The sequence below is a fragment of the Camelus dromedarius genome, chromosome 27 (genome assembly GCF_036321535.1).
Source record: "Camelus dromedarius isolate mCamDro1 chromosome 27, mCamDro1.pat, whole genome shotgun sequence".
Classification (NCBI taxonomy): domain Eukaryota; kingdom Metazoa; phylum Chordata; class Mammalia; order Artiodactyla; family Camelidae; genus Camelus; species Camelus dromedarius.
Window position 1 is genome coordinate 10881880 of NC_087462.1, and position 554274 is coordinate 11436153.

Consider the following 554274-nt stretch of genomic DNA (forward strand, 5'->3'; position numbering starts at 1 on the left):
AAATGTCCCCCCAAAGCTCTACATTTACTGAATACTCACTATATGCCAGTCACTGAGCTGGGTGCCAGAATAGAGCCCAGAGATGGAGACAGAGTCATAAACAGATGACCATAGTACTGGAGGAGTCTTCTCTTAACAGCACAGAGAGAGGAAAGATGTAGCACTTGTGTGGACATATGAGGGGTGGAGGAAGGAGTATGTGTGTTGGGTTTTGAAGGCTGAATAGGAGTTTGCCAAGTTGAAGTTGGGGGCTGAGGGTGAATTCAACTTCATAAACTCTAATAAACAGAATAAAATAAACATTATTTTAAAAATGAAAATGAGTACATCCTTATTTGTCTACATGAACTGAAGGAGTGTTTATATTCAGAGACTTTAGAACTCACCTTGAACCATACTTATCTCACCCAGGTCAATTTCTGAGTGACATTGTTCATGTCCATTGTCAACACAGTGCTGTAAATGGCATGTCAATCTCTTCATTCATCAGGAATGTGGAGGAATTGGTAAATTTGGCCGCCAGCTCTCCTCGTTGCTGTCTATGAGGATAAACAAAAGATCAAGGGCCAGGCCTGACTGAGACCCTCCCCCTAGGACCCGCCTTCTCTCAGCTAGGCTGGATTTTCTCTGGCCTCCCGTCTCCCAGTGTGGCCAGCGCATGGCTCTGGCAGGTGGCCACGAGAATGAGGAGGACCAGCATTCTCATCCAAAAATAAATTGTGGCCCTGAATGGGTAAACAAGAAACTAGGGCGGAGGAGGAGGCTGGGGAGGGGCTGAGGGGAAGGAGAGAATTGTGACTTTCCTGGGAAGATGAATGCAGCCTTCAGAGGCTGGCCTCCTAGTGCTGGGCTAGCAGCCATGTGATCTGCCTCTGCTGTGCCCCCAGCTGCTCCCAAGCACCTGACATGGTCCCTGCTGGGTCTTGACCGTTGAGCCTGATATCTCTCCCAATGTGGACCCCATCGTCCCACAAAAGAATCCTTTCCTTGCACTCTTAATGTGGATCTCACTTTCTATAAACCCAGTGTGACCTTTGACATTTCACAGAGTGCAATACACTCCCTCCCTATGGCCCATTTTACAGAGGAGGAAACTGAGGCTCAGAGAAGGGGAGAGATCAGGCATTGGGATTCGGTGGTGAGGGGCCTTAGGGGTCCTCCTCAGGCCTGATTGATGGTGATTTTGAAGTGGGAAGCACCTGAAGGGGTGAATGTGCTTGGTCAAAAGCAGCTGAGATTGGTACAGCTCAGGAAGAAGGCTTGGGTTTCGACCCTGGTTCTGCCCACCTGTGGGCTACCTTCCTGCTGCTTCTGGGAACAGCATCTTGTGTGTATAGGGCTGATCCTCGCCCTTCTAAGTGAAGTCTCCCAGGCCTTGCCAAGCAGTGTATTTTGGCCCTTTAGCCACTGTGATTGGTTTGGAGAGAGGCGTATGCCCTCTGGCTAGGTCAGTAAAATGCAATCTTGGTGCTTCTGCTATAGATATCAGATCATAGAGCTCCTTCATATTGCTCAAGTGGATACCTGTCAGCTCAGAGTTGCTTAACCTGAAGCTATCATTTTCAATCTCATTAATCAATCAGTTCCCTTTTGGCCTTATACAGTCAAGAGTTCTGATGGATACGGTCCTTATTAGTAGTGTGATATGGATTGTTAAACAACCTCTCTGAGCCTCAGTTTCCTCATCTGTAAAATGGATTGTGCTTCTCTAGGTTGAAAAAAGCATGTCTGGTGAGTGCCCTGTGCTGTCTGGTGTTATAAAAACAACTTGTTCATCGTGGGCTCCTCCTGACTCAGATATGGGAATGTTATTATTATTATTTTTATTTTGTTGTTGGTGGTGGTAGTGGGGTAGTAATTAGCTTTATTCATTTATTTTTTAATGGAGGTACTGGAGATCAAACCCAGGACCTCATGCATGCTAGGCATGCACTCTACTGCTGAGCTATTCCCTCCCCCATTATGGGAAGGTTTTTTGAGGGATTCAGTTGAGCTTGGCTATCCCTGCCCTCTGCAACAATTCATCAAGAACACTGAAGGCCATAAGGAGGGAGAGAGTAGACATCTTAGGCTGGGCGCTGGAGTCAGAGGTTCCAGGGTGGGCAGTGGGAGAGACGAGCCATTCCCAGAAGGGGCAGGCTGGCTTTGGATTCCTCAGAAGTGACTTCCCCCAGTCACATTGTCTGCAGCCCTGTTTCAGGTCATGGCCTGAGACTGAGGCTTAGTGAGACAGTAGCATCAATGCACTGATGGAACTGCTTGAAAAATCCTTCCTGGTGAAGCCATTGGGTTGTTTTGCCAAACAACTGTCCAGCACACTGGGTCTTTGGCTCTGTGTCTCTTGGCCCACTTCCAGGCAGGAGTGGTATGCACATTGGCATGGAGGACATGATACCCTCGGCCCTGGCCTCTTGTATCGGTGGCTGGCCCCTGGAGCAGAGCCTGAGACGAAGATTTGTGGCCAGTAATTTTTTAAAAAATTCCATGAGGACAGGGGAGAAAAGATGTGAAGCAGGTGGAGAGAGAGGTGGGGGGGGGGAGAGCAAGTAAGGGTGTGCATCCAGCAGAGTCCCTGGAGGGCAGCTTTGGCTCTGTCCTGCTGGGAGATCTGGAAATGCCTTATGCCATTGGTCAGGGCTGCCTTGGGGGATGTCAACTCAAGGCACTTCTGGCCCTCTGGTAGGCATGCAGGCAAAGGGTGTTCCAGCAGCCCAGGGCAATCACACAGGTGACTTTTGTTAAACAGAGAGAAGGATGGAGGGGTGTGGATGGAGCAACACAGTGCCTACTGCCCTTCCTGCCCTTCCAAGTTGCTCTTTTAAAAGTATACATTGGAGGTTACCGGGGAAAAGGGAGTGGGAAGAGATAAATTTGGGAGTTCAAAATTTGCAGATATTAACTACTAACTATAAAAATAGATTTTAAAAATTTCCTCTGTATAGTACAGAGAACTGTATTTGGTATCTTATAATAACTTTTAATGAAAAAGAATATAAAAACTAATATATATATATATATATATATATATATATATATATATATATATATATATATATATATATATATATGACTGGGACATTATTTTGTACACCAGAAATTGACACATTGTAACTGACTATACTTCAATTAAAAAAATATATCCATTGGAGAAGTCAGATATAAAAGGTCACATGTTATATGATCCCATTTATATGAAATGTCCAGGACTAGCAAATCCAGAGACAGAAAGCAGACTGGTGGCTGCCAGGGGCTGAGGGATGGGGAATGGGGAGCGATTGCTGATGGGTATGGGGTTTCCTTTTGGGATGATGAAAATATTCTGGCACTACATAGAGGTGATGGTTGTCCAACACTAAATGCCATGGAATTAAACACTTTAAAATGGTAACTTCTACCTCATGTAACTTTTACCACAATAAAAAAAAGTATAAATAGGGCTATGCACCTGCTGTGCTATGAAGCCTCCCATGGTTGCCTACTGCCTTGGGATAAAATCTGTACTGTCGCCCACTCCAGAAACTCCAACCCTCATCGCTTTCTCCTCTCTTCCTCTCCCTCCTCATCCTGCAGCTGAGATCATTTGTACCTCAGGGCCTTTGCACATGCCACTCCCTTTGCCTGGCATGCTCTTCATCCTTCAGGTCTCTAGCGAAATATTATCTCACAGACCAGACCATATGGCCCTTTATTTGTGCCTTGGATGTTTCCTTCAAACCACTGACTGCAGTTTGTAATTTCACTGTGAAGGAGCAGTTAGGTGTTTATCAAATATGTAGTAAATGAATGAGTGAGTGAGTGAGTGAACCAACAAGTAGATGGACAGAGGCTACTGAGAGACTGTCAGAGAGATGCTGGAGGGATTTTCATGACAGCCTACGAACAGCAATCCTGGAGGAAGCAATGTTTAATCACCCATTTGACACAGGAAGAGACTGTCTAGATTCACACCTGGTGCTTTTTTCTCCTAAGACCACAGCTGCCTCTGAAACAAAGACCGACGATTGCTGCCAGCACATGCTTCGTCATTTGTTACTTCCTTTGAATGTTCTTCAATGAGTTTTCTTTTCAAACTGCATGGGTGTGCACTCTTGGTGTGCCCGGGCACACGGCTGGGGACAGGGAGGGAAGAGCTTCCGCCCTACTCCCACCACTTTCCCAGATACTCAGTTTGGAGCAGACCCTTCTCTGTACATGGGGTATCTGCTTACATTTTACAAAATTTCTACAAAAATCACATCACACTTTTGCAATTTTATCCTTTCGGATTCTACAAAAATCACATCGCGCTTTGGATTTTGTCTTCTGGGATCGAACTCCTTTGTGAAAAGGTTCATCATATTTCACATTCAAAGGTTCCTTAACATCTTCCTACCTTCCCTCTATTTGCTTTGTTCCCAGGATTCCGCCTCACATCTGTGGACATCGAGAGTCATGCCCTGGGTTGACCTCAGTGGGTTTGCCCCATGAGGGAGAGGATCATGGCTTTTAAAGACACTGGAGTGTGGCACAACGCCCTGGAAAACAGCTTGGCAGTTCCTAACAAGATTTAATAGAGAGTTGCTATATGATCCAGTAATTCTACTCTTAGGTATAGACCCAAAAGAATTGAAAACAGATGTTCAAACCAAAACTTGTACATGAGTGTTCTGAGCAGCACTATTCACAATTGCCAAAAGGCAGAAACAATCAAATGTCCATCAACAGATGAATGGATGAACAAAACATGGTCCAGCCAGGGGTGGGGTAGAGGGTATATAGCTCAGTGGTAGAGTGCATGCTTGACATGCATGAGATCCTGGGTTCAATCCCAGTGCCTCTGTTAGTGGGAAATAAATAAAGATTTTTTTAAAATATGGTCCAGCTGTACAATAGACTATTACTCAGCCATTAAAAGGAATGAAGCACTGATACACACTACAATATGAATGGATCCTGAAAATATCATGCTGAGTGAAAGAAGCCAGACACAAAAGGCTGCATAGTATATGATCAATTTCTATGAAATGTCCAGAACAGGCAAATCCAGAGACAGAAAGCAGATTAGAGATTCCTAGGGGCCGAGGAAGGGAAATGGGGAAAAACTACTCTAATGGGCATGAGGTTTCCTTTTGGGGTGATGGGAATGTTCTGGAACCAGACAGAGATGGTGCTTGCACAACACTGAATGTATTACATGTCACTGAATTGTTCACTTTAAAATCGTAAGTTTTATGTTATGCGAATTTTACATCAATAAGAAACAAGACAATTGCAGTGATCCTCATGGAAGCCAGCAAGGAGGAAAGTGCTGTTCCCACCAACACAGGCAAGCACTGGGTACGAGCAATTCTAACATGTACTTGGGCTTGTAGTCAGCGAGAGGATGCTTCTTAGGTAATTATCGGCTGCCTGCATCGATCTCCTCCAAATCCTTTGCTCACACACACTCTTTTCAGCTGATGATCCAGGATGGGGTAATATCCATATTCTACAAATGAGGAAACTGATGTTCTAAGGCGTGAAGTGAATTTTCCAAGATCACCCATTGTGGCCCTTCCATCACATCATAGGGTTCAGGCAAGTACTTGGAAACTTTATTTTTAGAAGGAACAGGCCAACAGGAAGCCTCAATGATAGGATCCCAGTGACACAGAATGACAGAAACAGTACAGTGAACATTTGTGATCTTCGCAGCATGTTGGCGCTGACTCTCAGAAGCCTGGCACTAGATACTGCCATTGTCCCATTCTATAAATGAAGCAACTAAGGCTCAGAAATGTGGATCACTCGTTCCAGGTCACACAGCACAGGGAGGACATGTTAGGACCGAAGATTCAGACCCTTGGGTTCTGCTTTGCTCTGAGCTACCTCTGGGCAAAAGCAACTCATCAAGATGTGGACACTGAAATCTCGCAGCTGAAACCTCGTTTCTCAGACCTGGACCAGGAACTTGAGGAACTGGGAGGTGGCGAACCCACGAGTCCAAATTGCACAGCCTCTGGAGGAAAATCAAGAGAAGCTCAGCTCGTGAGGTCCCCCTCCTGGGTCTTGAAGGAAGCAGCTGGTGCCAGATTCATCTTGGAGCTGCAATTCCTGAGTGTTCAAGTCCTCAGGGCCGCATGGGCTTGGTGTGAAATAGAAATGGTATGTATGTATGTATGTATGTATGTGTGTGCAGGTGTGTCTGTGTATATATGCATGTGTCTTTTGAGTCTGCACATGCATGTCTTTGTGTGTACATGCACACATGTGTAAACAGGGAGCTTCCAAACCAGATGAGACCAACTGGAAATCCAGGCATTTAGTGTGAGTCTGGAGTCAGACTGTCCCAGGCCTCAGTTTCTCCACTGGGGAATGGGCCAGCTTCTGCTGGATGTGAGGATTAGAGTCCAGAGAGGCCACTGATTATTGAAGATCTGTCACAGTCTATAGCCTGGGTTACAGGCTATGAGGTCTTTATTTTTTATGTTATTTTTACATAGGAGTGGGAAGGAGGGAAAACTTCTGTGCTTTGTTCTGCAACTGAGTTTTGCATTAAAAAAATCTTTTACGGAGAAAAGATACTTGTGTTGCTTGAACGTGCATGTTTGCACGTGTTACATGTGCACAGGTCACATACGTCCGTGTGCAGGCAGGCATAGCAAAGGCCTGCTTTAACACTGGAGCTTGCAGCTTCTCAGGCAGCACCCTCTGCCTCTCAGGGTCCTGGGGTGTCCAGAAGGCTTCTGCGGGGGGGGGGGGGTGAAGGGGAAAGATGAAGGGAGGGGCCCTCCAGGTTGAGACTGGCATGTTCAGGTTGCAGGTAGCCATAAATGACAAGGGAGCAGAAATTTACCTTCCAAACTGGAAGAAATTCTTCCCAGACTGCGAGGGGAAACTGAGGCCTGAGGTGGAGAGACCTGCTTGAGGTCAAAGCCTGAATGGTATCCCAGGCTGGAGAACCCCACTCCACGTGTCCTCATCTAAGTGACCTTCCCCAGCCCCACGCAGGAATAAAGAGGAGCTGGGCAGGGGGGCTGCTGGAAGCTATTCCCCACTGCTGTTCACATCATCTGTGGTCTCCCAAGAGGGAGGGGGGATGGGGTTGGTCCCTGTAGGTTCTGAGTGACTTTCTCAGGGAGTGGCACTAAAGCCCATGGTCAGACACCCATGTCCAGGGCTCTCATAAAGATGAAGGCAAATGTGTGGGAGGATCTTGGCTGACAATAGCTCCCATCATGGTCATGTGGGTCCCTGTCACTCCTCTGCGTGTCCTCTGGGACACAGTGGGGAGAAGGCAGGTTCAGGGGTCCTACATCAGATTCCTAAGGGGCCCTGCCTCCTCTGTCCTCCTCTAACCTGACAAAGCCCCCAAAACCTCTCCTGGGCTCCTTTCTGCCCTGGGTACAACCACACTCTGGGCTCCTGCCCATCATGCCGTGCTCAGGTGGAGGCCCCACAGGTCCTGTAGGTGCCAGGCTTGCCAGCTGTGTGCTCTTTACCCTCCCTCCTCCTAGGGAAGGTCAAGGAGCTGCTGATGGAGGAATCAGACACAGGCAGGGCAGCACTGGGGATAGCACGGAGCTTTGAAGACGTCCCATGCGCTGCTTATTCAGTCAGGGGGAAGCCCAAGTGGGCCTTGGTCTAACTCTGGCAGCTGGAACCCTGACCTGCAGATCAGTAAGGTCTTGAGGTGGGCAAGTGAATCACGGGTGGCTCAGGTAAGGCTCCTACGTCCCGATACCCTCTCAAAGGCAGATTTCTGTGCCCAGCAATAAACTCTCCTCCCCACAGAACAGGGTGCACCCATCCACTGTGCTTGGCCCTGATCACTACCCAGTCTCTGGCACCTCCTGGGCTTTCCCGGTGACCTACCAGGCCCTCCAGCTGTGGCAGGCCAGTCGGAGAGGCCCTGGTAGGCAGAAGGCGTGCCTGGGAGGCCGCAGGGTTTACGGTCGTGTTCCATGTGGGCACTACAACACCTACCACGCATTCCCCAACCAGTCTGATTTAAAAACACATCAATGGAGACCATGGAAAATTGGGTTTCCTCTACATTTATTTCAACCGCTAAATGATTAACAACATTCACAACTTCTTAGATTAAAAAAAAAGAAAAAAAAACTTCCACTTTGTAACATCACAAACATCTTCTAGGTTTTACCAAGGACCAAAAATGCTAAAATTCTCTATATATGATTTCCAGTGATGGAAACAAGGCAGAGACAGTAAGCACCCAAAGTGGCGAGTTAACACTTTCCGGATGCCTGTCGTCCTCACGGAAGAGACCCTGGAACTAGAATGACAGAAAAGACACTGTGACTTTGACAAGGCTATGCAACTGCACATCGCGCTCGCTTGCACGCCCGCTTCCTGCAGAATGGCCTCTGCTGGAGAGAGCGAGGGCAGGTGCAGAGAGCCAGCGCACTGGTCTCCCTGAGGACGCACCACCATGCTCCACCCCGGCTCCCGCAATGCCTGCACTGCCTCAAAGTCAACTCCATAGAAGCATCACCTGAGTGCTCACAGGACTTTCCAGGCTCAAGAAGTAGGTATTCCCTTTGACATCTGCCAAAGGCTCACAGTGTCAGCTCAAAGCAAGACATCCCCAGGGGGAGGAGTGGCTGGAGGCTGTGGGAACAGGGCTCAAACCCTGGGAATTCCTAAAGTATTTTACTCATAAATAAAAGCAGAGAAAGCCAAGAATAAGCCCACTAAGACAAAGGGAATATGATAGTCAGAGCTATGCTTGAAAGGGCCAGAACCCACGCTGGGCAGGGTGCATGCATCACTTAGGGCCAACAGGTGCTCTGTGAAAGGCCACAGGGGACCAAGGCCCTGTTCTCAAGGTTCTACCACTGACCCACAGCCAACATGGAAGGCTACAGGAAGGATTAGCAGAGAGGAAAAAATGAACCTCGAAACCACACCACGCCTGCCGGCTGTTTCAATTCTGCTAAGGCACCTCCAGCGTGTTGTTGGCCATTAAGATCTGCCAGTTGCCAAAGCAACAAAAGTGACCAGAAACAAGCAGAACCCTAGGGACTACACCTGACATGAAGAAAGGCAGCATCAGGTGGGCACATGAGATGCTGACAGGCCTGTGACACTGTGCCGATGAGCGCAGGCCAGACAGACAAGACAGAACCAGAGGAGCCTGGGACTTCAGCCCAGGAGATCCGCGGCTTTGAGAAAGCAAGGATTTCTTAACAGCCAATAAAAGTGGCCAACAGGGTAACTCACTGCTGTGTTCCCCAAGCTTGCAGTATCAGCAGGATCCCAAGTTTTCCAGATTTTGGCACATATTTAAAACTTCAACACTGCTGCTTTACGAGGAAGGGTTGAGAGATTCCCACAGCCTGAGAATTTCGCATGTAGCTGCAAGAAGCAGAGTGCGGGAAGCTGGAAGGGGCGGCCATCGTATGCCTTCAAATAGCAAACAGCTGCAGAGCCCACCCCAAGAGGATCCTTTCTGCTCTGTACAAAGGCCCTAATAAAACAACTCTTTACACTGCCACATATGCAAAAAATGAAGTGTCTCGAAGAGTTTACACCTCCCACCCCTTTGTAGGAGACTCCATATGTGGTTTAGGGAAAAAAAAGAAAAACAAGTTTGCTTTGTGGATTCTAAAGAGACATGTAAATTTGGGGAAAGTTTCATCAGTGTAATGATTACTCCCCACTGAATATAGCTGCTGAATACGTTGCTGAAATTTCATTAAGTCTCTTGGGATGCATTTAAGAGATGAGACTCCATAAATAACACATTCATTGAACCAAGTATCTCCACTCGTTCAAAGGGCTCCAGCACTCCAACTGACAGGCTGTGGGACCAGAGTATGGACTTCATTATTACTGATTTACGTTCCCTATTTAAATTTGAGAAGATATGATCTGTGATTGTCTGTTTCAGCATCAAGTTTGCTAACAGATCACTTTTAGAGAGCAACATGTCCTGGGACAGGAAAACCGACAGGAGGTCCTGAGCACTTAAAAGGCACTGGTGCTTTCAAGGGCAGCCCCACCTTCTGAGGGGAACCAGGGAAAACTTGGAGAGGACCTGCTGCCAGAAGCATTTGGAAGAGGGGGGAAAAGGCCAAAGCAGACTGAAAATGGTGCATTCTCTTTTTTTAAGAAAAAGAAAAGCCAGCAGGTGGACCCTCTGCACCAGAAACTGCAGTTTGTTTTCCACGTACACACCAAACCTACTTGGGCACTGGTTCCAGGGCAGATCCGGGACAGATGTGGCGTTATAAGAGTAATTGCTGCTTCAAGCTTATCTTTTTTCACCAAAGGTTTTCATCTATTTAGGGAGAGAATGATTTTGTTCAAAACTGAGTTGGAAATTAAGGGTGGAGAGGGCAACTAAAAAGAGGAGAAAGATGAAGATACTTATAGGCCAAGAGCCCTTCAGAAGGAAAAGGATTTGAAGACCCTCAGAAAGGCATGAGGCAAAGTGGCATCCTCTGCTGTGCCAGCTTCCAGGTCACCCTTACACTTGCAGGACACAAGGCCACTCCCGTGGCAGCTTGTTTCCACAAGATGGCCACGTGCAGTCGAGCCTGGGAGCCCTGAGCTGAGGCCCCGCCATGGGTTGCACGCAGCTGCGCTTGGCGAGCATGGGGCTCGCTCCTTCAGGCAAACCTGGAAGGTGAGAGGTGGAACACATCTGCATCCAAACACTCCTTTTTTTTCCCTCATGGAATTTTTTCATTTTTTGGGGGGGTGATATTTTGATGTTTGGTTTTTGAGGAGTGGGGCACACCAACTCTTCTGGAGGAAGCTTCTCTGCGAACCAGAACGTCAGCTTAGGCAGTCTGCCCCACACACTAGCTCACACACATACCTATTTGTTGGCCCGTTTGTGTCTGTACATCTGCATCATCCTCTGACGGAACACATCAAACGTGTCTTCTTTGTGCTCCTGCCCGTCGGCACCCAACCCCTCCCCTTCTGAGGCAGTTCCCCTAAGGAGCAAAATGGAGAGTTAGCCACACCTGAGCCCAGAGTTGGCCACCAGGAGACCGAAAACAGCCCGAGTAGTCAGAGTGGGACAGAGGTATGAGGGACACATAACAGTGACAGCAAGGGAAAGGGAAAGTAAAGACACGATTCACTGTGGGGAACAAGGGGTACTCACCTGTGCAGGTGTGTAAAACTTCTGAGGGGCGTGCTCAGAAACCAGCCCCCGATTATAGCAGAAAGCCTCCCCAGCAGGTGATAAGCTCAGTTTTAACTGAAATGCTTGTTGGATGTTAATGGGGCTTTAACTCTGGGCCATGTTCTACCCTGGACCCAGTCTGCGTATGGGTTCTCGGAAAAGGGAAGCAAGCGGTTCTTAGTGTAACTACCCAGTATTACTACTCCGCTTTTAGGACAATAATGAACGTGGCCAAATGCCAGGGACCAAGTCTACTCAAGTGCAAGGAGCTGTGTGAACACCTGCATGTGTCAATGATCTGCTTCAAGCCATGTTCAACATGAGAGAAACCAAGAATCAGGATGACCAAAGGACTGAGGACAAGAATCCCACAGAAAGCCTCATCTCCCCAGGCACGCTGCCCATCCCCACCCTTGGCCCCCAGCACCCGCTGCATACACGCTGACGGGCTCCCTGATGCCCTTCCCACAGGAGCCCAGGCCGTGGCCCTCCTTCCAGCCCATCTTCTGTAGCATCTGGAACCCCAGGTTCTTGTCGGTCAGCTTCTGCTGGGTGAAATCAAAGTCCTTGGGTTTCTGAGGAGAGAGAAGAGTGGCACGTAGGGTGGAGTGAAGAACGAGGGTCTGCCCCGGGTTGCACCTGGACATGCCCCAGTACTAATACCCCTAATGCCTCCCTGACTCCCCAGACGCTCAAGATCAAGCCATGGTCACCTCCCCAGTTCCTGGCAACATTCCCTGGGTAGGTTGAGGCTGCTAAAGATTGGAGGTCACCCGCCTGAGGTGCCCCTACAGAACTGAGCTGGATCAGCCTCTTAAGGCTTCACCGTGACCACTCTTACTGCCGTGGTAAGACGGTGAGTTCAACTTCATGAGGGGATGTGGGTCCTGGCGCCAAGGAGTCAGTAGGAAGAACCCAGAGTGGAGACCTGGATAAATAGGGTGGCCCTGTGATAACCAGAGGGCACATCCCAGGCTGGGAAAACAGGGCACAGGCCTTGAGGCAAGAAGGCCCTGGAGTGCAGGAGTCAGAGTGGAGGCAGGACTGAGGCAGGAGGGGCCAGATAGGTGGTGGAGAGAGGCTGTGCAGAAAATTGGCTCAAAGGGTCCTTCCGACTTGACCCCCTGCCCCGTCACCCCATTGCTTCATTCATTCCTATGGGCTTCCAGAACTATGAACAGTGTGACTCCAGCCTGGAAGCTTCCCTGGATGCCTTTGGGCACTGCTCAGCAAACCTGATTGACTCATGTGTGTGTGTCTGTCTGTTCCTTCCCAGGTCTGGAGCTCTGAGAGCTTCCTAAGGACAAGGACTGGGTTTTACTTGGACTTGGGAGTCCATGTCTACCACAGAGCAGACCCCACTGGGAGCCAGTGCAGCTGGGCAGGACCTTACAGGTGCAGCGGTAAGGAGACCTGGAGGAGATCTGGGCTCCAGAGCTGGCTGTGGGAAGATAAGTTAAGAGGCCTGGAGGCCTCTAGAGGAGGAGCCTGCCTAGGATGAGCAGAGGGGACTTCCATTCAATCATGAATATTCATCAGCATCCACAGTGTGCTGGAACTGCTGGGCAGCTGGGGGCTCAGTTCCTGCTGCCTGAGCCCGTGTTTCTCTTACCGATTTACTTAACACTCAGCACAGCCTGAGGAGACCAAGAGGGTCTTACACACTCCTGGGAGAGAGCCCCTCTGTCCTGATCAAGGCAGCTGGAGTAGCAGAGGGGGTCTGAGTAGGGAACAAATGTGGGAGGGGAAGAGGGTGGGGGAGGCAGAGGAAAGGCTGGCCACGGGTTTCCCAAATGTCAGGAAAGCCACTCAGGTGGGAGCAATGGGAGGGACAGGGATCAGCTCAGCCTGGACAGATCTCTGTGAGTTTTCAATTTGTGTCTAAGAATCACCCTGCCTGGTCTCCTGGGGCTGGAGAAAAGCCGTGCACCACGGGCCAGGCTGAGGTGCACACAGAGAGCTGCAGGGGAGGTCTCCTACCTGCCTGCAGTCACCCCCCCAAAAAAACACCCACTTTGCAGGACAGCGGCTACACACCAATTAACATGCATTTTGTTTAATCCTCAAGGTATCTCCTACCTGCATGGTAGGTATAGCTGCCCCACTTTACAGATGTACAAATGGAACTTCAGGATTCAAATGCCAAGATTAGGTGAGCCTGAAATAGCTGTCCCCTCACCAGGCTGCGCCTTCACCCAGGCCACCAGAAGGGTACCTGGGTGCTATCTCAGCTTAAAAGCCAGCACACCATTTAGGACCACAAGCTTCGGGCACAGGAAGGTCCCTGCTCCCAAATGTAACTGGGGTCACACTGATACTTCCTCTGGCCATTGAGACTGACACAATGCACTTGGGTCTGAGCCACTACACGGGCTTTCCTCCCAATCTGACACCAGTAGAGACCTCACCAGCTACCTTACTTACCTTCCTGATCTCTAATGATCTGTGGGATCCTTAGATGTCCCCACATATATCCCTGGTTACCTTGCTCAGCTTCACCTGCTCTGACAGACGTCCAATCAGCTGTTTGGAGTGTTCCCCCATCTCCTTCCAATGACATGCCCCCCAGAGGGACTCCCCATTTCAGTCAATGGCAGCTGCATCCTCCTAACTGCCCAGGCTGACAACCCTGGAGTCACCCTGGACTCGTGACTTTATCTGTTCCACATCCAACCCATCAGCACGTCCCACCAACTTCACTTGGTCTCCCGAGTCTGCCTGGCCCCCGATCCCACAGGTTGCTCTCAACACAGCAGCCAAAGTGGCCATGCCTTCCACTCAAATCTCCACCATGGTTCCCTGAGAGTGTCTCCCAGAAAAGGGGCCACAGTGCTGACATCCATCTACAGACCTTAAAGTGACCTGAGTGCTTGCACCTCTACTTCCTCACCTCACCACCCCCATCACTCCACTCTAGGCATAAAGGGCCCCTGCTGAAATATGACTGCCCTGAGGCTTCTCCTAGGCCCCCCTGGTTAAAGAGTACCCCTCAACCCACATTATACCCCATTTCCCTTTGACCTGCTTCTCTGCACCCACAGCACCCCGATGACTGGGTCTTGTACATTTCTGTTGCTGCCAGCCCTGCTCACTGCTGCCTCTAGGTGGGTAGATGGGCTGGGCACATAGGAAGTGCTGATCAGTTAATGAACACACACGAGCGCGTGCTCCACTTACTAGCAAAGTAGTGCACTCTTTTAATCACAACTGTAGTTCACTAAATCTGAACTTCTCAATGGTTGAGACATCTTGTTCATCTCTTCAGACTCACCCATCCATTAAATGGACTAATTACTCCCTCCTTGGACAAAGCAAAACAGTTTTAAGAAGCCCCTGGAGAGAAAAGGGTGTGTGTTGTGCTTTGTACATTGACACCTGGCCTGAAGTATGAGTATAGCTTAGTCACAGCCACAGTATCCTTTGAAACGCTGGCAAACTCTGACTACGTCACACGGGAGGACTCACAGTCATGCTCACCTTCTTCTTGGACACGGGACGACCCCGAGGCCTGTCATAGGCGATTCGAACTGGTTCATGAACTAGAAGACAAAAGAAATATACACACACACATATATATGTGCTTTCCCCAAGTTACTAAGAAAGAAAATGAGGGTGCTGCAGTTTTGGCTAAGAGCCCCTCTGCCGACAGAAGGTGGCTCAGAGCTGCACCACAACACCAGCCGTTTGGCCCTGGCTCCTCTCAGGAATCGTGTGACCCACAGAGCAGCACACAGGCAGAACACCGCCTCAACTGAGGGCTGCCTCACTGTGGTAGAGTCTACCTAAGTGTGACTCCCACATTTATGATGAAGGACTGGAAGCGGGGATCATTTTCCATGTGTAGGAATATATTTTGTTTCAACAAATGAACTATTTGCAACACTGTGCCCTCCTTGTGTCTCTGGGACTGTTCCATAGGTAATTAAAGTCCACGTATAACTTTCCAGTAAAACAACCATGCTTTTCCTACAGAGCGCCAAATCACATTATTATTATAGTTATTATCATATTTACACATGTTATCACAGGGGAGATCAGCAGGTCTGGTATTGTCTCATCAATCACCCTATCAAGCAACTGAGAACTTCTAAAACAGAAAGAACTCCACGTTTCCCCCATGGAGACCATCTTAGCAGTCATTCTGATGTGCTACCACCCTTTGTGCTAAGTTCTGAAGGACAAGATTTTGGCAGAACAGTCAGCAATCCATTGCAATGCCAAGGTTTCTAAACACAAACCACGAGAACTGTTCCATCAGCAGGAGAAACTGACACTAGTGGGGGTGAATGTGATGGCCTCAATAACGTGAAACACACAGGTTCCACACACACGACGGGGCGCTGTTCACCAAAACTGCCTCACACACAAGTACTGAAGCATCAGCCCTATACATGAAACATGGCCCAGGCCTGGCTGTGTGGAGACACCTGGGTGGGCAGCGGGCAGCCTAACGAAAGGCAGCACATGATGATGCACCAACTGACATTCTAGAAAAAGCAAAACCACAAAGCCAGAAAGTGGCTGCCAGGGCTGGGTAGAGGAGGAGACCCAAGAGGAACACAGAGACATCTCTGGGATGGGCTCCACCTCTGCCGTACTGGGGGCGGTTCATGCCTATGTACCTTTGTCAAAACTCCTTGCACTGTCCACTTTTTGAAAAGGATGCATTTTGTTGCTAGTAAACTGTATCTCAAGAAGCTTGACCCTCCCAACACATGAGCAGGAGATGGCCTTCCATGGCCAAGGCAGGCAGAGCAGGGAGTGCACAGCTCCCACTAACGACTACCCGAGACTAGTCCTGGTCCACATCCTCCTGTCTCATCGTCACTACCCTGGGGCCTTTGCGGGGTTCAGAAAGCTGGGCACCCCTCAAGATCACAGACAGCAAATAGCCACAAGGTGACCCAGGCCCATTCCTTCCACTGCCAGGATTCCTCTGCTGGAATCTGAGCAATTATGTAAAATAACAAGCAGCATGTGGGGCGCCAAAAGCCAAATGCAGTGTCCCCCTAGAGTGCTGACTTTAGACCAACTAGAAATGTCAGTTTCTCATGACATTTTGGACTGGTGCACAAAACTAGTAGCACTATTTTAGGTTAAAAATTCAAGACCAAAGAACCCCATGTTGTGTTGGCCCAGGGGGGATTCTGAAAGGTAACGTCCACATTAGCCAAAGCAATCAGAGGCAGGAAGGGTGACAGGGGCCAGCTGGTCATCTCACAGCTGAACCTGGGCTGAAGGCCAGTAAATTCTTCAAAGCAGTCAGGCAACGTCTCCACGATTTTCCATGGCCCACAATCAAGCACCATGACTCCTCCTCAGGTGTTAAACAGAAGACCCTTCTGAGGGCGCTGTGCTGATGGCTGTGTACTCACCTTTTGGCTCCTGGATGAGACATAGTCTCTTGGGAGCCGGAATCATGCCGACCTTCAACGACTTGCTGCTGACCCTCTTCCGGGGAAAGCAGGCCCCTGAGGAAGCATGTGACAGGGCGGGCGCACCAGCAGGGCCATCCTCGGCCACTTCACTCAGGAGGCCATCAGCAGGGGGGCTGCCCTCAGAGCACTCGGACTTGGTAGACCCGCCCACCGGCCTGGAGGCCTCTCCAGGAGTGGGGACCTCCTCACCCCCCTCCTCATCCTCCTCCTCTTCGTCCTCCTCGTCCTCGTCCTCCTCAGGCATCACTGGGCTCTCCAGCTCGGCCTCATGCTGAGGGGGTTCATCCTCAAACTCTCCTTCCCCTTCCATGGGTTCTAGGGGGCTCTCCTGAGAATCAGCGCTCTCGTTGGCTTGGAGGGTCAGTGGAGATGATGTAAAGCAAATCGATGGGCACAGTTCAAATACTTTCTTTCGATAGAATTTGAAAGCTGAACTATTTTGGTCATGTAGAAACCTGGGATAAAGATGAAATACACTGGTTATGGTTAATCAGACGGTTCTCTGAACACTCCCATTCGCTGAAACTTCCAAATGGACTCAACAAAGCTGGAGGTGGGACAAAGAAGCAAATAACATGACCTCTTTCTGCCAGCTACAGTTGATGGTCAGCTGTGCAATGAGATAGTTTGAGGAGTATTAGTAATTTAACAAAGGAGCCAGAACGTAAGAGGCCTAACTGCTTTTCAGGGGAGGGAGGTGGAGGAACAAGGTATGCAGGGACGACCAGGGAACATGCTAGTATGAGCTCTAACACTACAGCCAGAAGATCCGACTTGGGCCTTACCTCATCTTTCTAATTACATCACCGGCCACTCTGGGCCTGCGTTTGCTCACTGTTCCTCCCACACTCCAGCTATGAGATGGAAAAAGGTCTGCCACTTGCAGCACCTCCTGCCTCACGTCCTGCAGCAAAGCTGCGTGAATGTCATGGTAATATGGCCTCTTTGCACTGCAGAGTCCAACGGCCTGAGCCACTGGAGCTGCGGCTGGTGTGAGAAACTGAAAACACACAAAATATACTTGGGCCAAAGGAAAGACAGCCTTTGTCCTTAGATAGGACAACTCAGCTTTGTAATGATGTCAATTTCCCCTAATTAACATATTAAAGTATAAAAGTATCCCAGTAAAAGCATCATTTTTTTTCTGGATCTAAACATGATTCTTAATTCATATAGAAACACGGTGTGATTCTTAAGTTCATACAGAAACATAAATATGCAAGAATATCTGGGAAAACCCTGGACAAGATCAACAAGGGGTCCAGCTCCAATGGATATTACAAGGTGTATGAAGCCTCTATAGTCAAAATAGCAAAAAACCGAAACAAAACAAAGTGAAAAAAACAGCATGGTACTGGTCCGTGGACAGACAGACCAAGAGAAAGGCCAGAAACACAGTATTTGATGAAGGTGGCCTCTCAAGCCACTGTGAAAAAGAATCTTTTAAATGAATAGTGTTGGGACAACTGGGCAGCTTTTTTAGAAAAATATTTAAGTTGGATCTATGCTGTACTTTTTGCTCCTAAATAACCACACAAAGATTGGAAATCTAAATGCAAAAACCAAGCCATACAAGTAGTGGGAGAAAAAGTATAAATGTCTTTATAATCTGAGTGTTGGGAGATTCTTCCTAACTGTAACTTAGTATCCAGGTGCAATAAAAGAAAAAAATTGATAAATTTGACTACATAAAACATTTCTGCATTGCAGAACATACCATAAGCAAAATGAAAGTTAAATATCCAATTAAGAAGGAAATAAATGCAATTACATTACAGGTAAACACTCGTAGAAACTAAGAATAAATCCAAAAAGCCCAATCGAGAAAAGGGCAAAGATTAAGAACTTCTGCCCTCCAAAAGACTGCTAGAATGAGAAAACAAGTCGCAGACTGGGAGAAAATATCTACAAATCACATATCTGATAAAGGACTTGTATTAAGAATATATAACAAGCTCTCAAAATTCATTAATAAGTAAACAAACAACCCAATTAAAAAATAGCCCAAAGATCCAAAAAGACATTTCACTAAAGAAATAAATGAGCACATGCAAAGATGCTCAACACAGTTATCTTCAGGGAAACACAAATGAGAACCACAGTGCGAAACCCCCTCCTCCACACTGGGAGGGCTAATGTGAAAAAGACTGACACTATCAAGTGCTGGTGGGGATGAGGAAGAACCAGAACTCTAATCCAGGCTGCTAGACATGTAGAACTGTGCCACCACTTAGAAAGGCAGTTTGGCAGCCAGCCTTTCCCTGACTCAGTATTTCACTGGAGAGAAATAAAAGCAGACCTTGTAAATAACTGCTCACAGCAGCTTTATTTGTAATCATCCCAGACCAGGAACAACTCAATGCCATCAACAGCTGAAGGAGTAAATAACTGGTCCAGCCACACAATGTGATACACAGCATTCAAGAGTGAACTATGGATACACACAACATGGCTGAATCCAAGTAATTATGTGGAGTAAGAAGTTAGACAAAAGGAGAGAACAAACTGCATTTACATATAATTATAGAAAATGCCAACTATTTACAGTAAGAGAGCACGGATCAGCAGCTGCCTGCAGGAAGGGATGACAAAGGGGATAAGGGAACTTTTGGGTCATGAATGTGTTCATCATCTTGATGGTGGTGATGGTTGCACAGGTGTAAATACGCATTAAAACTAATTAGACAAATATGTGAAGTTTATGGCATGTCAATTATACCTCAACAAAACTTTTTTCTAAGAGGATGAAACTTTTTTCAAAATAACAAAGAGCAAATGATATGAACAGTTTACATAAAGATATAAAAATGACACTTAAGTTTATGAAAAGGGGTTCAAAATTTTACTTAAGAAAAATGCAAACTAAAACTTCATTGAGAAAATGAGGAATGTCTCATAATCCCACTGGTTCAAAGGCACATCAAAAGGTGGGGGGAGTGCGGACAGGCACTCATGATACTGCTGGGAGAGTGGACCCAGGGAGGAAAACCTGCACTACCTATCAAAACTTAGTTTGCATTAATCCCCCTTCTGGAAGATACCCAATGGCCACAAACACAAAGCAACTGTGCACGAGGCTAAACAAGCTACAAGAGCGTGCTGAGTCACTACTGGGTCCCAGAAACGCTCCAGGAAATGTCAAGTTTTAAACTGTATTCTTTTTTTTTTTCCCTTGGGATGGAGGTTTAAATTTATTTATTTATTTTTAATTGAAGTACAGTCAGTTACAATGTGTCAATTTCTGGTATACAGCACAATGTCCCAGTCATACATATACACACATATATTTGTTTTCGTATTCTTTTTCATTAAAGGTTATTACAAGAAATTGAACATAGTTCCCTGCGCTATACAGAAAAACTTTTTAAAAAAAAAAATCTATCTTAAACTAAGGCATGCCTCTCTAGCACACTGGGAGCAGGTGTGGCTGCATGTGGAGGATGACACAATGGAACAGAGATGAGGGTATAGGTGGGACAGGCAGAGGGGAACTTCTAGATATGCTGTAAAGGGAAAAAATCAAGGTGCAGAAGAGTCTATTACACATAGACGACTACTTACTGGTGTAAGAACTATGAGGGAACATACATACACACACACACACACAAAAATGAATGAAAATGGTATCCCATTGATGGGTAGAGGGCATGAGACTTCTCTGAACTTACCTCTTCTAATTTTTACTTTAGAGCCACACAAATGCTGTACTTATTTTAAAAACTGTTTAAAAGGATGTGGAAAAAAAAGCACCCAAACTGAATTTCAGCAGAAACAAAGGAACCTGAGTGTGTATCAAATTGATGACAACCACAAACACAAAATGAATTAACTCAAGCAGCTAAGGAGCACCTTAGAGATAAAAATTTTCTAAAGGAAAAGAAAACACAAAATCATTTGGCCTTTACTAAACAGGTGTGCTGTTCGGTGAAGTCTTCTTCAAACTATTCTACAAGCACTGGGGGACAGAGTAAATCACCTTATCTGATGCTACTGTAGTTTCCTGGGGTCTCCATGTGGGAAAGGAGGAGAAAGTGCTATCTGAGGAACACTGCTCAGAAAAGGCTGTCAGAGGGTAAGGAATAACCCCAATCCCTGGCAGTGCCAAGTGCCCAGGATAATGCAGAGTTCTCTTCCAAACTGTAGTTTTCACTGGGGAAAAAAAGAGAACTGATGAAATGCTCCTGGTTGCCCTTCACTGAGCTGTCCCCTTCGCCTGGTCCTGCCAGTGTAAGGTCCCTCATATGTGGGCAGCCCAACTTTGAGGTCTGTAAGGCCCAGCAGCCCCCAGGTCTGTAAAAGGCAGAAGCAGGCTGAAGTCCAGCAAGGCCATCAGTGCTCCATGTAGCTGGTCTGAGTCCCACAGGAAGGAGGCAACCCCAGTGCATGACTCACTCAAGGTCCCAAACAAGCTAGAACTGCACGCTTAGTTACCGCTGGGCCCCAGAAATGCTCCAGGAAACGTAAAATTTTTACCTGTATTCTTAATTAAACTAAGGCACAAGTGTCTAGCATGTTGGAGCAGGGCAAGGGTCTAGATTCCCTAGCCAGCTATAGGATACAATCCACAGAGCACGGGAACCCCACTCACTTCAAGGGGAGCCCAGCAGGGTTATGGCTCAGTACCAGGAACACATGGCCCTAGGGGGCCTTCCCCTGAAGGAGAACCTGCACCCCACAGGCAGAGTGGGCTCCAGCCCTGGTTCTGTCACCTTTGGGCTGCGTAGCGTTGAATGGCCACCCTATCTGAGGAATGGAAAGGACAATGGTGCCCCCTCTTGGCACAAGGGTGCCAGGCCTCCACACGTGGAGATGCTTGTTGCTCACACCCAGACCAGGACCCATCCATCATAGTACATGAGCAGAACATTCTCATCCTGCCCAGAGCTGCCAGCAAGACCAGGGACAGTGTCCACCCTCCTCCTCAGACTCACAGGCAAGGACACACCCTCCTCTTTGCCTCCACACAGGTTCTAGGGAACATACTAGTCCCTCTGCTGAGGTGTTCTCTCCCCCTTGCCCTGGCAAACATCCATTGAGTCTTTGGATCTAGCTCCAACTCCCCTCCAGGGAGGCTTTCCTGATGCCCCAGATGAGGGCCAATCTCCCAATAACCCAAACAGATGCTTCTCCCTAACAGCCCTGAGCTCAGTGGAAGTGAAGTCATGATTTATCCTGGGCTGATCTGTGGGGCAGGAGTGCATCTGCCAGGCTGTCCTGTGGGCTTTCAGGACACACATGGGGTGAACACACTCAAGTCAAAGGGGCATGATGGGTACGTACCACAGGTCAGGGTTATCGGTGCTGTTTTCTATGCTGAATTGTTCAATCTCTGGTCCCACCTGAGCAACAAATTTAGCAAGTTTCTCCGCAGTCTCCATTGTTTTCACATCAACTACAAAACAAAGCAATTGTCATGTATCAGTTCTGAGCTGTCAATTCCCATGTGAACATTATGGGGCTGTGGAGACCGACTACAAAGACGGCCCCTCATTGCAGCCTTGCCCTTTGCCACGTGACTGTGCAGCTCTGTCCAGAAGAGGTGAACTCTCTTTTCTCTCCTTGAACTGGGGCTGGCCCGGGGACTCTTGCTGGCTGAGAATGGGACAGAAATGTGGAGACCAGGCTTCAGAGGCCTCAAGCACCCCACTGCCTCTCCAGGATGCTGAATCCTGACTGTCAGGTGAACAAACACAATCTGGCTGCTAGAGGGTGACAGGCATGTAGCCCAGTCATCCCCATCACCTCAGCTGGCAGTCCCAGGCAACTACTCTCTGCCTGCAAATGCATTTGCAGGCCCAGCCCAGCTGACTCGGAGCAACACCGGATGTCTCCTCTTTGAAGCCACAGTTTGGAGTGGCTCGTTACATAGCAACAGCTAGAGAATGAAGCTGTTGGGTAGATTTTTTCCCTCTACATTCCCACTTAGTGCTGAATGGAAAGCACAGGCCAGGGGGCAGGCCTGTTGTGGAAGGAGAAGTTAACGGCTGGGAGAAACATAAGAAACTGTGGGTCAGATAACCCTGAGAAGGGAAATAGAGGGACCCTGGCAGGGAAGAAGAAGCAGAATGAGAACAAGGGCAGCCTTACAGAACATACATGGGCAAGAATAGAGAGAAATGGATCAAGGAGCTCAAAGGCCCAAGCATGGGCAGATGGCACACCCTGCTGGCCAACAGGATGACCTTGAACAGAATCACTGGGCAGCACCTCATGTCAGCTCCACACTCAGGACAGGAGGAAACATGCAGTGGGATTCTAGGGCTGGCCCCTCAAGAAAGCAAGGAGAGTGCCTCTGTGAGCACCACCCTGGCCAGATTCCTTTCACTACTGCCTGCTGCCCAGCCCAGTGCAGCCCAGCCCACTGAAGCCATCCACCTCAGCAGAGACCCCTGGACGTTGATCAGTGTTGGGGCTGGGGCTCAGAGAAGGGGAAAGGAGTGAGAACTCACTGTCAGTAGACGGGCAGGGAGAGGAAGTCTGAGGGGCTTCAGAGACATCCACGCCTACTGGCTTCGGGGATGGATCTGAGGCTTCTGGGCTGGGGTCCCGAGGAGAGGGTCTGGCAGGATCTGGTGGACAATCCTTGGCAGCATCATTTCCATCTGGCTGAGGCAGCTTTCCCTGCAAGAAGCCTGGAGCCTGCCGGCCATGGTGTTTCAACCTGGTGCCTGAGGAGAGGAGGGTCTGGGTCCCGGTGGTTGCTCTCCTCACCTTCCAGCCCCGGAGTCCTTGAGCTCGAAGCAGCCCCCGCCGCCGACCCGGGAGGAGTCTCTTCTTGAGGCTCCGAACTGCCCGGGCATACAGCATGGCCCGGACTGCACACTCGGCCGCCATCGGCTTCTGATCTGATCCTGGCAAGGTCTGGCTCATTCGCTGCATTTCTGCCAGCTTCAGCTTGTAATATTTATACTCCAGACTATTGTCATCAGACAAAAACCTATATAACAAAACACGCACAGCAGGACATTTGTGAATACACCAGCACGACCAAATTGTTGCTGTAAACATATTTCCGTAAACCTTTTGTACTTGGTGACCTCCCTGCTTTTGGAGAGTCCCTGCCTGGCTCCAACAAGTACCCAGAGCTGGGCCCTGGCCATCCATCCTGCTCAGAGTGACTATGGGGGAACCAGGAGATATGATGGAGCACTGGTCGATTCCTCCTCAATTCCTGTCATCAGCAGCCATGAAGGAGTTTGCAGCTCCTGGTGGCCTCACGAACCAGTCACCCTGGAACCATGGAAGCACTGTCCTACTAGGGAGTGGCAAGCATTGTTCTTGGACACTGTTTCTGGGAGGTGATGTCCTTCAGATGGTGGACACTCAGTGATCTTTTAACTGAATCGAGGCCAGTGTGGCACTGCTGTGAAATCATGTGCCAGAGTCATAATGAGAACAGTATAGAAAAAAGGAGTTTGAGTTACAAGTACTGACATAGAGAGAGATCCACAGCATGGAGAGCAAGCTATAGAAGAATATCAACATCAATACAGACCATGTGAAACTGCACTGTGTACATACACATATATTTGCCTTTTTCACATACGCTGAAAGAACACAAAACAAACTTAAGAATTAGCTCTGAGGAATGGGTTAGAAAGGAGCATGGAGAGGGACTTTCACTTTATTTACTTTGCTGACCATTTCACTAGCACCTTCTTTCATCTCTATTAACTCTTCGCTTCTAGTCTCTGGCCTTTTTTCACCATTTCTTTCTAGCTTCATGAGTTGAATGCTTATCTTCGGTCTATTTCTGATAAACACACCCAAGGTCGCACTCTTCCCCCAGCTGTTGTTGGCGGCTGCATTCCATATGCAGTGCTCTCCTTGCTACTTCCTTCTGAAGAGCTTTTAACTTCAATTCTAATTCTCTTTCATTCAAAAGTTATTTACAAGCCTGTTTTATTTTGGCTGTTGCTGGTTGCAACTTTTATGCATTGCATAAAGTGGCCCACGTAATTCCTTTCCTGGGATGTGCTGTATGTAACTTTCTCCATGTCCTCATTCATAACAAGTCTTTTGTGAATGTTCGTTTTCAGTCTGTGTTAAAGAATGAGTATTGTTTGGTGAATACAGCAATACTTCATGTGGCTTTCAGACTGCCTGATGTTGAGATCACATTAGATGAGGTTCCCAATTACCAATAACAGAAGCTGACTGGAAGCGAGGTGGCAGTGCACAGCAGGATGCTGGCAGCACCATGTGATGCAGCATGTCCCTGGTGAGCAGCTCCATATGAAGCTCCTGTTGATGCTCTCTGCACAATTAAGGTCTGGGTGGATGTGAGGAAACAGGCTGTGTGCTGGCTCCTCCACTGCCCTGGACACTCTGTTGGCCAACAGCAGCATCCTGCAAGATTGAACCCTAACAAGCAAGTGTTCCCACATAAGGGAAAGCTGATCAACACATGGTTCTCAAGTCAAACGCAGCCCCAGCAAGGCCACTCCTCATCCAGGGCAGAAAGCACAGTCAGTGCCCAGGTGACCTGGATCCCACAATGTAAGTCCCTTTCCCCTGGATGGTTCTGATGCCAAGTGCAGTCTGAGAACATGAGTCACAAATCCATCTCCCCCAGTTCTAATGGAGCACATCAAGAGCACAGAATACTCCCAAGCTAGTCTGCCAGGTTCAAATCCCAGTGTAGCCACTTATTAGCTGTGAGATTTATGAATTTTTCTATGCCTCAGTTTCTTCACCTGTAAGGGACAGGTAATAATAATAACCTACTTATGAGGCTTGAGTTATATACCTTTCATTTTAAGGAAAATGCTTTGAATACTGCCTGTTCAACAATTATTAGTACATCATCTCTATTCATTTATGACCATTCTCTGTATTCTAAATTTTCCACACCTTTATTTGGATGACATCTACCCATCTCAGGGAAGTATATTCAAGTCTCCTACCACAGTAAGGATTTCCAGTTCCTCTTATACTTCCAAATGTTTACATAGCTCATAGCCACGTGTGGTTCCAGCAGTGAGATTCCCAACCATTGAAGCTCATGATGACTTTCCCTTGTCAGTAACCTCTTTTTGCCCCTTTGAATGTCCTTCTGTTTTGTCTGAAGTAACATTTCCATATCTCCTTTCTCTTCAGTAGCATTTGCTTGGTATATGTGTTCCATCTTTGTGTTTCACTCCCTATGTTTTAAGTGACTCTGATGAGGAACCAAGAGCTGCTGCTCTTATTGATTGATTGATCTACAATGTTGTGTTTATTTCTGGTGTACTGCATAGTGATTCAGTTACAGATACATACATATATTCCTTTTTGTATTTTTTTCATTATAGCTATTACAAGGCATTGAATATAGTTCCCTATGCTGTACAGTAGAACCTTGTTATCTGTTTTGTATATAGTAGTTAGTATCTGCAAATCCCAAACTCTCAATTTATCCCCCCCATCCCCTTTTCCCCCAGTAACCATAAGTTTGTTTTCTATGTCTGTGAGTCTGTCTCTGTTTTGTAAAAAGTTCATTTATGTCCTTTTTTTAGAGTCCACATATAAGTGATACCACATGGTATTTCTGTTTCTCTTTCTGGCTTACTTCACTTAGTGTAATAATCTCTAGGTCCATTCATGTTGTTGTAAATGGCATTATTTTATTCTTTTTAAGGGCTGAGTAGGAGTCCATTGTATAAACATACCATAACTTCTTTATCTGTCAATAGACTTTTAAGTTGTTTCCATGCTTTGGCTTTTGTACATGGTGATGCTATGAACAGTGGGGTGCACGTATCTTTTTGAATTAGAGTTTCCTCTGGATATAGGCCCAGGAGTGGTACTGCTGGATCATAGGATACATCTATTTTCAATTTTTTAAGGAATGCCCATACTGTTTTCCATAGTGGCTCCACCAAACTACATTCCCACCAACAGTGTAAGAGGGTTCCCTTTCCCCACACCCTCTCCAACAGCTGCTGCTTTCAAACTTGAGTCTCTGGCTAATAAAGGCAGCATCAACCTGCAGAAACTTGTGTATTCCTAGTAAGGCTGAATAAATTCAAACTCTTGTTTCCTATCTGCTGCTCTTTTCTCTTCATTTTTTTTTCTTTTTTGACTTTTCATTAGACTGAGTACCTTTTGCTTTCCTCACCCTTTTATACTAGTATGGAAGTTCTAAATCCCATTTCTATGCCTTTAATGGGAATAAACATTTAAGCTCTTATTTTCTGTTACTGTCCAGAGTTACTCACTAGCTGTATCCTTATTCTAAACAAGCCAAGAGCCCTAGCATCCACTTCCCTTCTTCCCCTTGCATATTTAATATTTAGATAATGTGGGATTTTAGGGTTTTTCTCCCCAAGCATCAATTATTTAGATTTTTGTGTTCCCTTTGGGGCCCTTGGACAACCTTGCTGAGGCTAAACAAGATTCTTGGCCACCTATTTCTTTCTGAGTCTATAAACACGTGGACCTAGTGGGCTGTCCCTGGAGTGCATAGTCCAGGAAAGGTAAGGGTCATTCCAATCCCAGGGACAATCTAGAAGATGCGAGAAAACAAAGCATAACATGTTCCTTCAGCTCTACTCTTGCACTGTTGGGACCATTCTAGAGGCTTGTTGCTCCACAATGTCTCTCACAGAAAGCGGAGGATGTCTACTTCTTGGTGCTCCAGATGAGGAAGCAAAGTTTGTGTGGTATCTGTCTGTACTACGGACATGCTAGTGCACCAGAGAGGCAGGCCTCTTTGGCAAGAGGCAGCAGTCAGTTCTGCTCACAAGGCTTGGCTGTGAGGCTGTGAACAAACCTAAGTTCGCCCCTCCTCGTGGGGAGAGGGAGTCACAAATTCCTGCTGGACCTCGGAGGGTGGAAATAATAGAAACCCTTCTTACATCTGCTTCCTAAGGTCTGTCCTAACTAATAAAAAGAAACTATTATTAAAAAAAAAAACAAACCCTATTTTCGAGTTGGGAATCTCCTGATCGATGATAGAATTCCTCAAACACTGGGGAGGAAAGTAAGCTAAATCCCCATCTATCTTCATAGGGTGTCAACACTAGTGCATAAAACTGGTAGATCAGCAACCTAAACATCTACTGACAGATGACTGTGTGTTTATACACACATGTGCACACAAGTGTAATGGAATATTAATCAGCCATAAAAAAGAATGAAACTGCCATCTGGAGCAACATGGATGGACCTAGAGATTATCATACTAAGTGAAGTAAGCCAGAGAAAGACAAATATCATATGTTATCATTTACACGTGGAATCTTAAAAAATGATGCAAATGAACTTATTTACGAAACAGAAAGAAACTCACAGACATAGAAAATAAACATAGGGTTACCAAGGAGGGAAGAGGGGTAGGTGGTATAAACTAGGAGTCTGGGACTGGCAGATACAAACTACTATATATAAAACAGATAAACAACAAGGTCTTAATGTATAACAGAGAACTAAATTCAGTATCTTAAAATAACCCATAATGAAAAAGAATATACACATGTATATATTTGTATAACTGAATCACTACATGAGAAATTAACACAACATTGTAAATCAACTATACTTCAATCAAAAAAAAACTCAGACTATACATTTAAAAAAAAAAACCTGATAGATCAAGAAAAGGTAACAGGCTTATCATTTCTAGAGATACAGAGGTAACTATTAAAAGCAGCTTAAGGAATTAACAGTGACCGCCTCCAAGGAGTGGAATTGGCATGGGAATGGATTATGGTATAAATATTTGCCGTTTGTGATTAGTTTAATTGATTTGGCAGGGGGGGGATCACAAACAAGTACTACTTTGACTTAAGAGTTCAAACATACACACCAAAAACCTAAGTTTACTAGTTTCTTAACATTGGTTTTTTTTTGCATCACATTCTTTCTCCTTATGGTCTCGGGGTAATTTCTCCTGAAGGAGTTCACAAGTGATCAATGCTCAAAGTTTAGCCCCCTAATTTATTCTTCAACCAGGTCTATTCTACTAGCTAACAACTGAGATTTTTAATTCAACAATGAGATTTTTTTTTGGCAGGGAGGGTGTAACTCAAGTGGTATAGTGCATGCTTAGCATACATGAGGTCCTGGGTTCAATCCCCAGTACCTCCTCTAAAAAAATAAATAAGCTTAATTACCACCCCCCACCAAAAAAAATAATTAAATAAAACAATAAATAAATAAAATATTAACAAATAAAATGTATTTAAAAATGAGATTTTTCATTTCCAAGATCCTTAATTGGTTCTTTTCCATAACAAGCAGTTCCTGTTTCATGGATACAATATATTATTTTCCATTTAAAACTATTAGTTACATATATGCATTTTTAGACAATCTTCTTTTTCTTATAGTAACTCTGTCTTCTTAGGTGTCAGCTCTATTGAGTTTGATGATACTCCTTCATAATGCTGATTTTCCTCAAATACTTGGTTTTTAGCTCAATGCTTATTCTGATTTGTACACCCCTCCTACCACCACCACCACCACCACACACACACACCTGACTCTGGCTATGGTTCTGTTTGCCATCCCAGGCTGTCAGTGATCATAAGCCTGCTGGCTAGTGTGCAGTGGTCATGCCCCCAGTCCTCTCTGGATCTGCTTCCCCTTTAGCCCAATCATCTCAGCAATCACCTGGAAATTGCCCCTGAGTCTTCCAAGTCTAGATGACATCATACCCAGAGGATTTGGTTTCTGCTTTCATCTGTCAGTCTGAGGCTATCTAGCTTCCTTTCTTCAGCATGAGCACTGGTTAAGCCCACAGAGCCTGAATGTGAATCTCAGCTCTGTCCTTTACTAGCTGTGCATCCTTGAGGCAAGAGACCTCTTTTGAGCAAGTTTTGTCTGTAAAATAAGGATGACAACATATCTACCCCAAAAGGTTGTTTATGAGGGTTCAGGCAGCTTCAATCAGTAAACTGCTTAAAATGGTACTACATGCACAGAAAACAAGTGTTTGCTAAATAAAAGTATTCAATAAAAATGAATACACATATGTTCATGTATGACTGAAGCATTATGCTGTACACCAGAAACTGACACAACATTGTAAACTGCCTATACTTCAATAAAAAAATACATATACAAAGACAAAAAAAAGTATTCAATAAATGATACTGGAGCAATTAGGTTATTGGTGTTTTTTTAAAAAAAAAAACTTCTAAGTTACATGCTTATCTTATTCAATACATGAACATAATCTAGATGAATTCCAGAATTCTGCAAAAATAAAACCATAACAAGTTCCAACTCTTCTGGTAAATCATGCTGGTTAGGACCAAAGCCCTGGTACCATTACACAGAAATTTATACCTTTCAAGCACCTTTAGTAATTACAACAGCAAGAATAGTTTGGTATGGATACAATGTTGACTACATCAGACCTAACAGACCACTCAAAAAGAGGAACTACAACTACAAGTTCTATGAGTAAACACATAATCTCTTTAATTAACAAAAGAACATAAGGTCAAACATCACACTATGAAACTATTTTTAAGTCAAAACACTCCTGTGAGGGCACGGAACATGTATGGAGCGGCAGTGAGAGTGTCAACTGGGACAAATAACGCATGGAAAGGAACCTGATGATAAAGACCAGTGGTCTCCACCAGGAGCAACTCAAGTCCCCCAGGGGACACTGGGCAATGTCTGAGGTATTTTTGACTGTCACAGCTGGGATGGAGGGTTCTACTGGCATCCAGTGGGTGGAAGCCAAGGATGCCCACGACAGTTCCCACCACAGAGAATTATCCAGCCTCAAATGTCAATAAAGCTGCAGCTGAGAAACAGACAGATCAAATGCCTCTAAAACGAGCTTTGCTTTTAAACCAACAATTTCATTCCCAGATATTACTGTAATAAACTGACAGAAATAAAAGCAAAACTTTGTTCATCATGTTATTAGAATGTAAAAATCCACCAATCAGCAGTGGTTTAAGTGTAGGGTACTGTGTATGAAGGAATAGTACACACTCGGCAATAATAAGGACAATTATGTTAAGTTTAAAATAGGACACAACAACTGAGCACACACTATAGGGAAAAAAATGGGAGAGCTCTGAGTAACTCCATCTTTGCCTTTTTACTATTCTCTATTTTTACAAATGGCATATGCCCCTTTGATCTTTTTTTTTAAGTTAACAAAGCATAAAACTTTTCCACTTCCATCAATATAATCTAGAGATAATCCTAAACACACATGAAAGTGTGACACATTAAGCTTTTCTAAGAAAAAAAATTTTAAATAGTGTACAATCAAAAACATTCCCAAAGACCAACAAGAGAGGAATGGCTAAATAAACTGATCACCTATTCTATGGATCAGTAAACGCAGCCACCTGAAATGTTTACAAAGAATAAAGAATATGAGCATTTTCCTATTATCTAAAAGAAGCAGGGTATATTGTATCACAGCTATGTTACACATGTAACACAACTATGTTAAAAACCAAACAGTCCCTAATGAGCAGAATGACTAGAAACAGACACCCAAAAATGTCAATGGACGTTACTAGGCACATGGGTGGCTTCCCCCAACTTTCTGTTCTTCTTTACTTTCTCTAATAAGCAAGTACTATATTTATGGTGAAAACTTTAATTTTAAAAAGTTGTTCTGTTCAGGTGAAGAGACAATAAGGCAAAAGGAAAAGACAGTTTAGCCAACAGTAGCAAGAAATCACAACTGCTGTGACATATTCCTCATCTTACACTTGCTCTTTGCGTGCACCTCTCATGTCATCCTCAAACCAGCACAGCAGGGACAAGGAGCTCCACACCCACACAAGAAGCCACAGGGCAGGTCAGCAGCAGGGCTGGAGGTTGAACCCATGTGAATCTGACCCATCCTCATGCACTCCCCACTGACTGACACCACCACTCAAAATAAGCATTCTCACCCTCGGCTCTGGACATCATCACAGCAACACAAAACATTGCTGTGCACTTTATGGGAGGGATTGAGAAGAGCAACATCAACTATCAGAAGTGCTCAGGAGTCCTTGGGAAAAAGGAACAGTGTCAACTGAAAAACTGTATCAATCAGTGAGGAATGGAGGTATAAAACTATATGGAGAGCCCCAGTATTTAACGTACAAGGAAAAACTGTCTTTTCAATGGATGTCTGAAGGGCTGTACCAAACCAGGAGTCTAAGTTACACATCAGAAGAAATTGATACACTTGGGGGTGTTACTGTTTATACAACCTACATAAACATGCAAATTTATTCTCAAAAAAATAATAAACAAACAAAAAAACAAATAAATAAATAAATACCAGTAAGCAGGGTCCTCCTTAAGAAGAGCTCTCTCTTTGGGAGACAGGCTGCCTCCGACGATTCGTGTGACCAGCTGGTCAATGGTGTCCACCACCTTGTGATCTGCTCGCTGGGGGACCGCTGGAACATACAGAAGAGCTTTTCTGAGAAACGCACTTAACCACACAGGGCCTGGGAAAACCAGGACAGAATCAGGGGCTTAGGACAGAACCTAAGCAGGCACCAGCAGCTGAAATCCTCGTTCCCAAGAGACAAGCATTCAAAGGAGGAAAGGGGCCTGTTATTCCAGAAACCAATATGCAAACTATCCTCTCAAAAGCTGTAACAGCATAATCACTAGGAGAGAAACAGTCACAAAGTTACAATGACTGAACAGAGCAATATATACACAGTCTAGTCTATAGAAGGAAATGATGTGTAGCAACTCCGTACCACCTTTTGCATATAGTTCAACTTGAATGTTCACAATATTAAGGGGAAAATAGAAAGATAAAATGTATCTAGGTAAAATAGATAAATAGCAAGGTCCTACTATGTAGCACAGGGAAATATATTCAATACCTGTGGTGACCTCTAGTGAAAAAGAATATGAAGGAGAATGTACATATATGTAGCTGAATCACTGTGCTGTGTTCCAGAAACTAACACAGCATTTTAAGTCAACTATACTTTAATTAAAAAAAGGTATCTAGGTATAAAATATGTAAAAAGTATACTAGGTTGCGATTTCCAATACGAAAGAAGAAAGAAAAGATACATAAATATAGACACATAGAAAAAAGATTAGAAGGAAATATACTAGAAAGTTAACAGAGATTATCTATGGGTGGTAGATTTATCAGGGATTTCATTTTTTTTGTGTGCTTTATCTATAAAAAATAAACACACATGTGTTTTGTAATCAGAAAACACACATAAATTTACAAAAAAAAAAAAACCTTCCCAATTAAAAAAGTCAATGGTCCCAAGGTAAGCATTGACAGAAAATACCTGCTGAACGTATGAAAACATTTTTTAAAGTGTGTATTTCCTCCAATATGACTTGTAATTTACAATGCCACCAGCCAACACAGAAGTGCATTATATTCTCAAATACTAAGATTGTTTAGGTTTTCTGATATTTGCTAGTTTTACTAGCACAGATGGTCTATTTATTCATTCATTCAATAAAAATCACCCTTGAACTGGAGAGGTTTCCCAGTTTGTTCTGTGGAATGGTATTTTAAACATCAGTATGAGTTCTTAACACAGGATGAGTCAGTCCTTCAACTGTAATGTTATCTCCCCTCTGAAACTGCTTTCCTTTTTTTGTTACTGGATCTCATTTTATAGAACTGCTATTTTTACATGATTCTACAAAAGAATAAGAGGTTCAAAGTCAGAAGCTTTCAAAGACAATGAAATTTTGTGGATCACTGCAACCATCTCTAGAGATGACCATAGTCAGAAAGTAGGTCCTAGCTTTGACGCAGCAATTATTCTGAGAATACCTCCTTTAAAAGAGGATTTTTTTTTTAATTTTAGTGAAAATAATAGTAATAATAAATTCAACCAAAGAAGCATCTCTAACAGAAATGTAAGTAGTGGTAGGGCAGTGCCCCATAAAAGATGGACACTGGTGCCATCTACCTGCTGACCAAAGAGTCAAGGCTTGCAGACACCAATTACATGAGAACCCAGCTCTGCTCAGCCTCAGAAGCCTCTAGTAAAAAGCAGCATGAAGCCAACATCAAGGGAGAGGCGAGGTAAATTTACATTAAGTCAAATCATGACGCAGCAAATGCTGTAGAAATACAGAAAAGTATGACAAGACTGCAGCTACAGGCAGGCCTGCATAGCAGCACAACCAGGGGATGGTGGTGGGAAACTTCAGGTTATGGGGGACTTTTCTGTCCTTCCTACAAAGTTCTTCAGTATCATTGTTATACTGACTTTCCACCACACTACTTTGGGGGTGTGGGGAAGACGGTCCTGCTTCAGCCCTGAGCCCCCTTCTGGAAAGCTCCCTGTCTGGGAGTAGGTGTGGCTGCCTATCCATGGCAGGACCTACTCAGTGCCTGCTACAGTCAGGGCTCCACTAGGGTGGAGAGGATTGAAGAGATTCAAGGAAAAATGAGACTCCCCCACTTGGCTGGGGCAGTGGAAGCTGAAAACTCTATCGGGGGAAAAGGCACTTCCTCACTGGCCACATGGCCACTATGTATACACTTAACCTCTAGGATGTCTGGGCTGTGAGAACATCCAGGGACCTAAGAGGGAGAGAAAAGGGACACCAAACAGCCAGTTGTTTCTATTTCTATTACCTTCTTCTTGGCCTTTCCCCTTCCCAGTAAGCCAACTGGTTAACTGCAGGTTACCAGGTATACCTAAGTATCTCTCAATCTCCAGCCAGTCTAGAAAAGTGAGTGAATGAAAATGTGCCTCCACAACCTGGATCAATCTAGCTGATTTCTGCCTGTCCCTCAAAACAGCTCAAACATGGCCTCCTTGACTCCCCAGGCCGGGCTGGACTGGGTTTTGTGATTTCCTTCCCTCACAAGCCTAGGGAATCATTAGGGACAGTGTCCAGCATTTACTCTCCTTTCAGTAAAACCTTGGCGGGGGTGGGGGGAAGGGAGGGAAAGGGTGCTATTAGAATAAGCTTCTTAACCTTGGCTGCACGATGGTACAAACACCCCAGAAAGTGCAAGCAAAATTGTGCACAAACACATGTGCATCTTCTCTGGCAAGGACCATAGCTTTTCATCAGATTCCCAGCCACAGTCTGTGACCCAGAAAGCCTATGGACTTCTGTGGCAGACAGAAGATTCCTAATACATGCTTATAGAATGAATGGCAGATGGGTATACTGGTCACTGTGAGTTTTCTACTAAAATTCTGATTTGTTTCAGCTGGCTAAAGAACTTCAATGTACAAATCTCAAAGCGAATGAGAGACATTATAAAACATGAAAAACAATCACAACAAATAGAAACTTCTGTTACTTTCCTTACCATCACTCAGACCACCCAGAGCCTTGGCCTGAATTTCGGGTTTGGCAGGAGGAACCGTTTTCTCCTCATCTCGAGTTGGCTCGGTTTCGGCTTTCTTAACCTGGAGTGGACACCCACTGCTGACCAGCCAGGCCTTCAGGTGATCAATGTACTCTCTTCCAAACAGAGTAGAGTCCTCGAAGTTTGGAAATGAGGCAGGAGAGGGAGCTACATCTTGGAGGCCGACAGCTTCTAAGATTTTCTCTTGCCGGAAAGAAGAGGCCAAGGAGAATGTCTGTCCCAAAAGGGCTAAAGACTTCCGGCAGAGAGAATTGGTGGTCTCCAGGGCAACAGCCAAGTCCAGAGGGTTACTGAGGGTCTTCATCTTGACACTCAGCTCGTAGGCATTGCAGGCCATGAGCAGTGGTGTGACACTCTTCAGAAGCCGGTCTTGAAGCCTCATTATGTATTTATCAAAGGGCTTTATGATTTCAAAAAAGCAATTTTTGGTCTTCACAGCACCTTTGTCTAAAAGCATGTTTAAAAACTCATTATCAACTCTGGGTGTTTTCAAAGCAGAGTGCTTTAAAAATTTGATAGTAAAAAAGCAAAAATCTCTGTGCTCTGGTTTTAAAGAACATTTGAATGAGGCAAGCATTTTAGCACAGGTTTCGGTTTCAAGTTCAAAGAGAGTCTGGAAAAGCTGGGAAAATTTAACATCATCTTTTATGGTGTGGAATCCTGCCCATTTGATTATTTCTATCCCAAATCTCGAAAAAACATCAGACTTATCTATGAGGTCAAAGCTCATCTTTCTTCTGGGGAGCCGAATATCCTTCAGATTAAGCCCCAAAGGGATTTTCTGAGTGGGGAATTGGATATCTCCTGTCGCTGGGTTTGTCCCCAGGGTCACATCAGGACTTGGGGTGGTTTTCTGGATTTGGTTAGTGCCCTGAGTTTTGGGAGTGATACGACTTAGAGTGGGTACCTTTTTGGTGCTCACATTTCTCAGTGTGACAAGTTTCCCGACTCCCGCTTTAGGCGTGAGCAGCCCTTGGGTCTCCCCCTTTCCTAGGAGGGCACCTTCCTGGTCAACAATGTTTAGACCTCGGCCTCTGCCCTGGACTTGGCCACCGGCCCTGAGCACAGAGTCTGCCTCCCCTGGACGGTCCACGTCATAATCCCGACTCTCTTTCTCCAAACACTCTTTCTCAATCAGCCTGGAGGAACCAAAGTCCCCCAGTAATGCAGAAGGGCCAAAACTATACTCCTGTGACCAAGAGGATTCTTGAGAAACTGCGTGGCCAAAGTCTTGTTCCCAAGAGCCACGGAGTGCAAACTTCCAGTCCTGAGAACGGAAATGTCCCAATTTCCGGTGGCCAAAGACCTGGTCTCGGGAATCAGGGTGGGAAAATTCCAGCTCCCGGCCACATTCTTTGCGAAAATAGCTGTCGTCACTTACTGAAGAGTTGCTTGATCTGAAGGAAGGTCCTGGAAATACATCACCTCTCAGGCCTTCTCTCCCAGTGTCTCGAGGATGAGCTACAGATCCCCCCAGAGTGTATCTGCTGTCACTGTGAATGTCATCATACATATCTGCTCTGGCTCTTGGGACTGTCCTTAGAAGCTCTGAAATAAACAATCCAAAAAGAAATACAAAGGTACTTTAGACCAGAAGTTGCAAACAGATGGTCCACAGTCCAACAGCCAGGAGTACTTTATCAGCCAGAGTGCATTTTAGAAATGCATATTTGATGCCAACATTTAAAATGTGTGTGGTTTCACTTAAAAATCTAGATTTACTACTTATAAAAACAGAAGACCTACAAGCCTGCATTTGCCCTGACAAGTCCATGGAGGCTGGGCAGCAGTGCCCCTCACTCACTCAGATCTCCTGCCCTGGCTCTGTTTCACGAGCCCTCTTTTGGACTCAGGGAAGGACGTGTGGTCCCCCCAAAAACCTGGACTTTATCGTGACCAGACCACTTGTGTATTTCTATTTCTATCAGCAGACAGGTTTTCTAGAGGCTGCCTGCCTTCCCCACTTCCTAGGAGGAACTCTCAGCCCACAGTGCCACTGAGGCAAGAGCCACATCTGACACTGCACCCACTACAGCTGGCTAGGCCATGGCCGAGCACCTGACCCAAAGTTGGCTGACAGGCTCCCTCAGAAAGGTCCAACACTCTGAAAGAACAGAGACTGAGGCAGATAAGAGGGAAGGCAGAAGCTAAACAAGCCACAACAACAGAGGCCATAATGGAAACTGAACAGTGTGTGCTTTTGTCCTCTTCTGTGTGGAAATGAGGAAAATAGGAAACTATATTTGCATTTTCTCATTCATGCATAAACTGTACGAAGCTAGGAACAGAAGTGAACTATGGGCATATGGCAACAGTGGGTCTCAGGGAGACTTTGCACAGAGTGCCTTTCTTATTCTCTGGCTTTTGAATCAGAATCTACTACCTCATCAAAGTCAAATGAAAAGAAAAGTGAGCGAGAGAGAGAGATGCTAAGAAGTAGTGATGGGCCGAGAGGCCACAGGAAGCCAGGGCTTTGTATAAATCTAAGTCTTTTTGTCCAACAAGTACTTACTAAGCACCTACAGTGTATGGGCACTGAAGTTACAGCAGGGAAAGGAGACAACAAAGTCCCAACCTTCCTAGACCTGTTAGTTGAGTAAGCCAAACAATAAACAAAAAATTCTTCAGGTGCAAGAAAGCACCTATAAGAAATATCAAGCAGGCGGGAACATGAAGAAGTAAAGCCACTTTCAGACAGGCTGGTCAGGTGGGCAGCTCTGACAACAATGTACCTAAGCAGCAGAGGCCTGGTGTGAGAGGCTAGAAAGTGCAGTTATGGGGAAAGCCTTCCAGGTAAAGGGAATGTGAGGACAAAGCCCTGAGGTAAGAAGAGGAGGGGACAAATGTGGCCAGAATGGAACAGAAGGAAGGAGAGGCAAAGTGGTAAGAAGGCAGCACCTAACTCTGCTGCACACTGAAGTCCCTGTGGACCACCCCTCTCAACCAGGCATTCTGATTTAATTAACTAGGATGAGGTGTGACTTGGGCATTAGGGTTTTTAAAAGGTAGAGATGTTTCCAAAACCATCTAGCATCCTATTGGGTTCATAGCCTCCCCTTCCCTCAATCTTTCTTGAAGTAACTAAGGTATGTATTGGTATATGAGTCTCTAGGAAAAGATAAATCAAAATTTTAAAATATATATGTATATACACAAACGTGTACACATACATATACATATGTATATGCATATACACAGATATTTGGATGTATATGTATGAAAACATGTAAGTGTTTAGGATTATATACATAGGGCTAAAAGAATTGAAGGATGCACAAAATACCACTGACACGGTTACTTCTGAAGAGTAAAAGCAAAAAGGCTTTTTATATCCTACTCTTAACTACTTAATTTTTCTAGTCTTTTGAAATAGGAATGTTTTTGTGTACCATTATATAATTTTTGAAAACTCAGAATCTGGAGACAGTCTCTGAGCTTCAGTTTCTCCAGGTCCAAAGCACTTAGACTCATTCAACCAATAAGGAGGAAGCCTCCTCCACAGCTATACTAGCACAACAGCAAGCAGCACAGGCCCAAAGCCTGGATGAGGCCAGCCCAAGGCAGAGGAGCAAGTACACAGTGTAAAATCAATGCCAAGGCTTACTAAGGTCTCCTAGGGGGAGGCACCTGTGAGCTGGGTCTTAGTGCCTGAGGGAATTAACCACACAGAGCTGGGATGAGGGATTCAAAACACAGTTAGGCACACTATATCACAGAAACATGAGGCCCAAGGCAGGGGATGAGGGCTAGGAGCCTCGTGTGCCATGGTGAGGGACCTTCACACTGTCCTGCAATCTTTGCAGGCACCATTTTTGATTCTGCTGGTATGATGTTTCAAAACTTTGCAAAGGAAATGTTTTCAGGCAGAGCCTACACTCAGCAGCTCCACAGCCCCTCTGCACCCCACGCTCTCCTGTCTTGTATACACCAGTTACCTGGCTGCTCCTGTACTTGTCTGAGGCTCTAAGCCCAAAATGGGGAGCCCCAAGAGTCCAAGCAGATCTGTGGGGAGGGCAGATTCAAGGAGAATGAAGCCAGAAGCTGAAAGACCTTTCAGGAGGAGATTCTGCAATAATTCAGGTAAGAACTAGTAAGAGCTCAAACCTGGGTAGTGATGGTGAGCCAGGAGATTTAAGAACCCTTCTTTAGGTGGGGGCGGGTGCCTAGGGAAAAGCAGCTCTGGATAATGACAATACCTCCTTCTATATAATGATTTGACAGGTGGACCAAGAGAAAATTTTATCTCCCCTTAACAAATAAGAAGGTAGGATCAGAGGAGTTGCAATTTGCTTACAGCATTGAAATCCTCCTGCCCTGACCCTAAACACATGCCTCAATCCCTCTACCCCCAAAAAATTTACCTTGAGCTTTAAACTGAAGAGCTTCACCTACAGCCTCACCACTGGGGTCCATATGATATCGGTTAGCCTTTTCTTGCAATACAGCATCAAAAGTCTCCTGTGTGATTCTCCTTGCTGCCATGTTTCTCTGACCTGTAGTGAGAAGGGGGAAAAAAAGACACTAAGAGTGACAACTAATGCTCACAGAGCCTGCTCTGTTTCACCTAATCCTCAAAGTAACAAGGCAGTAATCCATAATCTGGCACGGTACTTCAGAGGGAGGCAGAATTAATTTGAGGGGAGCTCTGCCCTCATGAACCTCAAAGGTGTGTGTTGGCTGAGGAGCAAGGCAAGCATGTTGAACCTGGACAATTTATTCTGCTTCTCGGAGCCTATTTCCTCAGCCTCTTAAAAGTAGCTCTATAAAAGCAGTTTTGTCTCCTGGGGTTGCTGGAGGACTGCATGAAGCAATACACGTAACTGAACACAACAGTGTAGGGGAGTAGGAGCACAACCCCTGCAAATGGTGGTTAGGAAAGATGTGATCTTTCCCATTGCTATTTTCCCGTTTCACAGAAGAGGCTCTGAGAGCTGACTTCCCTCTGAGAGAGGCCTCTCAGTGAGTGGGTGGAAAAATCCCTGACCAGTGACCAGCTTACTCTGTGTCAGGTCTTGCTGCAGGGGAGGGACTCCCACGATCCCATTCACTTCTTGGAAACAACCCAGTAAAGAAGTGGGTCCTATTATGAATGAAATGATACAAAACTGGAAAAGGGAGATTCAGGCTAAGTGACCCACCCAAGGTCATCCAGCCCAGACTGTAACCTGGCAAATAGGGCACTGGTAGTGGGGACAAAGCCCTGAGGGCTGAGAAGAAAGAGACTGAAAAGCAACATTGAGAAAGCCAGTGGCGGTGTCCTTAACCACCAAGATATCCCTTTCATCTTGAAATCCCAGCTTCAAAACCCAAACCTATCCCAGCCATATAGCTATTTCTTACAACCATCACCCTCTTTTCCTATCCTTCCGTCCTTTTCGTGGGGCGCCCCTTGTTCTCTGCTGTCGAAGGTCAGGGTCTCCCAGCCAGGTGGCCTGGGATCAATTCAAGCGACCTAATCTTTCTGTGCCTCCGCTTCCCCATCTACAGAATGGGCAGCTAATGGTGGGGGTTGCTGTGGGGATGGAGCCAGTTTAAAAAATGGCAAAAAGCCAGATACAGCGCCCGGCCGCCGTTATCGCCCCACCAGAGGGGCTGCTCCGGGCTCAGGTGGAATGAATGAATGAACGAATGAACGAATGAACCCCTCTGGGCGCGGCCCGCCTCCTCTTGGTCTCCGAGAACGAAGAAAAGGGGACGTCGGGCCCGGGAGGCCTAAGACCGCCCCCCAAGCCGACCCGGCGGGACGCGGCCACAGCGCAGCTCAAGGGCCGAGCCCGCTGCGCCATAGCGGGGACCTGGGATTCCTGGGATCAAGCCCAAGCCCCCCACTCCGGGGCCCACCGTCGACGACGCCCGGGCCCGGGCCTCACCCCGAGCCCACCGCGCGCGGAGCCGCCCCCGCCGCCGCCGCCTCCTCAGGTTCCTCACCCGCCGCCGCCACCGCGCGAGGCGGGGACATGCAAATGAGTCAACGGTCTCCGCAGCGCCGCGCCGCGCAGGCGCAGGCCGCCGCCGAGCTCTGATACACAGGCGCAGACAACCGCCGCCAAGCCCTACTTGCGCAGGCGCACTGCCCCGTCTTGCGGGAGGACACTCCCGAGGCAAAAAACTTCTCTGCCGGGGGCGGCGGCAACGGGAAGCGGCCCAGAAAAGGAGGCTAAGACGCGGCCGTCGCAAATCTGTTGGCTCTCTCAGCTTTACCTGCACTCGCGGTCACCGTTGGTCACGTCAGGAGCGGTTCACGGGACTAAGGGAGGCCGAGGCGACGCGGCGCCAACGCGCCTGCGCGCGTACGGCGGCCGAAAGGGACCGAGGCGGCGCAGCCGGTGACAGCCGCGAACCCCACCCTTTCCCCACGTGGCCACGAAGACCGGGTGAGAAATGACGGCTGCCGAGCCCCGTCTCGCGCAGGGCAGGGAGTGGACGCCGCGGGGTTTGTCTAGTAGCTGTGGAGCGACGCTCGGGGACTTGGTTTTGGGTAATGAAAGACTATTACGGAAGCCGCCCGGGGACAAAATCGCCCACCATCCCTGGCCTTCGCTTTCTTTTCATTTATTCATTCATTCATCACCTATGTATGTACTGAGTGCCTGCTGCATGTCCAGCCCCACCCTAGGCCGTGGTGGGGGTGGGGAAGGTGTTTAACAAAACGGCCCCAGCTCTCATGCAGGATAAATTTCTTTGGGGAGGAGGCTAGATAGTAAAAGCAAATAGATGAACCCTTTCTCTCCATGTTGAGATAATGTTAAAATAATAAAAGAATGTGATGCGATAGGAGAGCGGGGGCTGCTTTAACCAGAGTGGTTATGATGACCCTTGGATAGCTGGGAAGAATGAAAAAGAAGTGGAGAAGCACAAGTGAAAGGGTCTAGGTAGGGAAAGTCCTGGTAAGACTTGAGTTTCGTTCTGAGAGCATTGGGAAGCCACTGCAGGATTTTGAATAGGTGAGTGAGGTGGTCTCTGTGCTTTCAAGTCCCCCTCTGGCTGTCTTGCAGAGAATAGAGGCACAGGGTATGGCAGGGAGAAAGCAGATGAGGCCCCCTAAACCAGGGTGGGTGTGGCAGATGGAGGAAGATGAATCATTGAGAGTCCTTTGAGTCAGGGCACCGTTTTCTTGATAAGCAAAACCATGGCTTAGAGAGGGAAGCTAGCTATCAGCTGGGGACCTTGATAACTCCCTTCCCTACAGCATGCCTTGGATGCAGTTTGGGGGCTGGTAATACTGTTTCTCTCCTCTCCTGGCCTAGGCCGTTCCCCAGGTGGCTCCCAGATGTCCATTCCCAGGCACCATCTTTCTCATGAACTCCAGATCTTTACTTTCATCCCTGCCCCCACCCCCTAGGCCTATGTTGGACCTAAGGGACTGGCCTAAGGGGTTGTTCCAAAGCCAGACACTGGCCTCTCCAGCTCAGGGATCTTAGGGCTGGACAGAGGGAGGTTCTTGTAGGGGTGGGGAGAGCTGAGAATACACAGATTCTGAGTGGCCAGGGAAGGTGTCCAGGAGGAGGTGGCTTGGAAGGGCTGGCCGAAGCTCTGCAGAGGACCAAGGTGGAGGGAAGAGGTTAATAAGACAGGCTAGCATGATAGGGTCCCTGGAGAAAAGGGGTTAATGAGACGGGATAATATGATAGGGTCCTGGCCAGGCCTCTTATTGTTTCTCTGAGCTTCAGATTCCTCATCCTTAAAGTAGGCACAATGACATTCCCCTTTTAGGACTGTACTTCTGTGATAAGGGTAGCCAGTCACCATTGGCCCACTTGGGTCTGAAGCACGACCAGGGTGGTAAAAGCAATGTCTGGTGGCAGAGCCAGGAGCAGAGTCCCTCCAGCAGCACCCAGACCAGAAGTTCCTGCCCCTCAGGTCTGGCTAGGACCACTCCATCACTACCAGCCCAGGCTCCCTGCTGAGAAGCTCTTTAGCTTGAAACAGAAACCCTTATTCTTTTCCTCTAATTTTGGTCTTGGAAATTCTTAACTATTCCTAAACAGACTCCCTGTTCTTCTGGGGAATAAAAGGCAGGGGTATCTGCAAGGGAGTGAGGTGAGGTGTTTGATGCCTTAGTCCTCCACCCCGACAATAAACTGGCCGAATTACCTCTCAAACAGCAAGAAGAACAACTAGGTGATATTCATTGAGCTCTGTGCCATTCCTGTTCCAAGTGCTTTGTAGGAATTGATGGGTTGAATTTTCACTCCAGCCCTATGATTACATTCTGTATTTGTTCCTGTGTCACACATGAGAGAGTTGACCAACAGTGAGGTTAAGTGGAGGGCCTGGGATTTGAGTCCCCCTGGCTGGCCCTGGAGCCTGTCCTCCCACCTTTCCCACCCCAGGCATCTGCACAAACACAGATGGAATATTCGCATTCAATGCTACGTCCACAGAGAGAAGCGAGGGCTTGAGTGGCTCATTTCCCACACAGCCCAATGTAGCACATTCCCATACCACTGCCCTAGCTCCCCCTGCGCCTTTGTCCCTGTAACACACTTTCTGTGATTTCTGTGATTCTGGAATGGATCCAGGACCAGAAAAAAAAAACCAACAAATTGTTTTAAAAGACAATATTGTGACAATCAAGAAAGTCCATCATGTTATGGACTTTCTAACATCATATGTTCTAACATCATATGTTAGAAAATAGTATTGCATCATTGTTAGATTTCTTGTGTTAAATTTCATTTGCGCTGTGAATGTATAAGAGAGTGTCCTTTTCTTGGAAGAGTCATGCTGACATCTGTAGGAGGGAAGGGATCCCATGCCTGAAGCATGCTCTCCAACGATGTACGTGTCACACACTCACATAGGCACACACTCACACTCACACTCACATAGAGGTTATCATGCAAAATGTTAACCATTGGTGAAGCTACAAGACCCTTTTGTATAGCCCCTAGATAGTGCTCCTTGTACTATTCTTGCAACTCTATTATAAGATTAAAAAATGACGGGGGAAAGATAGCTCAGTGGTAGAGCACATGCTTAGCATACGCAGGTCCTGAGTTCAATCCCCAGTAACTCCATTAAAAATAATTAATTAATTAATTAAAAGTGATGTATTTTAAGTAGAAACTTGATATAATTCCAAAATGGAAACATGGTATTGCTACAATAAACAAGGTAGATACAGTAAAACAAGTAAGATTTTAAAAGTTGTTAACCTCTGTTAGGCTCTGGTCCTGAGGCCTGTTTGCCCTCTTGTTAAAAAGAGAGTATGGCAAATATTAGATGTTAAACTGCTTGCACCCTGGGGACCTTCTTGTCAAGACCATTGGCTAGTTTACTGAGGGTTTTGCATTATTTAATTCTATGATGTGCCCCCAAACCCCCAAAGGAGAAGTGACTGCCCAAGGTGCTGGGTAATCTAACTACTGATCCTGTTCCCTGGCTTCCAGTGTGTGCCTGTGCTGGGTTTCATTTGGGGTTTGTTTTTTACTGGAAGAGTATTTTTTAAATTGAACTGTAACTTACATACCATAATATTCGCCCACTTAAAGTGTGCAATTTAGTGATTTTAAGTATATTCATAAAGTTGTATAATCATCACCACTAATTCCAGAACATTTTCACCACCCCAAAAGGAAGCCTTATCCCCATTAGCAGTCACTCCCCATTCCCCCTCTTTTTCACCTCCCCCAGCTCCTGGTAAGCCCTCATCTACTTTTCGTCTGTATGGATTTGCCTGTTCTAGACATTTCATATGAATGGGTTCATACAACATGTGGCTTTTTGTGTCTGACTTCTTTCACTTAGCAAGATGTTTTTGAAGCGCATCCACCTCATAGCATGTGTGTCAGGGCTTCGTTTTTTATGGCTGAATAATATTCCATTATATGGACTTCACATTTTGTTTATCTTTTCATCTGTTGATGGACCCCCAGTCCTTTTCACTGTTCTTGCGATTTATTTGTTGAAAACGCTAGCTGTTTGTCCTGTAGCTGAGGTTCCCCTCCCCAGCCCCTTCCATGGGGATTTTGCAGATCACATCCCTGTGGTATTGTCTGTCTGTCCTCAATTTCCTATAAACTAGTCATTAGCTCTACAGCCTCTCTATCCAGTATGACAGCCACTTACCACATGCAGCTATTTACATTAAAATGAATTAAAATTAAATAAAGGTACATATTCAGTTCCTCAGTTGTATTAGCTCCATTTCACCTGCTCAATCCCATATGGGACTGGCAGCTGCCACATTGGACAGCACAGAGGTAGAACACTCCTTCATCGTAGAAAGTTCCATTGGACTCACAGTCAGATTCAGGTCTGAGTTTTCAGCAAGATGACTTCACAGGTGCCTTTTATTCTTGTTGGGAGGTAGATGGCATCCAGTTTCTCTTTTGATGACATGGAATCACACAGTGGATGCAGGTACTGTCCATCTGTTATCAGGTTCCCCATCAGTTTTGCACCTCACGGTTTTGCAGCCCGTGGAGATCGTCATCTAGATCTGTCCTGTCTTGGTTGGTTAGCTGGATTTGTGGCAAAGAATAACTTTCCCTTGTCCTGTCTTTATAACCTGGTGTCCACTTGCATGAGGGAGGCAGGATTAATGCTGGATTCTTTATATGCCCACTTTCAGAAGAATGAGCTGTTTCTTTTAGTACTATTGTGAATACACAGATTTTGATTTTGGTATCTATTGGTTTTGTTTTGTTTTGTTTTAATGCTCACTTATCCCATCTTCCTTAGCTAGTAGGTGCCCTTTAGGGTAGTCTGAGTCCTTTGATGTGACCCCAGTGGCCTTTAGAAGCTTCTTTGCTTTCTGGCCTCACATGATGCTCCTGGCTCATTTGGCCCATTTCCTACCCAGACATAGACTCAACCATTATTCCAGGACCCCTGGCTTCTTTGGTGGAAAATGGTATATAGAGACCACAGCTGGTATTCAGGGTGCTCATTACTGCTGTGGTATCATTTCCTCCAGGCATTCTCAGTTCATATTAATAGAAAATTGGTTCTTTGTTTGCTCAAATGAAAATGCGTAATGATTCATCTTGTATTTCCAGTTCGAATTTAGGAGTTTTGAGTTTTTACTTCTTTGATTTTATATTAGAATCTTTTTTCTTTTATACTGGTTCCTAATGATACAAACACTACTACTTACTTGCTACATCTATAATAGTAGTTTCTGATAACATGATTACTGAAAATTGTTGAAGATTTTCTTTTGCAATTCTATCCTTAGAGTAGATCCCAATAAGAATATACCGTTATAAAAAAAAAAAAAAGAATATACAGTCATATCACTGTTTTAAAATTGCATTAAGTGATCCATGAAGATAAAATGTTAGATTCATTAGTTTCATTTTGCCCTTGAGTTTTAGGGATTGCTTTTATTTTTATTTTGGTTATTTTGGCATATTTATTTTCCTAATCACACAAAGCATTTATCTGAGTTCCAAATTCAAACCTGTAAAATGAAGTACTTTAAGACAGAATAATTCAACTTCTGTTCCTGCTCTCATCACCCTTTCTCTACCTCCTGTTACAGGTGACTATTTCTGTTAGCTTTTAATTTACTTTCATTTTTATTATTATTATTATTAAATTTTATTTTAAATCTTTATTGGTATAACTATATGCTATTGTAACGTTTTATTTCATTATGTAATTACATGTAAAGTCTATAACTGTATAACAGAGTAATATGTGAATAAATATGAGTAATACATATAATATTACAATCATGTAACATACAACATAATATTATTAAGATATTATTTTATCTTTTTTATTACTACTTTTTACTGTAAGGACATATGTTATATTAACATTCCTCATTTCTTAGATAAAATGTGGTAAACTACCTGCCCTCTTCTGTACTTTAGATGTTCTGTGGATGTTCGGATATCACCCTTTCCTGTGACTCAGGCTGTAAGAATTTTTCCAGGGTGGTTGTAGGCTGTGGCCCCTTGGTAGATGGTCCCTAAATGGTGGCCAGGTTCTCGGTTGCCTCTCCCTCTTGATGAAGCTTTCTTCTTACCTTCTTAGCTTGGGAGCAACTAGTGGATGTCCTTGGCCCCACGAGGAGAAGATGACGATGGCCTCCAAGCGTATCACCCAGGAAACCTTCGATGCAGCCGTTCGCGAGAACATCGAGGAATTGGAGATGGAGCCGGAGGAGGCAGTGAAAGAGGCTGTGGAGCAGTTTGAGTCACAGGGTAAGGCGGTGTGGCCCGGTCTCAGCGCTGCTGTGGCTCTTTGCCCGACAGTCACCTCCAGTCCATGGCTCTTAACGTGCAAGAATGGTGTCCTGCCACGACCCCATCCCTCCTGGCATGGCAGCTCTGGGCTCTGCCCCAAGCAGGCTGGCCACACACTCCCACCTTGCTTGACACCCACCTTCTACTTGCCTGGACCTTACCCTGACATCTGAAGGGCTGGGTCCTTCAAGTTGGGTCTCATTTTAATTGTTGCTTTCTTGAAGAGACTTCTCTTGACCACCTCCCAAGAAACAGGGCCACCTGCCTCCCTGCCCCACCTGCACCCCAGCTTGAGTTCATGGAGGCAGAAGAGGTGTTGATGACCGGCCCGTGGAAATAGGTGGCGTGCTCAAGCCAGGCCATGGAGGAGAGTGGTAAAGAGGGAGCTCTTTGCAATAGCATGAGCAAGGTTAGGAGACTCTGCCAGGCACAGTAGGGACCTCCCCTGCCCCATGACAGGCCATCGCAGGGGATGAGGGTTACCTGACAAAGACAGAGGCAGGAAGCTGGGAATGAACACCCCACCTTCCCACTCCTCCTGCCCCTGATCTCAAGTCCAGCTTCCCATTGGCCAAATCCAGTCAGATGCCAGGGAGCAAGGGAGGCCGGGGATCCAGCCTTAGAGTTCAGAAGCTGGCATCCCGGGCACAGAGTAGGGTATAGACACTGGACAGGGGCTGGAGGACCATCTAGAAGTGTTCTGCACAGTAGGGGCTTCCTTTGGGGGTACCAGAGAGGGCAGAGATGCACCCAGGGTGAAGAACAGTGGGAGCCCCAAGGAAAGAGGTCATGGGTTCCCTTCCCCTCAAAGCCCACCAAACAGAATGTGTCCCTCACTGCAGCAATGGTGTATAGCCTCACTGCTCCTCTGTTCCCACTAGCTGGATGGGGCCAAAGCATTTGGGTGTGGCTGCTGGGCCCTGCCTGGGCAGGGAGCGGGGCAGGATGGGGAGCTGGGCAGATCTCTGAAGGCCCCCGAAGTAGGCTGGTCCCAGCAGAAGGGACTTGAGGTGTGACTCTGGCAGGCCCATGGGGGTGATGGCTGTCACTTGTTTCCTGACTCCCCCACCACCCACAGGAGTTGATCTGAGCAACATTGTAAAGATGACGCCGAAAGTCTCTGCAGATGGACTCCAGGAGCCCACACATGACGTCCTGCAGGTATGAGGGGGCAGCCCATGTTGGCCTTACATGCTGAGTCCCACATCACCTCTTAATTCTGTCAGGGGCATCTTTTCCCTGATTCCCACTGATTCCCAGTGGCAGATACAGACTCAGAAGGTCAGAGCCTGCCTGGCAAGCACAGGCAAGCCTGAGTTTGCAGCCAGGGCTCCCAGAGTCAACGTCTGAGGGCATCTCAGGGGTCGCCATGCTCTGCCCACCCACCCACATGCCACAGTCTGAGTTTGGAGCAGACGGCGTAGACAGGAGTGGATAGCACTCCAAGCCTAAGGGGTAGACAGTGTTCATTTTTGTTCTAGTGTTGGGAGCCTTGGGGTGGAGGGCGCCTTGGAGGAGCCTCTCTCCTACCTCCCAGTCACTGAGTTTGCTCAGAAAAATGGACAGGAATCCCAGGAAAAGAGAGTGGGATCATAGTAAGGCTGTCATTTACTGAGCACTGACTATTTACTGGCAGGTTACAGCCTATCCCCTTAGCACTTAAACTGGCCTGTGAGGGTGGTGATGTCATCCCTGGCTTTCTGGTGGGGAAGCGAAGGCCCAGAGCCTGCCCTTGCTCTCCAGTGATCCAAACAGGGAAAGCACAGCTCACAGAGGTTAAGTCCTTTCCTTAAGTTCATCCATCAAACTGGTAAGCTGTTGGTAAAACGTAGAAAGTTCTAGTGTTTATTGAGAACCAGCTGTGAACTTAGTTCTATGCCAGGCACTTTCCTCATGCTGTCTCAGTTATTTTCCCAAAGATACCTGCAAGGTTGGGCTTATTACCCCCATTTAACAGATGGTAAAATTGAGATCCAAAGAAAAAATATGATGCACTTTGCAGCAAAGAGCATAGGGGTAAAAGAGGAAGTTGGAGGAGACAGTCCTGGGTGTGAACCTAATTCTACTTCAGGGCAGTTGCTTACTTCTCCCTGTCCTCAACTTCCTCACTATCTCCTACCTTGCAGAGGTTTTGTGAAAATTATCTTGTTGTCTTTTGACTTTCTTTGCTACTGAGGATGAATATGTTTTAAATTGAGCCTCTCTCCTGGCAGTTTTTCTATTGGGTTGCTCATGTTATTGATTTGTAGATGTCCTTTATATATGAAGGCTCTCAACAAAAATAGTCTCTAAGAATCAAAGTACTTCTTAAGTACTTGACATTGTGCTAAATTCTTAAAACATGTTATCTCAATCTATGATTAGTCCATTTTGCTGATCAGGAATCTGAGGCTTCCCAAAGATAAATGATTTACCTCTGGTGAGGGATAGAGATGTGTCCAGACCCAGGTCCCTCTCCCAGTGTAGCTAAGCTCAGAGAATGGCCCTGCTGCCTTCTACCAGCAGTACAGGAAACTCCTTGTTTGTTTACAATCTTTGCCCTTTTATTCTTTTTAATTTGACTTTTGAAATTTTATTTTATTTTTTAATTGAAGTATAGTTGATTTACAATGTTGTGTTAGTTTCAGGTGTAGAGCAAAATGATCCAGTTGTACATATGTATACATATTATATATATATATTCTTTTTTATAAAATTTTATTTTTCATTGCAGAAGAACATGAACACATTCTTGGCATAAAAGATTCAAACAATATTCAAGCATTTGTAGTAAAATCTGAAAGTCCCTGTCCTGTCCCTCCTACCAATCCCATTCTCACCTTCCAGAGGGGTGGCACCATGAGCATTGAAGTTCACATCCAACCAGAGAGAAATTAGAGAATTAGAAAACTCTAGTTCAAAAAGATACATCCACCCCAGTGTTCATAGCAGCGCTCTTTACAATAGCCAAGACATGGAAGCAACCTAAGTGTCTATTGACAGATGACTAGATAAAGAAGATATAGTGTGTGTACACACACACACACACACACACACACACACACACACACACACACACACAGTGGAATACTACTCAACCATAAAAAAGAATGAAATAATGCCATTTGCAGCAATATGGATGGACGTAGGGATTATCATATCAAGTGAAGTAAGTCAGACAGAGAAGGACAAATATATCACTGATACGTAGAATCTAAAGAATGATACAAATCAACTTATTCACAAATAGAAATAGATTCACAGACATAGAAAACAAAAGGGGTTACTAAAGGGGAAAAGGATAGGGAATAAATTAGGAGTTTGGGATTACCAGATACAAACTACTATATATAAAATAGATGAACAACAAGGACCTACTATATAAAACAGGGACAACTATATTCAATATCGTATAGTAACCTATAGTGGAAAAGAACCTGAAAAAGAATAGCTATATATATATATATATATATATATATATATATATATATTTAAAAATTTTTTAGGGGGAAAGCAAATAGTTTATTTATTTATTTGTTTGTTTGTTTAATGGAGGTACTGGGGATTGAACCCAGGACCTCATGTGTACTAAGCACACACTCTACCACTTGAGTTGTATCCTCCCCCTGTATATTTATATATATACACAACTGAATCACTTTGCTGCATATATGAAACTAACACAATATTGTAAGTTAACCATACTTCAGTGAAAAAAATGGTTGCCAGTAAAACTGGGATGAAGTCTGCAACTCTTTGAATAGAAACTAGTCCAGTTTTATACGTGAAAGTTCCAGAATAAAAGCCATCAGTCACAGAGACACAGAAAATGACCCCCAGGGTTGGTGGCCCAAGTCCCTGTCACCATGCTGACTTGTCACAGATGGAGCACAGCTGGCCCTACCACCTCTGCTTTAGCAACTGTGCTCTCCTCATCCAGTAGTGGGGTCTGGGGGAGTGACAGGCAGCACCTAGAGACTGTGGAGATGATGACCATAGCCAGCCAACTCAAGGACTGGGCTTTCTAATAAGATCCAAGACAAGAAGAGATTTCCTGAAATTTGACAGGTACTAGTGTGCAAATTTTGCTCATTTTCTTTGCCTTTCTTATCTGACTGAACATACAGTGGTTGTAACTCCAGTATTGTGTGTTCTCAGTGGCACTTGTATCACAAGCTTTTCAAGTTTCTTGCAGTATTTCTGCCAAAAGGCCACATCCTCTTTTTGGTTTTGGTTTTGTGGTTAAATATTCATAACATAAAATCTACCATCTTAACCATTTCTAAGTGCACAGTTCAGTGGCATTAAGTATATTCACATTATTGTGCAACCATCATGCCAGACTGAAACTCTGTCCCTGTTAACTAACTGCCCATCCCCCTCCTCCCAGCCCTGGCATCCACCATTCTACTTTCTGTCTCTGAATGCGACTACTCTACGGACCTCATACAAGGAGAATCATACAGTATTTGACCTTTTGTGACTGGCTCATTTCACTTAGCATAATGTCCTCAAGGTTCATCCATGTTGTAATATTTGTCAGAATTTCCTCCCTTTTTAAGGCTGAATAATATTCCATTGTATGGATATACCCTATTTTGTTTATCCATTCATCCATTAATGGACAGTGGGGTTGCTTCTGCCTTTTGACTCCTGTGAATGATGCTGCTGTGAACATGGGTGTACAGACATCTGAAACCCTGCTTTCAGTTCTTTGGGATGTATACTCAGAAGTGGAATTGCTGGATCTCCTTGTTTAATTTTTTGAGGAACTACCATACTGTTTTCCACAGCAGCTGCACCATTTTATATTCTCAGCGACAGTGCACAGGGTTCGAATTTCTCCATATTCTCACCAACACTTGTTATTTTCAGGTCTTTTGTGGGTTTTTGTGTTTTGTTTTGTTTTTTCTTAGTAGTAGTCACCATAATGAGTGTGATGGTGTCTCATTGTGGTTTTGATGTGCATTTCCCTAGTAATGTTGAGCATCTTTTCATATCCTTAGTGGCCATTTGCATATCTTTTTTTTTATTTGTTTGTTTTCCCTTTTGAGGGGAGGGGGTAATTAGGTTTTATTTATTTATGTTTTTAATGGAGATACTGGGGACTGAACCCAGGACCTCATGCATGCTAAGCACGCACTCTACCACTGAGCTGTACCCTTCCCTCTATGTATCTTCTTTAAAAAAAACATGTATTCAAGTCACACACTCTGGGGTTAACCTATTTCTTAATATTCTGTTTCATCATAACGTATGCTCAGTAAAGTCCACTAGTCTGAGCTCAGCGAGGGTTGACCGAGAAGCATTCTTGTCTTTCATGGTAGTCGAGGCCAAATCAAAGCCCTTTGGACTGATGATGTCTGTAGACCCACCCTCACCAGAGCTGGATGCAAATGATACCTTAAGCTCCAGAGGTGCAGGCTCCTCTTGAGCTTGTGACTTTCATTATAAGTTTTTCCCCCAAGGGCTTAGAGTTGACTGTGGGTGAACCAAGTGTGTGTATAGTGTGGTTTCATTTGGCAGATGCTTGGTAAATATTTGTGGAGTGAATGAGAGAGACAAACAGGAGACATCTGATAATGTGCAAGGCCGGTGAAGGTGGCTTTCGCCTCCCTGGGAGAGCTGGCTGTTGGCAGGTGTATCACTTCGTTATGGCTGCATAACAAACAACCCAAAACAATAGCCATTTGGTTGTTTCTTGTGATTTGGTTGGGTTGACTGAACTCAGCTGGACAGTTCTTCTGCAGGTCTCACTTGGGTCCTCTCATGCCACAGCACCCGGGGCTAGAATATTTAATACGCCTGCACTCATGTGTGTGGCTCCTTGGCAGGGACACAGAGGGTGGGGCCTCTCTCTCTACGTGGCCTCTCAAGCTCAGGGCTCCTAAAAGCACAGGTGCGGAAGCTGCCACAGCTGGAACTGACCCCACCAAACTGCCACCACAGGCCCAGATCCCAGGGGAGGGAATCCCACAGGGATGCCACACTGTCCCCGTGGCCCTCTTTGGACTGAGCTGACATGGAGGATTCTCCCATGTCCTGTAGGCCCTGGATGACCTGCAGGAGTCTGTGGCCCGCTCTGACCTGCAGGAGGCGTCAGCACACCTCACCCGCTTTTGCGAGCAGTGCAAGCAGCACAAGGCCTGCCGCTTTCTTGCAGCTGAGAAGGGGGCCTACCCCATCCTCCTTGCCACCTGGAAGTTGGCCGCCACAGGTGACCAAGGCCTCCTGCTCCAGGCCCTCAATGCCCTGTCAGCCCTGACTGATGGCCAGCCCGACCTCCTAGACTCCCAGGGCCTGCAGTTGCTGGTGGCCACACTGGCCGGGAATACCGACTCGACCAGCGTAACCTGTTCTGGGATCCGCTGTGTGCGCCATGCCTGCCTGAAGCACGAGCAGAATCGGCAGAGCCTGGTGAAGGCTGGTGTGCTGCCCCTGCTGACTGGCGCTATCACCCAGCACAGCCACTGTGCCGACGTGGTCAGGGAGGCTTGCTGGGCCCTACGTGTTATGACCTTTGATGATGACATCCGTGTACCCTTTGGCCATGCCCATGACCATGCCAAGATGATCGTGAAGGAGAATGGAGGCTTGAAGGTGCTCATTGAGGCTGCCAAAGGTAGGAGCAGATGTGGCAAGAGTGGGAATCAGGGCTTAGGACTGCTTCAGGCATGGCTGGCTCCAGGCTCCACTTGTCTGTCAGCTTGATCCCACTTGTGTGCCAGCCCTAGCAGAACAGTGTCCTTACTCCTGGTTGCTCCAGGAAAGTTCCAAGCCAGTACTCAATGGCCAGGACCAGGTCCCATGCTCATCTCTAGTGCCATTTGGGGAGGGGGCATGGCTCTGTCTAACAACACAGACTGAGGGAAGGGAGGACTCACCAAAGGGAAAAAAGAAGGGTACTGTTTCCTGAAGATGGGAAGTGTTGCTGGCACTCACCGTGGCTGCTCCCAGGTGGAGGTTTACACTTGAGTTCATACTTGGCCACAAATTCTTGTGCATGTCCATGTGCCTGACTCTGGGGTGACCCTGATGAGACAGCCACGGGAGGTCACAACACTGACATTTGGGCACCAGAACCCCTGCCCCCTGCCCACTGCATCCACTGGAAAAGGCCTGACTGGGGTCTGCTGCACAGAAGGTGCTAGAAGAATGAGTTCCCCTTCTCAGCCTGCCCTGTGGCTCTGGCTCTGTGGCCAGGCCTATGTGCATGACTCTGGCCTTGTATATGGGGGAGATGGGCCTGCCTTGGTCTCCTCTCCACACCTCCGGAGAGGGTAGAAATGAGGCCTGACCATCTGCAAAATCAGGCTGCTTTTCCAAGGGAAAGTTTCCATCTTCCCTGTTTACGTATAGGAGCTCGTATCAGTCAGGATGCTATGAGAGAGACAGAACCTTTAGGATGTGTATGTGTGTATACGAATGTGTATTTTTGTATATATGTGTATGTATATGTGTGTATATATGGGGGGAGCAGAGAGAGAGGAGAGAGATTTATTGCAAGGAGTTGGCTCACGTGGTTGTGGGGCTTTCGAGTCTGAAATCCATGAAGCGGGCCAGAGGCTCAGGCTGGAGCCAACACCTCAGTCCACTGGCAAGTTTCTTCCTCTTCAGGGAGACCTCTGTTTCCCTCTTGAGGCCTGCAGCTGATTGGATGCAGCCCACTCAGACCATCAAGGATCATCTCTTTTACTTACAGTCAGCTGGTCATGGATGTCACCACATCTAGAGAATACCTCCATGGCTCACCCAGATAGTGTTCATGGAGTCACTGGGGGCTACAGCCTGGCCAGGGGGACATATGAACTGATCATTACTGAGCTCTGTGTCACTGTGGCTCTCTGCATCCCCCCTGCCCCACACTCCCAACCCCCTAACTACCCCCTCATCAGCCTCAGTCGGGCCTCTCCTTGGTGCCTCTGAGCTCTGTCTTCAGCATCTGTGTTCAATTTTGCCCCAGTCAACTCTACCCATATGTCCCTCTGCAACTTCTAGGTGTCCTGTTGCACTTGGAAAGGTCATTCCCAACCCAAGATCACAAAAATAGTCCCGGATGTTTTATTATAGCACTATTATGGATTTCTTTTTTTAGTCAAGATCATCAGTCTGTCTGGAATTTATCTGGGACACTGTGGAGGGGAAGGCACATTCCTGTGTCTCCCCAAGGAGCCAGCAGGGGGCACCACAGGCCCAGGCAGCCTCTGGTGTTTCCTGGGGCCCTCCCGGTACAAGTGGCCACATGGCCAGGCAGAGGGGCCAGGCTTCCCGGGCAGAGCGGGATTCGAACCATGGCTGGTTCTCCCTCTCCTCACCCCGGTGGCTTCTCCTCCCCACTCCCTGCAGCATTTCCTGACAACCCCAGCATCCTGAGTGAGCTCTGCAGCACCCTGTCCCGCCTGGCTGTCCGCAACGAGTTCTGCCAGGAGGTTGTCAACCTCGGGGGCCTCAGCATCCTAGTGGCCCTGCTGGCCGACTGCAACGACCACCAGGTGGGCATCTGGAGCAGTATGAGGGAGCAAAGCACCTGAGTTTCAATTTGTCATTTCTCTCAGTCCCTGGGGAAGGCTCTGGGCCTCCCAGTGAACTCTGCCCCTTTGGGCCCCGGCCAGCCAGAAAGGCTTGAGTCAGAACACGCTGGCCCTGTTCACTGACCCCAGAACCAAAGTTCGATTTTCACTTCTCATGACCCATGAGAAGGAACTAAAGTCTGCAGGGAAAACAAACCCACCCACCCTCTCTCATTGTCCTTTAGCATCTTTGGATTTTTCAACCAAAGTGGGTGGGAGGACGGAGTAGATGTGATCAGGGGCTGGCCCAGACCCCAGCTCAGGTGTGTGATGCTTGAGTGAGGCCCACCTGTGCTCTAGTTGCTGGCCTGAGCCACATGTCCCTTTCTGTATGTTGAAGGGGTGGTGTCAAAGTCATCCAAAAGCAGGTGGCCTGAACTCCAGGGTCCACCTCCCCAAGCCTCCCCTGCCTTCTCTACACAGAAAGTGATAAATAACCTTGCTGTTATATGCTACCTGCATGCCCCAGGGTGACCCCACATGTTGTCCAGGCAGCAGACATTGAAACAGCTCCAGACCCTCCCTTTAGACCCACCCTCAACAATCCAGCAACCAAACAGTTAGTGTCTGGGGCTGGCTAGGGGTGACCTATGTGTCACCTCCCTTCAGGACCTTGTGAAACAAGTGCTAAGTGCCCTGAGGGCCATCGCAGGCAATGATGACGTGAAGGATGCCATCGTCCGCGCCGGCGGGACTGAGTCCATTGTGGCCGCCATGACCCGGCACCTGGCCAGCCCCCAGGTACCCACCTTGGGGTTGGTGGGGGGCCACACAAGGTAGGGCAGCATGGCTGGAGTCCCATATCAGTATCTGTATCTACATAATGGCCTTTCCCATCTCCTGAAGCGGGGCGAGGCCTAGGATGAGGCCAGCCAGCAAGAGGCTGGGGGCAGGGTGACGGTGAGTGAGGGCTAGGGTGGGGTGAGCAGGGGGCCTGGGGTGAGACTATCACCCCTAAGAACTTGGTTGATGCACCCTGGCATCCTTTCTGGGTCCAGTACACAGCAGTCTGTCCAGGTGAGGTCACAGGGCACTCACCTGGGGAGCTGGTGATGATGGGGGGGTCTGTTTGCCTCCTCTCAGCCATCCTCGTGACCCATCCCACAGGTGTGTGAGCAGAGCTGTGCTGCCCTGTGCGTCCTGGCCCTGCGCAAGCCAGAGAACAGCCGGGTCATTGTGGAGGGTGGCGGGGCCCTGGCCGCACTTCAGGCCATGAAGGCACACCCGCAGGAGGCTGGTGTGCAGGTAAGCATGAGGGACAGGAGGAGGGGATGGGAGCCTGCTGGGCAGGTGGGGCAACAGGCTGGCATGCTGGTGGGGTAGGGGGCAAGGAGGCAGGCCCTCTTTGTCCCTGTCCCATCTCCATTGTGACCCAAGCCCCAGGGTTTACTTCCTCCTCAGCACCTGAGGTCCTCTATCTACTTTCCCATCCTCCTAAAATGTGCTGAATTCTGCCTGCTGTTGTCTCCTTTCCTGTCCCTTTGCTCTATTTGTGTTTGTTCTTTCTCTTTCCTAACAGTCTCTTTAGAGGGATCTGGGGAGGAGGAGGAGTTGGAGGTACCAGCCGATGGAGATCTGCTGGCGTTTGGGGAAGGTTCCCTGCCCCACCTTGGGCTACTGCTTTGTGTTTTGCATGGTGGACCACTGTCCACACGTTGCTGAGGTGTCAGCAGAGCTGAAGTGTAGACAAGCAACGCACATGCCTGCCTGATACCCACACTCCTCCCTGCAGCAGCCCCCAGGGCATTCCCTGCCTCCCACCCTTCATCCCTTCCCAACCCAGGGGCCTCCTTGTGGGTCCTTAGACACACCAGGCTCAGTCCCACTGGGGGCCTTTGCTCTTGCTGGTCCCTCCTCCAGGACACTGTGCCCTTGGCTAGCCCATCCCCTTATCCATCCCTGACCACACTGGCCAGGCAAGCCCTCACACCTCACGTGCTTCTCACCCACTCTCTGACTGCCATGTTAGGATGCTTCTCAGCACCCATGCCCGGCAGATACACAGAGCACAAATGTTGGCTGAGTAACAGTATAATGGACAGATGGACCCTGGGCACAAGCCCGCTCTTCCCACTGTCTCCCTGCCCTTCTCCCCTGCAGTCCCTGCCAGGCTCTTGCCAGCCTCAGGGGATATTGCTCTGAGACTTAGGGTCCCATACCTGAGGGATCAGTCCCACCTGGCTACACCCTTGGCTATCCTGAGCTTCAGTCCCCTCACCTGGGAGATGGGGGGATTAGCCCTGCTCCCCAGGGCTGACAAGAGGATGAAGTGGGGACATGAGTCTAACCTGATGAGTCATAGCCTAGGCACCCGCTGAATATTGGCTGCTCTCAGGTTGTGTTATGAGGACTTTGAGGTCAGAGTGGACTCCACCCCTGGGCCCCACCCGTCAGCTCACAGCCACTCACCTTCTACTCTCCCTTCTAGAAACAGGCCTGCATGCTGATCCGAAACCTGGTGGCCCGCAGCCAAGCCTTCTCACGGCCCATCCTGGAGCTGGGGGCCGAGGCACTCATCTCTCAGGCCCGTGCTGCCCACCGTGACTGTGAGGATGTGGCTAAAGCTGCCCTGCGTGACCTGGGCTGCCACGTCGAGCTCCAAGAGCTGTGGACTGGCCAGAAGGGTAACCTGGCACAGTGACCCCAGGCTCAGCCTGGGCCATGACTCTGGGTGAGTCATGTGACTCAGGAACGGTCAGGAGTGGAGGGCTGGGGTGCAGATGGGAATCCAAGTCCTGCCACTCTGCCCCTAGATTCCTCCCCCACCAAGGAGAGGTGTTTTCTGATGGGGACCAGGTATAAGCTAGGGGGTGGGAAGGGAGCATTAGTGAGGTGCCTCTACAGCAGAAAGCAGCCCCTGGGTCCCAGCCTCCCTTCACCCTGTTCCCCTCACCAGCTGACAGCATTGGCATCATTTGTCTTGCACTACCCAACCCTGCCGCCCTTTCCCAGTAGAAGAGCCCCCTCAGCATTGCTTGGGGCCAGATGTCTGTCTGAAATAGGGGAACCATTGCTGGCCAGTCTCAAAGCAGGGTAGGGATCCCACTTCTGTTCCTACAAGTCTGTTCTCATCCCTGCTACTGTTTTTCTCACCTGTAAAATGAATCAGAAATGCCTTGCTCTGCTGAACGGAGGTCAGGGACCAGGGCTCATTTGTCTCCAGGGGTCCCAGGCCAGCCAGTGGTGCCTGGTAATAAACGACTGTTGGTTGAACAATTGGGAGGTCTCTTCCATAGCATTGTGGGGCATGGGGGCTGCAGCCAGTGGCCTCAAAGAACAGAGGAGGGGTGGATGCTTGGGGAGGCCACACATTCACTGAAGAAAGCAAAGGGTTTTGAGAATAGCTTGGGATATATGATTTGCTGTTACCCTCAGAAGGGTGGGCTTCCAGGGCAATGGTCAGACCTGGGATCTGTGGGCGCCAAGGTCGCTGTTTCTGAATGTGCATTGCCTTGGGAGGGCTAGAGCGCTCAACATGTAGCCCCCACTCAGCTCTGTGGCCTTGAGCTAGTGACATAACCTCTCGGAGCCTTGGATTTGATCCTCTGTAAAATGGAGAGTAGGGAGGGGATAGAGTCCCCTCTGAGGGGTGTTGGAGCAGAGCTAGGCACATGGGAGACACCCAATTGTCTAGCTTCAGCACCTGAGTCACCCCAGGAGAACCGTCCTGTGCTCTCCCACCTGGCCACGTCGAGGTCCTTGCTCACTGGATGGCTTGGGCAGCCCGCGTTCCCTCTCCGAGCCTCAGCTTCCCCATCTACAGGATGTGTATTGCTGTTGCTGCCCTCAGTGCCCACCCTCACATGTGTCCTGGGGGTTCTCAGGCAGTGGTTCCTGGCAGACTGCTTCCCTGCATTCACACTTGGGGTCATATTGTGGTCGCCTGGCAGCTCCTGTGGCCCACGTGGCCCAGTCAGTCAGGATAGCCTCATGCCCCCTGGCACCATGCCTGACACCTCTAGCCCACACACTGGGAGCCCCTCTCATCTCCTCTAGTCCCCACCCCCCTGCTTGTCATTAGTCTCCTCTAGACTGAAGAGTGTCTGAATTTGGTCCTTGACATCAGCTCAAACCCTTTCACAGAAGGCACCAGTTTCTATGGAAATAGCTGAGGGTGGGTAGGCATCACCCTGGAACCACCCCTCTGTGGTGTCCAAACCTCCCCCACCGCCAGCTGAGTGGGCCCTGCCAGCTCAGTGAGGCTGATGAGAACCTCTGACCCAGTCACTCAGCCCTGACTCCCATCATTGGGGACTCAGCCCACGTGTAGAAGGATCTCACATCTGCTCCAGGCTGCCCTAACTTGACTCCTGGCGTGGCCACCGGTGTGGCCTTGGGTCAGTCCTATGACCTTGGAGCAGTCCTCAGCCCTGTGAGCCTCCTGTTTCTTCAGCTGTCTCACAGGGATGGGTGCTGGTAGTCCACTTCGAAGGAAGCCTGTGGTGCCAGCCCCAGGTAATTCCTGCCTAAGCTCTGCTCTCAATCCGCCATTGCCCTCCCCATAAAACCCAACTGTCCTCCAGGCCCTGCCCACCTCCCACCCTCATCTTCTCCATGCTCCCCTTTGATCATGGTTCCAGTCAAACCAGCCTCCCCACGGCCCATGAGCTCCATCGGGGCAGGCTCCTGTCTTCCTGCTGTGCACCAGCTTCCCATAAATATTTTTGAATGTACACCTGAATAAATTAATAAGTACACAGGGCAGTTGGAGGGAAAGCCTCTGCCCAGCAGAGCCAGTCCCCTCCCAGTTCCCAGGCTCCTTCCTGGAGGGGTGGCTCCTGCTTATCAGTCCTTCCCAACTTGCCTGAGGGTGATTTAAGTGGGTGTGGGTCCAGGCCTGTTCAGACATCCCCAGTCTGGGTGGGGCCCCACCTCCAGCTGAAGACCCCACGTTTCACTGAGGTTGGCCATGCCTACATTCCAGTCCCTCCTCTGCTACCTCAGGTGAGCCTCCCCCTCCTCAACTGAAATTGGGCTAAGTGTGTTGCTGCACAGGGCCACAGCCTCCAGTAAGCCTGTCTCAGTGCCCCTCTAAAGAGTGCTTGGCACCCTGTCCTTGTTGATGACAGAAATGTGCGGAGGAGGAGACTGCTACAAGGGAGGGGCCAGCACATCCAGTTCTACCTCTACTGCTGTGTGCTTTTAGAGTGGTCAGACCTCTCTGAGCCTCTAGGAGGCTGAGTGAGGCTGCCTGAGTGAGGCAGATTGCCACAATTAGAAGGCTTGATGTCATCTCTGTTGTGTCCAGGATGTCAAGGATCTGTCCCTCCAGCCAGGGAAAGGCCCAGGGTCCTGGGAAAGGAACACTGTTGCTTTTTCACTGCAAACACATCTCTGAAAGGCATGGCCTGTGAGCACCATTTTCCAGATGAGAAACAGACTCACCGGCTTTTGAGGGCCTGGAGTGGGATGAGAACCCAGCTCGGCCTGCCTCCATGCCCCTCCTCTGTTGCCAGTGTTGCTAACCTGACCTTGGGCAAATGGCTCTGTAGCCTCTGTTGATTAAACCCTGTCACTGTGCCCAGGCCTGGCTCACAGCCGTCGTGTCAGATGATTCCTGGGATTCCCAAGAAATAGAGGAAACTTGGTGGGAGGTGGGTACAGAGAGTCAGTGTCCTCCCCAGGGAAAGCCAGGCAGATGGGGAAGAGCTGGGATCCCCCAGACACCCTCGCCAGGTACTGCAAGGTGCCCATGGTGGGGGGTATCAGTTGCTGATGCCAAGAGATACTGCCTGCCATTGTTGGAAGGTGGCAGAGAGGTTGGCTGGTGCCAGCTTACTGACAAGAGAACAGAAGCCAGGGCCCAGCCAGCGCCTCTGGCACCATCAGGAGAGGCAACCCAGTGCTGGGCCACTGCCTGACCCCTGCCTCAGTTGGCACTGTCCCTGGGGGTACTGTGGAGCTTCCTGCCTCCCTCCCAAGGCCTGGCAGGTAGGCACTGCGGGTGGGGACTCCTCCAGTAGAAACATCTCCCTCTTTGGGTGGCAAACCACACCCATGGTTAGTCTATGTCCACAATCCATCAGATGCTATTTACAGAGAGGGAGACAGAGGCCCAGAAAAGGACAGTTTATCCAACACTCAGTGAGCACTCAATGGAGACCAACACAGTTGTCTTTTGCTTCCATTCATTTTGTTAATGCTCCCATCAACCCTGGGGACTAGTTGGAGAAACCAAGGCAGGGAGTTTGAGTCACCTGCTGAAGATTCTGTGGCTAGCAAGTCAAGAAGAGCAGGGATTCAAACCCAGCCCTGGGCCCTTCCAACAAGGAACACTTGTTGCATGAAGCTCAGTTTTCTCACCTTTAAAGTGGGCACCATCACCCCTATCTGGAAGTCAGGTCATGAGATGGCCTTTGAGAAGTGCCTGGCCCGGTGCGGTCCTAACACTCAGTAGGTATTCAGCAGACACAGCTTCTTCTTCTCCAGAGGGCAGACCACAGGTGGGAAATATTTGAGAGGAGACTCAAATATCAAGCGGGAATATCAGCAGTCGGATGGTAGCCTCAGGTTCCTGACTTCCACTTGTGAGCCCCAGGCATTTCCTCAACAGGGGCCCTTTGAAAAGTTATGGATTAAGCATTTAGCAGGGGTCTTGCACAGCCCTGAAACTGGAGACCTTATTACGTCCTAGCTCAGTCTTGCTCCCTCCTAGGATTTCCTGGTTCTGTACTTGATCTCCACCAGCCCCAGCCCACACCTAGAGGAAATAAGAGCCAGTATCTGGGAACATTTGTAATCCTTTCTGCTGGAGAGGTTAATGGAGTGCACTTGGTGAATCAGAGAACAGGGTGGCCAATGACACAATGAGACACTGAGGTGTCTCCTTATCGGCAAAGAATCCCATGACCCCACATCTTACAGAAAAGCTGGGGCTCACAGGCAAAATGTGACTTGCTGACAGTTAAATGCTTCCACCAGGTTAAAGCAAGTTCTGGAATATAAATTCTCTCAGGCGAGCAGCCCCAGAGAGGAAAAATCAAAGTGTAGGATTCATTGTCCCGTGAGGAAATCGAGGATCATAAGTGCCTTGCTTAAGGTTATGAGGTTGGACCTCATGGCACTGTGGTTAGGATTCAGTTAATTCATCAAAGTCTTAGCAGGGAGGTCCAGCTACAGGGATGTGGAAATTTTGATCCTGAGGAGAAGCTTGAACTCGCAGAAGTCAAACATTTCCAGAAAATCATAAAGCGCATTAGTAGGATTCCATCTATTTCCACGTCTTCGCACTACCCGGAGCTGCAGATGGCAGCTGAGTGACCTCCAGCGAGACTCTACCCTCTCCGTATCATTTGCAGGGGAATACAAGATAGAAAGAAGATGAAGAATTATCTACGAGTCCTTCGACTGTAGTCCTTCACGGCCCAGCTTGGAGGTCCTGCTTCTGCGCTTGGTGGCCAGAGAGCCTGACTTCGCCACAGTCTCAGGGGACCCTGTGCGGGACGTCCGAGGCCACCTCCGGCCACTGCGCTCAGGGCCAAACTCTGCACCTCCTACGCTCCAAATCTTGGCCAGGGCGCACCGCCCATGGCCCCTGCGACTGGCCGCGAGGCTTGCCCATCTTTGGTTTTGCAGCCAATCTCCGTCACCCTCCAGGCTACGCCCTCCGTTCCTCTTGTGCCAGTCGCGCCAGCTTCCTCGGAGCCCCGCCCTTGCTCCCCGGCGATTGGTCATTATGGCTGCCCGTTTTCTCCCAGGGCTCCAATCTTCACCTGCCCCCAGGCCCTCGCCTCCCAGCTCCTCTCATCCATCGGGACCACCCCCGGCACCCACAGTCTCTCCCAGTAGCCCCGCCTCTGCCCGTGATTGATTGGCTTCAGGGGCTGTCCTTCTGTTTCATGCCCACCAATCTCTGCTGTCTCCAGAGATGATTGGCTAGAATCAGAGTCCGGCGAGGACCCCTCCCGCGGCGCGCGCCGAGGGTGCGCGAGGCGGGGCTGTGGTGGCTGGAGGTGGCGGCGGCGGCGGCGGCGGCGACGCGTCCCAGCCGGTGAGCGGGCGCGAGGGGCGCGGGGAGCGCGGGGTGGCGCAAGCGTCGGTGGGGCTTGCGCCCCTTGGGCCGACCTGGGGCGAGGCACAGTCTTGTCACGGCCCCGGGGCGGGGGCGAACTAGGCGGGGCGTGACAGCAGCATCGCGGGGACTGGGAGGTTAAAGCCCACCCCCCGAACCCTCATACCGCGCGTGTGGGGGTCCCCCACAGCCGAATCTGAGCCCTTCACCGTCAGCTCGCACACACCTAACACCACATCCCTTCTCGTTGACAGCTCCCCTCACACATCTGAGACTGTCCGCCTCGCTGACATTCCCCACACCCCTGGAGCCGTGCCCCTAGGCACCCCGCACAGTTGAGTCTACGCTCCCACACGCACCTGAGTCTGTGCCCCCATTTATATTACCCTTCACACACCTGACACCGCGCCTCGGCTCATGAACACGCCCACATCATCCTTCGATGATACCCTCACACCACAGAGCGATACACCACCAACCCCCCCGCCCCGTCCGCCGCGCCACCACACCTTGGCCTGCATCTCCACACCCACACCTGAGCCTGTGACCCCAAACTCATCTGGACCAGTTCATATCTCCTCACTGACTTTTCTCACATCCAGTCCTGTGCCCCTCTCACTGCCCCCTCCCTTAAATAATCTGGGTCAGTGCCCTCAGGTACCCCCCAACACTTGCACACACTTGCCCTGTGCCCCTGACATCCCCCTCTCACTTGCACGCCCCTAGTCTGTGCTCCCATTCTTCCACAAGCGTCTATTTGTGACCCCTCCCCTCACCCTTTGCAACGCCCCTTCCCCCTCCCGGCTTCCAGCGTTTCACCCAAGCCTTGCTGTTTCAGGATCACTGCACCCTCCACCCTCTTCCAATTAGAGCCCACCCAGATGTTATGTTTTCATTTATGAAGGTCTATAAGATGATTTCTGAGCTAAGAATAATCCCATCGGCCAGACAAAACCGGAATTATCTCCATTTTACCAGCGACAAACCTAAAGCGACTTGAATTGGGGAGACTTTGCCCACCCCTTCCTGAGCATTGCCGACCGTTCTCTGCGAACCTCCCCCATTTTTGCCCATCTGTTATGTTTATCTCTGAGGGGTTGGCAGGGGAAGGGACCCCCACCCTCCCTGCAGCTGTTCCTCGGGAGTCATGACTTTGACTGGGTCCGGAAAGACTGAGCTGGAAGGGGCGGCCCCTGGTCGCTCTCTGAGCACATGTCTCAGAGCCCTGGGTCTGGTGGGGGCGGGGGCGCTGTTGGATCTGGGTTTCAACACCTAATATGCTGCGGCCCAGCTGATCGGGTTGCCTGGGGGAAGTTGACTGGCTTCAGGCCTCTGGCTTCAACTCTTGCCAGTGGGCGGGGGTCCCTGGCTGAACCGAGAGAGCTCCTTGGGCCCTTGAAGCCAATAAACCACCGAGAGAATAAGGAAACACTCTTCAGAGTGAGAAAGCTAATGCTTCAGCCACTTAGAGATAAACTGCAAAACTGGAGTTTGGCATAATGCTGGGGATAAAGATTTTTCTGGAACTTTTCAAGTTCCCTGGAGTGTAATTTGCAAGTGTGCAGCATGGAAGGAGGCTGGTGGCCTTGTTGTTTTTTTAAAAAAAAAGCAATAATATGTTGTTTCCTGTAAGGCTTATATAGTACTTCTTGCGCCCACGCTTGTCTGTCCCTGCAAAGATGGTGCTGGAATCTTCTGGAGGGTCACATCACCGTCAGCTTTTTCTGTGGAAACTGAAGCCATTGGAGTTTTCTGTCCAAATTCAAAAGGAGTCATTTAAAATGTGTGTGTGTGTATATGCATATGTGTAGATGTATATATGTATACACATACACACATTTTATATATACATATGTACATACATGTATGAATATATAAATAAACTTTGACAAGGTTATTGATGTGCATGGTAAAAAATAAATATCAAATAGTACAAGAGAGCATAACAGTAAAAACCAGACAGGTGTCTCTGTAACCTGTCCCCCACTGGAGGCCCCCATTGTTAATAATTTCTCCTGTCTTATAATGTTGCCTTCTAGAGATAGTCTATGGCTCTGTGGGAGGGGTGTATAGCCCCCCTCACCACCCCTTTTAAACCACTGGTAAATTTATCAGATTTTATCAGAAGGGTGGGTGATTTTATAACCAGTCCCTTACTGATGGCTTTTTAAGTTGTCGCTCATATTTTGCTTTCACAAACTAAGTTGCAATAAATAGATAGAAACTTGCATGAGCAAGTATGTAGTGAGCGTGTGCGGGGCTTCCAACAGTGCACAGACACTTCAAAAACCTCTCTGTCTTCATGGAGTTTAACATCCAACTGCAGCAACTTCCTAGGAGTGGCCAGGCCAGAGGGCATGTCCATGTAAAAGGCTACTGTTCCTCCAATGGAGGCTGTCATCAGTATTCTCTCAGTTGGGAAGTTGGAATGCTTGTTTCCTCCCCCAGAGGGCAAGACGGTTATTATCAAGTGTTCTGGTCTCTCCAACCTTCCTATCCATCTCTTGGGTGTTCTGGCCCGTGTGGTGGTGATTAAACATTACATTTCTGTTTCTCTTCCACAGTCTAAAGTTCAGTCCAAGAAATATTTGAGTCCCTCCTCTGGAAAGCTCTGAAGGAAACCTTGGGGTGGGGGGTGGAGGAGGCGGTCCTTTTAAGTGAAAGAGATATCTGCATTGCCTGGAGTCCCAGGAAGGGATATCTGAGATATTGGCTGTTGATTTTTTTTTCTTTTCACTTGGATCCAGCAAAAGAATGAGGGTGTCATGAGACTGAGACAAGTCAGATGTTAAATCTATTTGGGAAGCTCTCTGAAGATTTTCTTGAGTTGTCAGCGATTTCCCACTGTTGGTCCAGGTTGGGGGCGTCACCAGACTGAGGTCGAGCCTTTTCCCATGTGTCTTCCCATTTTTCTTCTTCCCTTCTATTTTGGTAATTTGACATTAGACGACTATTGAGATGATCAGAGCTGTTACTTTGTTTGGGTTTTGCAAGCCAGCTCTTTTAAAAAAATGCATTGTATTTTTTCATCTTAAGTATGAAATACTTCATGAAAGTATGTAATGTGCACATGAAAAGAGAGTAGAAAGAATAATGAAACCGACACCCAGTGTAAGAAGTAGAATGTTGCCCCCACGGCCTCTCCCGGTCACTGTGCTATTTTTAAAATATGCTTGTCAACATTTGTTTTCTTCACTGAATACCTTTTGCTGCAGCAAAGTGCTTGGGTTCTAGGGTCTCAACCAAGATCGGGAAAAGCCAAGTTTTCTGTTGAAGCTCTGCCAGCAGGGCAGCCTGTGAGGTCCAGAGAAGAGTGCAGTGGCTTCAGGGCATGAGCAGGTCACTAGCAAAGGGGCAGGACAGCACTGGGTAGTGTGGTCTCAGAGTCCTGCTGTATTAGTGTTCTGGGGCTACCATAACACATTACCACAAACTGGGTGGCTTAAAACAACAAAAGTTTATTCTGTTGCTGCTGTAGAGTTCCGAAGTCCAAAATCAAGGTTTTGGCAGGTGCTGTATAGACTGAATGCTTTTATCTCCCTTAAAATTCACCTGAGACTTAATCCCCAATGTGATGGTACTAAGAGGTGGGGTTTGGGGGGGGTTATTAGGTTGTAAGGGGGGAGCCCTCATGAATGGGATTAATACCCTTATGAAAGAGACCCAAGGGAACTCCCTTGCGCCTTCTGCTACATGTGGACACAGAGGAGTGGCCATCTGTGAACCAGGAAGAGCATTCTGAACAGATACTAGATATGCTGCCATCTCGATCTTAGACTTCTCAGCCCCCAGAACTGTGAGAAATATATTTCTGTTGTTTGTAAGCCACCCAGCCTGTGGTATCTTTTTTTAAAAATTAATTAATTAATTAATTAATTAATTTCTTTTTTTGGTGGGAGGTCATTAGGTCTATTTATTATTAATTTTTTTAATGGAGGTACTGGGGATTGAACCCAGGACCTCGTGCATGCTAAGCATGCACTCTTACCACTTGAGCTATACCCTCCCCACCCCCGGCCTGTGGTATCTTGTCACAGCAGCCAGAGCTGACTAGGACAACAGGGTTGGTTCCTACTGGGGCTCTTTCCATGCCTCTGGTGGCTGCTAGCAGTCCATGAGTTCCTTGGCTTGTGGCCACATCACCCAAATCTCTGCTTTCATCTTCACACAGCCTTCTTCCATGTGTGGCCTCTTATAAGGACACTCATCATTGGATTTAAGGTCCACTCTTAATCTAAGATGATCTCATCTTGATAGCCTTACCTATACCTGTGAAGATCCTGTTTCCAAATAAGGCCACTTTCTGAGGGTCTGGGTGGAGATGAACTTTTGGAGACCTCTTTTAATCCCTACAGCTGTGAGGCCAGCATTCCTGTCAGGGCTTATCCAGCTGTCACTGCTGTTTCAGACAAGATGAGGCTGGCAGGGTTGTAGCACACTTCCCAGCCCCTCTGAAGGCCCACTGTGGGCTCCCTCACTCACCTGCCTCCCTGCTGGAAGATGGGGACATCTGCTCAGAGCTAGCAAGGTCCTAGACGAGTGAATGTTCTATCTTAATTTTGCCCTTTGCCACCCTTTGGCATGTGCTTACCGGACTATGAGCTTGGTCTTAGGTCATACCAGTTTTACAGAAGGCTGACAAGGCTTCAGGGGGCCTTTGCCCAAAGACACATAGGGAGAATGTGGGGGCGCTGCGACAGACCTCAGTTGTCCTGCATCCAGATCCCTGTCCTCCTTCAACTATGTCACCCTTAGCACCATGCTTTCCGCCCACTATTAGACACAGACATTTATAAACCATCCTGGAATGCCACCACCAACCTCCAGGAGTGGCACTTGAAACTTTGCAACACAATTGTTCTATAATCCATAAATTTCTGTGTGCCACGGTCAGGGACAGGTGTGGAGGAGGCAGAAACACGGCTCAGAAGGTTAGGGGACACGGATGTGGATCAGATCTTCACCAAGTAGTTGGGGTGCTATAATTGATTGATCCTGAATAGAGGCTAGAGGTGCTCATTCAGGGGGCCAGGAAGACTCCCAAAGACTTGAAAGCCAGCAAGGAGTCAGCTAGGTGGCAAAGTGTTGTGAGCAGAGGGAACAAGTGAGCCTGGATGTTGTGGAACCCAAGTGAAGGCCGAGTGGCTGGGGAGCATGAGAGGGTCCTGAGAGGGAATTGGGTTGAAGGACCTGGTCCATGGTGCTGGTAAGAGAGGCAGGGACGGGCTCACATCAAGGCCAGGTTGCTATGACCAAGCCATGGTTAGTAGAGCCAGGTTCAAAGCCTCTGACCGCTTGTGCCTCCCCAACTGAGATGAGGACCAGAATGGGGGAACTACCCCGTGAGTGGCTTTGAGGCTTCCCTGATGAAATGTGCCAGCAGAGCTCCTGACAAATGTCAGAGCCTCTAGGCTGTATACCTTTGCCGTGGCATGAGTTGGAAAAGTGAATATGTATGTTTCAATTAAGTATTAATTAGCCATGCTGACCCAAGACCTGCCCAGTCTACAGTATTTGTCAGCACAGCTAATCTTGCCGTTATCCTGTCTGAGAGTCTGATACCTGGGTCTCACTCTATGGTGGCTCTGATTTGTCTGGGGGCGGGGGAGGGGTGGTGGCAGGAGTCTTGCACAAATGTCCCCAGAAATTCTGGGACAGGTGCTCCTGGAAATACCTGGCAGAGTGGCACAGAGCTGGGGGTTTTAGACCCTGCCCCTCCCCTGCTTTGGGCAGATTCCTGCAACCCTGAGAGGGGAGGGGATGGGGTAGAGCATGTGACTTGCAGCTTTGCTGGTCACACCTTAGCCAGTGGCTGATCTAACCTCTGTTAGTGATGGGATGCATAAGAGCCAGGCTTTGAAGAACCAGCAGGTTTGGGGCCTGTGAGCAGCCCCTCTAGTCTGGAGTACATTGGTCAGAGCCGTGTGTTGACCAGCCGGAATGTCAGAGTTGGAAATGCACTGCTGGCTGTAATGGGCAGTGGTGGCCACATGGCAGAGTGCTTGGTAGAGCTCAGGCATCTGGCGGAAAGACCGTCATTTGATGGGCAGTGGGATGCCGCTATCCAGATTTTGTTTAGCACTTTGGGGAGATGAACCTGGAGGAGGCAGAACTGGGGGCTGGACCCCATTGGCCAGTGCTCAGCCTTAGAGGCCCCAGCATGGGGGCATGTGGGCTACATGGTGAGATGTGGGAGCTGGGGAGGCCTGCTCCGTAGGGCCAGGTTTTGGCTTCACCTGACTCATTAGGGAGAATGATACTTACCAACACCAGTGACCCACTTGAGCAGCACCAGCCTCAGAAGATAGTGACAGATGAGGAAACTGAGGCCCAGGGAGGTTTAGTAACACATCCAGGGTCACATGCTGGGCTCCACCTTGCCACAACACCAGCTTGGCATGGCAAGGAGCCTCAGCTTGCTCCAGCTTGGGGAACGAAGCAGACTGATAGAAGAGGCACTTTCCAGCTGTTGGGTGCATGATGCCTAAAGGATAGAAGGACAGACAGCAAAAGCACCTGTCTTCAGGTGTATGCCTCTGGCTCTTTGCTAGGCATGGACACTAAGCTTGACCCTGGCCCTTGCCTTCCAGGGGTCCCAGGTTAGCAGGGAAGGTGGGTGGAAAGCAGCCCCTCACAACACAACAGAGAACTACAGAGTGCTCAATACAAGGCAGAGCACCTAAAATTGGGGAGGTGAGGCCAGGACATTTAGGATGGGCTTTGAAGGATGCAGAGGAGTTTGCCAGGCACAGGGTAGGGGCAGGGGGAGGGGGAGTACAACAAAAGCAGAGTTAATTCAAATAATTGAGTAAGTGGGAGTGCATGCTGCAAGTGTCAAGAACCAAAGGCTTTGGGGTAAGGATATTACACACATGTACCCCATTAGCAGAGAAGCATGAGTACCTTTGAGTGCCTCAGTTTGTTTTAGATCATTTCATGTGCAGTTGGCCACAGAATTGGCAGCACTGTCTGCAAGGACCAAGGACGGTGATTACCCATAGAATGTTCTGGATCTTTACAGACATGGATATTTGACCCATTGCAGCACCAGGTTGCAATGATTGGGACTTGTCTGAAAGGCAGACACAGAAGAAAATGCAGCAGCGAGAGACATGCAGCAGCCAGTTGGGTCGGGGTTAACAGGGAAGACCGTTATGTAAGATGCTTCCCCTTTCTTAGGCAGAAGTTAATGCCCATTAACTGGAAAAGAAAACAGCCTTTATCAACAGGCCGATAGGATGTTAATTGGTTTCCCTTTAATTTACTGAGAGATTACGGGATCTGTTCCATGGCTGCTTATAGACCCCGTCTCCTGAGAAACTGCCCCTTGTTTGTGCAAACATTTACCTTGTCCTCCAGGGTAAAACACACAGCTCTTCGGTGTCCCCAGCACACGCTGGCATGACCAGTGGCCCTGGTCAGGGAGTTGCCTCTGTGTATATTTGTGTGTGTATGTGTGTGTGTGTGTGTTAGGATGGCTGTGGACACGGAGTGGCTGCACTGGGAGACTCACAGGCTGCGCTACCTGAGATCCTGTGACCCCAGGTTCACATTAACCAGTGCTGGTCAGTAAGTTACAGTGCTGCATTGCCCCCCATCCCCACCCTACTTCACTTGATTTTTTGTTTGCCGAGTGGAACAGAAGTAGCCTGTGAAAAGATGAACGTTTGTTATTTGGGGCTGGCCCCTCTGCACCTGGCCCCGGGTTCTCAGCCCACCCCTGGGGAAGACTCTGGCACCCACATCCCAGTCTATGGGTACTCATTAAAGGTACCTCGAGAGCCCACGATGAGACCGGGCCCACTGGGGCCACAGGATGCCATCATCTGTGGTTGGAAACACAGCACAAGGCTGGAGGAATGTCAGGGAAATACACAGTTCTGGGCTCTGGGAGGAGCAAGGGACAGAAACCCATCCCAAACCGGCTGAACTGAAAGAGGGCTTTGTGGGCTCCGGGATGGAAAAGTCCACGTGCTTCCAGCATCTTCCAGGTTCTTTCGGCACCATTGGGTTCCAGGACACCCCAAGTCTGCACACATCTGCCTCCCCCTTCTGTCCTTGGCTCTGTGTCGACTGCCCTTAGGCCTACCCATTCTCCTCCCTGGAGAAGAAGGACTTCTCTAGCACCAGGGGCTCCCTTGAAAGTCCCAGTCTTTGAATCCAGCACCCTGGACCCAAGAGTGTGAGCTCTTATGACCCAAGTAAGGTCACCCAAGTCACCCCAGAGTCAAGGAGAGGGTCAGCACCCCCTTCTCCAAGGTGACAAAGAGTGGAGTGGGTGGCTGCCCAGGGTGCTGTCTCCAGAAGGGGGCTGGATGTCCATTGCACGTGTGGCCCACCTTCCAGAAGCCTAAGCATCTCTGGACTTTTAGTCATTGCCCAAGTCATCAGCAAGTGTTCTCTCAGGTGGAGAGGAAGGTGAGTAGTAGCGAGCAGTACATGTCGTCCCCCAGGTGCTGTCAGAGTCCCCAGGGAATTAGGAACATGGTGCTTAGGCTCCAGGTCAGCTGGCCTGGGTGGGTGGGCAGGAAGGTTTGTTTCTGTTTTGTTTTACTGCTTAAAATTTTTTACTGCAATATAACTTACGTCCAGTAAAGTGCATTATATAGCTCAAGGAATTTTTACGTTTGTTCACACACAAAGCCTGATCAAGATACAGAGCAGTTCAAGTCCCTGGCTGGCTTCTCCACACCCCTTTCTTGTCATACCCCTCGAAGGTAACCCCATTCTGATCTTTATCACCACAAATGAGTTGTCTGTGCTTGAATTTCATTTTCAATTGTGATAAGACACATGCAACAAAATATGCCATCTTAACCTGTTCTGGGCGTACAGCTCAGTGGCATTAAGTACTTTCACACTGTTGTGTACCCATCACCAACATCCACCTCCAGAACTTTTCCATTTCCCTAAACCGAAACTCTGCCCCCTTTAAACACTGTAACTCCCCATCCCCTTCCCTCAGTCCCTGGCACCCCTCTACTTTTTATCTCTACGGATCTGACTGCTCTGGGGACCTCATGTAAGTGGAATCAGACAGCATTTGTCCTTTTGTGACTGGCCCATTTCACTTAGCACAGTGTCCTCAAAGTTCATCCATGTTGTGGCGTGTGTCAGGATGTCTTTCCTCTGTGTAGATGGACCACACTATGTTACCGTGCTTGGATTTTATTTTTGGTACACAGTCTTTTGTGTTGGCTTCTCTCTCTCCACCATTATGTCTCTGAGATCTGTCCCTGTCATTGCAAGTGGCAGCAGCTTGTCCTGTGTTGTCACATGGTCCCCACTGGGTGACTGTACCACCTGTGCAAACTCATTCTCCTGTGGATGGCTGTTGGTGTTTTGTCCATGAGGCATGCTCATCGGCTGTGAGAGCAGGGTTCAGAGCTCCCACGTGACCCAGATTCAGCCCCAGGGTCAGTGAGGAGAGGCCCTGGGAGCAGTGTGCAGGGAGGGATTCTGGCTGGGAAGGGGCAGAAGCTGAGGTCCAGAGGTGCGAGGTCCGGCAGCAGTGCCGGGAGCAGGTGGGGGTGGGGAGTTCTGTGCTTTCCCACAGCAGAGCCTTCAGTGGTCCACGCCTGCCTTTATTTCCCTGGTCAGCCTGAGTTCACTCCCCGGGGGACGTGCTGGGAAGCGGGGGCCTCCTCCTTGCTGTCCTGGCATCAGATCCCAGGACAGCCCCCTGCCTTGCCCTCCTCATCTCTCCATCCACACAGAGCTCCACTCAGTGTCCTCCCCGTGGGGGTCATCTGCCCACACTCCCTACCCTCTTGATGGTGCCACCTCCCCAGAGTGTGTACAGAGCAGGCACCCAGTCAACCTGACCTGGGGGGGGGGGGGCGGGTGTAGCTCAGTGGTAGAGTGCATGCTTCTAATGCATGGGGTCCTGGGTTCAATCCCCAGTTTCTCTATTAAAATATATATATAAATAAATAAACCTAATTACCTACCTCACCCCTCCCCCCAAAAACAGCTAACCTGACTCAGTTAACCTAGTAAGGAGGGTAGGGTCGATGAGGAAAGGGAGGCCCGAAGTGTGACCAGCCTCCTACCACCCTGGGATCCTGATGGATCAGAGAATAGCCTCCCAGGGTAGTTGGAGGGCCAGGGCTGTTTTTTCATGTAAGATACCCATCACTTAAAATTTACCATTTTACCCATTTTAAAGTATACAATTCAGTGGCACATGCAGCCACCACTTCAAAAGGAACGTTTTCGTCACCCTAAAAGGAAGCCTTGTCCTTATTAGTACTCACTCCCGTTTCCCCCTCCCCCAGCCTCTGGCAGCCGTCAGTCTGCCCTCTGTTTCAGTGGCTCTGCCTCTTGTGGATGTTTCATGTCCAAGGGACCGCACTACACCTGGCCTTTTGTGTCTGGCTTCTTTCACTTGGCATGAGGTTTTCAAGGTTCATCCATAGTGGAGCACATGTCAGTGCTTCATCACTTTTTCGGGCTGAATAATGGACCACATTTTATCTGTTCATTTATTGATGGACATGTGGGTTGTTTTCACCTTTTGGTGATTGTAGCTAGTGCTGCTCTGAGCATGGTGTGCAAGGATTTGTTTAAATATCTGTTTTCAGTTCACTTGGTACAGGCCTAGGAGTGGAATTGCTGGGTTACAGGGTAATTCTATGTTCAACTAGTTGAGGGGCCTCCAGACTGATGTCTGCAGCCACAGCAGCTCCGTCGCACGTTCCTAGTATATGAGGGCTCCAGGTTTTTTGGACAAGTTTAGGCAGACTTTGGCAGAATGAAGTCGAGATAACATGATTCTTCGTTTGGGCTCACTCACCCCAGGTGGGTGCTGCCACCAAGCGCAGCTCACAGGTCAGGAAGCCCAGGTCCCCAGGTGCTGGGGCACCTGCCCAAGGGCACTCACCTGGCAGCCAGCCTTGACCCCATGACTCTGCCTTCTGGATTACACAAGGAGATACTTCCCTGACAGGTGACAGCAGGGAGGCCAGGGTGTGGCTTTCCACTGCTGGATCCATGAGGAACCCCGGGGATAACCATTACGACCAGCCTTGGGGGGTGGAGGTGGGCAATGAGGCAGAGCATGGGCGGAGTGGGTAAGGGGAAACATCACCCCCAGACGAGACCTACACTGAGTGGTTTCCAGTGTGAATACACTGGATCTGTTTTTTGTTTTTGTTTTGGGGGGGTGGAGAACAATCGTTTATTAGTTTAAATGAGTCTTTACATCTTAATTGCAGCCAAACATATGTAAAATGTTGAGAGACTGAAAAGGCCAAAAATATAAGACATATTGATGTAGGTTTGAAGTTCCAAGCACAACTAAGTTCTCAGTTTAATGAAATGCCCCAAAGACCAGAGATTTAAAAGGCTGAATGAAAACAGGAAATGATTGTGCTTACAATTTGAGAGAAAACATCACTCCATTAATAAATTTACTAATTATTTCTTTTTTATCAACCTCACCTTCCAAAGTAGGTAATTCTTTTTTTTTAACATTTTTTTAATTAAGTTATAGTTATTTTACAATGTTGTGTCAAATTCCAGTGTAGAGCACAATTTTTCAGTTATACGTGAACATACGTACATTCATTGTCACATTCTCTTTCGCTGTGAGCCACCACAAGATCCTGTATATATTTCCTTGTGCTACACAGTACAGTCTTGTTTATCTATTCTACATTTTGAAATCCCAGTCTGTCCCTTCCCACCCCTTGACCCCCTGGCAACCACAAGTTTGTATTCTATGTCTATGAGTCTGTTTCTGTTTTGTATTTATGTTTGTCTGTTTGTTTGTTTTAGATTCCACATATGAGTGAGCTCATATAGTATTTTTCTTTCTCCTTCTGGCTTACTTCGCTTAGAATGACATTCTCCAGGAGCATCCATGTTGCTGCAAATGGCGTTATGTTGTTGGTTTTTATGGCTGAGTAGTATTCCATTGTATAAATATAGCACATCTTCTTTATCCAGTCATCTGTCGATGGACATTTAGGCTGTTTCCATGTCTTGGCTATTTTAAATAGTGCTGCTATGAACATTGAGGTGCAGGAGTCATTTTGAAGTAGGGTTCCTTCTGGATATATGCCCAGGAGCAGGATTCCTCGGTCATATGGTAAGTCTATTCCTAGTCTTTTGAGGAATCTCCATACGGTTTTCCTCAGTGGCTGTACCAAACTGCATTCCCACCAGCCCACTAGATCTGTTTTTAATTAAACTTAGGTGCCTTTTCTGTTTTGCCCTCACATCCTTCCTGGTGATGTAATAGGACCACAAGGTGGGACCAGAAGGCTTGATAACCTCTTCTCATTTGAGTAGCTCAGACTAGGGCATGGGCAAGAATCTGCCAGGGGTGCAGCCCTAGGAATAGGGGCCACCTGCCCTACTGGCCTCCTTCCCCTCACATTGGCCCCACCCAAGCCACTTCAGCCCAGAAAACAACCCCACCACTCCAGGGCCTCAGGCAGGCTCCTGAGTCTCCCTCAACCTCCCTGCATCAGACCCCATCATCTTACCTGAGTGACCCCGCGGGCCTCCCTGCCCTGCTCGCTCCCCCTCACTCCACCTTCCCAGTTCGCAATCTTTGCTCTCACTGGCTGACTCATTCTCCCCTGGGGCCTTTTGCACTCCTCACATCTCACTGCCTGGAATGCAGCACTTGCCAACCACTCCAGCCTCAGCTCCAGCACCCTTAGGGAGGCCAGCTTGGCCACCCAGTCTCGAATCTGGGCCCCCACCACTCGGTCCATCTCCCTGTTCGCTTCCTTCATGGCCTTTGACAGTTCAGCTCCCTGAATTGTCTCACTCGTTGCATGAGTGCAGGTGTGGTGCCTGTTCACTGCCACGCCTCCTCTGTAGGATGCTCTGAGCACCTATCATTATGTGAATGACCGTCCTCCCTGGGGGCAGCGGTTGGGCTGCCGTCAGTACTGGCAGTCCTGGCATTTTCATCATCTCATGTTGACCTGAAATCGGCCTCCTTGTGACTACCCTGAGCTGTCGCACAGGGCCACCGCCCCAGCTTCCTCCTGACAGCCTGTATCGGTTTACCTTGGCTGCTGTAACAAACGTCCACACACCTGGAGGCTAAAAGCCACACAGGTTTGTTACCCTTCAGTTCTGGAGGTCAGAAGTCTAACACAGGTCTGCAGGGATGTGTTCTTAATGGAGATTCCTGAAAATCTGTTTTTCTTCTCTTTTCTGGCTTGTAGAGGCCACCTGCGCGCAGCCACCAGAGTTCCCTTCTACTGCCTTCAAAACCAGCAGTACAGCATCTTCAGATCTCTCTGAAATCTGCCTCCATCACCACATGCCTTCTCTGACCTTCCTGCCTCCCTTTTAAGGACTTGTGATGACGTGGGGGCAATCCTGAGACTCCAGGACAGTTTCCCCATCTCAAGATCCTTAACTTGATCACATTTGCAAAGTCCCTTTTGCCACATACAGTAATATCCACGGGTCTCCTCGGCAAAGTGGGGAGATAAACCAGAGATTGTGACACCTCAGTCATTAGCTGGAGTGATTACCACCATAGCAGTCTCCGGCAAGGACGCATGCTTCCCCATCTGTAAAGCAGCCCCCATGCTCGTTGGTTAAAGCTGGCCGGATTAGAGAACACAGGGGCAAAGGGATTCAATAAACAATAGATGCTATCGTGCCATTGTGTCGAGCACCTGCCTTCACCCCATCCTCACCCCAACATGCAGAGGCAGAGGGTGAAGGCCTTGGCCCAGGACCCCACAGCTGCTGACCCCCAACGCCCTGCTCTGAGAAGGGGCCAAGGTCAGGGTGCACCTGCCAAGAAGGGTGCTGGTCTCCCCTCCAACTAGGCAGCATTAATCCCTCACACAGGGCTCCCATGACTGCTGGCATAGTTCCCCAGCTCCAGCCCAGGATGCAGAGACCCTGGCTCAGAGGCCCCAACAGGACAGGGAGGAGCCAGGTCCCCGGGCCAACCCTCCATAGCCACAGACATCTGAAATGTCTGGGATGTGCCAAAGGTTTCTCTGAAGCTCCTGGTTTTCTCAAAGCTTTAAAAAAATTTTTTTATTTTGAAATAATTTTAGACTTATGGAAAAATGACAAAAATAACTGAGAGTTCCTGATACCCTTCGCCCAGCTGCCCCCATTGTTAGCATCTTACACAATACAGTTATCTGAACCAGAACATTAACACTGATGCAGCAGTAAGAATTCATCTCCAGACTGAATTCTGGTTTCACCAGCTTTCCCTGTAATGTTCTCATTCTGGTCCAGGTGCCTATGTTGTACTTAGACCTTGTGTCTCCTTAGTCACCTCCGATCTGTGATGGTGCCTCGGTCTTTTCTTATTGTCCTTGACCTTCACACACTTGCTGAGAACTGCTCAGTCGCTTGAAGAGTCTGCCTCCTTGTGGTTTGTCAGGTGTTTCCTCATGATCATACTGGGGTTGTACATCTTTGGCAAGAATCCCGCAGAAGTGATGTTGTGTCCTTCCCACTGCATTGTCAGAGGTACAGTCTGTCACTATGTCCCATCACCAGTGGTGCTGACCTTGATCATTTGCTCAAGGTGGGGTCTGTTAGGTTTCTCTGCCCAAAGAAATTACTAAGTGTCTTGTGGACAGATGTTTAGAGACCACCTAAGTACCCCATTTCTCATCGTATTATCACTCCCCCATTTTAGCATCTGTCCGCCTGTGGCTCTTGATGGCAATAGGGAATACTGACATTTGCCTATTGGTGATTTTCTGTGTCCGTCACTCCTCGTACATTTCTTAAGTGAAATTCTACTATAAGAAAGAGCTATCTCTTCTCCCCTATTCATGCAGTTACCTGTGGGAATAAACTAAGGCAACCGAAATGAGAACAACAGAGGCTTGCTAGAGCCAAGGTGTCCGCTGCGTTTGGCTGAGACTCAAAGGCCGGCAGGAGAGAGGGAGACCGTTATGGTGGAGCATAGGCCCAGGTGCGCCTGTTGGAGGCTGTTGGTATAAGAAGCTGGGGGCAGCTGCCAAGAAGCAGTTGCCTTATGTGATTGGTTGTGAAGGGTATATTTTTTTCCTTCTGGTTGTCCTGAGTTGGAAACAGGAACAAAAATTAGGGAAAATTAGGGAAGCTGCAGTCACTGACCAAGTCCCAGCTTTTGGGGCCCATTGCTAGAGGAGTTGTGATTTACTTCCCTGGCTGGGTGCTACAGAGGTGGTGGGTCAGAGTTCCACTGTCACACATAGCCTGGCCATTGTCCCTCTGTATATTCTGTCTCTCTTATCTGAAGGTTTTTGGGGCTTTATTTTGTTTTGTTTTGCATTTTTTAATTGAGGTATGATTGACACGTAACATTACCATCATCCCTCAGTATCTCCAGGGCATTGGTTCCGGATTTACCCCTGGATACCAAAATTCAAGGGTGCTCAAGTCCCGTATTATAAAATGGCGTAGCATTTGCATATAACCTACGCACATTCTCCTGTATACTTTAAATCATCTCTAGGTCACTTATAATACCTAATACAATGTAAATGCTTTATAAATAGTTGCCAGTGTATAGCAAATTCAAGTTTTGCTTTTTGGAACTTTATGGGATTTTTTTGTTTTTTTCCCAATCCTCAGTTAGTTGAATCCATGGATGTGGAACCTGCAGATACAGAGGGCCAACTGTATATTAGTGTCAGGTTTACAATGTAATGGTTTAATATTTGTGTATATTGTGTACTGATCACCACAATAAGTCTAGTTAACATACATCATTGTACACAGTTACAAATTTTTATTTTTTGTGTGCTGAAAATATTTTTAAGGAACAATCCCAGTACCCTCCCTTCCCCTAAAAAACCCTCACATAAATCCTAAGCCCCGCAAAAAAGAAAACAACCCTTACTTAAATCCTGTCCCCCCTACATTATTCTTCATGGACGCCTGTTCTCTCTGCACCACCTGAAACCAAGCCGGTGGCTCACTTTAGAGGTCCCTCAGCTTCTACTCTGGATTGAGGAATGTGCACTTGAACTTAAAAAACAGATTCTCTTTTGGAAGTAAAGCCACAGGGCAGCGGGTTCGGCAGAGTGATGGCCAGGGCGTCATTTGGGGTAAATATTAACAGACATAACCTCTAGCCACAGAGCCACCACGGGGCATGGGATGTTCAGGAGCTGTGGGAGGAGAGCAAGCGCGGGTCTCCCAGGTGAACGGGCACCCAGAATGTGGGACTGAGAGGTGGGCTCCCAGCCTGAACGCGGAGACCCTCAGTGTGACAGTGTCACCAGCACGAGGAACAAGAATGCGTGTGTCCATCTAGTCCATGAGATCTAGGCAGTTGTGCACCAGACATACAGTGTCACAAGAGGTCAGAGATGCCAACAAAGGAGCTGAGAGAGGGCAGCAGGATGTCCCTACTGCTGGGGGTCCTGGAGGGACACTGAGGGCCAGAGCTCTGAGCTGTCCTCTGTCTTCTTCAAAAGATTGATTTTTTAGGGGAAAACATTTACAACTGGCCTAATTTAATGTTCCATCCCCTCTCCCTACCCTATGTACTATTTTATATAAATACATCTTTGAACTTGGGAGTGACTTACATTTTGAGAAGGCCGAGTGTGGGTTTTGAAGCAAAACCAAAGATCTGTGTTCCCCGCCCAAATGATGCCTACGAGGTGCTGTCTGGGTTTCACCTTTTTCCAAAAGTCCTGGCCAGGTGTGCATTTGCTTGTCAAGGAGCAAAACTTGAGCAAGTGGCTGCCCCGATCTTACCCTCACCCTCGTCCCCAGCACCAGGCAGTGACTTGGCTTCTCCCCTTGAGCTCCTGACCCCAGAGAACACACAGCATCCTCTGCTGTGATGAGAGGCCCAAAGGCGACTCCTGGGCCAGGTTCCTCTGAGATTCCCCAGGGACCTCCTCCCCCAGTTCTGCCGGCTGCACCTCCTGTTCTAGGATTCACTTCTCAGTGTTCTGACTTATTCATCTAAAGGATATTATGTAAATAGCAGAGACTGCAGGGGAAGAAGTCAAGAGGGAGGAGGCTCCAGGTTCCCAGCACCAGCTGAGGCCACCTGCCATACCCTGGGCCTCACCCTCAGCCACATAGGCCATTGGTCACTATGTGACCAGTGAGGATCTCCAGATAACACCCGAAGGAGCCCATGTTCTTGGGCACAGACATGGGGGCCCAACCTGGGGCTGTGTGTAGAGAAGTTCTGACTACGTTGTCCCTACTGGTGGAGGCCACTGGTGGCCGAGGAAACCTGGTGACTGTCCTGAGCATGGATGCTGTGTGGAGCAGTGGGAGCCCCAATTCAGGGAGGTGGGGGCCTTTTTTTGGGGGGGGTGAATTCAGAATCATGTGACAGTTTCAGGGAAAGGGGCCAGGAGGGAGCATGGAGGGGATGCCTTAGGGCAGTGGGAGGGGTTCTGACCAAGGAAGGGCCACGCGTGGGTTCGGTCCTCTCTCTGTTGTTAATGGATAGGTAAGTGGGGGGCAGGGAAATGCCAACTGCAAGAGAGTCTGTACATCCACAGTTAGGCTCCCGCCTATTCTTGTCTCCTCCCATGTCCAGTAAGTCCCCATCACTGTTGACAGCTCTCTATAAACAACTGGACTGTTTCCAGGTCTTTGCATCTGGACAGCATCCCAGCTGGGTCCAGGTAGGTCCCACTCATTAGTGACAGGCTGGGTGGTGTTCTCCCTTGAGGGCTGCTGTCACGTGTTCTCCCTGTCCCCCACCCCCTCCCCCACCCCCGTGGCTTCCCATCCAGACCTTCATACTTTCACTGGGACCAGCACCTGGCCATGGCCTCACTGGCCCACGAGGCTTCATGCTTACCTGTTGGGGGCACAGCAAGGCATTTGCCAAGTCACCTGCAGAGAGGCGCACCCAGTGGCCGCTCCCTTGCCCACTCGCCTCATCCACCAGTTGCGTTACTGTCCCTACACAGTAACAGATCAGCCCTGTCCTTGTGCACTGTCCCCACATGTGCCAACGCCCCCCACTGACAGTTAAACCCAACTTTCTCCTTATGAGTGCAGTCAAGTACCTGTCATATTTTTAAGTTGTTGCCTTCCTGGTAACTTGGCTGTTTCTTTGCCTTTTTTGTCTTGAATTGTTTTTGTTTTTGTTTTGTTTTTAACTGATTTGAAATAGCTCTTTATTTCCTAGGAAATTAGCCTTTGACCTGAGAGACAAAATCTTGAGCCCTTCCCCCAGGGCAGAAATCCCCTCTTGACCCTGCAATCCTGGAGAGCTGCCTGGAGGCTCCAGGCCCTGGTGGGAACAGCTTGTGGGCTGTGGCTGCCCCTTCTGCTCAGGGTTGAGGGGGCACAGGGCAACCCAGATTCTCCTCAAAGAAGGGCGTTTAGTCTTAGTTTCCTGTTGCCGCTGTGACAGATCACGACAAACTGGCTTAAGACAACAAAACTCTGGAAGTTCTGGCACTCAGAGTCCCCAGTTAAGGTGTGTGGCCATGCCCTCCGGGAAAGCTCTAGAGGAGGATCCTTCCTTGTCTCCTCCAGATTTTCTGCTCCAGGCGTTCCTTGGCTTGTGTTATCACTCCAACCTCTGTCTCTGTCTTCACAAGGCCTTCCCATTTGTGTCTCTTTTTTTGTCTCTTATCAGATTACTTGTCATTGATTTTAGAGCCCATTTTAGGTAGGAAACAGTCATTGGGTAATTTTAAAGCATGGAAACGGAGACCTCCAAGCATACTGGTGCCCAGCGGCATCTCAATGACACCAGGCCTTCACCCTTTTTTCCTTCTGGTCCCCTCCCTGCAGTTGGCTGAGCTTTACCTGTGCTTCTTCTGGGAGGTTCCGTGTGGGTTTCCAGGGAGGAATCCTCAAGTATTAGGACTCTTTACTGTAAGCTTGGCTGCAAAGAGCAAGCAGCCACACAGTAGGAAAAAGATTAATTTTCTTAAAGTATTTCTGTGGACAAAATCTCAGATCCAAGATGGCATAAGCCCAGAAGGCATTGGGCTCCAGGCAGGTGGGGCCCCTCCACACCCCACAGCCCTGCCTCCTACTGTGACCTTGCTGGCTGCTTAACCTGTCTGAGCCAATTTAGACTGTTGGTACTAGGTGAAAAAAACAGACGACACAGAGGCCTGTGTGTGAGAATCAAAGAGCCAATGAGAAAAGCTTTTGTAAACAATTAAGCTATCAGCGTGATCAGCACAGGGGACTGGCATCAGGATGCAGGCTTGGATGTCTTTCTCCTGCAGGGAGACAGAAGCCAGGTTAGGAGGAGTGTGCCACTGGTTGGCGCGTTGCTGGCATCACGGGATTTGAGGATGAGTCACAGGCCCCAGGCCGGTGGGGGAGGCCACCTTTTTACTTTGCTCCCTCTTGCTCCCCAGGACCGAGTCCCCACCGTCCTGAGCAGGCCTGGAATGGGTAATGGTGTGAAGGAAGGCGTGGTGCGTTTGCGTGAGGATGCTGAGTCCGTCCTGCCCTCATCTGTCTCTTCAAAGGCAAGTACCCCAGCCTCCCCATGGGCGTTCTCACCACGTCCCTCTTCTGTGCTCGCACCATATTACAGATCCCCCTACACACACTGAGGGCGAGGCCGTGGGGGATGACACAGGCTGCTTTTGATTCCATTTTTATAGCCCCATTTGTGCTGTGGATCCGGGTGGCCCACCACCTGGCCAAAAAGCCAAAACCTCACCCACATTTGGCTGGGATGTCAAAGGTATCCTTGTGCCCCTTTTCTGTCTCAGGTTTGCCAACACAAAAGAATTAGCCAGAGGTGGGGTGGGCCTCGGGGGAGGGGGCTGCGGTGAGGAGTTTGCTCTTAGCTCTGAGGTTCATCTGCGATTATGCCCTTCAGTTGAAGAAGAAAAGGTTTATTCCCTCATAAAGAAATTGGATCAGCCCTGTCCTTGTGCACCAGAGAAGCTGTTAGACGTTCTCCCAGCTGAACCTCGAACACAGGCTGACCTAGCCCCACAGAGAAACCCACTTTCACTGCCAGGCTGGCTCAGGTGCCTGCAAGCAGTGTTCAAAGTCCGTGGGCTCAAAGGCCAAAGCAGCATCATCCCCGAATTCCACGTCACCCTGTGGAGTGCCAGGTGGGCAGAACTGATTCTCAGGGCCAGTGTCTGGGTCCACCATCACCACACTGGGCGGTGGGGGGCGAGCTCCAGAATGGTCACCTCCATCCCTCACAGTTTAGTGAACTTCCCAGCAGAGTATAAGGGAGACGTAGCCTTCCCTCCATCGGCCGCTGGATGTGGATCTCACCAAGCAGATGTGCCCAGCAAGGGCCCCCATGCTGGGCATGTGCTGGGACGCACACAGCACTGGTTTTCCCCCGTGCTGGCTGGCATGACCCACATCAATCTTGGTCTACTTGGCCAGCCCAGTGCAGGGAGCTCACTGTGCCAAGTCCCATTTCTTTGGTTAAGGAGCCGGGCATCTTCTTGTGGTGTTCACATGGATCTGGTTTGTGGATCATCCGTTTCCTCTCCATCGGACTGCCTGCCTCATTCTTCACCTGCAGGATCTCTTCATATGATGGATATAGAGACACTGACTGTTTGGTGATGCCGATGCCAAGCTCGTTAAAGAATAAGCGGGGGTGTGGTCGTTTACAAATCCCTGGAAGGGCATCCAGAGGCGGCAGTGGTGGCCTCCTCCACTGAGCGTGTGTTGTGGGCTTACAGTGGGTCCCCGGAGCTCCACATCCAGAGTTTGGGTTTAAGGACATGTGTGTTCCCGATGTGCAGAGCTGGCCTGTGATTGTAAGAACCCAGACTGCACAGGAAGTAACCTGGTGAAGGAGATGGAAGGGACACATTGGCCCTCCTTCTAGTGCCCACAGGGTGCACAGAGGGAATCCTCTGCTCACAGTGGCTCGAGGTGAGCAGTCACCACACTGATTCACAGACAGGAGATTAAGGCAGAGGGCCTGTTGGGCCTCGGAGCTGGTGCCAGGAACACCACCGAGCCTTCTGGCATCTGATGTCCACACCCCTCAAAGCCAAAGGGACCAGACACCCAGAACCTTCCTGTGTGACCCAGAAAAGGCAGGGGTCCCCAATAACAGGCCTGTGTGAAGCAAGAAGATGGACCCCCATGGTGAAGCTCAACCTCAGAAGCTGTGGGAAGTTGTTTGTTGTTTATAGGGACAGGTGGGCTGGGCTGGTGGAGGGGACACCGGGGGCATTAAGGGAAAAGGGCCAGGTTGTGGGGCACATGGCCACTGCGAGCATCTGGGACACTTGGGATAAAATCTGGGACCTGGGCCAGGAGACAGCACCTCACTGTATCAAAGATGAGGAACAGGAGACCAGAGGGGCCATCCCGTCACTGTGGTTAGTCAGGACAGAGCCCAGACTCAGGCCAGGATTGTGGACAGACCCAGCCCTTCCCCCTGAGCCTCCTGCTGAGCTGAGCAAACGTGGAGGCCCAGTCTGGACGCCGGCGTTGCCAGCTGTACCCACCCAAACCTCCTCATCCCTCCCCGCTCTCAGCCGCCCTGGTCCCAGCCTCTGCTGCCTCCATCCTGGGCTTTGCTGGAGCTGCCTTTTCTCTGGTTACAGTTAAAACAGCCTGTTCCCCTTCACACTTCTCCATTTCTCTTTAGGCAAAGACCAGCCTCCTTGCCCGGCCCCCCATGCTCTGTGGGGTCCAGCCCCACCCAGATTTCATCTCTTTTCCCTGTCAGCCACCCTGCCCACTTTGTGGTCCCCCAGGGCCCCCTACCCCTTCTCACCACTGCCTCTGAGTGTTCCATTCCTCCCCGTCTCTCACACACACACCGCAGTTAGCTGCACCTCATCCTTCAACCTCAGCCCCTTACCCACTACCCTGCATTCTCCCGGAACCCTGAGCCCCCTCCTCATAGCCCCTCCGAGACCGGTGACTGCACGCATTTGTCTGAAGAATTAGTTCATGTCTGGCTTCCCCTGTGGACTGGCAGCCTGGTGGCGGGGGGAGGGGGGCTCGTACATACCCCTGCCCCTCACTGTGTGTCCCCAGGCCCTGAGGGCACCTGGTCCTCATGGACTTCGCAGATTCCTGGGATCACTGAGCTCTCTGCTCCTCACCACCCCTGCTCGCTGCCGAGTGAGGACAGGTGGGGACAGGTTCTGTGGCTGAGTCAGCAGTGGAATGGAGACACCAACTGGATGAGCCAGTGGCTTCCTGTGCAACGACTCAGGGCTCCATGGGCCTCAAAGGAAGAAGGGCTGTTTGAGCCAGGGCTCAAGGAGCCTCAGGAAGACCTGGGAAGGCACTGGCTCTGAGGCTGGCCGCAGATTCACACAGTGCCAGTCAGCCACGTCACTGTCACCATCACCCTCGCCTTGGTTGGATGAAGAGCCACAGACATCCACCCTAGAAGTCTTGATAGAAAACTGTGGAAAGAGGACACGCTGAACAGAGTCAGGATCTGCTTGCCTGATACCCCCTGCCCAACCCCCTGACCACAAGGATCCTTTGCCCTGAAACGCTGCAGCGTGAGAGTCCCTCACAGACAGGCAGTGGGTGGAATCAAAGCTTCCAAGTGGGACAGGCCAGGGGTGACTCTTGCGTTTGTAGTCGGTCCCATTTTAGGCTGTCTCTGAGGACTTGGAACCTCACAGAGCAGCCCAGCCAGTGCATTACCTCTTGTGTGGATGGTCCCTGTGGCTCAGGAGGCTTTCCCTGTGGCACACCAGGCTCCGTGGCCACTGGACCCACCACAGCTCACCCTGTGCCCCAGCATGCCCAGGGCCCAGCAGAGCTGTGTCACTCCAGCCACAATGTATCTGGCAACCCTGGACCAGGGGGAGAAGGAAAATGTTCCTCCTGGAAATTGTCCTCAGCAGAGCAGACACCTCTGCTCCCTCTCCAACAACAGACCGCATGTCCGTGTGTTTTCTTGCAGAGTGATCACAGGCAAGTTCTCCGCTCCCTCTTGTCCGGGGCCCTGGCTGGAGCTCTTGCCAAAACAGCAGTAGCTCCTCTGGACCGAACCAAAATCATTTTCCAAGGTAAATGCTGCCTGTCATCTATGCCATGCAATAGAGAAGCTACCAGGCAGTCACCCTCCTCCATGGGCCCCCAAACTGCACTGCAAATTGGTTTTTAAGATGCCTCTTTAGAATCCACTTAGATACATCTGAAATATGTGTGGTTTACTGTACAGGAATTATACCACAATAAAGGTGTTTTTTAAAAAACAAAAATCAACTTAGAAAGTCTATTAATGTTTAGGACTGGAGTCACAATGTACCACAAATCAGGCAGCTTAGAGCAATAGGAATTTATTCTCTCACTTTCTGGGGGCCAGAATTCCAAATTCAAGGTGTCTCTAGGGTTGATTCCTTCTGGGGCCCTGAGAAAGTATCCTTCCTCACCTCTTCCAGCTTCTGGTGGCTCCAGGCATCCTTGGCTTATGGCCGCATCCCTCCAACCTCTGCCTTACCCTCTGTGTCTGGACCCTCTCCTCTTCTTATAAGCACACTGTCATTAGATTAGGGCCCACCCTACTCTAGTATGACCTCAGTTTAATTTAATTACATCTGCAAAGACCCTGTTTCCACTTAAGGTCACGTTCATGGGTGCTGGGGATGAGGACATGGACGTATCTTTTGGGGGGTCAGAGTTCACGAAACCATCTCCCTCCTTCCTTAGGGTTAAGCAAGCACAGGGTCCCCTGAAGATGAGGCCTTTTTGTCCCACAGATGGTGACCAGTGCCTGCACAGCGTCAGGCAGAAGGACAGTCACAACCTGGGACCCTTGCCCCCTCAGCTGTTTGGGAGGAGAGAACTGCAGGCTCGAGCCAGTCCCTCCCCACTTCCTCAAGCTGGTCCCCTAGCCTCTCTGGGCCTGTTTCCTCACCATAAAACAGAAACATTGCTGTCAACCCTGTCCCCACAGAGGAGTAAGCTGCCATGGGAAAGGGCCGGCGTGCAGCTGAGCACGCACGCCCTCCATCGGCTGTTTTGTTACTGGAACAACCGCTCAGTGTAGCACCCCTCAGGGAGCTGTGTTTAACTTCGAAGACAGGAGGTGTGCACATGTCCACGCAGATGGGAGTACAGGGGTGTCCTGGGAATATGGCAGACACTGGGGAAGTGAGATGGGGGCATTGCAAGACAGAGACCCCTCATGGCTTGTGTTTCTGGGTCCTTGTGGCCATTGTGGCTCCAGCCCCTGGTGACAGAGCTCACCATGGAGTGGGGGCCGTAAGCCAGGCAGCCATAGAGGGTAGGATATGGGGATTAGGGCAACCTGTCCCAAGCCTTGGAGAAGACGGGGCAGACCCCAGATGTTCTGAGGGAGCCGGAGGCCCTCGGCTGACCCCGGCGTGGTTAATGGCTGGGACACCTCCCCCAGAGGGGTTTGGTAGAATTGGAGTCCAGTCAGGTTGGGGGCTGCTGGATGTCCACCCCCAAGAGATGCATCCTTGCAGCTCCTGCAGAGAACCTCACTATCCTGGAGGGTCAGGTGGCAGCTGGACTCCCCTTCCTGGGGAGAAGTTGGTGTGCAGAGGGGCCTGGCCGTGAAGAGGGGAGAAGGTTCCTGGGAGGAGGGTGACTTTGCAAGGTTGCCCCCACCTCAGCCCTTGTGGGGGTGGGGGGCATCCCCAGGGGTTGCTCTCACTCCCCATGCTCAGACCAGAACCCTGCGGTGGGGGTCAGGCAGCCTGGGGTGTCCCATCCTTATATCTCACACTCTGTTGTGTTTTTGGTTTTTTTCCAGTGTCCTCAAAAAGATTTTCTGCCAAGGTGAGCCGCTAGGTCATGGACCCCGGCTCTGGGGCCTTCACCTTCCGCCCTGCTGGGCTGGCGCAGGCAGAGAAGGAAAGTGGTGGGGGTTGGGGAAATGCTTTTTAAGGTGCTTTTTCCCATTGGTTCCCCCTAGGCCCGGGCCAGCTCCAGGGCTGCTGCTGGGTGACCAGGCCTCTCCTGCCAGGCACCAGGGCCACGGCCACCTGTCTCACACCCTGAGCTCTGCCTGGACACAGCCCACCCTGGGAATTGACAGGAGACCCACCTATCCTGGGGGCAGTGGCAAGAGGACTTGACAGTCTAAACTCAGTTTTCATATCTGATTTATTTTTAAGCACAGAGCAGGTGTCATCTTCTTAGTAAAGGAAAAGAAAGTAGTTTTAAAAGCTAGACTACCAAACACCAACAACGTCCTCTGGGCAGGGCTGTCAGTCTACTTTGCAAATGTGGTTCCAGGCTCACTTTACCATTCCCAAGGCCAGAGGATTGGCTGGGGCGGAGGGGGTTGCTGTCCCATGCTGGGCCCAGAGAATGCGGGGGAGGGGATTAAGGCGAGGTGGGCAGGGGAGGTCCGGGCTCTGCGCTCTGCTAGCATGGGCGATGCTCGGGAGAGGCAGGTGGAGGCTGAGGGCGTTGACCTTGACCCTCTCCCCTGTTCTCCCCCCAGGAGGCCTTCCGGCTCATCTACTTCACCTACCTCAACGAAGGCTTCCTCAGCCTGTGGCGCGGAAACTCGGCCACCATGGTGCGCGTGGTGCCCTACGCAGCCATCCAGTTCAGCGCGCACGAGGAGTACAAGCGCATCCTGGGCCGTTACTACGGCTTCCGCGGAGAGTGAGCCACCCCCCACCCCCCAGCTCTGCCGCATCTCCCTGGTCTCCGGTCTTCCGCATGGTCACCATGTCGGAACTTCTCTGGTATCCGCGTCTCCCCGCAGAACCTAAGTCCCAGGAGGGCCAGCGATCCCAACTGCCCCAGAGCGGGTGGGAAGGGTGCACGTCATCCATTAACTCATACACGGAAGGGACAGGAAAGGCAGCCAGGGGAATTTAGAAATGAAGTCCATAGAGACCCCCGCCCACCCCGCCCCCGGCAGCTCAGCAGCCAGGAAGCCGGGCCACGCCTGTTCTCCCATCCCTCCCCACCCAACCCTGTGGGCACCGGCCTCAGGTCTCACCTTCTCCCCACCTCTTTCAGAGCCCTGCCTCCCTGGCCCCGCCTCCTCGCCGGTGCACTGGCTGGAACCACAGCCGCTTCACTGACGTACCCCCTGGACCTGGTCAGAGCACGGATGGCCGTGACCCCAAAGGAAATGTAAGCCCTACCACGGTGACACTAACACTGGCACCAGGAGCTCTGTCTAGTGGGGCTCCCAGGTTGGCTGTCTCCATCAAGAACCCTGGGGTTTGGCTCCAGGCCTCCACATCCGACAGCAGATGAAGCGGTGCCGAGACTGCCGCCCGGACCTTGCCGGGTACCATGGGGCAGGCCAGGTGTACAGCTCTGCAGCAGTTCCAGAAAGACAGTAATTGGATCTCTTAGCTTGGGGGTCAGTTTCTGCTTCCATCAAACCCAAAGTCTTCATGTTGAGTTGGGCACAGACATGTTAAAAATGCATCCGACCAAAAGACAAGGGCTGAGCACAGCAGAGTGATGCTGATGTTGAAGGTGGAGTATGGCCTTAGGCCGCACGGCCCCCTCCAGTGGCAAAACTTCTACCAGGGGGTTCTGTCAACTTCCGGCCCCCCTGAAGTGGGAGGAGCCGAGAATTAGAGAGTCTCAATCCCAGTTGAGTCTCAGTGTCTTGCAGGTACAGCAACATCTTTCATGTCTTCATCCGCATCTCCCGAGAAGAGGGGCTGAAGACTCTATACCACGGCTTCGTTCCCACGGTCCTGGGGGTCATTCCCTACGCCGGCCTGAGCTTCTTCACCTACGAGACGCTCAAGAGCCTACACAGAGGTGAGGGGCGGGGAGCCAGGGCAGCACCTCCCTGGTCACACAGACCTGGAGGCGGGTGGAGGCGGGTGGGGGTGAGGGGCACTAAGGCTTCTCTGGGAGGGGCAGGCTGGGGGCCCAGGGGCTGGATCAGGAGAAGATGTATCCAGCCAGCCCTGAGGAAGCTGGACTCAAGACCTTTAATGCCTCATTTTGAGAGCAGCCTTGTGAAGTCCAGTGTCACTCAGAGTGCTAGCAGCCACTGGTGCACCCAAACACAAACCGGGAAAAACCTACATGGAGAGGAAGTGTCCTCCGTTTCTTTTGATAATTTTGAGAAACTGGAAAAGTACAAACACCATAACCCTGCTTGTACCTGTCGCTTGGTATGATCAGGCATTAATATTCTGCCTTATTTGCTCCAACATGTTTTCTGTTAAAATGTTTCACGTAAAGCTGAGGTTCCCTGTAACAGATCCCCAGCCCCCTCCGCATTGAGGCCTCCTTATTAGGGGTTGGGCTGCTATTTCGGGTTTCTGGTGATCAGCTGACATCCCAGGCGCTCCTCTCTGTGTGGGTGTGAGACCCTGTTTTTGGTTTTCCTCTCCACCCTCTCCTCTTCCAAGGGCTGCGCTTGCCCTGGGGTCCTCCCCCTGACCCACGTCATGCCCCTCGTGGTGCTGGCAGGTCCCTTCATGTTTTGCCCGTCTGCTGAGGGAATAAGTAGTCTCCCTGGTTTTTAAATCCTAGTTTCAAATTTACAACACATTTTTAAAGGACCCCTGTTGATCTGTTGCTGCTCCTTCGTCCTTCCTGCCCACATGTCCTCACAGCGCCTGTTTGGATGGCTCCCCTAGGGCTGGCCAGGTGGTGGAGAGGGTTATGGACACAAGTAACGCTTTCCTTCTTTGCTAGACCCAAAACAAGAATGACTGAGTATGAGCTCGTTCTGGGTCTCAGGACTTGGTTATATAATTCTCTGTGCTCTTCTGTCTTAAAATCTTTTACTTCTCAAATTTGATTACAAACAAGTGACCTGGAGGTGTGGGAGTAGTGAGGCCATGGCCCAGGTGGGAGGACCCAGGCAAGCTGGTTGGGTCTTGAAACGCACTGTGAGTGCGGGGTGCAGGGGTGCGTGTGGGTGCCAGCACCTGTGGGTGCCAGTGCGCCTTTGGGTGCGTGCCCCCTCCTGCCGCCCTCACCGCCCCTCCCGCCCCTCCCCCTGCAGAGTACAGCGGCCGCCAGCAGCCCTACCCCTTTGAGCGCATGATCTTCGGGGCCTGCGCCGGCCTTATTGGGCAGTCAGCTTCTTACCCACTGGATGTGGTGCGGCGGCGCATGCAGACAGCCGGCGTCACAGGCCACCAGCGCACCTCCATCGTGCGCACCATGCACACCATTGTGCGGGAGGAGGGTGTGGTGCGCGGCCTCTACAAGGGCCTGAGCATGAACTGGCTCAAGGGTCCCATCGCGGTGGGCATCAGCTTCACCACCTTCGACCTCATGCAGATCCTGCTGCGGCATCTGCAGAGCTAGGGGCCAGTGGGGTCGGCTGCTTTCAAGCTTCAGTTGGTGGTGGACCGCTGACCCCTTCGTTTCTGAGCCCCGGGAGCGAGGATACGCTGGGTTCCATCCCCGGCCGCACAGATGCACCTTGTGGAACAGGCAGGGGTTGGGGGGACCTGGGCTCAGTGTGGACAGGTCTGACGGAAAAGCCAGTGGCCCTTGAAGTGCATTGTTGGGACTGGGGGGCCAGGGCTCCCATGCTTTGCTCTTCCAGCCTCAGCAGGGCTGGGGCTGCCCCCGGAGGTATTACCCTAAACGCCCTGAGTCATGAGTTGCCAGCACTGCCTCCTGGTGCCCTTTGTGCCCTTGGACAGGCTCCTGATTCTAGTGACCCGGTCCCCACTGGGCTCAGGGCCAGACCTCGCCCGCCCCTTGCTGTTCTGAGTCTCTGCTCAGGGGTGGGGGAAGCTCCAGAGGGTGTAGGGGAGAGGCCTGGCCTCCTGCCCTGTCCCCAGTGAGACCAGCCTCCTGCTGAGCTATGGCTGCAAATGCAGCCTCTCCCTCCCCTGTCCTGCCCACCCCGCCTTTGCTGTCTTCACCATTACTTCCCAGATGACATGATTCTGTCCCCAGAGCCTCCCACTGGGGAACAGCCTTCTCCCAAGAGTGTTATCCCTATCCCAGACTCAACCTAGGATTAGGTCTTCCCCTCTGTTCCCCCACACGCCCCCCACCCTGGTTTGTAATGTTCCCAGGAGGGTCACGCCTCCTCCAGTCAACAGGGTTTGAGGAATCGCAATAGGTTTAGGTCTGAGCCCCAAGCTAGGGGCATCTGCCTGGGTTGCCTGCTCTGGGCCCAGAACTTCCTGTCTGCACCCCACGGGCTGCACTAATGGAGGCCAGGGCTTGGGCCCTGACCCTCTGCCCTTAGGCACAGTGGCTCCTGAGGGAGGCTCATGGCACCTGGCATATCCCTGGCTCCCCACCTGAGCGGTTACTTGGCTGGGACATGGGACGGTTTGAGGCCCAATGGCGTTGTCTGGCTTCCCGTGAATGGAATACACAGAGGCAGCTGGCAGCCTCGATTCTCCCAAAGTGACAGCCGCTGAGACAGCGCCTGGCCTGGGGGCAGGAAGCTCGAAGAGTCAGAGTGCCCCAAGGAGCTGGTCTCACAGAGGAGCCCCCTGGGGCCTGCTGGGGACTCCGAGACACCTGGTTCCTAATGATGTTTAGAGTTTGATTTTGGAGGGGTTTGTTTTTAAATTTGACTGGCCCTGGGTCTAGACACAATAAACCTTGATCAGGTCAGTCTGGGTCCAGGACCAGGGCTACCAGAGGGTCCATTTTCACAGTTGGCTTAGCAGCTATGATGTGTGAAAGGGTCCGAGACGGTGTGTTTGTAGCCACACACGAATTTCCAATTGTGATTTTCATTTCCTCCCTTCATTCTGCCCCATTTCTGTTTTTCATGCCTTAGTCCTGTGGGCGTGAGGACCGCTCTTTCTGTGCTGCCTGCACTTTTCCACCAGCCAGCCCCATCTTTGTTCCCAGGGGCCTGGGCAGCCTGTGATGGCTGTCCTGTGGGGTGAGCGTTCAACCACCTCCTCCCAGCCTTGCCCAGTGCTCAGGGGAGGCAGAGGTGCCCTTCACAGAGAGATGGGATGGGGACTCGAGGGCATCCAGGCGAGAGCAGCAGTGATGGAGTCCACCCCAGGCGGGTGAGACCAAATGGATGGTTAAGCAGCGCCCCCTGTTGAACTGCAGGCTGGGCCGGAGCAGGGAGGGTCCCTCAGGATGACTGGCCCTGGCGTGCCTCCCCTAGGTGGCTCCCAGCCAAATGGGCCAGTGTAGCGCTGCCCCTCCCCCCAGCCCTGCACACAGCCGGGCAGGGGGCCCCCCAGTAGTCACACTGCTCTCCATTGGTTGCCTGTCCTGATTTGCAGTTACATTTTGATGCCATGAAGACACTTTGTTTATATATAATGTTTATATATTTTAAAGATTTGTGCCAAGAGAGTATATTTAATAAAAATTAAAATGACTTTTTCTCCTGCCCATGTCTCTTCTGCTCTTACCCTCACCCTCCCCAAACCAAAAACAGGTTTGAAGTTATTTTGGCAGATTTTTGAACAGAGGCTTCAATAAACCTTTTTTTTTTTTTAATGTAACTGTTGTATGGATTGTTAAACCAGTTTATGATTTGCTACAAAGTGCAAACTGCACAGTTTACTATGAAAAGTAGGTCTGCCTCCCAGTTCCCTTCACAGGGGCTGTTACCAGTTTCTCCTGTCTCCTGGAGAGATCCTGCGTACACACACTTGTCGCTTTGGATGTCATTCTGGATGGGCTGTGTCCTGCTTCAGTGAGCCCTGCCCAGAAGTCCTATGATTTCTCTCTTCTGAGCCCCTTGTCGGTGACCTGCTGGGGGCTCTGCTCCACAACTGGCTGAGGCTTCGGGCCTCAGTGTCACGTCCTACCCCAGGGTGGCTGGCCTGGATGAGGCCACCAGAGAGCTCCCAGGGGCCACTGAGACTCGGTTCCTCTACAGCCCATTGTCCAGGACCACTTACAGGGGTCACCCAGCCAGAGGCGGACAATGGGAACCTCCCTGTGCTCGCGGGCAGGCAGGGCAGCCAGGTGAGCACTAGTGTCTGCGTGTGCGCATGCGTTTGGGGGGCTGTGTGTGTGTGCGCTCGCATGGTGGTACGGGGTGCTGGGTGGCTCCACTGAGCTTCCCCCTTGCTGCTCTGCTCTGGTGCTTTCATCCAGTTTATTTCTTGCACATTGGTCCCTGACGTGTACAGGTCTCACTGTTTAGTGACAGTTTAGTGTTTTCCTGGAGGATGGCCTGTGATGAGATCCACCAATCCCTGATTGACAGGCAGCTCGGTTGTTAGTAAGTTGTTGCCATGACAACATGGTAGTGGCTCCTGGGGGCTGCTGAGCTCGCCCCCAACATCCACCCCGATTTCTGGTCAGCCCCACTTCTTGCACCAGCTCCTGAGCCTGGGGGGGGGGGTCAACACCTCCCCATTTCCCACCACCACTGTGGCATACCCTAATATGCAGAGGTGGGCACTTGACCCCAGCTGGGCCTGTGACAATAAAGATGTTTGCTAGCCTCTTCCAAGGAGAGCTATGGGATGCAAACATCCTCTCCCACTGGTCCCAGGGGAAGAAACCCCAACTCCAGGTGGTTGTTGGCACTATCTTGTGGCTGCAAAGTAAGAACAAATCCCAGCACGAAGCTGCTCTACTGCAGAAAGTAGAGCAGAGATGAGCAGAGAAATTGGATTCTTGGTGACATTGTCAGGGCTGCTGGATTCAGCTTTACCTGAAGCTGAGCTGCCTCTCAACTTCCAGCAACATGTCACTTTATCCTCTATTTAAAACAGGGTTGAGTTTCCTGGCACTTTCAATAAATTTCCTTGTATGTGAAAATTTGGCATTTAGTTCATAAGCTAGTGTGCCTGTGGGGTAAGCTTCTAGGAACAAAATTGCTCAGTAAAGATCAAGGATATATTAATAGTGTAGCTTATGTTGCCAGTGCCAGTCCCAGCATTTATAGTTCCCACCAACTGCTCTTCCCTGGAAGCCACTTTGACTCAGCCTGGGGGCTTCCCCACAGGAGCTAATGACTGTAGACAGCTGGAGGGTACGTGGTGCAGCCCCTTGCCACTGGGGTGGAACGACTCTCAGGCCGTGTGCTATGCTTGTGCCCCTCAGGTCTCCAGCAGGACCCAGTCTAGATTGCCTAGAGTCACCTGCTCATTGACGCCCCCTGCAGGGCTCCTTCCCTCCCTGTCTCACATCCTCACCCTCATCGCTGCTTCCTGGAGTCACCTCTCAGGTGAGCCAAGGGCCCTGAATCCTCAAGATAGGGTCATCTTTGGGGGGAATCTATCCAAAGAGAAATAGAAATGCCAGATACTCCTGCAAGGAGATGGTATCCATTTATATCACATGCCTTCGCTGTCCGAGTTTCCTGTGGCCACCGTGACAAAGTACCTGGGTGGCTTAAAACAACAGAAATGTATTTTTTCACAGTCCTGGAAGGCAGAGGTCTAAAATCTTCCTTCTGAGGCCACAAGGGAAGGATGTGTTCTAGGTCTGTCCTTGACTTCTAGCTAGAAGTCTGTCTTCTCTGTGTCTTCTCCTTGTCTTTCTTCTGTGCAGGTTCATGTCCAAATTTCCTCTTATAAAAGAAAATTTTAGTGGGGAGTTATAGCTCTGTGGTAGAGTGTGTACTTAGCATGCCTAGGTTCCTGGGTTCAATTCCACAGTACCTGCACTAAATTAATAAGTACACAAACAAATCTAATTTCCTCCCCCTCCAAAAAAAAGATAAATAAAATAAATTTAAATTAAAAAAATTTTATAGTAACCTATAATGAAAGAGAATATGAAAACGAATATATGTATGTATATGTATGACTGAAACATTATGCTGTACACCAGAAATTGATACAACATTGTAAACTGACTAGACTTCAATAAAAAAAGAATGTCAGGGGGAGTTTATAGCTCAGTGTAGAGCACCTGCTTAGCATGCAAGAGGTCCTGGGTTCAATCCTTAGTACCTCCATTAAAAAAATAACAACAACAACAACAACAACAATAATAATAATAAAATAATAAATAAATCTAATTACCTCCTACCCAAAAAAGAATGCCCTCCCACAAAATAGTGGAAACCAGAAAAGAAGTTTGCATTAAAAACAAAAACAAAAAAATGTTTTTTTCCTCTTCTAAGGACACCAGTCTTATTATAGGATCAGGGCCCAACCTAACGCCCTCATTTTAACTTAATCGCATCTATAAAGACCCTACCTCCAAATAGTCACATTCTGAGGTCCTGGAGGTTTCGGACTTCAACACAGGAATTTGGGGGAGAACGCAATTCAGCCCATAAGCACCCATGGCTGGTCACCAGTCTTTTTGGTCTGCCATAATCTGACAGGGAAAAAATGGCATCTCATGACTTTACAGTGCTTTTTTACTTGTTTCTCCCCTGAGTCCATCTGGGAGATCTGTCCTCATAAGCGGCACTCAATCTTTTGTGTTCCTACCACCTACATAGTTTCTCCCAGGTGACCTACTCATTCCCAGGTCAGCTTTTTGCCCTCAGATGTAATGCAGTGAGGGTTGGGGTATAGCTCAGTGGTAGAGCGTGTGCTTGGCGTGCGCAAGGTCCTGGATTCAATCCCCAGTGCCTCCAGTAAGGGAAAAAAAATACAAAAATAAGTAAAACCCAAGAAAGTAAGAAAGAAAGAAAGAGAGAAAGGGAAAAAGGGAGGAGGGGAGGAAGGGAGAACTCAGTGCCTGCCGCCTTTGCACGATTCACCCATGGGCAGGAATCTCCCCAGGATGCGTCCCTAAGGAACCCGCTGGCCATGGGGTCACCATTTCCAAATGCTGCCAAAACACACCCCAGCGAGACTGTGCAGCGCAGGCACTGACCAGCCACATGCAGAAGTCATGGGTGTGCGCCGCGCCATGTGGCGTCTCCTTGCTGCTTTGCGTTGCATCCTTCCATGATCTCTTGTAAGGCTGGGTGTCACTCCGTGATTGCTGGCCATTTATTCTTTCTTCCCCCTTCTCTTAGTCGTTCTGTCTGTTGCAGCCCCAAATACCAGGCCTGGTAGGAGAGGCAAGAAATGTCCTCAAAGAATATGAACAGGAATTTTGTGAGTGTGTTGTGTTGCGCCCTAGAGGACAGGAACTGGTGTGATATGGTGGGCCTTGTGCCCCTCTGGGAAGGGGCAAATCAGGGTTCCCAGACTTGAGTCTACCCTGAGAGACTTTCTCCACGATGGGCAATGCAGGTGGGTGATGCTACTCAGGCTCTTGCTGCAAAAAAAATTTTTTTTTTTGCAGAAAAATTTTAATATGAAGGGAGGCAGGTGGGAATCCTGGAGGGCAGCTGAACTCGTGCATGCTAAGCACGTGCCCTGCCACTTGAGGTATACCCTCCCCCCAACAAAAGGATCTTGCCCACCCCCTTTCATCTTCCATATTTCCCTCTGATGGTGGCTGCACCTTATTTTTCTCATTCTTACATTCTTTTTTAAATTATGAAATGAGTCTATAAAGAGCCTATGTGGTTTAAAGCACGGCAGTGAGAGCCTGGGACCCATCACCGGTGATCCCTGCCTTGGCCATCCCATGTGTGCCCCTCCCCCATCGTGCCTACTATGCTGGTGTCAGTCACCCTCTTGCTTTTTTTCGTTTTTTTAATTGGAGGTACTGGGAGTTGAACCCAGGACCTCATGCATGCTAAGCATGCACTCTACCACTTAGCTATACCCTCCACCTTGCTTTGTTTTTAAATTGTAGTATAGTTGGTTTTCAATGCTTCAGGTGTACAGCAAAGTGATTCAGTTATACATGTTATCTAGATAGAGGTATATTCTTTTTCAGATTCTTTTCCATTCTAGGTTATTACAAGATATTGAATATAGTTCCTTGTGCTCTACAGTAGGTCATTGTTGTTTACCTATTTTATATATAGTGGTGTGTATCTGTTAATCCCAAATTCCTAATTTATCCCTTCCCCTCCTTTCCCCTTTGGTAACTATAAGTTTGTTTTCTATGTCTGTGAGTCTGTTGCTGTTTTGTGAATAAGTTCATTTGTATCATTTTTTTAGATTCCACATATAAGTGATATCATGTGGTATTTGCCTTTCTCTGTCTGACTGACTTCACTTAGTGTGATAATCTCTAGGCCCATCCATGTTGCTGCAAATAGCATTGGTTTATTCTTTTTTATGGCTAAGCAGTATTCCATTGTATAAATATACCACATCTTCTTTATCCAGTCATCTGTCGGTGGACATTTAGGTTGCTTCCATGTCTTGACTATTGTAAATAGTGCTGCTGTGAACATTGGGGTGCATGCATCTTTTCGAATTAGAGTTTTCGTCTTTTCTGGATACATACACCGGAGTGGGATTGCTGGATCATATGGTAACTCTATTTTTAGTTTTGTAAGGAATCCTCTTGCTTTTCTTTATGGTGTTTCTACCTTCCTATGTGCCCCTAAATTACATGGTGTTGAGCTCAGAGAGCGGAGAACATGCACAGCCCTGGCTAAGCAAGCGAAGGGCCAGGTGGCCTGAGGCACCACTGCAGGAGGGGCTGTGCCCTGTGGGGTCAGCACTGTCAGAAAGTCCCTGGTGACTCCTGAGGTGCTGGGGAGATAGAGCAAGGAGACAACACACCATCATCTCTGGTTCCTGAGCCACTAGATGTCACTGTTGTGTCCTTGTTGGGAGCTGGTCTTCATTCTGAAACTTCCCAGAGGTGTGCCTTGGGATGGGGCTTTTGTCACCCAGCCTCAGGCACCTGGAAACTTCTGGTCCCAGGAATTCCCTTATTTGGCATCCCTGGACCAGGCGGTCAGTTGTGGCCCTCTCCCCCTTAATTCCTTACTTCCAGAATGTTCTGCAGCCTCTGTACTTGTACTAGGGTTTTGGACTGGATGCAGCCTGATTCATGAATCATTGAATAAGCCAGTAAGACCTTTAAAATTTACTCAGTTGAATTTTGTTAAACATGTACAGGAGGCTACACACATGTGCACACACACCAGTTTCCCACAGCTGCAGGAAAATGCTGGAGTCAGTAATGACCCCTTATCCTCCCTCCCCTGGGTCACCATGGCCTCAACAGTGTGCCCATTTGCTGTGTGTGACCTTGATATGAAAGCAGTCCCCCTTGACCTGTGGCAGAGAGTGGCAGCCACGGTGGCCCCCTGCCCAGCACCATGGGCTCAACGCCTCCCTCTCCCCTCATTTCTCTTAGTTCTTGCCATTGGTACATTTCATCTCTTCTCCTTTCCTTCTCTCACTTCTTTCTCCCAGGCCTTTGCTTAGGGTCACCCTATGCTCTCCCTCCATTGTTCCCTTCACTCAGCACTGAAGCCCCCGATGACCTCCCATGGCCCCCACCCATTCTGCACCCTTGTGGCGGGACAGCATGCAGGAAGCTGCCTCCCATACCACTTGGATCCAGTTTGTAAAAAGCGGCTTGCTCCTTTATTTGTTCGGAAGAGTCTCCTACCCCCACCCCCCATTCCTGCACTGCAGTCTAACGGGCACGTGCAATCTAGGAACGATGGCTGGCCCTGGGACCTCTGCGGCTGGGCCTGGGGAGTCAGTTTCTCGAGGCAGAAGCTCGGTGTCCAAGGAGGGCCACGGCTCAGGCACTGTGGTGAAGGAGACGGGCCAGCCGGTGCAGCAGAGACTCCCAGGACCGCCTTGCACCTGGGGACACTGAGGGGTGGCCTGCTCCCGCTGGTCCAGGACCAGACCTTGGGGCCGCAGGAGTGTCTGCAGGTAGCTAGGAGCCCACCAAGTGCTGGTGGAAGTACAGGCCGAAGAGGCTGGAGAGCAGTTGGCAGGCGGCGATCCACCAGATGAGGAAGGAGAAGACACCTCGGAGGAAGAGGGGTGTGAGCAGGCTGCCCAGGGCCCCGGCGATCAGGGCCGCCGTCTGCTGGGCCTCGTCCTCTTCGGGGCTGACCAGGCCATCGCTGATTGAGGACGGGGTGGGGGACAGCGAGGGGACCGGGCCCAAGCCCCAGGAGTAGCCGCCTGCGAGAGGAGGGTAGAGGCAGGGATGAGTGGAGGCACTGGCAGAGGCACATACGGGGTTTAGGGACTCCTCCTCCACCGTTTCAGACACTCACCCGCCCTGCCCCAGGCTCCGCCTCCCGCTACCACCCCCACCCCCACCCCAGCGCCCCAGGCTCTGCCCCCACCCCAGGCTCCGCCTCCGACCTCGCCCCATCACCCCACCTCCACACCCCCAACAGCCGGGCTCCCCCGTCACCCATCTATCTCCTGCCCTCCCCTCCATGCACCCACCCAACTCCAACTCCAGACCCCGCCTCAGGCCCCGCCCCACCCCGCCCCGGCCAGTTCTCACCCAGCGTCTTGAGCAGTAGCGTGCAGTTGAGGGTGAGGATGAGCGGCGTTAGGTACTGCAGGCTCACAACCGTCACGTAGCAGTACACCCGCACCACCTAGGAGGCAACAGCCGTGGCTGCAGCCGGGGGCCTTCTGGGCTCCAGGTAACCCCACGCCCGAGGGACCGGGAGCCCCAGCCTCAGCCCCCGGTTTCCTCCCGGGCCCGGGCGCCAGTACCCGCCGCTGGATCTCGCGGGCCTCAATGCGGCCCGCCTCCCTCCTCAGCTGCTCCACGCGGGCCTTGGCCAGGCACAGGTAGGCCTGCAGGTGGGGCCGGGTCACCCCCAGCCGTAGCAGGCACAGCGCCACCAGCACCCAGAGGCGCAGCGAGTCGAAGGCCGAGTCCGACAGCCTGCACGAAAAGGGGTGACAGGACTAGTGAGACCGGTCTCCGCCCCAGGCTCCTCCCCCACGACCACGGCTCCTCCCGTAGTCTAAGACTGCAGTACCAGAGGGGCCCCAGCTGCCCTCTCCTCCCAGATCACTCCCATACGCACAGACAGAAGGACGTGCTCCCAAGGGGCGCCTGGTGCAGAAAGTCCCGTGCAATGGGCTTGGTCCAGAGCCACAGTACAAACAGCGGGGACAGGAAGCTGGTGTGCAGGAGGAACCTGGTGGCAAGGGTGCAGAGGGAGTAGGCTTGGGCATCCACCATTCCCACAGCCCCTCCCCTAGGCTCTCTGAACCCCCACCCACCCGGCCCTCCACCTAACTGCAGCATGGGCCGGTCTTCTGACATGGTCAGCGCATCATGGTGCGTCTGAGCCAGCCGCAGGCCTGGGAAGGTGAGGAAGGCGCCCAGCATGGAGCCCACCACTGCCAGCCCCACGCGGATGGCCAGCTTGGCCAGAGGAAGACTGGGGAAAAGAGAAAGGTCATGGAGCTCGCTGAGGCAGGTCAGCACCCTCCTTGCAGGTCACAGCCAGCTGCTGCTCCCCCTCCCTTCCCAGGACTCACGTCCAGTCCCAGCCCTGTGTCTTCAGAAGTGGATCCAAGTTCTGGGTCATACTGGCCAGGCCTGGGGAAGACACAGAGAAGGCAGTGTCCAGTAGAGCCCTGGGGCCTCAGAGCCTACTCTGTCCCCACTCCCAGACATCCTTTTGCTCCCTAGGTAGGAACATATTAGTGGCAGCCAGGCCCTGTAACAAGCATAAGGACAATTTTGTTCTCCAGTGATGTGCACCTCAGGAGAATGTGCCAGGCAGACACCCTTGACCGGACTGGGGGGACATGGGGGCAGAAGGCACTGAGCCTGAGCTTCCTGTATTATACCAGGAAGCTGGAGGGTCATGAAGGGCTCCAAGGAAGAAAACCAAAGTTCTGGAGAGAATTCTCAGTTCAGGCCCCCAGATTTTCCATAGAGTAAAAGCAAATAAACAAGAGCTCACAACCAAAATCACCAAACACACAAGTAAAGAAATCACCATGAAGGTGGGTCTGTAGGGAAAAAACAAGACAAGTTTAGACCCAAGGACCTCAGAAATTGGCATTATCAGTTCTATGTGAAATGACTGAGGGAAATAAAAGCTGGAATCACAAACGGGCGACATGAGACCACCTCAGGTGACCAGGAGGGTTTGCAAAGAAACCAGTTAAGCTCTTTCAAAGGGAAAATATAACTACTGAAATGATAGGTTGTTAAACAGCATATTAGAAACAGCCAAACCAGATTCCAACCCAGAAAGACAAGAAGATGGGAAAAATGAAGAGAGATTAAGAGATAAGGAGGACAGAATAGAAAGTCCAGTATAAGTCAAGTCAGGGCCCCAAAGGGAGAGAGGAGAGAAAATGAAGGAGAAGAGATATTGGAAGAGAATGATTGAAGAGTCTGCAGAATGGATGATACAGACAAAGTATATCAAGTCAGATAAATACAAAGAAATCCATACCTACACACACTGTGGTTAAACCGCGGAATACCCAAAATAAAGAGATCACAAAGCAGCCAGAAGTTATGACAAATCACCTACAAAGGAAGGACAATTAAGCTGGCAGCCATTGTCAACAACAATAACAGAAGAGAAACAAATAGAAAGGGGAAAGTAAGATGGTAGAAACAAGGCCAAATATGTCAGTGATCACAGTAAATGTAAGCAGATTAAACTTTGAAGTTAAATGACACAGACTGTCAGACCTGATTGAAAATATCTAGATATACATATATTTTAAAGTAGATACACCTGAATATGAGATCACTGTAAGGTTGAAAGTAAAGGGATGTAAAGAAGATATAATAAATACTATTTAAAAGAAAGGTGGTATTTTATATTTGAAAGTTGCTAAGAGAGTAGATCTTGAAAGTTCTCATCACAAGGAAAAAAAAGGAACTATGCGTGATGATGGATATTAACTCAACTTAGTGTGGTGATCATTTTTCAAAATACACAAATATTGAATCATTATGAGGTATATCTGAAACTGATATAATGTTTTATGTCAATTATGTCTCACTTTAAAAAGGAAGGAAGGAAGGAAGCTGAAGAGGCTATATTAATATAAGATAAACTAGACTAAGATGGAAGTATTATGAGAATCAGAAGGGGTCAATATATCAAGAAAAAATGGCTAATTTGCCAGGAAGGTTTAGCAATTTTAAACTTGTAAATACCTTGTCAATTATCCTCAAAATACATAAAGAAAACACTGACAGAACTACCAAGAGAAAGTGAGAGCTCCACCATCCCAGAGGGGAGGTCAACCTTTAAAGACTGATATGTCAGAAATAAAAGTTAGGAAAGACGGAGATTTGAATTTATTGGACACTTAGAGGCAAGGAATATATGTTAATGAAGAACATGTGGAGTACACTTACATGGTCAATTAAGCTATAACAAAGGAGGCAAGATTATACAATGGGGAAAAAACAGCTTCTTCAATAAATGGTGCTGGGAAAACTGCACAACTACATGCAAAACTCAGAGTGGACTACTTTCTCACACCATATACAAAAAATAAACTCAAAATGCATTAAAGACTCAAATGTAACAGGTGAAACCATAAAACTCCTAGAAGAAAACATAGGTGGTATGCTATTCGATACTGGTCTTGGTAGTATTTTTTTGAACATGTATTCTCAGGCAAGGCAAACAAAAGCAAAAATAAACAAATGGGACTACAGCAAACTAAAAAGCTTCTGCACAGCAAAGGAAACTATCAACAAAACAAAAAGGCAGCCTATTGAATGGTAGACGTGGGTAATGAGTGTTTACATTATCTGGTTTTGTAATTTTTATGTGTTTGTGTGTGTGTGTATTCATTACATAATTTAAAAATTGAAAGGTGGGAAGAATTGGTGATGATAAAGCTCAAGTAGTCAGCAGGGCCATGTTGGCCATGGTGAGGATTTTTATCTTTACCCAAAGACCATCAGAGTCTGGTGTCAGGCAGAGAAGTGATGTAATCCAAATTGTTTTTTAAAAGATCATTCAAGAAATAGAGAAAGTCCAAAGAAAAAATATTTACAATTCCTATCACACGCAAAGGCTAAGTACCTTAATATATAAAGGGCTCCTACAAATCAATAAAGGATCAAAAGCCCAGTAGAAAACTGGGCAAAAGAACAAAACTTTTCTGGAAGGGAAATATAAATGGCTCTTCAACATATGAAAAGATGCTCAACCTCACATATTCTCACTCATCAGATCACTCAAGACAAAAATGTCTGAGGAACACATTGGAGACAATGTGGGGAAATAGGCATGTTCATTGATCTCTTCCTAAAAGGCAATTTTGCAGCATTATTAAAATTATAAATGCACTTTCTTGCACAGGGTCACATGCACGGGGCTGTTCTTGTAGCAACATGATTTCTGTGCAACAGCATTTAATAGTGGAAAGACTTAAATAAGTCCATAACTCAAGGCCTGGTTAAATAATCACAGAAAATCTATAAAGTGACATATTGTGTAGCTGTTACAAAATGTAGTATCAAGTTACTGTTACTATGCTACTGTAACATACAAGGGACATAGCATCAAGGGACAGTAATATTTATTGTTTTTAAGGGAAAAAAAACAAGGTGTAAAGCCAGATACACTACTGTTTGATGAGAGTATGGGAATGTGGTGCCCTAGGTTTCCTCTGGGGAGAACCAGTGTGGAAGGGTGATTTTCATTCTGTACCTTCTTGTATTTTACCAATTTTATACCATTTACCTATTTCCTCCCCCACATTAAATTAGAATAGGTAAATATTAAATCACTCTGGCTGCTGGGTAGAAGACAGACTGGAGGGGAACAGAAGTGCCTGTGTGAATTTACAGCTGCAGGCATTCATCAGGGACAGTGAGATGGGGTGTCTCCTGTCCTCAAAGCCCAAGGGGGTTCCCAGGGTGGCAAGCACCCATGGAGACCTCTTGGGCCCCAGGAGTCGCCTTCTCACCTACTGTGTGCAGGTGGAAAAGCCACCTAAACTCCACTCTCACCAGCTTACACGAGAGAGTGAGGGAGGTGATTCCAGGACCCAGACTGCACATACCTGGCTCCAGACCGAGCTCGAGGGTCTCCTCCTGTACCACCTGCACCAGCATGGCCAGGAGTAGGAAGAGGAAGGCAAATGTCAAGCAGACGGAGCGCTCACCCCCCTCCTCCGCACTGAAGTACAGTCGGGTGACCGTCAGGAACACCTTGCTGGGGGCAGCGCTAAGGAGGCCTCCAGTGCCAGTGGTGACCCCTCCCCCATCCACCACCCCACTGCCAGTGATCCCCCAACCCCAGAGCACAAACACTGAAGTTCAGGTTTAGAATCCCAGGGAGCAGGGGAGGGAGCCAGAAGAGTGAGGCTCTGGGCAAGCCCAGGACACAAGGCTCACTGCTTTTGGGGCCTGAGCGAGGCCTCCAGCTGGGCCTCACCACACTGCCTGTGTTCAGTTGGACATGGCCACCAACTCTGTCTCTTCAGGGGGTCAAGCTTCCCTGACCCACTCAGCCTCCTTCACAGCTTGTGAGTTTCCCATTCCTCTGAGAAGCTAAAGATACAAGGCTCTATCTGCAATCCGCCCTGAGAGACCCCTGGGGCAGTGTGGGCTGCAAGGTGGGCTTCCCTTCTTTGCGAGCCCATCCCACAAGGGCGTTTTTCTCTGACTTGGGTCCTCAAATTCACAGTTTTGCCTCTGCTCTCTATGCAACTTAAAAAAATTGCAGAGGGGACCTCTCTTTGCCAGCCCCTACATCTGGGCTGAACTGGTGACTTGCTTTGACCAAGAGAATGGTTAGAGATGGGATGTCACGACTTCAGGCAAAGCCTCAGGAGGCCTGCAGTGCCCCCTCTTTCTTACTGGCCGCTGTGGTGAGGAAACTTGGTCCAGCCTCCTGGAAGGTGGGCCCACCTAAAGCACAGGGAAGGCAAACTCGCTGAGTCCGGCCCAGAAAAACAAATAAAATAGCGACTACTTTACCCCACCGAGTTTTGGGGAGGCTGCGACACAGCAGTCGATCACTGATACACCGATTTAGCGGGGCACAAGAAACCTTGGCTCCAGCCTCCGCACGCTCCCGCCTCCCCAGGCTCCCAGGAGGAAGGATACATAGAGAAGGCGATGGTGAGCAGACACCAGAACACCGCGATGTTGGTCTCCTTGGCCGGGCCCAGCGCATAGTAGTAGGCCTCTGTGAAGAGGTACACGCCGCCCGAGTACACGGCGAAGTCCACAAACCACTGGTACTCCAGGAAGAAGCGCAGGACTGCGGAGAGCACGCAGTCAGCCCTCAATAGCCCGCCCAGGACACCCCCCCCAACCAGCCTCACCAGGGCATGGGCCAACGGAGGCGAGTTGGGGACCCAGTTGAGCTATTACCCAGGGCATCAACGGCTGTGAGGGGGCAGGTCTCCAGCTGGAAGGGGGTGTCCCGGGGCACAGACAACGGCTTCTCCTCACTATAGCCATTGGCCCACCTGGGGGGAGCGGGGTCTATGTCAGAACAGCATCCTCCATTCTCCATTCTCAGCCTGGGGTGTCCCTGATTCTCCAGTGCCCAGAGCAGTACCTGGAAGAGGGCAGGGCAGGCCCTGTGCCCTCGAGACCACTCCTGGAAGGGAGCCGCTCACCTAAGGCTGCAGGTTCACTCACCGCTCCTTCTTGCCTCTGGGCTTCTGCTTCCCCGCCAGGGCCCGAAGCTCTTCCTCGGAAGGGTGCTTGTACCGGAAGAGACTGAGGGGAAAGAAAGACAGGCAGTCAGGAAAGCTAGGGCACAGGGGAATCAAGGCAGTGAACCTCGAAACTTGGGACTGTAGTCAGAGGGAAGGCTGGCCCTGAAAAGCCTGAGGACAGGATGTGTAGGGGCCATCCAAGGCCAGGGTGAAGCCTGGGAGGTGGGCTGGGGGTGGGTTAGGGGAGTGCAGCAGGGGTCCTAGACACCCCTGAATCTGCTGGCTAGCTCTCTCGGTGGAACTGGCACATGCATTGTCCTGGAGAGAGAGTTCACAATTTCCACCAGACTCTCAGAAAGGGCCTGCGACCCGCACCAGGACAAAAAGAGTTTCAGAAACAGATCTACAGCTAGAGTAGGGAGGAAGGGGAGCAGGAGTGGGGGAAGCAGCCACTCTTCTGAGTGTGGAGATGGTCTCACCGGTGTGTACAATCTGTCAAAATAGATCCAACAGGGTAATTCAGATATTGCAGTTTACTGTACATCAGTCATATCTCAATAAAGTTGTTAAAGAAAAAACTCAGCATGCAGGGCGTGAGGTGGGGCCTGGGGGAAGCCAGGGAGCGGGGCACTTGGGGTTCCTCCTACCGCCCAGGGAGGGGGCGTGGCTCACCTCCCATTGCAGAGCAGCCAGCGTGCAAAGGAGCAGTGAGGCGCCAGTCTGTGCATGAGGGTGGCAGTGAGCAGCGTCACTACCAGCTGCACTCCAAGGACAGCCTGGGGGAAGAGATGTGAAGGGCAGTGCCTGCCAGAGGGTCAGAAGCTCATTTCCTCGGAACCCGGGCTATTTATAGAGATGCTGGGGCCAGGTGGGGGAGGGAGGGCCTCCCTGGCTCCAGCTGAGTGTTAGAGAAAGGTCCTGAGGTCAGACCCAGCTGGGAGCCCCAGCAAAGTGCAGGTCCCATCCCACCACCTGGCTGGGGTGTGGGCTAGAGGAGAGCACGTGCTGGAACAGAGACTGGGGTTCACTTTCAGCCTCTGCTAAGGATTTAACATATTAATCTCTTACGAGCCTCAGTTTCCTCATCTGGAAATGGGATGAAAGTGGTCTATTTCTGGCCACTACCTGTTTCAGAATCCTTACACATTTGAGGGGGATGACTTTTTTTAATTAGGAATTTTCTTACCAGTTTCTACTGACAACCTTTGAAACAACAATTCATAACACATTTTCATACACTCATTTTAAAACGTTTTAGAGGAAATGTTTTTGGTAGTCAGTCTGAAGCTGAAAAGTGGGTTTTTCTGCTTGAATGCAGTACATACAGATTTGCTGTCAGTAATTATGTAAAATTACATGCTCCGGAGAGCTGTCTGCTAGTATTACGGTATTATAATTAACAACTAAAATGAAATTTAAAAAAAAAGAACAACTAAAATGAAACTAAGATTACATTAATATAAAAACCAATTATTAAAATTATCCTTTAATCAGGCAAAAATAAGCTAACTTTAATGGGAAAAGCTCTAGTGTGATGGATATTGGGCTAGCACTGTACTTCAGAATGACTGCTGAGAAATCATCATTAAAATCACTAACAGGATATTTTCTCTATGCCTGTGACTTGTAAACTGAGACCAGGAATATTTTTTCAGAAGTGAGTTTGGGGTGCCATCTTTCTGGTCTCTAAATCTCACTAGTCTCCTAGTCCCACTCCTTACCCTCCCCTCCACCCAAGTGCAGACTGGTTAGCAGACATTAAAGACCCTGAGTTGGGTCAGGGTTGGGCCCCTCCAAGCCCAGTGGGCGGGCCCTCTAAGCAGCCCCGCCCTTCCTCCTAGGACCCCCTAGTCTACTTCTCCCCACAGTTCCCAGCACCTCCCATCAACTGCTCTCCAGAGTCTCCCTTGTTTTCCAGACGCCTCTCCCTTGTGACCTATCCCCTGGCAGGGTTTTAACCACCCACCCAGCCCAGCACAACTCCAGCTCAGCGGTACCTGCAACCTGGACCTCTCTGCCAAGCTTGAGAACCATGCCTCCTCCAGGCCCTTCCCAGGAGGCCCGAGCACCTACTCATTACTCCCATGGACACAGCTCTTGGCTCCTCTAGGCAGCCCAGACCTTTCCAGTCTCATAGTAAACGTCCAACTCCACTCCTCAGCCCGCAAGACCCTGCAGGCCTAGCTCAAGACAACCATGCCTCACTGCCCAGCTCTCTCCCACCGCTCCCGTGTCCAGCCATTCAGGTCTCAGAGGCCCTCCCAGACCACCAAGCTCTCCATCACTGACCCTATTACCCTTGGACACCTCCCAGGGAGGAGACTTGTAGTTCAAACTGCAGTGCTAGCACCTAGGAGCGGAAGGACAGAAGGAAGAAGAGGGAAAGAAGAAGGGGGAGAAATAAAGGAAGAAAGAGGGAAGGATGGAAGAAAGGATGAAGGAGGAGGGAAGAAGAGAAGGGAAGGAGGGAAGAAAGGCATGCATCCCTCCACTTAAGTCTCCAGAGGTCTGTCCAGGGATGCTTCTCATGTCCCTGCTCCCAGCAGCTTCTCGTCTTGGGGTCCACGGTATGCAGATCTCCAAAGATCTCTGGAGCCTCCTATCAGCCTATGTCCTTCCTCTGCTCAAAACCCTTCCCTGGATCTATAATCCCAGAATCCAGAATTTTACGCAGTAGGATCAATGCGACCTTCCTCCATCCTGTTCTCGAGATCCCTTCCCCTCACCTCCCACAGGATCTTGCGCCCGGGCCTGGAACGATGTTCTTTCCATTAATGCTCTTACTTCAGGCCCACCTCCAACGCCCTCCTTGGTGATCCCCCACCCCCCGACCCCAGGCAAGGTGAGGCCCCCTTCCCGGCCCCCTCCAGCCTGTCCCTCCCTCTATCCAGTCCGAACCCCTAAGGGCTGGGGACGGGGGTGGGGAGGGTCTCCGCCCTCGCCTCGCACCAGCCAGGCTGAGCTTTAAGAATAAACTCAATGGGTTGGACCCAGAACCGCGTGAGACCTGAGGATTCCAACTGTGCTGTTTCCAGTTCTGGAACCCTCGCCTGCCCTGAAGCCACCCAGATCCCCTCGGCATGGCCCCCCTCCTCTCAAGATTCTCCCTGGTCCTTCGGCACAGCCCAATACCCGTAGGGACACCCAAAGGATCCTGTCAGCTCGGCCCCCGCGTTCCCGCTGGAAGCCATCCCCAGAGTAGGCCGCAGGGGGCCCTAGATCTCCCTCGCGGGGCTCCGAATGTGTTCAGATCCCCAGTCCCCTCCACGGAACGACCCCTCGGCAGGGCCCCAGGCCCCTAGAGGGTCCCCCAGGGACTTGTCAGAAGCCCAGAACGCTCAGAATCTTCCAGTCCCCTTGTACAACGCCGAACCCCCTTATAGATCCCGCAGCGAGACTCTGACCCCAGAGAGGGACACATAGCCCTCAGACCGACCCCGAGACCCTCAGAGCGCTCAGTCCCCATAATGGGACCCTCGTCTCCTCAGTGTCTCCCTGGACCCCCTCCGCGGAACCCCCTGCCCCTCAGGGCTGCGAGTTGCAGGCTCACCATGTTGCTGGAGGGAGCGCTGTGCCCGGACCCAGGGGCATGGAGCGAGGAGCACCTCGCGGAACTAGACCAATCAGAACCCGACTTTGGTCTGACAAGCAGCCGGTCCAACCAATCATCAGGATTGGACCCGGGGCAAATCACGAGGCACAAGGAGCTGCTCACGTTGCATGCCGGAAGTTGTAGTTCGAAGACTCTTGACGAGCTCAGTCCGCGGTTGAGGCGGGACCGTCTCTGGGACTCCTGTGTGGCCACTGTCTCTGAGATTGTCTCCTCTCCTGCGCCTATTTCGCAGGTCTGCGGTGAACACACTAATTCATCCACTCACTGTCTCCCGCTGGAGAGGTCTGAGCGTGGAACTCCCCTGATAAATAACTTTCGGTGGCTCCTACTGACTAGACTTTCAGTTGCTCAGACTGAATTCAGACCCCTTTGCCTAATTTCAGTCTGTCTCCAACACTGTTGTACGCAGTATAGTACAGCTAGCCACCGACCATGGTTTCTAATATCTCCAGGCCTCTGTAACGCCATCTTACATCTTGGAATGCCCCCTTTCCCCCTCCTTCTCTCTCTCTCTCTCTTTCTTTTTCACCTGGCAAAAGTCTTATTCATCTCTATCAGCCAGAACTCTGGTTGCAAGACCCCCCCCCCAAAAAAAAGTCCAACTCAAATAGGCACCAGCAGTAAAGGGAAATTTTTGGCTCATGTAACAGGAAACTGTAAAATCAGTATCAGCTTCAGGCATGGCTGGATCAAGGACAAAAATGTCAACCTCAGGAATCTGATGTTTTCTGTCTTAAGGCTTAGAGGAAAGGGCTTCAAACCTAAGTTTTGCCAGCTATGTTTCTATGGATAATTACGTTTGCTTGATTGTGGACGTATCATGTGGATGCGACTAAAAGTCTGAGAGTCTTTATGGGGCCTGTGAGTGGATCCTGTATAGTTGACTGCCTTGTCTCTGTGGATGTTTTTTTCTTTGTTTATGAGCACATGTAGATGTCTGTTTGCAAGGGATTCACTATTTGTTGACTTTGGTCCTGTGGATTCAGTGTGTCCACTTGAGAGACCGTGGGTCATGAAGGCAGTGAGGATCACTGAGATTTCCCAGGACCTACGCGGCAGTCATGAGATGCCCCTCAGGGCGGTAGCATCCAGATAGGATCCAGGAAAACTGGGATTTGTCAGAGAAGAGGGACCAAGAAAAGGCGGGGGGGGGGGGGGCGTTTGCTGCAGGCCCACTGCATGCCAGGATGGGGGTGCTAATCAAAGTGCTCCCTTCAGCATATCAGGATGCTAGGACAATTTTCACCATTAAATTGATAAAGATACTGAGGCTCTGAGTGGGCCAGATCTCTCCTTCACACCCAGACTTCTACCCTGGGCATAGGATTATGAGTACAGGTGTCACAGCACCCGGGCCACAGGCAGCTCACACACATCCTGGCCCCAGGAGCTCGGCAACTTCCCTCTGCAGCCTCCTTACTGCAAAGAAGGCATCTCCGTCCTCCAGGTGCTTATCCCCAAACTCTGAAGTTGACCTTGAATTCTCTCTCTCATTCCATAACTAATCTGTCAGCCCCTCCTGATGGCTCCATCTTCCAAGTATAACCGTTGTCTCATCCAACCTCACTCCCTTCACAGCCTCTACCCAGTTCAGCCTCCATCATCTCTTACCTGCAGTCCTCTTCTCCCTGGTCTTCTGTGGCTTCCATCCCCTCTTCCCCACCCCACCTCCCACAGTCTGTTTTCCCCTGAACAGCTTGAGGGCAACTGTTAACACTTAAGCCAGACCATGTCCCTCCTCTGCTCCCACCATCCATGGCTCCCACCTCATACAGAGCAAATGCCAAAGTCTCCTCCTGGTCCATGTACTCCATCTTTCATTGTTTGCTCAACATCTCTGTTCTACATTGACTGTTCCTCACTCCCTGTTCTACGTTGCACGTGCTATGTTGTCTGTTCTCCACTGGCCATTCTTCACTGTCTAGTCTCCCTTGGGTGAATTCACATTCTCTGTCCTACACTGGGTATCCCATTTTCCCTGACCCTCATTGGACACTCTATGTCTGTCTACGCTAATGTCCCACATTCTCTGACTACACTGAGGTCCACACTCTGATTTCTCATTGGCTGTTTCACCATCTCTATTTATGGTGCCTAAAAAATGCATCTCTCAGATCTCTGACTTCCATCATCATGTTTGCACCCAGTCCATGCTTCCCATGGTGCTTTCAAACAGTGTCCAAGAGCTCCCGGGACAGAGTACCGCCTCTGATGGTTACGTTGGCCCTGGCCAACATCACCAGGGTGTCCTTAGAAAGACTGGTGGTAGAACACTTCCACAAAGCCTCCTTCTTCCTCTTCCACAGAGGCAGCAGGGCAGAGCTAGAGTCTACACCTAGAGGCATTTCCTGAACCCGGTAGCATGCCCACTGTCCCTAATGGCCCAGGACACCCCAAGCTGTCCACGTATAACAACACACACCACATGTGATACAGCCCTTTTTGGTGTCTCCAGGCTCATAGAGAGACTTAAAACATGGGGTGAACTCCCTGGAATCCAAGAGAGATTTTATTTATTTATATTATTTCCACTTTATTTTCAAATTTTCAGTGGGGAATTCAGAATCCAAAGCACTCTATTGGGTGCCACCTAGTGGCAAATGCTGGAAGTGCAGCCTCCCAGGGATGAAGATGCAGAACCACACCCAATGGCCCTGGGGCCCACCCCAGCCTTTGAAAGCAACCCACGTTTTTATGAACTCCACTCTGGGCACTTAGCCTGTGGGCACTGACTTCAGGGACTGACCCACCTTCTTACCCATCGTTGGAGTGAGATTCAGAGGCTGAAAAGGGGCCCACTCTGGTCATGCCTCTGTTTTCCCCAGAAGACCAGCTGGCTTGGCTTCTCTCTTCCTCTTAAGCCCCTCCCTGGTCCTGTGTCTGGTTGTATGGGGAGCTGTGACTGCAACACTGTGGAAGGCCACCAGGTGGGCAGTTTATCCACCCCATGTGGATGGCCAGGGTCCTTGAGACCTGAGGAAGGGGATCCCCAGAAAGGTAACTGAGATGGAGAAATTTGCACCTGCATGGTGACCATGGTGCATGTGGTGATGGTGCTGCTGTGGCAGGGGCTGCGTGCTTGGCTGGATCCCCAGAGTCCACTGTCATGGGTTGGGGTGGAGATAGTGGCTCACCCCTCCTCTGAGGGTAGGCAGGGACAGAAGAGAGCAGGTGGGGATGATTTAGGACCTGAATCTGAATTGGGTGAGAGAATATTCCAGCCTAACTCAGACACTCCACAGATTTCACCCCACACCCTCTGCATTCTCTGCTGCCTTCCCTGTGCAAGAGGGGTAGCAAGATGCCAATGACACCTTCTCCCCTTCACCCCACATCCCAGCCATCTGCGGGTCTGGTGCCTCTCCCTCCAAACACACCATGGGGTGTCCCTCCATCACCCCTCAGCCTCCTGCCTCTTTTTCCTCTGGACCTCAGTTCCACCCCACTGCCATAGAAGTCCCAGGGAGGGTGGCTTTTACAAACTTTCATCATGCCATGTCCCTCCCCTGAAAACTGGAGCTCCAGAACCCCAACTTCACTGGGGATGAAAGTGTCGAAGACTGGGAAGCTCAGAGGACAAACCCCAGCCTGGGTCTGGCATGTGAATGGTGCTATGTATATGGCCACTCAAGCAAATGCTCTCACTTCACCAAAAAGTCCTATCACTTTACACATGTTCCCTTCTCTCCTTGCCCCTCTAGGGAGTCCATCCAAATTCCTGGCTAGGGAGGGGGAGTACAGGAGAAAGGGAGGTGACTGATTTTGAAGCCTCTTATGCACATGTTTGCCTCTGTATCCACATCTAGGTCTGTGTGCCCTAAGGGTAAAATCCAAGGCATTGGAAAAAATCCAATTCCTTGCAAAAAGCCTTGGAAAAAGCCCCTCTGAGGAGCGCTGGGGTGACAATAGGGGACAAGTCTTGAAATTATTGGTCAAGCTGACTTATTCACCCCAAGCCAAACTGGACCAATCAGCTTTGGATCTTGGTAGAATGATGGGGAGAAGGGAGGGGACACACAAACCTTAGAAACACTGATACTAACACCGTATTTTTTTTTTTCACATTCCTGTCCAAATCAGTGATCTCCACTAAGCAAACCCTTTGAGAATTGTCAGAGCTGTTTCTCAGTGTGGGGCAGTGCAGAGGGCTTCCTGGAGGAGGGAACATGGAGCTGGGCCTTGGAGGGTAGGAAGCAGTCTAAAAAGGAGGCCAGTTGGGAGTTGTGGGAGGTGGCCCAGGAGGAAGGACCAGCACAGCCCTAGCTTGGAACAGTAAGTATTTCTAGGGGCCTCAGGGCAGAGGACAGAGTGGGTGGGGGCAGCCAAGGAGTTCCAGAAGGTCAGGGGTCAGATCCAAGCGCTATAAAGATTCCACTGAGACCTGGGAGGTAGCTGGAGGGGAGGAACAGATGGAGCAACATTTGGCACCTGGACCCCCAAGTCTGCCCTCACACAGGACAGGCCAAAGTGGAGGGAGTTTGCATCACGTGGAAGTGGGTGGATAAATGTCTGGGTCTCTCTTCCCTCCAGTGGAATGAAATTGTTAGGTCCAGAGATCAAGGGATCTGCCCATTTTAAGGATGAACAGTGTAGTGGCTGTTCCTTCACGCATACTGCTCAACTGTTTTTCCCTTGTTCACGTTTCTTAACTGCTTCTTGCTACAAGCAATTGTGACCTAGCCTGGGGCTTCCCCCGAGTCCTCCACTGGACACCTCCAGGAGTCGGAGGGTAAATAGTCCAGCTTCTTGCCCCTGTGGTGGAACCACTCTAGGTGCACACTCTCAGTGGTCCCCTAGGGCCCCCAGCGGGCTGAGCACCCACTGTCCACGGTGTCACCTGCTTGGTGTCACCTGCTCCTTGGGCTCCCTGCAGGGTTCCTCCCCTTAAGTCCCGGCCCCCACACCCCTACCAGCACTCCCAAGTCTTCTCAGGGTCAGATTCTGGAGGAGGTACCCCAAACCAAAAAAAGGCAAGATTGAGGCTCCTGGGGAAGAGATGAGAAGACCCAGGCAGGAGCGTGGCTCTGAGCCCCGACAGTTTCATCCACGGACGCCACGTGTGTTTTATTGATGGATACACACACAGGAAGGGGGAAGGAGCCCAGAATTGCGAATCTGAACCCAGCCTTCCCCTCTTACAACCACGGAGAGGGTCGCAACTGTTGGGTCTTCTCCAAGGACACAGGGAGAGAGGTTGAGACCCCACATGCCCTCGCTCCGCCTGGCCTGGGGGGCAGGATCGGTGCCACCCCCCGGGCCTACTACCGGGGCCAGCCTTCTGCAGTGGGCAGCCGGCGTAGCGGGGGGCCGGGCCGTAGGGGCTCTGCCAGCGGCCGGGCCAGGAGCAAGGGGTAGGGGAAGGTCTTTGGAAAGTCGCTGGGGCCTCCGGGCACCGGCGAGAGGCGCTCGGACTTGATGCTGACTGGGGGGGTGGGCGGGGAGGCGCCGCGGGCCGGGGGGCCTTCCTCGCCCAGGCTGCGGCCCCCACTGCAAGGAGAGAGAGAGAGAAGGGGGCCCATGAGCTCAGTGAGGAAAAGAAGGAAGTCAAGGAGGTGGCATGGCTTGGGCAAAGATTGGGCAGGAGGACCTTGGGAAAGGAGGGGGCGGCGATCCCTCTTGGGGCCTCCAAAATAGCCGCCCGTCCCCACCAGGACCAGTCGGGAGGGGCAAAGTGCAGAACCAGGAGAAGCCACCAGGGGTCAGCAGTGGCTACGGGCTTCATAAGGTTAGAGGGGCCCCACCCATGAACTCGAACTGGGGGCGGGGCTGGGAGGCAGTCCGGGCACTTACCTGGGCTGGGCGGGGGCGGCCGGGGGACCATCCCCCCTGGAGGGCTGCCAGGGGGCCAGGGTAGGGGGCTGCAGCAAGCCCGGGGGCGGAGGGGGGTCTCCAAGGCCATATTCTGAGGGATAGAAGGAGTAAATTGAGGCCCTGACCTCAGGGATCCCCTTAGTCAAGCCTGACCTACCCCACCTAGTTCTGGTGGTGGGGGGGGAGTATGGACCTCACCTCCCTTCCCAGGCAGGTGTGTGGATGCCTCCCACGGCAGGGCAGGTAGGGGGGGTGCATACCTGGGGGGCCTGCAGGGAGAAAGGGGAAGCTCCCCAGTGGAGGTCCTGGGGTGGCAGTGGAACATGGACTCTGCAGGCTACCATACAGGCCTCTCTGTGGGAAGACAGGGTGAGGGGGAAACTGAGGCACACACCCAGCTCGCCTGCCCCCACAGCTCTCCATACCTTCCCCTGACTCACCGAGGTGCTCAGTCCCCCTCGGGCCCCAGTTAGGCCACCAGGGAGGTCTGGCCTCCGCCCATCTGCTGCCAGGTACAGTGGGGGTGGTGTCTTGCTGGCGAGGTGGCTTGGTGAGAAGAGAGGGTGTGCCAGGCCTGGGGAGCAGGAGAGCCCCAAAGAGAGGGCAGGCGGCCACATCATCTAATGAAGTCTGAGGTCCAGAGTGATGCCCACAGCCAGGCAGTACCAGAGCCAATGTTCCTGCCCTGCAGAGACCCCCTGGGACCTCCACCTCCTCCTCCCCCAGGGCCTATGCCCCATGCTCACCTGGGGGCCCAGCTTTGGGTGCTGCTGGCCGGAATGGGGATGGGCGGCTCTGGGCAGGCACGGCCTCCCCAAGCCCACTGGGGTCACAGCTTGGTGGGGGCAGAGCCCCATATACCATGTCGGGGCTGGGCATAGTGGGGGCTGCTGGCTGAAGGCAGAGAGGATGGGATTGGTTGGAGGAATGTAAGGATGAGGGCATCAAGTCCAAGACAGAAAATCCCAGTGAGTTCAGGGGCCAGCCTCTACCTTCTGGAAGCTCTCACTACTGCTCCAGCTCACCTAATCCCACATGGCTTGAGGAGCCTACATCTGGCTCTGTCGTTCCTTGATAACTCAGCCCAGAATTGAGGCTTCTGACTCATCATAGGGTTCGCCCTAAAGGTGCTTCCCAGGGTGTTTGATGAATCAAATAAATAAAGAAGGAAGGACCTGTCTGCCTGTTGAACTCTTTTCCATCCTTCAAAGTCTCTGCTATAATGCCCAGCCATCCAGAAAGCCTTCCCTGCCCACCCAAGCAAAGATCTGCCCCCAAACTCTAGGCTTTCTGGCCCTAGGTCCCTCTCTCAGTCTTAGCCTCAACCACATAGGCCTAGGAGATGTGGGGAGGGCCCCATTCATGGAAGGGCAGGGAGTCACTTACATAGAGCCGGGGTCGCGGCAAGGCTGGGTCACCCCCGTCACCTGCCAGCCTCCGTAGCTTCTCTCCTGGCCCCTCAAGCCCCTCATCTGGCTCCAGCTCTGGCCCATCGAGGCCCACACCCCTCCGCTTCAGTGTCTGTGGGAAAAAGAGACATCAGGGTGACTCTTCCCTGATCCTAGCCAAGGAACCTGGCTCTACGGGAGAGGGGAGGACCCATCCCTTCCAGTTCTGTGGGCAGGCAGAGCGCGAGGAGAACAGCCTGCTCCAGCCAAATCCCATTGATGAAAAACCCCAGTGAGTTACCACCTAGTAAGTTCCAACTGTGTGTGAGAGAGGGACTGTCCTGCCCTGGGACCAGAGAGGCCCAGGTCACACAGGAGGGACGGAGATCCACCCAGCTCTGCTGGAGTTATCCAAACACTCCTCCTGAATGGGATTCGGTACCTCCACTCTGCACCCATGTGCAGCCTCACAGCCTGGTGTGCAGTCAGTGCTTAATGAATGATGGCACTCAGCACAACTTTGTAGGCTCTCCTAAGCTCCCACCCACCTGGGACCAGTGACCTGCACCCTCCTGGACCTCTGCTTCTCCTTTGCCAGTTTCTCCAAACCCTGTGCCACATTGGGCATCCCAGGTGCAGTCCTAGCCCGCTGCTCTCTTGAGCCCTGTAGCTTTAGCTTCCTGTCTGGAGTAGAGATTTCCACATTCAAATCGACAGTGATCTCACTCCTCCTGGGTAGTGGGTGTGAGGGCTGAACCAGCCAGTGCAGAGGTTCTTTCTCCTGAAGGTACAGCAGCTCAGACAAAAACATTCCTGGACCTCAGTGAGGTCTGTTTGCTTTGCGGTATCTTTTCTTCTCTGTTTCTGTACTCACCAAACGGGGAAGAGGAGCAAATGAGGTGATGTGTGCGAGGGGTGCACAGTGCAGCCCTCAATGCACAATGGTTGATTGTTTTTACTTCTGCTCTCGAGCCAGCTGCCCCTAGACAGGATCCTCCATTACCCCAAACCTGCTTTTATTGGCGGTAAAGCTGAAATGCAACACTCATCTTTCGTGCAAACCAAGAATCCCTAGGCTCTGAGCAAGCAGAGTGTGCTGGGCTTCGTGGGGCCGGGGAGGAGTGTCCCAGGGGTACCTCGAGGATGTCGGTGTTGGTGCGGCTCTCGTGGGGCTCACTGTACTCCGTGTATTTCAGGAGCACACGGTCCATGTCCGTGCTGGCGTACTGGAAGAGGCGGTTGGCGCTGTTGAAGATGATGAGGGCGATCTCACAGTCGCAGAGCACACTCAGTTCATAGGCCTTCTTCATCAGCCCGAACTTCCGCTTGGTAAATGTCACCTGGACCCAGGACCCACAGTTAGGGTGGGAGAAGAAAAGGATGTGGGTTTGTGTGGGGAGACCTGAGGGTGCCTGACTGTTCCCTGAACATACCTCACGATTCCACGCCTTTGCATGTGCTGTTCTTTCTGGCTGTTCTACTCCTTGCATCTCAACCTGGCAAACTCCCATTGATACTTCAAAACCCAGTCCAAATGTCCTCTCCTTTGGGAAGTTTTCCTTGGCCTCCAGGCAGAGCCCACACTCTCACTCTGAGCTTCCCCATTTCTGGGCCTCCCTCTGGTCCAGTGCTTTGAGTTGGGTGTGTTTGTGTTGAGTTCCATCTCCCCTGTGACTGGGGCTCCCATCAACAGGGAGAGTAGGTGAATAAATCATCATGAGAATGAGTAAATGCTACATCTCAACTCCCGATCCTGTATCAAGCCTCCTCATTACCTTGTAGTTCCCCTCAGTGAGGCCTTTGCCCAGGCCATGTCCTCTGCCAAGAATGCCCTTCCCCCAACCATTCTTCTACCCAGGAAACTCACCTGCCGGTTCCTTTGGTCCAGAATGCGGGAGATCTGGATTTTTTTCCTCCCCATTGTCCCTGGCTGGGTGGAGTGACCTTGGTCTAGAGGTTGGGGAGAAGGAGGAGAGAAGAGTGGGGAGGTGGAGAGTGGGGACAGGCACACCAGCCTACCTTCTGGCTGCCCCTGCCCAGTGCTGAGAGGGAGATGAAGGGGTCCCCACCCTTGACCAGCCCAGGATGCAGTAGATGCTCATTGAACACCTTTGGCCCAGGCCTTATAAGGAGAAGGCTGACCAAAGGGAAAAGATTGAGAGGTGCAGATGCTCTCACCTGAGGCTCTAAAGCGAGACAAGCTGGTAATTGTGGGGCCCCCTAGGGCTTCCCTATTTGTGCAGTGGTGATAACAGTGTTGTGCATTGCCAACAATGAATGCTAGAGAGGGTGTGGAGAAAAGGTAACCTTCTTACACTGCTGGTGGGAATGTAAATTGGTGCAGCCACTATGGAAAACAGTATGGAGATTCCTTTAAAAACTAAAAATAGAGTTACTGTATGAAGTTATCGTATGATCTTACAATCCCACTCCTGGGCACATATCCAGATAAAACTCTAATTTGAAAAGATACGTGCACCCCAGTGTTCATAGCAGCACTATTTACATCAGCCAAGACATGGAAACAACCTAAATGACTATCGACAGATGACAGGATAAAGACGATATGATATATATATATACATACATATACATACACACACACATACATATACATACACACACACAATGGAATACCACTCAGCCATTAAAAATGAATTAATGCCATTTGCAACAACATGGAATGCACCTTGAGATTATCATTCTCAGCGAAGTCAGTTAGACAGAGACAGACAAATATCATGTGATATCACTTATATGTGGAATATAAAAAAAATGATACAAGTGAACTTATTTACAAAACAAAGACAGACTCACAGACGTAGATAAAAAACTTATGGTTACCAAAGGGGAAAGGGAGGGGAAGGGATAAATTAGGAGTGAGATTAGCAGATACAAACTACTATATATAAAATAGATAAACAAGGTCCAAGTGTAGAGCACAGAGAACTATATTCAATAGCTTGTAATAACCTATAATGAAAAAGAATATGAAAAAGGATATATATATATATATATGGATATATATATATATATATATATATATATATATATATATATATATATAACTGAATCACTTTGCTGTACACCAGAAACTAACACAACATTGTAAATCAACTATACTTCAATTTAAAAACATAGTGTTGTGCACTGCCCAATGCTCTTGGCGGGTAAAACGAGCTAACCCACATAGGGCATCCAGGTCTGCCCAGAACACAGCAGGTGCCACTTATGCGCTGCTGTTACGAACATAGACAACAGCCTAAAAGCCCTTCACAGGCCGGGCTGGAGGCTGAGCTAATGCCGGCACCCAGCGGTGCTCAGTGATCCTGAGACACTGAAAGTGAGCCTGGTCCACACACCGAACACCTTTTAACTTGTGCAATCCCACAATAGCCCTCCAATGAACAAGGCTGAGGGCTGTGGTTACCAGAAAACACACGTTAAAAATATATAAAACATATATTTAAAAAATTGCATTGAGAGTGGAAAAAAGACTCGAAGGAAATGCTCATGCTGGGAGTCACCGCTGGGTGGAAATTTACGGGTGAGTTTTTTCCCCGTTTTTAAAAATTGAGATGCCAGTCACATAACATTCACCATTTTAAAGTGTGTGATTGAGTGGCATTTAGAGCATTCACGACATTGTGCAGCCATCACCTCTGCCTAGTTCTGGAAACTTTCATCCTCCCAAAAGTAACCCCCAGACCCAGGAGCAGTCACTCCCCATCTCTCTCCTTCAGCCCCTGGCAACCATAATCTGCTTTCTGTCTCTGTGGGATTTGCCTATTCTCGATGCTTCTTGTAAATGGAATCATATAATGTGTGGCCTTTTTGTCTTTTTTCTTTCTTTCTGATAATTGAAATTTTCTAACTTTTCTCCCTCAGTGATTATAGATTTCTTTTTTAAAAATTTGGAGGGGAGAACATAACAGAAACCCCAACCCCTGCCCCACTTTCCAGCAGGAGGAGGGGGAATGCCTTGGAAAGACTTTAGGCTTGGAGCCTTCAGACTGGGGGGCTTTGGGCCCAGGGCAACTGGGGAGAAACCCTGGACCCTCCTCATGGGGATCTCGAATCTCCCTGGCGGGGGCCCCATGGGTAAAAATGAACAGCTCAGTGAGGACAGCATATCCCCAAGACAGGGTCCAGGCCTTTCCCCATGGCCCCCATGCAGGGCTCCTCGGAACCAAGGAATCATATTGCCAGTCCTGCAGCACCCACCTCGCCATACAGATGGCCACCTCGTGGCCCCCAGGACCTGAGACCCACCTCTGCCAACTCTACGACCACACTCCACCTCTCAGCCCTCCCCTGTCACAGGTGACTGGGATCACGCCACAGGCTTGCCCAGGGTGAAGTGGGTCTGAACTCAGGTCCCAGCCAGCCTCTGACCAGATGGACAGTCCTCAGCAAGGGAAGCCTCTCCCTTGGCCTCACTTTGCTGTTCTGTGAATGGGGTGGGCATGAAATGCCCAGTACCCAGAACAAGGCCTGGGGATGAGTTCTTGGGAAGCGTAGGGAAATGCAGGCCTGGCTGGAAGTAGCCATGCCTGCTTCCCAGACCCCAGCCCATCATTTGCAGCCCGCTATGTGACCGCAGGCACACCCTCCACCTTCTCGGGCTGGATCTCTGAGCGGTCACGATGAGGCAGCGCCCAGGCTGATGGAAGCCCCCACCTTAGCCCCACAGCTCCAGCTTGACTTGCTAAATTTAACCTCTGGGGCTAATTTTAATCCCCGGCCGGAATCAGGCTAGTTCCCACGGCTGGGATGCATTAGCCCCTCCCCGACGGGTCCCTGGGGACAGGAGGAGGGCACTGGCCCGGAGGTCTCCATGCCAAGATGACTCCGGAAATGCCCCCCACGCCTGGGGTCCCATGGGAACATGGGACTAGGACATGAGTCTCTGGGCCTGGAAGATCCAACCCTTGCCCCTTCTCCATCTGTCCCCATATCAGAAAAGGACATCCTGGCCAGGGCAGGGTTCACATAATGGGGGAGCACCAAGAGCTAGAAGGTCAGAGGAGGGTCTCTCTGAACTGAGACCCAAGAGTCAAGACAGGAAGTAAGTTCCAGGCAGAAGGAACGGCAGGTACAAAGGCCCTGAGGAGGGAGGGGACTCATCAACAAGGCTGGAGTGAGGAGGATGGGGAGAGGATGCTGATGCAGGGACAATCTGGGTCCTCTGAGCTGCTGGGAGAGCTGTGGGTTTTGGTCTAAGAGCAATGGAGAGCCATGAAGGGTGGGGTTTGGGTAAGAAGGGATGGGGTTTGATTCATCATTGTAAAACTTGGCCATGGCCATGGCTGCCACGGGGAGCAAGACTGCTGGAGGCAGGGATAGAGATAACAGGAGACTGGAGGGAGGCCAAGGCTGTGTCCGTCTGGGCAGAGTTGGGGGTGAGGCCCCTCTGTACTTGGCCTGCACCATGCACCTTAAGTCACTGTTCTCCAGGGCTCCTTGGGTCCTCCAGCAGCTACCAGAGCCTCTGCCACCCCTGGAGCCAGGCCTGAAAGGCGCAGATGGGCTCATGCAGGGGTTTGACTCTTCTGACCCTTGGTGACCTTGGAATTCCCAATCCTCACCCAGGAACCAAAGTCATTCCCAGCGCTGGCCTTTGAGGGATTTACCCACCACACGGTTCTGATCATGCCCCTCCTGTTCACAACTCTTCATGGCTCCTCACTGTCCTCAGGAAAAAAAGGAAGTCTCAGCCCCCAACCTGGCATTCGGGGTCGTGCCCCAATCAGCCCTTGCCTACCTTTCTTTACCTTTAACAAAATGTCTCTGCCTAAAAAGTCCCTTTGCCTCTTCTGTACCTGGCCAACTCCTATTCACACTTCAAAGCCCAGCTCAAAAAATCAATTCTTCCAGGAAGCCTCCTCTGCCCTCACTCTGGACTCCCACAGCCCCTGTCCTGCCCTTCCAGCTCTGACCCTGCGGGCCTGGGGGTGCTGTATATCCAGCTCTCCCTCTCCCCCAGACTGGAAGTCCCTCAGGACCAGACACAGGGGTGACAGGGAAGACCTGGTAAATGGAGCAGGTCAAGAGGGACACGTCTGAACTCCCCCCAGCTTCCCTCAACAACTTCCTCTCAGACTCCCCCAGCTGACTCCTTACCCAGAAATACACGCGCATGCAAATCCAGCCACGCAGCGTTGCCCTGCCTCAGGCCCAGGTGTAAAGGGTCAGCCAAGGAATGCGGAGGCGGAAGGCCCAGGGTGTGCATATATATTTGTACTCACATGCAAATCCCCACCCTGAGCCGCAGACAGACCTGGCGGCCCGTTCTCCAGATGTTGGCGTGATCGGAACTGCTGGGGGGAGGTGGCAGTGCGTGCTAAATGTGCAGGGCACGAGGGAGAGGCTGGGGTTGGGGGAGGCTGAGGTTGGGGGAGGCTTCTTCTGTGCACATATTTCCCCTACCCCCACCAATGTCCAGGTAGAAAGCAGAGAGCTTGTGGCATTGGCTCAGCAGAGAGGCAGAGAGATGGACCCAATGATCTGGGAACAGAGCAGGGAAGAACAGTCAGGAGAAATCCAAGAGGGCATCTCCAAAGAGGAAGCACATAGTTGGGCCTCAGTGGAAAGACTTGACAGGGGTCTGAGCAGATGGGGCCAAGAGTCCAGTATCTCCTCACCCCTTTCTTTGCACCTCCTACTTAGCATTTATCAAGCATCAACCACGTACCAAACATTGCGAGAAACTCACCTGAAAAGACATAGAAAGCTTAAATAGACCAATGACCATAGAAAATTAGAAAAGTGATTCGAGACCTACTATTAAAAGGGCAACATTCTTTGAATGGCCTCAGACCTTTGAAAACAATGGGAACTGCCTAAGTCATGATCTCTCTGAAGAGGTGACATTTGAACCGAGACTTGAAGCACAAGAGGGACATAGCCAAGCAAAGGAAGAGTCAGTCTGAGGACTATCTGAGGAAAGAGTGTTCCTGGCAGGGGGAATTGCATGGGTAAAGGCCCAGAGTGATCATCAGTTTGGCATCTTGAAAAAAGCAAAGATGTCTGTGTGGCTGGATAGCGTGAGCAAGGGGGAGACGGAAGGGGGATGGTGGTGGAGACAGTTGTGGGGTTTGGACCATGTAGGTCGTCGTGGGCCACAGTGAAGAGTGTGGGCTTTTTCTGAGGGCAAGAGGGATCCATGGAGAGTTTGGGGGCAGGGGAGGGTCAGAATGGGATTTAACAGTTTGCAAATCCCCTTGTACTTTCACGCATTGCTGGTGGGAGGGGAAACAGGTAGAGCCCCTCTGGAAAACTCTCCAGCATCTACTAAAGCGGAACACACATCTGCCCTCTGACCCAGCAACCCTCCCCTCAGTATTCACCTAAATGGGTCCATGTTTTACCAAAGGACACAGACAAGAATGTTCTCAGCAGCTTCGTTTGTCATAGCCCTGAACTGGAAATGACCCAAATGCTCTCCATTCAAGAATTGGTAAATACTTTCTGGTAGGTTCCATGGCAGACGGACTATATACAGCACAGGAAAAGGATGCATTCCAGCTCCACGCAACTACACAGGTGAATCTCCCAGACCTTGTGCCGATTCAACAACATTGGGCTTCATAAAGGGGACACAACATGTGATTCCATCTGTGTGAAGTTCCAGAACAGACAAAGCTCACGTACAGTGACTATCAGCACAGTGGCCCCGACAAGCAGACACTATAACAGCACAGCGGGAGTCTCAGGGCTGGGGTGTTCCGGTCCCTGATCCAGGGCCTGGGTACACAAGTGTATTTAGCTTGTGCAAACTTTTTAGCCCTACTCCAATCATCTTTGCATTTTTCTCTGAGATTTATCTCAACCAAAAGATTTTTTTTAAAAACTCCCCTCTGTTCCTGGCTGCCGTGAGGAGCAGCGCCTGTCTGGGCAGGAGTGAGGTGACAGGGAGAGGCTGGGGCAGGTGTCCTGGTGGGAGATGTGGGGCCTGAACTGGGATGGGGGCCGCAGGCAGGCTGAAACAGATGGACTGTTTGGTGACGAAGGGGACAGGACATGCTAGTGGCATATGCCTGGGGTTTGGAAGGTGCTTGGGGTTTTAGACCTGAGCACTGTTCAGGGGAAAAGTGGGGGGATGAAGGAAGATTTCTTGAATGCCTGGAGCATTATAAACTCTCTTAGGTGATACCTGTGGTCAGTAAATTCATCAACAAACACCCCTGGGGTTCTTCAGGCCATGACTGTCTCCTCTCTCTAAGATGCCTTTCTTGGAATTGGAGGTGGGGGGCTGGAAGGAATCCCACCCTCTCCTTGACCCTTCACTGCTGGCCTCTCTCCATGGAAGGACTCCATTTTCTTGCCTGTAAATGGAAGTGAGAATTCTCCCACCAGCTGGGGAGGAGGGGGCAGTGGAGGGGGTTCTATGGACCTTGTCTTCTGGCCTCCCATTAGCCAGAAGGAAGAGGGGCCTTGGAACTGGGGATGCTGAGTCAACATGCCATGTTGCAAGACCCCGGTGACAGTCACTGCGACATGCTGGACGACAGCAAACCCCCATTTCCTCCTCTATAAAATGGGTCACAGCATCCTGATCTCAAAGGTTTTGCCATGAGGCTGTGAGAGAAAAGACCAGGAACAGTCAAGTTCCTCTTCTAGGCTCCCAGTGGGGCTTTAATGGAGGGCCAAGTGGCAGAGTCACGCTGCCAGACCCTTGAGCCCAGAGGCCTCAGCTTGGTGGGGGACCCAGGCCGGGAAAGGAGAGGGGGAAAGGAGAAGTGAGAGGCAGGTGGGTGGTGGGGGGGAGGTGAGGGCCTGCGGGACGCGGCGAAGCGGGGAGGGGGCGCTGCTCCTGGGCGCTGCAGCAAATCAGGCCTGAGGCCCCGCCTCACGCAACCCAGGCGGTGGTTTCATCACCTGCTCCCCAAGTACCTCATTACAGGCGACAGGAAGAGCCCCTTGGAAAGTCGGGACCCCCCCTCCCCTCTCTTGAGGGCTCAAGCAGCTCCGACCCCAGCTGCTGGCGACCCTCCCCCACCCCAGCCGGGGCCCCTGAGCCGCCTCTTCCCCTGGGGGCCTAGGGAGATGGTGGCCCAGGTGGGGGGGCACTGTAGGTGACCTAGGGGCTGGCTCAGCCCACAGCAGCCCCTCACCTGCCCTAGGGAGAGGGCGGGCTCTGGCAGTGACTCCTGTGTGGCCAAATTTCTCCAGGCCTGTTTCTTACCCCAGAATATGAGGAGTGGGGGGCACATCCCTGAGCTGGGGAGTGCTCTACAGTAGGTGCTCTGGAAGTGGCATATCTCTCCTTCCCTATGCGGGTGGCTTTTGTAATCACTGGGCCCTGACCTGTCCCAGAAGGTCTTGGGGTCACTTCTCCCCAGCCCTGAGTGCCCAGCTCAGAGGGCCCCCTGCAGATCCAGGAAGGGTGCTGGGGCAGGGGGGCCAGGGAGAAGCCCTTTCCTCATATGTACAGTTGGGGGTGAGTTTGGGAGATTCTGCTCACAGGGAGATCCTCAAACACATGCATCACCCCAAACACACATGGATCCCTGCATACATGAGTCCCCAAAACACATGTAGTGCATGATACATGTAGACCCCTCCCAGACTCACACGGCTCTCCAAACACACATATCCCAAAACACACTCAGGTCCCCCTGCACACGCGGATGCCCAATTACCTGCAGACCCCCCGAGACACACACAGAGCCCCCAACACGCCAATCCCCCAAATGCCCACAGACCTCCCAACACATGCAGATGCCCCCAAACAGACCAGCTCCCCCACAACATGCAAACCCCCTAGACACAAGCAGATCTCCCCAAATCTGTGCTGGTCCTCCCATTACATGCAGGCCCCCAGACACAGGTAGGGCCTCCCTCCCCTGCAGTGGTTTTGCCCATCCTCTGGCTTCCTGAGGCAGGATGGGAGCACCCCCTGGGGGAGAGATGTGGGCTGGGGGGTGGGGGTCCTGAGGGTGAGGTGCCAGGGTGATGATCTCAGGGACCCCCATATATGGACCGTGCATGGGGACCACAGGCTACGTTGGTACAGGTGGCAGGGGATCATGGGGATCTGTGGGGTATTTCTGGAGACCGTGGGGGTCTGCGGGTGGGGTGTGTTACCCTCATGTGGCTCTGAATCCTAAAAACCCAGAATGTTCCAGCTGGAGAAGGTCCTTGGGGGGTCCCTTTGTGCATAGGTCTCTCTGGCATCCATGGGGAAACTGAGGCCCAGTGGGGGACCTTCAGACCTTCCTCCACAGACCCCTCCTTGGAGGGACCTGCCATGTGTGGCCATGTGCTGAGAGGTACGTGGGCCTGGCTGTGACTGTGGGTCTGGCTAGACCAGTATTCATATACTGGCTCCACTCTACACTCAGTGCCTGACACATTCCGAGTCTCAGTCTCCCTACTTGTACCATGGCCCCCTGGGGCTCCTCAGGCATCCATTCACCCGCCCCTCCTCTTTAGGGAGGCTTCATCTACTGGCAAATTTCCAGCTCACCTTCTGCCCCTTTCCAGACACCTGAAACACCCCCCAGACAGACCTGCCGCTTTCCCATCGCCAGGCCTTTGCCTGTGCTGCGCCCTCTCCCTGAAACACCCTTCTCAGACTCACCCAGGTCTGAGAAGCTGCTACACATCCTTCGAGGCTGGGCAAAAATCTCTCTCCCCAGAGGTGCGTATTTCCCCAGATCAGACTTCTCTCTCCCTGTGGCACTTAGTTCTACCAGATATTTTCTGTGCTTCTATGCTACTTTCTTTGATGATCATGTCGCCCTACTAGGATGTCGGCTCTATGAGGCCAGGGATGGAGGCTTCCCTACACCCGGCACACAGTAGGCTGGCAACCACCTTTCCTTGAATGAATGAGCAAACAACTGCTTAACAAACGGAAGAAACATTGGCAACTGGTTTAGTTTTCCTTTTAACACTTCATGGCTCACAAAACAAATATGAGGCCCTGTCTGGTCACCAGTTTGAGACCCCTGCTCTCAACAGTCAAAAGCACACCAGCCAACTGGATGGTGCTCACACTTCTCTCAGGCCAAGGGGCTGACCCTGTGAAGGTTCCAGCGCCCATCTCAGAAGGAAACTGTCATAAGGACATGCAGTACCCGGCTGCCCTCCCTGTCCACTGCCAACAGAGGCTCACCGCCCCATCCCACCTCCCATACGGCCTGGGACCCCTACCCCTGGGGCTGGGGGAGACTCCCCAATCTGCCATCTCACACAGATCAGAGCCCTGGGCCACCCAAGACCCTCAGTGATGTCCCCTAAGCTGCAGTGGCAGCTGCAGGAACAGCCCAAAGTTTATCTCTCTTTGTTCCAGAGAAAGATCTCCCTGTAGGGCCCCAGAAATTCATCCCCAGAGGTCCAGGCCTCCCTGCTTGGGAAATTAGCACATCTGTCAGCACTGGGCAGAAAGGACTCGGCCCATAGCCCAGCAGACCCAAGACATGGCCAGTGGGGAACCTAAGATGGGGCCTTTGGGGCATCCCTGGTCCCCACTTTCTTCTCCCAGAAATGTCTGGGAGCTTAGCAAGGTGCCAGGGATACAAGGACAGGGAGTGGAGAGATCCAGCCTGGACTTCCCCATTGCCCAGTCTGGTTGGGGAGACAGACACATAACTGTGTCAGGGACAGAGGCCTCTGATGAAGAAATTCAATAGGGGGAGGCAGTGGGGAGGGGTGGCAGGGAGGGAGCTGCTTTGGACAAAGAGGCCAGAAGGGGCTTTCTGAAAAGGGAACCTCAAGGATGAAAGGAGACCAGCCACAAAGGGATGTGGGTGAGAGATTGCCTGGTGGAAGGTATGGCAGATGCAAAGTCTCTGAGGTGGAAACATGCTCAGTGGGTTCCAGGTATGGGGGTGGCTGGTATGGCTGGGTATGGATGGGTGAGCAGGGGGCATCTGGAGACAGAAGAGGGCAGGGAGACCACAAGGGGCCTAAGAGATCAGGTAAGAGAGTGGGCTATAGAGCAGTGGGGAGCCATGGAGGGTGTATGAGCAGGGGAGGGAGGGCTGTGGCATGATTCAGGGTTTTCAGAAGACCCTGTGGCTGCTGTGGGGAGAAGTCCTATGGGAGCAGGAGGCCAGGACGGCATCCAGCGGGAGATGGCAGAGTCTTTGGTTGTGGAAACTGAATAGAGGCAGACCTGTGCCCACAGCAGTGACTCGTTATGACAACCTGCTTGGATTGTTCCCTTCCAAGGACTCTACTTCAACCTCCAGTGAACGTGAACCTGGAGGAGATCAGGACAGAGAAGCTGAAAGGCCTGAGACTGCTTGGCCCCATGGGGAGCGGGCGGTGAGGGTGGGCCTGGATGGGGCTCAGAGGCACGTCCACTCGATCATAGTTCAGATGGCACCTCTTGTTGTTGAGTGCCTACTGTCTGCCCGGGCCCACGCTCCACCTCATTTACACACAGGACCAGCCTGACTCAGATAGCCCAGTGAAGCGGAGACAGCTGACCCGGTTCTACTACACAGGAGGAAGCGGGCTTCTCCCCAGAGCCACTCGGCAGGACCCCAGATCCTCACTCAAGCGTGGGCGTGTACCCCAGGGTTGTCCGGCTGCACCCCTAACTCACCCTCCCCGCTGCCCAGTCTAGAAAGTAGGCCTGGGCATCAATGGGGTCCAAGACACTCATTCTTGGGTCACCTGGGGGCAACAGGCCGCCTCACAAGCCCCTAAGATGCAGGCCTAGGGAAGCCCTTGTGGGGGCTGAGAAATGGGACCCAACCTCTGTGTACACCCCATGCGGATTCATGGGCCAGGGCTGGGGTGACCTCTCTGACCCCAAATGGGATCCCAGGCATATGATAAATCCTCTCCGACAAATGACATCTGTCTCCATGTGCATATGTGCCTCGAATCTTCCGGAAGGTCAGACCCCCAACATGTCTACACTCATTGCATCTAAGTTGAGGTGACAAATTATTTTCATTCCCTTTCTCCTCTAATTTGCATTCTCCAGATGTCTTCCTGGTTGGGTAATGATTTAATGAAATAAATCATTAGTTGGAGATGGGAAGTAAGATTGGGCTCTACTTGCTTTCAGGTCACAGGAGCAGCCAGAGAGCTCAGAAAGGGGCAGGGATCTGTCTGAGGGGAGAGAGGAAGTTGGGGCTCCTCATTCCTGGCTTTTGTTCTCTTAGGAACTGAGGGGCAGCCGTGTCTCCACCTGGCCTCAGTTTTCCCTCCTGCCAAGTGGCAGCTTCAGACCAGATAACCAGTTTCCAGCTCTTGCAGGTGAGACCCCAGGACCCTAAATGTCCCCAAATTCCATTCCCTGGAGGCCAAGATTCACTCCTTGACTCAGACAGGTGGTGGAAGGCAGGTATGGGGACAGGAGGGAGCGAGGCTGACTTCTCCCAAAGCCCCTTTGACCTTTGGAATCAAACCCCACACATTTGTCCTTTCAAGTCTAAATACCTTTTTGAACCCCATTTTCTTCACCCCAAGAGCCTGAGAGTTCTCATCCCTGGATGCCAAATCCAGAGGTCCTGACCATCCCCAGTGAGGATTCTCAGCAAAGCCAGGCATGAGGCCTCAGCTATTCCTGACTTCCTGGGTATGAAGCTTGGGGACAGGGAATAGCCAGGGACCCCAGTTGGTGACATCTGCTGCCCTGGACTCTGAGAGGCAGAGGGTGGAGACCATGACCATGAAAGTTAAGCAGCCACCAGCTTGTCATGTGCTGACTCTCAGAGGGCTATGACTATTGTTCCCATACCCATGTCCCAGATGGGGACACTGAGTCATGGGGAGGGGGTGGCCCAGGCAGCTGTGGTCTCCCACTCAGGGCTCCGTGCCCACTGCCCTGCCCCCAGCTACACAGGTACCCTGAGTGCCCAGCTGAGGCCCCACATTTGCTGTATGAAGTGCAGGCCCCATGGGTGGGTGAAGGTCATGGTGGTCACAGGCACATGTGGATGTCATGCCACATGCAGGCCTGGGGCCTTGACACACGAGGGCATACCCACAGCAGGAAGGCATGCGGTTGTGCACAGGGGCCTCTAGGATGTGCAAAGAAGTGTGCCCCAGGAAATGGAGACACTGGAGCTTACTGACATGCAGCTCACAGACGCATACCAGGGGCTCATGGCAACACAACTTTATACACACAACTCCCGAACTGACATGAAAACCCTCAGACACATTCCCCTTGGACACACAAGCCCTCAGACATGATACATTCTCCTTCAGACATAACTCCTGGACATGAAACTCCTTGGACACTCATCCTTTGGTACACACAACCTCTCAGAAACACAACCCTTGGACACACACCCTTTGGACACACACCCTTTGGACACACAACCCCTGGGACACACAGCCTCTCAAATTCCCAATTCTAGGACGCACACTACTTAGACAACTCTCCGATGCATAGCAAGACATTCGGACCTTCAAACTCAACCCAGCCCACAGAAGCTATTCAAAGGACACGGCACAGGCCTCGGCCCGACGCGACACGCACCTGCTCCACCTGGACCCTCGGACGCTCGCGCACCGACCCGGCGGCAGCGGCACAGAGCTCCGAGCACCCCGGCGGCCACAGGTGCCTTCAGAGTGGGAGGCCCCGCCCCCAGGAGCTGATTGGCCGGGGCGGTGGTTTGCATGGAGGGCGTGTCTACAGGCGGTGATGGGCGGGAACTTGGGCGTGGCCCGGCATCGCGAGTTCTGGGGCCCGGTACTTAGACGCGGGAAGACGCAGAGGTTAGGGGAGGAGAGTACAGTGAGGGAAGAGGACCCGGGAGAGGGCTGGATCAGACGTGCCAGGCTTCCTACCCTGTCACTGGTCACTCCTGACCTTACTGCTGACCCTGACCCTAATTCGGACCCTGACTCTAACCACTGCTAGCTCCTGGACTTACTCCAACCTGACTTACTCCAACCTGAATGAACTATATCTCCGACCCCGGACCCTGAGGCCCCAGGGACCGAGGGCTTCTCGAAGCCATCCCTAACCCTTGCTCTTTCAAATAGAAGGACTGCAGAAAGGGGCTCTGGGGTCGCTGTGTGGACTATTCCAGCTGTGCCTCCTGCAGCTGGGCCAGAGGGGGTCAGGGAGGGCTGCCCCCAAACAGGGGGCATTTGTACTGGGCCTTGAAGCATGAGTAGGAGTTTGCTACTGGTTGAAGGGTTTTCTAAGAGGGAACAGGACTTGCAAAGATGCAGAGAAAGACTGCAGAATAGTCTTTGGTGGAGGAGGATGAGGGAGATGAAGCCAGAGTAGTGAGTGGAAGCAGACTGAGCTGGGCATCCACGGAGAGGCTTGGAGATGAAGCCATGAGGTGGGATGGGGAAGTCCATTTGGGGCAGATGAAAAGGGGAGAGCAGGTGGGTTGCAGTGGCTGCCTGATGTCCACCTTCTCAGAAGACAACAGGAGATGGCTGGGCCTCTGGACTTGGTGGGGAGCATGTGGAGATATCAGTTTGTAGGGGACACTGGGGAAGGAAACCGAGACCTTAAGAAGATTTTGCCTCTCCCCACACCTCAGTTCCCCCACTGTGACATGGGCACTGTGGACCTCTAGCCTGGGCATGGATTTCTCTTTGGATATAAAAACTAGAGTTTGCACTGTGTCATAAAAAGGTGGGATTAGGGGTCTGTCTTGCCTCCCCCACCCCACCCTTGCTGTCCCTCAGTGCCCAACACCAGACACTCAAGTGTCCCAAGGCCACACCAGGGCCCAGGCCAGGTTGGGGGCTTCTGCCTGGGCTCCAAGGCACAGAACAAGGCTTGGGGATATTGAGGTGGCTGGGGAGGCCCCAGGCCCCTCGAGGGCTGCTCTGTTTACCCAAGGCCGCCCGCCTGCCTCTGATGCAATAGGCAGGCTCTGGTTACGTGAGGGCGGCAGCTGGAGCAGCTCTGGGAGCAGCCCTGGGAGCGGCCTGAGCTGAGCCGGCTGGGGCTGCCCACTATGGGCCACACCTCTTGCCTCCCATCACTGGGGCTCCTTCCCGTGTTCTTGCCCCTGCCATGTTGCCTCCTTCCACCACTCATGTTCCCAAACTCCCTTCCCATTTCTATCATTCTATCAATTCCATTTCTATCATTCACACTATGATTCCTATAACATCCCCTCCTTTTTGCCTTTGCCCCTCTTCCTGTACTGTATTCTCCATCACTGGCTATGTTACCCCATGTGGACCTCCATCCCCCACTGGGGCAATCAAGAGGTTCAACCTCAGTCTTCTCAGATGAGGGGATACCCTTAGTTGCTGGAATAAGAGGTTGGAGTGTTGAAAGGGAGATTTAAGGGGAGAAGGGAATGGAAAAGGCCATAGAGGGAGATCTGGGAAGGGGGCCTGGAAGATAAGGAAGGTAGGGGCAGGTGGAGGCAGGGGTGAGGAGGTGAGGAGATACAAAAGCTGCTCCCTCCCAAGTCTCCCTCCTCCAAATCCTCTCCAAGAATGTCAGCAGGGGAAGGCTTTGAATGACCCTTCAAGGTAAGGATAGTGTGGTCCACCAGGTAGGGCTTCAGGGCTCCAGAACCCTGGGTCCCCATCCCAGCTCCGACTCCCACTTGCTGTGCAACCTCTGGCCAGTCACTTCACCCCTCTGAGCCTGTTTGCTCAGAGGGCAGGATCCTCTGAGAGTGCAGAGCAGGCCTGAAATAAAAACCAGGATTTGGATCTAAGGGGCTAAGAACAAAAAGCCAAAACTCTTCAATTAAAAAAAAAAAAAACGGCCAAAACTCAAGTCTGATTCCCATTCTGACCACCGTGGACCAACCAGGGGCAAGTCGCAGCCCTCTTGGGCCTCCTTTTACTCCATCCACAGATGTGAAGGAGCCCAGGTGGGGCATCCAACACGTTACCCAGGGATCCTTTCCAGGCGGCCCCCACCCTCATGGGTGCTAGACTCCCTGCTTGAGTGCTCTGTGCCACGGGGAGCTACCTGCCTCTCTCCTGGCCATCTACCTATTTCTGGGAGTTTTAGTGAGCAGGATCTGGGAATGCCCACTCCCTCCACTCTGGGGAGGTAAGGCTGCCAGCGCATGGGAGCTGGTGCGAGGTCTTGCTGGGTAACCTGGCCTCGCGGAGCCTTGGTTCACTTTCTGAAGCAAGGACGTATGAGGTGAAAAAGGGCAGAGGGTTACGATCCACCCTCCAGTATCAGCCAAGACTGAGGACAACGACCGCTTGGAGGCAGAGTGCTGGGCCAAGGCTTTGCCTCTTGCGTCCCCTGGCGGCCAGCAGGGGCAGGACACTCGCCAGGCACGAAGGGCAAGGCGGCATAAATGAAACGCAAATTAACCATTACCTCTGTAAGCCCTAGGACTTGGGGTGGTGGAGAATTTGACAACCTAGAGTCCTCCACAGACCTCTTTGAGAGGACATATTAGGCGTGGGCTGAAGTCGCGTTCAGGGCTGTGCGTGACAGGGAGCCCTAGGAAAGTCTAGGATACCTCATGACTGCCCCCCACTAGGCTCACAGCACCTGACCTGTCCAGGGCTGCCCCTGGGTAGTTACCTCACTGAGCTGCCCCTATGTCCCTTGGGTCTGTGCCCTGGGGCCATGGTTGGCCTGTCTGGCTCATCAGGACATCCGCTGGAGAGGCAGGACCCAGCTCAGAGAGGGTGGCCAGTGTTTGCTGGATAAATGGCTGCATGGTAGAAGGACAGATGGACAATGAGAGATGCCTTCGGAGAGGGTAAAGAGAGGGAGTGACTCTATGGGGGTCACACACCAGTCAGGGCCTAAAATAGGGTGAACCTGAGGCTCCTCCCTCCTCCTAAATTGAGCTGGGGCAGTGGGAAGGCAGGATGGTGGCAGGCTCCTAGTACACCTTAGAAGAAAGGGCTGGTCCTGTTGCCTGGTGGTTGGAGGTGGTTATTTCTCAATACCTCCTGTGTCCCTGAACCCCCTGCCAGGCCCTCAGTCCCTCCACAGCCCTGACACCCCCTAGATACACCTCTTGGTGTCTTTGCCACCCTTCTCTCCAGATCACTTCACAGTGCCAAGCTGGGGGAGATCCTCCCAGAGCAGTGGGCCTGGGACCCATCCTGGCTATACCCTCAACGACTCCATTCTGACCTTCCCGATACATTTTGCAGGGCACTGTATTGGCACACAGCTGGCCCTGGACGTGTACAAACCATGGGCCATGATCTCCCAGGCTTGGAATTCCCAGGGATCAGTGCAGGCTTTTCTGAACTCAGCAGAAACAGACTCAAAACAATTCTGGCAAAGAAATTTTAGAGACTCGTGAAACTGAAGAATTGGAATTTGCTAGTATCAGGTACAGCTGGATCCAGGGCCCCATGCAGTGTTCTCAGGCTGCCCCTTCTATCTGCCCAGCTCAACAACCACAGAAGGAAGATGGTACTTTTTGCACTTTTCCAGCAAAATTCCCAGGGGAAACCTCTCATTGGATCACATGCCCATCTCAAACCAATCACTGTGACCTGGGAGATGGGGGATTCTGATTAGCCAGGCCACCCCTGGAGCTAGGGTGGCTTCTCCATATGACCTGAGCTTGTGGTGGGCATTTCTGCTTGAGGTAGAATGCAGTCCAGGCAGGCAGGTACACAAATGTCTGCCTCAGCCTGTAAAGAAGGTCCAGTCCAGGGTTCCTTGTCCAGGTGGAAAAAGGTAGGACCAGAGAGGGTCAGCACAAGGCCCCATATCACACAGCATGTCAGAGGCAGAGCTGGGGCCAAACTAGGCTGGGGTCTGCTCTCTCTAGTTGTGTGACCTCACACAAATCATGCCATCTCTCAGAGCCTCTCTTTTCCCATCTGTATTTGGGGTGACATTTGCCTTACAGGGCTGTCTGAGGATGAAAGATGGCCTTGGTGAAGTCCCCAGCACAGCCCTGGGCACATGGCAGGTGTGTGATCAGGATTGTCATGGTGGCAGTTATTGGTCCAAGGGGCCATGGCCATGGCCGTGTCCATCAATGGGCAGGCAGGTAAGAATCCAGGGGCAGCAAAGCCTTGTCTCAGGACATTCACGGCTGGCCTGGAGGCCCCAGGCAGGAGCAGAAGGAACACGCTGGCCACACTTGCTTGGTCTTCAGTCCCCTCCAAGTCCCACAAGGCTGTGTCCGAAGGCCCAGCTCTGGAGGAGCTGGGGGGCAGGAGATGGGTCAAGGCAAGGTCTGAGAGACTCCCCAGGGTGGCAGGGTAGCCCTGATGAGGTGGTAGCTGAGGCAGGGTCCTGGGTGGGGTCAGAGGAAGAGGTGAAGCACTGGGGGTTAGAGGGTCTGGGTGTGAATCCTGGCATTTCTGGTCATGGGCAGTGACCCTGCTTTGCCTTTCTGAGCCTCAGTTTCCTCTTCTGTAAAATGGGGCTGTGTGTGCAGCCCTGGGCCTGGAGAGGTAGGGGAAACCAGGGAAGGCCAAGACTTGACCCTGTGAAGGTCACCTACAACCCCAGGGGCAACAGGTTGGGGGAAAGTCGGGGTGGAGGCTCTGAGAGAGGAGAGTGGGGCCGCAGTTCTGCAGAGCAACAGAGCAGGGTCTGTAGGGACAAAGGTGGGATAGGAGCCCCAGAGCATTTTGTTCTGATGGGGCACAGCAGTGGAGGGACAGCAGATGATCCAGCATGTTTCTAGCTGGCCTGGAGGCTCCAGGCAGGAGCAGGAGGAACACACTGGGTGTGGAAGGTGTGGGAGGGCAGCAGGGCAGCATCCTTGAGGCTCGAGGGTGAGAGGGACCAGGGCACAAGGTATAGAATAGGGAGATGGTGGGGTCTGGGCCCAGGGCTGGTGGGCAATGGGGTGGGTTTTCTGACCCCCTTGGCAGCCCCTCTTGCTCCAGGCCCTCCCAGATGTTCCCCAGGCGATCCCACAGCCTGTGGGATTCCTCGCCACCCCTCTTCCCAGAGCTAGGCCCTGCATACAGCAGGGGCCCAGTAAGACTCTCTGACTGCACACCCATGAATTCTGCTGCCTCTTGGCTCTTGGAACTGCTGTTCTAGGTGCTGTGGGGCCCTGTGCTCACCCATGCTTCCCCTGACCCTCTGAGAGGGCCTCCACAGCACAGAGAACCATCACAGCAAATGGGCAGGGGGCTCCGAAAGCTACACAAGTCAGGGGCTCAGTAAGTCCCCTGAGCACCTCCAATCTGCCCATGTTTGCCCGCATGAGCACAGAATAACAAGACACCAGGCTGTTCTTGGCGCCATGCTCTCCTCATATGGTCAACTACACCTCCCAGTCCTGAAGCCCTCCTGCAGTCCTCGCCCATCTGGTCCTGGTTCTGGCCACGTGACTGGCCGTGACCAATGGGACGTCTGTAACCGTGAAGCAAGGGGAGGCTGGATGAACATGTGTACAACTGGGTGCCCAACCCCCAGGAGAAGCCTGGGCTGGCCTGCTGGAGAGGCCATGTGGAGAATTAGACCTGTTCCCTGACCTCTGCAGCAGACCGCACCAGTCAAGGGCCAGATGTGAGGCTACCTCTGCCTATCTGGCCCCATCAAGCTCTGACAAGAGCCACAAGTGGCCCCCAGTTGAGCCCAACAAAACTGCCTGGCTGAGTCCAGCCCAAATGGCAGAACTGTTAGCAGGCAAGTGATTGGCATCATAAGCCACAAAGTTTTGGGATAGTTTGTCATGCAACAGTAGCTGACTGCTCTAACACACATCACTGTATGCGGCAGCACCCTCTCTGCCACCTAATGAACCACTTTGACAGAAAGGAAAAGCAGAGACCAGAGTGGGGAGGGACTCGCTCAGGGTCACACGGCAGGTCAGTAGTGGAGCGAGGATTCCAGAGAGGGGTGGATACCTGCTGTGCTGGGCTCTGCCTGAGACAATGCGTGTGGGTAAAGCAAGCAGCTAGCATGTGGCCAGGCTGGGGAAATGTGGGCTCACCTCCCTGTCCTGGGGACAGGGGTCCTTTGGAATGGGACAGGGCCTATGGCCTGGATAAGGGGCAGGAAGATGGCAGAGAGAGCACAAGGGAGATGGGCTGACCAAAGGACTGAGCAGCAGAGGGCACAAGGTCCCCTTCCCCTCCAGCCTCCCACTAATAAAACCATCTTACAAGCTTAGGGAGAAAGCCCAAGTGGTTAGTCGAGCAGGTCCCTTCTTGGATGTCAAGAGGGTGGGTTAGTTTAGAGCACGGAGCACAGAAAGGCTTACAGCCCCGCTTGGCACTGACCTGGGTCAGAGGGGCCAAAGCACCTCCAAGTCTCTTCTGGGATCAGGCCGAGGAGGGCGGGGGCAGTTCCTCAGGGCTGGAACAAAACATGTGCAGTGTCCATGAGACTGAGGTCAGAGGCCCCGAGGCCTGCTCGGCTAGCCTGGACTGCACATTGGGGTTGTGCTCCAGTCCCCCAAGACCCCTGGCCTGAGCCTTCAGGGCAGCCTCTGTAAAAATGGGACCAGCCACCCACTTTCAGAGGTCATGGCTGGTACTCACGTAGGACTGGGGGCTTCAAACTCCCAGGACTTGCAAAGAGAGGTCTTAGCAGGTAAACAGCTACTACTCAGGCTGCCACTAGTGTCTTTCAGAAGCACGTATTTTCACAACAGCAGGCACAAGGAGGGCTTTTTGGAAGCACTTGGGAAACTGAGTTGAAAGTAAAGGCTATGGTTTTCGAGGACCTACTGTGTGTAGGGGTGTGCTGTGCAAAGCGCTTTACATAGTGAACTCCAGTCCTAATGGCTGTCACCAGCCTGGGGCCGAGCAGCCAGAGCCAGTTGGTTATTTGGTGCAAATGATCCCAGGTGAACCCCTCTTCATGCCACCCTCATGTGCAGGTCACCACACATCCATTCTTACACATTCACAAGGCTTTTTTGTTTTTGATGATTCTTGTGTCTTGGTTATCACCAATAGCAACACAGAGGGTTTTTTTTTCTTTCTAAATGCCTGGTCGGGGACAGGCATGCCAGAACCCGAAACTGCAGGGCCAGACACATCTCAAGGCTTACAGCATGTGCATGTATGCACAAATGCATGTTTATTAAGTTACAATGAAAACAAGACCAAAAAGATCTACTTCTCCAAAATCTCTCTCCCCAGTCGCAAGAATTATAAATACTTTTCATTTCTAGACCATCTGGTCATCGGCTCAAAGCCTCTTTCAGCTCTGGGCAGCCTCCTTGCTGCCTTCAAGGCCCCGCCCAACTCCCTTACCTCGCCTCCCCCTTGTGCACCCACTCCAGCCACACCCAGCTCACCAGGCCTAGGGCTTCTGCCCCTGCCACCACAGTGCCTGGAACACCGACCCTGGGTCACCTCTGCCCACATGTCATTCAAGCCTCTGCTCACACCTCTGTCACTTCCTCAGAGAGACCCCCGCAGCCCTCTTCCTTTACGCACGTCTGAAATGTTGTCTGTTCCGTGTTTACCTGGTTGCTGTGCGTCTCCCTGTGAGACCATGGGCACACCTGTCTTGGTCGCTGCCATGTCCCCGGCACCCAGCCCAGGGCCAGGCACCCGGCAGAGCTCAGGAGCTGGGTGCTGAGAGACTGAACTCTCCTGCTACAGACGCCAAAGGGCGAGAGGAAGTCACGAGACACCGTGAGGCGAAGAAAGGGAGTTGTCTAAGGAGCGAGCAGTGGCAGTTCCTGGCTGAGCAGCGGAGGTCCTGACAGCAAGGAGGCTGAGAGCAGCAGGGGAGGGTGGTCCCGGGAGCTACCTGTGGCCCTGGGCTGTGGCGTTCATGTGGTCTCGGATGTTGATGGCCTGTTTGAGGAGACCCTCCACGCTGCGGAAGTAGACGCTGCTGTCGACAAGGTTCTTCACAGCACTGAAATGGGAGGATGGACTCAGTTGGCGCCATGCTGCTTCACCCCAGAGCCAGAGCTCCATGGACGCCCGCACCGGTGTGTATCAAGCACCTGGGGAGTCCATGGGCTTCCCTCAACGCTCATCGTGGGCCAAAAGTTTAGTTTCCCTATGTGACAGAGCACTCAATGGCAACACGCAACTTCCACGCTGAGGCTGCTAGACCATCTAAAGCTTTGAAGGAGCCGTAAACGTACAAAGACGACCTAAAAAAATCTTACTTTCCTCAGGTCACCTATTCCTGCCCCTGAAGGAAGCCTGTCAACTCAACTGTGAAAAGCTCTAAGAGGTGAGTTTAGACTCATCACCATTTGAGAGGCGCTACCACAAAGCTGTGCTAAGCTCTGGTGTTGGTACCACACTGATGAATGTCTAATGAAAATGCTCCAGTTGTGGGGAAGAAGGGATAAACTGGGAGTATGGGACTGGCAGACACAAACTACTATGTACAGAATTGAGAAACAAGGTTCTACTATGCAGCACAGGAAGCTATAGTCAATGGGCTGTAGTAACCTGTAATGAAAAAGAATATGCAAAAGTATATATATATAACTGAATCACTAGGCTGTACACCAGAAACTAATGTAATATTGTAAATCAACTATACTTCAATTTAAAAAAAAATTTTTAAAAATGAAAAAAGAAAAAAAAAAAGAAAAGAAAAGAAAAGAAGGAAAGTGCCCCTCTTAACAGCACTACAGGAAAATATTCACCAAGCCACTCTGGCCTTGCTAACGTCAGAAAGCTGCCTGTGCAATGATACCTGCAGTAAAAATAAAAGGGTGGTTTTAAAGTCCTTCTATTAAAGACAAAGAAATCACTCCCATTTATTACCAGTCAGGGACCTGCTTGAAAATGGCCATGAGATCAAAGAGGGGGGAGCTCGGTTGTCACCTGCTCTGTTGACAAACTCATCTGACACCAGCAAACAGGGTCAGCTTTTCTAGTGTCTGTTCACCTTGATAAAAAGCTGTCTAACTTATGTTACCATTGAATAGTAACAGATTCATTATTACAGCTCACTATTGAATAGTTCACCCCTACCAATATGCCATTTTAACATCTTTCAGATTATTTTTTAAATTTTAATTTTTTTTTTAAATGGAAGTACTGGGGATTGAGCCCAGAACGTTGGTCATGCTAAGTGTGAGCTCTACCACTAAGCTACAACCTCCCTTCACATCTTTCAGTTCTACACCAACCATTAAAGCATTTCAAACAACTAAAAGGGTGCTTTCATGTCTGTAGAGGAAATACAGTCTTTCAGCATTAGAGAAATTTACATCTCACTAAAGAGAAGTGCTGCGAGGACACTGGCCCTCTGCCTGGCCCAGGGCAGTCCAGTGGAACAAATGATGGACAAATCCTTTATCCACTGAAGTTGCTCTAAGCACCTGAAAGGGGGCTAGTGAGACTGAGGAGCTGAATCTTTCATTTTATTTCATTTTTATGCATTACAATTTAAGTGTGAACAGCCACCTGGGGCCAGGGCTCTTGTACCGGACAATGAGGCTAGACGAACTGGGACGAAGTACAGACTTCGATCTGTTCTTCCTTGAACGTGGGCCTTTCTGATGAGCCCTTGGCTTTCTGGGAGCTGCCAGAGAAACTCCCCTTTCTTTTCTCTCTTTCTTGAGCTATAAGGTAGGTGTCTGCGACCACCACCCTCAGGAAGATGTCATCTGTCTGGGTCACCTTCCCATCCCAGTGGAGAGGCCAAGGCTGCTGATGGTAGAACTCAGCTCAGTGCCCCCAGAAGCAGGACTTCCTGTCAAGGGACCTTCGACCACACAACAAACAGGCAAGCAAACCCCACAGCACCACACACAAGAACTGCTAGGGAGTGTCCAGTCTCCACCAAAACAATCCACAGCCTGTACCGGGGCCAACAACACTTCTAAGTAAAGTCACCAAACTCCCAAAGCAAACAGAATGAGCCAGAGCATGAAATACAATCATGGGGAACCAACAGAATCACAGGAGGCGAAGCCGGCAAAGCTGCTCTGATGGAGAGAAATACCAACTACTGCTTTTTATTCTCAGGCACAACTTTCACTTGGGGTTAAGAAAAAATATCTGAATATCTAGAGAAAGTTAAATCAGCAAAAATAATAAATGGTGTACCTATGTTCATAGCAACTTTATTCATAGTAGCTAAAACATGCAAGCAACCCAAATGTCCATCAACAGATTAATACATAAGCAAAATGTGGTCCATCCATACAATGGAATATTATTCAGCCCCCAAAAGGAAGGAAATTCTGACACAGGCTACAACATGGATGAGCCTTGAGAATATTATGCTAAGTGAAAGAAGACAGTCACAAAAAGAGAAATATTGTGATTCCACTTATGTGAGGTGCCTAGAATTATCAGATTCTTAGACAGAAAGCAGAATGGAGGGTGCCAGGAACTGTGGGGTGGGGAATGGGAAGTTAGTGTTTAATGGGGACAGAATTTCAGTTTTGCAAGATGCAAATAATTCTGGAGATGGATGGTGGTGATGGTTACACAGCATTATGAATGTATTTAATACCACTGACCTGTACACTTAAAAATAGCTAAGATGATGAATTTTATGCTATGTGCATCTTACCAAAACACAAGAAATTGGAAAGAAATAAAAATTTAAAAATAAACAGTCATATTCGGGTTTTGGCCCGACCAGCTGCCATCCACGCCCCTGGCCAGTCTGTGGTCTTCACTGTCAGTGGGAAACGCTGGCCCCTCGAGGCACCGGCTTCCTGCCCAGGTGGCATCTCCCGGAATCCTTATCACCTCCCCCTCCTATGACAGATGGGGAAGGACTGAGTGCCAGAAAGAAGCCTGCCCCAGGCACATGGGGGTCAAACGGTGAGAAGCTCAAGTCTGGGCTGGAACCTGCCCTGTGGCCAAGTGAGTCCAGATCCATATGCCTCTACTCAGATGGGTTCGGCAGGGGAGGCTGACAGGGCAGTGGGCTGAGATGCCCCTGCAGGCGCAGGAGGTGACCCCAGGGCATAACAGGGCAACCCTGGCAGTGGGGAGGCTGTGGGGCTCACCTGCAGGCATACTCCACTGTGTAGATGGCTCCCTGGCTCTGCTCCTCCCACCGCTGCATGTCAGCCTGTTGGGGTGAGGGGGCTGTTAGCAGGGGTGGCTGCTACTTCCATCCTCCCAGCTCTCTGGGAGGGCACATCTGATCACCAGTCACCATGGCTATAGAGACCGGTCCCCTCCAGCCCCTGATCTTTCCTCCTCAAACTCCCATCCCTTACCAGTCTGGGCTTTCCAGGAACACATGGCAACTATGCCTCAGGGCCTTCACACAGGCTATTTCCTTTTCCTGGCACATCCTCCCCTTGGGTCCTCATATGGCTGCCTCCTCCTCACCACACAGGTCACAACTGATGCAGACCCTGCTGTTCTCTTCTTCCAAATCTGCCCCAGCTCTTTCCACCCAGCTCCAACCTGGGTCAGTGACCATGTTCCCTGACACTGGTGTCCCAGCCTTGACTGCTAAACCAACAGCCCCTGCTCCACACAGCAGGCCCCAGGCCACAAGGTGCAGACCTTGGGAGACATTGGGAGTAGGGCTCACCTTATGCTGGGCCAGCTCAGGCAGAGAGCGTCGCACGTGCTCCTGCAGCCGGTACAGGGCCACGGATGGCTCGTTGGCCAGGACATAGACGCTCTCAGTGAATTTGTCTGTGACTGGGTCCAGGATCGACAGTTGGCAAAATGGGGGGTGGGGGGTGGGGGAGAAAAAGAGGGACAAGGAGACAAAACATCAGACTCCTGATTGCTCATGAGTCCAGCTAGAGTAGAGAAGAGTCCAGTGTCCCTCCCAGCAGCTGGGTCACCTGTGGCCCAGGTGATGCGTTGTGGGAGTTGGTCACAGCAGGGCCTCAGTCTTGAGGACATCAACCTGTCCAGTGAACTCATGATCTTTCCCTTCCCAAACCCACTTGTAGTGGACACTGCTGCCACCCACTTGTATCCATTCACATTCCCTTTACCCCAGTGACAAAATTCCAAGATTCTTCTTCAGAGGATGCCCACTGGCTACTGGACCCAAAAGTGACAGAAAGTTGACACCCATGGATGGCTCTCAGCCATGACTAACCACCGAGGGGTATGAAAACCCATGTCCCGTCCTGTGTGCTGGAACATCTCAGAGGCACAACTCATACCTGTGAGCACCCCTGAGGGAACAGGCTGAGGCCTCCCTCTGTGCGATTTACCTGAGGTCATTCCTTGCTTAGCCTCTTCCCTGGCCCTGTTTTGTCTCCCCTTCTCCTCTGTGGGGTTCTCTTGGTAAGTTAATCGCACACAAATCCTCATCCCAGGGTCTGCTTCAACAAACAGCAGCTAGCTGGTTGTCCCCGCCCATCCTACCCCACCAATAAGCAGATCCTGCTGTCTGAGTCACAAAACAAAGCCCCAAACTCACTCATTCTTACCACTGCTCTGACCCCACTGATCTAGGTGTAGCCTGTCCCACTGAGATGGCAAACTCAGCTCCTCCCTGGTCTCCCTGCTTCCCCACCTGTCAACAATCCAATCCTCACGAAACAGATGGAATGAGCTCCTAATAAACATATTAGATATGTCTCTCCTCTGCTTGAAACACTCCCATGACTCCCAGCAGCCTGAGAATTAAATCTGCCTTCCTTAACATGGCCCAGAAGGCCCTATATGTCTTGCCTGCTGTTGCCCACCTCTGCCCCAGGCACAATGACCTCCTGCTTGTTCCTTACACTCTCAGCAGTGTCCAAGAACTTTCTGAGATGATGGGAAGGTTCTATAATCTTTACTGTCCAATATGGTAGCCATATATGGCTACTGAGCACTTGAAATGTGCTCACTGGGTCACTGACGTGACTCAGAATCCGAATTTTAAATTCTACCTAATTTAAATTAACATAAATATGCATAAGCACAGTGACCAGTAGCCAGTGTATTGTGGCACAGTTCTGAACACTCTGCCACCTCAGGACCTTTATACCTGTTGTTCCCACCACTGACATTGCCCCCACCAACCCCTCGTTTCTCCTCACCCCTCATGTCTCAGCTCAAATGTCACCTCCTGGGTAAAGTCTTCCCTAATTACCAAGCTTAATCAATCAGATGTCCCTTCAACTTCATTCTCAACCTCAGCACTTTGTTCATTTCCCTTATACTTAAATTCTCATTCTTTGTTAGGTTACATGTTTACCTAAAACTTCATTTGTGAGGGCAGGGGCTTTGCTGAGCCTCAGTTTCCTCATCTGTAAATATGGAATGATAACTGTACCCACCTCAAGGTCTGCTACAGAGATGGACCCACACTACTGCCCAGGGCATTGTGGTTGGTGAGGGAAAGAACCCACATGTGTCTGGGAGTCAAGAGAGGCTGTGCATGAGTCTGCCCAGTTTAGATGTGTCCAGTGTACCACTGTGCCCTGAGTTGGGCAGAGCCCAGCCTGTCACCTCCAAACTCTGTCCTCTTACTCTCTTAGGCCTCCTCATTTTGAAAGTGAGTGTAGTACTAATAGCTTACATTTCACAGTGTCATTATGGAGAATGTGGAGTTAAATGTACTTGTGACTTTTTTTGGAAATAATAATAATAGCTATTATTATGATTGTTGTTGTTGTTGTTATTATATTATTATTAAGGAATCCACTTCTATGATTGTCATGAAGCCCAAGCTGGGTTAACAGTGACAAGCTCTGGAGGTAACTATAACCCACTCTGGACGTTCTGGTTATAACCACTGTCTCCTCTATCTCAACTGAAAACCCATACACATGAAGCCTCAATCTCGAACTTCTCTTCCTGGAAGATGCCAAAGCCAACTATGTGAGAGGTTTTATCAGTGGAGAAGACGACTATGTCTTCCCAGAAGACAAATCCTCTACTTTGCTTTATGAGGCAGATAGCAACCCCAAACCACCAACAGGTTGGGACCTGCGCAGGCCTCAATTAAATGTACTTGTGACTTCTAAATAATTAACTAGTAAAAACGTATATAATACAGTAACAAAAACATTTATACTTTAAAAATAGCTTGTGGCATTTTGTAACTTGTAACTCGGTCATATTGGATAAGTCAACGTAAACACACAAATGCGTAAATACAAGGGAAACCAAACACATAGCAATTGCCACACCCCAAACGTTTTTCCAATGCTTTACAAATATCAGGTAACTGAATTCTCACAATTTTGTGGGGAGAAGGAGGGAGACTATTATACTCCCCATTCTACAGATGACAAAATCGAGGCACAGAGATTTTCTAAAGGTTTCAAAACTAGTCAGCGGCCGAGTCAGGATTCCGCAGCAGCTCAACCACTGCCCCCTGAACGCTCTCCCTCCGTGCCTTGGCTCCTTCCTGCCCCGAGTCAGGTCGCCCTTCCGCCCCGCTCGGCACCCCGCACCACCTTTTTTCCCCTTGAGCTGCATCTCAGGTTCCTCCATCGCGGCCACGGCCTTGTTCCGACGACCAGGACCGGAAGTCAGGAGGTGGGGACAACTGCCTAAATCTTCCCTGCGAAACTGGATTCCGCACCTCTCCAGTTCCTGTGCTAATTGGCCCGCCTTCCCAGATCCTTCGTCTACCCAGACAGAAGAGGGTCCGTGAGTGAGAGACTGGGGAAAGAGGCACTTGGGAAGTGGGTAAAGAGAGGACAGCGACCCCTTGAAGTTCCAGGAGGGACACTCAGGAGGGGGACGGGAAAGGGCGCCCTCTCTTAACGAACACCTTTTTCGGGGGCAGACGAATTGGGGGAACACTCCACATATTGCCCACTTTAGGCCGTATAAACTCCCTTCTTGTACCCCTCCAGCTGCCATCAAATCCCTGCACATGCTCCTGAGCCTCCAGGATCGCAGAGGGCACATTGTTATGGACAGGGGCGGCAGTGGTGTCGCCCCTTTAAGTCCCAGACGCCCCACCTAATTCCCTCCCGCCATCCTACTGGAGAAAGCCCGACCCGTGTTTCCGAAGGTGGAGCCGAGTGGCTCTGCCTGAAAAAAAATCTGTGGGCCGAATTGGAGGTAAGGGAGGACAAGCGCAGTGAACTCTAGTGAGCTCTCTGAGGCCCCGCCCATCCCCCCGAACCTACTGGGCTCCCGCCGGAGCCACTAGGACAAGAACGCGCAGGCGCAATTGCATTTCTATTGCCCCCAGCGGAAGCCACGCCCCTCCCCCGAGCCTTAAAGGGCCAGAAGCAGCACCTACTGCTCCGGCCCTTCCGCACTTTTGTGGGGCTGGGTGCGCAGGCGCAGTGGGGGAACTCTGGAGTGGGGGTAGCGGTCGCGTATCAAGTTGCTCTCTGTCCGGGCAGAAGAAGCCAGGGTGCAGAGGGTCCAGGCTCCATTTTGCTCCCCCCTACATCAGTTGGAATAGAAAAGTTTGTGAATTGGGCCCCCAAGTTTGGGGGGACCCGGGATTGCGGCGTGGGGTGACAAAGGAGGCTCGTTAGAGGTGAGTGGACCTCCTCGATCGGTTTGGGAGGGGCGGATGGGATGCAACCAATCACATCTTTGTTGAGCCCTCACTCATTAACAGGGATTTCGACCCTCTCCCAAAAAAAACCCCACACCGAACATTTACTAAGTTCTGTCCGTGTATCAGGCCTCCTGCAGACATGATGTTTACAGACATGATTTTTTAGGCCTTATTTCTCTATCTTATTAATGAAGAAACTGAGGCTGAGAGAAATTGTCATGTGCCCGAGTTTTCACAGCTATAAAAGTGGAAGGATTCAACCCAGATGGCTGACCACAGAGCCAAGGCTTTTAAAGCAGTACATATTGTATATGTTCTGATGGTGCTCTGGGGAGGAGTGGGTCTGAGAAGCAGTTGGACTCTGTTGGGTTTTTTTTGGGGGGGGGTGATTAGGTTAATTAACTTTTTAATGGAGGTACTGGGGATTGAACCCAGGACCTTGTGCATGCTAGGCATACACTCTACCACCAATCTATGTCCTTCCCAGTTGGACTCTGGTTTTAATTTGCTTCTGAGTCCAAATTTACCCACACTCACTGTGCAAGGCCAAAGTATGCAGTCAGTGCCTAATTAACGAGCTGATAATTATTGCTATCTCACCCTGTTTGGCCCTTACACCAGCTTCCCCCATGGAGCCCACCCAGCCTGCAGAGGATCTCAGCCTGACCCAGCAGCCTTCCACCCCAGAATTTGGGGACCCTGAAGACCCTCAGGATGAGGCCCCTGATGGCTCAGACACGGTGGTCCTCAGTCTCTTCCCCTGTACTCCGGAGCCTGGGAATCCTGAACCAGATGCTGGCAACTCCTCACCTCAGGGTAGGGTACTTCCCCTGTACTCCTGCCTCTGGGGTGCAAGAATGGTGGAATTTCAGACCCAAGATGGGACCTCTGTCATTATGTCCCTCTCCACCCAGTGAAGGATTGCTTATCTGTTTGTTTTTTTTTATTGTGGTAAAATCCACATAACATAAAAGTTACCATTTTAACCAGAATTGCTTATAATTCAATGGCAGTAAGTACATTCACAATGGTGTGTAACATCTACCTCTTTGTAGTTCTAGAACATTTCCATCACCCCAAAACAAAAACCCCAGACCCTTCAGCAGTCACTCCCCATTCACCTCCTCCAGCCCTTGACAACCAGAAATCTACTTTCTGTCTCTCTGGATTTGCCTTTTCTGGATATTTCATATAAATGGGTTCATACAACATGTGGCCCTTCCTGTCTGACTTCTTTCACTCAGCATGATGTTTCCAAGGTTCACCCACATTGTAGAGTGTCAGTGCTTCATCCCTTATATAGCTGAATAATATTGCATAGTGTGGATGGACCGCATTTAGTTTGTTCATTCAACCGCTGATGGACATTTGGATTGTTCCCCTTTTAGTGACTGAATAGTGCTGCCGTGAACATGTTTTTGTCTGAAAACATGATTTCAACTCTTTGGGGTAGATGCCTAGGAGTGGAATGGCCAAATCAGATAATTCTATGTTTGACTTACTGGGGACCCAAGGATTTCTTTTGATTGGAATCTAACTCAGTCTAACTGGAGTCTAACTCAATCTAACATGTCTAACTCAGTCCCCCCAGGGCCTTTGTCCCTGCTGTTCCCTCCATGTGGAATGGTCTTCCCACACCTCTCCCCAGGTTTCTTCAATTGGCCAAGCTCTCAGTTGGTGTCACCTCCTTGGCGTGGCCCTCCCTGACTACATTCTCTCAAAGAGACTCACCCCCTGCCCTCCCTTCTTTCCACCTCATTCTGCCTACGTTTCATTTCTCCTGAATGTGTATCTCAACTTGAGCTTTCATTCTGTTTCTCTGTTTCTGTCTGACTCCACGGCTTGTCCATGGGCCCCTTGAGGGCCTTTTGTATGCGCAGAACCTCGCCAGGCACGGAGAAGTACATACCCTGGGTATCTGGGAGGGTGGAGTGAGTGGATAGTGGAGTCAGAAGCTGTCTTTGGTAGTTCCAAGCCCCTAGGGTCTGGCCTGAAGCCCAAGACATACTGAGGGGAACCTGAGGCCCTCCCTCTCTCCCAACAGGCAGCTCCCTGAAGCACTCCACAACCCTCACCAACCGGCAGCGGGGGAATGAGGTCTCGGCCCTGCCGGCCACCCTGGATTGTGAGTGGGCCTCCGGTCCCCAAGGGGGAGAGAGGTAGTGGGGTGGCAGGGGCTGAGAGGAGCAACTCTGGACAGGAATAAACTGAGGTGTGGAGCAGGGATGGGACAGGTGAGGACTCTGCCTCTCTCTGGCCCCCAGCCCTTTCCATCCACCAGCTCGCGGCCCAGGGGGAGCTGAGCCAGCTGAAGGAGCATCTGAGGAAAGGTGTGTGCCATGTGCATGTGCCAGTGTCTCCATGCCTGTATGACCTCGCAGGCTGGTGTGTGCATGTGGGTGCTGACGTGACCTGAGTCTCCACACGTGTACCTGTGTCTGTGTGTTTGAGCGCGTCCACGTATGTGCCTCCACATGTATGCCCCCCCAACGTCTGACCCCAGCCGCCTGCCCCACCCCAACTTCTGCAGCGTTGGGGAGAGTGGGCAGGGGTGCATCCCAGTGGTACCACCCCCCCTCCTGCCAGGCGACAACCTCATCAACAAGCCGGACGAGCGAGGCTTCACCCCCCTCATCTGGGCCTCTGCCTTCGGAGAAATTGAGACCGTCCGCTTCTTGCTTGAGTGGGTGCGTCCCAGCATGGCTGGGGGCTTCCTGGGGACTTGAGGGCGGGCAAAGGTCTCAGCTGAGTCTGCTGGTACTGTGTCTGTAAGACAGAGCTGCCTTGGGGACCCCATGATTGCAGGGAATATCCCCACACCTCACTCTGCTCCCTTCAGGGTGCTGACCCCCACATCCTGGCCAAGGAGAGGGAGAGTGCCCTGTCACTGGCCAGCACGGGTGGCTACACGGACATCGTGGGGCTGCTGCTGGAGCGTGACGTGGACATCAACATCTATGACTGGGTGAGGCGCCACCCACTGGCCCTGGGTTCCTCACAGGGTACCAGGCCTGCTCTGGGTGATAAAAACCCAAGACAGACCCATCCCCAAGCCTTACAGAGCTCCCAGTTTTTTGGGGTGGGGGTAGTTAGCAGACATATAAACAGTCAGCTCAGATGCAGTGAAAAACACTATGTTGGCAGATAAGCAAGACAGCTAGCTACAAGAGCCCAGAGGCCACCTGTACAGCCAAGGGAGGTCAGGGTGGGCTTCTTAGAAGAAGCTGAGACCCACAGGAGAAGCTAGTTGGGCCAAGTGTCCAACAAGAGGGGGATCCACATTAAATTGGAGGGTGTGAGGTTTTGTGAGAATCTGGAAAAGATGGAGTGTTGGTTGCCCCTGCCCCTACAGAATGGAGGAACGCCACTGCTGTACGCTGTGCGCGGGAACCATGTGAAGTGTGTGGAGGCCTTGCTGGGTGAGTGGGAGTAGAGGCTGGCCCTAGTGGCCTTAGAGCCCCAGTGGGCCCTGCAGGGATACTGAGGGCCAGGGATGGGTTTGAGCTCTGCTTGAGCAGCTCTTGGGATGGGTGGTCACTGCCTGCTTTCCCCAGAGGATTGATAAGGGGACAGGAGGTGGTAGGACAGCCCAGGGGTTTGGCCGACTGGGTTGAGCACCCACCCTCCTGCCTCAGAGACCCTGGAGGTGGAGATTCTATTGGCCACGTTCATCAGAGAAGTTAGGCTCTCATCTAAGGCCACACAGGCAACCGGCAGACCTGTGGCTGCATTGTGGTAATCACAGGACCATCCAGGTCTCCATGCCCAACCCAGGATCCCGGTCCCCAGGCCCAGCCCACTCTGTAGCCCTGCTCTGCTTTGCAGCCCGAGGAGCTGATCTCACCACGGAGGCAGACTCTGGCTACACCCCGATGGACCTCGCCGTGGCCCTGGGATATCGGAAAGGTTGGCCTGAGACACGTAGGGGCAGTGACAAGGTGCTGTAGGTGGGATGACCACAGAGGGGAACACAGGACATCACATCCCTCTTGGATGTCAGCAAACATCAAATGCCACTATGTACTTGGCCTTGGCACATGCTAAGCCCAGCTCCCAGGGCCCCTTTAGAAAGTAGGAAGATCCTAATGGATCCAAACCCCTGGGGTCACGGTGGGGCTTGGGAAGTATCCCACTTTTTCCTTCAAGGAGTTTTATTCCATGTGAGACAGAGATAATTCCTCACGGTCCCTCTCATCTTTTCATAAAAGTCACAGTTTGCCAATTTTGTTTGGTAAGGAGTATTTTTTATAACTGAAAAACCTCAAAAATGCATTTTTACAACTTCAGGGAAATTGAGGTTCTTAGAATGGGGGCCTCTGTCTTCCTAGCTGTGTTCTGGCAAGAGTCTGAATTTCCCTGTGTATGAAATGGGTCCTCTGTCCAGGTTTTAGAGCTGAGAGGCCCACATTCACACACTGAGCAGAGGTTACAGGTTGGCCTGTGCCTCTGCAGCTGCAGTCAATTCATGGCCCACCTTTTCCCTATCCTGTTTCCAGTGCAACAGGTGATCGAGAACCACATCCTCAAACTCTTCCAGAACAACCTGGTGCCCGCCGACCCCGAGTGAACACCGTCTGCCGGGTACTCAGACACTCAGGGAACAAAATGGTCAGCCCAGAGCTGGGGGAACCCAGACCTGGCTTCAGAGGCAGCTCCTGGACAGACGGTGGGAGAGGACCCTTTCTGAGAGGAAACAATAAACCTTCTGTGCAGAACTTGAAGAGCTTTGCTGTGCTTCCCGGAGGGCTTCCTGGAGGAAGCAGCCACAGGCCTCACACCTTTTTTTCTCCTAGTACTCGCAGGTGGTAGATGACTACTCGGCCGAAGAAATCAGTGGTGTTCTCAAATGTCACTTTCAGCCGGTCCACCTCAGCAGCTGGCACAGGGAAGGTGTAAGCAGAGCAGTCAAGGGAAACAGGTGCCTCACTATTTCCCACCTACCAGCCCCAGCTCAGATACCCCAACATGCTGGGCAACCTGGCACGCTATGGGCCACTCTGAAGCTCTCACTCAGAACAGATTATTATGAGCCCATTCTACAGATGAAGCAGTGGAGACCTAAAGGCATCTCGCTCCAGGTCACACACCAGGTCCCACAGCTTTCAGAGGCACAGACCACCCCACCCAGAGGCTGGAGCAGGATATCTGAAGCGAGTTGTTGTCCGCAGGGTAAAAGTCCACAATCTTTCCAAAGGCCTCACTCCCCTGGGAACCTGCAGGGTAGAAAGGAGCAGACTGTGAGGTCGGTGTGCCCCCTCCAATCCCCCACCTTCTAGGACCTTCTGGTACCTTCCAGGCGGCCCTGGTGACAGGAGAAGCCCCCTTGGAACTGGATCTGCAGCTGGGAGACACAGATGCGCTGGGGAAACTCCAGTATCACCCACTGGGAGGGGCCCTGGAAGCAGATTGAAACAGAGGCCCATGGTCACTCTGGGCTCAGAGCCCTGCTATGCACGTCTCTCATTCACACAGTCTGTGGTGGGTGAGGGGGTACACAGGTTCCTTCCCTGGCCAATCTGACTGCCCATCTGGGGTGCCCTGAAATTCTAGGACCCTTGATTCTAACTCACACTTGGGGTGGAGGGTCCGGAGAGAAGGTGCCTCACCTGGTCTGAGTTCCAGCATGTCTCCTCGTCCTGGTCGAACAGGTGCTTCTTTCCAAACTGCCTAGTGTTACGATTCAGCACCGAACTCACCCTGGAAGCAATCAGAATCAGGGCGTGGAGAGGTGTTGAGCCCAGCGGCGAGGACCCACCTGCTATCCGGCCCACCCCTTCCTCACCACCGGTTCCCCCATTTCTGTCCACCCGGGTCTAACCGCAGGCCAAGAGCCTCGCCCACCATTGGCCGCCTCCGTTCACCTAACCCCACCTGGGCTCTCACCTGCTTACTGTCTCTGGACAAACCAAAGAGTGGGTCATCTCGGCGCCACAAGGCCTCGCAGGATTCAGGGCTTCGCTCAGCCCCGATTTGAATCTCGGCGCCAAAGCAGCCGCAGGGGCGCGATCTCATTCACGTCTCAGAGTCTGCACGTCCTCACCTGTAACACGGCACAAGGACCGTCACTGCCCCGTCACTTCACTCCTAAATGTCGCCGTTATCACCCCCTTGCCGGACAGATTAGGAGTTTCGGGGAAACTGTCAATGACTGAAGTCCAGAACTTTCACAGTGGGTCCAAGGAGGGGAAACAGGTTTCCTGAGGGGACAACTGCTCCCTCTCCGAGCCTCAGTTTCGCTGCTAACAGCTCGGGGAACCAAAACCCAGACCCGGAACCGCGTCAACACTGCGCAGGCGCAGTGTTACTCAGGTTCGCCCAGCCCGCGCTCCCGGGGCGCGGTTTATTTTGAGCCCCGCCCCCTCAGCGCCCACCTCTTAAAGGGCCCTTGTCCAGTGATTGCGTGTCCCTCGGAGTTGGAGGAAGAAGGCTGGCACCTAAAGCAAATGTGTTACGACTGTGTACGGGGCGCTGTCCTTTGGTGCCCGCGGGTATAGAGCACTAGTTTTGGAGTCCGAGAGATTTCTTATAATGATGTCTTCCTACCGGCAAAATGAAGTCGGCCGGATTCATTCCTTAACTGCAACTGGAGCCTGGGAACCCCTGCACCTCACTGCCTCCCAGAGGCCGAAGGAAGAGTTGAGGAAGAAGCCAAGATGTTGCGAGTACTGGGAGTCTTTATCAGCCTCATGTGTCCCCAAATCCGTCTTCTCAGTTAATGCTGCCAGGGACAGGCGTCTTGGAGGAGGGGGAATGCGAGGTGGATTTTGAAGGATGAACAGGAGTTTACCAAACCGGATTACACAAAGCCTCAGATACATGGCTAAAGATTTGTTTCACTGATTCATTAAACAACTGCCACTCCCTTACTGCCCAGTCCTGTCCTGGGTGATGCTGGAGAATGAGAGAGGCCTCAGCTCCAGCCCCATACCTGAGGATCTCCCAATGTGGGTAAGCTAGACATATACACTCTCGGCCCTATGGGGCCAGGGCTGAGCCAGGGGGGAGAGAGAGAGCTGGGATAGCAGGGGCTATACTTGGAGAGAGGGTTTCCTGGGAGAGGCGATATTAGGCCTGCACTTTAATGGATGGGCAGAAATTCACCAGGGTGAGGAAAATGGGGAGAGAGGCGTAGGCAGGGAGAACAGCATAAGCAAAGGCCTGGTTGGATGAAAGACCATGAATTTGAATAAAATATGTGGAGCCAGATCCTGCTAGGCCTAAAGCAGTCACGGAAGGTGTTTGAGAAAGGGCGGTTCACCATCCAGTCTGCATGAATGGAGGGCTCTGAAACAGAGCAGCCACTGGCAGGAGGTTGCAGTTCCTGGCTTTAACGGAATGGTCTGGGATCCAACCCCTTTTTTCAAGGGCTAGGGGAATGGTCCTCCTGGCATCCTACTAGTGTCTGGCCAAGTCCACACCAGGAGTGGGGGCTGGCTGGGAAACTGGGACACCAGCGGAAGGGCCACACCATCAGCCCCTGCCTGCCAGGACTTCTTGCATTCAGTCATGGCCTGGTGCCATTCAGACCTCGTTCTGCTCGTCTCAGGGCCGGGGCTGGGGGTGTCAAAAAAACACCTCCCTACCTACCCCTGGAGGAATTTAGGAAGAGCGTGGACTCCAGAGGGCTTAGATCTGGTTCAAATCCTGGTTGGGTCACTCACTCATGAGCTGTGTGATCTTGGACAAGTATGTTGAGCTCTCTGAACCTCAGTTTCCTCATCTGTGAAATGGAGGGGATTCTATTTACAGGACTGCTGGAGAATTCAGTGGGCGCTTCAGGCTGACACATAACAACAGTGGCTGACCTTTGTTGAGAGCCTACTCTGTGTTTAAGTTGAAGCCACGTTTTGTCTTCATCCATTAAAAACCTGACTCATTAAACCTGCTGTGCTGGTCCCAGTCACCACATTTTACAGCTGAGGATATGTATAGCCGCTTGGTCAAGGTTCCCAGGGACGATATGCATGGCCCCAGGGCCCTTCTTGCCACTCCTGGTCTTGGCATGGAGCCACCTCACCCATTGGGATGAAGCCAGCCTCATACCCTCTTCCCACCTCCCCACCCCACCGGCGCCTGGGCATGAAAGAGCCTCCTGTTTCTCCAAGGAATTAGCAGCTCTAAGCTCCCAGCAGGGCAGCCAAAAGTGGTCCATTCATCAGAGTGAGAGGAGACTAGGCACTCCCTCCCCCCTCACCCCAGGGGACGGGGTAGAGAGAGCTCTAGAAGAGCAGGAGCTGCAACTCTGGTTTAGTGAGGGAAACTGAGGCACAGAGAAGACATTTGGCTGAGGTCACCCAGGGGAACCGGGATTCAAGCCCTAGTCTGACTCTGTAGTTCCCACCACTGAATTGAGTTCTGCATTTTCAGGAGAGGAAATGGAGGCTCAGAGAGGGCCAGGGATTTGCTGAAGTCACACAGCAAGTATGGCTCAGCAGGGACTCTCTTTGAGGAAGCAGCCACACTCATGGCAGAAAACAAATAGCAATTCCCATGGATCTGTCATCCCAGAGTTGGGGGAGGGAGAGGCCCTGAGATAGCTTAGAACCTCCATTTCCCCCTGGGGAGTAAGTGTAATGGTTGCCCTAAGGTTCCAGCCTAGAGAGTCTATGATGGTGGCTGTGACAGAGTCTCCTGGGCTGGCAGGCCCCATGGGGCAAGTCCTGGTCTGATTTATCCACAGGGCCTGCATAGGTCCAGCAGGGCCCAGCTCTGAGTAAATGGATGCTCACTTCTTTCCATCTGGAATTGTCGGTCCTGGCAGGGTGCAAGCCTGGGTAAGTGGAGGTGACAGTGACATGAGAGCGGGTGGTGAGGCATGAAGGGATTGTGCTGAGCTCACATGGGAACACCCAGGGCCAAGATCGGGTGTGTTGAGTGGCTGTGCTGTGAATATGGCCCAGGGGGGACTGTCTCCATGTTGGTGACATGGTATCAAGTGATCTAGGTCAGGTGCTGGCTGTTTGTAGTATGCCCACGGCCATAAGCATGGCTGGGTGTAAACAACATGGGACAAATGTGGGCTGTGTTTGTGGCAGCAGGAAGGCTAAGTTTCAGTGGGTGTGCACAGCAATGGGTGTGTTTGAGTCTGAAAGGACTCCTGGTGTGGCCAGGCTCACAGCTGTGAGTTTGGTTGTGCAGCAGGCCTGACCTGTGTGCAACCAGTTGACGTTGTGTGTGGCCAGGGTGATCTATATGTGGCCTGGCCGGTATGGCTGTAGATGATCTGCCTATGCTGTCACTCACTGTGTGTCTAGTGTATGACTTGGTATTGGTGATTGTTGGTGACATTGTATGTGACAGATGTGAATGTGGTTGCATGTGCCCTGTCTGTATGTCACCTTGGGGAAGTGAGAGGCACGTTGGGGGACACTGTGTACTCAGAGATGCAGCTCTCCTGGAGGGTCCTGCCTCCTTGCTCCTGCTCCAGCCCACCTGCCCCCTTCCCTGCTCCCTCCCCCACCTGCAGCAGCCCCTGTGGGGGCCCCAGATGGGGGGGATAGAGAGGGCACTCAGGGCTGGAGAGGGGGGAGCGGCTGGCCCATTCCCAGTGCAGGCCTATAAATAGCTCTTTGAGCCCAGCAGATTCCCAGGCGAAGTTGCCTCATTCAAGCCCCCAGCAACAGCCTGCCCTTGGGCCCCAGGCCAGCCCCTCTAAGCTCAGCCCTGGCACCAGCCAGGGGAGCCTGGCGTGGGGAGGAGGGGGGAGTGGAGGGGTAAGGGGAGTCAGGGTGGGAATCAGCATGGTTCTGAAGGCATAGACCTGGTTCCCACTTGACCCTACTCATACAGTGCAACCAGCCTCAGGCAGGTGGTCCAGTCTCCCTGACCCTCAGTTTCCCCAGCTGGAATACGGGCCGTATCATGGTAGCAGCCCCCAGCTTGTGTCTTTACTTCCCATTTCATTCTCCCAGCAACCCTGTAAGGTGATTGCTCTTAATTATCCCCGTTTTCGACAGGGAAACGGAGGCACAGAAAGACAAAATGGCTGGTCCAGAGTCACAGTGTTAGGAGTTGCTGAGTTTTGAACTATGGACTCATGGAGGCCAACCTGCAGCTCCCACACACATCACACAACCATACCCAGACTTCTGTCACTGCTGCCTGTCACGTGCAGATACTTAATCAGTGTGATCCCCAACTTCCATCCCTCCTCTGTGTTGAGGAGTTGGACAGTAAGCATAGCTCCCCAGTGTCACTTTGGCCCTTAGGGCCACCACTCTCCCACTCCTGGAACAGCAGGCTGACAGAGATGTTCCAGAGCAACCTTGCTCCCTTGGGCTCTTCCCCCATCCTTCACTCATTCCCACACCCTTTTTGGTAATTTTGCCAAAAACATCTTGTCCTCCATTTATCTGTATCCCCCCACCAGACCAAGACCCACCCTCAGAGATGGGCATGTGTGCACACGCACGCACATACACGCACACACACACAGATGCAGGACACAAATGGAATGCACAGACCCTTTGCCCAGTGCAGCCCATTGTCAGTATTGAGAGACTAACACCCGGGAAGGGGCTGACCTCTTTAAGTTTTTGTCCTCCCTCATTTCCATTTTTCATCATGGTAAAATACACAGAACATAAAGTTTTCCATTTGAAGGCATACAATTGGTGGCATTAAGTATATTAACATAATTGTGCAGTCATTGCTACTATCTAGTACTAGAACATTTCCATCACCCCAAAAGAAAATCCTGTACCCATCTGCAGTTACTCCCCTTTCCTCCTCCCCCAGCCCCTGGTAACCACTCATCTACTTTCTGCCTCTGGATTTGTCTATTCTGAATGTTTCATATAAATGGACTCATACTGTGACCTTCTGTGTCTGGCTTCTTTCACTCAGCAAAATGTTTTCAAGATTCCTCTATGTTGTAACATGTATTAGTACTTCATTCCTTTTTATGGCTGAATAATACTCCATTGCAGAATTTTTAAGATTGCGGTTCTCCCTGCAAAGACACACACGTGCCCCCTGCTCAAAGCAAAAGTAACAACAGTACCTGGTGCACAGCAGTTGCACCATAAAAGCAGATTAGATAAGGAAATGAATGAATGAATGATAGTTCTGGCTGAAACTGTTTCTGGTGGCAGAAACAGCTCTGCGTGTGACACACCTGGGCTCTGACCCTGCAAGTCTTTTATCAGTGGTGTGACGGAGGGAGCTTTTGAGCTTCTCTGAGCCTCAGCTTCTTCTCTATGCATGGGATAAAATAGTAATTGTAGCCCAAACTGCTTCAAGTTTGAGCCCTGGAGAGTCAGGCAGGCCAGGGTTGGAATCCCAGTTCTGCTCTTCCCCTCTGCGTGACCTTGGGAGCGACTTCATTTCCCTGGGGCTCAGTTTCCCCATCTGTAAGATGGAGCAGGCCCCATCATGGGGAGTCCGGAGACACTTAACATGGCACCTAGGAAGACGTGAAAGGAGGAGGTCAGGCGCTGTCTTCCCCTGGGTGGGATGAGTGGTCGTAGGAGTAGGGAGAGGATTTTAGGCAGGAGGAGCCCCCTCCCTCGCTCAGTTGGAGGCTTCGGGCTGGCAGGGGCGCATGCGCAGCGCAGCCCCGCAGCCCCTTTATAAGCGCTGAGGCGGCGCTGGGCGAGTGGAGCGCAGGGCCCAGGGGTGGACCCGGCGCGGATTGAGCCCAGCTGGAGCGTCCTTTGTGCCAGTCGACCGCCCCGGGATGCGTCCGAGCTAGGAGCCAGGTGGGGATCTGTCGTGGGGAGGAGGCCGCGTTGAGGGAGAGGTCCTCGGGATCAGAAGCAGAGCTTGGGTTTGGAGATGGAACCTGGGATCAGCGAGAAGCCCCCAGAATAGGGAGGGGGCTGAGAGGGGGAGGGAAGCCCCGGGGTGGGGAGGGAAAGCAAACTGGGAGGGAGCTTGGGAATGTCAGGGGGATTCGCGTTTTGGGAATAAGGTTGTCCAGGGGAATGCAGAGAGAACCCCGAGATGGGGAGGGAGCCGGGCTTAGGGTGGGTCTTAGAATTGGGGAGGAGGCGCTGGGAGCCAAGGCTAGGGAAGGGCACCCCGAGTTAGGAGAGAAGACAGGGACACCCACATACTGTGTGTGGGACTCCGGAACAGGGCACCCTGGTGTCTGAGCTGAGACACCCCAAGATTTTAAGTAGGGATTTCCAATTTGCAGATGAATGGAGGAGTCCAGGCTGAACTGCAGCCGGGAGGGGCCCCCCAGACTAACCTGAGCCCAATGGAAGGGGGTCTGCACTGAGAGTGAACCCTCATGGGGAAGGGTGCCCTGCAGTCTCCCTGTCTTTTTGGTTCAGATCTTGTCACCACAACCTGACTCAGGGAGGAGGCTCTGAAGGGGGTCCATTCCAAGGTGGTCCCTGTTGTTCCCTGGGACCTGGAGTTGGGGTGCTCTTCCTTCCTCCAGGGAGCACACTGGGTCTCCCAGGTGAGTGCTGGGTCAGAGTCCCTTAAAGCCCCCAGTTATTGATCCCAGGACCAATAAAGGGCACCCAGTCCCAAGAGGGGAGCCACCCTCAGTACTTCCACATCTGGCCAGGTCCTCACAGCTAGACACAGACCTTTGCCTCACCCCTTCAGTTCCATCTGTCCATATGGATGCATGTGGAAGTCCTGGCTTGGCTTGGGGGCACAGGCGCTGGGAAGTAAAGGGCTGGGACCCCCAGCCCAGCCTGGGCAGGAGCGACCCCCCTCCCTGCGCCTGGGGCTTTGTTCCTCTCAGCAGCATTAATGGGAGACAGCCAGGCTGAGGAGAGGGTTGGCGCTGGGCCCCAGTGGGGGATGTGGGGGAAGGGCAGGGAGGGAGGACTGGGCAGACCGTGGGACCCCAGAACCCAGCAGCCTCCCTGGCTTGTGGATATTCCCAAATGGAAGGGGCCCCCCAGGAGGTGGTGACTTTGTGTATGTGTGTCTATCCCATACTGGGAAAAGGTGTGTGCTTATGGGGGTGCCTGGGGCCCTCTGTGAGTTGAATGTGACCCAGGTTGTGTCTTTGTCAGGAAACTTGTGCCGGGGGCCATGTCACCAGGTTGCAGAATGATGTGTGCTCACCAGTCAACAAGGCCACAATTTATCCAGCCCAGTCTGTGCCAGGGGCTGGCATCGATGTGTGTGAGTGTGTGTGAGGAGCTGTGTCTGACGGAGTGGCCTTATCGAGGGGTTTATGTGGGGAGCCTGAGACTGTGGGTGTGTGTCTTTGTGCAGAAGACGTGCTGCCTGCCTTGTAAGTGCCCATATTGTCTCTCTTTGTTAATGTCACTGTGACTCTGTGAGTGTGTGTGTCTCCTAGGCTCTGAGCCTAGAGTGTGTGGCTATGTATGTGTCCCTTGTGTACAGCAAGGGTCCTCTCCATGTGGTTGGCAGTGTGGACCCTGGGCAGGGGAGTGTGAGATGTGGTCTGTGTGCAGAGTTTGGGAGCTAATGTGGGAGACATTGGCAGGAGGGTCAGATCTCCAAGGGGGAGCCTGGGATGATTTACTGAGCCCAGCTTTCTTTCTCCTCCAAGGAGTTCCATGCTCACACCATGTACACAAATATACCCTGATTCCAGGGCTAATAACACATACACACATGTACTCATAGCTCCTGCTGAGCTCCACATGCAGAGACCACACTGGGTCCCCTACACCCCACCCAGTGCATAGAGCTGCTGTGGACTCTTGTACACTTTCACAAACCATGGAGCAAAATCTCATGAATATCCTTGCCTGGACACAGCACCCTAATGCACACCCAGTCACAAACACACAAAAACACCTGCTGGGAAACTCACCCTCACTCAGTGCCTTCTGAGACAGGAGGTGGGTGTGAGGGAGAGGGACATACACACATACACACACACACATACTTTCTCTCTCTCTGCTATCTCTCTCCTTCTGGGCCACCCCTCCCCCCAAACCCCACAGGCCCCTACTTGCATATGTATGAGGCTCATGCATTATTAATGAGGGGACAAGCCCCAGACAGCTGTGTAACTGCTCACCTCTGGTGGCCCTGGGAAAGAGCTATTTTAAGAGAAAGGGGGTGGGTGTGTGAGGGTCCAACTGGAGGGGAGTGGAGTGCATGTGAGAAGGCCTGTGTGTGGGCAGGGAGGGTGCATCTGAACCTGTGCCTGTCACCTTTTTGGACCCTATTCTATATAAGAGTATGTACACAAGGCTTTGTGTACAAGAAGCTGTTAGCATTCCGAGTTAACATTTCTTGGATTTCACAAGTCTTAGCTCATTCCATTCTCGCAATAACACTATGAGGTATGTGCTGGGTTATCCCCATTTTACAGATGGGGAAACTGAAGCACAGAGTGTTGAAGCAGCTATCTAGGGTCATGCAACAAGTAGGGAGTACAGACAGGGCTTGAAGTCAAGTCATGTGGATGTAGTCTGAGCTCTTAATCTTTAAGAGTATGTATGTGCGTGTGTATATATGTGAGAATTCTCTGCACTTGCCCTCTCTTAAGGTCCTTCTGGAGCAGACACAGCCCAGAGTCCTGCCCCACCTTCTAATACCCATTCAGGTCTTGAACAGCCATCAGGGGATGCCGCTCTTGCTTGGGGTTCCGAGGGGGAGAAGTGTGGACAACCTGGGATAGAGACAGAGGTTGCGCAGGTTTACAGATTGGTAGTTAGGGATTATCATCCCAGGACCTGGCCTCTGACCTGCTGTGCAGCCCTAGGCAAACTACTAGCCCTCTCTGGACCCAGAGGCACTGCCCTAAGAAGGAAAGGAGGAGATCAGGAGGCAGTGACGCTGCACTGCTGCCCCAGAGTTCAGCACCACGGACAGGTCCCCCGGTTTCTCTCCCTACCGGGCCCCTGGGAGCTGGAAACGGGGCGCTGAGGAGGGGGACAGCTGTCCCCCACAAGACCCTATTCTGGACTTCATCCACACTCCCTACTCAGGGATATTCTTTTATCAGGAGGAGAGTGCAAGAGTTGGGTTTGTAGGTGATGTTCTAACTTCCCATCTGCCCCCACCTTAAGAACCCCATTGGCAGTATGAGGGGAGCAAGGACGTGGGGTTCCAGAGGAGTGGGAGGCTTTAGGGAGGAGCCCCTGGGTTTCTAGTGTCTGGGAGAATGTGAGAGCTGGGAGGGCCCTGCTGTGTCCCAATGTCTGTAATTGGCTTGGCTTACAGGTAGTGCTTATTATTTGTCCACATTATGCTCATGGGCCACAACCTCTATAGAAGGCTGGACACACAACTGTAGTTTCTCTGTGAACCTAGGAGGCATCTTCTCCAGTCAGTGTGAATTCGGGGGGTGGGGGTGGGGGTAAGGGCGAGGCCCCTTCCTCCAGCTGGGACTTGGCAGTGCCTCAAAAATCCCAGAAACCAGGAATAGAATCTTGGCAACAACCAAATCCTGGAATTGAAGTTGAGAATCGTGTCAGTCAGCAAACCCAGATTAAAGGCTGGCTTGGAGGCCAGCCTGTTGCCAGAACTGGGACCCTAGGCAGACTGGGACTGGCTGCTGCCCTCTAGGAGCCTGCAATTTGATTGGGGAAGCTAACTTGAAAAATAGGATTTTCATCTTGGCAGTGTTAAGGTTAATAATAACAGCTGAAATTTATTCCTTCATGCCAGGCAGTTCGAAGCATTTTATATGTATTGACAATATTGACTCATCTATTCCTTCCAACTGCCTGATGTTATCCCCATCTGACCTGCAAAGAAACTGAGGTATAGAGAAGTTAAGCTACTTGCTCAAGGTCACACAGCAAGGAGCAGGCAGAGAGACAATCCCAGGTTTGATTCACTCTAGCACTCATGCTCTGACCATAAGACTTTACTGCTGGGATTCTGAAGCCAGCTGGTCCTGGGTTCAAATCCTGGCTCAGCCCTTGCTTGCTGATTGTGCAGCCTTGAGAGACAAAGTGGCCTCTTTGAGCCCAGTTTCCAGATCTACAGAGTGGGAGGAATTGGTCTTTTCATGCCGACTGTCTAGGAGGGTTGTACTCACCCTTCCCTCCCTCTCCATCTTGTTTCAGGTCCAGGATGGGGGCCATGTCTGTCTGGGCTTTGGGCCTCCTGATTCTCCAGATGCTGCTTATTGTGGCTGGGGAACAGGGTGAGTTGGCTTGGGGGGTGGGAGAAGTCGGGATCTGGGGAATTGACAAGATGGGGCAGCTTTTTAAATTGAGAACCTTATCCTGCTGGTTCTCTGGCTTGGTCTGGAAAATAAAAAGAGAATAGATGAAAAAAGTCTTTGAACAGTCAAAAGTGAACAAGACACCTGAAAGGTTATTTTTAGTCATTGCCTGCGGAGGCTAGAGGTTCCCGCCTCTCACTGTTTTGCTGAGATGAGCTGAAGAGAGAGAGAGAGAAAAGAGAGAATAGTATGAAGATTGATTAGTGATGCCTGCCATGGGTGGGGCAATAGAAATAAAGGTCTATGTGCCTCTCCCTAGCATCTCCCCAGTGGTGGTCAAAAGCCCAGACTTTAGAAATGCCTCCTGATTTGCTGTGACCTCAAGCAAGTGCAATGATATCTCTGAGCCTCAATTTCCTCAAGTCACCCAAAAGTGGATGAGCCATGGCTACCTATGCAGATGGTTATGAAAATCAAATGAGCTGATTGCTATTTATAAAGAGCCTGTTATATAGAAGGTACTCCACAAACACTACTCCCCTTTCAATGGCTGCCTCTCATTTAACTTTTGGGGAAACTGTGGCTCAGAGAAGACTTTCCCATGGCTATGTAGTGAGTCAGTGACACTGAGAGTCAAATCCCTGGCCCAGAGGATCTGGACTTTGAGTGGAGGCAGAACTATGAAGGGATTTCACCCCATTATTTCTTTTCTGCTCACAGATCAGGGTACAGATCACAAATCTGTGCAATGTGATGTTGTGTAGACAACCTAACCTCTGTGGCCTCAGTCTCCCTATCTGTAAAGTGAGGAAAATAGTGGTGTTTGCTGGCCCTTGCCACTGACTCAGGCCCTCTCTTCGCCTTCTCCACCCCAGGCACACAGGACACCACTGCTGCTGCTGCTGCCGCTGCCGAGAAGGGGCTCCACATGCAGAAGGTGGGGTCTGGGTCGGTGCGGGCCGCGCTGGCAGAGCTGGTGGCCCTGCCCTGTCTCTTCACCCTGCGGCCACGGCCAGGTGCAGCCCGAGAAGCCCCTCGGATCAAGTGGACCAAGGTGCGGACTGCATCAGGCCAGCGGCAGGACTTGCCCATCCTAGTGGCCAAGGACAACGTGGTTCGAGTGGCCAAGGGCTGGCAGGGACGTGTGTCACTACCTGCCTACCCCCGCCACCGGGCTAATGCCACGTTGCTACTGGGGCCACTGAGGGCCAGCGACTCCGGGCTCTACCGCTGCCAGGTGGTGAGGGGCATCGAGGATGAGCAGGACCTGGTGCCCCTGGAGGTGACGGGTCAGTTGGGGGAAGGGGAGGGACCAAGGCTGGGACGGGATGCCCATCCACTGAATGTCACCTTAGAACAGTGATGCGCTTTCAGTTCTTCTGATAAAGTCACAACGAAAATCCCTATGGGTCTTTAAGAAAAGTCTTTAAGCTAAGAAAGAGCAGCCTCTGGCTCAGTCTCTTATGACCACAACATTTCACAGGATTTCATAGCCTTATTTTAAGTCCATTTCATGGTTACCTACTTTCACATAAGGCAAAAGATATTGGCTTTTTACTTAAAATAGGAATACAAATTTCCTTTTAAAATAAATACATGTTTTTTAAAAGTGTAGTTCTTTTAAAAAAGTCAATTGAAAATACATATTAAGTAAATAACAGTCCTCAAATACCTCTTTAAGCAATTCCTGTATTAAATTTTTTATGTTGAAATATCCAGTGTAGTTTGTTTTCCAAACTGATCAAGGTGAACAAGGCAAAAAAAAAAAAGTTTTTTAATTATTAAAGCAAAGTCCTAGAACAGGACATGGCACACAGAAGATGCTCAACAGTAATTTGATGAATAACACAACAAATGTATTGTTGTGTGGAGAACATCCGGTGGACTCCTGGGAAGTCAATTTCCTTTAACCTATGTTGGCCATGGGCAAAGTCCCTGCACCCCTTGTTCTGGTGCACAGTGTTTCCCCATCCAACAGTGTCTCACTACATATTTGGGGGGTCAGTCATCCCCTTTCCAAGACCCTGGTTCTCATAACTGATAAACTTCGAAGAAAACTAAATGGTGAAAGAAGGGAATGCTACCTCCAGATTTGTTCAGTTCATTCATTCAGCCAAACATTTATTGAGCCGCTACCAGATGCTAGCCTTGTGCTGAGGACATGGCCATGACTGAAATGGAGGTGCTGCCTTCCAGGAGCTCTCAGTTTGATAAGATGGAGCGAAATGTTTAATTCCATCATCTTGCTTGGCCATTTCTCTCAACCTTAAGTCAGAATTTGAGTCACAGTGAACCCTGGCTTACACATCACCTCCTTCAGGAAGCCTTCTGTGACTCCATTTCTAAGCTGGACAAGAACCACATTTGATCGCCCATTGCTGGCTGTGCTTCCCCTATCAGTGCATGTACTTAATTCCAAAAAGGCAGAATCTCTCTCTCTCTCACTCTTCTCCATGCCTCCTGTCACCTCCAGAGCCTAACCCTGGGCATGAAGAGTACTATCTTTGGAGTCAGATCTTCCAGGATATAAATTCTGGCTTCCCCTTATAATACTAGTGTGACCCTAGACCTATCCCTCACCCTTTCTGACCTTAGTTTCTTCCTCTGCAAATGGGGATAATCACAGGGTTGTTGTAAGACTTCAGTGAGATAATGTTTATAAATGCCTTTTACATAGCAAATATTTGACAAATTCTAGCCCTTTATGGCCATTGTTAATCAGTTTCCTCATCTGCTAAATGGGGGCATAGCAGTCTCACTTCCCATCATTCCCCATAGCGCTGTCTCTGGTGCTGAGTGAACAGATGTGGTACAGGGCAGTGTAGGGCAGTAGGTCTCTTATTATCAGACTGGGTAGTGGCGGGGCATTCTGCAAGAGGGAGGTCTGTTCTTGAAGATTCCAGCATAAATCAACCCTCTATCCTGGATGTTCCCCCACAGGTGTTGTGTTCCACTACCGAGCAGCCCGAGATCGCTACGCGCTGACTTTCACTGAGGCCCAGGAGGCCTGCAGTCTCAGCTCTGCCACCATTGCAGCCCCGCGGCATCTGCAGGCTGCCTTTGAGGATGGCTTTGACAACTGTGATGCCGGGTGGCTCTCTGACCGCACTGTTCGGTGAGGGGGTACACAGGGTAGGGAGATGGAGAGCTAGCCCCTGGAGAAAGATGGTCCTTGGGGGCCCCAGGAGCACACATCTGAGAGGGACCCCCACCTTGTCTTGTCAGGTATCCTATCACCCAGTCCCGTCCTGGTTGCTATGGTGACCGTAGCAGCCTTCCAGGGGTGAGGAACTATGGGAGGCGAGACCCACGGGAACTCTACGATGTGTATTGCTTTGCCCGTGAGCTGGGGGGTAAGTCTGGGGCTGGCAGAACCCCCACCTTCCCTGAGCTCTTTTACCCTCCCTAACCCCCATCCTTCCCTAAGTCCTTGCCCAGCTCTCCCAAGTCTCATCCCTCTCTAAACCTGCAGCCAGCACCTGGGCCCACCGGTTTCCTGAGCTTTCCTCCCCGCTCTGAACACCTCTCTTTCTCTGTGCCCCTTCCATCTTTCTGAGCCCCTTTCCTCTCTGAGGCCTTTTCCCCTTCTCTGAGTCTATCCTCCCCCCGTCCCTGCCTCACTTTCCCCTTCCTACTCACTGAGCCCCTCCTCACCAAGCCTTTCCCTCTCTCTGATGTGCAACCTGTTGAAGGGCCTGAGTTACCTCACTTGTAGAAAAGAAACTGAAGTCCCCCCTCTTAGCACTGAGTGAGAGGTAACGGCATCGTGATGCTGTGGTGAAGGGGGTATGCAGCTGCGGCTGCCAACGTTTCATTTAACCACAACCCAAATCTGACCAGATCAGGGCTATCTGGAGTGGAATCCCCTTCCCGGGCTCCGGAGGAAGGCCCTTGGGGCCCCTCTGACCTTCTCCCGCGCCTTCCCACAGGCGAGGTCTTCTACGTAGGCCTGGCCCGCCGCCTGACACTGGCCGGTGCACGTGCCCAGTGCCGCCGCCAGGGCGCCGTGTTGGCCTCCGTGGGACAGCTGCACCTAGCCTGGCATGAGGGCCTGGACCAGTGTGACCCAGGCTGGCTGGCTGATGGCAGCGTGCGCTACCCGATCCAGACGCCGCGCCGGCGCTGCGGGGGCCCAGCCCCTGGCGTGCGCACCGTCTACCGCTTCGCCAACCGCACCGGCTTCCCGGCTCCGGGAGAGCGCTACGATGCCTACTGCTTCCGAGGTGCGTGTGAGGCCACGCCCCTTGAGGATGTGTCCCCTAGTAGCCACGCCCCAAGGGCATACATCTTGGTAACCGCCACGCCTCTAGAAGCTTGGCTTTCTGGTGGAGGCTAGGCAGGGGAGACACACGTGAAAACTTGCTCCGCCCCCTGGGGAAGGTCACGCCCCTGAGACAGTCTTTCTGTAGGAGCCCCGCCCTGCGAGAGGACGACCCCAGGGAAAGCCAAGCTCTGGTGGGGGAAGTCCTGTTTAGCGGCTGAGGTCCCTGAGAAACACCCCTGGATGGACCGTTTCTTACTGGAGCCACGCCCATGAGTACCCCTTAGGAGGAAGCGATGCCTTGGCTAGCCACGACCCCTGAACGAGGCCCCACCCCGAGAGACAGGACCGGGGATGACCCTTCGGGTCGAGCCACACCCTCAGAAGCTGCAAATCTCAACTCCAAGAAGCTGTCTTACGTGTAAGAGGGGGAAAAAAATCTCTTCGTCGGAAGGCCATGCCCATTAGGCTCTTCCTCTCCCAGGGGAAGAGCCATGGCCCTGGTCTGACTGGCCCCCCTGAGAGTTGTCCACTGCCTGAGCTTTACCCACCAGCCAAGCTGTCTCTTGATCCTTTTCCATGACCAGTTAACAGATCTTGACAGTGGGCCCTAGCCTGAACAGTGGGGATGATAACTTTATACCTCCATCTTTCAGTCCAGGGGATCCCAGGAACAAGCCAGAGAGACAGAGGGGGCATGGAGAGACAGAGATATAGAAGATCTGTGCTGCAGCATGCTGCAATGTGGGTAGACTTCAGGCAGAACATACCAACAGCTCCTGGGCCTAACACACCCTCTTCTGCTTTCTCCCACAGCTCATCACCCTACATCACAACATGGAGACCCAGAGACCCCCTCGTCTGGGGATGAGGGGGAAATTCTGTCGGCAGAAGGGCCCCCTGCCCAAGAGCTGGAGCCTAGCCTGGGGGAGGAGGAGGTAGTCACTCCCGACTTCCAGGAGCCTCTGATGTCCAGTGGGGAGGAAGAGCCTCTGATCTTGGCAGAGAAGCAGGAGTCTCAAGAGACCCCCAGCCTTGCCCCTGGGAGACCCACGCTAGCCTCAGTGCCTGCCCTGGAGGCTGAGGAGGAGTGGCTGAGCACTGTGGCCCCCAGCCCCAGCACCGTGGAGGCAGGCACTGCAGTGGGCATGCACACAGAGGCAACCGCAGCCAGCATCATGCCCAGGAGGAGGGGGCGCTTTAAAGGGTTGAACGGGCGCCACTTCCAGCAACAGGAACCCCAGCGAGGGCTGAAGGGGGGGCTCGAGGCCAGCATCCAGACCCCTACTCCAGAGGTTGCTGGGAATTACGTGGAGCCTCCCTTGGCCACAGAAGCCACAGATGCCTTGGGGAGTGGCCGGAGCCAAAGCCCCTGGGCTGTGTTGACCAATGAGGTGGATGTGCCTGGAGCTGGTGAGTGGGGTCCAAGGGGGAGATGGGACCTGCCTGGGAATCTAAGGGGAACAGGGGAGGAGGCTTTGAATCACACCTGGGTCCCCTGGCCTCACCAAGCCTCCAGAAGACCCCTCTTCCTCAGGCCTGGAGCCAAGGAGGCACTCAGCAGAAGAAGCTGCAGAGAGATAATTATGATTACTGTTGATATTTTTGCAGGTTCCCCTGGTGGCAGGACCCCCCCAGAGTCCTGGCTGTGGCCCCCAACCATGGTCCCACCCATCATCCCTGACCCCAGCAGAGCCCTTGACCTGGAGCTAGAGGAAGCCAAGGGCCCCAGTGTGAGGCCAGCCATCCTCGACCTACCCTGGTCTGCCTCAGAGGCTACTGGCTCTGCTCCCAGCCCCTTGAAGGGCCCCAGCACTGCCCCCTGGGAAGCATCCCCCATGGTCATTTCTCCAGACCTCCCTGTCATGGCCATGCTTCGTGCCCCCAAACTGTGGCTTCTATCACACCCTACGTCTCTCCCCACCGCCACTGGGGTCAAGGAGTATAGTGAGGCCATGGTCGCTGCCCCACCTTCCCCTGACTCTGACTCAGAGACCAGCCTCCAGGACCCCATTCATCCAGAAATGTACTCCCTGCCCTCCTCAGGCCTGACAGGACAAGGTGGAGAGGCCACATCCCTGACGTTCAGCAGCCACAGAACAGGGAGTACTACAGCCCCTTTGCAGGCAGCCACAGACACACGAGCTGGAGCCAGTCCTAACTCCCCCGAGACAGACTTCAGGAAAACGGAGGGAACTAGCCCTACTGGGCTCAGCAAAGCTGAATGCCCCAGAATCAGCCCACAGACTTCTGTGGACAGGAATGTGGTGCCAGATTCCACTCCCACTGAGCCTGCCAGTGAGCCCGTGGGAGCCAGAGGCATCTCAGGGTCTGAGTCTGGGGTCTTCAGCACAGCAGAGAACCCCACTTCCAGCTTTCAGGCCACCATGGATGAGGTACAGGACACATGGTCCTCACCTCACAGTGAAGGGCTAGACCCCCACCCCTCATCTGCAACCTCGGGGGGTCCTGGAGTCTCCCTGATGCCCAAGGTCACCTCAAGTTTGGAGCCTTGGGCTGCTGTAGATGGAAGAGCCCCGGTGGGTTCCATGGATACCACGGCCACACTGGATCCCAGTGATGCTGGTGGGATTTGGGAACCTGGATCCTATGTGGTTGAGGGAGCTGAAAGCCCCACTGTGAGCCCTCAAGTGGCTGTGGATACAAGTATGGTGACTTCCCGCATGTCCCAGGACCTGGGGGGCAAGATTGGGGTCCTGGCCATGGCCACAATGGCCTCCTCAAGCTCCCAACCCCACCCAGAGCCGGAGGGCCAGGTGGTGACTCAGGAAACCCCAGGAGCCTTGGCACCTCTGGCTGACGGCAGCCCCCCAGGGGAGCCCGCTCTTCCTCTTTGGACACCGACAGCAGCCAGCCTGGACGAGCCCATCTCAGTTACCTCGGGGGAGCCTACCATGCCGTGGGACTCCTCCAGCACCCAGCTGCCTTCCTCCCTGGGCCCAGCGGAATTTGAGCTGGAGGTCCTGGCAGGGAGTCCAGGTGTGGAGGGCTTCTGGGAGGAGGCAGCAAGTGGAGAGGAGCCAGCCCTGCCAGGGACCCCTGCAAATGAGAGTGCAGAGGAGGGTGAGTTCAAAGCTTGCGGTCTCATCCAGGCCACTGTGGTGGTGCTTGGGGACCAGAGGCTGGGGTAGCCCAGAGCTGGGAGGAAGGGTTGTTCTTGGGTGTCTGGAAATGTTTCTAGCAAGGGATGATGTTGAAGGTGGGAGTTTATCAGGCAGAGTTTGAATTGCAAAAAGAGTGTTCCTGGCAGAGGCATTAGCCTGGGCAAAGGCCAGGAGGTGAAGTTGTATTTGGTGTGTTTCATGCACAGCGAGTAATGAGAGAATGATGAGGCGTTGGGTGGAGTTTGGTTCTGGGGATGAGTACGATCAACAAATCACGTTCATGTCCACTCTGAGCCAACAGTGCTGTGTATGCTCGAGTTCTACCTTCAGTGATGCCTCAGTCTGGGGAAGACAGAGCTGGACACAGACACACGCCCCAGGGTGGGGCTGGAGGGAGGAGGGATGGCAGGAAGGGCTTCCTGGACAAGTGAGAATTGCAACTGGAATTCAATGGTGCAGATAACCTCAAGCCACAGGGAAAGTGGGTGCTGGGAAGGAGTGGGAGTGGTGGGCATCACCCCCATTTTGTAGACAGCAAATTGAGGCTCTGGGAGATATATCACTACCAGCTAGTCGTGATTGAACTTCATTTGGCAACTAAGTCCACACGTGCCCAGCGGAGTCCAGAGAAAGCCTATTCTCCTAGGGCCAGGTCTGCCCACAGCTCAGCCTGCAAATTCCAGCCCTTTATTTTTAAGGGCCTGCCACATTGAGCTATTTTTCTGGTCAAATGAGCTTTAAAAAAAAAAAAAAAAGAAGAAGAAGAAGAAGCTAATTAAAAGGCACTTTTTCTGAGTTGGAGAACACTCTTATTAACACAATTGGTTTTACACTTGCTCCTTTTTTTGAAGGCAAAGTGTCGTGGTGATGGAAATAGCGGATACAGGGTTTCATCGCCCACCCTGTCATCTCTGGGCTGTGTCTGGGGCCGCATCTCTTTTTTAAAAATTCTTTTTCACATCCTTCATATAATTTTTTTGTTCTGTTTTGTTGAAGGGGAGGTAATTAGGTTTATTTATTTATTTTAATAGAGGTACTGGGGATTGAACTCAGGACCTTGAGCATGCTAAGCACTCACCCTACCACTGAGCTATACCTTCCCCCTCAAATCTTTTTTTAAGATGCCCAGGAGGCAGGCGGACCATGGGCAGGGGCACAGGCATCAGTAAAGTCTGATGCTTATCAGTGACTGCCTGTGTATGTGGCTTGTTCTGAGCACTTTACTGGAATCACCTTGGTTAATCGTTTTAATGGCCCTGTGGAACAAGTTCTAGTATGGTCCTCACTTTACAGATGGGGAGACTGAGGCACAGGGAGGTCAAGTGACTTGTGCAAAGTCATGCAGCTGGGGAGTGTCAAGGATAAGGTTTGAAACCAGGCTGTCTGATAGCAGTCTCGGTCTCAATCACAGAAATAAGATGCTTATTTCAAGGGTGGGGGGTATAGCTCAGTGGTAGAGCGCATGCTTGGCGTGTGTGCGTGTGCGCGCGAGGTCCTGGGTTTGATCCTCAGTGCCTCCATTAAGGGGGGAAAAGGATGCTTATTTCATTGTCATTGAAAACAAAACAAAACAAAACCCTTGGGCCTTGGGGAGGGGGTAAGCTTACCGGGGTAGCTAGAGAAGAGACTGGTTGTGGGGGATGGGCAGAGGGAAGGAGGCTCCTTGCTAAAGGAACTAGAGAAGGGATGATCAGAAAGGCGGGAGGGAAGCCATGTAGAGGGATGCTAAGGAAGGTGCTTTGGGAGGAGCCCCCAGGGCCACAGCTGAATCTGTCTTGGACATTGCTGGTTTTTTGGCTCCAGATTCAAGCCACTGGCAGCCAGGGTGGGAGAGGCAGCCAGTGCTGGGGGAGACCCGGGTGCCTACCCACCTACTGCTTGCAGCAGAAATGCTAATGAAGCCAAAAATAAATGCAGCACCAGCAAGCGACTGAGTCACCGCCAGTCCGTGGGCAGGTGTCAGCAGCTCAGGGCACCTGGCGGGGCTTACACATCCCCACGCCTGGCAGTCCCACGCGTGTACATGCACGTGCTAGGGTGGCACCAGGCACAGACATAGCTACAGCCCTCTCGGCCATCCCCCAGTGGGTACATGCCACTGCCCCAAAGACAGGCTTCAGCCACTGCAGGAGGGACAGCGTCTACCTTCATTCAATTAGCAAGCAACTATTGAGTGCCTGCTGTATTCCAGGCACCATGTTGAGACCAAGTCCCTTGCCTTCTGGGAGCTGACATTCTAGAGCAACACTCTAGAACTTTCCCAATGATGGAAATGTTCTCGAGCTACACTGTCTAATATGATAGCAACCAGCCACCCATGGCTACTGAGCACTTGAAATGTGGCTAGTGAGACTGAGGAACTGCTTTTTAACTTTTATTCCATTTTAATTAATTTAAACTTAAATAGCCATATGTGACTGCCATGTGGAACATCATTGCTCTGGGCAGAGACATGGATAAGAAACAATGACCCTAATAAATTATATTGGAGGTTAGAAAGTAATAAAGACAAAAGAGAAAGGTAAAGCAAGGAGTAGGGGATGCTAGTGGGTGGGTTTTGGTTTTGGAAGAGGGATTAGGCTGAAATTTGAGCAAGCCTGAAGGAGGTGAGGGAGGAGCCATGGAGAGATCTGGGGGAAGTGCAGTTCAGACAGAGGAACAGCTTGTACAAAGGCCCTGAGGTAGGCCTGTGCCTGGTGTGTAGGAGAAACAGCAAAGCCAGTGTGGCTGGAACGGAGTAAGTGAAGTGGGTAGAGGAGGAGAGGAGAAAGTAGGGCAGGGAGATATTGGAGAAGACTGCACAGGGCCCTATAGGCTGTGGTAAGGACTTTAGCTTCTCCTGTGAGGGCAATGGGGAGCCATGGAGGAGTCTAGGCAGAAAGAAGGACATGACCTGACTCAGGTTTACATAGGCTCCCTCTGGCAACTGTGGGGAAAACAACCTGTGGAAGGTGAAAGTAGAGGCCAGAAGACCAGAGAAGAGGTGACTGCTTGTGATCATCTCAGTTTCTTGTGAGGCCCCAGACCAGGACAAAACAGAAACAAATTCTAGGTTATAGGGGCTGGAGAGATGGCCTTCAACTGGGCTTCCAGAGTCCTTAGGCTTTTGTAGTCTTGGCTCTTGTACTGTCCCGCTATGTGGCTTTGAGCTAGGCCCTGCCCTTCTATGGGTCTCGGTTCTAGTATTTTGTGGTGGAAGGGTTGACACTGCCCTGACAAGGGGTGGATGTCATCTGGGGTACATGGAGGGATCTTGCTCTGCTCCTCCAAAGCTTCAGAATAGAGACCACCCACCAAGGCATCTGGGCCCCTGAGATGGGGAGGGGAGACCCTTCTGCCTCCAGGGAAGCCCAACTGCACAATGATGAGAGAAGGGGACAGGGCCTCACATTCCTCAATGTCCCCTGGGTGCCCTGTCCATGGTAAGCAACACTGAGTCCCCTCAAGAGGCCCCAGGCTGATATACACAGAGCCAGATACGGCATTATAGTCAGAACTGGGAGACAGGGAGGAGCTATTTTTATTTCCATTTTGTAAATGAGGCAACTGAGATTCACAGAAGTGATTTGCCCAGGGTCCCCTAGTGAGTGGCAGAGGTAGGGATTGAACCAGCCTCTCTGATTGCTCAGCCTATGGTTGTAACTGCTATAATCCACCACTTCTCCACACTATAACCACTGAGGTTGCATCAGCAGAGGTTGAACCACAAGGATGAGGGAGGTGATGGTTCCCTCTGGTTCCAGAACTGTTCATACCCATCTGGAACCTATGTCCCCTTTTTTGCCCCAAAGAATGAGAAGCACAGTGATCAGTAGGGCATGTCTAGATGAGGGAGACAAGTCAGGGGGGCACTAAACCCATGTTCTAGGAGACTTCCTAAGAGAGGCTGCAGGAAGCCCATTCTAGTTCAGTCCAAGGAAGGCCTATGCCACATGCAGATGCTTTGAGGCAGTTCCTAGAAAGAGTAAGCTCATCACAGGGGCATGCTAGAGGAAGTTCACAATCACTTATTGGGACGTTATAGAGGGGACTCCACAGAGAGGGAGAATGCCCTTAGGGGTCGGAGGTTTGGATTCCCAGAAGGCAGACCTGGCGGTCCGACTCCTTCCTGCAATGTCTGTCCATCCTTCAGTTCCCTTGGATCCGTGTGAGAACAATCCTTGCCTGCATGGGGGCACCTGTGAAGCCAATGGTACCATGTATGGCTGCAGCTGTGACCAGGGCTTCACCGGAGAGAACTGCGAGATTGGTGAGTACCCTGGACTCAGGATCTGAATGTAAACTTGTTTGACCCAGAGCCGCCATCCCCATGAGGACTCAGTGATCACAGAATACTGGCTTCGGATGCTCCCTTCCCCTCCCTCACTCTTTGGCTCCAGTAAATCAGCCCCAGCACCAACCAGCTGAGCTTTCATCCTGGGGGAATGCTCTGGTGTGCTACCTCCCAGTAGTACCAGGCAGGTGTCAGGGAGGGGACGACAAAAGGATGGTAAGGTTTAGATTCCTATGAGCAAAGGGCCCCAAGGGATCTCCCACTCTATCCTGGGTGGGCAGGGGTATAGGCACCACCATCAGAACTGTTGGATACTAGCCCCAAAGCGTAACACAAGAATTACAACAAATTATGAAAGTATAACAATAATTATAAGCAATAAAATTTCTCGAGCTCTTCCATTGACTCTCCACTCAACTACCATTGAGAAGGTGTCATTTTTTTAAATATTGTTAATAAAGTGTAACATACAGACAGCAAAGTGCCCAAGTTTTTTTTAATACAGTTTTTTGTTTGTTTTTATTTTTCTAATGGAGTTGTTGGGGATTGAACCCAGGACCCTGTGCAGGCTAAGCACATGCCCTACCACTGAGCTATTCCCACCCCCTTGAGAAGGTGCCATTATTATTACCACTTCAAGAAGAAAGAAAGAAAGAAAGAAAGAAAGAAAGAAAGAAAGAAAGAAAGAAAGAAAGAAAGAAAGAAAGAAAGAAAGAAAGAAAGAAAGAAAGAAAGAAAGAAAGAAAGAAAGGGAAAGAAAGAAAGAGAAAGAAAGGGAGAAAGAGAAAGAAAGGAAGAAAGGGAGAAAGAAAGGAAGAAAGAAAGGAAGAAAGGAAGGAAAGAAAGAAAAATTGATTTTGCCAAAAAAAAGAAGAAAAGTTCTCACAGACAGGAAGTGACTGGCCTGGCATCATACATGCCTTAGGCAATAACTACCCAGGGATTGGTAGAAGGGGTGTTCAACTGATAGCTCCCTCTACTTACAAACAGCTTTGTGACTCTGTGAGTCCTTGCAGACGCTCTGGAGCCCAGTTGCTCTAGGTTCCGCATTCTGAAAAGACTCCAGCTTCGACATTCTATGGGTCTGTTTGCCAAGCCCGCCTTCACTGTCCCGGAGTCAGGTGGGACGTAGCGCGCACTCTGGCTTTCAGCCCACCCAGCGGCATCTGCTACCATCGGTGCTACTTCATGTTAGTGGTGTGAGATTCCACCCTCCTGACCTCCAGAGTCACTGGGCCATCTGTGCAGACCACTGCCGTTGCACTCAGTTTCTGGGATAGATGGCAGAATCGTGACCACATCATCTGCCTGATTCCCCAGGGGGCCTGGGAGCCAAGGGGAGGCTGACCTCTGACTCGGCCCCACCTTCCCCTCCAGATATAGACGACTGCATCTCTAGCCCCTGTGAGAATGGAGGTACCTGCATCGATGAGGTCAACGCCTTTGTCTGCCTTTGCCTCCCCAGCTACGCGGGCAGCCTCTGCGAGAAAGGTGAGTCTCTGTGAGGCCCCAGAAACAGTACCAGAAGTGGGGTTGGGTGCTGGGCTGCCAGCTTCCCACACATGATGCTCCAGGTCTCTGCTTCTGGTTCCATGGCCGTGGGTCAGACAGGAGGCAAATTGTTTTCTTGAGATAAAATTCCTATAATGTAGAGGTAATTTTTCAGAGTGTGCAATTCAGTGGCATTCAGTACATTCACAATGGTGTGCAGCCACCATCTCTAGCTAGTTTTAAAACGTTTTCATCATCCCCAAAGGAAATTCTGTCCCCATTAGCAGTCACTCCCCATTCCTCCTCTCCAGCCCCTGGCAACCACTAATCTACTTTCTGTCTCTGTGGATTTGCTTATTTTAGATGTTTCATATAAATGCGGTTATACACTATGTGTCTTTTTGTGTCTGGCTTCTTTCACTCAGCATAACGTTTTCCAGGTTCATCCACATTGTAGCACGTGTCAGTGCTCCATTCACTCCTTTATGGCCGAATAATATTCCATTGAATGGATGGGTCACATTTTGTTTATCCATTCATCACTTAGTGGAAACTTGGGTTGTCTGCCCCTTGTGGATAATGTAAATAGTGCTGCTATGAAGGTACAGGTTTTTATTTCAACACCTGTTTTCCATTCTTTTTTTTGCCACATCCTTTTTGGTGTCTACGCAGGAGTGGAATGGCTGGGTCATATAGTAATTCTGTGTTTAACTTTTTGAGGAGCTACCAGACTGTTTTTCACAGCGGCTATACCATTTTACATTCCCACCAGCAGTGCATGAGGGTTCCAATTTCTCCACATCCTCGCCATCACTCATTATTTCCCTTTAAAAAAAATTATAGCCATCCTAATGAGTGTGAGGTGGTGTTCCATTGTGGTCCTTATATGTTTCCTAATGATTCACAGCGGTAAGCATCTTTTCATGTGCTTCTTGGCTGTTTGTATATCTTCTGGGGAGAAATGTCTATTCAAGCTTTTTCCCAGGAGGAAAATTTTAGGCCTTCCAGAGACCATTTCTTGAGTTCCCAGGTCCACACAGAGAGTGTGGCCAGATCAGAGGAGACATCAGAGTTGGGACAAGAGTTGGGATGGGTGTTAATGATCTTCCAGTTGAATCTCTTCCTGCAACAGAAAGAAGTGAAAATGGGAGGAGAGAGGTGAAAGGCTCGGAGGACAAAGCAGGGGGTGGGGACAGGCCCAGGGCGAGGGGTCATCTAGCCCCGCAGTGACCTTGGATTGGGCTCTCTCCCTGGTGGGCTGGCTGTGCTCACGGCTGGCTCTGCCCAAGGCCAGCCCCTTTATACTCCCTTCCCACTTCTCAGACACAGAGGGCTGTGACCACGGCTGGCACAAGTTCCAGGGCCACTGCTACCGCTACTTCGCCCATCGGCGGGCATGGGAGGACGCAGAGAGGGACTGCCGCCGTCGAGCTGGCCACCTGACCAGCATCCACTCTCCGGAAGAACACGGCTTCATTAACAGTAAGAACTCTGGGGTGCACAGGGGTGGCCTTTGCAGTCCCTTTGTTAGGGCACCCCCCAGGGTCCTGAAGACACCACCTTTCTGAAGCTGTGTTCGTTGATGCAAGCTCTGACCACTTTTTACTTTTTGAAGTATAGTCACTTTACAATGTGTCAGTTTCTGGTGTACAGCATAATGTTTCAGTCATACGTATATCTATATATATTCCTTTCCATATTCTTTTTCTTTATAGGTTACTACAAGATATTGACTAGTGGCCTGTGCTATATAGTATAAACTTGTTTATTTTATACATGGTACTTAGTACCTGCAAATCTCGAACTCCCTGACCACTTATTAATTCACTTGTCTATTTTTTCACTTGTCAGTTCATTCATTCGTTTCATTCATTCATTCACCAAAATATTTACTGAGCACCTGCTATGTGCCAGGCACCATTCCAGACACAGAGACACATTGTCCTATCCTTAGGGAGTGATGTTCTTGTCGGGGATATAGGCAAACAAGTATATATCTAACTAAATAAGTCTATACTATAATTTAGCTGCTCCTAAGTGCACCGATGACAATTAAAATGGGGCCAGGGGATAGAGACAAATGGAGAAGCATCTGTAATTTGAGGGATGAAATGAGGAAGGAGCTGTGCAGAGACTTAGAGAAAGAGAAGAGTGTCCCATTAATTAATTAAATCCAGCATTTATTGATTTACTCCTTACCCCTTCTGCCCTTTTTCATCTGTTTATTTATTCATTGTCCTTCTCTGGTCCTCTGTTAATTCTTCCATTTGTTCATTCCCTGGTCCGCTGGTTTTTTTCCTCAGTGTGATCAAACACACACTCATCCAGCTGCTTCCTCCTTCCTCAGTGACTGACTGGGTCATTCAGACTCACCTGTCTGCCCTGTCTGGCCCCATCCACTGGCTCTCCTATCCCTTACTGTGTCATTTCTGCAAAGATATGACTTTGTTTATTTCTTCCTCGGGCATTTTGTTTAAGCCACAAATAGTGGCAAGTCTGGGAGCTTAACTCTATCCCTTACTGTGCCCCTCCTCCACTCCCCAGGTTCGAGGGCAGCCAGAGTCCCAGACTGCTAGGGAATGGGGTTATATGGCCTCCAGCCCACGGCCCCCAAGCTGGGGTCCTCTCCCCCCAGCTCATACTCGGAACTGGGGGAAGGGTTCTGGGTACCCCCTCTCACTCTCACCTCCATCCCCTTCCCCTTCCAGCCCACCTCCAGGCCAGGGATGGGGCTAGGTCACCCCTCCCATGCTCCCTGCCTGGCCTCCAGCCAGCAACCTAGGCTGGAGGAGGAGCAGGTACCCAGCTCCCACGACCCCCTACCCTGCAGGTTTTGGGCGTGAAAACACATGGATTGGCCTGAACGACAGGATCGTGGAGCGAGATTTCCAGTGGACAGACAACACAGGGCTGGTGAGTGGCGGTAGCCTGGGGGCCTGGGTCCCTGCAGTCAGACTGCAGACCAGGGTCCTGCCTAGAGTGGAAAGTTTCAGGTAAGCTGCAACGCCTGCCCTCTGGCTTCACTTTACCCACTTATGCAAAACCACCACAGGTGGCCATCAAAGGCCCCCAGTGGCTCTGAGATGCCGGGGTTGGCAAAGAAGCTTCAGCAAAGCCCCACATCACTCCGACTTCCCAGCCCTGTAAACGGCCAGTCACCCAGTGACTGAGGCTACAAACCTAGGAAGGGGTTTGACGCCTCCCTCTTGCTCACTCCACCTGGTCCTCCAGCCAGAGACTCTCAAGTGTGTCCATTTCCCTACATCCCCCCCGCCCCCATGTGGCTTCCCTCAGCACTTACTTGGATGCTGCAGCAGCTCACCTGCACTCCTGTCCCTTTACCTGGTGGCTCTGGGGACTTTTTAAAAATTTATGATGAAATTCACCTAACATAAAATTAATGTTTAAAGCATGTAATTCAGTGTCTTTTAGTACTTTCGCAATTCTGTGTAATGATCTAGTTCCAGAATATTTTCAGCACCACAAAAGGAAACCCTTGTCCATAGGAACCATTTAGAAATTATACATCAGATCAGGATTCTCCTGGCTTCAAGCCCTCCCAAGATAAAAAAAAACCTACCTCCTCCTGCTGTGGAAAACAGTCTGGCACTTCCTCAAAAAGTTAAGCCTAGAATTACCAGGTGACCCAGTAATCCTGCACCTAGGTAGATACCCAGAAGAAGTGAAAGCAGAAACTCAGATACTTGTACACCCATGTTCAGAGCAGCACTACTCACAGTAGCCAAATGGTGGAAACAATCCAAATGACCATCCATGGGTGAATAGATGAACAAAATGTGGTCCATCCACACAGTGAATACTATTCAGTCATTAAAAAGGAATTAAAAAGGAATACATGCTACAGTGTGGATAAAACTTGAAAACATTTTGCTCAGGGAAAAATGCAGACATTAAAGGCTTCATTTGTATGATTCCACTTACATGAAATATCTAGAATAGGCAAATCCATAGAGACAGAAGGTAGATCAGTGGCTGCCAGGAGCTGAAGGGAAGGTGGATGGGGAGTGATAGATTAATGGGTACAGAGTTTCTGTTCAGTGTGATGAAAAATTCTGAGAATAGACAGTGGTGATGGTTGCACAACATTGTGAATCTAATTAATGCCAAAGAATTGGACACTTAAAAATGGTTAAAATAGTAAATTTTATATTATATATACTTCACCACAATAAGAAAAAAAAATCCACCTCCTCTCCTCTACCGTGAGAACTGGTCCCTACCCACTCTCTGATCGCACCCAAACTGGATCCAGCAGCTCCAGCCCTCCTATCCTCTGTTCTGTTCCTTAGACATAACCAGCTCAGTTCTGCCTCTGGGCCTTTGCACTAGCTGTTCCCTCTGTTTGGAACTCTGTCCCCTGCCTGCACCATTTCTATCCTTGAGTCTTCAGCTCTCCTGTTTTCTCCTCAGGGAAGTCCTCCTGGACTTCCAGCATGAGGTCACCATTTATTCAACTATTTACCTAACAGCAAGTGACCTATGTGGAAAACAGACTATCAGGGAGTGAGACAGGAGGCAAGAAGACCAGAGAAGAGGGCACTGCAGCCACACAGCCAGAGGAGGGTTGACTCAGGCTGCGGTGGTGGTCAGGGCTCCTCAGGTAGAACAATGCCCATTGTAGAGATGGGAACACTGAGTCCTTCCGAGTTTGAATGGTCTGGCCAGGAGAGTCCCGCAGTGCCAGTGCCAGAGCCTGGGTCAAGATGCAGGTCCCCTGAGCACCTGCTGCTCCCCATTCTTACAGCAATATGAGAACTGGCGGGAGAACCAGCCCGACAATTTCTTCGCCGGAGGAGAGGACTGCGTGGTGATGGTTGCGCATGAGAGTGGCCGCTGGAATGATGTTCCCTGCAACTACAACCTCCCCTATGTCTGTAAGAAGGGCACAGGTATGCTGCCACTCTCCCTTCCACCCCTTCCCCCTACCTTCCCTCCTGCCTTTCAGACTCACTGGTTCATTGTTTTATTTAAGTTTGGAAATGTTAATAGTCAGTTCAGGCCAGTTTTCACTCTTCAGCTCTATGTGAGAGTGCCCATTTTTTCCCCACCGTTGCCAACTCTGTGTGTTCTCAAATTTTTTGTTTTTTGTTCATCGAAGTGGTGAAAAAACAGTATCTCGTTGTTACCATAGTTTGCACATCTTTGAGGATGAGAATAACCAACTGTTTATATGTTGATAAGCTGTTGGTATGTAGTCAATTTCCTGTGACTTGCCAGTTTATCTTCTTTGCCTAGCTTTCTACTGGCTCATTAGTCTTACTGACTTGTAAGAGCTCTTCATATATGAAGGAAACACTTATATGCCTTCTCATGTCTGCCTTTCTCTTATACTTTTCTTCATTCTTGCTTCTGTTTCTTTGCCAATTTTCATGTCCTTTCTTCCTTTCATTTGCTCAGATTATTCTTGCCTCCCATCTCCTACATTCCCATCATGCACAAGAATTAGGATGTGTCTAGGAGATTCCTGTGCCTGAGAGTCTCCTGGTTTGGGTAGAGGAGATGGACACATTTACTTCCAGCCCTTTGAGGTCACAGCCGGGCAAAGGGTGGGACATGTTAAGGGTTCATCACAAGAGATGAAACCAGTTCAGCCTCAGTCCTGTCCATTTCTCTAACTGGAGGTTCCTCTGTCCCCAGTGCTGTGTGGTCCCCCTCCGGCAGTGGAGAATGCCTCGCCCATCGGTGCCCGCAAGGCCAAGTATAATGTCCATGCCACTGTACGCTACCAGTGCGATGAAGGATTTGCCCAGCACCATGTGGCCACCATCCGGTGCCGGAGCAATGGCAAGTGGGACCGGCCCCAAATTGTCTGTACCAAACGTAAGTGGCTTCCCCCAGACACCCCAGCACAAGTTTCCACCTATCTGTAGTCTCCAAAACATCTCATCCCTGCACACATTGATCTGGCTGAATATCTGCCTTGCAGATAAGTGAGAACTTACCAGCCTGCTTGCTGTTTCCTTCATTTCCCCTCCCCTGCGGAGGCCTGCTCCATCAGCGAACCCACCTCTAATCAGCTTTTGCCACTTTCCTACCTTCCCTCACTTCCCTGCAGCCAGACGGTCCCATCGGATGCGGCGACACCATCACCATCACCAGCATCACCACCACAAATCGCGCAAGGAGCGCAGAAAACACAAGAAACACCCAGCAGAGGACTGGGAGAAGGAAGAAGGGAATTTCTGCTGAAGAACCAGGCAAAAGAAAGCACAACCCCCTTCCCACACTTCCCCTGGAGCCTTCACCTGGGGAGACAGAGCCCAGAGAGAAACAAGAGGGTCCGAAAGCCCCTGAGCCCCAAACCACATCACCCCCCCCCTTACATAACCATTTGTAAAAAGCTCCTCTCTCCTCTTTCTTACATACACAAGGTCCTCTTGGCAGGTGTAGCCATGTGTCTGAAAAATCAGTTCTAGTCGGGCTGAACTCTGGGAGCATTTTGCAGCGGAGGGAAGCGCAATCGGCGAACACCATTCTTTGCACTTGTTTAGACTTTTGTTGGCAAGGCTGCCTGCCAGTTGTTGAAATAAGGCTTTGATGAGGGTGCAAGGACATGTGTTTGGATTCACACTAAGGAACTGCTTTTACCACCAGAGATTCAGATTCAGTAAACTGTCAGATGTCCTAAATGCAGGCTAAAGCCTTTAGTGAAGGTCACTGGCTTTGGGAGTAGGAACTACATGGAAGTACACTGAACTTGATGACTGCTCTCCTTTTACCTTGGACTTCAGCCCAAGTTTGGTCTTTAGTCTGGGTGGATAAACTGAGTGTGGAACTCGTAAGTACTGAATTTTAGGAATGTTTTTAGAACAACCTCCCTCCATGCCCTCAGAATTAGAGGTCAGAATGGTCAGAGCAATTTCTGGGCAATGATGGGATGGGAAGATGTATTGCTTGCCCTCCTAGGTCTAGTCCAGCGCTAAAATTTGGTGGTTCTGCATGTATGGTGAATTTTACACACACACACACACACACACACACACACAGATGAGAGGATGTTTAGGGCTCAATGAGTCCAGATTTCTTCCCCCTCCATCTCTCAGGGAGACAAAGAACCTCCTTCCTGGACCAAGGAGGTGCCAAGTTTTCTAGCTCAGTGCCCATATCCATCCCTCAAGCAGACATTGGTAGCGCCCCTGCCCGGGTTCCACCCCTACTCACCCCATCCCTGCCTCCATCCATTGCCTGGTGGACTAGGAATGCTTAACACTTGAAGTAGTGACATCTACCTGCCGTCATGTAGAGGGATGTGCAGGGTTAAAAACTAAACACACACACACATTTTTCTCTCACAGTTTTTTAAATTTTTTAAGTGGTAAAGAACTCACTTTGCCTTCCTCCCCCAAATCTGCGACCTGTAAAAGGTCTTCCAAAGCCAGAAGTCAGGATGTAGCTTCCTGATCTCTGGCAGGAAAGAGCTACAGCTTTTCCTCCATGTTCTTTGTCCACTCTCAACTACCTAGTCTGGGTAGCATCTGTGGATTAGTGTTAAGAACCACAGTAGAGAATGGCCCTCTGTAGGAAAGAAAAGAAGCAAATATATGGTCCAGCTAAGAGTTCAGTAAAGAAAGAAATGTGTTGCCTGAGCATATATCCCTCCCGGAAAGTAGTAACTATGGAGTAGGTACCATGCTAAGGACTTACACACTGTCTCCTTGAATCTTTGCAACAGCCCAGTGACCTAGGAACCATTATTTTCCCACTTTATACAACACAAAACTGAGGCTCAGATTAGAGAAAGGCACTGGCTTGCAAGACAGGAATAAGGATTTGGTCCTGCCTCTGTCTGACTCCAAACCCACTCTCTCTGGGGAAAGGAACTGAAACATAACCACACTCTAACACACAGGAAGACTTAGGAAAAGATTGAGAAGTGCAAACGAGACCCTCATCCTTGGCTGTGGTCTTTAGTCATCCCTAAGACATTATCCACTTATCCATCCATTATCCAGGGATATTGGTTTGTCTTCTAGCTTTGATAATTCCTCTTGGTTTAAAAAGTGTAAAAATAGTAACACATCTTCAGACATCCATGTCACAAAAGAATTTCCTTTTGGAGTGGGGGGGCCTCTGGGGATGCAACTTTTTTGGGGAGGGTCTTGGTTTATGCTCCTTGCCCCTGGTCCCCTCAACCTGCCCCTACCCCTACCCCAGCTCCATGGTGGGAGGGGGCTCTGATCTTTTCTAAAGTGGGTGGTTTGTCTTTTGGTCTTTCCCTTTGAGATGTGCGTGTGTTTGCGTGTGCCACGTGTGAGGCATGCGTCTGAGTGTGTGTGCGTGTGAACAGCTTTGGGTTCTGTTGGTTTTGCTGTCAGCTGCAGTGTTCCGTGGGTCTGTGGTATCTGACACTGTGGACATTAATGTACTTCTTGAACATTTTAATAAAAATTTTTAACAGTTCAGCCTGCCTCCTGACATCTTCATTCATTCATTCACTCAGCAAGGACTTACTGAACTGCTATTATGAGCGATGTACTGTACTGGATGCGTGGGGAGATAGTGGTGAACAGAACAGATATGGCCCCTGGGAGGTGATCAGGGAAGGCTTCCTAGAGGAGGTGAATGGACTCTAAAGGAAGAATAGCATTAACTAGATGCGGAAGGGAAGAAAAGAAGAGTTTCAGGCAGAGAGAAGAGCAAAGGCAAAAATCCTCTTGCAGAAGGGAACATGCTTCATTTGAGAAACAGCAAAGAGTAAATAAATCTCACAAGAGCGTGGCCTTGCATTGATCAATAACAATGTACTTGAACTGAGAAGGATTTATGATTTATTCAACTGCCTGCACCTCAGGTCGAAATGAAGGATGGTCAGCTTCACATAACAAGTGAATTGCAAGTGGCAACCACAAGGAGATATTATGTGTCACCTATCAGGTCAACTAAGGTAAAAAGTGATAACACATGATGCTGGTGAGGATGCGTGGAAAACAGGTAAGTACATCTCCAGGTGAGCCTACAAGATCTCCACTCCAACAGTGCAGACCCCAGCAGAAAGAAGGTTCCCTTGGTCCTATTGGTCCGTCAAAATCCCAGGGACTGCATCTCATTGGTCTTCCTGGGTCCGTGTCCCCCTGGGCCAATGAGGGTTGCCCAGGAAGATGAGCCACAGCATTCACTGTCCAGGGAGTCAGCCCCTCTGACTCTCACGGAATAAGAGGAGGGAAACTTACATACTCGAGGCAAAACCAGGATGCTGGAACCCGTGGAAGGGAGAAAGGATTTCAGCGGGGAAAAAGTGGGATGAAAGAAATCTCGTGCATTCATCTCCAGAAAAATACCCATTATCATTCCCTTATTCAAGGAAACTAAGGGCCAGCTGGAGCCCAAGGCAGTTTAACCAGGGGGCTAGACTGTGGCTTCAGACAAGTGGTTTGAGTCTCTAGGAGCTCTGTCCCATCTGATACTGAAGCATGAGCAATTAAATCGACCATCCCACTTCTATAACCAAGTAAGACTTTTACACTTCTTTTCTCTTGTCCCTTTCTTTGTGTCCCAGAAAGTTCCAATAGTCCTCAGCCCACCCTCCCCCAACACCACCCTCAGCCCCAAACCAGGGAAAATTTGCAACTTCTCTGCTTTCCTGGTGCAGGAACTCATCCAGTTTCACATACTTCGTTCCCAGGGGACTGAGAGGAACTACTGGATTTGTTAGTGACCCAATTAGGACAGGGCTGAGAAGGACCAGACTCATGGGAGGTGATTCAAGGAAGAGAGTGAGGGCAGAATAGGGGGAAGGGAGAAGAGAGAAAGACTGAGGAGAGGGGATGGTCCTGAAAAATGAAGAGAGATGCTTCCCAACCAAGTCATTCCCAAGCATCCCCAGCTGGGAAACACTGTGTCCACGGAAGTGTATTTATGAAGCAATTAGCTTCATAACCCACCAGCTGCCTCATTCATTTAAAAAAAAAAAGAAAAAGAAAGAAAGATTTATTGAGCCCCTGCTGTACATTTTACACTCACTGGGACCTTAGAACAGCCCTGGGTACAGAGGAGGAAACAGGATCAGGGATTTTGTCATTTGGTCACAGAGGCAGGATTCGAACCCAGGCATACCTGGTTCCAAAACCCACAGATGGGTTTCCTGGAAATGAATGTAACAATAAGGAGAGCTCCAGGAGGGACCCCAGTGCTACTCCAGGCAAGATCTCAAAGCTGAGGTCTCCAACAGCTGGGGTGGCCTTGTTCATGAACCATCTCCCTGAGCTGGCTCTTAACACTGGGAAGTTTGACAGGGTCTTGACTTCTTAGCACAAATCACCCCTTAGAACCTGGAGCTCAGGGTGGGTTTTGAGGTTTAAAGACAATTCCATCTCTCCTGGATCTCTAAGGAGGGAAATGTGGGGGGTGAGAGATTAGGGGAAGAGAGAGGAGTTCAGTGAGTATGGGGATGTGGTCTCAGAGAAGAAAAGGGGAGCTTAGTGCTTGCACAGCACAAAGGGTAGGGGCACACCAGAGCTTCAGTTTGCTCACCTATACAGTGGCAGTGAAAACACCTGGTTGTTGCAAGGGTGTCTCATGCACATCTGTTATCTGGTATAGTTAGCGTGCAAAAGGAGGGTGTCCAGCTGCTCCAGAAGTCCAGCCGGGTCTGGGGTGCTGCCTAGGACTGGGCCCATCTGGTGAAGGGGAAGCCATTAAGCCCTATTGTGCACAGTTTCAGCCCATGGCTAGAAGTTCCTGAGAACTGGGAAGTCAGTTGTCATGAGGACAACGTTGACAGTCTCTGTGGTGACAGTTTGGTAGGGCAGGCTCTGCAGACAAGGGAAAGCCTAGGGGGGACATGTGTTCTATTACCTCAGACACCGGGATTTGGTCTCCATGGCAACGCTGGTCCAAGCCGCTTAGGGGCGGAGCTTGGAGGGTGGCAAGGAGCTGGGGCGCCCTGGGGAAAGGAGCAGACTGTTTCCACGCTGAGGCGAAGATCCAAATGTTGGGTCACTCTCGGCACAACGGGGGAGAGAGTGGTCTCTATGACTGTTGGTCAGGGTGAGGACAGTGGAAGTGGAGTTGAAAGGGCCTCTGGGGTGGAGGCCTGTGAGATGGGAAACGTGTAGTATCCATGGTTACAGCTGGAGGGGGGAGGCACTATCTCCATGGGTGTGACTGATGAAGGAAGGGCTGTGTGACTCTAGGTGACAGGTAGAAGCTGGGATGGTTGCCTTGCTAACAATGGGAAGTGGGGCAGCTTGTCTCCATAGTGAATGCCATGGATTTTATGGGTCCCTGGGCCCAGGAGATGGTCTCTTTGGTGACAGCCAGGAAAGGGGCCGTCAAGGTGGATTTGCTCCCTCCAGAGAGATACCTGAGGGATGTGGCATGGCCGCCAGTCATGACAGCCAGTTGGGGCGTGTCAATTTGTCTTAACAGTGACAGACAACGGTGGTTTCCCCTGAAATTGGAGGGGTGGGTCTATTCTCCACAGAGACCTGGGGACATAGTATGTTGCTCTGGGAACTCTGGGGGACTCATGGGAGAAGGGGGGAGAATGGGAGTAACCAATCTCCAGGTCACCCTAGGGAAGAGGACAGGAGCCCACAGTCTTCATGTGACCACAGGGGCATGGTCAATTGACGAACTCTGAGGTTTTTGGTTCCTCTTCAGGTGATGGGGAGGAAGGGTCAGTGTCCAGATGACCTTAGAGGACCAGTCTTCAGTCTTCACAGAGATGTAGAGGATGTGTGGTCAGTCTCCAGGTAATCCCAGGGGTCCAGCCTCCAGGTGACCATGGGGGTAGTTCCAGAAGACCTCGGGGTCTGTTGGTCTCCAGGGATTCTCAGAAGGTGTCCCCCACCTCCTGAAGAAAGTTGGGAGAGGAGGGGAAATCCACTGTCCGGAAGAGATGAGGCTTGGTCGGTCTCCAGGGGACTCCAGGGGACTTGGCTCCTGGGACTGGCCAGTTTCTGGGGGCCCTCAGAGGGCGTGGCCAGGGTTCAAGGACCGCAGGAGGTCTGGTCAGCTTGCAGGGCACCACAGGGAGCATGGCCAATCTCCAGGGGTGTGGTCCATCTCCAAGGGACTGTAGGACACTCGGCCAGCCGCCAAGTGCCCCAGCAGCCCACGTCCTGGACCTAGACGCGCAGCGGGGTCCAGGCGGCGGGGTCGCGCGCGCCTCCGGCCCACCCGCCGCCTCCAGCCCAGCCCCAGCCCCAGCCGCCGGGTGCGGGGTCCGGCGCGCCAGGAGCACGGTAGCAGTAGACGCCAAAGAGACGGCGCGCAGCGTCAGGAAAGCCGAGGCTGCGCACGCCCGGCCGGCTGCCGCCGCAGCGCGGGCGCGGGTTCACGATGGGGTAGCGCGCGCTCCCGTCGGCCAGCCAGCCTGCGGTGCAGCGGTCCAGCAGCTGCAGCTTCCACGCGGCGAACAGCTGCCCCACCTTGGCCACGGCCGCGCCCCGCGCTGCGCACGCGCGCGCTGCTCCCGAGAAGGGCAATGGCCTCAGCGGCTTCAGGAAGAAAACGCGCCCTGCAGGTGGGTGGGGAGGAGTGATTAGAGCCGCTCCTGGGATGCGGCTTACTCAGGATTCAGGATGCCCTCCCGCCTGCAGCCCACGGTCTCAGCCTCAGGATTCGGAAACACTCCCTCCCCCTCAGCCCGGGACCCCAGCCTCGGTTAGAGCGGTGTTGGTGCCGGGCGATGCTTGATTGCTGCGCCCTGGCAGTACAGGGGAAGGGACCTCCTGGTTTGGACCACCGAAGGCGGATGTGGAGAGGAAGGGCGGGGAGAGAGAACTGGGCAGAGTGGGAAAGAGTACTAGAGGGAGGGGTACCCGGGAGAGGACTTTTGGGGAGGCCTTCAAGGGCAGGTCGGGTCCCCGGCGTGCGGTGGGCGGGACCTTCTTCCTAAGGGTGGGACATACGCACCTGGGAGGTTGGATGTGAAGCAGAAGGCGTCGTAGTGTTCCTCCGCGTTGTGGCGGTAGCCGTAGTTGCGCACACCCCCCGAGGCTCCGCCTCCAGCCCCGGCGCTCCCGGCCCCTCCCAGGCCGCCGCAGGGCTCCCGGGGCTGGCTCACCGGGTACTGCACCGAGCCGTCGCGCAGCCAGCCAGCGTTGCACCAGTCCAGGCCATCGCGCCAGGCCGCGTGCAGCTGCTCAGCCGACGCCAAGATGCCGTCCTGTTCAGCACACGCGCGTTGAGCCTCCGTGAAGGTCAGCTTGTAGCGGCCTCCACGGGGGTGGTAAGGGAAGACAACGCCTGAGAGGACACACGAAGGTCAGCTGGGGCCCCTCAGCTCGCTCCCACCCACCTGACATCTGGGGTACTGTGTGACTCTTCAACCCAGACCTTCCAGTCCATTCCTCACTGTGGCCTCAGACCTGACCATGCCTTTCCCCCAGTTCACATGCCTCATGACTCTTTGCCTTAAGTTTGGGATTCACTTGACCCTCCCCCTTTCCACCACTGGAGACCTTTGTTCATGTTCTCTCCACCTTTCCACCTGATGAACTACTATTCATCCTTCAAAATCCAGCTCCCACAACCCTCCTCCATTCAGTTCTATGAGCTTCTGACATCCTCCCAGCATTGGGACCTTCCTTCTAGCTAAGTCCTGAGCCCACAGAGCTGACTCCCCCACACAGGAAGCTCCTGAAAGTTTGACCCTGGGCAAAGACCTCTGATCTCCACCATTTTCCAGGAGAGTTCCCATTGGCTTCACTTACACCTTCAGTTCTTACAACTTGTCCCTTATCAGAATCACAGTCAACTCAGGTCACAAGCGTTCTGTTTGCCTGTGTTTGAGGGGCGGACTTTGAGGCTGCAGATGCAGATACATCTCTCAGCAGATGCAGGAAGGATCAAACAGGGGCCAGAGAGAAGAGCTGGAGCCTGACAGACCAGAGCTCAAGTCCCGACTCTGACTCTCATTGGCATGTGCCGTGGTCAAGGCGCTAACCTCTCTGAAACAGTTCCCATCTGCTAGTAATAGTGTCTCCCTCAGGGTTTGGGGGAAATTAAATGAGAGACTCCAGAGAGCACTTTAACCAAGTGCCTGGCACATAGAACACACCCAATAAAGGAGAGCTGCTTCTATTATTGTTGTTGTTATTTGCTATTGTTCAGCAGGTGAGGGCTCTGAAATCTCTCCTAGCATCTTCTAAGGTGGACTGAGGAAAGAAACCAGATGGGAGGGAATTCTTCAGATAGAAACCTCCCAGCTCCACAGTCAGCCAATCAGAGCATCGCATCTTCCAGGAACAGTGATTGGCTCATGGATAGGCACATGACTCAAGCTGGACCCATGAGGGACAACTCTGGGACTCTACCTAGCACTTCTAGGAAATCAATTGTCAAGCTGGGAGAGTGGAAGCCTGGCACTACTTTTTGGTTCCATCAGCGGAAACTTGTGCAAGAAAAGCCCACCCAGGGAAGCAGAGCTGAGGGAGTTTCTCCTGACATGGTGCGGGTGGCTGGCTCTCACTGTGCCTGGATCTTACCTCAGAGTTTCCCAATGTCTTCACTATTGACATTTTGGATTGGATTATTGTTTGTTGTGGGGGGAGTGCTCTTTATGTTGTGGGATATTTCACAGCGTCCCTGATATCTACCCACTATATACCACCACAACCTGCTTCTAGACATTGCCAATATCCCTGGGTAGCAAAATCACCCCAAATCAGAACAATTATCCTGCCCTACCAAGCCTCTAAATTCCTTCAGGCCAACTTGATTTGGTTTCTGCCCTTTGCAACACCCTTCCCTCTCCTCCCTTAGAAATGCGCCTCATCCTGCCCATAGGCTGGTCACCTTCCAGGTCCAGCTTGACCATGCCAGTGTCATCCTCCAGCTCGTTGGTGACCTCGCACTCATATCGCCCATAGTCCTGCAGCGTGACGTTTCGGAGAACCAAGGAGGCATCCCCGGGCCCATCGCCCTGCAGCTCAGCCCGCCCGCGGTAGCTGCCAAACGCCCGGTGCTGGGGCCCCAACGCCACGAAGACATCGGCAAAGGCCAGCGGATCCACCACCTTGGTCCACTTGAGGCGGACGCCGTCGTGGCCGTGGGCGGCTGCCTCGTAGTGGTAGCGGCAGGGCAAGACAATGGTGCCACCCCGGTGGCTGACCACTTGCCCTGGAGCCGTCTGCACCACCACCGAGCCCGACTCCCCCTCTGCGGGCAACCAAGGAGGGTTAAGAAGAGATCCTAGAGGCAGGCAGGAGAACCCAGGGAGGGGGACCCTGGGAAGATGTGGGAAGAAAACTTGGGTGGAGGTAAAGGGACTCAGGGAAGGGACTAGGGAGGGGGCGGAGATTCAGAGTGGGAAGAACGGAGAGGGAGGGGATTGTGGCCATCAGGAACGCCGGGGACCCTCCCTCCTCCCCTCTCCATGAATTCCGGCGATCCTACTTAGTCCCGGCTTCTGCGGGACAAGATCAGCTTCCAGGGCCCTGACTCACCCAGCACGTGCACAACCTTCTTCCGGCCGCGCTGCGCCTCCGCGGCGGCAGTGAGCAGCAGGACTCCCCATGCAGCGGCCCAGAGCGCCCCGGGACCGAGGGCCGCCCGAGCACACACCTGGGGGCACAGGGCGCTCAGTCCAGCCTCCTGGCCTTTGCCTTTCGGAGGAATAGCTCCCTGGCCTTCCTTCCCCGCGGCGAAGACTTCTTACTCGCCCAGGTCCCCACTCCGGCCAGGGTCCCAGAGGACTCCCTCAAGCGGAAAACTAGCAGACTCTCCCACCCACCCCCAAATCTCCCGGGACCTCACACCTCGCCCTTGAGCAAAGCCCACGCCCTGGCCTCACTATCCCCTAGTTCTGCACCCGCAACCCGCCTGACCCCCTAACCCCAACACCGGAGGCTCGGAGCCCCGCCCCTTCTCTCAGTCTCTGGCCGGGGCCGGGATTCGGGAGGAGGGAGGAGGAGCTGGAGCAGCGGCAGCGGCAAGGTTATCCGTGCGCCAGGAGACTGCAGCAAACCCGTGCAGGTGGGGGTGGGGGGCGAGGGGGTGGTAGAGGCAGAGAGGGAGAGACACAGAGAGAGGGCAAGAACAGGGAAAGAGACAGAGACAGAGAGAAAGGCAGGGAGAGGTGGAGACAAAGAAGGAAAGAGACACAGACAAGAGGAATGAAAGACGGAGAGAGACAAAGGGAGAGACAGAGAAGAGTGTGGGAGGGAGAGAAACACAGAGAAGGGTTAGGAAAGATGGAGAGAGACAGAGACAGAGAAACTGAAAGGGAGAAAGGAGAGAGCAAGAGGGAAGGAGAATAGGGAGACATAGGGGTTGGGAGAGACAGAGAGACTCAGAGAGGAGAGAAAAGGATCAGAAAAGAGAGAGAGAGGGAGAGAGAGAGAAAAGTAGGGAGAGACATAGAGGAATAAGAGAAGGAGAGGCAGAGAGAGAGTGGGAGGAAAAGAGATACAAGAAGGTGAGAGGGAGAGAGATGGGAGAGATGGGAAGGGGAGAGTGAGGAGAGAAACACTGAGGGATGTAGAATCAGAGACACAGACAGAGACAGAAATCCCAGAGAAGGATCTACTGTGCCCTCGGCCCCACTCACCATCCTGCTGGTGCGGCCCCCCGCCAGTGGGTCCCAATGTGCGGGGACTGTGCTCCCCCGCACACCCGGGAAGGACTGGGCAGGTCCCTGCAGGCGGCAGCGCAATCCTGGCGTCTGCCTGCAAGGGGAGGAGGGAGGCGGACCTGGGAGGGGGGTGCGTTAAAGGAGACGTGGTGTCACTTGCTCTGGAGAGAGGTGACTGTGGGCATAAACGGAGGAAGAACCACCCTGGACAGTGAGTGCAGAGCCAGGTCCCAGCCCCAGCTGGCTGACCTTAGACCAGCAGAGGAATGTCTCTGGGCCTCAGTTTAACTATCTTTAAAATGGAGGAGGGGGCCTGATGATGCCCTCGTGGGCAGGAGGGCTGAGTAACCTGGGAAAGGAGCTTGTTTTCCCATCTGTCACTGGGTGACCATCAAGGGGTCCTGGGCTCTGGCAGCCAAAAGGTGCTCACTCTGTGGAATGGGGGGCCTACAAAAGTCACACATTTGGCAGAGGGGACCTGTAGCAACAGGTCCAAATCTGACTCTGCCCCTCACTCTATACCTCAGTTTCCACATCTGGGATATGGATTGCTGGGTCTTTGGGAGAAGATCCAATGGATAGACATACAGTAGGTGCCTAATAAGTGTTGGAAGGAGCTGAGATCAGGGACATCTGATCAAGTCCCTGACCCACTCTGGGCCAGAGTCACCCCTGAAACTGGACCTTCACTCAAGTTCAAAAATCAAACCAGGAAACAATGAGCCCTTCCCCCAACATTTTGGCTGCCTCCCCAACTTCAGTTTCCTCAAAATAGGGGCCTGCCAGACAGCAGAGGCAGGGTTATGGGCTCTGTGGTTGAAGGGGCTGGGGTTCGGTCACTAGCTCAGCTGCATCCAGGAGGCATGACCACAGACCAGGACCTTCACCTCCTGCAGGCTTAGTTTCCCCATACAGAATATGGGGTGAGATCCAGCATTGTAGCATGTGAGGTTAGGCATTGGCATGGTATACAGTAGGTGCTTAATAATTCTGCCACACTGTTAGTTATTATGATTTATTGGTGGAGCTTAGACTTTGGACACTTCTCTCCTGATTGTGACCTCAGGCCAGTCTCTGATCCTCTCTGAGCCTCAGTTTTCCCTATCTGGAAGATGGGGCTATGCACACAAACCAGAGGCAGACTTCTGCTGTCTGGCACCTCCAGCCCCTGATGGTTAAGCTGGCAGTGATAAGCGGGTCCTTGTGGGGTCTGAGAAGAGGATCCCTTGCCCCTGCCCACCAAAACACTCAGAACAAAATTTTGTGCATCAAAAGGCTTTTACTAAAAGGATCCATGGGAGGATGATGGGTAAATCCTGGGTGTTCTTGTGGGGTTTAGAGGAGGTGACAGCTGAGCATGGCTGTGACCCTCTCTGCTGGAACACCTGGACTTTGGATCCCCCATCCCACCCGCTGGCCTGGAATCACCATAGCCAGAACTGAAGGCACCCAGAGATGCATCTTCTGCCTCTAAAAAACACAGCCCACCCTTCCAGGGGCAGGGCTCGCTGGGCATGTAAACGGAGTCTTGGCGTGTCCCACAGCCCCCTCAGTGCTGCTTCTTGTGGTGGGCTGGGGAGCCAGGAGGTGGGCGTAGGAAGAAGGCAGGCCACCATAGGCAGCGGCAGGCCAGCAACTGGGGGCCCAGCGCATACAGTAGGTTGCTCACAAAGAAGCAGGTCCAGGCATCCTCAGGCACACGGTAGGTGAAGGGCGTGCGCAGGTGCATGGAGGCACCCATGTGCGAAAACTGTGCCTGGTGGCCACAGAGAGAGGATGAATGTCACAGGTCAGGAGAGAACAGGTCCCAGCACCACCAACATCTCATCCTGGGGAGCCCAGAAGATCCCCATCACTATCTTGCTAGCTTGGCTGACCTGTCTCCCCTCTTCAGTCCATCTGTCTCTAAATATCACTGTCCCCACATGTCCTGTCTATCCTTATCCATCTAGCCGTGAGCCTCTCCCCAGCTGCCTAACCAGAACCATCTTCACTCCATCTGCTGGACCCTCCTCCCTAGCTCTCTGACCTGCATCCAGCTCCTCCTCCTGGTCCTCCCCACCCCGGGGCAGCTGCCCTTGACACAAATCCTGTCAATTCTACCCCTAACAGAGGTCCTACTGGTCCCCATTGCTCTGACCTGGGCCCAGCCTTTATCACTTCCCACCAGGAACTTGGAAACAAGCCCCCAACTCCAACGGGACCCTCCACTGCTCAAACACCTTCCACGTTCCCCATCATTCTTAGCACAAGCCCTCAAGCCCGGAATTCAAAGCCCTTAGCATCTAGCTGCCAATTTATCTTGCCTCTGCCTTTACCCACATTATGGCTCTGCTAAATCCCTGTCCCCCTCTGTGCGTTTCTTTATGCTGTTCCCACTCCTGGAATGTCCCTCCCTGCCTGAAGAACTTGTACCCATATATCAAAGCCCAGTTCCTATGCTCCCTCTTCCGAGAGATCTGCCCCCTCTGAAATCCTTCTCAACCTCTGTTCTTCCCTTTTCAGTTCTGACCCCATAGGGTTGAGGGTGTCTGTGGCTCTTTCTCCACCACACTTGGGAATCCTGGGGTACCAAGCTGGGTCTGGGACCTGTCAGGGACCTAGCATCATCCTGCCCAGGGTGAGCACAAAAGCAATTGATGAGTATGCAGAAACTTGCTACCCTATGCACCCATTTACTACACCACATCCCACCCCACCTCACCTGGCCGATGGCTCCAGCAAACACCAAGGTCCAGTCTGGCAGCCAGGAGCAGCCGGGAAAGATGAGGGCATAGGCAGCCAGGCCGTAGAAGGGCAGAACATAGAACATATTCGCCAGCATCTGGGGGACACAGAGCTGATGGAATGAGTGGCTACCCTAGTTGGGTCTCCTGACACCCTTCAGGTGGTGGCCCCAGGGAGGATCTGGCCAGCCTCAGACCCCACCCAGGGGGCTCTGCACATCCCACCCCTGTGAAAACTGCTCCTTTGTTTCCCTTGGGTTCCCCCTCCTCACTCCCACACACTGAGCCCACCAACTTTACTCCAGAAGTAGCATGTGACCCTGACCTGGCCAATCAGAATACCCCCACCCCCTGGCCAGAATAATCAGCTATGGGCATGTGATTTAAACTTGGCCAGTCAGAGCCTGCCTAAGACTTGTACTTAAGCTCTGAGGAATTAAGGTCTCACTCCTCTGTGGTGGCTGAGTAGGGAGAATAGAAGCCTGGAGCTACCCTAGGCTGTCTCTGCCATACTACAAAGGTACTACCTGGGAGTGGAGCCCATGCAAAGAAAGCAGAGACTAGAGACAGAGATATCCTTGAGCTCCTGGATCCAGCCATACCTGAAGACCATATTGTACTTCTTTGGTAGGACAATAGATTCCATTTGTGCTTCTGCCAGTTTGATCTGTGTTTCTGGCACCTGCTTCAAAGGGGCCCAGTGGACCCCTAACCATGGCAAGACTGTGGCCCTCTCCTCCCACCTGCTCTCTCACCTGCACCTTTGGATAGGCCACAGGGTCCCGCAGGTATGGCTCATACTGATAGATGTAGACAAAGCAGGCATCCATGGGGCAGTCAAGCACCACCTGGGGCCCACAGACAAACCAACAACCTACCTCAAACATCCCTCCCACAGGAAGCCTTCCCCACCCTCCCAGGAGGGGCCCACATCCTTCGCTCTGGCCTGCTCCAGCCTTGGCTCTCTCCTCTGGCTGAGAATCCACAGATATTTGAACTGGGGAGAAGGCTACAGGGAATAGGGCTTTGTGACAGAACGTTCAGGTAGGCTTGATGAACGTCCCTGGATGATCAGATGGGAGAGAAGTGACCTTTCTGCACTGGATAAAGGAACACAAAGGAGGGAGGGATGGACTAGGGCTTGGGGCTGGAGGTAGGTAGGCTGGCCAGCGCAGACTCACCAGGCCCCGGAAGAGGGTGAAGAACGCAGCAAAGACGAGGTAAATGATGAGGCCCAGGTCAACTGGGCGCTGCAGAAGCCCTTTCCTTTGCTCCTCTTGCACCTGCCCCATGAGAGACAGTGTGAGAAGTCTGGGATCCAACAGGAACTCAATGAAGACTCATCCCTTCTTCCCTAATGACCAAGACCTTTTCAAGAAGACAATGTCTTTGACCAGAAGCAACTCAAATGGGGGACATTCAAGCACTCGGCACAAGGCCTACCTGGGGGCAAGGCACTCACCATATTGGAGGTGCAGCAGGTTGGCGCCTGAGTCTGGTTGAAGACCCTCAAGCCAGCCCAGCATGGAACCAGCACGTAGGGGATGGTGAGGAAAAAGGCAGGCCTGGTCTCTGAGCTGTATTTGCCTGCCATGGTAGGAGAGATAGGGTGACACTCAGTGAGGATCTCCCAGGCCTGGTTGGACACTTTTAGCTGGATCAGAGCCCCTGGCTGGAAGCTGTGATTCACAAACGCTATCCTTGTTCAAGCTCTAACACCTCCAACTCCCCAGTGCCCATAAGATGATGTCCATGATCCTCAGCCTGGCCTGCCTCAATTTACCTTCAACATGGCTCCCATACTTCAGCTATTCTTTGGTATTCCTCTTGCAAGCCATCCCCACATCCCTAACTGCCTTCTCTGCTCTACCTTCCAAGACTTACCTATGAAGCATTCATTCTGCCTTCTGGATCCCCCTTAAAAATTCCTTCTTGTGTCAAGAGCATTCTGGACTAAGTCACTGGGGTCAGGGACCAGCAGCCCAGGAAGGAAGTAGAATGTGCTTCCACTCCTCCAAGAGGAAGATAGGGAGAGGTTGCAGAAGGCTGCTGGCTTAGGCTGTGAATGGAGAGGCTTGGGGGGCCCTCCACAAACACTGGGGAGGATATGGAGGATCCGGTGGGGACTTCCAGGCACAGGGAAGCAACCCATCCCAGGGAGACAGAGTTCCTCAGAGCCAAGTCCATACCAAGGATGTTTCCTGGGAGGAACACCAGGATGCTCATGATGAAGGATCCCAGCCAGTACAGTCCAAGGTTCCGGTACCTCTTCCTGGGCAGGGGATGAGGGGTGACCAGTAGATACCTGTCTCCCAGTCTCAGAGCCCCAGCCAGGGCCCAGAGACCAATCTGGGCTTCCCAGCTCTGGGTCCCTCCCAGTTTCACTTAGGACAGATGGGACAACAGGGAGTTGAGTGAGGGAATGAACAATCAGATTGTCCATCCAAGGACAATAGCGGCTGCCCAGGCACAAGGTGGTACAAGAGAAGAAACCAACCCCCTCTGACACCTGTGACATTCCCTGGATCCTTCTTCTGGCCACCCCTGACTAGAGCCCTAGAGAGGCCTCCAGGTTTCCCATACAGACACTTCTAGCTTCACCCTGGCCTGGGATCCCTCCCGCCTGAGGACTCAACTTCCTTCCCAGGGTCCAGGTGCCATGCTGCCCACCCCACGCACCTTTTACGGATGGCACCTGCCATGGCCAGGTAGAGGAGGTAGTGAACGATGCCATCCCAGTAGCAGATGAAGATTCCATGTGCCGTCCGCAGGTATGGCTCACCCTGCAGGAGCAGGTGCAGGGCTCAGGCAGGCAGTAGGGCAGGGGGCATCCCAGGCTGCTCCCTACATACCTCCTTGGTGTAGAACTCCATGAAGCCACTCGTGTAGCCATCTTCCTGGAGAGCAATAAGGAGGTCCACCACCGAGGTGAAGGCGAAGACTGCGAAGACTATGGGGAGAGTAGACGGGGCATGGGCTGGGTATGGGCAGGGCACAGACCAGGTATGGGTGGGCCTGAGACTACAGGTTAGGGGCCCAGATTCCAGGCAAGCACTCTCCACAAAACTGCTCCCAGGCCCCACCCTACAGGTCACACGACCCACACAGCTCTGCCTCATGATGAGGCACAGACCCTGCCTTTCGGGGTCCCCAGGCTGATGGAAAAGGCACTGTCCCTGCCCTCAGGAGCCCCAAGTCAGAAGGGGGAGGTCCCTTGAGGTTCCCCACTCAATGGGGGTTCTCCAGTCTATTTGAGTTTCTCTAGTCTGATGAAGGCCCTTCAAGAGCTGCCAATCTGATGGAGGGGGCCCTTGGCCAGACAGTTTTCTTCCCCAGGACCGTCCCACCAGCTCACCAGCATACAGTGGGTCATAGTAGATGTCACCTCGGGACAAGCTGTATATAGCCAAGAAGAACAGTCCCAGGATCAAGGCGCTCATCAACACCACCCCCAGGGGGCTGTGGAGAGGAAAACCAAGTCAGGGAGGCCAGGCCCATTGCTGAGGCCCCACGCATCCTGGTAACAGCAAAAGCAGACCCCAGAAAGCTCCAGGTGATGAGCATCTCTCTGTCCAGGAAAGTCCTTGCCTGAAACTCCCTTTCCTCAGCTGTTTCCCTCTCCTGGAAACTCCTTCCAAAAGTCTCCTTTCCACTTGGCAAACTCCTACTCATCCTTCATAGCCCATCTACATTTCTCCTCCAGGAAAGCTCTCTCTGACTCCTCAGAAAGGATCATTGCCTGACTTGGGCCAGGTACAGAGTGAGCATCTGTCAGCCTCTTCTGATTATACAATTTAGCTAGTCACTTGCTCATTCATTCAACAGCTCCAAGACTCTCTGTTGCCAGAGTCAGTGCCCATACCTGCCAGAGGTTCTCTAGTGCTCAGCTCTGTACACCTCATTGTCTGAAGCTCCTGACCCCTCCCAGGTAAAGTCCAAACGCTTCCATCAGCTCCACCCCAATCCTGCGCTGATCTGTCCCCATCAACCTGATAAGGCAGGTCAACCAGTTGTAGAGATAATAGAAGCCAGGACTCTGGACAGCCCCCAACACTTGGCAAACCAAGGCCCAGAGAGGGCAGGAGACCTATCCAAGGTCACACACTCTTCCCCATATTCTCTCCAGGCCCCTACCTTCTCCTGAATCCCTCTGATCCCTAGGATCCCCATTCCTGGCCCAATCCAGCCAACAGTGACAACTATAGTAATCAGATTAGACCACACTAGCATCTCGGCACACAATTCATAATCCTTAACTGTAAGTATGGGGTGACATCTAGGATTATGTTCATTACACAATGAAGAAACTGAGGCTCCCAGAGGCAACCTGGCTCACTCAGGATCCAGGGGAAATTTGTACCCAAGGAGCCAACTCCAGAATCAAGACTCCCTCTGCCCCATGTCTTGGGTTGTGCTGGGTTTTGGAGTGTGAAGGGCTTGTAGATGCCCAGTACCCAGGACTGAGTGAGGTCTAGAGTTAGGAGATAGGGACGGGGGTAGGGGGAATTGAGGCATGCAGGGGAAACTGAGGCTAGGGACAGGGTGGGTCAGCCCTGAAGAGAAGAAAGTCCCAGGCCTGACACAGGCGACAGAGGGACAACATGGTAGGGGTGGTGCTGCAGACTGTGTGTGTGGCAAGAGCCGGGTCACTAGGGCCTTATCTGGGGCAATACTTTGACCCTTGGCGACTTTGGAGCCTGTGCTGGGCACATCCCTGGGAAAACTCCAGAAACCTTCCAAAATCCTGCTTTGTTGGGGGCTCTGCTTCTCAAAGTCCCTCCTCCCCAGGCCCTAACCATCCCAGGAGGGCCCCCAACCCCACCTCACAGCTCCAGGGTGGCTGGAAGGGGGTTTCCGGTTGGAGGTGGTGAGGTTCCTCTGACCCAGCCCCCATCCTCCTAGGCCGGAGCAGCGCCAGGGCGCAGGTCTCCGGGGGGCCCGCGCATCCTCTCTCCCTCCCGGTTCGTACCCTGTATCCGAGCCCCGCCGCCCCTCACCACGAGGAGGCCGCCCCGGCCCCTCCCCGCACGCACTACGAGAGCGCCGAGACGTGGTTGAGCGCGTAGGACAACGGGAGTGCACCGAGCGACAGAACTGCGATCTTGCCCGCCAGCGGCGGGATGTCCATAGCGGCGGCGCCCGGACCCCGGCTTGGCTTCTGCTCCGCGGTGCGTCTGGGCGCGGAGTTGCCAGGGACCCAGACCCTCCCGGCCCCGCCTTGCGCAAAGGTCGCCACCCGCTGCACCCTGGCCAGGTCGCCGCCGCTGTGACTGCCCTGCGAGCTCCCGGGGAGCCTCCAAGGCCCCTCCCCCTCGACAGCCTCGCCGGACTCTGCGCGGTCCCCACTGGCAGTCCCTATCGCCCAGCCCGTTTCCCTCTCTACGAATGCTAGCTAGAACACGTTCCTCAGGATGCTTCCGCTTCTGCGACATAGAGGCCCCAGCCAGCAACGTTACTCCAAGGGAATTCGTTCTTCGGGCCTCGTTCTGCACTTCTTTCTCCACCCTAAGGCACCAGCGTCCTATCTTCTACCCCGAAGAGGACCGTTTTTAACTCATCACACTCCCTAGAACTCCCTCCTGCCCAGAATCAAGCATTGTCTGTGCGCACTGACAGAGGAAACTCATCCGCTTGGATGGAGTTCCCTTTAGTGCCCTTGGGTTTGAGTTTTCACGCCATGGTCACAGACAAATTTAAACACGTGTCCGAGTTGAATTTTTTTTTTCCCCAGATGTGAAGCTTTGACTGGGCGGGGGTAGGCAATTCAAGGCAGAGGGCCACAGCCCTGGGTTGGGGGTCCCTTGAAGGACTCCATGCTGTGCTCCTTCCAAGTAGTCTGCTCACATGGGTAGGGTCTAAGAGATGGGGCCCAAAGTGCGGCTGAGATTATTAAGTGGGGATGGAGCCAGTTTGGTGAGTTTGGGAATGGTGTTCCTGGCAGGGAGAATAGCTCAGGCTTGGGGCTGAGCAGCAGAAAGGAGGTACTTAGGGCTAGGGGGTGGTGGAGGGTCATGGAGCAAGGTAGGGTGGGCTTGGGAGGGTTCTGAACAGCCTGGAGAAGGCTGGGTTCCATCCAGGGGCAAATGCAAGGGGCCAGGGATGGACACAGGTGTCTCAGGGTGGAGAGAGAATTAGGAGGCAGCTTTTTGTCAACCCAACTAGCCTAGGATTCTTGCCTTTGTGGCACTTGTGGCTGCAGGAAACAGGGTGAGTGATGCCCACCTGATTATTGCCCCCTGGGTACCCAGTCTATGACTAGGGGAAAATTGTAACCCTCACATCCCCAACCCCAGTCCAGCCAAGGCCCCTTCTCCATGGGTCAGTTGGGTCCCATCTCTTAGCCTGGGTGACAAGATGACCTGGTCACTGAACTGAGAGCCTCCCTCCCCAAGTGCCAGGTGCCTGTTGGGTGAAGTTCAGGTTCCTCTGGGCTGACCTGAGTCTACAACCTTGTTTCTTGACCTTCCCCAATTCTAGTGGTGCCAGTACCCCACAGACTTCTCTCCCGTGTCTGCAAGATGGAGATATCTTGTATTTCCTCACCCCTTAAAGCAGGCCCCAGTGTGTCCTCCTCCAGGTAGCTCTCCCTGCCACTCCAGCCCCACTTCTCCCCCTGGAAGAGTATCTGGCCCAGCTCTGTCTAGGGGCCTGAACTTGTACCCCACATCTGGGAGATGCCTGCACACACATGGCATTTGGAGGCCTCCTTTTCCAACTCTCCTCCTGGCTAGGGCTAAAGTCCACAGTGAGTCTGGCAAGCCTCCTGGTCACTAAGAATTAAATTGAATATTGACTCTGACCTGGACAGTGGGGTGTTTGGGACCAATGCCCAGGGTCCCCATCACAGAACCTCTGGCTGCCGAGCTACACCCTTGTACTCAGGACTCCAGCCTGCCGGGCAGGCTCCATGTCACCCCCTTGCCCTGAACTGGATACAGTATCCATGGAGGGGAGACAGGTTGTGTGTCACCTCAACCTGGGATTTGCCACTGAGACTCCCAGACCCTGGGCCCCCCTCATTGAGACACTCCCCAGGCCACCTCCACCACAGGTCCTGATTTCTCCATACAGCATCTATCAGTCTCAGGTTGTGCTAGGGGTTTATGGCCACGTCCCCGGCAGACTATGGCTGCCTGGGGCAGATCCCATCCATCTGGTTCACAGTCAGTGTTCCGCGTTTGCTGAATGACCGTGTGAACTGCAGGCTGGCTCAGAAGCCTGATGCCAGCTAGAGTCCTCAGACCCTGTGAGCTCAAAGGAGTTGAGCAGGGTGCATGTAAGGGGCAGGTGGGTGAGTTATAGGGGCCCCTCAGGTCCCCACACCGATACTCCAAGCGTTGCTCGCAGACTTCTGAGACCCTGCCCAAGATGCTCACGCAGCAGCTGCAGCTGAACAAGATCCCCAGGTGGTTTCTGCACTAATGTGAGGCACCAGCTCTGGATACGTGGTGAGCCCTTGGCACACACCTTGGCCTGGGCTATCCATTAGTCTCCCCTCCCCTAGGAGGTATGTCATGTCTTGGTATGGTGTATCCGTCACAAAGCTGTCCCCCAAAGCCACAAGCCCTGGGGACTCATGTGTCCACCACGCTTGTAGGACCTTGGGCAGCTATGGCAGCAGCCATCACCAGCTGAGTTTGCTGTGTGTAGGGGGCCCTGTCAGCGCCATCTATCAGAGGTCAGGGGCACAAGTGTGCCCTGGGTCCACCTGCCTTGCGGGTCTAAGGGAGGACCGGACCCTGCCTGGAGACCCTTCCCCAATCTCCTCCTGCAGTGCAGTGCTAGGCTGGGAGGTCCCTGAAGCCCCTGGCCCAGAAGCAGCCAAATCTTGGCCCTCTCTACAGGTCTTCCCCTCAACTCCAACCCAGGCCCCCAGGAGCAGACAAAGGTCAAGGTGGTTCTCCAGGGTCCTTGCCGCTGGGTAGCCTTCACAGAAGCAGCCTGTCCCCACCTGCCCAGTACGGTCCTGCTGCTAAGAAACAGGAAGGATTTCTGGTGATGGCAAGACCAGGCTGCCACGGCAGGCAAGAACTGGGATTTTAATACACAGCACGACACTCGAGACAAGGGCGGGCAGAAGTGCAGGCCAGAAGACTCCACAGTCCAGGGACGGTTGGTCTTTTGGAAAGTACATTTGTGCGTTTCTCCAGAATACTCAGTAGTAAGGCCGCCTTGGGTTGTTCTGTGGGAAGCAAGGTAGATAAAAAGGGGAGGTTTTGCTATGTTAAAGAAAGATAGCAGTTCCTCCCATCTAGAACCTACTGGAAACAGCTGAGCTCAAATCCTCTAAAAGGGAGGGCAGGAAAGCTCGAACACAGGTGGCGAGCTGGGGGTACGGGTTTGCTGGTGAGCCTAGCTGGACTGAGGAAGGACAGACACTCGTTACTGGCACCACCACCCATCTACAGTGGACTGTGAGGAACTGTGGCGGCATAGCCAAATGCAATATAGGGGGATAGGGACACACGCACCAGGGGGTTGGGCCGGAAGCGGTAAGCCAGCATCATCCTCTTGCGGAAGGCCTCATACTCGTCATCTTCCTTGGAGAGTTCAGCTGGCCGGTCAATGCCAAAGCCAGCACCATCTACCGTGGTGGTGCCCCTGCATGGGGGCAAGAGGCAGTGTGAGCAGGAGAGCGGGCTGGCACCAGCAGGAGAGAAGGTGATGGACCTGAGCTTGGGGCAGGGAGGCCTTGCCTGAACTGGATGGGCTCAGCAGAGCACCCCAATGCAGTTTAATGTGGGTACTACACTGGGCTTGGCAACATCCATCCAGGACACTCCTGACATTGTGGGAAGATGGAGAGCCTAAGATAGCCCAGCCAGCAGAATCCATACCCCTGACTGCCAGCCCAGCAATAGGACTGGACCCAGGCCCTGAGCCCATGTGTCCATGTGGGTCCATTCTTCCTGCCCTCCCCCTGGCACTGGAGGCCATACTCACTTGTTGACTGGGTTCTTGATGCCCTGGCCCTCTGAGCCCAGCCCATCGCCCTCCTTCCAGCCCATCTTCATCAGCATCTGGTAGCCAATGTTCTCTATTGTCAGCTTGAACTCCTTGTACTCTGAATAGTCAGGTTCACGGCCCTCCTGTGGGGGAGGAGGTTGATGATCATCCAACAGGACTGCAGCCATGCCCAGTCCCAGCTCTGGCCTGAAACCCTACCCTTACATAGCCTCAATGGCCGCTGGGACCACCTGCCGATCTGCCTCCCCACCAGCAGGTCAGACTCCTTGCGAAGAGATCAAGCTGCTCCTTCTCAGGGTCCCCAGGGCCAGAAGTAGTGCTGAGCTCCCTAGTGGCCTAGTCAAAGGGGGCAAGGTGATAGGTGACACAGGTTTTGTCCACCATGGGAAAGATAAATGGTTCATCAATAAAGAATAAAATCCCATGTTCTAAGAGCAATTTAACACAGAGTGCTAAAAAGCAGCTGTGGTCAAGGAGGTGATAAGATTATGTAGTACAAAACAGTTTTACAAAAAACCCCAAAAGATGACATGGGACACTCCATGTGAGACCTCTCCTCTTAAGCACGAAGGCAGTATGGGAGGACTGTTAAGTTTTCTTTCTGGAGAGCCCAGTACGTGGGGCATCTGCCTGAGAAACGCTTTGCCTGTAAACTGCACTTAATTGGCTCCACTGGAAGCAGTATTTCCCTAAAGCCCCAGGAAATGTTTCTAAAGCGGCAGCTGAGCTGCTATTTGCTAATTCCCTACACAGATGGTATTTGTCATAAACAGATGCCTCCCGTGGCAAGAGGGCCCAACTCCTACTGTGTGCATGGGGGGCCGTGAGGCTACTGCAGGCGCCTGCCGCGCGAGGAGGCTGCGGGAGGAGAAGGCCGCCTGCTAGTCAGGCCTACAGCCGGGGCTGGTGCCAGAGCCCTCCCGGCCTACCTTCAGTGCCTTGAAGGTCTCCATGAACTTCTCCAGCTCGTCTGGTGGCAGGAAGTCCCCGATGAAGTGCTTACCCCGGCCCATCTTCGTCAGCTGCTCTGCCCATTCTGCCCAGAGATGAGGTAAAGGTGAGAGGAGGATGGAGCGTGTGGCAGCCCCACAGCACAAGTATGAGTTTTGAGGGGAGTCTTGGGCCATGGGGAACGAGGCAGCCGGCTGAGACCTCGACCTGAGCCCCTGATCTCCCACACAGCCCTTCTGTGTACCACGTTCAAATGCCAGTGAACTATCCTTTCACCACTGAAGAAACTGAGGCACAAAGAGGCCAAGTCTCCTGCCCAAGGCCTTAAGGCTGGGCAGGTGACTTAAGACCCCAATGTGGTGCCTCCAGGCACTTCCTGGGCAGGTGAATGGGGCTTCCTGAGCCTGCAGAGCCCTGAAGGCAAGGTCTCAGCCACACACCCCCTAGCCCACCCCATCCCTGTGATTTGCGCCTTGGCCCACCCCGAGTCTTGTCCATCTCCATGCGCCGCAGCTGGTGCTCCCAGGTGCCCAGCTCGCTGTCCACCTCCTCATCACTGTCGTAGCCGTGCTGGTGCTGCTGCAGTGCCTTCTCCCACAGCAGCTGCATGTCCTGCATCGCACGCTTGTGCTGCATGATCATGTCGTACATCTGCTGCATCTGTGGGTGGCACATGCCAGTGAGCAGGGCCGTGCACCACACATGCAGGAGGCTAGCCCCCACCTCCCGTGCATGCTGGGCACCCCTCTTCCCAACTCCCTGAGGCAAACTCATGAGTAGGACTTGGAGCAAGTGTTCAGAAAGACACTGAGTCCTGTGTCAGGACATGCCCTGGGTTCCCTGAATCTGTTTGGAGCAGGGAGAACACCTCTCTGCCTTGCCCATAGCCTAGGGCCTGGCCTGGAACCTGGAACATCATGGGCATCATCACTGTGGACCAAATGAGGGCGAGGTGGCTCCTGACCCCTGGGAGGGTTGAGGGTGATGTAACAGGGCTGCCAGCCTGGAGGAGGTGGCCCGGGTAAGCTGTCCCAGCTGTTCTGTCTTGTGTCCTGGCCACAGAGTTGTCAGCTGAGCCATCCCTCATTCCAACACTACCCAACACCAACTGAGCAGCTGTCCCATTGTTCAGGGTACCCAGTGCCAGACAGGCCTATCCTGTACTGAATGCTGTAGGGAACTGGAAGGAAAACCAAAATGGAGACTGTTCAGCTGGGACCAGCCCACAAGCATGGTGGGGATTAGCTGTGGAGCACTGGCTGCAGAGGCTGACCAGGTAGCGCGACAAGACCTGGGCTCTGGGCTCAGCTGTGGGCTGGGGAGGGCGCTCACAGGTGGCATGCCATTGTCAGGGTACCTGCCTGCCCAGGAGCATCTCCCTTGACCATAGGATCCAACTGGCCAGGGAGGTTCAGAAAGAATACACTGGGATCACTGCACCACAGGGCAGGGAGGGAGACAATATCCCACCGGCCCCTGCGGAGGCTGCCTACCCTGCCCTCCAAGGCCTTACCTCCTGCTGCTCCTTCAGCTGCTTCTTCTGAGCGTCTGACAGCTCTGTGACACCCACCAGACCCACAGGCTTCCCCTTCTCGTAGCCGAGGCCCTTGAGGTCCTGAACTAGAAACAAGACATAGGCTGGTCAACAACAGACATTGGCCTAGCCTCGCACCTGCATGCGAGGCAGAGTCCACGTGCTGATGACACCTGAGGCACCTGGTGCATGTGGCAAGGCCTTTAAGTTGGAACAGGTGGTATGCATGTCACTTGATGACCTAGGGGGGCCTTGCTCCGTTCTATTTGTGTACTTAGTTTCATCCCCACACAACCTCTCCGGGTAGGCTCTAAGACTCCATGCTGGGGATGCTGACACCAGAACCTGAGAGGTCTGGAGCCTCAGTAAAGGTCACACGGCTGATGGGTGACACGGTAGGGAATTTGGAAAGTCCAAGATATGAGAGAAGAGGTTTGTGTGTGCGTGTGCGTGTGTGTGCATGTGCACTGACTCTTGGAAGTTAAGCCCTGTGGTGAGCACAGCTGGTGTAGACACAGGTTTGGCAAGACTCAGCTGTGTGGCTCTGTTAGCTCCTTCCAGGGAAGCAGCCAACCATCTTTAAAGCAACTGACATTTAATTTGGCATCAGCTTCTGAGCTTGGTTGGAGACAACTAATTCACATGAAGATGCTGCAATAGCCCCATCTGGGTGGTGGAAACAACCATCGCTCAGGTGGTGGCTTCCTGAGGAAGAAGCCAGGCAGAACAGGGTGCAGAGGTCCCTCTGGGAGGATGGAAAGAGCCAGATCCTCCCAGCTCACCAGGGCTTGGGCTTCAACTGCGAGAACCACTCACAGGTGCTCCTGGAACCCTATGATTGTGCCCCAACCCCTCCTTGGGCTGTGGGGGCTCTGAAGGATGTTGGGCAGCCCCATGGACAGAACAAGGGAGCCAAGGTCTGAGCAGCTTGCTGTGTGCCTGGAGCATGTCCACAGTGCCTTTCCTCCACGGGCCACTCCCCCAGCGAGCAGGCAGGCGGGGGCTGCCCATGCCCCCTGGGGTGATGTGGGCTAGTGGTACCTGAACCTGAGACTACAGAGTCTGTACCTGTCCCCCACATGATGAAGAACACATCTTCACTGGCGGGGAGCTGGGACTGGACCTCGGGGACATGATCTCAGAGCTGGGGAGTGTATGCATCAGAGCAGCACTCACACCAGAGCACCCTCCTTTGCAGCAGGTACCAGCTTCGGCACTTGAGTGACAATCTGACCCTAGGTGTCCTCAACCCTGGGGAGAGGTGCTACCTAGAGCCCCAGTGAGTACTCAACTCTCCCATCAGTAGCTTTTCTCTTTGGGCCAGGGAGGCACTGAGCAAGAGACCTCTCTCAGAGCTGGGCACGCAGGGCCAACAGGCCAGCCCTGTGACCTGGGTGAGCTGCCTTCTCTCTCAGCCTACCCTTGTACAGCCGATGTAGGCACTGGCACCAGGGTGCACATGACTCCTCTATGTGCCTCTGTGGCCAGTTCCAGGCAAGTTACAGGTGAGGGAGGTTGAGAGGGTTCTGCCCATGGTGCAGGCTGCATGGTGGGGTAGTCAGACAGATGGCATGAAACGGCCAATTATTAGTCACCAATATCATCGGCAAAATGTGATGACAACAGACACCCACCCTTGTGGGTTTGTGACAGAAAATGAGAAATGAAGCCACACAATGGCTGGACCTGAAATTGTTGTCAAGGAGTAAGAAGTTGGAGATAACTGCAAAAATGACTGTAGCAATTATTGTGCTTGTCACTGTTCATTTCGTGAGTTTTCTGTGATAAGAATGAATCTAAGTACTTTAAAGCTTAAGAGAAAACAGGATTATCTATTTGTTGTCTATAAGAGACTTTAGACACAAAGACACAAATAGACTGAAAGGATGAAAAAAGGTTATTTCATGCAAATAGTAACCAAGAGAGAGCTGGGCTGGCCATACTAGTATCAGACAAAATAGACTTTAAATCAAAAAAGGTTATTAAGAGACAAAGGAAGATGTTATGTATTTACAAAAGATTCGATACAGAAAGAAGACATAACAATTAAATATACATACACAGGAGAACTACAAAACACTAAGGAAATGAAAGATGATTTAAAGAAATGGAAAGATATTCCGCGTTTTTGGATTGGAAGAATTAATATTGTTAAAACGGCCACACTACCCAAAGCAATCTACAGATTTAATGCAATCTCTATCTAATTACCCAGGACATTTTTCACAGAACTAGAATCCTAAGATTTATATGGAATCACAAAAGATCCAGAATTACCAAAACAACACTGAAGGGAAAGAATGAAGCTGGAGGAATAACCCTCCCAGACTTCAGACAATACTACAGAACTATAGTAATCAAAATAGCATGGTATTGGTACAAAAACAGACATATGGATCAATGGAACAGAATAGAGAGCCTAGGAATAAATCCACAGACTTCTGGTCAATTAATCTTTAACAAAGGAGGCAAGAATATAAATATACAATGGAGTAAAGAGTCTTTTCAGCAAATGGTGTTGGGAGAACTGGACAGCTGCACATCAATAAAGTTAGAACAATCCCTCACACCATACACAAAAATAAACTCAAAATGGCTTGAAGATTTAAACGTAAGACAAGACACTATAAACCTGTTAGAAGAAAACATAGGCAAAACATTCTCTGACATAAATTTCAGCAATGTTCTCCCAGGGCAATCTACCCAGGAATACAAATAAAAGCAAAAATAAACAAATGGGACCTAATCAACCTTATAAGTTTTTGCACAGCAAAGGAAGCCAGAGCAAAACAAAAATACAACCTATGGAATGGGAAAAAATATTTGCAAAAGATGAGACTGACAAGGACTTAATTTCCAGAATATATAAACAGCTCATACAACTTAATAATTAAAAAAAGCAAACCACCCAATCCAAAAATGGGCAGAAGACCTAAATAAGCAATTCTCCAGTGAAGACATACAAATGGCCAATAGGCACTTAAAAAAATGCTCAATATCACTAATTATCAGAGAAATGCAAATCAAAACTACAGTGAGGTATCTCCTCACACCAGTCAGAATGGCCATCATTCAAAAGTCCACAAACAATAAATGGGGGGGGTGGGGGTGGAGAAAAGGGAACCTTCCTACACTGTTGGTGGGAATGTAGTTTGGTGTAGCCATTATGGAAAACAGCATGGAGAGTCCTCAAAAAACTAAAAACAGACTTACCATATGATCCAGCAATCCCGCTCCTGGGCAAATATCCAGAGGGAACTTTAATTTGAAAAGATACATGCACCCCAATGCTCATAGCAGCACTATTTACAATAGCCAAGACATGGAAACAACCTAAATGTCTATCGACAGATGAGTGGATAAAGAAGTTGTGGTATATTTGTACAATGGGATACTACTCAGCCATTTGCAGCAACATGGATAGACCTGGAGATTATCATTCTAAGTGAAGTAAGCCAGAAAGAGAAAGAAAATACCATATATCACTTACATGTGGAATCTAAAAAAAAAGACAAATGAAGTTATTTACAAAACAGACACAGACTCACAGACACAGAAAACAAACTTATGGTTACCAGGGGAGGAGTGGGTAGGAAGAGATAAACTGGGAGTTCGAGATCTGCAGATACTGACTGGTATATATAAAAATAGATAAATAACAAATTTATACTGTATAGCACAGGGAACTACATTCAATAGCTTGTAGTAATGTATAATGAAAAAGAATATAAAAACGAATATATGTATGGATATATATGACTGAACTATTATGCTGTAACCAGAAATTGACAGAACACTGTAAACTGACTATACTTCAATTTTTAAAAATTTATAAATACATATATACATACATACACACACACACCTAACAACACAGGCCCAAGATACATGATAAAAATTGACAAAACTGAAGGAAGAAATAATATAGTAACTGTTGGAAATTTCAATACCCCATTTTAAATAATGGACAGAACATATGAACAGAAGATCAATAAGGATATAGAGGACTGAACAACACTATGAACCAACCAGACCTAACAGACACCTATTGAACAAGCAATCCAACAGCAGAATATAGTCCCCTCAAGTGCACATGGAACATTCTCCAGAACAGATCATAGGTTTGGCTATAAAACAAGGTTTAATAAATTTTAAGACTGAAATCATACCAAGTATGATTTCTTTTCTGATCACAATGGAATGAAACCAGAAATCAGTAACAGAAGGAAAACTGGAAAACTCAAAAATCTGGAAATTAAATAACACACTCTTAATCAATGGGTCAAAGAAGAAATCACAAGAGATCAGAAAATGCTTAGAGATGAATAAACACAAAAGCATAACACACATCAAAACTTATCAGATGCAGCAAAAGCAATGTCAAGTCGGAAATTTATAGCTGTAGATGCTCACATTAAAAAGAAGATAGATCTGACTCAATAAAAAAAAATGTTAAAAAAAAAAAAAGATAGACCTGGGGGCGGGGGTAGGTGGGAGGAGGGTATAGCTCAGTGGCAGAATGCGTGTTTAGAATGAGTGAACTCCTGGGTTCAATCCCCAGTACTTCTATTAAAAACAAATGAATAAAGCTAATTACACCCCCAAAACAAAACAACAAAAAAGGAAGACAGATAACCTAACTGTACATCTTAAGAAACCAGCAAAAGTAGAGCAAACTAATTCCAGAACCAGCAAAAGGAAGGAATAAAGATTAGACAGAGATAAATGAAACAGGAAATAGAAATAAAAGAGAGAAAAATCAATGAAACCAAAAGCTTTTTAAAAAGATCAACAAAATGGACAAATCTTTAGATAGACTGCCTAAGCAAAAAAGAAAAGACTCAACTACTAAAACAAAAAGTAAAAATGGGGCATACAGTAGTTCCACTTTATCTGCAGGGGATACATTCCAAGATCCCCTAATGGGTGCCTGAAACCACAGATAATACTGAACCCTGTGTGTACTATATACATACATACCTATGATAAAATTTAATTTATAAATCAGGTACAGTAAACTCAATAAAAAAAGTTAAAAAAAATTAGGCACAGTAAGAAATCAACAATAGCTAATAATAAAATGTAATAGTTACAGTAAAAATTATGTGAATGTAGTTTCTCCCTAACAATATCTTACTGTACAAATGTAATGCCTTTTCCATCTTAACTAAACCCTCAGCACACAATGTGGCCATAACTTTTGCAGTTTGAGGTATAACAGCAAAACTAGCATGAATTTCCTTTTCCTTCTTCACAATTTCATGGATGGATGATTTGTTCTTACTGTAGATCTTGGTAACCCCAGCTTATTAGGTCTTGGCCACCTCAGCTAATTAACTCAAGAATTTTCACCTTTTTACTTAAAGGAAGCAATTTATGGCTTCTCTTTGGCATGTTCAAGTTGCCAGCATCACTATTCATGTGCTTTGAGGCCATTATTAAGTAAAATAAGGGTTTTGTGAAGATAAGCACTGCAATACCATGAAAGTCAATCTGATATCTGAGTGACTAGGAATGACTAACGGGTGGGATACCCTGGGCAAAGGGATGATTCATGTCCCAGGTGGGGTGGAGCAGATGGCACAAGATTTCATCATGCTACTCAGAATGGCTCTCAAAAACGATTTACATTTTAATTATATTATTATATTATTTACTCCTGGAATTTTGCATTTAATATTTTTGGACCATGGTTGACAGTGGGTAACTGAAACCACAGAAAGCAAAAGCATAGATAAAAGGGGACTAGTGTGTTACTAATGACTTAACAAAAATAAAAGGCTTATGAGAGAATACAATAAGCAACTGTACACCAACAAACTGGATAACCTAGACAAAGTGGACAAATTCCTAGAATGGAACAACTACCAAAACTAACTCAAGAAGTACAGAAAAATCTGAATAGATTTATAACAAGTAAGGAAACTGAATCAATAATCAAAACCTCCCCCCAACAAAGAAAAGCCCAGAACTAAATAGGATCACTGGTAAATTCTACCCAAGATTTAAAAGAATAAGCATTAATACCAATTATTCTCAAATTCTTCCAAAAAAATTAAAGTAGGGAACATTTCCTAACTCATTTTATGAGGTCAGCATTACCCTGATACCAAAGGCAGACAAAGACAACATAAGAAAATTACAGACCCATAATCCTTATGAGTATAGATGCAGGAATCTGTACAAAAACACTACCAAACCAAGTCCATCAGTATATTAAAATAATTATTTATTCCAGGAATGCAAGGGTGGTTCATCATACAAAAATCAATGTAATACTCCACATTAATAAAGTGAAAAAAAAACCACATGATCATTTCAGTTGATGCACAAAAAGTCATTGACAAAATCTAACAGTCTGATGATAAAAACACTCAATATACTAGGCACAGAAGGGAACTTCTTCAATAAGACAAAGGCCATGTATTAAAAACACAGCAAACGTCATACTTAATTGTGAAAGACCAAAAGCTTCCCCCTTAAGATCAGGAACAAGGCATGGAGAGATGCCTGCTTTTGCCACTTCTATTCAACATAGCACTACAGAGCAATTAGGAAAGAAAAAGAAAGGAGAGACATCCAAACTGGAAAGGAAGGAGTAAAACTATCCTTATTGCAGATGACATGATCTTATAGGTAGAAAACCCTAAAGACTGTTACACTAATAAATAAATTCAACAAAGGTATAAGACACATAATTAACACACAAAAAAATCAGTTGTATTTCCATACACCCAAACCAAATAATCCAAAGAGGAAATAAAAACAATTCCATTTGCAATAGCATCAAAAATAAAGCACTTAGGAATAAATTTAAATAGCAATACAAGACTTGTACGATGAAAATACAAAAACATGTTGAAATAAATTAAAGAAAACCTAAGTAAATGGAAAAACAGCCCATGTTCTCAGAGTGGAAAACTCAAATATTGTTAACATGTCAATACCACCCAAGCAACCTACAGATTTAATGCAATCACTATCAAAATCCCAACAATGTTTTTTGCAGAAATGGAAAAGCCCATCTGAAAATTTATATGAAAATTCAAGGGACCTGAAAGAGCCAAAGCCTGAAAAAGAAGAACAAGTTTGGAAGGCTGACACTCCCAAATTCAAATTTTACCAGAAAGCTACAGTAATCAAAACAGTGTGCTATTGGCATAAGAAGAGACATACAATCCAGTGTAATAGAATAGAGAGCCCAGAAATAAACCTTTACATCTATGGGATTTTTGACAAGGGCGTCAAGGCCATTCAATGGGGAAAGAACAACAGCTTCTCAACAAATGGTGCTGGGAAAATTGGATCTCCACAAGGAAAAGGATGAAGTTAAACTCTAACCTTGTATTATATATAAAAATTAACCCCAAATGGATGAAAGACCTAAAACTATTAAAACTCTTAGAAGAAAATATAGGGGGAAATCTTCAAGACTCTGTATTTGGCTGGGGTTTCTTAAATATGACACCAGAACCACAGGCAACAAAAGAAAAAATAAACTGAACTTCATTAAAACTGGAAACTTTTGTCTATTAAAGGACATTAAGAGGGTGAAAACACAGCAGATAAAATTAGGGAAAATATTTGCAAATCATTTATCTGAATAGGGTTTAACATCCAGAACATATAAAGAACCACTACAATTCAACAACAAAAACATAAACAGCTCAATTGAAAAATGGGCAAAATAGACATTTCTCCAAATAAAGTATACAAATGACCAAAAAACACATGAAAGGATGCTCAACACCATTAGTCACTAGAGAAATGCAAATCAAAACTACAATGTGATTTCACTTTACACTTACTAGGATAGCTTCAATAATAAGGTGAGAGTGTGGAAAAATTGGAACCCTTGTGCATTGCTGGTCAGAACGTAAAATGGTGCAGCTGCTGTAAAAAACAGTTTGGTGATTCCTCAGACTTACCACATGACCCAGGAATGCCACTCCTAGGTACACACAAAAAAGAATCAAAATTAGGGATCCAAATAGTACTTGTAGGCCAACGTTCATAGCAGCAATACTGACAATCGCCAAAAGGTAAAAACTCAAGCTTTAACAACTGATGAAAGGATAAACAAAGTGTTGTCTATCCATATACTGGAATATTATTTGGTCATAGAAATGAATGAAATTCTGACGTGTGCTACAACACAGATGAATCTTGAAAACATTACGTGAAGTGAAAGATGCTAGACCCTTTCAATAGGCTGGGGGAGGGGGTCGGCCCACCTGACAGAGGCGAGGGAGAGGCATCCACATCCCTCTGCACCAGCTCGGCGGGTGGAAGCTCCACCTTGTCTTCTTCAGGCCCCCACCGGCTCTTTCGTTTCCTCTTCATAGTGGCTGTGGTGGCGAGCTTCCCTGGGGCAGCTGGAGACGGGCTGACGGCGGGCAAGGGGGCAGATGAGGTGGGGCATGTAGTGGCAGTGGGCATGGACCCCAATGGAGTCTCAGGAGGAGATCTGCGCTTCAGGCCAAGGTCAGGTGCTGTGGGGGTGCCTGTGGGACCAGCCTTGGCTTTCCGGAACTCCTCAAGCTTCTGGCGGTAGTACTTGTACCCTTGGCTGTTGGGTTCATACAGAAAGCTGCAAAGGAGAGTGGGAGGAACACCATCATTGAGCCTCAGTCCCCTACCCCTGATGTAGGGCAGGAGAAGTGTGGGCCTTGCATAGGCACACTCAGGTTGGCCAGGGTCACTTCAGGATCATGTCAAGATGGAGGTCTCTATCATGACCTCCTTCCCTGCCTAGCCTCAGTGGGTACTGGCTCTGGTGGCCCTAACTTATCGAACAGTGTGACATGCCCACAGTCTGTCATGATGCTGTTCCTGTGAGCTGTGAGCCACTCCAAACCCCCATTCCATCTTTACTGTATGCCCGTTAAACTATCATTGATCCTGTGCTTTGAAGGAAAAGGTGTGGACTCTCTCAGACCTTCCCAAGGCTCTGCAGGGATTTTTCCCCTGCTGCCCTAGACGAGTGCACCAGTGCCCACAAACCAAGAAATCCTGAATTGCGAGAGACACCTGGTGCCAGGAAGGGCAGGATTTGTCCCAAACCTAACAGCTGGGCACACTTGTGCTCCTTTCTGAAGCATCCTTAAGAGGCATCAGGAGTGGACAGAGCCAAAACAAAGACACTGAACACTGGAACGAACAGGGAACTCACTGCCAGCCTCGCTGGAAGCTGTGGGTTCCCAAGTGCAGAGCAAGTGGTGCTGGGTTCAGAGCTGGCAGAGGCTGCAGCTTCCTCTGCACCTGCCCGGCATCTCTCAGACTATGCACATACTGAGCCAACAGTCCCAACTCTGGGGTCCACACCAGAGAGAAGAGTCACAGCCCAGTTCCATATAGCAAAATCTATACACAGCATAGATTACACAGCCCTTGACAAGAAGAGGCTACACCTGTACTCATGAACCTGGAGGGACAGTCATGGCACAATGCTGTACTACAAGAGCAACACGCAGGCTCGAGGATGCTGTAAATTCCTTCTATATAAGAGAAAGTTAGCAGAAAAAACCCACAGACTATTTCTACATGACAGCTGGGAAAGGGATGGAAGAACTCCTAGGTCTGTTAATAACATCAATACCTAGAGTGGGATGGAGGGATGGGGAGACTGTGGCCTCTATGCCACAAATCTGGTAACCTAGATGAAATGAACCAGTTCTTTGAAAGATACAATCTGCCAGAACTCACACAAGAAGAAACAGACAATCTAAACAGGCCTATTTCTATTAAAGAAATTGAATCAATAATTAATAATCTTCCCAAAGTTCACTGGTGAATTCTACCCAACATTTAAGGAAGAGATCACACCAATTCTGTACAATCTCTTTCAGAGGACAGAAGCAGAGAGAACATTTCCTAACTCACTCAATTACCCTAATACTAAAACCAGACAGAAACATCACAAGAAAAGAAAACTACAGACCAACATCCCTCGTGAACAGAGATATAAAAACCCTCAACGAAACATTAGCAAACTTAATCCACCAATGTATAAAAAGAATTCTACACCACAACCAAATGGGCTTAATTTCAAGCACACAATGCTGCTTCAACATTTGAAAATCAAGTAATGTAATCTGGTGGGGGAGGGTGCAGACTGGTGGTAGAGTGCATGCTTAGCATGCACAAGGTCCTGGGTTCAATTCCCAATATCTCCATTTAAGAAAATAAATAAATATCCTAATGACCTCCCCCCACCAAAAGAAGGGGAAAAAAAAGTAGTGTAATCCATCACATTAATAGGCTAAAGAAGAAAAATCACATGATCATATCAATCGCTGCAGAAAAAGCATTTAACAAAATCTAATATCCATTCACAAGAAAACTCTCAGTAAACTAGGAACATAAGGGAACTTCCTCCACTTGATAAAGAATATCTATAAAAAAAACCTATGTCTTAGATCATACTTAGATAAGAAACTTGAAGCTTTCCCACTGAAAACAGAAACAAGGCAAGAATATCCCACCCCTCCAATGCTTTTCATCATCATACTGGAAGTTCTAGCTAATGCAGTAAGATGAGAAAAGGAAATAGAAGATGTACTGATTGAGAAGGAAGAAATATGACATGATCATCTACATAGGAAAAAAACCAGATCAAAGACCAGAAAACCCATCCTGGAATTAACAAGCTATTATAGAAAGGTTGTAGGATACAAGATTAATATACCGAAGTCAATCACATTCCTACACACCAGCAATGAACACGTAGAATTTGAAATTAAAAACATTTACACTAGCATTTCCCAAAATGAACTACTCAGATATAAGTCTAACAAAATATGTATAAGATCTATATGAGGAAAACTAAAAAACTCTGATGAACGAATTCAAAGAACTAAATAAATGAAGAGATTACATGTTCATGGATAGGAAGACTCACCACTGTCAAGATGTCAGTTATTTCCAACTTGATTTCTAGATTCAGTGCAATTCCAGTCAAAATCCCAGCAAGTTATTTTGCGAATATTGACAATCTGATTCTAAAGTTTATACAGAGAGACAAAAGCCCTACAACAGTCAACACAATATGGAAAAAGAACAAAGTTGGAGAACTGACACTATCACACTTCAGGGCTTACTGGTTAGGAAATGTTCCCTCTGCTTGGTACTAGTCACTCTGGAAGACAGTTAACCAGTTTCTTACAAAACTAAATGTATCATACAATCCAGCAATCACTTCTTGGTATAAAAAGAGTTGAAAATTTATGTCCACACAAAAACCCTGCACACAGATGTTTACAGCAGCTTTATTCATAATTGCCAAATCTTGGAAGCAACCAAGATGCCATGCAGGAGATGAATGGGTAAATAAACTATGGTACATCTAGACAATGGAAAGTCATTCAATCTAAAAAGAAATGAGCTATCAAGCAAAACAAAAAAAAACCCCAAAAAACCACAGAAAACAAAACAAAAAAAAACAAAAAAAACCAACTTTGGAGCAACCTTAAATGCATATTACTAAGTGAAAGAAGCCAATCCAAAAAGGCAACATACTATGACTCCAATTATATGACATTCTGGAAAAGGCAAAACTACGGAGTCAGAAAAAAAAATCAGCGGTTGCCTGGGGTTAAAGGAAAAGAGATGAATAGGCAGAACACGGGGAATTTTAGGGCACTGAGAATACTCTGTATGACACCACAGCGATGGATATATGTCATTACACATTTGTCCAAATCCATAGAATATACAGCAGGAAAAGTGAACCCTAACATAAACTATAGACTTTGGGTGATTATGATGTGTCAATACAGGTTCATCAACTGTAACAATTATACTACTCTAGCGGGAAATGTTGATAATGGGGGAGGCTGTGCATGTGTTGGGGCAGGGGGCACATGTGAAGTCTCTGCACCTTCCACTCAATTTTGCTGTGAAGCTAAAACTGCTCTGAAAAATAACATCTTAAAAAAAGTTAAGAGACAAAAGCAAGAAATCATTCAAAGAGGGAAGGGAGCAGATGGCTGGATTTAAAAAAGACTCATGGCAACCAGAGCATGGATTCAAAGCTATCCGGTTCCTCCAAGCAAAGAAGACTGGGGGATTCGCCCACTGGGGCAGGTGGGCAGCTCCTGACGGTGTGGGTCTCCTCTCAGCTCACAGGCTTCTTCCTGGCCTCAGCTGCCTATTCACACTGAATCTCCTCCAACCTGCCCTGAGAGCTATGCCTGTCTGTGAGGGGAGGAACAGCTCACTGTGGGCCCTGGGCACAGGTGCAAAGACCCCCTCTAGTAGGAGTGATCCCACCCTCAGGGTTAACCAAAGTTAACACTTTGGTGTCTTTCCTTCCAGACTTTTTTCCAGTGTGGATTTATATGAACAGAGCCATGATTCTATTTTCCACATCCTGATTTTTAAAAAATTTCTTAACTTGACAACGTAAGGCTTTCCTTTCCCGTTAGAATGCAACATAGCATGGTGGTGAAAGCACCTCCACTGACTGGCCTCCTTGCCTCGGATTCCTCACCTGTAAGAGGCCAGCATGCCAGGTTGTTGTACAGAACAACGTGGTTCACCCGGGTGATGTTAGAGCCACATGTGACTTGAGGTGTGCTGGCTGCTATCACCTTCTCCAACTTGCCTTCTGATGGCCACAATTCCACTGGGGAGATGCAGTTATAGAAGTTTAGCCCACTGGGGCTGGATATTGAATGTGTTAACTAATTTTTCATAACTATGACAGTACTACATATAACATTATTTCTGGGGATGGCATCTCTGAAGTGGGATGGCTGGTCAAAGGAATAGGTATTTCCAGCTACTTTACGGACACGTATAGCTGTTAACCATTGTTTTCCAAAACAAAGAGCTGCTGGGGAATCAAGAGGGCAGGAAAGGACCAGCAGTGGCAGGAACTTGAGGTGGCTATTAGATCTCGGGGTGCCAGAGGAGCTGCCTTGCACCTGACCCCTTGTGGAGATGTAACAGTCTAATTGGTATGAACCTACATGGCTTGCACAGGCCCGGACACCTGATCTTACCTCTTTCACTCTTCCCCAATGCAGAGTGCTGACTGTGGTTCAGCTCTGACATGGAAATGAGCTCGCCCAAAGCAAGCTGGTCAACCTCAGCTGCTTCTCTGCCAGGCACCCTCAGGGTCTGTCCTTACTCCTGGCTGTCACCACCCAGCATCCATCAAGGCCACACTCAACAAGCTGGATGCCTGCCAGCCATGTCCCACAAAAGGTACCATGGAGGGCCTAGAGCCACTTGTGGTAACATCTCTTCGCTTTGACCCCAGGGGAAAGGCTCAGCTGGAGCTGCTCAGCCCTGGGGCCCCTCTGACCAGGAAGAGCCACCTGGGCTCTGGGCCTTGTACAGAATTCCATTACCTCACCCACTCTGCCTATAATAGATTTTTAATCAGCTCTTCTCATGATGAGTGACAGTACACTACATTCCCCATTTAAATAAACTTATGTAAATGAAAAAAAAATAAGATGTGAATTAAAGTAGAATGTTAAGTAAACACTGGTTTGGGTAGAGCAGAGTGGTGGTGGCTGGTATCACTATGTTGTGGAGATCCCAGGTCTCCTGAACTCTAGACCCAAACCCCACAGCCCCCACAAAAGCTCCTAGCTGGCCATGCACCATACACAGGTACACCTGAACCCTTCAGCCACCACCTGATGATGCCCTCATCTGCCTCAACCTGGTGTGTCTGACCACCCTTCGCAGCTGTGGCCAGATGACCCTGGAAGCACAGCTGACCCCATCACTCCCTATGCAGACCCTCCAAAGGTTCTCAGTGAACACCTGAGCCCTCTGGGACTCAGCCCTGCCTGGCTTCATGGCCCGTCTTCACCATGCCAACACTCACCCTGAATCCCCACCATGGTGGCACAACGCCCCCATCTCTGTTGCCTCACTTCTGCAAGGCAGTCCCTCCAAACGCCCTTCACTTTGTCCCACGTCTAGCTCACGCTAGCTTGCATGTAGTAGATGCGACTGGCTGCCTGCCCAGCATCCACTCCTGCTTCCTTCTTCCTGAGTCCCTGATGGTGTCTAGAGCTGCTGAATCAACCAGCCCAGATGGCTGCTGCTCTGGCACTTTTTGTTACAAGCACGATCACATCTCCTCACTGACTTACTGGGGACTTGTGTTACTTGTGGCCAAAAGTGTCCTTACGGGTGCATCGCCCTCACAGCGAGTTCAGTGTCCACTTCACAAACCTCTTCGAGTCCCTGCCCTGCAGCAGCAATTGCCTCACCCCCACCTCCCCACCGCCCCCATCAGCCTTCCCCAGCAAAGAGCAGGTACTGAACCCACCCAATAAATGGAAGAGCGGGTGAGCACAGACCCAGTCTGAGGGGCTGGGGTGTGACTTCATGGCTGGGAACAGCAGGGATGCCAGGTGGCTTGTCCTACCCCCTCTGTGGAAAGTACACACAGGCTGGGGGTTGCCCCTCCCCAGAGTCTGAGGTACCACATTCCCCATTATCATAAAGATGAGACCCCAAAAATGTACACAGTGAACAATTCCGTGAGTTTCTGTTTGAAAGCTTGGCCTGCCCCCAGCCTGGAGCTGCTGTTTCTGGTATAAAGGGAGCAAGGCAAGTGCTAGAGACGTTCTCTGTGAGGCACCCAGAAAACACAAGGCCCCAAAGGTCCCCACACAGCCGCCTCAAGAGCCGATTCAGGGCAGCAATGTGCACTCAGGGAATGCTACGGGGTGGCAGGCCTAAAACCCTGTGGTCAGAACCTCTTGGACCTGAGTCCTGGCCCTGCCAACTTCTTGCCATGGGACCCTAGCACATCTCAACACCACACCAAGCCCATTTTCTCAGCAGGGAAGCTCTGACTAGGGTGAGGGATCACCTCCCCAGCAGGTCCCCCACCCTTACCTGAATGCCTGGTTCTCGCGGTTGTTCTGGAGGGCAATGGTTTCCACCTCAGGACCCCCATCTGCTATGAACCTGGCCAACTTTTCTGCGAGGTTCTTGACCTCTTCGTCCTCTGGGGGTGAAACTTTAAGCAGGCTGTCAGTACTGAGCTCAACTCACCACACCCAACAGCCTAATTTCTGCTAAGAACCCCACAGGCAACAAGAGGGGTTTATTTTAGGAACAATACAAAGAAAAACAGGCAAATGGGAATCAGATTACTGTACTGGAACCAAATACCATAGTTAACATAATAATATATCTTAAGCCTCCGCCCCACCACACCCCGACTCTTCCCACCCCACAGGTCTGTGGGCTTTGGGCACACACTAGGACATGGGAACAGAATGTAAGGGAAAGTCTGGGTCCAGGCTGGAGAGGGGATGGGAACCCCAAGATCGGTCTTGCTGCTGGGAGCTGCAGCCCCAGGTCACATGGTAGGGGTGGGCCTGGCCCTCCTCTCTTGAGGACATCAGGGCAAGGGACTGCAAGTGACAGACACAATGAACCAACGTCTGTGTCCCACATTTAGCTTAAACATCAATACCCCTGCTGCCCACCAGCGCCTGGCTGTGATTTCACTTCATTACACCTGGAAACCAGCTGGCATCTCCCCCTCCCCTGACACATCCCACCAGGGTCTCACCAGCTGACCGTTTCTGTCCCCTGGCCCCTCTTCAGTGTTAGGCACTGCTTGTCTCTAAGTGTCCTCAGTGCTCAGCATGCAGCAGGTGCTCATTAGCACTTGTGAAAGTGACCATGAACCAACAAGGGGCAAGTGTACCTCCCCTATGCCCCCTTTACATGCACAGGGCTGAGCTCCTGGACATGATTCTGACCTTCACCTTGACCCTTAGATTTCCTTACCCTCAGAGTACCAGCAGAGAGCACAGGGCCAGCCCCAGCATGACCCCGCTGCCTGGGAGGGCACAGACCTGTGCTGTTGATGCCACCCTATGCCACAGCAGGCTCCAGGAAAGGAACCCCCATTCCACATGGGGTGTGGTTTGTCCACACGCCTCCCTAGAACCTCCCACCCCCTTCAACCGCCTACCTTTCTGAGAGGCTGCCTGCAACTTCTGTGCTTCCTTTCTTATCTCAGCCACCTTCTTTCTGTAGTAGAGGAATTCCCTGCTATTCTTATCGTGCAAAAACCTGGAAAGGAATTGGGCAAAACAGAGAGTGGAAGATGAGCGACGGGGATGGGCAGACCCATGAAGCTTCTGAAGACACGTTGTGCAAAAGCAAGCTGGTGAGCACAGACACCTTGATGGGGCCCAAAAGTAAGTCTCCACGCCATACTGGAGCCCCTTGCAACCTCCGGTGTGAGTAAGAAAGCACTCGAACAGTGTCTGGCTTGCGCAAGTAAGCACCCAGCCCCGGCCAGCCTGTCACCACTACGGCTTTACAAGAACGTCTGCATGTACTAACGTGTGACAAGAACATGAAGTAGCAGTGGCCTTCCCCTCCCAGAAATACTTACGAAAACGCCGGATTATCCTTGTAGTTCTCCATAGCTACTTTTTCTAACTCGGGGCCTCCTTCTGCCACAAAGCGGGCCAATTTCTCTATCACTTTCCGAGTCTCGGCTCCCTCTGGGGGTGAAACTTTAAGGAGGCTGTCAGTACTGGGGTTCAACTCACACACCCCACAGTCAACAGGCACACTCTCTCTACGGACCACAAGGACAGAGGGGTGGGGGGAGAAGAGGGTGAAATGCGGGAGGTTGTCGGGCGTCCCAGGTCCATGCACAAAGCACCATGATGAGGGGTGAGTCGGTCTAGACAGTCTGCGAGACACGCTGAGGGGAGAAAAGTGTGTAAGCCTCCCAAAGGCCAAGTCAATCCCCAGGCTGGGAAGAGACGACAAAAAACACAGCCAGCCTCCCCTTCCTTTTTTGGAATGGTCAATTTTTTTTTTTAAACCAGTGTTCAGTATAATAAATTACTCCACTGTTATCCTTCAAAAATGACAAGTTCTTTTTTAAAAATATCATTACAAAGTCAGAAGCCCATCAGTAGGCTTAACAATGTCATCACAAAAGCTCAGTCAGCCCCTCTGTGGCCAGGGGGCCTCTGCAAGCTGGCTCCTGAGGCCTTTGGCCATGACCCCAGGAGTCTCTAATGGCCTCCTCACTATCTGCTGGGACAGGGTGCTTCAAGATCATCTCAGACACTTCCTGCCCAGACCTAGAGCCAGCCATTTCTCCAAGAAGCCCTGGTTTCCATGAGTTAAGTGTGTTTCCAGACCAACATCCGGGCACCAGGGATGCTCACTGCAACAGGCTTAATCACTACTTTACAAAATCTTCAGTGAACAAAGCTATAAAAATATATTTTTGTACTTGTATTAGCCTCCGTTTTGAGCCACACGGAACTTGATTTTGTATTTATTACTGGCCTGTTTCTGAGGCTATCTGTCAGCCACCATACAGCTCATGCCCCTTGTATGAGAACTCCCAGGAGAAATTTCTTGATGTCAGTCAGTCCTTAGGAACATTTGTTCCTCTTGACAACGGGGCTAGACACTAAGCCTGTGGCCAATTTTATTCCCCCTGTTGCTTGTGCTGCCAGGAAGCTCAGGGGTGAGGTGAGGTGATGGTACGATGTGTGGCCTAAGTGGTCCTAGAGACATTCTGTGCCCAACTTACCCCTTAGCCTCACTTCCTCCCACATGCCTGGCAATGACCCTGACCTGGTCACTCTACAAGCACATGTGCTTTTTTGAGGTCACATCAACCGCAATCCATAAAAGGCCTCAAGGGCCTCGAGAGACACCCACTGCCCTTTGTAAGGCGGCAGTTCCCAGCAGGGTACTGTTGGAACTGCCTGAGCATCTCTCTGAGGAAATGCCACCCTCACTGGCTCCATTCAACTAATGCTCCAAAGTTTGAGGTTGGCCACAGAGTTGCTCAGATATATGGCCTGAAGCCAGCACCCTTATCCAGAGCAAGGGGTCTAGAGGCTGTCATGGCATAACAATGTGGTCACTTCAGTCTGTTCTCACTGTTAGGGAGATATGACTGTGCCAGCCATCCTGGAGCAGAGGTGGCCCAATCCTCCACATAGCTTAGGTGGCACTGAGGTCTTGTTCTGAATGTGGACAAGGCTGGATGCACAAGGAGTGCCTCCGCTGCCACCTGCCTCTGCCCTCCTCCACCATGGGGCCTGAACTAGCTCACCCAAAGCCAATGACCATCCTTCCCTGGGCAGGAGAGCACATGCTCCAACCTGCAGGCTTGTTACCTCTGGCCCAAACTGCTGGAGACAGGTTAACATTGAGGAGCTCCTCCTCTAGCACTGGATGAGGACACAAGTGAACACTGCCCTGAGATCCCACCCCCCACCAGATGGAGACCAGCCCCCACGAGTGGACAATGGTCCCACAGCTCCCAGAATGAAGCCACATTCTGCAGCCCCTCCACACTCCCCTCTCCACCCCATCCTTTACCTTCACCCTGAAGGGCTCCACCCTGACCTGTGGCTCAGCCTGGAGGCCTGGCAGCACCTCCGACCACAGCTCCAAACACGCTACGCCCCTGCTGACCAGGGATCCTGCCTGCGGAGCTGGAGGAGCGACTGTGGACAGAGGGTGGCAGCCCTTGCACCTTACCTTTGATCTCCAGCCACTGCTCATAGTCCTCCTCCTCGTCCTCATCAGGAGACTGGAAGACACTTGGGCGGCTGGCCACAGGCAGCTGCTTGGCATGCACGTAGTTCTTCACCTGGCCCAGAGGGCTGCTGATGAGGGGTGGCCTCTTCCCAGTGCGGGGGAGCACACGAGGTGGGGCACTAGGTGCACTGGGGGGGGCATCTGGGGATATAAGGAAGGATACCCATACTCAAAGTCTGTGGCACAGGTTTCCCCATCTTCCTGCCTAACCTGAATGCCCTAAGCCCCCGGGGCTGGGTTCTGAGCATGCAGCACAGCACCTGGCAGCCAGGGAGTGCTCAGAAGCACTCAGAGGATGCCACCCCTATTTTACAGATAAGCATGAGAGAAGCTCAGAAAAGAACAACCGGTCGTGGTCACCCAACCCGGGGAAGCCAGCCTAGGGCTCTGTATGTGGCAGCTCTGGCAGTAGGTGCCTTTGACACCTGCATCCACAGCCTATGGATGCAGCAGCTCTTCCAGATAAGACCCAAAGCCCACATCCAGCTTACAACCATTCCCTCTGGTTGTCAGTAGTGGGCTGAAGCCAGACTATTCGGGGCTTTGCTTTTCTTTTTAAAGCAAAATCTATTTATTTTATTATTAATTAATTAATTTTTTGAAGAGATAATTAGGTTTATTTATTTATTTACTGATTTTTTTTTTTAAATGGAGATACTGGGGATTGAACCCAGGACCTCGTGCATGCTAGGCATGTACTCTACCACACTGCTATTACCCACCTCCCCGCTTCCGGGGTTTTTCAAGCAGCCTGAGACCCTGCAGTGAAGAGCTCATACAGCCCTTCTTCCCTCTCTGTGGGCAAATTTGACCTTGGGTTAATTTTCTTAGCTGTTACCTGGGAAACCTGACAAAGGTTGAAGGTCAGTTATTTCACCAACAACTTTCTTACGATAAAAATGAGACTGGTAATTGCATAACCAAAGATATAGGTGGGCTCCCCACAGGTGGTGATTATCACAGCTGGCATGTCCCATGAGGCTCCTGTCGGCCAGCTTACCACCCCCAGAACAGGATCCTGTTCCTTGCATCTGACTGCGGCTTTAAGTTAAACCACAATCTCATAACCCTGGGGCATGTTTAGTCATGGCCCCTACTACCCCGAATCAAACCCTGGCTTATTTGTCTCCACTCCTTTGGGGTAAGAACCGAGAAGGCAGGGTCTGCACTCTCCTGCTGGGCATTTAACGTGGGGACAAGCAGAATGAGGGCACTCAATGAACGAGGGATGAGAGGAACAAGTGTGAGGCAGGACCTGCCACTTCTGAGGTGCTGAGGGACCCTGGTGAGAGAGAGCCGGCAGATTGAGCTCTAGGAGGAGGTGACATGGGACAGGGGTGACTGCACTCACCTGTACTGGTCTGTGCCTTCTGTAACTTCAGAAACTGCTGCAAGAAGCTGCCGTCATTGGCAAACTTGTTGGAAACATTAGAGTTGTGTGCATTTTGAATTCTAGACCCAAGACAGAGGAAGAGAGGGTAAACTTTGAGAAGAGGGGAGGGAGCACACCTTGCCCATCTTGCCACCCTCCCCTGTGCTGTGTTCTCACCTAATGGGACCCAAAACAGGCCCCTAAAGATTTCGGGAAACTGAGTGCACAAAACAGCCTTCAGAGTTGCAAGATGGAACAATCTTGTTCTAGTCAAAGCAATACTACCTATACTGATGTCATCTCTGCCTGCATGTTGACCCCCAGGTCCAAAGGGCCTCCCCAACAAGAGGCTCAGAAGCACCTGCTCACCTTCTGTATGGCACCTGTCGTAACTTTTTTTTTTTTAAAGTTATTTTCTGGGGTGGGTGGGTGGGTATTTATTTATTTATTTAGATACTGGGGATTGAACCCAGGACCTTGTGCATGCTAGGCACATACTCTACCACTGAGCTACACCCTCCCCTCCTCCTATTGTTAACTAATTTTCTGGGCTATCACTGTTTCCAAGTCTGTCTTCCCAGCTAAATTTTAGAGCTCTCAAAGGCAGTGTCTGTACTTGTGTGTGACTGCAGTTCGGGCCTGGGTCAGCCAGTGCTTCTGTGGGTATCACATGTGCACAAGAAAACACCAACAGCCATCTCTTTGTGGGAGAACTATAGGGAGATTTTATCTTTTTATTACTTTTTCTCTCTTTTCTTTTTGCAGAGTATGTTTTACTTCGAAAATAGAAAAATTTATTTTTAACAAAGCACAAGAGCAAACCCAAGTGCCTATGTTTAATTCAAATTCATTTTTCATTATCATAAAAGTAGTAGAGGCTCATTATGAGCAAGTGGGAATGTGGGAAAACAAATATAGAAAGCAAGGAGAAAAAACAGCCCCCAAAATCTCCTCACGAGAGTCACTATTAACACTTTGGTATATTTTTTTTGATTTGACCCTTAGATTAGAAATAAGGCTGTGATTATAGTACACAGCCTACTTCTTCCATTTTCAGCTGTCATGTACCATCCTGCTCCAACCTCAGAAATTCCTCGTACGTGCTGCTTTCAAGGCCACATCCATCATATAGACACACCCAGTAATTGGTAAAAGCTCAGCAAGCCCATGGGTCTGAACCTTTTCCTTTAAAACTAAGTTTCATCCTTCTAGAAATCTGTTCTAATGAAGTAAAAGTGGAAAAAAACCTAAGTAGTCAACAAGGGGCATTGGTTAAATAAATTATGGGACATCCACAGGGCAGATGGAGGGGCCCTGAGAAGTTAAAATTTTATAAATAAAGCAACCAAGCACAACATTAAATGAAAAACAAAAAGGCAAGATATAAAACAGTATCTACAACATGGCCCTACTTATGTCAAGATATATCTGATTGAAATTACAAAAACCCATTAAAAATGTAACCAGCACTTGTCTGTGGGTTGCAGGGTTACAACTGAGTTTAGTTTTTCCTCATTTTCTTCCCTATTTCCCAGATTTTCTACCACACATAAAAATTATATTTAAAGCTAAAAAAAAAGTTAAAAAAAAGTAGTAAAAGTTATTTTATATAAAATGAGAAGATCCTGCTGATAACCAGCCTTGGCATTAAACAAGCAGGGCCTTCTAATGACCCTGGCCCTGTTCTCATGCTGTGTGCTCCTCCCTTAGGAGGGACAGAAAGAAGGCAGGGACAAAGACAAGAAAACACTCTAGGGCAACAGCACATCAGCAAAAGAATCCCACTTGAAAACCACTCATAACAAACGGCAGGAGGTATCACACAGCTGTTAATGATGGCTCTTGATGAACAGATAAACAAAACACAGTCCATCCACACAATGAAATATTATTCAGCTGCAAAAAGGAAGGAAGTCCTGACACATACTATAATGAACCTTGAAAACATTATGTCCAGTAAAAGAAGCTAGACACAAAAGGCCACATGTTACACAAAATATCCAGAATTGGTAAATCCACAGAGAGAAAATAGCTTAGTGGTTGTCAGAGGCTGGGGAGGTGGGTATGGGGAGTGACTGCTCATGGGCATGAGGTTTCTTTTTGGGGTGATAAAATGTTCTGGAATTAGTGGAAACAGTTGCACAAATGCTGTGAAAATGTTGGAAATCATAAACTATGTCGTTTTAAAGATCAATTTTATGGCACATTATATCTCAGTAATAAGTAAAAGTTAAAAACTATCATAGTTCTAAAGATTTGTAATGCAGCTGGGGGAGGAGCTTTTCCTTTAAAATGTTGGGGGGGAAGCATCACATGAAACTGATCACAATTTACTAAAATAAAGCAATGACATGGGAAGGGAATATATCAAAATGGTTTTTTTTTTTTTGAGGCAACTTGAATGATTCTTATTTCTGCAAGAAATTCTAAGGTGCTCCACCCTTTTACAACCGGGAAAAACAACCTTATTTCCAAAGTTACCTATACCATGCACCCACCCACCTGATGTTCCCTCTTGACTGATTCTAGCACTGGGATGGTGCAGCCTCCAGGGGACCCTCTTGGAACCAATCCTACAGGCCTACCCCATCTTGGTGCAAGTCCTTCATAACCCCAGGGGCGAGAACCCCCAAGCCCACCCACAGATCACTCAATATCTAGTCCCCATGTTCCTGAGAGCCTTGGAGGTGCCAGGTCCTGGTTGCAACAGGAATAGGGTCTAAGTCTCACTCTCAAGAAGCCACAGACTCTTAGAAAAGGTGTGAGCTAGAACAGAGCTTTCATACAGGGTTAACATGCTCTAACTTCAGACCACGGAGAAAGGGGCTTACCTGTCAATTTCCAGCCTGAAATTCTTGGATCCTGTCACCCTGATCACACACCTCTGCTCAAAACTCTTGGATGCCCTCAGAGTTTCTCAGGAAAGTCAGGAGGAAACCTTGCCTGAGCTATCTCCCACCTGGCTCAGAAACAGCCCCTCTGGCCTAGCAGCTCAGGCTGCCTGACATACAGGGGCTCTCCTCCCTTCCTGTCCTCTGCATCCTTTCCCTGCTTCCTCAAAGGGTTTGGGCCTTCAGAATGCAGAGCCTCTTCTGCATCTCTATGGCAGCTGCTGCATCTGGGAACACAGTGCCTCTTATCCACTGGCAGCTAGAGGGGTATAACTGGGCCTCATTTGCTTATAGACTGTGAGCCCCGTAAGGACAGGGATAGAATCTGGGTTTTCACTCTGTGCTATATTCTTGGCCCCTGAACCACAACTGGTCAGTGGTAAATAACTGCTGAGTGAAATGGTTGGCAGCCATCCTCTGGGCTTCCACACACCCCTCATTTCTCTCCTGCAACACTGAGCCTCCTTAAAGAGTGCACCTGTGTCACTCCTTGCACTATCAGGCTGTGGCTGGATGCACCCTGACTGCTCTCCCAAGCAAAACCCTCTGCTGGTGATCCTCTAAGACCCTAACCTAGCTTCAGGGGGGACTTACTCGCCAGGATGTGGGGGCTGAGGGCTGGCCACCTGATTCTGCTTGGCCTTCTGCTCCATTTTGGCTTCAATTTCCCGTTTCTTCTGAGCAATGAGCTCTTCTTGATGAAGGATGTTCATGTTCATTTTTCCAGACTTGGGAGGAGCAACACCAAACCATCGGTTAGCCTTTCCTGGGGAGGGAAACAAACACATCAGAAATCACCTTTACTCCACAAACATGTCCAGCAGCTGCTATGGGAGCAACCCAGACGCTGCTGCCTGCAGCAACTGACATTCAGATTGATGTTCACATGTCTGTTCCTTCATTTATTTACCAAACATTTGCTGAGCTATGAACCAGGTGCTGTACTTGATGCTAAACAAGGCAGATGGGGTCCCTGTCTATTTGGGATTCACTTCTGGCTGGGGAGACAACAGACTTGTAACAAAAAGTAGCTGCAAAATCGTGATAAGAGCTCTCTGCTGGAAACCAAAGAAAGGTGAGAAAAAATAACAGAGGAGCACCTATACAGCTAGGGCTGTAGCCAGAAAATAACTGTTAGAAGAGGGCACCTTTAAGCTAAAATCAGAAAGGTAAAAAGCCAGTTTCCTAAAAAGTCACATGGGGAGTGATCTGGGCAAAGTAAGAAGCAAATGCAAAAGCCCAAGGCTGGAAGAAGCCTGGTGCATCCAAGGACCAGAAAGGGTCCAGTGTGGCCACAGTGGATGATTCCAAGGATTGGCCGGGGAGGGCAAGATAGGGAGTCTGGGTTTAACTTAAAGGGCTTTAAGAAGCAACTGGAGAGTATTAAGCTGACAAGATCCAATTGGTATTTTTATTTTTAATATCATTCAGGCTACTGATTAGACAGAGTGCACAGGCAGCAAGGAGACCAACGAGGAGTCTTACTGGCTCTAAGCAAAAGATGATAGTGTCTTCAGACAAGGGTGGTAGCTATGGAGACGAAGAAGACACCAGGAAGGTTCCTCATGGGACTCAAAATGAAATCCAAATTCTCAACGTTGATTTTCAAGGCTCTGCCAGAGATGGCTCCTCTCTCCACTTCCACTTTATCCCTGACATTCTTTAACATGACAAGCATTCAAGGCCTTTGCACTTGCTGTCCCCCTCTGCGTGGATGGCTCTGCCCTGCAGGCCTTCCCATAGCTGGTATCTTCTCATCTCAAATGTCTTCTGCTCAAAAAGGCTTTCCTTGACCACCTAGTATCAGTAGCTTCCGCCCCTACTCTCTCACATCATTTTAACTTTCCGTAAATATTTCCTTTTTGGTGCATTGTCTGACACCCTAGTAGAAAGTAGCCTTCAGGAAGACAGGGCCCTGTTTTGGTTATCACTGCATCCTCAGAGCCTAGCACAGTGCCTAGCACACAATGAATATTTGCTGAACGCATCCCAGTCTGGGGAGGGGGTGGTTAGGGCTGGGAGAGAGGGAAGGACAAGGTCTGTGGTAAAGTGGGGGCTCAAAAGACCCAGGAAAGTGTGCACAGGGAGTCCGAGTGCAGTTCAGAAAAGCAGCTTTTCCAGAAAGCGGGATACAGGCCAAACGGCAGCTGCTCCTAAGAGAGGGGCGCAGGACAGCCCAAGGTTGCCGCTGGCTCAGAGAGCTGAGCTCGGAGAAGCCCTGAAGGCGGCTATTTCGGAAAGCCGGCCCAAGGTACATCTGGGTGGCTGCCTTTAAGGCAAGCAGGGAGTTCTCAGCAAACCAAGCGCGGGGGGAGGGGAGGAGGGCAGCAACTAGGTCTGGGGTCTCGGGAGATGGGGGTGGTGCAGAAGAGGCTACTTCCGGCCGCCCAGAAGCTAAGGCGAAGGGCTTGCGGGCTGACACAGGCCCTACGGGAGGGTGAAGCAAAGACGCGTAGCCTGAGGACCCGGGCGGACGCTTGAGGGGAGAAGGGGGCTGTTACCTGCAACATCCCGGTTGTCCATCTTGAGACTCATCCAATCCCACAATGCTCCGGCGCCACCTGAGGGAGGCTTGTTATACTGCGCATGGCCTGATGGGAGATGTAGTCCGCATCGGCAAACCACACCATGCCATTTCGTGGACGCCTGCGGTCTCCCTAAACAGGAACGCAAACCTCACCCTATCGGCAATGTCTGGTCTCAGTCCCGCGGGCCAGAGTGTGTCGCCTTTTTCTCAGACCTTCCTGAAGCCGCGGCCACACCAAATACAAACTGCTTGTTCCAGGATGCTTGGTGTAGCAGCTCTCGCGAGAGACGCGCCAGCCCCGCCCCGTGCGCCTGCTTCCGCCTCCCTGTGGCGGCGGCTTGTTGTTGTGGAGGCCAAAATGGCGGCTCAGGCGGCGGTGGCTGCCCAAGCGGCGGCGGCCCAGGCAGCGCAGGCCGAGGCGGCCGAGTCGTGGTACTTGGCGCTTCTGGGCTTCGCTGAGCACTTCCGCACTTCCAGTCCGCCCAAGATCCGCCTGTGCGTGCACTGCTTGCAGGCCGTATTCCCCTTCAAGCCACCACAGCGCATTGAGGCCCGAACGCACCTGCAGCTCGGCTCGGTGCTCTACCACCACACCAAGAACAGCGAGCAGGCGCGCAGCCACCTGGAGAAGGCGGTGAGCGCTGGCCGGGTCGCGAGGGAGGAGGCGCGGGCTCTTTTCCGGGATTGGACTGACGGGCCCGCGACCCTGGCGGGCGGGGGCCGCTTTGGCCGTTCCTCGGGGACCTGGAGCGTGACTTCCGCACGAGCAGCAGGACCCTGAAGCTGTCAGCCTTTCGGAAGACCCGAGGGCCTCGCCTGTACCTTACTTAATGTATCTGGTGGCAGGCAGAGGTCTAGGACCGCGCTCAGGGTACTCTTAGAGGAGCAACAGGCTCCCCAAATTATTCGGGTTTTCAGGAAAATGTCATCTTTGGGCACCCGTGGGGACGCCCCAAGATCTGCCAGTGGGTCCAGCATCTTCTAGCTTCTCAGGGCTAAGGAGCGTCAGCCTGAACTGTACTTTCTGAAGTCACTCGGGATAGGGGAGGGTCCAAGTGACAGTCCAGGCATCTCCCGAGAATCTGAAGTTTGGTCTCTGAGGAAATCTAGGAAAGCATCCTCTCCCAGGACACGGAAGTCTGATAAGGGTCTGGAGGGTATTGTGCCTCCACTAGTGATGCATAGGAGTCATTGGTGGGAGACAGAGGCCCAGAGTTTAGAGTCGGTCAGTTGAGGTCCTTTAAGGAGGCAGAACTGAGCGGGGTCTGGATTCCAGGAGCAAGAGCTTCTTCTTTCTTCGTATCCTCCCATGATTTATCTTCCTCCCACTGCCCACTGATCCGCCCCCTTCAAAGGGCAGGCCCTGTCTCCTCATGTTAACTTGTGGGATCTTGGTGTCTCAAAGAATGTGGGAAAGTGGTTATCATTCTGCCCTTTCTGGCTGTGGAGTTGCTTCTTTTCACTGTGCTCCTGTCAGTGTCTCCATTTGCCATTTGCCCAACTCTATTCTGCTTAAAGGAAAAACATTTTGAATAGAATCAACTTCGATTTGAAAAGCGTCTTGATCTGAGGTAAATCTGAGCCCACCTGTAGCTAGTAACAAGTTGCCTCCGGGAGAGCAATCAGATCTTGTTTTGCAGACTGTAAAGTCCTTGCTTGATCAACTTCTTTGTTTCAGGAGTGAGGCAGTATGGGCCCAGAGGGGTAAAGTGATTTTCCCAAAACCACACAGCAAGTTATTAACAAAACTGGGCTCAGACCTAGGCTCAAGATCGCCAGGTTCCATGTCAAGACCATAAGTCACTGTTCTTTTTGTGAAGTTTTTTTCCTTTCATTCATTCAGCAGATATTTAATCAGCTCACATCATATGCCAAGCCCTGTTCTGCCCACATAAGCTTATGTTTCTGTGAGGGAGACAAACAATGAATGTATAGTAAAAGGTTAAGCAGTGATAGGAGAGCTATCAAAAATGTGGACCATGATGAAGGGATGGAGTTGATGAGAGCTAGTTTTGGCAGAGATAGGGAGAAAGTCTTTATTTGTGGGAGTGACATTCAAACAGAGGACTTAATGGGTTGGTGGGGTAAGCCTTGAGAACCTCTCGGGGTATGAGGTCAGTCCCTTGCAGTGCCCAAGACATCAGTGACTGGTTGATGTCAGGGTCTTTCCTGGGAAGTGACGAGGCTTCAAATGAACTGTTAGGCTTCCTTGGGTGTTGGGGGGAGGGAGTGGGCTGGCGGCTGTGACTGCCCAGGCCTTGTGACCCAATACCTTTATGAAGTGGATGTGCTGATTCTGAAGCTCTCCCTTCTCTCAATTAACAACAGATCTTGCCACCTCCTTCCCTTGTCTCAGGGCCATTCAGCCTATTTTTTTTCTTTTCTTTTAATTAGAATATAGTTGACATAAAGACATTGCGTTACCTTCAGGTGTACTGTGTAGTGATTTGACATTTGCGTGCATTATGAAATGATCACCATGATAAGTCTAGGAACCATCATTCCCTGTTCAGTTATTACAGTATTATTGACCATGTACTTTATGGTGTATATTACATCCCCATGGGTTGCTTATTTTATAACTGGAGGTTTGTACCTCTTAACTACCTTCACCTGATTCGTCCATCCCCACCACCCAGCTGCCATCTGGCAACCATTGTTTGTTCTTTGTATTTATGAGTCTGTTTTCATTTTGTTTACTTATTTGTTCTGTTTTTTAGATTCCACATATAGGTGACATCATGCAGTATTTGTCTTTCTCTGTCTTACGTATTTCATTTAGCATAATACTCTCTAGATCCGTTTATGTTGTTGCAAATGTCAGGATTTTATTTTGTTTTAATGGCTGAGTAATAGTCCCTTGTATTTATATACCACGTCTTCTTTATCCATTCAGCTATTTGTGAACACTCAGGTTGCTTCCATATCTTGACTATTTTAAGTAACGTTGCCATGAACATTGGGGTGCATATATATTTTCAAGTTAGTGTTTTTGTTTTTACTGGGTAAATACCCAAAAGTGAAATTGCTGGATCATATGGTAGTTCTATTTTTAATTTTGGGGGGAAACTCCATACTGTTCTCCATAGTGGCTGCACCAATTTACAATCCCACCAACAGTGCACGAGGATTCCCTTTTCTCCACATCCTTACCAACACTTGTTATTTGTTGTCTTTTTGATGATAGCGATTCTGACAGGTGTGAGGTGGTATCTCGTTGTGGTTTTGATTTGCATTTCTCTGGTGATTAACATCTTTTCATGTGTCTTTTTGTCCTTTCGTGGCCATCTATATGGCTTCTTTTAAAAATGTCTGTTCAGGTCCTCTGCTCATTTTTTAATTGGGTTTGTTTTTGTTTTTGTTACGATGTTGAACTGTATGAGATTTTTGTATATTTTGGGATATTAACCTCTTATCGGATATATCGTTTGCAAGTACAATCGACCCTCCATATCAGTGGATTTCACATTCGCAGATTCAACCAACCAAGGATTCCAGGGCTGACTGTATTCATTGTACTACACCATTTTATATAAGGGGCTTGAGCATCTGTGGATTTTGGTATCCTCAAGGGCTCCTGGAACCAGTCCCCTGAGGATGCTGAGTGACAGCTATATCTCCTCCCATTCAGTAGGCTGCCTTTTTGTTTTGCTGATTTCCTTCCCTATGCAAAATCTTTTGTAGTTTAATGTAGTCCTATTTGTTTATTTTTGCTTGTGTTTCCATTGCCTGAGGAGACAGATCCGAAAAAATATTGCTAAGAATGATATCAAAGAGCGTACTGCCTATGTTTTCTTCTAGGAGTTTTCTGGTTTCAGGCCTTACACTTAAGTCTTTATCTATTTTGAGTTTATTTTTGTGTGTAGAGTGAGAAAGTAATCCAGTTTGAATTTTTTTGCACATGGCTCTCCAGTTTTCCCAACACCATTTATTGAAAAGTTTGCCTTTCTCCATTATATTTTTTTGCCTCCTTTGTCATAGATTAATTGGCTATATAAATGTGGGTTTATTTCTGGGCTCTGTATTCTGTTCCATTGATCTATGTGTCTGTTTTTTGTGCCATTACCATACTGTTTTCATTACTGTAGGTTTGTAATATACTTTGAAACCAATGATACCTCCAAGATTTGTTCTGTTCTTCTTTCTCAAGATTACTTTGGCTATTTGGGGTCCTTTGTGTTTCCATATAATTTTAAACATTGTTGTAGTTCTGTGAAAAATGCCACTGGTACTTTGAGAGGGATTGCATTGAATCTGTAGATTGCCTTGGGTAGTATGGTCATTTTAACAATATTAATTTTCCCAATCCATGAGCACAGTATTTTTTTCCCATTCTGTTTTGTTGTTTTCAGTTTCTTTCACTGATGTCTTAATAGTTCTCAGAGTGCAAGTCTTTTATCTCCTTGGTTAGATTTATTTCTTTTTGATGCAATTGTAAATGGGATTGTTTCTTAATTTCTCTTTCTGATTATTATTAGTGTATAGAAATACAACAAATTTCTGTATGTTAATTTTGTATCCTGAAATCTTACTGAATTCATTTATTATTAGTTCTAATATTTTTGGCAGCATCTTCATGATTTTCTATATATGGTATCATATAATGTGCAAACAGTGACAGTTTTACTTCTTCCTTTCCATTTAACCTGTTTCTAGCAGTGGTTCATAGTTGTTAACACCTTTCTTTCAGTCAGGTGCATCCCCAGCTGGAATTTTGTCCAGATTTCAGTTAAAGGCCATTCTCTGTGACGTTTTCTTTCTGCAATTGTTTGTGATCTCCTTTTGCATTACAATGCAGGCATACTGTCTTTAATCTTCATTCTTTATTAGTTGTGCATTTTTTCCAAACCAGGCAGCTGTCAACTTTTATTCTTTCCTTTCCCAAACTTACTAGGTAAAGAATCACATGTTCTCCATTTAGAAGTGGTTTGCTAGTTTCTAGTCCTAAAAAACACATGGCCAAAGAGATTCCAATTTCTCTTCAGGGAGCCAATCCAGAGCAACAACAACAACAACAACAAAAACTAGCAACTTTTTTAAAAAGAAGGTAAATGACTCTCAGGGATTTGGGGACTGTTTTCTTCTTGATCATTCCCCTTGCTGTTCTAACTTATAAGTGCTGTAGGTAAAATTTTAAGTGGCCTTGGAACTTAGTGTACATTCACCTTTACCTGTTTTTTTTTTTTTTTCCTATTGTTTTCATTGTGTTTTTCTTTGTCTGTAAGAGACCTTAACCTTGTTGGTAATTGCTTTTATATATATTTAAGGTTAGATTATTAGTTCTGTTTCTTCAACTGTCTTTGTAAACTTTCTAGAAGTGTGTATATACTCATACTCACCCATCTGCTTTATCAATTCTACCAACTTTGAAGGAATCATTTGTGAAAGGTTCCTATCAGAGGGATAGAGGGTATTTCTCCCTTTCGTCAGCAGCTTTATTGAAGTTGCAGCCATTGGTCTCTGTGGTACCTGCCTCTGCAGGCCTCATTCCCTGGGTCTGCTCCGCAGATCCTATAACTATTATGGTGCATGACAAGACACTTTACCTGGGAGCCTTCCCTTTTTGATTACGGTTTTGGCAGTGATGTGGATGTATCAGTAGGATCCTTGACTGCTCTGGGTCTCCTTTACTAAATAGTTCATCATTCTGAAGGATGCTTCTTTACTCAGAAATCTCTTGGCTAGATAATTCGTGAAGCTGTTTCTGCAGGTTGTATCAGATTGTGTTCTTCTTCACTTAATTTTTGCCTTGTTATCTTTCCTTTTGCTGCTCACCTATTCCTGTGTGAATTTTCAGTTTTGTCTTGTCTTATAGTCACTGTTTTTCAAGCAGACAGTCCCTTTTCAGTTATTTGCCCTTCCACTGTGGAATCAAGAATCTGCATGTCTGTACTTGGATATATATTTATCTCGCCCTTAACTTTCTTACTCTTGATTACTTTCCTTTTTATCCCTTGACCTGGAAAGTGCATCATCATCTTTAGACTCTCCTGATTTGAAAGCCACAGAAGAATAAGTACTATTTCTCTGGAATGGATTGTTTGTTATTTGTTATAATCCAGGCAGTCATTCTTTCCACAGTGGACTTTTCTGACTGCAGCATCCATGTTGATACCATTAATTGCTTTCTCTGTGTGTTTGCATTGGGGCAGCTTTTTAGTGATGGTTTTGCTTGTCTGACTTAGAAAGCAGTTCCAAACTGTGTTGGTCAGACACTCCTTAATTCTGTTTCCAGGTTAGGCTGGCTACCTTCCCAGCAAGTGATTAAATGCCTCCCTTTCTTTCTTAAGGCCTGAAAGGGCTCACTTCTGGACCTTTTATCATTAGGCACAGCTGGAGCAGGTTCACAGCTGTGTCCTGCTAAATTCCTTGCCACATCAGTTGGGAGCAGAACCTGGTGCAGAAGCCGCGTTTTCATGAAGAGTGGTCTGTGCTCCCTCCTGTTTTCATTTTCTTCACTCAGTGAGTCTCCTCTGACTTCAGGATGTGATACGTGTTCAGGAACCATCCCTTCGTGGTTCTACCAACTTGCCTCCTGCCTCCCCTGCAACCCCTAGTTCTTCCAGTTCCTGCCTGGGAATTGAATTACTGTAGTATTATTGGTGCCTTCCACATGCCAGGCCCTGCATTCATGCTTCTTGGAGCATTGTCTCTTTGGATCCTCAACAAACCCACAAGGTAGGAATCACTTCCAACTTGCTGATGATACTGACCAGAATGCTTGTAGCCATGGTCACACAGCAGAGAGAGGCAAGGCTGGCTCCTAAATGCTGTGCTTCCATCCCAGAAGAACTGCAACTGATAACGATTTCCACACATTTTGGTGACTTAAAAAACCTGATTTTTTTTTAAAGTTACCTTAGTTTCAAGGTACAAGAAGCCTTGAAATGCTCTCAGCCCTAAACTGAATACGTTAGGGATGAAAAGTGTGCTGATTCCAGCCCTCCCACCCTTCAGGGCACGCGCTGGCCCTGTGGTGACCCTTGCTTTTCCTGAGAATCCCAAGGTGACCCCAGAGGCTTCTGGTAGGGTCATTCACATGTCTGCTTCACACCTGCCGGCTGCCTGGCAGTGAAGGGGTTCTTACTTTGGCTATTTTCCCATGACAAAGAAGAAAACATAAAAGCTATATTTTAACGTTACAAAGTGAAATACATGACAAGGTCACAACCTTTGGTAAGATATCCTACGTACTTTATTTGTGAGATGGGCATACTTTCTAATATCTATAGATTTCTGATTCATGAATTTATATTGCAAATGTTAAAAGATACAAAAGCAAAGTGATTTGATTGGCGTCTGACTGAAAATCCCAGACATTGGTCTAGTCCTGCAGCTTCAGGAATGGATCATCTCAGGGACAGCTCCAGACATCACTGACACTGATGCCTGAGCAAGAAACACTGATGTCTGAAGTTAGGGAGATGTCTGATGCTGTTTAGGAACTAGGATTTTGTGTTTGAAAGGCATAAGCCTCAGTTGTGTGACCATTTGTGCGTAAGGAATCCTTCATTTCCTGGTGATGCTAGATGAAGTCATCATTCATGCAACAGTTGTTTCCCAAGTACCTCTTGTGTTTAAGTCCATTCTACGTACTGAGGACACAGAACCATGATGAGGCACATTATGGGGCATTATCTAACATCTCCCATTGGTGTGTGTTTAAAGTGGATGCCATGGTATATGCATGAGAGAATGGTGGCAGGTCATAGCCCTGGGAATGGATGCTAAGGACCACTAGGATCCAGCCCCTCCAGGTCTTCAAGTGTTGCTAACTCCCGCATGGGTCCACACCTCAGACTTCGTCCTCTGGCCCCTAGAACAGTGCTCCTGGCACCTCCTCACATTGGTAGACAAGGCCTTCGAGAGGGTTTGAGTCTTAGACCTTTGGACATGTTACTTTCTGGCTCTCCTGGTGGTCACTGAAGTCCCCAGGGTGATGTGATGCTTTCTCCTGCCCTCAGGTCAGAAAACAGAGAACTGGCAGAGACAGAAACTGATCATTGACAGACACATCTGGCTCATAGAGAAGAGATACAGTAGGGCCCAGCCTAAGTGTCTGTGGAATAGATGTTAACCACACAAAAGCCCCAAAAGGAGAAGGGATAAAAAGCCATAGCTATTAGGAGACATTTGATAGGCTCATTTAGTCCTGGGCCTGGCAACACAGGCCAAGGCACTGGAGAAGTGGGCAATTGGCTGTGTGTCCCTTCTCAGTCTGCCCACCATGGACGTGCCTTCGTGGACTGTCCTTGCCTCCAGATTTAGAGTGTGCTTTGTGCAGCAAGGAGAGCATCTCTGGGCCACAGACTCGAAAGGACGGCTTTTTTGCCACACCTCTTGTTGCCCTCTTCACTTTGGTTGAGGGGCAGTGACACACAGGTGAGGTCAGCGTTATGCCAGGTCCTGAGGCATGGCCAAGCTTGACTGTGAAACTCAGCTGTGCGTGGCAGGTTTACTGAGCCCACTCTGCCTTGGCTATCCAGGCTGGGTTGTTTAGAGCAAGCCGCACGGAGCTCCAAGTAGAAAGCAAATGCTTCTCACGTGTGTCAGAATTCTTTTTATCCACCCTGTACTCTCTCTAAAGGGCTCCCCTTGAGCCTGGAGGCCTTGTCCAAGGTAGGTCTTATACATGGAGATTGAATCATGGAACCGCAGAATCTCAAAGTTGGACCAGATCTTAACATGTCCCTAACCCAGTTTTTCAGTCACACAGTTACCTTCATGGTGTCCCATCCCTCCTCCCAGTTGGTGGCCTTCAGGAGTGTCTCTTGCTGGACTACCCTTCCCCATGGGGAGGAGTGACTTCTGTAGAAAACAAGGCCTGACTTCTGTGTTTACCAGCTTCGTGACATCATATATGTGTGGCTAGAGCCAGGCCCATCCCCACTCCACTCAGCCTCCAGCTGAGGAGCCTCATTACTTCTGACAGCAAGCACTGGCTCTGTTCTTCTGGGGGCCCTGAGTGCTTCCTGACCCTGTTGCAAGGGGCCTTGGGAGGGGACGCTCGGGCTGGCTGCAGAGTGTCTTTTACCTGGGCTCTGCACACATGCATGTGTGCGTATGTGTATGTGTGAGAGAGAGAGACAGACCGGAGCCTGGTGGCTCTCCAGCGTGCTCTCTCTGTTCCTCTGTACCTTTCTTCCATTCCTACAGCTCCTCCTCCTGGCCCACCTGTGTCTTTCAGGCAGCTGGTCTCCAGACCAGCTTCAAGTCTTCCCCAGACTCTTTGGTGATTTCCCTGGGCACTGCTCACTCAGCCCCAGAGACATCTCTAGTCCCAAAGCTGCCCGCCTGGCCTCACTGGCCCTTCTCCCTGGTAGCCAACAGACTAATGAGCCTTCAGCCTCTGGCTCCTCTTCCTCCTCCCTCTGCATCCTTTGCTACATTTAGAATGCTCTTAAAACTCAGATCTGATTAGATGCTTTTTTTTTTAATGCCTCTGACTGGGTCAGTCTCCGGGGGTGACATTGGGGCATTCTGACCCACAGTCACCACTGCCACATGAGTGGCACAGAGACCCAACAGGGCTTCCAGCCTTACCTCCCTGGCCCTCTGTGCCATTTTCATAGGCTCTTCTTTGCCTAGAGAACCTCCTGTTCCCACTTTGCCTGGGAACACCTATCCTTGCATCCTTGCCCTTCAAGGCTGAGCCCCAGACACCCCCAACCTGCACACACACTGTTCTCCCACAGAGCATAGCAAGTCAGAGTCATCTGTTGGGCTCTGGATATGCCTTCCAACAACCGCCAAGGCTCTGTGAATGTTTGCAGGACGAGTGTGTCGGCAGGAACAGCATTAGGCTTGAGTCTTGGGTGGTCAGACAGACTATGGTCGGTGTTGTGTGTGGTGGACTGCCCTTGGACCTCTCTGCCTCCTGTTGGAATGTGAAATTCCAGGGCACAGTTATCCCCAAGCAGGAGGATGTCGTGTGAACCACGTCCCTGTATGTGTACTAGCAGAGAGGGATGGCGAGCTCAGATCTCAGAATCATCTCTGCCACCTTTGGCCAGGCACTGCCCACATCAGTCCTTCCTGGAGTTCTCCTCCCTCCCCTCTGAAGCTAAGTTTGCTCATTTCCCAGCATTTTTTAAATGTCATTTCTCCAGGAAGGACTGAGACATACCCTCCAATTGTAATTGATTGCTCATGTCATGACTTGCTGTTGGTGTACTGCAGTGAGTAGCATGTGGTGGCCCCTCTGTGCTCCTTCCCCTCCTGAAGCACTGCTGCTGTAGTAGGAGCGGGCCCCAGCTCTCACTCCGGAGCCTGGCAGGACAGGAAGCCCATCAGTAGGGGAGCAAGTGTATGTTCCCCTTCCCCCAGGCCCACTCTGCTGGATCAGAGGAAGAGGGAGCCCACCCTCTCAGGCTGAGCAGGCCATCTTTCTGCTTAACTGAACACCTGCAGCCTTTGGTGACAAGACCACCTGTGTAAACCCCAAAATGGAGCCAGTTAAGTGGGCACCAAGCATTTGGCTCAGGATTAATCCTTTTTTCTTTCTCTTTCAGTGGTTGATATCACAACAAGTATCCTTTTCTTGGTACTGTTCCCTGTAAGGAAAGCTCCTTCTAAGTAAAAAGAACTTGAACTTGAATCCCACCTATAATGCACCCTGTGGGTTTGGTCTTTGCCCCACAGACTTCCGGGAGCATCCCTGCTTGAATGTGGCTACTCCTTCAGACCAACAGCTTCTGGGTGCCGTGTTCCTCTTCATGCCCCAGCATCTAGCTCCACACACAGCCAGCAGCAAGCTCAGGGATCGCTGGGGTGCATATGTGAACTTGGGGTCCCAAAGTGGGTGGGGATGTGCCTGTCCGGCCAGTCTCTGCAATATAAGAACCTTGAACTGTGGCCCTTTTAAACTGACCTTTTTGCAATGTCTCTATTTCCTCAACTGGACGTCATTAGATCCCACAGTTTGAAGATGTTAAATTTGAAGCAGCAAGTCTTTTGTCTGAATTATACTGTCAAGAGGTAAGAACATATGATGGTTTCTGAAAGCAGACTTCCTCTTCCTGTAGCAGAGACACAAAGGCAAATTGGGACTCTTAGGACTGGACTCCCTTCTGGCTTTTAACACTTCCCATCACTTTCCTATCCTGCACCTGGCCTAGGGTATCCATGGGTGATCCCTTGCAACAAAGGCCAGCCAAATCTTTTTCTGTCGAGTACTGTTGGAAAACAGCCTTGTTCCTAGGCTAAAGATGATTAGTTCCTGAACAAGTTCACATAGCTTACCTTCTTGATCTGTTTCCTGATACCAGGTACAGCTGAGAATCATCTTTCTCCCACTTTGAGCAGTATCCGTGTTTCATGACCCCAGCCCCTCTCTCTGGTTGCAGAACAGGAAAGATGACAATTGTTATCCAGTTTGATTTTGAACTAAAGCTACTTTTAGTTTAGTTGAATGGGGAGGGGTTTTTTTTTAAGTTTTTTTTTGTGTTTTGAGGGGGTAATTAGGTTTATTTATTTATTTTTAATGGAGGTACTGGGGATTGAACCCAGGACCTCATTCCTGCTAGGCACTCACTCTACCACTGAGCTATATCCTCCCCTATATGGGGAGTTATTTTAAGATCAATGCAAAAACTTCCCAGCCAGTGAGTCTAATAAAATATCTTTTCTTCTTTAATAAAGCAAATTGGCAACCCACAGATCCTTTGGTAAGTGTGAATAGGAATGGCCTTCTGTCTCTGCAGCTGCTGCATAAGGAATCCAGCTTGCTGCCAGCTTGTTTTTTCCTCCCCAAACTTGACTGTTTCCTTTCAGAATTCTGTTGATGCAGCAAAACCACTGCTGAGGAAAGCAATCCAGATCTCACAGCAGACCCCATATTGGCACTGCCGCCTGCTCTTCCAGCTCGCTGTGAGTACTTGGGGCCTGGCTGAGATGTTTGGGTGCCTGTTGGGGGCCATGACCTTAGGGCACAGTTGCCCCAAGTACAAATAAGCAGACTCCGGGACATACAGGTCTTCCTCAGGATGCTGCTATAAGCAGGTGGGGATGCAGGAATGTTTCTTTGAACCGCTCACAAGTACCCTTCAGACAGGCCTCTCAGCAGCACTCAGGGTGTTGGTGGGAGCTGACTTGGGGCCTAGTCATCATGTTCCCCTCCCTCCTGGTGCTCCCTTTGGCCTGCATTAATCAAAGTATAGGGAGCATTTCTTGCCAGATCCACTCTGTCTTCTAAGAGCTGTGCTGAGATTTCAAAGTGCTGCCTCTTGGGCAGCAGATGCTGGAGTCAAAGCTTTTCTCCTCGAGCCCACTTTTGGGCCTGCTTGGGTATGGCCTCACCCTGGACTCCACACAGTCCCTCTGCCTGCAGTCTCCCTTAAGCTCCTCAGATGGAGGTGGTGCCTGGTCCCTGTGGTCTGAGATTCTCAGGTGGTCGGGGGCTCTCTGGGCTGGGCTTTCCTGCTGCAGTGGAGGAGCCTGCAGGCCAGGGTCTGGGTTAGGCTCCACCGTGAGGAATGCCTCTTCATCCTGGGCTCTGCCCATACCTCCCCTTCACTGGCCAGCCTCCAGCCTCTCCTGACCCTGACACAGCCTGCCCACCAGGCCACCTCTTGCCCACCGTCCATGATAAATTTTAGCCCTTATCATCTGCCTGTGCACACGGTGGGCCCTGGGCTGGAAGTGTCCCCTGCCCTCTGGGGGAGCCCTTTATTGCCATGAGATTTGGCTCAGAGGATCCGCTTCTGAGAAGAGCTCACCCAGCCAGGGTCTACCCCTCGGGCTAGCTCCTGCCCTGCACCTGCACCTGCAGCATCTTCCTTTAATCCTCCCATGTGCTTTTGTGCCTGTTGGCAGAGGAAGAAGCAGGCCAGGCAGTGAGTCACCCTCCTCAGGTCACCGAGTTGGTGAGTGCTGTGAGCATGCAGGAGCCCAAGATCTCAGCCAAGGCCCTGCAGGTGTCCCTTCCTTTCATCTTGTTAAGGTTTCTAGGTTAGAAACTCCCATAGACACTTACCCCTGAAAGAGTCCCTCCTTGTTTGAGGCCCCTCTGGTTGCTCTCCTAGCGACTGGCCCCTGGAGGCAACCTGTAAAGCATGCAGGCACACTCACACAGCCCTGGAAGGGTCTGCACCCTTAAATGGTAACTACTGGCTCTATGAACTGTTAAGCTTAGATGATAAACACTGTAGGCAAAGTGGAATTCAGTACCCAAAGCAATTAATGTTGATGAGATAATATGCTTAATTTAGCTCAAAACTGACACTGAGGCAATTTTGTTGACGTGGGGAGTTAAACTCGCCAACAAAGCAGTAAGGTCAGATACTGTAGAGCAGACAATTTGAAAGTGAGGGTCATTGCTCTTTCTCCTTTTCAGCAACTGCACACACTTGAGAAGGACCTGGTGTCGGCCTGCGACCTCCTGGGTGTGGGAGCCGAATACGCCCGGGTGGTGGGATCCGAGTACACACGGTAGGCACCCTCTCCCTGGGCGCCTGTTCCTCTTACTTGGAAAGAGTTTGGCCGTCTTGATCCTGGACAACAAATAGAAGTGGCATTTCAGCATAAAATGATGGCCACTTTTATACATTTGCACAGACACACAAATTAAAGTAGCTCCAAGATGTCTTTTGCCCCCTCAATATTTGCAATGAGTTGTTGAATTGACTGAGGGTGAAGGGCAGCTGGCACTCTCAGCACCATTAGCACTTGCATGTTTCTAGTACTTCTTGAAATAGAAAGGGTTTATATGGTTTGCTGGCCTGGTCCCCTTCATGGCTCAGGTGCAAGAGTGGTATTTGTAGAGTGTGGGCAGAGTGCTTGACAGCCAGTGTCCCCACTCAGGGGACACCCAGGAATTTTTAGATACATAAAAGGAGAAAGAGTAAGTGGACACTTGTGTAAAAGAAGGGACATAGGTTCATGTTATGCATGAAACTGCTCAGACCATCTGAGGACTAGTTTCTTGGAGTTGAAGTCAGGGGTCAGAGGCCACCAGTATTTCACTGTGTGCCCTCTAAGAGGGCCTCCATTCTGTGTCTTTTTTCCCCAAGGAGAAGAATCCTCTGTAGTAGACAGACTCCAGGCAGCAGTGCTTTTATTTTGTTGTGTGCATTGGGATTTTGGAAAGTTATATAACACAGAATCCAAGCTTGTCCCATGGGTTGTTGGTACAAAACAGCCCCTAATTCCATTCTTTGAGCCCTAGACTTGTGAGTGCTCACAGGGGTCCACACAATTCCCCTTGGGCTGTCATCCCTCTGCCACCCTGCCCTGGGATGACCCCGTGTTCCTGGCCCTTTTTGTACCCCTTGTGCTGCAGCCATCACTAGGTACAGGGTGACACTCACACCTTGCAGGGGATGGAGACAGCCACACACTGCATGTGTTCACTCACAAGTGTCCTCAGACAGGCCTCCGTGCTGCCATAGGTGGGCAACCTGGGTGGACTTCACAAGGTGTGACGCCTACAGGTGCCTGATCTCAGAAGTACAGACTAGTGATGTGACAATTATGGAGACCTTGACATGAAGTTCCAGGCCTTAGATTTCAACAGTCAGATGGTAGACCCTAGAGTGTTCATGCCATGAGGGAGCAACAAGGAAAATGGCAAGGTGGCCAGGAGTGTAGACGTCTCTCACTGTATGACTGTGACCCACCCCCTGAGCTCAGTCTCCTCACCTGGAGTGATGCCCACTGGATAGGATGTCAGCTGCAGTACACAGGGACTCTGCACAGACTGGCAGGACAAAAACTTAGGTATTGAACAAGTGGGAGCCCTGCAGACTTTGCAGGACCACAGCCCCACAGCTGATCCTAAAAGCAGTGGTCCTGCCCTGACGCCAATGCACTAAGGAGCCCCTGGGGGCTGGGGTGGGTCTGGACTGCTCTGGCTCCCTCCCCTGTTACTTTGGCTGTTTCCTAAATGTTTTAATGTGTTTGTTTTATTATGTTTTTTTTCTTGCTGATGACAGTAGTACATGCTCATTTAAAAAGTGTAGAAAGATTTTAGAGAGACAAGAGAAATCTGGCCTTGCCATCCCTGAGGGTGAGGACAGTGGACAGTGAGCCTGCTGGCGTGCCTAGGCTTCCTGAGTTTCATCCCCTCAACCCTCAGGAGAACCTGAGGGGGCTTGGCTGATTATAGGCAAGGAAGTGGGGTTACAGAGGGGCCACGGTGAGGCATGGATTTGGATTCAGGCACTTGGGCCTGATCACTCACCCCCCTTCTCCCTCTGACTACCCCTCTCTTTTCCAGGGCGCTATTCCTACTCAGCAAAGGGATGGTAAGTGGAGACTGGGTGGGATGGGGCCAGTGTGGTGGGACACAAGGCTGGGTCCCCACGGGTTTATCATGACCTTTCCTGCATGCCATAGTGTGGCCCCTTGGGCAGCTGACCCTCACACATGGCAGGCAGTTGAAAGGGGCAAGCTCCTTTCCCCTAGCTGGATTCAGAGGTAAAACTCAGATTCCAGGTTGTGAGATTGGTGCTGAGGAAAGAGCAGCCTGGGTTGGAGCTGCCAGCAGTCCCACAGTGGGTGGGTGGGTGGGTCGCAGCTGTGTCTACCAGCAGGGTCTCCCAGCACGTGCGCCTCTCCCTCCCCAGCTGCTGCTGATGGAGCGCAAGTTACAGGAAGTTCACCCGCTGCTGACCCTATGTGGACAGATAGTTGAAAACTGGCAAGGGAACCCCATCCAGAAAGAGTCTCTGCGTGTCTTCTTCCTGGTGCTTCAGGTGACCCACTACCTGGATGCTGGGCAGGTGTGTAGTGCCTCCCACAGGAGGGCTGCTGGGGAGCAGATGGGTGGTAGGTGGGCCTCGGGCTAAGACATCAGCTGTGTTGTTTCTTCCTATCCCTCACCAGCAGGCACGTCTGTCATTTGGGACTCAGTTCCCCCATGGCCCTGTAGTGCTCTGGCATAAGGGCACTCCAAGAGTGGGTCTGTCCCATTCCTGTCCTTGTAGCAGGAGTAGATGTGGCCTCACACACATCCACTCAGTGCATTAGCGGTCAAAGTCCTCTAAGAGCATTTTGGGAAATACATCAGAATCAACTGGGGACTCTGGCATGGTGCCTGGCATACAGCAGGTACACTCCAGCATTGTCTCTCCACCACCGCCCAGCTGATGACAGCTTTGTGGGGTTCAAGTAGGGACTGACAGGGTCAGTGGTGTCTGAGACACAACCCTGTAACCCTCATGTGGCTGAGGAGCAGTTGTACCTGTACATGGGTGAATGTCTCAGCCTTTTGGAGGGGTGCTGCCCCATCTACCCTCTCCACCCTGTCACAGTGACCAGCCATAGGTGGAGCCTGGCAGCAGTGAAGGCCCCAGAAAGTGCAGAGTGGGTCTCTCACTGGTAAGGGGCTTCCTTTGATCCCCCCGCCCACACTTACCTTTGCCTGTTGCCCTGAGCACTTCACTCAACACAAAGTAACACAAAACAGACTCTCACAGGGTGCTGACGGCTACGGAGATGGCCTGTAGGGCCTTGGAATGGGGCTTCCTGGTGCAGAGGACCCAATCTGTCCGAACCACAACACCTGCAGGCTTCCCAGTGGCCACTTCCCATCCCCTAGGGTAACCAGCCCTGCCTGCTCTTTTGGAGTTGCTGCAGGAAGGAGGAAACTGGGCTGGAGCAGGGTCTTTGGACAGGCCTCCCTCAGGCCTTGGTGTCAGGCCCAGCAGTGAGTGGTAGTGGAGCCTTAGTCCCACAGATGACCTGCCTGGCCCTGCTGGTGCCTTGAAAGCTGGCTGACCCAGCTGGGTGTGGCAGGAGCTCCTGGGAAGGAAGGGTTGAGGGGTCGATGGGTGGGCAGGACCTGGCTAGCTGCCATTCTGGGGGCCTGCCTCCTAAGGGTGGGTGGCACCTGATAGGAGCAGACAGGCGCTCAGGTGTTCAGTGCTGTCCGCCTACTACAGGTAAAGAGTGTGAAGCCTTGCCTGAAGCAGCTGCAGCAGTGCATCCAGACCATCTCCACGCTGCACGATGACGAGATCCTGCCCAGCAACCCTGCCGACCTCTTCCACTGGCTACCCAAGGAGCACATGTGCGTGCTTGTTTACCTGGTGAGTCCCTGGAGGGTCCAGGGACCAGGGGCCCAGGCGAGAGAGGAGAGGGCCCTGGTGACCACTGCTGTCTGTTTTTGTCACAGGTGACTGTGATGCACTCCATGCAAGCTGGCTACCTAGAGAAGGCACAGAAGTACACAGACAAGGCCCTCATGCAGCTGGAGAAGCTTAAGAGTAAGTTAGGCTCTGTGGGGCTCAGTGGGTCGACTTGCCCCCTGGTGGGCAGCCGGACTACCACCTCCTATGCCGGGCCTGACGAACCTTGAAAGATGGCAGCATGAGTCCCTGCCCCATGGGTCTTATTACCCCAGTTGGCAGATAGGGGTGATCTAGGTTCTGGCAAAGCAGGCCAGGCCTGGGCTGGATCCTTGATCAGAATGGGAAGGGGTGCAGGGGAGTGTGTCTCTGTCCTGTCCCCCTCAGTGCACAAGATAGCCATGAGGGTTAGTGGGACCCCATCCAGGCCCGCTGGGGCAGCAGTGCTCAGTTGAAACAGGTAGTGGCTGCTTTTGCTGTCTGTCATCAGTGTAACATGGATCGTGCTTAAGATGAGGACTGGATTGGAACTGACCAACAGCAGATCCTCTGAAAGTGGTGGTTCTTCCTAGATGCTTGGCTAATCCATTCTCTGGGATCAAAAACCTTTGACTAGCAGGAACCCAGAGCCGCACGTGTCTCTGGCTGGCTCGGCACCCTAGTTAACTTCATTCACTCCCTGTGCCCTTGGCAGTGCTGCTGGGGAGGAGGCTTAGAGCTGGAGAACCAAAACCCGGAGGGACTGCGGCTCTTTTCCTCTAGATGAGTTGGGGAAGTGCTGTCTGGTTCCAGTGTGTAGATAGCGCTCAGGGCAACAAGAAGCCTGGGGTTCCCCAGTGTTGCCTGAGGCCTGTTGCAAAGTCTTTCCTGGGAGACTTCAGTGTTTGTAGAACCTGTTGTGTCCAGAGTGCCTTTGAGCACTCAGCTGGGTTGGGATGGGATGAGGATGGAAGACAAGCCCCTCCGGGAATTTCTTACTCTTAGAATACTCTGGTTACCAAAAGCTGACCGTGAGCCTGTTTCAACTGGACAGGGAGATGAACCCCCTTGCCTGAGGGTGCTTTGGGCACTGAGTTAGGTGACATACTGGGTGCTGGGCCATGCCCAGGAGGACAAGTGGGCTCAGACCCAGGTAGCCAAGGGGCCGGTGTGGCAGGAGGGCTTAAAGCCCACAGGAGGCATGGCTGGGACCAGTGTCTCCTCAGTTGTCTGCTCCACCTGAGCTCTGAGTGCTTACCCCTGCCTCTTGCTCCCAGTGCTCGACTGCAGCCCCATTCTGTCCTCCTTCCAAGTGATCCTGCTGGAGCACATCATCATGTGCAGGCTTGTCACAGGACACAAGGCCACCGCGCTGCAGGAGGTGAGGCCAGAGGGAGCCACACAAGATGGGAAGGCTGAGGAGTAGGGTGGTTTGAGTTTGCTGGGTGTTGGAGGCTGTCACACAGGAGAATATAAATTTGCCCAGTGCATGTTAGCAAGACGGTTTCTGTCATTTGACTGTAACATGACAGTTTACAACCCTAATGGACACAGTTAATCAGAGAATCTGATACAAAAAGCAACTGGCCTTTCCCTAAAAGTTTGCATGCCCAAGGAATGTGGGGTCTGGGGATTTAGGATCCCCAGATGGCAATTGTAGCTCCTCTCTTGCCTTATGATCTATAATCCCTAATGCCTACCTTCCTGAAAGGGCACGGGAGCCTTGAGTAGGGTGAAGGTGCTCTGTAGCTGAGACACAAGTTGGAGAGGGAGAAGGCAGGTGATGGATAAGGGTCACCATCCTCACAGAGGTCAAGGCTGCATCTGGCCCTCACAGTGGGCAGATCTGCTGGAACTCTGTGCCCGGGTTAGCATAGGTGGGACCTTTGGGGACACTGGGTCCCATGGTACAGGTCACGTGACATCAGACATGCTCTCTCCCGGCAGATCTCCCAGGTCTGTCAGCTGTGCCAGCAATCCCCTCGGCTCTTCTCCAACCACGCAGCGCAGCTGCATACACTGCTGGTGAGTGTGTGAGGCCTGCCAGCCCCCAGCCCCATCCCAGTGAGTAACCCCGTGACCACCACCCTAGGCAGGATCTTGAATCTTTTTAGTGAATAACTATGACTACCACCCCAGGCAGGATTGGGAACTTTCTCAGTGGACTTCATTCTGACGAGCATCTCATCAAGTCCAAGTTGACATAGGTCCCAGGAGGCAGGAGTGATTAAGCATGCCAGCTTTCTTCCTCTTCGTCAGGGTAAAGCTCAGATACAGCTGGCTCAGTAGAGTCACGTCTCAGGCTCGCTTGGGTGCAGCTGTGTGGCCCCAGGCGAGCTGCACGTGGCTCCCAGCCTTCAGCACCTCCTTCTTCCAGGGCCTGTACTGTGTCTCTGTCAACTGCATGGACAACGCTGAAGCCCAGTTCACCACAGCTCTGCGGGTAAGGTGCCGGCCCTCACTTTATGGGGCAGGCGTTGCTTCTCAGTAAGGAGTCGGGCCTGGTCTGTGATGAGGACAGCGGCCACACAGAACCGTGGTCAGCGGGTGACTCCGCAGCATCCAGCCTAATGCCGGCTGTGACAGTGATGCATCGTTCATCCAGGACTTTCTGGGTCAGGCCTTGTACTGCTCAGATGCAGACAAGGCCAGCACGGGCAGCACAGCTTGCTGAGGGATAGCTGTGAACAAGGGGGCTCCTGGCCAGCCTGGGCGGGGTGTCCCCAGCTAACTCAAGAGGGCAGCTCAGGAGGAGATTGTCTGGGCAATAGGGATGCCATTTGGGCCAGGCTGGTTCAACCACTATCACTCAGGATTCTCAGTCCTCCCAACAGCCCACCAGGTGGCATTGACTTGTGTCACAGCTACTTTGGGCCCTAGTCAGCTGGTGCTGCTCACTACAGTGGTGCCAGGACCACCCCATGTTGCCCGTGGTTCTGTGAAGGTCTCTTAGTGCCTCCTTCCCCATCTCACCTCCTACAAGTGGCTGCTGCTGCTTTGGTTCAACATCAAAATTCCCAGCGGATGGTGTGTGCTCTAGCAAGTCCTCCCCAACAGGCTGGGAGGAAATGCAGCCAGGACTTAGACCCAGCCCCCTCATGACCCCAAACACATTCTCTTCCTGTGGCCCTGTGACAAACATCTCAGAGCATCTTAGCTCACTTCAGAAGACCCTCTGGACCTCCTTGGCACCTGCTGAGGTCCTTCAGCTTGGGATCTACGCTTCCTAGGCGCCCTCGGCCTCTTGTACAACTGTGCTCACTCAGCCCCATTGACAGCACTCAGCCCCACAGGGTCTGGACTGTGCGCAGGCTACACAGATCAGTCCCTCTTATGGCCATTTTTGTTTCTCCAGAGGAACCGGAGACAATGATCTGTCCCCCATTAGCCTTTGGCAATATTTCTGGCCAGCTTCGGCTTCCTTCCACGCGGGCTTCTTGCCTCCCCCAAGATCAGTGTGTCAGCACACACTGAGGTCCTGGGGTCACCACCTGTGGTGTGGAGAGGGGAACCACCCAGGTCTCAGTATTTAGAGATAGCAGAGAATAGATCCAACTATAGTGTGTTCTGAGGGCAGGATTAGAGGCAGCTGGCTTTTCTGTTTCCTGAATTTCCCATAATGTGAATGATGGTTTTATAATGAAAAGAACTAACAGTTTTGTTGTCCTTGGGTTCAGGAGGCAAGGAGTGTATGTTTGGAATGGAAAGAATAAGGAGATTCCAAGGTAGCCTCTGGAGTGTTTGGGTGGCTCTGATGTCACCAGGCAGCCCCTAGGTGACCTGACTGTGCCCAGCCCCCTAATGCCCTGTGTCTCCATTCCAGCTCACCAATCACCAGGAGCTGTGGGCCTTCATCGTGACCAACCTGGCGAGTGTGTATATACGGGAAGGAAATAGACACCAAGAGGTAGTAGGTGACATGCTTCATGTTTGGTATCCTTTCTTTCAACTCTTACTTGGAGGCGGGTGTTTGGGGGTGTTCTCCTGGGCACCAGCAAACCTCAGCAACCCCAGGGTATTTGCCCTCCAACAAGGGGTTCCATGCTGTCCGAGCACAGGTGTGGCTGGGGGAGTTCAAGTCTAGGACAGAAACATTTCTGTAGCCAATTAACACTTCTCCTTACCGAAAACCAGCCAAGCTTTGTTGAATCCCTCAGGAAAAAAAAACAAATTCTTCTACCCTGAGCTGTCTGTTCTAGAAAGTTAGTGAGGCCTTATAGCTCAGTTCTGAGGAGCAACAGCTTGGGCAGCCATCTACACTAGACTCCTAGGTTCGTATGGTGTCCCAGCCTCCTAGGGTGGGGAGGTAGGCTAGAGCTTGGCCTCGCAGGATGAGTACCCTAACACAGGGTTCCCCTTGTAACATCCCCTTAGCCTTGTGATTACCCTCCAGCCCTGGGATCCTGCCTGTGGAGTATCTCAGATTCGGCCACTTGTCTCTACCCCCGCTGTCTTCATTTTTTTAGTTCAGGCCACTATCATCTCTTGGCTATAAAAAGTCTGGCTGACCCCCCAGATTCTTGGTTGGTTTGGATGCTTTGGGCAGAAAGCCCAGTCCGTTGCTCCAGCAGTCAGGAAGCACAGTGGGCAGGGTCATGAGGGCCTGGTATGGCCTTGGTGGGTCTCAGAGGAGTTTGGCTCCCTTGTATCTAGCCCTGACCCCAGTGTCCGCCTCCTGAACAAACTGTAGGGGTTACTGGATGCAGCCTCAGCCCACTTCAGCCCTCATCCCCCACCTTCCCTCCATACAACAGCCAAAGAGGACCTAAAATGTCTGCGCTGTTGCAGGTCCTGCCTCTTCCCCCAGAAGGTTGCTCGCAGGCAGGGGATTTTAGATAAAGGCACGTGCTGTGAGATTGGGTCAGGAAATTGCAGGCAGCCCTAGTCAATTTACTAGCATATTTGGGGCCAGACTCTCTCATGCTTAGAAATGTGGAATCATCCTAACTTGCAGATGTTTCTTTCACAGCTGTACAGTTTGTTGGAGAGGATCAATCCAGACCACAGTTTCCCTGTCAGGTAGGTGACTCCAGGCCCCAAGTTCCACTTTACCAACTATCTTGTGCTTTCTCTCCTCTTTGGGGTGATGTGAGCACTCGTGGGGTGCCAGACTGCCCCATGTACCCCAATGCCTCACACACACCCTGCCCACTCCCCTTTTGTAAATCTGCTGCTTTCACAAAAACTCCACCAAGGTGTGATACTCCGCTCTCCCCTCAGCTCGCACTGCCTCCGAGCAGCCGCTTTCTACGTGCGTGGGCTCTTCTCCTTCTTCCAGGGACGCTATAATGAGGCCAAGTGAGTACTGGGAGAGGGCAGGCGACCCCATACCCGGTACCTCCCGGCCTGGCTCACTGGGTGTTTCTCTTCTCCCAACAGCACATGCCCAGGTCCCCTGTCCCACCCTTCCCATCCCTCGCCAGGCAGGCTCTGCTCAGGGCCCCAAGGCCACTGCAGCCTTTTCCTCCCCAAAGCCCTCCCCATGGGGCCTCAGTGTCTGTTCTCACGTAGGCGATTTCTGCGGGAAACCCTGAAGATGTCCAATGCAGAGGACCTGAACCGGCTTACAGCCTGCTCCCTTGTGCTGCTGGGCCACATCTTCTATGTGTTGGGAAACCATAGGGTGAGTATTGGGGGCCAGGCTGAGGGACAGTGAGCTGGTGTGGTGCTTAGTGAGGCATGAGGGGGCACCAAGCAGCGGAGCGCCTCCCATTCTGTGCCCTGGAATGATCACATCTCAGTGACCCCTCGCTCCCCATTGTTCCATTAGGCTCAGCCAGGGCAGAGGCAGCCTGGCCAGGCAGGGCTGGGGGAGTTTGGGATTCCTGGAGGATGCATCTCTGTGCAGATGGGGCCAGTGTTGGCCACAGGCAGTAGTTCAGCAAAACCCCAGGGCTCGGTGGAGCTAGAGCTGGTCAGGCTGCCCAGAGCTGGCAAGACTAAAAGCAGGTTCCCCTTTCTGTGTTAATACCTGGGGGTGAAGAGGTATGTCCTCTCAGCCACAATCCCAAGGATTCCATCTCTGCCCATCACATATGGTCACCCTCACCAACAGTGCCCCCTGGAGCTGGTCCCCACCCATACCAGCTAGTCTCTGATGTGATCAGTTGACGCTGACTCTCCCCACCTAGGTGTGTACATTGTTGCCTGCTCTAACCCATCAACCTCACAAGGTCTTCAATTTTTTTAAGAAAATATTTATCGGTATAAAATATGTCATGTTCATCATAGAAAGTCTGAGACACAAAGGAAATCATCAGGTGCTTACTGTCTCCCAGATCTTTCCATTGCCCACCCCTGCCCATGTGTAGGTTTTATCAGGCCATTTTATAATTTTGTATCTTGTCTTTTTCTGCACCACTGTGTCAGAGCTTTTTTTTTAATGGCAATGAGAATTTTTAAGTGATATCAGCTCCATAGTTTAGCCAAAGTCACTTTAGCTGTTTTCATGGGATAGATAATGTAGGGCACTTGTCTTGGCCCATAAAATTTCATCTGATCAAACCCCAGGACTTCCGAAGAATGAGGTTTTTTTTGATGAGCGTAGAGCATCCCACCTCCCCGCAGTCATGTGACAGGCATTTGCGAGGGCAATATGCCCTGCAGCTGTGGCCTGAATTCTGGGATCATCACCACCCTGAAAGGAGGAGGACCAGTACTGGGTTCTCCCTTCTGAATGTAGCTCCACTCCTTCTAGAACACCCCAGTCACTGAGCAACAGGGAAGGCAGTGACCTCAGTGTGCAACTGGGTGTTGAACAGGGACAGAGGGCTCAGCAGGAGGCCCCACTAAGTGCAGGTTGCCTGCCTTGTATGTCAGTGTGTGGCTGTGATTACATTTCTGAATGGGGAGATTAAGGTCACATAGCCCCAAACTGCAGACCCAGGCTTGGTCTTGTTTGTTCAGAAGCTTCCAGAAGCCACCTTTAGTGGAGCAGGATGGGCAGAACAGCTCTTCAGCTGTGGCTTCTGGTTCATGTTCAGAGCAGTCCCAGAGCGAATTACAGAGCTTATTTGGGAACCTTCCCTGCTCCCTGTGTACCCGGGCCCATGTTGGGTAACATGGAGCTACCAAGAGCCCTCAAATCCAGGCCCGGCCTCACACTACTCCAGGTCTGGGGGCAGACACAGCCTGCCCTGGGCCTGCCAGGCCAGAGCATCCACAGGCATTGCCAGTTTTGTGGATGGCCTCATGCAGGCCACCTGTCAGGATCACACCAATCTCTGAAACCAGATTCTGTGCGGGCAGCCCCAGACTGGCATGGGGGAGCCTGCCTGGGAGAGCCAAAGGGGACTCTTCCTCCTGGCAGCTTCCCGAGGCCCAGCCCCAGGTCTGGAGGAAGAGAGTAGTTTTTTCTGTTCTGCTGTACATTCTGAGGTCTTGAAAGGGTTTGGTTCAATTTTGAAAAGTTCTGAGACCCACCTGGAGCTTATCTTCAAGGTGCTGGCCAGGGGGCAGCATAAAGTCATTGAACTTTTGCGTCACTGTGGAGGCATACCCTGGACAACCTGGCTGTGTTGAACCTGGGTCCTCCAGAGTTGGTTTTAAGGATTTATATGTCTCTGGGCTATGTTATAAGTGTCCCCAGGGCTGCATGGGGTTGCCACATGGGGAGTTCTCTCTGAACCCAACATTTAGGCCAGCAGGCTTGTGGTCTGTAGGTTGGATGGAGTGAAAGCAATGCTGCTGGTCACTGTAGGGTCAAGGATGGGAGTTTACAGCCCCCAGTGGCTCTCGCTCAGCTAATCCTGGGGACTGAGGGGGGTGGCACTGTTGCAGTCACATGGTGGTGTCAGGGTTGGAGGGTTAACACATCCTGGTGCCCCACAGCCCCATGTGTCTGAAGTGGCTTCCTACAAGAGCTGGCTCCTATGTAAAAGGAGCTTCTCTCTTTTGTCCATTTAGCCCTTATCACTCCGACCAGGACAGACTGCTGCCTCTTCTCAGCCTTGGGACCCTTGAATCTGTATTTCTAATCGACTCTTGATATGGGTCCAGAGATGACTGCCACCAGTGCCTTTTTTCTCCAGTTAGAAAGACACATAGAGTTGCCTGTGGCTGTGTCCCAGTGAGGAGGCACATGCAGAGTCAAGGAGTGGGGGCAGTTTATTTTACCCCGAGGCGGTCGAGGAATACTTCAGAGAGGGTCCATTTGAGATAGGCTTTGAAGTAGGAGTAGAAATTTGCCAGGTTGTAGGAGGAGGTCACAGGTGGGGCCCAAGCTGTCCCTGCCACCAGCCCCAGCCACCCCCAACTTTCCTGCTGCTCTTGATTGACAGGAAAGTAACAACATGGTGGTGCCGGCCATGCAGCTGGCCAGCAAGATCCCAGACATGTCGGTGCAGCTGTGGTCATCAGCCCTGCTAAGAGGTAAGAGATCAGGACTTCTGGGCAGAGCCTAAGGCTAGAAGATGCTGGGTAAGCCCCGCTCGCCTCTGCTTCAGACTGAACCTCTGCAGGCCACAGCCCCAGTTCTAGCACATTCTCAGGCTTCTCAGGAGGCCCTGTTTGAGGGCAGTAGGCTCATTCATGTGAGATCAACACAGGGTCTGATTCAGTCTCTCTAGGACCCACAGGGCTGGTCCTTGGCATGTGGGTGAAGACTTGGGCTGTGAGCCCTGGTGCTTGGCCTCAGTTTCCTTCCCATGAATGGAAGGATGCTCTCAGTACAGGGAGAGCACTCAGCAGGTGTCACTGTTGTTACTGCTGCTCCCCCATTTACAGATTGTGAAACTAAAGTCCAGAGACATAACCAGAGCCCTGGAGAGGAGGTAGAGGACAGGTTGCTCACATCTGCAGTCGTCCTGCCTCATAAGTGAGCATTGGGTGCCTTGCTCCCAGCTAGCCCCTGGGCGCCCAAGAGCTAGCCAAGAGATCTCTGGGAGGGCCAGCTTTCACTGCCCCACCAACCCTTGTATCTGCCCCTGTGGGCCTTGCTGCTTATCCACCTCCAAGGAGATATGACACAGGAACATAGGAGGGCACATGTGAGGGCTGCTGGCAAGTAGGCTTTGCTGACCTTGAGACAGGGCTTAGGACAGGTGATGCTCCAGGCACACAGAAACCCACTGGTGGAGCTGGGGTTTGACTTAGAACTCCACCCATACCTGAGGGGAGGGCATGGGTGTGGTGGCAGGCCAAAGCAGGCCCATCCTGTGCGTGTATCCCACCCTCAGACCTGAACAAGGCCTGTGGGAATGCCATGGATGCCCATGAAGCCGCCCAGATGCACCAGAACTTCTCGCAGCAGTTGCTCCAGGACCACATCGAGGCCTGCAGCCTCCCTGAGCACAACCTTATCACGGTATGGGCATGGGGTGAGGGATATGAAATGGGGGTGCTGGTTGGCTCCTCGGGGCTAGCTCACCTGGCCTGTAGCCCGGGGGGCACGCTGCTGAGGCGGGAAGTACACACTTGGCGACCATCTCCTTGCATCTCTCCAACAATTCCTAACTTAGCCTGGCCTCAGGAGCCCCCTTGGATGGGCAAAATGGCACCACATGATTCAGGCTGCTTCCTGGGGTCTCATCTGACTTGAGTGTGGAAGACAGAGGGCCCTGGCTGGTGACCAGCCCAAGGAGGGCAGTATTCCAGGTGCAGACATGCAGCCCAGCGTACCCCTGCTCCTCTCTAGGAAGGACCTCACCTGTGTGTCCTCTCCCTCCTGCAGTGGACAGACGGCCCGCCCCCTGTGCAGTTCCAAGCTCAGAATGGACCCAACACCAGCCTGGCCAGCCTCCTGTGAGGCCCCTGGAGGCCACTCAGCTTCTCGGGGCCTCCGTGGGACCTGGTGTGTCCCTGACTTCCACCCAGACAGCAGTTGAGCTTTCCTTGGAGGCGTGCTGGCGTGACCATCCCCAGGCTTCTTTCCTGACTGTCTCCAGAGCTTCCAAGTCCCTGGGGAGTGCGGAGGGCTGATTCCTGTCCTCCCAGGAAGGGCCTGCTGGCCATTCTTGCCACGTACCAGGATCCAAGGCCTGCAGGTAGGATGTTGGAGTCGACTTTGCAGAACCATCCTTCAGAGTGGACTTGAACTGCCCATCCTGCTTTTACATCTGAGTCATCTTCGAGGGAGTGTTTCTGGGTGGGGACTGGGGTGCCAGCCACTGGCCAGGTCCTGATCCTGCGTGCCGAGACAGTTGGTGCCCCCAGGGTATCACCACAACTTCCATCGCCTAGACCTCTATGCTGGGCTAGAGTGTTTGCTCATGGCAGCTTACAGTGCCTAAAGGCAAGACACCAGTTTCTGTCCCAAAATTAGAGGGAAGAAGAAATTGCGCAAAAAATGCGTGTCTCACAACAGTGCTTTTCCCAGCTTGCCTTTCTCTCCAGTGTCCATCCTTCTGAGAGCTGGGGCCTCTGGTTAAGGGCTCTGGGGGACCCAGGAACTTGGCTTCCAAACATCTGCACCTTGACTGGATTCACTGTCCAGCCATGGGGGTGCACGTGCTTGTATGGGGTGTGCATGTGTGTGCGTGCATGTGTGTGCGTGCGTGTGTATGTGTGAGGTAATTCACAGAGCTGGAGCCTGTGTTTGCACCAGCTGCCTTCCCCTGTCAGTGTCCATAATGTGGGGCAGGAAGCAGGGGAGAAGGAGAGGACCTTCCTTAGCCCAACTCAGGGTGCCAGATCAAAGAGGCTTGCTTTCTGTCAGCTCTGCAGCCTCCTTTGCAGAACATTTGCAGATGCCTGAAGCTCCGCCAGCCTGCAGGCAGCAGCTTCCTTGGCCCCCTGCCCTGCTTTCAGGGAGAAGGAGGAGGAGACCTCCCTGCCCTGGTCTCAGGGCAGCATTGAAACCTCTTCTTAAGCTGGACCCCAGGAGGCTCTGCCAGGCCCAGTCAGTGGTTCTTGGTTCTGTATTCCTCTTGGATATTTGAGGAGGGATCCCAGGTGATGGTGGCATTGGAGGCAGTCAAGGCACCCTTTAGCTTCTGGCTCCTGGGAGCATCTCCCCGCTGAGGGATGGTGAGTGGTTTTGCTAGTCAGGGCTGTTTGTTGGTTCAAGTCTTGTTACCCAGCACTGTGAGGGCTGCCTCTCGAAGCCTGTGTCTGTGACGGAAGGAATGTTGGGATCGCTCAGGTCAGCTGCTTGGGCCCTGAGGCCTGGGTGTGCCTTAGCCACAGGCAGGGCTGTCAGCAGGCCTCCCTGCCCTGGGCCACTGCCCTCACCAGGCCTGCATCGGGGCTATGCTACTCACTTGGGGGCCAGCAACAGGCACACAAGTGAACCACCAGTTGAAGGGACAGCTGGCTGAGTCTAGTCCTAAGGGGACTTGTCCCCTCTGTGTCATCCTGGGTCACCCAAAAGAGCCTGGCACTGTCCCATCTCCATGCGGCTGCCCCCTCGATGACACCCCTGGGCCTTTGAGGCCTGCAAAGGAGGGTGTGACACCTGACTACAAGCTGTCCCCATCCTGTCTTCCTCCCCGCTCGAGGGTGCCCCTCAGGTCCTCTCCTCCACCCAAGGGACAGAGCCCCGGTCTCACTACAACTGCATCTGCAGGCCCAGACCCCACACTGTCCGACCTCTTCCGACCCACATTTCTTCGATCACGCTTTACATCATGTTTGTCTCTGCGTATTTATTTAAGCCTTTCTTTGCTTTTAGGGCATTTTGTACGTAGAGCTGTTGACATTAAGAACCTCAAAACTTAACGTCTGTCCTGATGTTGAAGTGCTTTCAGTGACCACTCTGTTATCTATGTATATGTAAAGTTAAGGATAAGTTCTTAAGTTTACAGTTAAAAATTCAGTACTCAATATTTAATATTCCACTCTAGATTTATGGCAGCCAAACCGCGTGTATGGGCATGTGTGCATGTGTGAGCTTTGAACCTCCCCTTCGCTGCAGCACCTTTCAATTACATAAAGCTATCATAAATACCTTCCTGTGAGTCCAAATTCAGTGCCTCACAGTTTCTCAATCGTAAGAATTGAAGACAGGCAGCAAGCAAGCCCCCAAGGAGACATTACACCTAATGCTATATAGCTAAGTGTTAAGAAGAAAACATAAATAAAAGCTCCAGATCCTTCAGCATACAGGGTTGTGAGGGAGTAGCAGAAAGATTCCTGTTGGCAGGTAAATTACTGAAAGCTGGGTCAGACCCCTTGTGTGCTTCTCCCACTTCCTCTTATCAGCAGTGGTGGCCCTCAGGGCCTCTGGGTCTGGGAACACTGATCCAGGAGGCACCTGACACATAGCTGCCTCCCCCCAGTTGGGTCACCACAGTCACCGATGGGAGAGGCAAGGGTCCTTTCCCTGGGGTAAGCACTCCCCATCCCGCTAACTGGGAACACAGGCAGGGAAATCAGAAAGGGCTGCCTGGCACAGTAGGTAAATACGTTGATTGCGTTGTCTTTGTTTATCCTTAAAAGAATTTTAAGTATGTTTGGCATAATGTCTTTTAATGCATTTGTTGTAATATCTTCTATTTTTAGCAGCCTGTAACTTCAGCTGGTGCTTTTAATCAGGAAAAAAAATGTAAATATAAAACCTTGTTTAAAAGATACAACCATAGAACATAGCTTCTCGTTTGTAGATTTCTTTTGCTATATATTCAGAGTAAAATAACTTGCAGGAGCCATCACTCACGGTGTCTTTGTTGTGCTGTCTACCCCTCACATGTGCTGCCCCAGGGACTCTGACCTTCCCCACCCACCCAGCAGGGCCGCAGGGACTTCTGCTCTAACCTACAGGGTGTGAGGATACAGAGCCCCCCTATGCTGGACTGCCCGACCTGATGGAAACCTGAATCTTCTTCCTCTCTGATGGTGATATGCCTCAGTCCAGCCCTGCCTAGAGGGGAGGGAACCCTGAGACATTGCACACAGGCCCACGGCGTTGTCTCTTCCTGGTGCTTGCCAGACAGTCTTCCTCACGCGCCTGGTGTCCTAGTCCCTGTATTGTTAGAAAACACGTGGGCCAGCATTCATGTGGGTTTTTTTCAGTTTTGTTTTTGCTTTTTCCTTTTTGAAGTGAAAGTCACGTAATGTAAAATTAACATTTAATATTTATAATTTAGTGGCATTAAATACATTCACCATGTACAACCAGCACTTCTGTCTAGTTCCAGAGCGTTTTCATCACCCCAAAAGGAGACCCTATCTCCATTAGTAGTCACTCCCCATTCCCCTCCTCCAGTGCTCCCCGCCTCCCCACACACACTAACCTACTTTCTGTTTCTATGGATGTGACTGTTCTGGGCATTTCATATAAATGGAATCACGTAACATGTCATTTTGTGTTTGGCTTCTTTCACTGAGGCTAACATCTTTTCCATATTGTAGCTTGTGTTTTTCCACGTTTAGCTCCTATCAGTTCTTCATTCCTTTTTTGTGGCAAAATAATGTTCTGTTGGATGATGGATGGACCACATTTATCCATTCATCCATTGATGGGCTCTGTGTTGCTTCCCCCTTGTGGTTATTGTGAGTAGTGCTGCTGTGAGTGTGCATGTACATTTTTGTTTGTTTGTTTGAATGCGTGTTTTCATTTCTCTTGGGTTGTGCCCTGCTATTAATGTGCATGGATGGTGCCAGGCTGCTGCCCATGTTGCATCAAAAGCCTCATGTTGCTCTTGTTCCTGTGCCCCAAGATGACGTCTAGGTGGCCTTGACTGCTCCCTTCCAGGGGCACATCAGAGGACTCCTTTGGGCCAGGGTCCCAGGTCAGAACTGTGGGCCACTGGATGTGAGAGTGATTTGACACAGCCCTGACTGAAATGATCCCCAGCATAGTGACATGGTGCACAGAAGCTCTTGGGGTCTGCAAAACACACTTGGAAAGCAGGTGACAGGAACTCAGCCAAGAAGTGTCCACAGGGCTGAGGGAAGGACAGGAACAGGCTTCACAGAGGATAGCAGGTGGCCAGGGCAGCTGGCCTGAGCATCAAATGGCTGGGGAAGGGGTCACTACTAGTCTTAGACACACAGCCCCAATCCTCAGAAATCCTGCAGGTCACTCTGCCCATTCCTAGCCGTTTTGCCATCTGTCTGAGCCCCAGTCATGTCTCCCACCTAAATGCTGCCCAACCTCCTCCCTGAATGGTCTCAGAATGTTCTGTGGTCATTCCCAGCTGTCCCCCTGCCAGGGGCACTCTCCCTGTGGCTACTGGGTAACACTGGGGAATGTCCTGGTCCAGGCCTACCACATAGTGGGTGGGTCCATAGGGCAGCCCAGATGAAAGTGTGCATGGCCCAACTCCAGACAGGTTCAGCAGATGCCATCGTGAACTCCCGCCCACAATGACTGCAAGTGTCAGCATGCCCAGTCACTGTGGCTGGGTCCCCTCCCCCCCCAGAAATACCAACAAGTCCCTGACATCCTGCAGGGAATCCTGACCTTACCCCCACAAGCTGATGGGGGCCTGGGAGTTTAAAATATTCCTGATGTGTATTGGCTTCCCTCCTTGGCCTCCTTGAGCTCTTTGGATTTACATTTCCCCACAAAGAAAGCTATTTAGGGAGAGTCCTACCATGTTCCAGTGTGTCCAGCACTTAACATCGTCCTTGATTTGAACCACGCCATCTTCTTCCCCCAGTACAATCCCAGTCAGCTCAGAGCTGCCAACTGGAGACTAACCCCTGCTGGGGTCAGAGTAAGGCGGGGCCCCCACCCCACTGGGGACAAGGGGCGGAGGCTGGGTGGGCGAGGGAGTTAGACCCTGAGGGCCATGGGGGCCCCCTCCCCAACGCTCTAGGAAGGGCTGCTGCTCATTCCCAGAGGGTTGGGGAGGGGAGGAGGGATTGCTGACAAGTTAAAAGTTTATCTCACCACAAATTCATACTCATGTGATGAGATTACACTGCGATTGGTTGGGAAAAGAAGAAAAGATTCATTTCTATGTGAAGTTTATTTTCTTGGTACTTTGATATTTTTGATACTTGTTTTGCAAAGACTCAAAAATAAAGGGACTATTGCAGTGATGCTTTATGAAAAATACAATAATCTCAATGCATTAGAGCTGTGACAACAAATGTAATTTTTAAAATCACGACATTCTTATACTAAATTAGGAGTTTGTGGAAGACAGATCAGCATTTGTTTGTCCCATTCCTATCTGTATACAGAAAAGCTCTCTGAAACAGATCCCTAGAGATGGTCCACTTTGTCAGCGTGTGTTTGTTTAGCTCTGAGTGTCACTTCTAACCACGATTCTGAACATCTAGTGTCTATGCAACTTGGAGTTCAGGCTCCATCTGCAGTTAGGCTTGCTCTGTCCAGAGCAACGGTCTGTGTGGCCCTGAAGGATGTCTCACTACTACAGGGTTCAAAGGGTTAAGTACAAACTGCTCAGAAGTAACGTCGTGAACCGGAAGTGTATCTACCACTCTGTCATCTACGTGTGTCACCAGCTGCAGCTGCTGGCCCGGCCCCTCCATCTTCAGCCACCAGGGGGCGTGGGCACCCTGGGCAGTGTCCCCACTTGGCAGGACAAGCAGGCTAGGAAGGCTGGGCTGGATGTTGCCAGACTCCAATGTAGCCTGGCTCTGTCCTCATCTGCAAGGATGTGGACTGACCTTTACCTCAAGGCCTCTCAGTTCCCCTCCTGTAACATGCTGATCTCTGTGTTTCTCCAAGTGTCAGGCCTACACCATTCCCTCATTTACTCGCCAAACATTTATTTGGCACCTACTGGGTGCTGGGGACACAGCAGGAAGCACACCAGACAAAGTCCCTGCCCTCAGGGAGTGGACATTCTATAGGGAGCTCTATGATGGACCTCAAATGAGCAAGTGCTGGTCTGCCTGTGAGAGGAGTAGCACACTGTAGGATGGAACAACCAGGAGACAGGTTGGGGGCTCTGTGACAGGACAGAGGGGAGACCTCCCTCAGCCAAACCAGTGGGAGCTGGATGATACTTCCAGCTTCTGCTACACAGCCACTAAGACCATGGGGAGGAAATCGGCCAGCCCTCAAGTCTGGCCAGTCCAGATAAGATGCTGGGTGTGCATTAGGACTGCCTGTGGCGTTCCAGAAGGCAGGGGCTGCCGCCCGTGCCCGCTGCCATCTCAAACACAGCTGATGCCTGGGTCATGTCCAAGAGGACATTGATCGATATAGGCAAAGTGACTGAGGCCCCTTGTCCAGGCGAGGGTTCGAATCCCTGGGTCCCCTCAGGTTCTTCTCCCCTCTAAACTAGGCCCACATCCTGGAACCCAACTCAAGGGTGGAGGTGGTGCAGATATGGCTGAATCTGAGGCAGGGGTGTGGGTCAGAGGGTGACAGTGACAGAGATGTGGTCTCTAACCCCCATGAATAACATGGACTCCAACAGTAGGTGACCAATAGCCAGAGCGCCCCTGACACTACCAGGAACTAACCAGAGTAGATGCCTCAGAGCTGGGTCCCCAAAATGAGTACTGTACCCCTAACACCCTGCCCAGTGGCCACCGTGCTGTTTCTGGAGACACCCCCTCCCCAAGAAAAGGGACCTCATCTCTCCAAGAAGTTCTTCCTGCCTGCGGAAAATTCCTCTGTCTTCTGGCATCAACAGAAGGAAGTCCCAGCAGGGCCACACCCAAATCCCTCTTTCATAGGATCTGTTTCTCTCTTAGCATCTAGTTTTCCTGAGACCTAAAACTTTGACTTAAGGAGATTATTTTTCAGGGATTATTTACCCCTCCCTGGCTGTGTTCTGGAATAGCCACAGGTCATGCCCGGGGTTGCCCTGGTTGTGGGACACCCTTGTACCTTGTCTGCAGGGTACAGGGCCAGGTGGGCTTTGCACAGAGACAGACCCCATGGCAGCGTCAACTCAGTCCCCAAGATAAGATGAGGAGCCCATGGCCACATCATCTCTCTCTGGATTCTTCCAACCTTCAAAACTTCACCTCCTCATTACTCACAGCCACACCCTTGGTGAGAATGATGGGTGAGTGCTAAGCATGCTCCCCTCTCCTCATAGTTCTCATGAAAAAGGCCAGAACCTATATCTGGCCACAAGAAACCTCCCCACACAACAGGATACATGTTAGTGATGCAAGGGACACCAAAGGCATTTTGATCGATGCCATGTAGGCATCTGACAAGCGTTGGGGCACCCAAAGGAATCACCAGTTCAAGGTCACAATTTGGGACCAAGGTAGATTTTTTTAAGCCAATTAATCTCTTTCCCAAGCCACACCAGACTCTGACCTTCATGTCTAACCAATTCCTCTGAAGGTACTAGGTTGTACTGTCTCCCTCTTCCAGATCTCTTGTCTATGTTTCGGCAACAATCCAGGAGAAAATTCTCATAAAGAGGGCCAGGGCCTCGGTGAGCAGATGTGTTAGAGGCCGAGCAGCAGCAGGAAGAGCCTGGCCTGGTCTGGGTGGAAGCCAAAGGCAGCGAGCCCTGATGGCTGCTTCCCCGCAGATTGGTCTGGAGGCCTTAATATGGAGGCAGGAAGCAACTGGGCAGTGACAAGGAAACTTCCCTCACAAAGGCACACAAGTGACCCACGGGGCACGGCCCATGACTGCCCAGAGCTCCCTGGGGACTCCTGAATTCCACTTAAGACAGCAGACAGGACGCCGCCTGTTCTGCCACTGGAGTTTAACAACCACGAAGGTGCAGTGAGTGTCTGTGGTCTTTGAGATTCAGGCTGGCTCTGCCAAGAGACCGGCTTGGCTCTCGCCTTGCTGTTGAGCTTGCTCAAGTCATAAGCTCTTTGCATGCTCCTCATCTGGGAAATGTTGAAGATGGACTAGCTGATTTCTGAACTTCCTCTGGGTCAGACAGTCCTTAACATTGTATTATGTACAAGAAGAGGGGACCCAAGGGGGAGAAATGAGCAGGCATTCAGAAAAGGCAGATGATCCAGGCATTTATTGTTTAAACATAGTCTGCCGTGTATATATTAAATGTATTTGTCTACTATGTGTGTGTTGAAGAACATTGTTCTATCCTCTGAGAATGTGTTATCTAGTAGAGAAAGAAAGAGAAAAAGAGAGAGAGAGAGAGAGAGAAAGAAAGAAAGAAAGAAAGAAAGAAAGAAAGAAGAAAGAAAGAAAGAAAGAAAGGGGACGGAAGAAAGAAAGGCAAGCCAGCCTACCCACGTTGTGTGGTCACTTAATACAAAATGCACAAAAACGAGGATTACAAACAGAAAATGTTAGTTACCAACATGCTCGTAGCCCTAGCTGGTAGAAAGGCTCTACAGGAGTCTGAGATTTTGTTCAGAATTGGAATTCAGACCTAGGTTCTGGTTTTATTTATTGGTGACTCTAGCTGAATAAAAAACCCTGAGCCTCAATCATCTCCCCACCAAAACAGAGCAATGTACCTTGACCTCACACAACTACTGAAAGAGGGCGATGCAGTAAGGGAGGAAGAAGCTGGCTTAGACAAGGGCAACGTGCTGAGCCGAACCAGCCCCATTCAAACCATGAACCATGTTCTACCAAATAAGAGTTCGCCAGGATATTAATGGGTGTTCTTAGAAAAAGGAAATAGCATGTGCTCAAGAGGGGTTGGAATATACCATAACAACATGTATTCTTAATATTAACAATTTAGTGAAATCTTCTTGTTGAAAAAAAATTTTTAAAGGGAAATTCTTTACAGAATCCCTACTGATATCTTGAATCATTCTGATGTCCAGTGGAATTCAGTGTGGGAAATTTTGCAGTAATCAGCGTAAGGTATCATTCCTGAAGGAAGCGTCCCAGGAAGAAACTGTAGTGAAGGGAGGGGCAATGAGAGGGCTTCAAATGGCAAGCCAAGATTCAGCCTTTATCTAGTTAATTTTTTTTTCTTTCTGATTACAAAAGCAACACAATACAGCCTCCCTAAAAATCAAAGTTTTTTGAGTAGGAGTGGTACATGTCCGATAGTTTGCACATAATAGTCCAGGTATGGGTGGTAACAAGAAATTGAAAAGAGTAGATAGAAAAGTGAGGGGACACCTCACAACATTTAGCAACTAAGTTTGAGCTTGGAGAGTGACGTTAAAAAACCTCTAAAGATTTAAGCGCTTTCTGTCTAGAACACTGGGAAAGTGGCACTGGTGCAGAAAAGAGAATGACAAAGGCCAGGTAGTTTAAAGAATGGGAGATGGGTCAAAGAGAGAGATACCAACCTTGGTGTGATATTTGGTTGGGTTTGAGTCACATCTTCATGGTACTATCTGGAGGCAAAGGACACCCTAGACAGGAACTTGGGCAGAATGGGAATACAGATCTGGGAGTTCTTACAGAGTCCCACTCCACCAAGGGACTTATTCTCTGAAGAAACAGAGAGGGCAAAGAGTTGCAAGAGATGAACAGCCTGGAAGAATTTCCAGGTAGAAGTTGCATGGAGACTGAACAGGAGACCAGAAGAGTCAAGTTCCCCAGGAGCCAATGAAAGACATTTCAACGGAGGAGGGAGTATCTTTTAGATGCTGCAGGTTGGAGAAAATGCACACCAAGAAGAGTTCCTAGAAGGGGGATCATTAAGTTCTCAGTAACTTGAGAGAGATTTTAGTGGTAGGATTAGACACCAGCCTGACAAGAGGAGAGAATGGTGAGGGAACGAAAGCAATGGGCTCCAACCACAGGCATGATACACATGCCACTTGGAATCACTTCAGTCCCTGGGCACAGAAAGGCACAGAAAGGTTGAGGGAAGGGTGTGAAATGCAGCAGGATGAAAGCCCTGACCTGGGTTTCAGGCTCAGATGTAAGTGCGTGTTTGGGATGCTAAAAGCCTTCAGATCCAACAGAATCTCATGGTGAATTCTCCACGGGCAACAGTGAGTCTCCATTCGACTTCTCCTTTCTGCATATAGTGGCCACACGTGTCTAAGATGAAGTCTCTCCTATCAGAAATGCTTTTCTTCCTAGATGGGGAAGTCACCATTTTGGCTTAGAGATCTTCTAGGCTGCAGGCATGTAGGTATACACTACATTTTTTTTTTGCCTCAGAAAAGGGTTATCACTAATTCCACTTAATTGTGTCAATAAGAACCAGGTAAGATCTGTTACTAGAGTCCAGGTTTTTGACCTAAAGATCTATTAAAAAAAAAAAAAGTGAAAGGATGCCTGAATTCCAACTGGACTCTATACTAGATTGTCTAGTCAACCAGTACCACTAAAGCTACACTCAGTTCACATATGTGAACCTCACAGTGCTTTATTGTGTGTACCTGAGTGGCTACTGTCATTGAGTGACACTAGAGGGCTTTAATATCTGCACTTAGTACCCTTCCCACTGGTATCAACCAGCTGTCATTCTTCTTTGTCAGTGGGCACTCTTCCTTGTCCAAGGCCACAACACCAAGAGAAGGTCTCTGCAGGCTGGCACCCACCAAGTCCTCATTTTTCTAACTACCACTGAGGCCCTGCCTTCTTGCCGCCTGTGCATTCACCTGGCTCAGTTTCCATTTCCCTATTTGGATGTGAATGTCACTTAGCCAGTTTGCCCACATGATTTCCCAGACCCAGGAAGGGACACGCCTTGATGCTGAGAGATACAATCACTGCTACCACCATGGAAAGGAAAGCCCATCCTTGGTATGGGTCACATGCTTTTCTTTTCTTTTTTATGTCAGAAGCTGTGCTCATGTCATCCATTTTGGTGGGGCATTTCTCTCTCTCTGACGAATGCTCATTTGCCTTTGATTCTTTGAGGATACAATTTTCCAGCCAAATGGGACTCTTGTTTATGCTTAGGATTCCAGACTTCAGGGACATCCCTTAATCCAACATCTCTGCCTCCAGGCAATGCCTTTTTCCAGAGAATCTGAGAAATTCTGTACATTCTTAAAATAAAAAGGTGAGATGTAATTATAGGTCCTGACATTTCCAGGGAATGATCTGGAAATTACATAGAGTAGTTCTGAAATAACCTCACTTCATTTGCAATTTCCCTTTGATAAAGTTAATTTAGGTGGTCTTGACCCTGGTCAGCGCCCCCACTTGCCCTTTTCTCTTGTGTTTGGGGACTCTATTAGAGCTATGTCTAGAACCTTCTCACAGCTTACTTAAGAGAGAGAGAAGGCTCAGGGAATTTGGAGTTCTTACATGACTCTGCTTTGCACAAGGACTCAAGGGCACAGGGCTCCCTCCTTCTCAACTTTCTACACATAGGCCCACAGTGAGATTAAGTCCATGCAAGTTTAGGATCCAGCCATAAAGTAGTAGTGGGATGTGAACAAGTCACAGTTGCCCTCTGGGGCCTCTCAGTTTCTCATGTGTAAAATGAAGTGGTTGGACAATGAGCTGCTCTTTCTTTCTGGTTCAGTTCAGAAAGCTAAAAGCACTGAGGGATTACTTAAATGATAAGGCTGGATTCTTGCTCTTGGAAAGTATCTTGATTAGTGCCTGGAATGAAACAAAAAGCTCTTGAGCCCTACTGCGCACGCACCAGGTACCATTCAAGGAAATTTGAGCTCACAATTCTTAGTGCAACTTTTAGAGACAGGTGTTCTCATTTCTGATATGGCTAAGGAAAGTAACTGGCCTAGCTAGGCAGTGGCAGATGTGGGTTTGACCCCAGTTCTGCTAGTCACTAAAGTCCAAGTGTTTATTGTCCACCCAGACCATCTTAGATACTTGCAGAATGTGATAAGTGCTACAACAGACATGCAAACAAGGCACTCTGGGAACATGGTGTCTTCATGTTTCCAGTGGCTTCCTTCCCTAGCCAAGGACTCAGTCTTGCTGCTTGTGTCCTGGCTGAGCTTATTCAGGGAGTCAGGCATCACACAGCTCTCTGCCAACCTCCCATCACTCTGATGCTCAAAATAGAATTTATTTTTTACTTTTCTTCCAGGAATGTCAGCCCACTTGTAACAATAACAATAATCCTTTCTACACGGGTACACTGCTTCAAGGTTTACAAAGCACTTTTGCATCCATTATCTCATTTAATCACTCCCTCCTCTACATTCCTACAACATATTCTTGGTATCTCTGAGATATTGGTATTATAACAATCTGCCTTGTCTAATAGGCCTATTGTCCTTTATTGTGTTCATCTTGGCTCACAAGTTCGATCCCATGCTTCTATGCACAAAGTAGGGGCAATAAAAGTTCGCCATATTGAATCCTCAATGTGTGGATCCTTCTCATCGCTGCATTCATTCCCCCTGTGATTCAATGGATGTTTGTTTGCCTATGAAGGGCATGACTGGGTTCTTTGGGGGTAAATTAGGAGAGGAGAGGAGAGGAGTACAGACCAGCTGGAGGAAGACAGAAGTGAAGGCCTCCGACACCTGGTAGGCCATGGTGCATACTACAGCAGAGTCTGGAGTGACTATTTAGTTTTGTCTAGGGTAGGTGGTAAGCAAGAATGCTTCTTGGAAGGGCCACGCTCAGCAGAGATGGAAGGTGGGGGTGAAAAGACTGACAGGAGACAGAATTTGGAAGGGCCACAGATTTGATCCTTGGGAAAGAGTAGGTAGCTGTTGGAAAATTATCCTAAAAAAAAAAAATAAAGGGAAGGAGGTCTAAATGGGTAACTTTTCTAGGGCAGAGGAGTCAAATGCTTGCAGTTCTTAGGAAAAGAGGAACTCCTGCAACACTCAATTAACGCTTAGAAAAAGCGCAGGGAGCACAATTGTCTGGCAATTCTTTAGTAAAAAGGGTGAGGGGCCATCAGTCTCCTGCAATTCCTCTCTGTAGAGAGGAGTGCTTTAAGTTCCAAATTTCTTCTATGGTCGGAGGAGGGACAAGTTAGGAATTTTCCAAGTTTTCTTCAGAAATGAAGGCCGGGGGTATGCAGCCCCTACTGCCCTTCAGGGGAGGGAGCCGCCCAGTGACCCCCACCAGTGCTCAGAAAAGAGGTATGTTCCCCTAAAGACTTCCAGGAAAAGCAGCGGGCCCTGAATTCCCCAAATTCTCCTTAGCAAAGGGGACAGGGGTCGGAATCCCGACAAGTTTTCTCTGAGCACAGAGCTTAAGTTCCGAATCTACAAAATCATTCTGTTCTTGGCAATTCTCTTCATAAAAGTGGGCAGCGCATGCATGAATCAGTAAAACTCTTCTCAGAAGGGGCCAGGGGCAAGATTCTTGAAGGTTCTCCTCAGAACGGGGGCTGGGGGGCAAGAATCCCCATGATTCTCCTCAGAAGAGAGTAGAACCCATGACTCTAGACAGAAAAGAGCCCAGAGGCAACGAAACCCCTCGGGAACAAGGCCGGGCCACAGCTCGCCCAGTGTCCTCAGAGCGCGCCTCATGCGGCCCCGCCTACCTCCCGGCGTAACCGCCCCACGCCCGCCCGGCCCAGACAGCCTCCGGTGCATTGTGGGTGGGGCGCCCCTGCTGAGCACTGCGGGGAACCCCCTGCCCAGCCAGTTGTCGGCCGCCGGGCAGCCCGGCGGAACCCCCCTCCAGTGTCCGAGCTAGCCGACCACGGATTGACGCGTCCCGTAGGCCCCGCCCCTTGAGGTGTTCCCGCCCCAAACCTAAAGTCCCGCCCCCTCAGCGCCCTGACTGGACCTGAGGCCCGCTCCACTCTTCCATTGGGCTTCCGCCCGTCAGTCACCTCATCCCGCCTCCTTGGGTCCGCCCAGGCCCCCGGCGCGATCCCGAGGGCTAGCCGGCACGTGCGCTCATTGGCCGCTGGGTGATGTCCGTCATGAGCCTGGCCACGCCCTCACCGGGGCGCGGATCCCGGGAACCCCGGCCGGACCTCATTGGCCTGCGGCGCCGCCACTCGGTGAGACGCGTCTCAACCCGGAAGTGTGCGAGACGAAATCTGCCTAGCAACCGGGGAAGCCGGGCTGCGAAGCGGGCAATTTCAGTGTGAGACGGTGCGGCGAGACCGAGCGGCTGCTCCGAGCGCTGCGCAGCGGCTCCTCCCGCCCGGGGTCAGCGCCCCGGCGCGCGCACGCGCACCCCCGCCGCCCGAACGCGGTCCGCGTCGCCCGCGCAGTCCGTCCGTCGACCGTCTGTGGTCCTGTCGCCGCTGCCGCCGCCGCCGCCGCGGGCGCCACCTGAGGGAGCTGCCGCCGCGGGACCCGAGCGGACCGGACCAGACCCCGCCACCCGAGGCCGGCCGGGGCCCGGCAGCCACCCGCAGAAGCACTGAGCAACTTCGGTGAGTGAGGGGCCGGCGCCGCCGGTGGCGGGTCCCCGGCTTCCGGTGCCCTGGGCTTCTCAGGGGCTTCCGCTTCTTCCAGGGGGCCGTCTCCAGTGCGTGGACCCTCTTGTCTGAGGGAACCCGCTTCTCTGAGGGACCTCACCTCTTTGAGAGGAGCTTCCCTTCCCAGAGCGACCCCCCCATCTCTTTGAGGGACCACTTCCCCGAGAGCCCCGCCTCTCTGAGACTACCCCTCCTAACTTCTCTAAGGGGACCCCTGCTTCTCCTAAGGGTTGCGTTCTCTGAGGGACTCCCTGCCTTTCTGGGAACCCCGTCTCCCTGGGGATACCCTGCTTCCCTGAGGGACCCCCGCTTCTCTCAGGAGACATCTCTGCTTACAGGGGACCCCCCCTCACTTCTGTGGGGGACCCCCACCTCTCTGAGGAGATCTTTGCTTCTCTGAGCTGTTGTCCCACTGTTCTGTGTTCCTTTTTCGCCCTTGCATTTTTAAGGTGTCCCCCCCCCACTTTTCAGAGGTTCCCCTCAGCCTTTCTGCGATGCTCTCACTGCTTTTCTGTCTCCACTTCTTTGGGTGATCTCTTTCTTTCCCCAAGTATCCCCCAACTAATCTGAGGTGCTCTTCTGTCAGAATCCTTCTTGGAAATGTTCCCCACTTTTCTGAGCTGTCCCCATTTTTGATGGGGTCCCCTAATTTTTTTTTTCAGTGGAGATACTGGGGATTGAACCCAGTACCTTGTGCACGCTAAGGACGCGTTCTACCCTCAAGCTATTACTCTCTCCTCCAGCCCCACTTTTTGATGAGTACCGCCATTTTCCTGAGGCGCCCCCCACCCCCACTACTCTGAAATGCCCATACGTCTAATTGGATCCTTATTTGTCTGAGGAAACATTCCCACCTTTCCAAAGTTTTTTTGTTTTGGGGGTCCCCTGCTAATCTGTGATGCCACAATGTTTAGAGGCATCTCCAGAGGTTCTCTCCCTAATATGAGATGTCCCACTCCCTGTTAGGTTCCTCACATCTCTGAAATGTGCCTCCACTGTTCCAAGATACCTCGTCTCTGATGGAAGACACGGTAGATTTCTTCATTTCTTTGAAGGGACCCCCTGCATTCCCGGGGGTTCCTCTTCCACTTGTCTGAGGACATACCCCCTTTCCTGAGGTTCCCCTTCTGAGTCTCTAAGGGAGAAACTCTTCCCTCTGTTCTCCTTGGAGCCCCAACTTCAAGGTTCCCCCACTTCTGTTGGTGGTACCCACTTCTCTCCATTCTGGAAGGAGGGATCAGAAATATTCAAGCCCCCCTGCCCCCCAACCCCAGTCTTCTTGGAATGCCAGATTAGGGATATTTTCTGAACTTTTACCTCAGCTTTCAGGGACCTGGAGGATTGTGTGGCTGGAAGGAAAATTGGGAGTCAGGCAAAAAACGCTGTTTTCTCTTACTCTTTAAGACCTGCTAGGTTTAGGGGAGCAGGAGCTATTGCCAGATGACGGTCTTGGTTACTCCATTTTGAGCCATGAAGCCACTGCAGTGTTGTCAGGCGAGTGTAGAGGTGGGAGGGACAGGGCTGGGGCATTGTCCCCCCATTATCACACTTTCAAGTTGTGGGACCGACCCACTTCCTGTCCCATCCCTCGGTTCTCCCTCTGCCTAGTGTAACTCACTTCCCCCACCACACTCCCACTCCTCCAAAAAAAGGAGAAGAAAAACACTTCTTTAGGCTTTCCTGCTGTGTTTTCTCTCCCTAGGCCCTCTGATTTACCCCTTGATCTCTAGAGAATCCTCAGTTTGTGGGCCACTCTGGTTTGGAAGGCAGGGCAAGAAGCAGGAAATGGGTCACGTTAGATCCAGGAAGGGTGGAAGGGAGGCAAGGATCAGGGGATTTGAATTCATTTCTCTACCTTTTAGATGACTTCAGCCTGGCCCAAAGGAAGTTTTTACGTGGCCTTTACAAATCTCATGTGTACTTTTTTTTAATGGCCCACCCTGGATTCCAAGTTCACTCCAGTAGCTAATTTTATCTGTTTTGCCAAACGCAGAGCTCTCTGGAGCCCAAGTAGATGAATGCTGGCATTGAGAGATGGTCCAAAGGACAGGAATGAACTCAGTTTGAAACCTGAGTAACTTGTAACCACTTCGTGTCCACATACAAGTCTCAGGCTAAAAACGTGGGGAGAATGTTCCTGAAGTGGAGTTCTGAAATAGAGGCTAAACTTATGTTTAGTTTAGCGTTTCAACAAGTTCCTCCCTCTGACTCTGCTAGAACTGCAGGTCACTTTACAGTTTGACTTAAGGCTGTCTCTCTCCTGTTCATTTCCATCTGGGTCTTGCTTAATTTGAGTCCTTTATGAAGACTCCTGCCGAGGCTATAATTTGAGTTCTAAATCTGTCGGTGGACCATGTGGACACAAGTTTCAACTCGAGCTATTTTCTTCTGTGGAGAAGTGCTTGGAGAGTTTCCTGGGCCCTCTGCTCCTGGGGTAGTCAAGTCCAGGCAGGAAGCTGCTTCAGACCTGGTTGCTCTTCTACCGCCTCTTCCTGGTCAGCTGTAGGCACTGCCCTGAGGGGAAGGGGAAAGATGGTGGGGGAGCTCAGGGCTTAAGGTGCCTTGTGACAGGGTAGAGAAGTGCTGGCACATATTTATGATTTGAAATGAAACCATTAGGACTAGCATGGTGGGCTGTTAGGGAAGGGGGATCTTTGAAGTCAGAAGGACCTGATTCAGTTTCTGGGTCTGTTCTTCCTAGCCATGTGGCCTTGGATAAGTTACAGCACAAGATTGTCATGTTACTAAATACTTGAGGGGGTCACATTTCCATGAATGTGTGTGAAGGCGCCTGCAGATGGGAAGTGCTTCGTAGACGTGTGAATGAATGAATCTGAGATAATGAACAGGAGGCAGCCAGCACAGTGCCTAGCACATGGTTGGTGTGCAGTAAAGGTTGATTGTTGTGCTCAGAAGATTAGGGTTCTGGCCTGGACTCCCAGAGCAGGAAGCACTTGACATTTTGCCAAGCTAGATATGCCCTAAGAGCAAAGAGAAAGAAACTTGATATGTCTCTTGAAAAACCCACTGCCCACCTGGGTCTAGTAACATTTTTCTGTGTTCAGAATGGCAGACGTGAGATGGATTTGCTATGTGGCAAGGGTTTGTGTTTGCTTTGGCCTTGCTTCCTCCCTCTGTAAAATGGGGTAATGTCTGAGTTAAGGCCAAGGAGATGTATTGCTATAATTAGATCACAGGCAAAATAGAAGATAACAGTGAACTTGAATTGTGGGAAGAAAAAAGAAAGTGAACCATAAACCTAAATATCCGTATTTTGGGACTGCTTGAGTGAGTGATATGCAGCAATGACCTGGTGAGTGATCTCTTCTTACACATTAGAACCTTGAAAGAAGAACCATTCTTTTAGGGTAGCAGATCGGATTTGGGGATAAAAGACTGGGAAAGTGATGGACAAAGTCATTTTTTGCCACACAATAATAGTACATTGAGTTTGTGGCTTAGTGACCATGAGGAAATCAGAATTCACCTTGAGGTCTCAAGGATCCAGAGAGCTGTGAAGATGCTAACTTAACCTCTGGGGGTGGGGGCTGGGGAGGGCAGGACACTTTTTTTTGCTTTTTTTTTAAGAGGGTTCTTTCTTAGCAATTAGTGAAAGCCCATCATGGCTGGTGAGTTGGGCCCAGCCCTTTTCACTTACTCATGTGGGGACAGATGTCACTTGCCCCTGATAGCTAACACTTTGGAGGTAGGGGGAAATAGTGGGTGAAAAATCTGTTAAGGCTTTCACTGCACCACTCCCAAGTTTGAAGAAAAGATCTTTCCCCCACCCCTTAAAATATTCCTCTCGCTCTCGCTCTTGCTCTCTCGCTCTCTCTCTCTCTCTCTCTCTCTCTCACACACACACACACACACACACTGAGTTTACTATTGAGCCCAAGAAGTATCTGCCAATCTGAAATAAATGTTAATTCGTTTAAAGGCATTTATTCCATTGTATAATCTTAATTCTTTTAAAGACATTTATTCCATTGTATAGGAAAGGAGCAAAGTTTATTATTTTTAAAATATAAAACATAAGGTAAACAACTTTAAAGGGATTATTATCCCTTTTGAAATTATGCTGTATCTCTTGTGCACCACAGACTTCACTCTGGTGGATGGTGGCGCCACCACCGAGTCTCTTTTATCTAACAGGAAGTTTTTTAAACTTTTTTTTTTTTAATTGAAAGATCCTTACAGCAATAAAAACCCTTGGATAGTTAGAAATGATATTGATCTAGGTACATTTATTAGATGTAATGTAACGTGGTTATCCGTTGGTGGGCAGCTCTAAAAGGCATGTGGGTCCCAACACTACTGCCTAACTTCTAACTTGGGACGATAAACTGTTGATTTATATAACTGAAATAGCTAGGGAAGTCAGGGTTTCCTTCCTGTTGGAGACAGCACTCGGGGCATTAAATCCCTGTGGGATTTTGATGATAAGAAAGAAGTTGACCTCTTTTGGAATTGGGAAATAACTACTCTGTGGAGTTGTTCCATCCAAATAAATGGATGTTGTTATTTTCAGTTCCTAGTATTAAGTTTGGCTTTATCCTCTCTGCAGCCCGGCTGTCTTTATTTATACTGATGCATCTTTTGAATATGAATTTATCCCTCCAAACTGGCCTGTAAGGGACATTTGAACACTCAAGTAAGGGCTTTACTTACCACAGATTTTTCTGTGTAGCCATAAGATAGTTTTTTTTTTTTAATGCAACTTAAATTGGATTGAAAAATAGAAAATGTTAAATCTTCTGGCTCATGTAACTTCCTGTGCCAGCAAATAATTCAGCAATAAATGTCTGCGTGCCGGTGATGCACCAGGCGCAACATGCTCAGCTGGGGGCCTAGCAGAGAGCTGGACAGTGGCAGTCAGCCCTCAGGGAGCTTACATCCCAAGTAAGTAAACAAACAAATGAATGAAAGAATATCTCAGAACTTCTTTGGGAATATCCCTGGATGTTTGGAACTTGGGGTGGAGTTTCTTGGAGGTTTGGAAGTGAAACCTTATTACTCTTCTAATTTCTTCACTAGAGTTCCTTTCTTCTGTTTCCTCCCTCTGAAAGGAAGCAAAAATTATGGTGTTTTCCTGGTTGATTGTTGGCTGTTGGCACTAGTTGATCCAGGATGACTGACTGTGGTCTTGGAGAAATAAGAGAGAGTCTGGAATGGTTATTGCCAGGAGCATTTTCAGCTTTGCTTTTTCTTGAAGTTGGTGGCAGTGTGTTTTTGGAATCCTGTGGCATTTCTTCATGGCAGTGTGTATTATGCAAAGAGATAAACAGCTCTAAAAGCCCTTCCCACCTTATTTGAAATCTTAAAAAAAAAAAAAAAGAGTTGCACAGAGTTTCCTCTGCTTAAGTGTTCCCTCTGGTACTGGGACTGGGGACCTGCTATATTGACTTTCCTATGTTTTGGCCGGATTTGATGTTAGTCCACATAGGTTAATTGTGTGACTGGTGCTTCTCTTAAGTAAGTGAGTAAGTGCACTTGTGAAGGGTGGAGCCAGAGAGCAAGGGTGGATACTCATTCAGGACCCAGGCTCCAGGAGAGAGGGAGCATATTATAAGGAGAGTTTCTGGCAGTCTCTTCTTTTTCTTTCCTTCTACCCAAGTACTGACTCCTGAGGTGAAGAGGAAGGCCCAGGCCGGAAGTGGGCGTGGACAAGTAATGCAGTGTACACGTGACCAGGCTCCCACCTCTGGGCTCTGCTGCCTTTGGGAAGTAGATGCTTGCTCTCTCTTCACTTCCTGTTCCCCGCCCTCCAGGCTGGGTTGTTGGGCTCCAGCTCATTCAGGTTTTCACTTTTTGCTCAGTAAGCTGCTTCGTCAGAGCTGGGAGCCACCAGTGGACCTGCACTTAGCAGTTCTGGGGGTTCAGCTAATGTACCCACAAATTCAGGACTATCTGGCAGGGTGGTTAATGGGATGGTTTCCTATTGTATTATCACAACGTTCCCTGCAGGAGCATGCCTGCAGAGGGCTGTTCTGAAGATGTGTATAGAATTTAAGGAAGCAGACAGTAGATAAGTCCTTCTGCAGGAGTGTGCTCTTAAAGACTGTTTGCTGTTGTCTTTGTTGCTTTGTAAAAGTACCATGGGAGGCCCTGTGTGCAGTAGAAACTTAAGAGCCAGAGAGCCAGATTCCGCCACTTGCTCGCTTAGTGACCTCAGGAAGGTGGCCTAACTGCAAGTGGCCTAACCTCTTTGAGCCTCAGTTTCCTCATTTGTGAGATGGTGATGGTAAACACCAGGCAAATGGCTGGATTGCTGTAGGTGCCTAGTAAAGGTAGTTGTTACAGAATCATAACAAGGCTGACTGTCCCTCTTGAGGTTGGCACCCAAGTTTGGATAGCTATCTATGGCAGTTAATACTGCCCAAGAGCAGATTGGTCTGCACTGGGGCCACAGGCTGCTATTTATGACTGAGGGACGATCTAGAGGTTCTTGGATTGGCTGATTTTTCTCAGTATGTTCCCTTAGTTCGTTGTAGCCTTATACTGCCACTGCTGGCAAATACTCATTTACCTTGCCAAGGGTCAGGCACTTGGCTGGACACAGAAACTCATATGCTACCAGGAAAAGACAGGTTCATGAACTGGTAAGTGCAGCAAAATGCTGCAGTTGGATTGGGGAAGGAGGGACTATTTGGAGAACCTGCAAAGGAAAGGGCGGTGGGGAGAGCTACTTGTTAGGTGGCTAGGCACTCCCAGAAGAGGAACAGCATGGGCACAGTCAGGGACCTAGAGGAGAAAAACAGCCTGGTGAGTTCCCTTGATCTGAGGAGTTTTTCTCATGTAAAAGTCAGAGTTTGAACTGAGCACCTTTGGCAAGAAAAGCCCAAAGTTACCTTTAGAAGTAGAGAGTCTTATAAAATACGCCATAGTAGGATTCAAAATTGAATTCAAATTAAAATAATGTCCCCCCAAGTAAATTAAAATAATATCTAAATTAAGCTCTGAATAAGCATTTTCAATCAGAAACCAATGATGACCAGTGAAATCAGACCATGTAGACTCTGTATGAGGTCAACATGGAGTTTAATCTCCTAAGGAACTTCCAGAGAACAGATAAGGGGGCTGCTGAATATTTTTCCTTTGAGAATTGTCGTTTAAGCTGGTCTGAAATTCTTAACACAGCAGAATGATTTTTTTTAAACTTGCATGACATTTTCAAGGTTTAGGCTTTATATTTGTATTTATATTTATAAATCTTTCAAATTCTTATTTAACCTCTTAAAGTATCTCTATTGAAGATTGACTTTTGACCTAGATTTGAAATAAAGATCTTACTGCTCCCAAACCAGGAGTTGGTAAAATTGTAGGCCTGTTATCAAGCGGTAAAGGAGAAAACTAGAAAGACCCGCCTCCTGTATTTTCTATAGTGAAATACTGGGCACCAGTAGAGGAGGGAGTACTCTTCCTATTAGGAAGACTTTGGGGAGAAATGTTTTCCTCCTTCCTATATCATTTGGAAGATCTGCCATTTAATAACTGGGGAGGGTGGTATGAATTGGATACCAGGTTTTTAAAACATATTTTCCTTCATGTCTAAACCAAGGATGTTTATTAGCAGACCGATGATGTGACTAACACTCTTTGCTAAGCAGGTTTGAATAGGTTGATCTTTAGACTTGACTGTCATGTAGCATTTTTTTTCTGGTGGTTTTCTGATTTTTTTTTTCATTTTAATTCTTTAATTCATAGAAAACATGGTTCACTTGCTAACTTTTCAAAGACTTAAAATTGATCTAAATTAGGTGTGCATTTTTTTTTTTTTGTAAGCCATGTATAGACACAAAAGAGATATTCCTTGCCAACTGGTGACACATGCAGATGAAGACAGAATGGGAGATACACTTCCGGTTCACAATGATACTTCTGAGCAGTCTGTATTTAACCCTTTAGGGAAGCATCTGTGCTCAGAACCCTGTAATAGTGTGTTATCATGGCTACACAGAGACTAACTGCAGATGGAGCCTGAACTCCATGTTGCATTGACACTAAGTGTTTAGAATCGTGGTTAGAAAAGATACTTAAAACAAGCACATGTTGACAAAGTGGCTCATCTCTAGAGAGCTATGTTTCAGAGAACTTTTCTGCATACACGACAGGGATGGGGCAAACTGGTGCTGACCTGTCCCCCCAAAACTCCTGATCTAGTGTAAAAATGTTGTGATTAAAAAAATTGACATTTGTTGCAGCAGCCGTAGTGTTGGGAGTATTGTATTTTTCATAAGGCATAGCCCCTTTAACTATATCCTGATCCTAAAAAAAGTACCAAAAATATCAAAGTTCTAAGGAAATAAAATTCATATAGAAATGAATCTTTTTCTTTCCCATCCAATTGCATTGTAATCTCAACATCTGAGTGTGAATTTGGGGTGAAATAAGAAACTGTAAAATAATCCTCTTTTAGAGATTGTGATTACCTTGTCCCTAAACTCAATGAAAACAGTTTTAGACTTCAGAGTACTAAAAATGTGAAGCATGGAAAGCAGTCAATGCTTTTCTTCATAAGGATCCCTTTTTAAAAAAAATTTTAACATGGTACACTTTTGAGTGAACAACCTGTTTATTCCTTGGAGAGTATCAGAAAACAAATGGGAGCCTAATATCATTGTTTGATATTAGAAATCTAAAAATTGGTTAAAGTCTACATAACTAGGTCTGCTTATCTTGTAAATTTAATAAGTGGTTGACAGATCATTCTGTGTTCTGAGAGAGAAAGCCATCTAGAAAGTTTAAAGGATAATGAATCCATCCCTTTTCAGCCTTTTCTGCCCTAAAGCCCTCACACTCCGGGAGTAGCCAGTTCTGGTCCTTGTCTCTGCTGTTCTGGATGCCTGGGATGTTCATCCATTAAGAGATGGCTCAAATGTCACATCCATAGAGATTTCCCAGACTCCTCCTCAGGCAGGGGAGCAGCCCCTTCCTCTGTCATTCCTATCTTTCCTATGAATGCATCTCCTACATTGAAATCATTCTAAGTCTTTCTGTGCCACCAGCTTGTGAACTTCTGGGGCTGGTACCTGCAGGCTCCCCAGCCTCAAAACCCTTGGGATGAGTGGTCTTTTAGACAGTTCTTCTCGATCAGTGTTTTCACATAAGACATCTTAAATTTTGTCCACCAGAAAGAAACCTTAAAGAAAATTTCTGATTAAAACCAAAAAGTACAGTACCTTAAACATGCAATAGGTGATGCTACTGTTTTTCAGTCAGTTTCACACTACTGTGGACCAATTTCTGCTTTATAAAAGAGGACATGAACATTGAATTTGGCCCAAATTTGTTTTCTTCAATCCCTCTGTTGTAGAAGAATTAGCTCAGATGATGTTTAAAAGTTTATCTAATAGATAATATTAGAAAGATAATTAGTGTATTTCTGCCGTGGTTAGGGTGGAAGGAGGTTTGCCTATTGCTAACAAGGATTTGGTCTAAAGGATATGAAGTGAATTTGGCAGGAAGTTTTGTTTAACTTAGTAACAGAAGTGTTTTTAAAGGATTATATTAACTGGTATCCATAAGTATTAATTGACTGCCTTGTTCTTAAGGAAGAGGGAAAACTTCAAGAGAAACATGGTTCTTGTCCTAGTTGTCTCTTAATTAGAGTTTCTTCAGTTTTAGAATGGCATCTGAAGATGATTGCATCATATTTCATAATCACCCAGCTGAACTATTTGCTGTTTAGTCTGGTACTAGGCACTGAGGCAGCAAGGTCTTTAAGCCAAGCAGCCTCAGCTTTCACCTACCTGAGCATCAGGGACCCCAAAGGTATGGATTCACTATGGTTTTTTCCATCTACACACTTGGCCCTCTCTTCCTATCACAAAAATAAAGTCCAACTATTTCACCCCACCCTCACCCCTGCTTTTCCAGCTGATGTTGGCACTGTCCTCTGGAGCAGCCCACCTGTCACCAGTGCACACCTCAGTCCACGAGGGTGTGTCATTAATATGTCACAGCTGATGCCTCCCTCTTTAAAACAGGATGGTTGTCATCTTGGTGAACTCGCACAGGGTTTGCAAGCTCAGTCTCTGGAATCCCTACGTCAATCTCAAGTCTTGGGTCTCCCACCTGACCACACTTTGCTCTGTTTGTAGTTAATTAAGTTGGCATTAATCAAGACCCAGGTGAGGAGCAGTGAGGTAATATTTTGCTTGTATTGCTTTAATATACATCATCTGATTAATCGTCCTAGCATAAAGCAGTTCTCAAAATGTACAGCTGCTGAATTAGAATGAAAATCATGGATATTTGCTTTAACCTATCTTTGCATATGGGATCAGGGAGCTTCCTACATTCCTATACTAGGTCACCTGTTTGAGAATAAGACTTTTTTGTTTGGTTTTTGAATTTGTACATTTGAATTTCTTTGTAGCAAAGCAAACTGTTGACAAAACTGGGTCAGGGAAGGTGTTTGGGGGTCAACAATTTGTATTTTGTATCATTTTTCCCTTGAGGAATGCTTCTCTTTTAGCCTTGGGGAAGGCATGCCAGATGTTGGCACTAAGCTGTTGGAAGATTTTGGGGGTGTAGTAGGGGGTGGAATCAATGACAAAAAGTTGCCAATTAGGTGTGGAACTCAACACAATTAAAATGGGATTTTTTGGAACTTCTTTCTGGGGTGGGGGCTCATAGCAGAAAATTTTATTTGTAAAACTTACTCTACATTGTTTTTAAAGTTTGGGGTCAAGACCAATTGTGGGTCAGAATTACATTCTCTTTTTAAAAATGAAATAGAAAATATCACTACATTGCAAGTGGTAAACGTATGTTTGATGAAACTTGTTTCATTTGTATGAATATGTATTAGGATGTGTTATAAAAATTAAAAGCCGCTATTTAGGATTCTAGGTGTCTCATTATGAATTATTTGTTTTAACACTGTAAAAGAACGTGGAAAGGACCTTTTTGGTGATTCTTCAGAACCTAATCTTGATATTGAGAGCCTTCTTGTGATACTAGATATTTTATTTTCCCTATTAAAATTGTGTTTTGTTTTATGTAGTTTAACATCTCCAAAGCCCATCCTCTCTTAGGTCAGACTGTGTTTCCGCCAAGTCACTGGAGAGGGAAGGGTACAGATTTGTTTTCTTGGGAGGTTTCACCTTCTCCCAGAGGCAGATTGGGAGGTAACTGGAGAGGGAGAGCAGTCATCCCCCAAGTGTCTTTTCAGTGAGTGGGTCTGGATCTTACTTTGTAGAACTCTCTTCCCTGCGCTGGATAAGTGATGGCTTAGCTGATCCCCTGGAAGGGAACTTCTGTGTGACGACCCCGAGGGGGTGGCATTCTGATTTCGGTTTTCAGAAGCAGCCAAGTTGCTTGAGGTCTCGCAGCTCAGTTGGAGCGAGGTCAGTAGTGAGCGCGTCGTGAGTCAGCCCTGGGCGCGGCCCGCCCTGCTCTGCCGCGGGAGAGCTGGCGACGACCCCTTGGCCCTGCGGCAGGAGCCCGCCGGAGCCCGCGTGGGAAACCGACGCACGGGGTCTGGCGTCCAGTGGGGCGCGATCAGGAGGGGCGGTGCTTCCGGGGCGGTGCCGGCCAACACGACCCCGCCCACATCGCCAGGCCCCGCCCTCCAACCGCCTGGCCCCGCCCAGCCGGGCGCGGGCGGGCGGCGTCGCCTTTAAGAGCTCCCCGGTGTTTTGGGGGCCGCGGGCCGGGCGCGCTGACCTGGTGCGCATGTCCCGGGCGGTGACGCCGGCGCCGGGCTCCATGTGTGCGGCCGAGGGGCGCATTATCTGGCCGGCGGCGCGGGCGGGCGGGCGGACCGGCGGAGCGAGCGCCGCGGGCCCGGGCGGCCCCACAGGCGGAGCGAGCGCGCGCGGCCCGGCGCCCCCGGCCCTTCGGCCGCCCGGCCCCGCAGGCGACCCCGACCCCGGCCCCGCGGCCCCTTGAACCCGCGCTCTGCTCTAGGGCCCGGCCGGCCCGCGGCCCGGTAAGTTCCGGACCAAACTTGGCGGGGGGCGGGGGCCGGGGTCGGGGTCGGGGTCGGCCCAGGGTCGGAGGGTCGGGGGGCTGTGAGAGACCCCTGTGTGAACATGGAAAAGTGAGAGCGAGCGAGTTCTACTCCTTGTATTCAGGGAGCGCCTTCCTCGCGCTTCCCCGGAAAGTTCCGCGCTCCGACGCCGACCGGGCACGTGGGGGCCGGGCCGGGCGGGGGTCCCGGAAAGTCGCGGCGTCGCCGCTCTACCTCCTGCGTTTCCTTCGGGGCCGGGGGAGGGGCCGGCCCGCGAGGCGCCGCTTCTCAGAGGCCGGGACGCGCGGGGGGGCGGCGGCACGTGGGCGCGCGGGGCGGGGGTCCCGGGAGGGAGGCGGGGGTCGCGGGCGGGCCGGGCCGCGGCGCTGAACCCCGCGGCGACGGCGACGGCGGCTGCGGATCCCGTGTCAGAATAAGAGTCCCCGCGCGCCCACGCCTGCAGGGCCAGCCCTCCCCCCCGCTCGCGCCCTTCCTGCCTGACCCCCGGGAGCCCTGGGACCCTTCCCCCTCTCTGGGTTCCAGCCTTTCACAGGGCCTTACACTTTAAATTTGCCTCCCCATCTAGGCGGTGGCTGTATTGATTTCCTTTTTCCCACCTGGAACGGGTCGGCATCAGTGACTAGACAGCAGCAGCTGGCCTTTTAAAGGGATTATTGCCAAGAATCGGAATTGATCACTTCAACAAGGAAAGGCTTATGGGCAGGGCCCAAGCTTAGAGTGTGACTGACACTTGGTGTTTGCGCATACACTGGGACCCAGAAATGAATGAGGACCCCTCCTTTAGGAATTCGATGACACCTTAGGTGCACGTTTCTGCCCTACCCTGGGAGTTTTGCAAGGACTGCTTAATTTTGTGTATTTGACCCTACACCTTTAGGTGTGTAGTTCATTCTTATCGTAAGAGCTTTGGATTCTTTAGATCAAAGTCCGAGTGAGTCACTTGAGCCTTTAATTTTCTCTCTTCCTCACCCTTTTACTTCTCTCAGTTTTCTTGGAGTACACAGTACTGGTTAAGTCTCTGGTTCTGTGTGTCCATTTCACACAGTGACACCTTCTGGCTGTGGTAGCACAGAGAAACGAAGGGACAATCAGCCTTGTGTGTAGTTGCTTCAGTCTTGGACCTATTGTCCTTTTGATGTTCTTTTTCTTCTGGTAGTGGTTACAAGTTTTCTTTTAAGTTAGATTGTATGAAATAATGTTTACTGGCACCAGATCAGTACATCAAGATCAGTAGCTTGTTAGATCTGACAGCAAGCTGTGGTGGAAAGCTAGTAGATCATACTGGTCTGGATTCTAGTGCCTACTATGTGTCAAGCTCAATGCATAGACATATTTCAGTGCCCCTAGCAATCCAGTGGGAGGGGAAAGTATAGTCCCCACTTTATAGATGAGGAAACTGAGGCTTCTGAAGGCCAGGCTGCTTGCCCAAGATTGCTGAGTAGTGGAGAGGCAGAGCTGGGCTTGCGTCTTCCCTGCGGGGCAACAGAGCCCAAGAATGCTCCTGTTTGCGAGCCCAAGGTGTGAGTATTTCCTGAGGGCTCCTAAAACAGAGGGACATTTACTTGTCCAGGCTCCAGTGCACCTCTCCTTGGAGTTGGGGAATGACCTGGTGACACCATTTCTAGCCCTGTTTTGTCCTCAGAGAGCAGAGTTATAACAGCTGACTTTTAAGAACCAAGCCACAAAGTCACTCCTTTGCTTTGCTTCCATAGCCTACAACTCAGAAAAATTGGCCCTTTTCTAGGAAGCAGTTTAGATTGGGGATTTTGAGAGTGATTTACTAGACCCTCTTCTTACATACTCCCTCCACTCTTCATCTTTCATCTTCTGTTTGTCCCCTAAAATTCTGAAGCTGTTTTTACAGAGGATTGCCTCTCATCTTGGATATGGTGTAGAGAATGGGATGGCTTCTGTATTAATGATTTGGATGCATTGTTATTTCCATTCAGATGACATCATTTTTTTGTTAATGTCAAGTCATCTCTATTAATGCAGTATCATTCGGCATGTCCTACAATCTTATATTTTGATAGTGAGGAAAGAAGTAATGCTGCTCTTGGTAGAAAAAATCCTGGAAGGATTTGTACCAACATGTCAACAACAAAATCTTTGGATTAGGGTTAGCAGTAGGGTTTTTGTTTATTTGTTTTTGTGTTTTGATTAAACTTTTTGGTATCTCTATTTTCTGATTTTTTAAAAGTCAAGGAACATTGTTTATTTCTGTAATAAAACATTTTAAAGACTCCAATTCTCAATTCTTCAGTAATTCTCACTTGTTTTGCATCATTTATTTTGTGAATTTCTGGTGTTGCAAGTAGTGATTTCTGGATTGATTTATTCAATAAATGTAAGTGTGAGTACTGTGCCTCCGGTGCTCAGTGGAGTTTGCTGTGAGATTAGTGGGAGAGAAGTCATAACTAATCTCATAAACTTGGGGAAACTTACAAAGGCCAAGGAGAGAGGACACTGTGACCTGGTGAGCAAGACTTGAGGGGGGCCTTCAACTGGGATCAGAGGATGTGTAGGAACTAAATAGGTTAAAGAGAAAAGGGAGAGCGTTTCTGGCAGAGAGAGTGCTTGGGACTGAAGGAAGATTAGTGTATTTGAAGCAGAGAGAGACAAACAGGCAGTCAGTCCCCCAGGGCTGAGGGGGTCTGGAATTTACCTTGAGAGTAGTGGGACCCCATTGAAGAGGATAAAGCAGGGACTGGTGCCGTGAGGAAGTGTTGGGGATCATAACTAGGACCTCATAGACCTTAGATAGCAGAGGACTGAAAGATGCACCTGAAGGACGTGAGTGGGGAAGTAGCGAAGCCTTTCTGAAATGTTGGCATTTTTTTCTGGTGTTTCATTCTCGGGAGAAAATCAAGAATGACCTGCAAGGTCTTGAATGTGTCAATTTCCCTGAATCCATTTAAGGACTGTTGGTGTGCTAATCTCTGAAAGCGTGGGCAACTCAAATGATTGTCTGGACAAAACTACCTGTTTGGAGTTGGGATGTTTCTGTGCCATCAAATGGAACGGACAAGGCTATTTTCCTTAGGCTTATTTTTTTCCCCCTGATAATTGAGTTAATTTATGCTCGTTGTAGAAAACTAGGAAGATTATGAAATAGGTGAGTAGGTGAGGTCTTTATGAGCAGTTGTCCTGGGGTAATAGAGCATCGTTGGGATTTGCTTGTAACAAGTGTCAGGTCGGGAAGTGTGGCAGAACCAGAAGAACGAGTTGGCAGTGTCATAGTTGGAGGCTTACAGAATTGTGCTGCCTGCTAAGTGTGGTTGTTTGTTAGAATGGATGCTCTTGAGTTATCTGAACTGTTTTAGGAGGTGAGTTAGATAATCTGGCCTCAGATTGCTATTCTTTCAGGTAATGAAACTTGTTTCAGGTGCTAACTATGCAAAGCTATATCTTTGCCTTGAATTAGGAAGGTAACATGTTAAGACAGTTGAGTTAAAAAAAAAAAAAAAAGACAAGGGACCTGAAGTGGTGGCAGTGAGGTGGAAATAGTGAGATGGTGTTATTAGAAACAAAAGTACCAGCTGGGGACAGATCTTGCATACTTGTGGATTCCAGCAAACATGATCCAGGACATTTTAGTCAAGAGGAATGTCAGACAGACCACGGGCTTCTTGCCCCTCCCCTCGCTTTTTAGGCTGTATTTGTGACCTCTTTTTGTCTGATGAAAATGTAGGTTAGTCTTTTAGAAGACAAAGGAACTTACTCTAATTAAATACCTGCAAGTAGCCCTAGGAAGTGACTGGGAATCATCTGGGAACCCTCCAGGGTATGTGGGAAAGGGTCCTTGCAGCTTCAGTGTGCTGCACCCACTTTCTCTCTCTTTATCTTCCCAAAGGTACTTGTTTCACAGGTGAGTTTGTCAGAGGCCTTGCTTTCCTGTTCTCCTGATTCCCAGTTCGTGGATTCCTTACATAAAAGGACTGAAGACTTGATATCTGTCCAAGGAACAGAGGCCAGCATCTAAGGTAGAATGTGCTGGCAGGGGATGGGTTGTACCTGAAAGGGGGCTCCCAGCAAGTTGAGGCAGGACTCTGGGGGAAGGATAGAGGCTATAAGACTTTGAGGCTGCTTGGCCTCAAAGATAGACAGGTGCAGCTGCAACTGAGGGCAGAGAGGGTGGAGGCAGAGGCAGCACGGGGGACTGGGGAGAAGGTCTTCATTTGTTTGTGGTTGAAGAACCTTTTTGCCATTCCTCCTGCAATTCCATCTCTAGACATGACACTACTTGACCCGCCTTGCTGGCCAGGTCTTTTGATTTGAACCTTCAAACATAATTAATCCTAAATGAGGTAATGCCTTTGGGCACACTTAAAAAACTCCTGCTGCATTATAGTGGCCAACCAGCTCCTCCTGGTGCCTGGGAGGTTGTTCCACATCCAGTGCCTCCTGCTGTTTGCCAGGTGGGGCTGTGGGCCTGTTCCCAGGCAGCAGGTCCCTAGAGTGGTGTTGTGGGCCAGCTCTGGCTTTGCCTTAGGTTGGGTGTGAGTGAGCTCCACCCGGCCACTTGCTTACGACTTGACCTTAGTGAACCTTGCCTTCTGTTTCCCATTTCTAAAAAGGGAATAGTAATGTCTACATTGAATGACAGAGTTGGGAGTGAGATAATAAATGCAAGTGACATAGCACAGCACCTAGTGTGTGTACCTGCTCAGTAAACTGGAGTTCAGTGAGTGTAGCATCGTGACTAGAATAGAGGAGGCAGAGCCCCAAAGCATGAATGACTGCTCTGCTTCTCTTGTGTGGAGCATCTCCGTGGGAGAAACTATCACTGTCTGCTCTGTGTCCCTTGGAGCCACAGCCTTTCCCCACATTTCAGATGGAAGATGAAGTCCTTACAGAGGGTAATACTTGCCAGGATCACTTTGCTGATTTTTCTACAGCTGGCATTGGGCCCTAGCCTTTCTGATGTCAGACTATGAATGTTTTTGCCACCAGCCTTAGCACCTCCCTAGAGATACAGAATGGCTGGGTTGGTGATGCCTCACCAGGGCAAAGGAGCCACAGCCCCTTTTCCTGACCTGGGGCTTGCTGAGCCCCACATTCTGACTTTCAGGGAGAGCCCCTCCATCTGTAAGATGGGAATATGTTTGCCAGGCAGCTCTCTCATGGGGTCCCGCCTTTGAGAACCAAGAGGGTCCCCTGTACCTCTGGTTTTATCCTTGAATAGACTCTGGCCAGGGATGGGAAGTGTATTGCTTGATGGTGCTTGCAGTGACAAATGGGAAGTTCTGGGCCCAAATCTTGTCCTTTTTCCACGTTTGCACTTACAGCTCTCTAGCCAGTTTGGGAATTTGACAGGTCTGGCTTTGTCATTGACTGCAGCTTACTGCGCTTCAGCTTTGGGTGGGTTGCCTGGCCACCTGGCTTCAGCTTTCCCATCCATAGATGGGGATTGTATTTTTAACTTCATGGGATGGCTGTGAGGACAAGTGGGAAATATTTGAAAGTAGTCAGGGGTACCCTAGCCCTTGCTCCTCCATTCACCTCTGAGACAAAATCCTTCTCCCCCTAGTAGACAACTACATGATGATCCCCTGGGGTGTTACATCTCAGTTGTCACACACAATGAATCACTCAGATGGAGGAACTAGATTTTCTTTATCATAAAATCGCACCGCAGCCTAACAATTTAGAGGTCTTCAGGACTCATTGTAAGGAAATCTCGACCTTAAAAGGTCAGTCAGGTTATCCCAGAAAGGAAGTGAAAAAACCCTGTGGCTTAAATCTACATATAATCCCAATGTAGCATTTCCTTCAATCCCAGTTGTTCAGTGCTGTTAGCCTTTGAGTCAGTAGCTGTTAAACTTGACAACACATTCTTACCTTAGAGGCAGCTGCTCACCATAATCTTGGAGGTGAGTAGGTTTCAGGCCAATATCTTCACTTTAGTTTCCGTATGGTGGGATTTTGTAGCAGTGGCAATAAATTTTTAAGTTTTCTTGTGTATTTTGGGCAGGTTCAATCTGTCAGCCAGTTCTTTTGTTTGTTTGTTTTGTTTGGAGGGGGAGGTATATAGGTTTATCCATTCATTCATTTATTTATCTATTTTTTTAAACGGAGATACTGGGGATTGAATCCAGGATCTGGTGCATGCTAAGCATGTGCTCTACCACTGAGCTATACCCTCCCCCTGCCAGCCTGTTCTTAAGACTTTGCTGCTACAACCTTCATTCATCCTCAGAGGAAACACATTTTTCCCAGTTGCCGAATGGTTTGGGGAAAGTAGGAACAGGCAAACTGAATTCTTGGTTTGAAGGCATTGATTGAATTGGTTCTGTCACCCCAGACCTATAATGTTCTCAGGACTTGCATATTATTGACCGAACACATGAGCTTCATTTTCTGTTCTCTCATCTCCTATTGTGCATGTAAAGGGTTAATGCCCACCCCCTTCAATGGCAGGCGGTTCTTTCAGAGGATTCTAGAGTCAGATTCCTCCCTGGGATTCTCTTATATGCACTGGAACCCTGGGATATTTTGAGGGTTTGATTAGTGTTTTCCTTAACACTTTTATTTAATTAGCTGACCTCAGCAGTTTTGTATGTGGGTCATCTGTCTTTTGCTTCCCCTCTCCAAACTTTTTAACTTTTTATTGTTGAGTTTTTATTGTCTCTTTCAACCTTACAAGTGACATTTCCTGATGCTGAAGTCTGAGGACACCAGAGTACCCTCAGGTGTCAGTAGTAGGTACTGCTTGGTCTGCTTTTGAAACTTTCTTGGTCGAGGATGTTAACATACTGAGTCCAGATTGAAATGTAATTGCAGCTTTACTGTCAATTTATATTTGTCAGGCAGAGCGTTAGAAATGTAACCATTTTTGGTCCTTGGGCAGCAGATAAGTTTAACATTCACCTGGAGCTGGCTAGCTTGCTTGTGTGTGCTGTTTTGTTGAAACCAGCGTGCAGCATACAGACTTCAAGATGAGCGGGGTATCTTGACGTTTCGAACTGGAAACTAAGGCCTGAGAGGAGGAGTGGCCTGCTGTGGGTTGACCTGCAGAGGAGGAGAACATAGATCTCTGTTCCCTCCTGGAGTGGTCTGATCTCTGTCATTCTTATTTCTTCATGGCTTGGTTAGTTTAGTATTTTTTGTTTTTAGGTTCTTCTCTTTATTTATGTAGTCCATTGGCAGGTTTCCTTGTCAGGGCCTTGTCTTTTGGGGTCATTGTTGTGTTTCTAATGTGAAGATGGGTCAGGGCACAGTGAGGAATTCTGGAATTCTTCACTCAGGGCTGGTTCTGGAATCTCAGGGCTGCCTTAAACAAACAAACAAACAAACAACCCCCCCCCCCCAAACTCAATTCCTGTTCTGAAATGGAGTGGGTGATGGCTTTCAATTTTGAGAGCATTAAATTGCTTTTCCTCATCTATTAAAAAAAGTAATGGCACTTATTATTGAACTTCAGGGGAACCATTTTGGGTGATCATTTCAGGATTCAAAAAAGCAACCCGTATAAATTAAATAAGGTGGAATGGGCTAGACGTCAGATCCTGTATCAGGTTCTGATAGTCAGCTGTGCAAGAGTTCAGGGCAAGAGTGAAGGGCCTTAGCACTCAGATAAGGGTGAGTCTAGAACAGCATAACCTAGCTGCTAAAAAGCTTTGAAGGAGGTTATTTTTCACATATTCTTTATATGTAGGGGAGTATGTTCTGCTTGCTGAAGTGGTCCTTAAACCATATCACAAGAGAACTGGTTAGAGGAATTGAACATGTTTTTGGAAGAGACAGTATTGGGGGTTGGGAGTGGAGAAGGGGTTCTAGGAGGCCCATTGGTGAGTTGGGATCTTGGCTCAGGATTGGCCGGTAGGCCTTTCCTCCTGGTGCCATTAGGCACCCACTCACCCTCTCAGGGAGGATGGAGAGGTTCCTCTTGCTTTCTGTAGGTAAGATCAGGTGACCTTGCCACAAATGGCAGCAAAAGTGGACAGGTCACCACCTGGGGAAGGTGCTCAGCTTTGGGTGAGCAGATAAGAGACATGCACTGGCCTTTTAAGTGAAGTTTAAGATGGTGGGAGCATGTGTACTTTGTTGCCTTGGTTTATAGCAGAAGGGAGAAGGATACTTAACTTGCTTAGAAAAATTAGGGTCACTTTGATCAGTTTAACCAGTCTTTTGAATCTACTGAACCAGTTTTGGCTTTTTTTTTAAAAAAGCTATTTTAAAAAGTTAACCCACTGACATTAAAAAAAAATCTTCTGAGCGTGTACTTTTTTAAAAAATATTTTTATAGAAGTATAGGCAGTTTACAATGTTGTGTCAATTTCTGGTGTGCAGCATAACGTTTCAGTCATACATGAACATACATTTGTTCTCATATTCTTTTTCACCATAAGTTACTGTAAGATATTGAATATAGGTCCTTGTGCTGTACAGTATGAACTTGTTGTTTATCTCCCATTGATGTTTAAGAGCAGAAACTACTCAATAGATGCCACATGGAGTGAAATGCAGCACAGGCTTCTCATTACCGCACAATGGAATGACCAGAGTAGGAGACGCTGGCTGTGTGATTCTCTAAGCAGAGCTTCTGAGCCAACTGGCTGAGATGAGTGGCAGGGATGTAGAGAAGTCCTTGTGACCAGGTGGTCCCAGCTCCAGGCCAGCTCCTCAGGCTTTGAGTAGCCCTCATTTTAACTGAAGTGCGTTGTACAAATATAATTTTTGTTACATGCCATGACATGAGAAAGATGGGGCATCTGATTTGTGCCCTCCATGCACACTATTCTGAGATGATTTTTCTTGGTCTTGGGTTCATAGATTCTGTGAAGAAGGTTTGTCGTGCTGGACTAAACTGTTCACAAGGAGTTCCCTGCACCGGAGTGTCAGTAAGGGATGGAGTTGGCGGATCAACTTCCTGGACCTCAGGGTTTATGGAAAGTCTTAGTGGAAAATAAGGTTGAGGAATGATTATTGTTGATGACCTTAAATGGAAGACTCTTTACACCTCATCCTAAAAGCATGGAGAGCCCTCAACATTAGTGAGGAGGAGAATGTCTGTTTGAATTGGTCAGGGAAGCCGGTGAGGTAAAAGGGTCATTGATAAGAGGGAGGCATGAACTAATATGGCCTTGAATTAGCCTGGTAGGGAATGAAAGGCAGGGACAGGTGCCAGAGACACTGTGTGTGGAGATTGGGTGGTGATTAACTGGATACCAAGGGCTGAGGACAAGACATCTGTCTATCCAACAACTGGGGTCCTTTCCCTGCTGGGCCTGTGCTGTGCCCCTGGGTTCTGGTGATGGGTGAGATGGCCTATTCCTATCCTTGGGGGTCTTACCACGAGACAGGGCAAGATGCCCTGGGAAAGAGGACGGGTAGGCAGGAATATGTCTGAGAGGTGGCAGCTGAGTGAGGACTGGAAGGTGACACAGGTCCTGAGATAGTGGGTCTTTGGTTTTAGGGATGCTGAGTTTGAGCAAAGGTGAGATGAGCTGAGTCGTGGAGAGGGTGGTCTGAGATGTGTCTACTGCCTGGGAGAATGGGAGTATTGGTCAGATAGCCTAACCTGTGGCCCTTGATGGCTACTCCCTGTTTCCCTGGGCTGGGAGAACACAGTGGGTTGAGGTGTGGAGGTCCTATGTGACCATCAGGACCTAGGACCCTCATGAACTGGAGGGGTATGTCTTTGATCCTGGCACATCTCAGCTGGCTCTGGAGGCTGGGTGCAGAACTTGATTTGTCCTTGTGTTTCCTCTTCCCCAAACTAATAGTGCTTTGTGTTAGATGGAAGTTTGATAAATAACAGGCAAAAGAATAAATATCTGAGGGACTATCTCATATATGAATTTGGTCTGCTCTGGAACAAGAATGAAGTAGTAACAAATGGATGGAAATTAGAGGGACATAGCCCTTAACTTAGCCTGAGAAGGAGCTTTGTGGCAATTAGAGGGACCAGGAAGAGGCTCGATGTAATTTCTGTGTCCTGGGAGCTGGTTGGTAACCAACATTTTCTAGATTCTGAGGATTTTCCAGCTTGAGGTTTTGGACACTTTTTCAGACAGACCTAGAGTGATTATGATGCCTCTCTGAAACATCCACATGAATTATTCCAACAGCTGCTGCTTCCTAGTTTGAGAAAGTTTCCCTACTTCATGCATTGCTCAAATGTTTTCAGATCCTGGCTCTTCTGGCAGAATTCAGGGAGAAGACAAGTGGGTGTCCTGCTGAGTGACAGTACTGGTGTTGAGAGTAGGGAGGGGTTGTCACAGGAAGGAAAGGGGCCTTGGGGATTTGGTACTTGGGAAAAAAAATGACTTGGGTCTGAGAGTAACATCTGCCTGGTGATGACCAAGACATCATCAGGGTCCTGATTTTGAAGCCAGGGGTGGGAGCGAGGAATCAGGTGAGTTAGGTGATGGCAGCAGCTTGGTGCCTCATAATGTAGAGCTGGGAGGGCCAGCACATGCTCTGCCCACTACCCACCTTAGGAAGCCATCCCTATAGGGCCTGGGCTGTCCCCCAAGCTCCACGTCCCCTGGGCCTTGTGTCTTCCGCTGTTCTTACACTCTTCTTGGCTGTGTCAATGGCCAGGGGATCTGTCTTCTTCCCACTGGTCTGTGTCTGCTCTGTTCCCCGCCATGTGTGAGTGCTCTGCTGTTCTAATGGAAGGAAAGAGTAAGTCTGTGCATGTGCTCCTTGCCAAGGACCCCTAGTTTGCTGTGTGGCATGCTAAGAGTGTGGTTGGCTTGTGTGTACATCTCATTGGAAATGAAGATGAAAAGATCCTGTTTTCTGGCCTTGGGGGCAGTTTTGTTTATTTGTTTGTTTGTTTAATTGAAGTTTTGTTGATTTACAGTGTTGTGTTTCTGGTGTACAACATAGTGATTCAGTTATACATATATATTCTTTTTCATTATAGGTTATTACAAGGTATTGAATGTAGTTCCCTGTGTTATACATTAGGACCTTGTTTATCTATTTTATATACAGTAGTTTGTATCTGCTAATCCTAGACTCCCAGTTTATCTACCCACCCCACTTCCCCCTGCTGGCTGTGTTGATCAGGTCCTTTAAGCCCCTTCTCTTGGCTTGTACCCTTCCAAGTTAGGGGCTCAGAAATACGTGCTTTGTCAACCTCTGAGGGTTTTAGCGTCTTTTACAGAATGTTAAGATGCACACGAGTCATGGAATTTGCTGTTTCGTCCGTGGGAAAAGGGTTTGCACAACAAGGGTCACTCCTCCAGGAAGTTTCCAGCAATTCAGTAAAGGCCTAAGTTTTAGTGTACTCTTAGAAGAGGAATCGAGGGTGTGCTGCTCTTTGCTTTAGGAAGTTTTTCCAGAGTCTTTGGAAAGATCCAGCCTTAGGATGGTTTCAGAGTCAGGTTGTCCTGGAAGGTGTGTTAGTTCAGATTTGAGCCTGGGCCTGGGAGATGGCTTATCTGGGTCTGGATCCCCATTTAACTTCTTAACCCTGTGACCCTGGCCAATCACCTTGACTTCTCTCAGCCTCAGTTTTCTCATCTGTCAAGTGTGGGCATCAGTGGCAGTCTCTGTGTGAAGTGTGAGTGGGAATAGTAGTACCCCGTGTGAAGTGTGGGTAGCATTGGTAGCACCTCATTCTGTGGTCATAAGGATTAAATGAAACCAAGCATGTAAAGTACTGGCACTACACTTGGCACCAAATGAAGAACTCAGTAATTGTTAGCCACTGTTGCACTTTTCTTTCCCTCCTTTAGTAACAAAATCTCTTGTCAGTGTGTTAAAGATGATTCTCTGGATGTTCCTGATATTGTCAGTAGTCTTTTCTGTGGTGGTTTGAATCTGTGTGCCTAGCAGTAGCTTTTTTTGTGGAGATGAGATTATGTTCATCTATTTATTTATTTACTTTTTTTTTAATGAAGGTACTGGGGTTTGAACCCAGGCCTGCATGCCAAGCAGGCACTCTACTTACTGAGCTGTAACCACCCCTCTGACGAGCTTTCTCAAGAGTAAGGCCCTCCCCTCCCTGTTCTACCAAAGCCTGATAAACACTGACAAGGAGTCCTGAACCTGAACCCTCACCCTAGCAGTAGTGTCACGGGTCTTGGGGACAGACCTATGGGGCCTGGGTCTCAGGCTGGATCTTGGTGCTGGGTGGTTGGGTAGGACCTGGGTCTGTATGAGGCAGCTGGAGATAGAACATGGCAGGAGGGTGGGCCTTAGAGAAGGCCAGAGGGTCCCCTGCAAGGCTGGCCCAGTAAAGGCCGGGTGAGTGAATGCCCCCACCCTTGCCCCTGTGGCATTGCCCCTCTTTCTCCTTCCTTGCCCCTTTTGGCCTGTGCTGGCCTTGCGGCTTCCTTGCAGAGAGGGCTGGTAACCTGGGATATGAGGTGACTTCCCAGGAGGTGTCCTGCTTGCTTTGGCTTGTACTGGCAGGACTGTGCTTTGAGGATATTGGGATGAGGTGGACTTTGTGGGCTGCTTGAGAACCTGACCCCACTTAAGACAGTATTTCTCTGGGATGTGTGGTCTGCTTTCTCAACAACTGACAGTGGAAGTGCACATTTGCCTTGAGGACAAAGTGCATGCTAGCCTGGTGTGTGCACATGGGCTTGTGCATGTGCACGTGTGTGATGGCTCTGTATGTGCTTGCGTGTGTGTGCGGGACCTAGTGGCTGGAGTTGAGCCTGACACAACCACTCTGGTGTGTGCAAATGAAGGAAAGACATTTCAGTCCGTGATGAACATGGGCTTTGTGTGGCAGAGTCCTTCCTTTTGTGGGGCCCCTGGCTTACTCTGGGCTTGATGCTCAGGTACAGGCAAAGTCCCACTGAGGGCACAGCACAAGCCTGTGTGGTCCTTGCAGATTTCTTCAGACCTTATTTTAAGGCAGAGATTCATGTGACATTTTCATTGCACCTCACGGCCACATCAGTCTTTTTTTTTTTTTTTTTCTTTTCCCTCCTCTTGTGTCTCAGCTGACCTCTCAACTGGAGAGGGGGCTCCCCAGGGTGAGGGCACTTTTTCTCTTTCACCACTTCCTCCCATGGGTGCAGGTCCCTTCCATATTATCTTTTTTCTCTTCTTATCTGGTTTGGTGAAGATTTTTCTTATAGCTCCGCTTGTACAAGATCTTTTGCCAGAGTTCAGTAGGTGTTCTGTGAGAATTGGTCCACTTGTAGATGTATTTTTGATATATTTGTGGGAGAGGGTGAGCTCCCATACTTCTATTCTGCCATCTTGAAGCCTCTCTGAATTTTCTCAAGGCACATCAGTTTTAGTACTGGACTCTCTTATCAGCAAGGAAAACTCCGACTCAAGGCAGCAGCAGCCAAGCATATTTAGAAATTCTGGTCTCTTTGCCATTGCACCCCAGGAGGCAGGCCCTTCACTTTTCTAAAGCTGCAGTGGGGGTTGGGAGTTTGGCCTTTGCTGTTTCTCTCCTCTTGGAGCGGGCTTCTCCAGGTGTCTGACCCCCTAGAACAGTTTCCTTCCTGCTTACTCCCTAGATGCTGGCTCTTTGGCCCAGTTGAGCAGAACTCTTCCCAGCCAGCAAGGCTCTGTGTCTGCCCAGTACTTCCTCTCCCCAGTGTGAGGATAAATGATGGGAAATGTTCATGCAGGCTGCTGGGAAGCTCTGATGGCCTAGAGAAGCCGGGTATAGCCTACCCTCCCCTCTTCCCTGCCTCTTCTGAGACTTTGGGGAGGCTCTGCTTCTTCCATCCTGGGCTCAGTCTGCCCTATAAGGGCTGAGGGCAGTGAGAACAGTTTGACAGTTCTCTGAAGCCCTCCCTGAGGAGCCACTCTATTCCTGACATCCTCTGATCATACTTTTATTGTTGGACACATTGTCAAGGAGATGTGGCCTCTTTTCATGTCCTTTCTCAATTTGCTCTTAATTGGCTTGCATAGTGCAGGCCATGATTTAAGATAGATGTGGCCATTGTTGCGGTTTCTTCCTTAGAACTTTCGCAGCATTTTAGTCAGTCACACAGTTTTTGTGATGGTTGTGATACATCATCAGAGTTTGTGGCAGTGATGAAGCTTCTGGGGCTGGGAGCTGGCTTATTGGCCTGGACATTGCTGTGAGGCCTTCGGACTCCTGGGCTGAACACGTGGCCTCAGTCTGGCCATCAGTGCTGCACCATTGCTCTAGTCACGTCTCAGAAGTTACCAATTGATTTTGACTGTTTGACCTGGCCTCTGATAGACAGTCAAAGAAACTGAATTCTGCCTCTTAAGGAAGCTTGGTTGCTCAGATGATTGTAGGTTGTTTTGTATTTGAAGACCTAGCATTAGATTGGATTTCTAGAATTCTACCAAGGCCTCCCTCCTGTCCAAAATTCAGCTTGGGGGCATCTGGAAGTTTTGTAGGTGGATGACACTGACCTTGCCACTTGCCTGGATACTTACTAGCTGCCCTGGATTTGGATCTAGGCGGACCCTTTGGTGTTCTGGAAACTACCAGCTTATGTAGACCTTGGTCACTCCTTCCCAGTGTCCTGTTGCCAGCCTGGAGGATCAAGATGGCAGAGGCCACCTGAGGCTCCAGGTCTGTCCAGCTTCAGTGGGACTGCTGGTGGGTGCTTTCCTCAGCAATGAGCAAGCAGTAGCCTTGCCTCCTAGGAAGTACCCAAGTGCCACAGGGACTCTTCTGGGCAGAGGTGAGGAGTGGGGTTTGGAGATGAAAACTGGAGATCTCCCCCCTGGCTGTGTGGGTCTGCCCAGTTTACATTTCTTTGATGATATTTCTGCCCATCCTACCTGCTGCTCCCGGACCAAAATGTCTTATCTTGGACCTTACAGGGATAAGCTATGTGAACTGCTATAGGTAGAGTTTGTTTGAATTTCAGAACCATGAAGCTTTTTCCTTTAAATTATTTATTTATTTGTTTGTTTGTTTATTTTTGTGGCGGGGAAGGTAATTAGATTTATTTATTTTTGGAGGAGGTACTGAGAATTGAACCCACGACCTCATACATGCTAAGCATGCACTCTACCACTTGAGCTATATATACCTGCGCCCCCCTCCCCAAGGTTTTTCCTTTAGCCCAGGTAGGTCTTCATTTGTATACTGTGGAGCCAGCACCGAACGCTGCTCCTGCTGCTCCCTCAGTGCTCTTGAACAATAGCACGTTTACTCTTTTTTATTCCAGTTCTGGAAAGTAAGATACTGATTCTTAAACTTGTGGGGAGCACCTGCCCTAGGTTACCAGATTGCACTGGATTTAGCTTCTTGTTTGCCAGGACCACCTGTTTGAAGATGGATGGTGAAGAAGTAAACTGGGCTCAGAGTACGGCTTTCATGTTGCTCCTCAGAGAGACTTGGGATAATTTGCTGGTCTTTGCCCTTCCAGGAATATGCAGATCAGGGTTGGTGCCTGTGCCATCACAGAGAGTTGGGGTCTCTCTTCTTGGCATGGAGATGGTGCTCAGCTCGTGGCTTTGCTTCCACCTTCCCAGCACACACGAGCCCACGGCCACTGGACTTGGGTTGAGGCAGCACGTGGCACCTGTGGCCAGGGCTGGAGGACACCCTGTCCATTGGTGAAAGGATTCTTGCCTTTCCAGGAGATTGCCTGTGTGATACATAAGGTGTTGCTTTTTAAAAAAGAAACTCAAAACTTGCCAGAATAGAATGGCTGGAGGTTTTATTTCTTGACGTGAAAATAAATGTGAATATAGCTAATACAGCTAATACAGCTGATTGAGATGCTGTGTGACATGGAGGCTGCCTTGGATGGTGCCTTGTTGAAAACGAGGCCCACTGCTGTGGGAACCTCCTGTTCAGGCCTCCTGCTACAATGGAGGTCTTCTGCAGTTGGGGCTTTTTGTGATCCTCACTCTAAAGTTTTTCTGTTCTAACTGGTCCTGGAGACTCAGTTGCCCCCTCAAACTTCCCTCCCTCCTTGTTAATCCTCTCAGGAGGACCCTGCATATTTTGCAGTCACAGGTCACACAGGGACATGTCTGTTTGGAAAGGAGACTGACTGCTTCCCAAGCCAAACTATGTAGAGAACCCCAGAAAATCATTTTCACCCCTCTCCTTATTCTGGAGCAGTTAACCAAAGTGGCAGTTGGGGTGCTCTGGGTGTACCTATCTGAAATGATTGGCAATGAAATGCCCTCCCTCTGTGTGAGTTGGGTGCCTCATGTGGGATCACTTGGTGTTACTAGTTTTCTACACAGCGTCCACTGACTTGGCCAGTGTGGTGACTCCCCTGGGCCTGGCTCTGCCTCACAACATAGGTGGGCTTGGTGCTCACACCTTGATGGGGGAGATGCAGTGCTTTCCTCTTCAGTTATGTTGATTGGTGGGTGCACTGTTTGGACTAGTTGTCTGTGTCTCCCTTGTCTAGAGTTTGACCTGTTTGGAACTCAGGGCTCATACTCCCGGTAGGCCTGTGCAAAGTTTCTTAAGTCTAGCTCTCAACTGCTCCAGGGTGTAGGTTTGGGTTGTGCTGTGATATCTCTGGGTTCCACTTACAGGAAAAGATTGTGCCCAAGATGAGCTAGTCATCTTTGTCATTCATCTGACAGGCATTTCTTGACTCCCTTGGTTCATGCTGTGAGATGGGGCTGGAACGGGTATGTCCTGGGGAGACAGAGTGCTTTGGGAGGTAAGAGCTGGGGTGAGACAGGCGTACTTGAAGTCCATCTGAGGTATTAGATGCCGCTTTCATCTCACTGTTCTAAGTCTTTCCAGTACCTTTTTGTGCAGTTTATGTGGGGAGTGGAGGAAAGGAGTAGTTGATAGTGGAGCATGTCAGGGACATGGCTGGTCTGGGAAGCAGGGCTCTACAGCCATATTTTGGCTGTGGGTATACCGGGCCTATGGGATTTGTTCTGTACACACTTAGGCCCCAAAAGGTTATAAAATGATTTGTTCTGCCTTGAAGAGACATTATGCTGAGTGAAATAAGCCAGACAGAAGAGGACAAATAGTGCATGATTCTACTTACATGAGACACCTGGAGTAGTCAGATTCATAGAGAGAGAACAGAAAGTAGGATGGTGGTTGCCAGGGGTGGGAGAGTGGGGAAAATGGAGAGTTAGTGTTTAATGGGGACAGTTTCCATTTTGCAAGGTGAAAGAGTTCTGGAGATGGATGGTGATGGTTACACTAAAGTGTGAATGTACATATCACTGCTGAACTGTACATTTAAAAATGGCTAAGACAGTAAATTTTATGTTATATCTATTTTACCACATTAAAAAAGGAAACCTTTCTGAATTCAGAAATACCCTTCATCCTTACAGGAGTTACCCTCCAAGAGTTAAGCCTAGGAAGAAAGGAACAAAAACTCACATTTTGTCTACCTTATGCCAGGTACTAGGGGATTTAAAAAAAAAAGTATGGTTCTAGAAGGCTCATTGTAACATCATCTTGGGAGCATGATTCCGTGGGTGTTCTTTGGTTCCCAGGGATGGGGCCTGGATGCACTTCCTCCATTTGGTAGGGTGACACAGAACTGGGGTCTACAGGGGATTTTGGGAGAGCGGTGTCCAGGAACATTTGGGGTCTTCTTTGCTGCAGTGCTTAGCACAGAGATCGCAGGTATTCCTTGTTCTCCTGTGGCTCGTTGTTAGAGAATTCCCTTAATACGATGCATATTGGAGGATATACACAGAGGGGAGACATCAGTTTGTAGGTGCTTGTTACTAAGACAAATTATTTCCTCTTTTGTTCTTGTGACATTTTCTTCAGGGTGTCCTTTAATATCCTAATGCCCAAGTGCTAACCACTTCAAACACGTACCAAAGTCTCAGACTTGTCTAGATGTGGACATGTGATTTCTGGGCATTGTAAATATGGTTTATCTGAAGTTTTGAACTGCCAAGTGGACTGCCTGGGCAGCTGCTGGTGAGCGAGTATGGAAACGCTGAAAGGAACCTCGTTTATAAGGAGTCAGAATATTTTGAGGAACAACATTAATCACATTAGTAAAAGTAAGAACTAGTTGCTTCTGTTTGAGAGCCTGCCTGGAGCCAGAGCCTATCACTTTGTACTTGGGATGGTCTCGAGGCCTGAGGGGCTGGGTGGGCTCCCACGGCTGGATTTGGCCGCAGGCTGGATGGACTGTTGAACTATCAGGAGGGCAGGTGGTGGTGTGGGATTCATCGTGGGACTTGCTCATCAGCATCGTCAGGATGGTCTGGTGGTGTGAAAGAAAGGGATGCCTGGAATGTTCAGGAGAGAGGAGGGATGTAGTGGAGTTGAATCTTCAAGAGGGCAGGGATCTGCTGGAAGGATTGTTGCTGGGTTTTTTAGGGAGGGAGGGATATGGGATCTTGGCAGTAGGAAAGGGAGGGGAGCGCAGGGTGTGGGTAAATGGGTGCTGCGGTAGCTCACACTACTCAGCGGTGACAGGGGAGGTGCTTCCAGATACAAGGCCATTGAGGCTTGTGGGACCCTCCAAGCACCTTTCTCCAAACATCTGTGTGAGGGAGGTGGGGAGAGCTCCCTGCTTATAAGTTCTGTCCCCCCTCCTGAAACGGGCTGTGATGATGCTGTGGCCTTGCCTGTCTCCATGTTGCTTCTTTCTGATGTTGACTTGATATTCTGATTAAGGATAGAGTTTATATTGTGATGTTTTTGCGTCGTTGATGGTGTAAACATAGTGGCTGAGTATTTATAACTCACAGAGGATGCCATTTTGCCATTTCTTCCTCCATGCCTCGTTGGGCCTTGGATAAGGAGGTGAACAAGAGCCCTTTCTCTTATGGAGTGTAGTAGTTTGGGGGAGAGAACCTAGTGGGATGCTTAATGTCAAATGTCAGGATAAGCTATTCCAAGTGATGGGGCTGTAGTCTTCAGGGATGGAAGGGGAGAGGGTACCTGAGTAACATGTTTTGAGTCTGAAAGATGAGTAGGGGAAAGGAAGGACTTTCCTGGTGGTGAGAACAGCATGTGCAAAGGCCCAGTGGTGGAGGCAGGCAGATATGGTAGGTATGACGAATCAAAACAAGGCCAGTGTGGTTGGAGCCAGGAGCATGCTGTGTGTGTACATACATATGTGCATACTAGATGACTTCATAGGGTCACTTGGGCCTTAACCTTAACAGACAGCGTTAAAGTTCATGGTGAGGTGTTGGGAGCATTGCAGGGGCGGAGGGTTAAGGAGCTTTAGGAACAGCTGCATTGGCACAGTGTGGGGAGTGGACAAGTCAGTCCCTTGGTGAGGCCATGGTTACCTAGTGAGACCATGGTTACCGTGGCTGAGGCAGCACAGGTAGGGACAGACCAGAGGCCTGGAGAGCACATACTGGGTTGTTACCCCAGTAGAAGCTTTGCCTTGACAGTGGAAACCAACCACCTCTGGTTGCCAAAATAGGCTCGTGCAGCCGGCCTCACTGCCAGCTCCTTGGCCCTTGTGGGGCTGGTTCTTTGCTTCTCTCGTCTGCCTAGTCATGCTCTCCCTCACTCTGTGGGGAATATAGGGTTAATGAGGCCCCGTGCCTTGGGGAGAGCAGGTACTGCTTGGTCCCCAGGGGCTGACGTGTAGCCAGAGCATCTCTTTGCTGTCCCTCTGCTTTGACTTGTTGTCTCAGGCCTGCTGCTGTGCCTGAGTCACCTCTGTCCTCTAATGCTCAGCACAGCCTGTTAGGGCCACAAATTAGGTAGCCAGTATTTTTGACTTTGGGGCCGTATGGTCTTTGTCGTTACTAATCAGCCCTGCCCTGTAGGTGAAAGCAGCCAGTGCATACTTAAGTTGGCATGGCTGTATCTCAGGAAAACCATTCACCAGAGCAGGCCCGGGCAGTAGTTTGCTGACCCCTGAAATAGGGAATAAACTCTGGCCCAAGTTAATCCTTCCCTCACCAGGAAGTACATGTTGGAACAGTGTCACCTTGGGGCTTCCTTGAGATAATCCACTCTTGCCCTACCTCAGTTTCTCACTTTCTGATGATTGGGCTGGCTAGGGAATTTCTCTCCTTGACAATTAGCAGTACAGTTGCTAAGACTGTTGGCAGAGAAGGTCTAGGGTGGCTGTTTTTAGGGGGTGCTCATTTTGTGTGGAACATGTGGACTTTGTGAACCTAGGGGTGGGAGAAGGTGAATGGTATTGTTGGGTTTCACCTTGGAGTTTTTTGGCTTAATGTCTTGTTCCCAGGACTGGATTGGAGCCAGTGTAGTAAATATTTGGGGGCAGATGCAATTGAAGAATTTTAAGAACAGGGCAAGTGTTTGATGAGTGCAGACTGATAGGAGGAGACCAGAGGTGTGCAGCTTCCATGGGGCCAGGCCTCAGAAGGGATGATGGGGCCCTCTGGGGTTGGGCACCTTGGAGAGCCCGGGTTTCCCTATCAGGTGCCCATGACCCCTGAGAGCTGTCTCTGGGCTGGCCATGAGCACTGCAACTTGAGCGTCTCTGTGGAACTGGAGCTCCCTAGACAGCAGCCAGTGTCTGGCCAGGGGCTCCTCTCCTCAAGTTAAAAAGGGAGCCAGCCTCACTTGTCTGAGCTGGGGAGGGTGAAATGGCAACAATGGACTTCTGTTGCCCAAAGTGCAGTGACTTGATTTCATGTAAATCACTAATCACTGCCTTCTCACCAAGCATGATATCCCTCAGATTGGAAATTCTTATGTTTGGGTAGGATGCAGACGCGGGGTGTTGTGTGTGTGCGCATGTAAGTAGAGTACCCAGGTGCAGGGTCAAAGCCAAACCATAATGATTTATCAAGGGAGCGGAAGAGTCTCTTATGAGTTGGTAATTGTGTACTTAAGGGTTACTTGATACTGTTTTAAATGTATGGGTTGGAAATAAAAACAGTAAAAGCTCTCTAAACCCAACCAGTGCAGGGTAATGGCAAAACAGCCCAAATGATATATCAGTGAATAGTGATTATAGTTTTAGAGAAATACGCCCAGTTCTGATGGTGCTAAGTGGTCTCTGCTTGGTTTCTGTTCCTTTGTGAATTTTGCACTAATTGTATTGAGGGGCTGCTGCTGTGTGAGCTCCTCAGATTGGTTCTTTCTCCCTCGATGTTTAACCATCTCTGTTCATTCATTCCATAAATATTTATTGAGCACCAGTATGTGTCAGACAGTGTTGTAGGTGCTTGAAATAAAATTAGGCACCAGGCAGACAGACACCACTTTCCTTGTGGCATTTATGTTCTTGCCAGGTAAGAAAGTCCATAGATATAGTAGCTGTGTTGTGTGGAGTTTGGGAAAGGGCCAGGGCCGTGAGGATGAAGGGGGCAGGGTGAGCAGGGTGGGCCTCTTCGAGGGAGACATTTGAGCAGTGATTTGGAGGTACACGGAGGAGTTAGCCATCAGGGGCAGGGTGATGGAGGAAGAGGGTGCAGCTAGCACAAATGCTCTAGCAACTACTGGTAGAGCAGGCAGTATACAGACATTTCTGAGAAACTGTGAAGCTGAATATGGACTAGGCGTTTGTTGACACTTAGGGATTATCATATGGTAGTTATGTTTTCAAAGGTCATTTTCAACTTGGGATACAAATTGAAGAATTGATAAAATCATGAAGTATCTGGGATTTTGTTGAAAATATAAAAGGACCCCAGGAATGGAGGGTGCCTGGTGTGTTGGAGGCCTGGCCATGTTGAGGCCAGCGTGGCTGGAGGAGAGTGGACAGGCCTCTGGGGCTAGGAGAGGATAGGGCTTCACTCTGAGTGAACATAGGGCCTTTGGAGGGTTTTGAGCTGAGGAGTGAAAGCAGGGGGTCCAGTTTGCAGACCTTTTCCTACCAAGGAGGGGAGGGTAATGTGGCTAGTGGAGGTGTGAGAGGTGGTTGGACCCCAGATATGTTTGGCAAAATCAGTCAGATTTCCTGATGGATTGAGTGATGGGTAGTCCGATCAAGAACGCAACTCCAGATTTTAATTTGAGTATCTTGGAAGACTGGATTTGCCATGAGCTGAGATGGGTAAAGCTATGGTGAAGCTTAAAAGTCTCAGGTGACCTTAGAACTTGCATGTTATATTCTGTCCCATGATGCACTGTGTGCATTATGATAGCAGATTAAGGTGACCTTCCTCCTCGCAGGGTTAAATTAACCCTTTAGGGAAATGTATGTCTTATGGTCTCACTGAGTTAGGGTACTTGGCTCTTTGTCAAAAATCATTTGTCCACATGTGCATGGGTGTATTTTGTTCATCTATCTACTTGTCTGTCTTTATGTCCGTATTACACTCTATTGGTTACTGTAACTTTATGGTATGTCTTGAAATCAGGTTGTGTTGTCTTCCAGATTTGTTTCTGTTTTTCGGTGTTTCACTGTACTAGGTCCTATGCATTTCCTTATAAATTTTGGAATTTATAATTTTTTTCCTGCAAAAAAGCATCCTTATAATTTTTGATTGGGGCTTTGACTCTGGATCAAGTTATGGGAGAATTGACACCTTCTGACCCATGGGAAGGTCCTCTATTTATTTAGGTTTTGTTTCATTTCTCCTAATGATACCTTACTGTAGTTTCAGGTTATAGGTCTTGCACATCTTTTTAAAGTCAAATTTATCCTTAAGTATGTCTCATTTATGCTAGTATTAATAGATTTTTTTTAAAAAGCTTTGAGTTTTGGTTGTTTGTTGTCAGTGTGTAGACATACTGTTGATTTTTGTGTATTGACCTTGAGTCTGAAGAGGGCAGGTGCTTGGAAAAGCCCAGGGCCCCTGCTTCTGAGACTTCCCCCTCTATGGCAGAGAGAAACCTTGGCTTGGAAGGTATGAAGGAACTAGGATTAATGGCATCCACTGTGTTTACCAGTCTGACTAGGGCCAAAAAGAGTGGCAGAAAGGGCCCCTCTCCCTAAGCAGCCCTGGTGGTGGCTGCAGCCAGCCAGCCCTGGGCCTCACTAAGGACCGATGCTGTGTGTTCCTTGGTGCCCAAGGGTCTTTCCATAGAATTCACTGATACTTGCTTATTTTGCAAGTTCTCCTGTGAGAGTGTTTCTCGCCATCCATGAGCTGTGAATTGCTGTGAACCCAGTTTAAAAATAAAGGTTTCATATCAGAGCAACCTCCTGGTAGTCATGTGGATGCAAAGAATGACAACAGAGGTGATATTGACAATGTTCGGCAAGCTACAACTGACAGAACTGCCTGGGCACCTGAGATTTGGCTAGTTTGCTAGATTCAGCCTCTGTGCCCAGAGCCCTGGACATCTGACATCATAAAGGAGGGGAGTTCCTAGGGCCATACTTTCTCTGTGACCTTGGGAGAGTTCCTGAACATTCTTGAGCCTTAGTTTTCCTATCTGTGAAACAGGCAGCCCCTTCCTCCCTGGGCAGTGTAAGCCCTTTGGAGATGATCCTGTGGTGAAACTTCCAATTGCCCTGCAACAGTGAACCTGCCTCCATGTGAGAGGTGAAGTTTGCTTGTTCCCAGCACCTCATGCCCTCAGCTTCTTGAGGACAAACCCAGTACTGCCTGAAATGGTGGGTGGTTTCCTTGGGGTCTGTGTCAGGGAGTAGGCACTGGGAAGGAGAGAGATCATATCTAGAGAGGAAGACCTGGGTGACCCTGGGCAAGTTCCCAAATATCAGATGTGTTAGGTCCCTTATCTATAAAAGGGAGATGATTGTATAACTTACCCCTAAGATTGTCCTGGGGATTCAGAGAAATACTGAGTTTTAGCATAGTACCCAGAACTAACTAGTGAACATCTATTAAAAGCTAGTATTTTTATTTCTATCATGTGTCATTACTGTTATAGTCAAAACCTTGGATCATTTTCTGTGTGTTCAGTATGTTGGCATGTGCTTGTGTACTACCTCTTGTCTCCATCCATATTACTAAAGATGGGATCTTTAGTGTCTAGCATGTTAGTAATTTATTGGTTAGCACATTTTATTGGGTTATATGCCAGAGACTGATAGAAATTGATTTCTCCAGCTTGCCCTCCTGTGGAAGGTAGCAGAGGCATAGTTCTGGTTGAAGTCTAGAAATTGGCTGTGTAATTCCAGGGATTGGAGACATTTAAAATTGCTGATATGTTCCAGAAATTTTCCTTGCAAACTCAGTGTTTCTTCCTCTGTCCTTTGCTTTAGGTTGGCCAGCACGTTGACAGAAGTTGCCTTTTGACTTAGTGCCCACCATGGCCGGTTGGTAGGACCATCGTCCTGTGCTCAGAAGCCAGGTGAGTGCTTAGGGTCTGGCATTTGTGGAATGGAGGCACTGACTTGCCAGAAGGCCTCATTCAGGCCCTTGGACATTTGAAATGGAGTGCTGCTTCAAAAACTGATGGCCGCCTCCTAGAGGAGAAGGAGGAAGGCATGTCTCTCTGGCATTGCCCGGTGGGCTATCTCCATGGGGCTGCCCAGGCCCTGCCTCTTCCAGGATAGCCATTTGCTCTTTCTTCGCTTCTCAGGGGTTGCTTGAAAAGCCCAGACCCAAGTAGGATGAGTCATACTCTGTGAGGATCAGGGGCAGAGGATAATCCTGGCCAGGTGGCCTTTGCCCTCTGGCTATTCCTGTGATTTCCCAGTGCTGATGGTAGTGGTTAGAATTTATCCTTAACCACCAATAAGTGGTGCAGGGCCCTGGTACCAGTGCTTGGAGTTGATTGCCCTTACTGAGCTATCCTCACACTGCTTAGGACTCACAAATAGAGACTCTGTCCAGGGCTTTCGGGACCCAGCAGGGCAGAACCTAACCCCAGGTGGGATTTTGTCTGTTATTATCAGGGCCTGGCCAGTGATGTTTTGGGCCAGGGCTGCCTACGTGGGAAAGAACATAGAACTGAAGAGACATCTTAGAACATGGAGACAGCTCAGAGAGCTATAGGGTTGGTTAGCTGCTTCCTCTTACAGGCCAGCCGGCTGGTGACTTTCCAAAGGTTGTATACCCTTCTGACAGTGTCACAGCTGCCCGGGGTGAGAACTGGCTGCTCAGACTTGTCTGCTGAGCTGAGCAAACTGTGTGACAAAGGTTGGGTGTTGATTTGTGAGGTTTCAGCTTTTATCTGGATATAGCAAGAAAACAGGGGCATGGTCAAGTAATCCTGAATGAACAAACTTCATTGGTGTTAAAAAAACAAAAACAAAAACAACTTTAAAAAAAATTGAGATAATTTGCATATGGAACTTTTTACATCTGGAAAATGTCTTACCTGCAGCCCAGTGGGGTGAGTGACCATCCCTTGTCCTGCAGCCCAGAGCATTGTCTGAAGGCAGTGAGCTGTCTTAGGGTTCTCTGAGGTCCTGGGCTGGGTGCCCCTGCCTTTGCCTGGTCTTTTGTTAACTAAGAAGTACGTGGTCCAAACAATAAGTACTTGCTGAATGAATGAATGAAAACTTCATTTCCTATCACAGGGCCAGTAAGGAAGACACAGCCATAGCATTACAAAGCAATCAGTTTGGAGGTTCAGGAGGGAACTTTTGGAAGCCATATCTGGGAGCCTCTTGCCCTACCTCTCCAATGCCCAGTGCATGAAGGGGCTTGATGGGAAAGGATGGTCTGTGAATGGTAGTGGCAGGTGATGGTCAGTGTCAAACAATCAGAAGCAGCCTTGAGCAGTTATTTTTTTAAAGATGTATAAATATGTCAGCTTGTGTACTTTCTGTTGTGGGTGTAAATCAGCCCAGCAGATTGATTGATTGTTCCACTTTCAGTTGAACTGTGGCATGTGGTCAGCTGGGGTCTCCCCTCCTGCCCAGGACTCAGTGGGCACAGAGGAAGAGCAAGGCAGGAGGAGGGCTGGGGCCTTGAGAGTCCTTGAGGCCCACCCCACATTGTACATGGCTGTTGGTGTACGCACTGAGGGTCAGGCTGCCTGCTTGGGCTAATGGAAGTGGTGTCCACCCTTGAATTTTGCCTGTTAGTTGGTCCTGTTCGTTCAGCAGCTACATATACTGTTCACGTGCCAAGAGACTGCCCTTTCGCTTGATGTTAAGGATCAAAAATGGGTATGACTTATAGAGAGACAGATGATTTACAAGAAAAGCAAATGCAGATGACCATGGCATGAAAAATACTCAGTCTTTTCTGATACTAAGGATAATGTTCATTGGAGCTTCCCTAAGACAACACTCTGACCTTTTGTCCCGAGAGGTGGACACCGTTTCATTGGTGGCAATCAGGCATCACCATATGTTGCTTTTGCAGGTTCACAACTCCTCACAGGGGGATTTGCTTACTCTTTGGTTCAGCACATCCACTTCTAGAAATGTATCCCAAAGAGACACTGTCAAAAATAAGGATTGTGACAAGGCTGTTCATTACACCATTCTGAAGTAGCAAACTGGAAATGACTAAGATGTTTGTCAGTTGTGGCTGGGACTGATGGGGGTACATCTGCCAGTGGGTTGGAGCCAAGGCCCTGAGCAAAGGAAGGAGGGATGTCTTCGTGTCACAGTGACAGGATTTCTAGGGTAAAATGACGAGTAGAAAAAATAACATGGTGAAGGATAAAGAGATGTATTGCACTCACTTTTATCGCCCATCGGGAAAGATGGGGTGGTAGATAGCCGTATGTGTATTTGTTTATATTTAATTTTTTTTAATGGATATACAGACCATAAATAAACCACACTGTCACCTTCAGAAGGAAGAATGAGAAGGGGATAGGGTTGTCAGGAGACTCCTTCCAGTTTTCTTTCTGTGTAGCACCAGATGCATGTTTTACATAATTAGAAAACAAAATTATGTCATTTGTTGGGGGAGGGGATTCCTAAAAACCAAAAGCAGACTGAAATAAATGAATCTAGGTGCATGTCAGTTGTTCCTCAAGTTGGTGATTTAACCTCTTAGGATTTATTTCACATGACTTTAAAACAGTAGTTTGATTTGTAAATGTTTTAGTGAGATACACCATAAGGGCAACAATTAAAAAAAAACTTTATCCTTTTTTGGGAATCATATTTTTGGTGTCAGGTCAACAGTGCCAATAGTCTTACTAGTATATGTTGTAGGAGAAGACAACTAATTGATGTCTTTAAGGTCTAAAATTTTTAGGATGAAAGAAATATGCAAATAAAAGATCAAAGCACTTAAATTAAAATGTTTTAATTCTAAATCTGCATTGAGAACGTCCCAGTTGTGTACGATGGTACCAGGGTTGTGTCAGAAGGAACCATGGGGACTCCCCTGGTTAAGGGTAGGGCAGGTGAATGAGTTGAGAACGAGTCCCTTAGTTGAAGCATCAAATGTGTTTAAAAAAAAAAAAAAATCCAGAGTTCATGTTGCTGCACAGAGGGAAGGAAGAGACTCACTGATACCCTTTCGCAGGTTAGGGAATCAACTCATTTTGAAAACTGATAGAGGAAAAGATGCAAGCATTTATCCTACCTCTTCTCTATGGACTGAACTTGCAAGGAACAAAATAGTGGGTAGGGGCAAGTTTCCCTCAAAGATGGATGGATGCTGCCCTACAGAATTTTCCAGGATGCTCTGTACTCACACCATCCAATGTGGTACCTGGAATATTGTGATTGAGGAAGTCAAGTTTTAATGTTATTTAATTTAAATCTATTTAAACAGCCTCATATGAAAAAAAAAATAGCCCTATGTGGCTAATGGACAGTGTAGCTATTGACATATTCTGGCTAATTAATGTGAAATGATGGAATTATAAGTTCATATATTTGCAGACAACTAATGAAATGGTGGGTCAGGACAATGATTCTCAGTGGCTGCCAGCCCCTGAGGAAGGATGCACATGCTTCCAGAGGGATGTGTACTTGGTCGGGCCTCAAAATCTAGTTTATGGGAAATTGGGGTCATGTTACGTTGTACAACAGGGATGGCACTGACAAAAGCCAGTTGTGGGAAACAGGACAAATGGCCTAATTTCTGCAACATATGATTGAAAGGAAAGGGGCAGGGAAGCCTTTGGATTTCAACCAACTGTGACTTTGACAAAGATTGTGGAATGATTGTTTAATTGTTGACGATGTGATCATGGGATTGTGTTTTTGTGTCCTGTGGTGATAAATACTGAACTGTTCACTGATAAATAATGCATAGGATTCGCTTCATAGAGGCTGGTGGGTGTGAGGTGTGTGGAAGACCAAGGTTGGTCATCTGATGACCATGGAAGGTGGGTGGTGGGCCAGGGCAGTTAATTGTGCTGTTCTGTCTGCTTCTTTGGGTATGTTTACAATTTTCCATAATCAAAAGTTTGAAAAATGGGTTTGACCCTCAGGGGGCTTTATGATGCATGCCACCTAGATCAGGGGAAACACCTGTTTACAAAAGTGAGGGTGGTGGCCACTTGTGGCTAGTTTAAGTTCAAGCAGAAAACCTTCAGCAGAGATTCTGGAATGGCTGTGGAGGTCTTTGACCAGTAGCCTGTCAGGCGGGCCAGCCTCCCATTACAGCATCCTTATTTTCTGTAAAAACAGCACTCACAGTACGCTTCCTGGAGCCCTTGGAGAATTTTAGTGATACAGTGAATGCTGTTCCCATTTCACAGGTGAAGAAGCTGAGGTGCATGAAGGTGAACCAGGTATTCTGGTTTTGACCCGATGTACTGTGATGCCAGTGGCACCTTCTGTTCTTTGAGTCTCACCCCCCCGCAAGTACCTAGAATGCATCTTATCACCACATGTGCTTCTTCACTTCAATACCCTGATGCAGTAACATCCATAAGTTGTTTTCTGACATAAATTATATTGATTAAAAATCAGTCTCACCTCTCCATTGGTGTCTATCCATAGCAGCTGTAGCCAATTAAGAGTGAATAATGAATAAAGTATGTAGGTAGCTGGTCTTCAACATGACTTTGTTTTATAAAAAGTAGTGTTTTACAAGTTTGATCCTTATGTGTAATCTAGGGATTACTGCAACTCCCAGTTTGGGAGGGACCTAAGTCCCATGTCTCTGCTTGCTTTGTGTCCACTGCCCACCCTACACATCTGTGTGTGTCTCCCTAAGGGCTTCCTCGGGCTGTGCTGCTCACCCATAGCAGGGTGAGAGCCTTTCGTTGGAACCCCCAAGGGTGTCCTTGGGGCCCACTCAGCCCCTGGTCCCTGGGAGAAGCTAAGCACGTGTGGGGATGAAATGAATGAGTGAAATACCTGTGAGATTGAGGTGTTTGGCACAGTCCCAGTGTGAAGCCTGTGACAGGCCTGACTTGAATCCTACTCTGTGGTGGTGACCCATGTGACCCCAACCATCAGACATCTTGCCCTCTCTCCAAGTTGGCTTCCTGTTGGTAAATTGCCCCATTTGTGTCCCATGTGGTCACACCCCCATCTATATGGTGGGCTTGCTCTCTGGCCCCCTTAGTTGCTGTGCAAAATTGATGGTTGTTGCCTGTGGAGGGACTGCACCCAAGTGGACAATGGCTCTTCAGTTGTTTGGGATCTTGTTACACAGAGAAGTCTTTCCTTGAGGACTCTATTCTGTGTTCTTGGGGTCATAGTGAACCTCCTTTTGCCTTTTAGTAGTTTAATAACTGTAGATGGGTTATGGCTCTTGGGGTTAAGATTGTTTTGTTTTTATTTTCCTGCTTAAAAAAAAAAAACTAAGGTAAAATCCACATAACATAAAATTCACCATTTTAACCAATTTAAAGTATTTAGTTCATTGGCATTTAATATAATCATAATATTGTGCAGCCATCACCTCTAACTCTAGAACATGTTCATCACCCCAAAGGGAAACCTGTACCTATTAGCCTGTACTCCCCAACTCCCCCACTTCTTTGCCCCTCAGGGCCCTAGCAGCCACTAATCTACTTTCTGTCTATGGATTTGCCTGGTGCTGAGCATCTCAGATAAATGGAATCATATATAATATGGCCTTTTGTGTTTGGCTTCTTTCACTTAGCATATTTTCAGTTTATCTGCATTGTGACGTGAGTCAGGAATTTATTACTTTCTATGACTGAGTAATAGTCCATTGTATGGATGTAACACATTTTGTTTGTCCATTCACCTGTTGATGGACATTTGGGTTGTTCTTACTTGTTGACTATTGTGAATAGTGCTGCTTTTTAACATTTGTGTACAAGTTTTTGTTTGAATAAATGCACATCTCTTGGACGTATACCTAGGAGTAGAATTTAATAGCTGTCCTAGTGGGTGTGAGGCGGTATCTCATTGTGGTTTTAATTTGCACTTCCCTGATGACTAATGATTCTGAACATTTTTTTCATGTATTTATTGGCCATTTGTGTATCTTCTTTAGAGAAATGTCTCTTCAGGGCCTTTGCCCGTTTTTTGAATTGGGTTTGTTGTTAAGTTTTAAGAGTTCTTTATATGTTCTGGACACCAGACCCTTATCAAAGATAGGATTTCAAATATTTTTTCACATCCTGTGAGTTTTTTCAATCTCTTGCACAAAGGAATTTAATTTTGATGAGGTCCAATTTATCTTTTTTCTTTTGTTGGTACTGAGCTTTTGGTGTCATATCTAAGAATCTGTTGCCAGAGTGAAGATCATGATTTACCTTTATATTTTATTCTAGGAGCTTTCTAGGTTTCACTTTTAATATTTAGGTCTTTGACCCGTTTTGAGTTAATTTTTGTATATGATATGAAGTAAGGGTTTTGTTTGGTTTTGATCATTATATTTTCTATTGACATTGAAGACATCTTGCCTTATTTAACCAGGAAGGGGAGTGCCATAGTTCAGAGTTCTGAAAGTACTTTTTCTCATCTGTTTTAACAAATATGTATTGAACATCTATTCTGCCCTGGGCCCTGGGATGGCAGCACTGAACAAGGAGTTATTCCCTGTTCTTGTAGGGGGTGGAGGGATACATAAACGGAGAGATGAGTAAATAGATAAAATGTAAAGTGATGAAGAAGAAAGGGGGATAGAGCCCCATCGAGGGCCATGCGTGGAGGGGAGATAATGTCACTTTGTTGTCTCAGCTGAAACTTGAAAGAAAGAGAGTGGTATATGAGGCCTGGGGGAGGACGTTTCAGGTAGAGGGAGCAGGAAGTATAAAGGCCCTGAGATGGGAGTGAACTTGGCTTTCAGAGGAGCAGCTGGAATGTCAGTATGGCCAGAGCTGAGAGAATGGGGTTGGTGGAGGGAGGGGGAGGGGCGGGTGGCAGTAGACTGGTCAGAGAGGCTGGCAGGACCTTGGCTGAGGTGAGGCCTTGCTTTTACCTTGAGAGTAGCATGGTTTATAAAATGACCACTAATACCACTAATGTGATACGCTCTAGGTCAGCTCTGCTATTCCCTGGAGCTTGGTGTAGGTGTCTATACCCAGAACCAGCCCCCTGCCCAAGGGGTAGATTCCCACTTCCAGGGTGGAGGAGAGAAGTAGGATTTCTGTTCCAGCTCTTACAGCTGTGCAGGAAGTGTTGTGAGAACTGTTCATCGGTAGGAAATGTTTCTTAGGCCCATGGGCTTCATTGAGACCAGAAACTTACTTTCGTTCTAGAAGTAGGTTTCCCTGCTGGCTCTGATCCTTTTGGGGCGGCTCAGCCACTGCAGGACGCTGCAGGACGTGTGCAGGGAGGAGCTTGACAGTGGAGCCCAGGCAGGGCCTCCAGGCGATGGCGTCACCACATTGCTGGGCGTCCTGATGAAAATGACAACAGATGCACACTTGGCTCTCCCACTTTCCACTCACGTTTCCTCTCAGGAGTAGAGAAGGCTCTTCAGACCCTTTCTGGAATTTTCTGTGCAAAACCTCGCTGCCATTCCAGCTTAATGGAGCTGGTGGTCAGGGCTGCCTCTTGGCCAGGCCCTGAGGGAGTCAGCCCTGGAAGGGTTAAGGACTCTCATTTTGTGATGTGACACCCGATAGGCATATTGCAGATGGCATGGAAATGGCAGATGTAACCCTTTGTGGGCTGAGGGGACTCAGCCTGGGAGGCAGTTGGAAGGGGACAGAGGACTGGGAGGGAAACTCAGCCAGCCATCTCTTACAGTGATACCCTGTACCAGAGGGTATAAATGATCACCATTTCCCTGTGGACATTTAATATTGTTCAGATTCCCCTCCATAGGTGGCACCTTATTTCTGTGTTATGTACTCCTCTAGTAGCATCTGTTTATCTCTCTGGGGCTGCAGGGGTTGGGCTTTGGGCACAGGCCTTGGCCATCAGAGGCTCAGTCACCCATGTGGGGCCACTTATAGGTGGGCAGCGTTGGGTGCTTACTGACCACTTCTGAGAGCGTTAAACACAAAATCCAAGTCCTCATCTCCAGGGTGAGCCTGGGTTGCTGTCAACAGTTTTAAAAACACTTGGTACTGATCTCTCTGCTTCTTAAAACATTATCAATTTTGAATTTGACACATTGTAAAATGACTATAACTCAATAAAAAAAGTTTAAAAAAAAGTTACCAGTTTAGGTGTACTTCGTCCTGCTGTGTGCTTGATTTGGAGATGCAGGCAGGCTTTCATCTCATGTCACTGGGAAGGGGCACTCAGAAGTCAGGGCGTGGGGCTGAGGTATAGAAGGAGTGGAGTGGGATCTGCATGGCCTGTCTGGTCAGCAGTGTTCCTGTTTTCAGAAGTTTTTAGGAAATTACCTGTGTCTGGGGGAAGATAAAAACATACACCATCTTCCCCAGACGGGATCTACACTTTCTCTAGGGGCACCTAGAGCCCAGGAAAGCCTGTGGGAGGCCCAGTCATCACTGCTGGCTTCTCACACTGAATGTAAATGGCTTCTCTACAAGGTGGGGATGTTTTTTTCTTTGTAAATGACCTCATTCCATGTAAAAGTTGTTCATGTTTTGATCTCCTTTTATTTGATTTCGTTTACTTTTCTTAGAAATGGGTTTTCACGTGCCTGTGTATTTCTGCCACTTCACCTTTTCGGCTACCATTTCTCTTTCCCTCTTCCATCTCTGCAAATCCAGATTCTCCTCTTGGGGCTCAGCTCAAATGAATCATTTCCAGATTCTTCCCCTCCTCTGTGGACCAGCAGGGTGGATTCCTTTTCTAGTGTTGTAACAAAATGGCGATTGGCATCCATATTTCATAGCCCTTACATCTATGCTCCCATGAAAGTAGGGGACTCCAAGCTGCTGCTCTTGCCCTCTACAGAGGTGGTACCCCAGTGTCACTGGCCTCTTGAAAGTCACCATCTGGCACAGAATCAGTATTTGGAGTCTTTTGGCATCCACATCCTGGGCCAGACAGACTGTGAACCAGAAGGGTGTCCCTGGTCATTAGTTACTGACCAGATACCTTGGTGCTGTAGAAATTCCCTTCTGGGTTCACATATCACTCAGATAAACAACAGTAAACAGAAGTCAGTTCTTTCCCTTCTCTGGAAACTTAAATTACTGTGTGCACAAAGTAGTAGAAATGAGCATGGTTGCAGTGCTAGTGATTTTAAAACGCTCTGCTGCTCCACCCAGGTGTGAAATTGTTTGTCTTGGAGGAAGTGTGGGTTGGAGTGGCAGAGGTGTGCAGGGATCGAGATCCACACAAGGCCCTGCAGGGCTCTGGGCTCTTGCACATACTTTAGAAGTTGGTGATTCTGGTCGCTGTGTCTAATCTCATTTCCATACTTAATGGTTTTCCTTCTTGAGACAGTTGGATCAGGAGCTGAGTGGACACTGATCACCCAAAAGAAGTGCTGTTCTTTTGCTCGTGAATGAACAGAGAAGAAAGATCTTTTCTGAGATAATTGGACAAAATTCAGAAGTGGGAGGAGGGGGTGAAAACTGCACACATGAGTGTGTGTAGTGTGCATGTATGTTTGGGTACACTTGTCTAGGCATGAGTGTGGGTGTGTATTTGTGTGGGATTTGCTTGGTGGTCATCTAGCCTGGTGTGCTACATTTTGGGGGAACAGGGTGGTGTTTGTCACCCTGGTTTCCTGTGTCCATCCTCTGTCAATAGGATATCCGTCAAGTGGAGTCAGATGCTCCTCATTTCTTTTACTCCCTTCTTAACTGCTCCAGTCTACCCAGAGCGCAGGCACCGCTGACCACCATTAGAGGCCAATGGTAAGATTGCCCACCTTGTGAGAAGCCTTTGAAAGAGCAAGTGAGCCCCTTCAACAAGTCAGAAGAATTTGTTGGTCATGTCTTTCATTTTTGTAAAGTGACTGTCTACCTGGTGAGTAGCATTGGCTTCTTGTAACACTAGACAGAAGGCTCAGAAAACCTGTATCAAGTCCCCAGGTCCAGGGAGCCCCAGTGTGAGATGGACAGGATGCCACCAGGTTGGGGGTGAAACGATGTACCCACCAGTCAGGCCCAGTGTTCACATAAAGGTTAGGAGAATTGAAGGACCAAGGTGTTGATCGGGTGGAAGGTAAGCCCCAGTCAGGTTCCCAGGGTTCTCCTGGTGTTCCCAGGCTGGGGCTGAGTTGTGGAGCTACAGTTGCAGGCAGAATGCACCGAGGTTCAGGATGTAAGGTGCAGGACTGTGACAGCACTGCCCACCTGCCCTGGAGTGGGATAGTTGGGGGCAGTGTGGTGTGGACCTCTGTGTCCTCTTGGATCCCCCCTCCCCTCAAGAAACCAGGTAAAATGCCTTTCTTAGGGCTTCCCTGGTGTAGATGACCCCCTTCCCCTCCCCAGCCCTCAAGGACAGGGGTGAGTCCTGGTTACTTGGAAAAGTCTGGCCCTGTGGCTCTTCCCAGGCGCCCCCAAGTCTTCAGCAACTCAGCCCCAGTGTGCTTGATCCACACTCTCCTTCCTGCCTCAACCCTCCTCTGCCTAGTCATATCCTTCTCAGCCCCTGTGCTTTTCCTTAGAGTTTTGGTCTGATGCTCAGGCACGTAAACTGAGGAACCACTTGTTTCTGTCTAACTGGGTTAAAGTTTCGTACACTGCAGTAGTGTATGAAATACAATTTCCTTCTCCTAGGGACCTATTTATCTTGAGAGTGTGTAGGATTTTTAGGATGGTATAAAACTGACCCGTGTAGTGGGACAGACTGACCCTACAGTATGCAGTCTGCACTCAGCACTTTCTGAACTAAATTTCTTCTGACTTATAAAGGGGTTAACCTTGAGTCCTGGGCTTGGATTGAATTTACACATTCACATCCTTTTTTTTTTTTTTTTGAAACTGATTTTTCTCTGTAGTCAGTTTTGCTATAATGCTTGTTTTAGAAAAACAGATTTGTTCCAACACTATTGATGTATTGGGGCACATTTGGAGCATAACACACACGTTATGTTTGGTTATGTGTGATTTTGTCTAGGAGAAATGCTAGTCTAGGGGTTGGGAAGCTGTGGCCCGCAGGCTGGTCGCCTGTTTGGGTAAATAAAGTTTGATTAGGACACAGCCATGCCCATTTGAGAACATACTGTCACAGTTGCAGAGCTTGAGTAATTAGGGCAGAGACTGAATGGCCTGCACAGCTGAAAATATTTATTGTGTCCTTTTAAGAAAGAGTTTGCTGACTCCTGTACTAGGTAAATCCAGAAAACTGCTCCCAGCTAAAAAAGTACCTGCCGGTAACCCCAAGTCAAAATACATGTCAGATGTGTATAAAGCCTGTTGAGCCACACCCATCCCCTTCTGGGGTCAGACAGCCTCCTTCCAGCATATCATAGTAACTCAGAAACTGCACCCCACCCACAGTCATAGCAAACACCAGGACTTCCCCCAGGTGAGGCATCAGACTTTAGGCAGTATTTGTGTATTTATTAGCTGTTTAACATGCTACCATTTTAAAATCAGTTTCCTGCCTTTATGTCACTGATGAAGTTTTGGAGTATTGTGCCCTAATCCCATTGTTCCCACAAGCCCTGTGTTTTTACTGCTTGATTTTGTACCATGTGGCAATTTTTAGGAGTGCATATGTTGTGCTCCAGCAGAACTTAACTGTACTTTGAAAGCAAACAGCGAAAGGTGTGGTCCTACTCATAACGCCCAATAAAGGTGTATACATTTAATATCTCGTCTGGACCCCATGGAGCCAGAGCAAGAAGTTAAGCTCAACATCCTCCTTATGAGGAGCTTCTAGATAATTGACTCTAGATAATTGACAGAGTGTACCTGACTTGTACCTGACTCTAGATAATTGACAGAGTGTTTCAGTGGGCACTGTCTGAAGGGGCATTGGCTTCAGTTCCTGGCACTGTCCCATCCACTTGCTGTATGACCTTCATCTGCCTCAGTTTCCCTACCTGTAAAATGGGCTGATGGTAGCACTTACCTTGCAGGTGGTTGTGAGGATTACCTGAGATTATCCATGTTGGGTAATTGCTCTGTCAGTATTAGGTATTTTGTCTGTAAAAGAAGACCCTGCATTTGTTGACAACAGAGGAGCATTAAACTTGGATTGAGATCTGAGGATCTCAGTGTTGAATGGGAGCCTGAGGTGTCTGATCCGTGTCCCTCTGCCCCCTCCCCAATCCCCTGAGCATCTCTCTGTAAAACCTACATTTGTTCATTTATCAGATGTTTTGAGGTGCACCTACTGTGTGGCTGGCACTCTTGAAGCTGGGGATACACCAGGAACATTGATGGTATGGCCATGCTGTCACATGGCCTATTGTTACCTTGTGGGTGGTAGTGACATCTGAAGACAGGGGGCTCATTCCTTTCGGTTCCAGAGGTCTTCCCTGGCCAGGCCTCACCATGAGTGCTTCTATAGCCACTGGCAGGACAAGTCACCTCTGAGGTGAGGCTGCCGTGGAGGCATTTGAGGACAACTGTTCTGTTCTGTCTTCCTCCCCTCTGGCAAGTGTCATTTTAGCCCCAGCACAAGCTTGTGTATCCAGGTGAAAACAGACAATTTAAACATGATTAACAAAAGGCCTTTAGATTGTACAGTGGAACATTCCATAGTAGGCAGCTTATAAGAATGCCAGGTAGAAAGAGGAATGTTCACTTGGGTTCCAGGCCCACCTAGACGTGGATTTCCCCACGATGACAGGCTGGTCTTCTACTCATAGAGGCTGTGGATGAATGGCAGCTGTTCCCCTGCCCCTGCATGTATGGATGTGGCCTGTTCCCACTGAGGTCACAGGACTGCTGCAGGGAGAGTCTATCCCTCTCATCTTCTCAGTCCAGGTCGTTGAAGGCCAGAAGGCTGACCCAGGGGCCCTCCTGATGATGTACAAGAGAGAAAACACTTGTTATTTCTGGAGCATCTTAAGTTTTCAGACAGCTAAGTGTTCAGAACCCAAACCTTTAGCACAGGACTCACTGTGGCCTCCCTTTCTCTGCCTGAGACTCACTGCTTGGTGGCTTGGCCTGGGCTGTTTCTCTGTCTGGACTGTCTCTCTGGATTTCCACCTTGGCCTCAATCTGTGAGGCTCCATGTCAGTATACTTGCCTTCCAGAAAATTAGAATTCAGAAGTTTTAATGAAAGCACTTGACTTGTTTGCTACATTTTTGCCTTGTCGGACAACCTCAGGAATCAAACTTCATGAGGTTAATTTATAGAAATGTGGTTTTAACTCAGTAGCACGTACTGAACATGTACTGTTTGCTTCCCACTCTAAATGAAGATAAAAGGGAAAAAGCTTCTGCTGTGGAAGAGTTTAACATCAAGCTAGAAGAGATGAAGCCCCTGAGTTATATGGGGGTGGTTGTTGCTGTGGGCTGTAGGCCCTCAGAGTGAGCCTACACTGATGCGGTGGCCTGGTGGCCACTTAGGACAGCTAGTAGCCCAGGTAGAAGGTGGGCTGTGGGGATGAGCTGAGGGGCTTGGGTTTACTGCTTAGGGCTCAAGAGTCACTGTAGCAAGTGACATGGAAGGGGGACTTTTAAGCTACGTGAACATTTGCCAGTAGCAAATGGGAAAGTGACAGTGGCATCCCCTCTCAGTCCACCGGAGGTTACAGTTCGTCTTGTGTTCCTGTTTTGCCTGTTGGAAGAGCTGGCCAAGTGTCCTCCCTACATCCCTGCTACCTTCTGCCCAGGCCTAGGGGGCCTCCCTCCCCTGCAGGGCCTTCCTCCCTCACTCCTCCCCCGTAACACTTGTTCTTTCATTTCTCGCCCTCTGTAGGTGGGAGTGTTGTTTTATCTAGCTTTCTTTTTTATCTTTGTTTTCTTTGAATATAAAGAAACTGAGAGTCACTATTAAGGGAAATAGTTTAATGCAGAAAGGCTTAATACAGACAGTGAAAGTTTCTTAATAATCCACTCTTCAGAGATGAGTGTTGTGGATTTTAGTCCAGTTTCTTTCAGTTTCGATTTTAGCGAACTTTCAGTTTTTTTTCCTGCAGGTTATAAGCATTTTAAAACCATATGTATGACTGACTGGTTTCCTACCATTCTGCAACTTGATTTTTTCAGTCAAGTTATTACTAATGTCACTCTTGTCTTTTCACATAGCCCATCTGTGAGGTAGTGATGGAGAAACTGAGACTCCGACAGTGACAAGTTCCCCTGTCTGTTGCTCCCTGAAGTCCAGCCTCTGTTCTCTGCTATGTTTGCTGGTAGGATCTGGCTGTCGGGTTCAGCTTTTTAATTCCCAAGTTAAATTGCTTTCCTTATGCTCGGCCTTAACGAGATTTGACGTTTAAAACTAGAGAACTGGTGTTTTTGGTGTGAGTTCTTTCCAGAGCACAGCTGCTATATCCCTGCCACTGTCCCTCAGAGATACGCATCAGGAAGTAGCTCAGGTGTGAGCAGTGAGGTCTGGTCTCTGTTGTGGAAGGGAAGACTGAGGGCTGCTGGCACCAAAATACAGCCTGTGCATTCTCTCCTTGACCTCTCCCCAGGTACCTGGATTTGACTTTTGAGAACATGGGAAGCCCTGGAGGGTGTGCAGATCAGGGACTCGGTTTTGGGAGCCTCCTCAGGCCACTATCTTGGGTAGGGTATATGGGGTTCCTGGGCCTGGGGAGACCGTGCAGAGAGGTGGCACAGTCCCAGCCTGGGGGCCACCAAGGCACAGAGATTCACCTGCAGTGAGCCCTGCTTGGGGGTACTCTGGCAGTAGGCACCTGGCTGCAGGCCTGATGGAGCCGTCTGCCTGTGTGTTGAGAGTGGAGCTTGGCCAGTGGCTAGTGAGGTTGGCATCTGGAAACCGTCGTCACTCAGCTCTGTGCTCGTTGCGTCACAGGCCCTTCTCTCCATGCCTGAAGATGGTGGCTGCACTGTGTGCAGGCCTCCACCTGTCAGCGGACACTCCTCAGCCTCTCTGCGTGCCAAACTGTCCCACTCCCAACCTTCTTCCCCCAAATCTGCTCCTTCCCCGTCCCATCTTTCCAGTTGCTCAGGCAAAAACAAAACGAAGCAACCCTCTCTCACCTCACTCACATCCAGCTGTTGGCATGTTGTGTTGTCCATGTCCTCCTAAAGTACATCCAGCATTTGGCCATGTCTCCCCATTGCTCTGTCCCCTTCCCTTCCTGAGCCATGAGATACAGAATTGCCCTGACTGTTCCCTCTGTTACCCCCTGCCTTAGTCTATTCCCAGATCAGCCATGGCTGCAGATCCCACCCCACCCCTGCCCTGTGTACTCCCCATGAGGTCAGTCTACACTTAGCACCCTCTTTCTGCCACCTCCTCTCGCTCACTCCCTTCTTTGGGCTCTGGAAAAAGCATCCCACGTGGTCAACTTTTTAGAGCATCAGCTCTATCATTTCTCCTAAGCACATTTCTAAGCTTCACTTCCCTCACGCTTGAAACAGGAGTATTACTAGTAGTGTTCCTGCTGCTTGTTAGTAACAGTGTAGTATAAATAGCATTTCCTAGTACGGAAAGTATTAATGATAATGCCTCAGGGTTCTGGCTCTATGACTTGTACTTATTTACTCTCTCTCTCTCTTTTTTTTTTAATCAAGAAACATTTACCTGGCCTGTGCCAGGGGTATTGGTCTCTTGAGTCCTGTTTAGAAATGTTGGTTCCTGCCACAGCATGATTCACCCTTTTGGAGCTGTTTTAGAATAGATTTTCCACCTGAGGCCCTCAGACCAGTTGGAAGGTGACATTTTACTAAAATAAAGCATCTTTTGGTAGAAGCAATTGAAATCTGCATCTGACCCAAAGCCCTGTGTCAGCATTCTACCTGGGACTTGGTAGCCCCATCATCCTGGGATTGGTCTGTGCTTGTGAAGCCTAGTGTGGCTGGAAAATGATCTTCCTGGGCCTGAGGAAGACCTGGGCTGCATCTTGTCCAGTCGCCACCCGTCCAGCCGGGATGTGTTTGGAGAGAGTGAGAGGGAGGGACTGAGGCCACCTGGGTTCCAGCCCTGCTCCCTATTTAGCAGCCTTGCAGCCCTGGGGGCTGCATCTTTACAGTGGGCATGCTGCTGACGGGATCTGCCCCTGCAGGCAGCAGCCAGCACAGGATCCTGCCTCAATAAGAGGGGGCTGCTCTGTGGGCCAGAAGTTCCTCGGCCGGCCTGTGGTGGAACTTACGCTGCCATCCCTTCGTTCTTCCCTCACTTGCCAGGAGTTTTGAAGCAGATCCTAATTTGCCAGTTGGGGTAATACAAACTCTTCGTCTGCTCTTTAGAAAGGGTTCTAATGCACCCCCTTGCTGCTTTTTGCAGAAATTGTCGGTCGTGCTTCATTCCTAGGTCATACTTTATTCTTTGAGGCTGGTTTCTTCCTGACAACTTTTTTTTTTTGCTGTCCCTGCAGCTGCGCCTGCAGGGCGGTGGCTGCCAGCCCTGATGTTCTTGGGGCATTGCTCCTTCCTGTTGAGAGGAGGGAGGAGCTGCTCCTTACCAGCACCTGCCCTCCCTAGGAGCAGTTGCCTGGCGGCACCAGGGATTGGTCAGTGGCAGGTCCCATGTGGACACTAGGGCAACCGCCTTCCTGTAGAGGAGGCTCCACCCAAGGAGGGGGAGGTCAGAGCCTGAGGCATCATCCCCCATGGCTGGCCCCGCCTCTTCCAGCTGTGCTTGTCCTTCCTGTGGTGGGGGAGGGGTGCAGCAGGCCTCCCCCCCCCCCCCCCCCCGGCCTGCCAGAGGCACAGGGCGTGCCCTGGGTTGGCAGATTTCCAGCCCCTCAGCTTCCGAGCGAGCTGCCCTTATACTGCACACAGAGCACAAGCAAGCAGTCTCCCAGGTCCTCTGCTGGGGACCCTGACCAGAACCAGGGCCCTGCAAGGGCCCTGTACCCTACAGTGGTCCCTGGGACTGGAGGGAATGGCCCCATGGGTGTGAGGCTCTACTCTAGCCCCAGGAACCACATGTCGTACCGGTGATGATGAAGTGAGGTCACTTGGGCACCAGCTTGATGATCTGGTGACCTGATGCACAGTGACCTCGTCGGTCTCCCCCTTTTCTGGGCAGTTGGGAAGAAGGACTTTATGCCAAGTTAGGGGTTTGAGTGAGCTTCATAAATTGGAGCCTGGGGCTTACAGGGCTGGAGACTGTGGTGGGGGTGGGGGCCCTGCCAGGCTGGAGCAGCGGCCAAGTGGGGAAGCATGGTGGAGGGGATTCTGTGCAGAATTGAGGGGTGCAGTGTTGCGAAGTGGGGATTCATTCTCCTTGTTTATCTTGGGTCCCCTTCCCACAGTGGGTACCAGGCCATACTGGGAGCTCCTCCATTAGGGGTAGAATTACCTCTGACTCCAGTGGGGGCCCTCCTTGCCTGAGCTCCTGGTCTCCCCTCATCTTTTACCCAAGTAGCCTCCTCCCCAGTCCTGCTGTCCAGTGTGGTTGCCGAAAGTACTCCCCATCTAATACCCCAGACATTCAAGAAGCTCCTGTTATTCAGGCAGGGCCCCAAGGAAAAGTGACCCATCCCTCCCACAATGAGGAAATGGAGGGGAGGGTGACTGACACTCAGGGCAATGACTTGTCTGCAGCTCATGGCGAGACAAAACAGACAGACTCAGTGAGCAGGCTGACAGCATCTGTGGTGAAGGCATGTTGAAGGAAGACCGAAATTAGAACTTTAGGCTAAGAGGGACAAGAAAGCATCCCTCACTTCGCTCGGACAGTGAGGAGACCTCCACACAGGGAGGTAGAGGAGAGACTGGGAAGATCTGGGTGAGAACAGAGGGATGAGTTGGTACAGGGTGGGCGGCAGGCATAGGCTGGGACGCCAGGGAGGCTTGGAGGCAGACAGAGGCCAGGTTGATGCCCTTGAGCTTCAGAGTTCCCAAGCCCTGCCTGGAGTGGGGAGCACCCCGGCAGTGACATGGCTATGGGGAAACCTGCTCAGTTCACTCCTTTTGTACTGCCTGTAGGAGCAGATGTCTGAGTGCCCAGACTGGACCACGCTGGCCTTACACGTGTCAGACGGCCGCTGTGCCTCCCGTGCCAGCGGCATGAAGCAGCTGTCACTTTCCTTCCTTTTCAGTCTCCGTCCAAGGCAGGGCCCTGCACTGTTGCTCATTTGTGGAATCAGCTCCTTTAAGGAGGTTGCAAGTGAGTCTGCTCAGGAGTGTGTCTCAGATGTGATGATGTGGCCCCTTCATTGCCCTGTGCTCCCTCTAGTCTCCCAGAAGGTGGGCTTTGGGACTGGGTTTGCCTGGCAGTACCTGGGACAGGCCTCCCAGGATGTTTGCTGCAGAGGAAACTGAGGTGCTGGCGTCCCTGCCTGCTTGGACAAAGACAGAGCTGGGAGAGCTTCAGTGTAGGCAAGCTGCAGGTGTTAATTGGGATTCGCTGAAGTGTTTGTATAGTGTGCTCCTCCCCGGGCCCCATGTTAGTGGATGTGGGTGCTGACTGTTTTATGGAGAATTGGTACTTCGAGAATTCAGGAGTCTGGCAGCCAGATTCTTTTTTTGTCCTCTAGTGAACTCTCGCATCACTTTTTAGACCCTGATTGTCCAAGTCTGGTTTCCTGTGTCCTGCCCTGTTGGGACATCAAGGCTGGGCCCCTTTAAAGCGGCCCCTTTAAGAGCGAGTGCTCGAGTCCCAGACTTGGTTGTGGAATGCCAGCAGTCTCCCTGCAGACAGACATCACTGCGGTCTTCCCTCCTGTCTTCCCTCCTGTCTCTGTGAGGGTTAACAACACTTCAGCTTGTTGTCTGGAACCGGTTCAGACTGGTTTTCTGGAAAGTGCTTTGTCTCTCAGACTGAATCCTGGGAAGGGTCATGTGGAGCCCAGTGATGTCATGGGATCAAAAACTGACTCAGCTGTTCTTTCTTTTCTTCCTTCTTTAAATCAAAATTTGTGTATGCTGCAGGTACAGGGTGCCGGCACGGTGATGGGCCAGGCCTCAGCCCAGTTAAAGTTCACCTTGTTGGCATTGGAAGGGTTAAATGTGACCCCCCACTCCTCACCCCCCTGAGATGAGCAGGGAGTGAAGAGGCCGCCTCTCACTGAAGGGGAGAAGAAGGGTCAACTCGCATCAGCGCAGTGCAGGGCTAAACCCAAGCTGTGATCCTGCTCCTGGGACAGCGTAGTCTCTGCTTCCTGGATTCCAGATACCTCCAATCCAATGTAGGTGCGCAGGATCCTGTAGGCAGGGAGTTCAGATCTATAAAGTTTTCTTCTATTTGCTCTCGAGTCTGTAGTGGAGAGATTTCCTCCTTCTTTCTGATAAACAGCCACTTTTTCCATTATTCGTGTCCAGGTCCCTGCTGGTCTCTGACCCCAGAGGGGTGGCACATAGCTTGGCTTCCCAGATGCTCTGCTGCTCCTGTCCTAGTCTTCCCCAAGGCAGGGAAGAAATGTCCTGGGCACACTTAATGGGCCCTTTGTTTGTTGTACCTACTTCTTCCATTGTCACATGGCGAGGAAAACACCCCATGCTTACACTATGAAAAGTTTCTAAGAAGGTAACAGCTTCATTATGTCAAGTTAAATGTCATGTTTTCTCCTTCCCCTAAAGTTCAGAATGACTGAAGAAGCATGCCGAACACGGAGTCAGAAACGAGCACTTGAACGGGACCCAGCAGAGGACGATGTGGAGAGCAAGAAAATAAAAATGGAGAGAGGAGTGTTGGCTTCAGATTTAAACGCTGACGGAGATATAAGAGTGACGCCTGAGCCAGGAGCAGGCCCAGCCCAAGGGTTGCTGAGGGGGGCAGAGGCAATGGCTATGGGCAGAGGCGAAGGACAGGTGGGCGATGGGCCCGTGGACATGCGAACCTCACACAGGTGAGCAAGAGGGGACAGGAACCAGGGAGAGTCCTGGGTGGGAGGAGGTAGGGGTGAAGCCTCCCTCCAGGCCTGCTGGAAGCAGCTTTTGGTGGGTTATCATGGAGATGGCTGTGGGATCCAGCCCTGTCACCTTCTCCATCAGTGGCCTCTCCCACTGTCCTAGCCAAGAGACTTCCCTCTTGGGGGCCTGGGGCCTAGACATCAGTAGCATGGGGTGTGGGTCTCACAAGATGGGAGCCTCTGTTGGCTCCTCTGCTTGGCAGCAGATCTTCACTAAAATTGTACTTGCTCTCCAACTCTGTGCTTTTGATTTGTAGGAAAACTTGAATTTTTCATTTGGTCCTGCCTCCCTGCTTTTCAGGTTTGGGGCATGGGAGACCAGGGATGCTTCATGCTGCCTGGGTCACGTGGCTAGGGGCAGAGTCTGGAACCCAGCCCAGGGTACCTCTCACATGCGCCACTGCTCCTTCTAGGCGGTGCATCATGGAAGAGGGGTCCACTCTGTTCAGGTCTTCTGTAAGGTGCTCTGTTGGTTCCTCCTTAATCGATACTGATTGCTTCAAGAGTTAACTTTCCCAATCTTCAGCTTTTGTGAAGTTCTTAAGGAAAAAGTTTGAAAGAAATAAGACTCAACGTACCACCCCATTTCTTCACTCAGAAACCTTTCTCCCTGTAAAGAGAAGTTCAGACCTAGGTCCTGCTCCTGCTGTCACTCCTCCCTTCAGAGCTCTGTTGAGAATCAGAATGTTCACACTTAGATGTCCCATGGTGGGTATGTGGGTGTGGCCATGGCCTCCTGAGAAGCCCCACATCCTGTCTGGTCCAGTTCATCCCTATCTCCCTCAACAGCCTCCCCTGCCGACCCTCCTCCACGTCTGTTTGCCCCGGGTAGGGTGAAGGGTAGTAGGTGCAGACCTGGGGAATCTAGGTGCTCCTTGTCATCTTGTGCTGACTGACCCCACAGAGGGACTCCTACTTGTAGTCTTTGTGTTAAATTCATTTTGGGGCCCAGACTGTTGGCATCCTAAGGACTTCAGAGATTATTTGACCTAGCATTTCTTGGCTTTAAAAATTCTTACACCCTCTTGATAAATGGGAAAAATCTAATCCCCTCCTACTGGAAAAGCATCTTAGTCTGGGGGTATGTGCTTTGTGTTCCTGCTACCCAGAAAGGCCTTTCCTTCTGGGTCTGCTTTCTGTCCTTCCTGTTCTAAAACCAGAGATCTCCTTTAAAGTTCTAGAAATAAAACTGTAAATCTGGGTCTGCTTCTCTCCCTCCTTAGCAGTGTCTCAGGTGAGTGAGAAGGACGAGCCCACATTTGTGGGGGTTTACTGGGTCCCTCTTGTCTTCCTAGGCTTCTGGTATACATTTTCTCCTGTAATCACCATGCTCCCCTGCAGGACAGGCCAGTAAGTTGTGAGGGAGAGGTTAAGAGTTGAAGGAGCATAGAATAATTAATGCAAGGGAGCAAGAGAGAAATTAACCTGAGCACACAGAACAGGGGTCCTCCTGCAGGACTAGAGATACCACAGGACATCCATGAAGCAGTGTGAGATTGTGGAAAGAGCCCAGCTTTGGCAGAGTGGGGTAAGAGCCCGGCTTTGCCTGATTGATCTTGGGCAGATGATCTTAGCCGGTGCTTCTTCATTTGTAAAATGGGTGATAATTTCTGCTTTGCATCTCTGGATGACAGATGTATATCCAGAATTAACCCTGGTGCATGATGTGTGGTGAGGGAAAGAAGTGTTGGTAACAGCTACCCTTCAGTCTTAAGCTTCACTTAAAATAATGATGTCGTGTATGGAGCATGTAGAGCTAGTGTCTCCCTGAGTTCCCACAGAGAACATTTTGTATAGTTTGTTGGATAAGTACAGTTGTGAGTTTTGACAGAATCATAGGATTAAGTCCAGCCTACAGTCATTCTAAAACTGTAATCCTTTCTGGAGTGAGTGGTCACAATTTCTGTGTTAGAAGCAGGCAGTCTTTGGATCCTTGTTGAGAGCGTCTGGCTCGGGACATCCTGTGGGAACCTCCATATAGAGAATTCCATTTAATTGAGGTATAGCATACATAATAAAAAGTACACATGTGCCACTTGATACATTTTCCAAACTGAGCACATCCTTGTAGCTCAAATTAAAAAACAACGTTACTAGCACCCTCATGCCTACTTGCTGTCACTACCCTGCAAGAGTAACCACTTTCTTGACTTTGAAGTTTTTCCTTCCTGTTTTTGTACTTAAAATAATTGAAATTATATAGTCTGTACCCTTTGCTTGCTTTCATTCAATATAATGTTTGTGAAATTTACTCACATTGTTGAGTGCAGGAATAGTGAATTCATTTTCAGTACTGTATAGTATTCTGTTTCTAGAATTTATGTTTGGGTCTAAAACTGCCTCATTCTTTCAGGCTGTCGTATTCTTATGACCCCATTTGGGAATATTGGAGATCAGAGGGAGTTTCTGGTGGCTTCTATTATAGAGAATTTCCTTTTTCTTTAAGGAAGTGGCTGGTGAATTTAAATCACCAAGATACAACTTTTTTTTTTTTTAAACTACATTGGGGCTATTTAGAGTATGCAGAGATAGATAAAGGGGTGGGAATGAGTTCTCTCCTTCTCTGTGGTTCCCCTCTCCATCTCTCTTTGGCATTTTTTCTGACTTAGTCTTCCAATGTGTGTGTGTTTTACTTTCAGAATAAGGTTGGAGGACAGCTACCAATAGTGATTGAGTGAGGAGAGACTGTCAAACCCTTTTCCTCCCAAAACAGTTATAAAGTAGGACAAAATTGACCCCCAAAAGTCAACCATTTCAGCACTGTGGTAATCGACCAGAAGCAACAACAGCCTGAGAAGTGTTTGTGCTTAAGAAATGGCTGGATTTTGGATTACAACAATGAGAATCTGTGGTATTTGGCCTGGGGCTCTTCCCATGCTTTCTCCCCAGCTTTGTGGGTACGGAGGTTCTGCCTAGTCAGTGCAGGCTGTAAGGACCAACAGCTTTTCTGCAGGGGTGAGAAGGGACTCATTCAATTTAGAGTGGTCAGCAGTGGCCCTGCCAATGGTCTTGTTAGTTGAAGTGACAGTTTTGGAGATGAGCAAGTGGGGAGGGACAGTGACTTGATTAGCCCAAGGTTGCAGTCATGGTTGGGGCAAGACAGAAAAGCTCTCTGAAGAAAGAGTGGCCAAAAATGTGTTTGAGAAGTTTATCCAAGAAGCTCAACAGACCTCAGGTAGCATAAAGTACCATAAAGAGATCTATACATAGACACATCATATTCCAACTATTGCAAGCCAGAGAAAAAGGGAAAAGCTTGAAAGTAACAAGGGAAAAGTAATTCATCAAATACAGGAGAAGCATTAATATAATTAACAGCTGACTTGTTGCCTGAGACATTCAAATGGAAACCAAAAGGGAACTGAATGACATTCAAAATATTCAAAGAAGAAAACCGTCAACCCAGAATTCTGGATGCATCAGAACTGTCCTTCAGAAGCAAAAGCAAAAGGGCATTTTCAGATAAACTAAAACAGAATTTGTTGCTGGCAGACCTGCAGGTTCTTCAGGCTGAAAGGAAATGACCTGTTGGTAACTTATGTTCACGGGAAGAAATAAAGAGCACTGGAAATGGTAAATATGTGGGCTAATATTAAAATCTTCATCTTTTTCCTCATTTCTTCTTAGTTAAAAAGACATTATATCCTACAAAGCATTAACCATAACACTGGATAGAATTGATAAAAACAACAATTTTAGCTCTCTAGAAATTGACCAAAAGCATACAACAATCTGTAGATGTAATATGTGTGACAACAGTAGTATGAAACAGGAAGAATGAAATGGAGCTATATTGGAGTGAAGTTTCTACATTTTACTGGGGTCAAGTTAGTGTTAATCTGAAGCAGATTGTGATAAATTAATGAAATGCTTATTATAATCCCTAGAACAACTATTAAGAAAATAACTTTAAAATATAGTTTAAAAAATTAGATGAACAGAAGAGTTTAGTGGTACATTAAAAAATATTTAACACAGAAGTCAATGAGGGACAGAAGAACAAAAATGGAGGAAGATATGTAGAAGACAAATATTTGGCAAAATGGCAAATGTAAATCCCATCATATTAATAATTGCATTAAATATGAATGGTCTAAAAACCCTCATCAAAAGGCAGAGATTGTTAGAGCAGATAAAAAAGCAAGATACAGCTTAATTATGTATTATCTATAAGATACTCCTTAGATCCTTAGGTCAAAGAATAGGGAAAGAGAGACTGTAAGTAACCATAAGAAAACTAGAATGACTATTAATATCCAGTAAAATTGACTTTTAAGACAAAAAATTCTGAGAGCCAAAGAGGGACATTTTTTAACGGTATGTTAGGAAGATTGGACAGTCACAGGTGTACATTCACTAACCACAGAATCCCAAAATACCTGAGGCATAAGCTAGTAGGATTGCTAATAGAAACAGACAGTTCATCATTTATATTCACAAATTTCAATACTTCACTCTCAATAATTGGTAGAGAAACTAAACAGAAAATCGGCAAAATTCTGGAAAACTTGAAGAGCACTGTTGACTCATTTGGCTTATGGGAGTCTGTAGAAGACTCCATCTGGTGAAGGCAGAATACATCTCACGTGTGCATGGAACATTCTCCAGGGTGGACCATATGCTTGGCCATAAAACAAATCTCAAGGATGGCTGTAATAAAAAAGACAGTAGTAACAAGTGTTGGTGAGGATGTGGAGACACTGGAACCCTGATTCACTGCTGGTGGGAATGTAAAATGACATCAACAGTTTGGCAGTTTCTTAGGAAGTTAGACATAAACTTTCTCCATGACCCAACAATCTTATCTGAGGAAGGTACTCAAGAGAAATGAAAGCATGTCCACCCAAAGACCAGTACCTGGGTGTCCATAGCAGGATGATTCATAATAAGCAAAAAGTGGAAACAGTCCAGATAGCCATGGATAAACAAAATATGCTGTATCCATGCAGCATATTACTATTCAGCACTAAAAAAAAAGGAACACCAGTTTGTGCTGCAATACAGAAGAACCTCTCGACTCACTACGCTAAGAGGGGAGACACCAGACACAGAGACTACATATTATATACTTTCATCTACAGGGAATGTCCGAAAAAGCAAACTTACAGAGACAGACAGCGATCAAATGGTGGTCTGGGGCAGGAATGGGGGTGGGTAAGAGCAGTGATTAACAGCTCACAGGCACAGTGAATCTTTACGGGGTGATGGAAGTGTTCTAATATTGGATTGTGATGGTTGCACAACTCTAAATTTATTAATAATCATTGAATTATACTCTTAAAATGGATGAATTTTGTGGTATATAAGTTTTACCTCAATATGGATATTAAAAAAAAATGAGGTTAAACTAGTTTGGTTTCCTTTCTGGCATCCGTAAATGTGCTCATGGAAAAACAAAAACCCACAGAGGTGGAAATTGGGCCTGCTGGTCTTAAGGGGCCAACCCAAAGGTCATGAGCACATGCTGCCCTCCCCTGACCCCAAGTTGGGACCATTGGATGGGGCTGGAGCTGGGGCAGGTGGAGGAGGGTGTTTGGGGTTCTCTGTTTTGTTTCTTAGATAAGTAGATTCCACTCTACTTTTGTATAGATGAAGGTCTCTGTCACAAATTCTTCATCTTAAGAAATAATCTGGGCCAAGCACAGGTGAGGACAGCTTTATTTTCCCCTCTTGGGTGGAGGAATGTTTAACTTAGTAAAACATGAGACTCTTCTCCCGAGGTTCTGCACCTGAAAGGTAAGGACTGGGTCTCTTGGTTATGCCGGGCCTGTGTGGGGTGGAAGCTTCATGATTCTCCATCCCCATTTCATGCTTCACTGAAAACGTGTTTGTGTGTGCCTTTTTCTGAGGTGCCAACTCTCCCTGGATTGTCTGTGACAAGTACCTTGCTTGTCCCTAGGGGCAGAAATGATAGGACAGGACCTAACTTAATTATTTTCAGGGATACTGTTTTATGAAAGAACATGCAGAGGTGTTGGGGAGACTCGACTTTAGTGACTCACCAAGGGTGGAAGTCACTGGGCACCTAAGCAGATGATGTCTGTTTCCTTATTTTACCTGGGAGGAAGTAAGGCTGGGGCTCCTGGGGTCTCACAGGCAGGGCAGGGGCAGATTCGGAGGCCCATTTCTGCTTATTAACAGCCTGCCACATGGGCCTTGGTGGATGTGTGGGGCAAGTGTCCTGGTGACTGCCGCTCCCTGGCTTCCACTGGGGTGCATGGCCTTCAGGCAGCTGTGTGTCACCCTCCTCTCTCCCGTTTCCCCCTTTGCATCATGTGTCTCTCTTTCTGTGGGACTGAGCTTCACTTGGACCAAGGATCTGCCCCATGCTGTGGGTGGGAGGGACTCTGATGTGTATTCCATGTGGCCTATTGGATGTAGGCAGTAGCAGTAGCATCTGAGCTGCTAGAGCTGTTGTTTAGTTTTTCTGGCTTTCTGCCTTCTTGCAAGCTTTAACACATTATAAAATGCATCAGAAGCACCCTCTGTTTCCCGGGCCTGCAAAGCAGGGCACCTTTCTTGAAGCTGGAATCCTTGATGACAGAACCACTGCCCCATCTTTTCTTTTGGGACTTTGGTAGTAGGGAGCAACACATCCATATAGGAGCCAGTCACCTCTTCCTCACCCAGGAATCTCAGTGGCTGATGATTTGCTATTAAGACAGGGCTTGGCGACCAGCAGTGGTGAGTGTGGTGTGTGGGGCACATTCTCCACACCCACTTTAACGCCCGGGTTCTCTTCCAAAGCGAAAATGAATCTGAAAGTAACATGATAGTGCTTCCGCCTGTCGTCTGTAATGTGGGGCTGTGTGGATGGCCTTATTCTGTTCTGTGTAGAAATGGAACCCACATGTATGTATGTATGTATGTGCATCACTTAACTTTTTCTAGGTGACTCCACGGGTTATAGGTAGAGTCCTTGTTTGAGTGGACACTCTTTGCAAGCGGCCTGTTGGGAGAGGAAGGATACAGTAATGCTGGGGTTGCATTACCCTGCCAGGAGGTACTGCTGGTGCATGCCTTGTGAACCTCTCCTGCTGCGGTTTTCACACATGCATCCACCTGTGTAATCCAAAGCCTTATTAGGATACGGAGCTTTATCACCCCAGGAAGTTCCCTGGAGCCATCCGTACATTTACTGCCCTCCTGGACTGGGTGTATTCTGCTTTCGACTTATCTTGCCTCTTCTCAGACTTCCTATGAGTGGAATCATGTAGTATGTGCTTGGTGCTTGGTGGGGTCTGCCTTCTCTCACTCCATGTGATTTCAGATTCATCCCTGTTGTGTGTATCAGCATTTTGCTGAGCGACTCCTGCATGGGTATGCAGTTTATCCACTCAACTGTCCTCTGATACCGTGTGGTCTCCAGTTTGGGGCTGCTGTGATCATTTCTGTAGAAGTCTTCACATGACATTGATCATCATTTCTCTCGATAAATAACTAGGAGTCGAACTGCTAGGGTCACAGTGTAGGTGTGTGTTGAGTTGTTTTAAAGAAACTGCCACACCTTCCCCCCAAAATGTCTTGGTTGTTTTATTCTTGCAGGTGTGGAGGTCCGGCCACTTCATCCTTTACAGTTTTAGCCATGGGGTTTCCAGAGAGGTCTGAGTCCGGGTCCTGGCCTGTTTGTGTGACTGTCATCGCCCCCCCCCCCCCACGCCGACAGAGGATGTGGCCAGCAATGGTGGCAGTGCTGGCTTCCTGCGTGGGGGTGGGTAGGGGTCCTCCACAGCTATGTGCAGACCTGAGCCCCCTCCCACCCTGTTCTCTTGACCATGCTCCACTGCAGCTGTGCCTGACCCGCCGGCCAGCTGTCTGCTGGAATGTGCACCCTTGAACGATTTGGGGGAATGTGACACAGCTGTGGGCGTGATGGCTCCGGAAAGGGCTCTGGTTCTTGCACAGCCTCCGTAGGTGTGGTTGTGGCCCTCACCCTGGCTCTCTTAGGTCTTCTCGCCAGGGATTGACCCCCACCCCGCACCCCTGTCACGTGTGAGAAGTTTGGAAGTCCAACAGGCAGAAGCCTGTTCTTTTTGTGTGATCTTCACTTCCCTCAATCGCTCATTGGGGGGCTCTGGCACTCTGTGGGAAGGTCTCTGGAGGCCAGCCCCTCCCCAGCACCTGTTGTGGGCTGGCCTTTTACTTGCTAATACTCTGTCTGCTGCTGGGCAACTTCCAGGAGAGGCCGGGAAGCCTCAGGGAGTGGCTCCATCAGCTCCAGCTAGAAATCCATAGCCTTGCTTGCGTTTCAGCACGTGGGAACTAAGAGGTACGTTCCTTCAGAAATCGGTTCCTCAGTCTGGACTCCCCTGCCTCACTGCTACCCTGCCAAACCTCTAACCCCTCTCCTCTCCTCTCCCCTCTGGGCTCCCGATCCCAGTTCTCTGTCCACCTACCTTTACTCTGGACCATATCTTATACCAGGTTTGTAATAATTGAAATTTGAAGAGTTCACCTGTGCTTCTAAAAATCATTAGATTATTTTGGGGTATCAGAGTGACAGACTCTGGGTGCCCTGTTTCTAACTCTCAGAGTGACTTAGCTCATACCCCGAGTGTGAGCCAGCCTGGTGACTGTCGGTAAGGAGCTCTACAGTTTTGCCACTTCCCCATTGCCTTTATGGCGCCCTCCTCTGACTGTGGAGGGGGTAGTTTCTGGGGGGATAGTGCCAGCTTTCTGGGCATGTTTCTGTATGGCAGTTGTGACAGGAACCAGAGACCACTGTGTACAGTCATTGAGGTAAGTACCTGTAAGTGCTCGTTCGTTTATCAGTCAAGAACTCCTCTTCACACACATGTGAGTTAAGCAGATTTGCAGATTAAGGAGATCATTTCCTTATTTTGAAAATATTTGGTATAATTCTGCAGTTGCAGTTTCTGATACCCTCTCACAGCACGTATTCCTGTTGCTTTGTTTGTCACACGCTGACGGGCTCCTCATCTTGTGACTGGTATCCTGACTGCTCTAGTGGATCATTTAAATGTTCTACCTATGGGGGTGTATGAAGGAGAGTCTCTGACCAGCTGTCTGCCATGGAGCCTAAAACCACTTTTATGTGCATTGCTTTTTATCGTGCAGCCTGTTTCTCTGACTTGATGAGAGCAGGTATACCAGAACTGTAACCAACCTGGGACGTGGGGATGGCTGGCTCAGGGGATGCCATCCTGTCCTTCATGGCCACCTAATCTGGTGAAGAAGCAGGATGAAGGGAGCTCTGTATAGAACAGGTAGAAACAGGAGTGGATGCCTGGCACCTTCCAGGGGCATGTGTGACCCCACGTAGGGTAGGCAGGAGTTTCACCAGGAGAAGAGTATTTTCTCAGTTAGCAGAATGTGCCTTGGAAGAAAAAGAGAGCTGGCCTGGTTGCAAGAGATTTCTGGCTTTTCTCCTCAAGAAGATGGGTATGTGAATTATAATCTGTGGGCCTAAAGGGGGCAGAGGGGCAGCAGCTGGTTAAAAAAAAGAATATGGGTATCTGACAGCTTGATTTCACTCACGCCCCTGTGTAGCCTGGGACATTTTGCCCTACCCTCAGCGCCCACCATCTCCTCTAAAGTGAGGTTGGTCATTCTCAGGTCTCAGAAGCTCCCAGCATGGTCCAGTAAGGTTTGTCACAGTACTGATGGGAAGGAGCCTTGGGACTCAAGGGTGTCTAGGAATGGAGGGAGAGGGGAGCCTGGGTTCCCAGTAGCTGATCCAGCTCTGTGGATGCTTCCCCCCAACCCCAAGAGGTGGGGGTGATGTTGGTAAGGAGTATTTGATGTGTGGGAGACATACCAGACGTTACTACGTGTCCCCTTCCTTGGGTCCCAAACCATAAGAGTGCTTATTTTTAGAACTTAAATCTTAAAAATAGTTGTGATGTAATCACATTGAAAAGCTTCAGGTCTTAGGGGGGACTGAGACCTGGTGGCATGCAGAATTCCTTAAGGCAGGGCCTTGATAGCTTTAAGAAGCAGCTTTAATGCAGTAGTGCTCTAAAGAGAACACCCAGTCCAGGCACATAACATTTTCTTCCTTCAGGAGGACTTGCGGTATCCGTGGGCAGTGTGGGAAATAGCAGTTGGGTGGCATGTTCTGGGGAGCTCAGGGGTTCATGTCCCTGGAACCATTGGCTTTGCTTGGACTCAGGGCCTGAGAAGGCCCACTGTGGTTTAAGTAGGGCCAGGTTGTTGGGCTGGAAAGAGTGGGTCATGGACCACCCTCTCTAGGAGGGGAGAGTTGATGCTCTGGTCCTGGTTGGAGCTCAGAAGCTTGCTGGATGTCTGCATGTGAGAGCAGAGGTAGACACACTGGAGGAGGGAAGAGTTGCCTTTGCCTGGAGAGTGGCAGTACAGGGTGGGAGTGGGGCATGAAATGCAGGATAGTGTCCTGGTACTGGGGGCCTGGGGTGCCCAACCTGCCTTCACTGGAAGTCTCTGCTTGGCTTCCCTATCTACAGATGCAGGGTGTCTGGACCACCCCGGGAAGTGCCAAGTTCTCTATGAATTGGGTAACTATGGGGCCTGTACAATTGCCCCTTTTAAGGCCACAGAACAGGGTTACCAAATTTTGTTGGCTTATAGCTGAATAGATTTATAGGGAAATTACAGCATATCTGTGGGGTGAGTCTGTTAGATTTTAATACGTCTTGCTTTTCAAAACAACTTTAGCAGCAAGAGAAAGCCACGTGGGTTGTGACATGCCAGGAGGACTCCCATTTGGGAGTCTTCGCTCAGACTGGCATCTGTGATGGAGTTGGGAAACCCTTTGCCGAAAGCACTGGTGCAGCCCCTTCTCCATCTCTGGGCCCCAAGGACATTTGGTTGTGTGGGAAATATCTGTTGACATTTACTGTGTTAGAAAATTTGACAATACTTACTTATTTAAAGATGATAGTAATAAATTCATTACTTGTTAGCATGAAGAACTCTTAAAATAAAAAATAACTATTTTGCAGATCTCCTTTATACTTGGCTTAATAAGTAGACAGCTGGATTCTCTTATCTGCTTCTGCATTTAGTTTCTTATGGTATGTTGTTAGGGTTGAAGCGTGTGAAGAAAGTCCAACCTCACACCGAGAAGCAGTTGGAGCAGGGAGGAGTGTTTGGTTAGTCTTTTAGGATAATTGTGCGTTTCTTGCTTTAATATGACACCAAAACACAAAGTGGCCATTCCTAACAGTTAGTTACACTATAGACTCTGAAACCTTGATTATCAGTGACGTTTTTGTTCTTGACTGTGTTAAAGTCCATCCGTCTTTCTTGCACTTTGAACAGAACATTTTTTTAAAAATAAACTTTACATTTTAGGATTGTTTTAGATTTACAGAAAAGTTGCAAAAATTGTTCCTGTACATCCCACCCCAGTCTCCCGGTTGTTAACAGATTACTCTGGAACTTTTGTCACAAGTAGTGACCCAATGGCCCATATGTTACTATTAACCAAAGTCAATACTGTCTGTTCAGATTTCCTGTGTTTTTACCTTTTCTATCCCAGGATCCCATGTGGCATTTTGTCATCATTATCTCTTTAGGCTGGGCTGAGATGGTTTCTCGGACTTTTTTGGTTTTGACAGTTTTGAGGAGAACCAATCAGAAGTTTTGTAGCATGGCCCTCGTGTGGAATTTGTCTGGTATTTTTCTCATGGCTGGACTGGGATTTGGGAGGAGGACCACAGGTGAAGTGCGTTCTCATCACACCGTGTCTAAGGCACATGCCATCAGTGTAACTTATGAGTGTGATGTTGAGGTAGCATCTGTCGGGTGTCTCCACTGTTGGTTACTCTCTTCCTCCCTTAGGAAAGAAGTCACTATTTACAGCATACACCTAAGGGATGGGGAGTCACATTCTACCTCCTTGAGGGTGGAACTTCTACACAAATTATTTGGGATTCTTCTGCCTAGATTTGTCTTTTCTCCCCTTGAATGGTCTTTTACTTATGTTTGAGTTTATAGTACCATTGAACATTAGAAAATAGTAGTTTACTGAGTGACAGATCTTTCATATGCTGACACATTTCATTTTTCAGTATCACGAAATCAGATTGGTTAATTATCTGATTGGCTTGGCTCACAAGTTTCCCAAATACTACATTTTGTTTGTTGGAAGCTCAGACATTGTCATTGGTGACAAATATTATCAGTTGTTTTCCTTGAAGGAAAGAGGCTTTGCTTTGACCATTTTGGGGAAAGTGTGTGACAGACAACCAAGTCTGAATGACCACAGCATGTCTGTCAGTCCTCGTTCAAACATTGTCAACGCTCAAACGTGATTTTTTTTTTTCCTGGATGACTGTTCTGCTTTGGTACACAGCAAGAGTGCTTTATCTTGTCACAGAATATTAAAAAGACATGTACATAAGGGTTGAGTTTTAATAAAATCAATAGCTTGTACTTCATCCAGGGCATTGCCTACAGCGTGATGACATTTTGAGTCTTGGCACAGTTCGGTGCAACTATGCCAACCTGATGAAAAAGGCAAATCAGTGTTGCACCAACCAGGCAGAGCCCCTGAAGGGGTCCTGAGGACCACCCTGGGAGGAGCGCAGGCAGGTTAGAAACGGACTGCCCAGTGTGGGCACAGGCAAGGATGCCTGGCAGGGCTCTGAGCTCACGTCTCAGGCAGGACAGTGGTTAATGGCCTGCTGGGGTCAAGCTGTGGGAGGAAGAGAAGCCCTCAGCCTGCCACCTTGTCCCCAGAGACCTCAGATTGCAGGGCAGGTGGTAAGATAAATTAATTCAGAGCTAAATTAAAGCAGAAAAGGGGATGGGGACTGCCCTGAGTTGTATATTACGTTCTGCAAGGATAGGAGCGAGATAGGGTCATCATCCGTTGACTAGCTGCACTTTCTATGCTTTTTGTAGTTCACAACATCCTCTCAAGGTCAGCAGTGTCCCATTCTGCAGATGAAGAAACTGAGGCTCTTTGAGGTTTGGTGACTGGGTCAGGTCCCCGCAGCCACAGAGGAGTGCCTATCCCCAGCCCGCCACCCCATGGTCCTCGTGGCTGACTTGGAGGGATTCTCACAGCTGTTTTGCTCAGAGCATCTGGAGCAGGTCTGGTGGGGCGTGGGGACACCTGAATCATGCTGGGAGGACATCCCCTGGGATTTGCCAGGGGCTGGTGGAGAAGGATCCAGCAGTGCAGAACATATTTAGGAGGGAACAAGAAACTTCCAGGAATTGAGCACTTTCCATTTATCATAAGAGTTTGTGGTCTTTGCAAGCTAGAAAGCGGTAGTATTTGTTTCTCATGGGTGGTTTCATCCACACACAGGTGACTTTTCTCTTGCTGTGAGTTGGTGAGGAAGCTGGCAACCCAGGAGGTGTGTTTGGGTTCATCTGATGTAGGGAATTGCCCTGCTCTGCAGAGTGCTCCTGAGCTCCTCCCTGGAGGAAGGTTGGTCTCGCATGTGGTTACGGTGACAGAGGACGGAGGGGATGCTAGTGTTGGTACTGTGATTGGCAGTTGGGGTCCCCCACTCCTTCACTTACCAGGCCTGGGCCCTTTGGAAGCTGGATTCCCGAGTACTGAAACTCCACCTAACTTCTTCAAGCAGGCAGCGGCCCACATGTAGCAAGAGTTGTTTCCCAGTCGAATCCGAGGACCACATCCATGTCCTCACACTGTCATCTCTTTTATCACCTCAGGGACTTGGCATGCAGATGCTGCTGGCTGTCCAGGATCCTTCAAGTATAAATAAAGCATTTTCCTCTTCAACCTAGCCCCCAAATGGTATTTGATAACCCGAGTTAGAGGCCTCAGAGTTGACAGTTATGTGGAACCCATTCACTCCCTGCGCCTCCTTTTCTAGGATACCATTGAGCCCCCTGCAGGCCATGAGTGCCCAGCTGGTCTGACCAGGATAGAGAGCCAGGACCCAGTGCAGTGTGGTGTGCCAGAGTTGGGCAGACCAGCCAAGGGTCCTGCAGGAGCCTGGGTCTGGTATAGGCCCTAGTTATCTGCGGGCCATGGGCATGGATCCTCAGGAAGTTACTCTCTTCAGACTCTATCCTCACCTGTGGATCTGGGTGACAGTTGAGCAGTTAAGAGGCTTACACGTGCATCTGGGTGGTTGGCGCAGAGGTGGCTGTCGTAAAGGGTCAACAAATGTCCTGGGTGATTTTCCAAACCTCACATGGTCAACGTTTCAGTTCTATGCCTGTGGTCATTTCTAACAAATGCCCCTTCCTAAATTTCTAAGCAGAGAGCGTGCTGAGTTGGATTTAGCCTTCCTGGTGGAGTCCCAGCTGGAACATGTTGCCTGCTGGCAGTGTCAAGCTGCAGTGACCTTGGGTGGGTGCTGGCCCTGTAGGCTGCCCCGTTGCCATTTTCTGTGGGGCCACTGCCAGCTGTGGGCCCAGGGAGCACTCTCTTCTGCCCATCCTTGGAATGTTTCTACAGTGACTCCACACATCCCCAAAACTGGCCCCCATCCCTGTTTTCAATTATAGTGAGGTCCTCTAGGTCTCCCTGGCCAGGCTGCGTGACTTCCAGGGGCTCCCATGTTCCTAGAAGGAGCCCCAGCAGTACAGATTGAATGCCTCCTGGTCTTGCTGATGGCACAGTGTTCTTCCACTCCAGCTGCCTGTGCCCTGGGACTGCCCGCCTCTGTGCTCGGGGCCCTGGATGTGGGGTGGGGGAGAGGGGCCAGGCCTTGGTTACACGTGCTTCTCCCTTTCTTCTGAGATGTTTGGCTGTATCTGAGGTAGGGTGGGCCATAATGGAGTCCCAGAGCAATAGCTGGACCTAGAGTCTCCAGGAAGAATTATGAGTTGGTTTCAAAAATCTCATCTCAGCTGCTCACCTCTATGGCCTCAGTGGCCTAGAAGCAAAATGTATTCTGACTTCCTGGCCCCCACAAAGCAGGCTCTGGGCTTTTGTCTTGACATCCCAGCCAACAGGGTGTCAAGTTACAGGGCTGGGAGAAGTGGTAATGGATGCCAAGAAGGGAGTCTAGGGAATCGCAGGGGGGCTGAGGGAGCTGAGTGAATCTCTGAGGGGCTGGGGTGGGCAGGCGGGAAGCAGGTGGGCTCCAGGGGTGAGGCAGGGACCAGGCACTCGTCAACACCCACTAACCCCAAGGGCGAGCAAGTCTTTGGCTTAGGGGGTGCAGCCTGTGTCTGTGTGTAGCAGAATTCTCTTTCTAATTACATTGACTGTCTGAGTGAACAAGGCCACTTTGGAAAGGAGAGTGGGGTGTTGTGAGGTCCCAGGAAGAAGCTCCCATGCCCAGGTTCCTGTGAAAGATCCCATGAACATGTCTTGAGATGTCCAGGATGCAGGGGCCTGCCAATGAAATGTTACCAGGTGGTAGGACTAACCCATGAACTGGTGATAACTGTCTTATTTTTCTCTCTTTAGGACTTTTCTAGCAGTATTTCTCAAATGAGGGTGCTTACTGGATAAATATGTGGAATTCCTTTCCAGCTTTGACTCAGTGCCTGAAGCCACCGGTGGTGGCTCCCAGGCCTGAGGATGGCCCCCTCCTCTCCTGTGGGACCCTCTGTTCATCCCCTTTCTTCGTGGGGCAGCTCTGTGTTCCTCCTCCTGGGCTTTCCTGGAGCTGTGCTCCAATCTCCTCCCAAATCTGCATCTGCCATAGGCAGCCTTTGTGTACAGAGAACTGCTGCTGGTCCTTGTGGTGGTGGTGGTGGTGGGTTGTTTGAGGTTCAGCAGGGGTGGTTACTGGGTAAACCTTTTCTTTCTCGCCTTCTCTCTCCCTGCTTTGTCCCAGGGTAGTGCCTCGAGTGGGTGACCTTGTTGGGTCAATGTGAGGGAGGATGTGGAGTTACAGTAGTGTGGGCTAGCTCCCTGGGGGCAGAACTGGGCTATTAGCCCCATTAGTCGAGTGGCTTAAAGTAACTATATCAGTGTAGCATAGTCTGTCAGATCTGCTGGTTGGCTGGTCCCAGCTGGGCCCTGCTTCTTGGGCTCTCATCTTTGTAGTCCCATGTCAGCTGGACTGGATGTCCCCAGTGGCTTTGTCACTCACATGGGTTGGCTGGGCCCATCTCCATGTCTGTCTCTGTGACCCTCTTTCTGTGCAGCTAGCTTGGCATCCCACACCAGGGTGGTCTCAGCACAGTCCTAGTTGCCTCCCAGAGCATATGTATTCCAAGGGCCCAAGCAGAAGCTTTAAAGGCTATGACTGTTCTGTGAAAGTTTGCATCGTTGCTTCCTCTGCGTTCCTCACTCCTAGCCGCAGAGTGAGCCACAGAACTAGCCCAGGTCCTAGAGACAGAACTGACAATGAGAGTCTGAGCATGAGCTGCCTCCACAGTGCTCTGCAGAGCTGGCAGGGTGCCCTCTAAGGGTGTCGTGCAGTGGTCCTCTGTACAGGGTTGTGTCAACTATGAGTATTGGGACTTCTCCTTAATATCCACCAGAGTCCTGGACTCATCGGTTAGGAGTTGGACTTCCAGGGCTTAGCACTTGAAAAGATATAATGACGCAGAATTCAGAAATCCTTTTAAGTGAGAATGCACATCCTTTAGTAATGCTGTATCTGTGTGCATGTGGGGAGAGCTGCCCACATGTGCAGGGTGATCAGTCAGTCTACAGGCATTGCAGATTCCTCACGAACTCACAGACCCCATCCTGGAGCTAGGTGCAGGGAAGAGGAGGGGGTAGGTGCATACCAATTGTGTCTCCTGAGCACCCATAGAGCAAACACAATCCCTGTCTTCACTGGTGGGTTTGAGAATATTCAGGTGTTACTCTTGGCGGCAGATTGATGGCTACATGTCAAGTTCACATTGACAGCCAGCAGCTCCCTACTGCTTTAGGAAAGGTTAGGCCCTGAACTGCCCTGATGGCCTCCTAGGGTGTCTGAGCCTCCTTGGCACCGAGGTCTCACCTCACCCAGCAACCCTGAGGGGCAGCAGGGCAGGAGTGACTATCCCTATCCTTGTAGGAGGCACAGAGAGGGAAGTGTCCTGCCCTGGGCTTTTCACTTGAGAGAGGCAGAACCAAGTAAGACCCGGATTTGTGGGAGTGTGACATCACCCCCCGCCCCTCAGTGTGTGTACAGAACCTTCTCTGGGAGGGGGCCCTGTGACCTGTCTCCCACCCAGCATGGCACCAGGAGGAAATTCCTCCCTCTCTGGCTTTGAGGAGTTAGGGAGCCTCAGCCTTTTTTGCGGGTTGTGGAGTCACATCAGGGCTGGACCTCTCTCTTTGCCCTTCGATTGCTGGGCCACCCTGGAAACATTCTGGCCTTTACTAGGAGCTGCAGTTCCCTGGCTTCGTGGAAATAGACCCCAAGTGGGACAGTGGGTCCCTGGCTGCTGCGCCTGTGATGACCCCTGCTTAGGATGGGGGAACCTGCTTGTCAAATGGGCAATGACAGCATCACCCTAGGAGGCTGTGAGAGGGTGAGCTGATCTGGCACAAGGCCACCATGATTATGCCTTATAGGAAGTGAAGGCACTTTCCTTGGATGAGCTTACTGGGGTGAGGTGAGTGAGCTGGTTGCTGGTGGGAGGGGTTCCTCTGCTCAGGCTCGCGCTGCCCTTGAGTGGAAACCCTAAGTTCTGCCTTGAGCTCCCTGCCCCCAGGGTGGGCAGTTGGAGCTAGGGCTAGGAAGGTCCCTCAGATGCACTGTTTTGCGGGGCCGGTACCGTGAGTGCAGTGGAGTACTGCTGACTAGGCTCCCAGGGCTGGGGGGGGGGGGTCGGGGTCAGGGGGCTGGGTCAGCCAGGGACTTTTCTAAGGGCACAGATGGTTTGAAGTGCATCTTGAAGTGTGAGTTGGGGCTCACAAGGGAGACTGGAGAGTGTAATGGAGGGAATGGTGGTGAGGGCGGGTGGAGCCCACAGCAGGACATACCTGTGAGCAGGAGCTTTGGCCTGGGAGGTGTGAACAGGCTCCAGTGGGAGGAGAGTCTTGGGGGAGGGTCTGGTGGGGCCAAGGCTAGTGTTTGTAGGAGCTGGTGAGACTGATGCTGGGTCTAGCAAAGCCCCTCACCCCATCTTTAAACACAGCTAGTAACCACCTGCCTCTCCCCGCCCAGCCAGCCCCAAAAGATGAGTGGACGAGGGAGGGTTCTGAGAGGGAGTAGTTGGCCCCAGCCCTGCTTGTCTTGCTGGGTCAGCCCTGAGGAGGAATTTGTTATCTTGAGGCCTCATTGGGCCCACAGTGATCCCAGACTTCTCCAATGTGTGTGCAGAAATCTCAGGGATCTTATAAAAATGCAGGCTTTGATCCAGCAGGTCTGGGGCAGTAAGGTGCTCCGGTGAAGCTACCATTTTGCTCTGGGGGCTGAGGTGGGTGGTGGTCCATTCTTACCTGTGGATACACCCCACCTGCACCTCTTTCTCCTGGCTTTGCATCTGTCCCTCCTGGTGGACCCTAAGGACAGAACTGCTTTTATCCAGGGGTTTCTCCCCACTTCCTGGCACAACACCTGCCCCTTAGGTTAGTTTTCAACAAATAGGAGTGAGCGAAGAAATGAATGAGTGTGGATCAACTGTGCCTTCCCTGGACATCAGGCAGGCCCGTATAGAGAATGACAAAGGTCAGATCTTCTTTTCCTTGAATGAAACCGCTTCCTCTGGCACGGGCCAAGGGGCACTAAATATTAACCTTGCACTGACCATTAATTGGTAAGCAACTGGGGTAGTAGTCTGGTGCTGTGGGTGAGGGATCTAGTCATGAGTTAAGTTTATAGTCCCTGCCTTCTCTCCAGGAAACTTGATGGAAGTTCCTGGCAGGTAACAGAACTTTGGTGTTTGTTTAGCCACAGCTGGCATACAGGGGAGGAGGTAGTGAGACTTTTTTTTTTTTTGCTAACAGCCTGGCCTGCTTCCAGGGATTTTCATAGGTCACATAAAATCTCTTCTGATTGTATTTTACATAAGGGTTCCCAAGGTGGGCATGATGGGCTTGTCAGATTTGTCCTGAAATCAGATAGCTTCCAAATAAACTTGGTGCTCGGGCACCTGGCCGTGACACTGTTCCCCTGGCATATTGGGCTAAATTTCCTCTGCTTTATTCTCCTGGCCTAAATGGTTTTATAATTTAAAACGCTTTTTAAAAAAGAATGCCCATAATAATTCTGAGCCTTTGTCAAGTGGGTATTTTTTTTTTCCTGAATTAAAAGAACTCAGTACTGGGAAAGTACTGAGAGACTTGAAGCACCTTTGCTTTAAAAATTGAGTATAGGAAAGTTTTTTGTGTTGGAAACTAGTAGGGCTGGTGGCCCTTCTGTTTTTAGAAGAGGTGTCCTAGGTCCCAGTAACACAGGAACGGTCCCCTGTGGGCCGGCACCACACAGGAAGTGCCTGCAGCCCAGCAGCCCCAGGGTGATCTGGGTGCCTCCATTTTCTGACAGCACCTGAACCCTACCTCACTTCTCAAAATGAAGTCTGCGTGTCACAAACTGGTTAGAACTGGCTGTTGCCATGGTTTTCACGTTGGAAGGCACAGTTAAAGGGTCACATGACCAAAGAGGGAAATGCCTTTGTCACATGACTTTTTGGTGCCCTGATTAGCATACAGGAAGTTCACTCCCTGCTGGCTGCTGGGATGCTGAGTGATCATTGATGGGAGGTGATGTCATCTCTTGGAAGAGTTATTGATTAGTCTCAGTCCAAGATGGGACCTAGGAGTACTGTAGTCAGAGTGGCCATCTCAGGGAGCTTCAGCCTCCAGATGGTCTCAGTCCCTAACCCTCCCTGCTTCCCTCAGGCACATTTGAGCTTTATTAGACATCTCACCTTCGGAAGATGTGCATGTCCTCAATGAGGTAATAAAAAGTGATAAATCCCTGTAGATTACTGTTGTCTCAGTGTGCTTTTGCTCGGGAAATGCCTCCAGTCTGTAACTCTAGACGTGATTCTGCCTGTGTGCAGCCTCCTGGGAGCCCCGCTGGGCTGGGACCAGTGGCTGCAACTCCTGTGCTGGAGCCATATCCATATGTCTGCTCAGTGTCTGGGTGTGGGTCTGGAGAACTTGGAGCCCTGAGGTCATCTTTAAAGTTGATTTTGGGGCAGAGTTGGCAGTCAGCAGGGAGACATGCAGGCTTGAAAGAGTGGTGGTTCCCAAACTGCACTGGTTTTTAGTTTGAGGAGGCCCTAGTGAGGCATCCTGAGTTACTTTATAGACAGCCAGCCAGTTTGTGGACTTGAGAATGCAGACTGATAACCCTAGTGAAGGGATTCTATACCTTGAAATGGAAGCCTTTTTGTCCACTCTCCTGGTCTCTTGTAAGAGACCATTCAGCAGCTGTGCTGGTTAAATCGGATCAGGACTGGGAGTGTTGAGGTGCAGCAGCCATGCAACTCTGGGAGGTGGGATTAGGAGGGGCTGGGGGAGTCAGTGAACCGTCAGCATCTGGTCCTCTGTGCCCATCCTTCGTTGAAGACACAGCTCACTCCAGGAATGGAAAAGGCAATTCATTATACTGTTAAAATACCAATTTTACATCTATAACTCTGTCCCCGCTCAGCTGGGTTATAGTGGAAGGGGTGGGACAACTTTGAGCTGTTACTCCCAGTTAACTTTATCGAGTTTGTTCTCTGGGTTACAGTGCCACCTAGTGGACACAGTCAGTTCTTGACAGGTTTTCCTCCTGATGGAAAGGATTTGATTCCTTCAATACAAATGCAGAGGCCAGATCTTAAGGGGAAATTTTACATTGTGCTCTCAGCAAATGGAAATGCTTGGGGGTGAAGCACCATCTCTGGGACCCAGTGGTTCTCATGTGTGGTGACAGCAACACCATAGCAGAAGCCCTGTAGCACTAGATCTGCATATATGTCCTAGGGGACTTGGGTGGTAGGATTGAGGTAAGAGTAATAGGGCAAGAGGGTGATGGGTAGGGGTGGCTGGGAACTAGTTTGTGAGCAGATCAGTTGAATGGAAAGTACCCAGATCTGTGAGAGAAAAACATATTTTGTGTTCTAGTCAGTTTCAGAACATGCAGCCACTACTGCCACATTGCCACTGGCAGGATCCATCAGGCAGCCTTGGCCACCTTGGGAGGTGGTGACACCCCATGTCCAGGAGCTAGACTGTAGACCAACAGCATGTGTATCAGCCCTTCCATCTCCTTGGGGCAGGTGGGCTGTCAGTGATACCGAGTTGAGCAAAGAAGGCTGATTCATATGGGAGCCAGACTCCCCATCAGGTGGCTTCCAACATGGGCAGGTAGGAGCCCCAGCAGCAGGCCCATCCAGGACTGAATGTTTTTATTCAGTGTTGAGCCACATTGTAAAGGAAGGAGCTGTGGTGTTTTCCAAAATGACACTGTCAATTTTAGACACAAAGGCGTCTTCAACCCTGGGGATGCAGAAGTGGGCACCTAGAACAGTCCCAGTGTTTGAGGGGCTCAGCCACCCACTGGCAGGTTTGGGTGCCACATGGTGAGTGTGGTGGGAGAAGGCAGCCTGGGCTGGCATGTGGTAGGGAGGTCGGGCGAGGCAGCCCTGCTTGCCGCCACCATGCTGTGTTTGTGTCTGAATCCAGGCATCTGTGGGGTGTGGGTGTGGAGCTCTTGGAAACGCTGTCCAGCACAATCTGGGCACTCTGGTAACAACCTGCTGTCCCGGCTCCACAGCGACATGAAGTCAGAAAGGAGAGCCCCTTCGCCCGATGTGATTGTGCTTTCTGACAACGAGCAACCTGCGAGCCCAAGGGTGAATGGGCTGTCGAAGGAGACCTTGAAGGAGACCAGCACCGAGGCCCTCATGGTGAGCCTTACTGACCCTGAATGAGCCTTGAATGACCCCGCAGTGGAGCTGGTGACAGTGGGGCCTGTGTTCCCTGGCCCCCAGCCTTCCCCCTCATCCCTTGTTCCCTTGCCCTTGTAGAAAAGCAGTCCTGAAGAACGAGAAAGGATGATTAAGCAACTGAAAGAAGAGTTAAGATTAGAAGAAGCAAAACTCGTTTTATTGAAGAAGTTGCGGCAGAGTCAAATACAAAAGGAAACCACCACACAGAAGGTATGTGTGTGTCTGTTCCCGCCTCGAGGGTCAGCCATTTAGAACCAAGTACGTAAAGACTGGTCATGAGGGGGTCAGGTTTCTTCAGGGCCGTGAGGGTTAAAGTCTGAAATGGAAATTTGCAAGCTCAATTCATGTTTTGGATTTAGCTAAGAGGATATCAGAGTACATTTCGGTCTAGAATATTCCAGATCTGAGTATATAAAGCTCAACTCCTTGTGGACTAAAACAATCAAGGAAATAGAGAGCAGATGTCTTTGAAGGTGCTGGAAGCACATTTCTGGGGTTAAGAGCTCTGTCTTGAGCCCATTTCCAGAAAGGCCTCCTGCCCTCTGGATGGCTGTGCTGTCCAGCAAGGGCTGCTGTGGTTTTGTGGACAGATTGCCGAATACCACAAGGTGCACCATAGCACTGCCCCAGAGGCCCTGTCTTGGGGCTTCCGCTCCTGTCACCTCTGATGCCTCAGGCTCCTTATGCTGCTCTTAAATGTAGCTTACTAGGTAGGGAAGGTCAAGTTTGTTTTGTTGGGTTTTTTTGGTGCTCATTCTGGGAAGATTCCTGGACAGTGATGAAGCTACCCTTTCTTATATTCTAGAAAACCACTCTCTCAGTAAATCAGAAAATAAAAGCATCTTGGGCAGTACAAGTTGACAGTGTATAGAATGCATGTTCTCTTAAGGGAGCAAGACAGGAGGACACTCACTGGTCTGACTTGGGGATTTGCTTGAGCTCCCACCTGCACCTAGTAAACAAATGGACAAAGCCTGGCATCTGTTAATATCCTGATGGATAGAGCCTGCTCAGTACTTGTTTCCTTGTCAGTTGCTTAAGACTTGGTGAGGTGACCGAATCTGTTACTCTTCCTCCTCTAGTGGCATGTGTGACTTTAAGAAGTGCCAGCATTTTCTCACTAAGGTTGGGATTATCCTATCCAAACCTGGGTCCTTAATTCAGCCACAGCTACAACCAGCCAGCCTTTCCTGTCCCCTAGAGGGCAGAGATGGCACCTGAATCACAGTGATGCCAAGTCCCTTTGAAGGGGGCGGGTAAGGGGTGCTGGAAAATCTCTTATTTGCCTTTTCCAAACATGTCAATTCCTGCTGCAACGAACTTGGTGGGTGGGAAGCAGAATCTTTGAGAGCCTGATGCCTTTGGAAGAGGAGGAAAAGCAATGCTCCTCTGCCAGAATTATGTGTGGGAGGAGCAGGGTTGGTGGCCCTCTCATTTCTCTTGTGTTCTGTTCTCTTGCAGCCCACAGGCTCCACTGGGAGCTCCGTGACCACCCCTCCCCCGCTTGTACGGGGCACCCAGAACATTCCTTCCGGCAAGCCATCGCTTCAGGTCAGTGTTCCCTCTGCATCCCTCCTGAGCAGTCCTGATCCAGTTTCTGCAAAAGGCCACCCCTTCTGATTAGACTGAAATGAAGTCTTCCAGCCGCAGGCCCCAAAATAAAGCATATTTGTGTTCCCACACCCAAACCCCATTGACATCTTAAACAAATCATGCATAAGCTCTGAGTGCCCCTCCCATTGCTGTCCCCAGTGAAGCTAGAGAGAGGACCAAGATCCTAGGCAGACTAGGTTTCCTTCAGCTCGACTCCCTGAGGGCAATTGTGGGGTCCAATGGGCCTTGTCCCAGCACAGCTCACTGCCTCCTCTGGCCACAGGGTGAGGTGCAGAGCTCCTGTTCCCGGCCGTAGGACAGAGCTCTGGCCGTGGCCCACCTCCCCTCAAACAGGCCCAAACCCCCAGCTCATACCAGGCAGGTTGTACTGTCCTGGTTAGCTAGACTTGCTGTGGTAGGACCGTGACCTGAGTGAGCCCAGGTTTGCATGGCTCTTGCCAAAATCTGTGTTCCTGGTTCTTTTCGTGTTTAGAATACACATTTTAGCTTTTGTTTTCTCTACAGCCTTACTTTTTCTTTTTAGTAATGAGCATGTACCTTTATAAAAACAGCAAACCTGTTTGTTTAAAAAACCATGTAAGATCTGAGAGTTGGTGTTGTTGACAGACCTCTTCAACTCGGATGCCTGGCAGTGTCATCCCACCACCCCTGGTCCGTGGCGGGCAGCAGACGTCCTCGAAGTTAGGGCCTCAGACAAGCTCACAGGTCGTCATGCCCCCGCTCGTCAGGGGGGCCCAGGTGAGCAGAGCAAGTGCTTAAGGAGCAGGGGTGCGTCTAGGCAGCCCCAAGCAACCATCCACCTTCGAGAGAGACCCTACCCAGTCCTCTGTTTGGGAACCTTTTCTCTGTGCCTTCTTCTGTCATCCCTCTTATCGTTTTATCTCCTCCCCACCGCACCCTGACAGCAAATCCACAACATCAGACAACATTCCAGCACGGGGCCACCGCCACTCCTCCTGGCTCCCAGGGCATCGGTGCCCAGTGTGCAAATTCAGGGACAGAGGATCATCCAGCAGGGCCTCATCCGCGTCGCCAATGTCCCCAACACTAGTCTGCTCGTTAACATCCCACAGGTGAGGGTTGCGTATGTGCCCTGCAGCTACCCCTGTGATGGCCTGCAGTCCTGGGACATAGTCGTGTCTCCATGGTGTGTGACCTGCCTGCTCCCTGGGGGCCAGGCAAGGCCTTGGATAATCTAGCCCCATAGAAGTTTGTACTGTAGCTCCTTGGAGCCTGTTGGGACGTGAATGTCATGAGCAGGAGTCTTGTGTTCCTACCTGCCATCCAGCGGAGCTGGACAGCTGCTGAGAGGGTGAGGGGTGCACATCTCAGGGTGAGCTGAGATATAGGAAGGTTGAGGGGTGGGGAGAGTCGGCCTGTGGGACACAGCAGGTTTTAGGGGATAGATGAGGCCAGGCGAGGTGTCCGATGGACGTGGAGAACCTGCTTGGGGTGGGGAGGTGCACTGGAGCCTTCCCCGCCTACAGGCACAAGCATGCAGGGAGAACGCCTGCAGATGTCCTCACAGCACCAGCGCGTCTATTTTTAGTTCTGTGTCCCTTCACCTCTCTGCAGAGCCTTTGAGATGGAAGGGTTTGTCCCCACCCAACAGAGCAGAGAAGATGGAACCAGGGGTGGCAGGATGGAAGCAAGTTCCTCATTGGCAGATAAAATTACTGGGTCTGCAAAGGCTTTTGTTGATGTGTGAGTTAGCGTTTCTTCCTCCTTTGGCATGGTGCGTCCTTGCCTGCCTTTCTCAAATAAGAGCATGGCCAGCAGGGCTCTGGGCAACGTCCTTCCCTCCTCTAAAGTCAGGTTCAAGTCCAGTCCTCCCACTCAAATGGGGATCCTGGACAGAGCAAAAGACTGACCTGTGTAGGCAGTTTCATCCACTCCATAAACGCTGATGAAATTCCTGCTGTGTGCCAGACCCTATTCTTGTGCTGTGAGGACAGGAACCGGACAGGCAGCGGTGGAGCCTGTGACTGCTCCTTGTGGGGCCAGGGGAGCCTGCAAGGGGGAAAGGAAAGAAATGGCTGGTCAGCGGCCAGAATGGCCAGGCCCAGGTGCTTGTGATGGCATCCTCTGCATCAGGGAGTCTTGCTCAGCTCTGGAGAACCTTTGGATGGGGTCTTGGGAAAGTATCCTGGGCTCCTTGAGCCCCGTGATGTGTTAGGTACAGGTTGTCAGGTGTGTGCGTTTTCCAGGGGGTGGTATGTATACCCAACTTTTCTTGGATTTCTGTAAGAGTTCTCAGCCCCACAAACCTAAGGGCACTGGCTTGGTCAACTGCAGGTTTGGGGAAGAGCACTTGAAAGTGTTGAGGGGCAGGTGGACTGGAGCAAGGAGATGATGAAGGGTCAGTCACTGGGGTCCGGATGAAGATGATAAAGTAATGTAGGAGCAGTGATGGTCAAGAAGGGTGAAGGGCAGAGCCACGCAAAGATGAGAGAAATGCCATTGATGCCACAGTGAGCCACCATTGCAACCTTTTGAGAAAGCAGGCCGCCCAGACCTCTGCTAGAAAGAGAGCCAGTCCATAGTGACAAGACAGTGGCCAGGGTCTCTGGGTGGGGGGCGGGGGCATGGGCAATTGCCTGGGGGGTACCCACTATCCTGGTCATGGTGATGGCTTCATGGGTGTCCTCAGGTGGCCAAGCATAGCAAATTACAGACTTTAAAGTTATGGTTTATTAGATATTGTCTAGACCTCAACAAATGTATTTATAAGATTGGTCATCTTGTAGAGCGATGAGTTTAATACTGCTTTTCCTGTAGCCTGTCCATGTCAGGCAGCTGGGAGTTACTTTTATAAGGACTTGTTAGTGTAGCTACTGGTGCCAACCTGGGCTGTGGGTGCAGCATTGGAGTCCGCCTCAGGGTGGGCTCTACAAGCACTCTGACCCAGGTTGTTGTCTCTCAAAAGCCCTCCCCAGCATCGCTGAAAGGGACGACGGCCACCTCTGCTCAGGCCAACTCCACCCCCACCAGCGTGGCCTCCGTGGTCACCTCTGCTGATTCTCCAGCCAGCCGGCAGGCGGCTGCCAAGCTTGCACTGCGCAAACAGCTGGAGAAGACGCTGCTTGAAATCCCCCCTCCCAAGCCCCCTGCCCCTGAGATGAACTTCCTGCCCAGTGCTGCCAACAATGAATTCATCTACCTGGTCGGCCTGGAGGAGGTGGTGCAGAACCTGCTGGAGACGCAAGGTGAGGAGGCCCTAGGCCTGGGGCTGTTTTCATCTCTTGCCTCTGAAGTTCCCATCATGTAGGTTGTTTCTGATGTGAGGCACATGTTGGCACGCCCTCTGTGTACTCACAGCTGTCTTAGGACGTGTTATGAAGGATGTTTTGTCATCAGTTCTTCACTTGCTATGAGGTTGGGATAGTTTTTTAAACATATCACAGGTACCTTCTTTCTGATGGGGCCACCTGTGAGAGCTGGGTCCTGGTGAGGCCCGAGACCCCTAGTGTGTGTCCAGGGGAACAAGTGGCAATGGCCCTGTGATGTTGGTGTGCCACAGAGGGAGGCGAGGAGGAAGTCTGGAAGTAAAGCCTGCCAGACTGGGCTCTCAGGTAAGTGTGTGGTCATCATGCAAGGATAGAACTTTCTGGAGCTTTGAGTGCTGAGTCCCCAAAGTGGGAGAGGGACACACGTGCCTGGATCAGGTTCACTTTATTTATTTTGTTTCTTTGTGAGGGGAAGGTGATTGGGTTTGTTTATTTTAATGGAGGCGCTGGGGATTAAATCCAGGACCCTTCTGCATGCTGAGCGTGCGCTCTACCACTGAGCTGGACCCTCCCCCGGCCCCAGGTTCACTTTATTACCTTCCTTAGAAGTGGTTTGGAAAGCACACCTGTAGGTTAGGAGGTTTTAGGAATAAAAGGGCATGTATAGTGTAGTGATCAAAAGTGACATTGGATCCAGAGATGGGGGCCAGATTGGCCCTTAGGGAGCCTCCAGCAGATGCTGAGCTGAAGACCTTACACCCTGGGTTTGAGCTGTGGTGACATGTGTTGGGCAGCCAGTGATCTTACCAGATGCTCAGGGCTGAGGAGGCAGCAGGGCCATAACCTGGTTAGGGCAGGGGATGGCCTGGTGGACTCTACCTGTCAGGTTGTCTCAAGGGATGGTGGGGCCTCAGAGCCAGGCCGGTAGGAAGGGATGTGGGCTCTGACACAGCCTGGGTGTGTCTGGATCCCTTTAATGCCTCCTCTGTGATGAGGTAGAGCTGGCAAAATTGCTGCTGCAAGGCTGGTGCGGTGCAGCAGGCAGGAGGCCCAAGCCAGGACACCAGGTCCGCCCTTCCTGCACTTGCCTGTGCTGGCCGTTTGCTCTCCCAGATCAGTCTGTCTCTGCTTGTTCTCATCTCTGGTCAGTCACTCTCTCCTGTTGCCAAAATAGGACCTAACTGTGGGCAGAGGCTCTGAATCCTGCTTGAGATGTCTCTGCTCTGGCACTGGTCACGCAGGCCTTAGCTGCCTGGTGTGGACTGGACGCAGGTGCCACGTCCTCTGGAACTGGACTTGTAGAAGGAGAACACTTCTTACCAGAGTGTGTTATCTATAGGCTGGGGCTGGAGCTGGGGGTGGCTTGGACAGGTAACATCCTATCTGTTTATTTAGTGACTAGAAGTCAGATCTAGAGTCAGATCCACGCAGCTTCTCTGCAGTCAGGGGCAGCTCGGGCAGACCCAAGGTGGGATGGGGAGGCTGAGGGACTCTCAGCACCAAGAGTCCATAGTACCAAGAGGCAATTAAACTCTTGAGTGCTGAACACAGAAAAGATAGGGGGGAAATGCAAAAGGTACCCCTTATTGCACATTCAGTGGCAAAAATATTGACCCCACAGCTGAGTGGGCGCTTTTTGTGGCTTCCCCAGTCACCCCTCCTGTGGCTGATTAAGGAGATGCCGAGTTCCCATCTCCCAGGGCACTGGGTGTGCGTCCTGGCCCTGCCCCTGACTGGTTGTGTACAGGTTACTTCATCTCTCTGGCCTCGGTTTCTTCCCCAGGACAGTGGGGCGAGGGTACCCTTTCAGAAGTTTCTTGTGAGAATTGGACACCCTGATACCCACAGGGCATCAGGCACAGTGCCTGTCGGCATGAGCACTCGCCTAGGCTACTAGTCCTTAGTTAACTTGCCCACTAGTAAGGGTGCCTGTCACAACAGGGTGGGGTCTGGAGTGGTCCTTGTCCCCTCTCCACTGGTGATGCAGTACAGGAGGGTTGGAAACGCTGCTTGTGAGGTCTCACATTGCACTGTGGGTAGGAGACACTATCAGGAGAAGCCAAAGCTGACAGCACTAACATCTTTGAGAGTTGGTACCAAGGATGCCTAACCCACGGTGTTTTCTAAAGTGCTTCAACCTTGCTTCAGCCAGCAAAGCTTCCCTGAGGCTGGCCCGGTGTTCGCACACATTTGGCACCCAATACGTGTTTGCCGAATGAACAATCATTAACCAAGGCTTCAGTTGGGCCACATGGCCCAGGATGCTGCCCCTGCTCCACCTGCATCCGCATCCCACCTTGAGGGTAGTAGGGGCTCTGGCTGTGATGTCACTGTTCCTTTGACATGAGCCACACCTGATTCTCCCTACAGCAGGCAGGATGTCAGCCGCCGTTGTGCTGTCCCGGGAGCCCTACATGTGTGCACAGTGCAAGACGGACTTCACGTGCCGCTGGCGGGAGGAAAAGGGTGGTGCCATCATGTGTGAGAACTGCATGGCATCCAACCAGAAGAAGGCCCTCAAGGTGGAGCACACGAGCCGGCTGAAGGCTGCTTTCGTGAAGGCGCTACAGCAGGAGCAGGAGATCGAGCAGCGCCTCCTGCAGCAGGGCGCTGCCCCCACGCAGGCCAAGGCTGAGCCTGCCACCGCCCCACACCCCGTGCTGAAGCAGGTGAGGGGCCAAGGCCAGAGTTGTGGCCTGGGAACATGGGCTGGGCGGCCTTGCCTTCCAGGAGAGAGGCCTCATTCCCTTGGCAGGGAGTTGTCGCTAGCAGGCAAGATGTTCTGACATTCTCTCCCACACTCGGCGATCATCTGCCTGGTTGTTAACTGTGCATCTAAATTGCATTTAATGGTGGCATTTGGTGGTGAAAATACTAATTTGCAGTTTCTTTAGATTTTGTAGCTTTCACTTGCAGTGTGCCGGCTGACAAGTGCTTCTTGTCTAAAAGGACTTTTCTGAAAACCACATTGAGATACAAAAGGGGCGTTTGGAAGAAATGTTCTAGCTAAATTAAGGAGAGAAGCAAGTTTGAAGTCAAGTTTTTTTTTTGGCTGCTTTTTTTTTTTTAATTGCTTTGCTTTCCCACCCCAATTTTTTTGTGTTCTTGGAAGTCATTTTGAAACTCACTAATAAACACATCTTCTCAAGATCCCTATGTAGTGGGTAGCTGTGCTGCCCTCAGGAAATTCCTATCCTGTGGGGACTAGGCCTCATGCAGCCACAACTGCTGCCCTTTGGTCACTCTAGGTCACCCTAGGCCAGCCTCTGGACAGTGCTGACCTCGATTTCAACCCCCATTTGTGTAGGTCATAAAACCCCGGCGTAAGTTGGCGTTCCGCTCAGGAGAGGCCCGCGACTGGAGTAACGGGGCTGTGCTACAGGTCAGAACTGCGGTGCCGGGAGCCCCCTGCACCGCGCCACCAACCAGCCCTCACGCCCCAGACCGTGACCACGTCCGTCGCCGACTGTCACGCTGCCTGCGTCTGTCTGTCTGTCTCTCTCTCTCCCTTCCTTCTTCCCCCCCTGCCTCGGTGTAACTTACCTAGTCTCCTGATTTTGGACTTTAGGGATCCCGTGTGGGTGGGGAGAGGTCAGCCAGAACAAGGAGAGGCTGCGCTGAGCATCTTGCCCTCTGTTGCCCCCTTCCCCACATGAGCTGTTGCACCCTCTCTCCACTGTAGGCCTCCAGCCAGCTGTCCCGGGGTTCGGCCACAACGCCCCGAGGCATCCTGCACACTTTCAGCCAGTCACCCAAACTGCAGAATGCAGCCTCGGCCACAGCCCTTGTCAGCAGGACCGGCAGACATTCCGAGAGAGCCGTGAGCGCCGGCAAAGGCAACGCCACCTCCAACTGGAAGAAGGCGCCCCTGAGTACAGGTGGGCAGCCCCATGGGGCTCAGAGCGGGGACCTTGCTGGGATTGGGTCCGTCCCTTCCTTATTTTTAACAAAGACGTGTGCACACACACAAGTGAATGGAAATGGCACAAAGGTTCCTGAACCCACAGACCTGCTTCCTGAGAGCAGCTGCCTCTGATTCTTCAGCTTTGTCTCTTCTACTCACTAAATAGGATCCCTGAGCAAGTGGTAGTCCTGTGTAAATACTAATCACCCTCGTGTCTCCACCCTCTACACCCAGACTCTCAGCGCTTGACCCCAAACTGGTGGCAGAACCAATTTAGGCAGCGCCATCCAAGATCAGTGCACTCTATAAGCATATATGCTCATTTTGCCAGCTCACCCCCTACCCCTCCTGCTATAGAGAATGCCTCTCTTTGCTGTTATAGTGTATCTTTCTCGGTGCACTAGCTTCATTTCTTGCTTATCCAGTGTCCTTCATTACCTGCTTTGTGGGAACCCTCTTCCTGCCCTTTGCCTTGAACAGGTCAGGTGGTGCAAAGTACAAAATAAAATGAGAAAGCAGGCAGGAGGAGAGGGACCCTGGGACGGGAACTGGGATTTTAATTGAGGTGGGCAGCAAAGGCCTCTGAGAAGCTGGCATTTGAGGAGCAGCCTCGGGGAGATGGAGACCCTTAGGTGGTTGTTCCCCAGTCTGCCACAGCCCCACTGTTCCTGGGTTGCTCTTGGGTCATCCTCCACACCATTTTTCCTGTTTTTTTATTATTTGCTGGTCTTAAGATGGAAGTTAAATATTTCTTGTGTCTATCAAAAACGGGAAAGTGAAATGTAGGCACAAAGTGCTGAGAGGAGGAGATGGGAGAGAGCTCGCAGTGGAGCGAGTGTCCTGTCTCCCCTGCCCTCCGTGGTCGCTGCATCCTTGTAGGAAGTAGAGGCACTGTTGTGAGGTCCATCTCACTAGTCAGAACTGGGAGAGCTGGGCTGTCTGTGCAAACAGAACACAGAGCCAGCTGTGCATGCAGCTGACCATGAGTTAGAAACACGCTCAAGTATCAGACCTTGCAGAGGAGAGTAAGCTCAGGCAAGTTCATCCAACTTCAGAAGAATTTGAGCTGCCTTCTTCAGAGATCAGAGAGCATTTGTAAACAAACCAGGCAGAGATACTTTTGCTCAGCATGTTTAAGATTATAGCTAAGAACTCCCAGCGGGTCAGAAATTCCTTTCATGGGAAATTTGAAAGTATATGAAATAAGTGGGTAAAGTCAAATATGAGTGTCCACGTGTATATGCAGTGATAGATAGTAAACTGTGTGAAAATTGTGCGCGTTAAGGGTAATGTTTGAAAGGGAATGTGAAGGCATAAATAGTTGCTGTGTCCAACTATTTGTAGGATTGGAGGTAAAAGTGTCATGGCTTAAGAACAGCAATTCTCAGAAGAGTTCTGCTAGCACTCCTGGTCACCCTGGCTTTCTGGATGGTAGTTTGAGGAAAACTGGGCAGGACCTGGCCAGCAGGTTTCTGGAGTGCTGCCCTTGAATGCACAGGAAGGGCTCTGTGGTAAATTTGACTTTGGAACACTTGTTCCACAAAATATATTAACCCACCAGAAATACTTCTGGTGACACAGTGACTCTGGTCCCTGCTGCAGCTGGGACTCCAGGGCAGTCCTTACCCCCAGGCCAGCCCAGAACCTAAGTGTGCTGGTTGGAGGATGGGAGGGTGAGGTGGGGTCATTTCTTCATTTTCCAAGTATAAACGTGATTATGTGTTCACTGGAGATGTGGACAATACGGAGAGAGGATAATGGCAGGAGCTGTCATCTACACCAGGAGAGCAACTGCTGCACACAGGGACTTCACCCCCGTCTGCCTCTTCACTCGCACGTCACGTGTGTGTAAAGGCCAGCATGTAAATAATAAAGAAAAAAACAGGATGTGTCCTACAGAGGGATCATGCTGTATTTGCCATTCTGTGTCCTTCTCAATGTTTTAATGAGAGAATGTTACCATGTCATTAAAAAACTCTTTGAGGACAAGATAGGTTGTAAAGGCTATATAGTATTCCATCATACTGGATTGCCCTGTTGCACAGTTCAGTCATTTGTAGTTGTTTGCTGTTTTAAGTAGCACTGCGGTAAACACCTCAGTTTTCATAGTTCTGGTAGCTGACGGAATCTCTGATTATTGCCCCACATGTAGGGCTACTGTGGCAGAGGCTGGGAACATTGTAAAGGCAATTGAGTTAATAAGCTCTCTTCAGCTTCAAGGATAAGATTTGTACCATCCATGCTCAGTTCGCCCAGCTGAGGCTGGGGTTCTCCCAGGAGCCTTCTCCGACTGGTGCCGTCGTGGCCTGTTGCTCTGCTCTGTTGCAGGTGGGGCCCTTGCATTCGTCAGCCCAAGCTTGGCAGTGCACAAGACCTCCTCAGCTGTGGACCGCCAGCGGGAGTACCTCCTGGACATGATCCCGCCACGCTCCATCCCCCAATCGGCCACGTGGAAATAGTGCGAGCCGGGCCCAGTGGAGGATAGGCTCCCTCCTCCCTCCCACCTGGCCCCACCACCCTCCACTTGGGAAGACACCCTGCTCCCCAAGAGGGCGAGCAAACGCGGGCCCAGCTGCAGAAGTGAGAGCTCCGATCTTGGCTGCAAAGTCTCGTCGCGGCTGGGGGGTTGCCGCTTCACAGGTGGACCAGGATTATTACTGGGGGACCTTTCCCGTGGGCTTTCTTCCTTTCTTTGCCTTTAGTTTGCCCAACACCAGCAGAAAAGCGGACCTTGGGGGCTGGTTCTGCTCCTGGCGCTCCCCTTCGGCCCCCATGGACGGCTCACCCTAGACACTGTGACACGCTCGGGCAAGACTGGCGCCCGGGGCTTCTGAAGTTGAGTGGAGCGTTCTGTTTTGTTTTTGCTTTTCCCCATCTTAGCCTCCTAATCTTTGACTGCCTTCCTTCATGGCAATCTCTAGGTTGACAGATTTTTTTTTTTAAATCACCTGATGATGATGGAGTTTAATGTAAACCATGCAGACCCAGGGTTCCCTGCCAGGCACGGCCCCCATGCCCTGGAGGGTGGGCCGCAGACCACCCAGCCCTTGCTCCAGCAGAAGGCCTCTGCTGCTGCTCATCCCGGAGACCCCCAACCTTCCACACTTAGCAGAAGAACAAACTGCAACCCAGACCCAGCCAGAGAGCCCGGGAACCTGGAAGCCGTGCGCCACCAGTGGAGGAGGGAAGAGAGAATTGGCAGCAACATCCAGAGCCTGAGTGGGAAGTTGGAGGGGCTGGCTGTTGTGTTTTTTTTGTTGTTGTGGTGGTTTATTTTATTAAATATCTTCCTTTTCTTTTCCTACTTATTTTGATGGACAACGTCCTAAACCCTGGCCTGTGCTCCTGTCAGGTGTGTCCTGGTGGGGAGGTGCCCCCCCCCCCCCCGACTTCAGGGTTTATGTTCGGGTCTAGTTTAGAACCTTCCCTTGAAGCAGGGCCATGCTGCCAGGGTTTGCCTTCAGTTTTGTTTTTGTTTTTTTTACCCTCTAGAGTCTACAGAAATGTCTTACAAAGGATCAGGTCTGCTCTTAGTTGTGTTTTGGTTTGGTTTCTTCCACTCCTTGAAAATCAGTCCATGAGGAAAGGCAGAAGCTGTTATGTGTGTGCTGCACACGAGCTAGCTCTGTGCAGGTGCAAGGGTGTCATGTGCACGCACACGTGTGTGGAGATGGGGTACGCTGCTCCCCACTTCAGCCCCAGCCCTGGTTTTCCTATCCATGCAGTTAGGGACTTAATTTAAAATCCTTATTTTGTAGGGCCATATTCTTTGACTACACTGCTGCAACATTCTAATAAAGGCTCATTTAACCCCCCTCTCATGTTGTGTATCAGTGTTTAGAAAGCATTTTTGACATGCAGTAGAAGACCTAGTTTTGCAAAACGTTCTAATGTTTTGTTGTGTAAAACCTAAGTTTCTTACTGATTTTTGTTCTGAGTGCATAACGTAGACGGGCTGAAGGAGGGGAGGGCAGGAAAAGGGTGGCTTTCATTCCAAGATCCAGGGAATTGGGGGAAAGGAGGGAAACTGACCTTCAGGAGGGGGGTGGGGAACGGTGTGTTTTTACACCAAAAAATCAAGAGTATGCAAGCATTTCTATTCCTCGCATTTTTCTGTGTGCCTGGCAAATAAATACCTGTCTTATACTACTCTGAGCTGTTAGCTCTGTCTGTTCAATGACATGGGCCAGATTTTCCAGATCCTCCAAGAAAGAGTGCCCGGCTGGCCTCCCCTGGCAAACTGACCTCAGTTCTATGCAGCAAGTCGGGATCAGGTGTCTGGGCCAAGGTCACCTCTGCACTGGGAGGTGCACCACGGTTGTTGCACCCCCACAGGGATTGACTAGGTCTGTGACTCGAGGGCCCCGAGCCAAGCCACACACGCTGGCTCCCAACCCCATCTCCCTCAACCTCACTCTCCACCATGCTCAGGAACCACCTCACCTCACCTGGCCAGACTTTCCCAGGCTGTTGAATAGGCCGTGAGTTCAGTCTAAACTGATCACAGGCGGAGGGCAGGATGGCCAGGCTCTGACCCTGCCTCTGCCTCCTCCAGCCCAGCATTTCTGGAAGCATTCCCATAGGAAGGACTTGCTGTGACGTAAATGTAGCTTTTTAAAAAAAGGGGTCAAGAAGGTGAGATGCCTTAATCTTTATAAGTTCATTTCTACTGTCTCAAAACTTTTTTTTCCCCTTGAGTTTCCCCTTTGCACTGTAACTTCTGTGATAAGCCCCAAGTGAAGTGGTTCTGTGATGAAATTTATGTTACAAGAAAAGGCGTTAAATACCTCTGGGTTTGGGAAGGACGTTAAGGGTATTCTCCCGGTCCCAAAGCCCACCCCTCAAAATCAGCCACAGCTCTGGGAGCCTGTGCTGAGAGGACCCGGTTCCCTGGAGCCATGAGAATGTGGGAGTCCCCAGTCCCAAATGAAGATTGTAAATCCCCAGTAATGTGTGATAGGGACCCCCAAAAGCAACTGGAAACTACTCAGAACCTCAGCTGTTACATGAACTGGGGTGTGGGGTTCACCGAGCTTACTTCCCCATTTTGACAGTGGGGGGAGCAGCTCTGAAACGGCTACATGTATGTGGGCCTGCGTGTACACGTGGATGCTCACACAGATGAATGTGTCTACGTGGAGCTGCCCACGGCTCTGGCCATCCTGACCATGTTGTGGGGAGTCCAGTCCCCAGTATCCCATGTGTGCTGTTGGGACCCACACCTTTGATATGGTCAAGAGTGGCTTTTCTCTGGGAGGTGGTGGGTGCAGGGATGGCTCTGCTCTTGTCTGCTCTAAGACCTACATGAAGCAAAAGCTCACTCTAGTGCAGAGGGAATGAAAGGCGACAATACACCCCTGCTGTGTCTTGTGGCTCTTGTGTCCCACGTGTCACTCTCCTATGGGCAGAGAGACATGGGGAGGAGTTTTCTATATGATAAATTCTCATCACAGGGGTGTAAATAATGAAAGATAGTCCTTGCTGCTCTGCCATAGGGTTTTTCTTTGATACCTAGTCATGCTGCACATGGTGTTTGCCTAAAGAACTCGGATGAGCTTTTTTTTTTAAAAGGACCGCTTAAGTTTTATAATCCTTAACAAAGAAGGTGTACTAGACAGTTACCCTAGTGTAGGATATTTGGGAGGTGGTTTGTTTTGGTTGAGGGGAGGAGGTTGTCACTTGTATTTATTGTGACTCTAAGTCTTTGATAATAAATGTGAAAAAAAAAAAGTCGGCCACTGAACCGGGATACGAGTTCTAATAAACAGACTGGAATCAATGGCTATACATTGTGTCATGAGGAAGTTTTAGAATCTGAAGGATAATAAAGAAATGGATGATGTGTTGGCTGTGTTTTTCTTTTGTCCCCTCCGCCCTCGTTTTCCTGCATTGTTTTTGTCCCCACTTTGGGGCAGCTTGAAGACTTGGGAAGGTACAACAAGGTACCTTTGTTAACAGGAAAGCAAAGGATAGGATACCCGCTTTTGGGCTGCTTTCAGACCTCACTTCCCACAGGTATGGAGTCCTCAAGCTTGCCTCTGGGCCTCCATCTCCACCAGAACCTGGAGCTTTGTGGCCTGTTTACCCACAGCATTGGGAGTGGGCTGAAAATCCAGTGGGTTTTGCCCCTCGGGCTGGCTCCTGGCCATCACCAGCCTCTGTCCCAGAGTGGTGGGCTTTTCTGGAGTGCTTTTCAGGCTTGGCATGGCACTGGGTCTGCTGCAGGACATGATGCTGCAGATGTAGATTCTAAGCACAGAAGGTGGGAGCTACCCAGCTGGCTCTGAAATCAACAATTCCTAGTGATTTACTTTTCACAGGCTGACACACTTTCAAGTTTTATTCACAAAATGAGATCTGTGAGCACTCTGACGAATTCCAAAGTGCATAAAATGTGACCCTATTTTCCTAGGTGCTTTTTGTTGTTATTTCATGTTACTGGGGCATCCCTGCCTGGGAGCTGAGGGCTCTCACCAGTGGCCACAGCCAGCCTGGTCTCACCTGGGCAAGGCACAGAACTGGTAGAAGACATGACTGAAATTCAACCCAAGCCTGTCTTGCTCCTGTGACACTGATTGGTGCCTCACACCCCCAGAGACTGGCTGAGAGAAGCCCACCTCTGGGGCTCCAGTTAGCCCTCAAGTGAGTCTTTGCTGGATCAGGCACAGGCTCCCCCAGGGACCAAAGGCAAGTCTCAAGCAACTTCTCCAGCAAACAAATGGGACACAAGCCCTGGTCCCTGAGACCTTGTCCCCTCTGAACTGAGCCTTAAGTCTGTGGCCATAAGGTGGGAGGATCCCCAGGCCCATTGCTTACACAGATTAGTCAGTGCATGTGTCACACTCCAGCATTGGGATCGCACCTTGCGACAAGGGCACAGGAAGAAAGAACGGGGTGTTGGAGCGGGGGGAGGTGACCTTTTAGGCCAAGCCTTGAATGAAGAGAAGGGAAGAGGGCAGGAAGTGGGAGCAGTCTACACAAAGGGTCAGAGGTGAGACCACGCAGGGCAGGTCAAGGACAAAGGAGAATAGTGTGCCTGGACCTTGGAGGCAAGAGGCAAGGATGTGGGTTTTATTCTGAGTGTAGTTCAGAGCCTCAAGAAAGCTTGGGGGCACAGTCCTCCAGTGAGCCATAGCCCCTCCCAACAACCCTGAGGATGGGTTCCTGCTTCCATTTTCCAGGTTGGAAGCCTGAGGTATGGCCCTGGTCAGGAGAGGTGCTCTTCTAAACTAGGATTGGGTTCTTTGTCTCAGCTCCGAAATGAACCAGCCCAAATAGGAGCAAGGCATTTCCCCTCTTAGCCTCAGTTTCTCTGCAAAATGAGGGGGTTGGGGTCACAGCCTTTTTAAAGGGAGCGAGGGGGGAGTTGGCACCTGAGAGCCATGGAGGGTGAGTGAGCAGAGGTGGGGCATGGTCAGACCCATAAGCTGCCCACCACCCTCTTCAGGGACTGTGGGGCTCAAGTGGAGGCAGGTAGGATAAGGGCTTATGGTGGCATTTTCCATACACCCCAAATGACGACAACCATTGTCACCAAACCCAGTAAACTTATCACAGGCAATAACCCCCCAATCTCCCCCAGACCCTGTGGGGTCCCTCTCTAGGCACCAGACACACACCTTTCCCTCTGCACCTCCTTTCCCTCTCCATTCCAGCCATCAGAGCTTCCTGGCGTTCCTCAAACACACCAGCTCCATTCTGCCTTGGGAACACTTGTTTTCTGCAGTTTGCAAGTGTTTGATTCCTTCTGGGCTCAGCTCAAATGTTGCTTCAGTCCACCCCTTGGTCACCCCCACCTGGCATTTAGCACAACTTACAATTATTTTATTTCTACACTATTCTTTACTTTTGACTTGCTTCCTCACTGAAAGCAGGGATGGATTCAAGCCATTCTGCTGAGTCCCAGAGCCTGGCACACAGAAGGCACTCAAAAAATGCATGGATAAACAGAGTACACAATGAACGCGGCATATTCATGCCCCACCCTCGATTCTCCCCACCAGATGCTTACCCTCACCAAAGAAGGGACCCTCACTAAGGAGAGCTTCCACCACCTCCCCAACTCACTTTAGACATCTCTGGGTGCAAATCCCAGCTGTTCTTGAGCAAGTGATACCTATGAGGGCCTCAATTTCCTCTCTTGCAAAAGCTCAGTTTCTGTCGAGGCAGACGGTCTCCGCCCCTCATCGTTCCACCCTTAAAACACTAGAAGGGTGCTGGGGTCCTCTCTCTCTAGTCCAGCACCCACATTCCCAGGACCATCACAACGCCCAGGGACGACTCCAAAGCCCGCCAGGGTGGGGAGCCTGCAAGGTTCGGGTTCGAAACCTCCCAACTCCCTTTTCACACCTGGAACAAGAACCTCCACAAGCCTTTCTCTAAAATGGGGCTCCTGACCCTACCCCGGGAGCGATGTCCCCCGCCCCCGCACTCCGTTAAAGGGGGCCATCGCTAGAACCAGGTGCGAGAAAGAGCGCGTTTATTGCAGGTTCCAAGGGGAGCAGCGTCCCGAGCACGCCTTCCCTCACCGGCATGCGCAGCTGGCCGGGGACGGACGCCCTTCGCCTGCGTCCGCTCGCTGGCAGCTGCTCAGTGGAGTCACTGCCCGCCGCGTAGCCGCCGCTCATTCCGCGCAGGCGCAATGCTTCCGTCTTCTCTCGTCCCGCCCCCTCCCAGGGTCTTCTCGAGGGGGAATCGAGGAAGCGCATGCGCCCTCCTGCTCTCGGGATCCTGGAGGAGGAGCTAGTCCAAAGCCAGGCGACTGCTGCGCCCGGCGTCTTGGGAGTGGGGAAGGGGGAAGAGCGCGTGAGCAGCGGCGCGCGGCGGCTTCGCGGCACTCCAGAAACGCGCTGCTCGCGCGTGCGCTGCGCTTGCGCAGTGCTCGGGGCGGCGGGAATAGTGGGAACCCCGGCTTCTAGCCGGAGTCCCCCGCACGTAGCCAGCCGTTGCGCGCTACTTGGCCCGCGGAGGGCCTGGCCGACGGGCTGAACTGCAGCAACTCGGCGATCAGGGCCTTGCAGCGCTCGGACAGCTCGAGGCCGTCGGGGTAGAGAACGCCGCGCTTCTGGCGCCGGGGCAGGCCTGCGATGTCTGAGTCGTCGAAGGGCATACACCCGGTGACCATGACGTAGAGCACGACGCCAAGGCTCCACACGTCGTACTTCTTGGGGTCGTAGGGAATGCCCAGGAGTACCTCGGGCGACGCGTAGGCGGCCGAGCCACAATAGGTGGTGCTCAGATCCGGGTAGCCATGCGCCTGACGGCCGAAGCCAAAGTCAGTGAGCTTGACGCGACGCTCATCAGGGCTCAGCAGCACGTTTTCGCACTTGAGGTCGCGGTGCACTAGGTGATGGTCGTGCAGGTAGCGCACAGCGCCGGCGATCTGCGCGAAGAGGTCGCGCGCTTGCCCCCCTGGGATACGCCTGTTTCGCTGCACGGCCTGTAGTAGGTCGGTGGCGGCAGCCTCCATCACGATGTACAGCTTCCCATTGCACACCTCAATGAACTCGAAGACGTGCACGATGTGCGGGTGCCGCACGCCTCGAAGGATGGACAGCTCCCGTGGCAGGAACTTGTTGACGAAGTCGGGCGGCGCGCGCCGCCGGTCCACCACTTTGATGGCCACCGTGCCCTTGTACTTTTTGGACGTGGCCACCTTCACCTTGGAGTAACTGCCCTCGCCTATTGTGCGGCCCAGCTTATAGCCGAGTTCGCTCAGAAGTTTGTCGCCCGACATGGTGGCGCCTGGGGCGCGTGGGGAGCAGGAGGCGGCTGCTGTCGGGGGGCGGCCGGACTCCGATCTCGGGCCTAACCCATGGTGCTTGGCACCTGCACACCCGCACCCCCATGTGCCCACTCCCGGGCCCCCGCCGCCGCGGTGTCTTTTATTGCCCAGGTAACAATTTCTGCCTTGTGAAGTGACCGCGGGCGTCACCCCCGCCTCGGGGTGGGGTCTCCCGCAGGACCCCGTCCCGTGGTGTCCCCCAAATCCCTAAGGCTTTGTGACTCATAATCGCTCTGGATGGTCTAGTTCCCGATGAGAGGAGACTAGCAAGAGGTCCCGACAACCACCGGGAGTGGAATCCGTGCCTGGGATTTGGGCGATTCCTCATGAGTCCGAACCTGAACAGCAGCCGCCCTCCAACTTAGTGTACCTAGCCATGACCCTGTGGAGCCCTGGACTGCCCGCAGAGCCTCCTTAGAGGGTAGAAAATGGTAAAGAGACCTGGCTCCCACCAGAGCTTGGGGTTTCCGACTGTCCCGCACATCGCTCCAGAGGGAAAGTGAATAGTAAGTCTTCTGGTGCAAGGACCTAGGCGACCAGACGGACTGCAGGCGTTGACACCGACTGAGCCAGCCCCATCTGGGAGAAGAGGAAATAAGAACTCTGCCGCCGCAGATGGGCCGCGCAGTCGACCCCAGGCCCCACTACCAGAACCCTCCCACGCACTGGAGTGGATGCACCAACGCCCTAGGTTTCCCAGCCGGGTCCGAGACCTGTGCGGCAGCTTCCGCCACACTCATCATGGCGGCGACAGTCGGTGCGTAACTTCCTCCCGCGACCGGAAGTGGAAAGGTACTGCAAGCATGGCGACATCGAAGGTGAAGCAGGACATGCCCCCGCTGGGGGGCTACAGGCCTATCGACTACAAGCGGAACCTTCCGCGTCGGGGACTGTCGGGTCAGTGTCGCCCTGCGCCGGGGTGTCAGGGTCTGGGTCTTCTGGGCGCCGCCGCGGGGGTGGGGCGCCGGGGAGTCTAGTGTACCTCAGTTTCCCCTGAGATATGACGGAAGGCGGAGCCCTGGGGACCCGGAGAGCTTCAGTAGTTACGACAACTGCTGCAGTTTGTCAAGCGTTTAGTAAGCCTTTTGCGTACTAGTTGTTCCAGCCCAGGAGGTCGGTCCCATTAATTCTCATTTTACAATTATATGGAGATTGATTTAGCCCGCACCCCAAGTCTTCCGCCACGCTGCCATTTCACAGGTCGGTAAACTAAGGCTGAAGAGAGGATGCGACTTTCCCCGAGGGCCACCGAGAGCAAAGCTGGGGCCGAAACCCGGAACACTGAGGGAATTTAAAAGATGTTCTGTACAGTGGTTCCTTGCTGGTGGCCCTCACCTACAGGATGTCCAAGGAATATATATTCTTCAAAATTTCGAATGTTCTAAGTAACGTTTTAAGCAATTTTAACACAAAAAAAATGTACGAGAGAAAGTAAAAGGCGCCCATACTCCGCACCCAGGGTTAACAGGGAAATACAAAAAATAATGTGAAACAACTTAAGAATGAATACTTTGCTCTAACTCATCGAACTTTTCATTTAAAATGTGTGCATGTTATGCAAATTATGCCTCAATTAAAAAGCAAAAAAAAAAAAAAAAAAAAACCGTGGGCATGGTTTAAAAAAAGTTGTAATTCAGACAGCAGAAAAGTTAACGTGAGGTGAAAACTCAAATCCTCTCCTGCCCCTGCTTGGCTTTCTTGTAAAGCAGAACAAAGGTTGGCAAACTTTTTCTGTAAAGAGCCAGATAAATATTTTATGCTTTGCTTGCTAGGTGGTCTTTATCCACTGATGCTGCTTTTTTAAGACTTTACAAACCTAAAAGTGTTCTTAGCTGGAGGACCATACAAAAACAGGTTACAGACTAGATTTGGCACCACATGGGCACTTGACTCATCCTAGAGCAGAGTCAACGAATATAATGTGATCTGAGTCTCCATTTCTTTTCTCGAAATGTAGCTACACCCAGGCCAGGGCACTCCTCTTGTACACTTGTGTGTGGCATGAGGTCTGTTTATGAATGTATACTTCTGTGACGTGAATCCAGAACAGGCTGCAGAAGGATTCCAGCCCCTGGGCCTCCCTGGCTCCCCACAGTTAGCATCTCTTTTAAGTCACAAATGTGGCCTTTATCCTGCTCCTCCTCCAGTTCATGACACAGCAGTGCCTCCCGTGTACCCTAAATGCCACTGCCTGGGGTTGGGTCTCCTAATCACAGCCCTTTTCACCAACTGTAATTATAGCACATACAGACTCACCCCAGTCTTTCCTGGCCTCAGAAGAGTGAGGAAGATAACCTCTTCTGGTGTGTAGTCTTTGTTTATGTACCTGCATTTAGTAATTATTGTTGACTTGGTGTTGGGCTCTGTCCTGGGGGGCTTATGGTCCAGCTGAGGAGACAGACATGTCACTCCATAATTTCCTGTTGTGGCCAGTGGTGAGGCCTGGGGTAACCAGGGCCTGCCTTAGCCTGAGTGGGCAGAAGGACCTCTCTGAGAAGGACTTCCCCAGGCAGGAGGAGCAGCACATGTAAAGGCCCTGTGTTCTCTCCTACACCCCACCCTCATCCTCTGTCCTGCAGGCCCTCTAGCCTTGCCTCTTTAGAGATATAGCCACAAAAGCTTTGTCCATGGCTGCCCCCTCTCAATCAGTCTTGCTCTTGTTAAGCTTGCCCCAGGCCTGACACCCACTCCCCTATTCTGCCTGGACCACTCACCGCCAGCATCCCAGAACATGCCAGGCTGACTCAGGCCACCTTTTATCCGTGCTGCCCCCAAAGTATCTGCTACCCCTACCTTTCCCTTCATCTCTCACACTCAGCTCTACTCACTTCTATACCCAGAGAGTGGCCCTTTCTTTTCTTCTTGTATTTTTAAAATTTTTATTGAGATTCACCTACCATACCATATAATTCACCCATTTCATGTGTACAGATCACTGATGGGTAGTATGTTCACAGTTGTGCCATCACCATGATCCAAATTTACATTTCCATCACCCCAAAAAGAAATCCAGGCCCCATTAGGAGCCCCTCCACATTCTTTTCCCCCACCCCTGACAGGCACTCATCTGCTTTCTGTCTCTATGGATTGGCCTCTTCTGGACATTTTGTATAAATGGGATCATTCACTGTGTCCTCTGTGGGTCTGGCTTTTCTCGCTTAGCATGATGTTTTTATTTTTAATGTTTACGTTGTGGTATGTTTCAGTGCTTCATTCTTTTTTATGGCTGAATCATATTGTATGGATGGACCACATTTTGTGTATCCATTTACCACTTGATGGGCATTTGAATTGTGTCCACCTTTTGGCTGTTAGGACCAGTGCTGCTGTGAATATGCCTGTATTCAGGTTTCTTTGTGAACGTGTTTCATTTCTCTTAGGTGGAGTGGAATTGCTGGGTCTCATGGTAACAACACATTTAACATTTTGAGGAACTGCCAAACTGTTTTCCAAATTAGCTGTACCATCTTACATTCCCACCTGCAATGTATAGGAGTTCCAACATTTCTGCATGTGGACAACATTAATTATTTTATTTTATTTTTAAAAATTATTTTCTGTTTTTGAAAATTTTAGCCATCCTAGTAGGTGTGAGGTGGTGTCTATTCTGGTTTTGATTTGCATTTCTCTGGTGACTAATGATGTGGAGCATCTTTTCATGTGCTTATTGGCCATTTGTATAGCTTCCTGGGAAAAATATCTATTCAGACCCTTTACATGTTTTTATAATTCAGTTGCTCATCTTTTTATTATTGAGTTTTAAGAGTTCTTTATATATTTTGGATGCTGTTCCCTTATCAGATCTGTGGTTTGCAAATACTTTCTCCCATTGTGTGGATTGTCTTTTCAGCTTGATGGTATCATTTGCAGCACAAAAGTTTTAAATTTCACTAAAGTCCAGTTCATCTGTTTTTTTCTTTTGTCACTTGTGCTTCTCGTGTCAAATCTAAGAAACCTTTGTCTTATCCAAGATCATAGAGACTCCTCTGTTTTCTAAGAGGTTTATAGTTTTTGCTCTTACATTGAGGTCTTTGAACCATTATGAGTTAATTTTGAGGGGGAGGAAGAAGGAGCACACTTTGTTCTTTTGCATGTGGCTATCCAGTTGTCTGATTTGCTGAAAAGACTATTCTTTCCCCATTGAATTGTCTTGGCACCCTTGTCCAGAATCAATTGACCATAAATTTGAGGGTTTATTTCTGGACTCTCAGCTCTGTTGCATCGATGTACATGTCTATCCTTATGCCAATGCCACAGTGTCTTGTACACACAGCTGCGTGAAAAGTTTTGAAATTGTGAAGTCCAAGTCCTCCAACTTTGTTCTTCTTTTTCAGAATTATTTTGGCTAATCTGGTCCCTTGCATTTCCATATAAATTTGACAACCTGCTAGTCAGTTTCTGCAGGACTTGGGAGGGGAGGTTGGGATTCTAATGGGGACTGCCTTGAGCCTATACCTCGGTTTGGAGAGTGCTGCTGTCTGAACCATGTTAAGTCCCAGTCCATGAACACAAAATGAGTTTCTGATTATTTAGGTCTTCTTCACGCATGGCCCACACCCCCTTCTGGGCATGCCCCTCGTTGGCCTCTCTCCGCAGACTGGCAGCTCTGGAGGCACAGACATCCTCTGAGGGCCTTGGGCCTCAGCCTCACCGCCATTAGCGAGGAAGAGATGAGTTGGAGCTGCATCATCATAAAGGCTGCCTTACCTCAGCCTTGGAATGTCTCTTAGAGATGAGCCCACATGTGGGTGCCAGATGTTGAGGGCAGGGACCTTCACAAGGACAGTCCAGGTCTATTCCCTGGGGCTGGGTCAGAAGAGGAAGCCCCTGGGCCTCTGTGCAGCTGTTGAAAAGAGTGAGGCAGCTCTGATGAAGCTCTCCCACCCAAGGAAGAGAACATTGGGTGCCCAGCACAGGTGGTCAGCCATCATCTTAGAGCCCTGGGTGCACTGGGAGTGGGTCCTGGGCACGTAGGCCTCTCAGGAGAGGTCCTGCCTCTGAGCACAGGAACCAGGGTGTGCTCGCTGCCATAGCCCCCATCATGTGGAAGTATCTTACCCGGAGCTCATGCTTTTAACAGGTTGAACTAAAAGGGTTAAAAAAAAAACTGAACCAGTTTCTCAGTTATCTCCGGGTCCAGCAGAGGTGCCAGATAAGACTCCTGCCTGAGCCAAGCTGAAGAAGAAAGAGCCCCCACTTTGTACCCCCACGAGGCCCAGGGAGTGGCTTTACCCACTGCTTGCTGGTTCTTTACTGGGTGTTACTGGAGCTCAGCCTGGTTGAACTTGTCAGTTCATCCCAGCAACCAGGAGGTCTGTGCAGAGAAGAGACTGAGGCTGGAGAGATGAGGGGGTGTGGGAGAAGCCAGTCCCAGCCAGGCCCCGGCATCCAGACCTCCTTGAAGACCCCAGCAGGCCCACAGCCTGTCAGTCAGAATTACAGCACAGGTTCCCCTCGGGTGCTCAGTAAATACTCATTTTAGTCTCTGTCTCCTGGAGCCCTGGGAATGAGGTTCAACCCGCTGGGCTGGGAAGCAGCAGCACCCTGGGGGCCCAGGGGGTGGCTGGGTGGCTCCTGCAGGGCACTTCCTGCCTCCAGCAGCCCCATCCAGCCCCCTGTGGACAGCACACACAGGTGGCCCAGGCAGCCGGGACCACCATGGAGCTGGGACCAAGTGTGGACACCATCCTTCCCCTTGAACCGGCAGGCTGACTGGGAACCAAACAGCCTTCTAGTAGATGCTGGGGCCTGGATGACCCAACCATAAACATTTAGACCATCAGGCCCCCCTGCAGTCCCTGCCTGGCCCGTACCTTGCAGGAACCTGGTGTCAGGGCAGAGGTGTTACAGCCGCAGCAGCCTGCAGCCTGATGTCCCCTGCCCGCAGAGCCGGAGAATGGGATGAAGAGTGGTCTCAAGCTGTGGAGGAAGGGGGTGTCTGGGAGGGGGGCCGGGGTCCACAGAGACAGAAAAAGTAGTCTGAAGAAACCCACACTAGAGATGGCACAGGCCATCTCTGGGAGGGGGTCGTGGGGGCTTCCACCTTCTCCCTCATTTGTGTCTCTGGAGCGTTTGCACTATGACTGGATTATGCCTCACAAGAGGAAACAGCAAAGTGGCATGTCCCACGTGCAGGGGCTGAGCCGGCGTCCCCTTTCCCCACAGGCTACAGCATGTTCGCTGTGGGCGTCGGGGCCTTGCTCTTCGGGTACTGGAACATGACGAGGTGGAACCGCGAACGCAGGTAGGCTCTGCCCTGCTGAGGCACGTGGGGACGTGCGCCCATGGACTTAGTGTATCTCGGGGTGCACTCCTCAGGGAGGGCAGGCCATGACCCAGCAAGTCCGTTTCCGGGCTGTATCCCCAGGGAATGACTGGCCACCAGATGTTCACTAGGTGCCCCTTGACCTCCACTGCTGGGGGCCCAAGGGTCCTGGTTAGGACAGTCCCTCGGGCAGAAGTAGAGGCCCAGGATTCACTCTTCTAGCGAGTTCTTGTCAGTGGTGACCAGTGACGATACAAGGGCTTAAAAATCAGTTCACGCAAGCCATTGGCTGTGCCAGCCCAACAGGGCCTGAGGGACCCAGGCCTATAGTGGCCTTGGCTCGGACTCTGGCCGCCTCCAAGCTTGCCCAGTGCCCTGCTAGGTGGCTCCTTCTCCTTGGCTCCCGACTGCCTGCCCCCCTCCACCCTGTCCCACTCTGTGTTGTGTGTCCTTAGCACCCACTGTGGGCTTGCTTCCCCTCAGGAGGGCAATGCTGGGGGAGGCCCGGCACGTGGAGGGCATTCAGCATTGTTGAGTGAACTTAGGAGCACCTGTTGGGTGCTGGACACTAGGGCTGTGGTGGGGGCAGCGGCCTGGAGGGAGCTGCTACCCTGGGGGATGGGGAAGAGGTAGGGGGCACTGAAGTTTACCTAGTCCATTCCTTGGGCTGCCATGAGATTCCTGGTGATGAGGGGACAGGGCCAGAGGCCACTCCCTGGGCCACATCAGTGAGCACTGTTCTCCCCACTCCCCCTGGCTCAGACAGGGCTGGTGACTTGGAAGATGCCAAAAAGCAGGGAGAGAAAGGAGCTGCCTGTGTTACTCACACCCCATGGTTATTTTGAGATGAAAGGGATGTGGTTTTGTAAGGCCCAGAGCCCCATGATGAACGTCCCCTCCTGGTTCACTGCAATCATCAAGCCTGGGCTATTTTTAGGATTAAAAAAAGAGTTTTTAACTGAAAAGAAAATGTGAAGCCAGCAGTCTTGTGGACTGACGACGTCTGTGCCAGCTGTGTGTTGCCCTCCCCCCGATCTTGGGCTCCTGGTGGGCAGAGCCCACCACCCAAGCCCTTCCCACTTGCTTGCCTCTTCCCCAAACCCCTTCCCAGGGTGACATGTGTCCATCGACCACATCATCTCCATCCACCGCATCCCACCTTGATCTGATCAGAGTGTTGGTTTTGGGGTTTCACAGGCGCCTGCAGATCGAGGACTTCGAGGCCCGCATCGCGCTGATGCCTCTGTTGCAGGCAGAGAAGGACCGGAGGTGGGCCGCTGGGACCAGGTTCAGGAGGTCACAGGCTTGAGTGCTTCAGCCTGCAGCGTGAGACAAGGCCAGAATGCACATGGGGACTGGCAGCTGTGTCCTTGCACACAGCTTCAAGGGCCGTTGTCATCCTGGGAGAGGACCCTAAACTTGACTTGCAGCAGAGACCCGAAAGGGAGAATGGAAAGGCTTCTGGGGGAGGGGCATTGGGGCTGGGGCAGGACGGCAGTAAGTTTGCCGGGAGGAAGATAGGAAAGGAGAAGAGGGGTCAGCGTGTGCAGGGTTGAAAGCTGGGGGAGGTGATGGGGAGGTGGAGCAGGGACGGGTCTGGCAGTTTCCAGACAAGGGACCCTTGGGGTGGTCAGGCCTGTCCCCCAGCTCCCACTCTCGCTGCAGGGTTCTCCAGATGCTTCGGGAGAACTTGGAGGAGGAGGCCATCATCATGAAGGACGTGCCGGACTGGAAGGTGGGTCCTTGGCAGAGAGGGCAGGGGTCTAGGCCACTGCAGAAACGCAGCCTCCCCCAGAAAACCTTGGGCTGAGGGTTAGTGGGTGCCAGGTGTGAGAAGGGAAGGCAGCAGTTTTGGGTGTGGGCACTGTGGCCACCAGGCCTGGTGGGGTTCCAGCAGGCTGCATGGGCCTAAGGGGTTAGCTGCACCCCTACCCGTTCCCTACTCTCTCCACAGGTGGGCGAGTCCGTGTTCCACACAACGCGCTGGGTGACCCCCATAATGGGCGAGCTCTACGGGTTACGCCCAAGGGAGGAGATACTCAACGCCACCTATGGCTTCATATGGTACACATAGGGGCCTGCTCCCCTCAGACCACTGGACCTCCACCTCCCCACTGGGAGAGAATAAATGCTCTGGAGACTGCTCTGCCTGTGTCCCAGGGACTGAGTGATTTGGGAGGGGCAGCCAGGTGGTGTCACTGGAGGTGTGGGGACTAGGTAGAAGCTGCCAGTGGGATGGTCCCTGGGTCACCCTCCAGCCTCATCTACCAAATATGCTTGTACTTTTACTTCCACCCCTTTGGCAGAGGGTGGGGGGCTTCTCCACTAGGGTACCCGGTGGGTAGGGGGCCAAGGGGAGCAGAAGAGGCAGATCCCCTTGCTCCCAGGCCAGGATCCCATAGCAAGGGTAACCAGCCCGTCGCTGCCCCTCTGGACTTTGTTTCCCTTCCAATATCCGCAACTCTGGGATTCCCGCTGTCCCAGAGGGTAGTTACATTCCTGGCACAAAAGGGTTAAGTCCTCTTGCACTTTACAACCAATGGCTGCGCGCAGCGCCTTCGCGGCGTCTCCTGATTGGTGGGCACGCAGGGTGGGCGGGAGGAGAGGGTAGGCGCCCTCTGCCCAGGGACGCACTTAAAAGTGGCCCCACTGCGCATCAGATCACCTCCGCCATGAGCCGCGCAGCTGGTCCAGACCTAGCGGAGGCCTCAGAGGAGCGGCGTTTCCTCAGGTCAGCCGGGGAGGGGGACGGGAGGCAGGAGCACGACTGGAAGAGGGCCTGGAGGGCCTGGGGGGCCAGAGGTAGCAGATCAGAGGCAGAGGCATGGCCAGGATGGGGGGTCGGGGAGAATCCCAGGCCCATCCTGCCTTTTGCTGGAGAGACTAATCCTGCTCCTGCCAGCACCTCTGAAGCAGCGTTTCCAGGGAGACAGCATCTGCAGCAGGCCCGCCCCTCATGAATAATTCATCAGCAACACTGGCCGCACCCCCATCACCCCACTGCCCAACCAGGGCCCACATCCCCTTTCCATCTCTTCCAGGGACCCTGGAGCCTGTGCCCCTGGTCCTCCATCTGGAAAGAGCTCAGCTCTTTTAGCTCTTCAAATTCTCACACCCTCCTTGGTAGTCCACTGCTACTAATCTCTTGTCCAGAGAAGAAAACAGGCCTGGGGAGGGAAGCCACTGGCTGAGCTAGGGTGATATTTAAATACGTGGAGCACATGCGAGCAGGTGGATGAATTTGGGACCCGGAACTAGTGGCTGTGGTTGTGCCTTCCACCTTGTCCTGAGTCCTCCTGTGTCCTCCTCTAAACCCATGTGACATGGGACCCCAAGCAGGGCTGTAGACCTCACAGCAAACTAGATAAATCCAATAGCCCCTGCTGTGGCCACCTGCCCACTGTCCACTCAGCCCCTCTTCTCAAGGCAGATACTGTGCAGTGACTGGCTAATGTCCAGACTCAGCCTTGAGACCCAGCACATCCTAGGCAGGGGGAAGAAAATATTCTAGAAGCTGGAGCTGTGACTCTTCACCTAGGGTTCAGGGGCTGGGGGGGCCTCAAACGCCAACTAAGGAGCGATGAGGTGCTGTGTCGTGGGTAGGAGAGGAACACGGGGAGAGGAGGCTGAGGTTGGATACATAATGGGGAGCAGGCAGGTACAGTGAGGAATATTCTCTGAATGCTGAGGATCTATGAGAAGGTTTGGGCTGGGGGTGGTGAAATCTGGTGTTCAAGTTTTCAAAGCCCTTGCAGCTCATGTTGAGTTTCGGGGGTGTGAGACTGCAGTAGGCAGCAGGGTGAGCAATGATGGAGGGCTGGTGGGCAGAGGCATGAGGGTGGAGAGAAGCAGGTGGAGCTGAGAAAGCAGCAAGTGTCACACACAGGCAGCCAGGCCTCAATCAGAGCTTCACCTCCAAAAGAGCCCCCTCCCGGAACATTTTGCCAGCATCAGGCCCAGTTGTCTTTGAAACCCAGTCACCTCAGCCCTCAGGGCTGGTGGGCAGATCATGGGGCCTCACAGCTCCTCTCCTCCAGGGACTGAGGATGGGAGAAGCAAGAGGCAACCTCACAAACTGAGCACTGCTCCCCAGTCCTGCAACAGTGCTGCCCTGTCCCACTCCCCGCCCTGAGCAGCTGCTGTCCCCACACCCTAGGCTCCTAAGCCTGGCCCTTCTGCTGCCTGTGGAGTTACAGTTTTCACTCCAGTGACCGGTAAGGCAGGAAGATAATGTTCCAAGTGGAGGCCAGAGGCCAACAAAGCTTTGGAACAGAGGAAGAGGAGGAGGAAGGGACGATCCTCTCCCAGCCCTCCTGTGGGGGCAGCAGCTAGAGCTGTCACAAGATGAAGATGGAGGAATGAGCCACATTCCCGAAGCACCTTCGATGTCATTCCTGGAGCTGGGCTGGCCTGCCCTGGAAGCGCTCTTCGTCTGGCCCCACCATGAGCTCCTTTTCCCCACCTGGTCCTTCAACCTCCTGCAACATCAGCTGCAGACAAGCAGGGGGTTGAATCTGGCTCTGCTCGCTGGAGTGACAAGGCATGTCACCTTGGCCTAAGCCTCCATCTCCTGCATTGATGTGGGACCCAGAAGTGTCTTTCTGACCAAATTTCTCAGCCTCGCTCACTCTGCTCTAGCAACACCAGCCTCTCTTTTGTCCCTTGAACCTGCTGAGTCCATTTCTACCATAGGGCCTTGACTTTCACTGTTCTTGCCACCTGGATTACCTCCCACAGCGCTCTAGGACAGCTCCTCCAGGAAGCCCTCCCTGACTCCCCATCCTACAGCAGCCCTCGCTTCCCACCTCCACCCCGCCTCTGCCCGGCCTGGTCACACCACAAAATTGGCCAAGGTTGTGGTCTCCTGCTCGCAGAATTGAAAAAAGGAACCTCAAGTTTCATCCCAACAAACCTCTGCCACCTGTAGGACTGCCTCTGCTTTGCTCACACCCCATCCATGGCTCTGGAGACCAACACCAGGGGTGGAAGGCTCAATTTGCCAACTTGCTGCGTGACTCTGGGCAAGCCATTTTGTTTCTCTGAGTTGCATGTTTTTCCAGCAGTTCTGGGCCTGGTCTTTTTTTTTTTTTTTTATCATCATCATCATCATCATTATTACACTCTAGTATGTGCTGAGCTGGGGGCAGGTGGCTGTTCCCCAAGTGGAAGGGGTCTTGCCTAGGTGAAGCTGGCATCAGGCCACAGGCCCTGCCCAGCTACTCCAACCCCTGATTCTGGAGTGAGGAACATCTTCTGATCCTCAGTGCCAGCTCTTCCTTTCTTAAGCCCCCTAGCCCATGCCCCTTGGAAGGCTCCTAAGCCAGGGCCAGCTTGGGCCCTGCCCTTAGAAGGGCCCAATATTTGGTTTAATGCTCTCCCATCACCATCTTAAAATTCTTAATAACTTTTGATCAAGGGGCCTCAAATTTGCATTTTGCACTGGGCCTCAAAAATTATCTAGCCTGTTCTGCCTTCACTTTTGCAAAAGAGGAAGCAAGGCTCAGAGATGAGGCGGACCTCAGTCACTCAGCCACTTGGCTCCATCTCTCTGGCCACAATTATTTAAATTTTATCATTGCCCCTGAAGAGAGGTCCCAAATGGGTCCCCTAGCGGCAGGTCCCTCATCCACCTCCCTCAGTGAGCCATCAAACTCCTCTGCAGCCTTTAAAACCCACCTCCCCTGGATTCCCCTAGTCCAGTATGCCCCCTCTAGTGTCCTGGAGCTCGCTCAGTGGTTTCCACTGCCTGAAATCCATGCATCGCCCCCATCAATTAAGTCCTTCATGCTCCATTTCCCTTTCTGGGTTCCTCCCGCCTTGCGGGCTGGGGGCGTCTGGATCAGGCTTGATTTCCCAATGCTTCAGGGCAGCAGGACCAACCTGCGCCCCCTTGCGCTTCCTCTACCACCAGGGGGCTCCCGCGCCTCAGGCTCGTGCTCAAAAACTCCAAGGTCTGCGCGGGTTTCCATTCAACGGAGCTCAAGCTGGACGAGGAAACTGACAGCGGGTCTTCGGCTCGGGGCTCGGGGGTGAGGGGCTTCAAGGCCTGGATCGGAACATTGGTGGCACATCTCTGGCTCCATCTGAGTCTTTGTCTCTATGTCCTTCTCTCGACCTCTGTGTTACTGAGTATCTCTCACCACTCTGACCCTCAGCACGGCGGAGGCAGCCGCCCTGGAGCGGGAGCTGCTGGAGGATTATCGCTTTGGGCGGCAGCAGCTGGTGGAGTGGTGCGGCCATGCTAGTGCGGTGGCTGTGACCAAGGTACCTGACCCCTGACCCTTAACCTTGACCCCGACCAGATGGGTAGCCCACCAGAGCAGAGGTCTAGCTGCATGACCCCCATGGCTAGGATGGTCATTTTTACCCTCAAGAAGCCCCTCTTTGGGGCCACCCCAACTCATCACTCAGATGGGGAAACTGAGGTCCAGAGAGGATCACCACTGGGCCAGGCCAGTGAGGGTCAGTGATGTCAGTGAGGGTGAGGACAGAGTTGGGGTCCCTGGGGATGTGGAGGCCACCACAGAGATCAGTCTGGTACCCTTGAGACATGACCGCCCGCCCCTGCCGCCTCCTGGGTCTTGGGCACAGGGGACGTTAGCTCCTGAAGTCTGAGCACCCCCAAACAACTCCCTGCCACAGGTAGGGGAACTGAGACCCAGAGGTGAGGAGGGGTCTGCACACTGCCCCAGAGTGTAGGAAGCAGAGCTATGTCCAGCTCTGGAGCAAACCTCCAGGCCTGGAGGTTCCTGCAAGAGACGGGAGTGTAATAGCATTGAAGATACTAGTATCCAGTGTTGCCAAACCATGCAGGGCCTCAGTTTCCTCTTCTGAAGAAAGGATAAGCTGACACCAATTAGTAAACACAAATGCCTTAGAAAAGTGCCTGATCAAGTCAGGGCTCCAGCTTGTAATCCCTTTCCTCCTCTTCTCCTTCTTCCTTTTCTGATCTGTAGTCAGATGCACTATCCATTGTGCCACTGGTCCCCCTCCTTCCTTTTCTTACTACCACTGTGTACTTGAAAAAAAAAAAAACCCTCAATATCTTTCTTTATGTGGACTCAATTTTTTTTTAACTTAAATGTTCCTATTTCCAAGTGAAACATCCTGAGCGCGATGCTCAAAGGAGAGGAAAATGATGAAAATCCAAGCCACAAAAGCAAACTCAGTGTAGTAAACTCTTGCCTGGCTGCTGGTGACCAGCTGTCTGGTTTTTGCACTGAAAGCTTTGTCTGTCCAGAGGCTCTTCAGTCCTAGCCAGCCGGACAGTGTCACTCTCCCTGACTTGGTCTCGAGTCTGGGGCTCTGAGCATGGTGTGGTGGGGTCATAGGTACGATCAGGGTGGGTCAGGACCTTGCTGAAACCTTGGGGTGGAGACTCAAAAAGGAAATAACTTTCCCTCTGTGTGGTTAAAGGTTAGAGTATAGTTGGAGCCACCCTGGGCCTGGGAGAGGCCCCATGAGCCTGTTGGAGCCATTTTTCCTCCCATTTGATAGAAATGAACTGAGGCTGGGGGAAGGAGAGCAAGCTGGGGACCACGCAGAGAGTCAGGGTAGGGCTGAGACTCTTAGCTTCTGCGTTAAAGAGACAGACAGAGACACAGAGTCTGAGAGATACAGAGACCGAGAGAAAGAGAGACACAGAAGTGAAGACAGAGACACAGAGAGTCTGAGAGACAGAAAAAGGCAGGGAGGTGAAGACAGAGGCCAATGGAGAGGGACAGACGGAGACAGGGCACGGCGGGTTGGAAAAACACCCCCCTCCCCTGTCCCCCAACTTTGGGGCCTCCGGGAGGGACCGAGGCCTGGAAACATGGGCGGGGGAGGGGCAGCCACTGCAGTGGAAAAAGGTGGAAGAATGTCTGCAACTCGGGCCGAGAATAAACAAACCGCACTCCAGGCGCAAGCAGTGGCAGGAGGCACGTTTTTCTGCTCCTGCTTGGCAGAGCCTGAGGCAAGGACTCTGTGACTCCAGCAAGGAAACTGAGGCCTCTCTCGGCCCTGCTCCTTACCCATAGTGTCTCTCCTCCTGTCCTGCCCCCTCGTCTCCAGGCCCAAGCCCTATTCCTCTCTCTACTCCTGGCCTCAGTTTCACCACTGGAGTGAGGAGAGGTTCCAAGCGCCATGCTTTTGCGTTTGCTGTGCCCCTGCCAGGTGTTCCCTTTGCCTGCTGTCTCCCGGAAGCAGAGGACAGTGCTGGTGGTGTGCGGCCCAGAGCAGAATGGGGCAGTGGGGCTGGTTTGTGCCCGGCACCTGCGGGTGTTTGTGAGTAGCAAGGGTTCTCTCAGTCTCCCAGGGTCACATCCCCACCCCATCCCTGCATCCTTGTTGTTGTTGTTTGTTTGTTTTATGAGGGGAAGTAATTAGGTTTGTTTGTTTGTTTATTTATTTATATTTGGAGGAGGAGCTGAAGATTGATCCCAGGACCTCGTGCATGCTAAGCATGTGCTCTACCACTTGAGCTGTATCCTCCCCTCTCATCTTAATGTCTTGATAGTGTCCCAGGGGGAGGTTGAGGCTGGACAGGTTACAGAATATGCCCAGTGCTTGCCCCAGCCAGGGTCTGCTGCCTGGTACCCAGATCTGGGCTCAGAGGCTCAGTGGGGACCCTGGGAGGGCTCCCAGTGCTGACCCCTTCCTGCTTCCCCCAGGAGTACGAACCAACAATCTTCTACCCTACACGCTCCCTGGACCCACTGCACCGGGACCTGACTACTCAGTGTGAGAAGATGGACATCCCCTTCCTGTCCTATCTGCCCATGGAGGTCAGCTCGGGTGGCAACTAGGGGGGAGGTAGGGGATAGTACCCCAGGCTGCCTCCTGACCCTGCCTGCCATCCCAGGTCCAGCTCATCAACAACGCCTACAGGCTGGTGGTGGATGCCGTGCTGGGCCCCGGTGTGGAGCCAGGCGAGGTCGGGGGCCCCTGCACGCGTGCCCTGGCCACACTCAAGCTACTGTCCATCCCCCTTGTGAGCCTGGACATTCCCTCAGGCATGCCAGGTGGAGGGGGGTGTTTCAGGGCCCTGGGGGGCTTGGGTGGAGGCACCCTGTACCCTGCTTCTGGTGGTCCCAGCCTGTCTGCCCACTCTGAGCCTTAGTATTCCCAGTGTGAATGGATCCTGCACTCTGGGTGAGGCTGAGGGTCACATCTATCCTTTGGATGGGGAATATCCAGGCTGGCGCCCAGGTAACCCTCATTCCCCTCCCCTCAACACCCAGCACCGTGTGCCTGCTGCCCATCCTGGCCCGGTTGCCTGGGCAGACGTGAGCTCACTCGGCAAAGGCCTCACCCATCCTGGCCGCCGCCCCATGCCTGTTGGAGCCATTAGGCAACAGGCAGATGGAACAAACAGCCGCTGGCCAGCCAGACCCTCTATGGGGGTGACCAGACTCAGGGAGATCCTCTGGCTTACAAGACCCCAGGGTCATACCAGCAGGATGCCACAGAGCTGGGGGTGGTACCCAAGGGAGGAGTGGGCTCCTTGGTCTGAGGAGGGGAAGCTGCAGGCTCATGTCTGAACAGGTAGCCTAGGACAGTGAAGGTTGCCCTGTTAGGTCAGAAGGGGTTATTAGGGGCCCCTAGTCTGAGGGTGGAGGCTAGTATCAGAGAAAGAAGGATTAAAGTCAGAGGGAGGTAGCTTTTAGTTAGTGGCCCAAGACAGGTCAGAGGCAGGAGAGAAGGCAAGGCCCCTAGTCTAAAGGAGGAGGTTCATTTGAGAAATGGCAGAGGCTGTGGCCCAATGATGGGGAGGCTTGCCTGAGAATGGAGACAAGTCTATCCTCTGAGTGGAGAGTGGGGATCTGGTCAGAGGGAGGAGGCTGGCCGGGAAGTCTGGGTGGAAAAAGGCTAGTCTAAGTGGAAGAGCTCAGGATTGATAGGGAGGGATATATGAGGACAGACATCAGTCAGAAGGCAGAGGCACGGGTCTGGCTGGGAAAGGGTAGCAGGTGGAAATGGTGTCGTCTGAAGACAGAGGCTGAGTCAGATGGAGGAGGAAGATTGGGTAGCAGCGATGGGAGCAGAGGCAGAAAAGTATGAGGGCAGAGGCTCTGGTCAGAGGACGGGAGAAACGAGGAGGAGGAGAAACTGGTCTGAGGGCAGAGGCTCCGTTTTATGGGAGACAGGTCTGACCAAGACGCATGTGTCAGAGCAGTCTGTGTCTGACGGGGAAGGGCTTCAGAACTCTTGTCTGAGGGCGAGCACCCCTCCTAGCTCCTGATCCCCCTTCCCATCCTTCCTCCTTCAGGCTGGGACCCAGAGACCGGCGGCGACGCCGAGGACGGGCTCCGGCCCGACGTGCTCGTGTCGCTCGCGGCGCCCAAGCGCTGCGCCGGCCGCTTCTCCGGGCGCCACCACTTCGTGGCCGGCAGGTTCGTGCCCGATGACGTGCGCCGAAAGTTCGCTCTGCGCCTGCCGGGCTACACGGGCACCGACTGCGTCGCGGCGCTTTGACTCCCCCCGCCCCGCGCCCACGCGGCTTGGACACGCGCCAATAAACAGACGTACCACCAACAACTTGTCTGAGCCTCCTCTGTGAGCAGGGTCTGCCGCGGGGGTGGGCAAACTCGAGGAGGAACCCACCAGCTCCCTGGTGGCCCAAGGCGGGAGGGATGGAGGGTAGAGTAAAATGGGACTTCCCGCTGGCCTACGAGAAAACTCGAGCCAGAAGGATGGAAGGCAGAATCAGGGTGGGATTTCTAGCTTGCTCGGGGATGTAAAGCCAATAGAATAAAAGTTAGACTCGATGGAGGATTTCTAGCCGCCTTAAAGGGCGGCCTAAACCATGAAGGTTTGGATAGCTTTAGGCTTCATTCCAAGAGGCACTTCTCGTAGGCTGCTTGGGACCCCACGTGGAGAATGGTAGGTGGGCTAAGGAAGGGACTTCCAGCCGGCGACGAGGGGACGCAGGCCAGCCTGAGGGCGGAGGTACAGCCGGACGCACCGAAGGGGGCGACTCAGAGAGGTGTCACCTCGGGCCAGGGAGCCTTGCTCGGACGGGGCGTGGCCTGGACGGGGCGTGGCCTGCGGTTGCGTCCCTCCCCCATCCTCAGCCCCAGCAGCCGCCAGACCCGCGGGAGTCCGACCCGAGTGCGCAGCGGAGCCGGGACCCTCCCTCTGACTTTTGGACCCGGTCATGGCGTCACTGCCGACACTGCTCTGCCTCTGTGTTGCCGCCGCGCACCTGGCGGGGGCCCGAGGTGAGGCTCCCCCAGACCCCAGACCAGCCCCCTAGGCGCCCGATCGTCTTGCAGGAGGCCTGGCAGGCAGCCGCGTCTGGAGACAGAACCAAGGGAACCCACTCGCTTCCCCAGGCCTGCATCCCCTTTGCCAGCCCCGGGGGTGGATTGAGGGGGGCAACGGAGAGAAGGAGCCCTGGGACCACCTGGGGCAGGAGCGGACCTCATCTGCTCTCTTTCCACGTCCAAGGGATGATAGGGGCATCTGGAGTGTGAATATGAACTTGGGGCTCCTCTGGGTTCTCGGGACTTCGAGGTGTCCATCTCAGTCACAGATTTGATCCTGAATCACCTGGTTCTGGTCCTGGTCCTAGGATGAAGGGATCATAGCTGTCCCCTCTCACCTAACTCCTCCCTTTCTTACACACACACGTACACCCCACTCAGAAGAGAAATTCCCATCTCTGAATCACTCAGTGGAGTGGGAACTGGGCCCATTTCTCAGATGAGGAGACTGAGACTCCAAGAGGAAAGGGACTTGTCTGAGGTCATTGCCCAGCCCAGCTATCTCAGATAACTCAAGGCCAAAGAAGCTAGGCTAGATTCCAAGGACTTCCCGCTGGCAGCTTGGGCCCCAAGTGATGGGATACAAGGTAGACAGAGGGAGAGACTTCCAGCCAGCAAACAGATGAAGAGGAATTCTGATCAACATGAGGAATTCAGATTACAGCCAGCTGAACTCAGCGATTGAACACACTTGGAGGAAACTGGGTCTATGGGAGCAGAATGGACACAGACTTCCCCAACCCATGGAGTCGGGGCTGTGTCAGAGGGAGGGCTGGGGATCTGGGAGACTGGGGGTGGGAGGGCGGGGGTCATAGGGAGGCTTCCTGGAGGAAAGTGGGCTGTAGTTCTTTGGGGCAACCAGAGCTGGATTCTGGCCTCTCCCCTGTGAAATGGGGATGATCATGGAAGCACCTTGTATAACAGGAGCTCACAGAATTTCCCATCAGGGCTCTTTCTTCCCCCAACTCCTCACCCCTTCCCCAGGCACCACCACAGAGGAGCCCACAGTGACTGTGTGGGGCCTTGAAGGTTCATCATTGCGCCCTGGCCAGCCCTCGCCAGCCCTGGAGGACTGGGAAGGTGAGTCAGCTAGGATCTGAGTCCTGGTTCTGCTGTGGACTCTGGGTGAGCTCTGGCTGGTGGGGACACAAGCTAGGTTGAAGAGCCCAGGATGGCCACAGTCCCTGGGCATGCCAGCCCCTGGAAGTGGTGCCCCAAGAGGTCTAAGTTTTAGGAGCGAGAGGTGAGAATCAGACTGTTTGTCCAGGAGGAAACCAGGGTAGGATGGGGTGGGGTGGGAGGTGGGACAACCCACCTAGTTCAGGCAGGGAAGCAGGAGTTCTGGAACCTGAGTCTCTAGCTTCCCAGCTAGGAAGGTTCTATTTGACTTGCTCTTGAATTAGAAGAGGAGTGAGCACCCCCTGGGGGATTGATGGAAGCAGAAGCTAACCTTCCTACCTTATGGCTTCTATGAAACAGAGGTAGCCTGATGTTTTCAGTGGGCAGCGAGCAAGATCCCACCTGGCCCTGAAGAGAGGGCTGCCAGGCAGCGGAAGGGCTGGTCTCGGGCCCAGCTTCTCGTGCTGCCTGTATATCCCCCCTCACCTCAGGAGTTCTGAACTCTGAGGGTAGGGGTTGGTAAGACAGTGGCGAGACCTCAGCGTGTACTCATGGGCCAGTTCAGGAGTCCAATCTCCCTTGATCCCTTTACATCTCCTTCTGCTCTCAAGGGCCCTGGATCTGGGCGGGCTGGGCAAGCCCCTGCAGTTTTGTGGGGAGGGAGGCCCGGCTTAAACAGCAGGTTAGGCCCTTACCATACAGATGGATGTGGGCAGGCCGCAGCCAGGGCCCCTGCATGCATTGATGGGGCCCGACCGACTGCGGCCCGGGTCCCAGCCATGCGGTGCCCGCAGAGGCCAGCGAGTGGACATCCTGGTTCAACGTTGACCACCCGGGGGGCGACGGAGACTTCGAGAGCCTGGCTGCGATCCGCTTCTATTACGGGCCGGCGCGCGTGTGCCCGCGGCCGCTGGCGCTGGAGGCGCGCACCACGGACTGGGCCCTGCCATCAGCTGTCGGCGAGCGCGTGCACTTGAACCCCACGCGCGGTTTCTGGTGCCTCAACCGCGAGCAGCCTCGGGGCCGCAGCTGCTCCAACTACCACGTGCGCTTCCGCTGCCCGCTCGGTGAGGGCGGGGCTCAGGGAGCGACGGGGACGGGCCATAGGTGGATAAGGCCTGACTGGGTGGTGCTGGGGAAGGGGCAGGGACGTGCGGATGTGGGCGTGTCTAGGATAAGGTGGCGTCCTTTAGGAGCAAGGCCCCAGGAGAGGGAGGGACCCGACAGGGGAGGAGCTGTGGAAGGAGGGGCTGGGAATGGCGGAGGCCCAGGTCCGGGTCAGGAAGGGGCCCCCAGGAACGTATCTCCCTCTCGCTGCCCTCATTTGCTCATCTATGACAGATCCGTTTGTGGGGGCGTGTTTTCATCCCCAGAAGTGTGTGAGCCGCAGGGAGAACAGCAGGGCTTATCTTGGCGGGGGCGGGGCGGTACCTCAACCGCACATTCGACTGGTGCGCCTGGGGGACCACTGATGTAGGAAGTGGGCAGGACTTCTGTCTGGAGTACCGGCCCTCGGATGCTCGCGACAGAAGCGTCCTCCAGTCCCACGTTGTCACCAGATTTCCAGGAGGTGCAGTTCCTGGGGTGGGCGGCCAGCTGACCCCTCCATCCCTGCCCTCTCCGCAGAGGCCAAGTGGGGCGCGTGGGGTCCGTGGGGTCCCTGTTCGGGAAGCTGCGGGCCTGGCCGTCGCTTACGCCGCCGCCGCTGCCCAAGCCCCGCTGGGGATGCGTGTCCTGGGCGTCCCTTGGAGGCGCAGAAATGTGTGAGGCCTCAGTGTCCAGGTAAGAGGGGCGGGCCCTGGAGGAGAGGATTGGGTTATAGGCGGGGCCTAGGTGTAGGGGCGGGGCTGGTTGAGAGGAATACTTAGAGGAGCTAGTTGGGGTGGAGCCTGATGGGGAGGTGCCTGGAAGGAGGAGGCTGAGCCAGGGTGGAGGGGCAGCGCCTGGAGGGCGGGAACTTGCACCTCATGGAGACTGGCTTTTCCTTCCCTCCTGGGCCCTGAAGGACCATTGGTAAACGTGTGTATCTGGACGGGTGGACCCCATGGGGGTCGTGTCCAGGCACGGGCAGATCTGAGAGGTCGCTTCCTCTGCGTGCATGGCGGAGTGTATAGATGTCTTGGTGGACGTGGACAAACACAGAAGCTGGCTCACACACTCGGGGTGCACACACGCGTGGCATTCGCAGGCCCCGCCCGTCCCCCACGCCCACGCGGACACGCGCTTACACCCTGGCAGACACGATGCCCAGGCCCTCCCAGGGCCAGACACCAGGCCAGCCAGGAGGCGACTGGAAATTCCAATCAGGCCTGGGCTCCACAAACACGGTCTGGACACTGCCCCAACCGAGCCCGCGGCAGGGTGGGGGAGCACGGTGGCCAATGGGGTGGTGGGGTCCCCACCCTACCCTGCTTGGCTCTGCCTTCTCTGTGCCTCTGCCCTGAAGTTTCCAGTGGAATTTTCCATTTTATGGAAAAACCGCAGGATTGGGACAGGAGGGAGATGTTCTGGGCCCAAGACCCAGCCCCCTACTGGGCCCCCAGCCCCTGCCTGAACATTTTCTCTCTGATGGAAGGAGACTCTCTGCCCTGTGAGACGCCTCTCCTCCAGGGCATCTTCTTCACACTGGGACCCTAGTTCCCTCCCCTTGGCCCAGCACTGACCACTGAGTCCCATGACCCCCTCACAATAAGGGCTGCTACAAGCAGGTCCATGCTGAGGACTCTGAGGGGCACAAAGTGGGGAGGATGTCTGGGTACCTTTGAGGAGTGACTGATCAAGAGGAAAGCCCTCCCTAGGAGGGGGTCAAGAGTCTCCTCTGCCTCCCTGTGTCCCCACAGGGTGTGGTCCCAACACCTGTGGGTGCCCCAACCACATCCTTCTGGGGTCGGTGGTCACCCCATCTGGGCGTCCGCTGCCAGGAGCCAGGGTCTCCCTGAGAGACTGGCCTGGCGTCGTGGCCACTAGCGATGCTCAGGGAACCTTCCGGATGCCTGGAGTCTGTGCCAGCAGCCGAGCCAACGTCAGTGCCCAAATGGATGGCTTCTCTGCAGGCGTGGCCCAGGCCCAGACTAACAGCTCCCTATCTGCTGTGGTCACTGTTGTCCTTGATAAGTTGGGTAAGTGCCTCAAGCCGGAGGGATGGGGGTGCTGAGGAACTGGGGAGGAAATTCTGGGTGACACCAAGCACTTGGGATGATGTGATGCAGAGTGAGGTCGATGGGGTGAGAAATAAGATGTAATGGTCATTGGAGAAGACTCGAGGTGAGATGTAGAGTTGCAGAGGGAAGCATTAAGACTAAGCATTAGGAGCACAGCCTCCAGCAGATGTGGGGTGAACTTGAGTTGGGGGAGACTCATCAGAAAAGGCCCAAGTGAAATAGGACATTACTGTAAGGGAAAGGATGGAGCCCTGCTCTTGGGGAGGGTTGTTGGGAGAAGCTGGGATGGGGCAGGGCTGTGACCTTTGCTGCCTCTGCTCCCAGAGAAACCCTATCTGGTGAAGCACCCCGAGTCCCGAGTGCGAGAGGTTGGCCAGAATGTGACCTTCTGCTGCAAAGCTTCAGGCACCCCCATGCCCAAGAAATACTCCTGGTGAGTGACCTGCCCCATGCTCAGGAGAGTTGTGCCTAGCTTTAGGGTTGGACTGGACTTCCCAGAGCTGCTCTGCAACCTCCTGTGTTGTATATGGGGTGGGACAGAGACAGCCCCTCCCTTGTGCCAAGGGCACCCATTGTATTGTTCATTCACCATCCAGGTTCCACAATGGGACCCTGCTGGACAGGCGAACGCACAGGTATGGGGCCCACCTGGAGCTGCATGGGCTTCACCCAGACCAGGCAGGCACCTACCACTGCAAAGCGTGGAATGACGCGGGGGCCGTGCGCTCGGGTACCGCCCGGCTCACTGTGCTTGGTGAGCATCTTCAGCACACCCTTCCCCCAACCCTGAGCAAGCCCTGACACCAAACTGAGCCCTATGTCCAGCTAAAACTCAACCTCAAATGGAGCCCCAACTTCAGACTGATCTCTGACCTGCTCAGACTGATTCCAGACCCCCACTGAGCCCTCAGTTTGAGCCTTTGACCCCAAACCAGGCCCCAACCTTGGCCTTGATGGAGCTCTCCCCTTTACCCTGATCTGGCTGATTTCTTGCTCCACAGTCCCAGGCCAGCCAGCCTGCAACCCCCAGCCCCGAGAACACTTGATCAAGCTTCCAGATGAGTGCACTCAGCCAGGCGGCAGCCCTGCCTACCTGGATGTAGGCCTCTGCCCTGACACCCTCTGCCCCAGCCCTGCAGGCTCGGGCCCCCGCTGTGGGGATACAGGCTCCCGCTGCTGCTCCGTGCGCCGCCTGGAGAGCAGGAAGATCCACTGCTCTGGCTCTCTCCTCCCAGTCAAGATAGTGGCTGAGTGTGGCTGCCAGAAATGTCTGCCCCCTCGGGGGCTGGTCCGGGGACGTGTGGTGGCAGCTGACTCCAGGGAGCCCTTGCGCTTTGCCCAGATCCTCCTGGGCCGGGAGCCCATTGGCTTCACATCCTACCAGGGCGACTTCACCATCGAGGTGCCACCTTCCACCCAGAGGCTGGTGATTACTTTTGTGGACCCCAGGGGCCAGTTCGTGGACACTGTCAGGGTCCTGCCTTTTGATCCTCGAGGTGCTGGCGTGTACCACGAGGTCAAGGCCATGCGCAAGAAAGCCCCTGTCATCTTAGATGCCAGCCAGAGCAATACAATATCCCTTGGGGAGCTGGAAGACGAGGACCCCTTAGGTGAGCTGGTCATCCCGCCGGGAGCCTTCCGCAGAGCCGACGGTGAACCCTACTCTGGGCCTGTGGAGGCCCGGGTGACGTTCGTGGACCCTCGAGATCTTACCTCAGCGGCCGCGGCCCCCAGTGACCTACGCTTCGTGGACAGTGACGGGGAGCTGGCCCCACTGCGCACCTACGGCATGTTCTCCGTTGACCTCCGTGCCGCTGGCTCCGGGGAGCAGCTGCAGACTGGGCCGGTGGCCGTGCGCGTGGCCGCCAGCCAGATCCGAATGGCCGGTCACGTGGAGGCCCTGAAGCTGTGGTCACTGAACCCCGACACGGGCTTGTGGGAAGAGGAGAGCGGCTTCCAGCGTGAAAGGTCGGCCGCCCCGCGGGTCCGCCGGGAGGAGCGGGTCTTCCTGGTGGGCAACGTGGAGATACGGGAGCGGCGTCTGTTCAACCTGGACGTGCCCGAGCGCCGCCGCTGCTTCGTCAAGGTGCGCGCCTACGCCAACGACAAGTTCACCCCCAATGAGCAGGTGGAGGGTGTGGTAGTCACTCTGGTCAACCTGGAGCCTGCCCCCGGCTACTCGGCCAATCCCCGCTCCTGGGGCCGCTTCGACAGCGCCGTCACCGGCCCTAACGGCGCCTGCCTCCCCGCCTTCTGCGATGCCGACCGGCCGGATGCCTACACCGCCCTGGTCACCGCCACCCTGGGCGGGGAGGAGCTGGAGCCCGCCCCGTCCCGGCCCCGCCCCCTCGCGGCCACCGTGGGCGTAACCCAGCCCTACCTGGACAGGCTGGGTTACCGCCGTACCGACCACGATGACCCCTCCTTCAAACGCAATGGCTTCCGCATCAACCTGGCCAAACCCAGGTCGGGCGACCCCGCCGAGGCCAACGGCCCCGTGTACCCGTGGCGCAGCCTGCGGGAGTGCCAGGAGGCCCCGGTGACCGCCAGCCACTTCCGCTTCTCTCGCGTGGAGGCTGACAAATATGAGTACAACGTGGTCCCCTTCCGCGAGGGCGCGCCGGCCTCCTGGACTGGAGATCTCCTGTCTTGGTGGCCCAACCCGCAGGAATTCCGGGCCTGCTTCCTTAAGGTGAAGATCCAGGGCCCCCAGGAGTACATGGTCCGCTCCCACAACGCAGGGGGCAGCCACCCGCGAACCCAGGGCCAGCTCTATGGGCTTCGGGATGCGCGCAGTGTCCAAGACCCTGAGCGCCCTAGCACATCTGCCGCCTGTGTGGAATTCAAGTGCAGCGGGATGCTGTTCGACCAGCGTCAGGTGGACAGGACGCTGGTGACCATCATGCCCCAGGGCAGCTGCCGGCGTGTGGCCGTCAACGGACTCCTGCAGGATTACTTGACCAGGCACCCCCCATCCCCACCAGCCGATGACCTGTCTGCCTTCTCCATGTTGGCCCCGCTGGACCCTCTGGGTCACAATTACGGTGTCTATACAGTCACTGACCAGAGCCCACGGCTGGCCAAGGAGATCGCCATTGGCCGCTGCTTTGATGGCTCTTCTGATGGCTTCTCCAGGGAGATGAAGGCCGACGCTGGCACAGCTGTTACCTTTCAGTGCCGGGAGCCACCGGCGGGCCGGCCCAGCCTCTTCCAGAGACTGCTGGAGTCCCCATCGACAGCGCTTGGTGACATCCGCAGGGAGATGGGCGAGGTGGCCCGGGCACAGGCCCGAGCCTCGGGTCCCCTCCGCACCCGCCGAGGCAGGGCCCAGCAGTGACCTGGGCCCCAGCCTTGCTCCTCTGCCTTGCTCCAGACTCCTCTGTCCCTGGGAAGTCTCACCCCTTGCTTCTCCAGATGCTTGTTCTCTCTTCAGGTTTCTGGGTACCCCCTTCCCCTGCCCAGATTCAGAGTAGGGCCTAATGGTGGAAATGCCAGGCAGGTGATTGTTGCTGTGTGACATGAAATGGAGTTCATCCCGTGTGGGAGCCAACATCCTGGGCAGACTGTCAGGACAGGTGCCTGAGGCCCCAAGAGAATCTTTCCCAGCTCACATTCTGGCTCTGATTTCATGTGTATTTTGACCCTGATTTCAGAGAGTCTGCCCCTTTAGATTTCTGCACTGAACTAAGTGCTTTATTGGGTCCAATGCCCTGAGCTCTGTTCTTGGGGTTATTTATTGAAACAAAGCCTGAAGGGCTGGTCACAGGTGTGAGTGGGGAGTCTGGGTGTGGCCCATTGAAGGTCTAGGGAAGGGGCTTCTTGGCTCTGGGGCTGGGAGGCATAATTCTCACATGTTTGGTGCTTGGAGATTCCCCAGGGGGTTCGGCGCAAGGAATCAATTAAAGATGCTTCATTTCCAACTCATGGTGTCAGTTTTAGGGAGAGAAGGACAGAGGCTGGGGCTGCCAGATCCAGACACCTTAGGCACCTTGGCAGGCAGGATCAGGCCTGAAACACACACGGACATGAGTATGTAAATGGCACGGAGGCCCCCTTGAGGCCACGGACACGCCTCAGGCAGGCATGTGGGCCCCAACCGCTGCCCAAAGTGTGTCTGCGACACGTGTGCACAGAGCCAAGTCATGAGTGGCCTGAGCCTGTGCAGCCCTGACCGCTGAACATAGCAGCAGCTGCTGCCCTGGCCTTCTCCTCCTCGCCTGGCTGTGGTCAGTGGCTCCCACCTGGCCACAGGCCCATGGGCTACAGTGGTCAGGGAGGGGCCCTGGCAGGAGCGCTTGCCCCAGGAGGCAGGAATTGAGGCCGCCCTGGACTTCCTCAGCTGGGGTCACAGCGGCCCTGCCCGGGGTCCCCCACCCAACTGAGGCCGGGCCACGCCTTGACCACACAGTGACTGGGCTGCCCAAGACCATGGTCCTGAACCCTCTGACCTCACTAGGCTCCTCAGTCTGGAGGTGCAGAACCATCGCATGCTTGCACTCTGTGCATGGCCAGGCGAGTTCTCCTGGCACCTCATGGGACAGGTGCTGTTCTGACCACACCCCCACTTTCCAGACTGAGAAGTCGAGGTCCTAAAAGGAGAGGCGAAGAGCTGCCTGGGCCCTGGAGTGAATCCCGGCAGGAGCAGGGGCTCCCTGGATGGCCCAGCAGTCTCCTCAAGAACATGCCCGAGACTCCATTGGCCTGGAGACGTCAGCCCCTCGAAGCCATTGATGTGGCATTTCTGGGGGCCTGAGGTGGGGAGCATGGTGCTTGGCTGATTGCCCTGGGGAGAGGGTGATGGCAAGGATTTGAAGTGCGGGGTGTTCCCTTAGCCCAGCGCATGCTCAGGCCTCCTGCACACCTACCTGCCCGCCTACTTCCCCTGCTACCAGCTATCTGCCCTGCCCGCTCGCCTGCCCACCCCTAGCCCTCCCGTCCACCTTACCATGTGCCTGCTCAGCATTTAGAGGACAGCATTAAGTTTCAGCTCTGTGCCAACAATGGTGGCCCAGAGAAGGCCTTGGTGGGGAGAGTGGCTCACAGACAGACCCCGACATGCCTGTGGGGTTCATGCTCTGCCCATCGGAAGAACTCTCCAGTGGACAACCTCCAACCTCTCCAGCCCTCACGCCTTTACTCAGGCCATGACTTTCATGGGAACACCTTCCCCTGCCTAGGCGGCAGCATTAAGGGTCTGGAGGGTCTGGGAGAATCTGGCAAACCCGAGGGTACCAACCCATCTATGAGGGTGGCCCTAAGGGCTCTGCTTGGAGTCAAGGTTTGGAAGCCCCGGGTGCCGGCACCCCAGTCTCTCCTTGGATAGGCCGTGTTGGACAAGAGAGGGAAGAAAGCTTTGAGGCCCCTGGGAGCCAGGGACATGAGTATTTATCCAGACTTACTGTGTCTACCCCAAGCTGACAGGGAGGCTCAGAGAGGTAGGCCCCCACCAAGGCCGTGCAGACCCTGGGCCTGCCTACTGGGGTCCTGAGGAGCCACAGGAGTCGGAGGGGGTGTGCGTGGGGGGGGGGGCCTTCCCCTGCAGCCAGTAGGAGAGGCTGGCTTCTAGGCTGAGTGTGATGAGGTGTCAAGCCCTGCTGCCAAATACCTTTCATTGAGAGAGTGTTGGGGCCGTGGCCACTGCCAGGTCTAGGGCGGCTGAATTTGGGGCAGGCTGCTGGCACCCTGGTTCCCTAGGGCAGAGCAGGGGTGATGGGTGTTATCTGCAAGCCCCCTCCTCAACTGCTGTGGTTTGACGAGGCGTGAGAAGGGACTCCTAGAGGGAAGTGGGCCAGGGAGACTGTTCCAAGCAGAGGGCACAGCCCAAGAAAATGTTTGGCACAGGGGAGGGGCTGTTGCCCCAGTGACTCCCCATCCCTGCTGATGACTCTTCAAGAGGGCAGCACTTGGCCCCAATATTCAGATGAAGAAACTGAGTCTCCAAGAGAAGGAAGCCACGACTCTGAGCTGACAGCCTGATGCTTCTGGATGCTGCCTTGTGACCCCGTTCTAGCCTCTGAGCCAGGAGTCCCGCCCCCTCCCTCCTGGGGCGTTGGCCTCCTGGTAAATCCATTGCTCTCCCTCCAAAATTGTGGCTGCCAGACCATACCCCATCAGCCTTGGGCATGGGGGGCATGTGGCCCCCCCTGGAGACCCCAGCTCCAGCCACCCTAGGGTCAGCTCAGGGCATAAGGAGGCCCTTGGTCTCGCCCACGGCATTTTAGACTTATAATTTTAGAACCAGGGGTTCTTAAAATTCCTAGTACTGTGAGTGGGAGAAAAATCTTGGAACAGTGCTAAAATCAAGAGCATCTTCAACCCACAGAATCCAAGAGGAGGAAGATAAAAATGAACACGCATTGAGCACTGACTGGATACAAAGACTTCTCTGTCTCCCGCCAAAACCTAACTCAGTTTGAGGGCATTTAATGTATATTTATTGTCTTGGGGCCCAAATATGCTTTTAGGGAGGATGATTTTTCACACATACACACATCCATTTCATAGCTGAAGGGACTTGCCCAGGGTCACACAGCAAATGGAGACACCATGGACTGAAGGGAAGGACAGTGTTTCCCAGAGAAGGGGATATAGGCATGGGGTCTTGAAGGATGTGTAGGAGTTTGCCAGGTTGGCAAAGTAGGAAGGGCATACCAGGCAGCTGGAAATGTATAGGTGAAGGCTGAGGAGGGAAACTTCAAGCAGGCACAAAGAGCAGCAGCAGAAGGGAAACATATAGGGGAGATGAACAGGGCCTTGAATGCCAGCGAGGAGCTGAAGAGTCTCCAGTGGGTGATTGGGAGCCACAGAAGGTGCTGGAGCAGGGATAAGTCACACAATTTCTCATAACAAAGACTCCTCTGCTGGATTCAGCTTGTTGGAAACTATTTCTTTTATGGAACTAGGGTCTGCTCCCTCCCACATGGCAGCCCTTGCAGGGTCCAAACCGGCAGCCCAGCGCCCCCTCTCCTCCAGCTGCCTCCTGTCCTGGCTGAACGTTGCTGGCTCCTCCATCGGGGCCTCGTGGCCCTGGCGCGGCCACCCACCACTTCCCCGGCCCCGTCTGTCTCCCTCATCAGCCCTCAGAGTTGGGTATGACCCAGGCGCAGACCCCAAAGACTGGAGCCAGCCTGGCGGAGAGACCTGGCTTCAGTAGGGTGGGGGGAATGCTTGCATTTTAATAGTGGAAACAGAGGCGGGGTGCCAGCGGAGAAAGAGCTGGCCAGCTGAACGCTGATGTCCTGCTGCCTGACCCCTCCCACGGCAGGAGCTGAGGCCAGACCCCAAGGCCTAGGGTGATGGGTCTGGGCAGGCAGGAGGGAGGAGACCCCAGGGATAGGGGAGCAACAGACACCGATATTTTGGGATGGATGCAGGGAAACATCCACTGCCCTCCCCAGGGTCACAGCCACTGTGCAGCCAAGCGGATGTGACACACGGAGTCCAGTGTCTTCACCATGGGTCCCGCGGTCACACTGCCCTGGTGACGCCCTGTCCCTGTCATCCCTGGTCAACACTCCCTCCCACACCACAGGCCACCTTCTTGTCACTTATTGGGCTGCACTGCCTCTTAATTACAGCCCCCGACAAGTCATCCCTTCAAAGTGCATGCAGCTGGATTTGCTGGTCACCCTGGATGCGACAGCCTGTCCAGATGCTGTCCCACCCCTCACAGCTGCCTGGGCAGACACTGTCGCACTGACACACAGGCCTACGGCAGGGTCCTGAGGGGGCGTGGGCAGCCGAGAGCACCTGTGCACAGCAGGGCATCAACACCCATAGTCACTCGTTGTCACCCCCTACTTGGGGACACTCTGGCCTGCAAACGCCCTGACCACCCAAGTCAGGGCCGATTCTAACCTGCCTCAAACCCTCACAATTCAGTCCCTCAAAGGAGAGCGGGTGCAGCCAGGTGCATGTGGCACCTCCCACCCTCCAGCAGCCCTGGGGAGGGCGTGGGCTGGGGGTTGGGGGCCCCTCGAGGTCCCAGCTGCTTTTCCTGGGAAGTCCTGAATCCCTTCCTGCTGACTCAGCCCTGGGGGCTGGCTGGCTGGGTGCTGCCAAACCTCAGGTATGTCCTCGAAGGCTGCCTGGCGGGGTTTCCATAAAGGCAGTGGGGGGAGGCCCTCCCCTGGGCCCCAGCCCCTCCTTCATCCCAGATGGAGCTGAGCCATAATGGTGGGTCACAAAACATAGTGCCAGCGTGGTGGAGGCAGAGGCGGAGGCCAGCTGCTCACATCCCCAGTTCTTCCAGGCAGAGGGTCTGTGGACAAATGAGCTTCCAGCCAAGCCAGGCTTCCTCACAGGGGGCACTGCTCAGCCCATGCTCCTTGTCTCGAAAAGATGCCGCTGTCTCGGGTGGTCTAGGGGGAGTTGGCCTGACTGCCCCTCCCGGGGGCCCTGCACAGGGACAGGGACACAAACACACAGATGGCCACACATGGGCTCTCATGTGATGTCTCCATGTAGATCTGTGGGTTCAGATACCCTCCATCCTGCCCAAACTCAGCCCGGAGCCCCCTTCTGAAGAGAGAGGCAGAGCCAGGCCCAGATACCTCAGCCTGTGAGATCAGGCTTGGACCAGCAGGAGGGCCAGTGGCTGAAAAAATCCAGAGGAAGTTCCACAAAGGCTTTCTGGCAGAGAGGACATTTGATACAGGCTTTGAAGAGTGAATAGGAGTTTGCCAATTCAAAATTAGATGTCCAAAGGTCTTGAATGTTGGTTTTAGGATTGACTTTCTGTCTGTGAGAATTTTGAGCAGGGGAGAGACACCGTCAGATTAACTCCAATTCACTATCTCCTCTGGAGAGCCCAGACTCTCCCCTCAAGGAGCTTTTGGTCCGATGCAGGAGGCAGAGCCAGACCCTGGAGGCATAGAAGAGGCCTCAGGTTTGTGAAGCACCTGCTAGGCATTGGGTTGGATCCTGTCAACAACCTTTTAGGTAGGTTCTATTATTATCTCTAGCTTACAGCTGGGGAAAGCAAGGCTGAGAGAGAGAAATAGCTTGCCCAGGGTTCCGCATGGAAGCAAGGCTGTTCACAAACACCCATGGCTTCTGATGTGCAATTGTGGCTGCTGACCTGGTCCCAAGTTGACCCTAAAATTTGAAGGTCAGCATTTATTGGGGCTCCAAGAAGTCAGCTTTGCCAAGGGTCGTGTCTTTATATCTGGGGTCCCGGCCCAGGAGGAAGGTCTCTGCTTATGGGACACACAAGCTCTCCCGGGCCTCCTCAGCAAGATCATGTCTCTCCCTTATTCTTTGTCATTGGCTGCTGAGTAGTTTTAATGAGCGGCTTCTAAGCAGAGGGATGTCTGAGCAGGAGGATGGGGGTGCTTCTCCAGACCTTCTGGGAGGCCAAGGCCAAAGGCCCGCCGTCTGGCCCAGCTGAACACAAACACTTGGAAATGGCCGACCCGACGGAATCTAGGTTGTGGTCGGGCTGTGGCTGAAGAAGCCACTGGAAAAACACGCAGTCCACGGGGCCAGGCCCAACTTACGTTTTACCAGGCAGGAGTGGCCTGCCCGGCGCCTGGAGTGGAGGAATGTTCATTCTCTAGCTGCTTGGAACCTGCTGTCTCTGACCAGGAGATCCAGCTGCTGAGTGGTGCCACCCTTGGTCTCCTGTAGTCAGGCTGTGACCTGCCTCCTAATAAGTCCTTGGAGAATTAGGCCTCTTGGCTTGGGCCCTGGCCCAGATGCTGTTGGAGACTTCTTGTCTGCTTGCATGCCCCTAGCCACGGGGAGCTCACCACTTCACAGCTGTCATACCTGGAAGCTAGGAGCCTATAATTGGACCCATTTCCCACAGAAAGCTCTGGCTTCCTTAAGAACATGGAGGGGAGGTCACTAAAGCCTAGGCTCCCCTCACCCCACACTCCTCTGTGGGTCCAGCCCTCTCCTGGGTCTTTAGACCTTTTCCATGAACTTTGGATTCAGGGTGTTCTGAGTGGACCCAAGTGTCTCTTCCCAGAATGTTCTCCTTTCCCCCATGGCCACATTTCAGCACTGATCTGTCTGTGTACCTGCCTGAGCCACAGGCTGGGCAGGTGGCTTACACATCCATTGAGCACATACTGGATGCTGGAGCACTTTACAGGCATCTCTTCACTGACCCCTCCCAGTGAGGCTGTTCCTATCATTGCTCTCTTTACAGATGGGGAAACTGAGGCTTAGGGGGTTTACTTGGCATTCTGGGGTAGCAGGGGCAGATTCTGGAAGTAGGATCCATCTCCTGCTAGCACCAGGAGAGGAGCCTGGTGACCTTGTCTTTGGGGCTGGGGCGGCCCCTGGAGGCCAAAGCAGGGGGTGCAACCTGAGCCACAGGGGCCGGCCTGAGAGTCCTGGGCATCTCACAGGCTCTGGTCACGCCCCTGCTCACACACCCTCCACAGTTCTCATGATCCCTGTCAGTGGGGGCAGGGGTTTGAAGTGAACCCTTGCTGGGTCACCACAGAGACCTCTGAGCACAAAATTCAGCCTCTTGTGTCAAACCCAGGCCCTTCCCCCAGTAGCCCCATGGCCTCAGTTTCCCTAGCGTGGGATGGAACTGACAACAGCCTCTGCGTCTTCAGGTCTTGGTGCAGTAGATGCTCAGTAACGGCAATCATGACCCTCAGTAACATGCAAGAGAGGGGCAGGGGTTGCAGCTGGGCTGTCCCAGGCAGCCCCAACTCCCCTCCCTCAGCAACTGCCACCCATCAGGGCTTTGCAGTGGTACTGGATGGGGGAGATTAAAACCCCCCAAAGCACCTAAATCAGGGGCTCAATTTCTCCACTTGAGTCTGAGGGCCTCCAGACTTCCCCTAGGGCTCTGGGGTGGCTGGTCCTGAAATGCCTCCTGGAGTCTCGGGAAACAAACATCTTTCCTAGGGTTTACTAGGGTTTGGGGCCTCACTGGAACTGGCAGGTGCAAGTGCAGGAGTTTCAGGGGAGGGGGCGGGACCAGAATCGGGGGCGTGACCGAAGTCCCTAAGGGGTGGAGCCAGGGCTGGGGAGGGGCCAGATGAGGAGAAGGGCTGTAGAAAGGGTCAAGAATCTGAGTGTCGCTCGGAGGTTCCAGGAAGTGGATGGGTCAGGTGAGAGGTAGGGTCCAGAAGGACCGAGAATACGTGGCTGCCTGGTCTCCTGATTCTGCCCCGTCCCAGGAGAGATGGCGAAATTAAGCCAGAAGCTTTGGGGGACTTTGACGAACAGCCAACGTGGGGTGAATGAGGTCGCAGACCTCCCTTCCGCAGGACCGCAGGTCTCCTCACCTCTCAACCCTCCCCAGGACTCACTTTGGTCCCAAAAATCCCCATCGGCCAGGCAGGAGTAAGACTGAGGACCAGAGAGGGGCAGATCCTGGGTGGGGCTTGGTGATGCACCAAAGCAAGATTAACCGGAGCCACGCCCGCAGCTGCCCCATCTCTATTCCAGAAGAGAACAAGGTGCCAGGCAGGAGAAACCAAAACGCCCTTGGGACCTCACGTGCTCCTATCCCTTGAACACTGGCTGGCCAGTGAGGAGGGAGCGACTAGAGGGAGAAGAAAGCTGGGGAGGGGACAGTAGGGAACTCTGAGGGTCAGTGCGTGGGGAGAGCGGTTGTGGGGGAGCTGGATGGGAGCAGAGGTGAAGGAAGGGATAGAATAGTTAGCCTGGCAAAGAAGGGAAGAGGGTGCTCAGGCAGAAGGAACAGTCAATGCAAAGGCCCTGGGGTGGGAATGTATTTATGGGAGGGGTAGTGAGGGGGCCAGTGAAGAGGGAACTGACGTCAAAGACAGACTTCCTATGGGAGGAAAAGGTAATTGGATTTTGAGAGGGAGGTGAAACCATGGCCTGGTAAGTAAACAGTCCTGGATTGCATTCAAGTTGTCAGATTGCCCCCTGGTGGCCCAGTGGAGAACAGGCAGGGAGATGGGCCAGTCCACCCTCAAGTCTACCCTCTGGCCCTTACAGAGGCTCATAGAAATTGTGGCAGCCTGAGCCAGGCTGTCCTTGGTCAGACCACTGCCCTCCTGTCTTCCTGTCTCAGTGTCCCTCTTGGCAGAATGGGGACAAGATAAACCTAGACTCTCTGGGAACATGTACACCATCCTCAGTAATTTGGGTCCTCTGTACTCACGTGATTCCCACCAAGTCTTAGGAGGCAGGAGCTACATATATTTCCACTTCACAGGGGGAAGAACTGAGGCTCAGGGAGGACAGCTCATGGGAGGTAGAGGCAGGATTTGAACTTGGGCTCAGGCAGGGGTCCAGCCTCTCTTGACAGGTCTCCCTGGTGTGCGGAGGCCCTGGTAGGGCAGCTGGACCAGTGTTGGGAGAAGAGGCTTTCAGGGCCTGTGAGGGCTCCACGTGGATGTGCAGGGTAGGAGGCTGGGGAGTCCTGAATGTGGGGGAGATGGCCTGCACACACGTCCCCAGGGCTAGCTCCCGTGCCTCAGTTTCCCCAGTGCTCTGGTTGAGGGAGTCTAGCAAGGATAGCACTAACTCCCTCAAACTTCCCCTTGCTGATTTTGGTGTCCACTGGCGATTCTAGTGGGAATCAGTTACGATCTTGGGCCAGGGTGAGGCCTGTCAGAGCTGCTCCTGTGTGATTTACTTTAAAATTCAGGTCCTCAGGCTCCTCCAAGTTTGGATGTGCATTTTGAGATAGAAAGTGCCATCCAGGGGGAGGGTATAACTCAGGTGATAGAGGGCATGCTTAGCATGCGCAAGGTCCTGGGTTCAATCCCCAGTACCTCCTCTAAAAATAAATAAATGAATAAACCAAATTAACCCCCTCAAAAAAACAAACAAAGATGTGTGGATTAACGAGAATATTAGCAGCTCTCCCAACAAGACACCTGGCCAGAACTAGCCTCATCTGGGAGCTGGTAAAAATGCAGATTCTCAGGCCTGACCCAGCCCCGATGAACTGGAACTTGCCTTTAAACCTCCCTTGGGGTAGCCCCCTTTACTTGAAACTATTGTCTTGTATCTGTTTGCTTAGAACCCTGCCCAAGTTATGGTGACTTTTGCATCAGTGAATCTGTGGACCCTAAGCAGACAGAGTGTGCCTTCCAGGGGCTCCTGACCATGTGAGTGGAGATGCCATTTCATGGAACCTGGGGGAGGGGGAGCTTAACCTCTCAGAGGTGGCCCAGGACCTGGATCCCTAGTCTGTCTCCCATCAAACAGGCTTACAAAAGCAGGACAAGTCTACGAATAGCAACACTAATGGCATGCAAAGGTATGCAAATCCCACACATATTTCATTCAAATAAAGTAAGTCGTGCATAGTATATGCAAACGACAAACATATATGCAAATATGGGGGAGGGTGCCCGGGTCCAGGGTTGGGGGATGTCTGACATGTTGAGTATAATAGTAAACTTGGAGGTCTTATTTCCTGCTCAGAGCCCGGCCCTTTATATGGATCAGCCCTTCGACCCCACAGCTATAAGGTCTTATATCCTTGGGTCCCCAGCCCAAGAGAGGCAGGTCTTCCAGGCTTCCAGCTCTGTACTCTCTGCAGAGCCATGGCGACCCCTGGTGGAAAGTGGTGGGGAGACAACGGCTGGACCTCTCGTTCCACTGTCACCCTCATCTCCCTGTGCCCTGGTCTCCAGAGTTCTCTTTTGTGGGCCTCTTCTCTGGTAAAACCCCCAATCATGCACTTCCTCTGTGCTCCTGTAATCCTTAATAGCTCGATTACTGCTTTGTGGACACATTTAGGCATTTTTTGAATAGTGCAATATGAAGTGTTAGTAGAGTGTGACTTTATGGGCAGCATTTGCCCTTGGGAGTTTCCTGAAATTAAAACCCTCTTGGGGGGACGGTATAGCTCAAGTGTTAGAGCGCATGCTTAGCATGCACAAGGTCCTAGGTTCAATCCCCAGTACCTCCTCTAAAAATAAATACATAAACCTAATTACCCATACCCCCAACAAAACCAAACCAAATCAAACCAAACCAAAAAATCCTCCAAGACAAACAGCTAGAAGCTGGAGGCCAAGTGGACCAGCAGCTGCATACATGCCAAGAGCGCGAGTGAACAGGAGGCTCTTGGGACACCTGGGACCCATGAGTTGCTGCTTTGGCTGTTTCCCTTGGGACCGCCCCAGCATCATCATCATCTCCAGTACACACAGTCCATCTCCCCTCCAGTGGCTCTTAAAAGCCACAGAAACGGAGGACAGTGTGGTAACAGGCCAGGTGAGAGCAGCCAGCTGCTGCCCAGAGGCGGACGGGAGCCGCAGGGGCTGGAGTCCAGGGACCCAGCAGCGGGGCCGAGCTCCTCTGATCCCAGGAGACGACCACGCTCAGCCTTTCTGGGTGCAGGCCGGTCTTCCGTCATGCTGCATGGCTGTGACCTGGCAGACCCTCACTCCTGTGCCTCGTTTCCCCTCCGCAACCCTCACACTATCAGCACCACGGTGGTGGCACGCGCAGGGGTTGGAGGCAGGATGGAGGGATCTCTCAGGCCTGGGAGGCCTTGAGGCCAAGAACTGGGAGAACGGAGATGATTCAGCTGGCCGGGATCTGGGGGTGAGCTGGTGTGGAGGTGCACGGAGTCGGATTACTCTGTGTCCAGAGACCAAACACTCTGGGCAGAAGCTCTGATGCTGGTCAGGGTGGCAGCTGGCAGTGTGGGGTTAGGGCCGTGGTGACGCTGACAGGCCCCGAGCCGCCCTGAGCCCGGGCTTATTCAATTCTCCCAGCAGCCCAGCTCTACTGTCTTCATTCCTTACAAGGGGAGGTCCAACCTGAAGGCTGAAGCAGAGGAGGAACTGGGCGAGGGGACAGAGAGGGACACTGAGAGCCGAGCCTCGAGCCAGCAGGACTTCAAGAGTACAGGTGCGGGAAAGGTCTTGCGAAGTTTATTCTGTTCAATGACATTTCAGCTGAAAATGGTAGAACTTGTATTAACAGAAAAAAAGGAGGGGAGGGGTGCAAACCAAATCCCAGTAGAATTCTGAGCTTAGCACAGACTCAGGTCACAACCTTGTGAAATGACACAACAGAGGGAGTGTGGGAAGGCAGCGTCTGGGTGGGGAGGCGCAGGAAGGGACAAGTGAGCCAACAAAATCTCAACTCTCACAGTTGCGCCGCTGAGGCCCTGCGCCTGGCGGTCAGCCATCACCAGGAACAAATCCGGGTGTGAATGACATCAAACTTAAAATCAGTCCAAAATTTAATGGGAGAATTTGTGCCAAGTCCTAGAGGAAACAACTCATAGTCTTAACCATAAAATTACTATTAAAAAAAGCCAAATGGAGTTAGGAGAAGGAGCAGTGTCTCCGCCCATTTCAAATCCCAGCTGACAAGCAGAAGATGGCATCATTGTCGCCTGCCACTGGCCCGGGAGCACCGTCTGGAGTCAGTCCTGGGTCTTCTGAGGTAACATGAAGGACAGAGAACCACGGCAGGTCACACCGTCCCCTTTTCTGCTTGTCCCAACATTTAATTAGATGCATCTGGGGTGACACTGCCGGGGTCTCCAACAAGTGAAGCGGTCGACCTTCGCTTCCCCCGCCAGCCGCCCCTGGCCTGAAAAGACAGAAACAGAGTCGGAGGAGGGCCAGGAGACTGACGACCCATCCCCGAGAAGGCTTAGAACGTGCTGAGAGCAGAGAAGAGGGGCCAGGAGACGGGGGAGGGACCAAGGGGTCAGTCCTGGGTCACAGCTGGCCTTGTACATGGCCATGCTTCCTTGGCAGGACACTGGCCTCTGCAGGCAGGGATCTGGCAAGGGACTGATGTGGCACACACAGGGCCTGGAGCTGACGATGGTCCCCAAAACATCGTGGTGAGACTCGGTGAGTGGGAAGAGGCTCAGGAACCCGGCAGGACGCGGGTCTGGCTGGGTGGTCAGGAGGGCAGGGCCAGGGCCGCCGGGCATGGGGGCTCCGCCTGCAGTTGCAGGGACATATTTGGCACATGTGATCCTGAGATGTTTGTCCATAGGAGCCCCCAACCCACTGCCCATGGAAACCACCACTGACAATGGCTCTTCTCGGGCCGACTGCTCCAAGGCAAGTCCTGTTTGCAGCCCATGAGAGCAGGGCTGTTCCCCTTCCCAGCTCACACTCTAGGGGCAGCTCCTACGCTGGCTGCTCAAGGCGCCTGGGCACCACACCCTCTGTGTGATCTTGAGAGCTCTGCTCTTCCTTAGGCCACAGCATGAACATGGTGGAGGGTCTGAGCCCAATGGGGCTGCACCTTCAGACAGTCAGGGCCTCGTCTGCCCACCCCTGGCCTCCCTGAGCGGTACAGACACCCTTGGGGAGGGAGGGATCCTTCCCAAAAGGCAAAGACCTCAGCGGCTGCCTCAAGTTATTGCGTCCTGAGGGGTGAAGGCACGGGGTCCTTGCCAAGCGGGCCCCACAGAGCAGTGCTCCCTGAGGGGGCTCCGCCGCCTGCATTCATCCCCAAGATGGACTGAGTGCCCCATGGGCTCACCTTGTTGCCAGGACCTTCAGGGGAGCCTGGGGAGACTGAGATGCGGCTGAGATGGCCAGTTTCAAGGACCGACCACCCACCTGGGTGGGCCCCAAGTGCGCCCTGTCACTGAGGCGGGGACGCCACAGGTGTCCTTGGGATTGTGCCCGAGACTCACCTGGGACAGAAGGCCGCCTACCCCAGGGGCGGGCCGGAGAGAGGCCAGTGTCTGCAGGGCGGTAAGTGCGCCCCCGGAGCTGGTCAGTGGAAAGGGACCAGAAGCACCTGGAAGGGATGGGAGAGATCAGGACAAATTGCCCTGGGGGCCGCAACAACTCCTCAGGTGGGCTCTGCCAGCCCCCCAGCCAGGAAGGGGCCAGGAATGTGACGCCCATGGTCCCCCACCCCTCCCGCAGGCCTTTCCCTTCTCCTTGGTATTGAAGTTTCTGTCCCCACAGCACCCGCACAGCCCGCAGGGACGTGATCAGGATAATCACCCGTGGGAACAGGAACCCCACAGTGTAAACAGAGGAAAGAGGCGTAGGCAGTGACCTGTCTGGAAGGGGCTGTGTGGCCCCCTCACTGCTTCCCCAAATGCAGCTCAGTGGGCCTGGCTGCGCGTGAGCGACTGTTGCTGGGCTGAGTGACCTCACTTACTGGAGCTGGGCATCGAGGGGCAGCTGGCCTGGCTCCCCGGGCCCCTGACTTTGGGGCTGTCCACTGCCGTCTTAGCTGTGTAAATGGTAGCCTCTTCTTGAAACTTCCCCATGTTCTTTTTATATCGGATTCTTTTGTTGCCAAACCAGTTGGAGACCTATGGACACACAGAGACAGAAGTCACTGGACGAGCTGACCTAGTGATGAGACACGATGTGGATGCACTTGAGGCTTCCACCGCCCAGGGGGAACACTGCTGAGGGAGACTGTGTGGCCCTGGGGTCGGGTGAGAGGATGGGACTGAGAAAGAAGGTGGCGCGCTGATGGAATCGTGGGCTCAGAGAAATGCTTGCAGTGGGCTGGGGACACCCCGGAGCTGGTGTGACTTGTAGGAGCCGGAGGAGACACACTGCCTGAGAACCAGATGCTGCTGGAACCTGGGCCCAGGGAGGAGCTGGAGGGAATACAGGCGTGTGGGGGACACGCTCGGATAGATGAGTGTGCGCTCACTGCAGGGACAGGAACAGACTGAATTCTGGATTCCTCCTGAGGCAAAGTAAGTGCCCGAGAGACACACATTAGCAACCCCATTTCTGGGAATTCAGCTTAAGCAAAGGATACAGCTGAATCCAAAACTTATCAAAGGACAAGGACCATCTGACAGGGCAGGGGAAGGTGCTGAGCACTGAACCGAGCGCCTGTGTTTGGTCCTCAAAGCCAGCTGGGAGGCAGCTGCAGGGACACACAGCCCCCCATCCAGTGAGCAAGGAGCTGGCCCAGAGCCAAGCGGGTCCGAGCCCTGCTCTGACTCCACACCTGCACCGAGACCTCCAGTGCAGGGCTTCTCCCTGCGGGTCACTCTCTGGGGTGGGGGGCTGCTGGGGAGCTCCTTGCTAAGGGTGCGGAGCAGCATCCCTGGCTTCCACCCACCAGATGCCAGTAGCGCCCTCCCGTCCCCCAAGAATCGTGACAAGGCAAGCGTTCCCTGGGGGCAGAATCGGCTGGGTGAGACCCTGGGCAGTGCCCTCCTATGAGCATGGAGATGTGCAGCCTCCCAAAGTCAGGCACCTGGCCCTGCGGTGAGATGAGTGTGCATTTTAATAAACAGAAATAAACAGCTCAGTTACAGCCACAGGACTGTCGATGACCTTTTCTCCTTTAAAAATGAGTTTCTTTAACGTCCCGCCATAATCCTCTCAGTGTCAACCACGAAAAGGAAAAGCCCCGGTGTGCGCTCCCTGCTCCACGCCTCGGCGTCCCTTCCCTCCCGCCCCGGGTGTGAGGGCAACTTTCCTTAACCAAGCCAGGTAAGCACTTGGCTCCCACTTGTCTCTGAGGAACGTGCTGACAAGTCTTCGTGGAACTAAGTTTGCAGAAGAATGGCAGCGAGCAGTGTTCCATGTTGAATTCAAGTGGGGTTTTAGAGGAACCAAGGACAAACTTCCCATATGGGTGAGGGAGGGCGGCCATGGGGGATGTGGTCCGGGCCAGGTCTGCCCTCTCCATGGGGCATGTCCCAGCACCGGCACCTCATACAGGACTGGGATGGCCTCTCCGCCAGCTGTAGCTCCGAGCCACCAGCCACTCCCTCTCCGGTCCCTCTGGCCCCTTTGGCTGAGCCAGCTGAAGACGTCTGAGTTTGCTCCCATCACTGCGTGCTTAGGCTCAGCTCTCCTGCCCTTTTCCCCCTCAGGCCTCCTCAGCCTGGAGCTGCACTGATTCTGTCCTGAAAACGTCTGTGGCCCCATCTCCAACACCCTCTGCCCTCACGGTGCTCTCCCTCCCCACTACCTTCTCAGGTGAACCTCACAGCCTGCACAACATCCTACCGTGAATTCGGGGCCCTCTCTCCGCTGACTGTCAGCTATTTTGCGCTGGCAGACCCACCAAAGTGGGGAGGGGATCTGAGCGTAGAATTCTGCTGCTGGTGGGTTGTGGGTGGAGGTCTCTGGTGAGTGGGAGCCCCTGCAATGTGGCTGGTGCTTTTCAAACTTTTGTCTGCAATGAACCCTCTCCTCAGATGAAGTCTAGACACAAGACCCATCTGCTCTCAGGAGGCGGCAGGCCCTGAAGTGAATCTGGCCATTTTCAGACAACTGCTCGTGGTGGGAACAAGCTTCCTTCAGCTCTCGGAGCCCCAGAGGTGCAGCCCTCCCTGCAGCTCCGGCCAAGGTGCTGAGGTCACCACTGCAGTCCTCGGGTGAGTGAGGTCTGATGTAACTGGGACACCTGTGAGGCTTTGCTGTCTGCATGACCCTGCAGGGCTCCCGAGTGCCCTTGTCCCCAGGTCACTGCTGGACTTGGCACAGACGGGGCAGAGGGTGCTGGCTGACGGCACAGGCTCTGGAGGCAGTCGGACAGGGCTGGAAACTCAGCCCCTCCAACTGCACAGCAGAAGGAGGTGGCTGCCTCCAGGTGGGTGGTGACATTCAGTGAGCCAGCGCATGCTCCAGCCCTCCCTGCCACCAGAGGGGGTGCTGCACACCTGGCCCCCACTCTGCCCATTCCCGCTGCCCTGTGGGTGTTGCCTGGTCCTGCCTCTCACTTGCGGGCTGCCTGAGCTTACCATTCTCACTTTAAAACCTTATGAAAGGTTTCCTGGACTCTTGCCTTAGCTCTGCATCCCTCACCCCAGTTCCAGTGAGAAGGGAGGCAATCCAGATGACCAAGGTTGCCCGAGGCTGTCCAAGGTTGTCCGGGTTCCTTCTCCAATCTGCACCACCATTCCCCAACTGGAGCCAGATGTCACCTGCCCTGCATGTCCCAGCATGGGCACCTTGTACAGGAGTGGGATGGCCTCTCCACCAGCTGTAGCTCCGAGCCACCGGCCATTCCCTCTGGTCTCTAGGGAGACTAGCTGAGTAACAAGCAGGCGATGCACACGCCTGAACTTACCCCAGTATAACTGAATTGGTACTTGAGCGTGAGAGCTGGTCTATCACTTTAAGTCCTGATTTTGCTCCAAGTTTTTTTCCTTCTCCCAAGTTTATACCCGATCCCTCTTATGCAACACAGCGCACCCTCAGATGCAAGAATGATAGTAAATCCTAACGACCACAATTCACTGAGTACCAGATGCCACACTCGGTGGTGTCACCTCAGGGACCTCACAGTCCACGCTCATAGCTTCTGGGAGTCCCTTCACCTGGTGGGCGTGGCTTCCTGTCTGAGACCCACATTCATACAATAGACCCAGGATCTGGGCGCAGCCAGGCGACTCCAAGCCTGGACACCGGGCTCCAGCTCCACACATTTTATGAACTTTCCCTGAGTGTCCTCCTCACTGGGCTGAACCCTCCTTCCCTTCCATGTTCAGGGAGGCGGGGCAGGAAAGGACTGTCACCTGGGAGACCGTGATGCCACCCTTCCTGGCCAGCTCCTCTTTTGCTTCTTCGCTGGGGTAAGGATTGCTCAAATGGGAGTAAAAATACTCATTCAGCACTTCCGTGGCTTGCTTGCTGAAATTCTGCCGCTTACGCCTGCAAAGACAGAGCCTCAGCCGGTGTTCAGACACTGGGCCGCCAGTAGCATCCCTGACCCCCAGAGGTGGTAACAGCAGTGGTCAGCGCTTCAGCCATCTCCCAAGGCTGTGTGAGGGGCTACACCCGCAGCTGCGGCCAGAGCCCCTGGACAGGCTCGGAGGCCCCCCCTGACCGTAAACCCAGGTCAGCACCGACTTGGTTCCTCTTCCTAAGAGCCAACCCTGCAGTCGTGGGTGGGGTGGGGCCTGACCTGGCATCCAGGAGCCTGGAGCGCAGGGTCATCACGGCCTCGCAGGTGCTCTGCTTCAGCTGCATCTGGATGCTGCTGAACTTGCCGTGGATGACCCCGACCATGCGCTCCATCTCCTTGGGCGAGATGGGCCTGATCCTGCTCTGCTCCCGGAGAAGGTTGGTGACGTGCGTGGTGAACTCCCGGCAGGCCTGGGGTGGGGACACACATGCCAGCCAGTGACTACACAGCAGGCTGGCCCAGGGCTCTGTGTGGGACCAGCTCCCCGCCGCCCGCGACTCCCACACAGGCTGGCTACTGAGAAGTGAAGGCAAAGGGCTTCCAGTAAAATTGGCCACCTTTGCTATGAGACCAAGTGTGTGGACTGCCCGGTCTGCGCCACAGAAGGAAGGCGGTTTAGTGCTCCACGTTTTGCTTTGACAAATGCGCATTCACATGACAGAAACTCTTCCATGCAGAAAGATCACCTGTTCATATTTCTCTAGCTCAGAGTGGTAAATCTGTCGGATCTGGGACAGCTTGGCCCTGTAGTCAGAGTGCTCAAGGCCATTGTCATTTGGACAGCCACCTGGTGTTGCTGTGCTGGCCGCCGCCGCTGCTGCTCCTCTTCCTTGCTTCCCCGGCCTGCACACGCCCTCGGCCAACAGCATGTTATCTAGCCTCATGAGCTGATCGTCGGGGGGGCCCTCCTCCTGAATGCCACGAATGCTCAACACTGGATAAGAGAGAGGGGACCGAATCAGTGTCTGCTGTTGGAGCGGAAACAGCCACGGCAGAACATTAGCAGCCGCACCGCGTCTGAAAGAAAGTCTTTGTTTTATCTGGTAACAGACACTGTGAGGAGGCGCGTTCCAGATGCTCACACTAGCACAGGCAGGGGTACAAAGAAAGGTGCTGGCAGCCTGGTGTCAGACAAAGCTGTGCTAATGTGTGTCTGAGACTGAGTCCCCCCGACAGAAACTGATTTCTGTCACTGAGTTTTCAATCGATCCCCCTATCCAAAACTTTATCCCCTTTCTTGTCCCCTCTGACCTCAATCCTGTGCTCACTGAACATTAACCAACCACTCAGATGAGTAGGATTGCAATTGTTGATCACGTTGTTAATGTACTAAAATTGCTATTTAGATGTTGTCATTAATGTACAAACCCAGGTTGTTTCTCCAGGGCAAGATGAGCTAACAGACCCCCAAGCCATGGACGACCTGGCCAGAGAATCATAAACCAGAGACATTCTGATTCTCGAAACTGCTATTAAGAAATGTCACAACACGATTAATTCCAGCCTCTTTGCTCCTTCCCTTAAAAGAACTCCTCACTCCAAGACCAAAGTGGAGTGGATCTGAGGCTGGTCTTCTACTCCCTTGCCTGGAGCCTGTACTTTCCTTCACCACAACCCGGTGTCATTAGAATGACTACTGCGTATCGGGCAAGTGGACCTGAGTTCGATTCAGTAACAAGTCTGTTGTGTCCGTTTGTGTCTATTGTGTGTGTGTTGCGGGGAGGGTTTGTTGCTTTAGAGTCAGAGAGGAAAAGCCTGACCCAGAGGTGCCAGAAAAGATGAACTGAGAGATTTCAAGCAGAGAAACAAGACAATTGGCTTTGCAACTTGAAAAAGCTGTCACACCGGGCTGAATGGGCTTGGGAGGCAGTAGGGGGAGCTGCCGCCATCCAAGGGGATACAGGTCAGCTTTGGGGTGGTCAAAGAGAGAGGCCCCGGAATCCATGGCCCGGGGATGTGGGCGTGCGTGAGAGAAAGGAAGAGGCTGGGTGACCCCCACATTCGCCTTGGAAGGCGCCACTTTCTCCCAGGTGCAGCACACAGAGCAGCAGGCGAACAGGTGGAAAGACGGGTCAGCCTGGCCCCTGACCCAGCTAAGCACAGATGTCTGGGTGGCTGAGAAGCAGCTGCTTCCTGGGAGCCGGGGCTGAGCTGACCAGTTGGGGTGGGAGACCGGTATACATGAGTCATCGGCATGAAATGTGTGTTGGGAAATCTGTAAGTGTCCACCTGTACATGCAGCCACACCTACGAGAAGAAGCCACGCCCCCCCACCCCCACCCCCACCCCCACCCCGGGGCTGGAAAACCAACATTTAAAGGACAGGCAAGGGAGGAGACAGGAAGAGAATTACCAGGTAGGGTGAGGAAAAACCAGAAGTAGTCACAGAAGGGTGAAAGCATGGGCTTGGTCATCAGGGGAGCGCCGTTAACTTCTGCAAAAGCAGCCGCAGGGTACGGTGGCGCAGGACCTGACTGGCTAGTTCCAGGGCAGCGTGAGAAGCAGGCAGGGCGGGAAGAGGCTGCTGCAGGGGTTACAGAATGAGGCTCAGGTCAGAGGAGGGCGGTCCTGCAGGATCTGTGCTCTGTTTGCTTCCTCGGGAACGGAAGAAATATTTACGGCTCCAGAGAAATGAAGGCTAGGGGGCAGTTCCTGAGGGGATGGAAGGCAGGGAACAGGGAAGGAGGTTATGGTATATGATATCCATTTAGTTCTGACTTTCTAGAAAAACAAGGTTTAAACTGTTTCCTTGGAAACAGGCTCTCAATACTAACTACAGCTCCTAAGTGACTTAAGTGTTCAACTAAAATTTGAATGTAATCCTTTCATATCCATATTAATTATTTGTCCCTTTCTTGTTTCCTATGTAACAGACTAACCTTCTCTGTCAAAAATTCACAAGTGAAAACTGAGGGAGCTCAAGAGATCCTTGCAGGAATTTCCTATGAGACGAGGGACCTTCACCTCACACGCAGGGATCCCCAACTCACCCAAAGGAAGCCTTGCAACCTACTCAGTCCCGCGGGGTTATGATGGGGCTCTTTTTGAAATAACAGAAGGAAAAGTGCCCCTTTATTGGTTGCTAACCTTCCAGCTCACAGACCCAATTCTCTACTGACCTCACTTGGCCTCCGAGAAGCACCGGATATAAATGCTGGGCACTCCTGGGCAGAGAGAACCTGCACTGCCTGACCCTTATAAATAAGGCCCACACACTCCTAACCATTCCTAACCAGAGTAATAGTGGACGGCCTCCTCCTTCAATCCCTCTGTTTTCTTTTTTATTTATTGAAGTATAGTTAGTTACAAGGTGTCAGTCTCTGGTGTACAGCATACTGTTTCAGTCATACATGTAAATACATATATTAGTCCGTCTGTTTTCAAATCCTATTGATTCTCCCTCCACGATCAACCCACCACCTGCCCCCCACCCCTCCTTAACACCATTCCTGGAAGCCCGCTGTGCTGACCCCTGTCCTGCCCTCGGTGACCTGTGAGGAAACCCTTCCCCTCTGCTCCATCGCGCACACCCAGCTACCTTCAAATGCTGTGTTGATTGAGCTGGTCTGTTGTTTAAAGACTTCAACCAGTCCCTGCATCCACAGTTAAAGCCTAGACTCTGACCCGTGGCACTCAGGGGCTTTCCTGACATCTTTCCAAGTCCCTCTTCATTAATTTTCTCTCTGCTGGGCCCTCCATGGTCCTCCACGGCACAGACACTCTGTGATTGTCTCAGGTTTACCCAGGAGCTCCTCCCGAGGGCCCATGGTCCCGGCCAGGGCTCAGGAGTGGCCTGAGAGGGACAAAGAGGACCTCGTCCCTCCCCAGAGGTCCCTCATCACACCCTGACTCCTGGGGCTGGAGAGGAACATCCTTATTACATTACAGCTTCCTTATTACAATGAGGGGCAGGAGTGGTTCAGGCTGGAACATGCGGCTGAATGAAGGGGTGTATGTGGGCACATGCATGTGTGTGTGTGTGTGTGTGTGCGCACATGGGAGTGTGGGTTCACGCGAGGGCAAGTATGTATCTGCGTGTGCGTGTGTGACTCTGGGCTGCTGAGGGGCACGTGGCAATCTTTCTCCTGTTCTTTTATTTATCCAACAGCAAGCATCTGGGAGCCCATCACAAACCAGGTACCCAACCAGGTGCTGGAGAGTTTAAAAAACACAGTAAAAAACCCTGGAACTTACTGTTCTCCAATGAAAGCTCTTAAATTACAAAGGTAAGCCACACGGATATATTGTACAACACAGGGAATATAGCTAATATTTTATAATACCTATAAATGGAGTTTAACCTTTAAAAATTGTGAATCACTACATTAGATGCCTGTAACTTACATAATATTATGCATCAACTATACTGCAATTAAAAAAATTACAAAGGGAACACCCCAGCCTTTTCTCATATATCTTTATAGGGTATGCATTGGTGTGGCCTTTTTTGGAGGGAGCTTTGAAATGCTGATTAACACTGAAAAAGCACATATCCTTTGTTTTTAAAAAAATATTTTAGAAGTATTTTATTTATTGTTGTATTATTTTTTAATTTTTAGTTTTTTGGGAGGAGGTCATTAGGTTTATTTATTTTTAGAGGAGGTACTAGGGATCGAACCCAGGACCTCGTGCATGCTAAGCATGTGCTCTACCACTTGAGCTCTACCCTCCCCACAGCACTTATCCTTTGGTCTTCAGATTCCTGTTCTGAAAACGTATCCTACAGTAACACTGACATCAGGAGATGCTGTGTTTACGGGACACACACACATGACTACATCATAACTGTGAGAAACCAAGGCCACCCGGAAACCCGTGAATGAGGAGACAGTCTGGCTGTCACACCCCAGGCCTGTGGTGCTAACAGTGCATATGTTATGACAGGCATTCACACGCTACAGCTTTACTTCTTCAAGGCTGTACATTTTTGCAAATGTATGTGTATAAAGAGAAGCAAAACCTAAAAAAGCAAGTTACCCTGTGCCTCAGTCCCCTGCACCAGTCCCAGCTGTGGACACAGCCGTGCCAAGAGCTTTTCCTCTCTGTCAGAGGCCCCTCGCAAGCCCTGTGTCTCCCTCAGCGCCACGTATCTGCCTCCCAGCACACGATCCCTGGCCTGATTATGGTCACTAGACACACATTACCGCCAATTACAACAAGCTCATTTCCGGTAGACTGTTCCAGAGCGCCCCAGCCATGCTCCCCAGCTCCCTCAGGGCCCTTGACTGGCGGGCAGGAGGCTTTGGAGACCGGGAGCTCAGCTCAGGGACACTGTCAGTTGGGGGCGCTTGGAAGAGGAGGTGGGATCAGGAACAAAGGCGCTCCCTGCCAAACCACCAACGTTCCTTCTGTCTCCAATTTACAGTGGGTGTGAAAACGCCAGTAAACCAAACAATGAAGTAAAATAGAATGATAAATCTCAACACATTATTTTTTTTGGAAGAAACAACATGGAACTGCTATGGACTGAATCGTGTCCCCCCAAATTCACACATGGAACCCCCAATGTATGTATGGAATAGAATCCATGAGGAGGTAATTAAGGTCAAGTGAGGTCATAAGTGTGGGGCCCTAATCCATAGAAGGGCTGTGGCCTTTTAAGAAGAGCAACGGGGGCCTCTTCCCCATCCCACCCACCTGTGAGAACACAGTGAGAAGGCACCAAGGCACCGGTCTGCAAGCTGGGAAGAGAGCCCTTTCCAGGAACTGAATCAGCCCTAGGCAATAGCAAACCAATGAGCAGCTGTGTTCCAATAAAACTTTATTGACCAATACTGTAGTCTGCGACCCTTCTCCACAGAATGTGTCACAGAGCCTAACACGTGTCTGAGGAAGAACGTACGTACGTGCATGCAGGCCCAGGTAGGCCGACACCGCCCCACCCCTGCCTTCAGGTCCCCCCTTTCCTTGGAGGACCCTCTTGAGCTTTCCCCTTCAAGAAGAACTCCCCTTGAGTTCTTCTCTGGGTGCAGCACAAAGGATGAGATTTTAGCTCGTTTAGTTCAGTCCTAATCCAGGACGCCTTGAAAGGTGGTGTCTGGTTTGCCCTCTGTCTATGGAAAGGCCAACACGGACACAGAGGCTGCATGCAGGAACCTTCACGGCAACGTGACCAAGTAATTTTATGTTTATTGACTCTAATGGGGCTCTGGGGCTTATTCTTCTGCATGCCCTAACTTCTCTAAGAGGAACTGTCCCAGGGACTGATGTTAAGCAGGCTCTAGGTGACAGCAACAAGGAGCATCTTCTGTTAAGAAAGGTTAGTCACTTTCGTTTACTGGAAGCTACTGTGTGCCAAGCCAGTAACAGGGCTGGGACACACCGCAGGCACGCCTGTGCTTTTGTGGGCCAGCATTCCAGGGAGGGATCAGAAAACAAACCAGAAACAAAGGCACAAGACGGTTTCAGTGGATGGTTAAACCCTAAGAGGAAGCCTGGATAGAGGCTGCAAGAAGGTGCTGCTTCACAGGCATCTGTGTCCGAAGGCCTTAAGCTGTGGGCTCGCTCTTCATCAGAGACCGGCCCCAGCTGAAACCCTTCAGTCCTTAAGTCGTCTTCATAACAGCCTTATAGAGACAGAATTCACATGACATACAGTTCACCCCGTTTACAGTGAATAATTCAGTGATTTTTAGTATATTCACCAGGTTGTGCAACCACCACCTAACTTTTTCTCCACCCCAAAAAGAGACCCCGTCCCCATTAGCAGCCACCCCCCCGCCCCGCCCCCAGCCCCTGGCAACCACTAATCTCTTTCTACCTCTCCTGCACATTTCACATAAATGGAACCACATACTATTGTGGCCTTTTGTGTCTGGTTTCTTTCACTCTGCATAAAGCTTTTAAGACTCATCCATGTTATAACCTCTGTCAGAAAAGTTCATTCCTTTTTATGGCTGGACAACATTCCACTGCAGAGAGGGACCACGTTTTCTTTCTTTAGTCGTCCTCATGGACGCTGGATTTTTTCCATAGTCTTTGATTTGTATATTTGTCTATACTCATCCATGTCTGTACAGCGGAAATTTCCCAGTGATGGAACATTCCAGATCTGCACTAGTATGGGAGCCACCAGCTACACATGGCTACCAAGCACTCAAAATGTGGCCAGTGTGGCTGAAGAATGCCTTATTTAGTTATGCTTGATTTTAATTAGCTCACATGTAAGTCACCCCAGAGGGATGGACCACAGCTCTAAACTCAATTCACAAGTCACCCTGCGACTGGAGGGCTGGGAAAGAACACTCCAAGCAACCTGAGAAATGACCCCCCAGCTCCAGGAGGTCTGTTCCCCGCACGGCCATAACGGAATACTGCACGTGGGTCTCAGCCCCCGGTCCAGCCACTCACAGAGGGGAGGAAGTCACACACTGGCCTGAAGGGCAGGGGCTGGGACAGACCCGACCAGAAGGCTGAAGCTATCCATAACGATGTTACGACTGCAATAGGCCTGAAAAGGAGAGCTGCACCAGTTCCAGGTGGCTGATGAGGAAGGGAAACAAACAAAGGTGAAAAACTGCTGGATTACCTACGCCTGACAGCTCCCAGCCAGGCCCAGGAACGGTGGTGAGGAAATACGAGGGTGTTCCCTCGCGTGATGAGTTATTTACATCTACTCTGACAGGCCGCTGCCTGTGCTCCCGCAGCACAGAGAGTTCCTTGGCCCGAGAGCAAGGCTGGCGGAGCCGGCACTTCTTGTTCCTCAGAGACACAGCGAACCCGGAACCAATCAAACCGAGGCACAGATGTGCAGCTGAGACCAGCACAGGGGACAGTGACAGTTCAGAGAAGACAGAGCAGGCCCGTTTGTGCGAACTGCCCTGGATGCCGGGCAGCTCTTCACGGGGCTTGAAGCCACCTGCCCATCTGCAATCCAAGATCCAAAGGTTTTTACATAAGTTGGCACTCAAGTTCATTTGGAGGCAAAGCCTGACCCCACGCCGGTATGCGAGGCCCCACGCTGTTGTGCGAGGCGCCACACCAGTGTGCGAGGCTGTTCCTGCTCACGTGCCAGAGGTCACTGCGCGAGTGCAGGCTCTGCCTCAGTCCTCGACAACACAATGGGCCTAAAATCCAAACAACACTGTGAATTCTGTGGGGCACCCAGCCCTGAGGGTTTCAAGAAAGGGATTGGGCTGGTTTTTGGTCCTCCCAGCTAAATTCAAAGCTCTCCAAAAATGGCTTATTTGTCCTCCTCAGGCCAGCTCCTCCAGATACCGTGGGAAGGATTTGGGAGCGGAGTGGACCCCTAGGGCTTCCTTGGCCAGCAGAGACTGCCGCAGGCAGGACCCCCTGAACGCGGCATAGAGGACACAGGTGGAGCCTGTACGCTGACCCTGGAAGATGCGCCTGCATCTCTCCTACAGGTCAGAGGAGGCATCAGAAGGCAATTCTTGGAACTCATAAGGTAGCACTTCCGGGAACATCCACTAACACTGGGTTTACATGGAGGATGGCTTTCTTTTTACCATGATATGAACTATAAGCCTTGTGTTCACAGTCGGGCCCTAGACACACAATCTTCCTGAATCCTGTAGATGTACAGAATAAAAAGGATTTCACCTTTTCACCATTAATAGGTATCAGTCACCAGAAACAGTTCTTCATTCAACAAAAATATAACAAAAATATAAAGTCCATACACTGTGTGCCAAGTACCAGGGCACTCCCAGGACATAGCGCGTCCTAGACCCTGCACTTACAACCAAGGCTGTCGCCCTAGAATCATACCCCTGCCCCTGGCCTCAAATGGAAACCAACTGCTCTTATCTAAGTTTCAGGAGAAAGCTGCAAATAGGGAAAAAAGAAAAAAGAACTGGTTAGAACAAACTAGGCCCACGATGGTGGAAGATCTGCCTTCCAGTGGAACTTGGGCCTCATTACACGCTCCTGTAATACACTGGCATGCTCAGTGACATCTCCAGCCCCAAGACAGCTGACAAGGGGAAAAGCCCATACAAGGACTGAAAAGGAGAGCTGCACCAGTTCCAGGTCCAGACCACACCCTTGTTCTCAGGACACTCGTGGATGTTCCTCCCACTCTCTCCAATTCTCCCCTTTTACCTTGACCCTCCTCTATATTTGGTGTCTCCGCCTGATTTGGGTTGAGAAGTCGATTTGCAAACTAGGTTCCCGCTTCTCCATTCTTTGGCCATTGAGCAAAAGCCTGTGCTGTTCCAGTCTCAGCACTGGTTTCAGTGTTGGCTGCACAAATCTGATCAGAAAAAGAACCTCCCTGTCTCAGCCTGGGCTGGGAGCATGGTGGGGGAGGTCCAGTCAACGAATGGGGTAACACACTCACTGGAGGAGACAGGTGGCAGAGGCCAGGAGCCACCGCGGATGCAGTGAGAGCAGCGGATGCACAGACAGCACCTGGACCTGTGGGTGCAGGGTTCCCTCCCTGAGCCAGGGCAGGGTGCAGAGGTAGCATGCAGCCTGGCTGTGGGTTACTGAGGTGCAACCCTGTCTCTCTGAAGCTTCACTCTGCTCATTTGTAAAGTAAGTGTCTGCCCTGAGGCTGTTGGAAGTTTGGGATAATGATGCCGGGAAGCTGGGAGCTGTCTGACTGTGGCCCATGCTCCACTAATGTCCACTGGGCTTTAAAAGCTCTGCGCAGATTTGGTTTTTACCCTGAAGGCTTGCCGCAGACTTTAGCCAGAGGGGAATGTGAGATATGTAGGTTAAGTCAAGAAGTAGATGTGCCATCTCCCCACGTGGGCGCGCCAGGAGGCCCAGCCCACAGGGTCGCTCATCGGGCACTGGCCGGGGAGAACCAGGGTCCAGGATCAGGGCCCTGAATAGTTTTCTTCAGGCCAAGACTTGGTCATCCCTGGTCCTGGGGTTGGGGGAAGCTGAGGCAGAACTGAGATCTCACTTACTTTCCTGCTACTGGTGGCCCATCCTGAGACTGGAAAAGTGTGGAAACCCAGTGCTCCCGAGACTGCACTTCCTACTGGCATGAGAAGTCCCCTGGCCATGCTGAACTTGACATTTAGGCAGCTGTAAGCAGCTGTGACGGCTTGCACTTTTCAAGGCTGAGCGGTGCTGCCCCACCTGTGCTGTGATGCCCCAAAATGTACCAGGCACCCCAATGTTTGAGCCTCTCAGTGGAAAGGAAGCATGGTTTTCTGAAGAAATGCTCAGATCTGATGTATGGCTCATGCTCTGAGCCCACAGCCGCCGTGGGACTCAGCCTGGGTGGAGTCAGAAGCCCCGAGTGTGGCCCTCGCAGGCTGGGAAGATGGGACAGGTCAACGGCGTGGGCAAAAATGGACACCTGAGCCTGTCCTGCTGGCAGAAGGTATCAATCCTTTCTTTTTGCCTGAAACCGCTGAGTTTGAAGCTGGCTGATGGCTGCAGTCACAAATACACGTCCAGAGTCAGATGGAGCAGACAGGAGGCGCGCCCAGACAGCACACCCACAGCTCTCAGGAACCGGTTTCCTGTTCACTCTCAGCATTTCATTGATGGGAAGAAGGTCGCCGAGAACTACAGCTTCCGGAGACGACAGCCGATTAAAGTACTTTTAAAAATTGCTTTTTATTACTACTAAATTCTGTATTTTGCACAGATGAGTTGTCAATAAAAATCTCAGGGGCCCACACATCCAAGGAGCTCTGATGATAGTCAACTTCTGGGGGCAGCGAGGAGGCCCCTAAAGGGCTGTTTTCCCCTGGGGGTATGGGGGCTGGGAGGAGGACAACACCTCATAGAGAGGGGCACCACCGGATTTTTATGAGGGTGATCAACACCACACAATTCAATGGTGCTGGGGCACCTGGCTGTAGCCAGTGTCTCCAGGGCTGGACACACAGTGGCGTGTCCCCTGTAGGCAGTTTCCTTCAGCCCAGAGGATTCTCGGGTTTTGTGGCTCCTGAAGTTGCAGGAATGCTGCTTATCTGGTTCAGACAGAGCATAAAGGGAGTGCGGTGAGGGGCTGAGGGCAAGCTTGGTTAAACCCCAAAAAGCCCAGCCTTTGTTTACTGGAAGCCAGAATATGTGCTCCTTGTCATTTAAATAAGCAACAGACAACACAGGCCATTAGACTTTCAAGCAGCTGTGACAGGTGCCTGAGCAGGAGCTTAGCTTGGGACGCTCCAGCCCGACAGGGCAAGGGGCGTTGCGGAGGAGGGCGATGGGGCTCTGGGTGTTGGAGCCTAAGAAAGGCGAGCAGGGCAACATGTGTGAGCTGTCCACAGCGGCGAGCTTGCGGGGGACCCGGGTCAGGGGCTGAAGCAGTGAAAAGGGACCCATGTGGTGGAGGAGGATCCGGCACATGACGGGGGAGGGAACAACTGGTTAAATAAGTAAAAGAACTGAGGATAATGAGGACAGGGTTCTTACTGTCAGAGGAAGGAGTTTACAGATCCGGAAAGAGAGAAAAACAGAATGAACCCTCTGGTATTGAATAAGAATTAAAGGTACTGAAATGAACTCATGGTTTTCAACATATGCAGAAAAATATAGATGAGAATGTGTGCGTGTGCAGATATATGTATCACCCACAAATACTCCTTAGCTCTGTGCCCTGAGAGTGACCAGAGCAGTAACACCTCAACAGCAGTGAGCACTCCCAGGGCCAAGGTCCACTCTAAAGGAAGCCAGGGTTCCTGGGGAAACGGCCGATTCTGGCTGGGGCAAGGAGGGAAGAAGATGAGCCTGGAACATGTTCTGGCAGCGAGGAATAGTCCTCAAAGGCTGATGGAGACACGTCAGAAGGGCACAAAGCCAGCTTGAAGGGGCTTGCACTAGACGAATCTGGGACGGCCTGAGCATCAACACGAGTGAGGATAGTAACTGTGATAAGGCTCCATGAATCTACACTGATACAAGATACAAAAGTGAAAAAAATGGGAAATTTAATGAGGGATAGTCTCAGGGTACCTTCCACAGAATCCTCATTACAAAGGGGAAAGGAGCAACTGTGAAAAGGAGTCATCTGGCAGACACCCTCTCACTGGAGTGATCAAAGTCAATGTGACCAACAGGGACAGAGCAAACGTGGGCACCACTGACCAGCCGCTGCGTGAGAAGAGGCGTCGCCTCATTTTGAGGATGTGCAGTGGAAATCTAATCACGAGGAGACACCAGATAAACCCCAAAGGTGGGGCCTGCCTGTGATCTTCCTGACGGTCAAGGTCATGGAAGTCAAGGAAAGATGGGGGCTTTGTCACAAATGGAACAAGACAGAAGAGATGTGATAATTAAATGCAACTTGAGATGTTGCCCTGCGTCCTTTTCAAGGATGCTATTGGGACAACTGGCAGAGCTTGAGGATTCCCGGTGGTGGGTGTCAGTGTTCCTTTCCTGACTGTGACAGTTGTCTTGTGGGGAAACAGGACAATGTCCTTGTCTGTTGGAAACACGCTCAAGTGTGCAGGGGTCATGGGGAATTGTGGCAGCAACTCACTCCCCAATGAAAAGTTCAGGGAGAAAATGTATTACCACTATTCTTGGAACATTTATGTAAATCTGTAGTTGTTTCAAAGTAAAAAGTTAAACACATTCACCTACTACTGTGGAAACAAACGAATATATGCTTCTTCTTTTAAAAGGAAACTAAGAAATATGAATCTCCCTTCAAAGAAAGGAATTGACTTTTAGTTAAAGAAAACTATGAAGCAAATCACTTGACACTTAAACTATTTTGTTTATTCAAGCAGCAAATAGACTCTACCTGTGTAATATGCAGTGGTCCTCAAGTCAGGGGGTTGCTACCTTCTAATCTACATTTGGAAATTTACCTGGGGACATTTTTGGTTGTCACAGTGACTGGGGTGTGTCACTTAAATTTTGTGGGTGGGGTCCAGAAATTATAAATGTTATAATGTGCTTTATAGTTTAGACAGAAATTATAGAAACATAGTATTATTAGTATATTATACTGTATTGTGCTATATAAAATACACAAGATAAAGGAGAGTAAGTATATTGTAGTAGAGCATGAAGAAAGAATTGTTCCATCCCAACATGCCAGTAATGTCCCTTTTGGAAAATACTGAACTAAAGAATGCGAAATATTTGCAACCCAGGGAGTTAATATTTGTTAATTAAATTGAGCTAAAGTTGCAAGTAAAACTAAATTTTACTCTCTTCTTAAAAAAGAAAAAATAAAGTTAAACACACACAAATGGACCTATGAGAATGAATGTCGGCCATGCAAGCTACCAAAGGCTTTTATGAAAGGAAAGTGGTGGTAGAGATAACAGGTAAAATGTTGGCTTCCATCTGGGTTAAGGAGGGACGCCATGAAGATCCATAATGAGATACTTCTTGAACTAATATGGCTCCCCACATCTGCTGTCATCAAACAAAGAGTCCTTAAAATACAAACAAGTATAAAAAAAATCATGTCCACTGCAATGAGAAACCATTTCATACCCACTAGGATGGCTATTATCAAAACAAACAAACAAACAAGCAAACAAACAACCCAGAAAATAACAAGTGTTTAATAGATGTGGAGAAACTGGAACCTCACGCACTGCTGGTTAGAATGTGAAGTGGTGTAGCTGCTGTGGAAAACAGTCTGGCATCTCCTCAGAAAGTTAAATATACAGTTACCATGTGACCCAGCACTTCCACTCCTGTGCATACACCCCAAATAACTGAAAGCAAGGTCTCAAACAGGTATTTGCACAGATATTAGCATCATTATTCACAATAGCCAAAAAGTGGAAACAACCACATGTCCTACAATGGATGGATAAACAAAATGTGGTCTATTCATACAATGAAATATTATTCAGCCTTTGAAAGGAAGCAAATTCTGACACATGCTACAATGTGGGTGAACCTTGAAGACACTGTGCTAGAGAAATAAGTCAGACACAAATGGACAAACACTGCATGGTTCCACGTATACAAGGTACTTGGAGCAGTCACATTCATGCAGACAGAACAGTGGTTACCAGAGGCCAGGGGAGTAGGGAACGTGGAGGTAGTATTTAATGAGTATGGAGTTTCTGTTTAGGAAGATGAAAATGTTGAGGAGATGGACAGTAGTGAAAGCTGCAGGTGTGAATGTACTTAATGCCACTGAACTGTGCACTTAAAAATGGTTAAAGTGGAGGGGGAGGGTAGAGCGCGTGCTTAGCATGTACAAGGTCCTCGGTTCAATACTCAGTACCTCCATAAAATATAAATAAAACTCAAAATTAAAAATAGATTAAAAATGATTAAAATGGTAAATTTTATGTTATATATATTTTAATCCAATAAAAAATATTCAAACTGGGTAGTGGGGAGGAGAATGTTACGTCCTTATAGCGTCTGGGTGAAACTTAAATGTAGGTTTAAAATGGAATTTCTCTTTCAGTCACCAGATTAACTACTGCAGGCCGGCACCACACCCATAGCCTTACATGTATGAACGCACAGTCTTCAGTAACCATGATCTAAGGTTTATCCATGTCCCAATTCACAGAGGAGGACTTGGGACAGAGAAAGGTTCAGTCACTTGTCAGGGTCATGTAGCCAGGGGCAAAGCAAAATTCAGACCCTGTCACTGCTCTCAGCCATTGTCCTCGTCAAGTGCATGTCAAGGTCACCCCAAAACTGTGATCAGAAAGAAACATACTTTTGTGTCACATTTGCACTTTCCACAAGCCCCAGCATCTCTGAAGTGCCATCCTCCACGGTGACACACAGCATTCAAACAGCTGATCTCAAGAGACCACTCAAAGAAATCAAGTGACAACCTTTTTCTTGACAGCTTTGTTTTTTTCAAAAGAAATTTTAAATATTTTTTGGGGGGAGGGATGTGTTTATTTATTTATTGGTTTGTTTATTTATTTACAGAGGAGCTAGGGATTGAAGCCAGGACCCCGGCATGCTAAGCACTTACTCTATCACTGAGCCAAACTTCCCCTCCCGCTCTTGATGACTTTGGTTTCAGTGATGTCTTCATCTTATTTGGTGGCTTCTCTTGTAAACAATCTTCAAATTGTTATTCACGTTGACCAGGTGATCAAGGTCAGCACCACCAGTGACAGGACTTACTGGCGGTATACACCTCCGACATCATGTGCGGAGAAGGACACACCAGTGCTTCTGCGGGACTGCACAAAGATGCACAGCTCCAGTCTAGTCACGAGGGAACAACGGACAAACCACGCCGAGGGACACGCTATAAAATGACTGGGCAGTTCTTGGCCGAAGTGTGAAGGTCCTGGACGATGAGGAACAATGGAGGAAACGTCACAGATTGGTGGAGACTAAGGACACATGATGACTAAATGCAACATGGGATCCTGGACCAGAAAAAGGACATTTAGGACAAAAACCGTGAAAATTCAAGCAGGGCCTGTTGCTCAGTGACAGAGCATCATACCCATGTTAATCTCCTGGTTTCAGTGACTGCACCACGGTTCTGAAGGTGCTGTCAGTAGAGAAAGCTGGGAGAAGAGTATACGAGAACGCTTTGCACTGGTGTTTCAACTTTTCTGCAAGTGTAAATTCATTCAAAATAAAAATATTTCTTGGGGTGGGAGGTAATTAGGTTTATGTATACATGCACGTATGTATGTATTTTTTAATGGAGGTACTGGCAATTGAACCCAGGACCTCATGCATGCTCAGCATGTGCTCTACCACTGAGCTGAAGACACCCCTCAAAAAGATTTTTTTTAACAAAAGGCTTTGCCTTGGCAGAAGCTTCCATGGGGATTACTCTGGATGCTTAAAACACACAAAACAAAATGATTATTCTGCTTTCCTAACCCTGTCACCTCAGATCCTTTAGTAAACAACGGAAGGCCTGGTGCTTCAGGTCTTGGACCCAGACTGCAGTGCTTGTTACTCACTGGCAGCAGGATTTCCCCGTGACAAGCTGCAAAATAAATGAGTGTGATACACCAGAAAGCAGGGCTCTGACAAGGCAGGAGCGAACCGTCCGCCGCCAGAGAGGGGATGTGATGAGCAAGATGGCCCATGACGCACGTCAGCGCTGAGCCAGGATCAGAGGTGGGAGGTTGTTGTGATCCTCAGTCTGCACAGGAAGTGACTTCTCAATGGCCTACCTGTCTTTTCCTTGATCTCACAGAACACACTGAAGAGAGCGGGTTTCATCCGATGGCAATTCAGAGCATGTTTTCTGAAAGAGAGGCAACAGAGGAGTATGTGAGAAAGAGTTATTCTGTGCATGAGAGTAAAGGTCTTCTATGTTGAGTCTGCCAGGAGGGACAGCACCATAGCATTTCAAAGGAATTCAATTTGTACAAAATTCAGTGGGGAGGGTATAGCTCGGTAGTAGAGTGCATGCCTAGCATGCACGAGATCCTGGGTTCAACCCCCAGTACTGCCATTAAAATAAAATAATAAATAAATAAACCTGATTACCTCCCCTCAACCAAAAAAGAAAAAAATTTGTATAAAATTCTAATAGAGTAATATACAACTATTTAAAACACTTCCCTTTAGACAATGCAAACAACGCAAATTTAAATAATGCAAATAACTCATCAAGAGCTATTGAAATCTCAAGGTCCAATAATCTGAAAGCTGGGTTCACACTGTTACCAGATAGCAGCACTCTGGTGCATGAGCAGAAGTCCCAGCCATCCTATCCCAGTGTCCTGTGACATTAATTGAGCAGGTGGTTAGTGAGCAGCTACAATGGGCCAAGTACAACCCCAGTGTCATAGCGACACAGACAGATAAGGTTCCTAGCCATGTGGCAGTCAAGATGGAGGTGGTGAGAGACACCACACACACATAAACACACACAAATGGCAAGTGTTTTGTGGTGACTTAAACTAGAGTGATGGCCAGAAAGTTTATGGGAGTTTGCATGTCTCTAAGGTGACACCAAAGCCAAGATCAAGGTGACAAGAAGTCAAGCAGGAAAAAGTCTGAAGAGAGTAAATATTTAGGCGGAGGGAACAGCCAGTGCCAAGGCCCTGAGTGAGAACATACTTGGCTTTTTAAGAGACCAGACTGCTGTAGAGTAAGGGGTTACAGAGAGCCATCTGGGGAAGTTAGAGAGGCATTGTATGAGTATATTTTGTTTATATGTTCATCAGTTGACGTGACATTTGGGGCTGACTGGAAAAGCTTTGTAGGTCAGGGGAATGACTCTGGCTACTGTTCACCTGTGATGGAAACTGTGGTTGGCAGAAGAATGGCCCCCAAAGATGTCCAGATGCTAATCCACAGAACTACTTACAAGGGAGAAAGAACTCTGCAGGTGATTAAAGATAAGGACCTTGAGATGGGAAGATTAACCTAGATTATACAGATGGGCCCAATCTAATCCCATGCGTCCTTCATCCCAACTGTGATCAGTGAAAGAGATGTGACCACATAGGGTCAGAGATATCACGTTGTAGGCTTTGAAGATGGAGGAAGGGATTACTAGCAGAGAAATGCAGGTGGCCTCAAGAAGCTGGAAAAGGCAAGGAAATGGACTCTCCTCTAGAAGGAAGGCCCTGCTGACCCCTTGAGTTTTAGCCCAGTGAGAGCCATGTTGGACTTGGAACCTACAGAAATGGAAGAAAATAAATTTATGGGGTTTTTTTTTTAGTTTTTTAATTTGTGTGTGTGTGTGTGTGTGTTTTTTTTTTTTTTTTTTGAGGGTGGAGGTGATTTGGTTTATTTATTTATTTACTTACTTTTTAATGGAGGTACTGGGGATTGAACCCAGGACCTTGTGCACGCTAAGCATGTGCTCTACCTCTGAGCCTCCCCTCAAATTTGTGTGGTCATTTGTCACAGTGACAACAGAAAACTTACACAGGAAGCAATGGAGGATTTTACAGAGTGGTTAACACATGACATGTATTACATTTTTATTAGTGCTGATTTTCTTAAGATGTAATTCAAACACCATAAAATTTGCCTTTAAGCGTATATACAATTCGGTGGCTTTTAGTAAATTCATGATGTGCAGCTATCACCACCACCTAATTTCAGGACTCATCACCCCAAGAAGAAACTCTGTTCTCATTAACAGTCATTCCACATTGTCCCCTCCTCCCACTCAGCCACCACTAATCTGTGTCTACAGATTTCTCTTCTGCACATTTCACATAAATGGAAATCATAGTATGCGGCCTTTTATGACTGGCTTCTTTCACATAGCGTGTTTACATGGTTCGCCCAAGTTGTTGTGTATCAGGGCTTCATTCCTTTTATGTGGCCAACTAATATTCCATTGTATGAATATATTTTGTTTATACATTCATCAGTTGATGGACATTTGGGTTATTTCCACCTTTTGGCTATTATGAACAGTCATGTACACATTTTTGTGTGAGCACCTGCCTAGGGAAAATGGTTGGGTCATATGGTAACTATGTTTAACTTTTTGAGGAAATATCATACATTTGCATAGTGGCTGCACCATTTTACATTCCCATCAGCATATGAAGGGTCCAATTTCTCCAAATCCTCACCAACACTTGTTATAGCCAACCCAGTGGGTGTGAGGTGTGAGTGGGTGTGAGGTTTTGATTTGCATTTGTCTAACGGCTAATGATGTGGTCCATCTTTTTGTGTCTTTATCAGCCATTCTTCTTTAGAAAAATGTCTATTCAAATCCTTTGCTCATTTTTAAGTTGGGCTATTTGTGTCTTTATCAAATGTCTTTATCATTGAGTTGAGTTGTAAGAATTCCTTATATATTCTGGATACTAGACACTAATCAGATGTATGATGTGCAAATCTTTCCTCCCATTTTGTGAGTTGTCTTTTGACTTTGTTTATAGCGTCCTTTGAAGCACAAAAGTTTTTCATTTTGATGAAATCAAATTTACCGATTTTTCTTTTGTTGCTTATGCTTTAGGTGTCATATCTAAGAAATCATCGCTTAATTCAAGGTTACAAAAGTTTATGCCTATGTTTTCATCTAATAGGTTTTTTTTAAAATAGGTTTAGTTCTTACACTTAGGTATGTCACCCATTTCAGTTAATTTTTGTACATGGTGTAAGCTAAGGGTCCAACTTCATTCTTTTGCATGTGGAGATCCAGTTTTCCCAACACCATTTGTTGAAGAGACTATTCTTTACCCATTAAATGGTTTTGACATCCTTGTCAAATCGTCGGTTGACCATAGATGTGTGGGTTTATTTCTATACTTTCAATTCTATTCCACTGATCTATCTGCCTATCCTTAAGTGAACTACATTTTAAGAAGATCACTGTGGTTGTTCTCTGGAGCCTGGACTGAAAGGCAAATGTGGAGCCAGGAACACCAATTTGGAAGCTACTACAGCTGGAATAGTCCAGAAATGCTGCTGGCTTAGTTCAGAGTTATGGTAGGAGACACAAGAAGTAGATACATCTTTGGTTTGGGGAATGGAATCAACAGAACCTCCTGACTAACTGGTGGGGGGTTTTAGGGAAAGAAGAGATTCAAGGATATCTATAGTTTTAGGCCTGAGCAACTGCATCCATAGAAACACCATTAACTTCAACAGGGGAGCCTGGAGGGCGGCAGGTTTAGGGGAAGAGGGTCTAGAAAGGAGGCTTGTGCCTTGATCAGGTTACACTTGAGATACCTATGGGTAGCTACCCAAGAGGAGGTATCCCACACAGGCAGCTGGCACATGGACACGGACTGAAGGCTGGAGAGAAACAATGTGAAGACAGAGTCCTGGGCAGAGAGAGGGCACTTCAAGCCACAAGACTTGAGGGAATCACCATAGGAGAATGTAGGCAGAGAGGGGCCTGGGGCCCAGACTCAGGCACATTTCAGGGGTCAAGCAGATGAGAAAAGCCTGTAGGGGAGACTGGGCCACAAACTGCCTGTGAGGAGGAACCAGGAACAACAGTTTCAAGGTAGAAGAGTAATTTGTGAGAAGTGCTTCTGCGAGATGAAGCAGGAAACGACCCCGGAAGAGACCTTGGATTTAGCAACATGGAAGTCACTGGTGACTCAGCAGTGGGAGGAGAAGGTTGGGAGACCGTGGGTGGATATGGGAGAGGAAGTGGAAGTAGCGACCACAAACTCTTTCTTGACATTTGATCACAAAGGAGAGTAAAGAAATGCAGAAAACGCTAAGAGAGGGCGTGCGTTGATCCTGTTTTAAATGTTCTGTTTCTTATGATGTCTTGACATCCTGGGGCAGGGAGACGGTCCTTCTCAGGGCTAGCTAAATCCAGATACAGCAAACAGCTTGTCAGAGAGTGTGCCTTTCATATGCAAACGCAAATCCAAAACCTACACTCTTCCTTTATCTTTACCTCCTTATCTACCTTTAACTACATCCTTTAACTCTCAGCACCAGCCAACATCCCCCTCAGCCCTAAATCACCCCAGGGCCAGGTACAAGCAGAGGTCACTCCCTAGCCCAGAGCCTGCAGAAATTATTTAAACTATCCAACCCTAAAAGTACTCAAATTGTCTACCTTGCCTCCCTGGAAATCACAGTAAGGGCTCCAGGCCAGGCTTTCCCCTCGCTCCTTCTGCCTCCTAACTTCCCCACGTGGCCCTGTCAGGGGTGGCCTGCCTCCTTCTTTCAGGAACTGTAAGTGATGAACTCTTCTTTCAAAGTTGTCTCCTCATCTGACATCCTATCATACCTGATTAAAACAAACCCCAGGTACAAATCAGGACAGGGTGAGTCAGGGGAGGTTTTTGTTTCTCTGTGTGTTTTTAAAGATAGGAGACACCAGCACGTGTTTAAATGCCCAAGAGCCAGTCTAGGGAGAGAATTTGATCATGTGAGAGAGAGAGCATGAAGGTAACTGCAGTCTCGATGGTGTGTACACCTGTCAGAACTTCAGAGAACAGCTCTAATGAGTACTATGCCATTATTTTTAAGTTGACTATTATTATGATTTTAAATCCTGTAATGCAGTCATCCAAGCATCCATTATTAAAAGATACTGCAAGGGCCAGGTAGTGTACCTGAAAATCAGTTAACTTCATGGAGGTTCAGGGTGATTAACGTCATGAGAAAGATCAGACATCCACCACAACTGTTAAATCTATGGGAGGATGTCCTCATTTCCAGGTGCCTTCCGAATTCACCACGCGTCCCTGTGGGAGGCCCTCCAAAAGGCTAGAGTTGGGGTGCAGAACTCAGATACACGTCTCTGAACCCCAAATATGAAAATGTTCATGGGGGATGAGATTTGGTGTTCTGTAAATCGAAACCCAAACGCTAGTCTTTCTTACACAGTATACAGTAATTGATCACACATGGTATCATGCCAAAATGTTTTCCTTCCATAGAAGCAGTATTATCATTAATGAAAATGGACTCCAGTTAGAGTTTGTTATCTTCTGTAAATGTAATTTGAAAAATATGAGGAAAGAGAATGAAGTTGGCTGCTCTCCTTCCCAAAGGGGACTCTAGGAAGTTTATTCCCAGGTCAGTTTCCTGCTTATAAAACATCACCTTGTAATGAACACAAGAGTAATTTCACAGAATGTTTTTGTTGTTTATTATTAAAAGTACATAACCTTTTAGCATGTTCTTAACCTTGGAGCATGTTCTTAGCCTAGAGGCGATAAAGCAGCTGACAGCAAGCCATCAGTGATTAATTATGTAATTAATCACATAAAGTAGGACAGACCAGTGAGTCCACAGCATCACCAAAGGGGATGAATACATTTCTGTGACAGACAAACCCTAAGGTGGCCCCCACTGCATATAATCCTCTCTCCTTGAGTTTGGGCAGAATCTGTAACTTGCAAAGTGGCAAAAGTGATGACATAGTCTCTCTCATAATTATGTTAACATTGTCTATGACTTCACCTTAGTGGCCTGGAGAACGTCACCTGCTGGCCTTGAAGCCAGCTGCCACTTTGTGAGAGGGCTGGGGGTGGGGAACTGCAGGCAGCTTCTTGGAGATGAGAGCAGACCCCAGCTGACAGCCAGCAAGAAAACAGGAACCTCAGTTCTAAAACTGCAAGGAACTGAGTTCTGCCAACAACCCTGCAAGACAGGAAGAGGAGCCTGAGCTTCAGACAGGAACATAGACCAGCCTTGTGAGATCCTGAGCACAGGACCCAGCTTAGCCGAGTTCAGAAACTGAGGTCATAAACATATGTTGTTTTAAGCCACTAGGTTTGGAGTAATTTGTTACACAGCAACAGATAGCTGAGACAACTGAACAGACTGTAAGCAAGTGAATGGGGTCTGTGGGGAGAGAAACAAGGTCTGCCTGGCACCCCTAGCAAGGACATGCCATGTTCTACCCAACCAAGTATCTGCATTAAAACGAAACAAAACGTTAATGTTTATGAAGTAAATTCCACTGAAGGAGAAATAATAAATCTTTTCAGTAAATAGACATCTGAGAAAATCGAAATTAAAAAATGGATCTGTGAATATCCTTTTAAAATCAATGCTCAACAAAACCAGCCTGTAACAGAACTATTGAGAGCCACACAGAATCATGCCAGAAAATGAAAGCATGCAGCTGTATCATCCTCCAACGCCACTTATTCAATATTTACAGGACAAACGTTTACTGAAGGCACAACTGTATACTGGTCACTGTAGAAGGAGAAAGGAACGTGGGGATGAATAGAACGTAAGTCACCTCCTGGCTTCTACCAACAGCAAATTATAGCTCCTACTTTTAGCTATAATTTATTTTTCCAAATTACGGAACAATCTGCTTTCCTGAAAAAAGTATCATTTAATTTAATTTAATTATTTTGGGGTATTCACTTCTTTACTTATTTTGTTATTGAAGTATAGTTGACTTACAACGTTACATTAATTTCAGGTGTACACCATAGTAATTCAATATTTTTATAGTTTATACTCTGAACAAAGTTACTATAAAATATTGACTCTATTCCCTGTGCTGTACATTACATCCTTGTAGCTTATTTATTTCATACCTAGGAGTTTGTACCTTTTAACCCCCTTCACCTATTGAGCCTCTCCCCGCCACCCCTTCTCCACTCTGGTAACCATGAGTTTGTTCTTTGTATCTGGGAGTCTGTTTCCGCTTTGTTATATTTGTTTGTTTGATTCCACATATAAGTGAAAACATACATTATTTGTCTTTTACTGTCTGACTTGTTACCAAAGAATGTGATTCAGAGATATACTCAAGAGATCGTATCCCTACAGCATAGGATCCTTCTTGAAAAAGCTTCTCTGAGAGCAACAAGGATTCTAACACCCCAACCAAAGATTGAATCAAATCCCTTAATTATTCTCATTTCTACGATTATCTTAGCTGACAAAAACTGTTAATAACATCATGTACCTCCTGGAGACAGACTTAAGTACAGAACAAAAATTAGAAGACATGTTCCTGACCCTGAGGAAATAAAACCTTGATGGAAAACCTAGAAATTCAAAGAGGATGCCAAGTTCCAGAAAGGAATGCAGCCCACGAGTCAGATGCCCCTGGCATTTTAAAAGAAGCTTCTTTGTAAGAGGGAAACTGGGAAGAATCAATCCATAGTGAGTGTAGTGGGTGCGGTGATGTTTGTAGAGTCATTCTAAAAACAAACCTCCAAACAATGAAACAAAAACAGCTAAGTAAATGGGGGTTGGCAATGTGTACCGATACCCAGGTACAACTGTGGAAATTATTATGGTCATTTTAGCAAAATGAAGCTTTGGATCAGGGGCTGGCTTGGGCACCAGGAAACAAGGAAAATTATTTAATATGATGCAAGAAAAACCCTGCAGGACCTGAATAAAAGAGCAACCTTTAAATGAAGTAAGTTTAAGTCTGTGAAAAGTTCCTAACTTGCCCAAGGATTAGTCATGACCAACACTACCGCTAAATTTCTGACTCAAAACCACAACTTCTCATCTCTCGCCTCACCCAAGGTGAAATGGCTTCTCACTGCCTGTTCCAGTACACTCAGACCCCTTTGCAAGGTTTGAGGCTCTTCACCAGCGCCTCTCTGACCTCCTCCCTCCTCTGGACTTGGGGAAGTCCTCCTCTGACAAGTCCAAGGCTGATGGGTTGGCCTGTCTCAGCCTGGATTCATTACTCCCTTCTCTGTTCTGTTTAAGGCGTTTACCACTGCTGGCCCGGGCATGACAAAGGCCTCAGCCTACTCATTTTGGAAACAGCAGGCCGGCACCATACTTGGCACACTAACTGGGCAAAAGTTTGTTGAACTGAACTGAAGGAAAGGTAGAAGCTAGAGACGTCAAACTGGCAGAGTAGAAAAGAAGAGTTTGAAGGCAAATGTCTCTAGACTTAAGCGGGGCAAGTGGAGAAGTTAAAAACTCAGGTGAGAGCTGCTGGGTTCCACAGTCAAAGGAGGGAGCAGAAGCCAAGGCACATGGAGCTCGGCTGGGAGTCCCTCTTCTTGGTTTCTGTGCTAGGGCTGAGCCCACAGCGGGCACTCATCCGCTCTAGGAATGAAGGAGAAGAGTTAAGAGGTTTAATAGTGCTGCTGGAGAAAAGAGACGATCAAAAAGGACAATGGCCAAAAGATATTACATTTGGGCAGGAGGAAGTGATGAATAAAGGAGAAAGCAACTTTAATGAGAAGAGCAGGAGCCCTTAAACCACTGAAGGGCTCAATCAGAACGATAAATGAGTGTCTCAAGACATGTCTGAAGAATGGATGGTAAAGAAGGGCTTATGACCATTCATCTTTCTTCTGATCCAGGACCAATACCTTAGAAAGGCTGGAGTAGTTTGAGAAGTACTTATACAAGGAATGGAATAAACTTCATGCTCACTCCTTGCTTAGTGAGGAGTTCAAGGCCATGCTGGATCAGACAGCAGCAGTCACCCTACAGAGTCTCCCTCCCAGTGCCATGCCCTCTACCCACACCTGGTCGAACCACACTGCTCCATGCCTCCCCTGCACACGTGCTTGTCCCCAGCCTAGAATGCCGTGCGTTCTCTGCCTAGACAAAGCCTCTCATCCACATCACAGTCATCTTCTAGGGGTGTGCTTCTGTCCCGCAGCCTGACTTCAGGTGGATTCTAGTGTCCCGTCATCCACACACCACAAGCTCTCCTCTGGCTGACAGGTTGTCTCCCTCTCCCTGGCTTCATCACCCATTCTCTGGTCACCCTCTCTCCCGTGTCTGCCTCTCCTGATTTGTGAGCTTTCAGGACTCCCTGCTGCATCCTCAGATCTGGCACAAAATGAAGGTTTACTGAGCAAGTGAGATTAAATTAGTGAGAATGACCTTTTAAAAAACATCTTCTGAAGCCTTAGCCCAACTGTCTACCCACTAATTGCACTGGATCACCTCTGAGCTCCTCGGAGCTGGAAGTGATGTTAAATACCAGTGAGCCTATTGGAGCACTGGGAAAGCAGGGAGGGTGGCAGGTTGGCACCAGAGTTCAAGAGAACAAGGCCAAATCTCCATCCAACCGCCATGTCCTCTCCACTAGTTGTCTGACCTCAGCCAAGTTCTTACTCATTCACGTCAAGTTCCTCATCTAGAAACTCAGTGAAACTACCCACTTCGTAGGGTTACTGGGAAATTTAAATGAGAGAAATCATGGTTTCCATTGTCATCAACAACCACTGTACTCTAACAGAGGCACTCAGTAACTGTCACTTAAATGAATGAATAGTACCTTCTCATTTACGAGACTTTTCTCAAACATTCTGCATGCTGCTTTACTTACTGATAAAACCACTTCAAAAGGGATTTTGCTGAGATCCTAGATAACTTTAGGAAACTGTTTTAAAACCAATAAAATCCAACTCTTAGGAAAAATACACCAAGGACAGCAAGACCTTCCTTTGGCTCTAGACCAAGCCAAGCTAAGCATGCTACCCTAGGAGCAAGGCTAAAACCTGCAAGCAGGCTAAGAACAAGGACTGCTGGGCACTAAGTCGGCTGGTATCTACCAAACCTCCCTAGGGGTGATGAAAAAGAAAAAGAAAACGTCAGCTCTGAAATCTACTTCCGGGGTTCAGACTGATAGATCCTCTCGTGCTAATGCTATCTGGCTTTAGGAAATTCCAAACCATAAATTCCTCTTCTGACTCCTTGCGTTCTTTGGTGGTTGTGCTGAAAGTTGGAAGCTCGCTGACGTGCATTAATGTGCATCCTTCTAAAGGTCTACGTTCTCGTATTCATTGTCCCAGAGATACTGAAGCAGGGGTACACCATTCAGTTGATAGTACACGACTTGCCACTTGGGTAAGTTCTAAGGGTAGTCAAAATTATGTCATTATCTCCTTTTAAGGTTCAGAATTTGATCCATATTATAAATAAAGTCTGCAGAAATACCGGAGGAATTAAGTAAGGCATGCAAATTTTTACTAGTAGAAAATACCTAAGAAGACATATATGTAAAAATCAAATTGAAAAAAAGTTCAGAGAAAATAATTTCCTTTTCTTCCTAAGGAAAGCTATGAAGGCCCTAAATGTAGTATCTGTTATGTTGTCCAGAAGCCAACTTCTACATATAATCTTTTTAGTTTCAGGTACACCACCCCACTACCATACAGCTTACTCCTAAAACACGTATAAAAGTGACCATTCTCCATCATAATTTTATTTGTTATATGTAAAGCTTCTTGCTCTAAAAACCTTATTACCATTCCCCAGTGGTCTTTTTCTATTACACTCAAACTCTACAAACTAACACAAAGTTGAGCTATGGTTTTATAGACTACGTAAAGGAAATACAGAAACAACCCTGGAACCTCTAAAACCTGATTACCTTGGATTGAAAATGGAAATAGACCCTGAAACAACAGGGCCCTGTGGCCCCAGATCAAATGTTTCATCTAGAAAAAAATCAACTATTTTCTGAATTTTATTTGTTCATCTAATTTTCTTTCTATTTTAAGTGGGCAAAACAATGCTAATTTGTGACCCTTGTGATTAATTTAAAATCCATATGCCCACAAACACACTTTAGGCTCAAAAATAATTTCCATTTGTCAGATTAACCATCTACTAGATAAATTGATTTATGAAAATTGAAATAAATGAGACACTCTCATCTCCACTCCTGAGAGACCAACTTCTCCAAGTGTGGTCTGGGGTCAGCAGTGGCCCCCTTGGGAGATGGTTAGCAATGTGGACTCTTGGGCCCCGCTGAGATCTGCTACATCAGAACCTGCAATGCAATAAGGTTCCCGCAGAGATCTGCTGGTCCCGCTGAGAAGCACTGCTCTAGAGCACCGCTGTCCAGAATTTCCTTTTATGAGGGATATGTTCATTATCTGCACTAATATGGTAGCCACTAGCCACACGTGGCTACTGAGCACCTGAAATACTGTTAGGCTAACTGAGGAGCTGAGTGTTTAATTTTATTTCATTTAAACTCATTTTAATTTAAAAAGACACATGGCAAGTGGCTACTGTATGGGACAGAATAGCTCTCCAGAGAACCCGCATGCACTTCCAAGTGAGGGGTCAGGACGTGGCCACTGGAGCCAGATCTGCCAACCTTGTGACACCACCACCAGAATGACTTGAAGGGCCAGCCCTCTTCAGGTGCCCCTCCCAGAACATCAGGTATGGAGCCTGGGGCTCCAGGACAACACTGCTGATCACTCTGCTTCCTTTTTCTCCCAACTTTTTTTCCCCCAAACTCACCCCTCAGCATTCCCAGCTCTAGAGTTTTCACACTGACTTCCTAGGAATCTCGCTACTAGGCAGAAAGTGAGTCTAGCAGCCTCCGATAAGTGGCAACTTCCAGGCCCCAGGGCAGTTGAGGCCTGTGGATTCTCAAAGGTGTGTTACACAAGCATGCTGTTGAGGGTGGTGGAAGACCCAGAGCTTGCCCCAGATTCTCCAACGGGCCTGTGATTCAAACACTGGTTAAAATCACTGGGAGGAGGGAAGATCTTTGGAGCCCAACAGACCTGACAGGCTTGACAGAGGAGCCCTCAACCCTAGTCTGATAACCCTCATGGACCCCTCAAAAAGGCAGTCAAGAGAAGTCAATGAAAAATATGAAAATGAATATATGTATGTATATGCAAGACTGGGACCTTGTGCTGTACACCAGAAATTGACACACTGTAATTGATTGTACTTCAATAAAAAAAAAAGAAAATAACTAAAAATATAAAACTTTTTGAAGACAAAAAAAGTCAATGAAAAAACCTATGCAAACTGTAAAGTGTTATAAAAATGCATTATTGTAAAAAAAAAATAAGGCTATGCATGGTAGTGCAAAATACTCAGAAAAATCCTTGGCAAATGAGAGAAAATTTTCTGCTTTCTGGGTCCCATATAAGAAATGAACGAGATCAGGGAGGGTATAGCTCAGTGGTAGAATGTGTGCTTAGCATGCACAAAGTCCTGGGTTCAATCCCCAGTACCTCCATTAAAATAAATAAATAAACCTAATTACCCCCCCCCCCAATAAAATTTTAAAAATTAAAAAAAGAAAAGAAAAAAAAAAAACCAAAAAACGAATGAGAATGTGATCAGTGATAGGTCCAAATCAGAAGACACAAAATTGTCCCTTCTCCAGGAAAAGCTCAGGCTGTAGCCAAAGAAGGTCAGAAGATCGTTCAAGGAGACTGGTTACCTCTTACACAGGAAGTCTCCGGCTGACTTGGGCTGAATTTAACCAAAATGGTTCGTTCCAAAGTCCCCAGTGTCCCTTCACTATCTGGGTAGCCAGAAGGAAGAGCAACAAACAGTTCTCTACTCTGAGACTATTCAGCTATAATGACAAAATGAATTACACACAAGCGCTTAGAGTTGCTTTCTTAATAATGCAGAAAAGTGTAAGAATCCAAGTTTAAGGAGAATAGGTGTGCATTCCTTCTTTAAACACAATTATGGTGACAAAAAAAGTTGAGAAGGCCTAATATCTGAGACAAAAAATTCTTTCTTGCTGGCCAGTTGAGCTAAAATTATTTCTTGCTGGGGCTGTGAAGGGGTCGGCAGGGCAGAGAGAGGGTAGCGTCAGAAAGACTTGCAGAGGCCTCCCCCACTCGGCTGATCAGGAAAGACACAATCCGCTTCCCCACCCAAGTGGATAATCTACCAGGCTGCAGGCTTTATTATTGAGGAAAAGATCTACCCAAGCTGTGTTTTCTCCAGAGTGGAGTAAGTGGCCCACCTGAGGACTGAAGACTGGTGTCTGGGCTTGGGTGACATTTAGGACCTTGAATTTATCTAAAGGCTATGCTGGGGGGGAGGGTATAGCTCAGTGGTAGAGTTTATGCTTAGCATGTGCAAGGTCCTGGGTTCAATCTCCAGTACCTCCATTAAAAAATAATAATAATAAATAAATAAATGAACCTAATTACCTCTCTCTACCTAAAAAAAAAATAGGCCTTCCTGGCTCTGGAGACAGCCACCTGCAGGTGGGGAGAGGAAAGCAAAGCTGGACAGCCCTGACCCTTAAAAACAAACAAACAAACAAATAAAACTTAAAAGATGATGCAAGGAGTAGGGCAAATCTGAAGCTTCCAAAGTCTCAAATAAAAGCCCAGGGGTCTTTCTACCTCAGAAAGAGACCAGGAACCAGTTGCCTAACAGCTATGTTGCCAAGCAAGTATAATGTTTCTTAGCCTTAAATGAAAAAGAAGTCTTTCTGAGAACAGCCAAGACAAGGGTGACTGGCTGCATTCCATTCTAATGCCTATCTTGGGGAGCCTAGGACCTCAAAAGACTGCTACCAGAAAAAAGTAGCAGCCTCGGGGCTGTGCCGGGGTGACCGAAGCCTGAGGAAGGTCACATCTGAGCGGAGTTCAGTCCTTGAGCAGCTCCTTGCCTAGGACAGAAGAAATACACCACTGGGTGGGTGTGGCTCTGCAAACACCCAGTGCACTGCCTCTGTGCTTCCGGACTGTGAAGAGCCCATTTCCCAGCTCTCCCAGCTACCACCAATCCGTCCAGAATCTAAGTGCCACAAAACTTTACCTAATGCTAGGTGCCAGGCATTGTGCACAGCCCTGGGAATACAAAGGAAAGTTACAATGAAGTCCTTGCTCTCAGACTGCCCTGTCTCAGCAGACAGGGCACCACAGAAGGGGACCCTCTCCTGGCCCAGCTCTTTTGTGCCAGGAATTATCTCTACTCAGCACATTTCTATTATGATGACTATTTATAAGTTAGTCTCTCACACACCCTACTCCTGAATGAGCTCTGAGAAGGCAGAGAACATCTTAGCCATCTTGGTTTCTGAAGTACCTAGCACAATGCTCCACTGGTCGTGGTGGTGGTGGTGATGGTGTGTGTGTATGACACTCTTAACTTCTCAGAAAGAGACCATGAAATTGTGGAAAGAGTCAACATTATACAAGAAACAAAGGAAAGAAAGTTTGAAGAACAAATGCATGCCATATCCATCTTTTACTTTGCCTCCTCCTTCCTGGGGCTGCTGTTCACCTGGCTTTGTAACCCCTCTTTACTAGAAGGTTCTAGGCACTGCCCAGTCCACACCACCAGGCCCTGGTCCCATCCACAGGGACCATCCCTCATCCCAAAACAGGTCCCATTCAACAAGGCCTCATCCTCCAAAAGGAGGTCATTCAGTGCTTTCCTACTTTCTAACAATTTAAGCAGGTCCCAAATACAATGGGTGGCTTTGTAAAGTAGATTCTACCAATCCTGGCTGCCTGACAAGTGGGACAGGTGATCTTAAAACTGCTATGATTTTTTCTACTGCAACTGAAATAAAATGCAAACTCCTTCCTGAGACTTGTAGGCCCCATGTGATCTGGTTCCAGACTCTCTTGGCTCTACTCAGGGCTTTTAGTCCTTGGTTCTGCTTTCTTCCCCGCCCTTTCCCACCTCCGGGCCTCTGAAGGTGCTGTACCCTCTCCACCTGGCTTCCCACAGTATGCCAGCCATTTACTTACAACTTTTCTCACAACTTACACTTGTTTTTGCTACTTATTTTCTCTCCCTCAAACCATGAGCTTGAGAGCCATGACTATGTCAGCACCCAGCTCAGTGCCTGCACACAGTAAGTGTCTAAGAAATATTTGCCAAATTAATTTTAAAAAAGGGTCTTCTGTCCCCACCCAGCTCCCCCATTAACCTTTTTTCCAAATGGTTCCCACACCGAATCACCCATCTGGACATTCCCGAGTCCTATTTCCCACTACTAACTCTCCATTATCTACCCTCGAAACTTCCTACCTTCATAAATCCCACTGATCCATCCATTTAGTGGTCCATCCTTCACAGATCCCGTGTGCACCCATCTCTCAGAACTTACGCCTCCTCAACACTCTCTTTCCCTTACATGCCATAAACCCTGCAACCACTTTTCACCATAAAGCTCTCTTCTCCATCCACAAAATGTTCTCAAACCCATCCTTCTCACCTCAGGACGAGCTTCTGAAACCCATCACCCACTACTGAGCCCCATAAGCCTCCTTTCAATCCGTTCCATTTTACCCCCATACATCCTTCCGGCCTCGGAACCCCTCTTCAGTCCTCCTCAAGCCCCTCACATCTGTCCTCTCCCTCTCTGCCCAGAGACTCACCTTATCTCTCACCCTGCACCCTCCTCACGACCCAACCGCCCCGGCCCTGGCCCCTCGGTCCGCCCCCTTCACTGAAGCGACTTTGGGTGGCCCTCGCCGAGCCCGCGCAGCACCTGGCCTGTGCCTCGTCCAGGCTCTGGTCGGTGATGGCCATGATCTGCTGCAGGACATCACTCGTGTGGGAGTCCGGCGAAGGCCCGGGCGGCGGGCGGCGCGGGGCAGGGGGCGGCGGCGCGGGGCGCTGCGGGTCCTCCATGAGCAGCGGGGCCCGGCAGAAGCTTAAGGAGGAGCCGACGAGCTTGGAGAGCTCGCGCTAGCTCTGTAACCAACTGCCGCCGTCTATGCTCCGCACGCGCGCGCGCACGCGCGCGCCCAGGCCCCGCCCTCCGCCACCGCCTCTGGCCAACCGCCGCCAAATAGGCGGCCGCGGCCCGCCCACGGACACACCCCACTGCCGCCGCCAGCCATCCGCCGGCTCCCAGGAGGCCGCGCACCGCCCACAGACACGCCCCTAACAGCCCGTCTCAACCTCCGGGACTCTGTTGGGGGTTGCCGAGGCAACAGCGCTTTCCACGCCCCTCCTCCCCTCCAGCCAGAGAGCGATGCTGGCTTTGCTCTGCTTCAGAGGCCCCCTACCCCCTACCCACTACATCTCTGCCTCCTGCACCTCCTCAGAGCAACCACTCCCGCTCAGGGGCACTTTACTCCTCCTCAGAGCCCTTCACGTCTCCTCACAGCCTCCACATCTCTTCAGAGACCCTCAAGTCTCTTCGGAGCCCTCACTCTTCCTCAGAGCCTCTACTTTTTCTCTTTAGACCCCCAACTCCTCAGGGACCCACACATCTCAGAGTGTGACTTCTTCGAGCACCCCACTTTTCTCCCAAGCCATCCCTTCCTTCTCAGCGCCCCCCATGCCTCTCAGAGCCCATCAACACCCCCTCATTGATCTCCAGAAGTCAAGCCCCAGACCCCTGCTCAGTCAGCCAATGTTCCCCTCATCCTCAGTCCCACAGGAGCCACTAGGGCTCCCTTTCTCCTGACTTCCCCTTCCCCGCCAGCACTCCAGAGGGGATACAGGTATATGCGGTGATGGTGGCCAGGAGGATAGAACTGAGTGATTTTCCCAGCCGCAGAAATCAATTTTATTCCCCTTTCAAGGTCTAGTTTAAGAGTGATCTCACTTGTTTATCAAGTTTTTTTTTTGCTTTACTGCATTCCACTAGCACGTGGTTACTAAGTGAATGAAGGATGCTTGCTGAGAACCTACCCTGTGATGCACCCCAAATCAGAGTGGCTCTTCACAGGCCTTCGTTTCTAGCTGTTAGGACTCCTGGCATCAGAGAAGGATTCTTGTGAGAGAGAAAAGGAACAGATTGGACATAAATCACTTCTCCAGAGTCATGGGACCTCCTAGAGCCTCTTTGTTCTGAGGACAGACTCCAGATGCAGGTTCATAAAGGGACCTCAGCATCCTGGGAACCCTTCAGGATAGGGCCCATCTTCTTCCCATTGCTGCTGGAGAGGAAATGCAGACATCTCCATTCCCTTTGGGTTTGGACACTCCAAAGGTAACGGAAATGAGTGATGTGAGCTAGTGTAAGAACAATGTGGAAAGCTCCCTGATGAAGGAAACCCAACACTTGGCCCAGGAACCGGAAGTACTAGAACAGGTGGGGATCATGGAGTGCTGGTACCCTGTACAAAAGGTCAGCCACTAGTGTAGCACTACACAGGAGGCCTGAAAAGAGTCGGTAACTTTGGCGTCTTTCAGAGAACAGCGGTGTGGGGAGGGAATTGAAAGCTTCAGGGATCATCTGAGACAAAAACTTGAAGTCACCTGGTTGAGAGGAGAGGCCTCTAAGAGAGGGAAAAACTGATGGGACAAGATCCCAAAGGAGACCAGAGGATTGTAGGTTAAAACCTGGATGATGCTGATGCAAGAACAGCCGGCTCAGAGCAGGTGAAACAGAGCTACATTTTGGTGACCACTGGGGTTTGCTACGCTATAGGAATTGGTTGGCTGCCTCCGTGCCCTAAGTGATACTTCTGTCCAACAGGCCTGGAGCTAGCTCCATGGAGACAAGGACTGTTTCTTTCTTGGGTGTGTGCCCATCCACATGTGGAAGGTGCTGCCTGGGTCATCACTTCTGGAGTCAGGTCCCAGGCCCTAGGAGCCATGCTGCCCACCTTGGACCCTGGAGATGCACCTTGCACCCCAGTTCATTCTTGCCTCCTCACAGAGTTGTTGTAGGGCAGAAGTTTTCCCAAAGGGAAACGCAGCCCCATTTAATGTAGAAAGACCTACAGGTTTTTGGTCCTTCAGCAACACATGCTTTAGTAGTTTATGAATTCAATCTCTGATGGGAGGCCTAGGTTCAAATTCTGGCTAGGTATGGAAGCAGAGAATCCAGACCCTGGTTTACACTATGCTTCACAGAGTGCCTCTGTAGTATCTGAGAGGGGGCTCATCATGGGTCTGGTACATCTGAGGCCTCAGGGTAAAGTTGGGAAAGCCAGGCTGTACTTATGGCCAACTCTGGACTTTGTGGGAATCTGAAGTCCTTTCCCCAGGGGCCTCTTTAGTCCCTTGATGCATCTCTGTCTCCTTTTGAAGCTGTGGAACCACAGGCCAGAGCTCAACCTCTGAGCCACTGTCCTCACGGAAAAATAAGTATAATCCCTATGCCACGAGATGCAGGTGTTGCTTAAATAATGCACCTAAAGTACTCATCAGTGTGCCAGGCACATCAGAGGAGCTTGAGAAATGGCAATTCTCAAATCCTGCATCCTGCTCCATGGAGATCACTACCCCTAGCCCACAGGTGTGTATGTAGGTGATGGAGTGGGGGATAATGGGATGAACACACCTCTGTTAACATCCTGGACTCAAAGGGGCAGGCGGGAGAGAGAGGGCTCACAGGGGCCAGAGACCACTCTGGGCTCCAAAGGATGAAGACAGAGGCAGGTGGCAAGATGAAGGCAGGGGAACAGGTGGAGGAGACGGAGGCAAAAGGGAACAGACACAAGACTCCAACGAGAGAGATGGAGCAACAGCCATGTAGAGACCAAAGGGGAATGAGAATGGGGCCAAGAAGCCATGCTGAAGGATCCCAGCTCAGTTTGAGCCAAGGTGGACGATTCTGGGACATAGAGACAGACAGACTGTATTAAGTTGACAACAGAAAATGCTTTGGAGACCTCAGAGTGGAAAGAAAGGTTTATTCCTTATATCATGCCCTCCTTGTAGACCCCCCTCAGTTCTAATGGGGACAGACAAGAGCCCTGGAGGCTGCAAGGGGCCAAAAACCTTTCCCAGCTGATGCTCAGCACTCCTCAGTCTGTGCTCCTAAACAATCATCCTCAGGCAGATGGAGCATCCATGGTCCGTCCTTGTTACCCTGTTGCACTGGACAGTGTGGCCTGAGAGAGACCTCATCTTTCCCACTCTTATCACCCACACCACCATGGACAAGGAAGCAGTCCACAGGGTTTACCAGGGATGTGCAGTAAAAATAGAAAAATGTCTATTAAAAAGCCCCACAACCTGAGATGATTGAAGAGGCAGATTCCTGCACCCCACCTAACTCTCTCCTGTGTGCTTAGATGACTTCAAACCCCCAAGCCCTGGGGCAGGCACAGTTATGTGCCCAGGTAGGGGTTGGCAGTGGTTCCATGCCATTCTGGGCTGAAAGTCTGCATTTAAGTCTGGCCTGCGGGTTGGGTAGAGCCAGGCACATCCACAAGTGGCCAGGGGTTTCGATCTGGCATTCATTGTACTCTGCTGATGTCCAAGGTTAGTTAAAGGGTGGAGTCCATCAGGGGATGGCCATTCTCGGAAAGCATGATGCGAGTGCTGGTGCCTGTCCGGGTGGAGGGTGTATAGTGAGCAGACTCGTGGGTGGATCGGCGGAGGCACAGACAGCAGAGGAGGCGGCGGAAGGTGCGGCGCATCTCAGCATCTCGGCATGAGTATACCACGGCGTTGACCAGTGAGTTGGCCTCAGCCAAGAGTAGGAAATACTTCTCCACAGCCAGGACATTGCAGGACTTGCAGCCCAGACCATCCAGAAGGAGCACCACCTGGCCCGGCGTCCAGCAGACCACAAACGCCCCTGCGGGATGGAGCCTGACGTGAGCAGGGCCAGCTGTTGCCACAGCTCAGAGCTGGAGGGGTCTCAGAGCTTGGGTTGACAGCTGTGCAGTTTGCAGGGAAGAGCTGCCTGTCTTGCTGCCTTTGTGGTGTGATGGGGCAGAAATGCTAAGAGGGGAAACTTTCTCTGATTTGTCTGCCAGAGGGACACCTTTCCTAAGTGGGTACATGGTGGACCAGACCCTGGAGATTTCTACATGGAGATTTGTTCTGTGGGGGAAAGGAGGCCACTGTGGGACCAGCCAATTACTCGGTTGAGGGAAAAGAATGATTGGGAAGAGTTGCTCTTTGTTTCTTGGGGCTGGTGTGTGTGCCTCTCTCACTCAGACCATTATACTTTCCACAGCCAGACTGAACTCAATACTCCTGGCTAAGAACTCTTAAGAGCTTCCCACGGAACTCAGAACAAAATCTGACTCCTATCTGTGCCCTTCGATGTCATGCTGAACTTCTCTCCTCGCAGACCAGCCATGTGGGCCTTCTCTTTGGAGGTGCTGGGCTGGTCCTGGGCTGGTCCTGTCTGGGGCTCTCAGCTTCTGGTCCCTCTGCCTGGTAGTCTTCCCTTGCCCAACATTCAGGTCTCTGCTCAGGTATCACTTCCTAGGAGAATATTCCCCACCCAAATCACCCCTCCCATCATGCTCTATCAGGTCTTGCAGGAGTTGGGGGGAAGCAGGTGCCACTCACCCAGGATGATGACAACAGTCTTGACCAGGCTGAGCGTGGTTTCACGGTAGCGGGGGTGGCAGCTGACATGCTCTGCCATGCGCCGAACCCGCCGTCTTACATAGAAGAAAATGCGGGTGTAGACGGCCACCATGAGCAGGAAGACGAGCAGGCTGGACAGGGCCCAAACGGCCAGGTAGGAGCGGCTGAGTAGGGGGGCCATGCGTGAGCAGCGGTCCAGGGCGCAGAGGCAGTGCCAGGAGTGGGCAGGCAGCAGCCCCAGGCCCAGTGCCGCCACCCACACGCCCACGATGAGCATGATGACCCGGCCTCGGGGCAGGCGGCTGTGCAGCTGCACGGCCATCACGCTGCGGTGCCGTTCCACGGCAATGGCCAGCAGCGTGGCTACGGATGCCGTTAGGCTTGTGTCCAACAGGCCCTGTCGCAAGAACCAGCCCTCCAGTGAGAGCCGGGCTGTGCGCGGGCCCGTGTGGAACATGAGGAAGAGGTAGGCTACACCAGCAAAGAGGTCAGCTGCGGCCAGGTTGCCGAGCAGGTAGTAAATGGGCTGGTGGAAGCGGCGGTTGGAGGCGATGGCTGCAATGATCAGCAGGTTAGTCAGTAGCACCAGCACGCTGACAGTCAGCCCCAGTGTCACCACAACCACATCCTTGGGCCGCCAGTGGGAGCTCAGCTCCTTGCCACTGTTGTTGTAGAAAAAGCCGATGGTCTCGTTGTAGTAGCACTGGCCCATGGTGACCATCTAAGGGCACAGAGGGAGAGGTAAGGCAGCCCTGTGTTCTTGTGGAAGGACACAGGAGGGAACAGCAGCCAGAGGGAAGGTTAGGACAGGAAGGACAAGGGTCTCAAACTCAGATGCCTCGGGGCAAAGTGGCAGTGGTGGGGAGCAGAGTGACCTAGAAAAGCGAGCTCCTTGAGTTGGGGGGTTGGGTAGGGCAGCTGTTACTTAATTACTAATGACTTTTATAAAGATGTCACCCAAATCAAACAGCTGGTTGGTTTTGTTTTTTTAAACTAAAGAAGCAAAATAAAACCCATCTGCCCATGCACCACCAATCTGTGCTGGGGGCGGCTAGAGCAGGACAAAGGGGTGTGAGCCGTGAAAATAGGTAATGGAGGGTCAGTTTGGTTTTGGGGGTCAGTGCAGGGAGCAGAGCCACAGGGTGGGGCCACTGCTAGGACCGGGCAGGCGGTCGGTGCTGGGGCGTGGAGGTGACCCGGGCAATCAGATTGGTAGTGAGTCAGCCCCATCAGTCGGGCGGCGGTCTTTGGGCGTGAACGCTCCCGAAGCGGACGGGGAATTGGGCCGGCCCGGGTGGGACCGAGGACCCCGACGGCCTCTGGGACAAAAGGGGCGGTCAGGGAGGCGGCGGCTGGCCGGGTCTCCCGGAGCCCTCAGGCTGGGGGAGGAGCAGAACGGAGGAGAGGAGGGGGCGGTGCCCGGGCCCTGCGGACACGTGCCGCACCCTCCCCGGACCCCGCGCCCACTCTCCCCCGTCCGTGCCGGCCTCACCTGGGCCGTCCGTCACGCCGTAGACCGGGCGGCCTCGCGTGGGAGACCCATGACCAGGAGACCGCCGCGGGAAGAGGAGTGTCTGGGTGCGCCGGGCGCAAGAGGCCAAGAGAGTGCGGGAGGCGGGGTCCCGCGCCCCGCCCCCGCCACCTGGGGGAGCCCCGCCCCGTCCCCACCACCTGGGGGAGTCACGCTTCCGCCTCCTTGGCGAGGACAGGGTCGCCCGGAACCACAGCTCCCTCATTTCCTCCCTGCCTCGCTGCCCCTCGGTCGCCCCCTCCACTTCCGGCGGAGGACCCCCACCCCTCGTCCCCGCACACCTCACGCGCCCGCAGTTTTGGGCCTTCGCGGGGTTGAGTCACTTGCTGCCGGAGAATTCCCGCCGTGACCTCGCGCCGCCGGGGCCCACCTCCGGGTGGTCTCAGGGTCCGCGCCCCCGCCCCGGCCCCACCCCTCCCGCTTCCTCGTGTCCAATCCGTCGCCGAGTTCCAAGCCACGCCCTGATCCGACCCGGCTCCCACCGCCGAGACCCCAACGCCGCCTCGGCTTCTTCGGCCCAGAGCTATCGCGCGCTGCGGCTTCCCTTGCTCCGTGGACCTCTCTGGCGGCAGCTGACCGTCCGACCACACTCAAATTTCTCGAAATCCCGCCCCTGGCAGCGCTGTTCCCTGCTCGGCCCACGCCTGTGGCGGCCCTGGGCTCCCACGGCCCAGAGCACACAGCCCCATTGTCCCAGTTATCTGCACTTTGTTATATTTGTTTGATTATGCAGGACCGGATCAGGGACACGGAGCTCTGGGAGGGCGGCCCCGATGTGACTCAGCCAGGTGCCCAGGCACAGCCCCTACTGCTGGTAGGTTCTCGTGGGTGTTCTGGGATGAAAGAAAGGGGGTCTGTTTTTCCTGGTCGGTAAAATGGAGCGGAAGGATTTCAGCGACCTCTCCTCTGTCACTCTTCCCTAGCACTCAGGGGTATAAAGGCACTCAAGGGTATAAAGGACTCAGTTTATTCAGAGGCCACCAGACCCCAGGCACCACCAGGATGTTAAGTCTGCGTTGCTCACACCCTCCAAGAGCTGGTCACTTGGGATCAGCTAAGGAGGCAGACAGAGATGGGGAGTGGCCACAACCAAAGAAGCAAAAAGCACCTCTGTCCCAGGGATTAGAGACTAGGGTGACCTCAAGGATCCTATGACATGTTTTGACCCTGAGTGTTGACCCTGAATGACCTTTGAACCTGAGTGGCCCTGATGCTTGACACTGACTTATATCTATTGGGGGGATCCCTGTACATTGCCCCAAAAAAGGGTTTTAGTCCTCCCCTGGGTGGTGTAGTCTTTCCACATAGGAATGCTCCGGACACCGCAACACTGAACTCCTGGGGAGAAGTGAATCCATCTCCTCAGTCCTGGGCATCTTGGTCAGAGATGGTCCTCAGCTTCCTCAGTCTGAGGGTCTGGGCAGCAGGTGGCCTTGGGCACAGACTCGTACAGCTTGGAGAGTAGCCGGGCTGTCTCCTGGGTAATCTCAAAATGCTTGGGCAGTGGAGTGCGGCGCAGAGGGCTGCCCTCACGGGAGGTGGCAGCAGGGCCCGGTCCTCGCCACCGCAAGCTCCCTTGGGGCACTGATGTGACAGGGGTTTCCTCGCACAATTTGGATGCTACTAGGGCCAAGCTGGACAGCTGGTGGGTGACAGGCCGCATGCCCCCCCGGGGATACTTCACAGGCTGGCGGCTGAAGTGGCCACGGGATTGTGTCCCCAAGAATGAGTCCTCGGAGCCTTGGCTGGACGCTGTGAGATGGAGTGGCCAGTGCTGAGCACACCTAAGTCCTCTGGATACTCCTCCCTTTCCCATTGTCATCACTCAGCCCTAGAACCCTGGGGTTACCCCCAAAACACTCACCTTCCCCTCCCTCATTTTTGGTGTCTTTGGCTATTTCCTCTCCCTGGTCATTCTGCAGGGTCGGAATCTGCAAGGAGAAACCCAAGAATGAGAAACCCAGCAATAAATTCCCAGTTCTTCCAGACTCTTGGACCTGCCAAAGTTACTTTGCAGTTCTGATATCTGGGGAGAAATGATGTCCTTAAGAGTGTATTGCTCGCCCCGCTGCGAAGAGCAGTGCCATTAATCTCAACTGTGGACTCTGTGAGGGCAGGAATGCCTTTGTTCAGCAGAAGACCAGCCCAGAAAGTGACAGCCATCTCTGCATTCAGAACAAGTAAACTATTGGTCTCCATCCTTCTCTGCTTTCTGCAATTTTAGACTTGCTTTTTAGTTTATCTGTATATTTTTTAGTTTATCCTTTTGCTAAATGCTAATAGCACTTGGAATTCTTCCTACATGTCGTGAGCACTTTCTGAAGTATTCCAGTTCTCAGAGCCCTACACCTTGCTGGCAGCCCCCTTTCCCAGCTCTGGGGTGCTGTAGGAGAGATCCAAACTCTCAGGAATGCTGGGTGTAGCTGGATCTGAGGGACAGGAAGCCCCCCATAGGTGTCTCATCTGTAAGTGGTTTTTACTAACGGTATTTGCCTCTCATGACACTTACTGGGCAAGCACCCATGCCTTATAGGCATGCAGCCAGTGGTGGTTGGAACACCCCTCTTTAGCCTCCCTTCCTGCCACTGTCCTGTCACTCATTCATTACAGTGTGGGGCTGTGCCCTGAACACACTAGGCATGGTCCCATCTCAGGGACTTTGTATTGGCTGTTCCCTTTGCCTGGAACACCCTTCCCCTGATCTCCACCTGGCTTACTCCCCTCTCACATCCTTCCAGTCTTTGCTCAAACCTATCTTCTCCATGAGACCCACCCACAGCATCCTATTTACTACTACAAACTGCCCTCCATCTCTTACCTTGGTGCCTTCCATGTCTCTTACCTTATGTTACCTTTTCTTTTTTCCATGGTACTCATCACCTTGTAACATCCTGTATACCTGACTTTGTATCATATTTATTGTTTATTGTTGGTTTCCTTCCCACTAGAATGTGGGCACCAAGAGGATGGGGCCTTTGAATATTTTGCTCCCTGATGTATCTGTCATGCCTAGAACAATGCTTGGCATATAGTAGGTGTCCAAGGTGTTTAGTAAATATTCTGATGAAGGATTGAATGATACCCATGTTAGTATCTCTGCAACGTTGTACCCAGTTGTCACTCCATTATTTCCTATCACTCTGTTCCTCACCGTTCCTTTCAGAATGAGCACAGGGTAAATAAGGAGAGGAAGGAGGGAATGGAATAGAAAATTTTAAAGGGAAAGGAAGGAAGGCAGACAGTAGAGTGAGAGGATTAAATGGCGAGAAGGGTCTCCCCATGTCTGTGGGCCCAGCGGGTTCTTACCTCTGGAGGCATGACTTCAGGATGCTTCTCCAGGGCACTAAGGGGCATGGGGTCTGGGTTGGGGTCCCAGGTTAGGGATGGGGGCAGGGAGTCCTGGGCAAGTTGTGGGTGTGGCAGCTGGGGACTGGGCGGGAGGATCTCAGTGGGTGGGCTGGGGTCTTGGGGCGGGGGCTCAGTGGCCAGGAGGAGCTCATCAGTCCCAAAGATCTGCTCATGGTGCACAATGAGGAACTCGATGAGCTGGGCCTGGTGCCCGGAGTCCAGCAGGCAGGTGACAGGGCCGGCAGTGGCTTCTCCTGTACCGTCCGGCGGCCGCAGCAGTGTCGGCCCAAACACGATGCCCAGGTTGTTGGCTGACATCTTGTTCTTCTTAAACTGTGCAGCGACCCTGGGGACAGTGTGAGGAGAAGGGTCAGGGCAGAGTGCATGGTTATTAGTGATCAGGTAGGACCTACAAGCCAGGCTAGTGGCGACTTGCCCAAGTCATGAGTAAGTAGTCTCAGTCATTGTTGGCAACTAGCAGCCACATGCCTAGTGATGGGGATTGGACTCAGCACCCAAAGTCAGGAGTCATGTATTGAGTTTCAGAGCTCAGAAAACACATGCAAGTCAGAGGTCAGTGTCAGGCGTCAGTAGTTGCATGTCCAGGGAAGGGGGTCACAGATCCGTGACTTAGGTCAGAAGTCTCATGTCAAGGTCAAGGACAGTGCACACCTGAACAGATGGGCCACCAGGTGCCGCAGGGTGTTGTAGTTAGAGTCAGGCAGCTGCACCAAGAGGGTCTTCAGCGAGCAGATAACCTCAGGGCTGGGGCTGGGGGTCCCAGGGTCTTGCCCAGGGTCTGCATGCAGGGTCTTAGCCAGAGAGATGAAGGCGTCGTAGAGGTGGAAGGGGACCACAGGGTCAGTGAGCTGGGGGTGGAATGGCAGGGGGGACAAGGGTATGGGTGGGCTGCAGAGGGTCCTCAGCCTGAGCCCACCTGGCCCCTGACTCCTGAGCCGCTGAGCACCCACCTCCTGGAGGAATCGCTTGAGAACACTCGAGACATCGTGAGGCGAGTTCCCTGACAAGTCAACCAATTCTCGGCCGTTCTCAAAAGCCTGGCATAGCCGTTCCACGCGGACCCGGGATCCGCTGACCCGATAAATGCCCTGCAGGGCAGGAGTGGGAAATGGACATCTGGCTTGCATTCCAGCCATTGAGAGGGCTGGATCACTATTGGGGATGGTCAAAGGTCAAGGGTCAAGGTGGCACCTGCACACCCAGGGCACGCTGTTCTATCTCGGCCGTGCACCTGCTGATCACAAAGGGCACCTCCTCCGGGAAGACCCTGGGCAGTTGCAGGAAGTTGACCCCAAAGAGGGGGGCCCTGGCTGGAAGCCGCTTATGTCCGCAGAAGATCAGTAGAGTCTCAAGGCAGCGCTTGTGGCAGGTCAGAAAGCACTGAGGGGAAGATCACAGGGATAGGGAGGTCATCAGGGGTCAGTGGGGGAAGAGAAGGTCATAGGGATCCACAGCAGGAACAGGGGGCTCATAAGAGATCATCAGATCAGGGCAGGTCCCAGGGGTGGGAAGGTCTTAGGGATTTCAGGTCAAGGAGGTGCCTGGATTCAGGTCACTGAGGGTCAGCAGAGGTCAACAGGTCATTGGCCCAGGCCGCACCTCCTCGCACTCGGTCCCGCTGACCATGAAAGCCTCACACTCTCGGCACTTGGCTGGGCCCCGCAGCCGCCGCAGCCGGTGGGTCTGGGCTGCGCAGGACAGTGTCCATTTCTTGAAGGGGGTGCCTGGCCCATTGTCCAGCCCATCTCCCAGATCTGCGGGAAGACAGGGTCAGCGGTGCCTAGTCCATCCCCACTCCCCACCCCTTCACTGCTTCCAGCCTCACCAGGGTCTCGCTCCTCAAAGTCATCAGAAGATTCGGTGCCTATGGATGCGGCTTTCACCAGCCGCCTCGTGCCAGAGCCTGGTCGGAGGGGCAAAGAGCTTGAGGGTCACAGAGGCCATGGGGAGGCACCACGGCTAAAGAGACATTCCTGGTTTTTAGCCTTCCAAAACCACCCACAGATGCCTTAGGGAAAGGGTCAGAAGTCAGGAAGAGGGTCAGACAGGTCAGGGGTTAGGGGCTGGAGAATAGGTCAGCAACCTGAGGGGGGTGGTTCAGAAGTTGAATCAAGAGAATGGGTCAAGGGGAGGGTGTAGCTTGGTGGTAGAGCACATACCTAGCAAGCACAAGGTCCTGGGTTCAATCCCTAGTACCTCCATTAAAAATAAGTAAATGAATAAAAACCCAATTACCTGCCCCTCAAAAACCAAAAAATAAAAAAATAATAACAAACAAAAAAAGAGAATGAATCAGAGGCTGAGAAAATAGGTCAGGGGTGTGGGGTAGATCAGATGTCAAAGTGTGGGCTTGGGACTGAGGGTCAGAGCCTAGCCAGGGGCTGAAGGATGGTCAGAGGTTGGGAGTGGGTCAGGGCTAGGTCCTGGCCCCACCTGGGCTGGAAGTGGGAGAGTCCAAGGGCTGAGACTCACTGCTACCACTCACGCTGTCCACATCGCTGCCCAGAGTTCCTAGAAGGGGACAGGTCAGTTAGATACGGCCCCCTGTCCCAGCACCACTCCAGCCTGCCCCTCACTGCACTCACCCTGCCAGCCTGTGCCAGTGTCCTCCCAAGGGCCTGGCTCAGCTGCACTCTCATCCAGCCGTGGAGGTGGGGGACCAGAGAGCTTTTTTTTTGTGTCCAGAGGGGAACTGAAAGGAGATGTTTGAGGGCTCTGATAACTAGGAAACTAGGCTGGAATGACATCATCCAAGCAACCCATCGTGGACCCAACTCCAAGCACTTGGGTCTGCCAAGCCTTTACACCCATTAGCATTGTGGTCCTCAGCGCAGTAACCCCAAATTTCCAACCGTCCCAAGACTGGGACAACGCTGCCCAAATAAAGAGTGCTTGGCGTTAAATCCAAGTACTGAGCCTCAGGGTTCTCACTCTGAGATTCAGCCCCACAGTGCCAATAGCCTGGCACCGTGTCTCCGGGACTCCTACCTGACCCTGCTCCTGGGGACCCACCTGTACATGAACTCCTGGAAAGAGAAGGCGGGTGGCGGGGGAGGCGGGGAGGCGGGCTGCAGCACCCGCACAAACTCCTGGTATCGCTGGCCGGGTTCGAAGGGTGCGCAGCACTCCGCCAGGGCGGCGAAGGCACGGGGGCCACGCTCTGCCTGAGCCCCTCTCAGCCGGAACAATCCCAGGGTCACCTGTGGGGCGGAGACCGCGTGTGAGAGGGGCGGGGCCTGACCCTGACAGACACCAGCATGGTCCAGGCTTGGGGGCGGGGCCCGGCAGTGGGAGGAGGCTTGGGGACAACAGCACGTAGCTGGGATGGGGGTCTGGTCACAACCCAGGTGGGGCATCCTGGAGGGGGGCGGGGTGTGTAAAACCCCATGGGAGGGGGCGGAGTGGGAGGTGCAGTCAGGGTCTGGGGGCAGGAACTGTCTAGAGAGAGGGAGTTGGTCCTGGTGCCCTGGAGGCGGTTGAGGGGCACGGGGCGCCCAGCCCGGGTGAATGACTGTGGCGGCAGCCTTCGGGTTAGGATCTCACCCGCCTCAGCACTTCGTCGCCCTGCAGCACCAGCTTGCGCACGTGTGACACGATCCGCTGCTTGGCGGCCTCCAGGTCCTGCTGCCGAGCATTGGCCTCCCGGACGCAGGCCTGGTACAGCGCCTCGGCCTCCTGAGCCTGGAGAAACCGAGGCCCCGTGCGAGTGTAGGGGAGAGGGTGGGGCGGGGGGCGCCGAAGCACGGGGGCGCGGGGCAAGGGGCCGAATTCTCACCTTGGCCTGGGCCTCCTCTCGCGAGCGCCGCCGCCGCTCCTGCTGCTTGTTGGGTCCCGGCGAAGCCTGGGGGCCCGAGTCTTCAGGGGATACCTGAGAGCGTACTCGCAGGTCCTCGCTGCGCTGCATGTACTGGAGCTGGGCCCGCCGCAGGGCCTGCACCGCCTCGTTCTGAGGGCCAGGAGAGACGTGGTCATTGCTTCTTCCTCTCCTCCAACAGCCTGCCCCCCACCACCCTGGGCCTCACCATCCGCTTCTGCTCCTTCATCCACTGCTCCTTGAACTCCTTCCGCCACTTCTCAATCTCAGTCCGTTTGGCAGCCAGAGGCTGGCAGGGATGGGGAACAGGGATGCTGTCTCAGGTACACTTGGTCTTTCCATTCACTGAGGCTGCGTATCTTTCATTGTCTGGACATTTTTTCTGGTTCTGCACTCTCCCTCCCAGGTCTTCTCCCTCAGATCTGCTCACCCTCACCCCTGTGTCTCCACAAAGCCTCAATGGTCACTTCATCCTTTGTGCCTGGACTCAGATGCCAAGGCTCTCTTCCTGGGAACACTCAGCGCTTTGCCCCTTGGTCCTCAGATAAACAAAAGCACAGTTTTGCAATCGCACAGGAAGCCTAGTTTGAATCTCTGCTGGGTAACCTTGGGTAAGTTCCTCAGCATCCCTGGGTCTCAGCTTCCTCATCAGCAAAATGGTGCTGATGGTAACAGTGCATCCCGTGGGGGGTAGTGGATGGAATGATGCATGGAGGGTCCCCTTACCTGATAGTAATCTCTTTTCTGCTGGGCCACTGTCTCCAGGGCCAGGGTTCCCAGGCTGAGGTCATGCTCCAGAAACAGGGCGTAGATGTACTGCAGTGGCATGTGGCTCTGGTGTGGGAGGGGGAGGGTGATGGGTGTTGGAGGATGCTGAGGCTCTAGGAGGGTCTGGCTGGGGTTCTGGAGGGCCTGGGCCCTGGGGAGGTCTGCTCATGGCTACCTGCTGGTGGATTGTCATTTTGCCAGCCTCAGCGATCTTCATGATGCTTTTGGCAAACTCCAGCTCTGGAGGCAGATAGCAGGGGTCTGAATCAGGCAGGGTGTGGACACTGCCTGCAGCCTGGGACCTGGCAGAAGGGGCTCTCACCATGGCTGGCTCTCTTCTCAGTCCAGGACAGCAGCTCCTTGGCATAGCGGCTCCAGGTCTTGGCATAGTCCAGGGCTGCATCCACGCCCCCCTTGGTCCGAATGAGCCGCAAGTCCAGTTCCTCCCCTGTGGCAGACGAATGGACCTCTGACCTCTGAACTCTCCCTTGGACGCCTTTCCTGAGTCCTCAGACTATACTGGTGGCCCCTGTTCTACACCCTATGGCTCCCCAAACACCTCTTTGCTTTCACATGTCCAGGCTGAAATTTTACACTGATTATCCACCCACACTGGGAGCTCCCTGAGGACAGGTGTTCAGATCTGCTGTGTGCACTGCTGTCCCCAATTCATGGAACAAGTAGTTGGTGATTACTTGTTGATGGAAGGACCCTTTTCTGCCCCTACTCCCCTGGCCTCAAATTCTCCTACCTGTAAGGGGTGCAGGACCCTCTGCGGAGGAGACACTCCAATGGCTGGTTTCACTGGTCTGAGAGGGAGGGAGACAGCACTCAGGAACAAGCGGAGCAGGAGCCCCACCTCCGTAAATCTCCTCCTTCCAGAGGCCTCCCTCCTCTCTGCCCCCTTGGTCTTGCCCCTCACCGAAGTGGCTGTGGGGGTCTTGTCAGGTTCTGGGTCTCCTGAAAGCACAGGGTCTCCAGCCAGCATCTCAAAGGTCCTGGGAGGTAACAGTGTCAGGATGCCACCCTCCACCCAGCCTGTCTCACCTAAGGATGCTGGGGACCCCCAGGGCAGTTTGGGGTTGGTCCTGAATATCACCTCTGTGACATTTAGTGTATCTGGGAGTCCTGAGGGATAAGGTTTTGGGGGAGGAAGTAGGTGATTTTTTTTAATGGGACTTGAGATAGAATTTGAAGGGTCCCAGGTAATTTTGGGGTTCATAAAGTGGGGTAAGGTTCTCAAATATTTTAAGGGGGACCACTTTGGTGATTTCTAGTGGATTTGAGGGGTTGAATTTTGGGATCGTCAGGTGTTTTGGAGGGCCCTATCTTAGACTTCTTGGGTTATTAGGTAAGTGGATCCAGAAATTGCAGGTCCTTAACAGCGTTAGGGATATGGGGGATCCTGGCAGAAAATGGGGGTGACCCAGGCTCAGACTCACACGTTCCCCAGTGAGATCTCGAGGTTGTCCAGGCTCCGGAAGATATCGCTGTACCTCTTTCTGCTCTCTGGAGCCGGGGGTAGCCCTTGGGGAGGGGAGTATCACACATGGGCCAATGGAAGCCTCCCTCCACCCACAGCAGCTTGGTTGGTTGTTTGGCGGGTGAGAGGGTGAGAGAGAGAGAGGGAGAGAGAGAAAGAGAATTCTGGCCCCCGGGGGGGGGGGAGTGTGGGATGGGGTGGGTATCTGAGCTGGGACAGAGGGAGCTTGGGCTTTGGTGGCACCGACTCTGGGCAGGCAGATGAACTCAGGCACAACCCAACACAGAGACAGCTGCTCAGAGAAGCAGAGACACCACATATGCACGGGCCCAGAAGCAAAGTGACAAAACAGATGTCCCAGATACAGCCATACTGTCTCCGGGGAGAGAGCTGGCTTGACAATGGGACCACATGGACCTCGGGCTAGACAGATGGAAATGCACGTGGGACAAACCGGCATAAGGGCCTGCGGCAGAAACACACAGGCAGACTGAAACCAGGAGAGGCATGAAGACCAGATGACACAATGTGCACAGCAGAGACACAAAGACAGGAAGAAACAAACTCGGACCTTGCCACATTTCTGCCGCAGGCACCCCTTCTAGGGGGCCCAAATCAGCATTTCCCCCTCCCGGGGCAATGGAGGAGCCGGGTGGGGATCCTGCCGCGTTGCCCTCTCCATCAGCGGTCGTGACACCCTGCCCCCATCACAAATATCAGAAGCAGAAGCAGCCACTTCCCCTTCCTGGCCCCCCTCCCCCAGGCATCCGGGGTGAAAACTCCAAAGGGGAGGGGGTCAGGGACTGGTGTCCCCGGCCCCTCCTCAGGTTGGGGGGTCCCCACAGTGAAGGATCCCCGTGTCCTGGGAATTCAGTAACTCCTCTCCCAGCTTTTGAACGGAGAGGGGCAGGGAGGGGGTGCTCATTGATTTAGTAAGGAGGGTATTGTCGGAGGAGGCCCCTCTCGGATCCCATAACCCGGACGGCCTACCCGGCTCCGTTGTGTCCATGGCCCGGCCTGAGGATTGCTCGGCTGGGACGGGGACTGGGATGCGATCGCGCGGGCGCCGTTGGGGCCCAGCCCCGATTTCCTGCAGCCGCCGTCGCCGCCAGCCGAGTCCCACGTCGCCCCGCCCCACACCGTGGAGGGCCCGCCCCCGACAACGCCTTTGCCGGTCGGCCACACCCCCTAGCCCCGGAAGCGCGGACCGCGCCCCCTGTCCCAGACGCGGGGAATGCGGTTGGGCCAGGGCCTTCTGAGGCACTGGCCAAAATGATTCCATCCCAGTCAGGGTTCCCGTTACCGGCTCTCTGCAGGTTCCCAAAACCCCAGCACACTCCCTCTATAGTGAGCCCACGGAGTCGGGCTGGCCCGAGAAGCCTCCTGTCGCCAAACCTTCCACATTTTATGACCCAGTGACGCCCCCGCCAAGGGTCTCTTGGACCTCTGAACCCATCCCAGCCCGACTGGGGCCATGGGAGCCCCCTAGTGGAGGTCGATGTCCTGCCGGATTCCAGCCCACTTTCAAATCCTCTAACACTCTGCGGCTGCATACACTACTAGGGGACCCCCGGTAATGCTCAGTGCTGTATCAGGCTCTTGAGGCCCTGATCACAGCGCAGCTAGAGCAACCCTAGCGCCCCTCTCAGGCACGGAGGGCAGAGACCGTTGTATTGAGCCCCCCCAAAATCCCCAGCAGACCCTAAGTCCAGAGTGCTCCCCTTCTGATGGCTTTAAATTGCCTTAAATTGTCTTCTGGATTCCACATGGCCACAGCAGCCCCTATGCTGGGTGGGGTCTGGCACCCCTACCCCTCCAGAAACCCTGGACAGTGCTCAGGGCCCACGTGATGCTCACAGCTGGTCCCTGCCCCTTCCCTGCTTTGGCTCCCAGGGCTTTCCTTGGGCTGTTTGCCACACTCTTGATGGGGAAGCCAGTCAGGGATGGGCTGCTGAGGATGACCAAGGGGCAAGGGCAGGAAAAGGCAGAGAGCTCCTCACTGAGCGAAGGGCGAGGTTGTCCAGAAGCCTGGGCCTGGGTTCCCTGGCCTAAGGTGGTCACATGCAGAATGTCAAAGTTATAAAAATGCACCCACACCACATACTCTGGCATTTCTGGCTGGAAACAAAGTTTTTGGCTGTTGAGAAGGCAAGGAATCTGACTGTTGCTTCACTTTTGTGCTACCTACTCCACAATTCCTGAGCTGCAGCTGCGTGAGCAGCTTTTGAAAGGAAGGATAGTATCAGTAAAAGAGTCAGGCTGTAGGTCAAAGTCTGGCTGTGATGTGACAAGGCAATGGCACTCATGTGGCACAGAACCCTGAGTGGGACCCGAGTCAGTATTTGTAATGATTCAGACTAAACTTCCTCATCCTAAGACACCATGAGAGGAAGGCATGCTGTTATTTTGCAGATTATTGAAAAGGGAAAAATGCCAATGATCCTAAGACTCCCCTCAGTGCCTGAGGTTGTCAAAATGTGAAGCCAAGAGACCACAAAAATGTGGCAGTGCTTGTGAAACCAGGAAATGTGCAGAGCTCTCTGGGCTCTGAGCTTGGCCTGTCCAAGAGCTGAAATGTGTTGCAGAGGGAGATTAGAACTTCACATGGCCCAGGAGGGTGCCAGGACCTTCCTCAGTGAACACCCTGCCTCCCACCCACCCAATGACCCCTTCTGTGGCAGAGAGAGATGGAGGCAGAGCTTTTAAAATCATGGATGCTGCTTTATTTACCAAAGGTGCTGGCCCAGGGCTGGTTCTGCCAGCCAGGCCCTCAGACGGCCATAGTAGGTAGGGTGGGGGTGTCCCAGTTCAGTCTTGGTGGGCAAGGCCAAACCAGCCTCACCGTGGGGGCAGTGTTCCCTCCTGGGGCCCTTGTAGGGCTCCTGCCCAGCGGCAGCAGGGTGGGCAGCAGGTGCCAGCACCGCCGTCTCAGGAAGGCACTTTCAGCTTTGGGGTCCCCAGGAAGAACTGCAGGACGCGGTCGGCCAGGAGTGCCAAGCAGAAGTCCAGGAGCAGGACCTGGGCGATGACCAGCTTGAACTGTGGAGCAGGGAGTGCTGGTGAGTCGGGTGCCTGCTGATGGATCCAGGTTGAGTCCCAGGACCATGTCTAAGGGGCCACTCACCTCCACAGGGATGTCCACGAGTCCAAACTGGCTGTTGAAGTCAGGCGAGGAGCCAACTAGCAGGCCCACGATGGCCAGGAGAGACACGGCCAGGCTCCACACCAGAGGCCTGTTCTCGGGCAGGCTCTCCATGAAGGGTGGGCCCTGTGGGGACAAATGGATAGACAGCTGTGTGTTGTGGGGGCCCAGAGGGTGGGCAGGGTGTGCTCAGGCAGGGGCCAGGCCTCACCTTGTAGTTGATGGCGAAGGTGGCCATCTGCATGGCCATGGCCATGATGTACACTGTGCTGTTGACTAGGCTTGGCTCAAATTCTTTGTACAGGTCCACAAACTGCTCCTGCCTGCAGGGACACATGGGGGTCAGGGCCCCTGCAGAGAGCTAGGGCTCTGCCTGGCAGACCCTGCTGGCCTGGCCCTGGTCACCCAGGCCAACGCCAGTGTGTTCTTCCTGCCACCCTCTACCACAGGGATGCTGCCTCCTTTGGGAACACCCCATCCTACCCCAATGCAGGAACTCACTTCTCAGGGCTCCGGGCCTGGGCCTCACTGTACAGGTAGACGAGACTCACGAAGTGCACGCAGAACTGGAGCAGGACCGTGAGGATGGTATAGAGGTTGAAGATGTTGGGCAGGGGCCGCTCTCGGGAGAGGGTCTTGAGGGGCTGCAGCAGCAGGGTGGAGGTCAGGGCCCAGGCTCACCCTCCGGTCACCTGCCTACCCTGCTTCGTGGCAGGACTTATAGAGAGTAGTCACCAAACTCTGGGGGTTATGGGTTGGCACCAGTCTCCAGAACCCTGTGCACCCTCTAGACCTGCAGCCCAGATGCCATCCCGGCTTTGCTCAATGCCTAGGCTCTGTGCAGCAGCCACAAGGGGCTTAAGTTCCACCCCATCCTGGCTCTGGAATAAACTTAAAGCCCTCATTGTGGCTTATGGGGCGTGCATGGTCAACCAGTCCACCTCCCATCCTCCTTAGCCACCAGGGCCTCCTCGCATCAGCCCATGACCATCTTCGGAACATGCCCTTTCCTCCTAGCTCCTGTCCGGCTCCCACATTGGTTATGCACTGGTCTGAATGTCAGCATCACACAGGCTTCCCTGACCCATCCTGAGGCCACTCCCCACAGCCCGTGTGACTCACTTGGTGTTTTTCTCAGCACTGCGTACTTTCTGAGTGGCCTTGGTATTTGTTTCCCCCAGCTTCCCTCCACACCTGTGTGGCCCACCCGAGAATGCAGCCTGTGGACAGTGCTGGGTCCAAGCTGTGACACTCTGAAGCGCCTCAGAGGGCACCTACCCTGCCCCGATTCCCATTTGTAACTTGGGGATGACGGTTCCCACCCTGAGGGCTGCTGTGAGAACAAAACGGACAAGCAGTGACGCCTGCAAAAGCCTGCTCTGGCCTGAGCGTTACTGGTCATCAATCCAAAAAGCCTCCCAGCACCACCGGGGCAGGCGCTATGGCTCAGAAAAGCACAGGGCACTGGGGGCTGGGGCGGGAGCTCCTGCTTTGCTCAGGGTCCTGGCCCACCTTGGAGCGGGAGATGAAGAGGAAACAGCCGGCCAGCAGCAGCCCCTGCAGCGTGGCCTGGAAGTCACTGAACTTGACTCCCTCCAGGTAGAGGACACTCTGGCTGTAGGCCAAGATGAGGGCATTGAGCGCCAGGATCTTGAACATCTGCAGTGTGGTCACCAGCGTGCAGCGGCCCTGCTTGATCACGTGGCAAACTGTGAGGGAAGGCAGGTGTGGGCATGGGTCCAGGTGGGACGGGTCTAGGGATGGGACAGGGGAGGAGCAGGGAGCAGGACTCACTGCACTGGATGGAGGAGAGCTTGGAGGTGAAGGGCGCTGCGATGCTGGCATCCCCCAGCTTCACGATGGGTGTGCTCTCGTCCTCCAGGTCCCGCAGCACCTGGCTCAGGCGGTCCTGTGAGGCAGGCAGCAGGGGGTGAGACCTGACCACAAGGGGGCGCTAGTGCTCCCCTTCTGAGACTCACCCGATGGGAGGCCAGCTGCTCCTCCGGGGGTGGGAGCCCAGACCTCTGCTTGGCCGCCCTGGAGGTGGCCCTGCCTCCACTGTTGCTCAGGACGGGGCTGTCCCGGGGCCGCCGCCGCCGCTCGATGACCCGCTCAGGAGCGTTGGCCAGGAGGGCCACACCTGGTGGGAGAGTGTGTGTCAGGAGCCAGAGGGAGCCTGTCACCCCAGGCACCCCCGGTCTGTGAGGCCAGCATGGAGCATAGACCGGAGGGTCTGCTCAGTGCAGCTAGAGACCTCCCCATCTCACCCGACCACCCATCCCCAGAAGTGCCTCAGAGAGCCTGTCTTACTTTCCACAAACTACCTGAAAAACAAAACCCAGATAAAGCATGTAACACTAGATAGATCAAAACTGATTTCCAACAAAGGGGGTTCCCACTCTCCCAGAGGTCCTGGTGGCCCCTGCCACACTGTTCCTCACACACTTGTGTCCCTTCCTGGCCTTAGAGCCCTTCGGATCCCTAGTCCCACTGGCCCCTGACCCATCCCCTCACTACTGCCTCCTGGCAGAACTTGCCCAGTGATGTGTCCCTGATGCTAAGCCAGTGTTGGCAGACAGTTAAGGAAGAAACAGCCCTCAAGCCCAGGGCTCACCCACGTCAGCGTGCTTCAGGGCACCCACGTCATTGGTGCCATCCCCACACATGAGGGTCACGTAGCCCAACTCCTTCAGGCTGGTGATGACAAACTCCTATTTGGGCAGAGATGGGCCAAGTGAGGGCTGTGTGCTGTCCCCAGGGCTCTGCCTGCCCTCTGCCACCCCTGGTACCCACCTTCTGTTTGGGGGCCACTCGGGCAAACACCTGCACGTAGGGGATGAGGCGAAGCAGCAGCTGGGGGTCCTCAGTCTGCAGGTGGGCCAGGCCATCGCCCGTGAGGCACAGTGCATGCTCCAGGGCCAGCGCCTTTGGGGAGCCTTGGGCCAGGGGCAGCACAATGCTGCCATCGATGGAGCGCCACTCGCATGGTTGACCTGCAGGGCCAGCGCCCAGGGTCAGGGATAGGGCACAGCTACTCAGGTGGACTTCCTCACTTGAACCCCACATGTGCAGTTCTAGCCTGTCCTCTCTGGAGCACCTTTGCGGCCCCCATCCCACCTTATTCCTCCCAACCCCGATCCATACCAACCTGTACCCCAGACCCTGGGCACCCCGCAGAGGGCATCCACAGAACCTTAGACACAGACAAAGGATCTGAAAACCCAGGGCTTGGGCCACTGACCTAAGATCATATGACAGACTCAAACTCAGGCAGCCTGACTTCCCCCTACCCCTGGGGCCCTGCCTGAAACTCTGTTCTCCTAGGGCCAGGGCACCCGAGACACTCCCCCTGGGCAGACTGCTTGTTAGCCACTTCCTGTTTCTAGCTGGCTGATCTAGGCACAGACACTGAGCACCGAGGGCAGCTGAGGGCAGCCCATCAGCCCTCTCAGCACTGGGCAGTTTGCCCTGAGCTGTCTCAGCCTGGAGGGAAAGCGAGCGCCACCTGGCTTTTGTTGTGGGTTTTGTTAGAGCAGCTTTGCTGGCCAATCAACAGTCTTGGCAGTCACCCCTGGGCCACCTGCCTACCATCTCCAGGCTCTGGAAAAGCCTAGAGCCTGGGACTAGGACAGACACCTGGGATCAACAGTGCAGACTGAGAGAAGGGCTGGAGATTCTGGAGCCCTCCCTAGGCCAGGCCACCACACCAGCGCCCACCCCTCGTCTGCAGCCTGGCGACACTCCTTAGGAACAAGGTATATCCTGCTCCTAAGCCATGCTCTGCACTGGGTGCCGTCCTATGGCATTTGACAGACTCCCTCCCCACCAGCCAGAGGGGCTGGGACTTGGATCTACCCCTTAACTGGTCCAATTCTGAGGCACCACTTGCAAGCAATTTGGTTACTCCAGAGAGGCCAGAGACCATGAGCTCTGGAGTCAGGACATCTGAGTTCAAATCCTTAGTCACAGTGTCACCAAGTGATGTAGGTGGGTGGGTTTACTTCTCTGTTTCGTTATCTTTAAGGGAGAGGTCCCAACCCCTAACCTGGCTGGCTTCCTCCTATGTGGTATGGAGACAGCAAGCCCTCCTGTGTGAGGTAAAGGGGCCAGCATGGTCTTCCAAACCAAGCCCTCTTCCCCAGGTCTGGCCATGCCAACCATGAGCACCAGCAGTCCTTGTGCTTAGGAGAGGAGCACTTGCTATGCACAGGCTGCCAGCCAGGCCTAGGGTGGGCGGGAGGATATGAAATGTGGGCTGGTGTGATTACAACCAACTGCCTTAAGATTGTTAAGTCATCGCTAGTCCTGGAACCAGTGACCGCCCACGTGCTGCTGCACAGGCTGGTGGGGGAGCTCCTTGGCCAGACAGCCCAAGCCTGAGCATGGGGCAGGGCTGTGATCCACAGGCCTGTGTCACGGGTACTGGATGCCACTGGGTGTGTACACAGGTAAGCCACTAGGTGGGAGCTGTTTCTTAGACTCAGGGTCCCCCCAGCTCCTGACCACACGAGGCCTCACCTTTCTCCGTGGGAGGATGCAGGATCAGTGTGTGAGCCTTTTCAATGAAGTGCAGCTCCTGAGCCACGTGGCAGGCAGTGAGGGGGTTGTCACCGGTGATCATGACCACCTGAAGGGAGAGGGTGGAAGCTCAGTGGGTCAGAAATCCAGCCTAGAGACCTGGAGCCAAGTCCCCTCTAAGGAAGCCATAGTGGGAGTTCTTGGTCCCCTGAGAGGGATTGGGCTTCCAAGGGCCACAATCTGCCCCACCTGGTGGTTTTTCCTACAATGGATATGTTTATGTGTGTCTTTCAAAGAACACCAATAGCCTTCATCTGCAATGCAAACTAAGACCCAGCTCTCGGCATGGACAGGCATGGGCACTCTGGGCTTCGTAGATGCCCTAGGCAGGGGTTGGGGATGGGTATGACACAAGCTCCAGCCTCCTGGCTTAGATCCCGGTGATGGGAACATGGGCCTTCACTGCTGAGGGCCAGGTGAGGACTAATCATGTCACCTCCCTGTTACACTGCCGGTTCACCTCCCACACCCTAAACTATATCCTGACTCCCAAACTAGACAATGCAAACCGCCAGGACTGACAGATAAAAGCCACTGGGTCAGACATGGCCTGTCTGCGTGCTGCCTCCACATCCTCCGACCCAGCCCTCATCTCCCAGGGATACTAGGGGCCCAGGAAAATGATGTGCAAAGGGTGGACACAGGCCGGGTCCCAGAGCATCCTCAGGCCCAGGATAGGACTAGTACCCAAGCCATGGTGGAGCTCAGCCAAAATCCACTGAATCTTTGCCTCCAACACCCGAGACACACTGAGGGTGGAACTGTCCTCTACTGTCACATCCCCCCTCCCTGTAAGGAGTGGCCAAGACTGCCCACCCATGGGGCTTGCTGGGGAGGGGTCCAGTGGCCGTACCCGGTGGGAGGCATTCTGGATCTCGCGGATCACAGCCTTGGAGTCAGCCTTGAGCGGGCAGGAGACCACAATGAAGCCGACGAACTTGAGGTTGCACTCCAGGGCCTCCCGCTTGACCTCTCGGGCCTGTGGATGAACACAGGAGTGCCCTCATGACCTGTCCCTCCCTCTCCATTTTCCAGGCTCTAACAGGGAAGGCCCCATCTTTGCAGGAGGGACACTAGAGGGTCAGAAGGTGACAGGTGTGGGGAGGGTGACAGGCACCCTGGTGGTAGAGGGGCTCAGTGGTGGCTGGATGGTCCTGGCCGCCCAATGGTGCCTCTATACCCCCTAGTGTGGACAACAGCGAGCTCCTCTGACTCAGCTTCCAAGACAGGAAAGTTGGGACTCTCCTTTGATGACCACTGAGCATGAGTTCACCCTCTATTTTATACCAGAAACCAAAAAATCTCCACCCTCAAGGAGCCTGCCTTCTCTTGCAGGAGACATGTGATAAAGAAAACCACAGAAATCAAAGCATTGAGTACCCTGAGAGAGAAGGCAGGGGAACGGGGCAGAGAGGGTTGTGAGTGGCACAAAGCACGGTGGTTCTGAGGGTGTCTGTGACAAGGCTCAGGAATGGGCCTTGACTAGGGCTCTGAACACAGAGGTGTGACCTGGTTAGTGTATATTCTGGAAGGCTCTCATGGCTACTGGGTCCAAGCAGATGGGAGCCACTTGGATGAGGGCCAAGATGGAAGCAGGTAAAAGAGCAATGTTGGTGGTGGAGGTGGGAGGAGAGCCTACAGCCGATGGGACGTGGGATGTGACCAAGGGCTGGGGATGTCCCAAGACCATGCAGTGACCAGGTAGTTGGGCAGGGCAGGGGTGGAGTTGGGCTGGAGATGGAGTCCAAGGTGCTTCCAGGAACTCCCCAAGGTGGTGTGAGGATAGCAGGTGAGGCCTGGGTGTGCTCTCTAGGGAGCAGTCCTGGGCTCTGGGATGGGATGGGGTCTCATGGAGGGTGGGGCATGCATGGGAGGAGAAGGTATCAAGGACTGAGTGCCACTGGGGCCTCCAAGGTTAAAGTCTGGGGAGGAGGAAGACAAAATTGTACATGCTCACGGTGGTGCTACAGGGGACTTAAGGTGACATGGACGATGGGCTGGCAGGTGGGGAGCCTGGACCCTTACCTGCTGGTGGGTGAGGTGCCCCAACTCCTTGTACCCCAGCGCCAGGACACGGGCTCCTTCCCGGGAAATCTCCGTGTGGATGTGGTGGTAGTCATTTGGGCACTGGGCGAACTGCAGGGAACGCAGGGGGATGTCACCGACCGCCCCACCCCACCCCACCTCCCCCCGGGCCGGGGCTGGCTCACCATGGAGTGCAGGGTTTCGGGGGCCCCCTTCACGGCCGCGATGTAGCAGAGGTCGGTGGAGCCGAGCTTCTCATAGGAGGCGAGCACGGACATTCGCTTTAGGGCACTGGCAAAATGAAAGCGCTGGTGAATTTTCAGCCCCTGAGTTTTAATACTTCGGGGGAATACTTTCTCATCTGGAAACAAATAAGCACGAGTCCTGAGGGCCTTCGCTCCAAAGAGGCAGCCAAGCCCCCGCCTGCCCCCTCCGAGCCCTTCCTCCCTCCACCCCCTTCCTCCCACATCCTCCAGATCCGGGGCCTGCAGGAACTCCTGGCTCCGGGAGGGGTCAGAGCTGGGAGATCTGGCCGTGAAGGACCCTACTCCAGGTCAGAGGTGAGCCTGTGCCCACCCGCTTGCCCCTGAGCTGGACACACAGGTGTCTGAGAGGTACAGCCCGCCTGCGTAAGACCTGATGGTGTGCCCGAGGCTCCAGCCCCTCACCTTTGGTCAGCGTCCAGTCTACGGCCGTCAGCATGGCTTTCTCAAGGGGGTCACCCACAAGGGTGCCGTCATCCAGCTGCATGAGGGAGTGGCACGAGGCCAGAGCCCGGTGTGTTTCTATGGGGATGTGGGACACAGGGGTCACCTCCTTCCCATCTCTGCAAGGATGAGGAACAGCTCGTTACAAGGTGGAAGAACCCCTGGCAAGTGCCACTCAGGATGAGGGACAGGCCCCCATGCCCCTTGCCAGTCACTGTGGGGAGGCTGCGGGGTGTTAGCTTGATCCTTGTGACAACTGCACCTGTCTCACAGATGCCCCCAGAGGTCACGTGGTTGTCTGGGGCCCAAGCTGAGCCCCTGCCACTGTCACTCACATTGAGGACTGCCTGGGGAGTGGACCTCTGTGGTAGGGTCTGTGACAGGCCCTCACTTCGAAGGCTTGGGCTGGGCAGCTGTCTGTCCCGAGCTCCCAGAAAGCCTCGCCACCCAGACTCCCCATGCTCACCGAAGCCCAGCCACACCGCGCACCACCAGGCTATCGCTGGTCAAGGTCCCTGTCTTGTCGAAGCAGCACACCTCCACCTTGCCGGCGAAGGGGATCCGGAACGGCTCTGTGCAGTACATGTCTGGGAGGTGGGAGCCAGGGTCAGGGGTCCTGTCAGGGCCCAGCCCACTCGGGACCCCAGCCCTGCCCCAGAAACTCACAGAGCTTGGCCAGAGCAATGAGGGAGGTGTTGACGGCCAGAGACAGCTCAATGGGCAGCTCAGGGGGCACGACTGAGGTGAGGATCAGCGTGCATTCCAGAAACAGCTTGTAGCGGTTCCGGCTGGGGTCCTTGGTACCTGCAAAGACAAGGCCTGACAGCCTGGGGGCCACAGGCATGGGACCTGGCAGATATGGTGGAGGAGGTCATGATGCTTACCTTCGATCCACACGTAGGCAGCTGCTGCAATGGCAAAGACCAGGAGGAAGAGGATGAAGATGAAGGTCTCCAGGTTGTTCGCTGTCACCCTCTTGACCCCGAAGAGGATCGTGCGCAGCAGCTTGCCCTGGAGGGACGGAGGGATGGAGGTCTTTCCTGGGAGGGTGGCAGCCTCCCAGGCCTAAAAGCATCAGGGCCAGATTCTCCCTCTGCTGAGGAGGAGCGCCTGCCCTGGCCTGACACAGCTATGTGGGCAGCTGCAACCAAGCTTACAGCACATATAGAGTTAGAGACCAATGGCTGAAGCCTGGGGGTCAGGGAATGAAGTGGCCAAGATGAGGGGGATGAGTTATCCAGGAGGTCTGACCATCACCTCTACCAGAGAGCCCTCATGCCACCTGAGCAGAGTTTACAAAGACTGTGATCACAGATCCCCAAGCTTGCTGCTGTCTGTGCTCCTCACCAGAACCTGAGTGGGGAGAGCGGGCCTGGTCTGGGGCTTGTCTCTGCGCTCTGGCCCTCAGCCCAGTACAGGCTGTCAGGGAGACTGTGGGGTGGACATTCTGGGGTCTGAAAAAGTTGCCTTTGCAACTGTCCACCATCTGTCCCAGGGACCACCCTCCTCAGAAGTGGGAAAGGTGCCGCACCTGGGATGTGTTGAATCCAGTCCTCAGGACGTACGCCACACACCCGTTGTCGACCGCTGGGGAGACAAAGCAGAGCCATCATTTATGTCTGCTTGTCCTGATTCTTTCAGAGCCAAGCAGATGTCGGAGGTGTGGAGACGGTGGGGCAAGGATACCCCCAGACGCCCCTGAGGCACCTACGCTTCAGGCCGGTGGTGGCCTTCTGGGGGGGGATGTGCTGAACCACCTTGGTGCCCCCAAAGATGACATGGAGCCGGGAGTCAGCCTGGAGGTCCAGAACTCGGCTGGGGCTGAGGTCTTCGATGGGCTCCTGGGAGGAGGGTAGGATGGTAAAGTCGATGGCTAGTCCCACCTTGGCCTCTTTCTCTGACCCCAGTCTGGAGAGCTGGACCCTGGGGCTGGGAGGAGCCCGCCTGACCCTTACAGGGCTCCCCACCCAACCTGGTGTACCTCGTCAGGGGTAGGGCCCCGCTTTCTCTTCTCTCCTGCATGTGCAACAATGACTCCCTGTAACCCTGAAACTGGACTCACCCCAGATTCACAGCTCCCCCACCCCACTCCTGTCAGCCACCTCAGCCTGAGGGCTCAGGATGCCTGATACCCCACGATGCTCCTGACCTCTTATCTTCATCCCTCTCCTTATTACCACCCAGCTCCCCTCTGTCCAGCGTGCTGACCCGCCAGGAAACCCAGCATCTCCATCAGATGCTGTGCCCCCTCTACCTGCCTCCTGTCTCCTGGGCTGGGGGCTCGTCCCTCCTCCATCTGCATCTGGGCAGGATCCTGGCCCAGCTACCTGCCCTTCCCCGGCCTGTTTCCTCCTCAGTGAATGGGACAGTGACATGCCTGAGCAGACTGAGGACCGCCTCTCTCCCCCACTCCTGACCCAGCACCTTCATCTGGGGCACTGACTCCCCGGTGAGCATGGCCTCGTCCACAATGCAGCGGCCCCGCAACAGCAGCACGTCGCATGGCACCAGGTTCTCCTGCGGGGAGCGGCCTGCAGGCCAGGGACGGGAGGTTTGTACAGAAGCCCGAGGCAGGGGCTCCCACTGGCATGGAGCAGGACTGGGCCTCACCGATTGAGACGATGTCTCCGGGAACAATCTCATCACTGGCGACGGGCCTCCACTTCCGGCTTCGGTAGACCTGGGCCAGGGTGGTGAATCGTCAGCTTTAGGGAGCACCCTCACCACACCCACCCCAAGACGGCAGGGACCCTCCTACCCACCCGTCTCCCTACTGGCCACACCTGGATCATGTGGGGCTTGTTGCCCATCTTCCTGATCTCTGACATGTTCCGCATCTGCTGCTGCACCAGGGAGGCCTCGAAGGCCACCAGCATGGAGAGTGTGAAGACACTGTAGTACCAGTACTCATCCAGACACCAGAGTCCCACGCAGAACACCTGCGGGACACAGGCCTGTCTGTTTCCGGGAACGCAGGGAGATGCCTGAGGACTGGATGGCACACCAAGGGCCGCTCTCCCCATGGGCTCTGACCACGAGGACAGGGAGAGGTTTTCAGGTCTGGAGGTGGACACAGGTTGCTCTGGCTGTGAAAGCCCCAAGGAACAGGGTGGGGGGAAGGGCCAGAGCTGCTGCTTTACCTGGAACACAAAGAAGGGCGCCGTGGCTCTCTCCTTGAACAGCTCTGAGAAGTCAGGCACCACCATCTCGGCCCTAAAAGAGATCAGACGCCATGCCCTGTTCACAGTGGGAGGACCCACCCGACACCTCTACTTGGGGGCACCAGAGGCCTTCTTGGGAAACTAGGAGCCCTGGCGAGCTTCCGGACACCTGGGATGCTCCATTCAACTACGGCTCTCCTCGTCCACGAGGCACTGGAGCAGGCACACTGACTGCCCCTCTGCGTGGCGCTGGTGCGAGGTGAGGGAGGCAAGATACTATCTTCTGGATGAATGACAAGGGAAGAGGAGAAGGAACGACGGACTGTGGGACAGGACCCCTGAAGCTGCACACGGGAGGCCTGGCAGCGGGTGCTGTGGCAACTCCCTGGGGCCTGAAATACAGGGCCTGAGCCCCACCCAACTATGGAGCTGAAATTTGCCAAAGACTCCCTGAATAAAAGCCCTGGAATTCAAGGAGCGGGGCCCAAGGCATGTTCTGCAGCACTGTGTGTGGTGGCCCTGTCTGGCCAGGTCCACTAGGGCCACCTCACCCTGTCCTGGAGAACTGGAGGGATGTCCAGGACATGGGATTTGAGAAAAAGAAACTGCAGTGGCCCCACTGCAATAAAAATTAACGGAGCCCCACCCTGGATTGTGTGGGGTGCCTCTGCATAAGGGAGGGTGGTGTGAAAGGAGACATCTCAGGCTGCCGGGGGTGGCGGGAGGATCAGTAACCGTTTTCTATAAACCTTCCTATTAGATCACTGGTTGTGGTAACGTGTTTGTAACTTGTGAAAAGCAATTAGGTGAAGAAATGATTCCTGAGAAGTTCTGAGCATTTTCAGGTCAAGGGCAATTATCACCATGACCAGGACGGGGGCTTTGAAATCCAGCTCTGATCTCTCCCAGCCTCGTGTCAACACTGGTGGTTTTGGGGGAGATTAAAGGAGTGTGTACAGAGCATCTGTATTCTACCCCGTACAAATCAGAGCTGTTCTGATTACCGACATCTTTTGAAATCACCATTCATAAAGTGCTGGGATATGTATGATTAAGAATGGCAGGAATTCACATTTATAGAAAGAATTTAAAAGAGGGAGTTTACAACAGCAAGACAAGGATGAGCAGCCCCGGGCTAGGCTCCGGTGAAGAGCTACACACGTGATGGGGAAGGGTTCCCAACTGTGGCCCTCCAGGGGGTTCCTATCAGCAGGGAAGTTTAGGGGAGACTAGACTAGAGCATGTTTCTCAAAGGACATCTGCCACGTTACCTGGGATGTTCTGTTGAAAAGGTGGACTCCTCCAAACCACAGGGCATAAATGAACGGGAAAGGAGCCACTAGTTGGGACAGGGACCTGACCTGTGACCACAAGGCAGAGCCCCAGCCCCGTGTCAGCAGGGGCAATGCACGAGGATGTCAAGACTCACTTGTTGCTCCCAAACTTCTTCTCGGCTGCGCGGATCTCCGAGTCCTCCTGGAACCCCCTGTTGCTCTGGTAGTATGAGAAAGCGTTTCCCACAGGAAAGGCCACGGGGAGGAAGCGCTTCTTCTCCAGGGCATCGTAGGAATACTTGATCTTCTGGAATTCGAAGGACAGCACCTCCTGCCCGTCTTCCCCCTGTGGGAGGTGTGTGTGTGGCAGAGGCCCCTGATCTGCGAATGGCAGTGCCTGGGGAATCCCACACAAGCCCCACAGTGGGGAGGGGGAAGGTGTGTCCAGCAGGTGGTCCCTACCTCATCACGGTGCAGGGCCACGAGCTCTGTGGAGCCATTGTTGGGAGTCGGCACCACCTTCACGAAGGTCGCCTTGCTGGGGTCGTACTCCTGACAGGGGCAAAGTGCTGCTCAAGCCCCAGCTCCACTGCCTCCACTGGGGGGAGGTGGTGGGCCCTGCAGCCCTGTGGACATGTTCTGGAACACGCCCCTGGGCTCTGGGTGCTGGCTTGGCCACTCCCCTGCCTGACACTGGGACAAGGGACAGCACTTTACTGTGCCTCTGGCCCCGCCCAGATTGTAAAGCTAGGATCACGAACAGCACCCAACACCCAGGGCTCTCCTGCTGAAGACCAACTCAGACAGGAAGAATGCTGTCCCTAGGAGCCAAGCCCTGTCACAGCCCACCTGGCCTGCTGCTCCTGCTCTGCCCTCCGCCCCCACTGCTATTCTTGCTGTTTCCTTGAATGACACGGGAGAGGCGATGAGGCTCATCCTTGCTCAGCGAAGGGGCTTGGCACATGCTGTTTTCTCTGCCTGGATCGCATGGTCACACACCTGCTTCAAAGGCCTTTGCTCCAACATCACCATCTCAGGAAGCTGCCCCTGATGCTCCATATAAACTTACCTCACGAAGTCCTGGTCCTATTTTCTGTCTTTAGAACTGACGGCAGAGTACAAGTTCTAGCACCCCAACTAATGCCAATGAAAGCAAGGAGTTTTGTGCTTGGTTCACTGCTACTTCCCCAGCACCTGATAGGTGGAGGGGCTGAATGGAGCTGAATTAGTGCTCCCTCATTCTGTGAGCTGCATCCATCCTAACTCTGCTCCACCAGAGGCGGTGACCCTGAGAAACAAAGCCCTGCCCCTCTAGGAGTTCACGGGCCACCAAAGCAGGCAGAACATAACGACAAAAGACATAACTATAAACTCTGGTGACGCCATGGAAAAAAGTGCAAAACCACGGAAAAAAGTGCAAAGCCGGGCAAGTCCATTTCAGGCGCTTTGCAGATGTCACCTCAGTTTCTTCTTACAATGGCACCCTGAGGGAGGTGTTATGGTTCTCACTTTACACAAGGGGAAACTGAAACCCAGAGAGCAGAAGCACCCGTCTGAGATCTCTCATGCAAACCCAGACCTGCCTGTCCCAACCCCATAGCTGCTTAGCTCTTCTTTCTTCTCCATCCCCAGAGAGGAAGTTAATAGTCACACTTTTCAGCTGCAGGCTAAAAAGCAGTTGGAAGTTTTGGAGTGTCAGCCCCCTTCTCCCAACTCCTCTCCTTTCTTTTGTCCCTTGCTGGGGTCTTAGTTCGTCCTGACTTGCAGCCACTAACTCCAGAAGGTTCAGTCCTGCCCCTGGATGAGAAAGATTTCGCTTTCTCAGAAGAGAAAGAGGATTCAGTCTACATTTGCAGTCAAAGACAGGGGGCTCCTTCTCTGTAGCCCTCGGTGCTGTTCTGTTTCTTCCTTCAGCAAACGCATGCCTGGGATCAGAGAGGAGGCTGGCTGGAGGTGGACCTCAGGGCCCATGGCTCCAAACAGGCCGGTGTCATCAGACACAGGCCCAGAGGGCAGTGACAGTCACTGATATCAACTGTTCATCCAGATCTCAGGACTAAGGGTCACGTGCACTACCTTGCTCTTGTATTCTGAGGGCAGTGCTCACTACCATCACCCTCCTCTTGCAGATGGACGTAAAGAGACTCCAAGCAGTTAAGTCACTTGCTCACAAATAGCTCCTGCTCCTCTTAAACGCTCCTATTAACTGCATTTCAAGCTCATTTGGGTCGTGGTGGTGGGATAGGGGGTGGCTCTGAGCACTGGCCAGCAGTACTGATGCTCAGTTCTCAAACCACGCACCACAGACGGGAAAACCCATCCCACAGATCTAGCCTCACATCTGAAAAGCAAGATAGGAGACAGACAACAAAGAACGTAGGAACGTTTACGGGATAAACAACCGAGTACTCGCTAGCATGGGAGCTAGCTTTAACAAGCCCTACCAAAAGGCGACACATGCTAGGCCCTGCGCTAAGCTTTTAACAGGTATTACCTTATGCAATCTAAATGACCACCCCACGGAAGGGAAGTAACCTGCGCGGGGCTGCACAGCCAAGTCAGCAGCGGGGCCAGGACTTAGGTAGCGTAAAAGGGCGGAGGGTGCCGCTGGGGACCCAGGCCCTGCAGATTAGGGACCAGACCGGGATGGGGACGGACACGAACGCAGTGGTTGGGATCCGCGGTGAGACCCAACCATGCTGGGGGTCAGGCTCGTGCGCTCGCACTTACCGGGGTGCAGGTGAGCGCGCAGTGCGCGTGCACGGACCAATGCCCCGAGAGGACGGTGAGAGCGTGCGCGAGGCAGATGGTGGCGAGCACGAGCAGCGCGGCCTCGGGGATCTGCACCCAGCTGCTGCCCCAGCCCCAGCAGCCGGCGGCCGCGGCGCCCAGCCAGGCTGGGTAGAGCAGCCCGGCGAACGGCAGCACCGAGAGGCGCCGCAGCAGCGCTAGCCGTCTGTACGGCCACACGGCGGCGACCAGCTCGTCGCCGCTCGCTATGAGCGCCGGCCCGGCGGCAAGGAGAGTGCGCGGCTGCGGCTTGGGCTTAGGCTGCCCGGCGGGCCGGGCCCCGCAAGGCCGAGCCCCGCAAGGCACCGCATTGCCCGCCGCCGCCGCCGCCATCTTTCCCAGCGCCGTGCTCGCTTCCGGGCAGAGGCACCGGCTCACTTCCGATGTTTTACTTCCGGTAAACCTGGGCGCCGCCATAGCAGCAGGGACTAAGAAGAGCCAAGGCAACGTAGAGGTCTGGGTCTGGGAGTGGCTGCTCAGGCCACCGCCATGACAGGCTGTGGCCGGAAGAAGAGTCAGGACGCCGCCATGACAGAGAGGGCTTGAAAAGGGCTAAGGCAGCCTGCTTGCTCTGCCACGCCGGACTGAGACCGGAAAAGACGAGGCAAGGCGGGCGGGGGGCCACCATGACAACCTAAACCGGAAGAGGCGAGTCCACCTCGGAGAAGGCTCTGTAGGGGTCATGAGGGGCGGAGCCTGGACACTGAGGAGGCGGGGCCAAAGAAGTACCAGTGTTCGGGGGCGGGGCTTGTGAGGGGCGGTGGTCGGGTGGGGTTCCAGGTCGATCTAGACCGGCAGAGAGGCCCTTTCTTCGAGGTCTTTAGCTTCGGGCTGGTGGCCTTAGGGAGTGAAGACCGGACAGCCATACGTGACAAGAGGCATCATGTAATAAATAATAATTACACACAGATAACTATGTTAACCTAAGAATATGGAAAATTGGTGTTTATTTGAAATGATGCATTTTTCTGTATTATTTATTCTCCTGTTATGTAAATGCTATTGTTTGAACAAAACTACAAGTGTCAATTAGTGTTATAGCACTTAGATACTAGTAGAAAACACATCAGACAATATGCTTAAGAAAAATGTGTCTATATATGTTTATAATGTTTCTGTCCTCTGATACAGCAATTCATTTGAACTACTTTTTAAACTCTGTTGGATATAAAAATTGTAGGTTATATTGTTGCATATTCTTAAGATTTTTAAAAACTTAAGTTTAGTTGATTTACGATGTTGTGTTAGTTTCTGGTGTACAGCATAGTGATTCAGTTATATATATGTGTTCTTTTTCATATTCTTTTTTCATTATACATTAAGATAGTGAATGTAGTTCCCTGTGCTATACCTTAAGACCTTGTTGCTGATCTATTTTATATATAGTAGTTTATATCTCCTAATCCCAAACTCCTAATCTTAAGATTCTTAAGATACAGTATGTAAGACTGCAAAAGAACATAAATGCTATAGGACTTAGATAATATTCTATAATTAATAAAAATAACATGACATTTCTTGCTGTCCCATATTACACAGTAGGATATTTTTACTCTTTTAAGTTTTCTGTTCCAGTAACACTTCTCTGAATGGACTGCAACCTTTACATTCTTTTCTTTTATGTAGTATTAATACTGAGATGACATCACTTTGACTTGCTTCTCTGCTCTTAGTAAGCCCGCAATTACTCAGATTCTCGATGTCATTCCAGTGTGATGACATCAAGCTAAATATTCTCCCATCTAAAGCTTTTCAGCATGAATTTTACTAACTAGCAACAATGAGCTTTTTGACTTGTAGGAGTTCGTTCAGAGGTCTCCAAAACAGGTTTGTTTTGTAGACCAGCTATTTGTCAGTCAGGTCTTTGCATCTATAAATTCATCATACACCACTCTTAGTGTCCAAAATATTCATCATTTTTGAACACTCCGAAGCACATTGGATACTGTAAGTTTAACATCCCTTTTTTAGGGGGTATGGTTTTAAAGCACAGAGGCAATTTGAGATTGTGAAATCAGAGTTGGATTCCAAATAGTTACATTTTAGTAAGGAAACCGAGAATGTCGCATTTGACTGCCCCTTTCTGGTGACTTTTTGAATTCCCAAGCAGTCTTATTTAAAAATCTGAGTCAGTTTGCCGCGTGAGTTTTTGTTACAATCAACACATAATGTCCAATTTAGGGGCAGTTAGTCCTTGTCTTGCCTCTTCAGACATCATCAAATTGTTTTGGAGAAACAGCATGTAAATTTCTGCTTAACTATAATTGTTTTCTCCATTCTAATTTTCAATACATTTTCAAATTAGAGAAAGACATTTTATTTTCTCCCACTGAAAAGAGATTTTATGGCGGGCCAACTTAATAAAAAAACCCTTTATTTCATGCTAGTTTATCAACATCCTCTACCAGAGTGGTACATTATTACAATTGATGAACCTACATTGACACATCATAATCGCTCAGTCTATAGTTAGACCTAGGTTTCACTTTTGGCATTGTACATTCTATGGGTTTGGACAAATATATAATGAGGTGCAGCCATCATTATAGTATCATAGCAGTGTGTAGCCTTTTCAGACTGGCTTCTTCTCTTAGTACTGCATTTTAGGTTCTTTGAGGTCTTTTCATGGCTTGATAGCTCATTTCTTTTTATCACTGAATAAGATTCCATTATCCAGATGGACCACAGCTTATTTATCCATTCCCCTAATGAAGCACATCTTGGTTGCTTCCAAGTTTTGAAAACTATGAGTAATATTACTAGACACATCCATGTTTCCATTGAGATATAACTGACATATAACATTGTATAAATTTAAGGTGTACAAAATGGTAATTTGATACATGTATGTATTACACAATGATTACCATAATAAAGTTAGTCAATACGTCCATCACCTCATAGTTACCTCTCTTAGCAACTTTCAAGTATACAGTACAGTGTTTTCAACTATCATCACCATGCTGTATGTTACCTCCCTAGAACGTATTCATCTTATATTTGGAAGTTTGTACCCTCTAGCCAACCTCTCCTCATTTCCCCAACCCTTTGGTTTTTGGCGACCACCATTCTACTCTATGAGTTCCATGTTTTTAGATTTCACGTATAAATCATATTGATCATGCAATATTTGTCTTTCTCTGTCTGACTTTCACTTAGCATAATGCCCTCAAGTTACATCCATGGTGTCTCAAATGGCAGGATTTCCTTCTTTTTAAGGCTGAATAATATTCATATGTGTATATCACATTTTGTTAATATATGTATTTGTAATATACATATTTGTTATATCTATACATGTATGTATATATGTTTGTAATATGTATATGTTTCACATTTTCTTTATCCATACATTGGTCAAAGGATATTTAGGTTGTTTCCAGGGCTTGGCTATTGTGCATAATGCTGCAGTGCGCATGGGAGTGCAGCTATCTCTTTGGGATACTGATTTCATTTTCTTAGAGGTAGTGATTTCTTTTGCTTTGGATATATACGCAGAAGTATGATTGCTGGATCATATGTTTGCTCTATTTAAAAAAATTTGCTTTACATTTACTTATTAAAAAAAAATTTTAAAACAGAGATACTGGGGATTGAACCCAGTACCTCATGCATGCTAAGTATGTACTCTACCACTGAGCTATACCCTCCCCTGGTAACTCTGTTTTTAATTCTGTGAGGAGACATCATGCCATTTTCCACAGTGGCCTCACCAATTTCCATTCCCACCCATAGCGCACAGTTTTCTCCACATCCTCACCAGCCTTTGATATCTCTTGTCTTTTTGATAATCGCCATTCTAGGAATGAGATGATATCTCACTATGATTTTGATTTGCAATTCCCTGATGATTAGTGATGTAGGACTCCTTTTCATGTACCTGCTGGTAATTTCTATGACTTTTGGAAAAATGTCTATTCAAATACTCTTCTCATTTTAAGATTGGATTGTTTCTCTTTTTGGCCATTGAGTTGTATGAGTTCCTTTTACATTTTGGATATTAACCCCTTACCATACATCTTGTGTGCAGCTATTTTCTCCCATTCTGTATGTTGCCTTTTTTTGTTATTTTTGTTGATTGCTTCTTTTACTGTGCAGAAGTTTTTAGTTTGATGTGGTCCCCCTCATTAACTTTTATTTTCGTTGCTTGTGCTTTTCATTTCATAGTCAGGAAATCACTATCAAGATCAATGTCAAGGAGCTTATTTTCTATCTTGTTTATACTGTATAGCACAGGGAACTATATTCGATATCCTGTAATAACTTATGGTTAAAAAGAATATGAAAATGAATATATGTCTGGTCCTATATGACTGAAGTATTGTGCTGTACACCAGAAATTGACACAACATTGTAAACTGACTATAACTCAATTTTTAAAAATTAATTAATTAATATTTCAAGATGTAATAGTTTGACAACTCTATCAAATTCCAAAAAGAAAAATAAAAGCCATAGATAAAATTGCTTCCATTATCAAGTGTATTCATTACTATGTATTTGGTATTCAAGTAAAGTTCAGTTTTAGTTTATTAATCCCTGATCCTAGCATTTGTATCCTTTTTTTTTTAATTGATGGAGACTTGCATGCTCCAACATATATCATGGATCAATAAAAGCCTCAGAAATTAGAAATTAGTCTTTAGATTGCTATACTTTGACTAGCAAAATAAAAATGCCTTTTGGCATCTAGCAACTGAAAAAACAACTCCCAAAGTTAGCGGAAGAAAGGAAATAATAAAGACCAGAGCAGAAATAAATTAAATAGAGACTTAAAAAAGTAGAAAAGATCAATGACACTAAGAGCTGGATCTTTGAAAAGATAACATTTGTAAAGCCTTAGTTAGACTTGTTGAGAATAGAAATGTGATGGCCAAAATAAATAAAATCAGAAATGACAAATTAGAAGACACAACTGAAGCCACAGAAATACAAAAGAGCTTAGTGACTACTACAAACAAATATACACCAATGCACTGCACAACCTAGGAGAAATGGACAAATTCCTACATATATACAATCTTACAAGACTGAATCAGGAGAGAAAATGAATAGACTGATTACCAGTAATGAAACTGAATCAGTAATTTAAAAATCCCCAGCAAACCAGATGTTTTCTTGGGTGAATTAAACTGATCATATAAAGAAGAGTTAACATATATCCTTATCTATTCCAAAAATCTATTCCAAAAATTTGAAGAGGAAGAAATGCTGTCAACTCATTCTATGAGGCCATCACCCAGGTAGCAAAACCAGGCAAAGGCACCACATAGAAAGAAAAGTACAGGAAAGTATTATTTGTCAACATAGATGTAAAAATCCCCAACAAAATATTAGTCTACTTTATTCAACAATACATTAAAATGAATACCACAATCAAGTGGGATTTATACCATGGACGCAAGGATGGTTAAATACCCACAAGTCAATCAATGTGATATACCATGTTAACAAAAGATGCCCCTCAAATGTTAGAACTAAAACATAAATTTACTAAAGTTGTAAGATACAAAATTAGTATACAGAAATCTGTTGCATTATAAAACTAGGAGTGAAAAATCATAAAGATAAATTAAGAAAATAATCCCATTTACAATTGCATTAAAAAATACCTAAGAATAAATATAACAAAGAGATAAAAGTTCTGTACTCAGAAAAATATGACTATGATGAAAGAAATTGAAGATGACAGAAACATTAGAATCACATATTATGCTCATGGATTGGAAGAATTAATATTGTTAATAGACTATACTACACAAAGCAATCTAAAGATTCAATGCTATCTCTATTGAAATACCTATGGCATTTTTCACAGAATTAGACAATAACTATAAAAATATCTAATAAATCTGAATGGCCAAAACAATCTTGAGAAAGAAGAAAGCTGGCGATTTAATGCTCCCTGTTTTCAAGTCAAACTACAAAGCTACATTAATCAAAACAGTATGGTACTAGCACAAAAATAGACACATAGGCCAATGAAACACACTAGAGAGCTCAGAAGTAAACCTACTTGTATATGGTCAATTAATCTATGAAGAAAAAAAGAGACAACGAAATACAGTAGGAAGAAGAACATTTTCAATAAATGGTGTTGGGAAAACTGGAGAGCTACATGAAAAAAAATCCACTTGGACTACTTTCTCACAGTATATATGAAAATGAACTCAAAATGGGTTAAAAACTTGAATGTATGATATGAAACCATAAATCTCCTAGGAGAAACAGTAAGTAGTATGTTCTTTGATGTCAGTCATAGCAAAATTTTTTAGCTAAGTCTCCTTGGACAAAGGAAACAAAAACAAAAGTAAAAAATAGGACTGCATCAAACTAAAAAGCTTTTGCACAATGATGGAAACTATCAACAATAGGCTGCCTAATGAATGGGAGAAGATATTTGCAAACAATGTATCTGACAAAGGGTTAAAATCAAGACATACAAAGAACTCATACAACTCAACATCAAAAAACTTGTAACAATTTGATTAAAAAAATAGGCAGAGGACCCAAATAGGTATTTTTTCAAAAAAGACACAGAGATGACTAACAGATACATGCAAAGATGCTCAGCATCACAAATTATCAGGGAAATGCAAATCAAAACCACAATAAGATGCCATCTTACAGCTGTCAGAAAAGCTATTATCAAAATGCAGTGAGTAACAAGTGTTGGTGAGAATGTGGAGAAAAGAGAATATTTGTGAACTGCTGATAAGAATGTAAATTTGAATAGTCACTAATGGGAAACAGTATGGAGATTCCTAAAGAAAATTCTAATACAAATATATGATTCAGCATTTCCATTCCTGAGTTTTTTCCAAAGAAAGTAATCACTAAACAAGCCAACAATATTACAAACAGAACATCCAGCCATAACAAAAGCACTGGTAGAGGTCTGATTTACAGATTTGCCCTAAAGTATCATTTCACACATCTTTTTTCTTTTTTAGATTCCACATATGAGTGTTACCATATGGAATTTTTCTTTCTCTTTCTGGCTTGCATCACTTAGAGTGATGATCTCCAGGTCCAAAAAAAAAAAAAAAAAAAAAAAAACCCCAAAAAAACAAAACCACACAAATGAACTTATTTACAAAATAGAAACAGACTCACAGACGTAGAAAACAAACATGTTTTTTCTTTTTTTGGTTTGATAATTTTCTTTTGTATTAGCTTGGCTTCTTTTTTGGGTTTTGTGACTCTGTTGTATGCTTTTGATTTGTGGTTAACCTGTTCTTTTTATTTTTTATTTTTAATTTAAGTACAGTAAATTACAATTTGTCAGACTCTGGTATACAGCACAATGTCCCAGTCATGCATATACACACGTATCTTTGTTTTCATATTTTGTGGTTTTTCAGATATGTTAACCCATTACTATATTTGTTTGCTTTAGATTGGTAGTCATGTAGGCTCAAACCCATCCTAAAAAGAATGAAGAAAAAAAAAAGAAAAAAAAGAGAGAGAAAAAATTTTATATTTTCTTGCTCCCCTCTCCCACCTTTAATGATTTTGATGTCTTTTTTTTTTTTTTTTTACATCTTCATGTTTATTCCCTTGCAGCTCATTGTAGTTACAACATTTCCAATTATGGTGGTCCTCATCTCTATAGCTTCCTGTTTCTTTTCTATTTAGAGTAGACTTTTCAATATTTCTTTTAGCACAGGTTTAGTATTGCTGAACTCTTTTAGTTTTTGCTTGTCTGTGAAATTCTTTATCTCACCGTCTACTCTAAAGGATAGTTTTGCCAGGTAGAGTATCCTAGGCTGCAGCTGTTTCATTCAGGGCTTTGAATATATCTTGCCACTCCCTGGGCAGCAGTGTTTGTGTAGAGAAATCAGCTGAAAGCCTTATGGGGGTTCCCTTGTAACTAACTCTTTGTTTTTCTCTTGCTGCCTTTAGAATCATGTCTTTATCTTTAATTTTGGCCATCTTAATTATAATATGTCTTGATGTAGGTCTGTTTGAGTTCTTCTTGTTTGCGACCCTCTGTGCTTCCTGTACGTGGATACCTGTTTCCTTCTTTAGGGTTGGAAAGTTTTCAGTCATAATTTCTTCAAATACCTTTTCAATTCCCTTTGCTCTTTCTTTTCCTTCTGGGACCCCTACTATGCTTGGGTTGGCACACTTTATATTATCCCATATGTACCTTATATTGTTTTCATTGGTTTTTACTTGCTTTTCTGTCTGCTGTTTTGATTGGGTGACTTCTGTTATCCTGTCTTCTAAGTCACTTATTTGTTCCTCAGCTCTTATCTCAGCCATTGAGTTTTTTTATGGGATTTTTCTTTTTTGTGGGGGAGGTAATTAGGTTTATTTACCTTTAGAGGAGGTACTGGGGATTGAACCCAGGTCCTTGTGCATGCTAAGCATGCACTCTACCATTTGAGCTATACCCTCCCCTTTCAGTCATTTAGTTTTATGTTTTTAATTGTCTCCTCTTTATATTTCCTTTTTATAGTATTCTGCATCTCTATTCATAGTCTCTCTTATTTCCTTCAGTGCTTTTAACTCTTTTTGAAGTCATGATCTAGTAGACAGTTGAGGTATATCTCATTGTTCGTTCTTTCAGGGGACTTCTCTTGTTCTTTTAATTGGGAGTGGTTCCTCTGTGTCTCCATTTTACTTATGTTTCTCTGGCTCTATGGATTTAGGGGTATCAGTTATCTACTGCGGTCTTGAAGGGCTGTTTTTAATTTTTTTTTACTAATAGACTTTTTTTTCTAGCGCAGTTTCAGGTTCACAGTGAAATTGAGCAGAAAATACAGAAAGTTCACACATAGCCCTCCCCACCCACACATATATACTCCCCTACCTTCAACATCCTTCATCAGTGTGGCATATTAGGTATAACTGATGAGCCAGTGTGGACATATTACTATCAACCAAAGTCCATAGTTTGCAGTAGGATTCACTCTTGATATACATTCTATGGGTTTTGACAAATACATAATGACATGTAGCCACCACTATAGTATACAAAATAATTTTGTTGCCCTAAAAATCTCATGTGCTCCATCTATTCATTCCTCCCTCCCTCCCTCTCCCCAAACGCCTGGAAACCACGATCTTTTTATTGTTTTTGTAGCTGTGCCTTTTCCAAATGTCATTTGGTTGGAATTGTACAGTTTGTAGCCTTTTCAGACCGGTTTCTTTCATTTAGTAATATGTCTTCTTAGTTTATTCCATGGTCTTTCATGGACTGATAGCTCATTTCTTTTTTTTTTTTAACTGCACATATATTCTTAAATTTACATATATGAACTCTTCATTGTTTCTAAGAATGTTTAGAGCTGTAGCTTTTTAAACTTACATAGTTATCAAAGGAGTAAAACCAACCACAAAGTAAGAATTAATTCAGAAAGATACAAACACCCTGCTATTAATAGCAATGAAATAATTTAGGGCTGTTTTTAATTTAAAGTTTAAAGTTTTTTTTTAAAAAAAATCTAATTCCTGTGTAGACTGTGTGAATCTAATAGTTTTGTTTTGAGGGCTGTTCTTAGTATGGATGGTTGCCACATCTTTCTTCCATGTGTGTTGGCTGTTATCCCTTTGATTGGGGGTGTGGTTGGTGTTGTGATTGGCGCCTGCCCTGATCCTTGTTGTTTTGTGGGGCCTCCTTTTTTGTTCTGTGGTTGTCACAGCCTTGATAGGTTGGCTCCCCTTTTGCTGGAATAGAGGCTTCTAGACCTGTGTCTGAGCTGCAGTGTGTGGTGGGCAGGGTTGGAGCGCTTTAGCTGGGAAGAAGTCGCTGAGTGTACCTCCACAGGAGATGTCTACCAGGAGGTGCCCTCTGTGGTGTTGTCTGTCACTTGTCATGAGGGTTTACAAAGTACTCTTTGTTGACGCTGCGCTTGTCCCACCATAGCTGTGGGAATGTTGGCCACCTGCTCTGGTGTTCCCAGGTTCTGGGCCCCCTGAACCACCAGCACAGCTCTGCCAGTGTCAGGTGCTAGGACCCACTGTAGTGAGCATGCAGTCACACACCTGAGTCTATGCTGTACCACAGGGTCAATGCCGACCCCAGCCCCGCCTCCGCATACAGTACGGTTCACTAAGTTACACTGGCCTGTTGTCAATACCCATAATCACCCACTCTGGGCGCCAGAACTCCGCTCACCGCCTGTCCCAGAGTTGCAGGTTTTCAAAGGCACCAATGGAGTAAATCCACCCTCTCTGCCTGGGGATCTAAACAAATCCCCCCTGTGAAGCTGCAGGGCCCCTGGCTAAGGGCTCGGCTTTCAGCCCCGCCTCCACGCAACCCCCGCGAGGCTACGACCAAGTCCCACCTCTCTTTTCGCGAGAACACGCCAAACATGGCGTCAGGAGGAGGCAGCGGCTACTAGGCGCGGCTGCTTGCGCCCCAACTCCGTCTACACCAGCAGTGGTGCTTTTCTATGGGGCTTCCAGGGTGTTCTGTTTTGCACACCCCCCAGCCAGAGCCCACAATGCCACCACCTGTCCCCTGAGGCTGCCTTGTGCGGTGGGCCCCAGGGCTGCCCGCCCCCCCACCGGCTCATCACAGATCTCCAGCAGCCAGTACCAGCTCGTCCCTGCTGGCTTGTGTCCAGGGCTTAGGATCACAGGGACCCTCCGTTCTGTCTGCCAAGTGGTTGCCTTTTTCTCCTCTGAGCCTTGGAAACTCCATTTCTGTCCCTGCTGACCTCCCAGCTGGAGAGAGACCATCCCAGCGTGAGGGCGCTTTTCTTTCTTTGCTGCTCCCTCTGCACGGGACTGGTCCCACACCAGTTTCCTTTTTTCTTTTTTTTTTCTTACCGGATTTTGTGAGGAGAGACATCTTACATGTATTTTGAAGCGAGAGACATTCTGCCACAGTTCAGTAGGTGTTCTGTGTGACTCATTGGGTCTACAGATGTAATTCTTGGTGTATTTGTGGGAGAGGGTGAGCTGTGTGTCTCTACTCCAATATCTTGGCACCTCTCCAGCAAAGAATTCTTTATACAACCAAATTATCCTGCAAAATGAAGGAGAATTTAACAGATTCCCAGAAAATCAAAACCTGAGAGAACTGATGAATGCCAAACAATTCTGAAGAGATTTCTTCAGGTGTAAAATATAGACGCTGTTAGTAACTTATCAGCATGAAGAAATAAAGAGCAACAGTAAAGATAAGTACATAAGTTAATTTTAAAAATGATAAAAATGTCTTTTTTTGTGTGTTTTAGTTTTAATATATTTTTAATAGAGGCATAGTTGATGTACAATATTATATAAGCATCAGGTGCACAGCATAGAGATTCTCAATTTTTAATGTTATATTTATAGTTGTTATAAAATACTGGTTATATTCCTTGTGTTGTACAATATATCCTTAAGCTTTTTGTACATTTATTTCGTACATAGCAGTTAGTACCTCTTAATCCCCTACCCTTTTCTTTCTCCTTTCTCCTTCCTTCTCCCCACTGCTAAACACTAGTCTGTTCTCCAGAATCTGAAGTCTGTTTCTTTTTTGTTATGTTCATTAGTTTGTTTTCTTTTGTAGATAGGTGATATCATACAGTATTTGTTCTTCTATTTCTGACTTATTTCGCTTGGCTTAATACCCTCCACGTCCACCTGTGTTCTGCCAATAGCAAATTTTCTTCTTTCAATGGTTGAGTAGTATAATGTATGTATATTACATCTTCTTTGTCCTTTCCTCTGTTGATGGACACTGAGATTGCTTCCATGTCTTGGCAGTTGTAAATAGTGTTGCTGTGCATGTATCTTTTCAAATCATTGTTTTAGTTTTTTCCAGATATATACCAAGGAGAGGAATTACTGGCTCATAAGATAGTTCTGTTTTTAGTTTTTTGAGGAACTGCCATACTGCTTTTCACATTGGCTGCACCAATTTACATTCTCCACATCCTGCCAACATTTTCTATTTGTGTTCTTATTGATGATAGCCATTCTGACAGGTGTGAGGGGAAAATCATTGTGGATTTAATTTGCATTGCTTTGATAATTAACGATGTTGAGCATCTTTTCATGTGCCCGTTGGCCGTCTGTACGTGCTCTTCGGAAAAATGTCTATTCAGGTTTTTTGCCTACTTTTTAAACTGCGTTGTATGGTCTTATGATGTTGAGTTGTGTGAGTGGATTATATGTTGAATATTACCTCTTATCGGCCGTTTTATTTGCAAATATTTTCATTCAGTAGATTGTCTTTTTTTTTTTTTATTGATAGTTTCTTTGTGTGCACAAGTTTCTAAGTTTATTTAGTCCCATTTGTTTATTTTCACTTTTATTTTCTTTGCCTTAGGAGACATAAAAATAAGGGTACAATTTATGTTAAAGAGTGTTTTGCTGATGTTTAATCAAGGAGTTTTATAGTTTCCATTCTTGCCTTTGATCTTTAATCCACTTTTAGTTTATTTTGTACGTAGTGTTATAAAATATTCTAATTTCATTTTTTTACATGTAGATGTCCAGTTTCTCAGTACCACATACTGAAGAGTGTTCTCTAATGTATATTCTCGCTTTCTTTGTTGTAGATTAATTGACCACAAGTTTGTAGGTTTCTTTCTTTTTTTTTTTTGATGGTTAATTAATTAATTAATTAATTAGTTATTGAAGTACATTCAGTTACAGTGTGTCAGTTTGTGGTATACAGCACAATGTCCCAGTCATGCATACACATACACATACTCATTTTCATATTCTTTTTCACTAGAGGTTATTGTAAGATACTGAACATAGTTCCCTGTGCTATACAGAAGAAACTTTTTAAAATTTAATCTATTTTTATATATAGTGGCTAACATTTGCAAATCTCAAACTCCTAAATTTATCCCTTCCCACCCCTTTCCCTGGTAACCATAAGATTGTTTACTATGCCTGTGAGTCTGTTTCTATTTTGTAGATGAGTTCATGGTGTCCTTTTTTTTTTAGATTCCACATATGAATGATATCATATGGTATTTTTCTTTCTCTTTCTGGCTTACTTCACTTAGAATGACGATCTCTAGGTCCATCCATGTTGCTGCAAATGGCATTATTTTATGATTGGGTAGTATTCCATTGTATAAATATACCACAACTTCTTTATCCAGTCATTTGTTGATGGACATCTAGGTTGCTTCCATGTCTTGGCTATTGTATATAGAACATTGGGGTACATGTATTTTTTAGTTAGAGTTCCCTCCAGATATATACCCAGAAGTGGGAATGCTGGATCATATGGTAAGTCTAATTTTAGTTTTTTGAGGACTCTCCATACTGTTTTCCATAATGGTTGCACCAAACTACATTCTCATCAACAGTGTAGAATGGTTTCCTTTTCTCCATACCCTCTCCAGCATTGATCGTTCATGGACTTTTGAATGGTGGCCATTCTGTGAGGTGATACCTCATTGTAGTTTTGATTTGCATATCTCTGATAATTAGTGATAGTGAGCATTTTTTTCATGTGCTTATTGGCCATTTGTATGTCTTCATTGGAGAATTGCTTGTTTAATTCTTCTGCCCATTTTGGACTGGGTTTTTGTTGTTATTAAGTTGTAAGAGCTGTTTATATAGTCTGGAAATGCCTTTGTCAGTCACATGGTTTGCAAATATTTTCTCCCATTCTGTAGGTTGTCTTTGTTTTGTTTATGGTTTCCTTTGCTGTGCAAAAGCTTAAGTTTAATTAGGTCCTATTTGTTTATTTTTCACTTTTATTTTTATTGCTTGAGTAGACTGACGTAGGAGAACATTGCTGACATTTATGTCAGAGAATATTTTGCTTATGTTTTCTTCTAGGAGATTTATTGTGTCTTGTCTTATATTTAAGTCTTTAAGTCATTTTGAGTTTATTTTTGGGTATGGTATGAGAGAGTATTCTAACTTCAGTGATTTATATGCTGCTATCAAATTTTTCCAACACCACTTGTCTTTTCTCCATTGTAAATTCTTGCCTCATTTGTCAAAGATTAATTGACCATAGGTCTTTTGGTTTGTTTCTGGGTTCTCTAGTCTGTTCCGTGGACCCATATGTCTGTTTTTGTACCAATACCATGCTGTTTTGATTACTGTATCTCTGTAGTATTGTCTGAAGTCTGGGAGGGTTATTCCTCCAGCTACATTCTTTTTCTTCACTATTGCTTTGGCAATTCTGGGTCTTTTGTGATTCCATATAAATTTGATGATTTTTTGTTCTAGTTCTGTGACAAATGACCTGGGTAATTGATAGGGATAGAATTAAATCTGTAGATTGCCTTGGGCAGTATGGCCATTTTGACAATATTGATTCTTTCAATCCAAGAGCATGGGGTATCTTTCCACTTCCTTAAGTCATACTTAATTTCCTATATCAATGTTTTGTAGTTCTTCATGTGTAAGTCTTTCATCTTCTTGGTCAGATTTATTCCTAAGTATGTTATTGTTTTGGATGCAATTTTAGAAGTGACTGTTTCTTTGCTTTCTTTTCCTGCTAATTCATTGTTAGTGTAAAGAAATGCAACTGATTTTTGTATGTTGATCTTGTATCCTGCTACCTTGCTGAATTCTTTGATCAGCTCTAGTAGTTTTTGTGTGGAACCTTTATGGTTTTCTATATATATATAGTATCATGTCATCTGCATATAGTGACAATTTTACCTCTTCTCTTCCAATTTAGATCCCTTTTGTCTCTTTCTTGCCTGCTTGCTGTGGCTAGGACTTCCAAGACTATGTTGAATTGAAGTAGGCATCCTTGTCTTGCTCCAGATTTTAGTGGGAAGACTTTCAGTTTTTCACTGTTGAGTATTATGCTGGCTATGGGTTTGTCATAAATAGCTTTTATTATGTTGAGATATGTTCCCTCTATAACCACTTTGGTTAGAGTTTTTATCATAAATGGGTGTTGAATTTTATCAAATGCTTTTTCTACATGGATTGAGATGATCATGTGATTTTTGCCTTTTCTTTTGTTGATGTGGTGTATCACATTGATTGATTTGAATATGTTGAACCATCCTTGTGTCCCTGGGATGAATCCATCTTGATCATGGTGTACGATCTTTTTTATGCGCTGTTGGATTCTGTTTACTAATATTTTGTTGAGGATTTTTGCATCTATGTTCATCAGTAATATTGGCCTGTAATTTTCTTTTTTGGTAATGTCTTCATCTGGCTTTGGAATCAGGGTGATGGTGGCTTCATAGAATGAGTTTGGGAGTACTCCTTCCTTTTCAATCTTTTGGAAGGACTGGTATGAGTTCTTCTTTGTGTGCTTGGTAGAATTTCCCAATGAAGCCATCTGGTCCTGGACTTTTGTTTGCAGGGAGGTTTTTTTTAAATTACTAATTCTATTTCATTTCTAGTGATCAGTCTGTTCAAGTGGTTTATTTCTTCCTGATTCAGTCTTGGTGGACTGTATGTTTCTGGAAACTTGTCCATTTCTTCTGGGTTGTCCAATTTGTTTCCATATAGTTGTTCTGTGGGTTTATTTCTGAGCTTGATTTCTGTTCCGTTGATCTATTTTTCTATTTTTGTGCCAGTTCTGTGGCATTTTGATTACTGTGGCATTGTAGTATAGTCAGAAGTCAGGGAGCATGATATCTCCAGCTCTGTTCTTATTTCTCAAGATAGTTTTGGGTCTTTAGGGTCATTTGTGTTTCCACACAAATTTTGAAATTAATTGTTCTAGGTCTGTGAAAATGCCATTGATGCACTGAATTTGTAGATTACCTTGGGTAGTATGGTCACTTTAACAAAATTAATTTTTCCAATTCATGAACACAGTATATCTTGCCTTCTCTGTGTGTTGTCTTCAGTTTCCTTTAGTAACATCTTATAGTTTTATGAATAAAGGTCTTTCACTTCTTTAGGTAGATTTATTCATGGTTATTTTATTGTTTTTGATGGTAACAATGGGGTTGTTACCTTAATATCGCTTTCTGATAGTTCATTGTTTGTGTGCAGAAGCGCAGCCCATTCCTGTATCTTAATTTTGTACCCTATAACTTTACCAAATTCATTAATGAGCTCTAGAATTTTTTTTGAGGGGGGAGCACCTTTAGGATTTTTTAATGTATAGTTTCAGATCATCTGAAACTGACAATTTTACTTCTGGTTTTCAAATTTGTATTCCTTTTATTGCTTTTTCTTGTCTAATTCCTGTGGCTAGGACTTCCAATAGTATGTTGAACAAAACTGGCAAGAGGAGGCATCCTTATCTTGTTCCTGATCATAGAAAACCAGGGGAGCAATAGTTATATCAGACAAAATAGAGTTTAAAATGAAGACTGTTATAGGAGAAAAAGTAGGACATTATGTAATGATCAAGTGATCAATCTAAGAAGATGTAATAATTATAAATATACATGCACCCAACATAGGAGCACCTAAATACATAAAGCAAATATTAACAGACTTAAAGGGAGAAATCAACAGTTACACAATGATAATAGGAGACTTTAACTCCCCCCTTACATCAGTAGACAGATCATTCCCAAAAAATCAATAAGGAAACACTGACCTTAAATGGCACATTACACCAGAAGGATATATATATCCTTGGTTGATATATTTCTTTGATTGTTCCTGGGAAAAGGCAATAGTATAATTACAAATTTCCTATATTAGGTGTTTACAGTGCTCCAAGTGTCGTATGTAAGGAAAGATAGCACCTCCCTTTTCTCGATGAGAAACCCAAAGCTCGGGGAGGTGACATCCTTGTGTAAATTTCACACACTACAAAGTGTCACAGCCAGGATGTTGATGAAGGCTGCCACATCAGAGCCTCTGTTCTTTTCACTAAAGTTTGTACTGGGCTTTACAATTTATAAAGCACTTTAACACACATTATTACATTTGCAGAACGTGGCTTTCCTGGTGAAGCAGATATATGAACCATAATTTTAGAGGTGGGAAAATGGAGTTTTCAAAAGATTGCTCACCTTGTCTGACCTCTGTGTCATATAGCTAGTAACTAGTGCGGCTGAGCCTCCAGTGCAGAGTCTCTCAAATAAAAACATAATTTTTATCTAAAACATTCATAGAAAGACACACCATCTTAGAAGAAAGGAAAGAAAAAAAAAATCCCGTGCCTCAGTTTCCCTAATGTGACAGAAAACAGAATAGCGTGCATTGAGGCCCACTCTAATTCCCCTGCGCATGTCTTTGGGAAGCAGGAGTGAGCCCTTAAACACGGCCACTTCCACCCTCTGAGGCACAGTTACACTTTCAGATATATTAAAATTACATTGTTGGTAACTTTAAAAAAATCATCATGTATTTTTGCCTTGGGTCTTGCAGTATTACTAAGACTGGTCAGATTCCATCTGCCTCTGGGCAACAAGTGTGTTTTGTTTAAAAAAGTAATTTATTTTTTATTACATAAGTAATATGAATTTACTCAAGTGAATTCTGAAAATGCAGCGAAGTGTAAAAGGGAAAATTTTTCAATTAGCATTTTTTTTAATTATACAATTTTTTTAACTGGGAATTTGGAAAATTCAGAAAATCATAACACAGAAAAATAACTGTCCATAAGCTTATAGATTACCATTTTGGCTTCTTTTCATTTTCACTTTTAAAAAACACAGTTGGGTGATCCTTTCAAAGTAATTTGTGTGTTTATGTGTGTGTGTGTGTGTGTTCTGTTTTTTGCTATTAAACATTTTGTCATAAGCATATCCTCATGCCATAGGATTTTTTTCATGCATTTTAAATGGCTGCATATGTAGTTCATGGAGTTCATGTGCATTTGTTTGAATGATAATTCCCCTCTTATCGGACATTTAGAAACTGAATCTCCTGAATCCAAGTCTGCAGCCTCCCCTCACCCCCATATCTGATTTTATTTCCTTTTGGCTTTTTGCTTACATTGATTCAGGCATTATTTGTATTTACTTTAGGGGTATTTAAAAAAAAAGCCTAGTAACTTCTTATTCATTAATATGTAATGATACTAGTGTTAAGGATTTACTATGTGCCAAGTTCTATTTCAAGACCTTGAACAGATTTTTATTAAAGTTACCACTTCTCACAATAGTAGATACTGTTATTCTTCGCATTATACAAATGAGACCACAGAGGCACAGAGAGGTTAAATATCAGACTGCACTCATTTGTACTGAGTAAAATATCCAGATTACAGAGCCTTATACAAACAGGCATTTACTTTTCCTCATCCTGTCTGAAAATGCACAGCTATTGGCATTGGTTTGGAGGCTCAGTGACATTAAGATTGCTGTCACTGCAATCCTCTTCTCCCATGCCTCTTGGTTTTAAAATGGCTGCAGCAGCTCTGGACATCATCACATCACAATTCAGGGCAGGAAGAGAGTGAAACAGATGGTGCTGACTAATGACTTCTGCCCACTTTTCAGGAAAGCACATTTTATTCTCAGAACTCCCTTCTCCACTCGGCAGAATTCCACTTATGAATTACTGTGCTTTACATGACCACTGCCAACTGCAGAAAGGTCAAGGGAAAAATTTACTAACCCCCGGAGTGGAAGCTGACTAGATGGGAGGGATTTGGTAAGGACTGTTGGGTCAGTCAACCAACCATCGCCACCACAAGATACTTGCCAAAGTCAAGTGTTGGTCTTATTTGACCAGCCAGCCTGTTTCATATAGGCGCTAACACCTGTCAGCTGGGAATTGCTGTTTCTCACATCTCTGGCCTAGACTAGAACTGACCTGGGGTCTGCCAAACCTCATCTCTCGCTGGATGTAACACCATCTAACATATGCTAACATTTTTCATCAATATTAGTGTCATTGCAAAGAGCCGTCAAAGTAGAAGTGGTTTTCATACATTATTTATCTGCAGTGTGTCCACCAAGTCATTCTTTTGCTGGAGAGCTGTCTTCTTGGCACCTACAAACTGAGTAACAAATCTGCAGCTCCCTGGGTTTGTATCATCAGGCTGTGGCAGAGCTGGAGAGGAGCATCCGTGAGCTACTTGGGCCAAGACAAGTTGCTGCCACTCTTTTCTCTCAGCCCCCAGGATGTTCATTAAGTGCCTGGTGGCATGTGCACCGGGCTAGGGACTGCACAGTGGCAGTTCTGAAAATGATGGCTGTCCCCTACGTCTTAAAAATATGGCTTTATCTCATTAGCAGGAGGCTCAAAAAGGACCCATCATTTACCAGAACCTTTCAATTATGGTTATTTCTAGAGCAGAAGGATAAATAGCAATTAGCAGGAGTGTTTTGTTCAGGGCTGGAACTGGGGTGAGTGAGGTGCTTAGGGTACACTGTGTAAAGGGGTGTTTGCTCTCATGGTCGTGTGTTACTTGCATGGCCCTGGTTTTGTTTTGTCCTCACTGGTTGCTATTATTTAAAAACTGGAATGATTATTCTACAAAAATGTTTTGATCACTTCTATGTGCTGGGCACTATTCTAGTCACTGAGGATACAGTAACGAGTCAAACAGTCATCATTGTCTTCATGGTACTCATATTCTAGTAAAGGGGAGATTTCATATAGAAATCTGGATTTTTGGCGTCTTCAAGTATCAGAAGAACTGACAGCCGTGGGCTGGCTTTTCTTCATGACAACCATCACTCAGATCTGAGGAGCTGCTGCCTCCTTTTAGTTGAGGTTTGAGTTCATCGCACCCTCCACCACTCCCTATTGTATCGTTGGAGCCTCACGGGATCTCCGTGAGGGGATACTGCTGTTATTATCATTGCCAATTATTATTATTGCCATTTCGCAGATGAGGAAACTGATGTTTAAAGAGGTAAAGTGACTGGCCCGGGGTCTTCTAGCTACAGAGGGTGGAGTGGAATGTGAACCCAGTTCTGTGCAGCTTCAGAGGTTGAGGTGGTTGGCACTGTGCAGAGCAGAGATTCAGAAGGGCAGGAACACAGAAATACCAGCAAGCAAAAAGCTCATATAAGAGCTTTTTATAAGCTCATATAAGCTTGTATAAGATCAAATTAGAGACGTGTATCAGCAGGAAACAGATGGCACCCTAGAATTAGGGTAGCTCAGGCAGAGTTTCATAAAGAAACAATTTACAACGGGCTGGGCAGCGTGTAGGGAAACCACAAGGTATAGTGCAGAACCCCAGATTCGTAGTAGCGAGGCTCTGTTGCCACTTCTAAGCCTCCAGGGGCAGGTGAGGGGGTGGGTGCCTGGAACTAGAGGGATGGGGCTGTAGAGAGGGCTGCCTTACTTGAGCTGAGACCTTTGGATGCAGCTAGCTCTTAGGGACCCCACAGGGAGGGAACTCAGAATAAATACATTAACCTCACCAAGTTCTCTCGGCTCCTTCTCACTGATTTCTTGCCAGTGCCAAACCCACCTGGAAGTCGGAGAGTCAGGAACCCACTGATACATCCCTCCAGCTTCTGGGGGTACAAAGCAGGGCGGAGAAGAGGGTGAGTGGCTCAGGAGGGGCAAATAAAGGCACCTAGCACAAAGGGTCAATGCCTAGGGCATTTTAGAGAACAGGCAGTGATGATGGGGAGGGGAAGAAACTAAGATAACGGTGCATCCAGGGTCAAGCTTTGATGGGGCAGGGGGATCTCTTCCTCCTCCCACCTGTCAGCCGTATTCAGCCACCTCCTGTACCAGAAAGACCATTGATCACATGCCAGAGATTCCTCAAGGTTGTAACACAGGGCTTGAGACTTTTGACGACTTCCCAGACGGACAAAAGCCTGAATGATGCAGGGAGGTGACTTCCTCCAGTTTTTCAGGAGGGGGGCGGAGTGCATCGAATCCTACCTAGAGGGAAGCTATACCTTCAAACATGCAAGACAAGTCTGTCTGTTTTTAAATTGCTCCTCTAAAATCTATTCAGCTTCATCCTTCTTGTCAAACACGGTATATCCTGCTAAACTGAGCCATATATTACCACCACTAAAAATCATTTGCTTACTTGCTTTCAGAATTCTCAGCGTCTGAAATTAACTAGACCATGGCTTTGGATCTTCAGTGGGTTTTAATCGGTGTGTTTCGATCATCTTTACAGTGACATTTCCCACTAGCCATAGAAGGTGGAGTGGGACATGAACCCAGTTCTGTGCAACTTCACAGGCTTTTATGATTATCCCTGTTGGCATAAGCAACAGTAACAAAATCAGGAGCACTTTAATACGAGTAGTCTAGAAACTGAGTATACATGGCTCAGAAACAGTGCTTCTGAGAACACGTGGCGCAGGGGGGGACACAATTGCTGGGTGAGAACACTCATTAGAGGAACATGGTCTTTAGGGAACAGTTTTGACACCACTGGTTGTGTACTGATGAGCCTTTTACCTCCTTTTTCCTTCTTAGTAGAACCACAATATTGTTCAAAGAGTAGGCAAGCCATGTACCTCAAAGGAGGCATGCCTCTCCAGTTCCAGGGAGCAAATTATTTGTCCATTTGAAGCTGGATGACCTTGCCCCCTTTACTAATGATTGGATTAGTAGGAGCATGGAATGCTGTTCTAATAGAATGTGAGAAGTCTGCTGTGGATGTTTCTAGAATAAGTTCTTGTAAAAAAAAAAAAGTCTCGTAGGAAAAAATAGTTGCCTCTTCTTTTACTGGACAGTATCTAGCAGCTTGTGATGCCTGGAACTGCAGCAGCCAGGTAATGCTGTAAAGGGAGCCACATCTCAAGCCGAGGATGGGGAAGTGCAAAGATGCTTTAGGATATCGTAAGTCAGTTAACCACTGAACTCACAACCCGGGTCCCGTCCTGCCTCAGGTCTCACCAGGTGAGACAGTGCGTTTCTGATGGGTGACGCCACAGACACAGGTGGCTCAGATCTTTATGTGTCGTAGAGATGCATGAAATTTAGGATTTTTAGGGAAGATTACCTGATGATTTTAACACTTTGTTTTCCTGAATTTTTTGGAATTCCAAAAGTAACACATACATGTAAAAATGCAATCAGAACAGAAATGTTAAGGATAGAAACTGGAGTAAATTCTGAGTTCTCATCACAAGAAAAATTTTTTTTTTAAATTTTGTATCTGTATGAGATGATGGGTGTTCACTAACCTGACTGTGGGAATCATTTCATGATGTATGATTTTTTAAAACAAGTATAGTCCGTTTCCAATGTTGTGTCAATTTCTGGTGTACAGCATGTTTCAGTCACACATATACCCACATTCCTTTTCATTATTTTTCATGATAGGTTACTACAAGACTTTGAATACAGTTCCCTGTGCTGTACAGTAGGACCTTGTTGTGTATGCATTTTATATATAGTAATTAGTATCTGCAAATCTCAAACTCCCAATTTATCCCTTCCCACCCCCTGTCTCCCTGCCGATTAACTGTAAGTTTGTCTTCTGTATTTCATGGTCATTGTGCTTCACACCTCAAACTTACACAGTGTTGTATGTCAATAAAACTGGAAGGAAAAAAAGACAGAAGCTAGATGTCTTCTATAATTCTTCACCTCTGACCTACATACATTAGGATAATGTAAAAGAAAAATAAGATCCAAATAGACATCCTTAACAGAACATCCTGGCTGTCTGGTAAATGAGTACATGTTGATCTACCCCATTCTTTTTAGTAATTATGTAATATTCCAAAGTATGGCTATATCATACTTCTAAAGACCTGGTATAGGTGGTACTTTTAAAAAATGTGATCCATGGGGAAATATTCATCTCTGCCTCCAGTTATCTCCAGCAAGTTTTGCTGTGGTTCAGAGGGGCATGCCCAGAGAGCAGGTGACTGGCATACGGAGGGGACACAGGATTTGGGGTCGGACAGATTGGGGCTGTGTGAACCTGGAAAGTGATTAAACCCTTTATGTCTCAGTTGTCTCACCCTGCTCCCCCGCGAAAGGGATACGAAAACCTACCTCTTCAAGTTGCTGTAAGGGTTAGGAACAGTGTATGACATCATCCATCACCTAGAATGATACTCAACGAACGACAGCGATTGTTCTGGATTGTTCTATGAGAGGAGCCGCCTTCATGGACCAGCACAACTGTCTCTGTTATCCTCACCGAGGACAAATATGCATGAGTACTTGTGGGCCTAAAATAATTTCTTGAAATTATTGAGCCGTTGTCTCCCAAATGGTGCAAAGTAGTTCCATGGAAAACAGTCTAAATTCATGTTTGTGTTCTCCATTTCAGAGCGGTGGTTCTTAAAGTGTGATCCCCAAGCAGCAGCGGGGGCGGTGGCAGTTGTGTGTGGTTTGAGAATGGTTTGGGCCTGGTGGGTGGCAAGCTTCTTGTCCCTGGTGGTGTTCAGTGAGGGGGCTGCATGAGTGCAGGTTGGTAGAGATTGTAGAGGGCTGTGAAGGCCGCAGGAGGCAAGAGGAGACTGAAAGAGGTAGTGGGAATCAGGAAGCCTCAGTACCAGTAAATCAGAAACAGTGATTGAGGACTGGCAGCCTAGGTCCCTTGTTGCTATGGTGACTCTGGGGGGCGGTAACAATTGCCATGGTGACAGTGGGGCTGGAGCGGTATCAAGCCAATTGGGCATATAGGAGTTTCAGGTGGGGCTTGCTGTTCCAGGCAGATCCACAATCCTGTATCATGAAACAAATCCTCACGTCTCAGACTGGGATCCCACTTTGGGATTTGCTTACTATCCCCGTCTCCAGATTCTAGCCCCTCATGAAACTGCCTTATGCAAAGGCAGAGACCGTGATATTGGGGCAAACATGTGGAGGCAGTCTGTTCACTCACCCAAGCCTCTTGGGAGCGGCAGCTGCAAGTAGAATGATGAATACTACGATCCAACTGGCGTCTTGCATTTAGTGGGGAAAAGTGTTGGCCATGGAGTCAGAAGGCTGGATATGTAATTGCGTTACCTTGAGCAAGTGACTTCTCTCTGCCTATTTTTCTTGTCTCTTAAAAGGAGGCTAATACTAGTTGCTATCTTGTAGTATTGTTTGGGCCTTTGACTTGTCAGCCCTTTTCAGGAAGGCACAGCAGGGTGGCCTGGTGGCGTGAATGCTGGACCATATCCCCAGCTCTGAGTTTGGCTCTTTTCCCTTTGTTAAGGTTCTGCCATGCCCCCTGCTCCTCCCAACCTGCTTGGGGAAAGCTGATGGGGAACCCTAGGCCCCAGGCTGCTGGATCATCCCGCCTGGGGTACAGGACGGGGTTGAGGGGTGTACAGGTCACGGAGGTGTGGGTCACCGGCCCGGGGCCAATCTCCTTGGCTCTTACGCTTTCTCCTAGGGCCTCTGCTCAGCCAGCTTCTGGGGGAAATGTCGGACTCACTCAGCTTTAGTAATCCTGCCACCGTCCCAGCTTAGAGGAACAATCTCTGCGTTTATATTTATTACTATTGTTATTAAACTTCTTGAATGAACATTCTCTGACAAACACAGTGTATTCTTGGCTGACACCCATTTCGGTCAGGAGACGAGGGACGGAACCAGCGGAGAATGCAAGTCCTTCCCTGGGTCCGCTTGGCGAGCAGAGAAGGCTGTACACCGAGACTGCCCTCTGTCAGATCCCCTGACGAGGTTCAGGGGTCAGGACAGATTTCTTTGCTTGCTGCTTTCTGTATCTCTCCAGCCTAAGTTTCTGGTTTCCCCTTTCCCTGGCCTGGAGTTTAAAAGGTTTTGCATGAAAGCCTTGGTGGGTTGCTTCTTTGAGCTTCCCTCAGCAGGGTCCTGCACTCTGGTGCCTGGAACTATTTAAAAATATCCCTATCAGTCAGCTCCTTGCTGGCCTATGCAGGCCTGAGAGTGTCCAGTCCTGGGAACTGACCACTCGTGAGTCTCTCCATCTCATTCTTAGATGGTTCTAGAGGAAAGAGCAGAACTGGACTTTGTGGCCAGGGCAGTTTGAATGGACACTCCTAACCTCAAATTCTTCTTTCACTTAAAAATCCTCTGGGTTCTTGCTCTCAGGATGTCTAGGTCTTTGAACATTTCTCTTAGGGTCAGGTTCCCAGACAGCCATCTAAAACTTGGATGGGCTGGGCCGGGCCCAGTGCTCATGGGAAGGGGTATAAGTGTGGGAGAAATTCATCTGTCACAAGAGAGAATCAGGTAGGGGACTGACAAAGTGACTTCTAAGGTCCTGCCCTTATGCATTTGGGCTCCACGTCCTCTCATTCTCTCAAGAAGCTAGAGCCTACAATTTGGGGGCTTTACCCTCAGTGCAAGAACTAGCTGGAGAAGTTTCTGTGTCCTGGGATGAGCCCAGCAGCTTTCTTCCTTTTCTCACTTTGCTTCTCTCCTTCCGCCAACAGTTTCCTGCCTGTGGTGGGTAGAGCCAGCAGCCAGAGCTCCTGAGCCCTGTTATTTAAAATTCAGCCGTCACCATGGCAACCTGCATCCTGCTCCATTTCAACCAGAGATACAAAGACACAGTGAAAGGGAAAGTTTAATAAGATTTCTTTTTTTAAATGAATCTCACTGACAGTGTCCATCTTTTTGGGAAAGAGAAAGGTTGCATTTTCGGGGCGTTATCAAAATGCCATTCACTTTCTGCTCCTTGGCTTCAGGAGGGTCAGCCTCACTGCTTGCTGTCTAAGGCCTTCTAATGTCATCCCTTCCCTTCCTTCAGAATGGGTGATGGGTCTTATCTGGCGTATTGACTTTTTGAAAGGGTCTAGGGCTGGATGAATGCTAGAGCATGTCCACGGCTTTGTGCTCCCTTCCATTTCCCTGACATCAAACCGGAGTCACATGAGAGTATTCAAAGCTGGAAGTCCTTCAAGATCACTCACTCTGCAGAGTCATTTTTGTTTTTGCATGTCTAGCAACTCTTCCCCCACATTCTGAGAGTACTTCCTTGATCACCCCTGGGGGTGCCTGGTCTCTGGCCGTGTCAATCCATGTGATTCAGGTGGACTCCAGAACGTCCCCTGACCACAGTGACTGGCTCATGGATGAGCATGTGACCTAAAGGCACCTGTGAGGGCAGTCTGGGGACTTTTGTCTGCTACTGCTGAGAGAACCCTCTGTTTTTCTGCTGTGAGGATGAAAGCCTGGAGCTGCAGGAGACCCCATATACAGGGAACCTGCCCACAAGGGGACCGACACGGAGGGAAGCAGAGCAGAATGATGGAGGAGAGAGACCAGGCTCAGAGAACGTTGCTTGGTATCCTGGACTGAGTGTGTCCTGAATCCATGGCTTTTCAACTTCATGAGTAATATACAACCCCCTTTTACCCCATTTAAGGCAGTTTAGGTTGGGTTTTCTGACACTTGGAAACTAGTGGCTTTGATTTTACATATCCCAAGATTTTAGAAATGGGACAACAGAGAGCCTGTGCAGGAGGTACTATCCAAGTTCACGCAGAGAGGCAGCCCCAAAGGTCAGGTCTCCTGATGTCCTGCAGCCTCTCAGCCTGCTGTCCTTCTGTTCTTGGGCTGATTTCCCCACCACGGCAGGCATGAAAGCTGAACCAGTGGGGGCTGACTGTTAATAAGTGCAATTACGGTAAAGACACCTGCCCAGTTCCCTGCCCTAAGGGTGATGATGAGCATTTGTGGGGAGGTCTCCACCCTCAGAAGATTTTTGTGCCTTTTATAGGCTGGAGGGGATCCCAAGTCATGCCAAGAAAAGCACTAATAACACAGCCAGAGCTGCTTAGCCTTGAAGCCTCGAGATGTAGCACGCTGCCTTCTCCACTGAGATGAGATCTGTTTTCCAATTCTGTAAACAGATGTCATACAGTCATTCAACTAACACTTGTGATTTTGAGTCCATTGAAAAGTATTCATTGAGAGCCTACTGTGTAGTAATCATTATTTTAGGGACAGAGATCCAGTAGTTACCAAGGTAGCCTCAGCACCTGTCCTCATGGAAATTAACACTTTAATGTGGGCATGAAAATAATCTGAGAAACACAGACTGATGGACTGTGAAAAGTCTTATGAAGAAAAAGTACCCGGAGCCAGGAGAGCATATGAGGAGGACCCATCTCGTCTGCTGAAGCAAGGGAAGCGCTGAGAAAGACGGGCAGAAGGAACAGGTGTTAGCTAAGCAGAGTTGGGGTCAGGATTTTGAATACTGGGCCGAGCCTGAGCAGAGTTAGGGAGCAGGGTTTTGCATTCATTCATGCCAGTGTTTGTTGGGGGGCACCATATGCCAGTGTTCCCCTCTTCTGCTATTTTAGTTCCTTTTGTTCCTGCCCCATCAGATTCTCAGAGCCCCGTTGGTCCCACGAGGTCTCGAGTCAGTTATATAATCTATCTATAACTTGGTGCTCTGGCCTCACCTCTCCATAGGTTCAAATCTGCTGCTGGATACGTCTAGTCACGCTTTAGTGTGTGAGGTTAAAAAATTCTGCATCGTAACCAAACCTGCTTTTTTAGAGGATGCGGCTTGCCTTTATTCCTCCTCAAAAGTGTCTCTTTCTCACCCCATTTCCCTTTCATTTAACTGTGGAAGAATGTGGCTGCAGTGAAGTTTTCTGCCACTAGAGGGCAGGAGCGCCAAAGCAAAGGGATGAAGGCCTGGAACGAAAGCACAGGAAGCCCGCAGGTAACACGCAGCCTGTCCCACAGGGTTTGCGCTGCTGCGGGACTGGACAAGCTCCGGAGCTCAGGCTCTGCGCGTCTGGGTTTGGATACACCAAGTGTACTTCAGGGCTGATTCCCTCCTGCACACTGATCGCTACAGATGCCAGTGCCCGCAGAGAAATTTTAAAAAGGGGCTTTTGGTGGGGATGGTTCCTATTGTCTGTAAAACAAAGGATTGGGATCTTGGATTAGAATTTAACCTTTAAGAGTCTTTCAAAATGTGCATAGGGGCCAGAGAGCCCCAGTCCTGGCTCTCAGTGTGCTGTGTGACCTTGCTTAAGAATATAACTCCTCTGGGCCTTAATTGCTCCTTCATAAAAGGATGACACGATGTGACAAGTCTCTTCTGGTTCAAAGAATCTAAGTGGTGAAGACAGTTAAGACTGGAGAACTGCTCCCTCAGATGCCTCCTTGTGTAATGTCTAATTTTGGGGGCTTCACACCACAGCAATCAGAATATTCTTTTCCTTTGATGAGGAGGAGGCATTTGGCTCTGATATGGGAGACCAGCTGAATATCTTCGAGGAGCAAGTCTCTTCCTGATACTCAGATCAAACCCTCCATTATCCTGGAATCCAGAGCCTTATTGAACTGGCGCATGAGGCATCCAGCTTGAAAACAGCATGGAAATGCGACTGCTCTGGGACTGAGGGATGCTCTCTAAGGCCCTCTTCTGCCCTGTCATTCTAGAATTAGAAGATTCATGCCCAGACAAGACTATCTCTGGGAGGCCCCACCAAGAGGTGGAGCGTCTGCCTAAGGCCATAGTCTTGCTCTAAGAGCCGCCCCCATGGGACTGGCCCCTGAGGACCTGTGCTGTCCACACAGCCCTGCTGCCTCGGGCTGGGGGAAGACGGTGGATGCGCCTAGCCTTGACACATCAGAGACAAAACACACACACACACACACACACACACACACACACACACACACAAAACACCAAAAAAAAAACCCAAACAAACCACACCCAAAACCAAACAAATCAAAACAAGCAATAACAAAAGCCCTATATTCTCTGGCAGCACTAATTTCAGAGATTCACAATTTTGTCCCAAAATCCAGAGTGGGAGGGGCCCGCAGGGGCGACACGAGGCTTCCCTTGGAGTCTCCTTCCTCCGGTGAACCTTTGCAGAGCCCTTCCTGCCTTGGCGATCGCTCCCTCCCCTCCCACCACGGCCTGATTGACAACAGCCAGCTGCTTCAGGTGGCTGCTTCTCACTTAGCAAGACAGTATAGATCCCTTCACTCTCAATGAATATAGATCAGCACAACCGCTTGGTTGTCTCTAAAGATTATTTTAATATTGACGTACATTTTAATGGAAGCTCTTTTTTTTTTTTTTTGGGTTGGGTGACATCATCGGTATCAAAATTTGCAATGACTGCAGAATATCCCAGTTACGACTGCCCCGCGGATTTAACTGGCAGCTTCCCAACCACCCGACCCACCTCATCCCGTAGGTTGCTTTGCTCCGCCTTGTCCCAGGGGGAATGTCCGCACCTTCCACATCATCCTCTCCCTCCCTTTCATTTCACAAAGCAGGGACGTGGCTTCTAGCTGATGGCGGACCAGGGCTGGAATTCAGGTTTTCTGAGTCACCACCCCTGTCAGGCTTACTGAAGGCAGCCATGAAAGGAAGAAGAGAGGACTTCACATCCCAATGCCTGGCAATTCACTGATTATCAAGAAGAGTGTCCCCTCTTACACATTTTTGCATTCTCTTCCATGTTTCTACAAGTGTCCAAAATCCTGTCCCCAGCTGCTTGCTGATTAGGCAGATTTGTTCTAACCCTCCTTCCTGTGCCTGAAAGTGGCATTTTAACCCCCTCCTTCCTCTCTCTCCGATCTGTCCCACCTCTGCATCCCCCAGGATTGAATTTCCCAAGGGCAGGCGGCTGCCCAGTCACAAGGTGGCTAAGTAGAAACCATACAGACTGCAAGTAAGCCTCTGTGACTGCCTCCTCCTTTGTTTGGCTTGTGATCCTCTCAGGTCAGACTGGCAAGGAGGCACGCACCACGTTCATGCTGGGCAGGACCCAGTGGGTGTTCGTGTCCGTGTGCCGAGTCGTTCCCTTCTCCATGGGGCAGGCCCTGCTTTGCAGAGAAAGCCAACAGTCCCCAGGCTTTGATTTCCAAAGCAAATCGCTGCGAATCACATCACTATTGGGAACAGAGGCAACAGTCTGGCTGAGGGCTGAGTGCAGCCAGGGACAGAGAGACGTGGCATGGCGTGGAATGTGTCTTATCTTCATCTCCTCTGTGTCTTATCTCCCTTAGGGAAGGACAGGGAGGGGGGACAGTGATGTGGGATCTAGAGTTCTGGGCTGTACCGCCATCCCGGGACAGGACATGTAGAGACAGCGACCCTCAGAGGCACACGTTTTTAAGTGGAGACTTCCGATCAGTTGGTGATGTCTGACACGACCCCAGGGTTGGTGGGTGTGAACAGGCCCGCTGCATATTTGCCGCCTGTGTCTGGAGGAGACCAGTCTCGGCAGGTAGGGTTTCTTGGTAGGTAGGGTGGAGCAGTGGGTCCAGAAAGCTACAAGCTCAGCTGAAGCCTCAAACTGTCGTGTTGAAACAACCAGAGTGTTCAGGTCCCTGGGGGTGGCTGGTTTCTCCAGAGATTTGAGATCCATTTTGAACCTTGGATAGTAATGGGGACAAGGAACAAGAAAGGACCTAGAATGAGCTGCTGTCATGAAAGGGAGTGGGTGACCTCCACCGCTAAGCAGTCTTCATCTTCAGTGAGCCCTTATTAGCACTCGATACTACTGGCCATTTCTTCCTTCTTGAATTAATGCTCTTCCCTCGGTTAAAAACACTTTTCTGCTTTTCCAGAACTCTGTCTCTCTGGTCTCTCCTGAATTTCTCTTGAGGTTCATCTTCCTCTGCTCCACTAAATACTATGATCCCGCAAGACTTGTCCTAAGCCCACTTCTTTTCCCACCTTGTATTCTGTCCCTTGGTAATCTCATCCTACCCAACTTTTTATATAATGAACTACATGTGAATCCCTCAGCTCTGATGGCCTATTTAGCATATCTGCTTGGGTGTCTCAAACTCAACATGTTCAGAAACCAAGCCTGTGATCTCCCCTCTGCGCCTCACCTACCTGGATCTCTTCTGGTGTTTCTCATCTCCAGTTAAATAAGCCAGAAATATCGCCCTGAACATCCCCCTCCCCCTCTCTTCCCATGTCCAATCCATCACCTGGCCCTGATTTTTTTTTTTCAATTTTATTGAGATATAATTGACATACAGCGTACCGACTTGCCGTGTAAGCCTGAGGGGTCCAGCAGGATGACTTGGCATGTGTATACTACAAAGTGATCACCGCAGTAAGTTTAGCTAACATCCATCTCATCTAGTTACAAAACTTTTTTTTTCCTTGTGATGAGAACTTTTAGGATTTACTCTCTTAGCAGCTTTCAAATATGTCATATAGCAGTGTTAACTACACTCATCATGTTGTACCTTAGATCTCCAGTATGTATTTATCTTATAACTGGAAGTTTGTGCTTTTTGACCACCTTTATCTAATTCCCCCCCTCCCCCGCTTCTGGTAACCACAAATCTGATCTCTTTTTCTGAGTTTGGTTTCTTTTTTTTTAGATTCTCCATAAACATGAGATCATACAGTATTTGTCTTTCTCTGCCTGACTTATTCCACTTAGCATAACATTCTTAAGGTCCATCCATGTTGTGTAAATGGCAGGATTTTCTTCTTTTTAATGACTGAATAGTATTCCATTGTGTGTATATGTATCTATGTCTATATATATGGCTCACATTTTCTTTACCCATTCATCTGCTGATGGGCACTTTGCCTGTAATTTTACGTCATAAATATTTTTGAACTTGTCCACTTGTTCCTTCTATGGTCATCATCCTAGTTCAAGTTACTATCTGCTGTCATCTCTTGCTTGGACTACAAATGTGCTAAAACACTCCAGTTCCTTTCCTTAAATTGATTCTCAGCTGCCAAGGAATCACAAAAGGTCTTTGTCAAAAGGCACATTGGACCTCCTGCCCCCACCCCTTTCTACTCCCAGGGCTTCTGCTCTGACAGTGGCCTCTGTTTACCGTCAAGCTGAGAAGGACAGTTAGAATCCCAACATTTACATCATGCCTTCATTTTAAAAGCACTTCTGTTCACACAGTCACATTTAATTCTCAACTAGCCCTGTGAGTGGGTCACAATCACCCCATTTTTGGGGTCGGGATCCTCCCTGTCTTCCTGGGAGCCAGTCTCAGAGAGGTAGGTGAGCACTTCTCAGGTCATCCAGTGGTTGGTGAGGGGACCTGAGTCTTCTGACTCCTCACACTGACCTCACCATTTCCCCCACTGCTCGAAAGAGGCTTCTGAATGAACCAGATGTCCTTTAAGGCCTGTGCTAGCGCTAACAGCCTGTGATTCTGTGGTTTGCAAGGACCAAGAGGAAGTTGCAAAGGCATTTCCAAGAGAACTTTAGAGGTGAGGTTGAGAGGAAAGGTTCAAAGTGAAACTTGTGTTTCTCCAGGAGTGAGTTTCAGATCTGAAGCCCAGAGACAACGGATCAGTTCTCTCCCTGTCGTGGCTGCTGCTTCTCTGGCCTCTCAGTGACCGTGACTGGAGGCTGACCTACGGCCTCATGGTTACCCAAGGAGGGCCGAGGGCTTGTGATCCTGCTTGGGGAGACACGGACCGTGGGAGGGATGAAAACCTCACTGTTTTGACCAAGAGGGTGATGAGAAGTGAAAACAGCTCACTGCGAAGGACCCTCGTGACAACCTGAAGCAGAAGCAGGTGACCTGTAAGGGTGACCAGGTGACGTGTGAGGGAAGAGAGAGTCAAAGCAAAGAAGGGCCAATGACTCCAGGTCCCTCCATGCAACCCACATCGGTTACGTTTGAGAACACACCGCAAGTTTCTCTTTGTGGCACAGGTTGCTGCGTCTTCTCTTAGGAGGTGAGAATTAAGGGCTTCTCAAGCTGCAAAACGATTGTTAATGGACTGAATGAACAGGAAGGACTTCCTTTGATGTGATAGTCATTCTTCATGAACTTTTCATTAGGCTGGAAACAAAAATAGAGGCATTTCCTTATCCTGGGCGTGAATATGACAAATGACGAGACTGTGGGCCATGTGGAGTAGGGGTGGGAAATAAGTTTAATTTCCTGTGGTTTCCCTCATGTGCATGGTGGTAACTGTCTTTTTTTTTTTTAATTTAAATATATGAAATGTCCGGAACAGGGGAGACAGAAGACAGAAAGTAGACTAGTGATTGTTTGAACTGGGGGTGCAGGGGGGCGAAGACTAGGAAGATGGTTGGTAAAGGGTACAGAGCTTCTTTCTTTTTAAAAAATTTTACCATTTGACCCCCCCTCACCCATTTCTCCCACCCCCACCCCCTGCCTCTGGCAACCACCAATCTGTTTTCTGTATCTATAAGCTTTTTTTTTTTTTTTTAAGATTCTATATATAAGAGAGATCATATTTTAATTTGTCTTTTCTCAATCTGACTTATTTCACTGAGCGTAATGCTCTTAAGATCAATCTATGTTGTTGCAAATGGCAAGGCTTCATTCTGTTTAATGGCTGAATAATGTTCCATTGTAGAGATATAATCCCAATTTCTTTATCCATTCATCCATCAATGGACACTTAGGTTGTTTCTGATATCTTGGCTGTTGTCCAAAATGCTAAAATGACCAGGGCGGGTGCAGGTATCTTTTGGAGTTAGTGTTTTTGCTTTCTTTGGATAAATACTGAGAAGTAGAATTCCTGGATCAAATGGTAGTTTTATTTTCAGTTTTTTGAGGAACTTCCTTGTTATTTTCCCTAGTGGCTGCACCAATTCACATTCCCACCAACAGTGCTCGAGGGCTCCCTTTGCTCCACATCCTTGCCAACACTTACTTCTTGTCTTTTTGATAATGGCCATTCTAACAGGTGTGAAGGGTGGTGGCTGTCCTGAACACTGGGATGGGAATTTTAAACCAAACATGGGCTTCATGGGGAAATGCGTGATGACTGGTTAGCAGTGTCTCTTACGGCTGACGAAGGCGGCGGTGGGAGAGCGAGTACTGACTTGCATCAGTGCTACTCCGGGTGTGCTTTGCAGGTGGATGTAGGTCTGCACATACTTGTTACTCATGAAGAAATGAGTCCAGAGATGGAAAGTAAGCATTCAGAAACTTTTTTAAAATTGAAGTAAAGTCCATTTACAATGTGTCCATTTCTGGTGTACCACATAACGTTTCAGTCACGCACATACATACAGATACTCCTTTTCATATTCTTTCTCATCATAGGTTACTACAAGATATTAAATATCTTTCCCTGTGCTATACAGTAGAAACTTGTTCATCTATTTTATATATAATAGCATGCATTTAGAAACTTTTATAGCAGTTTGACATTGCTACCACATCTAAGTGTATAATTCCTGTATTTTATAAAGTATTGATCTGTGATGGAATGAAAATGAAATGAAAACCTGGCCCTTTACCAGAGATAGGTTGAGAAGCACTGACCTGGAGGACGGTATTGGACCCTATTAGTTCCTATAAAAGACTTTGAAGGGCCCTGGACTTGAAAAGCTTATGAATGCAGCCAAAGTCCTAGACACATCAGCATTTATATGGACTTGTTGACTGAGCATGAGTGTTTGCCAGCTTTGTTCCTCTTTCCTGGCAGAAAGATTAAGGTAATAACTACACAGAGATTGCCAGAAATGCCTCCCAGGCCTGCTCTACCCATTTCTACTTTCCATTTATTCCATAAAACCTTCACTAACATTGGTTTTTTTCCCAGGGAGAGTCAGCGAGGCCAGCAAAGAGGTGATGTCACTGAAGGACCTGGAGGCAGATCTGAGAAAGGTGTCCAACATCAGGTGTCTAATTGGCCTGGTGGCCACTGGGGTCGTACCTGAATGCATCCATCCGTTTACCCATCTGTGCATTCTCACTCCTCCATTCTGTCATTCCACTGCTCTTTGTGGAATGGCAACTGTGAGCATCAAAGTGCCACATCCTGGAGAGATGATGGTGACCAAGATAGATAAGTTCTCTGCTTTCGTGAAACTGACAGTGTAGGAGGGGAGACAGATATTAAATCAATAATGTAGATAAGTGGTGATATAAATTTTGATAGATGCTCTGATGGAAAAGCATTGGTTGCTCTGTGAGTATTTAGCAGGGACCCTATCCTAGCTAGGGCATCTTGGAAGGCCCCTGGGGAAGTGACACATCTCCCAGAGTGGCTGGACCATGACGAATGACTGGAGAGCACAGGAACTGACTCAGGAAGGTCCTGGAGAGGTGGGAAAGGGACAGAGGGTGCAAGGCCTTGCAGGCTGCAGAAGGGGTTTGCGCTTGACCCAGAAGCAGTAGGGAGCCTGGTGGAGTTACAAATATGGTTAAGACATGGTTCTCAGGTAGCCATCAGCCTGGCAGAGGGGAAAGATATACAAAGAACTAGCTCTGATGTACTGTGATCTGGGCTGTACAAAGGTGTACACACAGATGGGAATTGGTGGGTTAGGAGGCTGAGATGTTTTAACAGATGCAGTTTGACCCTGTCACTCTCCTGCTGTAGACACTTCTGCGGTGGCCTGTTGTTCTCATAACAGAGACAAGAGCTTTCTGTATTGGCCCACAGGATCTGGCCGCTTCCTCCATCTCTCTTCTGGGACACTCTGTTTCTTGCTTTCTTCACTATGACTGGCACCCTGACTGATCTTTCTCTATGTTCTCAGAAAGCACACACTTTCTTCCTGTAGCACCCTTTGTTTGGAAGGCTCTCCCTCTGCCCCCATCACACCCCTGTCTGCCTCACTCACTCTCTGATTTCTCAGCTCTCAGCTTAAATACCCCAGGCTCTCCAGAGGACCTTGGACTGCTCCCTCCTAGTGCTTAGGACAACTAGAATTCTTTATTTGTGTGGTTAGTTGTTTAATGTCTGCCTCCTATGATGCAGTAAGTACTCGATACATATTGAGTGGATGGATGAAAGCAGAAGGAGACAGCTGGTCTGGCCTGGGTGATGGGAACGCTGGTGTGAGAGACGGTGGACACTAGGGGTGGGGTTTGGGCCGAACATGGAGGAGTGGGTGTGGCAGGTCTCTGAGCACAGCCATCTCTTCTCTCTTGGCTTTTCCTCTCTCCCAAGCATGTGTGAAGTGGGCCAGAACACAGTGCGACTCTCTGAAAGGCCACTTTAAAGGGATTGTCAATGCCGATCCTTAGCTCTTCAGGGAAAGCAAACATCCCAGGTGGATAAACTCGGCTTGGTCCTGTCTCTGTGAATTATGAGAAAACCCTTCAACTTCAAACTGGCTCAGGACTAAAGAGATTCTTTTGGGGTATGTCATTCAGCAGGTGATGGGCATGTTGGAAGGCTGGTGGCCGGGGCAGCGGTCAGCCACGGCTGAGCCCTCTCCTCACTCCCCTTGGTCCCGTATGGGTCAGGCCTTGCTGGCCTTAAGGTTTTGATTCAAGAACCGGGAGGCCCAACATCTGTAAACTTCTCTGTATGGCTCATCTGCTGCTGTGTACAGCTTATCTCCAAATTTTGTGGCTTCAAATAATGATGATCGCTGACCATCTTTCATGGTTTCTGTGGGTCAGGAGCTCAGAACATGGGGCCACGACTTGTGTCTGATCCACCAGGCCTGGGGCCTCAGCTTCGGGTAGAGGGTATTGAAGGCTAGGTGCTGGAATCCCTAAAGGATCCTCCAGTTATGAGTGTGGAAGTGGTTGCTGTTGCCGGCTGGGGTCCTCGCTGGGTCTGTTGGCGGGGACACCCAGGTGTGTCCTCTCCATGTGCTTGGGTGTCCTCACAACCTGGTGGCTGGATTCCAAGGGCCTGCATTCCAAGAGAGAACCTAGTTCTTGAAGTCACACAGAATCACTTCTGCTACTTTTTTTTTTTTTTTTTTTGCTGTTAGAAGGGAATCACTCAGTCCTCCTCATGTGCAAGGGAAAGGAAATGAGACTCTGCTTTTTACAGGCATATTTGAAAACTACCAGGTTCCTATCATATTCCCTTAAACAAAAGGCCGGAGAGTACCCTTGAAATAGCAGTCTGCTCTCACGGGTGAAAGAATGACGTCACAGCAAATTTTCATTTCTGAGATTCTGTAGGTCCTTATGCTGGGCAGTGTTTGGGCAGCTTCCCCAGCCCCCGTCTCCTTTCAGGGAGATGCACTAGCTTCTGAGAAACTTCTCTATCTCTGGTTAAATAAATGTAGGACGATCTGATTGGACTGTGTGCGTGTTTGTGCGCGCGTGCGTGTGCGTGTGTGGTGGGGACCGGTCACAGCTCACCTTAAACTTTGCAGACAGGCTGGTCACGGCCCTGGAACACTGGGCAGATTCTCAAAGTGACTATACATTTGTGATATTTCAGAGCTGCCCAAAGAGAAAATAAGCCACGCCAATAGTGAGGAGTTACATTTAAGGGAGGGTTGTTTTGACTGAACTAGTTTAAATGTTAATTTTATTACTCAAGAGGGCACTTAGAACTCCCTGTCATTATCAAACAATTAAACTGTAGTTCCTTATTAATTTTTACTGCTTTCCTAGGGTAATTAGTGGCACGTAATGTGAATTGCTTCCTGCTGATGAATCAATTTCTGGATGTGAGTGGGCAGAGCCTTTCATTTGGCTATCCAACAAGACAAGGCCCACGGAAGGGGAAAAAGTGGGCCCTTCCCAGAAGAGAGGGCCTCCGTACACCTACCTGGGTCTAGGGTGAACCCCAGCAATACCCTTTATCAAAATCACAGTCATCAAGCTTTCAGGAAGGTGTGATGGTCCTGGGCCCTGCCTTGAACTCAGAGTCGGCAGTCAGAAAAAGGAGAGTTCTTTTGGAACTAAGATTGGGAAACCAAAACCAGGATATTGAACAGGAGAAACACAAATATCTGGGGTGGCATGGTTTACAGTTCCAAAAGGAAGTCATCATCTGAATCACCAGGGGTGCCTTTCAAAAATGCAGACGCGGGGGACCCACCCGAGCCCAGAAATCCGGTTTCTGCAGATATCGGGATCGGCCCAGGAGTCTTCTTCTGTGTGTGCACAGCGAGGATCTGCTGCAGGCTTTTGGAGCTGCCCTGGTGGATGTACCACCAAGCAATGGTAGAAGAGGGATGAGGAGAAACATTTTTTTCCTTTGTATTTTGTAACGTTTCCACAGTAAGTAAGAATCTTTTTTTTAATAATTGAAAAAAGGTAAACATTTTATATGTATAAATACTCAGCTCTGCCCCTTCAGTCTGCCTCGCCCGCCCTGCCCAGCACAATCCTCGTTTCTTCCCCAATAGCAGAAGCATGTCGCATAGACTCCAGATTAGGAGAGGCCTCTGGGAGCAGAGAGCGGGGCTGTGATTCTCAGATAGCTGCAAAACCACAAGGGAAGGTGGAAAATTTCTTGCCCAAGTCATCTACTTTTCCTGGAATCTGCTTCGGAGCAGCCTCTCCTATGCAAAGGGACCTCTTTAAAGATGCATTTCGTTTGCTTGCTTTTTCCTGCAGATTCTCCTGACCTTGAGATTTCTCCAGTGGTTCTAGTAATTGGTGTGGTTTCCAGAGTCGTTTGTATGGACACTGTGTGAGGCGGAGGTAGTGGGGAGAAGCCTCCACAGTCATCCTGGGCTTGTAGCAGGTGAATTTATTTTTTATGGCTTTTGGTCAGATTGATTTTTGTGAAACACCCTGGGGTGTTTGCAAATATGAAAGTTCTTGTAGTGCTGGTTGCTTGTTTGCATTTACAGGAAGAATAAAAAGAAAAAAAAAAATCGCTCCCTCTGCCGACAAACTCCATCATCCCCGGGAGTGTGGTTGGGAAGCAGGCACAGGGCTTCCAACAGGAGGGAAAATTAGAGGCAGGGAGACCAGAGCTCAGAGTGAGAAGCTGCCGGTGAGGGTTGATCTGCACCAAGAATCATTGGAAGGTGCAAGTTTTTTAAGTCCTGGGTCGGTCGCACTAAAGAAATAGGATAAGATACACACAACTGCTGTGATTAAAGGCTTTAAAATCCCTGAACTTTTTCTGAGTGTGCTTTGTGTTCCTATCTTGAGTTCATCCTGGGGAACAACATCCTTTTTTGGGATGATCTTAGTAATTACATAAATATATAGAAGGAGTACCTGCCAACGTGGTTAAATAATTTGAAAAACATACCTTCCTCAACCCCAAACCAAACCAAACCAAGCCAGGACACCTAACTTCCTGCATCAGTTGGTTCTAATGCCTGAAATACTTTGTATGTGGTTCCTTTTGGTAAAGGTAGGCATAGTAAGTATGTAGCACGCATAGCGCTACTTCTCACTTCTGAGCCCATGGCAGACATCACTAATCAATTATAGTATTCTCTACTGCCGAGGCCAGATGTCAGCACTAGTGCCTGATAGTCTCCCTTATAGTCTAGGGCAGAACATTCTCTTCGGGTTGGTCTTTAGCATAGATAGGGCTGGTGGTTAGCCTAGCCTGCAGAAATTGTAAACGCCTTCCCTGCTCTCCCACCCTTTTTCTCCATTAAGCAACCTCCATGCCTGAATTTCTCATCATGAGAGCCACTCCTTTTGGATAAAGCACCATTGGCAGATGCAAAGCACCTGCATTGCATTTCTTACTGCCATTCCTCCCTGGTTTATCTTTAACAGGCACCAATTATAAATCAGAACATGCAAGTCAGGTGTGACTTTAGCATCTTTCTCAGCACAGCTCTCCTTGCAGCTTCTACCGAGAGAGGGGATTTTGTATAAAATATGAGAGATATTTGCTGTCCTTGAGTTTCTGAGAGTGAGGCGGTAAGGCATCTGCCATGAATCCCTGTTTGTGAGTTTTTCCATCCAATTAGTGTCCCCAGGGAATGGAGGAAATTAGCGCAGGTGTAAACTCTTCAGTCTGGTATTTAAGACCCTTCGTGGCTTGTCCTCAGTTTCTACCTCTAATCAAACAGCCGAGGTCTGCTCAGACAAGCCTTCCCACTTGCTTCCATACTTCTTGTCTTTTTCCCTTTTTGGGTCCTCTGTTCACTGTTTCCCCCACCTAGGATACCCTCCTTTCTGTCAATCCAATTCTTGCTCTTATTTAAGGCTTAGTTCAAGGTCCATCTCTTTTTTGCTAAGTCTTTTCTAAATCCTAGCCATGATTTCTCTGTTTTGAATTCCCAGGGCATTTACAATTCATTCTACGCACTTGGCATCGAACATCTTCTCCTGAAACATTTGTTCCCTTTTACTGTCTATGTTTGAATATTTTAGCCACTAGACAGTAAACCTTGCCAGCAGGGTCGGAGCCCTCGTCTTCCTTTGTGTTAAGTGTATATGTCAGGCAGGAACTGTTTGTTCAGGGCTGGTGGGAGGAGGGGATGCTGGTGGAGGGAAAAGTGAGCCCCACTTCATCTGCTTGGTGCTCTGGTCGAAGCCCCTCTCTGTTTCCATTTGAGGCTTTTTAAATAGGATTCAAAACATAGGCTAGGATGCCTGTGGGTTTTCCCAAGGAAAGCTGCTGAAGTACTGAGAGATGATTAAAGGGGAGGGTCTGCAGGATGCTGAGCAGCGAAGCACCTGCCCCGGGTAGTGGGATGGAGCACTGCAGTACGTTTCCCCTCCCCTCGGTTGTTCCAGCCTTAGTAGAAAGTGATGATGATATCTAATAATCAAAATCATTTAATCTTCAGTCTTGCCATTAGTGAGGGGATTGCATTTTCTCAAAGCAACTATTTTCACTGTCACTCTGCCCTGCTCAGAATCAGGTGTCAGGGCAAGTACAGCTTATTTTGTATATTTGAAATGTTTTATAGTAAATTTTTAAAAATAAATCTTTAATGCTCCGTAAAAGTCATGTAAATTTCATTGTTTCAAGCACAGAGAAGATAAATAACAGAAATCAGACTTAATGTTTGTTTTCTGAGTTTTTGTCCTATGGATTTCCAGGTTACTTAAGGATGTTTTTATTCAGAATGATTTTCCTTAATTATAATGTCAACATATTTGTATTTTTATTCTACTTAGAGAATAAATTCATACCAAATCCACAAATTTGTAGAAATAGTCAATGAGAAATTGGTACAAGTAACTGAGCTTGTGAATGATCATTCTTTTCATGGTGATGGATATTAAGGCATGAGTTATTAAGAACCGAAGGTTCAGCGGAGGAGCTGAAATGCAATGGGTGTGGTGCTTGGCTAAGAACCAGGCTTTGTTAACATCATTTGAAAAAAATTAGCCCCAGTTTTCTTCCACATCCTAGCATGCATCCATCCAATTCCCATAGCTATTTGGTAAATTCCCTGGCATCAGAGATCCAGCTTCTAGCCCAAGCAGTCTGTCTCTGATTATCTGTGTGACATTTGACAAGCAATTAGACCACCAAGCCCAACCGTCTTCATAAGATAAAAAGATTGGATGAGCTATGGTTTGCAAACTGTGCTTAGTGGTACCCCAAGGTTCCCTGGGAAGGGCAAAGGGACAGTTCTTTACCAACTTCTCCCACTAGAGAAGCTTGATCTTTAAGTACTCTGTGTGTGTGTGTGTGTGTGTGTGTGTGTGTGTGTGTGTGTGTTACAATTAAGATTTGATTTGGAAAAAACGGACTGGATATCTAACTTACTGTTCAAATTCCAAAAATTCTGTGTCCAGTTTTTATTCCCAAGGTCTAGTTCAATAAACACAAAAGGGTTTAAAACATTCTACTGGCTAAGAAAATAAAAGGCAAAGTGAGTACTGGCTGACATTGATGGGCTGCCTATAATGTACTAAATGCTTTGTAATTATTATTTCATTTATGCCTCACCACAGCTCTGTGGGGTAGTTCTACTACAGTCCTTACAGAGAAACCAAGATTTTTAAGCAACTTGGGTAGAGAGCATTGCTGGTAAGTGGAGCTATGTTGATATATTAAAAGTATTTACAAAGTACTCATATTTGGGTTCTACTCCCAAAACCTGTGCGTACAATGGTAGTTTTCCCTTGAGTTTTCTCATCCCCTCTATTCAGGAGTTCATGGCCCTCCTGAATCAAAGAGTCTCAAGAAAAGAATGGGAAATCATTTCCCTGGATTGGTGCTCTTGAGGCTCGTTCAACCCAGGGGAGGCAGAGGACTAGATGAAGGGACCCAGGGAGGTTAATTCCCAGGTTTCTCATTCTGTGTTCTCCTACAGTGACGGCCAAGGTGTCTGTTGCATCTAGGGCCGTATTTCTGAATTGATTCCTGTCTTCAGCACCCAGGGAGTTTTTGCCCTCTGTCAACCGCCCCCTCCTGGAAATACAGAGAAAATGTGCCTCTTTGGGGGTTTGAGATGGGAATTACGGAGGTAGGTGGTGAGGCTAGGTCAAGGGCAGTACGTCTGAGTTCTTCCCCCATGGGAAGAGCTTTAATTAACTAATGTTTCCAACACATCCTCTGTAAGTAGGAGGAGGCAGAAAGACAGCATGTGGGGTTTCCAGGAGCCTTGGAAAACAACTCCGCGTAAGTTCTCTTAGGAATCAGTGTGATGGCTTCTTGGGGGTTTATCCCCAGGAGTAAGATGGGGACGTGGTAGGTAAGCTCCACACGCTAGCCCCTGGGTGAGACAGGGCAGGCTACGTGGTGGGCGCCAATACAGTGCCCTCCAGCACGACCTTAGCTTCTCACTCCCATGAAGATCCCATTCTCCCATATCCTCACCCCCAAATCTGATGAGTCTGCATAGGTTTCTCACTGCCATTTTAGTTTGCATTTCTCTGATTACTAGGGGAGTTGAGCAGAGGATTAGCTTTCTCTTCCATGAAACTGTGTGCTCCCCAAAGGCTGTGGCAGAACCATGTGTGTGTCCTTGGCCTCTGTCATCCAGTGGGATTTTCATAAATGTCTCTGGAATTGCATGTGGCTTGCATCATTGCCAGACTCTTCCCTCAGCAAAGGATTCAGTTTTTCCAAAAAGGATTTTTCTTGAATTTTCTTTGAGTTGGAAGCATGTGTGTCTGGCTAGTGTCTGCCAGAACCGCGTTCAGGAGAATGACAGGAGGATTAGTTTGTTTCTGTGAAATCTGAGAATTGGGGAACTTCAAGGACCCAAAGAGGACCGGTTGGTCAGCTGGTGAATCAGGGTCCCTCCGTAAACTCTGATCTCTCTTATTTGTCCTCAGTGTGACATATCCTTTTGTCAGGTCTGCTACTCACTTTTCTTTGATAGTTAGAAATACTCGCCGGGGGCATCCCTGAGAACTCGTCTCGTCCCCCCACCCTGCCCCTGTCTCTACACCAATGTTTCTGAGCACTTTGGGGTCATGTGTCCCATTGATAATCTAATAAAAGATTAGACCCGTTCTCTGGAAAACGTACATATGCACAGAATTTTTCACACAATCTCATTGGACACTAGATCACCTAAAGACTCATGTGGCGACCATTTGTTTATTCATGCACCCATTTATTCATTTACTTGCTCATTCATTCACTTACTCATTCGTTCATTCCTTTACTATTAGTTAAGGGCTGTGGTCCAGGTGCTGGGTTAGATATTGGAGACTCCTGAACAACGGTCCCTACCCTCAAGGAGTTTATAGTCCAAGCTGACAGATGGTAAATTTTATGTGTGAACTTGAGGGGGTGCCCAGATAATTGGTAAAATATTATGTCTGGGTGCCTGTGATGATGTTTCTGGAAGAGATTAGCATTTGAATTGATAGACTGCATAAAGATCACCCCCACCCCTCAACTGCCCCACCAGTGCTGGTGGGCATCATCCACTCTGCTGAGGGCCTGACTAGTACAAAAAGGAGAGAGCAGGGCAAATGTGTTCCTTTTTTGGGGGAGGGGAAGGTAGTTAGGTTTATTTATTTATTTTTAATGAATGTGCTGGGGATTGAACCCAGGGGCTCGTGCATGTTAAACACATGCTCTACCACTGAGCTATACCCTCCCCCCAGTGTTCTTTTTGCTTGGCTGGGACATCCATCTTCTCCTGGGCCTTGGGCCTTCAGACTTGGATTGGGACTTACACCACTGGTCCCCTGATTCTCAGGCCTTTGGACTCAGACTGAATTACACCACTGCCTTTCCTGGTTTGCCAGCTTACTTTTTTTTTTTTTTTTAAATTGTGGTAAAATATATACAACATAAAATTCATCATTTTACCCATTTTTAAGTGCACAATCCAGTGACATTAAATAAATGCACAGTGTTGCACATCCATGCCACTGTTCATTTCCAGAACTTTTTCATCACCTCCCAACGGAAACTCTATACTTATTAAACAGTAACTCCTTATCCTCTCCTCCCCTCTACCCGGCCCCTGGTAACCTTTATTCTACTTTCTGTCTTTACAAATTCGCCTATTTTAGGTAGTTCATAGAAATGGAATCCTACAATATTTGTCCCTTTGTGTTTGGCTTACTTTGTTAGCATGTTTCTGAGATTCATCCATGTTGCTGCACGTATCAGATTTCATTTTCTTTAAAGGCTGAATAATATTCCATTGTATACTTAGCCCACATTTTGTTTATCAGTTCATCTCTTGATGGGCACTTGGGTTATTCCCACCTTTTGGCTATTGTGAATAATGCTGCTGTGAACAATGATGTACATGTAATAGTTTAAGTCCTTCCTTTCAGTACTTTTGGCTCTGTCTCCAGGAGTGGAATTGCTGGATTCTGTGGTAATCTTATATTTAACATTTTGAGGCTATATTTTTTTTTCTCAGTAGAAATTTTTAGAAGGATCTTCAAATTGTGCTTTGTAAATTACTTGGCTGCTTATTATTTATGACTTATTTTAATTTTAATTATATAAGATTATTATCCTTTTATTTTGGTAACCATCTAGCACAGTGGTTTTTTTTTTTAATTGAAATATAGTCAGTTACAGTGTGTCAATTTCTGGTGCACAGCACAATGTCCCAGTGATGCATATACATACATGTATTTGTTTTCATATCCTTTTTCATTAAAGGTTATTATAAGACATTGAATATAGTTCCCTGTGCTATAGAGAGGAAATTTGTTTTTTTAATCTATTTTTATATATAGTGGCTAACATTTGCAAATCTCAACTCCCAAATTTATCCCTTCCCACCCCCTTTCCCTGGCAACCATATGACTGTTTACTATGTCTGAGTCTGTTTCTGTTTTGTAGATGAGTTTGTAGTGTCCTTTGTCTCCCCCCCCCCCCTTCTTTTTAGATTCCACATGTGAGTGACATCACATGGTATTTTTCTTTCTCTTTCTGGCTTACTTCACTTAGAATAATAATCTCCAGGGCCATCCATGTTGCTGAAATGGCATTATTTTATTCTCTTTTATAGCTGAGTAGTATTCCATTGTATAAATATACCACAACTGCTTTATCCAGTCATCTGTCGATGGACATTTAGGTTGCTTCCATGTCTTGGCCATTGTATATAGTGCTGCTATGAGCATTGGGGTGCATGTATGTTTTTGAATTGGAGTTCCATCTGGATATATGCCCAGGAGTGGGACTGCTGGATCACATGGTAAGTGTATTTGTAGTTTTTTGAGGAATCTCCATACTGATTTCCTCCATAGTGGCTGCACCAAACTGCATTCGCACCAACAGTGTAGGATGTTTCTCTTTTCTCCACAGCCTCTCCAGCATTTATTGTTCACAGTGGTTCTTATACTGAAGCACATGTCAGAATTGTCTGAAGGGCTTGTACAAACAGATAGGTGGGCTCCATCCCCAGAGTTCCTGATTCAGTAGCTCTGAGGTGAGGCCTGGGCAGTTTCTTTCCTAGTGAGTTTTCACACGAGGCTGGTGTTGCTGTTCTGGGGACCACATTTTGAGAACCACAGACCATGTGTACTTGGGAGTTCTTGAGGGGAGAATATAACTTACCAACTGTTTTCAGGTGTAACAACAGTTTTATGAATACTAAACCTAATAATTGCTGAAGTTGACATGATCTTATATTTTATAGGCAAACACATTTGTTGTGACATTGCAGTTTTATTTTTCTATTTTGTAATCAATAATTTTTTTTCAGGTCTCTAACATTTTTATAGTTCTCCCTAAAACGTATAGGCTCTTATTATTGTGCCCAAAGTATTGCTGGAGAGAATGCCCCATGCCTACAGATTTGCCTTATTTAAAAAAGACTGGTAAGCATCCCATTGTGTGGATACATCGTAATTTAATTAATCACACCCAATCAATAAACTGTGTTATTTGCATTGCTTTCCTCCTAAGCCATGCTTCAGTGAGCACCCCTCTCTACCAGGGGTTCCCACTTCTGACTGCATGTTAGAATCATCTTTTCTAATCAGCTTTTCTCTTCCTCCCCTTGGACCTCACCACCAGAGGTTCTGGTTTTATTGGTCTGAGTGCTGCCCAGGTGTGAATTTTTTTTCGAAGGTCCTTAGGTGATTTTAATGTGCAGCCTGGGTTGAGGATCACTGTTGTACGTGCATCTTTGACGGCTTCTGCTGTGTCTTGTCTGGGTCAGGATGTTCCCTTGAGATCTGGCGCTAACCCAGAAAACAACTCATCATTATCTTTGTGAAAACTGACGCTGCAATGATTCGCCCATAAGTCAAGACAGGCTATGTTTTTACAGCCTCGGCAGTGACATAAACTGTCCTACTGGTCTTCCTCGGCTCTAAGACGTGCACATGCCCAGCCTCTCATGGCACAGGTGTCTGTCTTTTAACTGCCAGGGAGGAGCAGAAAAAGCGTTAAAAAGACAAGCTTCATGGAAGGAATCAAGATGGTATTTTCATTCCTTCTCCTTAATAGAGTCTCTGAATTGAGTTGTTTTCATTATTTAAATTCTAGCATTGAAGAAATATTCAGAGTAGAAACATTAGGACAGATTAATAAGTGAAAAGAAAAAGGCGTAAGTGCCAATTTTCTATTTAATGAAGAATAATGAGCATCAAGTCTAAACATCTTGATCAACCGTGGTCTTCAAGCACAAATGTTAACCTTCTGGGTTGGAGAAGATGAATGACTGGCCACAAATGCAGAGATTTTGTCACTGTTGCACGTACAACAGAGGAGACAGACGTGACTCTATGCACCAAGCCCAAAACACAAAGGTGAAGTTCAAAATATGCAACAGCTGGTGTGGCCTGGGGCCTGGGGCTGGCTGGGACACAGTTCTGGTCGGTTTTGACCCAAACCCAGCCCTCCAAATACATTTGCTGGAGGGGTATTAAGATTTTTCTGCTTTCACCAGGCTACCCCACTTGCCTGTCACATTGCCTGAAATTCCACTCTTTACCCGAGTAAAAGTTTTATCTTACCTGGAAAGCAAATACAGATACCTTTTAAAGGAGAGCATGTGTCTACATGCGAGATCTTCCTCTCTTACTAGCTTTTGAGCCTTGCAATGGATTACTTTATAGTTTATAACATGAGCAGTTTCCCTGTTGGAAAGGTTCCCTGGTGGACAGGACACAGGAGAGGTCAGTGTTGATGGGGAGAGAGAAAGTTCAGGACTTTGGGCTTCTGCTTGGGGAGAAAAGGCCTTACTCATGAAGTGACATCTTTAGGGACGGGGGTGGAATGGGAAGAGGACTTGGAGATCAGGGTGGCCTGTGTGTATCATTTTGCGAAGTAATTCACTTGAGCAGAGATGACCAGATCTGGAAGCAACTATAGAGGTGTTCTCTTCCACATATTCCAGTTTCCACCTAAGGAAGCTGAGCCCAGAGAAGGAAAGTGACTTGGTCAAGGCCACACAGCTATTTAGTTTGGCAATGGGAGAAGAACTTTAGTGTCAGAACTGGCTTTAAGGTCTGGCTCTGATCCTGAGGAGGGGTGGCTCATCTGCTGTCCCTAAGACTTAGATTTCCACATCTGCAAAAAGGAGATGAAGAAGTCCAAAATATGCCATTGTTGCATAAAGATTATTTTGAGCTGAAGGCGTTTGAGATCTTGAAATCCCTTATCTGCCTAAAAGCAGAGCCTTTCAAAAGAACTCTTGTCACAAATCTCCTCCGTGGGAGCAACTCTCTAATCTTCTTGGAGACATAAAGTCAGCAGCACACCAAAACAGACATTGTCACAAAAGTATCATTTCCCCCATCTATTCTAAGTGCCTTTTCTTCCTTCTAAGACATCAGTTGTTTCCCTCAAGTATCCTTCTCTCCCCTCTCCTCTCCTGTTAAGATAGTATATAAGCCCCTTTGTGTCACATTTTTTATGAACTCCCATACATACATGATTAAACTCTATTTTTTCTCTTGTTAATCTGTTTGTTTCAGTTTAATTTGCAGTCCCCCAAACACAGAGTCTAAGAGGATAGGGGAAAAGTTCTCCTTGACATATGAGTCATACAAAAGACAATAAATGTGTAAAGATTGTATTCAACTAATTCATTAATGATTTAGTAAAAGGTAGAGCTGGTTCAAAAAGAAAATTTAGGGAACACACATTTATATAGTATGTTCATCAAAGGAATGTGGAGATGAATTTGCTAAAAGATACAAAATTGGTTAATGTTCTACAGGGCAATGAAATTGTAACCTTTGGGAGAGATATCTACAAGTTAACATTATTTTCACAATGTTTGTTTTCTCAACAAGTAGTGGATAGTAAAAGCAAGCAAAGTCCTAATTAGATAATCCTCTGTTAAAACAATGATGTTGAAATACATGCATTTATCACCTTAGTTTATTTCCAAGTTTTGGATAATTTTGGGTTAGTATGGGGATGTGATGAAAAGCAATCTGAAATGTTCCTCATATGTTACTATTTAGTGGAAAATAGGTGCTTCTGGACTTCTCTGGGTCTTTGATTCTTTGAAAGTTCATCCATCTATTATCTCCTAGGCACCCTTCCTTCTTAGAACTACTTACCGTGAGAGGATTTTATCCTAGGAAAGAAAAAGTCTTGTTCTGTCATTCCTCTCAGTATCAATCAGCGAAACTACTGAGTGTTTGAAATCCTGGACTCAGGAGGGGCCTATTCTTTGCTAGAGGCTGGAGTAAACAGGTTTAGTTGTCAGTTTGGCCAAGAATGAGTGGAAATAAGCGAAGAATTGGGGGTGGGGGCTGGGCAAGGACAGCTATCCTCTTCTGTTTTGGGAGAGGTCAGCAGTGCCTGAAATCATTTCACTTCCTTTTCTCACCTCCGTGACTGAGTATGGCCACACACCTTTGCGATTCTCCAAGTCTAGGACTTGGCCGTGAGGTCTGGTCAGGCCTGAATCAGCCCCGGTCAGGGTTCTCTTGGGATTGTCTGTTTCTGAATTTGCCTCTGTTTGCATTTAAAGTACTTTAATTCTTTAGTTGGAAACTGTCCCTTGTTCTTAGGCTGGCAGTGACCCTACTGAAATAGAGTTTGGCAATATTGCATATGTTTGTATTTTTCCAGCTCCTGTCTCTGAGCCAAACTCTGTGTTTACTTTCTCTCACATACCTGCAGAGGTAGGGTTGTCTTTGGCTATTTGTAAAATGTTCAGGGAGCATATCTGTCCTTGTGCCTTTGGCCCTATGAAGGCATAAAGGGGGATGCCTTTGACAGCCCCACGTCAGTTCTCGTATCTTCCACCTGTCCTCTCACAGGGGGTGACAAACACTCTCTTCATTCACACCAAGGGATAAATGACTGACAGCTTTTAATTTGTTAACTATCCCAGACATCTCATTTTTTAAAATTGAAGTACAGTTGATTTACAGCGATCTCATTTTTAAGAAATGCATTTTTTTCATAAGAAAAGTTCTTGTTCATTATAAAAGGCTTAGGAAATACACAGAAACATATTAAGAAGACAATTTAAATCACCTAGAATGCCACTATCCTGAGATAACAAATGTAGTTAACATTTTGCTCTATTTGCTTCCGGATATACACATACTTAAAAAAAAATTAAGATCATGCTATTTTATTAACTTTTTAATTGTGGTTGAAGCCAGTTCCGAAGGTGGAATTTCACACATCAGTCAGGGGATGGCAGAGATGTTTTTTGATCTGCGGAGGAGTAAATGGGCGCTGGAGCGGGCAGTGGGAGCTCATGGGTACCCCGGAAGTAACACCCTAGAGGCACCTCCATCCAAAGGAATGATTTTCTGGCCACAAGTTGGGCTGGCAGAGATGGTCTCTCAGAGAGAGAAGATTTTTGGAGCTATTTACATTACTGTGTGTGCAGGGGGTAGGTGAACTCAAGGCATTCTTTCTCCCACTTGAGAATGTATGTACTCCAGCCTTCCCCAGCTTTCTCCATGGCACCACTGCCTACCCAGTTATTCAAGCTAGAATGTGATGCTCCCTTTCCCTCCCTGCTTACATTTTGAAGGTTCTAGAATATGATCACTTTTTGCTGTCTTCACTGTTACCACCTTGATCTCAGTCTCCATCATTTCTAACCTGAACAAGTTCAGTTAATGCTTGTGGAAATAAACAAAGATCAACCCAATGAGAACAGACAAAAGGTATTTATACAGAGCTTGCTGTAGCAAGGGAGCCGGCCACTGTCACTTGTGTTTTGGCTGAGACTCAAAGGCAGGCAGAGGAGTGGGAAGCTTAATAGTGGAGAAATGGGAAGATTGCAGGTATGCCCCGATGGGAGGATGTTAGCATGGGGAAGTTGTAGGTGGGACAATTAGAGGCAGGACATCTTCTGTGGTTGGTTAAGGGTGCATATTTGTCTTTCTCTGATTGGTCCTAAGTTGGAAGCAAGGACAACATTTAATGAAGCTGCCAGTTATTAATCAAGTCCTGCCTTTTGGGCTGATAGTTACTGAAGTTATTTTTTGGCTTTGTGGAATTTTTTTCTAGATAGTGGTCTGACATTGTACAAGTCTGACTTATAAATAATAAGCACACTGGCTGCCTGGGCTCCCTAGATAATGGGTCGGATTCATGGGCTGGTTGCAGATAGTAGGTTAGAGCTCTATTTTTACATATGGTTTGGCCATTGGATATTCAGTCTCTCACAGTGCATTCAAAGTTTAATGGTGTTTCTTTGGTGACCACTTGGAAACAACAGGATTTTGAAGTAGCTACTCTTATTGTCAGCCCCATTTACCTAGAATGAACCTGAGGGTCAGAGAGGTCAAGTAGCTTGCCCAAGATCACACAGTAAGAAGAGCCTGACTTTAAACCTTGGCAGTCTTCACTCCAGAAATCACTGCCTTAGACTACCCACCTTGGCTGCTTAGAGACCGGAGTCACCAGGTCCTTGCCAGCATGTCAGCACGTAAGAATTTAAAATGCACTCTCTCCACCAGCAGCATTTGCATTTTGCTAATATTCTTCCTGAGGAAGTCAATCCATTCTGTATGACCTAACTGGTCTTTTATTTTCTCAGTGAAACTTGACCCCATTCATCCCATTTTCCTTTTAAATATCCAATGGACTGTAGGACATAAAGGAGTGAATCTCTGACAGGAAAATGGAAAGTATTGTGACATCCCTCATGTACACACTCAGGAGTCAGATTGCCTGGGTTTGATTCTCAGCTCCCCTACTTAGTAGCTAGAGACCTTGGGCTGATGGTGGAATTCATTTAAGCCTCAGTTTCCAAATCTGTAAATGGGGACAATAACAAAGTACTACCTATCCTGGGAAGACAATCATAAAGATTCAAATAACAGCCATAAGGCACTTGTGTAATGCCAAGGCAGCTGGCAAGTGCTGAATGTCAGTTAAAATGCAAATACCCTTAGTAGGCTCTTTCCTGTGGTTTTTACTCACAATATGGAAAGTGGGAATTTAATGGTGGATAGTTTGGGCTGGCCAGGAAGAAAAGAAAAATCATCCACAGTATCTTTTTCAGAAATTGTCTGGGAAAATTGAAGACTTTTTAAAAAGCGGCATTCCTGCCCATCCCCACCCCCCAGACGTACTTCCCACTCCCACGCTCCTCACTTTTGAGATCCTCCAGTGATTACAGGTGAAAAGACTGAATATGATTTTATTTTTACTGATTGAATCGAACAATTGGTCTTTGTAAATCCAAATAAGTACACAACACATTAAGGACTTCAAATCCCATTTCATTTGTCTTCTCTGGGTCACTGTACTTGAACTAAGTCGGAGCCAGATAAACAGGCACCCACCGGAGGAACTGTACAGGGAGGCCCAGCCTTCTGTGTGTTGAAATAATTGCATCTCAAGGGCCTTATCCTCTACTTGGGTACAAAGCACAAAAGAATAATTTAAATTTCCAACTTAACAAAAGAAAGATCCACACTCGCCACCGCAGTTTATTTTCTGCCTCAGTGGTATCATCCGATCTAGGGGAGCTTGGGAATGTGGCACAAAGAGGGCACAAGTACCCCACAAGTATTGGCTCAGTGGCGCTGTGGGGTCTGGAATCCCTGGGTGGCCAAGGGGAAGGTCTCTGGAGTCCTACCCCAGAGCCCTAGGAGGGGGCGGTGAGAAGGTGGGTGCAGGGGCAGCAGACTGAAGAGAGGTGGAAGCTGGCAGACATTCCTCTCTTACTACCTTTATTGTCTAATGGTTTAGAGAAGCAAAGCCAAGGGCTGAAAATGGGAATGGGGACTTGAGGTTTGCAAAGAGAGGCAAAAGCTTGAAAGGAGCATGGAGGAGGTGGGAGCGTGAAGGGACTAGCAGTAGGAGCCACTTGAGGTTCATGGTCACGGCCTTGCAGTGACCTATCAGTATGGTTGTGTGTTTCTCTAGCCCCTCTCAGCTCTCAGGGTACAAGTGAGGAGCAGGCAGGCTTGGTTTTAACTGAGACGTGGTTTAACCAAGTGAGTTGGACAAAGTGAGAAGAGGCCAGGGGACTGGGCAAGAGGGAGCTGTGATAACAATGGGCCTGGGAGCTGAGCCTCTGTGTGCTGTCCCCCCCCCCACACACACACACCACGTCCTCACTTGGAGAGGGGGGATGCTTGAACATGGGATTTTGGAGGGGTTTTAGTGATTGGTGATGATGCGGTCTCGGGTCTGGGGTGAGGCCATGGGAGTGACTGGTGAAGTGGGTAGAGACCAAGCTCATTGTTGGAGGCAAGAAAATCAGGGAACTGAGTGAACACAGCACATTGGAAGGGTCAACAGTGCAGATATTGAAATCTTCAGTAATGAAGACAGAACTGGTAGTGGAGAGGGGTTTGTGAGCCAGGAATGAAACAGGCAAGGAATAAAGGGGTGACGCTGGGAGGAGGACTGTAACAGGGAGGGGTGGTGGGTGGTGCAGTCTGATAACACGAGATTCAGCTGCGGGGGTTTTCCCAGGAAAGGAAGCATGGTCTGGAAGAGAGGAAGAACTCTATCTCCAGGTCTAGGGGACAGGAGTGAGCACAGTCCTTCCTGGAGGGGTCTTCAGGGAAAGTCGCATTCTCAGGGCAGAGCCAGGGTTCTCTTAGAAAGGTCCCTTGGGAAATTCAGCGAACAGATGCAGGGGATGGGGAGTGGCCCAGAGTAGCTCTAGGACAGAGTGTAACACACATGCCGTCGTGACGGCTTCGAGAGGGGGTGTGCGGGAGGATTATGGTAGGGTGTGATTGTTGACCCAAGTTTTAAAGGATAGACAGAAGTCCTCCAGGCAGATAAGGAGGGAGGAAGGAGAGAGAAGAGCAGGGATGAAGGCATGGGGGGAAGGTCGGCTGTGAGGAACTGAAGACAGGCTGGTGAGAACAGAAGAGGAGGGTCAAGGGAGGAAGAGTCCGAGGCAAGGGACCCATCAGGAAGGGCCTCCAATGCCTCCTGTTTGGAGTTTGGACTTTCCTGGGAAGTGATTATGAGCCACGGAAGAAGTGCAAGGAGGACAATGGCTGGATTTTAAAAAAGTATTGAATTCAGGAAAACAACCATTCTCTGATTTGTGTTTGTTTTTTTCCTGTATGTATAATGCAGGTCTCTAATCTATCTCTTCCCAAATATGAAGTTGATTCCCATTGTCCCAGCTCAGACTGGTGACATCTGGACTCAACCAAATACTGAAGATTTAAGGCAGGGACCAGAGCATTAATTGGACAACCCTAAAGGCGCTTAGTGGTTAGCAGGCTTTGCACAGACAACGACCTGAACTGACTCTCAGGTTTTCACTTTACCAGAATGGCCTAGGACAAATGACTTAATTCCTCTGACTCTCCTCGTCAGTAAAATGAAAATAATAGTCCCTACTTGAAAGGTCCCTGTGTGGTGTGAATGAGACCACACAGTAATGGACTCGGCAGGGTGACTGGTGCATGGTAAGTGCTCAGCGAACATTAGCTGTTATTAAAATGGTGTCTGAACCTCAAGCCCACATATGTGCCGACACTACTTTCTTTCTGGTTTGGCTGCCCGTGGCAATCCCCTGGTCCTGTAAGAGCAGGCAGGGAGCTAGATATGAGCAGGGAAAGAGGGTCACAGGCCAAATGTCAAGAAACCATGCATCTTGTGAACAGTGGGGGTCCTTGGGCAAGCAAAGAAAAGCAGGAACCTCCAGACTGACAGGAAGCCACATTATCTTGAGGTGACAAGGGTCCTGGAGGCAGACAAAGGTGGGAATCTACAGCATGTGAATGTAACCTTTTGCTCATTATGCTCTCATTACAATAAAATTAGCCTTGCAGGTAAGAAGTACCCATCAGGCACTGACCCTATGGCATTCTGATCTAAGGCTAACTAAGGACAGAAATTCCCCTTCCTCTTGGGAAGGTGCAGCTGGGATGAAAGTCAAGAAATATGACCAAAACCCCTCCTTCCACGGTGAATATTCTGCCCATTGATTTTTATACCTCATATAACCAGTTTGCCAAAGAAACTCTGTAGCCACTCACCTGAAGCCCCTTGAGAGCGTATTACCATGGCTTAATAAATCCTAGCTTTGCTTTCTTGACCTCTGTGTCTCCTCTCTGAATTCTTTCAGTGACAAGACAAGAACCTATTCGCAGGTAACAGTCCTACTTTTTACAAACAGACACAGCTTGGTTCCGCTCCCAGGAACTATGATAGATTTGATCAGGGGTCTGGCCTGGGTGTTTCTTATAAGCTCCCCAAGGTGGTTTTAATGTGCAAGGAAGGTTGAATGCTGTTGGTTCTCAGAGGGCTAGACCCCGGACCAGCAGCATTGGCATCACCTGGGAATTAGTTAGAAATGCAAAATTGCCCTGATCTACTAAGTCAGAAACTCTGGGGTTGAATCAGCAATCTGTGTTTTAACAAGCTCCCCGGGTGGTTCTAATGGACACTCAAGTTTCATCAGTACTGATCAAGGGTAGCAGTTCAGAAGAGGATGGTTAGATTTAGGGTTGAGATTTCTTTTGCTTCCTTACATTCTTTTAGGTACTCTTCCATTCTCCCAACAAAATGTAGGCGCTGGATACTGGGGAGATGGAGCTGAATAAGACAGACCCAGCTCCTAATTCCATGGAATGCCCAGTTGTGATACTGTTATTTGTAATAAATGTATATTTGCCCTTTGTCCCCACTTCTGGCACAGAGCTCCCGAACTGGAATTTCCCTTGGCATCCTGTGATGAGAGCATTAGAAGTGTCTTTTGTTGTGTTGATGGTGACTTTTGGACCATATCTAAGGATGGAGGCTGGGTGCCAGGAAAATCAGCCAGGTGATTAGAACTTTTCAATTCTACTCCCTGACCTCCGGTCGGGGGAGAAGGGCTGTGGAATGGCCAGCTGTCAGTGATTTAATCAACCATGCCTATGTAATGAAGCCTCCTTAAAACCCAGAAAGGACTGGATTCAGAGAGCTTCCGGGTCACAGGGAACACAGGCAGGTGCTGGGGGAGCAGTCTTTCAGAGAGGAGGCCCTTCAGGGAAGCTCTGCGCCCTTTGCCCGCGTTTTGTGCCATGCACCTCTTCCTTGTGGTCGTTCCTGAGTTACATCGTTTCATAATGATGGTACTCTGGTAAGTAAAATGTTTCTTTGAGTTCTGTGAGCTGCTTTAGCAAATTAAATTGAACCTAAGGTAGGCGGTTGTTGGAACCTCCAATCATAGCTGGTCAGTCAGAAAACCTGGGCTTTCAACTGGCATCTGAAGGGGGTGGGGGTAGCCTTGTGGGACTGAGCCCTTAAACTGTGGGAGCTGATGCTACCTCTGGGTAAATAGTATCAGAATTGAGCTGAATTGTTACGATACCTGGCTGATGCTGGAGAATCGTTTGGTGTGGGAAAGAACTCCCCACACATCGGAATTGGAGTCAGAAACTTAACAAGCATTAAAAAAAGATAAAAAGTACCTAACTGGGCCAGTCTTGGGCAGACTTGTGGAGGGTGATTTCAGGTCCTCGGCTTGCCTGTTTCACTTCCTCCTCTTCCTGTAATCTTGTCCTTTCTATCCTGCCCATGTGAAAACCTGTTCTCGGGTGTGGATCTGATCTCAGTCATTTGTCATTCAGTTTGAGCTGTTCTGAGTATAAGCCATATTTGCCCACCAGACTGCATACTCCTGAAGAAAGGGACTGTATCTCTGTTTCTTGGTATGTGCACACTTCTTCAGTTCAGATTCCTGTAATAACATGCCACTTGGATTTTAAGTGCTGCTCAACACTGGCTTTGGCACCACAGATGAGGGTTTGAGTCTGCAACCTGCTAGCCAAATAATCATGGGCAAGTTATGGCACTTCTTGGCACCTCAGTTTTTTCATCTATAAAATGGGTATAAAGTTGTGAAGCCTAAGATAATGCATGAAAAGTGCTTAGGTCAGTACCCTACCTAGGATATTCACTGAGAGCTCTCAGCGAATGGCACTTGCTAGTGACTGTTGCTTAATTTCACTTGCTGCTATGGGAGGGGAGAGTTTATCCAGGGCAGGTTTTATTCAGGGCAATGTGCTAAAGTGAATCTCAGACAGCAGTGAGCTGTTGGGAAGCTTTTGGGCTGAGTCGGTTTTCCCTGAGTTCCTCCTCTGACAGACAATCCCCTTTCCAAGCAGCCAGAACTCACCTCTGCCACCGGCTCGAGAAACACCCCTCGCTGAGCCCTTCTTAGGCTTTCCTGTGGTCTCACCAATGCTGCTGCTGAAGCTGCCTTGAGCGAGTCCTAAATCTTCTCTTCAGGGAGTTTAATACCTTGCAAAAGCCTCAAGCCTATTTTAATTGAATTATTTCATTCAGTGTCAGGCTTAAAGAGCACCCTTCAGGGTCTCAGCTCTGAATGAATGCATTAAAAAAATCAAATAGTACAGATTATGGCATAATCCTCGAGGCAGATATAAATAGAGTCTTCTCTGCTGCCCTTTCATTTCTCCACGTTACTTAATAAACACACTTCAGTAGCGTCTGCTTTTCCTTTTCGTCCCCTAATGTTCTTTAGTTGCCTTAGAAAGAGAACAAAACTCAGAATATAGCAAGATGTTGGGGAAGAATTTACCATCTTAAAAAAAAAGTTATTTTCCTTTTCTTTTTAAAAAATATTTTATTTATTAATTATTGTATTATTTAATTTAATTTTGGCAGGGGGTGGGGAGGTAATTAGGTTTGTTTATTTTTTACAGGAGGGTACTGGAGATTGAACCCTGGACCTTGAGCTATGCCCCACCCCCTTGCCTAGAGAATTTACCATCTTCATTTTCAGGGCTGGAAGGGATTTTTGACATTACCTACTCTAACCCTCCACATAACTGACCTGGTATGGGGCAGGGGTGTGGAGGGGGAGATGACTTGACCAAGGTCACAGAACTTCACCTCTGATGAGCTCAGCTTGAAAAAGACACCATCTTAATCCTGGAGAAGTATTGGGAGCCACAGCAAAATACGGTGTGGAAAAATGACTTCAACAGAGCGGTGGTTAAAGTGGGGGGCTCTGGCCAGGGATTGAATCTTGGTCTCCCTCACACAGGCTGCCTTTGGGCAAGTGATGTAACATTGCTGGAGCTTGTTTCCTTATCTCTGATAATTAGTGATATTGCGCATTTTTTCACGTGCCTGTTGGCCTTTTGTATGTCTTCATTGGAGAATTGCTTGTTTAGATCGTCTGCCCATTTTTGGATTGGCTTGTTTGTTTGTTTTTCTTTAAGTTGTATGAGCTATTTATATATTCTGGAAGTTAAGCCCTTGTCAGTCTTAGAGGATCAACTGGTAGTTCTGGTTTTAATTTTTTGAGGAAACTCCATACTGTTTTCCACGGTGGTGTCACCAGTTTACATTGCTACCAGCAGTGCAGGACCGTTCCCTCCCCCCACATCCTCCCCAGCACCTGTGGTCTCTCGTCTTTTTGATGACAGTCATTTTAACTTATATGAGGTGCTGATCTCACTGCGGTTTTGATGTGCATTTGCCTGATGATTAGTGACACTGAGCACCTTTTCATGTACCCGTTGGCCATCTGTATGTCTTCTTTGGAAAAAGTCTATTCAGTTCCTCAGCCCATTTTTAAATTACACTGTATAATTTTTGAATTATATGGGTTATTTTTTATATTTTGGATATGAAACCATTATCATATAGGTGGTTTGCAAATATTTTCTTCCATTCAATAGGTTGCCTCTTTATTTTCTGAATGGTTTCCTTTGCTATACAGAAGCTTTTTAATTTGATGTACTCCCATTTGTTTTCGCTATTATTGTTTTTGCATTTGGTGTCAAATCCAAAAAACCATTACTGAGACCAGTGTCAAGGAGCTTACTGCCTATTTTTTTTCTTAGAAGTCTTGTCATTTCAGGTATTATGTTCAAATCTTTACACCATACACATACAACAACTCAAAATGGATTGAGATAGGGGTCCAGTTTCATTCTTTTACATGTGGCTGCCCTATTTTCCAAGCACCATTTATTGAAGAGACTGTCCTTCCCCCATTGTATGTTAATGGCTTCTTTGTTGTAAACTGGCCATATGTGTGTGGATTTGTTTGAGGGCTCTCAATTCTGTTCTGTTGCTCTTGTCTTTATTTTTATCCCAATACCATACTGTTTTGATTTCAAACTATTACGAAGCTATAGGAAGTGTGATACCTCCAGCTTTGTTCCTCTTTCTCAAGATTGCTTTGGCTATTTAGGATTTTTTTGTGGTTCCATACAAATTTTAGAATTGTTTGTTCTATTTCTGAGAAAAATGACATTGGCATCGGGATTGGCATTGCACTGAATCCGTAGATTGCTATGGGTAGTATGGACATTTTAACAATATTCTTCCGATCCATGATCATGAACCATCCTTCCCTTTGTGTCTTCAGTTTCTTTTAAACGTGTCTTAAAGTTTTCAGTATATAGATCTTTCACCTCCTTGCTTAGATTTGTTCTTAAGTATTCTTTTAGGTGCTATTGTAAATGAAATTGTTTTCTTAATTTCTCTTTCTGGATAGTTCACTATTAGTGTTTTGGAATTTGATTGATTTTTGTGTATTTTTTGGTATACTGCAACTTTACTAAATTTTAGTTCTAATAACTTGTTTTGGTGGCATTTTTAGGGTTTCCTATGTATGATGTGTCTTTTTATATAGAGATGATTTTACATCTTTCTGATTTGAATAACTTCATTTTCTTACATAATTACTCTGTCTAGGCCTTTAAGTGTTATGTTGGATAGGAATGGTAAGAGTGGGCATTCTTGTCTTGATTTTGATCTTAGAGGAAAAGCTTTCAGCTTTTTACTGTCAAGTATGATGTTCACCATGGGCTTGTCATGTATGGCCTTAATTATGTTGAGGTATGGTCCCCTCATACCCAATTTGTTGATTTTTTTTTATCATGAAAGGATGTTGAATTTTGTCAAATACCTTTTCTACATTATTGAGATGATCATATGCCTTTTATTCTTCATTTTGCTAATAAGGTGTATCACATTGATTTGTCTATGTTGAACCATCCTATTCCAAGTGGAAAAAATTCCACTTGATCAATAATATATGATCCTTTAATGTTTTGCTGAATTCTGTTTGCTAATACTATGTTAAGGACTCTTACATCTATGTTCATCAGAGATATGAGCCTATGATAACTTTTCTTGCAGTGTCATGGTCTGTCCCTGGTATCACTGCAATGCTGGCCTCATAAAAGGAGTTTTGTAATGTTCCCTCCTCTTCTAAGTTTTAGATTTTGTTGTGTTCTTTCAGCGCAGCTGCCATTGGCTGAGTGATGCCTGTCTGAACCATGATTTGACATGAGGTGCTGCATCAATGACTTTCACTGACTGCCCTGATATATGGCTGGTAATTAGGTCCCCAGAACCCTGCACTTTGCTCTAGCAGGAGTGTGCTCAGGAGTATTTCTCATGAGTCAGGAGATGGGCACATCTGTGGATGCCAACAGTTCCCATATGGCTTTGATCCTGAAGGCAAAGACAGAGGCACAGGCTGACTACACTGTCTGCCTTGATGTCCTCATGATGCTGGGCCTCTGCAGGATGGTGGGTGGAGCTGCACAGCCTTGCCACCACCACCACCATTCCCGTTACACAGCTGCAAATGGCTGTCACATCCACGCAGGCACTGCTGTTAGGCAGGCCCTGCTACTTATCTCTGTGGTCATAGCTGGGCAAAGTTATTAGGTAACTTGTCTCAGTAACTAGAGAATTCCTCTTTATCGCCCAGCCTGGAAGGGTTTCAGTATTTTAACAATTGACTTGATGTGGCAGACTGAATTACTCTCAGATCTTCATTCCCTTCAGATCTTCACTCCCTCTCTCTGTTACATGACTCTGCAATGCACTAGAGTGGGAGGAATATGTTTCCTCATTTCACTGATGTTGGGGGCTTGGCCCCTGGTTGTGGTCAGTGCAGTGTGGGAAGGATGAACAGTTTGCCAGGTCTTTTTGAGAACTGTGTGCTCCAGATGGCCACTGCCCCTTCAGCCTGAGCCCAGAAAGAGACAAATGGATTAGATGCACACTAAATGGATTAGTTGGAAACTAAGCTGAAGCTGGAGCCAAAGGTAGCTGCTCTAATACCTGAAACAACCTGCAGTCTTGTGAGTAAGAAAATAAATACTTTCTATTACAAGTTGAATTTTGGAATGTTTTGTTATGCAGAAGTATTGCAGCAATAGCTGTCTAATACATAGGGCCAACATGGTGTGCACTAGTGTAAGTTAGAACTGCGAGTAAATAACGAAAGATTTCTTGTTGCTACAGTTGTTATATTAACTGGCTGAGAAAGCATCAAGGAGGTGGTGGAAAGGGAAGAGGCAGGAGCCAAGATTCAGGGGCAGCAGTGATCAAGGCTGATACAGGGACAGGGAGGAGACCAGCTTGTTTGAAGGAAAGGATAAAGCACCAGCATCCAGGGAGAGGTCTCCACCCTTTGGGTGAGTACTTTGTTCTTTCTTTCCACTAGAGTTCAAAAATTCCCTCTTGTGAACACTCATGTCACTGATTGGGTGTCCACTGGTCCAGCCCTGATGGACAATTTGACAAAATATATAAAAGCATTAAGTGTGCACATTATTTTCCTTTGACTTCACACTTGCTCTTTAAGAGTGTATCTTAAGGGAATAATTGGGCAAGTGAGAAAGTTGGTACAAGAATGTTTTCCCCTTGTTTTATAATATTGCAAACTGGATATCCAACAATAGAGGATATTGGACAGCCCAGGTGTCCAATGGAGAATTACTTAAATACATATATTCAGTGAGATACATCCTTAAATGAAATTGTAAAGGAATATTTATTGACAAGTGAACGTATTTGTGATAGAGTAAATGAGGCTAAGAACCATATGCTATGTGTGAATCTAGGTACAGTCTTCACTGTGTTTTCCTGGGATTTTAATGATAAAATATTGCACACATACCTCATTGCAGACAACTCCATTCATTAGGATCTCTTTGGGGAGCATACTTTGTCTTTAAAAGAAATACTTTTGTTGGGAATGGGGTATGGATCCTGAGTTATTAAAAAAAAAAAAAAATCCTAAGTAACAAAAAATGGTTGCTAACCTGCCCGAAATAGTAACTGAGTACTTTGGAGGGAAGAGGACCCAGCAAGCCTGGACGTCATACGTGAGAAAGGGAGAGAGAAACTATATTCGACCTTGGCCTTGCTCTACCCTCTCCTACTTGACTTTCCCCCCTCCCAGCCCCAAGCATAGCCGAGGAGAGACTTCGAGAGAACAGCAAGAACTAATGAGGGGAATTAGAAGTGGCTGCAGTGGAGTGTGTGATGCAAACTCCCACCTCCACCCGTCCTCTGAGAGCTCAGTCTGTGGTACATTGTTTCCTGCTCATTTTGTATCGGTATTTGTTTGGGGGGAAGGGACTGAAGGGAGCTTGAAGTTGATGTTCAGGGAACAACTCACAGAGTGTGGAAGAATATACTTAAAATATTGACAGTTCACGACACAACATTGTAAAATGACTATAACTCAATAAAAAAAATGTTAAAAATTTGACAATTCAGTGAACTGTAAGACAGTAGTGGTAGTGGAAACATTCAAGATGAACAGGAAAAAAGAAAAAGGATAGTTTGAGAGACCTCTGGGACAATGTAAAATATAATAACATTCACCTTATAGGGGTCCCAGAAGGAGAAGAAGAATATAAAGGGGGAGAGATTTTATTTGAAGCAATAATAGCTGAAAATGTCCCAAAGCTGGGAAAGGAAACAGATACCCAGGTCCAAGAAGCACAGAGAGTCCTGAACTGTCAGCTGACTTTTCAGCAGAAACTTTGCAGGCCAGAAGAGAGTGGCATAATCTATTAAAATGATGAAAGAAAATGAAAACCAAGAATATTCTATCCAGCAAGGCTATCATTCAAATCTGAAAGAGAAAATAAAGAATTTTACAGACAAGCAAAAGCTAAAAGGGTTCAGCACCATTAAACCAGCTTTACAAGAAATGTTAAAAAGATTTTTCTAAATGGGGAAAAAGACCATAACTAGAAATATGAAAATTACAAAAGGAAAAATTTCATTGGTAAAGGAAAACATACAGTTAATACACTTACACACTTAAAAAGCTAGTTGGAAGGTTAAGAGATAAAAGCAGTAAAATCATCTGTATCTACAGTGAGCAGTGAAGGGATACACGAAACAGAGAGGTGTAAAATATGCAAAAACATTAAATGTTGGAGCTGTGAAAATGCAGGGCTATTAGACTGTGTTTGACCTTAGGAGATCATCAACTTAAAATAATTGTGTGTATATATAGGTAGTTGTATTTGATCTCATCACCAACCAAAAACCTATAATGGATACACTAAAAAGAGAAAGGAAATCAGACATAGCACTAAAGATCGTCATTAAATCACAAGGGAAGAGAGCAAAAGAGGAAGAAGAGAACAAAAAGAACCCACAGAAAAGAATGAATAAAATGGCAGTAAGTATGTACCTATCAATAATTTAACTAAATGGACTGAATCCTTCAATGAAAACACGTAAGGTAGCTGCATGGATTAAAGAAAGACCCACATATATGCTGCCTCCAAGAGACTCACTTCAGATTTAAAGACATACAGGCTGAAAGTGAGGAGTGGGGAGTATTCTATTAAAATGAAAATGAAATCTAGTGTAGCAATAATTATATTAGACAAAATGGACTTTAAGACAAAGATTATAACGAGATGAAGAAGGGCATTACACAATGATAAAGAGATCAATTCAAGAAGATGATAAAATTGTAAGTGTATGCACCCAACATAGGAGCACCTAGATACATAAAGCAAATATTAACAAACACAGAGATCAGAGAAGGAATACATGAAATACAGACTAAATAAACAATAGAAAAGATCAATGAAACAAGACTAATTGAAAAGGTCACAGGGAAGAAAACTATCAACAAAATGAAAAGGCACCCCACTCAGTGGGAGGAGATATTTGCAAATGATGCATCTAATAAGAAGTTAATATCCAAAATCTATAAAGAACGCATACAACTCAACATCAATAAAACAACCTGATTAAAAAATGGGCAGAAGACCTGAATAGACATTTTCCAAAGAAGACATACAGATGGTCCACAGATATATCAAAAGATGCTCAACATCACTAATCATCAGGGAAATGTAAATCAAAACCCAAATGAGATAAGATGATAACCTCATACGTGACAGAATGGCTATTATCAAAAAGACAACAAAAACAGGTGTTGGAGGGGATGTGGAAGAAAGGGAACCCTCGTGTGTTGTTGGTGGGGATGTAAGTTGGGACAGCCACTATGGAAGACAGTGTGTAGAGTTCTCAAAACATTAAAAATAGAACTGTCATATGATCCAGCAATTCCACTTCTGACTATTTTTCTGAAGAAAACAAACACTAATTCAAAAAGATGCGTGCACTCCTATGTTCATTGCAGTATTATTTACAATAGCCAAGACACGGAAGCAACCTATGTGTCCATCTGTAGATAAATGGATAAAAAGAAAATGTGACACATACACACACACAATGGAATATTCTTCAGCCATAAAAGGAATGAAATCTTCCCATTTGTGACAAGGATGGACCTAGAGGATATTCTGCTAAATAAGTCAGACAGAGACAGATACCATATGATTTCACTTATGCGTGGAATCTAAAAAACAAAACAAATGAACAAACATAACATAACAGAAACACACTCACAAATACAGAGAATGAACAGGTGGTTGCCGGAGGGGAGGAGGGGGCGTGAAGGGATGAGTGAAATAGGTGAAGGAGATTAAGAGGCACAAACTTCCAATTACAAAATAAATGAGTTAGAGATGAACTGTACAGCGTGGGGAATACAGTCAGTAATGTTGTAGGAACTTTGTATGGTGACAGATGGTAACCAGACTTACTGTGTGGATCATTTTGTAATATATAGAAATATCAAATCACCATGTTGTGCACCTGGAACTAATTAGATCCTTCTTTTTTAATTCCAAGTGGCCAGAATGAAAATTTTAAGAAATTGGCTGGGGCTATTTAACCTAAGGGGTAAAAAATGTTTTACTTATAGAAAATATCTGCCAGCCACTAATTTTTTTTTTCCTTCTGAGCAAAAAATAAGTTGAAAGAGACAAAAACTGCAGCTTGAGAGAATGAAGCTAGCAATTATGGGGGAAAAAAAAAAAAGATCCTAGACAGTGCTGTGATGTTTCTTAGACATTGGAATTGGTTACCAAGAATCTGATCAGTCTGAGCTTTTGCCTAAAGGTGATCTTATCTCTAAACTGCCTGAGAGGTGAGAGTCTAGATAAGGTAATTTCCAAAGCCCCATGAAAACTGTGTTTGGCAAAGAATGTTCTGAGGCCACATATTGAAATTGCCTGGGGTGCTTCAGTGGGGGTTCTGCACTTTTAACAAGTTTCCTTTATCAATCATGATTCAGTTAAACAGCAATAAAAGGGATCAGTTATTGTATGAGTTATCAGTTGTGGGGTTACAGAACACCCTAAAACTAGTAGCTTAAAAAGAACAACTGGTTATTACTGCTCACCAGTCTAGTGGTCGACTGGGTTGTTCTGGTCTTGGCTGGTCTTCCTCATGTGTCTGTAGTGGTGTCAGGTCAGCGAGGTGGCGCTGGTGCTGCGAGCTGACTGCTCACTGGCTGGAGCACTTGGTTCTCCTCCCTGAGGTCTCCTGTCCTCCAGCAGGCTAGCTCGGGCTCAGTCACACGGAAGCTCAGTGGGATTCCCAAAGGAAGCACGTGAACTCTTTAGGTCTAGAACCAGAACTGGCATATTGCTTTTGCTGCCATTTATTGGCCAAAGCAAGTCACAAGGCCAGCCCTGACCCTAGAGATGGAGAGAGAGACTTCTGTTGATGGAAGGCGCTTTATAGTCACTTTGCAAAGGGAATAGGTAGTCAGAAGGGATTAACTGAGAGCAGTTTGCCTGCAGTCTATCATAGTAATAATGCTGTTCAGAGAGCGGGAGGAGTAAGAGGAATGAGGGGTATGTTAAAGCTGAGTACCTTTTAAAATAGGATCTTAATAGATAAAATTTGCTGCTCCTTTTTAATAAACAAAGTGTATATGTGTGGGGCTGTAAGCCAACTGGAAAATAACTTCCACACCCCTGTGGCATTCTCATCACATTAAAGTTTTGAAATCTATTGCTCTGATGTGCTGTGATTCTCGGGGAGTAGTGAAGCAGAAGCACCATTCCACAGATGAACACTGGCTGAGCCAACTGTGGGCTGGTGAGAGTTCCTGGGGTGAATTGCACTCGCTGATTTTGACCTGTAACTAGGCTGGAGAGAGGGGTGTGGACAAGACTACTACTTTGGGCAAGAAAGTCAGATTTCAGTCTCATTCAGCATTAGCTCAAAGGAGATTACCTGTATGGAGAAGCAGTAGATATAAAAACCTAGGTGCTTGTCGTCTGAGAAATTGATTGGCCAGTGGTCTCAGACGTCAGCACAGAGAGGATTTGCATGACGACATGAGTGAGTGAGGTACCAAGAGGCAGGCAACCAGAGTGAGAAAGAACAAGAATGTTAACCAAGTGGAGATGAGCAGGCAAAAAGTCAGTCTGCTAAAGGTCTGTTTAAAGAAAAAGTCAGACTCTGAATTCTTTAATGAGAAGAGGGAATTGACACATTGTTAGAGAAATCCAGTGGCTTCCATTTAAGAGGCAGAGAATGACTAAGCACCGCAGCTGTGGGGACATCCAAAGGATGGGGCAAGGGGCAGGAAGGCAGAGGCAGGGCAACAAGCAGTACAAGGATGCCTCTGCACCGGGGAGTTTAGAAAACTTCCACACTGAGCACCGCAGAAGCTCAGTTACGGACCCTGAAGACATTTAAATACATAGTGGACTGACCTGGCATGAATGTGCCTTAAATATGCATTACTTTCTTGTAAGAACTATTTAATGGTGATTATATATACTGAGGCTTAATCAAGTAGTGTTTGAAATTGGCCTGCAAATGTGAAAAAAAAAATAACTACCTAAATTTAACTCTTTAAGACACTTTAGACATCACCTACCCCTTCTCCCTTCGTTGTCTGTATAATGAAACTGGGGCCCAGAAAGCTGAAGTGGCTGGTCTGAGGTCACACAGCTGATTAAAGACAAAATTAGGGGGGAGGGTATAGCTCAGTGGTAGCGTACGTGCTTAGCATGCACAAGGTCCTGGGTTCAATCCCCAGTACTCCCACTAAAAAATATAATAAAAGAAATGAATTAAAAAATACATAAAGAAACCTAATTATCACACTCTCCCCCCAGAAAGAAAATCAGGACTAAAACTTGAGTTGGGTGATTCCCAGTCAGATAGGTTTCTATCCCCTTTACGATAATTTATACCTTGTATTTTGACAGAGGGGAGGCTTGTATCTCAACAAAACTTGAAGACAATGTTTTCTAGATTCATCAGAATCACCCATGGGTGCTTTTTCAAAATAGATCTGCCTGGATCCTAGCCCAGAACTTCAGATGCAGAATTCTGGGGTGGCAGAACAAAACCTTAGGAGTATGTGTTAAAGAAAACCACCCCCTTGATTTTTGATTTCCAGTTCCCCCTTTCCCTTGCCCAGTTCTGTGTGAGGATATGTTTTTAGGCGTTGATTGGCAGGAGAGAGAATTCTTCCACAATGTCTACATACTTTCAGTTAGGTAAGGCCTTTTCCTGAATCCCCTGTTTGACCGGGTGACTTCCTGAGGAGTTCGTGTGCTGTGCACTCTCATTAAGGATTTCCATGGGCCTGTCCTTTGTCCTGAGAGTGATAACACTCAAGGGGCAGCGTTAGCCATTGGCAGGTTGGCTCCTCCAAGTAGCTTCAGTCCAGAAAATTGTACGATGATGTGCAGTTCAGGCCTCTGCAAGTACTGATCCCGCAAGTACCAGGCTGTTGGTGGGTTTGACCAGTGGTGTGTGAGTTTTCACAAAGGGAAACCAACTCGAGGGATAGGTGAGTCTTTCCTGTCCAGTGTCGTATCTGCAGCTCCAAAAACAGTATGTGGCATATGTTAGGTACTCATGAAGTATTTGTTGACTGACTGAATGAAATGGAACCCCTTACTGGGTGCCAGCTGTGAAATCACTGTACTTAACGCATCTTGAGTCATTGTGTCCCCTTTCCGGAAGTGTGGTTGGATTCTGAGTGTAGCTGGGACTCGTCCTGTAAGGCTCCACAGGGCCTAATGTATGGTGATAAATCATAACTCTCCTAGGTGTTCAGAATCAATTTCACACCTCATCTGTTATCATGAGCAGAACGTGTGCAGAAGTACCCTCACTGTGGTAATACATCAGCTCACCAAAATAAAAAAATGCCTGAAGATCAGAAAAGAGAACACTTAAGAGTCCATGGTGCTTAATCAGCTACCCAGACATTGATGGATTTCAGGGGATATTTATATTTGAATCATGGCATCCAGAATGTCTCAGTACAACCCATAGTTTATGGGTGGCGTGGAAGCAGTTTAAAGAAATCATTTCTCATTATCTGTAGTCAGAAACTAGGTCTCTCTCTGTAGAAACATTCGTTCTACAAAAATGAAAAACAGAGGATCAAGTCCTGTTTATGGCACTGATAGGTTGGGCTGCCAGAATCCTCACTGTGTCCCTGACGACCATCCCTAGCTGGTCACAGTATGCTTTCCTGCTGTGCCAGTGGTCTTACTGCTGCTCCATCCCAGGTTCTAGAAAGCCACTGATGAGTTTTTAAAAAATTTTTATTTTATTGAGTTATAGTCAGTTTACAACGTTGTGTCAATTTCCAGTGTAGAGCACAATTTTTCAGTTATACATGAACATACATATATTCATAGTCACATTCTTTTTCACCGTGAGCTACCACAAGATCTTGTATATATTTTCCTATGCTATATAGTATAATCTTGTTTATCTATTCTATATATACCTGTCAGTATCTACAAATTTTGAACTCCCAGTCTGTCCCTTCCCACCCTCCTCCCCACTGGAAACCACAAGTTTGTATTCTATGCCTATGAGTCTGTTTCTGTTTTGTATTTTTGTTCATTTGTCTTTTTCTTTTTTCTTTTCTTTTTTTTAGATTCCACATATGAGCAATATCATATGGTATTTTTCTTACTCTTTTTGGCTTACTTCACTTGGAATGACATTCTCTGGGGACATCCATGTTGCTGCAAATGGTGTTATGCTGTTGTTTTTTATGGATGAATAGTATTCCATTATATAAATATATCACATTTTCTTTATCCAGTCATTTGTCGACAGACATTTAGGCTGTTTCCATGTCTTGGCTATTGTAAATAGTGCTGCTATGAACATTGTGGTGCAGGTGTCTTTTTGAAGTAGGGTTCCATCTGGATGTATGTCCAGGAGTGGGATTGCTGGATCATATGGTAAGTCTATTCCTAGTCTTTTGAGAAATCTCCATACTGTTTTCCACAATGGCTGCACCAAACTGCATTTCCACCAGCAGTGTAGGGAGGGTTCCCTTTTCTCCACAGCCTCTCCAGCATTTATCATTTGTGGACTTTTGAATGATAAGCCACTGCTGATTGATCTTGTTGGCATGCTGAAGGGAAGCTCATCGACCATCGCTGATCCAGAGTTTGTCTTTGACTATTATTTCCCTGACAGGCTATTATTAGTTGATAATATGAGGATGAGGGGAAAAGCAAATGAAATGCTTTCAGTTTGGAAAACATCTTGAATTAGTCAGCTGATCCTCGCCCTTGCTTCTGGACAGGGTCATAGCCAAAGCCAAGGACTGAAGATGATTTTCTCGATGGCAATGTTTCACCAACTGAGAAATTGGGGGTCAGGTGCATCAGAATCAACCTTGGGTGATACTTTAGGTACTTGTGCCTCACTCAAGACCTACTGGATCAGAACCTCTGGGTTTGAAGTCAAGGACACTGTTGGGACAAGTATGCAGGTGTGTCTCAGTCACTCTGCAGTTAGAGAACCACGGTCCTGTGGAGTTCAGGGGTCTGGCTCAGCTCTGCCCTTCACTTGCTCTGGGAACGTGTGCCCAGATCTGACCCTCAGGTTTCCTGTCTTAAGGAGACATGATAACGTCTGGGCCATCTACCTTACAGGGCAGCTGTGAGGCTCATGCTGAGATAAGACACCTGAGGATGCTCTGAGGTGAAGTAAGTGCCGTAAACATGGAGTAGATTGCTGTCCACCTATTAAATTTGGTGGGGAATTGGAGTAGATTTTCAAAAGTTCATTTTCACTTTATCAGGAGTCAGGGAATGACTGCAAAGCAGAATGACACAGGAGAAGAAGAAGACAGCTCAACTGAAGAGATGAGAACGGCAGTTGTCAGCCATGCTTACAAACGGGGGTCATCTGGGCAAGGTTTTAAAAGTTAAAATGTAATTATTTTACTGTAAAAATTTCTAGGAAAGAAACATGCAAAGTGTTTGATTTTCTTGTTAGGTTTGGTTTTTTTTTTTTTTTTTGGGAATATAGTCAGTTTACAATGTTGTGCCAGTTTCTTGCGCACAGCTGAACAGTTCAGTCACACGTATATATACGTACATTTGTTTTCATGTTCTTTTTCATTATAGGTTACTACAAGATCTTGAATATAGTTCCCTGTGCTCTACAGCATAAACCTGTTTATCTATTTTACGTATAGTAGTTAGTATCTGCAAATCTTGAACTGCAAATTAGGGAAGTTTTAAAACTACCTAAGCCAGGGCCCCATCCAGGACAGAGTTACAAGAGAATCCAGGGAGCAGGCTAGGGCCTGGGCGGCTCTCGGGGGACTTACTCTGGTTCCCAGCCTTCCTGAAGAACGGCTCACCTGTTTGTTTTTCAAGCCTATCCACATGTCAGTATTTTGCCTACGCATTTCATTTTATTTAAATGACGCAGGCTCACATTTGCTGCTTGCAGCCAGGAAACCTGAACCAGCATCTCAGGAGCCAGGACTGAGGGTGTCTCATTCACCTCTGGATCCTTGGGACTAGCACAGCTCCTGACACGCAGTGGAGATGAAACATTGGCTTACCAAATAAGCTGAGGGCCACCCAAGTGCTGATCCCAGCTGGGGCAGGTTAAATCTAGATTTCCTCAAAGTGAGGAGATTATGCAGGTGAAGTTCCTGGCATTTATACGTGGACACTCAGGGGATGACTGTAGTGCTTGTTTTTGAACACTGTGGAGACAGAAAAGTGGGTAAGACTTCAATGAGTTTGCAGGAAATAAAATTTTATAAAGAATGAGAGAAAGTCAAAAAAATTTTTTTTGTCCTCTGCCCATTTTTGGATTCGGTTGTTTGTTTTGTTATGAAGTTGTGTGAGCTGTTTATATATTCTGGAAATTAAACCTTTGTCAGTCGCATCATTTGCAAATGTTTTCTCCCATTCCATGGGTTGTTTTGTTTTGCTTATGGTTTCCTTCTCTGTGCAAAAGCTTGTAAGTTTAATTAGGTCCCATTTGTTTGTTTTTGCCTTTATTTCTATCGCTTGGGTAGGCTGCCCTGGGAGAACATTGCTGAGATTTATGTCAGAGAATGTTTTGCCTATGTTTGCTTCTAGGAGGCTTATAGTGTCTTATCTTACATTTAAGTCTTTAAGCCATTTTGAGTTTATTTTTGTGTGTGGTGTGAGGGACTGTTCTAACTTCACTGATTTACATGCTGCTGTCCAGTTTTCCCAACACTACTTGCTGAAGAGACTGTTTTCTCCATTGTATAGTCTCGTCTCCTTTGTCAAAGATTAGTTGACCAAAAGGGTCTAACCTGTTCTGGGAGGGCCTGTGGGTTTATTTCTGGGCTCTCTGTTCTATTCCATTGATCCATTTGTCTGGTTTTGTGCCAGTACCATGCTGTTTTGATTACTGTAGCTCTGTAGTATTGTCTGAAGTCTGGGAGGGTTATTCACCCAGCTTCTTTCTTTTTCTTCAGTAGTGCTTTGGCAGTTCTGGGTCTTTTATGATTCTATATAAATTTTAGGATTCTTTGTTCCATTTCTGGGGAAAATGTCCTGGGTAATTTAATAGGGATTGGATTAAATCTGTAGATTGCCTTGGGCAGTATGGCCATTTTAACAATATTGATTCTTTCAATCCAGGAGCATGGGATATCTTTCCATTCCTTTTTCTTTTTCTTCCCCAGCCTAGGGCATACTTATTTATTTATTTAAACACCTTTACTGTGGTATGGTTCCTATACCATAATCTACACATTTCAGATGTGCACTTTGATGATAGATGTATCCACCAATCAAACCACCACCACAGTCAAGATAGGTAACATTTCCACCACTCCCCAAGAGGTACAATTTTCAAATTCCCAATTTATCACTTCCCTCCCCCTTTAATCCCTGGTAACCATAAGGTTTTTCTCTGTGAGTCTTTGTTTTGTAGATGTTCATTTGTGTCCTTTCTTTTTTTTTTTTTTTAAGATTCCATATATAAGTGATATCATACGGTATTTTTTTCTTTCTCTTTCTGGCTTACCTCATTTAGAATGATGAACTCCAAGTCCATCCATGTTGCTGCAAATGGTATTATTTTATTCATTTTTATGGCTGAGTAGTATTCCGTTGTTGAAATATACCACGTCTTCTTTATCCAGTTTTCTTTTGATGGACATTTAGGTTGCTTCTATGTCTTGGCTATTGTAAATAGTGCTGCTATGAACGTTGGGGTGTATATGTCTTTCTGAATTAGAGTTCCCTCCAGATATATGACCAGGAGTAGGATTGCTGGATCATATGGTAAGTCTATTTTTAGTTTTTTAAGGAATCTCCATACTGTTTTCCACAATGGCTGCACCAAACTGCATTCCCACCAACAGTGTAGGAGGATTCCCTTTGTTCCACACCCTCTCTGGCATTTATCGTTTGTGGACTTTTGAATGATGGCCATTCTGACTGGTGTGACCTCATTGCAGTTTTGATTTACATTTCTCTGATAATTAGTGATATTGAGCATAAAATGAGTAATTCTTAACTAAGACATGCTCGTGGGACAAAGGCAGATAATGGGTGATCTGGATGTGGCAGCCTCTGTTTTCTCCTGATGCCCCTTTGAGGTCAGACATGGAAGTTGGATCTGTCTCCCAAGTAGATAAAGCTCGAAGGAGTGTCCAGGAGAAGTGACATTTAATGAAGATTGTGCATGGTAATTAGAAGAGGGACCTGCCTGGATACATCTTGTGCTTCTCCCTAGAGTAGCTCTTCCTTGCAGACCACCTTTTGCATCCTTCCTTTTCTTTCTTAATCACAAATCTCCAATATTAAAAAAAAAAAAAGACCTGCTCTGTCTCACCTTGAGCCGTTTCACCCTTGCGCTGTGCTTGCACACCTCCACTCAGTAAACCCACCATGATGTGTGTTACTGATTCTGCTCCTTCCCCTCTGCCAATGCACTGGGGTGGATGCAGTTAACGACGGCATGCACCCTACTCCGGGGGAGTTCGGCTATTGGTGGTGGCGATGGAATTCCAGATGGAAAGGTGTTGAGTTGTGACTTTGTAGGGCAGGGGGAGAGAGTGGGTCTTGAATACAATGGATTTTTCAAAGGACGATCTGCTGGTCCTCGTTCGATAGTAGCTCCTGGAAATGTTTTTTCTTGGGCTAGTCAGCTTTCCAAAAAAGAGCTGTCTGATTTCCTGCTTGGGAGGGGCCTCGGGGGTTTGGGGGCTGCCAGCACGCTAGGAGCTGAGGGTCTAACCTTCTGTTCTGGGAGGGCCTCACTCCCAGCCTGGGCTCTCCCCGTGTTACCTCTTGCAGAGCCTTCATTCCAACCTCTCTGGAGAAGAAACCTCCCACCTGGTGGGGGAGTGGCGGTTCCATGTCTAAACCGGTTGGGGGAGTGGAGGTGGCTGGGGCTTTCAGACACCTGTGTTCAGCTCTCCTCCCCGGCCCCGTCCTCAACTTACCTGGTGTTTCTGATTCCCGAGCCTTCCTGAGGTCGGTTGGCAGGCACTGCCTGGATTCCCATTGGTTTCTCATCCTGCAGTTCCTTTGCAGAGAGAGGAAAGCTGAAATCGAATCCAGTTACCCTTCCTGCATTTCTTTTCCATTTCCCTAAGTTTTGTTGGCCCCTCTCTGGCGTCTACTTCTTTCCCTTTCTCTTTGTTCTTGAGGATTGATACCTTTCTACTCCCTTAACTCACAATCTAGTGGGATTGGAGTAGAAAGCGGAAATAAACGCGGATGTCAGTCCACCATGTTTAACTGGACGTGAAGCTGAAGTCTCTTTTTTACGTTTCAGAAGTTAACCTTGCCTGCCATTAGTTGTGTGAGTCTGTCAGGCTTTCATTAACCAGAGTCATTTGTTTTCATTTTGGAAGACCCATGGAGATGGCTTTTAGGTTTCAGAATTTGTCTTTAGAAGATTTTTAGCCAAGGAGCTACCACCTTCCCTGGTTTCAAAGCTTGCACAGGGGAGCAATGCATCCATTTAAGAGAGAAGGGGTAGAAATTCTTGTCAGTCTGGACCGGGGGGCCTTCCCTCTGCCCAGGAAACCTGCTGTGGAACGATGCTGAGCTGTATTAGTTATTAGACAGCCTGCACGTCATTCAGACCACTTTTCAGCTCCCCTGTGCTCTGTGTTTCTGTATCTACAGGCATTTGTGTCATCGCTGTGTTTCTCTGCTTCCTTTGCTGGAGATTCCTTATTAATCTGCTTTTATCTTGTCCCCTCGCATCCCTTTTACCACTCAAAATACACAGCTGCTCTGTCCTACCATGTGGGTTCCATAGACCATTTCAATTCTTACTACTTCAGAGGCTCAAGAGCGATGAAGGATTTTAGAGATCACCCAGTGGCTTCAAACTTGTAGTTTACAGATTAAGAAGAAGAATTTTCTTTAAACACAATCTTGGGGGAAAGCTTGGCACGTGAAGCAGGCAGGCTGAAAGCTGCTCTGAGTACGTAGGGCAGGGAACCCCCTCCTGATCACATCTCCCTGGGGAGATGGAGGAAACACCGCTGATCCTGGTTTAACTCTCATTTTGAATGTGAGGGGCTGAGTCCCCGAGAGGGGAAGTCATTTGCACAAGGTCATGTAGTGGATTAGTTCAGGATTTGAATCAAGGCCTCCTTACACTCTCCCACTTCCTCTGGATCCACAGATAATGAAGCCTGCAGGGCGAATGGGGAGACTTTCAAGCGAGTGATCAAACAGCGGCTGTCCCGTTAGCCCGACGGCCCCCTTCCCAAAGCCCCACAAACCCTCCACTCCATCCACAGTCTCGTATGAAAAAGTCATAAATAATAATTCCTGCTGAAGCGGCCTCCTTCCTGCCCCAGAATTGGTGTCCTGCTGGCTTGTTAATTTTAGTTCAGGAGTCAGAGACCTGGTGACAACTGAGCTCGCGTAGGGCTCCTTTGCTGTTCGATAAATGCTAACAAACCATAAGCTGCAGCCCTAACAACTGCTGCCGCCCAGACCAAAACGCAAGGGCAAAGATGACTTTGGTCTGAATTGGATTTGAAAAGGCTGAAAGAACAGGCTTGGAGTGCGCAGTGGAAATGCCAGTTGAATATTAATTACAGCGGCACTGCCGGCCTGCAGGAGGCAAGATGGTTCAGCCACAAGGGCTGGAGAGGGATGTTGAATGCAGACGAGATGCTTCTGCCTGTGGACTCCAAGAGCGTGGCTTCACACAGAGTCCAGGGAGCCTCGGGTGGCTTCCTGCCGCTCTCCCGGTGTTCAGAGAGGTCTTTCTGGTCTCCCAGCTCGCTCTTTTTGTTTCTTCCTCAGCATCACCAGGATGACTTGGCCACGAGCTGTCTTAGGGGTAGGTTTTAATCAGTGGCTTGGGGATTCAGAAAGTGGCAGCAAGGTAGATGTGGGCTCCAGAACATCCTTGCCCCACGGATGATTTCCCACATTCCAGGAAAGGAATGTTTATGTCCACAGTGAACCACATAATTACAAGTAGTCTCTTTACACAGTAGGCGTCTGCGTGCAAACACACAGCAGTGACGGCATGGGGGGTGGGGTGAGGTGGGCAGGGATGGAGGTTTGCTTATGAACATACTGAGCCATAAGTGAGAGGTAATTTCCATTTGTCTCAACCTCTGGCAAACTTTTAAATTATGTATACCAAATAATTTCCTACAGATCTAACTGCCCAATAGATTGTGGGACTAATCTTAAGTGGGTTGTTTCTTTCCACTTAAAATGGGAGCCTCCTGGTAGGCTGTATGTTTTGGTACAATTACATTGGCCCAGAGCAGGACCGGAGTCATTCGAGCCACCTGTGGAGTGTGCTAATTGTTCTGAAGTGTGCTGCCTGGTGTGCGCCTCATTGCTGCAGTGGATTTAATGGAACTTCTAATTAAAAATAAGAAGTGAGACGGGGCTGGGCGCACTCCTCCCGCATCAGGAGTTCAGGCAGGGCCCCTTTGAGCACGACAATGTGAACATGCCCATGGTGGGAACCAGCTGGGGCAGAAATTAATGTGTCTCTGGCATGGTTTGCCTACCGGGCATGATGTGGGCTGTTGGTGCTGTAATTGGAGCCAGGCCAATGTCAATATGATGTCCATGGTGCCAGTTCCTCTCCTAGGATCTGGTTCAGTGTTTGGAGGGGGTGCCTGGGGAGAAGCTAGAGGGGAGGAGGCTGGAAAGGTTAAGTAGCTGGAGGTACAGCCTGGGACCCTGAGGTAGTCTGTGAGACAGGACTGTTCTGGAAAATCACAAGCCCTGCCACATCCCAAAGACCAGGCTTCCCTGGTTGTTAATTATAGTGGGCCAGGAATCCTGTGTGGGTTTTGGAATACTGACTCTGCGTCTTATTAACAGTGCATCTTTGGGTAAATGACTTAACTCTTCTGAGCCTCAGTTTGCTTACCTGCAGAATGGGGATAAAACTACCAAATATGTTTGAAGGTATTTTGGCAGCATGGACACAGAACTCAGGAATGTCTGCATCCCACGTGGACAATCACTTCTCCCTTCTGTGGGCCTCCACCTCCCCATTTCCTACTCCCTTCTCTCCAGACTAGTACCTCCAGGAACATGAGTGAATGGGAACAAAAGTAATTTATTTATAACTGAGCCCAGTGGCTCAAAGTAGAAGAAAAGGGGGGCAAAAAGAGGTTGGCTTTCCCCATGAGATGAGTCTCAGCTTAGTGTGCTGACTGGCCTCATGGAAGGAAGAAATGCAAGAGAGCCCAGAACGTGTGTGGAACTCTTTGAAGACACAGGCCCTCAAGAACCCACTGATTTGGCTGACACTTTGACCTCTGGATCATCCTCTGATCTTTGCTTATAGGGAAGAGAAAAAGGGGAGGCTGAGACAGGCCTCACGGTACAGGAGAGGCAGAGGAAATGTCTCTCCACCTATGCTTCTGGGTCTGTAGTCAGGACTAGATGAGAGGACATACTTAGGAGCCAGTCCACCACTGTCAGTGACTTGGCTAGCCCTAGAATGACCTAAAGTTGAATCACTCATGACATGTGACTTCAGGCTCTGACATCCTACCAGGAGTTATTTAAAAAAAAAAAAAAAAAAAAAAAAAGCTTGAGTACCTAGAAGTGAGTCTGTATTGAGTTCTGTAAATGGTGTGCAAAGAGGCCTGGGAGGTCAGTGACTGGGGAAATCTTCATGGAAGAAGTGGTCATTAGAGGTCTGATTTTGAGCTTCTGGCTTTGAGCAGGCATTCTAAGTAGAGGAAATGGCCCGACCAAAGGCACAGAGATTGGAAAGTGTGAAATGTGTTGAGGCTCTGAGCTTGGCGAGGTAGGTCAGGGTCAGGCAGTGGGGGCCCGGTGAACACCAGGTTCAGGAGTTGGGGCTTCTGTAGAGCGCTTGGTTCCCGCTTAGCGCCTTGGGAAGTTACCTTAATACCCTTCCCATTCCTTCTCTGCCACCTGCTTCCTCTCC

General features: G+C 49.8%; 22 protein-coding genes and 1 long non-coding RNA gene across 66 annotated transcripts; 10 read left to right on the forward strand and 13 right to left on the reverse strand.

Moving 5' to 3' along the window:
* Positions 1-7999: 7999 nt before the first annotated feature.
* SUGP2 (SURP and G-patch domain containing 2) lies at positions 8000-41134 on the reverse strand. Of its 12 annotated transcripts, XR_010378100.1 has the most exons (13): positions 41048-41134; positions 39208-39339; positions 34787-36394; positions 31793-31913; positions 23007-23494; positions 21838-21949; positions 16495-17012; positions 14597-14658; positions 11558-11694; positions 10805-10925; positions 10455-10602; positions 10168-10261; positions 8000-8254 (listed from the first exon to the last, which is right to left on the reverse strand). XR_010378100.1 is itself a non-coding variant. In XM_064480051.1 (11 exons), exons 2-10 carry the CDS (start codon positions 39326-39328, stop codon positions 10805-10807), a joined length of 3288 nt encoding a protein of 1095 aa, XP_064336121.1. In that variant the 5' UTR covers positions 39329-39339; positions 41048-41134; the 3' UTR covers positions 8000-8254. The 12 variants fall into 12 exon arrangements, 5 of the variants coding, with proteins under 5 accessions (XP_064336121.1, XP_064336120.1, XP_064336117.1 ...); XR_010378101.1 differs by lacking the exon at positions 10455-10602; XR_010378098.1 differs by lacking the exon at positions 10455-10602 and having other exon boundaries at positions 8000-9336.
* Positions 41081-58811, forward strand: ARMC6 (armadillo repeat containing 6). Of its 4 annotated transcripts, none has more exons than XM_031437695.2 (9): positions 41081-41220; positions 46835-47004; positions 47271-47455; positions 48125-48207; positions 53074-53647; positions 55372-55517; positions 56205-56336; positions 56703-56840; positions 58024-58811. In XM_031437695.2, the coding sequence occupies exons 4-9, from the start codon at positions 48151-48153 to the stop codon at positions 58234-58236; spliced, it is 1260 nt and encodes a 419-aa protein (XP_031293555.1). In that variant the 5' UTR covers positions 41081-41220; positions 46835-47004; positions 47271-47455; positions 48125-48150; the 3' UTR covers positions 58237-58811. The 4 variants fall into 4 exon arrangements, with proteins under 4 accessions (XP_031293555.1, XP_031293554.1, XP_031293553.1 ...); XM_031437694.2 differs by having other exon boundaries at positions 47271-47420; XM_031437693.2 differs by lacking the exon at positions 47271-47455.
* Positions 58812-63528: 4717 nt separating this feature from the next.
* On the forward strand, positions 63529-96036 carry SLC25A42 (solute carrier family 25 member 42). 2 transcript variants are annotated; one of them, XM_064480053.1, is made up of 9 exons: positions 63529-63585; positions 82908-83021; positions 86423-86528; positions 88244-88269; positions 88940-89106; positions 89470-89586; positions 90083-90234; positions 94265-94353; positions 95443-96036. In XM_064480053.1, the coding sequence occupies exons 2-9, from the start codon at positions 82941-82943 to the stop codon at positions 95632-95634; spliced, it is 930 nt and encodes a 309-aa protein (XP_064336123.1). In that variant the 5' UTR covers positions 63529-63585; positions 82908-82940; the 3' UTR covers positions 95635-96036. The 2 variants fall into 2 exon arrangements, with proteins under 2 accessions (XP_064336123.1, XP_064336122.1); XM_064480052.1 differs by lacking the exons at positions 94265-94353; positions 95443-96036 and adding an exon at positions 91439-93769.
* Positions 96037-99231: 3195 nt separating this feature from the next.
* Positions 99232-110372, reverse strand: TMEM161A (transmembrane protein 161A). Of its 2 annotated transcripts, XM_031437699.2 has the most exons (12): positions 110323-110372; positions 107445-107548; positions 106753-106833; positions 106480-106577; positions 106210-106366; positions 105162-105313; positions 101643-101703; positions 101399-101542; positions 101183-101296; positions 100863-101037; positions 100645-100741; positions 99232-100310 (listed from the first exon to the last, which is right to left on the reverse strand). In XM_031437699.2, exons 1-12 carry the CDS (start codon positions 110323-110325, stop codon positions 100057-100059), a joined length of 1440 nt encoding a protein of 479 aa, XP_031293559.1. In that variant the 5' UTR covers positions 110326-110372; the 3' UTR covers positions 99232-100056. The 2 variants fall into 2 exon arrangements, with proteins under 2 accessions (XP_031293559.1, XP_064336124.1); XM_064480054.1 differs by lacking the exon at positions 101399-101542.
* A 5051-nt stretch (positions 110373-115423) lies between these two features.
* MEF2B (myocyte enhancer factor 2B) lies at positions 115424-132178 on the reverse strand. The gene is made up of 9 exons (XM_064480056.1): positions 132037-132178; positions 119452-119534; positions 118721-118924; positions 117583-117717; positions 116943-117090; positions 116637-116770; positions 116457-116550; positions 116176-116287; positions 115424-115872 (listed from the first exon to the last, which is right to left on the reverse strand). The coding sequence occupies exons 1-9, from the start codon at positions 132176-132178 to the stop codon at positions 115647-115649; spliced, it is 1278 nt and encodes a 425-aa protein (XP_064336126.1). The 3' UTR covers positions 115424-115646.
* Positions 119452-147341, reverse strand: BORCS8 (BLOC-1 related complex subunit 8). 9 transcript variants are annotated; one of them, XM_064480059.1, is made up of 6 exons: positions 146717-147321; positions 143893-144005; positions 143354-143418; positions 140164-140274; positions 138678-138753; positions 119452-119534 (listed from the first exon to the last, which is right to left on the reverse strand). In XM_064480059.1, exons 1-5 carry the CDS (start codon positions 147174-147176, stop codon positions 138720-138722), a joined length of 783 nt encoding a protein of 260 aa, XP_064336129.1. In that variant the 5' UTR covers positions 147177-147321; the 3' UTR covers positions 119452-119534; positions 138678-138719. The 9 variants fall into 9 exon arrangements, 7 of the variants coding, with proteins under 7 accessions (XP_064336129.1, XP_064336131.1, XP_064336127.1 ...); XM_064480061.1 differs by lacking the exon at positions 119452-119534 and adding an exon at positions 134048-134174; XM_064480057.1 differs by lacking the exon at positions 119452-119534 and adding an exon at positions 135053-135172.
* A 179-nt stretch (positions 147342-147520) lies between these two features.
* On the forward strand, positions 147521-152507 carry RFXANK (regulatory factor X associated ankyrin containing protein). Its single transcript, XM_010997334.3, has 9 exons — positions 147521-147762; positions 148408-148602; positions 149831-149911; positions 150051-150116; positions 150373-150473; positions 150626-150751; positions 151139-151205; positions 151612-151692; positions 152283-152507. Exons 2-9 carry the CDS (start codon positions 148416-148418, stop codon positions 152351-152353), a joined length of 780 nt encoding a protein of 259 aa, XP_010995636.1. The 5' UTR covers positions 147521-147762; positions 148408-148415; the 3' UTR covers positions 152354-152507.
* NR2C2AP (nuclear receptor 2C2 associated protein) lies at positions 152009-154068 on the reverse strand. Its single transcript, XM_064480062.1, has 5 exons — positions 153670-154068; positions 153393-153483; positions 153076-153181; positions 152931-152999; positions 152009-152677 (listed from the first exon to the last, which is right to left on the reverse strand). The coding sequence occupies exons 1-5, from the start codon at positions 153705-153707 to the stop codon at positions 152559-152561; spliced, it is 423 nt and encodes a 140-aa protein (XP_064336132.1). The 5' UTR covers positions 153708-154068; the 3' UTR covers positions 152009-152558.
* A 91-nt stretch (positions 154069-154159) lies between these two features.
* Positions 154160-185425, forward strand: NCAN (neurocan). 3 transcript variants are annotated; one of them, XM_031437703.2, is made up of 15 exons: positions 154160-154734; positions 163752-163831; positions 164728-165141; positions 166793-166967; positions 167078-167205; positions 167782-168075; positions 168930-169526; positions 169725-171197; positions 175371-175487; positions 176889-177002; positions 178326-178484; positions 179833-179915; positions 181768-181912; positions 182661-182843; positions 183079-185425. In XM_031437703.2, exons 1-15 carry the CDS (start codon positions 154685-154687, stop codon positions 183210-183212), a joined length of 4146 nt encoding a protein of 1381 aa, XP_031293563.2. In that variant the 5' UTR covers positions 154160-154684; the 3' UTR covers positions 183213-185425. The 3 variants fall into 3 exon arrangements, with proteins under 3 accessions (XP_031293563.2, XP_010995637.3, XP_064336125.1); XM_010997335.3 differs by lacking the exon at positions 154160-154734 and adding an exon at positions 159394-159485; XM_064480055.1 differs by lacking the exon at positions 154160-154734 and adding an exon at positions 160131-160195.
* Positions 185426-186622: 1197 nt separating this feature from the next.
* HAPLN4 (hyaluronan and proteoglycan link protein 4) lies at positions 186623-193610 on the reverse strand. Its single transcript, XM_031437710.2, has 5 exons — positions 193519-193610; positions 192416-192533; positions 191766-192128; positions 189882-190214; positions 186623-189483 (listed from the first exon to the last, which is right to left on the reverse strand). Exons 1-5 carry the CDS (start codon positions 193519-193521, stop codon positions 189092-189094), a joined length of 1209 nt encoding a protein of 402 aa, XP_031293570.2. The 5' UTR covers positions 193522-193610; the 3' UTR covers positions 186623-189091.
* A 1198-nt stretch (positions 193611-194808) lies between these two features.
* On the reverse strand, positions 194809-201623 carry TM6SF2 (transmembrane 6 superfamily member 2). 2 transcript variants are annotated; one of them, XM_031437711.2, is made up of 10 exons: positions 201302-201623; positions 199624-199727; positions 199121-199218; positions 198948-199051; positions 198458-198540; positions 197731-197855; positions 197450-197551; positions 197024-197116; positions 196247-196366; positions 194809-195298 (listed from the first exon to the last, which is right to left on the reverse strand). In XM_031437711.2, the coding sequence occupies exons 1-10, from the start codon at positions 201394-201396 to the stop codon at positions 195092-195094; spliced, it is 1131 nt and encodes a 376-aa protein (XP_031293571.1). In that variant the 5' UTR covers positions 201397-201623; the 3' UTR covers positions 194809-195091. The 2 variants fall into 2 exon arrangements, with proteins under 2 accessions (XP_031293571.1, XP_031293572.1); XM_031437712.2 differs by lacking the exon at positions 197024-197116 and having other exon boundaries at positions 201302-201480.
* A 2634-nt stretch (positions 201624-204257) lies between these two features.
* On the reverse strand, positions 204258-233178 carry SUGP1 (SURP and G-patch domain containing 1). The gene is made up of 14 exons (XM_010997337.3): positions 233064-233178; positions 231157-231328; positions 227651-227751; positions 226240-226440; positions 224111-224234; positions 223682-223782; positions 222589-222712; positions 215955-216310; positions 207700-207806; positions 206669-206846; positions 206165-206271; positions 205212-205357; positions 204740-204869; positions 204258-204450 (listed from the first exon to the last, which is right to left on the reverse strand). The coding sequence occupies exons 1-14, from the start codon at positions 233095-233097 to the stop codon at positions 204424-204426; spliced, it is 1908 nt and encodes a 635-aa protein (XP_010995639.1). The 5' UTR covers positions 233098-233178; the 3' UTR covers positions 204258-204423.
* Positions 233179-233428: 250 nt separating this feature from the next.
* On the forward strand, positions 233429-262721 carry MAU2 (MAU2 sister chromatid cohesion factor). Of its 3 annotated transcripts, none has more exons than XM_031437715.2 (19): positions 233429-233723; positions 243601-243618; positions 244001-244066; positions 244862-244957; positions 246423-246517; positions 248304-248331; positions 248653-248808; positions 249970-250116; positions 250203-250293; positions 251412-251515; positions 252082-252159; positions 252512-252577; positions 253958-254044; positions 255104-255153; positions 255355-255432; positions 255646-255757; positions 258414-258504; positions 259311-259438; positions 259805-262721. In XM_031437715.2, the coding sequence occupies exons 1-19, from the start codon at positions 233448-233450 to the stop codon at positions 259877-259879; spliced, it is 1842 nt and encodes a 613-aa protein (XP_031293575.1). In that variant the 5' UTR covers positions 233429-233447; the 3' UTR covers positions 259880-262721. The 3 variants fall into 3 exon arrangements, with proteins under 3 accessions (XP_031293575.1, XP_031293576.1, XP_064336133.1); XM_031437716.2 differs by having other exon boundaries at positions 253958-254041; XM_064480063.1 differs by lacking the exon at positions 243601-243618.
* An 11125-nt stretch (positions 262722-273846) lies between these two features.
* On the forward strand, positions 273847-366283 carry GATAD2A (GATA zinc finger domain containing 2A). Of its 10 annotated transcripts, none has more exons than XM_064480065.1 (13): positions 273853-274139; positions 310116-310204; positions 329646-329914; positions 351520-351652; positions 351773-351904; positions 353156-353245; positions 353915-354046; positions 354214-354381; positions 356235-356514; positions 358909-359204; positions 359843-359917; positions 360218-360413; positions 362768-366283. In XM_064480065.1, the coding sequence occupies exons 3-13, from the start codon at positions 329652-329654 to the stop codon at positions 362896-362898; spliced, it is 1896 nt and encodes a 631-aa protein (XP_064336135.1). In that variant the 5' UTR covers positions 273853-274139; positions 310116-310204; positions 329646-329651; the 3' UTR covers positions 362899-366283. The 10 variants fall into 10 exon arrangements, with proteins under 10 accessions (XP_064336138.1, XP_064336135.1, XP_031293584.1 ...); XM_031437719.2 differs by having other exon boundaries at positions 273859-274139; positions 329651-329914; positions 358906-359204; XM_031437718.2 differs by having other exon boundaries at positions 273861-274139; positions 358906-359204.
* Positions 366284-369204: 2921 nt separating this feature from the next.
* On the reverse strand, positions 369205-370915 carry TSSK6 (testis specific serine kinase 6). The gene has a single exon (XM_010997345.3). It carries the CDS (start codon positions 370173-370175, stop codon positions 369354-369356), a length of 822 nt encoding a protein of 273 aa, XP_010995647.2. The 5' UTR covers positions 370176-370915; the 3' UTR covers positions 369205-369353.
* A 16-nt stretch (positions 370916-370931) lies between these two features.
* On the forward strand, positions 370932-378634 carry NDUFA13 (NADH:ubiquinone oxidoreductase subunit A13). Its single transcript, XM_010997344.3, has 5 exons — positions 370932-371120; positions 376389-376467; positions 377686-377757; positions 378154-378223; positions 378443-378634. Exons 1-5 carry the CDS (start codon positions 371027-371029, stop codon positions 378560-378562), a joined length of 435 nt encoding a protein of 144 aa, XP_010995646.3. The 5' UTR covers positions 370932-371026; the 3' UTR covers positions 378563-378634.
* Positions 378635-379123: 489 nt separating this feature from the next.
* Positions 379124-387006, forward strand: YJEFN3 (YjeF N-terminal domain containing 3). Its single transcript, XM_010997343.3, has 6 exons — positions 379124-379219; positions 382644-382752; positions 384643-384753; positions 385140-385253; positions 385331-385481; positions 386738-387006. Exons 1-6 carry the CDS (start codon positions 379161-379163, stop codon positions 386941-386943), a joined length of 750 nt encoding a protein of 249 aa, XP_010995645.2. The 5' UTR covers positions 379124-379160; the 3' UTR covers positions 386944-387006.
* A 572-nt stretch (positions 387007-387578) lies between these two features.
* On the forward strand, positions 387579-395917 carry CILP2 (cartilage intermediate layer protein 2). The gene is made up of 8 exons (XM_010997357.3): positions 387579-387689; positions 388719-388814; positions 389648-389920; positions 390480-390635; positions 391694-391972; positions 392339-392447; positions 392611-392768; positions 393016-395917. The coding sequence occupies exons 1-8, from the start codon at positions 387626-387628 to the stop codon at positions 395349-395351; spliced, it is 3471 nt and encodes a 1156-aa protein (XP_010995659.2). The 5' UTR covers positions 387579-387625; the 3' UTR covers positions 395352-395917.
* Positions 395918-406880: 10963 nt separating this feature from the next.
* Positions 406881-444263, reverse strand: PBX4 (PBX homeobox 4). Of its 2 annotated transcripts, none has more exons than XM_064480069.1 (8): positions 444015-444263; positions 428602-428675; positions 413269-413516; positions 412802-412992; positions 412413-412548; positions 409070-409226; positions 408591-408697; positions 406881-407521 (listed from the first exon to the last, which is right to left on the reverse strand). In XM_064480069.1, the coding sequence occupies exons 1-8, from the start codon at positions 444155-444157 to the stop codon at positions 407435-407437; spliced, it is 1143 nt and encodes a 380-aa protein (XP_064336139.1). In that variant the 5' UTR covers positions 444158-444263; the 3' UTR covers positions 406881-407434. The 2 variants fall into 2 exon arrangements, with proteins under 2 accessions (XP_064336139.1, XP_064336141.1); XM_064480071.1 differs by lacking the exon at positions 444015-444263 and adding an exon at positions 434285-434508.
* LOC135319473 (uncharacterized) lies at positions 412845-418342 on the forward strand. The gene is made up of 3 exons (XR_010378102.1): positions 412845-412959; positions 416691-416808; positions 417948-418342. It is a non-coding gene; the product is annotated as an uncharacterized LOC135319473 (long non-coding RNA).
* Positions 444264-447103: 2840 nt separating the features above from the next.
* On the reverse strand, positions 447104-453670 carry LPAR2 (lysophosphatidic acid receptor 2). Of its 4 annotated transcripts, XM_064480074.1 has the most exons (4): positions 453597-453670; positions 452155-452221; positions 448739-449480; positions 447104-448013 (listed from the first exon to the last, which is right to left on the reverse strand). In XM_064480074.1, exons 2-4 carry the CDS (start codon positions 452167-452169, stop codon positions 447700-447702), a joined length of 1071 nt encoding a protein of 356 aa, XP_064336144.1. In that variant the 5' UTR covers positions 452170-452221; positions 453597-453670; the 3' UTR covers positions 447104-447699. The 4 variants fall into 4 exon arrangements, with proteins under 4 accessions (XP_064336144.1, XP_064336145.1, XP_031293591.2 ...); XM_064480075.1 differs by lacking the exon at positions 453597-453670 and having other exon boundaries at positions 452155-452291; XM_031437731.2 differs by lacking the exons at positions 452155-452221; positions 453597-453670 and adding an exon at positions 450572-451086.
* Positions 451242-461021, reverse strand: GMIP (GEM interacting protein). 2 transcript variants are annotated; one of them, XM_064480073.1, is made up of 22 exons: positions 460715-460848; positions 460296-460422; positions 459684-459768; positions 459164-459239; positions 458993-459050; positions 458564-458689; positions 458417-458481; positions 458200-458307; positions 457682-457762; positions 457435-457605; positions 457203-457340; positions 456672-456859; positions 456245-456351; positions 456093-456170; positions 455485-455562; positions 455259-455413; positions 454851-455039; positions 454610-454747; positions 454311-454507; positions 453597-453984; positions 452155-452221; positions 451242-452042 (listed from the first exon to the last, which is right to left on the reverse strand). In XM_064480073.1, the coding sequence occupies exons 2-22, from the start codon at positions 460303-460305 to the stop codon at positions 451672-451674; spliced, it is 2874 nt and encodes a 957-aa protein (XP_064336143.1). In that variant the 5' UTR covers positions 460306-460422; positions 460715-460848; the 3' UTR covers positions 451242-451671. The 2 variants fall into 2 exon arrangements, with proteins under 2 accessions (XP_064336143.1, XP_064336142.1); XM_064480072.1 differs by lacking the exon at positions 460296-460422 and having other exon boundaries at positions 460715-461021.
* A 1403-nt stretch (positions 461022-462424) lies between these two features.
* Positions 462425-477833, reverse strand: ATP13A1 (ATPase 13A1). The gene is made up of 26 exons (XM_010997347.3): positions 477342-477833; positions 475074-475163; positions 474767-474957; positions 473317-473389; positions 472960-473115; positions 472787-472856; positions 472601-472707; positions 471888-472017; positions 471708-471763; positions 471061-471187; positions 470843-470980; positions 470643-470763; positions 470138-470295; positions 469655-469830; positions 469470-469580; positions 468298-468423; positions 467385-467493; positions 465660-465859; positions 465481-465577; positions 464846-465006; positions 464661-464775; positions 464379-464575; positions 463368-463510; positions 463078-463189; positions 462849-462992; positions 462425-462763 (listed from the first exon to the last, which is right to left on the reverse strand). Exons 1-26 carry the CDS (start codon positions 477816-477818, stop codon positions 462653-462655), a joined length of 3696 nt encoding a protein of 1231 aa, XP_010995649.2. The 5' UTR covers positions 477819-477833; the 3' UTR covers positions 462425-462652.
* Positions 477834-554274: the final 76441 nt, after the last annotated feature.

Bases quoted from the DNA above. Each gene is read 5' to 3' on its own strand.
- SUGP2 (XM_064480051.1), bottom strand. From the start codon at position 39,328: ATGGCAGCAAGGAGAATCACACAGGAGACTTTTGATGCTGTATTGCAA. The intron at 36,395-39,207 runs GTAAATTTTTTG...TGTTTATTTCAG, and splicing joins TCTTCAGTTTAAAGCTCAAG to AGCTTCTAAGGACAGTCCCA. The intron at 23,495-31,792 runs GTATTTATTTAT...TTTGTTATATAG, and splicing joins AAGGAGGACCCTGCTTACTG to GTTTTTGTCTGATGACAATA.
- ATP13A1 (XM_010997347.3), bottom strand. From the start codon at position 477,818: ATGGCGGCGCCCAGGTTTACCGGAAGTAAAACATCGGAAGTGAGCCGG. The intron at 473,390-474,766 runs GTGAGTCTTGAC...GATCTCTTTTAG, and splicing joins AAGAAGTTTGGGAGCAACAA to GGCCGAGATGGTGGTGCCTG. The intron at 470,764-470,842 runs GTGAGTTTCTGG...CCCACCTCCCAG, and splicing joins CATTGCTCTGGCCAAGCTCT to ACATGTACTGCACAGAGCCG.
- NDUFA13 (XM_010997344.3), top strand. From the start codon at position 371,027: ATGGCGACATCGAAGGTGAAGCAGGACATGCCCCCGCTGGGGGGCTAC. The intron at 376,468-377,685 runs GTAGGCTCTGCC...GGGGTTTCACAG, and splicing joins AGGTGGAACCGCGAACGCAG to GCGCCTGCAGATCGAGGACT. The intron at 378,224-378,442 runs GTGGGTCCTTGG...CTCTCTCCACAG, and splicing joins AGGACGTGCCGGACTGGAAG to GTGGGCGAGTCCGTGTTCCA.
- YJEFN3 (XM_010997343.3), top strand. From the start codon at position 379,161: ATGAGCCGCGCAGCTGGTCCAGACCTAGCGGAGGCCTCAGAGGAGCGG. The intron at 379,220-382,643 runs GTCAGCCGGGGA...TCTGACCCTCAG, and splicing joins GAGGAGCGGCGTTTCCTCAG to CACGGCGGAGGCAGCCGCCC. The intron at 385,482-386,737 runs GCATGCCAGGTG...TTCCTCCTTCAG, and splicing joins GAGCCTGGACATTCCCTCAG to GCTGGGACCCAGAGACCGGC.
- NR2C2AP (XM_064480062.1), bottom strand. From the start codon at position 153,707: ATGACCCACTCTTTGGTTTGTCCAGAGACAGTAAGCAG. The intron at 153,182-153,392 runs GTGAGGCACCTT...ATCTGCTTCCAG, and splicing joins CATGCTGGAACTCAGACCAG to GGCCCCTCCCAGTGGGTGAT. The intron at 153,000-153,075 runs GTACCAGAAGGT...TCTACCCTGCAG, and splicing joins TCACCAGGGCCGCCTGGAAG to GTTCCCAGGGGAGTGAGGCC.
- BORCS8 (XM_064480059.1), bottom strand. From the start codon at position 147,176: ATGTGCCCTCTGCGATCCTGGAGGCTCAGGAGCATGTGCAGGGATTTG. The intron at 143,419-143,892 runs GTGAGCCCTACT...TCACCCCAACAG, and splicing joins CTGAGCTGGCCCAGCATAAG to GCTGACATGCAGCGGTGGGA. The intron at 138,754-140,163 runs GTAGCTCCCGGG...GTTTTGTTCCAG, and splicing joins GCCACAGCCCAGGGCCACAG to CCCTGAGGAACTGCCCCCGC.
- TM6SF2 (XM_031437711.2), bottom strand. From the start codon at position 201,396: ATGGACATCCCGCCGCTGGCGGGCAAGATCGCAGTTCTGTCGCTCGGT. The intron at 199,728-201,301 runs GTGCGTGCGGGG...TCCTCTCCACAG, and splicing joins CACGTCTCGGCGCTCTCGTA to CCCCCTGGGGGTGGTGTTGA. The intron at 198,541-198,947 runs GTGCGTGGGGTG...TCCCCTGCCCAG, and splicing joins GCAGGTGCCATCCGTAAAAG to GAAGAGGTACCGGAACCTTG.
- CILP2 (XM_010997357.3), top strand. From the start codon at position 387,626: ATGGCGTCACTGCCGACACTGCTCTGCCTCTGTGTTGCCGCCGCGCAC. The intron at 389,921-390,479 runs GTGAGGGCGGGG...CCCTCTCCGCAG, and splicing joins GCGCTTCCGCTGCCCGCTCG to AGGCCAAGTGGGGCGCGTGG. The intron at 390,636-391,693 runs GTAAGAGGGGCG...GTGTCCCCACAG, and splicing joins TGTGAGGCCTCAGTGTCCAG to GGTGTGGTCCCAACACCTGT.
- SLC25A42 (XM_064480052.1), top strand. From the start codon at position 82,941: ATGGGTAATGGTGTGAAGGAAGGCGTGGTGCGTTTGCGTGAGGATGCT. The intron at 86,529-88,243 runs GTAAATGCTGCC...GTTTTTTTCCAG, and splicing joins AACCAAAATCATTTTCCAAG to TGTCCTCAAAAAGATTTTCT. The intron at 89,107-89,469 runs GTGAGCCACCCC...CACCTCTTTCAG, and splicing joins TACTACGGCTTCCGCGGAGA to AGCCCTGCCTCCCTGGCCCC.
- NCAN (XM_031437703.2), top strand. From the start codon at position 154,685: ATGAGAGAGGCCTCAGCTCCAGCCCCATACCTGAGGATCTCCCAATGT. The intron at 166,968-167,077 runs GTGAGGGGGTAC...TTGTCTTGTCAG, and splicing joins CTCTCTGACCGCACTGTTCG to GTATCCTATCACCCAGTCCC. The intron at 171,198-175,370 runs GTGAGTTCAAAG...TCCATCCTTCAG, and splicing joins AAATGAGAGTGCAGAGGAGG to TTCCCTTGGATCCGTGTGAG.
- RFXANK (XM_010997334.3), top strand. From the start codon at position 148,416: ATGGAGCCCACCCAGCCTGCAGAGGATCTCAGCCTGACCCAGCAGCCT. The intron at 149,912-150,050 runs GTGAGTGGGCCT...TCTGGCCCCCAG, and splicing joins CCTGCCGGCCACCCTGGATT to CCCTTTCCATCCACCAGCTC. The intron at 150,117-150,372 runs GTGTGTGCCATG...CCCTCCTGCCAG, and splicing joins GAAGGAGCATCTGAGGAAAG to GCGACAACCTCATCAACAAG.
- ARMC6 (XM_031437693.2), top strand. From the start codon at position 46,878: ATGACGATGGCCTCCAAGCGTATCACCCAGGAAACCTTCGATGCAGCC. The intron at 47,005-48,124 runs GTAAGGCGGTGT...CACCACCCACAG, and splicing joins GGAGCAGTTTGAGTCACAGG to GAGTTGATCTGAGCAACATT. The intron at 48,208-53,073 runs GTATGAGGGGGC...CATGTCCTGTAG, and splicing joins CCACACATGACGTCCTGCAG to GCCCTGGATGACCTGCAGGA.
- GATAD2A (XM_031437719.2), top strand. From the start codon at position 329,652: ATGACTGAAGAAGCATGCCGAACACGGAGTCAGAAACGAGCACTTGAA. The intron at 351,653-351,772 runs GTGAGCCTTACT...TTGCCCTTGTAG, and splicing joins CCAGCACCGAGGCCCTCATG to AAAAGCAGTCCTGAAGAACG. The intron at 353,246-353,914 runs GTCAGTGTTCCC...TGTTGTTGACAG, and splicing joins CCGGCAAGCCATCGCTTCAG to ACCTCTTCAACTCGGATGCC.
- GMIP (XM_064480072.1), bottom strand. From the start codon at position 461,006: ATGGAATCATTTTGGCCAGTGCCTCAGAAGGCCCTGGCCCAACCGCAT. The intron at 458,308-458,416 runs GTAGCCATGAGC...CTCCCACACCAG, and splicing joins AAATGACAATCCACCAGCAG to AGCCACATGCCACTGCAGTA. The intron at 457,606-457,681 runs GTGAGGCCCAGG...CCTGGCCCTCAG, and splicing joins TGAAGGAGCAGAAGCGGATG to AACGAGGCGGTGCAGGCCCT.
- PBX4 (XM_064480069.1), bottom strand. From the start codon at position 444,157: ATGGAGGACCCGCAGCGCCCCGCGCCGCCGCCCCCTGCCCCGCGCCGC. The intron at 428,676-444,014 runs GTGCTGCGCGGG...CCTCTCTTTCAG, and splicing joins CTGGACGAGGCACAGGCCAG to AAAACATGCTCTGAATTGCC. The intron at 412,549-412,801 runs GTCAGGCCCCAC...CTGTCTTTGCAG, and splicing joins TCCAGGCTCCTGGATGCCAG to GCGTAAGCGGCAGAATTTCA.
- MAU2 (XM_031437715.2), top strand. From the start codon at position 233,448: ATGGCGGCTCAGGCGGCGGTGGCTGCCCAAGCGGCGGCGGCCCAGGCA. The intron at 248,809-249,969 runs GTGTGTAGTGCC...CGCCTACTACAG, and splicing joins ACTACCTGGATGCTGGGCAG to GTAAAGAGTGTGAAGCCTTG. The intron at 252,578-253,957 runs GTAAGGTGCCGG...TCTCCATTCCAG, and splicing joins AGTTCACCACAGCTCTGCGG to CTCACCAATCACCAGGAGCT.
- TSSK6 (XM_010997345.3), bottom strand. From the start codon at position 370,175: ATGTCGGGCGACAAACTTCTGAGCGAACTCGGCTATAAGCTGGGCCGC.
- LPAR2 (XM_064480074.1), bottom strand. The intron at 448,014-448,738 runs GTGAGTGGCACC...TCCATCCCGCAG, and splicing joins GACTGTTGTCATCATCCTGG to GGGCGTTTGTGGTCTGCTGG.
- MEF2B (XM_064480056.1), bottom strand. From the start codon at position 132,178: ATGCAAACCACCGCCCCGGCCAATCAGCTCCTGGGGGCGGGGCCTCCC. The intron at 119,535-132,036 runs GTGCGTGTCGCG...CCCAACCTCTAG, and splicing joins CGAGGGTCCAGGTGGAGCAG to ACCAAGGTCACTCCACCCAG. The intron at 116,288-116,456 runs GTATGCACCCCC...TCTATCCCTCAG, and splicing joins TCTCCCTGCAGGCCCCCCAG to AATATGGCCTTGGAGACCCC.
- TMEM161A (XM_031437699.2), bottom strand. The intron at 106,367-106,479 runs GTAATAGCTCAA...TGCTCTCCGCAG, and splicing joins CACAGCCGTTGATGCCCTGG to TCCTGCGCTTCTTCCTGGAG. The intron at 105,314-106,209 runs GTATCCTTCCTC...CGCTGCCCCCAG, and splicing joins CTCACCATCGCCTTCTCTAT to CAAGGTGTTCCTGACGGTCA.
- HAPLN4 (XM_031437710.2), bottom strand. The intron at 190,215-191,765 runs GTGACCAGCCTA...GTGTCCTCTCAG, and splicing joins GGTCAAGCTGGACCTGGAAG to GCGTTGTCTTCCCTTACCAC. The intron at 189,484-189,881 runs GTGCGTATGTCC...ACCCACCTGCAG, and splicing joins CTTCACATCCAACCTCCCAG to GGCGCGTTTTCTTCCTGAAG.
- SUGP1 (XM_010997337.3), bottom strand. From the start codon at position 233,097: ATGAGTCTCAAGATGGACAACCGGGATGTTGCAG. The intron at 207,807-215,954 runs GTGGGCCGACCC...TCTTGTTTCTAG, and splicing joins CTCTCCCTCGCCTCTGTCAG to TTCAGGACCTCAAGGGCCTC. The intron at 206,847-207,699 runs GTAAGGCCTTGG...TGCCACCCACAG, and splicing joins AGCTGAAGGAGCAGCAGGAG to ATGCAGCAGATGTACGACAT.